The sequence below is a fragment of the Megalops cyprinoides genome, chromosome 9 (genome assembly GCF_013368585.1).
Source record: "Megalops cyprinoides isolate fMegCyp1 chromosome 9, fMegCyp1.pri, whole genome shotgun sequence".
Classification (NCBI taxonomy): Eukaryota; Metazoa; Chordata; class Actinopteri; order Elopiformes; family Megalopidae; genus Megalops; species Megalops cyprinoides.
This window is the reverse complement of record NC_050591.1, coordinates 36,840,072-37,416,787: the sequence shown is the minus strand read 5'-3', so window position 1 is coordinate 37,416,787 and position 576,716 is coordinate 36,840,072. Positions and strand designations below refer to the sequence as shown.

Below are 576,716 nucleotides of genomic sequence, written 5' to 3'. Positions count from 1 at the left end.
TGCAAACCAAAAAGTGATGAAACAGAGTATGACTTTGTTGCGCTTCTCAGAAGGAGAGTTGGGTGCCTCTCTGCTTTAAGTCTTGGGCTGTTTTTCATCATAATACCTCTTGCTGCCTTCAGTATAAGCTGCTTTTTTCAGGAAGAAACAGGCAAAGTCCTCTCCACATGAGATGACTATGCTGTGGGGGTGTGGGGTGCTGTTAACAGCGAGACGCAGACTCAGTCAGTAATATGATGACACAGCTCTCCTGAGGCCGGCAGTAGGACGAGGTGCTCCTGTATTGTACGGAGTCTTCAGGGTTGTGTTGTTTCCGTTCTGATGGTAACCTTGAGGCGAGGGCCGTGTTTGAAGCACAGGGAAGGGAAGGCCAGGCCAGGCCGGTCCGCGGCAGGGTTTTGGGCACGCACCAGGAAGTGCACATCCTCTCTCTCGCTGCCTGTTTTGCCACGGTTCCCGCTGCGTCAGCGATGGCTCGGCTCCATCCGGGCACTGACTGGGCACGGCGTGAATGCAGCTTCATTTTGCTTGGCTCTCCTCCAGGTCATGCTCTCTCACAGGTCTGCCTGCGTACTGCGTCTGTCTGTGTCTGTCTGCCTGCCTGCCCGCCTGTCTGTCTACCTGCATACTGCGTCTGTCTGTGTCCGCCTGCCCGCCTGTCTGTCTGTCTGCCTGCATACTGCGTCTGTCTGCGTCTGCCTGTCTGTCTGTCTGCGTCAGTCTGTCTGTCTGTCTGTGTCAGTCTCTGTCACTGCCCGCCTGTCTGTCTGTCTGTGTCCGCCTGCCCGCCTGTCTGTCTGTGTCTGCCTGCATACTGCGTCTGTCTGCGTCTGCCTGTCTGTCTGTCTGCGTCAGTCTGTCTGTCTGTCTGTGTCAGTCTCTGTCACTGCCCGCCTGTCTGTCTGTCTGTGTCCGCCTGCCCGCCTGTCTGTCTGTGTCTGCCTGCATACTGCGTCTGTCTGCGTCTGCCTGCCTGCCCACCTGTCTGTCTGTCTGTCTGTGTAGTCTGTCTGTCACTGCCCGCCTGTCTGTCTGTCTGTCTGTCTGTGTCTACCTGCCTGCCCACCTGTCTGTCTGTCTGTCTGTGTAGTCTGTCTGTCACTGCCCGCCTGTCTGTCTGTCTGTCTGTCTTTGTCTGTCTGCCTGCCTGTCTGTCTGTGTCAGTCTGTCTGCCTGTCCCTGTCTGCCTGTCTGTCTGTGTTTGCCTGCCAACCTGACAGCCTCTGTCTCTATGTGGATCAAAACCGAAAACTATGACATTTTTAGACCCAGGAGGGAGTCCCTCTGTACAAGCATATGATGTTTTTTAATGCAGCTCCAGGAGGGCCTGTTATGTAAGGCTTGTACGCGCTCTGCAGCTGTGGACGTGTTTCTGAATGTTAGCAGACGACGTGTTCCTCGGGAGGGTTCAGAGCTTGGCCTCTCGCTGCAGGACAGGTTATCAGGGTCCAGGATAATGGGTCGAGGGTGTGTCGGTATAAACGCTTTCCAACTGCTCCTAACAGCTCCAGGCACCCGGCCCTTAGCGGACATGTTAGTGTTCTTACTTCGCTGCCAGCTACTTGTCCATTTTTCCAGTCACGCCGAGAACAGGCAGCTGTTATGATAGCTTGGTAGGCCTCTGTTGTTTCCTTAACAGAATGTTATCCTAACGTTTTCCTATCAGAGTTGCCTGTCTCCAGCTGTCAGCAGGTGACAGAGCTGTTAGGAAAAGGTTCCCTTACCTCTTTTAAGCAGCTGGAGGCCACTCATCTCTCGTTCTCACTGATCAATATGCCTTTTATTTCACACTCCCCCTGACCTCAGATCAGTGGCGTGGTTGCTGGTCTCAAAGGACTGTAAAAAGAGAATACAGCAAAGTTCATTCTGCGCCCCCCCTCCCCCCCCCCCCCCACCCCCATGAGAGGGGTTTCGGAACTATTACCAGACTCCTGTCGGAGAGACCCTGCTGGGTGTCACGTGAGTGAGATCACTCTGAACGATACCACAGGGATGAAAAACATTCTTTCTCCTCTTTGCTCTGCTTCCTGTGCTGATCGGTCTGTGAGCTGCCAGCAGTGGTCTGGCAGATTGCCATTTAACCCATGACCAGCTTAAATCATCAAATATTGCATTGTCTTTTAACTATCGTTGAGATTAAAAACAAACCTAGGGGTTTTGTTTCTAATTCCGTGACTGGCAGTACTCTGTGCAGTGTTGCATTCCCTTTGTGCAGTGTTCCTGTAGCTTTGTGCAGTGTTGCTTTTCCTCTGTGGAGTGTTCCTGTAGCTCTGTGCAGTGTTCCTGTAGCTCTGTGCAGTGTTCCTGTTGCTCTGTGCAGTGTTGCTTTTCCTCTGTGGAGTGTTCCTGTAGCTCTGTGCAGTGTTCCTGTAGCTCTGTGCAGTGTTGCTTTTCCTCTGTGCAATGTTCCTGTAGCTCTGTGCAATGTTCCTGTAGCTCTTTGCAGCGTTCCTGTAGCTCTGTGCAGTGTTCCTGTAGCTCTGTGCAGTGTTCCTGTAGCTCTGTGCAGTGTTCCTGTAGCTTTGTGCAGTGTTGCTTCTCCTCTCTGTAGTGTTGCTTCTCTTCCGTGCAGTGTTCCCTCTCGTGGGTGGGGGAAAGACAGTGGCCTTACACCATTTCAGGGAGTTCAGTTGGGCTGATTGAGCCTCCCTTCCTGTTTCAGTGAATCGCCTTTGGTTTCAGAAAGACTAACTTAAGCACGTTTCACAAACTCAGTGGAGCAAAAGTTCATGGCATTTTTGCCATTTACCCCTATGAATTAGTTCCATTATGGAGACATGTGGATTTATGGGTAAGAGGTCAGTCTTAGCGTTGTATCACAGGAGAATGAAATGGAAAATGTTGCTCTTTGAATGGAATTACGCTAGTGTCTGGTGTCCTGAAGCGTCTCTGGTTTGTGTGGAATGTTGTCTGTATGGAAGTGACTGAGCTTTTGAGCTGAATTTTCCCACATGCATTATTCATGATAACATGATTTCACCCAGTGAACCTGTCAGTACAACCTGGCAGCAGTGGCATACCAAAGCTGCCACAGACAAAGACTTAAAGATATGGAGTAAAATAATCTTTTAGATTAAATCAAATTAAAGGTCTCTTTGGTGAGGGTTCCTTCCAGCTGTAGCAGAGGTGAGGAACGAGTTGTGCATTTCTCAGACTGTGTTTGAATTAGACTGAAAGGGGAAGCTGAAAAAGGAACATTTCTGCTCATTTCTGAGCAGGAGGAGGTAAGGAAGCGCTAAAAGGAAGAGCTAAAAGACTTTAGAAACACAATGCAGCGTGGCAGCCTGTGGTCAGGGATTATGGACCTGAGTTTAACCAGAACCTTACTGGTTCAGATCCTTGTGGGACACAGTTGCACATCCATTTTTGTTAATTATCTTAGCAGCATCATCCATTTATATACCTAAATGATTGGGTGTTAAAACTGTAATCTTTGGGTTACAAGGACTGCTCCTTGCCACTACACCACACTGCTGCTCCTTACCGCTACACCACACTGCTGCTCCTTACTGCTACACCACACTGCTGCTCCTTACCACTACACCACACTGCTGCTCCTTACTGCTACAAAACACTGCTCCTACCTTTGAGTGAAGCACTTAACCCAGACTTTCACAGTGGATGTCCTGCTGTCTGAATGATAACATTTAAGGTGTGAGCTGTCAGGGATGAGGGTGACTGCTCAGCAGAGAAAACTGTAGTATAGTAGTGCTAGTAGGCCTTTGCCCACACTCGCGGCTGTACCACTTTGCTCTGCATCTCGTAGCTGAGTGGGTGAGTGAGTGTTTGACACATGGAAGTGCCCAGCTCTTGCCGAGGAATTCTCTGGACGGCGTGCCGGTCGGCTGGTTGGCAGCCGATGGTCAGTGTTCTTAATGGCTGGTCTGTTCCCGTGGTGGAGGCGCTCATTGTGTCATTAAGGGCTGTGCAGTTATTGTGAATGGAGGTTGTAGTGGCTGAGGAACCGAAGTGGGGGAGGAGGCCCACGGCAGAAAAACCCTGCTCCATGCTAGCAGAGCAGTGTGCTAGCGATGCTGTATGCTAACGAAGCAGCATGCTAGTGGAGCTGTATGTTAGCTGAGCACTATACTAGTGGAGCTGGTGGCAGCACAAGTGTGGTAGTATGTCTCACATGTCATTTTGGTTTTTGGTTTTGTCAGGACAGGGGTCAGCTGCATACGGGCTCATTGTTATTTCCCGCTCTCTCTACTGTCCATCTTTAGTATACAGCTGTGGTTCACAGTGGTGGTTTACCCCTTGGCTACAGCTGCAACCTTTCAGCATCGACAGCAGCTGCGATATGTACAACAGCTTCCCGCACCATCAGACCTGCATCTCTGATGTGCAATCAAAGGTGCATCTTCATTAGTGCAGGTCTTTTATTAACGAGCCGAGGATAGCTGCAGGAACATGTCTCAGTGGGTGGTCTTTCTTGTGGCTCTGTGTGTGTCTGCATGTGTGTCTGTGCATGTGTTAAACTATAGTTAACGAAAAATCTCTCAGCTGCGTGCAAAGCGGTAAGGCAAGCATGCAGGCTCTCGGCTGGACGCTCTCCGCAGATGAGCCCCGCAGAGCGGGTCGGGCGGCACAGCACCGGCCCCCGATGGTGTGAGTGACAGCGGTCCTTTTGTTCTCGCAGTGCGCGATAACAGGGGGTGTGCAGAGGAGCTCAGATAAAGGTCACAGCACCTCAGCCCCCAGTTTTACTGGGGTGAAACGAAGGGCAGCTATCATACTGGGGGGCGGGCCTGGGGGGGCAGGTTGTCCTAGAAAGGGAACATTTTCTCTCGCATGGAAAGTGCTGAGTTGCTGGTATGCTGCTGTATTGCCTTCAGACATCTCGGTGGCAGCAGTGCGGCAAAGCCAGGGAGCCAGCCGGGCAACCAGAGTCAGACACTACTGCTGCACCCCTGAGCAAAGCACCCCTGAGCAAAGGCTTCAGTAACCTCTGTAACCTCTGTAACTAAGATATGCAGCACCTGCAGATAGGAGAAACTGCCAATCATAAGTCTTAAAATGATAACAGTAGTAATTATAGTGATGATTGGGCAGTAACGGGAATAGCCGCAACAATGATGATAGTAACTGAGGGTACGACGGTTTGGTGCTAACGCTGTTGGAGAGGAATATGTGGTTTAAGAGAATCATATTCAGCTCTCTGAATTCAAAAGCCTAGACCCTAGCACTGTGTTACAGAAGAAGCCATTTCTGCCTTTTAAGTTGTACAGCCTGATTGTGCAGTGTGTAAGGGCCTGGCTATACACTATGTAAAGGCCTAGCTGTACAGTGTGTAAAGTTGTACACTGTGTAAAGGCCTGGTTGTACAGCAGAGGTTATTCAAACAAGGTTCCCAACAGTCTGATAAAAATCCCTGAAGAATATGTTATTCCTGAAAGCCTTGGAAACAGGTCACACAGCCCACTGTCCATAAAAAAGAAAAACCCAAATCTAAAAAAAATAGCTCCTTACTTTATTCTAGTGCAGTGAAATTTGCTCATCTTTCTGGCTGACTCACTAGTTCCATGTCATTCAAGTCTAGTCATTGATGTCTATCAAGTCTAGCAATGTCATTGTGATGTTATTGTCAACATTGGTTTGCATGTGAAGATCACGCACAGAAGCTGATGATGACTGGCATTTCCTGCCAAAATTATTTGCCAGTGTGAATCTGCAAAGATGCTAAATATTTTGAAAGTTTAGCATCTAAAACAATAATTTCTCCCCTGCAAGTCAGTCTTCAAAGTCATGCAATTTCATGGGTTTTGGGCTATTATAGGAATAACATTAACCTTTAAAAGCTGGACATTCATTCTTAAAAGGTCTATGAAAGGCCAAGGAAAGTATTCTGATTTTGGGTGGGGATGCTGTTGGGTTTAAAGGACAGCACTGTCTGTTCTTAAGAACTATAAGTACTTTGTTCCAGCTGAAAGGCCTGGGAGTTTGTAAACCAGGTCAGTTTGCTCCTATCTGGATCACATTATGCAACTTTAACAGTGATAATATTCTTGCATAACCTGTACACATACATAACTTATGACATTAATATGGAGATGAAAAACAGATAGCAGCTCCATTTACGTAGGTATATGAAACTGCAATCCCTGATGGAGTAAAGCCCATTCTAATATGAGCCGAAGCATTTGCGCTTGTTGAAATCGTATTTTAAAAAGCTTACACAACCCATGTTACACCGGCAGTGCTTTTAATGGATTGCTATCTTGTGTGTTTCCCCTTTGTCTCAGATTTACCCCGCTTCATATCCACGATCAGTATTACCCCAGCAGTCCCACCCACTTCCTACTGTACCCCAACAACCCCTGCACCTGCTACTGCTGTACCCCAACAGTCACCCCGTCTGCTGCTTCTGTGCCCCAATAATTCCCCCACTTCCTACTACTGCACCCCAACAATTCCCCCACGTGTCACTGTACCCCAACAACCCCTTAACCGAACCCCCACCAGAGGCAGGCAGTGGGTCCAGTGAGAATAAGCAGGTACAGGGTAGAGGCCCCAGCCCATCTGCCTCAGAGCTGGAGTCTGAGAGCCTGAGAGTCAGAGAGCCCGAGAGCTGTAGAGTCTGAGAGTCTGAGAGCTGCAGTCTGAGTCAGAGAGCTGCAGAGCCTGAGAGCCTGAGAGTCTGAGAGCTGTAGAGTCAGAGAGTCTGAGAGCTGTAGAGTCAGAGCTGTAGAGTCACAGAGTCTGAGAGCTGTAGAGTCAGAGAGTCTGAGAGCTGTAGAGTCAGAGCTATAGAGTCAGAGAGTCTGAGAGCTGCAGTCTGAGTCAGAGAGCTGCAGAGCCTGAGAGCCTGAGAGTCTGAGAGCTGTAGAGTCACAGAGTCTGAGAGCTGTAGAGTCAGAGCTATAGAGTCAGAGAGTCTGAGAGCTGTAGTCAGAGAGTCTGAGAGCTGTAGAGTCAGAGAGTCTGAGAGCTGTAGAGTCAGAGCTGTAGAGTCAGAGAGTCTGAGAGCTGTAGTCAGAGAGTCTGAGAGCTGTAGAGTCAGAGAGTCTGAGAGCTGTAGAGTCAGAGCTGAAGAGTCAGAGAGTCTGAGAGCTGTAGAGTCTGAGAGCTGTAGAGTCAGAGCTGTAGAGCCGCTGTACAGAGGAGATGGGGAAAGTGGGTCAGCAGCGAGTAAGGAAGTGCAGAGAGACAGGCAGATGGAGAGGGAGCAGAGGACATCATATGCAGTTTGGGATGGCAGAATGTAGGGCACGCATATTTTAGGAGGCAGAGCGCTGAGGAGGGCCGCTGTGTGCAGCGACACACTGATCCTTACAGGGAAAATGCATCTGAATTCACATCCCCTCGCCCTCCGCCTGAAGCATCCACTCCGGTTCACAGCCCTGCAATTCGAGGAGGAACCGCAGCTCAGCCACGGGTCAGGGGAGTGACCGCGTCACCCTGCGGTGTGCCCAGGTCAGTGGCCTGGAGCGTGTCCCCTGGACGGGATTTATCAACACCTCCTCTCTGAGGCACGAAACAGGAAGGCAGGCAGAAACAGGGGCTTGAGGAACCGGGACCAGTGCAGCCGCCAGCCCTGTCAGGACTCTGCCCTCTGGCCCAAGGCCAGCCTCGGATTTAAGGAGGGGGTTTGGCCTGCAGTCCCGGTACAACCTGCGCAGCTGTGCGGATATTACAGGCCTCTGAGCAGGAGCTGGGACAGGGTGGGGGGCCCCCACACTCCACACCTCTGTGGGGATCCACACCCGGCACGTCACGCACCCCCACTTCAGTTTAAACGGTCACAGCTGCAGCTTTGGTTTGGGAGGAGAGGTTTGCAGCAGTGCCTGCACCTCCCAGCTCACACTGCAGGTGTAATGAAGAGAGGGAGAGAATGAGTTTCACCTGATTTCTCTCCTCTCTAACCGGGGGGGGCGGGGGGGGGGCAGCTGCAGGCCCTGTGCCTCAGCAGGGGTCAGAGGTCATCTAGCAGAGCCGTCCTCCTGCTTTGCTGCTGCAGGTCAGGGGTGGTGGGGGGGGGGGGGGAGGCCAGGAAGAGCGCTGTCCTGACACATTCCCACACCAGGCGTGGATTTTGATTAGCGGCACAGCTCGAAAAATGACTGCGCCCTACAGCTACTAGTGAATCGGAATGTGTCACTCTGTCACCCCATCCCCCCACCACCACGTTCCGATCCCAGAGGCACTGCTGAAGTCCCACACCCTGCCAGTCTGTCTTTTTCTCTGTCTCACACACACACACACACACACACACACACACCGCAGCCTGGCTGGCTCCAGGCTGAAGGTTATCCTCATTATCAGGTCATCCCCTGCCATGTCTCAATGCGCTCAGTGCTGCTGGTGTCTGTGCCCCCCCCCCCCCCCCCCCCCCCCCCCCCCCCAAGTGTCACCTGCCTGAGTCTGAGTGTCACCTGCTGGAGCTGCTCTGTCCCTCATGCCCCTGACTGGCAGTTTTATTACCTGGCGCGGTTCCTGATGATGCTGGCTCACCCCCCCCCCCCCCCCCCCGCTGTGAGGGAAAGCTGGCAGGCAGGGCTGCTTCTGGAAAGTGAAGTTTCTGTAAGTTTCCTGGAATCGGGGATGCTGGCGGCTGTTTTCTCTCACCCTCAGAGATGGTGGCGTTCAGCAAGGTGTGGTGTGTGTGACACCGTGACTTATGGGAAGCGTTTGTGGCATGCCTGTGGCCAGTGTCCTTGGCCCTCGGTGGCGTGGCATGTGTGTCCCAGGGCTGCAGGTTCGAGAAATAAATGAGCCGTGGAGCTGTGGTGCTGGTGCAGGCGTTTGGACAGCCGGGCAGCCTGCAAAGAGAGTCCGGCCCACTGTACCACTGCGTGTGCGTGTGCGTGTGTATGTGCGCGCGCGTGAGTATGTGTGTGTGTCTGCATGTGTGTGTGTGTGTGTGTGTGTGTGTTGGGGGGTAAAGTAGGTAGGGGGTGGAGTGTGGTTGGGGTATTAAGGCTGGTGGTTGGTGATGTCCTGCCTGGTGTGAGATACTGTTCAGCCGGTTGGTAAAGGAGGGAGCAAATGTAGTGAGGTGGGTCCAGCCGAGATCCGAGCAAACGTGCCGCCTGGGCACCAGTCAGGGCGGGGGGCGCTGGGGGGCTGTGAACCACGGCCTTAAGGCCAGGGCTGTCTTGAGATGAACTATCAAAACAAACGCCAACATTCTTCCTCTAGCACACTGGTACGTGCTCTCTGACACGGTACCGCACACCAGCTGAACAATTTCAGGTTCTTGTTTGTTTGTATTTTTTTTTTATTTTTCCTGCCCATTCTCCATCAGATTTTTATCTCCCAGACAGTTTCCATGCTCAGCCGCACAGACGCAGCATTTGGTCATTGCCGAGATCGTGTCAGTACTTTTCCCACACTCAGCGTGTCTGGAAGTGACCCGTTTACAGTGCAGTGACTGTGCGGATGAACGGGGTGGGGTGGGGGGGGGGGGGGGGGGGGGGGCAGCCAAGTTTGCGCCGAGTAAGCAAATGGAGGCCACTCTCGTACACACAATGTAAACAGACTGCCAAACACACTGCAGCAGGGAACAGTGAAGTCAGGTCACAGTGGCTCCTCCCACTCCCAGCCCCCTGCTGTCCCATTGGCTGGCTTGCAGGGGCCTCTGTCCCCGCCCACTCACAGGTGCTGGGTTGGAGAGAGAGTGCTGCTTCTGGTTTTTTGTCATATCTGGTGATAACTGGAGCTAAATCCTTTTACTTTAGACACGATACACAGGAATTATGATATTTGTTTTGTTCAACATGTATTCCAAGGCCAGGTTATGAAAGCAGGCTGTCAGCTGGGAAACCTGCTGTTCTGCAACTGCTGTTATCCATGACTTTTAAAGCGATCATTTTTTTCATGAGTGTTTTTTTCCTAAGCACTCAGAGAAACTGAACATTCTGTTTATACAATGGCTAATGGTGGATTGAATGTTTTAGGCATTAGTTTGATAAATTCTTTGATTATTCATGACTAACAGTGCTGCACAGGAGTGACTTTGCTTGTTACATAAGTATTACGTCACCTCCTCAAGACTGAAAACCACAGAAAGTAACCGATACGGCTCTCTTATCAAGAGAGCGATAGCTTCGCGCTGTCAGTACTGTGGACGAGAGCCAACCCACCGTAGAGCGGCACTGAGGGCAGAAATATTCATGGGTGCAGAGGCTCAAAGTCAAACTCAGATCAAGACTGAGGGATTATAATATATCCTGTCTCCTGTATGTCAAGGATGCACTGTGAGAGACAGTGTCAGTGTCAGAGAGGTGAAAGTGGTTTCAGAATCCTGTGGCAGATCTTCTAGTCATCTTCTAGTCCATCTTGTAGCAGATATTCTGGGAAAAATGTTTAATGATCACACATGTTTAGATTAAAATCCGTAAGTGTCTGTGTATCTGTTCATTCCGCACTGTTGTTGTACAGGTCTGGGATGTACCCCACCACCTGTAAATTAGCAGAGGGTGTACCTGCTACCTCCTATATGTAGTCTAGTTTTCATTTTACTGCGCCAAGATGGAAAAAATGGGAAAAAAAATCATAAAGAGGTTATGGTGAATTATGCTCATTTGCATGAAATCTTGATTAAAAAGAAAGATGAATATATTACATGCTTAAAGGGGACCCAGGGCTGTGCTTTAAAGAAAATGACCAGCAGTTTACCTTAGTTATCATTTTACATGGAAATGGAGTCGGAGCTTCACATTAAATTGAAGCTTTCTTCTTCAAAGAGCATTCTGCCACCTCAGGGGAAGTTGGATGTACCAAAAACACATCCAGACAAATTTACAAATGCTTGCTATGTCCAACTTAAAACTTTCCTAGGGTTTTATTCATGAAGAAATTAACAAATAGTAACAGTATTAGGACTATGACTGCCATTAATGCAGTTACTAATCATTTTAATCTGTCAAATTCACCTGCAGTTTGTGTAAATTGTAAATCACCTGGTGCATAGTATGGTTTACACCAATGAAATGTCATAATTATTGAATATGTTCAGCTGGATCTGAACAGAGAGCATTCTCTATCTCCACGCTCAGAGTAGCCTTAGTGACTGGTTAATCATGCCCCTCCCCCCGCCTCTTTTTGCAGACTACCTGGCCAATCATGGGCGCCTGAGCGAGCCCGAGGCGCGGCGCAAGTTCTGGCAGATCCTGTCGGCCGTGGAGTACTGCCACAACCGCCACATCGTCCACCGCGACCTGAAAGCAGAGAATCTCCTGCTGGACGGACACATGAACATCAAGATCGCAGGTAAGCAGACACCTGCTCCTCAAAGGGGCGTGGCACTCGGGGTCAGTGTGGGTCTGGTCTGCTCTGGCCTGGTTTGGCCCGGGTGCCTCTTCAGGACTGGTACTCTCCTTTACCATCACAAATCAGCCTTGGTAGGGCTTTTTCCAGGCTTGAGGCAAAATTCGTTATTCTTACGCCAGCGGAACGTACTGATGTGTTCTCAGATTCTCATTGTTTCTGTACAGAGCTGCCGATCACTCATTTATGCCTTCAGTTCCAGTTCGTCCCCTCATACCTCCATCAGCTGGACATCAGCTCTCTCTGTATTTCATCCATTGTTTTAATGCACTGGTGTGCGCAGTGCCATTCACATGGTAGCTACTGCTCTCTGATCCGTGCAGCTGTGTAAAATGTCTGTGTCCACCCAGAGTGCCCCCCCCCCCATGTCTCTGTGCAGTTCTGTCTGCACGATCGAGGCCTGAACCTGGCATGAGCGCTCAAGCTCAGTTGGTGCTCAAGCTTCACCCCCCGGGGCGGGTGGGGGGGGGGGGTGCATTTGTCTCCCTACCCCCTGGGGGGTGCAACACCCCCGGTCCCCACCCCAATCTTCGATCCCGCCGGCTCTCAGAAGCTCAAAGAAAGGTCATCCACATAACGGGCAGTCAGGGGTCAGGGTGGCATTTCAGATTCACTACAAAGACCTGCACTCTACCTGCAGCCTCACAGGTAACATAGGGAGTCTACCTGCAGCCTCACAGGTAACATAGGGAGTCTACCTGCAGCCTCACAGGTGACATAGGGACTCTACCTGCAGCCTCACAGGTGACAGGGTGTGTCTCAGTATTAGCATTGACCTGTATAGTCATCATGTTGCCAGGCTCATACGGTCTTTGTTTGCTTGTAGACGTTTTAATTTTGGAGGGTATCGTCATATAACTAAAATACTTTTATACTTTAAAAACTCCTAAATGCAGGCGCAAGTCTTTCCTAATGTTGGAGGATTCACAGACAGACAGTGCACAGCTCATGAACTGTGAGAGCGTTACCAGCAGGGCAGATACACTCCTGCTTGGGGTCATACACTGACTGCCCCTCCCACACTGAGAGAGCAGTCTGCTGTGGTGCATTCTTGCACACGTTCACACTCTCACTCACACGCATGCATGCACGCACACACACACACACACATTAAAAAGCACTGAAAAAGAAGGCTCACTGTAAAATACTCTGCAGGTGTTGCTAATGACCTGCCTCACAGGTAGCTCACTGGTGCCAGACTGAAGCCAGTTAAATGTTCTCCCATTGCCAGGAGTGAATGGCCCAACCCACCACACAGAGAGTAAAGCTGGCTTTAGTATCATGTCAGTCTTTACCTGTAATTTCAGGAGATTTAAACTGGCGGTTGCTCCAGCCTTTCAGGCAAATAGAAAACACCGCTGAGGCATGAGACCAGAGAAACCTCAGGTGCCTTTGCGGTGTCATTAACCCGTTTCCACACATCAGATGCAAAATATTTACACATTTTTTCATGCGGTGAAACCCGGGTCTCAGTGCTCATTTCCTCCTTGGTGCACTCTCTCTTCCCCAAAGTCTCTGGGACAGCTGGAGCCGGTCACACACGAGACGCCCTGGGCACAGTGATGGATGAGTGTGCTGGAACCGGTCGCTAATTTCAGCCAATCACAGCGAAAGCTGCAGAGCTGTGGCTGATATGCCTGTCATAACGCCCTTTGTAGGGCTTGAGTGATGTCAGCTTTACAAAAGACAATACGATAAATGTTAATAATGTTTTAAAATAAAACATTATTAACTAAAACATAAATAAAATGTTGTAATTAGCCTGGCTGTGTTGTACAGCGTTAGCGCTGTGTAACCTGCAGTGAACAGCGTGATTGTGCACATTCCTGCCTGGTGCGGGCGTTAAACTGTGAGTGTTTCAGTGAAGCGAAGGAGAGGCGGTATGCACCCCCTGCACCCCCCCACACAGCCCCCCCCGGTCCCACCTCTGGGCAGCGGCTTTGCATTGACGTCAGGCAGCTGCTCAGTATTCACCCCATGGAGTGGGTCAGAGGAGCCTGATAAGCCCCCGCTGTGTCTGTCTCTCACCTTGGCAGTACTGAAGTGCCAATACCCACTCTTCACCTCAGCCTCTCCCCTCTCTCTCTCTCTCGCTTGCTCTCCCTCTCTCTCCCTCTCTCTCTCTCTCTCTCTCTCGCTTGCTCTCCCTCTCTCTCCCTCTCTCTTTCTCTCTCTCTCGCTCGCTTGCTCTCCCTCTCTCTCCCTCTCTCTTTCTCTCTCTCTCTCGCTCGCTTGCTCTCTGTCTCCCCTCGTCTCTCTCTCTCTCTCTCGCTTGCTCTCCCTCTCTCTCCCTCTCTCTTTCTCTCTCTCTCTCTCTCGCTTGCTCTCCCTCTCTCTCCCTCTCTCTTTCTCTCTCTCTCTCGCTCGCTTGCTCTCTGTCTCCCCTCGTCTCTCTCTCTCTCTCTCTCTCTCTCTCTGTCTCTCTCTGTCTCTCTGACACACAGACACATACACGGACACACACACATAGACACTCCAAAGCTCAGACATAGTCAGACTTGCGCGCACACACACACACACACACACACACACAGACACAGATGCTCACAGTTTCTCTCGTACTGTACCCCAGCTAGGGGCCCCCTGACGGGTCTTTACCCTTACTCCAGATTCCAAATGTTGGCATTTCATACGCTTTTGAGTCATTTCTCTTCAAGCATGACCTTTATTTTAAGAATGCCAGGCCTTGGCCAGTCTTTTCACTGTTATTTAGGTAAACCTGAAACCTTTTAAGTTTGAAACTTTACAAAACTTTACAAAGACATGAAAGTTATCAATGTTAAAGGAGAAAGCACGTATTTCAGTAACAGTGAGACACATGGTGTGTATTTCAGTAACACACAGGGTGTGTGTTTTAAGCAGTAAGAATCATACAGAGTGTGGAGGAGTGTTTGGTTGTGTCACCCTTTTACAGAATTGTGTTGCTGGAGTGGGTCAGGGTGCAGTGAGCCCCAATGGGAAGGCCATTTCTGTGGTCTGTGGAGTTTGGGCCAGTTCTTCCGCACCCCTCCACTCCTGCCATAGCCCCACAAACTACCCCCCCCCCCCCCCCCCGGGGTGGGACAGCACACCAGCCAATGGCGTGGCACGTGGCAGCACCCCCATGCTCATCCACTTAAAGGCCACAGACCCCCCCTCCCCCACTGTGGTGGCAGGTGCCTTTCATCCTCACCTGTGACCCCAGATGAGCCCAGACCCCAGTGGGGTGCTCTGGACTTTCAGCATGAAAGAGGAGTGCAGAGGGTGGGGCCTTTCCAAGCCGGATGGAGGGGGTGGGGGGGTGGAGATTAAGCGGTTACCCTGGGGGGGGGGGGGCTATGGCAGGAGTGGAGGGGAGCCTCATGGTCTTATGTAAGGCAGTGGGTCTTTCATTCTTGATGTTGCCACATCCCAACAAAAAAAGTAGTAGTAGTAGTGAAGTAGAGTTTTCAAGAAGATGGTTGGGTTTGATATGACTGTAAAATCAGAATTAAAGCCTGAAGGACATCAGGTCTGAGAGGCAGAAGAGCATAGTGAGTTTAGTGGGAGAGAGTTTAGCAGAGAGGGAGTTTAGTAGGGATAGATTAGTCACAGAGTTCAGTAGAGAGTTTAGTGAGAGAGTTTAGTACAGAGATAGCTAAGTGAGAGAGAGTTCAGTGTAGATATACGTAAGTGAGAGAGAGTTTCGTGGGAAAGAATTTATCTGTGTATCTGTCGACCAGTTGTTTTATATTGGCAACATTATCTGATTTCATGCCAGTGAAATATCTTGAAAAGTGAAATTGAAATATGAAATTGAAATTGAGAGAGGAGAGAGCAGAGTGGAAAGCCGCTGCACCTCATCGTAGAATATATGAATATAATCAAGTGTGTCTGGGAGCAGTTCTGAGGAAGATGGGAGTGTATAAGTAGACCTGGAACAGACAGAACACAAGGTCATGTCACTAACACACTCAGTCTCAAGTGAGGTGAATCATTTCTGGGGTTTTTTTTCCGCAGACAGAAGGATTACATTTTGTATATAAGCTTACCCATATCCTACAGCTGAATGGAATGAATATCTGTCCTTCACTGTCCCTCTCTCACACTCTTAAAGTCAAATTCAAAGATGCGTGATCTGACAGATGTACAGTTTTGCCAATGCATTGCACCAAAACAAGAAAATAATGAAAAAAGAATAGAAAAAAATCTAAATTGTGGCTCTTGTTCTCTCCCTCCCTCCTTCTTCCTCTCCCCCTTCCTCTCCCCCTGTCCCCTGTGTTGTCAGCACTTGTGTAAGTGCTGCAGTATGTAAGGCCGGTACTCTGCTCGGTCATGACCTGCTCAGAAATGCACCGTGGCTGTGTACCCTGCCCGTTAGCGTGCCTCACTGCGGTCCGATCCAGGACACACCCGGACAGGTCTGCTGGACCCGAAAGCTAGAACGGGGAGGGGTGCACGACTGCGCCCTTTCCTGCTGGGGAAGAGCCCCACGCTGCGATAATCCTGAGACGGCCGGCGCCCCCACTCTGCAGGGTACAGTCTGTGGCACCAGTCTCCCTCTGAAGCACCGCTCTGATCTGCACCCCCCCCCCCCCCCCCCCCCCCCCCCCAAAAAAAACCTGCCTGCCCCTGGGGCCCTCACCCTTCCTCTGCGCCCACCAGCTCCCCCCCCCCCCCCCACTGCCCGGCCCACAGGGGGGTGTCTGAGACATTCCCCTGCACCTCTTCCAGGCAGGGGCACAGGCTGCCAGCCTCCTCAGACTGCTGCTGCGCGTGCTGTTATTACTCAGTGTTTTATGTGTGTGTTTTCACACATTCAGGGCTCCTTGAGCGAGAGTTTGCTTGTTGATGTACTTCATCTTGGTGCTGTACAATATTTTTGTCATAGTTTTGCATATTTTTGTTGTTCATGGTCCAACAACTATAGGTGCTTGAAGTCTTCTGTTTTATTTCTATTATTATTATAATTGTAATTATCATCATAATTATTATTTATTTATCATTATATTTGAACTGTGCCATTCTCTGTTAAGGCCAGACCATCTCTGAATTCCCTGATAATATGTGAAGAAGCATGGCCGTGAGGATCCATGCAGTTGTACTTGTATGTCAGTGCCCCGCCCTTACAGTGTGGACGCCACAAGAAGTCCAAACCTAAAATCTGTGCTACAGCCATGCAGATCACATTCACTGTTCACACTCACAGGCAACCGGCAACCCCAACCAGCTGTGGAGGCCGTAGGTCAGATGGTTGGGAAGCCATTTCCTTATACTGCTTTACCCCTTTTCAAACTTGCTAGCAAGTCATAGTTTATTATAGTTGGTGCTGTTGTTATCACTGTTATTGCTCTTCTTCCCCCTTTCTTGCAGTGGCCTTTAGTTTGTTGTTTTAGTTGCTCTTAATGAATTTATGGATCTTAATGAGTTAAGACATGAGGGCGGCGGTGTAGCATAGCGGTAAGGAGCAGAGCTCGTAAACGAAAGATTGCTGGATTGATTCCCTGCTGAGGCACTGTTGTTGTACCCTTGGGCAAAGTAGTTAACCCACAATCGCCTCGGTAAATATACAGCTGTATAAATAGATCATGTAGAAACTGTGACCTATGTAGCTTGCTCTGGATAAGAGCATCTGCTAAATGCCAGTAATGTGATGTAAGGCAAGCTTTATGAATGCTGGATAGCTGTTAGAGGGTGCTGATGAGTGCCTCTCTGACTCTTTGCAGATTTTGGGTTCGCAAACTTCTTCCAGCCGGGAGAGCCCCTGGCCACATGGTGCGGCAGCCCCCCCTACGCCGCGCCCGAGGTGTTCGAGGGACAGCAGTACGAGGGACCCCAGCTGGACATCTGGGTAAGACACACACGATGCTGATTGGTCACTCCAGCCCACCGTGCATCACATGGGGTTCACAGCAGTGTCTTACACTGGAGGTCAAAGGAACTGTGTAGCCTTGCCATGTCACAGGATCGGCAGACACGGCTGCTCAGTTCCCCGTCACAGTCAGCTGTTCGCTCCCGTGTCACTTCCTGTGAAGCCAGGGGAGGAAGTGACTCATGACCTCTTTCACCCTCCTCTCCGGAAAAGGTCACGAGAACGCCACATGGGGAGGAGCCTTTTCTGTTGCTGCTGTTATTGTTTAAGCTGCTCTGTCAGTTTTGCGCATCAGATCGATCTGTCAGTCTGTCAAGTTTTATGTGAGATAGCTTCACACTTTACAAATGCAGGGTATATTGATACACGTGTTGCACGGATATGGTGTGAGATAAGATGTGTGGGTGTAAAAGAGGGCGGGTGTGGGGTGGATCTGTGGGCGGGGAAGAGGGAGGGGTTTCCTGCGCTGACCACGCCCGCTGTGTCCCGCAGAGCATGGGTGTGGTGCTATACGTGCTGGTTTGTGGCGCCCTGCCCTTCGACGGCCCCACGCTGCCCGTCCTCCGACAGCGCGTCCTGGAGGGCCGCTTCCGCATCCCCTACTTCATGACGGAAGGTAGGACAGCACCTCCAAAACACGCCCCCCTTCCAGCCCCCACCCCCCACCCCTTACCCCCTACCGTCAGTTTCACAGCAGAGCCCTGGGTATCAGGGTTCGGGAAGGCTAGGACTGTGATCAGGGAGGTAGGACTCCGGCAGGTGACAAATGGCAGGGTTCTGAGTGCGGTTCCGTGCAGGACTCACTGCTGCTGCACAGAAAGGGGTCGTAGCAGAACCTGCCGTCAGATTCACAGTGAGAATGATTTTGGCAAAGGGCCCTGATCAGCCAGAAAGAATCCACTGAAGGAAGGCCTTTCCAGCACCTTAAGACACACCTGTTACCCGACCAGAAGGGCCGGGCTCAGTCCCTTTCACAGAAAGAGTTGTGCTGGGGCAGTGATGCTTTTCGGTCTTAGTATCCTCATTCAAAGTGCTGCCCTGTCATGCCCTCCCAGCCTGTAGGAATGAGCCCTATACTGTCAGAGGGACATAACAAAGATAGTCTTTCATGTACACACAACACATTTGAAAAGAGGAATTTGGCAAACCGTCTGGTAGCTCTCAAATACCTGAAACCAGTGGTCACCCTTTGATGAGCTGTGTATAGCATATCAATTGTGTTAATAGCATGTTCAAATTAACACTGCAGAACATGGAATCGTATTGTGAAATACAGATTTATTTCAGCTTTAGAGAGGCGAAAGTCTGCTTTGAGCACTGTTATAGTTTGCTGTTGCACAGTGGTGATGGCAGTAGGTGTTTTATCTCTTTGCAACCCAGTGCAGCCTTGGCAGGGATCTGTTTTTGGTTCGAGCCCAGAGAGGGAGAGAGAGAGAGGGGGATGGGAGTGGGGGAGAGAGAGAGAGAGAGAGAGAGAGAGAGAGAGATTGGAGGTGGGGGAGAGAGAGAGAGAGGTGGTGGGAGAGAGGGAAAAGGACAGGAGGAGAGGAACAGTGTTTGGCTGGCCCCTGGCCAGATTTAGGAGGGATCCTCTGGGGTAAAGCGCGTGTGTTTGACGCAAAAGACCCAGGATGTCAGGTTAGCTAATTCTGCATGAGCGCGGCTCGCAGAGATTAACTGTGGGGCCAAGCACTCAGAGCTTTACGTAACCTGGGGAAGAGCCAGCGAGAGGCTGCAGACACCTCCCACGGCACCATCTCTCCGGACGGGGGGGGATCAGAGGGGTGGGGGGGATTGTGGGGCCAGTTGCAGGGGTCAGACGGCTTTGTTCAGGGGGCCTCGAAATAATTTAGCCATGTTCAGAATGTAAGAGTGTAATTTAAGCCCCCCTGCCCCACCCCGCCCAGCTCACAGCATTTGGGAAGAACAGAACTGAATTTGGGAGAACAGATCATGCAGTTTCTCTGGCGGGGGGTGGGGGGTGTTGGGGGATGGTGGGTGGGGGCGAGGGGGTGTTAAGGGGTTGCGGGTTCACCTGTGCTGAGCTCCGTCCGGCTGCGGGTAGCGGCATGTGCAGCCGAGCGTGGAGTCACACTCCCACCACGGGACAGGATTAAGCACAGGGCAGCTGCACATCTGCGGGGAGAGAAATGAGCAGAACTGCTCCCCTTACTACACCCTGTCACCCCCCAACCCGTCCCAAATAAGAGCCGCCGTTTCCGCCAGAAAGCCGGGGAAATCAGAGTCTCCACAGCGAGAGAGGAGAGCTGGGCTGTAGTTATTGGTAGTCAGTAGTTATTTAGTAGTTGTTTGACTTTTGTAGTTATTGGAGTCGTGATGCAGTCGTGGACCATGGGGGTGTGCATCTTCCAAGGGCTGTATGCGCCTTAAAATTTAAACGCTGCTAGTAACGAGTGCTCATAAAGAGGATGGGGAGGTCTGTCCCCCCCCCAGAGGCAAAGAGATGCTTGATGGGTTATCGCTGGGGCGTCCCCTCAGAATGTGGTTCCAGCTGTGTAATGTGCCCCCCCCCCACCCACCGGCTCGCTGTGGCGTTTCCATAGAGACCCATTGTGCCACAGCTCCCAGCTGGCTCTCGGGCTGAAACGGTGTCACCCTCCGACCTCGTGCTGAGGATGGGACACCCTGCCACCGCCCCCTGTCCCCGCTGCGTCACCCAGTCTACGACACACTGCTTCATTCAGAGCTACGCACTCTGGAAACACTGTCTCATTCAGAGCTACGCAGTCCACACACAGCCCCTTCAGTCAGGGTCAGCTGGAGCATGCCTCACATTGGAGCAGTGTTAGGACAGCTGAGCATAATAATCACATTTAATTATATTTATACAGCAACCTATAAGGATCTTAATGTGCTTTAGAATGGTGGGGGTGTAGAGGGAGAGAAGTTATTTTAGCCAGTCAGATCGGGGAGTTTTTAGATAGCCAGACTGAAGGAGGTTGATTCAGAATTTAACCAGGACACCGGAATCCCCTGAGGTAAAATCACTAGATTTTAGGTTTTAGGAGTAATTTCATTGGCTGTCCTGATTTGGAGCCTATCCAAAATAGCATCTGGAGTGGACACACAGATAGGTTACCGCACTACCTGACATTTTTCCCCGGATCAGATGTTGGTTTAGATGAGGAACTGCGTTGTGTAAGGAGCGGAGCTCTTATTTGCGCTGTCCCCCGCAGACTGCGAGCACCTCATCCGCCGCATGCTGGTGCTGGACCCCTCCAAGCGGCTGTCAGTGGCGCAGATCAAAGAGCACAGGTGGATGGCCTTGGACATGCCCGTGCAGCGCCCCGCCCTCTACCAGCAGGCCACGCCCTCGGAGGGCGGGGCCAGCGTGGGCGAGTACAGCGAGCAGGTGCTGCGGCTCATGCACAGCCTGGGCATCGACCAGCACAAGACGCTGGAGGTGAGGCTGCCCCTGTACCTGCACATATACCTGCACCTATACCTGCACCTGTACCTGCACCTGTACCTATACCTTCACCTGTACCTGCACATATACCTGCACCTGTACCTGCCCCTGTACCTGCACATATACCTGTACCTGTACCTGCACCTGTACCTATACCTTCACCTGTACCTGCACATATACCTGTACCTGTACCTATACCTTCACCTGTACCTGCACATATACCTGCACCTGTACCTGCACCTGTACCTATACCTTCACCTGTACCTGCACATATACCTGTACCTGTACCTATACCTTCACCTGTACCTGCACATATACCTGTACCTGTACCTGCCCTTGTACCTGCACATGTACCTATACCTTCACCTGTACCTGTACATATACCTGTACCTGCACCTGCACCTGTACATACCTGCACCTGCACATGTACATACCTGCACCTATCTCTGCTGCTTAAAGGAGAGATGGATTATTATTCTCATCTGCTGTAATATCAAACACCCTGCTCAACCATGTCAACTTATCTGAAAGTTTATTCCTAGATTGTGAAATTATCATAACGCATGAACCGATGAGGTGTGTGTGACGGCCCCTGTCTCTCTCTCTCGCTCACAGTCTCTGCAGAGTAAGAGCTATAACCACTTTGCTGCTATCTACTACCTGCTGGTGGAGCGTCTGCGGGCTCACCGCTGCAGTTTCCCGGTGGAGCAGCGCCTGGACTCCCGGCAGCGCAGACCCAGCACCATCGCCGAGCAGACCGTCGTCAAGGTGACGGTCACCCTGCCGCCCGCTCGGGATGTCGGTCTGGGTGTGGTGCGACTGTCGCCGTGGTAACGCCCTCTCTCTCCCCCGCAGACGAGCTCGGCCGCCTCACAGGTGGGCCTCCTCCCGCAGAATGTGCGACTCCTACGATCCTCGGCCCCGCCCCAGGCCTCCGCCGACGCCTCCTTCCCCTTCCCACAATCCCCCTGCCAGCCCGAGCACAGCCTCATGGAGGAGGAGGTGGCCACGCCCAAGGTAAGGCAGGTCCTGGGTGGGTGTGCGGGAACATCTTTTGTGTAGAGTGTGTATGCAAATGTCTCTGTGAGTGGGAAGTGTGTGCACGTGTTTTGGGGGTGGGGGTTGGTGTGCACACGTCCCAGTCTGTGCAGCCATTTCTCTGACCTGTTGCTGGCTGTGCTGCAGTGGGCAGGTCCTCATTCACCACACTCAGCGCTAATCACATCACTGGCATGTAGTCAGAAGCCTGTGAGGCCACTAAGCCAGGGAGGCCAATGCTGAGAGCTGATAAGAAACAGGAATGTCTTACTGATCTCAGCCTTGGAGAGAATGTCAGAGCTCTGGGCTGCTGGGAAGAGGTAGGTCTGGAATAGCAGTTTGGGGAAGAGCAGTCTGAGCAGCATTAATGACACTCATGTGCTGTGTGGGGATCCTGGGAGTGACGGCAGGCCTCGAGAACTCGACATAGTTTTGTATCATGAGTTTTATGGATGCGCACATGTAAATCCACACACACACAGACAGACACACACACACAAACACACACACACACACACACACAGACACACACACGCACGCGCACACACACGTTAACAGAGACACACACTCACAGCCCGTGGGGAGGGTAAGTACGCAGTGAAAGTGTGTGTGAATGTGTCAGCAGGACGCAGGCGCTGAGAAGGTGCTCCCTCGGGCCCTGTGCTGCTGTTAGGTAACGCTGCGCTCGCCGGGGTCGGGGGGGTCATAGCCCACTTGACTGCAGCAGAAGCACTGCCCCCCCCCAGCTCTGCCTGGTGATGAGGCACATACGCCGGGCCAGCGAATGCACTCTCACAGCCAGTAGAGAGGTCACACCGGTATCACTGCGCCCCACATGCCCACATACCCCAGCCAGCGTTGACCTCCTCCCCCTCCCCCTCCCCGGGGCTGGGGGACGGGCGGGGGGTGTCGGGTGGGGGGGGCACTCCCCAGAGGCTGCCGTGCTCTCAGACTCTCTGCAGCTGCCCCCGATTGCGTAACGGGTTCAGTCAGGCACGCTCGTCATGACCGCACTGAGCATTCTGCACGACAGCTGCCCGGCTCTACCCAGCATGCCGCACTCAGCAGCGCCATCCTCTCTGTCTGACTGGGGGCAGCAGCGTGGTGCAGTGGCCGGGGGTTCGATTCCCCGCTGGCGGCACTGGTGTTGAACCCTTGGGCAAGATACATAACCAACAATCAGCTGTATGTAAGCTATGCAAGTCACTCTGGATAAGAGTGTCTGCTAAATGCTAATAATGTGATGTAATCTAATGTCTGCCAAGTCATCCAACACGCTCACCCTTTCTGCTCTGGCTTCCTGTGAGGGAAGGGGGGCAGTTTGGGAATCAGGGGGTCAGAAAGTCAGCGTGTTTCTGACCCTCTGCTGGCCGTCAGTCCCCTCTGTGTCAGAGCGCAGGGACAGCGTGATATAACACACCGCAGTGTGTCAGAGCGCAGGGACAGCGTGATATAACACACCGCAGTGTGTCAGAGCGCAGGGACAGCGTGATATAACACACCACAGCGTGCACCGCGAGGCCTGCTCATCCGGCAGCAGTGACACTGGGCGGGGGGGGGCGTACACCGCTCGGTGGGGGCACATCACGCGGCCCCCTGCTGACGTCAGCACGGTCGCAGTAGCATGGAGCTGTTAGCGGCGTCCCAGTGAATGCGGCCTGTCTCTGAGAGCGAGGGTTACATAACAGAGCATCTGATTGTGGAGAGATTCAGGGTACAGGAGCAGGCAGCCAGCATGCAGGTCTCTCTCTCTCTGCTGGAGCTACACACAGTGCAGGTCTCTCTCTCTGCTGGAGCTACACACAGTGCAGGTCTCTCTCTCTCTCTCTCTCTCTCTGCTGAAGCTACACACAGTGCAGGTCTCTCTCTCTCTCTCTCTCTCTCTCTCTCTGCTGGAGCTACACACAGTGCAGGTCTCTCTCTCTCTCTCTCTCTGCTGGAGCTACACACAGTGCAGGTCTCTCTCTCTCTGCTGGAGCTACACACAGTGCAGGTCTCTCTCTCTCTGCTGGAGCTACACACAGTTCAGGTCTCTCTCTCTCTCTCTCTCTCTCTCTCTGCTGGAGCTACACACAGTGCAGGTCTCTCTCTCTCTGCTGGAGCTACACACAGTGCAGGTCTCTCTCTCTCTCTCTCTCTGCTGGAGCTACACACAGTGCAGGTCTCTCTCTCTCTGCTGGAGCTACACACAGTGCAGGTCTCTCTCTCTCTTTCTCTCTGCTGGAGCTACACACAGTGCAGGTCTCTCTCTCTCTGCTGGAGCTACACACAGTGCAGGTCTCTCTCTCTCTCTCTCTCTCTCTCTCTCTCTCTCTCTGCTGGAGCTACACACAATGCAGGGGGAAGGCTTGCTGCAGGATACTGCTCAGGAATCAGATGTGGTGTGTGTGTGTGTGTGTGTGTGTGTGTGTGTGTGTGGTGTGTGGTGTGTGTGTGTGTGTGTTTGGGTGTGTGTCTTTAAGTGTGTCTGTAACTGCCCTCTCAGACAAAACGCACCTCTTGTGGATGAAATCTAAAACAGCTGTTGTCTTACTGTGAAATAAGGGAGGCTTAAAGGGTTAATAGCATCAGTTCCTTATGAGTAGCATTCAATATTTATATTTTATAGAAGCTCACAGTTAATTATGACTTCCTGGAAAACCTCAGTATTTTAAAAAGAACCCCACAGTGCCTGGCTGAGCCACTCAGTGGCCCTGAAAAGAGTTCCTTTTAAATGCTCACACGTTCCACCCGGCCTTCCTTTCCCTGGAATCTCCCTGGGGGTGCTCTTCCTGATCCCCCTAAACCTGACCCTGCCGAACGCCTCGGCCCTCACGCTACGCCTTTCGGTTCCAGTGAAATTCGGGAAGCGCAGAGGGTGTTTCGCAACAGCCTCTTAGGACAGAACGTTCCGGCAGGCAGGAAGTTCCGGAACAAACAGGGCGGACGTTACCTGAGCGGTGTCTGCGAGCTCTCGGGAGTAATCCGTCACACGAGGCCGGCCTCGCTAACGCGGCGTGACGTAGGTGATGCTTTGCAGCGGAGCACCTGCTGGCCATCAGCGCTGCGGAGCGTCGCGTGACAGACGCCTAACTGCTCGCGATCGCCAGACGGACGGATTTCTGTGCAGCAGACCAGGGCCGCAGCTGGAAGGCAGTCAGCCTCGTTCAGCGGCTCAAATGCAGTGTGACTGACGGCCTTTCTGGGCCAACAGGAAGTTCAGACGGGAGCCTTCTGCTAATCCGAGGTCACCATAGTGTAGAATAGGGTGTATGATCTTAAACCTTTTTCCTTAGCAAAGCCCTTGTATATTTAATGACAGGGAATGAGACGGATGGCATAATGGCTATAGTGAAAGAAAGTGTTTACAGAGAGGTTCAAATTGCCTTCCGGCATCTCACCGACTAGAAACGTAAGGTTTCGCTTTTCGGTCATTTCCTCGAGGGACATTGTAAGTTAGATGTGTCCCCACAGCCCTGAGAAATGCTGGAAAATATTTTCATTCAGGAAAGGCAGGGGACAGTTCTGGGAAGTCTGTCAAAGTGTTTCTGACCCAAAATATTTTACAGTAACATGACTCAGAGAATCCTCTTCCTGTAATTCTTTAACGTAACCTGGTTCCACAGTAAATTCACTTGTTCTGGAATGCAGATCGTCTTGAAATGGATCCAGGAGTCTTTGTGCAGACGTGTAAAATGTGAGTGTGATGTGAGTGGGAGCTCTGTTTTGATGTGGCGTGGACAGGGTGCTGCTGCTGGCATAAGCCGCTATTGGCGTTCAGGCCACACTGGGCGTGGCAGTCCTCACGACCGTGTAACGGGAAGCTCATCCGTCCCTCCGCAGGTCAACGGCTGCCTCCTGGACCCCCTGCCTCCCGTCACCATCCGCAAGGCCAGCACCTCGTCGCCTAGCAACATGATGGAGACGTCCATCGACGAGGGCATCGAGACGGAGGAACCCGACATGGAGGATGACCCCGCCCACGTCTTCACCGCCCTGCAGACCGCCCGCTTCGGACAGCGCAGGCATACCCTGTCTGAGGTCACCAACCAGCCCGGCGTGGTGGCCAGCGCAGGTCAGTGCAGTGATGTCATCACTGTGGGACCGCTTAAACTGGCGTATGTCCTCACATTTTCAGTGCTGGGATAGGCTGCTCACCTGAGTCGTGGTGTAGCAGTTTCTCACTACAGAGTTTACTAACCAGCCAAATCACTGTCGTTAGCTGAGTCAACACAGGGAGAGTGCTCATGAAGAGAGTGTGCTTTTGGGTCATGTGATCGAGCACAGTCAGTGCTAGCTGGAAGATGATTATACAGAGCTGTGACTGTGTGGCTTGGTTTGTGCTGCCACTTCTTGTTGCTAAGGGCCTCGTGTCCTTCATTTGTGATGTCACTGTTGTTGCTAACGCCCTTGTGTCTCGTGTTTATGATGTCACAGGGAAGCTGTTCAGCCTGGGACACAACCCCTCCCTGGGCAGTGTGGACTCAGAGTACGACATGGGCTCGGTGCACAGTGACCTCAGCCTGCTGGAAGACCCCCCCGCGCTCAATGAGGTGGTACTGGCCAACGCCTCGGTCACCCGCATGACTCCGCCCTTCATCGGAGTGAGGCCCGCCAACCCCGCCATGCAGGCACTGAGCTCACAGAGGCGGGAGGCCCACAACCGATCCCCGATCAGCTTCCGCGAGGGACGGCGAGCTTCTGACACCTCCCTCACGCAAGGTGCGCGCTCTCTCTCTCTCTGTCTCGCTCTCACTACCTCGCTCTACCTCTCCCCTTCTCCCCTTTTCCCCTTCTCTCTCCCTGTCTCTCCCTCTCTCTCTGTCTGTCCCAGTGTTTCTTTATCTTTGTGTCTTTCTCGTTATTTCTGTCTCCCTCTCACCCCTCCCTTTTTCTTTCTTCTTCCTCCCTCCCTCTCTCTCTGTCTGTGAATGTCTGCTGACCCTCTTTCACTCTTTCTCCATCTCACTCTCATTCTCCCCCTTATCTCTCTCTCCCTCTGTCCCTCCGCCTTATGATTCAGGTTATGAATCAGCCCCTGCTATGAACAGCAGGCCCACGTAGTCCTGTATAATTCTCCATCCCTCGTCCTGTGTAATTACTCTCAAACGCTCCAGAGCTCAGAATGAGAGGAGGTATTTCTGGGTGCCTCTCCTGTCTGTGAGGCAGGAGCCCAGAGACACCAAATCCTGTTCTAGTGTGTTCTGCTGCCTCTGTGAATAAGCCAGGAGCTGCAGGCCTCTGCTGTCTGCGCCTTAAATAGTCCTGATGATTCAAATTCAGAACTGAGAACAAGTCACAGGGTGCTGGAGAAGAGGAACCATCACAAAAACCCATGATGTGAGAGCTGAGTTTAGCCAGTAACCGACACGCACATACATACGCAGACACACGAACACACACATGAACAGACGCGCGCGCGCACACACACTCTCAGTCACACACCACCCAGTTGAGGGAATTAGGGATGTGCTCTGGGTGTTTTAACACCGTTGCTCACTGGACGCAGTGTGCTGTGTGTTCTGGGTGTTTTAACGCAGTTGCTCACTGGACGCAGTGTGCTGTGTGTTCTGGGTGTTTTAACGCCGTTGCTCACTGGACGCAGTGTGCTGTGTTCTCTGGGTGTTTTAACGCAGTTGCTCACTGGACGCGGTGTGCTCTGGGTGTTTTAACGCAGTTGCTCACTGGACGCAGTGTGCTGTGTTCTCTGGGTGTTTTAACGCAGTTGCTCACTGGACGCGGTGTGCTCTGGGTGTTTTAACGCAGTTGCTCACTGGACGCAGTGTGCTGTGTTCTCTGGGTGTTTTAACGCAGTTGCTCACTGGACGCGGTGTGCTCTGGGTGTTTTAACGCCGTTGCTCACTGGACGCGGTGTGCTGTGTGTTCTGGGTGTTTTAACGCAGTTGCTCACTGGACGCAGTGTGCTGTGTGTTCTGGGTGTTTTAACGCAGTTGCTCACTGGACGCAGTGTGTTCTGGGTGTTTTAACGCCGTTGCTCACTGGACGCGGTGTGCTGTGTGTTCTGGGTGTTTTAACGCAGTTGCTCACTGGACGCAGTGTGCTCTGGGTGTTGTAACGCCGTTGCTCACTGGACGCGGTGTGCTGTGTGTTCTGGGTGTTTTAACGCAGTTGCTCACTGGACGCGGTGTGCTCTGGGTGTTGTAACGCCGTTGCTCACTGGACGCGGTGTGCTGTGTGTTCTGGGTGTTTTAACGCAGTTGCTCACTGGACGCGGTGTGCTCTGGGTGTGTTAACGCCGTTGCTCACTGCACGCGGTGTTCTGTGTTCAGGTTTGGTGGCGTTCAGGCAGCACCTGCAGAACCTGGCCCGGACCAAAGGCATCCTGGAGCTGAACAAAGCGCAGCTGCTGTACGAGCAGGTGGGGTCCGGGGACGAGCCCCCCCTGCTGCCCCACAGCCCACACCCCTACCTGCAGGACCTGCTGGATCCCCTGCTGCAGGTCAGTACACACACACACACACACACACACACACACACACACACAGTCGCGCACACACACTCATACACACTCATACACACACACACACACGCATATACACACACACACACACACACACACACACAGTCACGCACACACACACACACACACGCATACACACACACAGTCACGCGCACACACACACACACACACAGCAGTACACACACACACACACACACACACAGCAGTACACACACACTCACACACACACACACACACAGTCGCGCACACACGCACAGTCGCGCACACACACTCATACACACTCATACACACACACACACACGCATATACACACACACACACACACACACACACACACACACACACACAGCAGTACACACACACACACACACAGCAGTACACACACACACACACACACACACACAGCAGTACACACACACACACACACAGCAGTACACACACACACACACACACACACACACAGCAGTACACACACACACACACACAGCAGTACACACACACACACACACACACACACACACAGTCGCGCACACACACTCATACACACTCATACACACACACACACACGCATATACACACACACACACACACACACACACACACACACACAGTCACGCACACACACACACACACACGCATACACACACACAGTCACGCACACACACACACACACAGTCACGCACACACACACACACACACACGCATACACACACACAGTCACGCACACACACACACACAGTCACGCACACACACACACACACACACTCATACACACACACACATTCACACACTGTCATATATACACACACACACACACACACACACACAGCAGTACACACACACACACACACACACACACCTCCTGACCGCTGCAGCGGTTTGCCAGTGAATCACAGGCAGGCGCTGTTATGTAAGGCAGAAGAAGCGGCTGATTGTGCGCTGTTTTCTGGCTCTGCTCTCTGAAAGCCGCCATTGTTGCGGTACCGCGGGTCACTGCAGCGGCTGCTGCCCCGCTCGCCGCTGACACTCAGGAAGCCCTGTCGGCCAATCAGCTGCCAGGGCCTGCCTTACATAAGCGCCGGCACAGGACAGGGCTGCTTCCCAACCGCAGCACATCCCCATCAAGAAAGTAACAGACATGGGAGACTATATGTAATCACTGGAACTTACTGGATGTGTGTGTGATAACTCTGTGTGTGTGTGTGTGTGTGTGTGTGTGTGTGTGTGTGTGTGTGTGTGTGTGTGTGTGTGTGTGATAACTCTGTGTTTGTGTGTGTGTGTGTGTGTGTGATAACTCTGTGTTTGTGTGTGTGTGTGTGTGTGATAACTCTGTGTGTGTGTGTGGTGTGTTTGCAGGGGGAAGGTTCCCAGCAGCAGGATGGAGTAGCCATGTTCCACAGTGGAGCCGCTCCCCCTCTGCTAGCAAGAAGACAGAGCTTGGAGACCCAGTACCTCAGCAACAGACTGCAGGTAACCCCCCCACTGCAGGTAACCCCCCCACACAGACACCCAGTACCTCAGCAACAGACTGCAGGTAACCCCCCACCTGAGCCAGCACCCCCCCCCCCCCCAACTGCAGGTAACCCCCCCCACACAGACACCCAGTACCTCAGCAACAGACTGCAGGTAACCCCCCCACCTGAGCCAGCACCTCACCTCACCGCCCCCCCCCCCCCCCACCACTGCAGGTAACCCCCCCACTGCAGGTAACCCCCCCACACAAACACCCAGTACCTCAGCAACAGACTGCAGGTAACCCCCCCACCTGAGCCAGCACCTCACCTCACCGCCCCCCCCCCCCCCCCCCCACCACTGCAGGTAACCCCCCCACTGCAGGTAACCCCCCCACACAAACACCCAGTACCTCAGCAACAGACTGCAGGTAACCCCCCACCTGAGCCAGCACCTCGACTGCAGGTGACCCCCCCACACAGACACCCAGTACCTCAGCAACAGACTGCAGCTGAAAGTACACGCATCCATCTCTCACTGAAAGTGAAAAGTAAGGTTTAGACCCCACCCCCAGGCCCTGCTCCGCCCCTGACCACGCCCCTCACGCTCCCCTGCCTGCTTCCTGTCTCCCCACAGAAAGCCGGGCTGATGGCCAACTCCCCCAGCAGCTGCCAGATGTTCTGCAAGGAGACCCCCCGCAGCCTGGAGCAGCAGCTGCAGGAGCACAGGTAAAGAGAGCTCACTCCCCAACACACACACACTCTCTCACACACACACACACACACACACACACACACACACACACACACACACACACACTCTCACACACACACACACACACACCCCTGCTCCTCCCTGACCCCCCCGCCCTCCTCTCTCCCCCCAGGCTGTACCAGAAGAGGCTGCACCTGCAGAAGCAGTCCCAGCTGCAGGCCTACTTCAACCAGATGCAGATCGCCGAGGGCTCGTACCCCCACCCCGGCCCCATGGGCCACCCGGAGACCACTGCTCCGTCCCAGGTCGCCATCGCCCCGGCACCGTCCCCCCAGTTCCCGCGGCCCCCGCCCCTCAGCCCCCTCATGGAGCCCAGCGCTGAGGCCCTCGTGTATGAGCCCTACGCAGGGCACTACCCCCACCTCCTGCACCCCCCCCATCCCCTTGCCGGGCCAGCCCAACCCCAGACCCACCCCCCGGAGCCGCTGGGATACCCCGCGGGCCTGAGCCTGTCTCCCCCGGCGGAGGCGCTTTACCCAGAGCAGTACCAGTACCCCCTGGACCCCGGACAGCCCCCTCCTCCTGCGGGCCTGACCGAGGGTCCCGGGGCGGGGTACGAGGCGCCGGGGCCGGGGTACGAGGGCCTGGCCCTGCCGGAGCTCCACGGCTCCTTCCTGGAGGGAGAGATGATGGAGACGGTGGATTCGCAGCACGGCTTTGTGCTGGTGAACTGAGCGCAGAGAATGGGAGAGAAGCAGTGTTACCCCGAGACTTGCACAACTGTGGGGGGGAGGGGAGGGTGGAGGCAGGCGTGTGTGTGTTGCAGGGGGGAGGAGAGAGCTGGACAGACCGACCGACAGACAGACAGACAGAGACAGTGTGAGTTTTTTGTATCATTAATTCTATTTTGGTCGTTGTGAACCTCAGACTTTCTCCCAAAATGCTCCCTACCTCCCTACCCAAACCCCCCTGTCCCCAGCAGCCCTGTCGTGCTGCAGCGGGTCCTGGGTGCTGGGCAAGTGTGGCTGAGGACACGCGTGTTCGTGTGCGTGTGGCCGTGCACATGTGTGATGTGACGTCGCTGCCGGAGAGCTGAGGGCAGCAGCCGTGCACTGGGAGAGGCATGGGCCCAGCGGACCCCCTCACAAACACCCCCCGCCCCCCCTGACCCCCCCGCGGAGCCCAGCGGTGGGCACAAGAGCACAAATGGCAACAAGGTTTTCCTTTTTGTATTAACACAGGACAGAGACTTCGCACAAGTTTGCGGATGAGACATTTCATACAAACGACAAAAAAAACTACAACGTGCCCTTCACAGGCGCCGTGACGTGACCGTGGAGTTTTCGTGTGGCAATATTGAAGCAATACGTTCATCATGAACTGAAAGGAGCCTTAAACACGTCGTAGGTTTCTGAAGGATTGTGCGCTTTTTTTAAATAACCTAAAGAATTGTCGAGTGTTAAGTTCAGGAGGACTCAAAGCTATGTCACTTAACACTGGATTCAGACACCCAGCTCACTCTGGCTCTCTTGGAGACAAGCTTAAAAGAAAGGAGGATTTTGTTTTTACTTATTAAAATCTACTTGAAACTTAATAATAAATTGCTGACTAAACTGAAACGCTACTTTTCCGAAAAATAGGATGACAAAAAAATTGTACTGTATTTGTCAGTCTTTGCGACAGAGGCCAGACGAGACAGATGTCTGGAGAAGTGGTTTTACTGCTGCACTTTTTCAAGGAAGTAAAAAGGAAATTACAGGAAGAGGAAGTGGCAGCTGGAAGGAAGATCCAGCTATGCCTCTTCCAGAGAGACTGAACCGAAGGGACACAAGAATGGACAGGTCAAAGTAGGGATCTTTCAGAGTTCAGACCAGAGAGAATTATGTGTCAGTGATTGTTCTTTGTGATTTGTATAAATTAGGGTTTAGCGATTCTTGAATTTATTTCAATTCAAGAAATCACAAAAAATAATGTGTTCAGTGTGGTAGTGCTGTGCCTTTTACTTTTTATTTTTTCTTTAATTTAAGATTTCAAAAAATATATTTTTGGTTTGGTATTTTTTGTTTTGTTTTGTTTTGTTCATGGTTTTCTTTCTGGAAATAAGTAGACCCAGTTTTACAAAGGTACAAAACCAAAGTCCCTTACGAAGGTTTGGGGTCCAGACCCACTATGTGGAGTCTGGATTCTCTTAGTGAGCTTCTACACAGCAATTTTATTTCAATATCTTTTATTAGTTTTTTTTTTTTTTTTTTTTGGTCAATCAGTATATGCCGTGCAAAAGTATTATAGCAATATTTATGAATAACAGTTATGATGCTGAAATTAAGGGTAGTTGAACGTGTTACAGTATCATGTTGTTTGTATCTCACCACACCCCAGCCGAAAGAGACACCCCTCTTCTAGAGACTCGTCATTGATGTTGACCACACATAAGCTAACTTGCTGTTGAGATATAAAAAAGAAAGGTTTATTGGAACGCTGTGCGTGTCATTCTTTCTGTGTCCGAGTCGTTGATCTCCGTTTGAAGTGAACTCTAGAGTTCATGGCCGCTGTCCTTTCTTCTGAGGATCAAGACATAATGAAGTTAATAATACTAGTTATAATAATGACTTGCATTGTATGTAGCACCTGCCTGGGTTGTGCACCACCGTAGCTATACTAATGCTCTCCACACATCAGGTGAGGTGAAGAGGGAGGCATTCCTTCAGTTATACACAGGGATTCTTAGAGAGTCAGATCAGAATAAGCAGATTTCGATGGGGCATTTGGCCAGAACAGCGCAACACGGCAGGAAGATGTCGAAACGATGCGTTTTATGCTTGTCATACTGTACGTGCGGAACGTCGACGGTCTGCGCTCGTTACGATTTGGTTTACTCAGAAATAAATCATTGGCCAACTTCAAGAAAAACTCATTTCAAAAGTGCGTTCATGCCTATAGGCTCACTACAGCGTCGGACAAGCACGCTGCCCTTCCAGCTCACTCTTTCACAACGCTCTCGTGAATGCAACCCCGTACGAAGTCTGAAATTCCAGCCTGCTCTCCGCACCTCGGCACTGAGCGTCTGTCACCGTCTTACATAAAGCAGGATGCAGGGGGTGTCGTGACTAATCCACTTGGTGACTGACACGGCCTCATATTTCATATTCATAGCACATTGCGGTGCTTATGGGTCTATTCTCGAAGCTCTCAACATTTATAGCAACTTTCAGGCTTTTTATAGAGCGGCGGCAGCATTGTTTTTTATTCTATGGCACGATAGCCTGTGTAGGTGGATTCCAATGGAGGAGTGATTCATACAGAGTGATTCATAAAAGCAGGTGATTCATGATTTTACTGAATATATCTCGGTAAAAAAATATGCCACGTTCTGAACTTTGTTTTACTTAGAGGACCCAGATTTCAAATAGTAAACTCTTGCTGTAACATAAGCTTCACTTGGGTAGTGTTGAATTTATGAGATTCCTGGAGATCAGATTTGTGTTGAGTTTGGTAGGGCGTAATTGGCTCTTGCTGTGTACCCTCTGCTCCCGTGACTGAGATCAGAATATTACGCATTTGCACTGAGGGCAGGGAACATGAACGCAGGAATGTGGGCGACTGTCAGGAACACTCTCCTTACTCACTTAATTAGGTGTTATCCACTATTAGATTTAGAGCAGTGTGCAACCAATCAGCGAGGACCTGGCGCTAGTCCTTTCTCTGCGAATGTTATGGGCACAACAATTCCTTCATTCCTCTTCCTGTGTTCATTGTAATGAAATAACTGACATTAGCCTCAGCCCAGCACCCTAACAGCTTCCCTCCCTGGCACGACAGTTTCTCACCATTCAAAGGGCGGGAGGGGAGGGGTGATGTCGCCCTCGTCAGCCGAAACAGCTGGGCGCGGTATCAAGACCGTGCGATCTGAGCTTGGCGATCATGTTCCGAGCAGACCGGGAACAGAACTTGAGTAATGTCTGGCCGTCTCTGGCCCAGACTTCGTTAACGACGCCTTGCGGCAATGAAGACGACTCTGGGGGAATTTGTCACTCCTAGAAACCTTTGGCAAACTCGTATCCACCTCCCAGCTACGCTTCCCTGTGCTGAGAACACAAGGACACCTCAGCCTTTTTCCACAGACCGTTTGTACAGGAGCGGTTGATGAGATATCTGGGTAATTTGCGCAAAGTGAAAGGGTGTAACCATCTTATGCAAGTGTGAGTATTTCATGTAGTCTCCAGTAGTCATCCACAAAATGCACTCAAAGACACATTGCATTACTTCACTTACATTATTGTCATTCAGCAGACGCTCTTACCCAGAGCGTCATACGCAGTGACACCCAGTGTGCATGTGTGGCTGAGGTTGAGGGCAGACATATAACAGAAACAGGCAGAGATTGGAAAGCCAAAAGAATTGTGTCACAGCAGGTGATTGCTTAACCACAGAGGGTCGAGTCAAGCAGGACGGGGACAGATACAGATACAGATTACAGAAGGGGCCGTGATTCTGGGAGGGAGCTGTGAATGACCCCAACATGCATGTTGTCTGTGTTTCAGATCCTCCCTGTGGAGGACACAGACAATTCCTGTAGACTTTCGTGTCCCACAAAGAAGACCCAAAGCCAACAATTCTCTTAGGCATCAAACCTTAACTGTTCTGAACTTTGGTAACCAACTTTTGTGTCATTTCCTAAAAATAAATCTAATTTTGACTGTTGCTGAAATATAATATGTTGATTGAGAAATGTTGATTTCCAGTGGCAGCTCAGTGTTTGCCTGGCTGGAACGTCTCTATATGCTAAATCCATCCGAGAGAATGTAAACCCGGTACATAAGGAAGAGCACACACAAAGCTACTGAAACATGATTGCAAACTGTCCCTCTAAAACATCCGGTACGATTCAAAATTGGAAAACATTCCATTTTAAGCAATTTTTATCAATTTTTATTTTTAGATTGGCTGGGTGTGGCAGGGAGAAGGCACTCTAGGACTCCAGTCTCTACCAGGAAGAGCTCCAAGCCTCCGTTGACATAAAACACTTCAGCCTTACACTAGCGTCTTAGAAGGGATAATCTTATCCAATCAAACTAATCATTTCATCATGGAGGCTTTGTGTGGAAGGAGAATCCGAACTTTCAGAACCCTCCAGGAAAAGTCCAGCCTACAGCTCCCTCAGCTCAGGATCAATTATTAGCTAATTAATATCTGTCTAATAGCCACTGTATCCCCAGCGCACGCCACCTTAAAGACCTGTTTACACTGTTACCAAACAAACACTGAATGAATTATTTAGCAGGTAGCGGTCAGGCACTGGGCCCGAGTGCTGAAGCTTCCAGTGTGTTAGTGTTATACCTGGAGCTAGAAGAGTCTGTTTGAAAGCACAACAGGCAAAATAGATCTGTGCCTGAAGCAGAGCCCTGTGGAGATCTTGCTCACACAGCCTATTTCATATTTTCCAATGAAGAAAAATGTACAGTTAAAAAAGACAGCAGCATTTTTAGCTGTACTGTGTAAGTTCCCCCATTATGGAGTTATTTAGAGATTGTGAAAAACATCCAAAGATAGTGAAAAACTAGTGAAAAACTAGTATTACCTGACCTTGCTAATATCACGTGACAAAAACAATATGTTCACAATGTATACAGGAGCTTAACATTAAATTTAATATCTCAGTAAGGGGATATTAATTAGGTCCTGAGAAAATGTTAACCCAGAGGAAATTGAAAATTGATTATTGATTATTGATTAATGCTGGATGAGTTGTGGCCGGTAAAATCCCTTGTTTCTCTGTTTATATCAGCTGATTTCCCCTGAGCTCCGAGGAGCCGACCCCTAAGTGACGGCCCGCACGGCTGTCATTAAAAAGATTAGCTGGGGAATTCTGGGTAAACGGCCCTCCTGGAATATTGACCATGAGGCGTTAGTCTACCGGGAAAACCGCCCGATCCAGGGGGTGCCAGTCCGGCCACCTGCTGAGATACCCTCTGAACCTCTGCACCTGAGTAAAGGAGATCAACTCAGCCAATCACACAGACCATTAAATCATTAAGGAGAGGAAGAGCATCCCAATCCCCACACAGGCAGCCCAGGAAGCCCCAGGCCGGGATCAGGGTGAAGAATTAGCAATGTAATCATTAACAGCTACAGGCTTGGCTGGCTATCAAATCAGCAGGCGTTCAAGTACATATTTTTAGATGAAGCCATAACATTTTGCGGTTGTTTGGACAAGAATCACGCCCTGTCTCTTCTCTTAGGGCCGATATCTTTGCTGTATTATGTATGCTAAATGACAATGATGTTTGTCGTAACTGACGTAATTATTGTTTACAAAAAAGGGACATTATTGTCCTCTTAAGTGACATTAAGCATTAGTTGTGTGATGTGAATGTACTTCCTCCTACACCAGGGTATCACGAGCCTTCTAGTGCAGAATTTTGCAATAAATCATTTTCAGGGATGTCTCAGTTTGTAATTACGTTTGTTCAAAGACGACAACCCAAAGCGAAAGCAAAAAAAAGCGCTCACGCGCTCTCTCTCCCCCTCTCTCTCCCTCTCTCACACAATCCAAACATCTGCTCTTTCCGGTAATTAAGCTGACATCATCTGTCACCATGGTTACAGGCTTCGGGTGAACTGTGTGGCAGAGACTGGGGCGTGCAGAGTTTAACCCTGCAAGCTCAGTGCCGGGGCTTTGAGCAGAATCACTCAGGAACGTCTCTGAAAGACTCACGCCCGCCGCATCCAATCCCTCATTAGGATAATACCATCCAGCCAATGGGGGGGGGGGGGGAGGCTGATCCATTCCCCAAAACACAAGCATGGCGGATTCAGTGATATGACCTGTGGCCTGCACACCTCTCTAATGACAATTAACGTCGGGGATTTACAGAGAACACAGGCTGACCCAGTCTCCGTCAGCCATGACTAGAGGGAAAAATATCAAAAATGGCACAAACGCCTGTATGCTCCTTGTACGCTCCAAATAGCATTTATTTATGTACATATTCCCCAGTCTGAAATGAATCCTCATCAGGCTGTCTGACTCTTCTCAGCAGCCTACACTCTCACTGGCTTCTCTGTGAAAACAAGCTGCTAAGCCTTGTATTCAGAGAGAGCCGTTATCCCAGCCATCCACCATAAGGTCACCACAGCCACAACAACTGCCAAATTTCTTAGTAACTGTTGCGTAACAATCTGGGAGCACAGGGCAAGGAGTAGTATTTATTTCAGAAAAATGTACAGAATGATTGCTTTTCAGGAAAGAGGGCGAGCAGAGCTGGGGCATCTGCAGAAATCCCTATCCCCTCGGTGATTAATTACATACCTGAGCACGAAATTGCTTTGCTTGGCAAAACGGCGGTGAGCTGCAGAGTTCCTGCAGAGGGAATGGCTGATGATCAGGTGTGCTCATGTCAAGTAGCAGAGCCGAGAGCCTTTTCCTGCACTGATAACAAACAGAGCGAGAGAGAGTCAGTCCTTATCAACCCAGACAAAGATGAAATAAACCTCAGCTCCTTCTGTGCCAGATTCCGCCCCTTCGAAAAGCTTGTTTCCTGGTTGTCATGGTGAGAAAATTTAGGTGAGGGATGTAAGCTTTGGTGTCTTTCTCTGGAGCTAAGCTGAACTGAATTGCCTGTAACAGACTATAGGACTCTGTTCATTATACAGACAAAGCAAGTAACAGGTAACCTACAGCAAGTCCACAATTAGCAAAGATGTAGCTGGAAAATGCATTTCAGAAAATGTTTGAGGAAAAATGGCAAGTACAATTAAACATTTATATGCACCGGGGCAGCAGTGTAGCATAGTAGCATTAGTGGTAAGGGGCAGGACTCAACTGAGAGGTTGTTGGTTCGATTCCCAACTTAGACACTGCTTCTGTACCCTTGGGCAAGGTAGTTAATCCACAATTACCTCAGTTGCGTAAATGGATAACATTAAAATGTCATGTAAGTTGCTGATGCTGGATAAGAGCATCTTCTCAATGGCAGTAGTATAATGTAATGTAAAATACATGGCACCAACAGGATATCAAAAACTAACAGGTGAGGTGGTTCATGCTCTAACAAACTTCAGGCATGTTTGTTCTGTAGCTGAAGTGTGCAGGGGCTGATCAGTGAGCAGCAGGGGCTGATCAGTGAGCAGCAGGGGCTGATCAGTGAGCAGCAGGGGCTGATCAGTGAGCAGCCGGTGCAGGAGACAGTGCAGGTCAAACGCTGCCTCCCTGCGATGGAACGGCAACACCAAAGGCCTGCTGTCTGCATCACTTCCTGTTCCCACAATCGTTTTACTCTCAAATTACAGCCGAGCTCCTCACTCAGAGCCTGAAATCAATGAGCCAGTCCCTGAATAAACTGAGCCCAGTCGATCTGTGAATCTGCTCAGTAATCTGGATCGATGCTTCCTGGATTCATACAGTGTATCAGAGAGGCCAAAGTTTGAATGGAAAACTGCTTATGTCATGAGAGAATTTATGACAAAATTCCACACAAGGTCACTTTCATACACACTGCAGTAAAATCACGCTGAAACACAGAAACATTGACGTGAACTCTGACGGACAGGATTAAGATGAGCACTGATATTCCTATCACTTGCCTGTTGTGAGAGCCCTCCTGCTCGGTCTGCTGGTTCTCCTGCACTTTCTGCGTTTCCTCTCCAGGTGCCAGTGGGTGGAGCTGTCAGGGTCGTCAGTGCTGATTGGCCACACCTGGGCCAGTGTGCCCCTGCAGGAACATAACCTGCCTTTTTAGCAAGGTTTTTCTCTTTTTGTTACCCCTCTACACCCAGCTTTTCTGTTTGCTCTTGGATTTTGTTTTTTTTCTTGCATTCAAACATTCACATACCCTTACTCTTCATTCATCCAAACTCGCCTACACTACTGACCTTACTGACCTTTCTGTTTATTAGTTTTAGTAGTAATAAATTCCTTTGTTTAATCCTGAAAATGTTGTTTTCTCTTTGTCACAGCCTATGAGCTGATTTGTGACACTGTCCCTGCATGAGAGAAACCACACACATCTTTTTATCATTTTAATTATAAAACATGGCATAAATATTGCACCCATTGCTGGCTCATCAGATGTTAACTTTCACACCCAGGGATATTACAGCACCAAAGTTACAGAACGAGAGGCTAAAACATGAAGCTCCGTGTTTTCTTGTTATCCGATATATAGAGCTGTCATGCTACTGTTCTTTCAGTGCCATGGCTAAATTACAAAAATAAATAAATAATTACAAATAAATAAATAAATAAAGAAAGAAAGAACAGAGCTGCAGGACCTGCTGCAGCTGCAGCTGCCGTTCCCAGCAGCAGTGTAGCATAGTGGTTAAGGAGCAGGACTCGTGACCTAAAGGGCGCCGGTTTGATTACCCACTGAGCAAGGTACTTAACCCACAATTGCCTCAGTAAATATCCAGCTGTATAAATGCATAAAATTATAAAAAATGTAGCTGATGTAAGTCGCTCTGGATAAGAATGTGTATATATATAATGTAAAAATAAATATAATGTTGCTGGAGCGGGCAGTTTGTGTTTCCTCTGGATTAGTCTGGGATAGTAGGTGTGGTTCAGGAATGACGAGCTGAAGCATTCATTAAAAGCCTGCCAGCATTCCTGAAACACATTCACACCCTTTGATCATTTCTGTGTATCACGTCAGCAGTGCTGCATACACTCTGCGGTGTCCTTCGCTCTTGTGCATACGTGAACACACACAGTTTCACACAGAATGACAGCTTTGTGAACCATCCCGTTAGTGTGCAGAGACGGCGGTCCAGCATTAATGTGGTGCTGAGTGCTTTAGCCCCCTGTATCAGCAGTGTCCCGGTAAAGCGATTCTCTGGAGAACACGACCGCACCCTTCACATTGCTGTGTAAATACTCCCTGCCTCGGAACGACACTGAAGCACGCTCAGAATACACTCCGAAGCTGTGATTCAGGTGCTCTTACCACCATCTCCACAGTTTCACTGAATGCTAAAGAGTTGATTATCACAGAGATGAGCATGTTTGCTGACAGCCCCCCCCTCTCCAGATCATACACATTCCCCTGCGTGACTCTGTATTGCCGACCCCCCCCCACGCCCCCACACCCCCCCAGCACGACCACCGGTTATTTATACTCCGTCCCCACTGCAGCTGCCATTGCGTAATCCCGAAACTCGAGCAGGAACATCTGAAAACAATCGCTCCTGCTGCCCCCCCACCCCCGCGCCCCGCCGGGCAGGATGTGGCTGCTCTGGAGGAGCGGGGGGTGCACATTCACCCCCCTGACACCTCAACACCCCGTCACCCCGCAGTGACACCCTGCACAGAGCCTGGGGGCCGGGGGGTTGGGGGGGGGGGGGGGGGTCAGGCAGGTGGGGCGGGGCAGGGTGGGGGGAAACGGAAAAGACAATGCAGCTATTCTCCCTCTCCTGACCAGTGTCCAACATGGCCATGTGGGACAGTAACAATAATAATAATAACACATTCTATTTATGTTCTTAAACCCGGGGGGCACTGTACTATATTATTCCAAATGCAATAAAAAGGTTCTGAAACAAAACTATAACTACATCAAGGGTGAAAACAAAAGGACTGAAGAAAGAAGAGAAAATAAAATCACAAAACCACAACACAATCAAAAATGAGGAATATGCCTGGATTAACAGATGTATTTAAAGTTTTAAAAAGGCAGGATTCTTTAGTTCAGATGTGTTGCAGTTTGGAGCCTCACAGCTTGGGGCGGAAACAGTGAAATTCGTGATAAAGTGAGGCTTAGAGGTACAGTCTGCTGGACTCCAACAAAGACTTCAAGCACAAGGATAACCAAAATAACCAAAAAACCACAAGGTCAACTGAAAATAACAATGACAATAATAATGTACTGAATTTATGGGGTTTTTCATGGATTTCAAAGTGCTTCACAATGCGGGAGGTTGGTGATGTGGTCACCATGAATTCAGAACTCAGGCAGTAACAGAAACCTGCATTGTTGATGCAAACCTAGCTGGAGTTCAGAGGAAAGCGCAGTGGGGAGGGATACAGTCCTGTTTCTCCTGGCAGCGGAGTTACTGACGTCTGCGAGCAGAGACCCCGCTGTGCGGCAGTGCAGACAGGAGAAAAGTGCTGCACGCACCGAGCCCCAGCGTTCCTGACGGAGGTGCCGCCATTTCACACAAATAAAACTGAAATTGTTTCAGGTTGAAGCCCAGCCCCCGCTGAGAAGTAACCTGAACTGAAGAGCTGTCTTCATTATGGTAAAAATTAGCCATATTTTGAGAGCAGCACTTGCAGTGAACATTATCTTGGAGCTGCTGCATTTAAGCTTTGGGAGAATGGGAAGTGATCTGAGATGGGAAGCAGCACAGCTCTAATGCTTTTGGTGTTTATGTGTATCTGAATCTGAACCCCAGGCCACTCTGAACAGCCCACTTAAGCTAACAAAGAACAAAGGGCCAAATACAGAACCCTGAAGGACACCTTGTGAGTGACTGAGGTCATTTCAGACTTGCTCTCACCCACAGAAATAAATCGCTGTCTGTTGGCTAAACAGGACCTGAGTCACGTACCTCCCAACAGCAGCTATTCCAAAAGCACTGCTGATCCCAGATCAGCTGCCAGGAGCCGCGTCACCCGTGCGTTTGTGTTTACACTCCAGATTAATCAGTCCAAAGCCCTGTATTTACTGACAGTTAAAACTGAGACTAATCCCTGTACAGCGATGGCCATCCTTTACGAACTTCAGCTCTGGAAAGCAAGCCTCTCCACAGTCTCTGCACAGAGGGATCAAAGCAGCCTCGCGCTTTTCCAAGAGTAACGACGCAACACCAGGATCTATTTTCAATCAGCTCCGACAGCTGGACTGTTCAAAGCCGGCTGCCGATCCAGGAGGGCCTGACCGCTTCAGACCCAAGAGCCAGGCCCCTTAAAGGAAGTGCTGAGCCCAGCATGAGTACCTGCACGTCAATGCCAGGGGTGAGGTCTGAGCAAGAAACGCACAATGCACTGCATCATTAGCTACAAACCTGCAGCAAATTTACATTTCCCACAAGACTGACAAGGTCAGATCTGAGAAGGGCAGCACAGGGTCAACATACTAAAAAACCTGCGCTGAAAAATTGCCCCTTAGTCATGATAAAATTGCACAAGTCATAATACATATTCACGCATGAGATGCATTAATACTTATCACACTGAAGAGTATCTTGAACACGTTCTTTGTCATGAAAGTGAAAGCTCACTGTTACTTTTACAATTAGAACTTGACCATCTTCAAACTGGACAACAGTGGCCAGGTAAGGAGGGAATTGGGGTAAAGCTTACATGTCTGGTACTTGCCATTAAGCTCAGGTGTATTAGGATTAATGATGGGACAGTCACAGACATGAGGCTGCTCTCTGTACACTGTGAATATGTATATAATGTGAAGTTGAAAGCACCACAGCATTCAATGTTAAATCCCTCCTCTTCTGATGATGATTGGATGGCCTCTTTTCAACCAGCTGCAGAACCAACTCGACCTGAATCCACGGCTCGTTTCCCCTGCTGAGCGGCCTGTCGTGCCTTCTTTGGTGGCATATATTGGTTATGTACCACATTCAGATCTGGGTGTTGGATAACCTCTTCAAGAAAAAAAAAAAAAAAAAAAAAACACTACACAACAACCTCAACTGTAATACTTTTATTAGGGTCTACCCCAACAGACAGAGCAGAGCTCTGTCTTGGAAGGGGTTAATTTAATATAAAACCAAAGCACAGTCTTACTAACACAAGACACTGAAGGTTTAGTTAGGACTGTAAAATAGATGGGAGGGAGTTTACAGGGGAAGCAAGCAGGTTTGGTAATATACAGGACATTAATCCCCCCCCTTCAGATGCAGATGTCTGAGGTATTACAGCCTCAGGGGACACTACATCACATTCCCCTCCCTGTGGAGGCTCCTCTCTAACGTCATCTCATGCAGACGGCTTTCTGCGGGACCTAAAACGATGATCACTCCCCAAAGAGAAAAAAGTAAAACACTAAATCATTTTCATATGAACAATCAAAAACAACCCACGAAGGATGAGGAAAAAAGTTAACATGTCACCTAATGCTTTCCACAGCTGTCATTGGCACGATTTTAGAACACCCAATATTACTGAGAATATGAAGAGGACATTCACCAGCTCCCAGCACCAAAGCTACTGAACGCCAAATGAGAAGTGAACCAAACACCTACCAAAGTGAAAAAGTGAAATCACTAAGTCTGAAATGGTCAGACTACAATGGGGATGAGGGAGGAACTCAAAGACATTGCCCCAAAAAAGTAAATTACAATTTGTGATGGTCCCTTGTTTAAAGTCCTTTAGCGCACACATTATCAGTTGCAGAAACTGTCAGAATGTGAAACAAAAAATGGTGCCAGCCAAATAATAAAATATGCACTAAAAAGAGAAAAGCTTTACAGTTATGGCCACATATAGCATTACAAGTACAAGAAAAACTACCCTCAAAACATGACAGACAGTGCTTGTAGTTCTCTACTGACAAACCATCAGAAGCTCACAGTATCTCCTATGACAATGTGCCAGGCTGGTGGAAGCATCACAGCAGTGGGGATGGAGAGGTCTGAGCACAGGCGTCAGTAAAGCGGAGGATGGAAGCAAAAAGAAACCAGCCAGAGTGAAGGCGAGGCGGAAGCCGTACGCGGCTCTGAGCCCGGGGCTGACCCGCCTGCGAGGACCGTGAGAGCGGGACACACATGCAGGCGTGCAAACACGAGGCTACACGCAGTGTTTCACATGGTGCGGCGGGGGCGGAGATTTACAGCGAGAGCGGCCAATCGGTGAGGAGACCTGCGCTTCTCCTGAACAATCACAACCACCGAGGGCAAAGACAACCAAACCGTTTAATATCTAGACAAGTTTTTTTTTCCTCTACATGGTGCCAGTTGTTCCTGGACATCAATAAATAAAGAGTGTGGCGAGTGCTGGGATGTCTTGTGTGTTCAGTGGGTCCCCGGATGGCGTTGGTTAAGCCAGGGCCAGAACTGCGGGAAGGAAGGAGAGCAGAGGGTCAGAGGCTGACAGAAGCACAGGGGTGTACGGCAGGACACCCTCATCAATCCTGCACCACAGCAGAGCAGCCTGCCAGCTCCTAAACTCACATTTACTTTACATACCACACCTGTTTACTGTATCACTACTCCAACACACAGATTAATACATGAAGAATTAATATTCATGTCAGTTAACATTAATTAATATTTGTGCAAGTTCATTACTGGAACAGTACTCATGGACCTCCCCCATACAAAGGGATCTGAAGAGCACCTCCCCTGTGAACACTCAGAGACCCCTGCACTTCACACATCCGCCCCAGTAAACTGCATACCGCTGATGGCCTCCTGGGCAAAGTACTTCACATCCATGTCCTGGTCGCTGGCCAGCTTCTCCAGCACGGGCTTCACCTCCGCCTGCAAAGCACTGTGACACAAGCACACAGCAGTCAGAGACTCGCACCTGCAGCCGGCGCTTTCAGACAGCGCACCACGCCTCCGAGCCTTACTGAGAGACAGCGTGGAGTCACAGAGAGCCGTGCCACGCCCTGCTCTCAGGTTACCCCACACCCCAACGCTGGGGATCACTCAGGGAACCGGTCTCAGCCGGTCACCGATAATGACATCTCCACACTGTTTACACAGATGATTTCACAGACTGTTTGTGCAGAGGCTTGCTGCTGGACCCCTCTCCAGCACCCCAAAACCCAGCCTACATGTTTACTGCTCAGTGAAGAGGCCGGAGTGGGAAGAGGCACGCTCTTAAAATAAACACTTCAACATAAACAACGGCTCTGCCAACTCTCCCTCGCCATTTAACAAACCTTCCTAACCACCACCGAGACCGTTACTGAACGCCGGCGAGATGCGTTTATTACTGAAAAAGAGAGGGAGAGAGAAAGAAAGAGAGAGAGGGGGAGGGAGGGGGAAGGGGAGAGAGACAGAGAGAGAGGGAGAGAGAAAGAGGGAGAGAGAGCGTGAGAGTGAGGGAGAGACAGAAAGCGTAAGAGGCGGTGAGAGGGTAAGAGAGAGAGGGAAAGAGAATGCACATACCTGCTGTCTAAGACTGGGCCGATCTTCTGGAGGGATTTGGCTACGTTGAAGCGAACGTTGGCAACCGGGTCAGTTGACATTTTCAGGACCACTGGAAGCATGTGTTTAGTGGTGATCTCCTGTCCACAGGCCTCTGACAGAGACTGCAACATAATCAAGACCACATGCCCCTTGACACAGACTGTAACATAACCAAGACCACATGCCTCTTGACACAGACTGCAACATAACCAAGACCACATGCCCCTTGACACAGACTGTAACATAACCAAGACCACATGCCTCTTGACACAGACTGTAACATAACCAAGACCACATGCTTCTGACAAAGACTGTAACATAACCAAGACCACATGCTTCTGACAAAGACTGGAACATAACCAAGACCACAGGCGTCACAAATCACCTGGGAGCATTTAAACAGTGTGCAGGTACAGTTTTTCTCCCCTTGTTTCATTATCTTTTGCAAGCAGGTGACTTATGATATGATTATGATATCTGCATATGATTTCCTTTACTCTGCAGAGAATCACACCTATTTGTACGACACACTTCTTCAAGCTAATGGACCATATTCAGCACAAGTCCCTGATAATCATATTACAAAATAATGCAAAACATACAGTGAAACCTACAGTTGCACTCAGTTGTCATCCAATAAAAACTACACTGCATTACGCTTTACTAAGCACTTGGTCCAATCCAGGGTGTATTACACAGCTTCCACTCTACACAGTGTCCACTGTACTGAAGCAACGAAGTGCTTTGCTCAGGGAAACGCCAGCACTTCCTGGGAATGACAGATCTGACCGGTTCAGCGCTGCGGTCGGACTCACGTTGATGCAGAAGAGGGTGGTCATCCGGTGCAGGTAGTTGGGGTCGTTGGCCATCCCCAGCACTTTGGGGACGATGGTGTTCTGGGCCCACTCCGCGCCGAACTTCTCCACCAGCTTCATCAGGTTACAGGTGGCTGCCTCTCGGATGGCATACACTGCAGAGCAAAGCAGCTGCTATGTTTTTGGCTCATACCCCCCAGCACCAGCAAGCGAGCTGCTGTTATTGGTTAATAACCCTCCAGCACCGGTAACCGGGCTGCTCTGACTGACCGACCGGAGCACAGTGGGGCCTGCGATCCAGGCCCAAAGCTACGCCTGCTGCCGCATGGAGACACAGTGACACAGCCGGTGCGTGAATGAACAGAGCCCTGGCTGAAAACTCTCTCTCTGAGAGGACCCCTCGGTGCCGCTGCTCTGAGTGAAGGCAGCTTTGTGGAAGACGTGTTCACTCTGTTCCACACAGCCCGGATCTGAGGCGCTGGCTGTGATGTAATGGCTGTACAGTGAACCACAGTGACCCAGTTACGCAGTGGCTGACGCTGTGTGGGATTCAGACAGCCAGCAGTCCTGAGAGACCAGCTGCTGTAGCAGCAGCATGACCCTAACAGGTTAAACCTTCTGAATAGAAAACGTGTGTGTGTGCGCGTGTTTGAGTGTGTGTGTCTGTGTGTGTGTGTGAGTGCGTGCATGTGTGCATTTTTGCATGAGAGCTGCTGCTTTTCGTCAGGAGGACAGTGCTGCCCCGAATCACTGGCTCCACCCCCCCCCCCCCCCAGAGCCACCGTCTCCCCCTGGCACCTTATGTAAGGGACACCCAGAGCAGCGTGTCTGTGGCTGAGGCCACACAGGCGACAATGAGAGTGGCTTTTGACAGTGAGGCTGTGGGTCTGCAGGCGAGTCCTTCGGCCCGGGAAACCGCTGTGTCTCCCCCTCGCTGGCCGACAGCGCTCGGCGCTGAGCGCTCTCGGTGGCCGCTGGCCAGCACATTCCTCACCCCGCGCTGACCCTGTCCCGGCCGCCCAGGCTCCACGCCACAGAGGCCACTGCGTGCGTGCTCGCCTGCAGCTCCACAGCCACCAGCCCTGCAGCTCCCAGCATGCCTCACTGCCGCCCTGCAGCTCCCAGCATGCCTCACTGCCGCCCTGCAGCTCCCAGCATGCCTCACTGCAGCGCTGCAGCTCCCAGCATGCCTCACTGCCGCCCTGCAGCTCCCAGCATGCCTCACTGCAGCGCTGGCCGTCATTGGTCACATCCCGCTGTGTGACACTGCAGCGCTGGCACTCGGCACAGCTCAGACGCGCGCACCGCTCTGCGCTCCACTCACCCCACGCGTTTCTGAGAATCCCTCGTCACTGCGGCTGACCTACATATCCAGCGCAGTACAGAGCAGCTTGTTTTGCCTCCGCTCCGGCCGACACGGTGGCCAGGAAAGCAATTAGAGCACTGCTCAACGCCAGCACTTAGCGCCAGCACTTAGCGCCAGGCCTGCGGGCTTATCAGCCGGGCGGCGCTGGCACAGGGGGCCGGGAGGTGCCGAAACGCACGTCTCTCCCCGATACACCACCCTGCCCCGCCCCACCCCCTCTATCTGCCCATCGTCCTCACAGCGGGAGCCTGGCCACACTCTGCAGCGGCAAGAGCTGTGTGCCTGACCGCCAGCATGTATGCACACATCTGTGTGTGAGCTGTGTGTGTGTAAGCTGTGTGTGTACATGCGTACCAATGTGTATAATTGTTCAATAGAGCATATGCTTGTGTGTGTGTGTATGTGTGAGGGACAGTATGTGTGTGTGTGTGTGTGCGTGTTTGTGTCGTGTTGACACATACCCTGTCTCCGCTGCTGTTCCTACCCAGAGGCCTCCAGCCCTGTGTGTTCAGTCAGAGTTGCTTCACTTCCTGTTTCATCTGCAGCTTTTCCCATGCTATTTACACACAGCCCACTTCCAACATCGCTTCCTTCCCTTAAAGGGTCAGCTGCTTTCAGGAGCAGAGTCAGAGACAGGGGGAAGAGAGAGAGACAGGGGGAAGAGAGAGAGACAGGGGGAAGAGAGAGAGACGGGGGGAAGAGAGAGAGACGGGGGAAGAGAGAGAGACGGGGGAAAAGAGAGACGGGGGGAAAGAGAGAGAGACGGGGGGAAAGAGAGACGGGGGGAAAAGAGAGACGGGGGAAAAGAGAGACGGGGGAAAAGAGAGACGGGGGAAAAGAGAGACGGGGGAAAGAGAGACGGGGGGAAGAGAGAGAGACGGGGGGAAGAGAGAGAGACGGGGGGGAAAGAGAGACGGGGGGGAAAGAGAGAGACGGGGGGAAAGAGAGACGGGGGGAAAGAGACGGGGGGAAAGAGAGACGGGGAAAAGAGAGAGAGACAGGGGGAAGAGAGAGAGAGAGAGACAGGGGAAAGAGAGAGAGAGAGAGACAGGGGAAAGAGAGAGAGACGGGGGGAAAGAGAGACGGGGGGAAAAGAGACAGGGGGAAGAGAGAGAGAGAGACAGGGGGAAGAGAGAGAGAGAGACAGGGGGAAGAGAGAGAGAGAGACAGGGGGAAGAGAGAGAGACGGGGGGAAAGAGAGACGGGGGAAAGAGAGACGGGGGAAAGAGAGAGAGACGGGGGAAAAGAGAGACGGGGGGGAAAGAGACAGGGGAAAGAGAGAGAGACAGGGGGAAGAGAGAGAGAGAGACAGAGGGAAGAGAGAGAGAGAGACAGGGGGAAGAGAAAGAGAGAGACAGGGGGAAGAGAGAGAGACAGAGGCGGAGCACCTACCATGGTCCACCAGCCACGCCATGCACAGGGAATTCAGCTTCTCATCGAAGAACTCCACACCCTGGAGGAGGAGAGGACAGAGTCACACACCCCAGCCCACAGAGTCAGTCACAGCGGTGACCTTTCTCACACTAATGCAGGAGGCAAAGCCTTCTCCCGCTGGCCCACGGGACTACCGTCAGCCCTGACAGCAGCCGACGCATTATTCACACTGTGAGACACTGTACAGAGCAAACACACACAGCCCTCACACTAAACCAATCACAGTGTGCCGTGCAGACTCACTAAACCAATCACTGTGTGCCATGCAGACTCACTAAACCAATCAGTGTGCCGTGCAGACTCACTAAACCAATCACAGTGTGCCGTGCAGACTCACTAAACCAATCAGTGTGCCGTGTGGACTCTCTAAACCAATCACAGTGTGCAGTGTGGACTCTCTAAACCAATCACAGTGTGCTGCGCAGACTCACTAAACCAATCAGTGTGCAGTGTGGACTCTCTAAACCAATCACAGTGTGCTGCGCGGACTCACTAAACCAATCACAGCGTGCAGTGTGGACTCTCTAAACCAATCAGTGTGCCGCGCGGACTCACTAAACCAATCACAGCGCGTTCACACTCTGGGCTAAGCCAGTCGCCGTGGCCCCTCGGCGGGGGTTTCTCCTCACCAGCTGTCCCGCCAGCAGGGGCATGTACTCGATGATAGCCAGCCGCACCCTCCACTTGGCATCCTCAGCCAGCTCCACGATGGCAGGCAGCAGGGACTGAGACAGCTGGCGGATCCCGATCACCTCGTTCACGCAGTCCAGGTTAGAGATGATGTTCAGACGCACCTCAGGGCACTGCAGGGAGAGAGGGAGAGAGAGAGAGAGAGGCAGGGAGGGAGAGTCGGAGGGGGGATGTGTGTTAGGGACAGCAAGAACGTGTGAACCTGTAATCCCAGACACCAAGGAGGAGATTCCAACTGGCCAGGGTTATGAGCCTGCTCTGGACCCCGGGTCTCAGTCTCCAGAGGGGATCCTTGAAACACAGCACCATCTACAGTCCCGGCTGCCTAAACACACAACCCAAGACACACGCCCTCATAGGCCTACACATACAGCCCTAACCCCATCCCTCAGACACTCACAGAGAGGCTTTCGCTCCAGTACTGTGGAAGCTGCACAAGTGTTCCTGAAACTCATTTATAAGACAGATCAGAGTTTTTCCCTCTCCCAGCAGATATGCCCTAATATGGCTCCCTGTGTGTGGAGAGAGCTCTGGCATAAACAGTGGGAATAATGCTCTTCCCTTCACCGCATTCTTCCAGCTGCTGCACCTCCTGCCTCCGGCAGCACGGGTTCGCTGACGGATTTAACACCCGGCGCAGAGCTGTTAATACAGCGTGAGGGGGCTGGGAGACGGCAGCTGGCGGGGGGGCAGTGACGAGGCTCTTGCCTTTTCTTGCGAGCCGTTCCTGTGCTCGCTGTTTGACACTCGGGGTGACAGATGTAACCGCGAGAAGCAGAGACGCAGGCTCGGGGGGGTGTGGAGCTGCGAATGACGCAGGAGCCAGAGCGGGACAGTGCTTTCCGCCCACAGCTGTCCGTCCCACCGAGGAGGGCGCACAGGTACGCAGCGCGGGTACGCAGCGCAGGTACGCACCTGGCCTGTCCTCAGCGCCGCGCTCCCCCACGGAGGCTGTCAGAGAGCTCACACTGAGGCGCAGCACGATCAGCAGGTATGGTCAGAGAGAGAGAGCTACGGCCCTTTTCTGCATGAAACGGGATGAAAGGTCGCTGCTGTCCAGGCAAAGCGATGCAGTGGATCCAAACAGGAAGCCGTGCTTCACTGCAGGAAATGGATTCATCTGCCGCTCTGGAGCAGAAGGCCTGCAGGAGCACTGTTCAGACGAGCCTCCCAGCTCGCCCCCTTCTGCTCCCCGAAATCACATTCAACAAGCTGTAACATTTTACAGCTCAGGGGAGAGGCGTCTCTGCGGAGGAGACCTCCTGAGCCTGCCGAAGGCCCAGCAGAGCGACAGAGGTGCCTCATGCTCTGAGCTGCACCTGGAGACCGAGTGCATTCCTGCACCTTTCTCCTTTAACCCTGCTCTGACCAGACAAACGGCTCTCAGAGCTCCGCGTCCAAAACACAGGATTTAGAAAAACAAACAGAGGAAAAGACTGATGTAAGTGGACAGAATCTGGGAGGAGGTGTGGGGGTCTGGCAGGGGAGGCCAACGGCGCCTCCCACAGGAAGAGGCTGGAAGCGCGTGAGGCGGGGCTTACCTCGTCCTTCAGCTGGGCCAGGAAGAGGGGCAGCAGATGCTCCACGGTGTTGTCCTTCCCCAGGATGGTGGAAAGGCCCATGATGACGGACGCCAGAGCTGACTTCACATGCTGATTGGTGTCGGACACCAGCTCCTGCAGGGAGAACAGCCAATCGTTACCCACCGCTTACACAACAGCGCCTTATACAAATACATACTGCAAAGACGCACTGACCAACACTAAGCACAGACCAGAGACCAAAAACCCTGCCGACGCCTACAGGGTGCTGCATATTGATCGGCTGATTTGCTGCTGGTACTTTAGCGACACTTTCTGTGGTGCTGGCTCACATTAGAAGGTTTGGTTAAATATAGTTTATAATTTGATACGCAGAAATGATTAAATATGTGCGTCATTCAGCGTGCATTAGTCGTCGTCAGGCTCGCCAGGGTTCGATTTTGTTTCAGAGGGAAGAACTGAATGGCTACAAATCGACCTTTACATTCACTGTGCATTCCCAGGGCTTACTAATGCTCATTTCAGGAAGACCTCATACTGCCAGGCAATGAGGGACAACAATTTAGGATGTATAATTACTTAGTTTAGCAGCAAAACACTTTGGCAAAAAATATGAATGGCATCTTAATCATCAAAAAAGGCCTTTGGAATTATCCTGCGCAGTATCTGAGACAGTTCAGCTGCATACGGTGAAACCGAGGGCAAAGAGACGACCAACGATGAGCAGGACATCAGCACGTACCAGCTGGTGACGCACAACCTGCCCGACTCTGCCAAAATCTGTCAATCACTCCATTGTTAATTATTTACTGTTTGAGTTCAGACAATGTGACAGCTTACAGCCCATGACAACTGACACACAAGACTTTCAGGCTAACAACTGCAAGCCAGCTAAATGACCTCAGTAAGGAAGAGTCCATCCTGAACACAGCTGTGAGAACCAATCATCTGTGCTGGCTGCCTGGTTTCTACCCACTGCTTAGCGCTCAAATGGAGCACGTCAGCGAGCTGCAAGCTCACCTTAACACGGGTCACTCTGCTCATATGCAGTTTTCACTGACGGGAGAATTCCCAGTTAGGCAGCTAGCTGCGGTTTTGCGAAATCAGCTATTGATGTTTAAACCTAAAAGTCGAATGCCGCCACACAGATTTACTGTGTATCAGTTTCCTGAACAGAGCAATAATTTCTCCTCATCTATGGACATGAGCGAGGTGAACATGGCGACGCGGTCACAGGCTACAGAAAGAGCGCTCCAGCAGGAGCTCACACAGCAGCCCAGCCCAGCAGCTGCACGGTCAGCTGCCTCTACCTGTAACCAGCTTCCGCACCCACCTCCAGCAAAGACATTCTAAAAACACCCCCATTCCCTGCCTCTGTGCAGTCAGATACACACACAGCCCCACCTCCTCAGCACAGACATGCCAGCATCACTGACACACTGCAGGCCGGTGCTGCAAACCACAGCAAGGAGAGCTAAATGCCAGCCCTTGGCCACTGAAACTCCATGGCTTTTTCAAGATTATAGCTGTGCGCTACTTTTGCACAAGGCAACAGAAGATGAATGCTTCTGAATCATCAGTGCTGCCTGACTGGGGGTAGTGACAAAGCCGAGCCTGTGGTGGGGATGGGGCAGACCCAGAAGAGAGGAGGATGCTGGGATATCGGCAGGGGCGGCAGCTTGTACTGGCTGCAGAGAGACGGCTGGGATGGGGGAGTGAGTCCTCGGCCTGGGTCAGGACTCGGTTCCTGTCGCTGGGGTTTCCTGCAAATCGGGGAGGCTGAAGGTCAGAGACGGATTACAGCGTCACGTAGCGCTGTTTGTTTTGCAGCGGATTTACAGTAAACGTGTGACGTCTGTCCCGCGTGTCCCCTCCGGGCGGCGGTGTCAGCGGGCCTGGCGTCAGCGGCCCTGGCGTGTGAAGCCCCTTCCATCGGCGCGTTCACCGCAAACCGACGTGCGAATTACAGTGCAGATTACCCCACAGCCAAAACTAATCCAGCCAGCAGCCAAACAGGCCCTGTGTGGCTTAATGAGGAGCTCTGGGGCTCAGAGCCACGGCCAGCAGCCTCCGCTCTCTCACTGAGGAAGGCTGCAGCGACATCACCCCAGGCCTCTCCCACACGGCTGCTGCTGCTAATACTGGATACCGTGCATCCTCTCTCCCAGCTTCATATGGCCAACACCAACACGTCACAGAATCCCAACAGAGACCGAGAAGGCCAGCAAGACTATACTTCCTATAATAAACCCTGGTGCCTCTTTCAGCCGGCAGACGTCTCTGCCAAAGGGCTTATCAGAATGAGGACTGGCGTCTTCCATTCATTCATTTAATAAGCACTTACAGCGCTGACCGTCTGTTTCAGGAGAGGCAACCTTTACAGAAACTGCTGTGTGGACAAGTGGCGACTCTGTAGCTCAGGGACAGAGAGACTGAAACAACAGTGACCCCTGCTGCCTGCAAGCCTCCATGTACAGCACTCCAGCCAATGGGCATGAGACAGGCTCAGACGCCTACAGCTGCTGACATTATAATTCACCCGTGTCACACAATTAGTCCGTTATGACTGGTATTACACCGCAAAGACATACGCTCATTATCGCACCGGGGTGTATGCAAATACCAGTCCAGTCGCACAGAATAAAATATCAGACACTGTGAGGTGGGTGGCACTGCAGCGTGGCGGTAAGGAGCAGGGCTCATAACTGAGCGGTTCAATTCCCGCTGGGGCACTGCTGCTGTTCCCTTACGCAAGGTACTTAACCCAGAACTGCCACAGTGAATATCCAGCTGTATAAATGGATAACATGTAAAACCGTACCCTATGTATTTCCGGCCACCGGGTCCCACCCAGGGCCGCACGGCTCCGCCCCCCGGCGGGTCCCACCCAGGGCCGTACGGCTCCGCCCCCAGGCGGGTCCCACCCAGGGCCATACGGCTCCGCCCCCAGGCGGGTCCCACCCAGGGCCGCACGGCTCCGCCACCCAGCAGGCTGTCAGGGGGGTGCAACGTCTGAGCGGGTAAAACCCGCCGCGGAGGCGCAGGGGCACAGCTGACGGGACCGAAGCCGGAAACGCAGAGGCTTTCGATGTCTGTGCTGAAAGCCCAACACGACTCCATCAGTGCTGTGTCTGCTTTTCCCTCAGTTACTGCTCTAAATCACTTAATGGGATCATTTATTGTGCCTAATGAACGCAGGTGACTGTCTCAGCGGTGACACACAGAGGAGCACACTGGCACCTGCACCAGTCCAGCAGGGTCTTTAATCCCATTATGTGATTAGGGGCTCAGGTGCAACAAAAACCAGGACCGGCTCAGCCACTTCCAGACTAGGACTGGTCACCTACCGCACTACAGGGGTAACAGGAAGCAGAACAGGAGGGCTGGGCAGACTGATAGCGGGGAGAGAGCCGGGGGGGGGGGGGGGGGGGGGGGGGTGGTGACTGAGGCAGGAGAGGAGGACTGTGACAGGAGGGGAGAGTGTACAGAGTGGAGCAGGCAGACTGACAGAGGGGACCATGGGGACGGAAATCGGAGAAGCGGAGCAGTCAGGTCACCTTGACGCAGGGCAGAATGTGGCTCATGATGATGCTCTCTCTGCTGTCCTCAGGAAGATTCTCACAGAACTCTGCAGGCAGAAACAGGCCGGTCAGTGCATGCAGTGCTCATCTTTAAACCCACCGCTAACACGCTCTGACCAACTGCAAATCTCAGAACAGTACATTTCTATTTCCTTCACTGAGGTAATTATTAGCAGCTGCCAGACTCACCTTTGACCTTGTTAGCTGCAGCAGCCCGGACCTCGGCCTCGCAGTCCTTCAGAAGGTTCTGGAAGGCCGGCACCAGGTCGTTCTTGGTGATCTCTGGACCCACAGCCTTCTGGAGCTGCAGGACATAAAGACCAGGACAGGCGTTACCTTTTGCTTTTCACTCGTCTGCCAGCGTTCATCATTAATTGCATGCATTTCACTGCTGGTTTTAAAACAGGCCGCTGCAGAGAATGGTGATAGGAAAGGTGGTGAGATTTTTCAGCATCTCTGTCTGCCGTTTCCAACATCTGCAGTCAGAGCGTCTCCTAGAAACGCATCCCCAGGTGAACAAACGCAGACGACACAAAGACAAAATGTCAGTTTCAGTGCGAGGGGATCTTACAGTGGGCAGAACTGCTGCGGGTGCCTTGAAGATGAATCAGACTGTACACATTATCACTGATAACACCGCCAGACAGGTGTGAAAGGTTTCCATGGTTACTGATTACCAGGAGACGGGCTGCGGGGATCAGGAAAGAGGGCAATTTCCCTCCTCTGACGCAACAGACTGCATGTGTAGGAGAGCTGACTGGCTGTCTGAGCAACCTCGCCCTGCATTTAGCCGCTGTCCACGCAGTTTCCATGCCAAAGCAGCCGGCTGAGCCACCAGGGCGCAGCGATGCTCATTAGCCTCGCCCCAGCCTCCCGGCTCTGACGCACAGTCCAGCTCCCAGCATCCTACCTGCTTTCATTCACGCCAACCCCAGCGGGACAAACAGGAAGCGGGTGGACCCTGCCATTTTCAGCAGGCTTATTCACACACACACACACACACACAAACACACACACACAAACACACACACAAACACACACACGCACGCACACACACACTTCCTCCAGCCTCACAGTGAGAGCATATGTGTTTAGCTTTAGGTTCAAATGGTTCAGCTCCAGCCTGTTCCACCCATGCCTGCAGGCAGCTGGTTCAGTTAAGGCAGTGGGCAGTGAAATGCAGTGTATGGGGAAGGAGAGGAGTACTCTGGGCTTGTGCAGACAGTGACCCCCACCTCGGAGAACTTGTCGGCCACCATGTAGCGCACCCTCCAGGACTTGTCCTCGGCCGCCTGGCGCAGGGTGGGCATCACCAGCGTCTCCAGGTCCTCCTGAGGCAGCAGCTGGGCGATGCTGACACACGCCTCCACCGCCAGCAGCCGCACAGAGTCCTGCCACGGGAGACACACCCGGTCAGCATGCTGCCACACACACACACACTCTCTCTCTCACACACACACGCCTCCACCGCCAGCAGCCGCACAGAGTCCTGCCACGGGAGACACACCCGGTCAGCATGCTGCCACACACACACACACTCTCTCTCTCACACACACACGCCTCCACCGCCAGCAGCCGCACCGAGTCCTGCCACGGGAGACACACCCGGTCAGCATGCTGCCACACACACACACACACACACACACACACACACACACTCTCTCTCTCACACACACACGCCTCCACCGCCAGCAGCCGCACAGAGTCCTGCCACGGGAGACACACCCGGTCAGCATGCTGCCACACACACACACACACACACACACACACACACACACTCTCTCCCACACACACACACACACACACACACACACACAGGGGGATAAACCACATGACGTGGCTTTTGGACATCACTGAGCCTGCTCCTGTGTGAGAGAGAGTGTACCTGCTCGTCAGAGGCCAGCGCGGTGAAGAGGGAGATGATGTCACTCTTGACGTAGTCCAGCTCCAGGACTTTGGCAAACTCGCCCAGCTTGGAGGCCGCGGCGCGACGCACCATGGGCGTGTCATCTGAGCATAGTGTGCGGAAGTGCCTGGAAAAGCAGGACACAGTGCCTGACTCCGCCGTCCCAGTGCCCCCACCAACCCCCCCCGCTGCACCGTCCCAGTGCCCCCACCAACCCCCCCCCCGCTGCACCGTCCCAGTGCCCCCACCAACCCCCCCCCCCCCGCTGCACCGTCCCAGTGCCCCCACCAACACCATGCGCTGAACCGCTGCTATATCCACAAACTTTCAGCAAACAGCCACAAATATCAGTCCAACACTGCCGGTCTGGTCTGCTTACATTACACAACATCACATTACTTTCATTTGACAGACGCTCTTATCCAGAGCAGTTTAGGGGCATGCTGTCTGGCCTTACTGGCGGATCTCGGCCTTGACGGTGCTGGAGACGCGGGGATAGCAGACGCTGAAGAGGCCGCAGGCGGAGGTGCGGGAGGTGAACCAGTCCCCGCTGGCCAGCCGCTTCACCAGGGGCTCGAAGTGCACCTCCAGGTCCACGGGCGAGTGCTCCTGGGAGATCTTCCGCAGGGACTCCACCGCCTTGTCCCGCACCACCGTCTCCTCCACGGTGGCCAGGCTCTCCAGAGGGGGCTGCAGGGATGGACAGGAGTCAGGAAACCCCAGGACACCGCTGTGCGCGCTGGCCACCGCGTGCCAGGAGGAACGTGATGGCTCCATTCAATCACAGCGAATCCGACTACTGTCCTTAGGGAGCGTGTGTCTAGAGCACAACTGACAGCTCCACTGAGTCGGAGTTCTATGCTCTCTGTCCTTAGGGAGCGTGTGCCCTGAGGTGAAGCGAGGCCTCTGCTCAAACTGCAATGGCCATACATGTAGGATGCAGGCCTAAGATCAGAATAGCAGGGACGTAAAACAGAGCTTTTGGGGGATTAAAAACAGGAGTGTCAGAGCTCAGACATTTACACATTCTCAGAGAGAACTCAGCGATTTAAACACTCTGGTGAGACTCTTACCAGGAGACAGTGGACGTACTCTGGGCCTCCCACCAGCATGGTGAAGTTACCAAGCTGCTCCGCAAGGGCAAGGAGTACTTCATCCTCATCGTAGATGGTGTCTGGATGAGACCAACAAAGAAGAACAAGCAAACGTTCACAATCAAGAGGAGAGAGAGCCTTCACAGAGCTGACTGCATGCAAGAAGCGGTTTTACTGTTAAAAGCCTGAATACAGTAAATGACACACAGTTAATTTAATCCCCTCCTCTACCTAACAAATGCATCGATTTGTGCATTTCACACAAGTACAGTTTCACTACCGGGATTTGATCCGTTCAGTGACGGGGCACCACACTGCATTCATAACCCCGGGGGGCTCCCGGGACACGTACCGGTGAGGAAGGGCAGCAGCTCGGTGCGGGTCCGCTCCACGCCCAGCGCCAGGGCGATGGTGGACAGCTTCTTGATGCTGTTCAGCCGCAGCTGCGGAGGAGAGAGATGCGGACGGTACCGCCATCAGCCAGAGCTACCCTGACCGTACATATCACAGCCCTGAAGGCAAACACACGCCAGACCGCTTCCATTTTAAATGGACTGGTAGCTACTTATGCTAATATTTATTCGGTCTCCATGACATCAAATAAACGGCTAATGTTAGCCGGCTAGCTGACAACTGCAACCCTCGGCTTATTGGCTGGCAAGTCTAATAATAACAATAATAATAATAATAACAATAATAATAATAATCAAAGCCTTCAATGCCCGTATTTTACTAACTAACTAACTTCACGTTATAAACACTGCGTTTATCTAGCTGGCTAACCCCGCTAGCTGCAGTTAGCTAACACTGGATGCATTGGGGGCTAACTGGCAGGTTAGCCTAGCGACCCGCACAGTCATTCGTCAACATATAGCTGTTAGCTAACAATAACAAACCGTAAATCTTATAACGCTCTATTAATTCACATAAAATTTCATACAAATTTTGCGGTTCTAACTTGAGAAACGGTCTAGACCACCAAAAGAAACAACACCGCCCGTACCGGGCCAGGCCGGGCTGGATGGGGTCAGATTTGCGAGGGCAGGCCGGCTCGGGCTCCTCGCGTAGGCCCCGGCGGGGGTTCGCTATTGTGCTAACGGAGCGTTATTTCTGTCCCGTCGGTAACCGAACTCAATAACATTTAAACGCATTTAAACATTTAAAGGTTAATAAAAGACCCCAATTTTCGTTGTTTACCTGAACATCCTCGTTCCGCAGCTCGTCGATGAGCACGGCGATGGGGTAGAGAGAATCGTCTCCATCGGCTCCCGCCATTTTGGGTTCGGCTTTGCGCTTCCGGCTTCTGCCACGGGGTTTCCAGGGGACCGGCAGGGGCGGGATGTACGGTAACTGGGTAACGCAAAGAAAGGTTATACAGATAACCGTATATACTGGTATATACGGTAACCCGCATTACAGGTTATACGGGTAACGATATATCCAGGAGTATATGGTAACGCTACATACAGAATAAAACATAACGATATATACAGATGTATACGGTAACGTTACATACGGGGTATGTATAATGTAAGCAAGTGCATACGGAAAGGCTGCATGCAGATGATGTAGATAAGGGTATATTCAGGTATATAGTGATGTTAACTGTCTGCAAAGGTATGGGGCAACTTGGCAGAATGCAAGCCTGCTGTTCCAGCATCTTCTTGATCAGAGAAAATGCTGGAAGCTGGAATGATGCACATAGATGTGCATAGGTTTTCTTTTCATAAATTGCATTTTGTGATCCAACAATACGATGCTCATATTCCTCCAGCTGCATAAGGCCTGTGTATAGGTTTTTTAAATTATGATTTGTCTCCCCCTCTTTAACAATAATGACAATTCAACAGCGGATTGCATTTATACAGAACTCCCTCTGGACACAATTAGGGTAGGAGACACTTGAACCACTACCAATGTGTGTACAGCTCCATTGATTGATGGAATATTTTAGCCTATTAAACCGAGGGATGAGTAGATGGCCAGGCTGGGAATTTTTCTAGGACACCCTATTTTGCTATAAGCAGCATCAGGTCGGTAATGGCTCCTACAGCACAGTGTCCCCATCACTGTACTCAGGCCACGCTTTTCCAGAGCAAGGACCGCTCCCGGCTAGCCCACCAGCATGACTTTCAGAAGGAACAGCTTGATTTGCCTGGGATGTCTCCCTTCCAAGCTGTAACCAGGCTCTGCACCACAGGACCCATGTGGCAGGAGACATTCAGGAAGACAGTATGGCTGCTGGGCTGTTTGAACACTAACTCTGAATTTTGTTTTATCCATCGCATGCTGCCCTGAATGCAGGCATCTGTTAAGTCACATCAAAGAGAACAGAAAGGATTTGCTGCCTTTGTTTGCTTTTTCAAAACACGAAAAATGATCCTTCACCAGGACAAAGCAAAGTCCATCATAAAAGTCTCTCCGATAGTACATAATAACTTTCTCAGTACTGGGGTTGCATAATTTGTCTATAATTCCCTACGTTTTTTTCCAGGAAGTGGAATCAACAGTAAATATGGAGCCATTCTCAAAGCTAAAAATATATGTGCATCTGAACAAATTTCACTCACAGCACTGTGCTTTCCTGTACCTCCATCTCTTACTCAGGCATGGAAACACACACACATACACACATACACACACACACACACACGCGCACACACACACACTCACACACACGCACACACACACACGCGCGCACACACACACACAAACAGGTTTCAGGTACAGGTGTTTTAGGGGGCTGTGCGCAATGGAGTGCCACTGACAGAGAGGTGACATTGAGCACGATGAGCTGTTTCCATGGCAACACCCGCCATGGGCCAACCCCTCCCCTTGACTTGTCTCCAGCATCTGCTTCTGTCACAGACGTCAGGGCGTCTGAGCAACTGCAGACACGAAGACGAGAAACAAGCAGGAAGGGCATTTTGCAAGAGCACAGTTTTCAGAGGAAATGTCTCCCTGTCACCTGCATCTGAATGTTCACCCAGTTTCACGCTGATATACTACATGCACATCTGCATATTACACAAGCAGAGAGGAACAGGCTGGGGCCAGAGGGTAGTTGCATTTTATTAAACCACAGCTATTTCAATGTGGGCTTGCACTGCCTCAAGGAAGAACCAGCACAGCTGTAGATCAGGAAATTATTTAGAAGAACGTGTTGTATGACCAGGGTTAAATAATAAAAAAGTCCTGTGCTTCTTTGATTTCCTTTCACACACTTAAGCTCCACCATCCCTTTCTCAAGCTACAAGGAGGATGCAAGTCCAGCACACATGTTATGAAAAGCAATGAAGGCGAAACGCCTTTTAATCTGTGTCCAATTTTTTTTCTCCCTCTTTTAAAGAACCACAATAAAGGCGATTTAAAAAAAAGAAGCCGGTTATGACAGAGGCAGGAGGCAGTCACCTGATTGTAATCAAATGGCCGGGGGCCGCTGAGAATGACGTCAAGCATTCCTCCCGTACAGCAGGTGTTCTCTGATCCTCGTCTGCTTCAAATTGACCGTGTGCTCGCTCGCCCCTGAAAGGCCTCTCCAACATTTTCCATCATGGTCTTATTAAACGTCCCAGCACTGCTCGCTGTACACCCCCCCCAACCTCCCCACCCCACCCCCCGCTTGCTCGCTGTCCTGTACCCCCCCTCCCGGCCCGCTCGCTGTCCGCCTGCCCCCCCCCCCAACAATTTGCGCTGCCCCAGGTGCACGTAGCCCCCACAGGCCTCGCCTTCACAGAACATCCTGCTCTTTCATTCTCTCCTCTCCTCCCACTGTTGAGAGATACATCCTCAGGGATCACCCCCACAAAAAAGCAAGAGGTGTCAAAGCAATATGAAACCTGATATTTTTCAAAGTAGCTCTCAGTAGTAGTCTCAGTAATATGTCAGTTTGCTGGTACATACATGCCACTCTGTGCATGTTATGTTGATGACAATTTGCAGCAAATTTAGTTTTGCGACATATGCTACAACACATGTATGCAATTATATCAACTGTGTTAACACAGCAACTGTTCATGTTTTCAGGTGTATGTAGAACAAATATGAAAATATATTTCCTAAATTTCCAGAAGCCACAGAATTTCTCTTCTCTTCCACCCTCACTATTGTGGCCACCCCCAGGGTGAAGCCACATTAGTAAACTCTGAAGCATGCGTGAGGTCAGTCGCTGATCAGCGGAATGAATCCCTCCAAACTCAGTGGAGACTGCGGGAGGTCAGGCATGTATGCAAGGCATGCATGGCCATCAGTGGTCAGCATAATGCTAAGGAGCAGGGCTCATAACCGAAGGGTTTCTGCTTCAACTTGGCAGACGCTTTTATCCAAAGCAATTTACAAGAGAGGAAAGGTGCTTGACCCAAAATTGCCTCAGCAACTATCCAGCCGTAGATGATATAAAATTCCAGCCTCTGAAACAGAGCATCTGCTAAATGATAATTATCTGTGTAATGCAAGGCCAACATGGAAACAGAACCGTTTGCACTGATTTTGTGATTTCATGTGTAAAGCTGTGGATCAGCAGACTGACTCCTTTTTGGTTGTTTTGCGAAACGCGGTTGGGGAAAATGAAATGACAGAGCAGGTAGTGGCCTCAGTGCCCTGCGCGGGGCGATAACCAGCCACCTGTTCTGGCCATCAAGGCCGCCAGCTGCTCGCCGCTGGATCCTGCTTTGCGTGGCAGACATGGCGGGACGGGAGGAGGTCTGAGGAGAAGCAGACACCCAGAGCACACCCAGATGGAGCTCTGTGGCGTGATCAAACGCATCTCCTGCTCCGCCGCACCTCCTGCCTTCCTTTCTCCTCGCTCATTCACCAATCTGCGTCCGGATGCAGACCACAGCATCCATAATTCATCACACCGTTGGGAGAAATAAAAGAGGCCGGCCAGAGGCAGAGCACCGGGGAGATCTTTCATCCTCTCCTCAGCGGTCCTCAGGCTCTCTGTCAGCTCCGCCCCTGTGCGGTCCCTCTCTCTGCCTGCGTCTGTTCTTTCCGGCATTTCACTAGCTGTAAAAAGCTAAATCACAAACAGTCCATTTTTTATGCCTCAGAGCTTTGATGCTCATATTGTAAGGCCACCCTGTTTCAGAACTCACAGGATCACTGGAAAGTAATTAGAGTGAAGATCAGATTGTCCTTGGACATATTGTTCCCCCGATGCAATTGGAGCAAATAGTTCTTTGAAACTGAATGCTGATTTTCTACATAAACAAGCTGACATGCAAGACTGATCTTGATCTTGCATTATTTCTGATCTTATGCAATTCCTATAAAAACATGGAGAGCATGGAGTGCTCTTATGAAGATGGTTCTCAATAAAGTTAAACACCTTGTGTCTTCAATCAAAGGAAGAGCTAGAGAAGAGAGCATCTGACAATGACCTTGCTTCTAACTCTCTTAAACTCTACTATGCTGCTTGCATGAATTCTAATATAATGACACATATCACCTGTAAAAGAAGGGTGGCGTTGTATAGTCGTGGTGATGGGCTTTGACCCCTGAGGCAATTGTGGGAGAAGACATTGCTCACGTCAGACACAAAATAATGAAGTCTGTGAAAATAGGCACATTTTTACCAAAACAAAAGGTTATAAGGGTGTAAGAATTCTATAATGAGTGGAGGGGATATAGCGTCACTCAATCTCATGGGCCCCAACAGCCCTTTATCCACCATAATAATAACTTTGGGAAACGAAGCTAAGTAATACAGCAGTGTAATAAAGTGGTGTAATTGTGTAATAAAGCTGAGTAATAAAGCAGTGCAATACAGCTATGAAATTAGGCTATGTAATAAACCTGTGTAATAAATCCGGGAAGCTATGAAACTATGGAATACAGCAATGTAATGAAGTTGTGTGATAAGGCTGTGTGAACCACCACAGGTAAAGATTCGGATGCCAGCATGTAGCTAAACAGTTAAGAGATGTTGTCATTACTGCAACAGGCAAAGTTGCGTTCATGGCTTTTTAGAACAGTTCAAACATGGTCAACAGGTCTATTAATAGCAACCAAACGATATCATTCTCTCCCTTCAAGCCATTTAGCAAAGGAACCTGTGCATTTCAACACACTTTTAGGCACCCGTGTTCCCCTTGTCTGTCTCACATAAGGGTTAATCACAGCGGCAAAACAGTTTAACAAAATTATGCATGAGTTTTCACAGGTGCCATTCTATTAGATTTCCGATCATTTTAGCTCAATTCAGTTAAATTAAATTTAGTGCAGTTCAGTTCATTTGCGCTGAATTCATCTCAGTTCAAACCAAATCAATTCAGCTGTATTGGCTTGGCAGTCATGACGGAGATACATTCATACAGCCAAAGCACATGCGTCACCAACAAACGGAACTATTGAACTACAATTTGTCCTCTGATTGACCTTGCTGCCACTATCAGGAAGGTGGCAATGCTCATGACCTGATTGACTTGATGTTTCTGAACTCCAGTGGGCTCCTCCCACTGGATCCAAGAAAAGCTCTTCGTTTCCCCGATATTGCGTGGCTCATGTAACCTTTGTCACGCAATAGATTCCCCCTCCCTGAAACACATATGTAAATATTTGAGTGCACACCATCCAAATATGATTGTTGACATGCTCACTATCAAAAGGATTTTTATGCAGGTGTGTTTTCTGAAAAATAAAGCACATGGATTTTGGATGTTGATTAAATGTTTTGTGTATCTTTTTGATTGATGGATCACTGGTGACGGCCTCAGACATGCCTGAGTGACTGTGGCGGTTGCATAAGTCCTGCATCACTCCATTAGTCAGACAGGTGATTGGACACAGGTGATCTAACCGGGCGAACGTCAAGCCAAGTGAAAATCAGGACAGAAAAACACGAAAAGCAACAAATATGCCCGGTTTTTCAACACATCAGCAGGTCATTGGTACTTTAGGGGCTGCGCTGTCACTCTGCCCTATGCAGCAAGGCTAACATTAAATACTACCCCTGCATTCCATTCCTGAGGAATCACTTTTAATCTGAAGAATCCTCAGTAACCAAAGCCACAGTGCATTGGTACTGGTGCCACCAGAGCCAAGCTGAAGGAAGCGAGCTCCCTCTGGCAGCTGGTGTGTTCTGGCTGACGGTCCGATCACTGACGACCAGGCCGATCCTCTCTCTTCCTCACTGACAGCCATCCTCTTCCTCACCCACGCTCTGCCTCAGGGTGCTTCCTCACATCCTCTGACATCAGAGCGGGTTCTTATCTCCTCCTCTCCACACCAGCATTATGTCCTCACTGCCTGGGCTCCTGTGTGAGTCTAACAGCGATGACGCTGCTGTGTTTCGGATGAGGTGTTAAACTCCTGACTCATGATTCCATGACACATCCGGAGGAGAAAGGGGTTCCCCTTCGTCCTGGTCCAACTGGCTTCCTAAAGCCGGTTATCTAACTGTCTCCCCTATGCAACTGACTAAACGGATACCTACCCCTCCAACTCAAGCGTTCTGGTGCAAAATAGCCACTGTGTATCGCCCAGATCCATGCTACACATTGGCAGCAGTTGAGATGTGCCAAAACACAAGCATCACATCAGTAATGTTATTGCAGGACAGGGAAACTTAAGCGTTTGACATGCTGTGCGTGTTTCTAATGTTGTCTGAAACTGTTGTTAGGGTGCCCTCTATTGACCACAGCTCAAAATTACAAGCAGACACACCTAAAAGCCTTTGGGGGAAGTGGTGTAGAGGAGGGGTCCAAAGCAATCACCAGGTCTGATATGTCAGAACTTCAGGGATTGGATTTTGCGACCCGGTTGGGGTTAAAGCTTGAAATCATATTCAATCAATCAGAATTTTAACATCAGGATTACTCTGGTCTGAATATGAATTCAGTAATCCTATCTTACATTTAATCACTATCAAAAGCTGCTGTAGAATTTTTCCTTTTTTTCACATCAGGATTATGCAGATCCAAAAATCACCAGATAAACCATTGTGCAATACCCAATGACAGTGTTTCAGGCTAAGGATCTTGTATACTTGGTAAATTTATAAAAATATTTATAAAAATAACTTACATGCTCCATATTTGCCAAAACCTCTATCACAGTGCAGGCGAACTGTTGATCTTGCTGTGGCATAGTGGTACATGTAAAGGTTTGAGAGGCAAAGGAGAGACATGTACTGACAGCTCTGGAGGACTGTCGCTCTTAGCCTGGCCAGTCAGCGGTACATTGTGAATGTAATGATAACTTCAACCCGTTACTCAAAGTTATATTGAGCTGAGAGATTGAACACCCCCTCAGTCTATACAGAGAGACACTCATAAACAGGAACAGGACTGAAGTATGCAATCCGCCAAGTGCCTTCAATCACAGTCCAAAGTGCTGCAGTTTATAGCATATAATGACCTCATTCCAGAGGTGTAATGTACGTGGGCCAGTGTGCTGTAGTACTTTATTGAATTGTTCCTGTGGTAGGGCTGAGTCTCAGGGTGCTTTCACAGGCTTAGCTGGAAGTACAAACGACTTGCTTTGCTTTGCTTAAAAGGGAAAAGTTTGTGTCACACCCTCCGTAGCAGCAACAGCAGATCTGGAGCTGCATATTCAGGTTCTAACGCACCATCGACGGTACAGGCAGTAGATAACATCCCGCAGGAGCCCACAGGATCTCAGGAATTAAACTGTGTACGTGGTGTGCAGCACTCCCAGCGCTCAAACCCCCCAATCTGAAAACAAAGACTCCCGCCTCAGCCAGCTCTTCATATTCATCAGATTGTTTCCAGATTGTCACCTGTTTGGGAAAAAAAACTCGACCTTTCCTTGGGCGAGCGATTATGGCGCAATCAGAAAGGATAACACGAGTGATTTCCCCGAATCTCGCTCCCCCGCTTCCCCCCCCCACACCCCCACCGCACCTCGGTGAAAGAGTCTGTGTTCTCTCTGAGGGACTCTGTTCCCTCATATGGCTGTGCAATGCTCCCGCAGTACCCATACTGCTACAGCTGTGTGTGTGTGTGTGTGTGTGTGTGTGTGTGTGTGTGTGTGTGTGTGTGTGGGGGGGGGGGGGGGGGGGGGGGCAACAACAGAGCAGCTGCCGAAAGGCCTAATTAGCTCCGGGCTCCTGACGCTCCTCTAATTCAATTACTGGCACAATTTATCTACACAGGCAGCGCAGGGGCTGAGCTGACACTTACTGACGTCACCCCTATCTCCCAGAAGGCTTTGCAGCGAGAGCTGTGAAAACAGGTCTGTGGAAAACGCTGGAGGGGGGTGTGTGTGTGGGGGGGGGGGGGTTGCTGGCTGTTTAACTCTGCAAAATTCCCCTGAAAGAATATTTGTCCAACCAGGCACTGCAGAGATAAAGCGTGAGAGAGCCAGCGTCACGGCCCCGGGCTGCTGGGAGGCCACGGGGCTGTGTTCGGGAGATCCGACTGAAGATCGGGCCTGCCTCAGCTTTGATCTCAGCTCTGATTCCCAAACACAAGAAGCCCCTTTTTCACGATTAGAGACACCTCCTCTGGCCCCGTTACAAAACCCCACCGCAGAACCTGATCCCACAGACACAGGTCAGGGCAGCGCCATGCCAACTGGACTCAGATCAGTGCAGTGCTGATGACCTCATAATGAACAGCATGTCCTGTGCTATGCATTCAGATTAGAAACAGACACATGGTGTGCTATACATACCATGTGCTTCCACACATGTGAACACTCTCTCTCTCACACACACACACACACACACAAACACGATGGATCCAGCACATTATATCAGCAGGCTGTCACATGGACAGGGATTGTGAGTACTACAATAAGCTACTTGCCCATGCTATCTTGCGTTAGTGAGGTTTGGGCAGAAGGTTATTGGCTCACTGCTCTTGCAGTGGGTGTTGGGAGGCCCATGGTCCCTCTTCGACCAAGCAGCATGTGCCCCGGTGTCTCAGCCTCTGGTCCTTCCAAAAGCCATTTCTCATCTGCTCAGACTCAAGGTCACCTCAAACATCCAGCTGGAAGTCAATGAAAGGACTGTGCTTTTTACCGAAACCCCACCATACAACAACAATGCCTATGAGAGGAGAGAAAAGAGAAAAGGAGCGAGAGCAAGAGAGAGGACATGCTATCAACCTCCCATATATCCATATCTGCATTCTGACCCGACAGAGAGAACAGCACTGTGTATATGTATGTGTGTGTGTGTGGTGTGTGTGGTGTGTGTGAAAGTGTGTGTGAAAGTGTGTGTGTGTGTGGTGTGTGTGAAAGTGTGTGTGTGTGTGGTCTGTGCGTGTGTGTGTGTGTGTGTGGTGTGTGTGGTGTGTGTGAAAGTGTGTGTGTGTGTGGTGTGTGTGGTGTGTGTGAAAGTGTGTGTGTGTGTGGTGTGTGTGGTGTGTGTGAAAGTGTGTGTGAAAGTGTGTGTGTGTGTGGTGTGTGTGGTGTGTGTGAAAGTGTGTGTGAAAGTGTGTGGTGTGTGTGGTCTGTGTGTGTGTGTGTGTGTGTGTGTGTGTGTGTGTCTCCTTCCTTAGGCACCAAGCACAAAGAGCACTCTTACGTGATTGGCTCAGATGCGTGACAGTTGATTTCTGGACCGATTACAGGTAAGTCCTCCTTGCGTGCAAAGATAATAAGAGACACGCCTAGATGTGAAATCACAGCTGTTATCTCACACCATCTCTGGAACAGTGGTGGGAAACTCAAACGCACCAGCCGGGGAGCCTGGGGGCCTGTGAGGGCCTGACATTAGAGGGTCAAGAGGGGTGGGATGGGATGGAGGGAGAGAGAGGAGAGGAGAGAGAAAAGAGGGATGGATGAATGACAGGAGAGAGGAGGGGAGAGATGGATGGCATGAGAGAAAGGTGAGGAGAGGAGAGGAGAAAGGAGGGATAGATGGATGGAGGGAAAGAGGAGGGGAGGAGGAGAGGAGAAAGGAGGGATAGATGGATGGAGGGAAAGAGGAGGGGAGGAGGAGGAGTGCAGCGGTGCATACGCAATGCTCCCATCTGTGCCCCTCTGCAGATGTCCCACAGACGTCTGAGCTGTCCGTCTCACCACGGGGACCGCGAAGAGCCCCGATGACGCACACAGCCACAGGAGCAGGAGCGCATGTGTGTGTGTGTGTGTGTGAGAGAGAGAGAGAGAGAGAATGTGTGTGTGTGTGTGTGTGTGAGAGAGAGAGAGAATGTGTGTGTGTGTGTGTGTGTGAGAGAGAGAGAGAGAATGTGTGTGTGAGTGTGTGTGTGAGAGAGAGAGAATGTGTGTGTGTGTGTGTGTGTGAGAGAGAGAGAGAATGTGTGTGTGTGTGTGTGTGAGAGAGAGAGTGTGTGTGCGTGTGTGTGTGTGAATCCCTTTCTTTAGAGAGAGTGTGCGTGCGTGTGCGTGTGTGAATCCCTTTCTTTAGAGAGAGAGTGTGTGTGCGTGTGTGAATCCCTTTCTTTAGAGAGAGAGTGTGTGTGTGTGTGTGTGTGTGAATCCCTTTCTTTAGAGAGAGAGAGTGTGTGTGTGTGTGTGAATCCCTTTCTTTAGAGAGAGAGTGTGTGCGTGTGTGTGAATCCCTTTCTTTAGAGAGAGCGTGTGTGTGTGCGTGTGTGTGAATCCCTTTCTTTAGAGAGAGAGAGTGTCTGTGTGAATCCCTTTCTTTAGAGAGAGTGTGTGTGTCTGTGTGTGTGAATCCCTTTCTTTAGAGAGAGTGTGTGTGTCTGTGTGTGTGAATCCCTTTCTTTAGAGAGAGAGAGTGTGTGTGTGAATCCCTTTCTTTAGAGAGAGAGAGTGTGTGTGTGTGCGTGTGTGTGAATCCCTTTCTTTAGAGAGAGAGAGTGTGTGTGTGAATCCCTTTCTTTAGAGAGAGAGAGTGTGTGTGTGTGTGTGAATCCTTTTCTTTAGAGAGTGTGTGTGTGTGTGTGTGTGTGTGTGTGTGTGTGTGTGTGCGCGCACTCCTGGGCTGTGGCTGCCAGTCTGCAAATGACGCACTACAGACCAGTGTGGGGGGGGGATCTATCAGAGGAGGTGAATAATTAGCACGCTATGGAGACGCAGTCAGTGTGAACCTGCAGCCCCACTGAGTTCGGCATCAGGATCCGCTAACGCGCCTGCAGACAGCACTCACCCTGGGCACCCCGTTTCTGGAACACAGGGGGACACAGGGACCTGCTGAGAATATGTGAGGGGGGGGGGGGTTGTAAGCACCCGCGTGCTGATTTAAAAAAATATATGCTTTCTGAGCATAAACAGACATTGAGCACAACCTGCTGAAGGCTACAGACCTGCCTGAAAGGAAGCAAACAGCATCTGCTGGAAGCTGAGGACAGATCTGAGTTTTTTCAGCTCAGTAATCCTCATTTAGTGGAGAGTTAAGAGGAATAATCATTTTGTTCTGTGCATCACATCATTTAAAGTCTGTATTAAACACTCCACCAGGTATAATGATAGTGTATATTTTTATGTGGAGTCAAAGCAACAAATGTCAACGCTGGCTTGTATGTGACCGCATGTGAATTCCACTGACCACCCGAAGTGCAGGTCCACTCTGGCGCGCGACCCTTAGGAAGGACAGGGTGAAACACGAAGGGCCGGCCTGCAGAGAAGTCAGCTGCCAAGCAGGGCAGTTTGGGGGAGGGCAAGACGGCCATCTTCCTCAGCCCAGGAGGAGCCTGTGGAATTATACAGAACAATGAGCTTGCATCAGACGTGGAAAACTGGACCTCAAAAATATTCTTCAGAGGACAATCCTGCAAAAATAGACAGAAACTAAGAAGCAGTGCAGTGTATAGTGTCTGCTCGGTCCCCTTTTCACTGACCATCACCGGGCTTCAAAGCAAGTATGACAGCGGTAGCAACAGTAACCAGGGAGGGGTGGGGCATGGAAAGGTCAGTGTGAGGGGATATGGGTCAGAGGTCATTTTAAATACAGTATCTACTGATGTTCACACATCTGTACACACCTCCTTTAACAGTGCTGTGTAATAACGCAGGCAGTGGCAGTGGCTGTGAGAGCTTCTCTTTTGCTGGCCGGGTGCAGTGCAGTGCAGTTTCACACTCCCGGTGTGGTGTCCTGTGTCAGCTCTGGGTCGTTTGAAAGGTGTGGATTGCTTTGAACATACACAGGTATACCTGACCCCAGACCCATTCCAGCGGGGTTGGAGGTCACTACCGCGTACGAACAACACCCATCGTGTACACGCGAGTGTGTCCGTGTCCTGAGCTGGTGGTATAGGCCCTGCAGAAGCTGCACAGCTCAGATGATCTCTCTAAAATGCGGGCGGAGGCTGACATGACTGTGGAGCTCAGTGTATGCGGGCCTTTATGATGTCACAGCAGACGCTGAGAGGCTTCAGATCACACAGGCACAGCTCTGAGGGCCAGGTGCGGTGCTGTCTGCTTCAGCAAAGCGAGGTTGACGCTTCTGCCTGCACTGTGTGAAAATGGCCTCTTTCCCTGCCACGCTCCCAGCTAAAGCAGCGAGAGCCATCTGTCCGCGGCCAACACTTTGATCTATCTATAGGTAAGCTAATTCGCACACTGACAGTCATGGCATGGTGCAGTAAAGGTACACTCAGCGGAGTGCTCCACCGTGCAGGTCAGGTGGATGGAGCAGGCTGGGTAATGGAGGTAATTTGATTTTCGGGGCCGCGTGGTGCCCATGATAGACTCTAATGACAGAATCTCCCTCCACTCTCCACCAGCAACATTCTGAGGGCTTTTTGGAGCTTTCAGGTACGGCTGCATCTTTCACATCTAATTTCCTAATATACTCCATTACGCATCTTGTTCTGAGCAGGGGGGAGGCGAGAACCGTCTGAACAGGTAAGAGGTGGCGTTTGGGGGTGTGAGGGAATTGAGTGAGTCAGTGTGACGCAGGAAACAGAGTGTTTGGCTAGACCCTGTGGAGATGTTTAGAGCTGCCTTTTGAAGGCCACTTACTTTGGTTAGACTTTATGCATCTAACCACAAACTTTCCCAGAGTTTCACTTTCCACTGCAACAAAAGAAAGCCTAACTCCCGCTGGTACAGGCACACACGGATCCATACGTATCTCCACACACACAGGCTGCTGTGTGTTCGGCGCTCATTCAGCAGACCCTGCGCCCCCATCACGTCTCCGGGTCTGTTCCCTTTGCACTGCTGAGCAATGTTCTGGTGAATCGGTGCTTCAGAGCAGCGGCAGAACGAGACATTCTCTTCCTATACGCCGGGCAGGTTGCATTTAACTCAATTTGATGGTCGCGCTTGGCAGCTCTCGGGGTTTAATAAGCTTCAGAAGTGGTGGGGAGCCCCCATGCAGGCCCATTAGCAGCGGCGGCCGTTAGGCAGCCCAGAGACACGATGTTCCCGCAGCCCTGCAGACGAGGGCCTTGTTTACAGAACACACTGACGGTCCTATGGTCCGGATAATGGCCTGTCATCACACAGCGCTTAATTGACTCACACACACACACATTTGCGCTGCACGGTCAGCAGCCCAAAGAGGGGCTCCAATGGGCGCATAGCTCTGCATTGCCGCTGTGTTTGGTCACTGTGGTGTTAGTCATGTGATGGGCTCTGCAGCTGGGCCTCCATCAATGAGCACAGATCCGCCACAAAGACCGGCTGAAACCCGAGGGAAACGCTCACAGAGTGATACCGGACTAACAGGAACCTCCACACATAACGAACCTCCACAGAAAGGGCTAACTGTGTCTGTGCCTCGGTGGCGGGTGGTTAAAAGAAGCATACGGGCAATGCACAATTTTGAGAACAGACACTCCGAGATTATATTATATATTATAATAATGTCCGAGATTGCAGGCTTTCTCCCTCACTCTGAGTACTGGAGCAATTTTATGCGAGTTTTATTTAGTGTCTCCATTCTTCCCAAAATCCTGAGTTTAATGGAACACTTGCTAACATCAGTTAAGACCTTCAGTGCGGCTAAGACTGAATCTAGGACACACATAAGGCTCACTTTAAGCTCAGCACTGCCCCCCTCTGGACTTTCCAAGAATGGATAGTAATTTCACTGCAGGCAAGCTCAATATTCTCTGAGCAGTGTCACTTGAACTTTGTTCACGAACAGATTAAACAAAATTTTTAAAAGCTCAAGAGAATTTTTTTGTCAACGATCTTATCACTGTGTATTATTTCAGCATGACCAAAAACAATCAGCACACAAAGGAGGACACAGACACAACCCCCGAGCAGAACGAAGCTGCAGTATCAGGTTTCCCCATTGACGTCATCGCTCCCTTCAAACTGCCGTTATGGAATGAGGCCCTCAAAACTCATTGTACTAGGTCACTTGGGTGTGCTTCGCAAAATCTGAAGAAGAAGAAAAAAAAACTAACCATTTTTTAACCTGTTTTTCAGATGATGAATACATGCATTTCATGGCTGCACCAGCACTAAATGAAAAAGGTCCTGTCCAATTATAGACCAAGATACATCTAAATCAAATTTATCAAAAGCTAAGAAATAAAGACATTCTTCTTGTACATTAAACTTTTAATGAGTCTCGTGGAATAGGGGCCATTAACCGTCAAAGAAGTACATAAGGAGTGGCAATTCCTCCCTGAGAAAAACCAAAACAGCGCAGTGGTGTTTGGCCGAATGCATCATGTCATCACTTGGCTGCAGACACTGGGAAGTACACTTTGATGGTGCGTTTTTAACTTCAAAAGGATTATCTGCAGTATTTAATCCACTCACAGGTTTACTCCAATCCATCACTCTCATAACCTCTACAGCCGTGGGGTGCATCCCAGTATGAGTCCTTGCGCCTCAGTGATGCTGATCATGGAGATGAGCAAGAGATGCTAAGACAAAAGGAGAGAAACGGAACATTCTTCTTCAGTTCAACCTTCAATTCCACGTGACCTTTAACAGGAATTCTCTCCCCCTTCAGGGCAGATATATGTTTTTCATGTTTTTGTTTTGCTGGTTTCTTTTTAATATATGGCTAATTTGACTATTTTAGAGCAAATGGTTGGCCAATTTGCTGTTTTTAAGGAAGATTTAAAATATTACATCATCTTTTACCAAGTATTCACTGAAAAATCCATAATATGTTCACAATATACAATTTATTTCTATTGCGACTAGTCATGGTACTCTGGCTGCCTGTTGTATGCATACTTTCTGCATTTCTGTCGTGACTGTTTCTTATCACAACAATATAAAACGTCTGGAATGTGCGAGTTCCGGTGATGCAAGTTCCCACCCTGGATGTGTGCTGGGCTCGGTGTCGGTCCCACGGGGCCACCCAAACACGGTCAGAGAGGCCCCCATTCCAGCAGGGCACTGACCCACTCACATCCAGCAGGGTGAGGCAGTGTCGCCCCTGTCCCCCCCTCTGAGAGCGTCACAGCCGGAAGGCTACCGGATTAAAGCCTCACCGCAAAACTGCAGGGAACAAAATAACACAAGGTAGTGACGCGCATGGAGTCACTCGAGCTCTGAGTGCATTCCGGATTCCGAGGAGGAAAATTTATGCTGCAGTGACTTTGATTGGCTCAGAATTGAATTTGTGCCTTGAGTTCATAGTATGCTGGTTCTAAGGTCTTTTTTTCCATATAGCCAAATTGGCTGCAGAACAGGAGTCAATAATGATATCTATAAATCGGGAGCAGACTTCTTTTTTTACATAGATAACATAAATCTGGTTTAGTATGACCTGCAACTGACACTTACACTGACAAAGACCTCCCATCCTGTTTAAATTTAGGGGTGTTTCCTATTAGTCTGGAAAATGCACTGACACAGCTGAACTAAATTTCTGCACAAAAATGAGCTCAGAAACCTGACAAACTATTTGGGCGTCAGTTGGTTATATCAACACGACTGAGTGAGCATGTGCTGCCAATCACTGTTTTACTGGAGCAAATCAGAAGACTTTGCTCTGGGCAGCAAAACACTACAACTGGTTGGAATCAGCAAGGCACTGATTTACATTACATTACTGGCATTTAAACGATGCTCTTATCCAGACTGACTCACGTCAATTACAGGTTTATACAATGCTATTCACTTATACAGCTGGATAGTTACTGAGGCAATTGTGGGTTAAGTACCTTTTCAAAGGGCACAGCCCCAGTGCTCCAGCGGGGAAATGAACCGGTACCCTTTTGGTTACAAGTCCTGCCCCGTACCACTAGGCTACACTGCTGCCCCGGAATAAAATACTGTGGCTCCACCCATTTTAGGGCCAGTGAAGCCCTACTGTCAGGTCAAAGACTTCATTCATTGGAGGAATTTCAGGAAAAAGGACAGAACACCTCTGGAAGAGATCCTATGACTGACCAGTGATGTGAGACTCCACGCTGGGGGCCAGGGGTGGAGCAGCACTCCTATATTCACCTTCATAGACACAAGAATTCAATCACCACTAGTAATGGGGGAAAACACTGTCTGACAAAGTGTACAAAATTTACAAGTCAAACCTGAATTTTATTTGCAAAGTGCGTTGGCTGTCAGACATCAGAGCAGGGAAGAGAGCTGAGAGTGCTCCTGCCCCCCAGCCGTTACTGACAGCGGGGTGCTGAATGTGGGACGGTCCGGACGCGGAGGACAGATCGCCCCGTCCAACGCAGCCAGCAGCACAGAGGCTCACACACTCAGCCGAGCGCTGGGACAGGCCGGGGTGCATTGTGGGTACACAGACACAGAGCAGACGCTCCTGTATGAAGGAGCATGTTCTCCCTCGCTCACATCCGCACTCCCCTGGCAGTGAGGTGCAGGAAGCCGGCTGCTCTCCCACCTGCTGCTGGATGAGCTGGTGGCCCTGAGAAACCGCAGCGGCGTTCAAACGGTGAAAAACTACTGTGAGGAAACTCCCTTCACTCATCAGACAGAGAAAAAACTGCAGAGGACCACAGCTGGTCTGTTACTGCTCTTTGTTTGAGCTGGTTTTGAGAGCAAAAATATTTATTATTTTTCAAATCACAATTCCTAATAATTTATAAAAAGTTAAAAAATAAATATCTAACAAACAGGACAGAAAAACAAGTCATTTGCATGTGTCACTGTTACAGGTGGCCAGGCCTATCCAGGACATGAAAGCAGTATGAGTGTCAGGCTCCATGGCTGGAGGGCTGGTGTGCATGCTGCTTTATGTCAAAACCAATTAGCTGTATACAAAACCAATGACTTGTATACATTTATCCTGATGCATTTCCCTATAGGTGTGGTAAAATGCCTGCATATTCACACACGTGCCTTCAACAGTGATGTGCCAGAGAAGACTAAGCTACCCAAAAGGCTGGGCTGAGAGGATGTTCAGTTCAAGGTCAGCATCCACACCGAGCTCGATTCCCCCTGCTCACAGCCTTTAGGAGACTTTTTAAACGACACAGACAGCGTCACCATGATTAAATGCAGTTTGTTCTTGGTCGGTTTGTGCAGACCATGAGTGAGTGCCTCACTGCCCTGCCCTGTGACTGGTGTGCTCTCACAGGCCTGCCCCGTCTCCCAGGTGACGGCTACACACTGCCAGCAGCTGAGGTGACTCCATCTCTGCTGTAAAGAGAACAGATACCCTTGGAAGGCGCTATATAAATGCAATCCATTGGCATTACCGTAACTCTTACTTACTTTTTACTTTCCTACATCTGCCTGCATCTTCCCATTTCGCTTCTGTAACATAAATGAGGGGTCATTTACCAAACCGGCACGTTAACTTGCTAGTTTAGTTCATGACGGAGCGATAAATCCAAACCTTTGCTACCCCAGCGTTACTGAGACCACATTAAAACCACTGTTGAGAATGATGCTGACTACGTGGATCTAGCAGAAAGCATAGGTGAATATTTGCTCTACAGTGTGACATGTGACCGAGGTGGTGCTGACTGGTAATGAGTGAGCGCTGTGTTGGAGGATAAACCTGGCCACTTCCACATGACTCTTCTGGGCACTGTTACAGCACCTGGGATTAAGCAGGCATTTGCTGCAGGACCCCTCCACCTCACCTCCAGCTAAAGCGGGTCAGCAGAAACACAGCTTAAGATGCAGTGGCACAGTCCCAGTACACCTGATGTCCCTAAGAGGAGTCCCTGCTGTCATCCGTTACCCATTCTCCGCTGAAACCGAGGCCCCTTTCCCATCGTAGAGCTGGAACCAGGCTGGTTCATTCTACGCCTTTCCCACTGCAGAGCTGGAACCAGGCTGGTTCATTCTACGCCTTTCCCACTGCAGAGCTGGAACCAGTCTGGTTCATTACACTCCTTTCCCACTTCAGAGCAGGAGCCAGGCTGACTCATTACTTACATCGTGGAACAGGAGGCAGACTGACCCTGTTCAGGCTCGAGGTTGTTTTCCATCTTTCTACCTCTAAATGTCTGCCATTGTCAGAGACGGTTTTGTAGCTCCTCATCTTTTAAGGACCTCCTCAGCCACACGCATAGCTCGGCGACCACGCCGATCTTCAGATCGCAGGAAATGCAGGGGAGCGGTAACCACGCCGCGCTGGGTCAGCCTGGTTCCAGCACTGCAGTGGAAAAGGAGAATCCAGGTCCCAGCCAGCCCCTAAACTGCAGAATCCCTCCATGCCTCTGATGCAGCATGGAGGACCAGGCCCGGAAAGGCCTGCAGAACAGAGTCACACAGACACTTCCACTGAGTCCAAACGCACAGGTCTCCAGCCTTTCGCCAGGGCCGCAGGACCCCCGGCAAGGAGGAGGCCCAACATTCCCTGAGCTCAGTCCTCGGAGCTCTCCTCTGAGTTCTCCTCGTTCGTGGCCTTCCAGTTCTTCCTCTTCTTCCTGTGTGGTTCTGCCTGGTCCTGGGCCTCGCCGTCTCTCTCCGGCTTCCTGTGCCGTTTCCTGGGTAGGTCCCTGCCAGCGGAGTCGCTGTCCTCCGAGCTGCTCTCCACCTTCCTCCCCCTCTCTCGCTCCCTCTTCTTCCTCCTATGTTTGCTTTTCCCGCTCTTTTTCCTCCTCCGCCGCCTGTCGCTGTCCCCCTCGCTGCCGCTCCTCTCCTCCGCCGCCTCCTCTGCCTTCCTCTTCTTCTTCTCCTTCTTCTTCTTCTTCTTCTTCCTGGAGGACTTCTTGGAGCGCTTGTGTCTGTCGGCCTCCAGGCCAGCCTTGCCCTTCTTCCTCCTGTGATTCTCTCCGTCACTGCCCTCCTTCTCACTGGGAAGAAAAAAAGACAAATTAATTAATATACAGCAGAAAAAGTGTTCATAAAACTGTCATAAATCCATGGAACTGTGTATGTGACAGTGACATTACACCCATCACAGCAGCATATTATATCATGTCCACAGCCTGGTCTGAAACTGTTGCTCATTCAACTTGAATCAATACACTTCTGTACTTCTGTGCTGGAAGTTGCTCTGGATGAGACTGTCTGCTAAATGAATGCATTGTAATGTAATGTAATGTAATTTCCACTGGCCTTATTCAGCAACACTGGAAAAGCAATGAAAATTAATACAGCAAGGTGTAAGTATTAATTATCACCAACAGGTGTATCTGTCAGGGATGCATTTTACACAGCTTTTCATGCTGTACTTTTTTAGCTGAGCAATGCCCAGCCTGCGATAGCGAAATACACCTAGACAGGGGCAAACTCAGCCACACAGCACATGAAGGAGGTAGACACATTCATGCGTCAGGTCAGGGGGACTCAGTTTAATGGAAACAAGTCCTCAGCCACTTTACCATTATAATAACACCAACAAACGCTCCCACAGATTTTTGTGCATGAAAGCATAAATTGATACAAGCTACAGGTGTATTACATTAAACTTAATGACTGCTTTAACTCTGAGTGATTCAGGTAAGGTTTACTACACCTCACTTGAGAAAAAAAAATGCCTGTGTGTTGAACTAGGTGCTCTGTGTGCACAAATGAAACTTCAACAAAACTTAAACCAAGCTGTTCACCATATGGTCTTACCTGTCCAGCTCAAACTCCTCAGGGTACAGCTCTTTAAAGCCACTGTGTCCCCACCTACAGCAGACAAAATGACAATCATACATTACATTATATTTATAATGGTGGCGTGGCATACGGTGATGCTGGAATCCTTGCATCCTGCTCTGCTGCGGCACTGTGGAGTAGCCATTAAAGAGCCATTTCAAGGCAAACACTGCCAAAACACACAGTGTAGCAACAACGCTTCCGCTGTGCCACCTGCCTCAGCCTCCCGGTGTGTAACAGCCGCACTCACCTGTCGGGGTCGCTGGCCTCGAACTCGTACAGTTTGCGTGTCCAGTATCGCGCCTCTCGCTCATCGGTTCTGTCACGCGCCGAAACGGACGTCTCCTCTAGAAAACGGTCACAGTGCATGTGGCCCCTGATACACACAGCACACCGTTATCTCGCTGTGCCACACCGATACACACGCATGCGTGCATGCGCAGGTACAAACACCACATGTAGACAGACACACACACATGCATTCATAATCACGCATGAACATGCTTGTAAGGACACCCTCACAGGCACTGACAACCCAACCCCTGCCTCCACACACACACAAAAATATGCATGCATACATATGTCGTCACATGGGAGTCACTGGTTAAATGCTTGACACTGCACTACACAAACAGGTTGAAACACGTGGTTTAAGGATGCAAACCTGTGCATGTGCGCAGGGGTCCGTTTGTGGAACGCAGTCTGGGCTGGAGCCTGTCTCTCCATATCCCGCAGCTTCCACATCTCCGATTCCTCCTGAATCTGCGGGCAGCCAGGAAATACGCGCACACACACACGCACACAAACACAAACACACTTAGCGCTTTTAAAAAACGAATCTCAGGAAACACCACAAACAGACTGACGAATCTCAAAACACAAAAATGTGCTTTCGACACATATGAACAAGGACTTACGAACAGCCATTTAAAATAACTTGAAGTGAGAGAGAAGAAAAACATCACATTCTCAGGAGGTGTTACCTTATTATGTGCATCTGTGTGACGGATTACATTTCTTAGCAACACTTTGCCCATTGGTTCCCGCGACATGATGAGACCTGGAGACAGAGGGGTGAGGCCAGGATGAGCGCTAAGCAGGTACGCATAAAAACAATATCGGGAATTTAAATGTCCGTTTCTTCAACTTCTGATGGCTTCATAATTGTCACCTTAACATTAGAAATGTTAATTTTGTGCCATGTTCAAACTTGCACAAAATCTGAGCGGATAGCAACAGACTGAAGATTTTGTCTGATTCCATATAGATTAACCATACATCACAACTTAATCAGTGAATCAAAAGTAGAATGCTGGGAACAGTGTACAGGCATGTAGGCTAGTGCATCTGTTACCCAGCGAGACTCCACACGTTACAAGACGGGGATACGTGTCGGGATCCTGTACGGGTACGGGCCGGCTGTCCGCACAGTATTTACAGCTAGCTTACTGAACAAAATGTAAAATTCCCCTAACTGTACAGAACCTCACATTTCAGGCCACTACCTACCTAAAGAGGTTGTTGCTCTTTTAACCTGAAGTATGATATTCAGAGAATGCATTGAGTTGGTTCATTTGGCTGGTTACCTAGCTATCATTTTTCAATACTTCAACACGAACACTTCGCACTGGCTTCAGGCTTTTCAGATCAACTGTTAGCGAACTAGCTATCTGGCTATCTGATTAATTTCCCCTCGGTTAGCGGGCTAACTAAGTTATGATTCTTACCCACTTGGCTAAAATCCCCACCCGTCCTCACTATAACAGAAACGATCTAGCTACATACGTACTCAGTTAGCTAATGTTAGCTGATTTCTACAAAGAAACATCACTGCTAGCTAGCTAGCTAGTAAGCAATCTACACATGGCTCCACTCCGAGAGACATTTACCTTAGCTAGTCTAACTAGTCCATCTTGGTATAAACAAGTAACTAGCTAGCAAACCAGCTCCCTACGGCTTGTTTCGGTGTGGATACATAAATCCAGTAACACAACCATCATTCCCTCCATGCAGAAATGAAGTCTTACCGTGGAATAGTTAAGTAAAAGTAGAAAAGTGGTTTGTTTTGCTATAACCTGTCCCCAAACAGTGCGAATGGCTGACACTTCCTCTCAGCTCGAACACGTTTCCTCTGTGGGAAACGTCACAGCATTGCACCCGCCTTTTCACAAGTTCATTGGCTACTGAACGGATGATGCATTATGATTGGATAAGGGTCTGTCGATCATGATGATAGTAAGGTGACGTACGGCGCCGAATTTCAGAAGCCGAGTGGACGGAGTGGGCGAAGTGAGATGCGCCCGGCGTGTGAAAGTGAGGGTAGGTAACCGCACCGGACTGGGATCCCGGTGGATATGGACCGTAAATCGGTCTATCGGTCTGCTGTACTAATGGGCAAAATATTTTACCACAGTAAAAATTCCCATAGTCTTTGAAAATCCTTCACATTTCGCCGTGGCAACCCATGGAAAAGTGGTCAGAATGACCATGTATCCTTAAAAACTAACGGAAAATTGCTCCAATCTAAAAATCTAAGTTATTTAAATAAAATGTACTTATTAAATTTTTGATCAATAAATATTTGCATTTCCAGCACATTCCTCAGCGTTTTCCCAGAATTCAACAGGTGGACTATATGTGACATCACATCCTCCCTAAGGGTGTCACCTTACCATTCTGCATCCAGACCCCTCTAGAGGCCATTTCATGGGCCAATATCCAGTTATTCTTTGCCTAATTTTAAATTTGTTTACACAGATCATATATCAGTGCTATCATAATGTTTTAAAAAATCAGTATGGTTGATTAAATGTTTATTAAATGTGATACAGCTTTTTGCTGTCTGATCATCACTTGTTTCCTGCCTCTACCCCCATCTTGTCACTCCCTGTACCCACCATAGATATTTGTGACAGGATGTGTTCTGTGATATCTATGGTCCCTGATCTCTGAGCACCTCAGGCTTAGCAGTGTGTAACATCGCAGTTGGAGGGGGTGCAGGGGCACCGATACCCCTGGGGCCACCACCCACACACCCCCCACAATAATCAGGGGGTCCAATGGGATCCAGGAAGCAGGATCCACTGTGGTCAGATTGGGCCACGCGCAAACAGGCCCTGTTTCACACAGAGGCTGACATGTGGGGACATCATGAAAGGAAATTTTAATGTTTAATGTAACAAAACCCCTCAGTCACTCACTAGGAAACATGGACTACCCTTTCCTGTATTTCATTCTGAATATCCTGATTACTCTAAATGTTGCTCATAGCAATGGCAGATTAATGTACACTATATATTGAGTGCTTTGTTCTCATTCTGTTCATATAAACACAGTACAGTGTTAATCTATCCTTCAGTAATTCATTTCTATGCTGACCCAATGTAAGCTTAGGTTGAAAAGCAAAGGAAATGCTCCCTATAATCATTCTTGTCCTTATAATAAAGGTTATTGCTGCTTGTTATTTCTGCAGTTTTGAGGTGTTGATTGCATCCTTTTGAAAATGAACCTGTGAGTTCCTGCTCTTACACAGTGAGTTCCTGCTCTCACACATTGAGTTCCTGCACGATGTGGAAGTGGCACAAGCAGCAGCAGTGCTGTTCTGATAATGGACACAAATCTTTTCCTGAACAGAAGCTTGCAGGTGTTTGCGCCCCTGAAGGAGATACATGGGTGTGGTAAGCAGCAATGTAAGTAGGTAAGTAAGTAAGAGCGACCTTTATATACATTTCAGTATCAGGATGAATGTGGCTTGTTTTGTTTTGTATATGAGAGGAAATATTTCACTACAATAACCTGGATTCAGATATCCTCAGTGAGAGGACTCCAACAGCAGATAGATGGCAGTTGCCAAGAACAAATCTCCGAGGCATTTTTGTTTCCTTTGGATCAACGTTTCAGGTTTATTATTGCCGTTGTTATTAACACGTGTGTTAATACAGTGCACCGCTATAGATTGTCAGGAATGTTTGATTATGCAGCAACAGAAACAGTACATGAACAATAAGCAGAGTGTGGAAACACAGCAGCTTTCTTCTGCCGATCACATGACCCCTGGCCCAGCCCTCTCACTCTCTGTCATACAGGTGGGGGGTTAGGATTTTGCTCTTTTAACTCTGGCTGTGGCTGACGTCTTTTATCTTTTGATATACGCTGTCCCTCGGCTTTCTTAAAAAACTTTTTCTTCATTTTGTGCCAGTAAACCTCCCTTCAAATAGGAAGTGACGGGAGTCTCCAGCTCACCAGCAGGGGGCACTGCACTGGTGGTGTCCCATCTGGCTTACACCTGAAGCTGTCAAATCTAAAAAAATATAGAGTTTCTGGGAAAGGCTGAAAAAGTCTTATTAGCCGCCCTGCCACTGGTGGCATCTTGAGCTCACAGAAAGATACACAGTAAGACCTCTTGGCCACGTTACCCTGCACCCAGACCCTGGAATCTGAGGGGCAGGTCAAGAGCAGATCGAAATGGCTCAATGGTTTTAGAGATGAATTCCAGTCAACCCTCTTATGTACACATATAAAGTACACACTTTCACACATGCATGTGCATATGCAGGCACATACACACACATACACATACACACACACACACAAAGGCTGTCTGTTTTTAGTCCATCCCTTTACAACAGACCTACCCTTTCACCAGGTCACTTCAAATCATGACATGGATAGACTCTAACCCGAGGCACTGATCCTGGGTCAGGTTTCTTTTCACATTGGTTGGGATTAGGATTTGCACTATCTGAAGTGATCCTGCATCAGACATTGGGGGTGGAAAGTACTCAGAACTCACATTACACTGTCTAGGTGGCTCTGCAACAAGCATAAGATTATTGATAACGTCTGCGGTGTTGCTTAGTTCCAGGTGAGCAGATGTAACACTCCAGCTTTAAAGAGGCCGTGCAGATCCACACACACCCTCCTTCTCCCTCAGTATCTGTCAGCTTCACTCCCAGGCAATGTACTGTACTGATGACAGAGTACCTCACCCCCACTGATCCAGGATCAGCTGCAGTCCTTTTACGGTCAACAATAACCAGGCAGGACCTGCCTGATCAGCAAATACATGAATCTCACTGCCACTTCTGCAGTAAGCCACAAAGTCAGAAAATGACCAGCTTCTGGCTTCTCTCAGCTGGGCCCAAGAAGGCCAAAACCAAGCCCCTCTTTAGCCTGTTTGTTTTTGGGTTCTTTAGCTGCAAGGCACCACATCTAAAACCAGTGTTTTAGGAAGCATAGCATACCATCACCGGCGGTCTCTGATGCTTTTCATTCAAATGGTTTTCATACACATGGAAGATGTGTTGCCTTTAATTTTAGAACTCTGTAATGTGGAGTCCTTGCCATTATTGAAAGAGAGAGACATTTGGTTATTCCTCTTGAGAAACTGATGCTCCATGAATGCAGACCTTTGTGATTTTCAGAGAGGGCTTTCTGATGCTATCTGTAGAGCAGCGCACCAGTGTAGTGCTGAATGCACCTTCTCAACACTTTGGTCACCAGGCTAAGATCTTGCACTTGGCCTTGTCTGTAAAGGTGATGGTGTTTGCTGAGGTGTTGCAGGTACTGCAGGTGAACAGACATGGGCTGCTGTCAATGCTGGAACAGAGCTGTGCTTACAAATCTGTGCTTTTAAAATAAAGATGAGAAAACACCCAGGTACAAGGAAAGGTGACACAGTTTAGTGGGACACAACGCTCAGAGAAACCTGCAAGTTCACACTATTCTTTCCACATAGGGGGAAGACCCCCTCCTCTCCATCACTGCTCTTACAGGGTAGAAGAATACTTAAAGGACAACCTGACCACTCCTGGACACCAACGAATCATGTGGCAGTAGCTAAGAAAGCCTGGTCATGAATCAGCAGCAAACCAGTGAGTTTATCTGTCATTATGTTAGTGCGCTACACATGCTGTGCGCCTCCCAGTGGCGGACTCCGGGGAGGGCTGGCATTCTCCAATGAGCAATCAGGGGAGGGGCTTGGGTTCACCAATGGGGATTCAGGGGAGGGGCTTGAGTTCCTAGATGAGGGGGCATGGGAGGGGTTTATGGAGTGGGGGCAGAGTCAGGGGTGTGGCAGAAGGGCTGGCGGCTGGGCTTTACTGCTGCGGGGGCTTCTCCTCGCGGGTGATGGGGATGCTGCGCTCCACGATATCTGCCATCTTGCGGGGGGCGGAGATGGTCAGCACCCCGTCGGTGGATAAGCAGGCGGTGATGGAGCATGGGTCCACGCCCGCCGGCATCTTGTACTTCCGGTGGAACTCCCTGGAGATGAAGCCGTGCTCATCCTGTGGGCGAATGAGAGACACCTCTGACCCCATGGTTTGCGCTCATCCCTTTTCACCTTTAATCTGACAGATAACAGCACATCTTCCTGTTCATAATGCTAAATCTGTTAGCATTGTTTACTTTTGCATGCATCTACTAAGCTTGAATTTGCCCCCACTCTGTCACAGAACACCCTGTGACTATATAAAAACCTTAACTGTTTTATTGGTTGGCATGGAAACTCACATTCATTATCTTTTTGGTTCCCAAGATGCTCACCACAGAAATTCTCATTTTTTACGCTGTTGTGTAAAAATGACACTGAAACTGAGATGTGGTGTGCAGGGGAGAGAGCCCCATGAGGCTGCACGGCGCCGCCCTGCTGGCCGGGAGGAGTTTTGTCACCTGGCGATCCTCATGTCTGGCGTGGATCTCGATGAGCTCTCCGTTGATCCTGACCCCAAGCTCTTCTGGGGAGAAGTGCTTCACATCCAGGTTTATCATGAAGCGGTCCTTGTCCAGGCGCATCTGTGAGGACACACAAATGATCAGCACACAAGCACTGCACAACCACAGGACCATAATGATGTCAGGGGCCTGAGAGGCCAGGACCATGAAGTGCCTGTCCTAGAAAAAGAACGCTCCACCTAAAGTGAATGCTATGTACAAGATATATCCCCCAACATAAAAAGCAGCCCCCAGACCAGCCACATATTTGTACAAACACCGCACAAATCATCCACATCTACCCCATTTATCTGTATGACAGGGCAGCTTAGTTTCCTGTCCTCTGTGAAGATGCTATGCTGTTGAAGCCATTGAAACCACGTGCCTGTTCTGCTGTTCAGAACAGCCAGATATTAGGTTCAGCCATGGTGGTTGCACAGGGCTGGTTTTAAACCTCCAGTCTGGACATTGACAAAAGCTACAAATACATAGCAAACGCCTAAGCCCACCACCGACACTTCTCCAGCACTGAACTTAAGCAGGTTTGAGTCTTCTATTTCTTATCAAATCATAGAAAACTACTAAAATTCTGACATCTTCTCAAACAAAGGATGGTGGATGAATTCGTGCTGTCAGCAGAAGCACAAGCGAGGCAAAACAAACAATCAAAGCGCCTTTGTGAGCGCGGTTATCAAGCAGTGGGCTGCAGTGACGTGCGCTCCGGATTCCAGGCGGGGGTTACGTTGTAACAGAGCCCTGTCGGTGACAGCGGGCCGGCTCTAGAGGGCGCTGTTTGACTGCAGACGGACGCGCACTGCGATATTTGTTGAAATGCATGTGGCTCTGTTTCGTTTTGCGCACCTTACGACAGCGATCACAGATCAGAACTTCAGATAGTTGCGCATACATACATCATAGATCAGAACATGTCGCTTCAAAGAGGAATCTCCACCCCGTCCCCACCAACACAACGCGTTTTTATGAAGTACCTGTAAAATCCCATAATGCACTCCCTTTTCAATACTAGAATCAAAACAATCAGTTTATCACCTTGTCTGATAACTTCATTCAGTGCTGTAACGTGTGTGTGCGTGTGTGTATGTGTATGATTTAACTTATTTATATAAGAATGCAATACTGCTTTTTTACCATTGATCAATGTTAGGTTCTATGTACATGTATGTATGGTGTATTGTTTTCAAGGATAATTGGGCACTATAATATATATATATATATATATATATATATATACTAAAACAATTATTCCACTAACTATATTTCATTACTGTTTTTCTTTTTTATTACTATTCACCTATGCTATTGCTCCTCATGCTCCTGCAATACACACTTAACTTATCATGACATGTTAGACAAGTCTCTCTGGATAAGACTTCTGGTAAATAAATAAACAGTAATATAACTGATTACATTCAGTTCAAGGCTGTATATACAGAGACATCAATAACTGTACATATTAAAGTAACATTAAACATCATTAAACATCTGCTTCATGTCTGTCATTATGCACCTAAAACAGTGTATCTAAACTACAGGATTACCACTGCATTAAATTCACAGATGGGTGACATGTTTTTCCAGATGCTCTCATGAGCTGGAGTTTGGAAAGATCAGAAACTCTGTACTGGAACTTAAGCTCCATAAAAAGCCACAAAACAAATTCTTCCTCTTTCCTACTTGGTGGGTATTCCTGTTCTTATGTTCCAAATCCAACTCTTCCTAAACCTATAGTTATAACTTCGATGTCACTGTCTCTTCTCTGCTGTGGGACTGTGTGGCTCTGTGTGCTTGAATCATGAGGTCTAATATCCATGGGTTTGGTCCTGAGCATTAGCAACAAGGTCCCACTGGATTGATTCAGCGATTACACAAACAGCAGAGGCTCTGGATCATTAGTGATCAAGCTTCAATCAAAGGCATCTGCCTTTTATGTGCATGAGTTAGTGCATGCGTCCATAACTGTGATTATGGACGCATGTGTGGGTGTGTGAGTGTGTTTTGGCATGGATATGAGGGTGTGCGTGCATGCTTGCGTGTGTGAGTGTGTGTATGCGTGTGTGAGTGTGTGTATGCGTGTGTGAGTGTGTGTATGCGTGTGTGAGTGTGTGAGTGTGTTTTGGCATGGATATGAGGGTGTGCGTGCATGCTTGCGTGTGTGAGTGTGTGTATGCGTGTGTGAGTGTGTGTATGCGTGTGTGCCTGCAGGGAGAGGGCAGCGGAACGCCACCGCGTCACTCACGTCTGAGAGGCCACTGTCCAGCCAGCTCGGCAGGCGCAGGAAGGAGTGGCGCGGGTGGAAGGGCGTCAGGAAGGGCGACACCTCGTTGTCCGGCACGTGCTCCCCGAAGTTCTGGTCGAAGATGCGGCTGGGGAAGAAGGAGGGGAAGAGGGGGCGGCGGAACCAGGGGTGCTGGATGGCGATGTCCATCGTACCTCAAACACAGAAGGATGTGGGCTGCAGTGGTACCCTGTGAGAGAACTGGGCTGGCCTTCCTCCTCCTGCCCCTTTATATATACCCACCTCTGCCAGCCCGTGCCAGCCACACGCCCTCTGCCCGATCTTTCTCGAACAGTGATGTCAAGTGTTTTGTCTCCCTCTCTCTCTCTCTCTCTCCCTTGCTCTCTCTCTCCCTCCCAGCATGTGCCACTTTGTATATTTATTTAAACTGGTGGTCTGATTCCATTCAGACAGAGACCTGCAGGATTACTGTATTTTTAGGGATTTGAATAGTGCTGATGCCTCCCGAGTTCACGTCATCGGAAGCATTTTTGTTTGTCTGGGCTCGCGGATCGGAACGGCTCGGTAGCCGGCTGTTCCTCATAGTTGGCGTGAATGCCAGTCAGCAGCAGTGCCAGGGGATTCTTATCTCAGTGCCCTGCTGCCATGTTCCCGCCCCCTGCTCCCCCCCGCCCCCTGGGCTTTTGACTGTGGGGACCGGGCAGAGACGGGCAGTGGGTGCGGTCATTGGTGGCTGGATGCCGGCGTGGCTGACAGCACACTGAATCAATCCCTGTGATAATGCCCCTATTCGACACACTGCTCTACGGTATCCCACAATGCACTGCATCCACTTCAACCATGGTCTTCCAGTGTCCTACGAGGACCAGGTGTCTGAGACGGAGATTGCCCTTTGTTGACACATCCAGCTTGCAAAATAAAATTTAAACCCATCTGCTCATAGACAAGTAGCACTATGAGGAAAACTGAGGCACAATGTCTTGCTCAAAGCATTTATTATGACTCATTTCACACTGCTCGGACTGATCTGAGGTCAGTGAATGGAAAGAGGAATCACAGAGGAGTGAGGTGAGGGTCAACCTGCCATCACACATTTCACTCTCAATAAGTGGAGGCACTGCAACTGATTACTTCCCAGAATGCAACAGTGGCACTTCATTAACACGTCCGTCTGTTCCACAAAGCTGCCGTCGTTACGGCTGCATCCAACCCTTCTGTTTTCTGTTGAAGCTAACAACAGTTAGCGAACAAATGTAATTGTGAGATCCTCTCTAAAGAACGATGGTACATCATGCATATCATGGTCGAACGAGAGAAGAGCAGTTTCAGACACATTGCACACAAGAACTGAAAATCATGGATGTAAGATGGTTTTATAATATCAGCACATAAAGCGGGTACGATACCACACCTAAATGCAACAGCACGCAATGTGACATTTGTTCCAATTGCTCGCTCATGCGTTTTGAAGCCAGTGCACAAATTATAACGTTTGACCACAGGGGGGCGCAAAACAATTTATGAGTCAATACTAAACTTCGGAGTACAGTGAAGAACCTTGCCGATCAGAACTGGGCCTTCTGTACCTCCCCAAAAAATCACTAACGAAAAATAGGGGGCGTCCTTGGCCATTTTTCCGCTTTAGGCAAAATATAGTTTTACTGCTCCATCTTCGAAAATTGCATTGTTCTAGTTACGAATACACACACATACACACACACACACACTTACTCGCTATCGGACGTCACGGAGGCAGTCACTTTATGTGTGATCTGATTTAGACAACATTGCCAAGGACCTATTTCCAAGTTCACCACTAGTTACCAATCATTCAACAAGTGTGTGGAAGCAAAATGCAACCAGTTCAACGAGATGCAACACTGTAGCAATTTTCGATTTTTCCCCCTGACGTTTCTCTTTGTAATAATGTTTCCTAATTCAGAGCGTCTTCATAATGCTGCTCTACGCGTAGATACTCCATACTGGGAGCCTCCAGTCATCGTTTCCCTGTTCGTCTTTCTTGTTCCACAGCGTCGCGTTTCCCTTGATAATGCCGTCATTACCTGCATTAAGACCCATGGGAACTGCGGGAGTCTGACGGGGTGTCAAGTGTGGTGCTGTTTGAGTGAAAGCGGTGCCTTTATTCAGTGCATCTCCAGAGACACGGGAGCGCGTTTCCTTCCGTGCATGACTTCAAAAATAACGAAACGGGGAAGGCTTGGTATATATACATCGTACATAGGAAGCTATATGTGGAATAAAGCACAAAACAACACCTAAAAACATAAACAACCAAGCTATATGAATTAACATTTGTGTGGGAAATTATTTCAGAATAGTTTATGCATCACAGGCAGTTATGTTTAAAGTATAAATGCACTTTTTCTTTGAGAAGGTTATTTAAAGGCACTGATTGCCCGTCTCTGGGCCGGGAACTCTGGAGCGCCACTGAACCTGCGACGCGCATGGCCGGCTCCTCATAAATAAACGGTATTCAGTCTAACGGATGGTGTTAACAGCAGTTTTCAGTGCGGAGCTCCACATTAGGTGGAACAGCATGAGCATGCGAAAGGACAGCCGTGAGATTTCAGTCTGTTCGCTGACTTACTGTTCGTAGAAATTATGTATCTTATGCAGTCATTTGACCCCGCAACTCCCACCTACAGTAAAGTCCCCACCCCAAAACATATCCTAACCACAGATCTGGTGTGGCAGGTGTTTTTCAGGTTTCTAAAGTAACCAAAAAGGGTCAACCTAATCAGTGTCTCAAATGTGTTTCCTCATAAATAACACGTATGTGCCCAGATATTCATACCAGATACTATACTTAAGGACTGGAAACTTCATTCAACTATAGATGTAAGCAAACAACATTTTGGACAATAAAACAGTATGCTTATTTAGGCCATTTACTGTAAGACATTCTCCTTGCTGAAGGAAGAAAACACGTTGCATCATCTCATGTAGCTCTTTCTCTGGCCGGGAACCCCTGCTGTTCACAAATTTACCCTCAGTTATTCTGTGAGGTCTCAGACCTCTCTGCAAGTTGTTTTGAATTTGCGAAAAAAAAAAGAAAAAGAAAAAATACTTTTCCTGAAAAGAAAAAACACCCTCATTCCAAAAACTGGATCTGAAAGAACGGAGGCACTGAAATAAGCCATCTAATTATTATTGTTATTTTCTTTCGGGAAGGTTTTCTCTGAGCATTGTGTCTTCTGAAAGGTGAGATTTGTTAAATCTCATAGCAGAGTGTGAATCAGCCGCTGAGACTGTTCAAACATGCCGTCCCGCTGTGCCTGCAGATGAGAAAGCAATACTGGGATTGGAAGACTCAGTATTGGAAACACATCACATCTGCCTCTAGGAAACTAAAAGTCAAGCAGGTGTGATGTTTGAGGTCAGAGACTGAAAAAAACACAAACAAATGCTGAGCAGACGCAGTAAGCGAGTGGTTGATGAAGGAAGAGAGGTGGTATAGATGGGTGCAGGTGTTAGTAAGTGTGGGTCGGGTCCGGCTTGCTGAGCGGACCCAGGCGCTGTGAGATACGCTCGCTGACTGATTCGGTCCGCCGCGCCCGAGTGACTCCGCTCTCCCGCAGGGTCCGGTACACACGCACCGCCGCCTCGGTTAGACCCCGTGTCTGGCCATCGCACAGGCGGGTAAGCCACTCCCAGCCAGTCTGACTATAAACCGACAATAAAACGACAGGATGGACCCCCGCCCGACCACTGAGATAAAACCTCACATCCAATAACATACACAAGATTGTTTTTTCGACATTTTTCACTGGGCTGTGTTTTCCGTATTACCATGAAGCTGAATCCTAGCACTTGCATGTGGCGTGGTAACCATGGACACGTGCTATGAGAGTGTTTCTATCACTGCACCTGTTTCTGAGGCCATGCGCTTAGATCGGAGACGGCTTCATCAGTCACAAGCTCTCCCTCCCAGACCTGAAGCATCACCAGCTCATTGCCACCTGGGCTGGGTCAGGCTGCGCGCTGGGAGAATTGAGAATTGGAGCTGCTGGTCTATTGCACCGTGTTTGTCCTTTGTAAGAGCGTGCTGTATCACAAACCTTTATTCTCAATTGCAATTCTCTCGCTAGTGGGGTTGTAATCAGTCCATTTTTGTGTGACAGGGAGAGAGCGTTACTACGTAAATACTATGCAAAAGTAATTGGTCATTTTAATCAGTATTGCTGACTTACTGCCCTCTTTCTTTAACATTGTGGATGTCAGAAAGAGGCTTATTTCTGGCCTGGCTTTCCACAACATGCCCGCTGCGTCAGCCAATCACAGGGCAGGTTTTGCAGCAGGGTGGGGCTGAATTTGGTCACCAGCTGAGACAAAAGAGATGGGCGAACTCTGTGACCTCACACTGATTCACTGCATCTGATCAAACACAGCTTTATTACTATGCAGTGCTGAAATTAATTCTTTACTTTACATTGCCCAAAAGGCTCAGAAATGGTAATTTAACAAAAGATGATCCAGGGGTTACAGTCTGGATTTGTACTTAAGCAATACCCTGCTGTAATATAGATGGCCACAAACAATTGCATTCCTGGTTAATTAGTCTCATTAAAACAGCACAACATGTTACCTGGAGCAGAGCTCTGACCTGTGGGTGTTTCTGCTCTCAGTCAGAACTGGACTTGAGGGCTGTTTCTGGATTTAGATCTTTGTTTTGCTTTTATGAAAGATTTTTTACACCATACTTCACAAGAACAAAATTAGAAAGATTGACGTGTGTCAAAGATATGCCTCCATTACTACAAGTAAAATCATCTGAAATACACATTTTCAGATGTGTATAACAACCGCAAACAAAACAATCTACTTTCTGTGTGTTACCTGAATTCTTTAACCACGAGTTCTCTCTGACTGAAAGGATACTCTGTCCTCTAGTGGTCAAATGGGGAATGACAAGATGAAGGATATAATTCAGAATATGCACACATGCAGCTACAGGGTACCAAACCCCCAAAATTACTTGGTCAAGGGCTTCCCTCACTCCAACTCTCAAGGGCTTCCCACACTCATATAATACTAAATTACTTTTCTAAATCATTTCCAGGGGGACCATTTGTTTTTCCTAAAGGGGTGAAGACGTGGTACATGGTATAGTGGCTGAGAAGATGAGTTTGTGCCCCAAAGTTTACAGGTTCAGATCCCAGGTGGGGCACAGCTGTAATACCTTTCAGCTGTGTGAATAGGCATTATGGGGATGGGTAACATGAGATGTGAACATTATTCCCCGGGGGGGGGTTAACATCTGTTAACCTCTACTACCAGTATGCTGCCCCATTAACATTACTACAGTATTAATTTGTTTGGTACCCCCCCCACCCCCCCACCCCATCCCGCTCAGTGCACGTCCACACCAGGCTATGAGGAGTCCATGCATGTGGTCGTGATGTTCCTGATTAGATGATAAGTGTTTCCTCTTTGTCCAATCAGTCTCACTGGTCTCTCCATGACCTTCCAGCCAGCAGTCCAGAGGCTCAGCTCTAAACAGAACTTATTCCATGGTGCCTCTGTAGCCTGCCTCTTGTATTTTTAAAAAATTTCATTAATTTTTGTTTAAAAAACCATGATTTACTGATTTTTCCAGGTTTGTCGGGGATGCGGGATGTTTGTGAAGGCTTTTTTGTTCTGGTCAAAAGAGGGGGTGGGTGGGTCATGTGGCTTGACTGTTACAGATGCCTAATTTAATCTGAATCCGGAGGCTGCAATTAAGGACCTGCGAGTTAACTATTTCTGATACAACTGAAACCACAAACTGAGCTGGGTGACAGTGGCGAGACTGCAGAAGCACGCGGTGCATTTTTAACTGAGGGTCAGTGGTGTTTGCATTAGCGTGAGGGGAGGAACAGTGCTAACCATCATGGGGCAGTGAGAGGAAGGGAAGAGGAGGAAGATGAACAGAACAGACCTTCTGGAGCTGGGGCAGGAGGCGAGAGCATTCCGTGTGATGAGGTGACTGAGGATCGAGGTGCCTGCGCTTGGACCCCGCCCATGCCCCGCCCTCACATGGACCTTGTACAAACCCCGCCCCCTGTAGACCTTGCAGAAGTTTGCCCGTTCAGTACGGCAGCGGTCCGCCTGCTCGGGGGCTGTGCGTGACTCAGGCTCACCCACCACGCGGCATGCAGCTGTGTGCGGCCATGGCGACGACACTGTTTATCGCGGTGTTGATGCCGGTGGGCCGCGGCAGGACAATGCGGCACCGCACACGGCGTTCCCGTGCACAATGGCGCACACAGGGAGATATCTGTCCTCCGGCACACTGCTAATGCACCAGAATGCGAGCCGCACAAAGCCCCACTCTCACTGAGCCGGAACGGTGTTGTCCCTGCGGCCTTTACACTCCTTTATTGCTCAGGTCTTGTGCTCTGTTGCGTGTCTTTGTGCCAGGACGTGGGAGAGATTTAACCCAGGAGATGTCTGCAGGACCACTCTGCTCGTTCACTGTGGCTGGAGTTTTCAGGCCGGCCTGATTTAATGCTTGCTGTAGCTCATCTTGAATCAGACTCAATTAAGGAGCGCAGCGCCAGGCAGCTCGGAGGCAGTTAGTTGGATTCGTTCAGAACGTTTCACAAACGTTGCTGTGATGTCAGTTTGGAGAGAATAGAGCTTGTTATCTGGCTGGCCCGGTAGTTGTGATGGATGTCTCTTTCCTCCTACTTCTGAAGATAATTCCAATCAAAGTCCTTCCTGTATTTTGGGTGCAAGCGTGCATGCGTGTGTGCATGTGTGTGTGCATGCGTATGTGCATGCTCGGGTGCATGCGTGTGTGCATGCTTGTGTGCAAGCAAGTATGCGTGTATGAGAGCAAGTGTGTGAGAGTGTGTGTGTGTGTGTGTGTGTGTGTGTGTGTGTGTGTGAGTGAGTGTGTGTGAGTGTGTGTGTGTGTGTGAGTGTGTGTGTGTGAGTGAGTGAGTGTGTGTGAGAGTGTGTGCGCGAGTGTGTGTGTGTGAGTGAGTGTGTGTGAGTGTGCGTGTGAGTGAGTGTGTGTGAGTGTGCGTGTGTGTGTGTGTGTGTGTGTGTGTGAGTGTGTGTGTGTGTGAGTGAGTGAGTGTGTGTGAGAGTGTGTGCGCGAGTGTGTGTGTGAGTGAGTGTGTGTGAGTGTGCGTGTGTGTGTGTGAGAGTGTGTGTGAGTGAGTGTGTGTGTGTGTGTGCGTGTGTGTGTGTGTGTGTGTGTGAGTGTGTGTGTGTGAGTGAGTGTCTGTGAGTGTGTGTGTGTGTGTGTGAGTGTGTGTGTACGCCCGCATGTATCTGCAGGGGAAGCAGAGTGCTGTCTGACAGCCCACTGTGGCTTATCGAGGCCGTCATGTGACCTGCAGTTTTGATCTGTAGATACATGCGGATGATTCCTCTTTTCATTATCAAGATCCTTCATTAAACAGGAAGTTAGACGTTCCTCATTCCCAGTGATTACGCAGCTGTAATTGCTTTCACAGTACTGTACATATCAGTCCACAGAGAGATGAGTTCCTCTTGAAGCGACTATCTCCAGTTGTTTTTCAGTTATGAGACTTCAGAGAAAACCCTGCCTTTTGTAACTGCTCATACTTCCTTCCACATGGCAGTGTCTGTGCTTCATATGCATTTTCATATTTCATATGAATTTCTCCAAAGGTGTGCTGACTTGCCACACGCATAACTGATGAGTAGAGAGAGATTGGGTGTGCGTTGCTGCTGGGAAACTGCTGATGGCTCTGATTTTCTGCAGTTATGCAGATCCGTGGTGCCAGGGAGACCTGGCTACCGTGTGCGTGCAGCCGCTAAACCTCGGTGCGTGTTTTTGTCCTAAGATCTGTGTGTGTCCTCGCAACTTGTTAGGAGCTGTCTTCATTTTCACTTTGCATGTGTCTGCGTAGGGGGGGGGGGGGGGGGGGGGGTGGGTGATTGATGTCAGTGTTCAGGCGGCTTCTCTGTGTGGGCGTCGCTGCTTCTCTTCGCGTTTTCTTTTGAAGCGCCCGTACCCATGTGCATCGCTTGCTGCTCTCGCATGTCTCAACTTGTTGTGCGCTCCTGTGCCTTTGTGTGCAGGGAGAGGGGCGGCTCCGCCCCGCGTGTGCAGATGTGTTTGAGACTCACAAATCAAAATCGATAGCATGTCAAATGATTTCATTACGTTGTTACGATGCGGCGAACGAGCTGTCCGGTGCAGGAGAGATTTCGACACCAACCCCCCCTTCCCCCGGCTTAAAAGAGCCCGAGTGATGTGGAGAAATCGCCCCCTTCTGCAGACAGCGCACCGATCCCCCACTGAGCGCGCGAGGGAGGGAGCGAGGGGGGGGCGAAGGAGGGAAGGGTAAATAGAGGAGGGCTGAGCCTTGTCTGACAGAAAAGGAGAGAGAGAGAGAGCGAGAGAGAGAGGCAAAGAGAAAGCGGTTGTGCGAGACGTCGGCGCCTGACGGATTCCTCCCGGGAGGACGAACAGCAGCGCCTGTGAATGGGGAATCTTCAGCGCCGGACGCACGGAGCGCTCGGACAGAGAAGCCGCTGATATTACGCTGGGGCTTTGGGAAGAATCGACATTTCCGTGCGCTTCTGTCAGGCAGTGAGTAAGGGAGAGAGGGGGACCGCGCAGGCCGGCGGGATTTCGGGCGGAACTCCGGGAGGAATGCGCCCTCGGTGCGCCCGGGGAACAGGGGGGCGTGGTGGGCGCTCGCGCTGCCTCGGAGGGGCTTGTTTGTAAACTGGCCAGATCCGCGCGCGTGGGGCGCTGCGTGGGGGCGGATTCCCCCCTCTGTCACTCTCTCCTTTCCCTCGTGGACCCTGTGACGGCGACGCCCCCTCCCCACCCCTCCCGCCGGACGCGATTGGGGTGATGTGTCTGATTGAAGACCCAGCTACACCTCTCCAGCTCGGCTGGGGCACCGCGACAGGATAGAATGGGAGCCAAACAGATGAAATGGTAAGAGCGGGACTCTTCATCCTCTGTCCTGACGTCATTGCACTCTGTCTGCTCCTCTCTTTCCCTCTCTCTCCAAATTCTGCTCCTGATACACAGCGACCGGGTCCATTCCCAGCTGTACTGTGTCAGCCGGATCTGAGTGTGGTTTTGCCCAATTGTCTCTGTTTTCATTCAAGCCATGCTGCAGGCTTTGTTCAGTGATGGACATTTCTTAGCCCAAGTGGCACTCCTTGTTGCGGAGTTTGTGTGCTCAGTGCAATTAAAAGTGAGAGCAATCCTGTTTAACTCCATCACTGCCAGCCTCCCTGGTACCCAGTGCCCGGTCAGTGTGTCTGTGTGTGGGTGTGCGTATCAGTGTGTTTTAAGGGTTATGTGGCATTGCCTGGCAACCAGTGCCCACTGTTTCCGAGAGCGCTCATGATCTCCTGTTCAGATCCGCTCACATCCTTTGATGTTGCAGATCAGCGGATTACATGTTGCTGGTCTGCGCTCGGCAATGTTTGCGGGTACGAGAGGAAGACAGTATCACGTTTGAGCCAATGAGAGATGCTGTTTCACATGTGCCCAGGTGCCACAGTTCATGCCAGTGTGGGGTGGTATTGTATCTGTAATTCCCTTTGACCATCTGCCAGTTACTATTCCAGTTTTCATTTAACCCAACGATGTTTCAGACATGCAGTTATTACTCCACAGTAAGTCTCCTCTAAACCAGGCCAGGGGGTGGAGAATGTCTATGTTCAAACAGAGATTTGGATTTGCCTGTAATAGTGGGGCAGGAGATTGATTCTCACCAGAGCCAAGCGTCTTAATTAGAGAAACGCTCTGGCCTGCTTCCTCTCCTACCCCCCTGGGTCTGTTTTACAGGCACTATAACGCTTGCTTCAACCTTCTCAGCATGGTTGCTAATGATTTAATTGAAATTAAACAGAAGTAATTACACTCTGCTCGCTGTAAATGGGATGCTTAACTTTGTTCCCTGCCACATTGTTGGCCTCTGGCTGGTCTCTCTGTATCTTCTCGGTATTCAGAGGAATACCCTTGTTCTTTCCCAGCCAGTAACTGGCTCTGGTAAATGGGGTGTGTTGACTGTATTTTGGGGAGCACACAGGTGGGTACTGGGGTGTAGAGTGTCTCACACTGCCAGATTTAAGCGCGTTTGGCGTCTGCGTTGGGAACATTTTGAATCTACGTTAGGCACGTTTTGGGTCTGCGCTGGGCATGGTAATTAACAACAGCAGCCCTGTTCTGGCTGTCCATGTTTTCGGGATGATGAGGGGGAAATCTGATAAGGTGATTTAGCTCATCCCATCTGGGCAGAGCTGATGAGCCGGGCCCTGGCTCTGCCCTTCTGATGCCGGACAGACAGCAGACACACCGGACAGCCAGCAGACAGACGCTGGACACTCCTCTCTCTCTCTGCCATGGCCACCCCACGCGGTGATCTCAAAGGAGGCTGTTCCTAGTTTAAAAGATCCGTGTGAATTTTGCTCTGAGCTGAAAACCTCTGTGTGTTTTATACGCAAACCCACCCCACACTGATGATGCCATAGTGCTGTGCAAAACAGAGGAACAGAGGAGTCTGTTCAGACCCGCACAGCAATGCAGTGGCTTTAGACATGATAATCAAATCTCCACTCTTTCAGTCATGTTGCGTAGGGAGTGGAGGGGTTGTATCTTTGTGTGTGTATCTAATTCATATTAAAAATACAATCAGTACAGCGTGTCCAAAGGTGAGAGCACGGGTAGGATCAGCGTGTAAATCAGAGGTGAGAATGACAGGTTTGTGACTGAAGTCATCACAGACACACAGAGGCCAGATTGAGCAGCACTGCAGCCAAGACATGGAGGCTTCCTGTCGCCTAGCAACTGCAAGGGGCGCATTTGTCAATAACAAACTGGACTGCGTGTGGAGGGAAAGGAACATGGTATAACATTATGAATATTCAACGCGCATTTTATGATGATTGTCTCGATGCTGTGCTGCTGAGGAGTGCTGTTTGATAACAGCCAGAGAGGAGAGATTTAATCACTGAAGTTTATACAGGGAAATAATGCAGCAGCACCTGTTTCAGTCCAATTCAAACGTTCAGCGCAGGTACGGATCCTTCTGAAAAAGAACAAAAAGGAAAAAAGATGAAAGGTTTTCAGAAACATGGGAACGGAGCTCAGGCACTCAGCTAGAGGCTGTGTAGGATTTCGAAGGTTGATTGACCTGGTCAGGGGTCCTGTGATTAGACTGGAATCCGCAGCTGCAACGGTAAAGCTGTAACTGGGGGCTGAGCACCAGAAGCTTATAGGTTCAGTGCCCAGCAGAGTCACTCCCTGTGGCTCCTCTGTTTGGACTCATGACTGAAAGAGATGAATTGTGGGTAATGGTCTTGTGCTGATCCGGTGTCCTGTTGGGGGGTATACTTTTACAGGGTGATCAGTTGCTCCACACCGCAGAAATCGCATTAAGTTCTGAGCCCGAGGGATGTGCAGGCCAGAACAAGCCTCCGATTGTCTCCCGCAAGTTCAAAGCATCTATTAGTATCTATTCATCATTGATTAGTACCTTTTACTACTCTGTCATCACCCTGGTGAAAGCAGTTTTTTATTGTTTGCGCAGTAAAGCGGAGTTTCTGGGGGGATAAACAGCATGTTCCCGCCGCTCCCTGGGAAGCCCTGTGGCCTCCGGTCACAAAGTGTTCTTAAGTTCTGTTTTTTCCTCGCGTCTTCGCCCCTGCACAGAACCAGACGGTTCGGAGAACGTTCGCGAGGGTTCAGCTCTCCCGGAGACGGCAGCATCAGATGTCACTCGCCTACAGTTCCACGTTGCCCGCGGTTACAGCCCGACGCGTTTGAAATGAAATACGTTTGCGCTGTCGTATCATACGATATGTGTAATTTACTGTGAGGCACGTGTGGAATTCCACATGCGGTCAGCATATGCTCGCCTCATCGCCAGGTTTCGGGGGGGCCGGTGTAGGATGTGCTCTCTCTCCTCACAGCTATTTTCAGTTCAGCTGGGGGTTTGCGCTTCACCTCTCGAGAACAAGTCAGCCCTGGAGCCAGGCCCCGGCAGATCCTCTCCCTCACTCTCTCCACTCCAGTGGAAATGTGCCTAAGGGAAGATTCTGTGATAATAATATTAATGTCACCATGCCCCCCCCCCCCCTCAAAAAAAACAAGACACGTGATCCTGACAGTTTATCCCAGTTGACTGTATTTAAAGTAAATCACAGCAATAGTAATACGGCAGCAGAAGCCCCCTCCCTTTGTCCCTCTCGTTGTTCTCTCGGGTTCTCGTGTTGCCGGTTCTTGTCATGTCAGCCCGGGCTTGCCTGTCACCTCAGACTCAGAGCCACACCCAGTCCCCAGGGATGAGTGCCACAGTCACATGGCCCAGGTCACAGCTTCACACCCTGCTGGGAAGCCTCCCGGCTGATTGGCTGATTATGTTCAAACTCCTGGCAGGAGTCTGATACTCCTGGCAGAGAGACAGGCAGGGAGGGAGTCACAGAGGGAGGGAGTCTCACAAGGAGGGAGTCTTACAAGGAGGGACTCAGACAGGGAGGGAGTCACGCAGAAGCCCCGGGTGCAGTCTGCAGAGAGGGAGGCCTGCCTCCAGGTTTGGGAGCAGCTGGGATGTGTGCCCCCTGCAGGAGGCTGGAGGCCCGAGAGCAGACAGGCAGATGGAGTTGGGTTTGTCCCCGGCAGCAGCTCTCATCACGGGCTGTCACCTTGGTTATCTGTGCCTGTCTGGAGACGCTGCCCTGGCATGTGCCAGAAGGAGGGGGGGGGCACGCCAGGCTAGCCACAGAAGACAGGGGAGGGTCACACTTCCATGCTCTCGCTGTGGGAGCCGGGGCTCCGAAAACCACGCTCCCCTGCCACCAGAGCGATGAAGACTGTGCCACCAGAGTGATGAAGAATTATGAAGACCGCTGTGTGCCACCAGGCCGGAACGCCGCTGAGCACAGAGTCTGTGGCACGCCCGTGGGTGTGTCCGCCTGGCCGCTGAACGGGGTCAGACCCCGCCAGGTTAGAGGTGGCCAGCAGTCACTGCAGGTCACACCCAGCTGGGCACTGGCGCAGAGATGGGGGGGGGGGGGGGGTGAGGACAGGGGGGATGTGAGGACGACACCGCTGACACTGATGAGTTGTGACAGCATTTTTTAACCCCGTCAGATTCTCCCGTTGGTGAGGGAGACATATGAGCCACGCAGGGCTGCACTGAGTCCCACCCCCTCATCTCACCCACCCAGCAGCTGGTAAATAATTCATTCTGACTGCATTACAGCTGTGGGTCAGATCTGAGGCATTCAGACGAGCCCAGGGCTGTCCTTCATCGTCTGTCCTTTCTGTGCGAGCTGAGTTACACACACAGCATTCTTTTCACAAGTGTGTTACACGCCAGTCTACATAACTTCTCAGCCACTAGGATCTCTACGGCACTTTGTCCTTAACTGTCAGGAACAAATTTAAGCATTAAGTATTCTTTGTAATTAAGTATTTTTAAAAATCCTCTACGTTTTCAGAAGTTCAGTGGTGTCACTGAAATGAATGAAATATACTGTGTAAGAAATGTAATACCTGCTGAAATCTATCAGTCAAAGATAAGTACCCATCCCCACCCCCACCCCCACCCACCCCCCAGTTACCAGGGTGATTGAGGAAACGGACGGAGTGCGGCAGGGGTGAGAGAGGCTTTGATTCTGAGGCAGATTCATGAATGATTCATCAGCAGAAGCCGCTGATAGCTGATCAACAGGCTGCTGTCTTTGAGGTGGTTCAGGTGTGTATTATTAATGGAGACCAGATCTGAGGCGCTGCCTCAGGTTCCGCCATGCTGCCGGGTGGATGGACCGCGGTTGCCGTGGTGATGGGGGAGGAAGCCCGCATGGTAGCGCTCATCACTCGTTCTGCGTCCTAGCGCAGGCCAGGTTAGGACTGCAGGTTTAAACTGAACTCATGTTTGTTCTCTAAGCTCAGCTTAACTGCTGCTTCTAGACTCTTAGCTTCTGTACTTCATCTGGATAGGTGTTTTTATTTATAACCCTGTATAGCTATTCTCCATTAGCACACTGTACTGCACTTCTACCAGCTGATGTCTGAGGTCATCTGGGGCAGGGCTGAGTGCAACAGTTCCTTTTCCACAGAGAACCAGAGAACACAGATCTGACAACAGCAGGAAGATTCTTTCTGAGACTCTCAACAGAGAAAAACACAAACTGAGGTACTCATTAGGCAAGGAAAGACTCAAAATGCCCAGGAAGTCAAAAAGAATTGCAGTCCCTACAAAACACATCACCACCCTCTTTTTTAACCATGTTACCTTCCTTTTTGGTTTTTTCGTTGCTCAGCCATTTACTTTTCGGAGTTCTCAGTATGCCACACACCTTTCCCCTGCTTCCAGTTTCTTTTTAGCTCTCCTGCAGCAGTTAGGTGGCTTGAGTATCAGTAGGTGTGCTCCTCCTGCTGGCCACTGGGAGCTGGAGTCCTCTCCCCTGCACCCATTTTGGTTGCAGTTCCTCATGCAGCGACAGGGTGGGGACACAATGGCCTATCGCATCACTCCCCTCGTGAAAACATCAAGATTCGGCAGCAGTGTAGCATAGCGGTTAAGGAGCAGGACTCGTAACCGAAAGGTTGCCGGTTCGATCGCCGCTGGGGCACTGCTGCTGTACCCTTGGGCAAGGTACTTAACCCAGAATTGCCACAGTGAATATCCAGTTGCATAAATGGATAACATTGTGAAAAACTGTAACTGATATAAGTCGCTCTGTATAACAGTGTCTTCTAAATGCCAATAATATGATATAATATAATAATGTGATGTAATGAATTTCTGTCAATATCTCTGTATTTCCCAGTGTTAGACTGTTTGCCACTAAGTAAAAGTAAAGATTGAATAGCCTTCTCTCTCTCTCTGTTTTTCTCTCTGTTGCCCTCCCTCTCTCTCTCTCTCCCTCTCCCTCTCTCTCCCTCTCTCTCTCTCTCCCTCTCCCTCTCTCTCTCTCTCTCTCTCTCCCTCTCTCTCTCTCCTTCGCTCTCTCTCCCTCTCTCCCCCTCTCTCACTCTCTCACTCTCTCTCTCTCCCTCACTCTCTCTCTCTCTCTCTCTCTCTCTCTCTCTCTCTCTCTCTCTCCCTGTTCCAGTCTCAGTTCGCCGAGCCCGACTCATTCGCCCAGAGCAGAGTCTGTCATCAGCCAATCAGAGGACAAAGGGGAGCTTGTGGACGATCAATCAGAGGAGAGGAAATCATGTATGGGTTTGTTGTCCTTCGGTTGGTGCAGATGCACAGAGGCACTAATGATGTCCCCAATTAAATCTAAGGTTTTAAAAACTTTATCGAGTTCATAGGCTTATATAGCAAGACTAATGATGTCCTCATCATATCCACTGAAGTCTCCAGTGCTCTCAGGGTGAACATACCCCCCATGACCACGTTCTCTCCCATCTCTGCTCCCCTGGTCACACACAGGTGACGCAGAGAAGGCCTCCTCTCATGGACCAGGGGCTGCCCCAGTACGTGCCGGGCCGTTGGGGCGTGGCACCTGGGAACAGCTGTGTGAGCAGCAGGAGCAGCTGGAGAAGGAGGTGCAGGAGGCCAGGAGGATGGTATCCAGTCTGCAGGTGAGCCCCACCCACAGAGAGAGAGAGTGTATGTGTGTGTGTGTGTGTGTGTGTGTGTGTGTGTGTGTGCTGTGTGTGTGTGTGTGTGTGTGTGTGTGTGTGTGTGTGTATGTGTGTGTGTGTGTGCTGTGTGTGTGCTGTGTGTGTGTGTGTGTGTGTGTATGTGTGTGTGTGTGTGTGTATGTGTGTGTGTGTGTGCTGTGTGTGTGTGTGTGTGTGTGTGCTGTGTGTGTGTGTATGTGTGTGTGTGTGTGTGTGTGTGTGTGCTGTGTGTGTGTGTATGTGTGTGTGTGTGTATGTGTGTGTGTGTGTGCTGTGTGTGTGTGTATGTGTGTGTGTGTGTGTGTGTGTGTGTGTTTGTGTGTGTGTATGTGTGTGTGTGTGTGTGTGTGTGTGTGCGCGCTGTGTTACAGTGTATGTTATGTTCCCAGGCTTTGCTGCTGCACGGCTCTCTTCCTGAAGATGAGCAGGAAGTTGCTCTGAGCCTGAGGGAGGGAGATGGAGCAGAGAGTACAGAACAGCAGCTGGTACAACCGCCTCTCCCCAACCACCTCCCACACCCTCCCTCTCTCTCCCCAACCACCTCCCACACCCTCCCTCTCGCTCCCCAACCACCCCCCACACCCTCCCTCTCTCTCCCCAACCACCTCCCACACCCTCCCTCTCTCTCCCCAACCACCTCCCACACCCTCCCTCTCGCTCCCCAACCACCTCCCACACCCTCCCTCTCTCTCCCCAACCACCTCCCACACCCTCCCTCTCGCTCCCCAACCACCCCCCACACCCTCCCTCTCTCTCCCCAACCACCTCCCACACCCTCCCTCTCTCTCCCCAAACACCTCCCACAACCTCCCTCTCTCTCCCCAACCACCCCCCACACCCTCCCTCTCTCTCCCCAACCACCTCCCACACCCTCCCTCTCTCTCCCCAACCACCTCCCTCTCTCTCCCCAACCACCTCCCACACCCTCCCTCTCGCTCCCCAACCACCTCCCACAACCTCCCTCTCTCTCCCCAACCACCCCCCACACCCTCCCTCTCTCTCCCCAACCACCTCCCACACCCTCCCTCTCGCTCCCCAACCACCTCCCACAACCTCCCTCTCTCTCCCCAACCACCCCCCACACCCTCCCTCTCTCTCCCCAACCACCTCCCACAACCTCCCTCTCTCTCCCCAACCACCCCCCACACCCTCCCTCTCGCTCCCCAACCACCTCCCACACCCTCCCTCTCTCTCCCCAACCACCTCCCACAACCTCCCTCTCTCTCCCCAACCACCCCCACAACCTCCCTCTCTCTCCCCAACCACCTCCCACAACCTCCCTCTCTCTCCCCAACCACCTCCCTCTCTCTCCTCAACCACCTCCCACAACCTCCCTCTCTCCCCCCAACCACCTCCCACGACTGCCATCTTTTTCTGAAATCCATTCCACTCTATCTCCATATATGATTGCCTCTCCCTCACTCTCTCTCTCTCTCTGTCTCTCTCTCTCTGTGTCTCAGATCCAAATTTAAACACGCTTTATTTGCATGACAAGACAGCTTGTATGACTAAAGCACTGACACAAGCAGCAGATGAAAGATGAGAGAATTTAAAGAGTAAAACATAAAAAGACATCCAAAGACACAGAGTGATTAACAACCCCATTCTGCCAGCCCGCCCTGATTAAAGATGTCCCTCTCCCTGTCACTCTTTTTGTGTGTCTCTCTTTATCTTTGGCGTTGCGGTCAAGCTGCAGGTTTGGTACCCCGTAGACCTGGGTTGGGGCCGGGTGGGGTGACTGTTCTCGCCCGTCGCTACAGTCCCTTTAGTAGATTTGTCCCTTTAGGGAGTGCAGAGAGAGCCCTTTTTCATTCCATCTGCTGTTTACAGCAGCCAATCTCTTCTCTCTGCCCAGCCTTCCCTTCTCCCTCTCTCCTCAGCTTTCTCTCTCCCCTGCTCCCTCACTCTCCCCTTTTCCCTCTCCCCCTCTCTCCCTCTCTCTCCCCCTCTCCCCCTCTCTCCCCCTTTTTTCCCTCTCTCCCCCTCTCCCCCCCTTTCCTCCCTCTCTCATGCACTCTCCTTCTACAAGTAAAGATGGTAGTTCTCTTGCTGTTTTCTCCCTTAGGACTGTATCCCTTTTTTTTTGCTCTTTTGCATCTCTCTGAACACAGCTCTCTCTCGCTCTGCTCTGCTGAACATGACGTTCAACCATTTTCTGCCTCTTTGTGGTTAATTTAAGAATCCATGACAGCTTTGAGCAATCCACATTTCCCAGTTCACATCCTCCCACGGCTCTCCCTCTCTTCACCAGAGGATGTGTGTTGGGGTGTAAAACGTTCCTGTCCTCCTCTCTGTAGATTATAATCCGCAGCCGTCTTGATCAGAGCATGGAGGAGTCTCAGGATCTGAAGGTAAACTGCAGTTCAGTGACTCGGGTGATGCTGCCATGTAATGTCAGTCTTAGACTGGTTAGACCCAATCAGCGCCATTTGCCCTCCTTAGTAAAATAATTTGATAGGTTCAGATCCATGAGTCACTGATGTCTTAATGGGTTCCTTAAGACTCATCCTCAAATCAACAGCAAACAGTTGTAAGTGGATTTGTTTTTATTGGATCTTTACTGAGTGGATTCTGTGCAGAATTATGCAGATTTACAGATTCTTATATCATATGGATAACCCATCCTCATCCCTGAGCCCACAATTACAGTCCATCATCATAGTATAAACATCAGGGATGAGTGATACGTAGAATTGATAAAAAATGTAATTTTATAATCTGTGATGCATTTGTGCAGCATTGATAAACCAGTAAAACATTTGCACAGAGGCTGCACAGTATTGTGTAAGTACAAATGTGGGACCAAGGTCTGGAGATAGCATGCTTACCAGTAGTGACATGCTGTGATATCATACACTGAGATGTCACAAACGGTTTCCCTTGATCTTTTTTCAGAAGGAGCTGCTAAGGTACAAGCAAGAGACCCTCAGCCTCCAGGGAATCAAGGTGAGCCTTCAAGCCATCTAATCTGTCTCCACAGGTCACAGGAAGAATGCAGTGTCTGTGTTAGGGTGAGCAGTAAAGCGTGTGACAGCGTCTCTCTCTGTATCTCTGTGTTAGGGTGAGCAGTAAAGCGTATGACAGTATCTCTCTCTGTTTCTCTGTGTTAGGGTGAGCAGTAAAGCGTGTGACAGTCTCTCTCTCTCTCTGTATCTCTGTGTTAGGGTGAGCAGTAAAGCGTGTGGCAGTATCTCTCTCTCTGTTTCTCTGTGTTAGGGTGAGCAGTAAAGCGTGTGACGGTGTCTCTCTCTCTGTTTCTCTGTGTTAGGGTGAGCAGTAAAGCGTGTGACAGTATCTCTCTCTCTGTTTCTCTGTGTTAGGGTGAGCAGTAAAGCGTGTGACGGTGTCTCTCTCTGTTTCTCTGTGTTAGGGTGAGCAGTAAAGCGTGTGGCAGTGTCTCTCTCTCTGTATCTCTGTGTTAGGGTGAGCAGTAAAGCGTGTGACAGTGTCTCTCTCTCTGTTTCTCTGTGTTAGGGTGAGCAGTAAAGCGTGTGGCAGTGTATCTCTGTATCTCTGTGTTAGGGTGAGCAGTAAAGCGTGTGACAGTGTCTCTCTCTCTGTATCTCTGTGTTAGGGTGAGCAGTAAAGCGTGTGACAGCGTCTCTCTCTCTGTTTCTCTGTGTTAGGATGCTCTGCAGCAGCGATTGACTGTGCAGGACAGCACAGTGTTGCAGCTGAAGCAGGAGTTACTGCAATCCAACACGGCCAGGGAAGAGCTGGCAGGACAGAATGTAAGTGTGAACATTGCTGTCATAACGAGAATACAAATATATAATGAACTGACATGTTTGCTGAGCTTCTGCTACAAAATAAAAGTACAGGGAGAGTGCAGTATGTGTTGAGTGTGTAGCTTGTGGTGGGAGTGTGTAAACAGTGTGCATGGAGTGTGTAAACTGTGTAGCAAACATGTAAACAGTATATAAGCCATGTGTGTAAACTGTTTGTGGGGTTTGTGTGTCAGTGGTGTGTAAATGGTTTGTGGACAGTGTGTAAACAGTGTATGAGGAGTGTGTAAACAAAGCATGAACAGCGTGTAGACAGTGTGTAAATGCTGTTTTTATTCTCAGGCGGAGCTGCAGACGAAGCTGGAGGAGCAGGACAGGCTGCTGAACGAATACAAAGTCAGTCAACAGCAGGTGGAGAAGCAAAGCTACAGACTCACACACACATGCAGTCTCACATTCACACAGGGTTAAAATGCAAGCAAAGTCACACACACATGCAGTCTCACATTCACACAGGGTTAAAATGCAAGCAAAGTCACACACACATACAGTATCTTTCATATTCCCACTCAAAGCTAAACATGCAGAAAAGGTTTTAAAGAATAGTTTTATGTACTGTACTGTTTGAATGTCTGTTTATCATCCAGCATATGTGCACTAGCACTCAGTTGAATACCATGCCTCACTTCTAACTAAAGCAATACTGGCTTTTATTCTGGTGTGTTTTCCATGTAGAAGGAGATAGGACAGAAACACAGGCTACTCCAGCAACAACAATCAAAGCTTGAGGAAGCCCTGTACGACCAGAAGGTACACATATGGATGCACGTATACACACAGAGGCACATACACATGCATACTGACTGCTACACTTACAGTATTTTACCGAGATGCAGGCTCTAACCTGTCATTGCCAGAATGGCCTGCAGAGGGCGCAGGAGGGAAAGGGCAGCATGCAGAAGGAGCTGGTGTAGCTCAATAACCATCAAATCACAGTTCATACATTACTAATGGTAGTAGCCACATCACAGAGCATTAGGTGAATCTGTTAGTATAGGTCTGTGAAGTCTGTCTGAAGTAAACAGAGAAGTGACTTTATGACTAAGTGGAGTAGCCTTTTTCTTTTTAAATGGGTCCAATCACTCATACTGGGTAAAAAATAACTCTAATCTCCAGACACCAAAATAGCATTGCTTTGATATTCATACACAAAATAAAAACTAAAATAGAATATTAATCTGAATATGGCAGCCGCTCAAGTGAGAAAAAAATCTTTTGAAATCATTTCACTGAAGAGTGTCAACGAGAACATGAAAATTAGAGTTTAATTTTGAAGACGTTAAGTTATCTACTAACTTAAGTTTTCTATATGTCATGAAATGAGATTCACTTTTTCTGAATATTAACCAAAGCAACAAAGCAGGGGTTTGTTCAGTCACCAAAGCACCACAAAAGACTTCACACAGCGGGCTGGTGGGAGCTGAATTTCTGAGCTTGTTAAATGTAGTCCATAGGTTCAGCCTCTGGACCTCATCTCCCATCAGTCCCCTGTCACCCAGCCCTGACTGGAAGAGAGATGCGTGAATGGCATGGCTCTCTCTCTGTTCCAGCTGCCGGGGGCACAGAGCAATGGCTACCCCTCTGCTGCGGATGGAGCTCGCCCCTCAGCCTCCCCCTGCAGGGCGGTGAGTCCAGGCCTGTGAGCTGATCTCCAAACATTGACTCTTATTGTGCGGATATAAGAGCTCTACAGAGCTTGTGTGTGTGTGTGTGTGTGTGTGTATAAATGTGTGTCTGTGTGTGTGTGTGTGTGTGTGTGTGTGTAGGCGGAGGAGCTCCAGCTGGTACGGGATGCTCTGCGCAGTCTGAGGAACAGTTTTAGTGGTCACGACCCCCAGCACCACACCCTGGACACTCTGGAGCAGGGCGTGGCCAGCCTGATGGACCGCCTCCACGCCCTGGACCCCCGCCGCAGGCAGGACAGAAGGGTACTGCAAAAATATACACCACAGACGCTGTACACATACTCACACAATATACACACTGCACACATACTCACACAGTATACACGCATTAACATCCTACACACACTCACACAATATACACATGCTACACACATACACCTGAGGGTTTTTGTTTCTGGGGGGACAGATTCACGGTGCTTCGGTACAGGTGTGTCTTTGTGTCTCAGGTACAGGTGTGTCTCTGTGTCTCGCAGGTTCGGGGCCGTTCTCCAGGACACAGAGCCAATCCCACCAACCATGACTCCTGGCCCCCGAGCACCAGTGAGACTCTTTCACCCGCCTGAGTCTCCACACACCACCATTCTCCACTTTGTCCTAATGCACCTTAGATTTGGTCATTAATCTTAGCCATTGCACTGTCTGCGCAGGAATTTCCTCTAGTTCAGTTTTATTTTCTCTTTTTTAGAACTGTCTTAAAATAGCTTGCATATGATTAATTCACAAAAAACTTACATGGAAAAAATTCTTGGGGCAGAAAATATTGCCTTTAAGACAACTAAAGCCAAAGTTTTTTTTTCTTTAAGACCAAACACTCACACAAAAATAACTTTGAACAGTTGTATTATGATCCATAATCTTACAGTACAAAATGTTTTCTTGAAAGAAAATGGCCTTTACAGCAAATATATGTATATATCCATGCAGTGATGCATTTTTGCAGTTTCGCAGTGATGCAATAATGCCGTGATGCAGTGGTGTGGTTTTACAGTGATGCAGGGCTGTGGTTTTACAGTAATGCTGTGATGCTGTGATGCAGTGCTGTGGGTCTCTGTCTCCCTCACAGAAATGGCTCATTCTCAGAGCAGCCCTGTTCTCCACTCCGACTCCTCCACCAAAGTGCTCTACTTCACTGATCGCTCACTCACCCCCTTCCTGATCAACATCCCCAAGAGGTTAGGCCTGTGTTTGTGTGTGTGCGAGTGTGTGAGTGTATGAGTGTGTGAGTGTATGAGTGTGTATGTATGTGTGTGTGTGTATGTGTGTGTATATGTCTGTGTGTGTGTGTGGTGGAGTAATACGCTGCTGTGCCTACAGGCTGGGGGAGGTGACACTCAGAGACTTTAAGGTGGCTGTGGACAGAGAGGGCACTTTCAGATACCACTTCAAATCCCTGGACCCCGAGTTCGGCACCGTGAAGGAGGAGGTAAGAGTGAGCTCTGTTTCTGACCACAGAGCCCAGGGAGGCTCACAATAAGCAGGGAATATAGTGGTAGGGAAAAGTAAGAGACAATGCAGACCTAATGTTAACATAGAGTTCACCCCACCACAGGGATCTTAGGGTACAGAAAGAATGAGATTTATGTGCTGTAAAGACATACATTACAATTACATTTATTTTCACAGAAGATTATCCGTGGCAGCTTACATTTATATTATCCAATTATACAGCTGGAAAATTATCGGAATTAATCAGCTTAAGTGCCTTACTAAAGCATATAGCAGCACTGACTGACCTGGGACCCATGCCCTTTGGGTTTAGCTTCTTGACTACTACAACCGCATGGCCTCCTGTTCTTTCACCTAACAGTGTGATGATGCTGACGGTCAGTTCACGAGAACTGCAGCCTTTCCTTGTGGTCAGATGGGTGTCCAGGTCGTGACCCTTCCTTGCACTGGTGCTCGGGTGTTTCCCCAGGTGTTCCAGGACGATGCGGTGGTCCCGGGCTGGGAGGGTAAGATCGTGGCCTGGGTGGAGGAGGACTCGGGGGACAGCAGGTAGGGCTGGATCAGGACCCCCAGCATGGACCTGCGGACAGGGGCCAGGCATGCTGGAGCTGTGCAAAGAGCAACCGCAAGGAGAGAGCGCTGCGAGAAGCACAGCCTGGAGACAATTACTCAAGGAAGGGCTCTTTCTCTGGTGATCACCTCATTTACCTGCAATGGGGGGAAAGGACAGAGATCACAGGCATGTTATAAATGTCACGGGTTCCAAATTTCAGTCTACGGGTTTGATGTCCACTTGGACCTTGTGAAGGGGGACAGGAGGGGACTGATGTCACATGCTATGGTCTGCTCCACCTCCCAACTCCAACAGGACCAATCTACCAGAAGAGCCATCATGACAACAAAATATTAGGACGGCTCCCTCGTTTGATAAATTTGTGCCAAACCATTGTTGAATTTCTTAATGTTCTTTGTAGCCGTACTCATAAATCTTGTTATATGTTGTGATGCCAAAATGTATTTTCCTAACTGCTTATTTCTCACGAGTTGTCATGGCAGGCCTCTTTTTAGATATGAAGAAAACTTTACTATGCCTACGCACCTTTTATATAAATATATATAAATATATGAAATATACAAGCACTTTGGGGCGAACACTGAATTTTGAGAAAAGTCAGGAAAGTAATTCAGGGTTAGTAGGAAGCAGGTGTTTGTGAGCAGATACAGTTTCAGTAGCTCCTTAATGCAGCATCTGTAGGCACAGGAGAGGGAACCTCACCATCTTGGCGTGGTCCTTCTGTAAAGGTTTTTGGAATCCAGAGTATTATATTATTTAATACTTTATATTCAGAAACTATTATTTAAAAAGATAAATGCTTATGGAATCAAACACAAGAAGACACTGAAGAAGACAGATCAATCCATAAATTACTACTGATCAAAAAAATGTACCAAGCTGGATCTGTTTTTATTTAAATACATTTACATTACAATGTAATGATTACATTAATTCATTTGGCAGACACTTTTGTCCAAAGCGACATACAAGTGAATGATTATAATTCGACTGGCCTGAAACTTGAAACTTGCTGTTTACCTGTTACACCACAAGTTTCAGGTTAAATTGTGTTCCAGCTGTGTCAAACTGCAATTTTAACACAGTTGGAACTAACAAAAGACCCTGCTTAAACTACACATATGTCAAGAAAGGAGTGTGAAATTTTTCTTTGGTTGTTATGGCAACAGGAGGAATGTTCAGCATGCTTCAACTTTCAAGCTACTTTGTGAAGGTCAAGCTAGGGTCACATTAACTCCACAGAATGACCCTGATGTTGATTTTGAAGTTATTCTCCATGTTTGAGCCTGATGTACTGTACAGAAAATGACTCTTTGCTTTATGTGTGCTGAATAGTAAGCCTAATGATGTTGCCTTCAGTGAAAGACATGCCCTTATCATGTTCACAGCTGGAAGGTGAGGTAGAAAGGATGTTTCCTAGACTGGAATGGTATCACAGTGTCCTAGGAACCTCCATTCTGCAGAACACTGAATCAAACTGAACTTTATTCAGATGAGGCTCCTAAGGACATGCAGGACCAGTGCTGATCCTACCTTTCCAGCCAGCATATCTGTGTGCTGCACGCTCACAGTACCGAAAACACCATGCAATACCACGGTATCATATCTCTCCAAATGCTGTGAGTTACCATGACATGCCAGCTGCACAAGCCGCTATTGGAGGCAGGAGGAACTAGTGTGATGAAACAAAGAGCCGGCAGGGTTCCTGTTCCTGTTTCCTGTCACAGAGCAGCACCTGCTCAGGCCCACCCACCTCCACAACCAGCCAATCAGGGGATCAAGAGGCAAGATGAAGGACAGTCTAACAATACATAAAGCAAAAAAAGTAAATAGTTACTCTCAGAAGTTCTGAGGTTGCTAACGGTACTATAGAATATTTATCTTTGATCTGTCCTGAGACTAGTCAAATATTTTCTCATCACAAGAATAAAATTGTAAAACAGCCATTTGCTAGAAAGGTTGCTATGGTTACTACTTACTATAGGCCATCCTCTGTGTGGCCCCCACTGCCAGCGTTTAAGCTCTTACCTGCTTCTCAAAATTTTAATCAACCTCAGAGCAGATATTTCAGCTAAAGCATTATTTGGTTTTCTGATTTTTGCTAATAGGTTGTCTGTCCTCTCTTGAAGCTTTAATTCTCACCTGATTGGCTGTGACTGGAGGTGGGGATTTTTAACTCCGCCCCCAGTCCTAGTTCCTGTCTGCCAGCACCAGCTCCATTACAGGTCTGAGGTAGCAGTGGTTCCGCAGAAGTTCCACATTTCATTGGTTCTCAATTGGCCCAACAGGAAAAACAATGCAAACACATGAGAGCAAAAACTCCACGGTTTCACCTGATTATGGTCTGGACCACGGAGCGTTCCACACTGATTTCCATACATGTCATTTTACTCATATCATCTTGAAATATGAAAAAAACCTGTCTTATAGATTCTGCACATCGTGTGAGCACAGTGGTATGAGACGGTTTCTACACACTACCAGAATTTAGTACACGAAGATTGTGGTCTCCCTTTTAAAATTCTGTTCAGTCTTGCATTTCCCTTCTCGATTTGTGTGAATCAGGATAAAGGGCCTCCACTATTGCACCTGTGGGGCAAAAATCAGTGTCCTGACGTATGCCATTTCCCACTGGAGATTACTGTGAATCAGTTTTTGTTTAACTGCTAGAGAGTGAGAGGAGAGTGAAAGTATGTGTGTGAGAGGGTGTGTGTATGAGAGAGAGAATGAGATAGGGACAGAGAGATTAAGGAGAGATGGGGTGAGACAGAGAGCGAATGAGGATAAAGCATTGTAGTCTGTGTAAAGCTAAGTAATTCTGTCAGTGCAGAAAGGTAATGGAGGTTCTATTTTTACTGTTAACCAAATTTCTCTGAAATCAAATGTTTTTTTGTCTTTACATGACAGCTACATTGTTTCAGAAAGACATGTTGCTTTTTATTTTAAATCGCAAAGTGTAAATTGGTACTCTGTAACTCTCAAGATGCTTTTGTAAGTAAACTTATGCTTAACTGGTATTTCATTATATGAGTCCAGTCTCTCACACACAACTGTGTATTTACCTGCTGTGTCAGATCTTCTGCTGTCACCCACCAACTGAGACGTGTCACACCAATCTCTTCTAAATCAGTGCTTTTTCATTGGTCAACCTTTGTCTCTTACTATGTGCAGTCCATTTGAATTCTAATGACACACCAAATTTATATAACAGTCTCTCTAAAAAGCTCCCACCTTCAGCTTACTCCTATGACCATAATGTACAAATTTACCAGCAATGTAGCCACACAGCATGAAGACTGACACATTACAAATAGGCTGCAGAGCTACTCAGATCCACTGCAGCTGTGACCTACACTGTTTGAATAATATTAAGTTGATTCTTTCAGGATTTGCAACATATCTTTAAATGCAGTCTCCAAACAATGTTATTTTATTTTCAAGTGCCTTTCTCAAGGGTACAGCAACAGTGCCCCCAGCGGGGAAACAAACCGGAAACTTTTCGGTTACAAGTCCTGCTCCTTAAGCACTACGCTACACTGCCGCTGCTTATGAAGCCCAGCGCAACATATGCGCTGCTAAGGATATAGCATTGAAGGGGATGAGATGTTGCATTGCATCCAGAGCGCTGTGGACCGCTTCGCTGATACATTTTTATCATACTAACTAAAGAGCACGTCAGCATTTTGATGGTGGCATATAATAACAGTGGTATATCTACAATACAGCCTAACTTCCATCAAAAGTGAAAACATCTCAGCCACTACCATAAATATGTTGTACCTAAGCGATGCAAAAGTTGGGTAATCTTCTTCTGTTACTTTTTCTTAATTTATCATGAATTGGTATGTAGGAGTTTTCTTTGCAAAACAGTTTGTACGAAAGTGTCCGCCCGTGCCATCGCTGACAAGAGTCCCCTTCGTCTGTCTGTCGCATCTTGTCGTAACGCAGAAAGAGTTTTGGCAAATATCTGTCCTCCGGGTACACTCTGCCCTTGACAGCTGATCTATGATCTATGATCAGATTTGCCATTGTCAGTCATAGCCCACGCCTTTCACTGTACCAGTTTCTACACCGACCCCAGGATTCGCCCCTAAGGCGCCTATACTTATATTCATAGAGCTTGATTTACGACCGTTGAGATTGGTTTACGGCTCTTTTTCCACGACAGTGGGCGGGGCCTCATACCAAGGAGGACGAGTGGAAGGAGAGCCGTAAAGTGTGACGTTTTGGGACGGGGAGGTCATTGGAAAGTGAGGGTGTTTGGGTTAATTTCGGGGATAGTTTCATCGTGCAATCGGCAACATAAAGTTCGTTTTCAGCGAGAGAGCCCTCTCGTTGTTGTGTCGATTGCCCGCTTTTTGGAAATTAACGCAGGCTGCGCGAAATGTTGCGTCTGGTGGTGCGTCTGAGACGGTCCGCCAGCCTCACCCGGCCCCGGTTCTGTTCGGGCCCCGCTTTCAGCTCGCCATCCGGACCCGGCGCTTGTCATGTTAAGAGGTACCATTCAGGAGATCCGACGCGGATTCGGCCAGTGTGTTATGCCACAAAAATTAGCGCCAGCAACGGAAACGGTTTCTTGCAAGGTAACCAGATCGTGTGTTCCTATCAGAGCAAGCGATTCTACAGCTTCCCGCCCCATCAGAAGGTAAGACCCGAGCCTGGAGTTTGGTGAAGACTTACAAAGCCGTGGGGAAAATGGCTAGCTATCTAGTACGATGGTTTATATGGTCAGCTATGGTGGCAAACTATAACGTAAGCATTAGCCCGCAGCCAGCTATCAGTTTAGATTACTATAAGTATGGTAGTGTAGCTAGCTAGCTAACTTTAGCATACTTGCTAGCGAATTTATGCTGTTTTCATCCATATGATGTTTAGGGTGCACGTTTCCGTCCATAGGATGAGTTGCTGTTGACTGGAGACTATGCGTGACAAGTCAGCCAGCCACCAAACATATAGCTGCCTGGTGGCCTCGTAGCTAGCTGGATAGGGACACGACATATTTTATCGCTCAGGGTGTGCAGTTTTGCGCAACAAGTCACCAAATACCCACACTCGAGTACAGTGGCTGTAGTAGCCAGAACTGGTCTCATTTGTGTTGGTATGAAATCTCCTGCATGACAGATCGATCCGCCAACAGCAGCCACACGCAGAGAGATCCCTCTCCTTGAACTTCACATGGGAGCCGTGGGCCTCACTGCCCGCCCACTTTGCTTACACTGATGAATGGCGAGAGGCCCCTGGGTCAGTCTCTCGGTCACAGCTGTCAGTTCTAAGCAGGGAAGCAGGGAAACAGTGAGCGATGGCGAGTCACACATTTTTACTGTAAAACCGTGAATGCAGTCTTCCAGAACAAAGTGTTAGCAGTGCCGTATCTTTAATGTGGCATGCACAGTCTAATTTCGGAGCAGCTGCTGAAACGCACGCAGGCCATCGGGCTGGTGACCTGTTGATTTTGGATGAGTTCATCACCAGTGCTATTGGAGCAGAATGTGGCTCCACCAGCCCGTCTGACCTGGGAGCGGGAGGGTTTATCTCTCACTGCTCGTCTGGTGCCCATTGAGAGTCAGTGAACCCGTGTTTCATCATCGCGATGGGAATTTAAAAGGAGCATCTTATCTCTAACAGAGAAAGTTAAAGTAATGTTAAGCAACATTCGTCATGTATGTCAATACTTTGTAGGATGTGAATAATGCAATACAGGTACCAAGGTTGCATATATAGATATATGTACATTGCACACTGTATTTGGGACATAATAAATGACATAAGAATCTTTTGTATACAATTTAAGTTGTACTGTGTGCAGCATATGGAGGCTATGATGTGGGTTGTGTGGTCAGTGTGGTTGGTTTGGTCGGTGTGTGTGGTCAGTATGATTGGTTTGGAGGATGTGTGTGGTCAGTGTGGTTAGTTTGGTCGGGTGTGTGGTTACTTTGGTTGGTCTGGACTGTGTATGTGTAGGTACTCTAGTTGGTTTGGCCGGCATGTGCGGTCAGTGTGGTTGGTTTGGCCAGTGTGTGCGGTCAGTGTGGTTGGTTTGGCCAGTGTGTGAGGTCAGTGTGGTTGGTTTGGTCGGTGTGTGTGGGTACTGTGGTTGGTTTTCAAGGCCGGGTGCGGTGACTGCTCTCGCCCTTTGCTACAGTCGGTGTGTGTGGTTGGTTTGGCCGGTGTGTGTGGTAATTTGCCGTGCCGTCTCTTCTCGCTGCCACAGGTGGAGCTCCCAGCGCTGTCTCCCACGATGCAGATGGGCACCATCGCCCGCTGGGAGAAGAAGGAGGGAGACAAGATCAACGAGGGTGACCTGATAGCAGAGGTGAGGCGAAAAGCCGGATCTCTCTGTCCCACACAGTCTGTGCTAACTGTCCGTCTGTCCCACACACTCTGTGCTGACCGGCTGTCTCTCCCACACACTGTGCTGACTGTCTGTCTCTCCCACACACTCTGTGCTGACTGTCCGTCTGTCCCACACACTCTGTGCTGGCTGTCCGTCTGTCCCACACACACTGTGCTGACTGTCTGTCTGTCCCACACTCTGTGCTGGCTGTCTGTCTGTCCCACACACTGTGGTGAGTATCTGTTTGACCGTCTGGCCCCTCCCCCAGGTGGAGACAGACAAGGCGACCGTGGGCTTCGAGATGCTGGAGGAGTGCTACCTGGCCAAGATCCTGATCCCCGAGGGCACGAGGGACGTGGCCCTGGGGACTGTCATCTGCATCACTGTGGACAGGTCAGTCCATCAATCAATCATCCAATCTGTCAGTCATATTCCATTTGATGTAACATTCTTAGCACGAAAGTTTTTACTGCATTTCACTGATGTTATCTCATGTAAACATGTAAAGACCTCATGTATAGAGCAGTTTATAGAAATGCTTTGGTTTGCTGATGAAGATGTAGAAAAAGCCAAAAAAAAAACTCAACCACTGGAGAGAGGAAGAACATGGAATATTTTGCCTAGATCCCCTAGTGACAACCAAGGAGAAAAGTTTCAGAGCTGTGCTGCGTTATCTGTTTGGTGAATAATTGAGTTGAGCTAACTCAAGAGGAAAACAGGTGCCAGGGGCAGGGTCTCTGTGCTGATCAGAGTTTTATAAAACACACCGATTACTGTGACAGCCTCTGTATTAGCTCTGTCACCATGAGTCTGAGATGGATGGATAGTTGGTCTTCGTCAGGTAGGGCTCTCCCTCAGCCGCTCTGACTGGACTCTGTCTGCCTGCAGCCCTGACCTCATCCCAGCCTTTAAGGACTACACCGTGGACACGGCAGCGTCGGCCTCCGCCCCTGCCCCCGCGGCTCAGGCCCCGCCTCCTCCCCCGCCCTCTCCCGCTGCCGCCCCTGCCGCCCCCCCACAGGCCCCCGGGAGCTCCTACCCCCCTCACATGAAGGTAGGTGGCAGGCCAGCACCTCTCTCTGTTCCGCCCGCTCTGTGAGGGCCGCTCTGACGCCCCCCGCTGGCCGCCCGCAGATCCTGCTGCCCGCCCTGTCGCCCACCATGACCATGGGAACCGTGCAGCGCTGGGAGAAGAAGGTGGGAGAGAAGCTGAGTGAGGGAGACCTGCTGGCCGAGATCGAGACGGACAAGGCCACCATCGGTGAGTCAGAGACACGCCCCCAGTAACATCTGAGGGCAGAACGGGATGTGCCAGTATGACTGAAGCATCTGTTTTATGTTCATTGGAAAAGAAATATGTGGTGTGGTCGAAATAAACAACTAAAGCCACACTCCGTTGCCACCTTAATAACGTGTCCTCAGGCAAATAAATGACATTTAGTATTTGCGAAGATTTTTTTTAGCACAGAAACTGTGTCCTGTTTTGGCCTGTTCAGGCCTGGTTCTGTGCCTGGCACTGCGCTGAGTCGTGGCTCCTCCTTAAACACGTGCCATCCTCTCATTCTGTGAGTCACTGTGTGCCCCCAGGTTTCGAGGTGCAGGAGGAGGGCTACCTGGCCAAGGTGATGGTGCCAGAGGGGACCCGCGATGTGCCCCTGGGCACGCCCCTCTGCATCATTGTGGAGAAGGAGGCCGACATCCAGGCTTTCGCTGACTACGTGGAGACGGGTGTTGCTGAGATCTCAGCCCCGCCCCCGCCCCCAGCCCCAGCGCCTGCCGCGGTTAGTCCTCCACGCTGCATTCTCAGCTGAGTACACACATGAGCCAGGCCCCTCCTTTCTATCCCAGCAGGCCCGGTTTATCCATACAACCATGTACCTGGCTCCTGCTCTCTCCTGTGCATAGCTACAGCCACTAATTACAGTCACTGTGGTGCTGCTGCTGCTAGGCGGGTCCTTAGTAACGGCTTGTCTTCTTGACTGTGGGCACCCCTGGTGGATGAATTTGTCAATCACACCCCCTGAACGCCACAGCTGTGAACTGCACAGGGTGTCCAGGCAATGACATTACTGTCATTTAGCAGATGCTCTTATCCAGAATGATGTACATAGATTATAATTTTATCCATTCATACAGCTGGATATTTACTGAGGCAATTCTGGGTTAAGTACCATGCCCAAACATACAGCAGCAGTGGGGAATGGAACCAGCAACCTTGTGGTTCCGAGCCCTGCCCCTGACCATCATGCCACACTGCCGCCTTTACTGTACTAATGCACTGCAGTCTGTAGCCTCAGTCGCAGGTGACCTGCACAGCCAGGCCCAGAGGAACTGCACACTCCCAGCTCCCTCATCTTCAGGGACGCTCTGTGGGATCGGGGGGAAGCAGCCAGTCACATGATGCTGTTTTGGTTTCAGGTTGCGGCCCCGCCTCCCCCCCCTCCAGCCGCACCCGCAGCCCCCGCCCCTGCCCCCAGCCCGGCCGTCCCTGCAGGAGCCAAGAAGGGCAGGGTGTTTGCCAGCCCCCTGGCCAAAAAACTGGCAACTGAAAAGGGTATTGACCTGGCCCAGGTCAAAGGTGAGCGGAGATGGTTAAAAATCAGCATTCACTGTTCTTGTGTTTGTCTAGATTTGACATCTGGTCACTGGTTTCATAATTATATTTATTATATGAAGAGGGATGTTCTCCCCCAAATCCTCCCTGATTTAAAAAGAAAAAAAAGAATGAAAAAAGTGGCTGTTCAGGTGCTGTGGCTCCCAGGTCCTGTGGCTCCCAGGTGCGGAGGTGCTGAAATGCACTCTGATAAAGTGTTCAGGGAGTCTGTAAATGCAGTTTCTTTCCGGTCCTGTTTCAGGGTCAGGCCCAGATGGGAGAGTCACCAGGAAAGATATCGAGAGCTTTGTCCCACCAAAGGCGGCCCCTGTAAGTCCTGCAGCTTCGTTTCATACATAATGGATAAATTGTACAGTTGTCTAATTATTGGTTATAATTTTTAGACAGTGATGTGTAAAGTGAGCTATCCTGTTTCTGAGACTGACACTGTAAATTCCAGTGTTATCTCATCTGCAGTAAGAGCCAGTTTCACACAGGCCTCAGGGCTGTTTAACAGTTAAAGTAAATACAGTCCCAGCCTGCTGACTGAGGTTTTACAGTATTTGCTCCACCTGGTGAAGGCCTGATCCCTGAGGTGTTGATTGGTTTTTTTCTTCTTCCCCGCGCCCCAAGGCCCCGGTCGCCGCCCCTGCTCCTGCCCCCGCCCCTGCGGCTCCCACCCCCGTCCCAGCGGTGGCTGCCGTGCCGACTGGAACCTTCACGGACATCCCCATCAGCAACATCCGCAGGGTGAGCACAGGGCCTGGGGGTGCTCCCCCGCCCACCCGCCCATCTGTATGCCTCCCCGTCTGTCTGTCTGTCTGTCTGCCCGTCTGCCCGTCTGTCTGCTTGTTTGTCTGTCTGCCTGCCTCTGGGGTTGGTGGGATGGGGTGCTCTTCACAGTGCCGGGCAAAAAAAAACAGACAATATTATCAGCCTGGGAAGGTCATGGACAAGTCATGGGAAATTGTCCGATAACCCACACACAAATTCATGGAACAAAATGAAAACTAACTTTTTCTTTTACAGCTAGCAAAACATCCTTCTTTGCAACTGCCTTGGTGTCATTTACTATCAAGTCTAGCAATATAAGAATAAGAATAAGAAATACTTTATTAATCCCGAAGGAAATTTGAAATATCAGTGTGCTGCTATCGCTAACAGCTTAGCTGTTGCTTGCTGATACCAGCTGTGGGTGACATTCATTTCCATCAGCATCTGCAAGCATGTGTCTGCACAGCTGCAGTTACTTTGAGGTTCATGTGTCAAATGGTGTAACGTTATCTCTACATTTTTATTTCTTAATTCGAATGTCAGAAGTAGGTCAATTTCACAGGAATGTGACTGTTGCAACAATAAACCTTATAGCAATAATAGCAATAAACCTTTGAAAATGTTCCATGTGTGTTTAAAAAGACATTGAAAAATCCTGGAAGAAAACGAGTCTGATCCGAATGGGAACGTCCTGCCCCTCTCTGCAGGTCATTGCACAGAGGCTGATGCAGTCTAAGCAGACCATCCCTCATTACTACCTCTCTGTGGATGTCAACATGGACCAAGTGCTGGAGCTGAGGAAGGAGCTCAATGAGGTGAGGGGCAATATCCAGCACTGCAGCAGGAACTAGTGGCAATCAGCTCCTTCCTGTGTCTCAGGTGGCTTGGTCATGGCTATGATGATGATGACATAACTGTCACTCACCCTGTATGTGTGTGTCTGTATGTGCGTGCATGTGTCTGTATGTGGATGTGTGTTCGCGTGTGTGCATGTGTGTGTGTATATGTCTGTATGTGCGTGTGCGCGCGCATGTGTGTGTGTGTGTGTGTATGTGTGTGCGCGCGTGTGTGTGTGTGCATTTGCGTGTGTGCGATTGTCTGTGTGTGTGTGTGTGTGCGCGCGTGTGTGTGTGTGCATGTGTGCGCTCGTCTGTATGTATGTGTGTGTGTTTCTCTCGCAGGAGGTGAAGGCGGATAACATCAAGCTGTCAGTGAATGACTTCATCATTAAAGCCTCAGCGCTGGCCTGTCTGAAGGTGCCTGAGGCAAACTCCTCCTGGCTGGACACTGTGATTCGCCAGTGAGTGTCTGTGCCCCGCCTCCCAGTCCTGCCCCTGGGGAGTCATGTCTTACACTCTGTCCTGGTTGTGTCCTGCCCAGAGTCCTCTGTTATAGAGGCCTGGAGGAGGAGGGTTATGGTTGTGTTAGCCTTGTGAGCTTCAGCCCCAAAATGAGTAGAATTGTTGTGTGTTATCAGTGGCTCCTTGAGCTGAACCAATCATATTCTGTTTATGGAGATTAAAACTTTTTGACTGGTTCATATAAGAGATGAGAGCACATGGTAGATCCTTGTGGGGTTCCTGAAACCTCAGTCTTCCACCCTACATAGCCCCCTTGAAAATCATTAAATCAGCTTCTTTTGGCAAACTGCAGGCTGTGTTAGAAACAGTTTTGCCTGCCTCGACAGGAACCATGTTGTGGACGTCAGCGTGGCGGTCAGCACGCCCAGCGGCCTGATCACGCCCATCGTGTTCAACGCCCACATCAAAGGCCTGGCCACCATCAGCAAAGACGTGGCGGTGCTGGCAGCCAAGGCTCGGGAGGGCAAGCTTCAGCCGCATGAGTTCCAGGTGAGCCCTGCGCTTGGTACCTCAAAGCACTGCTTCACCTGGAGCTAACACCTCAAAGCACTGCTTTACCTGGAGCTAATGCTAATGCCTCAAAGCACTGCTTCACCTGGAGCTAACACCTCAAAACACTGCTTTATCTGGAGCTAACGCTAATGCTAATGCCTCAAACCACTGCTTCACCTGGAGCTAACGCTAATGCTAATGCCTCAAAGCACTGCTTCACCTGGAGAAAATGCTAACTAACTCTAACTCATGCTAACAAAAGCAGAGCTCAGTACTTCATTCACGTGGGGACCGACAGTCACCATTACATTTGCAGTTCATACATCTCAGGATGACTTAACACTCAAGCTTGAGAGCATGAATTTAGTTTTCAGTTGAAATTAGTTGTTTTCTTGAGACAAAAGTGTCTTTATATATCTTTATATATGTCTGATTGTGCTTATTTGTGAGGGTATCAGTAGACTTACTGTGTCCGTGTGTGTGTGTGTGTGTGCGTGTGTGTGTGCGCGTGCGTGCGTGTGTGTGTGTGTGTGTGTGTGTTTCACAGGGAGGAACCTTCACCATCTCCAACCTCGGCATGTTTGGCATCAAGAACTTCTCCGCCATCATTAACCCTCCCCAGGCCTGTATACTGGCTGTGGGGGGATCTGAGAGGAGACTGCTGCCCGCGGACAACGAGAAAGGGTGAGCGAGAGGGAGAGAGGGAGGGAGAGGGGCAGGGAGAGAGACTACTGCCTGCAGACAACAAGAATGGGTGGGGGGGGTGATGGGAGACTACTGCTTGTAGACACTGAGAGAGAAGCAGAAAGAGAGAGAGAGAGAGAGAGAAAGAGAGAGGGAGGGAATGACAGGAGTCACTGGCTCTAGACAACAAGAGAGGGTGAGAGAGAGGAATGAGGAAGGTAGGTGAGAGAGGTAGTGACAGGAATTACTGTGAGAGTGAGAGGAAGAGAGAGAAAGGGTGAGAGAGGGAGGGAGGGAGGGAGGGAGGGAGGGAGTGAGTGACGGGTACTGTCTGCAGAGAATAGGAAAGTGTGCCTAACATTTAAGCCTAACATTTCACAAGAAGAGAACATTTCATTTAAAATCAGACAGCGTAACAGGGAACGGTAACAGAATATTCTGATAATAACAGTGTTAAATGGTGTGAAACGCTTCTCAGAGCGTCAGCAGTGTGTCTCAGGGCGTCAGCAGCGTGTCAGCAATGTGTCCGCGGTGCGCCGCCCCCGTGTGACAGTGCTGTCCGGTCGCCCGCAGGTTTGACGTGGCCAGCATGATGTCGGTGACGCTGAGCTGTGACCATCGGGTGGTGGACGGGGCTGTGGGAGCCCAGTGGCTGGCCGAATTCCGCAAGTTCCTGGAGAAACCCGTCACCATGCTGCTGTAACGGGCCCTCAGGCCGCCCCCTGCGGAGGACGGGGGGGCAGGGAACCCCTCTCACAGGATCCACACCACCCACCAAACCCCCACCCCCCTCCCTCTGCCTCACTCACACAAACACACACATACACACACACACTGTCACACTCACCCACACACTCGGCAGGAATTACTCAGGCGAGGGCCCATTTGAGAGTAGATTAGCAGAGTCCTGTGTGAGTCAGTTGACAGTGCTTTAGAGAAAGCACCACACTAGGTGTAATTCTGTTTTAATGGCCACTTTCTGAGTACAGCCCTGTAGAGTATGTCTGAGGGTGTGGAGAGGGAAGGGCTTTCAGTCTCAGTAGTGCTTTTCTTCTGTCCTGTGGTGAGACGCTTCGCCTCTGATTCGCGGTGGGTTCCTCTGCATCGTGCTGATGTTGTATTCTTTAAAGTTATAGGTTTTAAAAGGTGGCACTTCTCGAGTCTCGGTGATGGATGAGAGCAGCACTTCTATAAGGTTAGCATGCAGGGTGGGGCGCGTGTGTGCCAAAAAATATATATATGTATCAAGGGTCTTTTCTTTCATAAATGTGGGGAGGCTGATCTTTCAGCATGTAGTGGTACATGTTGGTACACTCCTCAGAGTATACATCACACTGTCTCTTCTGTTTCTGATTCCCCTGTGTCCCCCCCCCCCCCCCTTATAGATCTGAATTCAAGCCGCAGTCGCTCTCTGTCTCTCCCATCATGTCTCTGCTAGTAGAGTATGTGTGCTGGACTTAGGTTTGCAGCTGGTTCATTAGGTTAACTTGATTACAGGAAGCTGGTTTATTTATTATGTGTCATACTTCACTCCAGAAAAATCTCCTCAGTGAACTGTCCATACAATTAGTTGTTTTATTTGTGGAATCTTGAATGATGGGAAAATATATCGATTCATCTTGCTTTACCCTGTGTAAAAGTCAAGGCTCCCAGACTTGCTCGGTCCAGGAGAGTTCAGACTGTCAGACCTTTTTGGTCAGAGGTCATCAGCTGAGACTGGACTGTTGTGTCATGCACTGCTGTAGGTATTGCTAACATTGTCCTGAAATGCATCAACAAAGAGAAGAGAAATCTGCCACAACAGACTGATCAAAGCTTGTTGCTTTTAAGGGACCCAGAGCTCTTCTGAGAAAATACGCCTATGAAAAAATGTTTGTCTGGATAAACAAAGCACTGATCATTCACCCTTATTATGAAGGCCGCTGACCTGGCATGTCCTTTTTCTGTTCAGATGAAGGCCGCTGACCTGGCATGTCCTTATTCTGTTCAGATGAAGGCCGCTGACCTGGCATGTCCTTATTCTGTTCAGATGAAGGCTGGGGTAGGCCCTCAACTCCTCATTGACTTTTTTCAGAAACATTAATCAGTTATGTATGCATATTAGATAATGATTTAGAGGTGATCATTTCTGTAAATAATATTTTTTTGCCCTTTAAAGTGATGGTTGTGTAGGTGAAGCAAGCAAGTCTAAAAAAGGGAAATTTGAATGGAATTTAAAAAAATTGCATATTAAATTGTATTCAATAGAGTGGGGGGAAAAAGACATAACTAGACGTGGTTTAGAATAGTAAACTGCTACATTGATGTTGCTCTCTGAAGCTCTGGTTGCACAGAGCGCATTAATGTACTGTACTGCTTGGTTGTACCACAGGGTGGCACCAGTGTACATATTAGGCTAAAAATCCAGGTTGATGTGCTCTGAAAGATTGTTATCACACAAAAAAGAAACAGATCATCCATGTAAAGGTTACTTTGACACTACATCATATAAATTAGATAACCATTTAACAAGAAGTTAGGTTTCAGTGTTAGTAATATCTACTTTAAGTGTAGCTGCCTTCTGACGTTTGAGTTCGCCCAGTTATACCGATGTAAAAAATGCACGCCTCCAGCTCTGCCTCTCAGTTACCCTGTGTTACACAACGCTTTGTTTTATTTGTTTTTGCCATCTTACTATTGTAAATATCAGCCTACAGGTCACGGCGTTTGCACAGATATCTGTGTGTAAACTGTCGTGGTAGAGATAATTTATTTTACCATAGATGTGTGCGTGTATGTATGTACCATAGATGTGTGTATGCATGTATGGGTCTGTACATATACACATACACATACAGGACATATGTACATGCATGCATTTCGGCCAAAAATACCGGGTTGAAAATACATGGTGGGCATTACCCTGCAGCATAATTACTGAGGTGGTTTTAATGCCATGCAAACTCCAGTGGAAACAGTACAGCTTATATTAAGCCACCTGTTGGACATTCTCCTTTGTCATCAGATTCAGCCAGCTGCATACTGAACGTTCCGCCTCCTTCCTGAAAGAAACAAGGAAACAATTCCTGGGCACCTACTTCCTGTCCTCAGTTTATGCCTGTGGTTTATGCCCTGTGTAATCCGATTCGGTATTTACCCCTAATGTGGCCGAATCTCTCAGTGTTTGTAAACTTCAACGCACAGTGGGTGGGAACGTGGAGATTAAAGGTTTCTTTTGGTCCAGGCACTCTGTGATGTGTTGCATCCATTGATTGATTTGCTCTGCAGGTTTACCCATGAGTGTTTAAAGGCCTGCACTATTTACACCTCTCAGCAGCAGCGAGTCATTCCAGTCCTCGAGGGTGCTGTAGACCTTACTGCTACCTTTCAGTTAGCTTTTGCTCAACACCTTGGAAGACCAGAAGAGTTTAAGTCCTGCCGAAATAAAGCTTCTGTTAAATACCTTAGAGCTGAGGCAGATTCAAATGCAGCAGACACTGGGACCATCCTGGACCCGAGAAACCAGTCTGTGCCAGTAACCCGTCTAAAGATACTGACTGCTTCCAACTGTCCCACTGTGTACACACACACGCACACACACACACCCACAGTCACACACGCACTCACACACGCGCACACACACACACGCGTGCGCACACACACGCGCGCACGCAGTCACACACACACACACACAGTCATACTGTAAATCGCACCAAGATCCTAGAAATGCACTGCACATGCAACTCATCATCAGTATTAAATAATCCATCTGTACCACTGGAATTAAGCTCAAGTCCCTCTATCCACGGTATGACAGCAGTGTCCCTCCAGGGATGTAACCCCACAACCATGTGTTGCTCTATCCACTGAAGCCGTGAGACCTGCTGGCTGTGATGCAGCTGACACAGAGTGAGAATCCTGCTGAGGAATGTGAGGAGTGATCGTTTGCAGGGATTGAAGATTTGTCAAGGTAAACAAGGCTTTCACATTCAGAAGATAAATTGTCCCTGATGGCAGCGTGTTCGCAGTGCAGGTGTGGTGATGGACGGCGTACTCAGAGCACCGGCACAGTGACGGACAGCTCTCGCTTCTTCCTGTTGAAGACGGCGCTGGCGTCGTCCTCCCTCACAGCCTCGGGCAGCTCCAGGTGCAGGTGGTACATGTCCTCCACCTCCAGCAGCACGTCATCCTGAACGCAGACGGGCACCACCTCAGCTTTATCATACAGACGCAACCTAGCGCTTAGGATTGGCCCAGACAGGTCACATGGGATGTTAAGACCAATCAGAAAAGTGCTCAGTGTTTGTGGAAAGAAAAGCAGCAAGCCTCACAGTGAAGATATGGGTATTAAACACTTGTTGCGCCAAGAGTATCACCCTGTTACGTTACATTACAGTACATTATTGTCATTCAGCAGACGCTCTTACCCAGAGCGACTTACGTAGGTTACAATTCTATCCAGCTAGATATTTACTGAGGCAATTGTGGGTTAAGTACCTTGACCAAGGGTACAGCAGCAGTGCCACAGTGGGGGATCGGACCTGCAGCCTTTCGGTTATGAGCCCTGCTCCTGCACTACACTGTGACACAGAGGGTTTCTCTGGATGCATTGAAGGCTTGAAGCCGCACCTGGGAGACGCTGAGCTGGCACTCGCTGACGGAGCGCACGCCGGGCAGCTCCACTGTCAGCTGCACGCTCCTGGCCGTCCCGGCGGCGCCGGTGGTGATGCTGAGCCGGTGTTTCGGGCGCTGTGGCAGGACGGACGGCGTGCTGGAGATGACCTGGATCAGGGGCGGTTTCCCTGGGTTACCGCTGCGCTGCGGGGTCAGGCGGACAGAGGGGCTGTCTCTGCTCTCCTCCTGCTCCTCCCGCAGGGATGAGATCTGCTGCAGCAGTGAGGGGCCTGCAGAGAGAGGGTCACGCTCCTCAGTGCTGCTGCTCCTCAGTGTTTCTCCCACAGATAAGAAGCGCTAACCTCTGCTTTCAGTTATGCTCTAAAATGGGGGCTTTTATCCTGTACTCAGACCCAAGAGACACCTGGTTTACTGAGCTGTGGAAGCTGCATCTGAAACCAGCCACTTCAGGTGGCCTCTTTTCTACAGCATGCCCTGCGCCTGGGAGCCTATCAAAGTGCAGTGGGAGGGGTCTCCCAGTAAACTGGCTGACCAGACTGAGGTAAAGGAGGCCTAAGACTGGTGCTGCTGTCCCAGGTGAGTGTTACCTGTGGCAGTGGCGGTGGGGGTGGGGGTGGAGTCGGAGGGCCGGGGCAGGTGCGGTGAGGCCAGGCGGTGTCTCATGCTCTGGGTGCTTCCCTTCAGCCTGGTGCCGAGGAGGCTGTAGTCCTGGGACAGACGCAAACCGTGCTGCTCCTGGGCGAAGCTCAGGGCCAGGAGGTGCAGCTGCTCCCTCTCCTGCCGGCTCTCCAGCACCCTCTGCAAGACGTCTGGGTGAAACGCCATGTCCAGCACGCTGTACGTCTCTGTCCCCCGAGAGAAGAACCGAACGCAATGTCAAAACCACGTCACACTCTCTCCTCAGGTGCAAGACTGACATTGGCCTGACAGTTTTATTTCCAGAACCCAGTGTCACACATTTCATGTTCAAATTAAGGTCTTTGTGGTAAGAGAGACCCAGCTTGCTGCACTCTAAAAGGACACTGTTAAATGTTTTGAATACTGCCTATCATTTTCTGGTGAAGAATATAGAAGGCCATCCATCCCACAATAAAAAATTGGAAACAATTACAGTGTTACTGCAATGAAAAGACTCTACTGTTTTTAATCTGAAAAGTATCACAAAAGATGAGGTCACAGGAAGGTTGCTGGCCCCAAGCATTGATCCTGAATGAGTTTAATATTTTTATCCATAATATATGGGTTAGGGTTGGACTTGGGCTAACTGGTCCTGGATCATCTTTTGGGATCTGAAAGTACACAGGCAATGTGGTGCCACACTGCTGAGGTTGGAAGCCAGAGAGCAGTCCTACCGTTGCCATCAACTACCGTTTCCAGTTTTCCTCCAATCACAGGGAGGGGGTGGGACTTGGACTGGGGGGCAGGGACTCGTTTCCAGGCGCACAAATTGATGTAAAGCAGTCTCTCCTCTGGCTCCTACCACACATTACATTACATTGCATTCATTTACGCCACACACACAACACAGGTCACTTTCACCCAGGGACACTGGGATGCTCACAAACACTGCTGTACTCTGCTGTCAGGCATGAGAGGGTACATAGGGCCCTGGTGTAAACCACACATGCACGCACAGCATTCAAATTGTGAACTTGACTGCCTTCTCTGTTGAACTATAAATCTACATGATATCAGTGGGGATTTCGTTGTCTGATTTTCATACAAACTTGCTATATTCTACCATTTAGTCGAACAGCGTTCTTCATTAAAACTGCAAATTTCCAAATAGCAGCCATTTGGAAATAACTCATTTCTGCACACAGCGGCCTTTTTTTTTTTTGGAGAAAACGGATTGTGTTTTTACTTACACAATACATTTGATCAATTGAGAGGTGATTTCACAACGTTGTGCAAGGAACGAGAGAAGTAATAGCTGTTTAACTTTGTTGTTTGAAGTTATGTACAAAGCCCTTTGCATTTAACCAAAATCTTGATTTATGTGTGCTACGACTGAGTGTGAAGTGCTGTACCTGTATGACGGTACGCAGGCAGGAGTCAGGTGTGGGAGGGGAGCAGAACTCCGCTCCTTCCTTCAGCTGGCGCTGTATGAACGTCCGGTAGCTCTCCGGATCACTATCGCGCATCTCGTCCAGCATGGACCACAACTGATTGACCTGCTGCAGATCAACCTTTTGGCTCTGGGGCGATGACATCTTTCCTACACCTACAAAATGAAAGAGGGGTGCATATGAAAGACGGGTAGCCAACTGAATCGCTGCGGACAGGCAACAGATGATAACAACTATAGTTAGCAACGAAAACCAACTCGTCAGTGAATAACAAGTTAGCTAGCAAATAGCTAACTAGCGACACAGCAAGCCAGCTTCATACTGACGACTAACTTCCCGTCTCCTGTGTGCAGCGGATAGCTAGTATCCTATGCGGAACACCAAAACCTAACAGCTAGCTAGTACAAACCGTTCTTATTGCTACTGCCAACTAAAACTGCGCATTTTAATGCACTGAATCAATGCATCTTGCAGGCATACAGGCAGCAGCTTGCCGGCTAGTATCCCCGCAGTAGTAAGCGGAGTCTAGCTACCCAGCTAATCTAGCCACAGATATATGACAGCCATAACACCAACGTCTTAAAGACAACTAGAAGGGTTAACTAGCGCGATAATCCGAACCCCTAAAGACATATAACTAGCTACCCAAACGATTTAAAGCTAGGAGTTAGCCAGCTACCGCTAACGGGATACTTACCTTTCCGCTCCTGTCTGTGTTGGCGTCCTCTGTTACCGTGGAAACGAGGGGGTGGGGGTGCGAGTGACCAAACTCCAACACGTGAGTTACTGTATTGAAATACTTTTACCTACAGATCTACCTACTTACAGTGCAAAACCTTCCCATTATAAGGAGAATGATTTAAACCTCCAATGTCAGTAATCGGAGAGTACTCCGTGAGGAACGTATAACGTTGGATATAACCGGTTAAAACAATAAATAGGTGTTAATGACTTTAGCGTTGATCTGAAGACTCAGTTACACTATACTTTCTTCTGGATTACCTCATTATACGTGTTTGATTTTGTAAGAAATAACATATGGACACGTTTAGTTTACACGTTTGTACATTTTAATTTATTGATATGACAAAGGAAATGTACTGTATTTATAAATATTCTGGCATACAGGTAATCATTATAAGAACGTTTATGACAAATATTTTAAATAATAAAATACACGGTGGTAATGACTTCAATAACAGATTGAATAGCCTGTGTATTTATACAATTACGATAAAAAATAAAAAATATCAGACATTCATCATTTTTAAAACCAGTTAATACCACTACAACCAGCAACCTCTTTGGTTTGCAATGAATAGAAAAATTGAAAAGGAGCTAGGTAAAACTGTTAAAAAAATTTTGTGCTGCATTTTTCACAATGAAAAACACCACAGTTCTTTAATTTTTTTCAAGATCTCATTTGCACATCAACTGATAAAAAAATCAGAGAATGTAAATGAGTTTTGGAAGTGTAAAACGCTGGGTGTAAATGCTCAGTGATTGTTTCTGTGCTGTAGTCTATGCAGGGGTCTCATTCGAATCACAGCTTAGACATTTATCCTTTTGAAAGAATGAAACACTAAATCCTTAATCTTCACTGCTGTCCCATTCTCTCTTCCCTTTCTTATTGTCCTCAGTAGTTCTGACAAAAAGAGAATGTGTGCATTAGTTTCACAGTGCCTAAAGCAAAGCTTCTTTACTTTTATTTGGACAGATAAACATACTGCCATTGGGGGAAAAAAAGAATGTCACCTCAATCATCTCGTAAATCCATCCCAGGAACTCGGCCACTTTGGTGTAGACGCCCGGATGGTTTGGTTCGGCACAGCCTGTCCCCCAGCTGACCACGCCCACCAGCCTCCAAATGCCCTCATCCTGACAGACCAGGGGACCGCCGCTGTCGCCCTGATGATGAAGCACCAGAAACAAACACCTTTCAGTCTTTTTATACAAGATGGCCATCTCCTGCCCTGGATCCTGACTCCTCTTCATGGGAAGTAAACTGGCCCCCTTCCTCAGTCACACATCTCTGACTGCATATTAGGATTAAAATTGCCACAGTGAAGCAGACATGTCATGCTAAGGAAATATAGACACAGGAAACCCAAGCCTCATGTGTGTCTATGCACAGGATCTGCTTTCCAAACACACTTAGAAATGTTTAAGGCACTTAAATGGCAGGGTATTTACTGAGGGCACTCGGGTTAATTACGTAATTTAAGGGTGTAACTGAAGTGCTGCACACAGGATTGAACCCGGCACCCTCTGGCTATAAACTGTCTTCCTTTAACACCAACAGAAGAGCAAGTCTTGTACTTTATGAAAATTAAATCCAAGTAATTTAATTAGATATGTTAATAGTTGCTGAACTGAGATTAATGAGGATGAGGATGAAGGATCCCTGACCAATCAGTTAGAGGATTATGTGTAGTTATTTCCTTTCAAATGTCTTGCAAGTGATAAAGGGACTTAAGTGTAAAGCTCTGCAAAGCACCAGAAATTGGATATGAAATCACATTCTTCATTTACATAAAATCACAGGCTTACCCTGTTTTTTGCGATCATTATCATTTTCAAAATCTGTGATCATACATGAGCAGTAATTACCACATAAAATGGTGTAAAATTAAAATGACACGTTTAGCAGAGCAAATGTAAGCGGAAGCAGCAGGGGCTGCTGGGTGGTGAGGCGGGTGGGCGTCTGAGTCAGCTGACCTGGCAGGCGTCCACCTTGCCCTCCGTGTAGCCGGCGCACAGCATCCTGGGAGTGATCTCTCCGTTGTACATGCAGGAGCTGTTGCATTTCTTTGTGCTTATCAGAGGCACCGGGGCTTCTTTCAAGGTGTCAGGAATATGGACTGTGTCAAAGAGAGAGGTCAACCGAATGGAGCTCACTGCAGCCCCCCACAGAAAGCTGCATTATTCTTTACTGTAATGCACGGAACATTCTTTACTACACCGTTTCTGTATTTAGCCAGGAAGATCCACCAAGAACTCATTTCTCATTTGCAGTGAGAGCCTGGGGTGTCAGGGTGGCTGGGGTTGGGGGGATGCAGTTGTGCAGCCAATCAACTGTAAGAGGGGGGGGTCGGGGGGGGGGTTTGATGGGCAGACGTAAACAGCCATCTTTCAGAGTTTCTATGGCAGTGCCAGAAGGACTCTGAAATCTCTAAAGGTTTGGGGCAGATAACAGCACATTCTGTAAAAATCTTGAAATACCAAGGAATTTATAATGTTGGCTGAAAATTAACAGAAAATATCAATATACAGCCATACCGAGCAGGCAATTTGATGGACTGAGTGAAATATTTACACTGTAAGAACCTGAAAGACTTAAAGGATGCAAGCTAAAAATGCATTTTTAGTGATCAGCAGTTTGAATCACTTTGCTTTTCAAAACCATAAAAAAAAAATCTCTCTGATAAAACACTGTAAACCAAATACATCCATGACTGCAGATATGGAAAGGTCTGAATGCTGTAACCATGACTCCCAGCCACGCCGGTGTGTGTGTGAGATTGCGGCACTACAGTGGGAGTGTGTGTGGGGTGTGAATACCATCATCGGGCTGTGTGTACCCCCAGCCAGCGATCCAGCACTGCGTCCCCCCTGGCAGGTCATGATCGTACTGCGGCAGACACACAGGCCTGATGGTATCTGCAGGAAATATGAGAATATAAAATGATTACATGCATGTGAGAAATCCATGCTACTGTATGCTGCCAGGGCTATATTTTCAGTTTATCAGAGCTTAATTTTCCACACATTCATCTCTCTAATGGAGCATCCAGCCGTGAAGATGGAATGGTACTGTGTGTACCTAGAAAACTGCATATTAATGTTTGTTTCAAGTGCTAAAGCTGATATTTGGTGGACCACTAATCAATCTGTGACCACTGTCAATCACACCAGTAATGCTTCCTTGTTTCACAAATATTACACATTATTAAAATAAAAAAATATCTATTTTAGCTTCCAGGTTTCATTTGCTAAAATCTGAATGATCCCGAGAGTAATATACTAAAGTCTGCCACTAGAGGTCAGTGTTTTCCAGTTCAAAACGAGCAGGAGTGCAGGTAAGGTTATTTTTGTTTTTGTAGTAGGCTGTGGTGTGGTCCAGCTCTACCGGGAATGCAGAGTGTGAGGAGGGGGAAACAGAAATGCATTATGCCATCAAGCTGAAGCTCATACTCCCTCCCTCTCTCATTTTCATCACTTTATTGCCGGTGCAAAGCTGTACTACAGTGCTTACAATACCTTGCAGTTGATTAAGCAAATTAGCACTACTACTGACAAAACACAAGATCGTGTCATTTACGTGCTATTTGTAAAAAAAAAATGGTAAGAAATGATTCTTTTCCTTTAAAATGGGATAACTAAATTAATGTCTAACAGCTATTTACATTTCAAAGAGAGAGAGAACTAAATCAGATGCATTCAAAAAAGAGATATTCTCCAGATACCCTTTGATATTCTTTGAGTGTCCTGGTCTGAAGTGGAATGGTATGTCATGTACATTACATTACATTGTTATCATTTAGCAGACACTCTCTTCCAGATCAACTTATACAGGTTAAACTTTTATCCATTTATACAGCTGGATATTTACTTGGCAGTTGTGGGTTAAGTACCTTGCCCAAGGGTACAGCAGCAGTGCCCCAGCAGGGAAACAACCCGGCAACCTTTTTGTTACGAGCCCTGCTCTTTACCACTACACCACCCTGCACACCAGACTCCTACCTGTGAAGTTCAGAGGGGTCTTCAGCTTCATCAAGGCGATGTCGTTGTCATGACTCCTGTGGTTGTAGTTCTTGTTGTAGATGATCTTTTCCACAGCATATCCAGTGTGCTGGGCCAGTTTGACTGAGCTGCGAGTCACAATGCCAGCGTACACTACCCAGCTGGACACCTGCGGTAGCCTGTAACTACAAAGCAAAGGACACCTGAACACACTATGTAGCTTGTAACTACAGTCCTAAGGACATCTGGATTAAATTTTTTGTATAATTTGATAATCGTTTTGTAATAATTCACTGATACGACACTGTATCTTCATCTGTTTACAAGATGTTTCAATCAATGTGTAAACCCTAAATTTTTAAAATGTTGATTGAAATGTATTACTTACGTCACCAAAACAACAATAGTTCATTTGATTTGTTTTTCTTTCTCTAATGATATTTCAACTGAAACATGACAATATTGTTCACCTAGTATTTGTTAATTGAAGTTGCTAATGACACAGTCTGGCCAACTAATTGCCTTCTGCACTAACAGTGCCGGAATATTCTGAATCCTAATGTGTCATATGATCATGTCGTATGGTATGGAGTCCTGCTCTGGTGACAGGCATTGACTCCAGTATAAGCTGATTCAGTGAGATACACACTCCCCTGTTAAGCGTAATGGCGTGTGGGGTGTTGGGTGTTGGGTGTGGGGCGTGGGCACGGTCGAAGAGCGCACTTACTTGTGGACGCAGTGTGCTGCCGTGACGATCCACTGGCTGGTGATGATGGAGCCGCCGCAGGTGTGGCGGTTGCTGTAGTACAGGCTCACCTGCCAGGGCCACCTGCCCAGGGTGGCCTCCACACCCCCGATGATCCTCGGCAGCTTGGCTCGTGTCCCACACTCTCGAGGAACACACACCCAGCCGGCACAGGTCAAACGGGTGAGTGAGTGAGTGTGTGTATGTGTGTGTCTGTGTGTGTATATGTGAGTAAGCACAGGTACGTGCATGCGTGCGTGTGTGTGTGTTTGTGTATGTGAGTAAGCACATGTGTGTTTGGTTGTGTGTGTGTGAGGGTGTGTGTGTGTTTGTGTGTTTGTGTGTGTGTGTGTGTGTGTGTATGTGAGTAAGCACACATGTGTGTTTAGTTGTGTGTGTGTGTGCGTGTGTGTGTGTATGTATGTGTATATGTGTGTATGTACGCATGTGTGTTTGGATATGTGTGTGTATGTGTGTCTGTGTGTGTGTGTGTGTCATGGTGGCTCCAGCAGGGAAGCAGGTATCAGTGTAAGCAGTCAGCTGTCAGTCTGCACTCCAGCATGTTGTAATATGTTCACAGCTGACACACACTGAGAATTGCCCTCCCTAATGTAGCGGATGTGCAAGGATGTATGGGAGACGGTAGTATTTACAGTATTTAACCTATGTCTTGTTCTGAAAGTAAAACCTGCCAGCTTATGGAGGTGAGCTATGCCTTTGACTGAACATTAGAGAAAGCTTACCTATCAGAACTGATGCAGTGCCAGTTATTGTCAGAAACAATAGCTCAATCAGGCTCTGAATGCCAGCTACTGGTCTTGCTTTTCAAAAGCCTGGGTCATGTCCAAGGGCTGTTAGTAAGAGAGCTATAAATATCTGTGCTGTCTAAAAACAGAGCCAAGCAGCTGTTTAAACATAGCTCTGCTTTTGCAGAGCGAGGAAGTCTCAATCTGGAAAAGGCACTTTTTGTATCATTAATTGAATATGTCTACTGTATCACACACCTGATTCGATTGATGACATAGTATATCAATTAATTTACTTTATTGTTCTATTTATAGTTTAATACATTAAAATCAAGTTAATCGGCGAATTACTTATTTACTTAGTGTTAGTCCTGACATCAACATGTAAAAATTTGGGTCCAATTATGTGTGTTGTTTTTTAATGTGGATCCAAATAAATAAGTAATAATGCGTGTCTGTGTATGCAGATGCATCATGTATGCAGCTTTGCGTGCGCACGTGTGTGTGTGTGTGTGCGCGCGTGTACAACTTTGCATACAGGTTTTACAGTATTAATGTATTTTTAATCGTATTTATAGACACATACACATACCTCAAAAACATCCTTCAAGATTTACTTATCTCTAAATTTTTTACCTTCTCAATATCTGATTGGATATATATAAATGGATGAGATTATCATTTTAATAGAAAAATGTTGACATATTTTTATTCTTAACCTATTTTTCCTATTTAAAATATAAATATCTCAGTTAAAAGGAACCATTGATGTACTTGTGAATCATTATTTCATGCTTTTACTTGTGTTTTCTTTTATGAGCCATTTCTGACTGTAACTTACCAAAACATTTCAGAGCTATAACCTTCCCTGTGATGCAGCTTCCCCTACAGAGACAAAGAGCACAATCTGCATAACTTCTTATTGGTGATATCCATCACTAGTATAGGCATTCATAGCATGATCACCCCGACTGGCTAATATATAGCAGTAAAGGCATGTTGGGGAAAGTACCTGAATTGCCATATGTTTTCTAGACTGCTTTTGTGTTCAGAGGTAATTTGCACAAATCCATCAGTGTAATTGGGTCCGATGTCTGTCAGGTTCACTCCTTTATGCTTGGTGAGCCTGTGAAAACGGATAATTTATTTAATTCGCAGATGAGAGTCAAAGACACACACAATATTTTACCAATATTGAAACCAATCATGACATGACATTGATCTCACAACATGAGGGGCCTTTTGACTTTGGACTTTTTAATTAGTTTTAAAAAGTAGCCATTCTCCACAAGCTGCCAATGGTCAGTTTGGCGGTCTATGGTAGACCTCATACTCCTAAAAAAAACTGAAAATGGCACCTGCTGAAAGTGCTCATATGGACATGACAAGCACACACCAAGTCAAAGACTCTTAAAACACACACATATAAACCCAGGGAATGTGTTTGACGGGACTAACTCAATGCTGTGTGCAGATTGATAAGTGCTCGGTCCTGTATGTCTAACTACACAGGGTTTCATTTCCTAACAAAGCAATACAGGTGTCTTCATGGCCTTCCAACCGATGTCACAGTGAAACCGCTGAGGGCTTGCTTTGAATGCAGTAGTACCATGACCACCTTCCACATCCAGCACCCCAAATTTCATACTGTTTTGTGCAAGGAAGCACTGAAATACATGAACTTAAAGGTGAGTCCTCTGAACTCTCAGACAGATAGGTGCGCACATGCGCTGGCGTACGCCACCTGCTGGAGTCAGTGAGGCGTCTCTGAGAGGCAGACCGACGTGGCGCATTACCCCTGTGGACCCCGCGGGGGCGCTAACCTGAGGTAGCCCAGCTGCCTGCACACCAGCGTGCCCAGCGAGGAGTTCCACCTCTCGAAGCAGACGGGCAGCCAGGTCTGCTGTCTCTGCAGCTGGATCTCCAGCAGCGAGTTCTCCGCGCTGATCCTGTAAAACACTGAGCCTCATTGATTGAAAACCCCTCCGTCCGTACCTGTGTCAGACAGCACCTGTCTAACAGGTGTTAGGACGGCCGTGCAGGTGACTCACCAGCAAAACCTCTCAGTCTTTTGTGTTACATTTTTACCTTTACATTCGTACACTATTTTTACCAAGATGCTTTCTCTGTCATTCCTGTTTTATGTATCTTTCAGTCACTTTTTACCAAAGACAATAATATTTAGTGTCTGTATCTGATATACAGATAGACAGATGATAGATCAGAACTTTATTGATAAAGATATAGACTCACCTGTTATGGAGGGGGCCAGTAACAGCAGCAGGGGCAACATGAGAAGCACATAAGGACACATTAATGTTATGAAGAGTGAAGCACACAGAGAGCACTAACAATACCTACTGCATGTACTGCTATGTATGATTCATTCACTTACCAGCACACCTGGGAAATACACATCAATACTATATTATTCATAGTGGTTTCACCAATGTGTTTCACGTGTGTCTCCTGTTTGTGTGCATTGAGTGTGCCCACTATTAAGGGTAGATCCTGGATCAGTCCTCTGCGGCAGAAAGTGAAAGTGAAGCTCACTGACCTTTCCTGGGGTCAGTGACGGAGATGTCCTCAGTCACATTGCAGAAGGAGGTCTCCTTAGTGTCTCCCAGGCCTGCAGGAGTCTGGGTGGAGACAGGCCTCATCAGCAGCTTCACTGGGTGAACACCAAAGAAGAAATGAATGACAAGTACACTGTGGTTGTTGGAGTTTCAGATTGTTCTCTCTCTCTCTCTCTCTCTCTCTCCCTCTTATATTCAAAACTGATAACATGAAAAACTTAGGGAATAACACTACTGTCCAACTATTTGATTTTCATTCACAAACATGCTCAGACGTTCCTATAGCAACGACACTCTTTTTCTGAGTGCAGTCTGAAGACGGCTGAATGAGACTGAAATGTTGGGGTTCTGAAAATGTCCTCGGTTTCTTACCTATGAACCAGAGGCCAGCGACAACACCGCCGAGCAGCCCCAGTGCACACAGAGCCACCAGCACCCTCACCAGCCTGTGACCCACCCCCTTGGAGGACACTGAAACAGACAGGGTGCGGGGTGCGTTCAGGCTGTGCTCTGGCCCCGTGGAGCAGAGGGGCCAGGAAAATGAGCTGCCGTCTTAATTCAGCAGTGCTAACAGAAGGACAGCACACTCCACTGACCACTGTACATTCCCCTCGGAGGAGAGGGACTCAGTGCAGTGGAAACCAAGATTAACACTATAAAAGTCTAAAAGTAAGGAGCATATTTTGTTTATTTACTTAAATTAACAGTGTTAACTATGCAAGTTTTAATACAAGTTAATACAATACAATACTGCATTAGAATCGAGAATGCATCTCCGGTCCCTGGCCAGCTGGCAGTAATAAGAACACAATGTATTGGGAAAGCACACAATCACTTTAAACATTAAGTTAAAGAGGAAAAGTAGGAGTAAAAACAAATAACAAATGACTTGAATAAAGGAAGAGTTCGAGTATTTCTATGTTTAATGCGAGGAAAGCTCGCTACCTTCCTTTGTACTATGACAGAGGTATAGGTACAGGATAGAGAGGGCTTGCCTGGGTTCGGGGGGTGAACCTCTCTTAGCCAGACGGGGCTGCCCTGGGCCTCTCTGTCCCCTCCTACCCCGGTCCCATCTGTGCTGAAAGGATGTTGGACAGCTCCTGGATTCTCAATCACGGACAACGTGTCCCCTTCAAGACTCTGCAAGATGAGACATGACACCATGACATTCATCTCCTGCATCATTCTCCAGACTCTTTCAGACTTTCAAAACGAACTGCAGACCCCAGGGGTGAAGCTCTGACCGTGCCCTCTGTCCTGAAATGTCAGCACCCTCTGTCCCCCTGCATCTGCTCACTCTCAGATTATGTTCCTAAAGTGCCTTTTCGTCAGACATCTGTAATTAGGACGATCATGAACCACAGAGACCTTTTTCAGGCGCACCCAGGTGAGACACACAATGTTTCATTCACTGAGCGAGACACTACACCACACACAGGGCTCAGAGCGACATCAGCCTCTTCAGCAACGCCACCTGTGCGATCTGTCAGCTCAGGGCTCTGTTGTGCGTGTCTCCAGACACCTACAGGGACCTGGCTCACACCTGCACAGTAACACTCCCTGCTTTGTAGGTCAAGGAAGAACAGTAACCTTTTCATCTGCAACGCTCATTTCGGCAGCACAGCAGAAAGTCATTAGGGATACTTCTTTCATTGCTACATCTCACGTTCTAAAACGGAAACTTATGCAGCGAAACCATGAAATTTCTTAAAATGAGGTTATGTTAAAATAAAACTTTCTGCTTGTATGTCAGTCCTCAGCCACCTACCATCTCTGATTCTTGAAACTTCTGCTTTTCAAGTTTCAGGGAACTCAGTCTCTCTCTTTCAATGAATGAGACTTACACACTAATTCACCTGCGAGCCCAATAAAGTTTCAGAATGCATGTAATCACAACACATTTTGGCATGTAAATGAGGGAGTCAGACTGTTTCTTCTTGTGTGTTGCATTAAAATAGACATGTGGTTATATGTCTATTTTAATGCAACACACAAGAAAAAACAGTCTGACTCCCTCATTTTAAGATATTTGAAAATATAAACATTTCAGGGCTTTTTTTGCCACTCAGATGTGATAGAAAATAAAATGATCTGTCTGCATTATTATTATAAAGCCTCATTAATAATATTTTCCTGTAATTTATTTAATTGTAATCCTATTAATGCAATGAGCAACTTCACACTAGATCACATTGAGGCCAAGGTTTCTACCTGAAGAAAACTCAACATACAGTACAATTGTACTTATTCTGTTGTCACATCGAAAATTCTAATTAAACCCCCAAAGTATATAGATTAATCGCTAAATAAAAATACAATTTCTTACGCTTGCTCGCAGAGGAGTCCCGGATGTAGGAAAAGTAAACAATGGGTGCAAACGGTCAAAGGGCACACAAATGCGTCTTCAGTCTGCATGACCACGGCTTCCGACCTCGGAGTCAACAAACAACTTCTGAATTTAAAATGTACGCTTCGCGACGAAGCCGCGGAGAGCGGCCTGCAGCGGACGGACGCCGGCGGTGCCTCACCATGTTCTCCTCGCGTGTGGAGCCGGGGGAAGCGCGGCGGCGATCTCTTCAGCGGTCATCTGCGGAGCTCCATGCGGGGGGAGAGATGCGCCTCTCTCCCAGCTGTCGGATGGTTTGCCATTTAGCAGAATGCAATGCTGGATTTTCGTTTCACAAAGAGACAATGAGGTCAGCAGTGGCGCAAAGAATGAAACCGTTGTTTTGCCAAGGGGGTCATGGGGCCTCGTCAGAGGCTGGTTGAACCAGTTCTTTGTGGGGGCAAACATCTCCAAAGATACCCCTCCTAGCGCTGATAGGGTGCAGGTTGCTTAGTAACGCCCCTACCTGTGCCAGCTGAACGTCCACTTTGCAGCAAAACTTGAACAGCTGACAGTTTAGCGGGTCTGAGCAGAAAGGTCATTATTACAAATTGTTGAAAAGCCCCCTGTTATGTCAATCCAGGTAATTACAAATCAAAAGGTATGATCTTGCTAATCACAGAACTCAAAGAACTAAATAAACATTTTTCAGACTGCATGATGACAGATGGACAGAAAGAAACAGAGCTTCCTACTATTTCTCTTCTTTCCCAGTGATAGTAAGAGTTATGGGAATCAAAATATTCATCCGTCTGACATTTTTTGGGTGTTTTTCTTGGTGTGACTGCTGAAATACTGCAATACAGATATATGAAACATTAAAATATGCAAAATAAAAACTGTTAAAACTAAAACTCAAAGCGCCCAAATCATTTTCATTTCACATTTCACTGCAACCATTTCCTTTTATTGCTAATATTTGCATATGGTATATTCTAAATGAACAGTTCATGCATGAATGACTGTTACCATGTTCAAATTTGTGGGAAAGCATTTTTCTTTTCAGTTTTTCACATTCTGCCCCAGAAAAAAAATGAAATTGAAATGATTTCACTATATGTTGTTGATGGGCAGGAAATTTCTCAGCATTTGTATTTGTAAGTATGTAAAATGTTGTCTTCACTCTGTATAATTGTGGTGGCATTACATATACATCTATATTAGCTACAGAAAATGGCATTTTAATAAACAGGAGCTTGCATCAGTTAATTTACAGTGCTTACAAAAACACTTTCAAACAATTTAGATCTTTATTTAGATCTTTGCTTATATTTTAACTTGTAGCCATGACATCCTCATTTAAAAAATTAACCTAGTGATATTTAAAATGTGATAAAATATTTTTAAATGAAAAGATCTATTAGTCATGATCAAAATGTTTGGCTGCCGTACTTTCCCCATAGGAATACTCTGTCCATACAATGTGCAGTTACAGAAACTGGGGTATAATGTCATTATCAGTGGGATGCCATACAATGTGCAGTTACAGAAACTGGGGTATAATGTCATTATCAGTGGGATGTCTGCTTAGTGCACATTCCCTTTGATGGAGAGAGGAATCTCTCCCTCAGAGTGTGGCATAGCCTGCGTGGTATGGGATTAACATGCTGGAGGGAGACCAGGTGAGACCAGACCTCTGTCTGGAGACATTCCTGAAATCTTCCTGTCATTGACTAATCCCACAAATCCCCCCGCCTTAAACCCCAATGTCATTATTTCATTCAGCTATTCCCTCACAATGTGATTCAGCAAAATGAGGAATTATTCTAAACTCAAGTGCAATGCCTTTTTTTACCACTGGATGGCAGCCTCTCCACCTAAAGAGGCTTGTTTAAGACATGGGAGGAAAGAAGCTAAAGCACTGGAGAGCTCAGGGATTACAGTGCACCTCACAGGACAGAAGCTCCTCTCATGAACGGCTCAAGTGTCCAAAAACCTGGTGCAGCCAGTAGACAGGCTGCTCAGTAAGACACAGACAAAGTGCAAACCGTACTGGAAAGATGTGAGCTAACCAGGCGAATAATCAGTCAGTTCTGATAAGCATCCCTGTGTCCTGTGCACAGTTGGTAAGGTAGCAGGTAGTAGCACAGTTTCAGTGGTAATGTCACTTCCTGAGAAACAGCTAGCATTGTTGCCTGTGGTGGGTAATGGCTGAGCTGTTGCCTTCAGCGAAGCTGGTGATTGGTGGGCTTTTTGAATGAGCTGTGCAATGAGAACAGAATCTCACTCGTGCAGATGTGGACCTCTTTCACGGTCAGTGCACACGCAAAGCAATACACGTGCAATCAGTAGTGCACAGACAGAAAAACAGCAAACAGGTCGTGTGACCAACACTCATCGTGATACACAGCACAGGTTTTCATCAGTCGGAAAACACCAAATCAGCCACTTGCCTCTTCTCTGTATTGTACACACAGTCTTCTCATAACCACTAATCCTGGATCACCTTAAGCTTTTTTTTTAGCATGGAAGTCAGATTTGGAATCAGAGGACTAGGGACAGATGATGATTCAAAAAACAGATGGAACTGCGGAGACAGACATGACCAAATGATGAAAACATGACAGAGCTCCCTCTAATGGTAGAGATAAAAGGTGCACACAACTTAAAACCTAAGACCAGATCAAGATCAAAGTTTAAGTTAGGTAAGGAGTGTAAGCGGGCTGTCTGGGAATATCCACGAAGAACATGGAGATGAGCATTATCAGTTGTCTGATTTACTGTTAGTGTTTACATTTTCAATCAACACATGGAAGTATTTAGCCAACATAACAGATCATAAACAATACAGCCATAACAGAGCTTCATGAAAGCAGTTAGAGTGACTTTGATAAATCATGTCCTCAAAGCTTTCCAAAAATACCTTTACATTTCGGTAGTGCCTATCAAAAGATACCAGACCTTTTAGTGATTAATATCATTACTGCTAGAGCGAATGTATAATTATTCTATCTCCTAACAGTGGATTGCAGTTCCAAGGCTCTTATTGGAAAATGTCCAGCAATTACCAGGTTATCAATGTCAGAGAAAAGCAAAAGAGCAGGGGCTTGTCTTATTCTCACTTTCCTTCTCCAGCTGAAGTTATACAGATCACAGCCATCACAGTTATGGATAATATTTATGCACCACATGAAAATATCAATTTCACAAACTAGACTAGCCACATTAATTACATTTTTACATTATATTACGTCATTTAGCAGACACTCTTACCCAGAGCGACTTCCAAATAAGTGAATCACTATGCTAAGAGTAGTTAGAGAAGTATTACAAGAGGTCAGTAAGATACAAAGTTAAGTGCTAAACTAGTGTAGAGTGCTTTTTTAATAGGAAATAGGGATAGATAGGATAGATAGAGGAAGGTAGACTAGAGAAAAGTCATTCTGAAACAACAAAACTTGCAGTTTTGGCTTATCAGATCACAACACAAAATGTAACCATTTTCAAAGAAACAGCACTTTGGTCTTTCAGGGTAATGACTTCACAGTGGTTGGAGGGGGTGAAGATATCCTAAAATGGATGCCTTTGCAGATTACAACTAATGTACAAAAACACATTCTAATGACAGACCAAAAAGAGACTCGTGCTGCTCTTTATGATACACTGCACAACTACAGAATACATTTAAATTAAGTAAATTACACCCAATTCTGGGGTGGGGTTCAGCTCTTTAACATCATACTTCAAAAACATGAAAGTGCATCATTTAGGAAATAAGACATATTTATTAATGGTTTCAATGGGCTAAACTGTACCAAACTAAGAAGGTAGATCACCATCATATCGTAATGCTATACTGATGTACAGTAAGATCATGTTTGAATAAGCTAAATGTTAATTTTGTAACTGTAATCTACCATATAAATCCATGTTGGCGACGACCAGGCCCTCCTGTTATTGATCCAGGGCTTCTTCCCTCTGAGGGCTGTGTGTCAGTGGCTCAGCGGGACCTGAGAGACTGCCTCTCTCTCCGCTCCCTCTCGGCCATCTCCTTAGCACTGCACGTGCAGGTGTGGACAGGGAAGGTCTTGTCAAAGGCGGTGTAGTCCACCCGGAAGAAGCCCTTCTCCCGGGTCATGCAGGACTCGAAGCGATGGCCCCACAGAATCTCGTCCTCTGTGTAGGATGTCGTCGCCTGGCAGGTCATCCCTGACAATGGGAGATAAATGTTTTATATGTGCACATGCACATGTATGCACGCAAGCATATACACACATTCACTCACACAGACATATAATGTCATCAGTTATATCTTCACTAAGCAAAGGAGCAAGTTCACATCACCCTACAACTCCAGATATCTGGCACATGGCCACTACATGTAAACACATTAAAGGAGCCAGCAGTCAAGAAGAATCTCAAAAACATTAATGTCAGTTTAGAGATAAGTATATATAGTGGAGAACAATAATATTCTTAAATTTGCTGCAAAATATAAAAACTTGTAAAGTGTCACTGAGGTTTTTTTTGCTGTATATAATTGATTATTTGGTGAGATTAAATTCATGGTTGTGTAAAACCAGTAAAATACATTTCAACAAACTGTAAACTGAACTAACTGTAAACATTTAAACAAGTATGATGTTTTTTTAGTTTTAACATTACATCGCTGTTAGGTAGCAGTTGCGCCATGCGGCATACAAACTGAATCTAATAAAGTGGCATTAAAAGCTTCACAGACCTGAGGCTTCCACTATGCCCTCCAGGATGACGATGAGCTCGAACCTGTCCCTCTTGAGGGACTCGGCGCTCAGCTCCCAGAATGGGCTGCGCTCGTCGATGACGTGGGTGATGGTCTGAGGCTCCACCAGGAAGAGGCGGTCGCCGCCCGTGTCATAGCCCAGGTTGATCTCGGACTGCTCCAGCGGGATGAACTCGCCCTCCCTGGTGAGCCGCGATTGGACGAGCTTGGCGCGGACCTTGGCGTCGACCATGTGGCTCTCACGCAGGTCGCCGATGCGGAACATGAGGCAGAGACTGCCGTCGCGGGCGGAGACGACGCAGCGCCTGGAGAAGAGCAGCGTCTGCGCGCGCCGCCGTGGCCGGGAGATCTTGGCGAAGACGCAGCCCACCATCAGCACGTCGATGATGGAGCCCAGCAGCGACTGCGCCATCAGCAGCACCACACCCTCCGCGCAGTGCGCCGTCACCAGCCGGTGCCCGTAGCCGATGGTCATCTGGCTCTCCAGCGACAGCAGCAGGGCCGACAGGAAGCCGTCCACGTTCTGGTAGCAGGGCCGGGGCGGGGCGTCCCCTGCAGCCCCGCCCACAGCCTCACGGAGCCAGGCGTCCAGCAGGTAGATCTCAGCGAAGGCCACCCAGGTGATGATGTAGCAGACAGTGAAGACCAGCAGGAACCAGCGGCACCGGAGGTCCACCAGCGTGGTGAAGACGTCGGCCAGGAAGCGGGCCTTGCCCTGGATGGGGCCCAGCTCCACGCAGCTCCTGCCATCCTTGGTGACGTAGCGCTGCCGCTGCTCTCTGTCGGAGCTGAAGGGCTGAGAGCCGTCGCCAAGCAACGCCTCCAGGCACCGCTGCCTGCGGGCGTGGTCCCCGCACGCGCTCAGAGAGCCGGGGATGCTAAACCAGGAGGTGCCCCTCGCGCCGGGGCGGCGGTCACCTGCACGGGTGCGGCCTGGAACACCCCATCTGCTCAGACGCTGGAGATGCCTCGTCCTGTGCTCGGACCGGGGTGTGCTGGACACTCCCTCAATGCTCCTGCTCTGACCCGCGCCCTGGCTGTGCGGGATAGAGCCCAGCTCCCCAAAACCTCTCTGTGGAGATGCTGGAGAACCTGTCTCCCAGCGACGCCTCTGTGGAGATGCTGGAGAACCTGTCTCCCAGTGATCTCTCTGTGGAGATGCTGGAGAACCTGTCTCCCAGTGATCTCTCTGTGGAGATGCTGGAGAACCTGTCTCCCAGTGATCTCTCTGTGGAGATGCTGGATTGCCTGGCAGAGGGGATGAAGGCTCACAGCCACTACTTGTCCTGTAGGCAGAGGACTCCCCCCATGAAATGGGCAGTGCTCCAGATTCAACCTGGAATCAAAGTAACAGATTTAATGATTGCATCGGTGTAATCAGAATGTTTATTTCATTATTGTACAGCTGGTCTAGCACAGCTTCAAGTTACAACCCAAATTCCCAAAGTGCTACTGCACACTGCCACCCCAGTTATCACTTATTATTATTCATTGGTTTCTTGTTGTATACTTATGATACAATATCATCCAATAATCCAACAAATCCTGTACCCTCCATGAGTATGATAACTGTGTTGGACCTGTGATTTTAAGATGCAACATGCTGGTTACAGATCCAGTCCCCTCCTATATTACAGTTCCATTCCCACAGTAAAACATAATCATATTCTCAAAAAACTTTTTTTGAAATGCAGAATACTGAGATAGCAGGGGGTAAGCTACATTGCTCAGCAACACTGCAATATGGATTGATGCTAAATTAATATATGTGAACTATATATGCAAAATGGATTTAGGTTAAAATTGTTGTATTGTATTGTGTTATATTGTACCTCACTTGTAAGTCGCTTTGAATAAAAGCGTCTGCCAAATGAATAAATGAAGTTTTAAATGAATGTTGATTAAAAGGATGTACAGTATGTAATAAAACTTCACCTTTGTAAGCCACTGGCTGGGGCCAGGTGAGTCTTGGGGCGGTCTGGGCAGGTAGGCCAGGAGGTGTTTGGCTCTAAGCGTCTGTGCGGGAGGTATTGAGCTCCTTCGAGGGTGCGGCCATACAGGTCTGCTGGGTGCTCCCCACAGAGTCACACTCTTGCAGGTAACCGTGGAAACCGCGGCCATCGCTTCTCTCCGGCTGGCAGTGGTGAACAGGGCCGGAAACCTGCGGAGACCTGCACTGACAGAAGAGAGGAGCACACGCTTTACTCTTCACAGAGCTGAGTCACCAGCATGGTGTATGATCTCAAACATGCACCAGTCTGGAGTGGTTCCCTGAGGAGCTGATGACTGCCAGGACACACCCCTTTGTGTTCAGGCTGACGACTGCCAGGACACACCCCTTTGTGTTCAGGCTGACGACTGCCAGGACACACCCCTTTGTGTTCAGGCTGATGACTGCCAGGACACACCCCTTTGTGTTCAGGCTGATGACTGCCAGAGTGTTCAGGCTGACGACTGCCAGGACACACCCCTTTGTGTTCAGGCTGACGACTGCCAGGACACACCCCTTTGTGTTCAGGGAGGGTCAATGCTGCTGCTGAACATCTGAGGAGCAGATTGGTGCTTCATAACCCCCGCCATGCCCTTTGACCTCATCAGAAAGCCTGTGGTCTCATTTCCTGTGATAGCATTACAGCCACCCCTGCCTGCTATTTCCAATTAAACATCAGAGATTACTCCTGTGTTCCTGAATTAATCTAACTCCACCAAACATGCTGATGGATTCCAGGAGATTATGCATTTACAAGCGCACAGATAATAGATTACTTTCCCACCCAATGAACTATATGAAGTGACTAGCATTTTCATTTTTGTTTCACTCTGTATTTTTGGCATTCTCAGATACAGAATGGTAGATATGCAAGGCTTTGTGACTGATTACACACCACCACAGAACACAGACAGTATTAAACTTCATTACAAAAACTAAATGAGGAGGAACTGAACCAAATAGCTCTGATCCAGCTGACTAACTGCATGAGACAGTGTCACAAAAACACGCCTATCGCATCAGATAAGTGAGACCTTTAGTTTCTCGTTTCTAATTCTTCATGTTGATAATGCTGATTTCTCACCCACCACTGTTGAGTTCCATATATACAAATTACATTCATTTAGTATAAGTAATCTCACAATGAATAAACTGAGACTGTCCAAGTAAAGAAAAAACTTCACATATTAGTGTTATATCAACACCCCAAAACACTGACACACAAACATGTGATACGATGAAATGCCTATTTCATTCAAGTTCTGTTAAGAATTAGAAATTAACTGTAAATGAAAGAATACCTCTGGCACAGGCACATAGACAGACAGACAGGCAGACACTCATTGAAAATAATACCTGCTTTGGAGAGTTTGCTCGCCCTTGTTCCTCCAGAGAGAGAGTTTTCTGAAAGCAGGGGGTGTATGTATATGTAAGTGTGTGAGTGAGCATTAGAGACTGGATGGATATTGTGCATCTCACCAGTAACACACAGGAGTGTGGGATTAGCCGGTCAGCCTTTAGACTATACTGCTGTGAGGGTCAGCCGTTAATCTGACCCCAGGTCAGTCCTCATCACCCTCGTGTCAGGGAAGAAACGGTCAGACACGAAGACACTCCAGCAGCAGATCACACATGACACAGAAACACCACCCCACTGAACACGGACACTTACACACAGCACAGTTTAATAATTATCACACAGAAACACCACCCCACTGAACACGGACACTTACACACAGCACAGTTCAATAATTATCACACAGAAACACCACCCCACTGAACATGGACACTTACACACAGCACAGTTCAATAATTATCACACAGAAACACCACCCCACTGAACACGGACACTTACACACAGCACAGTTCAATAATTATCACACAGAAACACCACCCCACTGAACATGGACACTTACACACAGCACAGTTCAATAATTATCACACAGAAACACCACCCCACTGAACACGGACACTTACACACAGCACAGTTTAATAATTATCAGAGCCCTGTTAACAATATGTGCTTTTTATTTATTGCTGATACTATTTATCTGTTTCAAGCTGCATTTAAACATGAAAAATATGATTAACCGTAATCAGCTCAGTATTAACCCTGGTGAAGCCAGGAAAAAAGAATTTTGTTTATCTGAGCTGTGTGGGCAGCACTGCCTCCTAGTGAATGTGAAATTTGACCGTGTGTCTGTGGAAGTGAAGAAGAATATAAAACACAGCTTCTGGGTCCATAAGTAATGTTTTCCACTGTAATAAAATATTTATTACTCAAGTGTCAGTTTAAATCTGATATGATTGGAACACTGAAAGTGATTAAAAGAAATGAAATTAAGGGAAGTGAGATACTGTGTTCTCGGAATGAGGGCATGGGTCAGAGATGCACTTTCTCCCACACTGTAATGAATTGCAAATGATTAGAGAAAAATACTTTAAATATGTTAAATTATGTCTCCCCACATGTAAGCAAAAGAAAGATGAAGAGAAACTATAAAATGTTCTGGTAGAAGGAAACACTGCATCTTTAGCAGCATGCTATCAGAGTGTCACAGCCTGAGACACAATGAGCAGGAAGCATCTGCACAGTTAATTCGCTTAACATTGTTTGCATATTTACGTGAAAATTGCTTTGGTAATACTGTACATCTGTGTGTTCATGCTAATAAAGCTCGTTTGAATTTGAATTACATTGAGTCAAGCCAGAATTTAAGCTGAATAGTGAACATTTACCCCCTAGCTGCTAGCTAAAAGCATACTTGTAGAGTAATGGAGTTTGTAGGCAAACTCACACTTAGAAGCAGCACAGTGCATCTCAATTGCAATATTTGCATAACAGAAAAACCAGCAATTAAAAGTAGCCATTAATAGCACTTCCTCATCAATTTAATTAGGTAATTAAAATGACTCCAGATGGACTGGACTGGAAAGAATGCAAATGCACTGTTAATAGTTTCGGCCTTGTTTCTATCCCTTTCAGGATCATTCAAAAATTAGGTCATTACATTACATTACATTACTGTCATTTAACAGACGCTGTTATCCAAAATGACTTACATAGGTTATAACTTTATCCATTTATTTATACTGCTGGATATCTACTGAGGCAGTTGTGGGTTAAGTACCTTGCCCATGGGTACAACAGCAGTGCCCCAGCAGGAAATCAAACCAGAAACCTTTTGATTACGATCCCTGCTCCTTATCACTACACCACACTGCTGCTCCTTACCGCTACACCACACTGCTGTCTTGTGTAAACATTGTGTAAAAGAGCACTTGGGTGAATGAGCAGTCTCTCTAGAGAGCACAGTGCCTTGTGTTCCTGTCGAGGAGGGCTGTGTTGTGGTGCTGTACCTGCTGGGGTCCACTACCCCATGTCACCTGCTCTGCACTCTGATCTTGGCTCTAATCACCCACGTCTTTCATTACACTATACATGGGTTTCATTCAGAAATGGTACAGGCCATAGGTGGGCACTGAAAGACAATCTGACTAACCTTCCAATGCAAAGCAATTTCAGCTGTGCCCTCTGACCTCATCCTTTCACAACAAATCACAGCACCGCATATCATTTCTGAGGTCATTTTTAATTTTGCTGGACACTTCATACACTCTGAGCTGAGATCAGACTGGGAAGCAGTAGCATTAGCATGCTGTGACAGCATTAGCACACTGGAAGCTCATCAAATTATCACTCCGTTCTGTGGACTTATCTCAATCTGAAACATAAAAAGTACATCTCCTCACTCTTACACTCTCTACCTCGCTGTCGCTCCCATTCACTCACACACTGTCTCATTCACACACTGACTCAGTCAGTCACACACCCACTTTTTTAGCCAGTGTAATTTATAAGGAGTGAGACTCTCTGAAGGCAGAAACTATTTCTGCCAAATGTAAAAGGCAGTCAATAAGTATTGAACAAAATGTACAAGCAGGATTCGAGTGGATGAATCTTTGGTTCATTACATCCTGGTTCTGTACTGCTTGCAGAATGGCTTTTTGGAGTGTGCCAATCTGGCATGCTTCTGGTATCTCTACAAATGGACGTGGATCTCCCATTTCATTACCACGCCAGACAGTGGAAATACAATAAATAAAACTGGCGCATGATGTCAGATTTCAGAGTGTCAGTTCCAGCTCACCACCTGGAGCTGAACCAGGCAGGTGAGGGGGAGGAGACCATGGAAATGATTCGAGAAGAAAAACCACAGCCAAGAGTGCTGTTGGTTGCTGACATATAAGCGGACGTTAAAAAAACACAAATTTTATATATAAAAGAGTATGTATATGAGCCACACAATAACTTCTTCACACGTAGAATGCATTAAAATAATATCTGACATGTGGAAAAGTACGATAATTTAAATGGCAAACTGACAGAGCCTTCAAAGCTTCCCATTTCTGCTTTATGAGACTATCTGCCTGCTACAAGAGCAACATGAAAAGAACTCCTATCCTGTCCTGAGTACATTCAGGTCTGTGCATGGCAGTTAACACAACGAGAAATGTGTATCCTATAAACAGCATCATACATGGGGGCAGCAGTGTGGTGTAGCGGTAAGGAGCAGCAGTGTGGTGTAGCGGTAAGGAGCAGCAGTGTGGTGTAGCAGTAAGGAGCAGCAGTGTGGTGTAGCAGTAAGGAGCAGGGCAGCAGTGTGGTGTAGCGGTAAGGAGCAGCAGTGTGGTGTAGCGGGTAAGGAGCAGCAGTGTGGTGTAGCAGTAAGGAGCAGCAGTGTGGTGTAGCGGTAAGGAGCAGCAGTGTGGTGTAGCGGTAAGGAGCAGCAGTGTGGTGTAGCGGTAAGGAGCAGCAGTGTGGTGTAGCGGTGAGGAGCAGCAGTGTGGTGTAGCGGTAAGGAGCAGCAGTGTGGTGTAGCGGTAGGGAGCAGCAGTGTGGTGTAGCGGTGAGGAGCAGCAGTGTGGTGTGGCGGTGAGGAGCAGCAGTGTGGTGTAGCGGTAAGGAGCAGCAGTGTGGTGTAGCGGTGAGGAGCAGCAGTGTGGTGTAGCGGTGAGGAGCAGCAGTGTGGTGTAGCGGTAAGGAGCAGCAGTGTGGTGTAGCGGTAAGGAGCAGCAGTGCGGTGTAGTGGTAAGGAGCAGCAGTGTGGTGTAGCGGTAAGGAGCAGCAGTGTGGTGTGGCGGTAGGGAGCAGCAGTGTGGTGTGGCGGTAAGGAGCAGCAGTGTGGTGTAGCGGGGAGGAGCAGCAGTGTGGTGTGGCGGTAGGGAGCAGCAGTGTGGTGTAGCGGTGAGGAGCAGCAGTGTGGTGTAGCGGGGAGGAGCAGCAGTGTGGTGTAGCGGGGAGGAGCAGCAGTGTGGTGTATCGGTGAGGAGCAGGGCAGCAGTGTGGTGTAGTAGTAAGGTGCATGGCTTGTAGCCCAAAGGTTGCCAGTTCAGTAATGTTTCCATAATGCTATTTGGAACCTATGGCCCTCGCTCTTCAGGTGTAGAAACATATAAATGTTTTGGTATGTGTGTTTTTTTTTGTGTGTTTACATAAAAGTCCAGGGAGATGCAATCAATTGTCATGTTTTTAATAAGGCTGAGACAATAAGGAAAGCATGGCTTAAACACCATAAGACTCAAGCCTCTGTAACCGTCAGTAGTGTAGTGTAGATTTATCATTTAAAACAGGACCTGCACACTCTCACAGAACATGTGATGATCAATGCGATCTGCCATACAAAACATCTAACCCTGACCTTTCAATCACCCAGACAAGCAGCATTTCTAAAAACATTTGCAGGCCTGACCATTTCCCTACCATACAGACTGATGTAAGGATTGATGCCTTTTTTGCAGTTATTTGATGAACAGGGTTAACCCACCCCCTCTAACATCACACAGCTCCACCTGCATGTTTACGCTTAATTCAGTTAGGCGACTCCCTCTTCTAGATGTAATCTCCGACAGCACTCACTGGCGCAGACTGTTTATGTGGTGTAGGGGTTACTATCAGAGATATAATTACGAAAGATGCGATTAAAATTCGGGACCAAACAAATCTCATTAAGGTTCATTTGTGTAATAGGATAGCGGATGTTCGTCTCCATGTTTGCTTTTCATTTCATTTGATTACCTCGGTCGTAGACCTTTTTCGAAATTCAAATTGGGTTACGCTTTGTGCACCACAGGAGTAAACACGAGGTCCATAGAGAACGTATTTTTTCCATAAAAAAGTTTCTCTTTATTTTTTCAATTGTTCCATCATTTGAAATGTTACTTTCCGTCTCGCTAGTTGGAAATAACGCAAAAGTAGACTTGTCCGTCTGTTCTATAAATATATAAAACTCTCTCGTGAAAGAGCAGAGGTTTTCAGACATAACCCCCTTATTCAGTGTAAGGCGCCCAACCATTGTGTAGAGTCTGGGGTTCCTAGTTCATAATCTCGATGGTAATTTTTCTGTGTGGGACGCTGCAGCTTTCTGTACTGACAGATCCATGTGTTTGGAAGATGCGCATCTACATCCCCGACATCAGCCTCGCTGAACTGCAAGCTGCAAATATGTCACTGCTGTCGATTACCCCGGGGTTAGAGACGAGCGAGAGAAAACTACCAGCATACGTCAGCTACTTCGGATGCAATTTCAATGTAAATATTCTGTACAATTAATAATTTAAATGATTTGAGAAGAAACAATAAAAACCGTTCAGATGTTCAATTTTAACAAGGCCGCAACGTTCCATATGAAGACTGCAGTAGCCAACACTTTGAATTTTGCAGAAGCTTTATATAAATCGGGCATTTCTCTCACTCGATAAACAATTTAAATACTTGCAGATTCTTATCCAGGAACGGTTTTCCGTATAGTGTTATCCCTTGACTGGAAAACACACGATGATCATGGTTGTAAGAGTAAAACAGCTTGTGTGACCTAATCGTGTGTGGTGTGAGAGCATGGAAAAACTAACTATGAAGTGTGCCACAGTGGTGAAGAGCAGGGCTAGTAACTGCAAAATTGCTCGCTCGATTCCCCGCTGGGGCTCTGCTGTTGCACCTTTGGGCAAGGTACTTAACTTAGAATTGCCTCAGTATACAGCATATCCAAGTGTATAAATGGATAACATGTAAAACAAGAGACTCAGGAATCCTGAGTCCCCCCAGTGAAACGAATCAGCACAACAAACGACCTAGCACTCTAATCGTGGTAGGCCCCAATAACTACCATAGGCGTCCCCTCCAAAGGAAAAGGCGTTAACCAACCTATCAAAGTGGTGTACAGCTCTCCAACAAAATGGCGAATACTGGTCTCCCAATCCAGACTTCATCGATTGGCCCCAGCGTCTCCGCTCGGTTCAAACTTTCCGCCATGCGTAAAACTTTCTCCCTCCCTCCTCTTCCGGTCAGCCACTCACCTGGTTTACCTGGAAGGGATCTTGCGTCTGACTGTGTGGTGACGTCACAGCAAACGCCAAAAAAAGCCAAGACAAAAAGAATGCGTGCGTCAGGAGTGCGGGCGGCCCTAACCAGGGGCGTGTCTGCCTGTTGAAAAGATCAGGGGAAAGTCAAGTTTGCCTGGGGCTTTTTTTTTGAAGGGAGATCGACATCGGTAGGTTGGGGAGGTTATAGACTATCTACCTTTATAATAAATAAATATTATCACACCTTCGGACGCTGCAAGTCAAATTCCTCTCTGTTACACAGTCTGTCCATTTGCTATAAACACCTCCTTTTTCAGGGCGAAAATATTCGAGGCTAGGCTTAAAATATTCGGTACTATGGCCCGAGTGATCGGACCTAACGACGCCACTGGCCCTAACCCTAACAATAACGGATTCTGTATTCAGTACTCAGCTCATTGTGCTCCACTATGGTGTGATCAATTCTCCTCCCTAACATTTCGGGTTAGGGTTAGCAACTTTCACTTTAAGCCTGTGTCACACGCAATGCAATACGCATAGATCATGAAGGAACTCCTAAAAGTGGGACAAGTGCTTAACATGTCTTTGAAAACTTATTTCACTGCTATATTATATTTGTAGATCATATTATTTTATTTCTTAGCAGTGATACATACTCCAATTTTATATACTAATAAAATAGTTTCCAAATCTGTGTCGGCAAAAGACATGCGTACAGCAAGTTGAATGTTCTGCCTTTAGACTTGGACCGAAAATGGAGTTATCGGAGAGGATGTGCTATGTTAAGATAAAACTGGAGACGGACACAGGGGAAGGAATCTTCCCAACACCAGCAACTTCTTATCGGCAGTGTTAGCGGTGTCAGGCGGAGAGAGTGTCTGCAATGATGAAGCTTAATATTAGCTCTGCACAGGGAATTTGTAAATGTGAGTTTTGTTAACGCGCAGCTGCCCGTTTAGCAACCTGAGCAGCACAGGTTGGCATTTCATGTTATAGCATTCGAGCTCTCAAGAAATAACGTATAAAGTTTTAAAACAGCAAAAATCTCGTGTAATATCAATCCGATAAAATGTGTTGGTCACAGATGGAGTTGGGCTTTATTTTGTAATGTCACAGTGGGGGTACAAACGTAGTGGCGATTCGGTCACATGAGTATTACAAAAGAAAAGTGTCATTATTGAAATCCAGTCGGCAAAACCCGCCGCTGTGGTTTTGAGAGGTGTGAGAGAGCAGTACCAGGGGCCCTTCGCCTGTTTGTGCCCCGGGCCTTTGAATTCTTTTATCCGCCCCTGATCATACGACACCTTTTGGTGGTGCGCCCCGGCGTAAAGACCGATAACTTCAGTCCCACAACTGACAAACACTTCCCGCCCAGAACGTCCCTCGCGATAGCAAGCTTCACTGATAATCACAGGGCTGCTTATCAAGTCTGGTTCAGTTCAAGTTTTTCGGAAAGAAAATATTGCTAAACGTGATGTCCAAAAACCCAATTTAGTGATTTAACTCGTATTGGCGTGAATTCACTGGCATTCATTGTCAGTGGGCTATTTGCATGGAAAATATTATATGGATTTATGAAAACACGCAATTCTGACAAAATTAGAAATGTTGAAATGAGTTAATGAAATAAATGTTAATCTGATTTAGTTTATACTAAATAAATGCATTTGTTTTTTCCAATTATCATTTAATTTATAAGATAAATAACAGGGGCTTTTAGAGATTTGCCATTTTGTACAGGCAGCAAGAATAAGAGGAGATTAAATTTCGGTGTTTCCGTTAAAATGAAAGGTAGAAACCAGGTATCTGCTCGTGTGTAGCGGCGGTAACGGACCGCCTCACCTCATTGGACACCAGGACCATAGAATCAGATGTTGTATCAGTATCTGTGGCCTCCACCCCCAGCGCCCGCAGTGCCATCTTCGGACTTCCCAAAAGCAAAGGACGCGTAAGGTCTTTCGAGAAGACCGATCTGGACCTACGATAAATACTTTCTGTATCCATTGTGACAGCAACTCTCTCGGTCGGAGATCCGATACAAAGAACCGCGGAGTATTTAACTGATGCTCCCGCATGCAGCGCACTGAGTCGGATCCATTTAAGCGGTGTTTGCTGCAGCTTGAAAGACAAAGTGGAAAACCGACATCATCAGCTAAATATCCTCCGCAAAATGAGATGTTCAGCACTTTGGACAGCGCTCCTTGCGCTTTTGCTCGGCGCGCAGCTTGCCCGTTCGGGTTATTGTAATTTAGGTAAGTTCAAGTATTTTATTGTTATTTTTTGCTCCATGGAATAGGAAAAATTGCTGCATAGAGACAACTTTATGACTACTTCAGAACCTTTGAGGCGGGCGGCGGTGCAGTATAGTGGTTAAAGAGGAGGACTCGTAACCGAAAGGCTATTAGTTCAGTCCCCACTGGGGCACTCCTGCTGTACTTTTGGGCAAGGTACATTACCCAAAAATTGCCTCAGCAAAGATCCAGCTGTATAAATGGATAACATTGTAAAGAACTGTACCCTATATAAGTCGCTCTGGGTAAGAGCGTCTGCTAAATAATGTAATGTTTGAGGAGGCGCGAACTGTATTTTCCTGAGTAAGGGTGTGTCCATTTATTTTTTATTGTTTATTTTGTTGGATGACATGAATTAAAATGCATATAAACAATTAAACGAGCTGATGAGTTGGATCTTTAACCTTTTCATAGTTTTTCTCTTATTATAGTTTACATATCACGATTAGTTTGGAAGTCTAGTACAGAAGTATACTTTCAGTATGTTAAACACTATTAATGAGTAGTACGTCGTGATAATATATGATAATATGTATAATGTGTACGGCATACAAGCTTTATGTTGTAATAGTGCATGATGGGACGCAACCTTTGGCCGTCAAAAACACATCTCTGTGACAGCGGACAATAGACAATATAGTATTAATAATATCAATAAAAATTGAAAACAAGTCAATAAGTGATTGAAAGACAGCCCCAAGGAGAGTGTTTAACTCGGCATACAGAGTACACATAAAGTCAATGCTGACCTACCAGGTTTATGTGTATCAACATCACATGTCCAAACAAGCACTTTCCATGAATTTTCAAATTCCATCTTAGGTTATTTTAAATCCCCTTAAATATTTCTGAATTTTAAAAATATCATATGCATACACATTTCATAACTGTCCCATTTTATACTTTTAATGAGAAATGAAAATACGATACACACCTGTGACCAATATTTACAAGTATTTTGATGCATTATAGCATTATATATGAGTATGTACCAGAAATAGAAAGCAATATGATAGTGAGTTATGAGAAGAAAATCTGCACTGATATATAACTATATAACTGAACTATAAAACACCCAGCTTTTTTCTTCTGTGAGAAAACTACATCCAGGGAATGCTTTTTGTTGGCCGTCATGGTTGGATGTGCCAAGCATTTATAACTCTGCCTTTCATTACAAATCAACAGCATTGATCTGCTGAGGTGTTGATCAACAAACACAGTCCCTGGGTTTCAAACACTTGTCTGATTCCAACTCTCACATTCAGTTCAAGCTTCAGTTAAACATAGATTTTAAATGTAATTCTTTTCGGTGACTTCTACAGTCAAACAAAAGATGAGCACTGACATTGTGTTACTTTGCATTCGGGTTAATAATACACACAGATATCCACAGTTAAAGACAATGAAATGATTGTTTTATTTCTTCATGTATTTCAGTGAGGAAAAGCAGCCCCAAACGCTTCTCCAACGCAACGCTGATCCGCCTCTCGGAGTACCTTAGCAACGGTTACCGGAAAGGAGTGCGGCCGGTGACAGACTGGCGGCAAGCAACCATGGTGGCCATCGACCTGATGGTGTATGCCATCCTCAGCGTGGTAGGAGGAGACCTCAATGACATCTGTTAAATATATACACAATATACACACTCTCAAACATATACACAATGCACTCACACACACAACACGCTTGCACACTCACAACACATGCGCGCGCGCACACTCGCACACTCACAACACATGCGCGCGAACACACTCACACACTCGCACACTCACAACACACACACATACACACACACACACACACACACACACACACACACATATATTACATGATCGACAGCATATTAATGTTAGGTTGAGTGAGGACATATGTTCACATAGACTGCTGGTATGTCTTTACATACAAATATTTGCAGAAATAATTTCCCACATTATATGACATAATTGTGCTCTGCTGACCAGTGTCTACCCTGTGTGTGTGCTCATGCAGGATGAAAAGAACCAGGTGCTGACCACGTACATATGGTACAGGCAGGTAAGAAACTGATCATACGCTGTGAATTTCAGCGCCATGCTGCATGGTGTAAGATTTCCACAGAGATACAATTTAGGCAACAAGAGGCTACTTTACACAGGGCTCTCAGAGCCTCCATTCTGAGGCACTCACAGGCACTCATTAGATTACACATCCGTCAGAGATAAAGTGCTTCCAGACAGGGAAAAAACACTGTGTCATACTGAAATGAAATTCAGCTAGGAATATGAATGCTGTTATGTGGTGTAATCACAGTTTGACTGTACTGAAAGAGCTGGTCTACTCTCTCCCTGCATGATTTCCCGCTCTAATACAAAGCAATGGCAGGATGAATTCCTGGTGTGGAGCCCTGAGGACTTCGATGACATAAGACAAGTGTCCATCCCCACCTCTAATGTCTGGGTGCCAGATATACTCATTAACGAGTTGTAAGTACAATGTCTAATTATACATTTATTATGTAATTATACAGTATACTGTGCGTAAGTCATTGACATTACAGCAGGGCTTGAGCAGTAGGCGTTTCAGTAGGTATTTGTGTTGTACAGACACACACACACCATATACAGATATGGAGACAGACAGATAAGCAGGCAGAGAAAGGGAGAGGGAAAGTAAGAGGTTGAGTTAGTTGAAGTGAACTGTGCATGCTGTGATCAACACTAATGTGTGCTTATCATACCTATAATTCCTATAATTTTTTTAGCCCCACTGTGCAGATATGTCAGATATACATAATGTTTTAAAATAAACGATGACTACAAAAGAGATGTAATACTGAATACTGATAGCTGATATAAATATATAGCTAGACTACAGGCTACTTGGCCCATTCTTCCAGTAAATGGCTGAGTGAAACATAAAGCACATGTAGGCTTCTCTGTTTTCAGCGTGGACGTGGGAAAGTCTCCGGAGATCCCTTATGTCTACGTGGGCTTTGACGGGCTGGTCCGCAACTATAAGCCCATCCAGGTGGTGACAGCCTGCAGCCTGAACATCTACAACTTCCCCTTCGACGTGCAGAACTGCAGCCTCACCTTCCAGAGCTGGCTGCACACCAGTAAGCCACGACCACACCCTTCCTGCTCCCTCTCTACTCACTGCCCTCCATCCTGCTCCCTCTCTACTCACTGCCCTCCATCCTGCTCTCCATCCTGCTCTCTCTCTACTCACTGCCCTCCATCCTGCTCTCTCTCTACTCACTGCCCTCCATCCTGCTCTCTCTCTACTCACTGCTCTCCATCCTGCTCCCTCTCTACTCACTGCCCTCCATCCTGCTCTCTCTCTGCTCACTGCCCTCCATCCTGCCCTCCATCCTGCTCTCTCTCTACTCACTGCCCTCCATCCTGCTCTCTCTCTACTCCTTAGGAAGTAAACATCATGAATAACCCCTCTGCTTCCCAAACATGTCTTGTCAGACATCCTTTACTTTGCAGAGCTTGTTTCTGGAAGCCTCTGTGTGCAGTACGTCATACGTGGGCCCCAGGCCACTGGTTCAGAGCACACCGGGGGGGTTTGAGTGAGTGGAGGGGCACAGAGGATTCACTCATTCACTCATTACATGGATTATGGGTTTGGAAAGTTTATATACTTATGTGCCTGGATTACCTTGGTTTGCCCTGACATTTCCAATTGTTTAGAAAAAGGAAGAGAAAATAATATTTAACTAAACATGTTGCAAGGAACTAGGCTCATGCAACTAACGGTAAACTCTGAGGGTAAGATAATTCATTTACAGCATGTTTAAACACTGTGCACATTATTCAGAGCTTTTCCATCTTCTCTCTCGCAGTTAATGACATCAACATCTCCCTGATCAGAACCCCGGAGGAAGTGATGTTCGATAAGAATGTCTTTATGAACCAGGGAGAGTGGGAGCTGCTCTATATCCTGTCCAAGTACAACTCTTTCAGCATAGACAACAACGACCATTATGCAGAAATTAAGTTCCACGTAAGCACACTTATGACCTTTGACCTTTCTTTGACCTTTCTCTCTTGGTTCTCTTTTCTCTCTCTTTCTCCCCTAATTTGTTTATTCTTACACAGTACCACTGTAATGTGGTGAAACACTGTTTTAATAAACTGAAAAGCATTTCTGTTGCGCTGAAATTAAAAGGACACATGCCTCTGCTCCCGAATGCCAAGTCATAAAGATTATATTCTTTATACATGACAAGAAGCAGGGTGAACCCAAATGCAGAGATGACGTGAAAGACAAAAGATCAGGTTCAAAACTAAAGTTACCTTTACTGAAGGCTCATGAAACACAAACAGGCTTGGGCAAGAGTACGTAGACAAGGTATGACAACTCATGAACAGAGAGCGGGGCTTAAATAAAGAACACAGGACTAAACAAGGAAGCCAGGAAGCAGCAGCTACGTTCCTGACATTATGAGTTTGCTCGGAGTTCGTTTTTTTGTATGCTGCTCTACAGCTTCTTTAGTTCCCTGTTTTGTTGCTAAACCTCTTGCAGCTGGTGATTCGGCGCAGACCTTTATTCTACACGGTGAGTCTGCTGCTGCCCAGCGTCTTCCTCATGGTGATGGACATCGTGGGCTTCTACCTGCCTCCGGACAGCGGGGAGAGAGTGTCCTTCAAAATCACGCTGCTGCTGGGGTACTCCGTGTTCCTCATCATCGTCTCCGACACGCTACCCGCCACCGCCATCGGGACCCCCCTCATCGGTACGCGCTCTGTACCAGCCCGAGGCCCACACAATCCAGCACGTTCCAGCACTTATAATACAACACACACACACACTGCCACACTCATACACCACACACACACACACACACACCACACATGCTACCACACACACGCTACCCGCCACCGCCATTGGGACCCCCCTCATTGGTACGCGCTCTGCACCAGCCCGAGGCCCACACAATCCGGCACGTTCCGGCATGCACACACACACATGCTACCACACTCACACACACATACTCACATACACACACACACACTGCCACACTCACACACCACACATACTGCCACTCTCACACACACACACACACTGCCACACTCATACACCACACACACACACACACATACACACACACACACACACACACACACACCACACATGCCACCACACTCTCACACACACACACACTGCCACACTCATACACCACACACACACACACACACACACACACACACACACTACCACACTCGCACACACACACTCACATACACACACACACTGCCACACTCACACACCACATATACTGCCACTCTCTCACACACACACACACACACACACACACACTGCCACACTCTCACACACGCACACACACACACACACTGCCACACTCTCACACACACACACACACACACACACTGCCACACTCTCACACACACACACACACACACACACTGCCACACTCTCACACACACACACACACACACACACACACTGCCACACTCTCACACACACACACACACACACTGCCGCACCCACACATGCTACAGCACACGCTACCACACTCTGCTTGCAGTGCATTCTGGATAAAAAATATCATCCACATAGTCAAAAAGACAAGACATTCAACAAACACTATTACTTGCAACATTGCTAAAATACCTTATTATTCATGCTGTTACCACTGAAAGCCAGAAGATTATCCTATTAGTGCTAGTTAGTAGTAATCGCGACAGAAGTAACAATAGTGGTATGGCTACCCAGTACAACTGTAAACCAGTCTTGTTATCGCCCTTTAATGAGTGTATGCTTGTTTTGTCCAACTAAATAATTTCCTTGGGATTCAGTTTCAAACATGATAAATTAACTTAAAAAAACTTCAAATGCATGTCAAACTACAGTCAGATAAAACATAATCGTAAAAACGTAAAATAATCATCGTGAGATCAAGGACTGATTTTTTTCAGAGAACAACTTTCAGTTTCCTTTGATTGCTGGTTCATATCTTCACATCTCCAGTGATGTTAATCCATGACTGCATTCCTGTGGGGAAAAGGGCTTTCAAAGCAACCACAAAGGAAAGACAGGAAGCTGGTGAGGAAGAATGAGAGATGGAGCTGCATGAGACAAGAGAGGAAGACAGGAGCCAATCAGACAGCAGAAATATGTCACATGATCAAGCCTCATTGTGATGATGTAATAATGGTAGCACGGGACATGTGGACGTTGAGTGTACCTCGTGTGCTGTGGGCCTGGATCTGTCCTGGCGACTCATGCAGATGCATGGAGAGGTGTACCCTCGCGACCCACAATCCTTTGCACTTGCAGGCGTCTACTTTGTGGTGTGCATGGCCTTGCTGGTCATCAGCCTGACGGAGACGGTGCTGATCGTGCGACTGGTGCACAAGCAGGACCTGCAGCCGCACGTCCCCGAATGGCTGAAGCGCCTGGTGTTGGAGAGGGCTACTGCGCTCCTCTGTATCCGAAACAAGCACAGGGGCACCAGCCCACCCCGCTTCAGAGAGACCAACCTGAGCACAGGTGAGCAGCCTGCCCTCCGGTCACACACGAGGGAGTAACACAAACCTTGCAGTATGGTAGAAAAAATCCAAATAAAAGTATTGTAAGGAATCTACTTTAATGCATGTTCATGTCTGTTTTATATTTGAAAGTCTACTAATCATGGACACTCTCGTAGATGCAATATTGGGCACACATTATAGAATATACTGTATTTGGTAAATTTTGCAATACAACCTACAGGTCTGTAATTGCAAGAGGTAATAATCACTGTCCTGTTTTGTCATATACTGCACATATAGTATTTACTGCCACACTGACAGAACTTCTGATCCAAATGTCAGTTATTTTCAAACATGGAGATAAAGTGTTTTAAAATGTATATATTCGTTAGAGTTAAAAAGCATGTATTCATATATTATGTTTGCATGAGGGATGAGCTCTCTGTGGTCTCTGTGTGTCCCTAAGCTACAGCCCGATGTGCTCACCGCGGCAGTGAGAACGACAAAGGTGCTGAGAAGGGGGCGGGGACAGGCCCGGAAGCAGGCCCAGGGGTGGGTTCGGGGGTCGTCCTCCCGGCGAGGGACGTGGGCCCGGTCTTGGACGGCATCCTGGCAGAGATCTCGTCTATCCGGCAGTTTCTGGAGAGGCGGGAGGCGTACCGGGAGATCGCCCGTGAGTGGCTGCAGGTGGGCTATGTGCTGGACGTGCTGCTGTTCCGGATCTACATGGTGGCCATGCTGGCCTACAGCGTCACACTGGGCACGCTCTGGTCTGTGTGGCAGTACGCCTGAGTCCGCCAGACCCAGCCAATCAGAGCCCCCGACCTGGAGCGAGTCCCCCTTCGTCTCACCTGCCCCACCTGCTGCAGCAGTGCCTTCTGGGACACCAGAGACAGCCGATGGGGCTGTAACACAGACGATAATGCAGGGATAAATTCGCAATGCTCTATTTTTGGCTCTCTTCCTCTCGCTTCGTTCCTCTCCCTTCGTGCTTAATCAGTACTACAAGTGAGGAGTCTTGTGATGTTTTGTGTAAAAAAGAACAAGTATGGTCGGATATTTTTGGTGACAAGTACAGAAAGTTGAGGAAATTTAGCAGGTGGTGATGATTCAAGACGAGTTATCCATGAATTTTACTGAGAAAAGTAAGTCAAGCTGTGAACGACACTCAGACTCAATTTTTCAAGTTATTTTTTTAAAAAATGTGGACATAAATCTAATTCTGGCAGAGCCTAATTTTTTGTAGTACTGTCCTGAAAATCATTATTTGCTTCAAAAAAGCTTACATTCAGCCCAAGAGACCTGTTTCCAGTTCAACAAGTCACAAACATCACTGCATTTTCTGGAATGTACTCTAAAAAGCCCGGTATGGACGCATTTAACAGAACATCCAAGTGCCTATTACCAAACCAGCTGTTACAAAGCTGGACGTCTGAGTTCAGTGTAAATGATGCACATTATCACAGGGTTATCTTTCAGGTAATACTATAGGCTGAAAAATCCACACATTAGTGATGGACGTGGGAGCATTTTAATATGTTTAAGCATCCCACAATACATTTCTTTTCTGCCATCAGCTGTCATGTGCTGTTTTGTGATGTGCCTCTGTTAGGGCTGCGATCAGCCCCCATACTGGGGAGTGATTCATGTCCTGTTTTCACCCAGACTGTGTGTAACGATTCGGAGTGTCTGGGGTATTTTGTCATCTGAGGAGCCAATCAATGAGCTTTGTCCTTAAACCACCTGAACAACTTTGTTACCATAGTGATTCAAAAATAGCTTTGCTGTTTATGGTCCAGAACTGTCAGGTTGTGTGACATTTTTACTGTCTCACTGAAGTAAAATCTCACTTTACATTATCACTGTGTCACTCACTGTGTCTTTCTAGTGCCTCTTTACTGGGTTATGACTGGTAACAAAATGACATTTACCACTTAGAAATACAAGTCCATACTTTATATAGATTTGTGTAATGATGCCTTTCCATTTTATTATTTCCCTTACAATACTACAAATCATATTACATTAGAAAGAAGAAAGATTTTCCTGTCAGGCTAAGTGGTGTAAAAATCAAAGTGACTAACAAGTTACAAATTAAAGGCTTTTTTCCCGGTGTGTAATATTCCCTAATTGATCCCTTATAAATTAAGAGTAAGAAATTAAACTACAAGGTAATTTACGCTACTGCAATCATTTCCTCCTGTGTAGTAAATTCAAATCACTACCACTCCTTGATAATTATAAATTCTGTTATTACTCATTCGTTCATTCATTCATTCAATCATATTAAACATCAATTATTTATGCAATATACAGGCATGTCAAGCCATCATGTTTGCTACCTAGAGAGATTATTTAACATGTTAGTTAAATAAATAAAATAAAATAAAATAAAATAAAACAAATTAGCTAGTGATGGGAGTTTTAGTGTTCCCTAAGACAGGAGTTGTAGTGTCCTGTAAGACAGGGGTTTTAATGTCCCCAAAGTCAGGAGGTTTTGTGTCTAATAAGCCAGGGGCACTCAGCTTTAGCCGGGCATACGTTTAGACCAGCAGCGTCCCCAGGTCTCCTTAAACCACCAGCGGTAAGAGCTGGGAAGGGAGGCCAAATTGATTAAATCAGGACAAAGATTAGTTCCATCAGGTGTTTAAGTGGCTGACAACTCCTGCAGACACTGTGGCCCTGGGAGTGGGGCTGCAGACCACATCACCCCCTCAGCCTCTGAGTCTGCGGCACTGGGGATTACACTGATCAAGAGTTAAAACACCATAAAGGTCTATTTCTGCTAGGATATGAGGTGGGTATTAATTTTTATACACAGTGTGCAATAAACACAAGATTGTCCTGTGTTAATCCCTACCTTTCAGTTGGATCTTTGTTGTTAAATCAGTCATAATAAATGTAGGATAACAGGAAACCACGGCACACTGCAGGATGAAGCCAGCTACATCCTACGGCTAAAGACTCACTGCCATAGTCATCTAATGACAGAGACCGCGCACATGCTAGCCCTGTGTGGGCTGTAGGATTTAGATTTTTGCTAACTGGGAAGCCCTGTACAGCCCTGTCATGATGCTACAAAAGCATGAAAGTTTGAAAATCGTTGGGGTTGAACTCCCTTTCAGAAGCAGTGCATGTTTTTTTCCCCACAGTGCATTAGTTCCATCAGGGCTGGCTCCGAGCATATGTGATGTATGTTTTTTTTTTTCAGGCTGCATTGGTTTCATCAAGCCCAACTTGAGGCATAGGTAATACACGTGTTCCTGTGACTTACCTGCACACCACCGAAATGAAGCAAAGTGAAGACTTATCGAGAGGAAGCTTGTGCTTGGTGAGCTAGCTGCAGTAGCTCTCCACAGTTTGTTTTCCCTGCCAATAAACAGCTCAATAGGCGGTCCTATTTATCACTACCCTGATTGGTCAGGCCCCTTGATTGACACTAACGTTTAGGCTGTAAAGATTTTAGCCCTGTTGAAAATGCATGCAGTGGGTGTCCAATGGCTGAATGAATGACACTGACACCGTACATAATTAAGGGAAAAAAATCAGTTAGACAGCAAATGAGGCCATTGATCCCAGTGCGATCCATAATCCAACCCCACCCCCTTCCAATGCTCTCACACACACACGCATGCACACACGCATGCACACACACACACACACACACACACACACACACACACACACACACACACACACACACACACACACACGCACACACACACAGAAAGGACCATCTATTTGTGTGAAAGGAAAGTCCATCCTTAGGGAGGGCAGACACTGGGCTTAAGTCTGTAAAATACAGTCAGAATCAATAGTTGATGTGAGCTTAATTGTTGTTCTTTTCAGCATTGTGAAGTGCAGGTAACATACTTTTAAATGAAAAAGAATTTTCTACCTCTCTGCAGTCATGTTATTTTTTTGACATATCTGGGATAAAATTTGCTTGTGGAGCCAATAATGATGTATGACAAATTGTAAGGAATATTCTCATAAGTTTTCACAAATGAATCTACATCTACTGCTGTCATAAAGTCAGACAGTCAGACATACAATTTTCATGTCTATAAAAATACATACAGTATAATCTTACAATGTCACATCTTGCTAAATGTGAAATGGTAATAAATTAGCACTAAATGCACTAAAATATGAGCTAAAAAGAAATTTTAATCACCAGCAGTGCACAAGCAACAGGCTACATGACTGAGAGAAATGGTTTTCATCTCATCAATAAAGCTGCTGGTAGCTGCTCTTACATGTGTCCACCAGGGGGCGTACACACTTACAGAGACCAGTTCTTCAGTATGCTGCTAATGGTCTGTGACCTGAAAATATTAAGAAATAAATTATCACAAATAATTTTGGGTAAAAATGTTTCTCTACCTGAATAATTAGATACTTACCTAATTATGAGGACCTTGTCAAACTCATATCCTGCATATCCTAAAATATTCTTAATTATAATTTTTCCATCTCTCATTAACAGTTCCAGGCAAATGTGCCATTTCATTTGGTTGTTCCCGGTAAATAACCTCAGAATGCCTGCAGTCACAAGCACACTGAAAGCTCTTTCCCAGGCACGGTTTTTCCATTTGGACAGAACCAAATTCCTATTCATGGTGCCACAGTCTGTGCTCTTTCCTGTCCATTAGATCATATCTGGGTCAAAGAGCACAGAGGTACACACTCAAATGCCATTGGCACACCTCCTCTCACCCATAGGCAGGGAGTCATGTGGTTGCAATGCAACTTAATTGTCAAAACGAATCTTGAATATGACAACAATTTCATATTCTAGTGGTATCAAATTACTCCAAGGTAAGCCAGTTCAGGGATCTAGTTACATGCTGAACTGGGGTAAGAATGCTTGGAAGGTATACCAAGAACTGGCCTCTACTAGATGGCCTATATCGCCATCTAGTGGTGAAAAGATACACTGCCATTACTCTGGGGAGGAGTCACTCAGTCAGTCAGCCTGTCAGGGGAGTGAGTGAGTGAGGTGATGAGGGACACAACCAATTGTAGTTCTGAAAGGCACTCATGAGGCAAGGCCTTCACTCCCTGCAGACATATAATATCCCTGTATCCCTGAAGCCACATGCAGGGATTTTATCATGTGGAGTATGAAAGTCTATTGGTTTCTTTATAGTTGAAATGTTTATAGATGAAATGTTGATTTTGGAAGTGTTTGGAACTGTTTTAATGTGCATTTGGACTTTTTCTCTGACCTTGGTCTCCTGTTTCTATAAAGGCTCACCTCCCGTCTGAACAGCAGGTGGCGGTAACTGACAGCACAGTACTGTAGTAGTATAGAGTGCTGTCTTTTTTTCTCAGATGGAAGCAAGACTGTCTGGAATATCTTTCTGTCTGTCTCACTCACACACGCACATGTGTAGTAAAATCAATCATAAATTATAATTTAAAATAGAGGATTTACATTCTAATCTGCACATAAAATTCCAATTTTCAATCTAATCCTTAGTAATTCCCTGTAATTATGAACTGAGGAATATTTTCAGTTTATAGGAAAGATTGCCTGATGGTTTGTAAATAAGTACATAAATAAATAGATATATTGGAATATAGAAATATAGGTATCTTACTGTACACCATTATTAAAATGTGAGTAAAAGTATTTTTAAAATTGTAGAAGTACTACATATATTTTGAAAAAACTAATAGGATATTAGTGTGATGAATTCTTTTGAGTGTGTTTCATCACGGAACGGGAAATATGGAACCTGTAAACTTTAGGCACACTTCAGTCCAGGCTTTGAGATTCTTCTGCATATCCAAGCAGCCTGATTTAGCACTGGTCTACTGTAAAGTGGTGCTTCTCTAATGTGTAACACTATTACATAAATAAATCCAAACAGCCCCATTAGGGTTTCTAATGAGGAGAGGGGTTTTTAAAAGGTGTACCATTAAAGTGGAAAAAAAGAAAAAAGGCGAAAATGTGAACCAGATAAGCGACAACAGAAAAGAAAGTGCTCAGTTTGAGAACTCACAGGGTGGACGGAGCAGTTTCATTAGTCAGCTCCACAACATTCACAAAACATTCAAGGCTGTTACTACCGTTTTTTTTTATCAACATGTTTCAGGCGATTACCTGTCTACTGTATTCTGAAGAATGACCGATAAACAGCACATTTGAAACATACTGGCTGTTCCTTTACCTGTTCTTTGATCTTAAGATAGGTGGTTACACTTATGGTACTACAAAGCATTGCCCCTTTCAACTGCACAGAGATTAATGATAAGCTACAGACACAGTCATGGGATGTGTCATAATTGTCAGAGTGCATTTTAACACCTGAAACGCAAATGCTCACCTTGATCGTGCACATGCAAAAGAAAACAGAGCGGAGAGCAGTAACTTCAGTCCAGGTTTTATTTTCTTCTAACTGCAGATTTTAGGTATACAACTGAACATTGTTATTTTCTTATGAGACTTATAAATAAAAATACAAAAAAATGTCCACTACAAAACAATCTACCGTTAGTAAGATGTAAAAAATACTCTCTTTTGCTATTGAAGGCACAAACTTCACTTGGCGACAACATGGAGAAGAAAACCTGCAGCATTAAAATCTCTTTTATTATTTTTTTTTTATTTTTTCCACACTCCAGAGAACACTGAAAAGTTACAAAGAGATGTGTCTGAACCTACAGTGAAAGGGAAACGAAAACCATGAAGCTAACGCGTCGGTGACACCAACATAGTAAAGCAGTGCTTCCAAAACACCATACAGTCTGTGTGCAGGAAAGGACAAAGCACCTTGCAAAGCTCTAATGCAAATTAAGTTTATAAAAAAAAAAGGACGAAAAGAAGAAAAAATTATAATTGGGCACCTTCTAATAATATGCTAAGAACAGGTGCTGAGGTAGACGTAACTATAACATCAATTCAAATAATAATAAAAACATTTTCTTTTACAGAGCGATCTGACTGGCACTTGTGCTGTCACAAGAATAAAAATCACAGACAAGCCAAAAATAAAAGGAAGAGAAAGCTTTGTTACATATAAAAAGCTCCATTACACTTGGTCCGATAGGGCGATTGGTCCTCAGTGCTAACATGAGAAAAAAGACAACGTCTTGGTGCTTTGTTATCTGAACAGATTAGCCTAGACTGTGATGGCACATGCATGACAACACTGAATGAAATGGCTATGTGTTGTGGACACCACACAGCAGCACAGTGACATCCGGCCGCAGGGATGCCATGATCCACCCAATGGAACTTTTCTTTTTCCATTTTGCTTTTAAAAATTTCACTTGCTACACCTGGGTACTATCGCTGGTCAGGGGAGCCATATTGCTAAATAAAAAAAAAAAACCCCAAACCTATATAATGTTCATTGCGTCTGTTGTGTCTGCAAAGCCCGTTCCTCAGGTTAATAATTATTAAAGTAAAGAGAAGCCCTGTCATATGAACATAAGGCTGTGAAAGCCATATACAGGGCTGGCCTTTCTGTCTTCTCAGGCCCTCAGAGAAAAACAATCACAATTTTGCCGTTCTTTCAATCTTTCTTAGACTGCTTATTCTTATTCTTCAGATCTCCAATGTTATTTATGCCGCAGTTTTAGGCGTCTCCCTTACTTATCTTACTTGCATTTATTAATAATGCAAAAAACTTCATAGCATTTATCTCACTTCCCCTACACATGTGTATCAATACCTGGCTAATCTAGCTGATCTAGCTGATCTTTTCTTTTGGTGCATCAGCAAAAGTGACATTGTTTACTTTGCTATTTTATGTCAAAACAATGCAGTCCACTAATTACAGTGATTATATACACACTTTTCCAAAAACAGACAAGAAAATAAGTTTTTTTTTTTCATCCCAAAGGATTTTAAATGTCACGTTTTGTCCCTTAAAACAATCTGTCACACCCCCCCCCCCCCCCCCCCCCCATATGACTTTACGAAGTCACAAAAAACCCATTGTGTTGAGACATCATGGCATCCCTAGCAGACAGGCAACACCATTTATCATCTTCTGAAAATACAGCAACTAAGCAGATATTAAATGGACATTTTGTTGAACATTTCCATAGGCACAAAGATAATACAGAAACAGCTAGAGTCAATTCCGGAGTACCATTGTGGGAAGAACTAGATCACTGCCTTTGTCTTCTTTTAAAACACAGTCATAAAGGTGTTGAATGCTATTTAGTATCAACTGTATGTGCTGTAGTGCATTTGTCAGGATATATCTCTTACTCTCTTATCTCTCTCTCTCTCTCTCTCTCTCTCTCTCTCACAAACACACACACACAAGCATGCGCGCACACACACACACACACACACACACACACACACACACACACAAACACACACACACACGCACACACACACACGTATGCAAGCACACACACACACACACACACACACACACACACACACACACACACACACAAAGTTAAGTAATCCAGGTGAACGCTCTGAATGACCTCTGAGACAGCTTGCTGACGGTCCTGCTCTACCTCTATCTTCAGTGCGATGCAGTCTTTCAGAGCCTCTCTGGCTCAGACCGGCAGCACTGTGAAGGATGCCTTCCCCTCTCACTCCTGCCGCTTTGCATTTGAGAAACATCTGAAGAGGCAAACCCTCAGTTCACAGTGATAACATTATGATGTCATAAAGAGATAAGACAACAAAAGGGCTTCCCAGCTACCAAAATGTCTATCCTGCAATCCCTTATTCTTTTTTTTAGGAATTTCAAGTAAAAAAAATCTTAAAGGTGTTTGCAATATAACTGATCATTGATACCACTGTTACTCCAATGCACTAGACATTTTGCAACATGTGGATTAGTGGCAGAAAGATTTAGTCTTCACCAACAATGAATTGACATCCAGAAAGCAACACTTAGTACAATTTTTTACGCACATTTATGTCCAACATTACAAAAGAGGCACAGGGCAATAAAAATGCAAAAAAAAGAAATATATGTTTGCCCTGCTTAAACCTTAACAATTGGGAAGGAACTGACACTTACTGCAATACAAAAATATCACAATTTTGTTTTCAATATCAAACTGCCTCTGTTGGCTCTTGTTCAGGAATAGGGAAACATGAGCAGCCAGCAGTAACATTTTCCTTTTCTTTTTTTCCGATTACTTCGATTACCACTTGCAGTTCCCATTGGCCAGCGGACACTGCACCACTGCATATATGACCTGCCCTTAGTGGTTCCATATCTCTGAACCCACTTTTCACATTATTACAAAACAACTATTCTATTCACATATTTTTCAAGTTTCACACTTTTAAAACCTCTTTAAGGAGCTACGCTCTGTCTAGCCCATGGACAGCCTCCATGTCTGATCTCCCTCACTCTTAAGGCTTCTGACTCTCTATCCCAACCCTCAGGTTTGAGGCAGGAAGGGGACAGGCAGAGGAAGCATGATCGAGCTTTAAAATTCCCCTAAAAATCCTGTCAATCACTGCCACTAACCTTTACACAAATATTCCTGACAAATATAAAACAATTGCAGATAAAGCATGAGATGAAATTGCAATGATGTCAAGAAGCAAAACACAAATACAGCAGAAATGTGCTTCTGAGAACATGAACGAAACAAAATAAAGAAAGAAACAAACGAAAAAACAACTTAGAGGTAGCTTTTATAACAACGACTAAAAACAACCCCAGCTTGAAATGGTAGGGTTAAAAATACCAGTTTTGGTAATGAGAATGCTTAACATCTGTGAAAAAAATGCAATTTTTCTCGTGATGGCAATGCGGCTCCCTAAACCTCAGAATGGGAGGAGCCATCACGAGCTGTCAATCACTCATTACTTTGAACTAATCATGCTGCTTTACTATGGAGAACAAGCTCATTCTGACTGGTCCAGGTGAGTCAGTGACTGACAGCACATGGTGGCTCCGCCCACTGTGGGACTGACAGACCCTCGCTGTGCCATCACTGTAATCTCACTGCAGCATGTTTCGACGTCTCCTCGAGCCCCGAGTGCGTGTCTCTTTTCAAACCGATCTCTGGCCACACTGTCTGCAGGCATGCCACAGCGCACATACGAACATCAGCACAGGAGGTCACGAGACAGAACGAGGTAATTCAAGTACAACGTGCAGAAATACACCAAGCCGAAGATACGAAACGCAGACAAAGCAAAGGAGACAATTACATAACGCGCTGTAGAAAGAGCCTGTGCTGTCGTCAGGGGTTGGGCTGGCGAAACCTCTCGTCACTGTCCATTAAAAACACATCCTCACACTGACCATCGAGATATGTGGCGGTACTTCATTCTCAAAGTGCCATTCTGCACTGGCTCAGAGACCGAAGCTAACGTGGCAACCTGTTTTTAGCCTAGCGGTTTTAATTATTAGTGTGTTTGCTGCTATGAAAGAGGCCACCACCCTTTGAGCTGATCAGGATTTTAATGATTTGTGAAAAGCAAATGTCAAATCAGGCAGGTTTGCATAATGTTTTTTGAGAAATTAATGCAAAAAAAAAAAAGAAAAAAACATCACTGGATGCTGCTACACAGGAGCACTGTGAGTTTCAGGCAGAGACAGAGATCACACGAACACACTCTTTCACCAGAGTGTGCTTTGCACAGTGCAAAGGCGTCATCACCAATGATAACAAAGAAGACAGAGACAACAACAGCCTCCTGGACTCATCTGAACTCTCGCAGTTTACCTGCTGAAAATGACTCTGTTGCTCTAATAAGCCCTTACAGTGGAAACCGATGTGTGCCATCATGAGCAGGTGTGATGAGACTTCAGAAATGAAACGCAGGGTTTATTTAAACACTCCGTCCTACTTGACTCAGAGAGACCAGTCTTTACCTTTGGGGTTATAGGTCAAATTACACGTTTTTTCTACTGCATACAGCTCCCCTGGACAGGTAAACAGTCCTGGTACCAAGCCTAATTTTGATCATAATTCTCATCTGAGAATGTACCACATCTAGAGGTCTAAGTGCTCTATATTCCCATGGCAGGAGCAGTTACCGGGAGCATTTTCTTAAAATGGAAGAGGGCAGGTTAACACACAAGCTCTGTTGAACTCTCAGAGATAACAGACACTGAAGCCAGCAGACCTGACCTCTTGTATCTGAAACCTTACAATCAGATGACAGGCCACTGGAGAACGCTCTACCTCTGCAGAGATAGAGGGGACCCAAAACTGTCCCCCCAAAAAGCACAGCAATGCTCACACAGCCTGTCACACTCAGCAAGCAGCGGGCTCGGCTGTGATCGGGGGACACGTTCCTGCAAAGCCAGACCCCAGGGGGTCTGCCACGCCACCGCAAAAAGCACAGCCAACAGATGTCACATGGAAATCAGGAAGAGCAGCTGTCCCGACACCTGCCGGAACCTTAGCGGATGGATCTATTGTGACCTCACAATAAAAAAGATACACGCACACACACGCACGCACACACACACACAAAAAAAAATCAAAATAAGATTACGCCAAAGACACAAATTAACCCCCTTTTTTTAAAGGACGTGTGAGAATGTGGTTATGTGTATATACTGTACATATATGAAGACATACATTTACAGAAACTGTTCTGTAGGTCTCATCTGTCACCTCCCCTTCAATGCCACTCCTGTCCCATTTTCCCTGCCCCCTCAGGGACCTCAAAGAAAGGAAAAAAAAAAAACAAAGTGTCCCGCTGACTCTCATCCGGGTTGAGTTTTCGGCGTTACCGTGGGCTTCCTCCAGGTTCTGTCCCCCGGGCAGTCTGGGCCCTGCTCAGACGTAGCAGAGGTACAGGTAGGTCTTCTCTATCCTCCAGTCGGGTGGGATGTCCTCTGGCTTGTGGCCTTTCATGTGCTTCTGCATGGCGGACAGGCTGGGGCAGTACTCCAGGCAGATGGTGCACTGGTAGGGGGAGGCTCCGTTGTGGGTGCGCAGGTGTTTGATCATGGCCGAGTAGTCCCGCGACCTCTGGTGGCACAGCTTGCATTCGAACGGCTTCTCACCTACAGGGAACAAGGACACAGTGAGGCCACACAGGTGAGGCTACACAGGTGAGGCCACACAGGTGAGGCCACACAGGTGAGGCCACACAGGTGAGGCCACACAGGTGAGGCTGAGGCAGACGACTGTACATCACAGACACTGCAAAAAACTACAGTTCACCTCTGCAGGCTCTGAGAACCTGGATTTATATGTTAAAGTGGGACTTTACTGCAAAACTTAAATTGATACAAAGGATTTCAAATGATTAATATTAAAAATATGTCAATGCTGGTTATCAGTACTGTTGTTTGTTAATTCCTTAAAACTCCCGAGCCAGAGTACCTGAATGGTTTTAAATATATATAATAAATCCTTGTGTATTTGCCTTCCTACTTTACTTTTATGCTCTAAATATTACCAAGGATTTTGTTTTTCTAATTGCCCTAGCCAGGGCACCTGTGTGGTTTTACCTGCACAGGTCAAAATCTCTTACAGCACACAATTTAACCATTCATAACACAATGATAAAGCGATAATCCAGAAAGTCAGTCAGATTCGTAGTGTGGTTTGAGGTAGCAGTTCAAATCAAAATGCACAGTAAAGGAAACTTTAACATGAGTCCTCATTTTAAAATCATGTAAACATCAAAATATTTGTGGACTCGCAAATAATGGGTTGGTGTTAGCATCAAACAGTAGTCCACAATTCTGGCCCAGGATTACTTAAATATACATAATAATCCTTTGTGTTATTGCCTTAACTACTTTACTTTTACGATGTAGACACTGTTATTGTTGTGTATTGATTCTGTGCAGTGTATCAGAGCATTCATTGACTGGCTTTACTGAAGACCTCTCTTCCCTACCCCCTCTGTCTGCTCAGCTTCACCAGGAAGCCTTTCAGAATCATGAACCATCAAGATGGAAGCATCACGATCAAACTTCAAGAGTTCTTCACAGCTTCCCAGAATGAAAGCATACAGCTAAACACCAGTTCTGAGTGGATGTTTATTTCCATAGAGAGTCAACCCTTCTTTTCTTTAGAAAAAAACTTACTGACCCCTTTATTTAGCATTTCTAACAGTCAAGCAGCATTGCTAATGTCTGAGGACTGTTGTACCTGGAGAAGCACGGGAGCACTCATACATTTACTGTCTGAATGTTGTGGGAATTATAATACTCAATATAAATGCATGATGTGTCCTTGAGTGTTTTCATGGAATGAAAAATACACTTTTGTGGCTTTTAAGTGTTTGTCTAGTGCAGTGAGGGTGTGCATCTTTCTCAGTTACAGTCCTTGTGTATTACATTCACAAACTGTCAAACAAGTGTCACATTTCATCTCTCTCTCTTTCTCTCTCTCTCTCTCTCTCTCTCTCTCTCTCTCTCTCTCTCTGGTGATGAGAACAGGTGTTCTATAGACAGGTGTTGTCTGGGGTTTGATGGAGACGTTTCCCACAGCCTCACGTGGGGGGGGGGGGGGGGGGGGGGGGGGCAGAGTATTGCTACAGGAGGACGGGGAGATGAGAGCGTCTATGGCCCTAATGAAAACAGCAGCTTTTGGGGGTCGCCGCTGAGGGGGCAATTAGCACGCCGTCATGAGGGCAATATACTGCGCAATATACTAATCGGAGTGTTCTCACTGCAGTACTGCAGTACTCGCTGAGACAGGGTGATAATGAATTGCAAACGCAATGCAAACATTGATCCGCCATCGACAGCGGCCCGCTCGTGCCGATGAGTCATCAGCCGGTTCCCGCGGCAGGCAGCGGCCTTTGGCCGGGAGCTCGTCACTGCTCTCCTTATCTAACACCCGGCTCGGCTCACAGACAAAGCCTGACAACAGAGAGCCCGCAATTATCTGACTGCATTCCGTGATAGCACGGCTTAACGGCTGCTTTATTGAATGGGAGAGGGGTGAGAAGGGGTGAGAGGAGGGCAAGAGGAGCGGATGAGGGGAAAGAGGGAGGTGGGAGAGGGGCAGGAGAAGGGCAGGGGGGCAGCAGAGAGCAGGAGAGAGGGCAGGAGACGGGATCCGTTTTATAAAAGTGATATGGCACTCAAACCCAGGGCGTATCGTGAATATTGGCAAAACTAGGGGTTTGATATCTGAAGAAAACTTGTTCAATCATGTTCTACTATCTGGTTACACTGTGCAACTTGTTAATGTACAGAGTAATGTGGATTCTGCTTGTACATATGCAACGTTAGCAGTGACATGTGCTGACGCGGGTGACAGTATGTTACCTTACGCTTATGTTGGAAGTAGCACGCGCTGACCTGTGTGCAGCATATTATGCTCTGTTGGCAGCGATGTTAGCATACCCTGTGATAGCATACGCTCTGTTAGCGGCGGTGTTAGCGTACCCTGTGATAGCATACACTCTGTTAGCGGCGGTGTTAGCGTACCCTGTGATAGCATACGCTCTGTTAGCGGCGGTGCGCACTGACCTGTGTGCACGCGGTAGTGGGTCTCCAGCTGGTGCTTGAGGCTGAACTTCTTTCCGCAGCCGTTGCACTCGTACGGCTTCTCTCCGGTGTGGATGCGCTTGTGCCCCTTCAGCGTGCTCTCATCCCGGAAGCAGCTCCCGCAGAACTCGCACTCGAACGGGTGGTCACCTGGGAAACGCCACACACCGTCACGGGTCAAAGGTCATCCTCACAGCCCACCCTCGGCTCGGGGTGTACACACTGTTCCCTACGCACATCAGCCCTGCCCACCTGAGACAGAACGCGAACCTTCCCATGTACAGCGTGAGCATGAGAAACAAAAACCACCAGGGAACATGACGATGGGCCACGCCTTTCCCACGACAGAGGCGACCCCAAACAAGCGACCACCTGTTACTAACGCCCGAGTCAACAGTCGCACTGTTCGTCAAACAGGAAATAAATCAGAGCTCTCCACAGGAAAATAAAACCTTGATGTGGAAAAGAAACAAACAAATACACAAGGGTTGCAGTTCCTTCCCACAACAGCAGAAAGAGCAGGATCACTGCTAGCCGCACACACAGCATTACAGCAGAGCAACCCACAGGAACGGCACAGTCACCAATTACCGGCAGATGTGATGCAAAACCAAGAGCCGCTTCTCTTTTTATTTCGGAAATTTATTTGTGTCCTGAGGCTAAACAACATGAACAGCCAGACAGGCCGAGACGGACCAGCCGGCCGCAGCAGACAAGCAAACGCTGGATATTCAAATGCCAATAATCTGCGATATTATGATCTGTGGGGGCCTCTCTCGAGAGCCGCTTGCTAATTGCTTTCCGTTGTCTGACTAGCAGCCACCCATACATCATTCTCCTCCGCGCTTTTTTCTGGCTGCTCCCCCCGACGCGGCAGAGAGATGTTCCCAGGCGTGTAATGCGCCGGTCGCTTAATGCGCCTCGCTGCGCCGCTGACGGTTTAAGCCATCAGCGCTGACCTGCGCGTTTCATTATCCCGCCGTCCGAGCGCCTTCCGTGCCGCCGAATAAATTGCATTTCTCGTTATGTACTGTCATGCTCGGCCTGCCGCCCCCCCCCCCTCCCCCGCCCCGCTGCCGTAAAGAGACAATGTCGCTCTCCCCAGGCGCGTTTTGGAGATGCGCCTAAATGTTATTCACATTTAAATGGCCGCTCGGCTGCTGACGGCCAGTGACTGGGTTCCTTTGCTGGAAGGGATGGTGTTTTTCGAGGGGGGGGGGGGGGGGCACAAACGAAGAGATGGAACCCGTAAAATGTGACAGACTGCGGAGAGCCATCAGCAGCTCCTGCTGTTACACGCTCTGCCCTCTCTGTCTCTGCAAGGGCTGCAGGAACCTCAATCCATCACAGAGTGCGCCTTCCCGCACCCCGGAGGAATAATAATCCCATAAACCCCAGCTGCCCCCAGACGCCGTTCAGGGTGCATATAAGGTCCATTTGCACGGTTCCGGATGCAGCTGTACCTCAGCACAGCCCCACCGGAGCGGCTACCAGCTCCTCTCAGGTAAACCTGAACAGGAGGAAAATGCCTGGCTCAGACACAGTGGCTTCAGACCTACTCTAGTTTAGTGTACACTGTGCATTACATGTAAGTCATGTATCTGACATTCAGCAGATTCACAGGGTGGGTCTGGGGATAGTTCACTCCTAGATGCAGGTCAGAAACACAGCAGGTTCCTGTAAACAAAAAGCAGCATCTGAAAGACACATGCTGTCAGGGAATGGTTACCCACGGCTCAGCGGAGCAACAATCCGTACAAGAATGGAGTGAATATCTGGTGCCAGCCAGCCTACCGCTGTTTGAAAGAAAGAACTGATGTTCAGCGGTACAGACCAATTTGTGCGCTTTGCAACAAGAATCTGATGTTCTGAATATTAATGGAATGCACTGAGAGAACTCTAATGAGTGAATACTAAACTGCATTCAGCAGAGATGCTTGTATACTGCATATGAATTGATCTGGGTGTTTATGTGCGCAGATACAATGTCTAAGATCTAAGTTAGATCATTTCTCCTTGTTGTTGGGGGGGGGGGGGGGGGGGGAGGCTTTATCTTCGACACCATGCTGCATCAGTGCTATAAAGACCGAATGCTGGATCAGAGGTGTGACACCCTCTCCCCCCAGCCTCAGCCTCTGCTGAGCATCGTGGGTAATAATGTCACCGAGCCAGGGGGACACTGTGGGTGTCCTGGGTTTCCCTGGCCAGCATCCAGCTGCCCCAGACCAGCATGGCGTACCTGCTGCCGGGGGGGAGGGATTCTGACGCGGCAGTCACCTGTGGGGGGGGGGGGAGCGAGGTTCTGACACGACTGTCACCTGCGGGGGAGGTTCTGATGCGGCGGTCACCTGCGGGAGGGGGGGGGGTTCTGACGCGGCGGTCACCTGCGGCGGTTGGCTGAAGGGCTGTGCTCTCAAACACAGCTGTGAACACGATGCTTGGGCGCTGCAGCCGGGGGGACGGCAGCCGCATGCTAATGAGGTGTCAGCCGCCAGGGCAGACCGCCGTGCCGGCCCGCTGCCATAATTAGCAGCCGCTAATGCGCGCAGGTGCTCACTCCACTCCTCTGGAGCGGAGAGACGGGACCACCTGAGGGGTGTGTCTCAGTGCCTCGCCTGGCTGAAAACAGCAGCTACAGCTCGCTTAGCAAGATATTACGTTCTGTCCTCATATAAAAAAACAATCTTATCTGTATGTATGACTGCGAGACAGACTGACACTGAACACTGTATTTTCTATTCAACAGCCTATCCCAATCATCGAGGCACACGCAGGAAATGGGATTAATATGGGCTGTATTTCTGTGTTTTCTGAGTTTTATAGGGATTAACAGCTCTGACTGTACAAAGAGGAAGTGATGCTATCTGGTGTTCCTGTTCAAGGCTATCATTCTGTTTTAAAGATGTGGCTCTCGCATGTCTTTTCCACACAAATATCAGAAATACTGAATGCAACGTTTCAGTATCAGAATCTGTTTATGCAGTTATCAGAAGGTCTAACAGAAAATATTACTGATGAGACTGAGAGGCTAATTTTGCAATTGACCCATGAAAAGTGATCTGAAACAGATATGCTAACACAACCCAAGCCCCAATCAACTCCTTTATTTACAACACAATATGCATGGATTCAATCAACATTTTCTACATAAGACACAGATCAACAGGTTCATATCAGCATATGAGTGACTGTGTTTGTACTAAAAAAGGAAAACTTGCATCAATTTGTAAGTCACAGTTAACAACATGCATTTACTGAATGCTGGGGACAGTGGATGTGATTGTGATTGTGATGTGAAGTCAGCTAAGTTTGTCTACACAGACATATAATCTGCTCTGCACTGCCCAGCACCTGCTGAGTGACCGGCAGACGCAACCCGCCGCGGTCTGACCTGTGCCATCACCTGACCCCGCTCTCCTCTGATGTCACATCTCGGAACGCTGAGGGGGGAGCAGACCACACAGACACGCGGGTAACCGGCTCGTGTGTACACAAACAGGGTCACGACACGCGGGTAACCGACTCGTGTGTACACAAACAGGGTCACGACACGCGGGTAACCGGCTCGTGTGTACAGAAACAGGGTCACGACACGCGGGTAACCGGCTCGTGTGTACAGAAACAGGGTCGTGACACGCGGGTAACCGGCTCGTGTGTACAGAAACAGGGTCGTGACACGCGGGTAACCGGCTCGTGTGTACAGAAACAGGGTCACGACACGCGGGTAACCGGCTCGTGTGTACAGAAACAGGGTCGTGACACGCGGGTAACCGGCTCGTGTGTACAGAAACAGGGTCACGACACGCGGGTAACCGGCTCGTGTGTACAGAAACAGGGTCGTGACACGCGGGTAACCGGCTCGTGTGTACAGAAACAGGGTCACGACACGCGGGTAACCGGCTCGTGTGTACAGAAACAGGGTCGTGACACGCGGGTAACCGGCTCGTGTGTACAGAAACAGGGTTGCGCCCCCTGAGGTACAGCACAGCAGGGGGAACACCCCTGTGTGACAAAGAAGCACCTTCTGCTGAGGTATGGAGATGATGATGTCACCTCAGTCTGGCTCCGTGCCAGGGGGTCCGGGGAGATAATTTCTGTGAGCAGCCTGTGGACCTGACTTCCAGCACCGCCCCCTCCCCCACCCCCCCCATCAACACGCTTTGGGCCTCTGCCAAAGTCACAGACATGGAACCGTGTCGGTCTGTACCCTCCTGCAAGCCCGTTCTCCTGCTGAGGAATGCCCCAGGGGAGGGCCTGGGGCTGACCGCAATTAATCGCACCCCCACCCCCCCAGCCCCTCAGCCCGTGGAGGTGAGAAACGTGAGAGCCATCCTTTCTCAATTACTACAGTTTTAAAAGGCGCAAAAGAAACATGTGCTACAGGGAGAAACTGATAGCTGATGGAACCAAAGACTGATGGCTGGCATGGCAGCATCCAGAGGAAAGTAAGTGAGAGGGGTGTGTAGGGAGTGAGAGGAGTGTGGAGGGAGTGAGAGAGGTGTGTTGGGAGTGAGAGGGGTGTAGGGAGTGAGAGATGTGTTGAGAGTGAGGGAGGTGTGTAGGGAGTGAGAGGCGTGTAGGGAGTGAGGGAGGTGTGTAGGGAGTGAGAGGGGTGTGTAGGGAGTGAGGGAGGTTTGTAGGGAGTGAGAGGAGTGTGTAGGGAGTGAGAGGGGTGTGTAGGGAGTGAGAGGGGTGTGTAGGGAGTGAGGGAGGTTTGTAGGGAGTGAGAGGAGTGTGTAGGGAGTGAGAGGGGTGTGTAGGGAGTGAGAGGGGTGTGTAGGGAGTGAGTGAGGTGTGTAGGGAGTGAAGGAGGTGTGTAGGGATTGAGGGAGGCGTGTAGGGAGTGAGAGCGATGTGTAGGGAGTGAGGGAGGTGTGTAGAGGGGTGTCTGTGCTGAGAGAGCGGCAGCAGCCTCACCTGTGTGGGAGCGCAGGTGCCGTTTGAGGGCGGTGTGGCTGGGGAAGGTGCGGTTGCACTCGCTGCAGATGTAGCTGCGCACGCCCGCGTGGACCTCCATGTGCTGCTGCAGGGCCGTCTGCGTCTGGAAACGCTTCCCGCACAGCAGGCAGAACACGGCCATGTCCGAGCCTGCACACGCACACACACACACACACACACACACACACGCACACGCGCACACACGCACGCACACACACACACAGACAAACACACACACAGACAGAGAGAGGAGAGATGAGGACCAAGTATGAGCTGGGAGGATGGAGCTCTGCCCACCTTCTGCTCTTACCTCTGATCCAGGATCAGTTTTTGTAACTCTAATCTTAACTCCTACCAACATACACTATATGAAATATGAAACTGATCCAGGATCAACCCTAGGGGTAAGACAGTTGTGTATCACAATAACATAAAATGTTGCAGGTCAGAAAGATCAAAACCTGAAAAGATCCAAAGAACTAACAGGGAAATTCCAGTCTTGAGAAACACATTTAACACAATTCTACACTCATGATCATATAAAAGAAATTTCTTCAAATAAACAATTGAGAACATTTTAAATTTAAGAATTAAACTGTAACAAAGATACAAATCTCTCAGAACAATGGAATCACAATCACAAACAAGCCAAAGGCAATGTGTGTCTTAACCTTCAACTCCAGAATACACAAACACACACACGCACGCACGCACGCACGCACGCGCGCGCGCACACACACACACACACTTTTTCAATTACCACACCCTCCCCCCCCCAAAAAAGGCAGAAAACCTGGAGGGTTTGGAGCACAGCCTCCATTTCAGCAGTCGATAGTGCATCTTTCCTGCAAAGCTGCCACTAATTTAAAAATCCATGAGACGTTGCAGCCTTGTGTTCATAAATACGAGACAGAGCCCGTCTCCCCACAGAATCAATCAGCATTTGCCTCAACACCCAGAAAAACAAAACAAAAACAACTCAACACTTGAGACATGAAAAGCAGCTCTCCTTCCTCTCAGGCTGAAGCACCAGCTCTGCTGGCCCTCCCCCTGCTCTCTCCCAGACTCCTCTGTCTCTCCTGGTTCCTTCTTTCTAATCAGCGAAAGGGATCCATTGATTGGGCCGATTGTTGTAAGAATCCCTTCAGGAGCTGATGGATTTAAAGCAGCTTTGAGTGACAGGAACAATGCTTTTGACGCACCAGCGTTGATGGACTCAGTGTGAGGAACGCTCATTTGTTCTGGTCCATGGGGAAAAAGGATGTGTTATTTTATTTACTTCTAAGGTATTTAAGCGAAAGAAGGGAATTTCATTTAAAAAAAGAATCTAAGACATTCGTCCGATTTTATCTTCACAAATGTGTTTCAAAGCAACCCCTCCCCACCCCCGCCCAACCCCTCTTCCGTAAATAAATTAATATTTTTGTTGTTTTTGTTGAGTTCATCTAAGGACCATATCAAAGAGCCTCTATTGATGCTTCAAGTCTGAAATATAGGAGTAACACACAGAATGTGGCTACTTTCCTCATTGGCTGAAGCAGCAGCTTTCTCTGAACATCTTGACCTGTTTCATAGAAAAACAAAATACTCAGACAAAATAAACCCCGAGACAGTAAAAACCTAACAGGCACACAGCAAACAGGACATGCTGGCCTGCATCTGAGAGGTCCACATCTTCAGTGGCTGATTTGGGCATTTTTAGAACTATCCTCCAGGTGTATTTGATTTGGTATTTCACTCAGGTTTTGCATATTGCTGCAAACCTATCTTCAAACATTTCAGCAGGTACAAATATGTATTTTTACACAAACATGATATTTTAGATCAGCCAAGTCAAAGATATTTAAATAAACAATGCATTTCATAAGGATGGCAAACACTCAGATTTAACTGGCGGTTTTGAGCAGCTTATTTGCTAACAAGCTTATCCTGTATCTGCAGCTGAACTCCGAAGGGTTTTTCAGCTGCCTTTATACGACATGTCCTTCGTCTGTATGTTTCATCTATGATTCCATAAAAAGGTCAAATATGTTCTTTTATTCAAGACTGACACTTAGCCGGCTTTGCTGTATTAATGTTGCACATCTGATCTGAGGTGAGAGAAAGTATACAGAGTGATCCCTGCATGTGTAAGAGTATTCACATATTCACACATATGCAGACACACATGCACACACACAGAGATACACGTGCATGCATACACACACACACACACACACACACACACACACACAAACACACACACAAACACAGAGATATGCACACGCACACACACACACACACACACACACACACAAGTATACACACACACACACACACACACACACGTATACACACACACGCACACACACACACACACACACACACACACACACACACACACACACACACACACACACACACACACACGTATACACACACGCACATACACACACACACGCTTAATGCCGGCATTAGCAGTCAGACAGACTTTCACCTTCGGCTGTTCTACACATCCTGTGATTGATCAGAACGGACCGACACAGTGATACAAACTCATTATTTTCCTGCACTCTTCCTCTGGCTGTCCGTCTCTCTCTCACCTTCAGAGCGGAGAGGAACACGCTGTGCAGTTTCAGCTGCGCCTGCTGCACGCTGGCATTCACGCAGCTCCACGTTCAAGGAGACGCGTCAATGGCCGCGCGCAATACCGCTGCGTGTCTGTGCCGTTCCGCGGAAATAAGCCTGTCAGATTCCACAGAGCAGACGCGTCCTTTTGATGTGGGGAAGCCTATCAGAATTCACATGCCGTACAGGCTACTGTGCCGCACCCGTCCGCATGAGAGACAGATAAAAGAACAGCGTGCGAGGGCTGACGCACAGCTACAGACGCGGGAAACGGGAGAAAGCGCCGCGGCCGTTCACGACCCTCTCCGTGCTGCACTCCCCGCCCTGCATTTCCACATTTCCTGGAAAATCCTTGGTGGCAATCTATTTTTCATAAAGTGTCCCACGGGGTCCCTAAATATACCGCTAAAACCTCCCTCCACAGAGACCCGCTGGGGGATGGCTACGGGAAACTCATGGTGGAAATGCCTGTGAGGAGTTAACCACAGAGAGTGTAGACATTAACTGAAATAAATTACTTTTGATGGTTTAAGCGCACACCTGTGGGTTTCTGCTCTTGAGGTCCTCCGGAGGCTAGCAGGGGATCTGCACAAATTGCAGCAACTTGGCAAAGTCAGGGATGAAGTGTGGGCTCTTAGTCAGACCCTGTAGCCAACACCTATAATTTCCACTCCTGTAGAGTCCACTACCACGCTACCTGTGGTCCAATCAGAGCCTCACTCCGCCAGCCCTCGGATGAACTACCAGGGCCAGTGCTACCATGTCAAGACTGCTACAGCGTGACCTATGACCCATGACCCTTGAGCTATGCATGTGGGCGTACGAGACAAGATGAGGCCGTGACAGTCCTGTCCGAGCAGCCCTCGTACAGCAGAGGTAATGCCCTCGGAACAGTGTCCCAGGATTCATACTGAAAGTGGTGACCTCGAATTTTTCCGGAATGGGTTTGACACAGTGCTGGATGTACTCTTGGACTACAGGCAGAATGACAGGGCTGGGATGGGCTGTACAACCTGTTCTGGTCATTAAACACAATTTATGCTACTGTGAGTGGCAGGCGTATCAGGAGGAGGCCAGGGTTATGGAGCAGCTTCTCTCCAGATCCAAGCATCTCACTCAATGATCCAATCTGTTGTTATAGAGAGGACCAGAAAGGTTCAGCTACAGAATTTGCCCAGAACAGTGTTCCCTCCCAGCTCCAACCTCCACAGGTCTCTCAGCTGAAGTTACAGCATTTACTAAAACAATCGCTGCTGCACCAATACCAACTCATAACCGACTATGCAATCTGTCAATCTAAGTTCCAATTATTCTGCCTTTATTGGTTGAATTGACTAATTTTATTGATTTATTCTTGACAGGAATGCTTTTACTCTGCCACAGTGTATTTCTGGAGTGTAGAGAAGTGGTCCAAGCATATGGTCTGAAGCTATGATATGTCATTTGCAAAAATAATGTCAAAACAAATATTGGGAAAATTACCTTTAAAGTGTGTGCTAAACAGGAGGGAGGAAGGGAGACATTCCGCCTGCACAAGATTCAGAACACTCCAAATCCCAGCATGCACTGCACAACCTGATCTCTGAATGGAGGAGAGCACAGTAGATCCTGTCTGTAACTCTTTAAGACCATACGAAGTGTACCCTCCATAAAGACACACCAGCTTCTTCAACACACGCTTGCTGTTATAGCAGTGACTGTGCTGGCCGGGAGTTTCCCATTTTGGGGATGTAGCATGACACTTTCCCAGCTTTAGCGCTGTCTCCCCGACAGGCCCCCTGTTTGTTGTGAGGCAGCTTTCTGGATCTATTAGCATTTCACAAACACCTTCGATGTCACTATTTTTTAGGTCACTCCGACTGGATTTGTTCTAACACCATCACAGCGTGAATGCAGTCCGCTCTGTGTCAGAGACCGTTTTTATCTTAAAAATATCTGTGCGTGCGAAGATTGTGGCGGTTGGCATGTCATGAAATGTCTTTTTTCTTCTTCTTTAAAGAGGCTTCATGACTCATGATGCCACTGCTGCCGGAAATACTCAATATTGGGGGGGGCGGGATGGGCCCCCCACCTGCATGAAAAATACACAATGTAGGGATGTGGAAAATACCCCATTAATGTGACACAGAGACACAGAAGTTCCTGTTTAATCCATGTCCCTTAGCACAGAGTGGTGGACAACATATATGGTCATTTATTGTGTAAAGAAGCAACAGGAACCCATCGTAGAAGAAGGAGAGCTTGCACAATCTCCAGTCAAGGAGAGGTCCAAATTCATAGGATTGAAAGAAAGTATCATGAAACTTATATTAGCAATCCTAAAACTGTGGACCAGCAGAACTCTGGGGTACAGTGGGGAGTGCATTTGTACATTATCAAAGTTTTATTCAAGACCACACACATGTGACCCAGCTGGACGCTGGCCATTGGCAACCTATCAGGAGACTTTGTGACCTAAGCCTTTAACTTTGATATTGTGACTTGGAAATTGAGAAGGTCAAACACGAGGGTCAAATACGCAGAATCAGCTGGAAGCCAATAAGGAATGTCAGGAACGAGACTGATCCACTGTATTTGTTTTGTTTGGGTGTGCTGAGAGCTGGGACCATCACCTGGCTCTGGACGTAATTTAAAACGGTGACGTTACCTTTCAGCGGGAGAGGGACACTGAGCGGGCAGCATTGCGTTCATGAACCTTTTCCAGACAGCATAAACAAGCCCTTAAATTGAATTGTGTCTGTCACGTGTGCCAACATCAAACGTTTGAACTGTCTGTGCAGACCGATGTGAGCAAGTCTCAACTGCTGACTCAAAGAGGAGAGGAAAAACAGAAATGAAAAAAAAAAAAAAAAAACAGCTGACCTGGGGGGTCATTCCAGCTAAAATAGCTTCAACCAGAAGGACGGGAGAGCAGGAGGCGAGCGCTTGGAATAATTTACCTCGGCTCTTCCATCTATTTAAACCATCATGCGCTGCCCAGGAGAGGATCTCTCCTCCGTGCTCCCAGCACCATTTTAACAGGGCTGAAGTGGCGGGAGGCGGTTATTTAAGGGCTCTGAGCAGGGCTGTTACTGCGCCGTGCTGCTCCCAAAGAGGAAATACAGCCACTGTGCGTCTGCTGCGCATCTGCTCCTTCCACAACTGCGATTTTCACACGCATGTGTCCACCAGCATCACCGCGCCACACACGGGGTTGAGAGGGGTTACGCCAGCCCATAATAACCCACCATGACATGAAGACCCCAAATGTAATGGCACAGAAAGGAGAATGCAACACTTTAGAAGCTGTGTGGAGCTGATAATGGGGAAAATAGGAATGCAGCTGCAACTTGCCAAATGAATAAATGTAAATGTAAATGCAACTTGGAAACATGGGCAGTCTGTGCATCTGGCGATTCTGCTCTGACCACAAGAGGGCGCAAACACCAGGAGAAACAGCCACGCTGTTTGCGCAGCGCATGGTTCCCAAAGACAAAAAGCCAGCTAGCCTGTTTATCAGGGCTGCTGCTGCAGATCAAACACCTGCCACAGCGCCAGGCGCTCCGGCACTGAGCTGCCACGTCTGCGGCGTGAATTACAGGCACACCTCATTCCTGCAGAGCATTCACTCTCAGCCTCTGATCATATCCATATTTAACACTCCATCACAAGGATGCTTGCAGGGTAAATGTACAATTGTCAAGGATTATTCTTATTGCTGGGATAATAATGAAGGCTATTTACATATTTTTATATTTGATCACTTTCCCTGGACTTTCCCAGGACAGTAGAGTATCTTACAGGGGGAAAATATTTTCAATGATTAATGTGAGCAAAATCAAAGGTACCAGACAGTGTCTATCACTCCTGCATCTCCTAGAAAAAGTAGTGGAATATGTTTGTGAAGGTGTCAGCCTCACTCCTAACTGATATGTTAATCATGTTTTCTACTTAACCTAAGGGGTCAATTCAATCCAAGACTGAGTATTACTATTTTAAATTATTACTATGTTAGTGTTATAACTCTACACATTGGGCAGTACCATGGTAATGTGATATAGTGCTATAGTGGTAATGAAATGGGCTTGCAATCCAAAGGTTGCTGTTTCAACCCTTCAACCATTTGGCAATTCACTTAAGACAAATTACCTCAGTAAATACCCATCTGTAGAAACGGACAGCGTGTTAAAGTGTGCCCACCTAGAAACGGGAATATAACGCATTTTTTGTTTACTACCATGCAGCAGGACTGGAGAGCTGAGTTTTTCTGCGAGGTTCTCCTCAGATAGATTAATGCTGCCAGATGCTATTGTAGATGGCGTATTAATTACTTGAGGGTGCTGTCATGGAAACATATGGCTGTCTCTGTCCATTTACATAATGTGCGGAGAAACATCTTAGTGATTCGCTCCGAAAGTTCAGCTACAAACAACCGCTTTTCCTTTTTATAAATAAAACAGTTTTTTATTTGAATCTTATGCACACTTCTATTGAAATAACCTGATGTTATTGATCTACTCACAATGCCATGGGGTTTGAGCAAATTGCATTCGGCTATCAACAGGCAGTGAGCACAGGGTTGTGTAAAGCCACGGCTGCAATTCATTCACAAACATTCTGACGGACTAAAAAAAAAAAAAAACCAACAGTGGGGGGAAAAAAAAGCACAAGTGTCAGGCCAGACTTTATTACTTCAAGGCAATGCGTCAAGTGGAACAAAAGGCGCGAGGTGCCTTTAAGAGGACATCATTTAGAGCGCGCGGCCGTCCCGCCACGGCTGGATCCCACTCACAATGGAGAAAACCCCGCGCGCTGTCCGCCTATCCCACAAATCCCATTTAATCAGATATCACTGCCTGTGTGACTCCGAGTAAGAAAGGGGATAATTAGTAAACAGAGAGCTATCCGCGGCCTCATTGGCATTCAGGAGGGGTTAGTGTGTCGCATTTAAAATGCACTCTGATGAAGTCTACAAAATCAAACCATTTGTTACTCCTATTGAAGTGGCTTCAGGCCACTGGCAATTAAATTGGAATTAGTGCGGCGAATGAGATACCACAGACACATACTGAGCAGGGAGAGAGAGTCGGGAGGATGGCCGGAGTTCAGGCGAGTTTACACTTTTTAAATACTTAAATCGTAAATAATTCCACTCGTTCCGCTAACTCCACACCCGCGCTGCGCCTGTCCGAGGATGGCGGGAACAGTCTGAGCCTGAGTCTGTATTCTCACAATTCAACGGCATATTTAAGCAGGACTTACATTTATCGCCTCATCCATTGTTTTACGCAACACTACAGTTCGTTGTCTGTTTCCACGACCCCCGACCTCAAAGCTGTGGAGAAAGGTAAGAGTTGCCCAAAATCCTGTGAGGTGTGGGGATCAAACAGGTCCCTCCTCTCTCTTTCAAAGGAACACTTCAGCTACCGGCCCTAACCTGCCCATTTCATCCGGTGCTCCATTCCATCTCTCTCTCTGCCCTTGCCTGGTCACTCACCGACCCGTGACCTGAAACTAATAACACCACGTTTGCGGTCAGCGGGCAGATGCGATTTTGTGTTTCCAGAAAGGCACCGTCATCCGGGAGACATGGGATTCTGGGCAGAGGGAAAGCAGTGGAATTCGCAGGGGGAAAAAAAGAGAAATGGATCGGAGAAATATTCAAAGGAGCGAACAGTCTGCCGTGTTCCAGAGGGGCGTCTGTGTGTGGGTCTTCTGGGGACAAAAGAAAATAAAGACAAAAAAAAGCCTGTTTCTGTAGCAGCCTCCATTTTCACAGGGGGTGCAGTGATCAGGAGCAGCCAGTGCTACGGGGGCTTTGATGCAAGAGTCTGCAATATTGTAAACTCATATACAATATTATACATGGCATTATAACACTGCGCTTGGGGCGATTTAAGCCTTCTCACAACCTCAACAGAGCAGTAATGCTTTCTGACACTCCAAGCTGCTCGCCTCTTCTACCCTTTCATTTCCTTCCCACGATTGTAAGATACAAAATTACATGAAGGGGCCTAGGGTTTGATCTGAAAAATAAGAGAGGGGAAGATGTATGTAAATAATGACTAAAAAGCTCAAATAAAACATCTGACCGAGAGCAGAGAGAAAGACAAGAGATAAAATAACTGAACACATGAAAATGAAGAGATACTGTGTTACAGCTGGTTCACAAACTCTTTTCTTTGTTAAGGCAAGCAGAGGAGCCATGTTGGCAGGTATTATATTCCTGAACTCGTGATTGGCCATGGCTGAGTCACGTTCTGCACTGCATGACATCACCAGAAGGGGTCACTGTGATCAGTGGAAGACTGCAAGATGTAGCAGTATTTCACTTTTGATTTTATGATGTTGAAACTGATGTTTTTTGTGAACTGTGCCTACATGTCAAACCGAGCTGAAAAATGTTCCCTCTCATAATGTATACTGTACTTTCATATGGGACATGTGTGTGTACATGTGTGCCTGTGTGCGCGTGTGTGTGTAGTGCAGCAGAGGTTATATGGCACTCACCTTGTGAAATTTTCTCTTCTGAGACTATGCTGTTAAGTGTAGATAAATGTTATTTTTGGGGTTGGGAGGGCAGTAATTTGTACAAATGAAATGAAAAGCATTTTCAGTTGCACACATTCTTACTTTCAGAACAACCATTTATGGGAAAATATCTAGACATGCTTCTGTGCTGGCCAAGGTTAAATCTGGAATTGTGAGTGACATTTCTAAGGCCAAAAGTGATCCTTGTACATAACAAATTCAATGTTAAGTAATCTTTAATGAATCTTACATTAAAATGTAAATTAATTCTAACTACATAAAAATAAACCATACAGTTACATACATGCTGTCCCTTCAGCAGTGTAACTGGGTTCCAGAATGCACATTCCTGCTCTTTTCATGAAACAAAGCCTGAGCGTTCTATGTTCCGCTGGCTTCAGCTCTGATCATTTTTGTTGTAAATCAACAGATGGCAGTCCAGGCTTAACAGCTAATGACATTTGTGCTCACACTAAAAGAGCTTATTCCAACAGTCCCAGAAAACTGCAGCCAGAATCATCTCCCTCCATCATTCCAACACATGGGCAACACAGCAAAATCACCCAGACAAGCCACCAGCGATAACAACAAAGCAATACACAGGAGTGTGTGTTTGCATCTGGGGAGTAAGATCTGCTGAGATCTGAACAAAAATCCCAGTGGGCTAAAAACTCCCAACGGGGAATCCAAACTGAACAGCAGGAGGCGTTTTGAGCTTTTTTACTCATTAACAGATCTGAAGTAGAGAAAGACTCGCTGCCTGGACCACTGCGTTATCTGGCTACAGTCCCTGCAGTGGAATCCTTTGTGCTCATTCCTATGATTTATTCAGCTGACCATCTGGACAGCGGTCAGACAATGTGGCTTAGCTCCTCTGAATAGCTGGCCACATCAGTCATAGGCTCTTAACCGAACCCCTTACGTCCCCTAATCTTCACACTTCCCTGTCTTTCCCTGTGGCCGCATGACCTGAACCTTTAGTCACTCTGTGCTGACACGGTTTTCTCCTGATGGACAAAAGGCATTCACTGCCTCTTCACTGTCCCACCCCCCTGCCCCCCCTCCAAACTCCATCCAGTCGGACCAGGACTATGTTTTGTTTTCAGAGATGGTGGGGAATGTGAGGAGATTCCAAAGCTGCACCCCCCCCCCCCCCCCCCCCCCAAAAAAACCCAACAGGGGGTCTTGATCCTAATCTAAAAAGATCCAGCTAGTCGAACTGAATGCATGAAAAGGCATAGCCAAATTACTTGAAAATAAATGTATTAGGGAGAATAGGAAGGGCACGGCTCTTTCTGTCTTAATGTAGGCCTTTGCGAGGCTATTAGAGGAAAAGTCATGAGGAGCAAACCTGCAGGCCAGCAGAAACACCTCCTCTGAATGCTGTTCCCACTTTGCTCTGGCATCTTTACACTCAGGGTTAATACCGCAGCATTATAACAGAGATACACAGCAAGAAATACGGTCAGCTCCATCTTTTCAGTTTTATTGCTGACAAGTATTGCTCTTGTCTCAGTTTTGTGTTTGCGTAGTTGTGCAGAAGATAAAACTCTCTCCAAAACAAGCAAATAAATCTGACTACGAGCAACATGCTGCAAAGAGATAAACACATGCATGTGCATATTATTTATGATTTATTTTATACATTTGGCAAGCCCATACACACTACATTCTGGCTGTGAAATGCTGAAACCGAGACAGCAGAGACACACTGCTCACGGTCACCAGCCGTTCCACAGAGAGGCAGGAGACAGCTTCACGATCAGCTGCATGATCAGCTTCACGATCAGCTGCATGATCAGCTCCACAGCCTCCACAGTTAATGCATCTGCATGTGTGGAACAAACAGGAGAATCCGTGCATTTGTCCCAATCACAACGTCCATAAAACCGCCACGCGTCCTGACAAACATCTGAAAAGGACTCGGACAGCAGAAGCACTCCATACACAGCACTACGCATTTGGATTTTTTCTGTGCTGTTTTTTCTCTTGAACTATTGGACTGCAGAGCACCTAGTGAGAATCTGACTGTAACTAACTGATTGAGGCATTTGCAGACCCATGGACTTACACACGTAAAAAAAAGCACACATCAAAAGGCATCTCACATTTTACAGACTGGGGGGCAATCAGTGGTGACATTTTACTACAGGTTTACAGCCAGCAGATGTGGCTGCCGAGGGGCAAATTGCTCCAATCCAATAAGGTTATACGATACCCAGAGCGGAGAGAGGGACGCTGGGGGGGGACCTCTTACCTCCCTCAACCCCCAATGGCTGACAGGAGTTACTGTCTAAATTTAACTGTGCCGTTCTGCTAATGATGTCTAATATGTGTTTACTTAGCAGGGCCTGCTGCTGACCTTGAAGGCTCAGGGTAAAGCAGAGACTGTGGAAGGACAGATTACCGTGTATATGGATCAGATGGAACTCAGGGTGGAGCACGTGTAGGGGACAGATCACTGTGTATATGGATCAGCTGTGGCTCAGGGTGGAGCACAGACAGGGGACAGATCACTGTGTATATGGATCAGCTGTGGCTCAGGGTGGAGCACAGACAGGGGACAGATCACTGTGTGTATGGATCTGCTGTGTGCCGCAGCCCTGGCCATGGGCCTGAGGGAGAGGTCTTCAGTGCACGTGCACGCCTTCCTCGGTCACCTCTGTCCTGGCATGATGGAATTCATTTGGGTCGATTTAACTTTGCAGCTACAATGGAGCTGTTGCACAAACACACATGCACAGGTAACGTGCCCCACAGGCACACATGCACAGGTAACGTGCTCCACAGGCACACATGCACAGGTAACGTGCCCCACAGGCACACATGCACAGGTAACGTGCTCCACAGGCACACATGCACAGGTAACGTGCTCCACAGGCACACATGCACAGGTAACGTGCTCCACAGGCACACATGCACAGGTAACGTGCCCCACAGGCACACATGCTACTCAAATCACAAACTCCACTGCAAAGATGAGTGGTACTCATTGTGTAAAGCACAAAAGTGTGTTTATCCATCCCCTGATGGCACATAAAATCTAGAACAAAAGTAATACCCATCTGGCAGGGCTGAAAAATTAATCAACATCGTAAATGCAAACTGTATCTGCTGTTGTGCTTTGTGACAGTAAAAAGAAGCGGTGAGACAGTGCAGACCTTCCTGCAGGCGCTGAGGAAACTCAGAGAGGGTGTTTATTCTGCCCACCTGACCATAGATGAGGCTGAAAGCACAGCCAGGACAAATCCCCTCTATCACTCGCAAGGACTGGGATAAAAGAATAACCCAATGTGCTCTGAACATGTGAGGGGTCCAGGCCGCTGACATGACTGGGTGTCATTCGTGTTATTAATTTTCTCATCCTATCAGATTGAGTGATACCCATGCCGTTATCACACACACAGGAAGTGACTCATATGATGGGGGAGATGGTTGGGGGGGGGGGGGGGGGGGGGTTCATTCAAATAATCATCCTTTGCAGGTGTCTCAGGGCCTGAAAGGAACACCCCTGGTAAATTTCCCTCCTCGGCTTCCTAAGTTCGGCCATCTTCTCTATCTCGGGCTGCTGCTCCTGCACCACTCTGCTTGTACCTGACACCACCCCTGGGAGTTCATCTCTGGAATAAATCAAACACTGTAACTATATTCCCTGATAAAGCATTAAAATAGACACTCAGTGACTGACTGCCCCCTGCCACAGGAAACAAAAGAACAACTTTAATCATTTATGACTGCTTAATGGCCGCTCTTTTTTTTTTTTAGATCTTATCCTTCTTCCACCAAAGGGCATTTTGTCAGACAACTTATTTGTTTATTTCTTTTTTCTCAGCATTTGAAAGGACTCTTCAGGAGCACTTGTCAATCACACAAATCATGAGTTTTTTCTCAATCGTGGAAAAACCCAATTCAATCCGACCACAAAGTGCTTCCTCTTTCATACTAAATTCTGCATTCTGCTCCTTCAGACAGCTCTGTGGAACGTGGGCGGACGACATCAAACCTGCAGACAATGGGCATTAGCCCGCCATTTTCTGCGTTTGCCCCTTTTCTCCAGGCCTGAGTGCTCTGCAAGGCCACTGCTCCACAAAGCCCTAAAGAGAGCATTCAGGCACAGTCAACAGGCTTACTGCTCATCACGGGAACTTTACATTTTACATTTCATAGCCTGTTAAGCCTCATTTAAACAGGAGCTCTGGGTTATTTCAATGCAGGCCGTCAATTATGACTTGCAGAACTCAGCTCATCTCTGATGCTGGCAGAACTGAAGTATGCAACGCCAGGACTGTAACCATGGCATTTTCATCTTATTAAAAGCGGTTGGTCCTATCTGCCACAGGGCATGTAAGTGCATAAATACACATTACACATATAAATATAATATGGATACAATGTAAATGTGACACAGATATACATCAGTGATCGTATCAGAATGTTCCTGTGATGCAAATGACCTCCAGCACAGTGTTTATGAGGAGTTTATCTCTCCGTATCCCTCTCTCTGTGCCTCAGTAATTGGTTGAGAAACACAACACGATTTCGAACCCAAACGATCTTATATTCATCCGTAGCGTATAACAGTCCACAGATGAATGAAAATCAAATTTAAAAATACATGGAAGCCAGATCTGAGCAGAAAAGATCTATTAGATTTATAGAGCTGAAATATAATACACTAAGTATGCGGTCTTGACACAAATGGAGCAATTCCTCAGAAGAGTCTGACTTTGCATATTAATGTTTCACCAGCATTCCAAGAGAAAAATGAGCAACAGAGTCTGCAGAGACTGTTAATGGTGAGTGAGACCACACACTCCGCTTCATTCCTTCCTGGTTTGGCTGAGGAGTTCCTGTGACACACTGTTGGCTGTTTAAGATGCCCTACTGTTTAGGAGTTCCACTGACGGAATTGCTCCATGACAGAATTTTCAGCATTAGGCACATTGCCCCCAATGTCCAGTTACTAAGAAAGAATCTTTGCTGCCTCCTTGCATTCATATGCTAAGCATAAATCATCCTTTAACATTATATTAATTATACTATTTTCAATAATTCAATAACATACCAGCATAAGAAAATATATGACAAAAACACAGTGATCACTGCCATGGATTAGGTTCTTAGGAAACCCTATTGATATTAATTTACTTGGTTGCTACATGTCTGAGCATAAATGTATGGGAGAGGTTCCAAATCTGAAACTATCCAGTTTGATGGACTGTAATCTGCTGTCACCAGCAGGGGGAGCACTCCCTGTTTCTCTGGCCTGCCGATACCTCGCACAGCACAGTCTCCTGACCGAACTCCAGCAGCACGCCTTGAATGACCCCAGAAAAGGAGAGCACTGACACGCGTTCTGACCTGCAGCGTAACACTTTACAGCCTGCATTTCATAAACCCTCGTTTCCTACGTACCTCATAAGAACAAATTTCCTTCCACTTTCACAGTTTCCTGCCCTCTACATTCTCATGTCTAATTTGCTGATTGTCATCATGTACTGTTTTATCACATGCATTCTTACACAGCACTGAAATGCATGCTTGCACAGCTGAGGGGATTTTGTTTTAGTGGTTTACTTTGTGGTACAAATTCGCTGGCTGGCTACTTACAGATGATCTAAATGGATCAAGAAGAAAGATATACTAGAAACGTAACACACACCTTCTTGTGGTCGACATATGCGGTTTATTCACAGAAATGGCGGCATTTCTCTGCATCACTGCCCCTTGCTTTGCTAAACTTTTATGTCGTCACTGGTATTTTGCACAAGTTCAGCACAACAGCAGCACAGCTGAGGTTTTGGTTGAGACACAGATTTTTCTATGCAGGAGAAAGAGAGGAACAGGACGGGTCCAGGCAATGAACTTTGGCTCTGAAAAACACAGACCCATGGACAGGAAGGGCTTCTACTGGTGTCACATGTTTGGCATACTTATAATATTGATAGTATGACATAAAATAATAATATATGTGCTTGTGTGCAAATATAAAATTTAGCCTTTCAATAGATCCAGTATTACGACACATAATGGCCTTTGACTGCAACCAATATCAGGATAAATACAGTAGAATTTAAACACATCTAGTTTGACAATACATTTATTTGCCTGTGAACAGATATAGTATTTCCATCTAATAGAATTAATACAATAATAAAAAAAATCTAATTTATATCCTATACCTGGTAAATATACTAGAATTTCAATAGGTCCAATATTCCAATAATTACATCAACCTTAGATCCAATCCAGCTTTATGATAAATATATCAGTCTTTGAATACATACAGTATTATCCAAAATATATTAGCCTTTAGATACATCTATTATTAGGATAAATAAGTGTCAGGCTTTGTACAGATCTAGCATGGTGATAAACACTCCGACCCCAGAGCAGGTCCAGGATCAGTGGCAGTCAGTGTGGATGATGCTGCGGGTGTCACGCTGTTCTGTTAAACCTGACAGGGTCGAGCTCAGCAGTGCTACGGTTGATAGCTCTCTGTGCCAGCGGTCTGTGTGTTTGTGTTTGGCTGCCCTGCTGTGGTGAGGGCAAGGAGGTGACCCACAGACAGAACGTCCTCAGAAACCCACACACACACACACACACACGCACACACATGCACGCGCGCACACGCGCACACACGCACACACGCACACACGCACACACGCACACACACACACACACACACACACATGCACTACTGTAAATTAATTGCTGCAGGCAAATTTTGGTTTGGTTCCCTGCCTCCTAGAACCCTTGCTGGACCAAAAGGGCAACGATCAAAGACTAATCTCGGCACGAGGACCACAGAAACAAAGCCCCACACGATGGCAAGCTGTCTATGCTGAGCAGATTCCTCAGCTCCAGCTGACTGGATCTGTGAGCACTACCTGTCAAAAGGCAATCAGACATCCTACAAGCCCGACTGTCAATGCCACTTTAGAACCCAATCAGCTGATACTTCTGGTCAGGAGCAAGACCCATTGATTGTGGGTAACAATGTGGACAGAGCAGATCAATGCTTTTCTCATGAAACTTTGATCTTGATTGAAACGAAAGTCGGGCCTCATTCCAAGTTCCAATTACAAATCAATGGCCTTTGGCTGGAGCCGTTTAGCATGCTGCTGATGAACCATCAGTTACGTAATCCGCTGCGTTTTACTCGTGTAAAGATGCAGGAATCACACATGCATAGATCATTCTTGTCCATGTGCACGCACTGATAATGCACCGGCGCCTAAAACACCCAGGGGAATTAGCGTTAAACCCAAGTTGGCCTGCTGATTTAAACGGAAGCACATTCTTCGTTAACTTCTTCCCTGCGCTCCGCGAAAGAGACCAGGGACTGCTTTAAAGACCGGCATCCTCTGAGAGGAGGGTGGAGCCCCCCCACCCCAACCCCCAGCAGAAAAGCGGGTTTCTCTCACTGACGCCCCCTCCCCCCCCCCACTCTTCCCAGGCCGGTCCTGTGAGGGGCGGCTCTCCCGGCCCTCACTGTACAAAGGGGAGCGGATTCGCTGTGGAGACACACAAGGTGACCCCTGACCCCACGCCTCTGAAAAGTCCTCAATGGCCTAAGCGCCACATAATCAATCACATTCCAGCCAGAGCTGCTGGGAGGGCGGAGCTGCCGGGTGGGTGGAGCCGGGAAAGGTCCACTGTAAACAGACACCGCAATCTTAAAATGGGGTCCCCCCTCACCCGCCTCTTCACCGTTCCCTGAATAAAAGGCCTCTCTCTGCTGGAGGGGAACCGTGGGCGGGCGGATTAGCCAGCCCTCTCCTCCCGAGATGCCTCCCTGTGAAAGCACGCTGCGATGATTTGTGTTTCTTTATTTTTAATTTGATCACGAAGACTTTAGATTTAATAAAACACGTGAAGGAATATAGATGAAAAGAAAGAAAAAAGTCTTAGATCAATCAAAATGGATATTAAAAGTCTGGATTACGCACTAAAAAAATAAGTTGATTGGATATTAAAAATATACGCGCAAGCAACAGAAAAGACAAACATGTCAGTCAAATGTAAAAAGATATTCTAAGATTAGGAACATCAAACATAATCAGCTAAGCCTGGAAAAATAATCAAATCAATCTGACAGATATGGCACCTGTTTAAATCTACAGAGTGTACCTGTTAGCTTTCTGTTATTATCAAAATGTACAGAAAGAACAGCTTAACTCATGCTTAAACAAACAGCACCATCTCGACAGAGCAATGACATGTATGGGGGAGTTTGAGTACTAGAGCGATGCCTTTCAAACGGAGCTAATTTCATCCTCTCGTCCCATTTTGTAACCTGGTGACCAGGTGCTGTCTACAGTGTCTAAACAACCCGGGTTCTTAGAAACCGCCCATTGAATGATAAGAGACACTCTTTCAGTAACAGTGCAACCCGAGTTCCCAACCCCTCCCATTATTATCTGCCACTGCGGGGGGGGCAGATAAACGCAGGCAGTGAGGTGACCCGTGTGAATGTGGACCAGGCCAGATTGGACAATGCGGCACACCTGAGAAATCAACATGAGGTACATGCCCATCTTTGGTGGTGGTGGTCAGGGCTTGATAAACGACCTCCCCTCCTTCTGAAAGGCCCAGGTTCTGAGGGTCTGCCTCACGCAGTGACACTGTACTGTGTGCCCAAGAAAGCATGTCAAACCATCACTGTGTCAGTAAATGATGGCTAGTTTATATTTATGAAAAAGATTGTTAGAGTATAAAATGAAACCTTTAAGGAATACATTTTAAATATGTATGAACATATGCAGCATTTCTTTAAAAATTTACTGATAATCTACAACTGAATAAACATTTATTTATGCCTATACTGTGAAGTACTTTGCTAATAATATGTCATATTGCATATGTGTAAGTGGCCAAAAAATGATATATAATATGTGGTAAAGACAGTTACAGTTTAGACTTGATTTTAAAGCTGACTGTGGAAGACAGAACAGCACAGTAAGATGCAAGCTGTGACAGTGTTTACCCAGATGATGTAGATGATGTACTTTCATAGTGTTCTCATTAGCCATTCTTTAACCACACTTTCACCATTTCAGAGAATCATGTGATACAGCTGTTCCATATGAAATTTCTCTATGACATCATTCATTCACTTGTAACACTCTGTGGGGGCCGGCAATTCACCCTAACTGTCAAGGGTAAGAATCATGTCACTAGGCAACCGGATCTGATCTTGGGCTTTGTTTGGGATAAGACGTTAGACAGAAGTGTTTACCCTAATTCCTGTGTTCACAATAAAGTTACAGGGTTTTTTTTCCCCTCTTCAGCAGAAACAAACACCCAGATGCCTCCCCTGCAAATCCAAAAGGGTTTACACTGTAAATAAACAAGGTGCCCCAAGGAGCTGTGCATTAAATGCCTGAAACCTCCTATGATCCAGGCAAACGGGCTGAAATCTAATTACGAGTGACTTACTCCAGGCTCTTTTTGGACAAAAGCAACCTCTTCCATTGTTAGACCTTGGTGTTCTACCTCCAGCACCTTCCTTTCATTCCTGTGTAGCTCATACCTCAAGGTCTCTGCACAGGGTTATTTCTTCCTGAACAGTCCAAGGTGACAAAATGAATGGAGTTCACACGGGCATATATTCTGATGGGGAGGGATATGACTTCAATAAAGGCCTTTCTCTCCCTTTTTTCTCTCTATATGACCATTTTTCCTTTGACGGAGATTTAAATCTAGTTCATGGCAAAAGCTAAAACCCAGCTGATATGGAGTGCACTGCCAGTGGGAACACGTTGTCTAGAATTAAGAGACTAATTTCAGGAATACTTTTTGTGGCTAAATTCTAGAATTCCTGCTGTGGCCAATCATCTCTCTACAAACCTGTCTTTTGTTGTTTTTGTTTGGATATGTTGTCATCTTCCTCACAAGAGGCTTCAAAGCTGTTCACTGGTTTTCCCTGATTGCCCAGTTTAATCTGATTTCATAGTTTATATTCATTATTTGCCCCAAACAATTCTACCCATTGTAAAGGGCCCTACTGGGAAAAGCATGAATATAATACACTTACACAAGTCACACTCGCAAGGCTCAGGAGCTATAGGCCCTTCCTTTCAGCAGTGCAACCTCCCAACATTTCAATCCGTTTCAGACAGAGCTCTGGAAATCAGAGAGCTCGGACAGTCTCTATAAATAACGGAGTCAACAGAGAATGCCTTGTGGGAACTCACCCTTAAGCCAAAATTCCATCTAAGCACAATGTGTTTTGTCCCTTACACTGAGTAATGAAATTAAACAGTTGTTACATTTTTATTCGTTTCTTGCTTGCCATCTTTTGCTTATTTCAGTGACCACCTGATTCATCACAGTGTGAGCAAACAAAATAAATAAAAATTTAAAAAAATAAAAAAGAAATCCTGGCTCAGATGTTTTTTCCTCAAAGTTAAAAACAAGGCACAGTGCTATTGAACATAATCTGGGCCTAACACTGACGTTCCTGCAAGCAGACGGTTATCTCTAGGTGCTAATGTGATAAGTCATTAGTAGACTGCTCATCTCTGCATCAGGAAGCGTACGTAGCCTGTATCCAGAGAAAACTGGCCAAGGTAAAAACTATTATCTGCCCTCTGGTTTGCATTCAGCTTCCTCACTTCAGCGCCACTGACGGCAGCTGGTCCTCAGTCTTCACCTCGTCTTCTGATGCTCTTACATTGGAAGAACAAAGAAGAAAGCAGGAAGCAGGAGTCTTAACTGGACATGAAAGGACAGCGGAGACACTTCAAAGAGCACCGGTCACTGCAGGGCTGTTAAAGGTCTCACACGTTCTGATTTCAAAGGTCACCTAACCCCATAAAATACACACACACGCACACACACACGAGCAAACACGCGAACATACACACGCACGCGAACACATGCACATACATACACACACACGCACACACATGCGCATGCACACACACACTCACACACACAATCCAAATGGCTTTGAAAGCAAACTCGCAGAGCGTGTGGGCACTGCATAGCTGAGCTTGAGTTGTGCAGAGAGGGGTCAGCCTGACCCTGCTATTTTAACAGACAGTGGTGGTCTCGGGCTGAAAGGCCGGGCAGCATACCACCTGTTACACTGCACCTCATAAAGTCAAAGAGGCACAGCATTACTTACAGAAGGCCTGGGAAAAAGGCTTCATTCTTTAATTGTGTTGCTTTAATTGTGCATGCCCATACAACAGGCCTGACTGCAACAGATACTTCCCGAATTCTTAACATTTTCCTAAATTTGTGTTTGGTATTAGTGCCTATTATTTATTGCTTACGGTCTTCATTGTCTGTTGTGTAAAGGAAATTGCTTTGCATCTTGTCTTGCTCCACCATGGTTAAGAAAATAAGACAGGATAAACAGATCATTTGCACATATACACACTTCCACAAACACATAAATGGCTCTCCATTTCAATAACAATGCTGTCGCTGATGTATTACACTTCAATAGTAAGAAAGCAGAAACCACCATGAAATTAGATTACAAATCTACAATACACAAATGATTCACTGAAACACATTCAGCAGCTGACGTCTGAGTGGCTTTCATGGTACCAGGGCAAAGCAGGCATGACCAAGGGACGAGCTGGGCACGGTCAAGGGGTGAACGGGGTGTGTCTGGGGGGGTGAGTTGGGTGTGGTGAAGGGCTGAGTTGGGAGTAGTGGAGGGGCGTGCCGGGCGTGGCAGACGACATACTGACCTACTGGGTTTAAAGTTCAGCCTGAAGCAGTCAGTCAGTATGAATCTCGGTCCTGTGAGGGTGACCTGGTGCCCTGAAGCATCCAGAGACAGTGCTGGACACAGGACCACAAGACCCAGTGTCATGAACAGAATCATGAACAGAACCTCTCTGCCCTTCAGTTTGAATAACAACTTAGAGCAAAACAAAGAAGACTCCATCCCCTCTGAGTCAGGTACAGCACTGAAAGGCCAGGGAGGAAAGTCAAGCTAAAATGCTTATTCAAAGTTAAGGGAAAACCCCCCCAAAAAAAAAAAAATACACGTAACATGTCCCAGCCTGGAGGTCAACGGGGTAACTGTGAACTGCGATGCACAATTACAGTACCTCAGATGACCCCGCCACCGAGATCGTAACTAAGATCCTTACAGGTGCATTGAGGCTGGCTATCCACAAGGGACTAGCTCATTAAATAATTAACACCAACAGAGATGAGAGGGCTCTCGTTCAGCAGGACTAATCATCAGTTAGGCACGCCACCCCAAATGCCGCCTCCGCTGGGGGGGGGTTGAAGGGTTCTGGATCGGCCGTCCCAAATAAACCCCACTCTCTGCTGAAGCCGTGGGTGGGAGGAGTAGGAGCAGGCCAGGAGGGAAGGACAGCTCTCTACAGAAACAGCTGTGCAGTTTAACAGAAGGTGTTCCAGACCACGGACTCCCAGAGCTACACTTCTTACATTATTCAGTGCTTGTATGAGGGTTTCATTACCATGTTTTGTCAAAGAGGAAGTGACACGGTAGCCCTGGTTTTTTTGGATGTTTTTTATGTAACGTAACCCAAACCTGCCTGCAACTAAAGCCTATCTACACTAGAATTAAAGCCTCTTCAATCCCAGTCTGAGGATACAGAAGGCTTCAGTGGCGGCAGACATGGCGTATCACGCGCACTCACAACGTACTGTCACACCGGACACAATGCACAGCAGACACGCTTGTTTTAGAGGACTGAGACGATAAGGTCTTTTTTCATGGACTCTGTGTACCACTGTACACAAAGGAGGCAGAGTGAGATGAGCTTTAGATCTCAGCACTGAAAACGATGATGGGTAAACACCAGCTCAATGTAAATGAGTCACAGACACTGAGAATCAGTGAGAGTTTTTTCACGCATAGTTATTAATGGATGGAGCAGATTTTTCCGGTGCTTTCAGTGGAAGCAGAGGCTGGTGGAGTGTTCCAGAGCAGGTCTGACACAGCGATGGGGACACGCTCCGCTACAGGCAGAATGAGGACACTCTGGATGGTCTGAAAGTCTCGTTTCCGATGTTAAACGTTCTTATGCTTGGTGTGTCTGCTCCCCCGTGTGGGGGAATCGCAGCCCCTCTGGGGGGGGGGGGGGGGGGGGGGCACACGGTACAGTCCTCAGCCTGCTCTCAGGCCACCGAGGCACTGCCCCCCCCCCCCCCCCCCTTGCTCTGTCAAAACTATTTCTGGCTGGAGGCAGGAAACTGTTTACTCTCTCAGCCCGTCCTCTGGAGTCACGCCGTGTTCCCGGCAGAGCAAATCCGCTGTTCCCTCTCCAAAATGTTTGGCATATTTTCCCTCTAACACAGAGGGATGAGAAAAGCTCCCGAGGTCTGTGGCCGGGGCCGCCGGTTCCTGGATTTCCAGCTGCCTCCGCGCTCAGAGATGAAGGCCGGTACTGAGGCTGACCAAAGCCTCTCCCGGAGGGGCTGTGTGACAGGAGAACGAGCTGGGGGCCGGCCCTCCGTCCCCTGTGTCATTAAAAGCCCTGTCAACAGTAAGTGGAGATGCAATTTACAGCTGCCTGACAGGGTGCCATTTTGCACTGGTATCGAATTCCCTCTCCTTCTCCTCCTGAGTCAGGGCGCTGATGCAATCTCTGACTCCTGGCTTCATTACAGCATGATGATACTGTACAGCAAAGGGACAAAAAGTCTCCTCATTCCTTCATTATTTTAAAAAATGTATTATATACAATGCTTTCATGAAGCCTTATCAAAGCCCACAAGCATTTTTCTTTGGGGGGCATTTATAGTGTTAATATCACTTAACATTGCGTAAGACATTCAGTTCCATTTTTGGATGTACTTAATTTTATTGGTGAGTGAATTTGGGCACTGCCTGTCCAAACCTTCAGCTGACAGTCCTAGAGGGCAGTTATTTCCCCTCAAAGTAGGTCAGCGCTGAGACTACGGCAGCTCTGTGCCAGTACGTAAACAACAGCTCATGATGCTGTTTTCCCAGAGAGGCCTGGCACCAAACACTACCAGCCTTCCTCATGCCCACCACAAACCTCTCTCCTGTTTTTAAACCGGTTCTGTGCGATATATAGCAATATAACCTTTGACTTAATTTTTAACGGAGCCAAATGCCAACATATTACAGGATGAAGCTACAATTACAGTCTCCTCATGGTAAAAAAAAAAAAAAAAAAAACATAAAAATTTGAGTTAAGTGACTGCTTAAATTTGTACAGGGTACTGGGTACCCTGAGTACAGGGCTTTGGCCCACCAGCTCAGCAGCCTAAATACACAATAACAGAAAGACTTGGCAAGTCTGCCAAGGGAGAGATAAACTGACTCCTTGTCATATCCAGTTAATATGAGGTGACTATACTCACAGCATAAATGTAATTTTTAAGTGCTTTCCAGCTCAATTATTCCACTGCGTGGTTGATAAGTACAGATAAAATACAGTAAATAGGTCCTTGCAGACCTCTGTGCTTTAAAAGCACAGCGTCTGGGGGCTAAAATAACACCCGACTCCTCCAGCACCATGATAGCAGCAGGCACATTAGCCCATTGCAGGTTAGCTTAATGTTCCTGCTCGAATGTACCCACACCGGGGAGGACTTAAGCACAGACTATTATCACTCAAGAACCAACACAAATCAAGCTGCTTTTCAAATACTTTTCTTCCTCCTATCAAAGTTGAAATACTTTTCCAGCAATTCACTTGATAACAAAACTCTTATAAATGTATTACATTAACAGAGCAGAAAATACTGCCTGCGCAATTATGAATGCGATATTTAAAAATAAAATATAGGACTGCACATTGGAGTGGTTATGACATGTGTTTTGTGTAGGTTTTTGGGAGAGATGGCTCTTAAGAATTTTCGGACAGAGAGTTACAGCATCGATTGTTATCAGGTATGCCCGGAAGTATAGGATTATGGGAGAAATATGTATAAAAACCTGAGATTTGACCAGGATTCTGATTGGAAACCAGGAAAGGAGTCATTTGCGCCTGTCGGCAGCCTCTCCCTGGATGCCCTACCACAGCCCTAGCCTGAAATCGAGACCTGGATGTTTACAACTCCAAGAGCCGAGGTAGAAAATTCTGGGCATGGTTATCACCACCTCCACATCGACGCACATTAAGTATTAATATAGTGTGTGCCACTCGGTGCTGCAGGTCTGCTCAAGCAGAGCTTTCAGATGGGGTGTCTTCTTTCCCCTTCCCTGAAGTTGGCTACCCAGGGATCAACACTGCATCTCTCTTCTAAATTATTTTCAAGGACTGATTCAGCACGTACACATATCCACCCTCATACAGTAATGAGAGGAAAACTAAGCATCAGGTTAATACTGTATTCTGCATTTTCATAAGAAACAACAATATTAACAACCTCCTATTCCTTTCAGTTTGGATTCATTTTGTACTTTTGCATGGAATGAGTATAATTACAGTACATGGATGTACAATTAAGTGAAATACTCCTGTTCATTTTCTTTAATAGATGGCTGTTTAGTTGTCTGTTGGCATCTCTGTGTTGCGTGTTCAGAAGAAGCGGTCGCTGAAAAGCACAATCAGCTGCGTTACTGCGACGCATGTGGGCGCATGCTGGACTGCATACAGTGTGAGACATGCTCACATGGGTCCCCTCACTGCGATCCAGAGAAACATCCCTTCCCAAAACCAGCAGGCGTATCTCTGTGTGTTAAAGTACTGCCCCAGAACTCCCTCACATAAACCACCAACCGATTAATCCTGTCATGCCAGGGCTCCCTCACCACTTTTTCATGGCAGTCAGATTGTTTTAAGCATTATGAAAGCGGAACAAACATCTCCTGCTTTCTGCTTCCGATAAACTAATGCATAAGTAGTGTGTGTGTAAACAGAAACTTTCTTACAATATGATTACCTATTTGTCATGTACAGAATAAAGCACCAGCATTAAGGTCTCTGTTTCTCATGTGTAGTAAATGATTAATGAGAAGCTGTTATAAATTTAACAAATAAAATCATAGAGGAAAAAAACTGTATTTAAGATCCATAATCAATAAAAATGAAGAAACCAAATAAAGATGAATGACTGCCAAGGGAAAAACTGGTGATTATATTCATTAATGGTGAACATACAAAGCAGTGTTATGCTGGAGTTCCAAGCAGTTGCAAGTTTTGATGCATACTGATAGTTATGTTTGTTCCTCAATGATCAAAAGACCTACAGGAAGTACATGTCATATTTGGTTCCCCAGCCACTGGATAAACAGCTCTAGAGTATACCCTGAGCAGACACACACACACACACACACACACACAGGCAAAAAAGCATGTGCGCGTGCACACACACACACACATGAATAAATAAACATATGTAACCACTCAGATATTAATAGACAATAATCTGTTTGAGAAGATAAGAACTGGAAACATCAAGCATGTGCGTGTGCATACTGACAAGACCAGTCATACATTATCGCACTTATTAAAATATAATCATAGACACGCAGCGGGAGAGACCGCACTCACAGGAGCACTGTAAACACGCAGTCGGAACAGCGGAGAGCAGCCGTGTACAGAAACAAACATTTATTAGAATTCGCTTGCACAAACTAAACGTTTAAACAGACAGACAGGCAGCACTACCGGAGAGCAAACAGGAGGCTTCCTGGGTAATTCAGCGCTGTGTGTGACACACTGATCGCACGTGCGCACACTAACGACTGCGTGTCTGTGTGCAGCGGTGTGCTCTCTGCTGCTTTGATTGCACAGGAGTGCAGACTGTAGAAAACGTCTAAATGCAGCTTTAACTTTGGTCTTGCCCTCTGAAAAGAGGCCTGCTCTTCGGGTGCCATCACTCTCTCACCTGTGGCCATGCTCAGCTCACAGCAAAGGTTTCTGGGTACGATGTTCAAATGGCAAACCAGAGCATGGCAGGCCACACTGTATACCATTAACTGGATGGACTTAAGACTTTTTTTTATTGGCGAGAGACTGAACGGGCCAGTTCAATCATGGTATCTAGTTCCCTTTTGTTCTGTTTGTGTTTGGCTCTGGCTGTTGCTACACAACCTCGGAAAACCGTTGTTGGTAAACACAAGCAGCCAGCTACAGTCCTGTGAAAAAGTTCAGCTCTGGCGCTTTTACTCTGAAAGGGCAGCAGAGACCACACAGTCTACTGTACTAGAGTCTTACCTGCTCATTATAGTGGAGTATTTACTGTCTTGTCATTACACAGTTACAAGCGTGATGTGTACACAAATACACAGAGACAGTGCGGTTCACGTCACTGCTCAGCGTAACGTGAACACTGATGTGATTATACCCAGCTGAAGGGGCTTGTGAATAGTGTCTTTGCTCGCTGTGAGCCCAAGTTACAATCTGTTTAGTGCTGTTATCTATTTATTTTGCAATGCCGCACTGAAGTTTCCCACTCTCAGCTGTATTTTGTTTGACGAAACGGCACAGAACTCAAGGTCTGTTTTGCGCCTGTCCTCAGCGCTGATGTTGTGCGTGCTGTCTCAATGGCACTTCTGCGAAATGAGCCAAAGATACGGTAACCCAGTAAGGTACGGGCTGCGCTCAGCAGAGCACACGGCCTGCCGTCCACCGTGACGTACAGCGCTGAAACACTGCGGTGCCTCGCGTTCTGGCTGGCCAATCAGCACGCGCGCCAGCGGGGGGGTCAAAGGGCAGTCTCCGAGGGCCTCTCTTGCTTTTCAGTTACATTAACAGCGGCTCCTCTGAACTGCAGCTTAAGGCCTGCTGCAGCTTTAACGACAAGCTTCACTACCCCCATCAAGCAGCTAACCACTAACAAGCTTGACGCGCTGAGTACATTCCCCAATATCGATTGATTTCTGCCCTCTGATTTTATTAGGGGGGTCACCTGTGCGATGCCGTTTCTCTGTCACCACTTACAGATGGCATCTGTGTGACATGCAGGTCTCACTCCACATTATGTCACCTGGTAGCCAGGACAATTCCAGCACAAACTGGCCATCACTGCAATAAATAAACCGAGAGACTGAAAACTGTTTCTTCTTCATGGTAACAGTACTTCTTAATGTAGCTTCTTGTGCTCGCCGCATTAAGAAAGGATTAGAGCCAGGGTCTGAAAGCACTGAATCAATGTAAAAAGTGTCGTATTTACAGCTGGGATCTGACAGCATTGTCTGAGCCCATGGAGTCTCTACCACGCCTGACACTGAGACCATGTGACTTTCCCCTGCTGTGCAACTGCCCAAGTCAGTGTGACTTCAGTCATACTGCTCAGCGATTTCCATCAGGGTAGGAATCCATCAGCATCTCGCAGACCGGACCACAGAATCCCTCCCAAACCACACGTGCCCTTGGATTCTGCTGCACAAACATGGCCGTTGTGGAGGAGGGGTCTCCAGGTGAAATTTGGGAGGCGGGTTACCTGTGTGCGTCTGTCTGTGTGCCTCCAGGGTATCCTCTTTTGAGAACTGGGCTCCACACTGGTCACAGACGAAAGCTTTCGCTCCGGCTGAAACAGAAAGCCACACACAGGCCGTCAGCATCCGTCAGACTCACCTGCAGACCGACGGCCCCAGCGGCCAGGTGCCCCCCTGAGGAACAGCCTGGGTGAGATGCAGATTGCTACAGGAGGATGAACCACTGCATCTGCTACAGAGCCAGTTTGGTCTGTAAATTTAGAGTCGGTTTCACTTTTTAGTCACATTGTACATCAAATGCAACTACATACAGCCTGTGTAATGGGAGCACTAAAGAGTTTGCACTTTGTGCATGAGATATGACGCGCTTCATCACGTCATAAAGTGTTATCATGTCATCACGTCATAAAGTGTTATGTACAAATGAATGTCAAACTCAACCAGGCCAAAGTCGTCACATGACACACATGGCAGCGTGGGATGTGACTGCTGGTTGGGTTGGAAGTGACATTTATTTCTACATTATGATGAGATAACATGTGTCATATATCATGCACAATGTGTTATAAATGCTTAATGCAGCTGCTCCGTCATGCTTATATATGCTATATGCATGCTTTATGTAGTTGTGCGTAACGAACAATGTGACCCTCCGTTCACTCTTTCCCTGTTCCTTTCCCATGCAGCCAGGTGGTGAGTGAGTGCGGAAAAGATCTCACCCACACCTCACCTTTACCTGCCTGGAAGTGGACACGGCATTTACAGTGTGTACGGTGTACGCAACTGGATATGAGTGAATGCAAAAAAAAAAGCAATAAAGGAAACTTATTGAGAAAATAAAACTGAAAAATTAACTCAGGGAAAAATAATGGTTGGATCTGTGAATCAATACCCACAAGATGAAAGACACACAACTTCACACATTAGTTTTAATTTGAATGTAGCATTAATATTGGCAGGTAAACAGATCAAAATGGTTTTATAAAGCACAGATCCTGTCTTTATAACTCAATTAATCAGACAAATAAACAGTGAAAACAGACTCAGAAATATAAGGGTCTCTGCTCATTGCTTACACAGGACTTATGTTAACTTAGTTAAGATTCTTTAGTTTATTATACAAACCAGTTCGTTTCAGAAACTGCCAACCCCCATAATTTGTTACAAAAACAAAGACTTGCTACATTACTTACTTAAGTTTAAGAACAAAGCCCATTACACTTAGGCTGAACCTTATACACACAGATAATATGCGGAGGAAAAGGAAAGTGAACACAATACTGAAATTTTCTGTTATTAGCATAATTAAAATGAGACCGGTAATTATATCTAATATAACAACCTGACATCGCAGATGAACCACATAATAGCACATAAGATCCTTGGAGCGGAAACCTGGCAGCTAAGTGGAAAAATGTATTCTTACAACTCAGCTAAGAGAGAGCATTGCTTAAAGGCTCCTTCACCTGACAGGAAGTCAGAGGCCAGACTATGATGTAATTGTGGTGACTGCGTTTCCTCCGCACAGATACTATGTCACTCGCTGTATCGAGGCTGGTACACTCGCTGTGATCTGGAGTTCTTTGAAAACCAAACCTGAGAAGTTCTCAGTATTGTTGCGAAAGATTACAATGGCTTCAGTGAGCAAAACAGGAAGTCATTCATCTGATACAACTCTTGACATCAAGACAGAAGGTGAAGACTGGCAAAAATCGATCAGATATCAAAACACGCAGAAATAAGAAGAGAACAGTGAGCGATGATCCTCATGAACCCATTGACCTGCCGGGTGGTCAGTCCATTCCTGAGGTTAACCTACCTGCAGCTGAGGGCTGTGCAGAACAGATTTCTTAGTTTAGTTTAGAATAGTTGCACATCAAACACAGGAATATTAAAATAATACATAAAATAATGCAAACATATGCAGCTTATTTGAGATACCTAATCATGGCATACAGAAAACCACAACAGACAATTACGATAGATTACATATAAAAACTGGATTACATAATAATAGAGACATAAGTAAAATATTGCATAAAATACACATGACACACAAAACTAAGTTAAACAGAACAGGAACATCAATATGTCAGTTGCTGATACCAGCTAAAAGAGAACTAAAGGATTTTGCTCTTGCGATTCAAATAACTGATTTTAAACCAAATCATAATAATAACAGTTTTTAAACCAGCAGAAAATGAAAGGCATTTTTGCAGAGGTTACTATCACTGTTCCATATTAGACAGCCACTTTGTTAAATGGAATACTGTCTCAGAGGTGTATAAGATTGCCATTCTAAATGTCTGGAAGAAGAACTTTATTAATTAGCCTCGTTGTGTATTAATAAATTGAGCTGAGAGATGAGTATATCCAAAAGCATTTTGGAGAATTTGCATTTTCAAAAAAAAACTTTTCTTGTTTTATTTTGGCCAGCGTACTGTTTGTGATTGAGAATTTGTGCATTTGACAGTTTCACGACGTGGCAGAGGGATCAAAGAGCTATTGGCAGGGTAACATGGCGGGGGATTCTCTGCAGCAGTGAAACATCAGTGCCGGGAGCACACACGTGGCTGGACTCCCCAGGCCTGCTGTCCCAGGCCAGCAGCCCGGCCGAAACGCCCAACGGTGGAGCACCGAGGGCAATAAACTCACAAACGAAGTGGCAGCTACACCGCTGCTTTTTACCACTTGAAACATGAACGGCATCTTGTTCTTTGGTCATTAAAGTGCAGCTTGGCGCCCAGCAGGATGGGTTCGAGTGGCAACAGTAATTAAATTAAAGTGATAAATTTTACCCCCTTCGCTTTGATCAATAGCTGCTGTCGGGTCCGTAAGAACAGAGAAGGACAGAACAAACACCTCGAAACTTTGGCACCGACACCCCCACCCTCCTCCCCACCCCTTCTCCTTCCTGTTCCCCGCCACGCACACACACATGCACGCACACGCGCACCGACTATGACGTTATACATTTGCAAAACTGCTTGGTTGGGACCAAAATGGGGATAAAAATAGCAGTCCTCTCGTGACTATCTCCTTGTTTCCCTTTGCAGCCTGCTGTAAGAGTGGCCGATCTGGCACAGAGCTTACACAACTGCCACCTCAAACAGCCGAGCAGCCACGTGCCACCCAGAGATGTTCCCTTTTCACTTCCCCTGCAAAATATTGCTCAACTCAGACGAGAGCTTTGCTTTCTAAAGAGCACACTGTGTCCGGCAGCACGCACACCAGCAGCCCTCAGAAAACAGCTTCAAACTCCAGACCGGCCGAGCGGTCAGGAAAGGTCACGTCAACGTAGCTGGGCAGGAAAGGGTTTGAGCGCCACACTGTAGCCGCTCGATCTCTCGCCTCGACCCTGCGCTGAAATACAACGCCGATCCCACCCGGGCACACGCCAATGAACGGTTGGGGCCGGGCACCTCAATCCCATCACCCTGCGCTGCATCAACTCAGACCACTCACAACATTTAAAACCTCATCCTTCAGGATACAAGAACAGCACGAACAACAAGGAAAAAAAAAAACACACAAAACAAAAAAACAAAACAACAAAACCAATCCTAGCCGTTTGGCAAGCCAACACAAAACGCGTTATATAAGAAAGTACACTTAGTACCACAAAAACAGAAAAATCCATTAAAAAAAAAGAACAGTAAGCGGTGGCATCAGGACAATGAGTGCAGACAGTGCGCTCTGGCTCTCCTCCGGCGGCGGTAACGAGCTGTGCCGCGCAGACTTATTTACAGTGTCCTCTTATCTGCCACTGAACACCACGCAGCCTGGCAGGCTGTAGCGCCGGGCCAGAACTGCGTGTTCCCTCTCTCAAGTAGATGTGTACCGCGGGCAGCACATTTTTTATCAACCCCAGACAAAAAAAAAAAAACAAAAAAAAGGGAGAGGGAGAGCGAGAGAGAGAAAGAGAGAGAGAGAGAGAGAGACAGAGAGAGAGAAAGAGAGAGAGAGAGAGAGAGAGAGAGAGAGAGACAGAGAGAGAGAGAGAGAGAGAGAGACAGAGAGAGAGAGAGAGAGACAGAGAGAGACGGAGAGAGAGAGAGAGAGACAGAGAGAGACGGAGAGAGAGAGAGACAGAGAGAGAGAGAGAGAGACAGAGAGAGACGGAGAGAGAGAGAGACAGAGAGAGAGAGAGAGAGACAGAGAGAGACGGAGAGAGAGAGAGAGAGAGAGAGAGAGAGAGACAGAGAGAGAGAGAGAGAGAGACAGAGAGAGAGACAGAGAGAGAGAGACAGAGAGAGACGGAGAGAGAGAGAGACAGAGAGAGAGAGAGAGAGAGACAGAGAGAGACGGAGAGAGAGAGAGAGAGAGACAGAGAAAGAGAGAGAGAGACAGAGACAGAGAGAGAGAGAGAGAGAGAGAGAGAGAAAAGCAACTCATGGGTTGCAGCCAGGAGCACTTGAATAAACAGAACTGCACAGCAGTGGAGCAGCATGATCGCACATGCACGCAGATAACAGAGCCGCTTTTCTACTATTCACAGCCATTGGGAAATAGAGGTCTGCTGAGGAAAAATATACACACACACACACGTATATACACACATGCACGCACGCACGCATACAAATGTCACCGACCGAAAAGTGGCTCCCTGTTCCTATATGTACATAACGCTCGTTAGGCAGCTGGTAAGAACTTAGAGGTCTCAGAATGCAGAGTGTACATTAACGAGCTTCCAAACTGTGAGTCAGTGGTGTCCTGCTTTTGAATCGGAGTGAAGTTACAACGAGCCCACATCACTGACCCCAGACTAGAAGCTGTGGTTCTGTAACTAACTGTTAAGGTTACACAGAGAAATCTGATCTTGGTCAGATTCTGGTCTAGGGGTCTCCCTCTCCGCTTTACACAGTGGTGAGTGGACAAATGCATAGCAGTGAAACAGATCTCGTACTGCAGCAACGAATTACAGGATTTAGGGGTAATTTTGAGCCTTGGCAGGGCGATAAAAACGCCTAGACAGGCTGCCTAGGGCTTAAATACTACAGGGAACAACCTGCAGAGTGCTTTCTATGGCGGCTGCAGTGGATTCACTGCTTCGGTTCAGAAGAAATTAAGAGAGAAGGGGTTAGATGAAGAGAAACAAAGAGAGATGGAGAGAGAGAGGGACTGAATGATGAAGAGAAAGATGGAAGGAGAGATAGGGAGAGCTGGAATGAGATGAGGAGGAAAGAGTGAGATGGGGAGGGATGGAGTGAACCAGGAAAAGATGGAGAGAGAGGGAGTGAGATGGAGTGAGAGGACTCAGAGGACTGGTCCTCATTTGCTCCTGGTTGGTGGGCTTGCAGATGTAGACCAGGCGCCTCAGTGTTGTCTAAGCTACCTTAAACTCCCACATGTGTCATTTCGCAAGTTCATCACCTCATGCTGAAACAGAAGAAACCTCCAAAAGATGAGACTGAATCCGTCCCCCGTCACACACTTTAAACCCCTCAGTGAAGGGGAACTGGCTTCTCAGTTCTATTTTCAACTTTCAAGTTTTTTTTCTTGATGATTTTAAGGACAGCTATCACCTTTCTCACAACAAAGAAGTAAAATCCTCCAATTACAACTGAACTCTGGTATTTAATTGGAACTTTCAAGTTAATTTGAGATTTTCTACAAAAAAAGCATACATCCAAAATCTTTTGAAGAAGACCACCCAGAAAAAAAGTGTTCAGCTGGACAGACCAATCACACCTCTACGCAGTGTGGATTTACGAGCGTCCTGGTTTGTCCACCCAACGCTGTGTTTTAAACCTGTGTTTTATTACCTCTCAGAGCCGTCCTAGGTATGCCTCCTTTACGCCGTACCATAATGCACCGGGTTTCCTAGAAACCTCTCAGAGCGGACAGAGGTTGTAAAAGGAGTGGAAATGGGAGCCGAAGCACAGCAGTGAGAGGAAATGCCGGGTTCATCTGGTGTGAAATGGCAGGAAATGAGGGCTCCTCCAGTGGCACAGTGCGCTTTTAAACCTCTCCCCCCGGAACCCCGGACCCTCCGATATTAATAGAGCTCCTGTCTTAAAGTTCAAGCAATAACCCCACACCCCCCACCAAAAAAACAAAACAAAACAAAACAAAACGCACCATTACAGGCCCAACACCAGCTGTTTCCCACCATTTTTCTCTACAGGATAAATACCGGAGAAGAAAAATACCCAGAGGAAAATGATAAAAACCAATGATTGTCAAAATGTACCCAAGAGTCACATAAAGCCAAGCTTTGTCCTCTTCCTACCAAACTGATGTGTGTGCATTTTTAAACTAAATAAACACATGCACATATACATACACACACACATGCACACATTGACAAAAAAAAAAAAACACAATACATGTTACATATATATACATATATGTATAAGGGAATTCATTTAAATGGACCATACAATGGTTTCCAATGTGAAACATGAAATTTTTACATGGTAAAAATAAAAAAAAAATCTGTCATGTTATTTTGAGAAAGTCAAATTTATTTAAAAATGAACTTTTATTATTACTGAGTAATCCTTATTAGAAGTATAATCATTTCACCACTTCTCCGCCAGTGTACGGAGAAGAGCATTAGCAGTGCTAGTGTTTACTCTGCAGTCTGTAACAGTGAGAGGCCTAAGGTCGGGCTCACCTGAGACGCTCTCTCTCACAGACAGCACCCCATAAAACACCTGCAGGAGCGGCAGCCTTAGTTATATCCCCGTCCGTCTCCTCAGACAGCGCAATCTCTCACGCCTCCGCTAAAGTGGCCCACCGAACGCCCTTGAATATAAGCACCTCTTTTCAGCACCCAGAGCAGATCGATAAGAGCGTGGGTCGCTGGAGCCGCCGCCCCCGCTTCTCAGCACGACCCCACACCCCAACGGTGCGGCCGGGTCTGTCCTCTGCCACAAACCCGCCTGCCAGAGGTTAAGGGTGCCGTAAACGACTTTACTGCTAATGAGGAGGCGCAGGAGTGACCTGGGGTTTTTTTTTTTCTTTGCAGAAGCAGCAGATCCAAGAGGAGTCCAGCGCTCTCAAGATTTTTCCACCCATTTGTGATCACTTTGAATCAAGGCGACCAATCACTGAAGCCTCCAGCACCGAGTCAGTAAATACTGATTGGCCTGTAGAGTAACCGGCTGGGATACTACAGGCTTACTGTTGTTATTGATTGGCTTCACAGACACCCCAATCGAGGGTAACTGGCACAGCTTATCACATTTTCCCCAACACCATACACCGCTCCTGCATGATCCATTTATCTGGCCGGGCGTTTACTGCGGGAACACTGGCTGAGTACCTCAGCTTAAGTGTACCTGAGACTCCAAACTGCAATGTTCTCGTAACATCTCCAGCCTCCTAAACACTGAGCAAAGCGCCGTCGCCCCTGCACAGCGAATCGATCAAAAGACATGTTTTATAAAGGCAATATAAGGATACGCACCTTTCCAGCCACGGCAGTGCTTCACAAATTACACTGACGCCTGCGTGCATGGTCTCTCCACAGGTCAATAACCTGTAAAGATTTAGCGTTTACGGTCCATTATTTCCTGCTTTAAAATCACACGTTGTCAAAGGGGCTGTGTGGTTTATTAAGCTCGGGGGCTGCGGGTCGGGGGAGGCCAGATCAGTCAACCGAACGACCTCTGGGACTGCAGGCGCGAGGCAGAGATACAGGGGGAAAAAAGGAGGGAGCTAATGCTAACATCAATTCCAAAAAGAGAGAGGGAAAAAAAAGAAAATCAACAACGCCTCAGAGAAAAACTTTGGCAATTTGCATTTTCACAATAAGGCCGTTCTGGCACGCCGTCTATCATGTGAGGCTGTCATTGTTTACTGGTTAGCGCCTGGCTAACTGCTCTAGGAAAAACTGTGCCAGAAACCAGCCACGTCTACCAGACTGGAGAATGAGACTGAAATGGTTGGTTATGTCAATATATCAGCCCTGCATCTCTGACAAAGGCTTTCCATGGACTAAAGCACAAAGCCAGCAGGGGAAAATAACTCAGGGGGAAAAAAAGGAAAAAAATATGGGAAGACTGACAAGAAATCCAAATGAAAATAAGAAGAAAAGACTAGACCCTCCTCAGTTGGGAGTGCACTCAGGTGCAGAGATATATTCGTGATTTTCATGTGTTTGATGGCTTCCTTTTGCTTCCAGTGCATTCATAATATAAGCCTGACAACTTCAAAGACTGACGCCAAGATTCATTAGATAATAAGAATGCATTCAATACCTTTACCTAAAAAAACCTCCTTGTTAAAAAAACCCAGAAAGGGTAGCGGGGATGGACGTGTCGCACATGGACTGGGCATGCTTGCTTTCACCAGAACATCATGTGCTGAGCTGGGATGGGCGAGCGAGGCTCAGAGAGCGGGAGAGAGGGAGGAGAGGGAAAAAACATAAAGTAGCTTCCATAAACTTCCTTCCCTTTCAAAAGTGGACAGTGTGCCGGCTCATTAACTTCCCTGCTAACACGTTTTACAATGCCACACTGCATTCCAGGGCTGTCTCTCTCGCTGGCCTTCTCCTGTCGATCCACAGCACCCCAGCCCCCCTTTACAGCGCCGGTGGGGCGGAGGAAAACCCCTCTGACAAATTCACATTCCCTTCCCAAGCCCACACATGGGGGGGGTGTCTCCGTTAACCTTTAATGACCGTCTCTATTAAGACCGCTCAGCTCATCTCAAACCCACGTTCACCCTAACCTAACCCCCCAATCAAATCCCGCCCTGCCTCAACCTTCAGTAACGAGGAAGCGTGTTAATGAGACTCATGCGCCACTAGCAACAGACATGTTGCCCACACTCACCTTCACTCCGGGATTCCCTGTGGAATTGGTAGCAGAACAAAAAAAACATCTATTGTGCATCTTGGTTATTTCCAGATGGCTTTGGGATTGCTTTGATCTTTTTTTCCTCCTTCTTCTTTAAACATGAAAGTGCCATCGGCAGTTCTTCGCCCGGCACTTTATTCTCTCTTCATCTGAAATATAGATATTTCAAAGGCCATTTCATAAGAGAGTTCCTCCATAAATGGGATTCATACAGTAGCTTCGAATCTGTGCTGAGAGATTGATCTAAAAGTTTCCCTAAGCCATCCTCAAACTGTCTATTCCATGTCAACACTACAATAAAACACATATGCTTCAAGTGCGTTTACTTTAAGTGGATTAACACGGGAAACATACTGCTGTTTTGCTTGCATTTTAAAAAGCTTATTTGCCCTGGGTAATATCTGATCCCCAAAGTACAACATCTAATGAATGTCAGACTCATTTTTAAGGGATGAAAACTCGTGTTCTCAACAACTGACATCTTAATAAGGGCACAAAAAGACCCCACAGGCCATGAAAGCGCACAACACACATCAACACGTCACCTGTGACCCACAATACAACACAAAAAACAAACCAGGGCTAATTCATTTTTCAATCTAAGTATCTTGCTGAGACCAGACAAATGACCAATCTGCATCCATGGTGGAAACTGAAAACACGGAGCTGATATCATCCTATTTTCAAATTAAAACAGTATTTTTTTTCAATGACGGTGAGAGTGGATAGAGGAGCCCTGAAACCTAAGCCTCCTGCACAGGGCTTTAATTTGCCCTAACCTCTGCCAAGCCTTTGGAAATGGTTCTGCGTGTGAGTCCCCTTCTGATCACACAAGTTCACCATCAGGCAGGACAGTGGGTTCCAATGTTCCCTCAGACAGAAATCCCTACTTTTATGTATTTTAGTTGTGTCCCTGATCCATTTTTGGGGGTTCTAATTTTACAACCTAAATTTGTGTCATTTAACTTAATCAAAAGTTCTGGAAAGCCATGCCTGACATTTACAGTATCTGTGCTTTGGAGCTTGTCAGTCAGAGGTAAATGTCAAACAACAGGACTTAAATATTACACAAGAAATATCAAAAGTTAGAAATTAGATAAGGAGTATCACCATTAACTGTTAATCATCTGTCTCGGACTAATTCAAATGTTCAATGATTGACTGAAACAAAACAAAAACTCTGCCAGTCATTTTGACTGACAGGAAAGGCAACTCGGAGAGATTTGAATATTAGCCGACAGAGCAGGCACGAAAGGGAACTGACACACCCATCGAAGAGGAACACGGAGTGCTCAGCCTGCAGCTAATACGCCAGGCCAGCTGACTCCGGATTCCGCATCCACAGCACTCCCAAAGGCTCCATAACAGCACAGATGCTTTTACTTTACCTTTACTTTTATTACCTTCTGTCACTTTTCCATTTCGAACAGCAGGGTATGTGATGAAGAACCTTAAGCACCTGTTGATATGACAGCTTTGCCACACCTGGGTATGGAACCGCTGGGTTTAATTCTGACTCTGTAACCAGCTGAGCCACACTGCTGCCCCGGTTCAGGATAGTAACACTCAGAGTCTGTGATGGTGTCTGGCATGGGGTCTGTCTGTCCAGCCAACAGCAGGAAAATGACACCAACAACAAACAAACAACCTAGCAGCCTGGACGTCACGCAGCTGACAATCCCCAAGTCATCACCCTTTTTTATCTTTCTTCTTGTCAAATGGCAGTTAAGAACATGCAGGTGGTGGCAGGGTGTAGCACTTAAAGAGCTGTGCCTCTACTCTATAGGTTGCAGGTTTAACTCCCAGAAAGAGCTCTTAAGCAAATTACTTTGGCTGAATTTCTTCAGTTAAACTGCAAGTACAACTGGATAATACGCTTAGTTGTGAGGTGTGCATTCCACCTCGGGTAAGGATGTCTGAGAAATAAAAAAAGGAAGAAAAACAACAAGTAGGATCTATTTAAAGTTTTTTTTTTCCCTCCAGGGAATAATCTCTTTAACATAAACACAGACAACACAGCAGGGAGAGGAAGAAGAGGAGGGCCAGTGAGTAATCTTCATCCACAAGCCCACCTACACAGGCGCAGCAAGGACAGCCATACAGATGCGTGGCTCTGGCCTCGCGGCTGTCGAAAAAAGGCGTGGGCCTGACAAAATTATAAATAAATAAATAAAAATAAATCCATACAGGCCTGAGGCTGCTCTGCAATCTATTTTCTGCTCAGCTGGTTTTAAATGAAGTTATTATGACTCATTAAAACGCCCGCAAGCTTGTGGAAGTCAGCCAATTACAATTTAAATTTAGCCTCTCTTACCCAGACCCCCCCCCCTTCCCCAACCCCCCTACACCACCATTACTTTTATTGGGACCCCCCCACCCCACCCCCAGCCCTTTCCCAGTACTACCATCATCTCCACAACCACAGCCCTGTTTTCCATTGCAACAGCCACATACTGTAAACAAGCACCACCTCACACACGCCTGTTTTTTTGCCTTGAATTAAACTTGTAGTGTGTAGCTCTCCAGCAGAGAGGCATCAATTATATATAATCAATTAAAATAAATGTTAATAAATATAAAATGTTTTTTTTTTTTTACTAAGTTTTTCTTAATTTAAAATTATTCTGCATGACAGCACTCAGTTCAAACAGGTCAAAACGAATTAAACATTTAAGAACTTTCTATAGGGATAATAGGGAGTTTCTATTTTACTTATACTAAAGTAAGTTTCACGGAACTGTCTATTTCTGTTGTTTTCATTATTTTCCATCTCTTGGATGAACACTAGGATTCTAAGATCTAATTTAGTCCATTTACCTCATAATGACATTATTGTTGTTTTTGTTTCTGCTGGTTTTCTCTGATTTTCCAGACCACTGTGGCAGAAATTGTACTTCAAGCTGGGGGAGAGCAACCAGCTCTTACGCATTATTGATCACAACTTTAGAACAGAAAAGCTAATCATTCTGTGAAATCACACCTGAATCATATATCTGACTTCACATTATCAGACTGATTGTAAATCTGTGTGATAACTGATTATGATCTACTGATTATCTACTATATATATATATATATAAGTGTATATTTATATATTATATATATATAGTGTGTATGTGTGTGTGTGCGTGCGCGTGCACGCATATAGGTGGGTGGGTGTTTGAATCATACCGATGTACCCCTAACCTTGAATCGTACTGATGTACCCCCAACCCACACAAGCTGCTGCTGGTACAGCCAAGCATAACATCATAACATCCAATGAGAACAGATATTTAATAACAAGTGACATTGACCAATAGGAGCAAAGAACCCTCAAAACAACCAAACAGGCAGCTTTCCAGGGCCACTGAGCATCCCCTCAGCTGTCAAACAGAAACGCAGCTTGTCTGACAAGCGTCTTACTACCTGCACCGCCAGACGGTGAGAAAGAGTCAGACTTTCTCCGAAAGTTACACCACAAACCAAACAACACAGCGCAGCACATCACAACAGACACAGCTTCTTATGGGCATCTATCTGTGTGACGAGTGTCTGCCAACACCGAGTAACGAGGACCATCCCACTTCATTTAATTGTACAAGGGCCCGCTAAACGGTAACAAAATGCAACAGAATCACACACAGCACCTACTGCCATGTAAGTAACATTGGATTGCCTCAAATTAGTCCTCCTCCAACAGCCCAGCCTCATGAAATGGAAAAGAATAATAACTAAACACACCCTGGTTGTTATTTCTGTTTCATGATTAGTATTATTTTCCTTGAATGAATGGAATATAGAATTATGTTAAGAATGTGGAGAATAAGCTCTCCTCCTTTGCTGGTACGTGATGAATGAACTTGTTTGTATTCATTGTACAACAAAGAGATTGCGAATCACTGTATGTCGGTGCTGCCTGGCAGTGACTGAGACTGATTACCTGAGTCAATCACCGCTGGATTTCAGTGGCTTTTATTTATTTATTTTTTTAAAGAAAGGTTAAAAAGAATGATAATGAATGTTGGTGATGATCTGTCGTCATGATGTGAGGTGCAGGATTTTCGCCCTCAGTGTGTAAGTCATTACAGTCATTCTAACCCCTATCAAATTTCGAGCGGTTATGGCTCTGCCTCCCGCAGCTACAAGCCAAATACCTTTCATTAAAAGGTGTCTAACACAATGCCACACGGTCACGTAGCAATGCATTTCACCTGATCCCTTTAAACTCGCTTCGGTGTTCACCTCGCTGACAACGGGAACGGCATTTTAATTTCTCACCCCAGAACAAAAAAAAAAAGCCCTCCTCCCCAGACATGCACGCGTGTGCGTGTGTATTATTTCGTTATTCTGCATGGAAGTTGCATTTTTGATATGTCGTTTTTTTATTTCCAGCAGAACAAATTAATCCGCAGCCTTCCAGCGACGTTTCTGCTTTTGACAGGAGCTGCTCGGAGGAGAAAAAAAATGATGAAGCGAATCCAAAATTCAATCGCCTCTGTTCTCTTTTAGAAAGCACACAGTGTACTGTACAGCCCATAAAACTCCAAAACAGCCTCCAGACGCTGCTGCAATCACCCTCCATCAAAACACTTTGTCTCGCATACAAAAATAAGACCCGGCATCGAGCTGAATACCAAATCAGCCCATTAGAGCTCAGGACACTCGCTACTTAGCAACCAAAGGGATTTAAAGCCGCAATACCCAGCGACAAAGGAATAAGATCAAGATCTTTTACAGGGCATTACGGCTGGCTTTAGCATTTTTGTTTTAATTGAAAACACTTGCAAGATGACGGTTTAAAAAAAAAAGGTAAAAAAGGAAACAATTGGAAATGGTGTCCTAAAATAACACATCTTTCAAGACACGGCTGAATGTGTTCTTTCTTGAGAGAAAGCAACTGTCAGAAATCATTGAAAATCAATGACTGGAACTTCAGTTAAGTGTCCTCTATTCCAAGAAGCTAGCGCGCTAAGCGTCTGTAATTAGGATCTAACACTGCAGATTTGTATCATTTCGACTCCTGTTGTTTGAAATATTTGAAATGCAAAGGTACATTCAGGTACATCGTACATGTTATTTGTTGATTTGATAATGTTTATTTGTAACTCCTTGAGTGTGCAGGTTGATTTAAACAATAAATCGGTGCGCCCTGTCGCGCTGAGCACCGCGGGGCCACATGTGTCACCCCGGCAGCCTCACCTGGCGCGGAACACGCGTCTGATGGGGCCGTCTGATAATGGCTTTCAACATTCATGTCTCAGAAATTCCGCAGAATTATGTGAAGTACATTTTTTTTCCACGTAACAACTCTGTACGATCTCGATTCATTACCATATGTATTACCTGACGTAAAGAAATAGTCTTTGGGCTATTTGCATGCAAGCAACATTGACAACATATAATGTATGCAGTTCTGTACTCAGACGCTACCATTTACGGTAATATATGGTATTTCTGTGTCTACAGAAATGAACAAAATAACCGTATATAAACAGCCACTAAATATAAAATAACATGTAAGAAAGTTCAACACAGAGAAAGCAGGCAGCTGAAATAGAACGTCATAAAACATACTAGAATAAGCTTTGGGAAGACACACAATGCCATACATCTTAAAGTTAATATTATTCTTAATATGAGGTCTGGATCATAATGAAAATGTTACTATCGTTTTGTAATGCTATAAAACATAAATGGCAGGGTCTTTCAAACAAGGAAAAAAAAAACGCTTAAAGGTGTCATCCTTTCAAGTTTTAATGATCTGTGGCTATTAAACTGCAGTCTCGACGTGTTTATGAACAGATTGTGCACGCACACAGGTTGTGTGTGTGTTATGGCTTGGAGTTTCACACTTCATATCATCTAGAAAGGACCGTTGTGTCTGTGTTGCTGTATGCATATGCATGCGACCCCCCCCCCTCTCCGTGAGACTGCAGCTGTGGCCCACACAGTGGGGTCACCCTCGCTGGATTACAGCACCTGGGGAGGCCATCACTCCTGCTGCGGGTGAGGAAACCGGCTTCTCCTCGTGCCTCTTACACCCCTCCAAACTGTGGACAAGTTCTGCTTTGCTTCACATTCCAATCAAGCTGGGAAAAACCCTGCTACATGCTTTACATGAAACAATTATCCCACAATGACACTCAAGATGATACTATAATGACACTTCAGAAGAAATCCATATACCGCGTATAGTGTGTTCACAACAAAGTGGATGAGTGCACAACAATGGACAATGTTTTCTTTCAAAAACAGTCTCTGAGAGCTTTTTCACACGGTGGCGCACCAGACAGGGCGATATGAACACACTGACTGTGAAAGCATCCACTCCCGAGCACTGCTGTGCACCCCTCAACGTGGGGTGTTATTCCGGGTCCACAGTGTTGAAGACGACTCTAACAGAGGATAATGGTGCGCAGTGAGGACATGCAAGGTGAAAGGTCTGTTAAACAGGTTTATGGAGGCAGTGAAAACCAGCCACCAGGTGATCAGCATGTTAAAGCGAATCATTACCGTGACAGAAAGGGGACGAGGGGTTTGGAAATAAAGAGCAGATCTCAGACAGTCCACCCGTGAATGTGTTAATACTAATGTGGAGGTCAGTGAAAACATTTGTGCAATTATATAAACTGTTAAAACATTTCAATAAACTGTGGGGTCAGTGTTAAAACAAGCACGTCCGCAGCGGAGACGGAAAAGAAAGCAAAGGGGGCTCCACGCTGAGGAGTGGGGGGAGAGCTGCGTACCGCGGCTGCCGCTGCCCGGCTCATAACTCCCCCCGACCTTCATAAAAGCACAGATTTATGTCTCTCATTATCTAAAGGCCTGTTTTAAATAGGGGTTAAATGTACATCACAGGTCAGAGAGCACATTAAGGGTGTAAACCGCCAGAGAGGAGTCGAGGCAAGCGGCCAAACAGAAGCCAAAGTGACTTTTACGCCCAGCCCATCATCCCCTTATCTCCTAATTCTCTGGAGTTGGGGGGGGGGGGCGTACTGCCCTTTTAATCAGCATGTACAGTTCATAAATGGGGTCGCCTTGTTTTTGATATTTTCCTATTTTGAAATTTGTTTTGGTTTTATTTAAAGCCCTCCACCCCAACTCACCGCGCCCGTACCTCCCCACCCCCCTCCTCCCTCCCTCTCTCTCTGTCTCTCTCTCTCTCTCTCTCGCTCTCCCTCCCTCTCTATTTTGGAATATGCGGCTTGGAGAGCAGTCAAGTTTCATTAATTTCTGGTCTGGGTACAGTATGTTCCTGCACAAACATCTGCGAACGGCCATAAACGCTCCGGAATGCTGGCAGAACATCCAGACCTGCCGGCAGCCGATGATGTCATCACACTAAGGGAAGCGCTGGAATGCGGCCAAGCTAACAGCTCTCCAGTAGGGAGACAGACAACAAGTGAAAGCATTTTGCTGGAGCTCCCCCCGCCCCCACACCCTCACCCCCCCTCCCCCAAATGCTTCAAATTTTTTTGAAGTTTTTTTTCTTTCTTAAATACCTCCTCGACTTATATTACAGAGCACACATATACTGTGAGCAGCAGCAGGTGCCTGGCAGACAGAAAAAAAGGGCGAGCACGAGGTTATATCGGGATATGAAAATAAGCCGGTTAGACAGAACAGAAACAGTGCCTCGCTGCACACGCGTGGAGGTTGTAATTTGCTTTTATGGAACTTGTAAGCGACTGCGTATGATAGAGAACATCTGTGAAGATTAATGCACATATTTTACCGTGAAGCATTCGCACTTAAATGAATTTTGCCTTGCTTTTTTGTTTGTTTTTAAGCAGTGGGCCAGGAAGCCGTCAGGCCCAAGGCAGAGTGAGTCTCACACACCGCTGCTCCACGGTAAAACAGTCAGGATGAAGAAGAAAAAAAAAAGAACCACGGAACTGAACAACAACAGAGGACTGTCCTGAGAGATGAAGACTTTCGGTCACATTAAATAATTCAGCATTATGCTCACAGGAAGTTGATGAAGATTTGGAAAAGAAGCCCCACCCCACCCCCTGTACGTCCCATTCCACCGAGGCTGCAGCCACCCCAGAAAGTGAGATTATGTTGCTAGAGCTGGAACAGCAGCGTTTGAAACTCGCCATGACAAAAACCACAGTGGTTACACAAGTGTTTTTCTTTTCTTTTCGTAAACATTTGTCAGTCATGCCAGCCACCATGGGATAAGTTTATTATGTTGGGTATCGAAAAACTGCAAACCATGTTGTAAACTCTTGCTGTGGGCACAGAGAGCAATCGCAGTACACAAGAAAGATAACCACAGAAACATTTGGAGAAGAAGAGGCCTGCACTGGCTACTGTGAGGTTTTTTGTGTGTTTGAAGCTTTAATTTGCACAAGAGGGCCAAATGACCAAACACACTGGCAGGCAGACCTTTTATGAGTGTGCGGGGCTAATAATCAAAAATAAGGACACTCAGGCACTCAAAGAGCCACTCAGGGTGGATTGAATTTGGGTCTTAAAGCCTTTAAACGGCAGAAGATTTACAATACAGGTGTAAAACGGCTGCAATCATCTGAAAAGCTGAATGCATCCGTGACAGATTAAATGTGTCATGAAAATAAAGCACACTAAACCACGTCCATTCACTACCTGGCAGCAAACACCAAAATGCTTCACTCATTAATGCTTCTCAGAAAAAAAGGCTGTTTGGGTTTTTCTTACCGGAACCAAAGATGATCCTGTTTATTTTTATTGACCTCAACACCTCTATCCCCTCCTTTTAAATAAAAGCTGATGATGTCATGAAGGACCAGTGGGTAAAGATGACGGGGTGGCCAGGGATATGCCTGTGTGTAATGTGTTTGATATTGTTCTATATAGCAGGCTCTGAGCTTCAGTAAGTGCGGTCACTGGGTGTGAAGAAAAAAAAACGAAACTGCAGGACCATCATGTGATGCGCAGTTTTCCTTCAGACTGTTTACCTTCAGTCCTTCGGAATCTCTGCCTCCCTTCCTGCTCCTCTCCCGTTCGGACCAAAACTACTTTTGCCTGGTCTGACAGGCTAAAACTGACACGCATCTCACAGATGGACGACCTGGCCACTGACCGTTTGAGTTCATTGTAATAAAGCATTCCCACACACCTGCGGGGAATTTGGTGAAACGCATGTTAAAGTTTATTTCCTCAAGATGCACCGTGAGCACTGTCTGATGATAAACTACATTCTGATTTTTATCCTTTTCCCGAACGCCCTGTGCCATGAGGAGATCATAGACTCAATATTGCCCAGAAATGATTTTCCACACTTGACTTAGAGTCAAGCAAACCATGTAGAATAAGCCTGTTTCAGTCCACAATGTAGCCTCTTCACAGTAAACAAACAACTTAAAGCTTTTTTCCCTCCAGATTCAAACCACTTAAGGCACTACCCACAATTCCTAGTGTTGACAGAGTCTATGATACCTCACAGCCACATTTAAAAATGCCTACATTATAAATACACTCCACTATACTATAAATGTGCATACTTGCATACACACAGGCACCCACACACACACACACACACCACAGGTGGAGGAAAAAAGAAAGGAAGTTGGCATTTTCTTAGCCACGGCAGCGCTATAGATATTCCTAGCTGTGGTGAGGGACACGGCACTCTCGGAGGGCTAGCCATTGTGTCTCCAGCAACCGCGGCCCTATGGAATCTGGACTATCGTCAAGGTGACGACAGGTTCCGTCATCCTGAGTCGTCAGAGCCTTGCCCTTCCTCCCCTACAGTTCAGCAAGATAATAAAGTCAAGTGAGGTCCACTCCCTGCTCCACTGCCTTAATCAGGCAAATAGAAGCCATCTTCTTTCTCTTTCTCTTTCTCTCCCCCCCTCTCTCTTTCTCTCTCTCTCAATCTGCAGCTGAAGAAAACATGGTGAGCTTGGTCGTCCACACAGCTGTTTGTGTTAAGAAAAGATCAATCAGCTCCCATCTTTTCTGGCCAATTTTCTTGTTTTTTTTTTAACTGCACAAAGGAGCTCTGCCTTCCCTGGCGGGGGGGGGGGGGAGGCATGTCCCTGCCTCTCAGGGCGAATGAGGCTTCGGTAATGAGGGTGAGCTCAGGTGTGCATGTGAATTACTGTTCTGTCATTTAGACTTGACTGCAAATATTCTCATTTATTGCTGTAGCATTTTGTAAACAGTAATGACCATATGAAAAAGACCCAGCCATGGGAGCTAGCGGGAACAGTTCGGAGAGAAGAGATAGCATGGTGACATTCTGATGAACCCTTTTTGTTTTATGACTGCAAATGGAAAGTATTTACGGACTTATTGCTTTTATATTGCATTCGTGGATGGGAAGGCAGCTCAGTAAACTTTATTTTGGTCTCTTCACGTTGCTGTTTGCACAGCAGATTTTCATTTTGAAATTGCACAAGAGCTACTAATGGTGTTGCGGGGCAAGTAAGGGGCAGTCTTCCGTACGGACCAACATAAAAATTAATATAATTCCCTAGTGCAGAGAGAGGGACACTGTGCTAAAGGAGATGCTGTATTTCAGCTGAGATCTGCACTGAGGTCCTGCCTGACTGGCCATTAAAGAGCAGAATTATCAGAAAGAGGAGGGCAATTCCCAGGTTTCCTGCCCATGCCCCAGTCAGGCTCACTCAGTCCAGCCCTCGAATAATCCCCCAGTTAAACTGCCTCGCTACACACCGGTGGCGGCCGAGGTGAGTCACTCTACCTTCAGTGTAAAACGATTTGTGATGCTCGAGAGGGAATGAGAGACTCTATATAAATGCGTTTCATTCAGTAATTAATTCATTCAAACACAACAGCCTTTCAGCTTTTTCGCAACCGAAGCACATGACATCTCCCTTCCTGAGGGAACGTCTCTCTGGGATCCGTGGCCCGGATGGAGCTGGTGCAGAAATACAGGCAGATTTTCACTGCAAAAACGAAAACACCTCTTGCGCACCAAGCACCTCTCGACCGGCTCGGGGGTGTGGATAAAAAAAGGGCTGAACCCCGCTGGGTTATAGTATTCTGCCAGGGGGCGTGCGGTGGAGGAGTGGGCCGAGCCGTTTGGGAATCCTGGCCCTGCTGGTCCCGCTGAGTCATTCTCACTCACAGCCAGACGTCTTGTTAAAAGCCATGTCAGCCCGTCCCCACGGTGCTGAGCCGGCGAGATGACCTTATCCCCCGCGAAAACAAAATCAAACCCCCTTCCATTATCATTCCCGCCCGCAGCCTTCGCCTTCAGTCCTGTTGTTTACAGTGCCAGACATGCAGCACGTCCCCCCCCCCCCCCCCCCCCCCCGTGACTGCACGCCCCCCCGCCCCCCACACCACCCCCGCCCGCCACCAAAGCCACTTCCCTCAGACAATAAAAAGACGAAAAAAAAAAAACTGGCACAGAAATCACTGTACATACTGTACCCTTGACAGTGGCAAACAGCCCAGGCTGGCTCACAGCCAATTCCACAATAAAATAAACACAGAGACTGCCCGTGCTCGTCGAGAACACGGCGGCCGAGGGGGGGGAGGGTGCTGAAACAGCACGCCAAAATACATGCTGCATACCAAAGTGCATTCTTCTCTCCCTTTCTTCTCTCTCTCTCTCTCTCTCTGCTCTCTGTCGCAGTCCCTCTCTTTCGCATGGTAGTGGATGAGCAGTCGTGATATGAGCCGCTATGATTATGTTCTACAAATCCAGAGATCAAACAATCAAAGACATCATCAGCACACACCTGTGATGAGGAAACACACACGCAGTAACTTCCTCTACCTAGCACCGCTGTGGGTGGCGTTGTGGCCGGGTGGGGGGGTTGCTTGTCCCCTCCCCCTCCTCTACCCCCCAAAACAGGGCTTACTAATCTACTTCTAACAGGCAGCTGTCTCCAGCAATGCAAAACACTGACGCAGTCTGTTGAGATGGCCGGAGTCAGATGGCCTTCTGTGGAGCAAGATGTCAGTTTTTGCTTACATGTACGACGTACAAAAATCTCATTAGCTCTATGCCCAGACCAGCTATGAAACCGCAACTTTTTTCTTCTCTCCCCGGCAGCTTTTAAACCACACAGCCCATCTGCACCCCGAACGTGAGTTACAGGAGAGTACAGCTGTTTCTGGGCTTACATCAGCTTAACGCCAATCCCCGTTTCAGCATTTCAATTTGCTGCCCCGCCGCTGAATGCCAATTAAAGGAGAAGTCAGGGCAAAAATGTACATTTGATATGTGTTATAATATGGATTATAATATGGACACTGTGTGTACAGGACTGCCCATTTCAGGCCACTTCCCATGAGCTACCCAGCCAACTTCCCCCAGTCCAGGACATAAACCAGCCACACAACCAGACAGGCGTTTTTAGAGAGACACTGAACCCTGTCAACAACCCCCCCCCCCAGGTAGTCATCTTGCATTGATCGGATTTATGAGGCTCATTTCCTCTTTAATTTCAGTTCCATCTTAGTTCAAAGCGATGAGATGCTCACAGTACATTTCGGAATGCTACACTGAGAATGTCAATTCTCTATGTATCCTAAAACTATATCAATTTATTCTTTTTCCCTTCTGCCAAGTAAACAGGAAACCCCTTCAGGAAGCTGAACTCAGGATTCACACATATTTAAAAAGCATATTTAAAATGTGGATGTCAATAAAACACCGAACCACGCCAGCTCTCCTGTTCTTCTAAACAGGAAGGGAGGGTCTCTCCTCTGACCTCACACCTGTTCTCTATGTTTCCTCCAGACAGAAAACTCAATTAAGTCAGGTGACTCTTGGGAGCGCTGCCGGCGACCGTCGCCGGTAACCGCTGATCGATCGGTGAGGATGGTGTAGTGGAGGCACCCGCGCCATGCTGCGCTGGAGCCGAGCGTGGTTTCCCGCGAGCCGGAGCGGCAGTGACCCTGCGCATTTCCATTACTGCATGGCAACGCATCCCTTGATCACCTTTCCGCCGGACGTCGCAGGTAATCCCACAGGTGCACACCCCTCCCCCGTAACAGGCTGAATGTCAGTGAGCAATTCACTTAACTTCCAACCAGCTCCTCCTGGGCAGCATCCTGACCCAGAGAGTGGTCTCCTCTTTAGCTGTCTGGAAGAAATTAGTTTTCCTACTGGACTCCTGAAGTGTTCCTTGCTCACCCCTCAGGAGTGACTCAGGATTGCAAGGACACAAAAGATGTAAACAATACCAGCTAACAATTACCTGTACCGTGTACTTGTGTCTGCCTACAGCCTTAAACACAGATTCATGCACATAAACCTAGCCACAAGGTCTGCAGTGCCTCACTCCTGTCTTCTAAATGCATAAAACATAAACATAAAATAAACACAAGCACTTTTTTTCTGAGACAGACAGCAAAGAAGTGTTTGGTAAAATGTAGTTTTTAGCTGAGTGAGATGGCAGACAAGTGTTTAGTATAATGTGCATAAGTCTTTTTATCGGAGTGAGACAGCAAACGAGTGTTTAGTATAATGTGAATGAAAGGCTTTTTACCTGATTCAGACAGCATACAGGTGTATATAAAGTATATTGCAGATGAAACGGTTTTTACCTGAGTGAGACAGCATACAGGTGTATATAAAGTATATTGCAGATGAAAGAGTATTTACCTGAGTGAGACAGCAAGTGCATCCGTAGGCGTAAACTGTCCAGAAAGCGTTTCCCACACAGCTCACAGCCATACGTTTTCATCTCACTGTGAAGCTTCCTGAAAAACAAAAAACATAATTTAAGCCTTTATGATAAAACCAGAGAGCCTTAAAGCATCTCTGAGATCCACTTACTACACAGACAGTATAAAAGCCAGAGTAGAGCACTGGGTGCTTGTGCAGGAGTGCAGATACTGTATGTGTCTGTGAGAGGTTGGTATTTTGGTGTCATTTTAGTAAAGCAGCAGATATTTTGTCACCAATTTTATTTGACCTCTGACTTTAACATACAACCAAGTACACTCTTGAATGGAGAGATAAGATCAGGAAAGCCAGCCCATATTATAGGATGAGATGCATAAGCCCTGTTACCATGCAGAATCACCAGTCTCCATAAAAACATGTACACCACTTTTTACTGCTTTACTGTTCTTTTCTTTTAGGTTGGTGCACTGGAGCTATATGCGTCTCACACAAGTAAGACCTCTGGGTAACCAGTATTCTTTTAATTAGCATGCTACAGCATTAGGTAATTGTTCTCAGAAAAGTAATTAGCTCATTGCTTTCACCTCCGTGCAAAATGCGAGAATGTTTCAGGAGGTGAAGCAAAAGACGTGTACACCTTTTTAAGTGTTTCTGAACAACCAAAAAAAAAAAAGTTTTGACCATTTGGTAAACGCAAACCCACAAATAAAACCCTTACAATAGAAAAAAAAATTACAAAAAGCCCTTCTTTCGAAGGAATATCGAGCCACAAAGAAGACATAATGGAAACCAGTCTTGCAAACATTTAAAAAAAAGAAGAAATACACATACCTTCCAAACCCTCAAACCCTTCTGTCTGTGTAATACCACAGAGGGGGATTTGTGGTGCAAACAAACAAATGGAGAGGTGAAGTAAGTCAAGCCCTTTAGCAAGCTGTAAGTAATTAAAAGTCCTGTAAACACCTAACAAAATAAAAGCCACTTCAGAAGGTGTGTGCACAGGGAGAGAGGGCTGGCAGGGCACCTCCAGGGACATGGCGGGGGACCGCCACGGGTGTGCTGCACCGCCGTGGCGACGCGTCCCGGCTCACCATCTGCACCAGCTCCTCAGCCTATTATCAGCCTTTTACAAATGTCCAGCCGCACGAGGCAAATCTATGAATCTCATATAACACCTTTCTGACCTCACTGCAAACTCAGAGAGGCACAGCATGCAGTCATGTGGGATGTCACCCTACAGAACTCTGTGTTCAAGTACTGACTGTTCCTGCCCTGTACCGACTCTCTGTTAATGTAGTGAACTGGCTCTGTGCTGTGCTGCCTCTGTGCTGTATCAACTCTGTGTTAATGTGCTGTACCGGCTCTGTGTTAATGTGCTTGTATATGCATGACTCAGTGATGATCACTGATGATCCTCTCAGCCGTTCCCTGCTGTCCTTCAGAAAATGTGCACTTGTTTAATTTGGGACTCAACTGGAAGGTTTATTTGTTCCTTTGAAGGATAAACAGTCCTAGCCCGCGTTGCAGTGGAGTGTGAACTCTGGTCTACATGTGGCACATGGAGTCTTTGGATGAAGAGCTGTTTACAGTTTGAAAAGCTGGGAGCACATTTATAATTTCAAACACTTTATCATTATGAGTGCAGTAAGGGTGGAATTGTTTTGTGCAAGTTATTGATGTTGTTCTTTTCTGATGTATTTTAAACCACACCTACAGTGACACACAGCAACAATAAATTTATTTCTTGGAACTATTAAGTCATTTGAACTGACACCATGTGTTGGCTGTCAGATCAAGTAAATGAATCAAATGTGCTCATAACCATTTTCATTTGAAGACAAATTTTTCAACGATCAATTTTATTGTGCTTCCCCTTTTTAAAATTACAGTACAAAATGTCTCATTTTGAAAACAATACCACTACGGCGTTTCCATAAGAGAAAAAGAAACAACGACCCAGAGAATGTGTGCGATTGGACACCCTACCTCAAAGGGGTGACTAACACACTGCACAGATCTTATTCAGTTAACATCATGCACATTCACTTTTTAATATTTTAGCGTTAATTTTAATATTTTAATATTCAGGTTTTACTTGTTAATGGGTCTGAATTTGTCACAGAGCAGCACTAGGTACCAAAATCCTTCATCATCTGTCTTTACCTTTGACTCACAATTAGATACAATCTTTATTTGTTTTCTACTTCACATACAGAGTTTTTGGCGAGTTCTGCAATCACTGAAATGAATAACAACAACTGTGTTGTGTATAGGTTTTTGGTATTTGGGTCGATTTGTTAGTCAAAGTTAAGGACAAATGCTTATTGAACCCAGACCCAAGTGCCCTTGAAAATCATACCAAAACCAAATGAAATCCTCATGGAAACTATGTCTCAGCAAATGGAAACGAAGGCCTTTGTTCAACTGTGTGTAACTGTTGTTCAGCCTTTGTGTAACTGCCATCCACACTGACTGTAACTCGCGAGTAGCTAAGAACAAGCAGGTTTCACTCACGCTGCTCCCTACACTTGCCACACGACACAAAGTCTCATGACAGCAGCGTGAGGAGCAGACATTCTGAGAGGAAACCTTACGTGGAGTCAGACAGCAGTCCTCATTACCACCGGTATTCGCTCACTACGAGGCACTGACCTCAGCAATGCTGCCAGAACAGTGGTTAGGGCGATCCTGCTGAAACAGACCCACGCCGTCATTAGGACAGCGGACATAAAAACCCTCTCCAGCCGTTTACTCGGTTAATGAGTGACTTTGTCCGGACAGTCGGTTTTGACAACGGCTGTAAATCTCAAAATTATGTCAACAGAGCAGCCGCTGAACGCCTCGTGTGAGGGGCCGAGCAGTGCGGCGGCTCGTAAATCAGGCCGGCGTCTGAAACGAGAGCAGATTACTGCCGTGCTTTATTGAGCCGTTAAGCCTCAGCCCGTATAAATCTGAGCCCCGCTCCAGACCGGACCCCCGATGTACGTCACTCCGCAGGAGTTCCCCCGACTCCACGGGCTTCCTGAAAAAACGCGAGGTCGCAGAAGGACAGCAGCTCAAAAAAAAAATGAAGCAAGATCAAGTCTTTCTGCTAAAACAGGCGTGCAACGCTGCGACACCTGAGATTAACTGTGTTAACTGGCAGAATTAGACCAGAAAGCAGTGCCTGTGAATTACACTTTCAAGCAAATAATATTTGAATTGTAAATTGAGTGCATTCCTGATTAATCAAGACACATTATATTTTTTTCCTGAATGACTACATTAAATCATCACATTTTTAATAATTCCAGTCTCCACTGCCAATGCGCTAAACGATAATGAGAAGATTATTCTGCACTTTCTTATCTTTGTTTGGGCTGAATTTTCAGGATACACAAATGACCCACCTACTGAAGGTTCCAGTTCAATATTAGCATTCATGCATTGTAGTAGCATTATAATTATGCATCAAATTTTTCATCCTATTTTGACTACAGTCTTTAGACACTAACACTGGTAAATTCTGGCTCTTACTTTGGATCAGGTTGGCCACCATTGGTCTGGTATCTTGCAATGAAGCTACAGCACTACATACAACCGAAATACAAACCAAACAGTGAAATACTCTCCCCATGCTACTATTTTCACATTAACAATTTTTTTAACTACTAAGAGTGGATGTAAAATAAATATATTAAAAAAAAACTACTGGTACCTGCCTAAAGCCACCAAAGACCTACCTCCTTGGAACAACACGTACACCAAAGGACCAATCAGTGTCAATCTCTTAATCTTGCTACATGTCATAAAGACCCCGATATATGGCTGGCTAAAAGGCACAGTGACTATCCAGCATGGAGCCTCCATTACAATCCTGTCTACACAAGATAAGGCAGCTGTCTTTTTATGACACAAAAAACGGAGCACTTATGGCTTTTTTACACCCTATTCCATAATTTCAGACCTATGACACGGATCAGATCTGGCTTTGCAGGGGATCTAAAGCCCTAAAGAGCTCTGTCTTCATGCCGTTCCTTACCTTGCACTTTATTTGGCATACATGCAAATGAAGCACACTAAACGGTCCCATAGAGCAGAGGACTCTCCCATTGGCTCCTCAGTTCCTACCTGCAACGTGTCAGCGCTCACAGAAGTGAGAAGCCGGCTGCAGCAGTTCTGACTCCCTACAAGTATTTTTCATGTTCTCGATACATATTTTATCCAAGGATGCCACTATTTTGCAAGGTTTCAGTGGAAATGGATAGCGATCCCTTAAACTTTGCAGCTCTCAGCCTGCAGGCCCCAGTGGACACCTCTTTCCTCTGTGAACATGAACTGCATTTTAGGGTTTTTTATGAAACATATAAACTCACCAATTTGGTCAGGAAACCTCAAAATAATTTTAGCTTGTTTTATTATTTATTAAAAATACATTTTAAAAAGCTCTCCACTGTGGATTCCCACTACAGTAACTGTAAGGAGTAACATTTGCTGCTTATCAAACTGTGGATGAATTATTGGATGCTCAGTAACCCGGACCCGTTAGAAGGCTCTCAGACAGGCAGGACCTCCACAGGAGGAGAAAGCACTGAAACGAGCATGCTCAGTGTGCCTGGGAACTGAACGGCTGGACGGCATTGTACAGCATGGCCGATTAATTTGCCTTTGGACAACGCCACTGGCCCCTCAGAGAGCACAATGTCCCGTCAGCAGAGTCACATTAAGGGCTTTGTGAGGAGCAGCCGGGAGCACGGGGGGGACGGCCATGACGAGGGAGACAATCAGCCGGCCCATTGTCATCGCCATGGCAATGACCGAAGCGTTCCGCGAGCTACGTCTTCATTAGCACAGAAGGGCCAGCTTCCATGGCTTTTTATAAACAAGTTTATTTTTCATACGCACTGAACGTCCATGCATGCAGTAAAAGAGATGCTGTACTGCGCAACCACCAAAGCAAGCTCTTCAAATGAGGGGCAGTCAGAATAAGCAGAGGCCTCTACAAAGACCTGTGCCTGACAGTAACAGTGTGCGGACTGGCTGGCGAAGTCGCGATAAAGAGGCCCCTTCTCTCACTGCGAGTTACATTTATTTAGAATGAAAGGAGACACAGTGTGGCAGAGGCAGAGGCAGCGCTTGTGGCCAAACATTTATTTCTTTTCATCTGAAATAAATGTAAACCGGGGCTCAAGGGAGTGTTCGATTTCCTCATTCCTCTGTCCGATAAGCAAAGATCTGAAACTTTTTAAAGATGGAGGGATAAGACGAAGACCCAGCAGACGAGAAGCCCATTTTAAAAGACTTCCCTCCTCACCTCGCTTTGCATTACGCTCAGAGCACAGCTCCTTGACAGAGCTCGAGTGCCTTTAGCATCTTTAGTTTTTCTGTATCATCTGCTTTGAAAAGAGTAGCACACGGCCCTTTCAGCCCGATGTTTCCTGTCCATTAAAAGCCAGTGAGCTTAATAACGGTGAATCAGATGTCAGCGGTGCAGGTTATAACAAAACGAGCAAGGAAAAGATGGAAGCTGCCCCCTTTCACACATCCTACAGTGCGTGAGAGCCAATCAGCCGCATTCAGAAGGACGCACTCAGCTAGAACCTCATACACCGCGGCCGCTGCGCGCTCCTCACCCGAAACGACAGCCAGACAAACAGCGAAAGAAAAGGCAACATCACTCTCCGTGATTTTTATTTCTAAAAATACGTATGCAAAACACATCATGGCTCGGCACACAGATGGGTAATAAGCTGCAGCGAGCCGAGCTGAGCTGCGATTGGGCAATTCCGCTGGGTGCAGGTGTGGAGAGACACGTCCCCCCCCCCCGAATCCACCCGCCCCACCCCGTGGTCTCGGCCCGCTCTATTCTTTGCTGATATTTGTTTTAATTAAAACGTATTAAATGCTCCTGGAAAATTCCTGGCAGCGCCGGCGGTTTGTTGGGGGAGTCGTCCGGCACATATCAATGACTCGGTCCCCTCTCTCCCCCTGCAGCAGAGCACACGATATGAATTCAGCGCACACACTCACACACGCCGCGCGCTCGTGCCACGAATGTATGAGTAGCGGGGTGGCGGGGAGGGAGGGGGGCGGTGGGGGGAGTGGCCTTAACCTTAATGCTGCTATGGAGCCGTTATTTATCATACAGAGAAACGACCACCCCAGTTTACCTGAGGGGACATGGATAAACCCAGATACTACAAGATGAGCCGGAGGAAGGGTATGCAACAGAACAGAGAAATGCACAGTGTTGTGAGGCTGACGCTTGCAGATAACCATCCATTTTAAACAAACTCGTATTCCATTGCAACAAATGCCGTGTATTTTGGTATAGTATTATTGTTATCATGACAACTGTCGGATTGTCGGATCAAAACGTCAAAAATCCAGGCACTAAGGTACACTATGAATTGACTGAGCTGTAAAAAAGGCAGTTCTGTAAAAAAGGCAGTTTCAGACACAGCCTTTGCCTCATAATGAATGACACAGGAATCTCCTCAGAACCCACAGGTCACATTTTATGGAAGCAACAGGCATTAGCTTTGTGTAGATTCTGGTGTCTGAACCAGCCACCATAACTGCAGTACATGGGAAGAGGAGGCTTCCCTTCCTCCTAATCTCTGACATCAGCTCCTCTCTTCACAGACTGAATGCTAATGCTATCCTCCGCTAATACCCCTCTTACCAGGGTCATTCTGTGGCTGACTCTAACATGATGACAGGGTGCTCTTCTTTCCACCCACCAGTGCATTTTGGACAAGAAAAAAAAAAACAGAACCAACAGCTAAATATGACATTTTACCTTCCATGGAACTGAAATGTTATGATTATTATTATTATTGATAGCAGTAGTAGTATTTGTAGTGTCAGTAGTAGTATTATCATCCACAGGGGACCTATTGAGCTGTTAGTATTTTACATATTACCCCGAACTAGACATTTCATTCTGTGAAATTTACATAGATCATGTGACAACAACAAATGGTTAAACACGCAATAACAACCATGCTGTCCGGATGAAGTTTGCAGTCACCCTCCTCAAGCTGTCAGGAAAAAGAAATAAGGCCACCAGCCAAGGCTGACACCAGTAAACCAATCTCCATGGCCCATGTGGAAAACACTGTGCTATATTTACATCCAACAGCCATCAAATCATTTGTCACTTGAATGAAAACACCAGTTTTTTTCCAGCCCTGATTTGTAAAACGGCATTTATTTTCGCTGTCCTTTTGTCTTTCTCTGGCGCATCCTGTTCCTATTGGTTGCTCCTCGTATCTGTGAGGTTACCCAGTGTGTGGGGAGTGCTTGCTCTATAAAAAGCTCCACGAAAAGTGCTTCCTCTCCAATGCATTATTCATGGGCATCACCTTCCATCAAGAAGCAGAAACCTCAAGGATGTCTAACTTTAGGTCTATCTGAAAAGTCGCAGAAAGGAGAGACTTGCTCCTCTGTGTCTCCTGTAATTTATTCCTGGTCCCGATGACTTCAAACATCTGTAGGTGCTCGCCGTGAGTCGCACATTCAAACCAAACATGAAATGAGAGACATGCTTTTCAGCGCTGACGAGACGGCTCCGCTATATTAATAGAAATGTTCTGGGTTTTAATCGCAGCCTCCACTCTGTGAAAGACTCTCTTAAGTGCAACATTTTCCCCGGGTTTTCTGGCTTTTAGAGTTGGCACACCGCAACGGAGTGCAAGATTTTCCAGCATTAAGATCTGTTGTAATTTGCCGTAAATGCTGGAGCTGTACTCCACCTAAAAGCATCCCTCTCACCTCTAATCAGCACCACCCCCTCACACAAAACCCGCTGAAAACAACTGCTGCGGTGTCTGTTTGATTCATGCAAGAGAACGAAGACAAATGTAAGTAGAATATAACTTAGGACAAATTAGGTACAATTATTATCCATAAAACAGGAGTTCAAAAAAGCGTGACATCACCAGGATATAAGGCTGCAGGCAAACTATGAAATACAGCTGAACTGATTATTTCTGTAAACATCTCTCCTTATCAACAAATCAAACTATCATGCCACTTCCTGTGAAAATGGACTACAACAAGGTGAAAATAAAGGCACAAGACGAGGTAAAACAAGACACAAATCAAAAAACATTCCACTGGTTTGAATACTGAAAATCAGCTTGACGCATTTTGGGTTCTTCTCTATCTACACTAAGTCAGATCAACTCTTAAAATCCCAGCTCTTTCCTTGTCCCTGCATCCTTGCCTGTTGTTAATCGCTGATTTAAAAACAGCAAGGCTACATGCATTAACGGTGTTAGGCAAATATGCATCGCATATATGCAATGGCTCTCTCTGGCAGCACTAATTCACAACCTCTAAGGAGTGGAGAATTTGACTTCTTTAAATGTTTTGTAAATAACCTTACCTGGTGTTGTTTGCAAGAACACATCAGAATGTTTGTTGCACATTACATAATACAGAACCCTGGAGGCGGCGGCCATGTTGAAGGAAACTGCCCTGACATTTCTGAACTCCAAAGCCGGGGGGGTCAGGGGGGTTTTTGGGAAGGGGGGGGGGGGTTCAGAAGATCCGTGTGCCATGAGCCGTGGCATCTGCATCGTCATCCCCCGTCTCTCCTTCCAAAACAGATGCCTAAAATAGCCTGGCTGGAGTGCGTTCAGCCTCCCACAAACGGTCCTGTGCTCGGGCAGACGGGGACAGCTCACATGTGACAGATACATGCAGTCATCTCCTCCATAACTCACCACAGCCCACACACTGCCAGCTGCAACAGCACCCAGAAATGAAACATGCACCCCCACCCTGATATGGCAATTAAAAAAATAAATAAGCTGTTTATGATTTATATATATATATATGTATATGTGTATATGTGTATATATATATGTATATGTGTTTAGTATATAAAAACTCTGATCTCCTGATTGACACGGAGCAGGACGGTATAATATATTATGGTCTAAAACTGTGTCAATGTGTGTCACACAGGTCGAAATGGTCATTTCTGTTTGAAGGCTGGACCTGGATCATTTATTTTTCCCCCCGTTTCTCCCTGCTGCTGGATTCTCCTATTGGCCGCATCCAGTTCAGCTCACCTTTAGACTTCCTATCTCCGTGCAGAAAACACTGAAGACAAGCACGGGCACTCCTCTGGTACACCGAAGAGCAGCAGAGCTGAGCCAGTGTGACAAACAGCACACCCTCACGGACGACAACCAAGTAACCTACAGGCATCTGGTGAGCCACTAGGTGGTGCTGATGCAGCAGCTCATTTGGAGGGGCCCAGTGCTGAGGTAAACCCCCCTCTCCTTCCTCTGTAACTGAGGATGGGAGTTTCCCATTTCTGGAGGATGGATTCTTCATAATTCTTCAGCATCTTACTGTAAGAGCTACATCCTGATCTGTCTCATCAGTAAGCAAACTGCGCCATTTTAATGAGCTTAATTTATCTAAATACACTGATAATTATGCATTTACACAGCTTGGACATTTTAGCCGACACCCTGGCTTACTCTTGCAGACATAAAGCTGTTTAAATCGAGGCCGCTTTCACAGAGGGGACATGATCTCTGGGACAGAGTCACGGCCATACCCATCCCTTCACACAGAACAGCTGAACTAATCACAGACAAACAGATACACGGCTCTGGTAGAAATGATCCTGCCGGTTAAAAAAAACACGATCGGAGGATGGGAGAGGCCTTCCTCAGGCCAGCGCGACACCGGCGGCGGGAACGACACTCTGTCGGTGAAGGAGAAACACTCAGAGACCGCGCCTGCCGAGGGAAATCAATAAAGCTGCTGTGCTCCCCTCATGTTCAGCGTATCCACTGCCTTTTATTGTAAAGGTGATCACAACAGGAGCAGATATGCAGCTAACGGCTGCCGGCAAAGCCAGCCTGTCGGGCACATCTGCATCGTCAACATCAATCTGGTCTTATTATTTATGGATTACCAAGCTTTCAAGCAGTCTGTGTACAGCAAGGCATACAAAATGTATAGCTTAACAAAAACTATTATTTCATTATTAGACTATTATTATGTCTCCTTTGCAATCATACAGTGCCTTATTAAATCACAAAGGATACAGGAGAAATCCAAAAGGTCTGTTCCTGTTGTTTCTGGCTCTCCCATCATAGGTTTGGAATAGAAAAGACATTATAATATCAAAACGAGAATAAAGTACATCTTTAAAGTCAATTAAGGAAGGATTTCTATCAATCAAAACCCAAATGTACATGTATTTTATTAAATATCACACTAGGTTTTACAGTAAGCAGTAAGCAGTAAGCGGATCATGTTTTGACTGCCTACTGATGACACCATTTTAAACTCTATTCTCGGCAGCTTTATACATTCACAAACCTCCTGGAAGACGTGAAATCGAAGCGCTGTTTGAAAAATGCCACCATATGTTTGCAGTGCAGCATTTGGCTCAGTCACAATACTATGGGGACAAAAATTTCCTCTCTGTTTTTTCAAAACAATAGATTTTATTTTCACACATTCTCCCTGATTGCTTGGACTGTGTTTTGTGCACTCTACCAGAGGGAAAAAAGAAAAGAAAAAAAAAAAAACATAGCAGTAAATGCCAGCTGGATGGTTCTGTTTGTGGGATGCCATCGTACAGACAGCGCGAAACTTGAATCAATCACATGCGCAATGGATCCAATAAGCAGTGATTGAATATGCACCTGCAGTCCAGGCCGAATCAATCTGCGGTTCTGTCCTTAATAACTCTTAGCATATGCTGCACCACAAAAGACTGATTAACGGCACACTGACCAGCTCACGGATGCCAGAACATTGCCGTGTGCCTTTTGGTGCTCACGGCTGAACAGGATGCAGATACCATGGCACCAGCCAATAAGAGGATTATCCCGTTTCTCAGTCTGAACGCCACACTATAGTTTTCTGTTCAGGATTGACCACCCCAAAGACAGCGCTCTCTGGAAACGTAAAGGCCATTTATACTATCTATTGTGACTAAGGACTAACAGAGAATCCACTCTGCCGGAGAGGGACAGGTAAGCCAATTGGAGGATCAGAATGCGCTTTAACACCTACTACAATCGACATCTTAACACACATGTCCCTGGCATTCTTCCTCTTGAAATCCTCCATGCTTTCTGAGACAAGTAATTTAGCTCTGCCGTTGTTTGCCTGACCCGGAGAAATAACACTTTAAAGGGTCTTCCTGTGGTCTAAACAGCCCAGCCGAACAGGTAGGCAGGAGACGGCTTTTTTCCCCTGGAAGATGAATTGGTGAGCTGTCGGGCCTGGACAGGGAGACTGGTTGTGTTTCTGTAATGGGACACAAGAAGTGCCTTTGATTAATGGCAGAGCTGTATGGAGCTGTTACAGAGCCTTTCTGCTGAAAGACCGATGGAGGTGCGGATACGAGAGGACAGATACGAGACCAGGCCGATTCCACACGAGGGAAAAGAAAGAGTCTAAAGACACTTCCCCGCCGCGGTGTGAAAACAGACATTTAAGCCGTACAGGATGTGTGTGTGTGTGTGTGTGTGTGTGTGTGTGTGTGTGTGTGTGAGAAACACCTGCTCTTCACTTTCAAACAGGGTCATTGCTGTGAGACTGTCTTACTGACACGAACAACAGAATTTACACCACCCAAAACAAACCACAAATAAAGATGTTCCATTATTATATTAACTAATATTATCATCAACAGTTTTCTAATATTATCATTAACAGTTTTCTAATATTATCATTAACAGTTTTCTATAATTGCAAACAATGAATTTGAAGTTATTTCTGATGTCTGTCTGTGTCTAAGTTTAGAACTCCATCCGGAACTAATTAAAGTGTGATAACAGAAATGGTGAAAGTGAGCATTGTTTATTCAGTAGTGATACACAGATACAAGTCAGAAATGGATTCTTGCTGAAAATGTTTCACTTCACCCTCTGTTTTGCTGCTCTGACCATCGTAATGAGACATGACCAACATCATGTTGTCTGTTAAATGTTGTCCATTCTTTTTTTCCTCTTCTTTTTCTGTCTGAATCCATTTTGGTTCAAGGTTTTACTTGGCCAAATTCTGTAACCTCAAAAACATTTTGTGCTGAACCAAACAAGCATTTTTATTCAAAACATGCTGTGGAAGAATGTTTACCCTGCCTAAAAAAGCCCAGCAATACTAAGCTTAGAATGGAAGAACACTCTGTTAAATTGTTAGACGGCCAAGTTCTGTCCTCTGGCCGTGGGACCATCCGAGAAAAGTTCAGAGAAATGTTTGTCTCTTCCCAAAATGTTGACAATCATTTCACATTTCTCTCCAACTTATGAGAATTACACATGTGGCAAAAGGAATATGCCCTTTCAATGATTAAAAAGAACATCACAGCCGATGAGTCATTCATACAGACCACAGTTTACAAGACAGCTGCAAAATATGCCTGGAATAAACTAAGACCATTGTTTTGTTGTTGTTTTGATATTTGTAAAGCCGATCTTGAAACTTTTTAAATGAGATAATTAGTGACTGGTTAGAGAAAACTTTTTGCAGCCACATTGTCTTAATTATGGTGTTTTCCCTGTGAGTCATTACTTTCTAATGACTTCAGAGTTAAAATGAATCTGAGCAGAAAAGGTGCTTTTCGAGGGGGAAAGTTTGCTTTGATCATCAGCTCCTCCATTGAGCTTTTGTACTAGGCTGAATATTAATTGATCCAGTTTGCCTATTTAAATGATGATCAGAAAGATATAATAACACTTGCTGTTGGAAGCAAATGATGTCTCTAAGAAATGTTTAACAAAATTTGTAAATCTTAACTGTTAAAAGGAATCTGAACTTTGTAAATCATCACTGACAAAAGCCATTAACTTCAACCGGTTCTGATGTTGCACTGCAATGTTCTTAAGCGGGTTGAGGCCACTGCTTCAGCATGTCTTTATGACTGCAGAATATTGCTTGTTAGGGGTCGTTTTGCAGAGATTTTTTTCATTCAACAAAATGGGTTTTAATTATATCATTCCGTTTATACAACTCTCACTCATTTCACAAATCTAGGAGCTACAAGACGTCTGTAACATGATAACTCTATCTATGAAGTTAAAAATGCTGGAACTGCATAAGTCTTAACTTTGATTGTGACAGGTTTATATTTGAGCCTACACAACACCCACTTGGTTCTTGAGAATGCCGCATTACAAAGAACAGACTTAAGTCAAACTGTTCTCTCTTTCACTTGGTTTCAATCCCATTTGTGTAGGCTGATGTATGCAGATTGGTTATGGAGGATATCAATATTTTAAAATTTTATGTAAAATGCATTGCCATAGCATATTTAGAGCTATTCATGATGTGTACATTATGCGTGAGTATGGTTCACAATGTTCCACAGCACTCAGTGATGGGTGTTATGGCTGTAACAGTTTGTTATTTCAGGTAATTACACAGGTTTATGAATATACTCAGAGTACAGTGCTTGACAGCATTATGGACCTGTTACAGAAGCATTATAAATGGCTTCAGGATGCCTTACTATCTAGAAGTAGGTCTTGCTTTCACAATAGTTTTTTCCTATGTGTGGTTCTAGTGCACGTGGATTGAGAAATGCATGGAGGAGTGCAGGGGAAAAGGTCCACTCCTCAACCAGAGGATGGCCCAGGGCATGCAGAATATCCCAACATAGTCACTGACCACAACGACCACAATGACACCACACACTGGCTCCACAGTCTCTCTAACGGATTGCTGTCAGTTCACACACCGGTCCTCATAGCCATCCATTCGATGCGGTCATCCATTAATAATATCATCATCATCTTATTCATCATGAACCTCCTCCTCCTCAGCCTGGCCCCCCCACCACCACAGGGCCCTTTTCTGCACCACATGCAGGTCTGCTCCCCCTCTCTAAAACAATCCATGATTACTGTTAACCAGGACTCAAAACTATGGTTACTGTTAACTAGGACTCCAGCCAGTGCTCTATGGTACTATAGTGTTCCACATTAAACTTTACAGATTTTGCAAATTTCACAGTTTTATATTACTATTATTATCAAGTTTAGTGTTGCTTTTTTGTTTGTTTATTACACATCATCCTGAGCTCACTGGTCACAGGAGTATGAAAATGCTGCACAGAAATCAATAAATATGTCACTTGCTTAAAGCTGTTACTCAAAGTTAAGGGTGAATGAATCATAATTATATTTTCCACTCTGAAAGGACTGTCAGCAGACTGAGCACCCCTGAGAGAGATCTCACCATGAACAACTGCCTGCTTTTCACACAGGAAACGGCAGAAAGGCGATAAAATGGAACCCCGCACATCTCAGCACAATGCCAGCAACCCCCAGCCCTGACAGTACACCCAGAGCAGCAAGCTTACAGCCAGAGAGAGAGCGAGTGACTGAGTGAGTGAGGGAGCGAGTGACTGAGTGAGTGAGGGAGCGAGTGATCGAATGAGTGAGGGAGTGGGTGACTGAGTGAGCAAGTGAACAAATGGGCGAGTGAGTGAGAGAGTGAGAGAGAGAGCGAGTGACTGAGTGAGTGAGGGAGCGAGTGATCGAGTGAGTGAGGGAGCGAGTGATCGAATGAGTGAAGGAGTGGGTGACTGAGTGAGCAAGTGAACAAATGGGCGAGTGAGTGAGCGATGGGACGGTCTCGGCAGAACGAAGGTGAAAAGCTGGACAAATGCCAGACACGGCTGCCGGTCTCCACACAGGGAACGGATCACGCCAACACCCGGAGCAGCACGCAGTGACCCGTGTGCTGCCATCATGGGGGGGGGGGAGAGTGGACCGCGGGCCGCCCCTGCACGGGGGGGGGGGCTCTCAGCACTGTGGGACTGAAGCAGGCCCAGTGCCTCCCTGCATGCGGTATGGCATCTCACAGGAGCGGCACTCACACAGCATTGAGATGCCACGCGGGAGGGTGGGCTGGCAGGCGATAAAGAAGCCAAATTTGATAATCAGCGCTGACATTCAATTTGCTCATTAAGGGATTCTAATTAATTAATCAATGTGCTTTTCAGAGACTGTATTGTCAAGTGCAGTCAAGTGCAGTTTCCTTTCCCCAGTCCTCTTCATCTTAAGCACACCCGCCCGCACGCACGTGTACACACACACACACACACACACACACACACACACACACGCACACGCACACGCACACGCACACGCACACGCACACGCACACACACACACACACGCACGCACAAATGCACGCCCACACGTGCGCTCTCACATACACTCATACAGACACACCCATCACATACACTCACACACACTCACACAGACAAACCCATCACATTCATCTGCACACAGGCACGCAGTCACACATGCATGGTCAAACTGCACACACCCGCAAAACAGCACACACCCCTTCATTGTGGAACAGGATAATTCCTCTCTGTCAGTCTGCGTGACAGACGATCTCCTGCTTCTTATGCAGTCAGAACAAAATGAGAGCTGAAAGGGGAGTCGGAGTGATGAAGGAATGATGAAATCATGTCTGAATGTTGCTCACCTCGGCGTGTGCGTTTCCACCACCCACACCAGTGCGTTTCTGCTCACACTGGCAGAACACCACCCTGGATTCACTTGGTGCTCATCCCCACCCTTCACTCACAGCTAAACACTTAAACGCGCTACTTTCATCCTCCAGAAACACAGTTCGGGATGTCCAGCAATAAGCACAATTAATGAAAAAAATGAGCATTTCTCTGAGATTGAATCCTGGGGAAAGTTACAGACACAGACACATCATTTCCAAACCGCTGAGCAGTTGTCGTTTTTCTTGCGAGTTCTCTTACAAGGCAGCTATGAAGTAGGTACTGCTAACAGACAGACAGACAGGCAGACAGACAGCGTAGAACGTCCAGTCCCACTCTCTTGCATAGCATAAACATACTTTTTCTACGTACAAAACATACGTTTTCTACACTCATTTCGATTCAACACATTGTGAGAGCAAACACAAACAGATCCTGATATTTCAATCTGGAAGAAATACAGGCCCTGAAAAATAATAATAAATATGGCTGCATTTTTTGTCTGTATTGAATATGCACATCTGACAGCTAGCAAAAATGCGCTACAATAACTAGCTGTTTGTGTTTTATTTATTAAAAGTCAATATTTATTGCGAGCTTATTTTAGCCTAAATGTGAATGAAGGGTTTTAGTTTTGTCAGTGAACTCCAGTGCGCACAGATGAACCTGACTGACACTCAATCACAGCTCCTTGTGTTTGAAAGTTCTCCTGAAAATCCATCTCTGCTTACCCTGTAAACTTCACTGTTGATTGATCCACCTTAACATACCACAGACACCTGTTGCTTCAGCTAATTTCACTGTGCAAATCAAAAGTTACTGATTAGATGGTTGAGTAAATTCATCCAAAAGTCAATCTGTAAGCCCTCCTCCCCCTCCATTGCATGACTTCTGTGCCCGGCAGATTCATGCAGCTGGATATTTACTGTCGCCATTCAGGTGAAGTGCTGCATTTTGCTTAGTGGTTGGGGCCAAGCCTACCACACAATGACACAGTGAGACTGCAACCTGTGCACACCACAAAAGGTAAATAGTTTGATTTGGTGCATAGACCAATCCCCCCACACCCTAAAATTGAGGTCAGAACAACACCAACAACAACAGCAAAAAAAACATATGCACAAGTTCAAAATACTAGCTTGCTGTGTTTTTTTCTTTTTTCATAATTTAGTGAAAATGACTTAATATTTTGTCTGCTGGACATCTGTAAAAAATACAAATAAAATAAATTCTGAAATACTAAGAAGTCTTTTCTTCAGAACTCGCAATGATACAGCGAACGAATGAACTCTTGAGTGAACTGGTCAGAAAGATGATTATTCGACGAGGAAAAAGCCACAATCCTTTCATTCAGTCATGTACATTACACAGTTAACATCCAGATCTGGTCATGTCAAACAGGTCATGTCAACATATCAAACGGTAGTCTCAGATATTATCAAGAAAGAGGGGATATTATTATATTTTATTACACAATTTCCTAGTGGATGCCCTCATCCAGAGAAGGTAACATTTCATTTATACTTATTAACCATTCATAGAGCTGGATATTTACTGAAGCCATTTACTACCTTTCTTAAGGGTACAACTGCAGAGCCATACCTGGGACACTGAACCAGACACTTTTGTGTTAAAAAGTTTGCTCTTTATCTTCCACGCTGCTGCCCCCACAACTTCACACAACTGATAGTAACGCCCTGTTTCACAGTTCGTAGTCAAACAGGCAGACAGTTTCTGACTGCAGTTGGCTGAAACGTATCAGATCCCCAGAGCAGAATGAATCAGTGCCCTCTGGTCTGAAATGGAGGCCCTCCATCCCAAAGGCAGCTAATGAGTTAAAGAGTTCAGGGAGGAGAGAGACAGGATCACCTCCAGAGGGGGCGAAGGAAGAGCCAAGGGCTGGCCACCAGCAAGCACTCCAAAAACAGACCCTCATTCCTCTTCCAATAATATAAACAATCCAAGAAGTTGCCAGCCAGTAAACATCCCAACCCCTCAGTTCTACTTTTTTTGGTATAAAAGAAAAGGGACAGCCCAGTGGTTTGTATGACAGCTTCATATTTTTCACTCACATCGTCCCCTAGATCAACTTACAAACTGAATCCTTCATCAGAGAGACAGTATTGTCTAGGCAGAGACTAGGCGTTGTTCTAAAGCTTGAACGTGAAGCAAGCTTCCAGAATATACACGGTGGGTTTGGCTGGGGGGAGGGGTGGGTCTGGGTCAGGTCAAAGGTTAGAGCTAGCACTCAACAGCCTGCCTGAAAAAAATCTGCGATAAGACCTGACCTGCATCCTGTTTGGCTGATACAAACCTCTGGGCGAACAGATACTGTAACGCTTGGAGTTTCAACCAATCAGAAACCTACACTTTGTAGAACAGCTGAGAGAAACAGGGTCAGGTTAAACAATTCTAGTCCATCAGGAGAGCAGGGCCATCAATCAGGTTGGTAACGAACAGCTACTCATCTCTTAAAGCCCTTTCTTTTTTTTTTTTCTAATAGCGTAAGTATCAGCTGACCTTCCTTACAGCATCTTGGAAAATTAACTCTCGCTTTTTTAAATCAAACAACATCAAATCCACATGTGTCAATCAAACCTCAATGAGAGATCAAAGATCTGTGTCTTCATTTGCAGTGTGCTGAAGTTGCCTGGCTTTTGCTGTTTATAAATGGAGTTTAGCAATTGCTTTTCTTCAACCTTCTTTAACATTAAGTACAAATACAGCTGAGACTCCAATCTGCTTTACAAAAACAGCTCTAGTTCTTAATCCACTTCAGAAAGAAGGACTGGCTAAGGATGAACTGAAGTTGAATAGCATTTTAGAAAGGGCATCCTCTATAAGATCTGTCAAGGGTGCCTTCACTTTCATGGTCATTCATTATCAATATTTAGATGTTCCAGTCAGAACGAATAAAGCATCAGTTTGCCCCAGCTTCATCTCATTCTTTTCTTTCAGCTTTCTTAGTTCTTCCTTCATTCTTTCTTTCATTTAATTCTTGATGTCATCATCCAACTTTACTCAAATATGGAACATTTATTCATCATGTGTATATAATTTCCCCTGGGTCAAAGGCCCACATCCAATATAGTCACCAAACATATTCTCACAAGTCAAAAACTTCCCAGCATACTGATTCCTCTCAGATCCTCTCAGATCTGGAGCGCTTGTAATACGCGGTCTCTGGATCTGTTGTCATCACTCTTCGTCTCGAGTTCAGATAGTCCCTCGTTTCTTGAACATGTGACAGTAGCTCAAAGTCACCATCCAATCCACTTCAAAGCCTCATGGCTGACTGAAACCTCCAGTGCAATAGTGTTACTATTATCACTGAATGCTTATTGACTTTGAGTGTTAGCAAGATAACATCTGTATGCACTTCAAATTACACCCAGATAAAATGTTCATTGTTTAATTGGACAACTATAGGGGATATCTCGTTGCTGCAAGCTTAATATTCTGAGCTCAGTACTACATTTTCACCTGCATGTACAGCAATGTACCAAATCACCCTCATCTGTTTAGTCATGTAAAATAATTAAACACAGATTTCCCAAAACTTTACTTTCTTCTCTACAACATTCAGTTAATCAAATGCCTTTTCTTGATTCATCTCAAATTCCTAGCTTCCCACCGACAGTGTAAATGAACGCTTTCGCAATTATGTTTTCAATTTGCCTTCCTCTCTTTCTGTAACTTTCCCTTTTCAGTCAACACGCCAGCCCTTGTCAGCAGTCAGCACAATATTCTGAGCCAGTACTTCTGCCCTGAGACAGGATGCGGTTAGTCACACAAGCAAGCTAACACCGACACACATACGCACCTCAAAACCTATTTGTCAGAAGTTGTTCCTTCCTATATTTGGTCTTTTTATCCCTCTAGTAAGAATATTTAAAAAGGAAAAAAAAATCTGCTTCACTATAAATCTGTTTGAATGGTGTTTTATATTAAAATGCTGTTAAATGATTTTAACTCTGTGGGCAACTGGATTTCCCCCATAAGGGATCCAGTAAAGTACTTTCTACTCTGTCCTAATCTACATATATCTACATGTCTACTACACAGTGGTCACAAGCGTACTGTTCAGATAGAGGAGTGAAAGGGGTTATCACAGTATGTTTCCTTTTAAGAATGTAATACGGCATTACGTAGGCCCTCAAGCAATTTTTTAAATTAATTTGCTCATTCACATGTTTAGAGATGGGACCTCACAGTTAATGACACACTCATTTAAAACCCAAGTTCAACCCAATTCATATTCTGCTGCTAACACTTTTTTGGCTGCTACACCCTTGTAACAGCCCTTGTAAAACTTTGTGACATCTCCAGCAAACCTGGAGCAGACCTGATAAAATGAGAAGTATAAGAAATGTTTCTGAAAGTTCTCTTTTTCCCATAGATCGTTTTTACCTAGCAGATTTCGGTTTTGTAATTTCTATTTGGTAATTCAGATATGATTGATTCTTTCTAGGACAGCAAAAGCAAGGAAAGCAAAATTCCGCTGGCCTGATGCAAAATTCACCACATTGACTAAAAAGTAAAGAAAAAATATTTGAATTGTCATACTAATTTAACAAATATTTCTATGTGTGTGTACATATGCAACCATATCCTCCCTGAATGAAGAGATCCTATTGCTCCCGTATTTAATTATTCTGACATCTGGCAGATTCTTAATTGGACATTGTCACATTTCAGCACTAATTATCCAAAGTACAAAAACACACTTACTATTAGAATGAGTCATACCACAGTTAAACAGCTGAATTCAAAATCCATTAAAAACATTCAGTGACTGATTCATTCCAGGTTGCTGTTCATTTTTTCACAATTTATCCAAAAGATAAGCAACTGGTGTTTTAACTTTAAAACAATCACTGTTTTTGTCATGCTCTATATAAAATGGAGGCCTCTGTTGTTCTTCCAAAGGTAAGGATTTAATGATCCATAACCAGAATGTATCACATCCTTTAGTCTCACACTCAAACTCCTGGCTGTGCAGAAACCCTCATTTACAAATAAAGTTGAAGAAAATACCAGCTTGCTCCCTTAATGACTCATCCAAAGTCAAATATGTACATTTAATGATGAAGAAACCTACTGATAATCTAACTGACCTTATCTGGGGGGTCCAAATATCACTAAAACTAGAATCTTGGCTTTAAGGTCACAGAATGAGACAACCTCAGATTCAGCTACAGGACTGTCCCTTTGTTTAATTAATTAAAATGTATGTACACACACAGGAGAACTAATGTTCTTCCACACTGAATTTGCCAGTTAAACTAATGAAAACATTATAATATCTAAATATTATATCTAAAAGAAAATACTCATAAGAACATCATCACTACAGTGCAATATTTTCCCCACTTACAGGGATCTGAAGGACATCTCCAAAGGGAGGATCTCAACAAAACAAAAATAAATCTGACAACTAGATCAAAATAGTAAAAGACAGACAACTGACACACAAAACTCGAACTTATTTCCAAAAACACAGAGGGCTACTCGATGGCATTTATTCTGAGCTGTTTGCTTATTGCATAGGGCGAGAAACAGACCCCCAAGCAAATCTCCTGGCCGTCTGTTTCAATGAAGCCAGCCACAGGACTATCAAACAGCAGAATCTCAAACACACCAATTTCCCAGTGCTCCGACCGCAAAAAGCGCTTGGTTACAAAGCTGCTAAAAATGTGCAACTTATATCAAGCTGTCACAAAGTTCCGGGAGTAAGAAAGACTGAAAACACAGCATTTAAAAACATTGTGGACTGACGGTAGCATAGTATCTATGACTGGGCTCAACACCACTGAATCAAGACCAATGTGCTGGCTTGGGCATTTCACATTTCATTCAAATCCATGAGTTCTTACATTCATGCGAAAGACAAACATACTATAGACAGCCACCTATTAGACTATACCAGAAAACACATTTTAATAACACTGTGTGATATGGAAAAATAATCAATCTGGATGAAATTGATCTTTTAAGTCTGGTTAAACAGCACAAAGAACTATTTGAGCTATTATCAAAATAATTATATACATTAAGAACCATAAAACCGGGGAATTACCTCTGGGGCCTGTGATAACTACCTAATAATGATAGGTGGGGCTGTCGTATCCCATGCCTTTAGAACCTTCTGCCAACAATAACCTCAGGAAAGGCTTCAAATCAATAACACTCTTCAGGTCCAAGTATGGGTGTGTAATGCTATATATTTCCTTTGGACTGCCAATGCATATTCTATATGCTGCATAACCACAGATTAAAGTATTAAAAATTCATAACGCAAGTATATCAATATTCGAGATAGCTGTGCAAGTGGGAGCTCATGAAACAATATTGTCAGCAGCTGGTTATGACAGGACTGATATAAACATTTCACTTTTCATGATACTGCAAGACTGATAAGTAATCCCAATGATTCGCATGAGCCAATGTGTTAGCACCACAAATAAGACACTGGCATACCACAGAAACTCAATCTGCTTTAACCATGGGAGTGTCACTGGGAGTTAGCGACATGTTCAACATGAACTGAGGTTTCCTCTGGAAAGCCCAAGCTTAACTTTTCCAAAACGAGCACCAACACTTTCTCACATTCCAGCCAAGACCACAATGAAAGACAACCCAAGCCTCGCCCTTCATCAAAGTCAAGAGCAAAAGCAGTTTAAATCCAATAAAAATCACTGACACCTCCATCCACACCAAATAGCTGGGGCATCAATGGTGCCAACATTCCCATTTTCCATTTGAAATACAAACAGAGGGCTTGCTTTTACAATCAGTAATCATGAAAGAGCACAGCTAATGTGGCATCTTTCACCCTGGCCTGACTAACTCCAGGCTCAGATCTGAGAATACAGAGGGGGGGGAAGGCCACATTCAGTCACAGAGAGCTGCTTCACAAGCAACATCTCAGAATCTAAGCATCTCTCCATCTCAGCATCTAAGCTTCTCAGCATCTTTCCATCTCAGCATCTCTCCATTCCCAAACCTCTCCATCAAGGCCGTTTTTAAACGTTGCTTCGTATTCAGGTCCCTGCATTGCAGTCAGTGATGATGCCAAGGGTAATGTATTCAAATTGCTCCTGGGCTCACAGAACCCGCCCAATGCAAGTGTTGGAACCATCAACATACATCACAGCCAAACAATTATGAAAAAAACAAGCACACTCCTGCCAGCGGAAACTGAAGGGAAAGGAGTGGGGCTTACCTGTGAGGTGTTAACGCCCAGGATTAACAGCAGGTCATTTAAATAAAGTAATGTGCTGTCTGCCAGCTAACACACCTGACTCCCCAATCAACTTCTTTCACTGCTATTCGGATTTGTGAAACAGTTATTAGCTTGCGGTATGTAAGAAATTAAAACATCTCTTACATCTCAAAACACAGAGGGGGTGGGGGGGCAGTATGTTCCTTCTTCACTGATGAAAGAGTAGAAGAGGTCTCAAACGTATTCACTGGGTTGGCTGCGCTTAAGCCCTTTGTCGTGGGGAGTTTGGCCAGGCAGTGCCCTTCGTGCCCAAGCACAAACCAAATGTAAAATAAATAAATAAATAAGATAAAAACATGGCTTTCGTTTCCATGACGACCAGCAGAGACCAGGCCGCCGGTGCGGAATCGGTCTCGGTGAGTGGACGTTCTGTTCGCTTCGCAGGGCGGTTATGGATAAAGTGACAAACTCCGGGGTGTTTAACGACACCAGCGTGACATTTCTTCCTACCCTGCAGCCGTTGCAGGCACCATAAAGAGAGCCGCTGGTGCCGTAACTCATCGGGCCTTTAACGCGCTGGACGGGCAGGCCTCGGGGTGGGGGGCGGGTTTCCGTGCAGAGGAGCTACACCAATTGCCACCCGTGCTGAAGACACAATGAAACTAGGCGTTGGTGCGTTAACCTGACACAGAGGTCTCTACAAGGCCGAGCGGCGGAACGTGGGACGAACCTTCGGCTCTTATCAGGTGCTCCAGCCTATCAGGGCTCTGATCTGCAGCTGTTTCCCTAATACTGCGGGGGGGTGAGGGACGGAAACAGGGTGTGTGCCACAGGAATGCCTGAGAGACCGGGGGACATGAAGCGCAGGCCGTACGATGCGCCAGACGTTTACAGACGACTCGCAAAAGGTAAGGCAGGATTCTGCATTCAGCAGTAATGAATATATTCAACAAAAATAGATATCGCACGCTCCTGGGCACAACCCTCAGTGAGGATTCTCCTGAAATGTCAAATAATCTTGCAGCCAGTCGAATGAGTCTTCCACATTTACTAGATAAACACTGAGAATTTTACAGCTGTCTCATGTGAGCCAATTTCATGGAATGCACAGAAATTATCGCACCAGGCAGGGAGGCGGGGCGTTTGAGCGCCAGCGGTGATAACCGGACGTAACCCTCCATGATACCGAAACGATGGCGCCCACAAAGGGAGACGTTTAACACCATTAATAGCTCAGGGGTGGTCCCGTGTTACCGGTGCCATTTACTCGTACATCCATTGTGTGTATTATTAGGCTAACAAGACGGAAACCTGCTGTTCTTGCTGGAATCATCTTTCCCACCTGTTCTTCTCAGAGGCAAGATTTTTTTTTGAAGAAAAAGGGAGCTGCAAGTTCTGTACACCCAATTTTCACCTTTTCTGCAAAAAAAACCCTGTCTTAAGACGCCACGGTGGGGAATAACCTGCAGCTGACCTAATAATGAAGTTACAAATCAGAAATTCCTGTCAGATGGTACGGTTGCCACACCCTACAAAACTCCCCTCAAAGTGTTTGACTCTAGTGCTGCAGATCCCTCAGCCAACATCCCCTTAGGAAAGGGTGCTAGTGAAACATTACGCACCTCTTTGCTGGAAAATGCTGAAAGAAACCTGTTGTTTTGTAATCTGATCTTTCAAATCTTGGGAACTGGGAATCTCTGCTTTTTGGAACTTCAAAATGAAAATTCTCATTCATCACCTATATGCAGCCTGTCAGTATAATTGTTCAATCGAGAACCTCTACTCATTATTCAGATGCTGCCGACATGTTCCCACAAAGGAATGCTCTTTACAGGAGCTGGAATCTCCCTTGTTTGAAGTCTCTTCTACACAGTACCCCATGAGAGGCCAAGAGAGGCTTTACCCCTTAGAAATGTTAGCACTAATGGTACCCAGTGACAATCGGGGTTTCCCTCCTACCCATACCTGCCAACATTTAGGTTTCAAAATACAGGAGGATTTTTCGGCAGGGGGGGTTGTGGCCATCTAGATCTTCCATCATTTGATATGATAAACCTTGCAGATTTTTTTATACTGGCCTTTATATCAAGGCAAAAAAAGATTTCGTCCTATGAAATTGTTACGTTTTTACATGTATCACCATAAAATGCTGGCAGTAGACATATCTCTTCATAATTGTGTAGGGGAGGGGTTGTCTGGAATCTGTCAATATCAGAACCATGATGGTGGGATACTCTATGATTTAGCAATTTGAAAAAATATGTGCTTAGTGCCTAACGGAAATAAATGTCATTGTTTTATTCACTTAAGTCTTGTCACTGAATAATTGGATGAAGAATGTGCTTTATGTTACGAAAACCTGCGTACGTCTTTTGACCAGAAGTTTGATCTGTCTTCATAACGTGATTACTTTGGTATGTACAAATATGTGACTAGCATCATTACAAAGCTCCGGTTCTGCTCTTTCTTGTGATATGTGTTCCATATCTATGCAATGACGAGTACATGAGTAATGGCTGTGGAGATGGACGCAGAGCTGTATGCAGATTGTAACTATGATTAAATTTTTGTCACATAGGCAAGCAACTAGCATCGTTAGTGATGAAGGGATGTGGATTTGGATGCAGGCTGTGTCTGTCGGGCTTTAAGGGTCAAAAGACATTTTTAGTGACAATTGCAAACGACAAATAATTTTTTAAAGATTTTTCCAGAGACCCCCCAAAATTTTGCTGTTGAGGCTTTCAGGGGGTCTCAAATGTCAATCAAGGGGTCTCGGACCCCCTGTATTTCGCACCCTGTGTGTGTACACACACACATATATATATATATATATATATATATATATATATATATAAACAGCGTAGTACATAGAGAAGTGTTAGGAAATGCTGGGTTTGTCCTGTCTTGGCCGGAATTGGTAACCAGATCATAAAACAGAGAGTGGCAGAGTTTGATGATTGCCACTTAATCACCTTAATCACGGAACTGATTTTTCATATGGCGTCTGTAAAAAGTGCCTTCTTATTTAATCAGACATTTTGGCTTCCTTGTTAATGGATTAAATTCCAAATTAAGCAGGATTACATAGATGAGTATCTCCTTCTAATATGTCTTAATTTGTCATGATACTCGCCATCAGGGACTGTTTAGACAAATTAAAGGCAAATGATGGCTATTTGGAAACAAGTGTAAATGGTACAAAGACATTCATGCTTCACTCCTGGGAGAAACTGAAGCCAAGCCATTTGATGACATCAAATCCTGATCTCCACTGACAATCAGAAATGTGAATCTGCTGGCTGAAATGATGTACCAAAATGGCAAGAGAAACAAAAATATTATGTAAAAGGAGACGACATAGTTAAGTCCGTCAGCTCGCATCTTTGGTGCTGAAACAGCAGCAGTTGCCAGCGTTACAGGCAGATGTGTAAATGCACTGTACCTCCTAACGAGTGAGACCATGTGACAAGCAGGAGAACCTGCGAGTCGGCAGCTTCCTGAAGCTCTCCTCCTGGGAGAGAGGGCTCCGCACGCGTCATTTATTTTCATCCAGACCGAACCGGAGGGAGCCCGGCAGTCACCTCCCCCAAAACTTTGGCCTGGTGACGAATCCCACATTAACCGCCGTCGCACTCTGTGCATTTGGCCTGCTGTTGCTGAATTTTTAATTTGGCACTTTGGGCTTGTGGAAGACGCAGCTGCCCTACCCAGATGAGGGTTCCTGGGCTGAAGAAGCACAGAGCTGCCCTGTGTGTTCCCGAGTCTTTAGGGCCGCTGCTGATCATAACAGCTTTGTATTTTCAAGCTTCACTTATCATTCCTGTAGCAAATACGTGAATCCCGTGGCTGTAATTTATCTCCCGATGCGACAGCAAAGGAGGCAGCAGCATCCAGCATGCAGGTCCTGAATGAGGTGATTCTGTTTTTATAAGAAAAACTGTGAATTTCCAGTTTTGTAAAATGACCAATTGTTTTTTCCCCCCACTTAATGGAATTTTTATTTCTTTGTGTTTTCAATTTTGCTCCCGTTCATTTTTTTTTTTTTACCACTTTAACTTCTTTAACCACTTTAATCTATTAACATTAATGTTTTAGATAAGAGAACAATTACCCAACACGCCTACACACTTGCAGTAAAAAAAAGCTAAATTAAAAGAGAAACAAAAATTAAACAACAGTTAATGATTTTTTAAAGGCCTTCTCCTGGGTGCAAAGTTCGCAGAGTTTCTAGGAGGCAGAGACACAATCTCTCACAATTGCCCAGCCACTTCCTCTTCCAATGACCAAGCCATCAGCCAATCAGAAAGAGGAAGTCTTACATGGGACTCCTCAGGGCTGTTGAGGGTGCACACCAAGCACAGGCACTGACTGGGATAGTTATAGTCAATTCATTTCTGCTTCCCGTGTGGTGTAGCTAAATGTCAGTCAATATCCTCACCAGTTCCCCTTGTTTTTTTTTTGGTCAAAACAAATGAAAACTGCTCCCTGTTTAACTCATTTGACACCAGAAATAGCACTGCTTGCAGGTGTAATATTGAACACACACACACACACACACACACACAAAAAGAAAAATAACAAGCTTATTAAGAAGTGTTTTCGCTCCACTTTTTAAAGCCTCTTGTGTCTTGAGTGTCTGGTTCACAACTGTAGACACCTTTTAATCTGGGAACCAATCTGGCTCTCTCAAAAAAAAAAACAAAAACGCAAGGATTGCAATTAGTTTCAGTGCCAGTGGTAATGTCCAGGCCCGGAGGGGGGTCCAATACCGGGCTAAAAGACCCTCTCCGAAGAAAGGAAGAGAGAATGCACGGAACAATGGAAGGGGTTAAGACCTGCAGAGGCCTTTGCAGGAATCCCCCCCCCATGAGAAAGCACAAGCTATCTGTCAGCACTGAATTGTTTTGCAGGCTCAGGATTCACGGGCATCCAGGGAGCAGCCACCACAGTGCAGAACCCACTGATCCATTCTCTAATGTTTGGAGGACACTCAGCAAAAAAAAAAGACAAAGGAAGGGAAGAGAAGAAGCGCCCGCTCAACATCACTCTGACTCAATGCCAAATTACAGCTGTGTTTCCTTTGATAGCACACATCAGCTGGTATTAAAGTACAGACCCAACCAGCTGGCTGAGCAAAGCAGTTCCAAACAGCCATGATGTGGCACACTGCAGGCCAACGGGCTCCTCATCTCTACTGTAATTTAACAGTCTTTTCTACGAACGTATAAATTTGTGACTCATTTGTGTGCACATCTCTTTCCTCTGGGAGTGGCCAGGACGCTACGAGGAGAAACCAGCTTCCTCTGTGCTCAGGTCTCTGATCCCTTAAAGACACGGAGACACTGGCCAGTACTCTGACAGCTGAATTCAAAGCATCTGTCAAACTCAGCCTTCGAAGGGACTGGTCAGGCCTGGAAAGCCTTTGTGCTGCAGAGGACAATGGGCCGATACGTGGGGGTCAAACTGAACCCCAGATCTCGCCCCCTAAAGCGCGGCTCTCTGCCTCGTGACCTCTGAACTTCCAGCCATTGAGCACCACAGAAGAATTAAATCTGTTCCGCTGGACTGTGGAGGTGCAGTGATTCTGTGTGTCCTCCCCATGCCAAACGAGCAGGAGCAAACTCAGGCCTGAGATTATGCAGGGCTCTGAGGCAGATGGTATGTTTCTCACCCATGAAGCCAAAACTTGGCTCTCCTTTTAATTCCTTAATGAAAGAAAACAAACATGACAGACTTTTATAAAGCTTTGGTAACCCCAATCACAAAAAGTGCCACATACACACTGCCGATGCCTGGAGATTACAGTTACATAAACTAAAATCTTGAAGTTTAAAACAAGTAATCAGTGTATGTTTGCAGAAATCATCCAGATGGGAGCTGCGGTCATTTGGTTACCAAATGTTTCAAGGGGCGGAATATCACAGATTCCTCTACAATACTTAAAAGGTTTTATTCACGGCTTCAGCATCTCTTCAGATCAGCACCCTAAACCTTTACTGCAATACCAGGAAGCAGTCTGATGTACATCGTGATGGGGGAGGAATTCCCTTCGACATAAAGGATGGCCCCACCTCCAGTTCAGTTATTGGAAGGATCTTATGGATCTAACACTCACACATCACACTAACCATCTAACACTGATGGCCACCACAACCCCTTCAAAGTCCACTTGATTTCAGCCTTAGTTTTGAAATGTAATTCTCATAATCTCTACTCTTTCATTAAATTATTGGTAATGGCATGATTGTTTTAACATCTTTGATCTAACTGAATATATATTTTAAGATACACTCATATTTTCCTTCTCTTTGACTAAACAGAGAGCAGGGTATTTTGTTTCCTTGTATGGTTATTGACTATACTATTCAACTAAGAAATATAATCATCAACAATCAAAAAGGAATTCTACCGTGTGGATTTTCAAAAGAGGAACATGAGAGTGTAGTTTAACTGTTTATTTGCCATCTTCCTCCTGCTTTCCTTGTTGTTTTTCTTTTTTTTGTTTGGCAGCGGATGCCAGCAGTGTCTTCCCTTGCACTCTTTCGTTGTGCTCATTGAAGGTGTGTGTGGTGGTTTTACTTCCTTCTAAACTTTGCTGCCCCCATCCAACGAAAAAAAAAAAACCCTGACCAAAACATCTGTCCATTTGTGCTCCACCCCCACCCATGACCTCTGACCTTACCGAAGGCCCGACTGAGCAAAAACAGGACCCTTCCCATGAGGCAGTGGGAGGCTCCAGTTTCACTCGGGCAATGAAAGGGACTACTGTAAATAATGGGGTACTGTGTGACCCGGCCTTTATCGGTGGCAGGACCCCCACATCCACTCTACTGTAACAGAGCTGGCGTGTCACAATGCAGCCTCTCAATGCTTCTGAGAACCCCATCCACCCAGAACTCCACCCACAGAGAGCGGACGCAGGAGAGGCCATGGCAGTTCCTCCACCCCCACTCAGAGGGAGGGGAGGGGGCGGAAGGGAGGGGAAGGGGGAGGGAACCCCATTTTTGAGAGACACCCTCTCATCTGTCCTGCCACAAACCCTTTCCTCTTTTGCGCGAACTGAGGTACAGCTGTGGCTGACCATTTCATGTTTTTGCACATAAAACTGTTTCGTTAACAGAAAAGGACAGAAAGAGGAATATTTTATACTGAAGAATTTAAAAGGTTTAGAGCGCACAGTGCTCTTTCACAAAAGGACCTTTCACACAGAAAAGGCAGCAAACTGAAATCTGTATTCAGCTACTGCTTTGCCTTTGGGTCCTGTTCACATATGACCAATGGTTGCCAACTGTAAAATGAACTATACACACTGCTTTGCCTGCAGTTCATTGTTTATTAAAAATATATACATATTTTAATGTTCTAAATGTTGCATCCAAATAATAAGGTACAGCTAGTGCAGGTACTGTAGGGTGTATTTAAGCTCCTACCCAAAATACCTCTCAGCAGTTATGTATTTATATTTTTTAGCTTAGTGTTTGGATGATGGATCCTGCCTTCATGACCACACATCACAAAACATAAAACTACCAGCATTTCTCCAGCATTCACCTACAGTTCAACATGTAATGAGTATCACCATACTCACCCCAGGTTAAATAATGACAATTTCCAGCATACTGATTCACTGTAAAACTGGTGGATACAAAACTTTGGCAAAATGCCTGCAATGGTTTCAGCTCCCGTTCACATAAAAGTTCATACTGGCGGAAAAATGGTGAGGTTTTGCAGGACGCTGGTGCAGTGTGGCCTCGGCTTCGGCCCTGCTCAAGGTCACGCCCTTTTCCTGGCCCCTCCCTTGTCAGATGTGCAGGCCAGGGGTCAGAGGTCGGCTGAAGCATTTCCCCTGTGGAGGATGTGTATGAGGCTGCAGGAAGCTGAATAAGCACAAACACCTGTTTGGGATTCCAGCGTGCTTGATGCTGGTGCAACAATGCCAAGATGAGCTCTGAACGAGACCAACGGAGAGATGGCCAAAGACCTCCCCTCTGCCCATGGGGAAGTGCTTAGGGTCACATTTAAAGGTCTGCATTGGAGTCCTTAAAGGCTGGAGCACCACAAATTATTCATGTTTGGTTCTCTCAAGCCTTGAGTAGGCCAAAATTATTAAAAAAAAAAAACAACTGAAATTCTTAGAGTCTTGGAGTGGTTCACCTCAGCACAGACTGCTTCTAATATTACTGCAAAAGTCTGTCTGAGTCTTCACCTCACTTGAACATTCCATACCCCACATATGCGAAATAAAATTAAAAAAAGAAAAGAAATGGAAACTCAATCAAAAGGTTAACTGCAGTTATCAGGCATTCTATTTATTTTCTGTCCAGGTACATTTACCTATAATTGTTCTGTTTCAGGGAGTTCAGAAACAGTTGACTTTGGTTCAAAATCTGTGGAGATGGTACGTTTTCGATACTCCAAAAGACAATATGAAATTTACAGGTATGATATTCAGGTTTTAATGTCTCTCTCAGATAAAGCCATGACTGGTAGATCTCTTCTTAATACAGAGGCAAGAATACAATATTTTCCCCAGTGTGTGTCCCTTTTACACAAAACCAGGTGTTTAGCTTTTAGTAAGAAATAAATGGACTTTCTACCTTATTTCCATTATACTCCGCCAAGTAAAAGTATGAAGGTAACCATACCGAATGCTACCATAACTAGCATTTATGAGCTATCAGTTATGCCCTCCTGATGGTATTCCCTATATTTGTGTTAGCAAATGCATTCAAATGCGCAAGCATCTCCCCGGATTCAGCGCTTTGGTCAGCAGTGACTGCTGCTTTCTGAGATCCCGCCCACCTCCCTGTCCGCATTGGAAGAGTGGCTCAAACAGGATTCTCATGGTCCCTTAAAAATCCTTCAAAATCCTCAAAAATATTTTAATCCCAGGCTGTCGCACTGTCCCTCAAAAGTCAAAATTCCCATAAAGAGTTCATTTTTAATTTTTTATTATACAGGGCACTAACTACAACTCCCAATTTGTCATATTCACTAGCTTGATATAATTATTATCATGCCTAGAAATACCTGTGCTGACACTGCTGACAAATTGGCTCTTGCTGGCTTGTCCAACATGCCAGCTATCAAAAGTAAGCGATGGTTGATGTTTGTTTTCAGGAGCACCAGCAAGCACATGTCTGTGCAGACACTTACAAAACACACACACACACACACACACACACACACACACACACACACACACACACACACACACACACACACACACACACTCTCACACACACACACACACACACTCACACGTATGCATGCACGTGTGCACTCACACGTGCACACACATGCACAGGCGCATGCGTACACACACACACACACTCACACTCATGCACACACACATACACACACACACACACACACACACACACACGGACACACACTGACACACGCACATCCTGCACACCCCCTCATTCCTATCGCTCTATCGGGGTCCCTACAACTCTCACACACTCCATTCACCCAGCAACAAAAGAGCTAATTAGAGCCCCTCTGTGTGTAAGGCTGCAGCAGGGTCTAATTTGACACTGGCAGGGATTCGGGAGCCGCGATGCTGCTTTCACACGCAGGCTTCTGCACGCTTCAGCTGCCCCTTTGCTCAGGAGCCCACCGGCCGCGCGCTGGAACCAGAGCGGGGCCGGCTGGCACCCCCCAACACCCCCCCCCCCCCCAACGTCCCCGAGGCCACAAACAAGATATTGACAAGATTAAAAATCAGAGCCCAGATAGGAAAAACAAAGCAAAACAAAAACAAGAAATAATGGGGGTTTTAAAAGACCAAACAGTTGCGTTTAAAACCAATTAAAAGGACAGCTGGGGGTGATGAAACAGGATAAAACACAAGGAAAGGGTTTGGTGAACATGTTCCCTGATGCAATTTATGCCTCTTACAGAAAACAGCCCTCTCTGCCCTTTAATGCCTTCTTCTGTCAAAAACCCCATCAAGGCTCATGCTAAATCTCTTCCTTTAGTACTCTTGTGTCATTTTTACATCTCCTAGATGGTGTCTTTTTATGCGTTTAAGAGATCCATTAAAAGAAAATGAAGGATTTTCAGCTGAGAGGGGAAACGGTGGAGGGCTTGTTCCTTTACTTTCCTTATATAACTGCAGGTTCTGTCTGTTCTGCACAATCTCTCTTTAACGTGAGAGATAATGGCCTTCTAAAGCACTGCGCTGAAGTACAATGCAGTACACAAAGTACAATAAATTGCAAAGCCCCCCTTTTGAAATAATTATACTAAACAATTATCACATGAGAACTAAAGACTTACAAGGTATACTACTTTTATAAATATGGCTGCTAGGGTTTGTCAACAATATACTCAACATAACACCGTAAAAAAAAGACAATGTAGGAGATAAAAATACATAGGCTACTTAAACAAACAGCTTAACAGAAATATACACTACAGAGGAGCAACGCAAACGGCTTCACCTGCTGACCGACCAATGATCTAATGTCTTTCTGATCATCTGCCGCGATTGGTACAAAACTGCTGATGACACGTGTTTCTATGGGTTTTCCAGAGACAGAAACCAGGAAGGAAAAATAAGGGGGACAGGAAGTTGCAGGCCACCTGATTACTGGTCACCAGCAACCGCCATGCGCTGGTTTCGCTGTCTCATCTCAAACGGGCATCTGTGGGAGCTGCAGAGCCGGCCTCCTCCCATCTCTGCCCCCCCCAGCCACAGCGCAGGGGCGTGGCGCTCGGCGTTTCGTAAGAGCCCGTGCGGGTGCGAGGCGTCCCCGAGGCGTCCCCCGAGGCGGGAGGCACAGGTGAGCAGGCGGGGGCACCTGTCCCCGAGCCGCGTGGCCTTATCGCCACCGCGGGGGGAGGCAGTTGAGGCATGTTGCGCAGGGCCGCGAGACACGGCAGCGTAACTCTGGGAGCGTTTCTCCGAGCGAGCGCGGCCTCAGATGCTATCAGGCAGACAGCACGCCACCTGGCACCAAAACACCCCCTGCCACTGCTCCAGCTCTGCTTCCTCTGTGGTTTGTTATGTATGAAACCTGCCACACCAAAAGTGTGTGTGTGTGTGTGTGTGTGTGTGTGTGTGTGTGTGTGTGTGTTTGTGTGTCATGAACACTTAATTTATACAGGAACTGTGTATACTACCAACATCAACAGATACTGATTGTATTAATATAATGTGTCTAATATGCTTCAAATTCAATACTGATTCATTCTCTCAAAGCATTTGTATTTAAATGGTATGACACCACAGGTAACAAAGGCTGTCTATGGCCAGATCAACCAGTTATCCCCGCAAATGTCTAATGCTGAAATTAACCAGACAGACAAATATCACACCGCAATGGTCACGGTTTGACAGCTATGAACTCTGGGAATTTGCTAGTAATGTCAAAGGAAACAGATTAATTCATCACTTTGATTAAATGTTTATGATTAATCATGATTAATGATTAAAGATTAATCTTTTCATTACTATTCACATCTTTTTACTGTCTGTAATCTGATCCGTTCTCTTCTGTGCTACAACCATAAACAGCACAGCTATTTCAGAAAGGTTCCATAACCCATCATTTTCACCCATCTTTTCATTAGGTCATGCTAATTATATATATATATACACACACATATATACACACACATATATACACACACACACACACACACACTGATGAGCCAAAACATTATGACCCCTCAAAGGTGAACCAAATAACGTTGATCATCTCCAAACAAGGGCACATGTCAAGGTCTGGGTAGATTAGATGGTAAGCGAACAATCAGTTCTCGTAGTCAACGTGTTGGACGCAGGAGAAATGGGCAGGAATAAAGACCTGAGCAACTTTGACTACAAACCGGCGACAGGGTGTTAGGCGCCCAAGGTCTACTGTGGCACAAGTCACAGAAAATTTTAATGATGGTTACGGGAGGAATGTGTCACATGTGTCTGCGTATGGGGCTGCGTAGCCGCAGACCGGTCAGAGTTCCCATGATGACCCCTGTCCACCACTGAAAGTGCCTACAATGGGCATGCAAGCATAGGAACTGGGCCTTGGAACAGCGGAAGAAGGTCGCTTGATTCGATGAGTGCTGGTTTCTTTTAGATCGCGTGGATGGCCGTGTAAGTGTGCGTCAATTACCTGGGGAACTGATGGCACCAGGATGCACTGTGGGAAGACGACAAGCCGGTGGAGGGAGTGTGATGCTCTGGGCAATGTTCTGCTGGGAAACCCTAGGTCTGGCCATTCATGTAAACGTGTAATGTCACGTCAATTTGACACGTGCCACCTGCCCTAACATTGTTGCAGGTTGCTTTGCAGGTACACCCTTTCATGGCAATGGTATTCCCTCATAACAGTGGCTTCTTTCAGCAGGATAATGAGCCCTGCCACACTGCACACATTTTTCGGGAATGGTTTGAGGAACATGATGAAGTGTTCAAGGTGTTGCCCTGGCTTCCAAATTCTCCAGATGGCAATCCGATTGAGAGTCTGTGGGATGTGCTGGACTGACAAGTCCAATCCACAGCGGCTCCACCTCGCAGCCTACAGGACTTGAAGGATCTGCTGCTAATGTTTTGGTGCCAGATACCACAGCACACCTTCAGGTGTGTTGTAGAGTCCATGCCTTGGCAGGACGGCGCTGTTTTGGCGGCACACGGAGGACCAACAGAATATTAGGCAGGTGGTCATAATGTTTTGGCTCATCAGTATGTATGTATATAGCCTTTATTGCATATATAGCTACATACAGTATATGGAAGAATGGAAACTTGAGTGTTGTTTGTGTATATATATATATATGAGTATATGTTATATATATATATACATATACACAGCTACACTATTTATTCAAACATTACTATCTCTATTTTTTGCCCTGTGAATGAGTTACATACTGAAGATGTTCACACAGTATTCAGCTTGTCTTCAGATAAAAGGACAGGAGCATGTGACATAACCACCATGTGCTTATCATGTAAAGGGTTCAGACTCTTTTGCTAAACCAGTGCGAAGGATGGCCCTGGCTCACTCGATCCGCTTGGTGTCATTCCTACACTCTCTTATAATAATCCCCATTGTGCTGCTGGTCTCCTCCCAAACAAAGAGCCGTTTGACTGCGGGTAACTGGTGGAGGGTGACAAGAGCCTCAATTACCAAACAGCACTTGCCAGGTACGATATGAGAAGCGGCCAGCGGGATGTTAAGTCTGTTGTGGGAAGGCGTAAAAACAGGGCGCTGGTCACCTGGGCGAGCCTCAGGAGGGCGAGATTACGATTACAGGTGTGCGAGACCCTGAAAGCACAATCTGTACCGATAAAAGTCACTGAGGCCAATTGTGGGGATTACAATAAACGGAACAATGATTTGTTGTTGCTCCGAGTACAGGACTAAAGGAAAGGAAACACCCGTACAGTGAATATAACAGAACAGTAAGTTTGTAGAAGTTTCTGTTCTTTTGCAGGAAGAATGCACCCGACCAAATACAACCCAAACAAAGCCAGGGAGGAACTCAGAAAATGCACCTCTTCTGAACGCCCTCTTAGTTCTCTTAGATCTCTGTATTTCATCTTTAATTAGAGTACGATCCCCCTCCGAATCTCTCTCCCAACAGGGCTACATTTCAGGATTTTGCTGGCAATAAGAACACACACACACACACACACACACACACACACACACACACACACACACACACTATTATGTAACATACACAGTAATCCTTCTTTCTTTTTTTAAGCTACCGGATGCACAAACTGTAGAATGGCCAGCAAGCCGAAGAAGCCTATAGGTTGTGGAACAGGCAAGGTTCGTTGTAGTCGGGGGTTTGCTCTGGGAGCGGTGGGTGCGCCCCACTTTGCAGATGAGTTGGAGGCTCCTGCCCCCAAGCCCCCCCCCCCCCCCCCCCCCCCCGGATTTTTATCGTTCATTCAGCAGAGTAAAGCGGTTATCTTCCCTCCACATACTGAAGAGAAGACCACGAGGTTATCAGCCACGCTGATATGCAGAGATAAGACTGCACCTCCTGTTTGAACACTGAGGTGCAGGTATTGCTGCTACGCTTTGTGTAATATGGATTTAACAGCTCTGAGTTTACTGGGTGGTGCCTTGCTACAGGGCACTATCGCAGTGCCCTATTGGGGACTCAACCTCGCAACCCCCAACACCATCTCAGTTGGGGACAATGGCCAGAATAACAAGCAGAACCTTTCTTTTGCATTGCCCATTTATTTTCCACCCGTTACAGTGCTTTGCAAACTGATCACTTCCTATAAAGTGGTTTGTAACACACCACTGTAATCCTATCTCCTACTCACAGCACACACGCACGCACACACGCATGCACACACACACACACGCGCTTCCTAAAATAAACAACCCTAAGTCCACAGCTGAACGTGGCTCTTGTTAAGAGTCAATTTTCTGCCAGACAGAATTTTGACGGAACCCCTATAGGAAACATTAGGCAATCAAAAAACAAACCCCTACATTTATGAATCCTTCCTTCATAAATCTCTCCCAAGTTACTCATATATTACTCCAGGGAACTACTTCAAGGGAACCCCCCCCCCCAAAAAAAATCACCATGTTTCGAGTGCAAAGCCAAACAGTCATTGAGTGTTTCGGAGCTTTATGACATAACACAAACGCCATACAAAAAGAATGGAAGTTAAATATAAACAGGAAACACAGATTTACTGCCTCGTGCATCTCACTCACTCACACACACACACACACACACACACACACACACACACACACACACACACACTCACACACATACACACACACACATACACGCGCGAGCTCACGCACACACACACACGCAGACAGACACACCTACAAATTTTGTTACGTCTGGAAACAATTACAGCCCGTTTAACCTGACCTGCTTGCCACTAAGTGAACTCAGATTAGAAATATTTTGCACATTTGTAACAGGAGATGGCAACAGCTTTGCACAGATGTGCTGGGAAATATTCCACAATTAATCCCCAAAACATTTCCCTGTGTGCTGTGATGTGTCAGAGCTCGGGCTTTTCAGAGATCTTTAAAGAATAACATCGAATTGGAGATCTGCCATCATGATCTGTGCCTACGCAAACATGACATGCCTCTCACTTACCCATCCAATTTCCAATTTCACTGTTGAGTCAAAAGGCAAAAAAATAAAATAATAATTTTCTTCAAGTATAGTGCACTTAAGAAAAACATCTGTCGACCAGGAGGCCTTCAGCGTTCTCAAACTGGATTTCTGAGACATCCCCTGACTAGCCTAATTAAAATGTGCTTCATTAAGCCAGCAGTCTGTTTTTTATACCACATATTAAAGTGTGAAATGTTGCCAATAAAACTGGTAAAGTCTATTTGAAGCATGAAACGTTTGATTCTCTACATCAAAAACCAGGCGCGGCAGCCAGAAGAGATGGCCGATTAAGGACACTTATTGATCAAAGTTTGCTGCGATGATGCGAGGCAACTGAAAACACGTTTACTCTGCTCTGAAATGACCTGCGCATGAAATTGTCTTTTCTCTTCTCATCGCCTTAAATCCACGGCTTTCAGCCGGAGGTGCTTTTTTTTGCGGGACTTCACTGTCATGAACATCGGGCTAGCAAAAAAAAACAAAAAAAAAAAACAGACTCCTATTAGCGCATTTCGCTCAAAACTCAGGCTATTTGAAGTCAATCTGTGTTTTCTGAAGCTGTCAGATAAGCCTAGAGCTCATTGCTCTGTTTGAGAGATAAACCCCTGCAGAGAAATAGCCCTCGCTCCACGCCTTGTCTCAAGTCACCCACTGCATATAGATATTGTAAGTAAAAGCCGGTTCTGTGATTCTACAGCTCTATCGTACCTTAAAGGCTAGACATTGCCCCGGGACTAAGATCAAAGAATCCAGTTCAGCTAATCTCCTCCATCGATGCCCAGGAATGCAAGCCAAATTAAATGAAAGAGCAATTCTAAATGTTGGGCCTGCCCAAATCACGAATAATCGTGCAGAATCGTGAGATCAGTCCTGCCATCGTCTGCTTGTGCTATCCAGCGTGCTAAATATATGCATCTCACAGAGACAGGATTCAAGCATCGGTACAGTCAAACCAATCGGAGAACAAGCAGATTTTTTTCCTTTTTCTCTGTGGAAATGAGTGCTTCACGGCTGTTCCCTGCTCTTTGCTTTGAAGTGCTTAAACATATTTACAGAGAATGCGGGACCAAAATGGAGAGAGTCTCTGGGCATCACCCTGTAAATTAGGAGGCGCTTATTGAATCAGTCTCTTCCAACACACAGCAGTCACACGCGGGGAAGTAACGCTATCCTCAGCTGCACTTTAACCAGAGAAGATTCCTGCAGATTAGGGCAATCAGGACCCTAAATGTCATAACGCCAAACAGCCTAATCCTACTTTTTTCTGTCTGCGCACTTGCAGTTAAATTCAGCCAAACCACTGTGAGCGACGTCCTTGACTGTGACAAACTGACTTAAGAAAGCCGGGCTACCGCATTTCTTGTTCTCCATTTCTTTTTCAAACATCTTTTTTTTTTTTTTAGTAATTTTAGCCACCAAATTCATCATTTTGTGTAGGAAAGAAAAAAAATGTAACACCAGAAACACCTGTTTGAATTCTTCCATCAGATCTAGGAAGAAAGTGGTAGGGATTGAACAGAGCCCTGAGTCTGAGTTCTGCTATAAAAAGCTGTTCCAGGCCAAGGCCAGCCCCAGTCCACACAGTTACACACACTTCTCAGCAGGTGGGGTCCAGTCCAGTCACTCACAGCCCTTAAGAATGATTAATAATCACCAGCCTCCCCGAAATCGGAAGGTTCTAACACACAACGTCTGCTCATTCACTTCATTACCGGATACGGACAGTGAAAATGTCCATCATTCCAGCGGAAACGAAACCGCACACGGAGCCCAAACAGCACTCCTCGCCAGCCACTCCTCGCAGAGGGCGGGTCCATCTGGGCTGATAACAGACAGATTTGAAAGCTATTAAAAAGCCGGCATCGCGGCACGTAGAGGCAGAGGTGCTTACCTGTGCCTGGCGCGGAGGCACACTCTCAGTGCTGTAAATCAGGGGGAGCACGGCCTGCCAGGGCCAGGGGGGCCCCACACTCCACCTTAGCCAGGCACGTTACCCTGTAAGAGGTCATCCGCGGCGCCCGCAGGGTCAAGGCTCTGCCTCCTTCTTCCAGCCCTCACTTCCTGCCAAGGGGGAGGAGGGGGCTGATCTACCCCCCACAACACCCCCCCAACCCCCTACAACACCCCCCCAACCCCCTACAACACCCCCCCAACCCCCCACAACACCCCCCCAACCCCCTACAACACCCTAACTGGGCCCTCTGTTAGTGGGCCATGCTAACATTACAGTACAATATGCCAATTACATCTATTATGAGAGGAGGATTAAGAAAAACTTAGATGTGGAACATAGATTTTGCTTTCATGATCGATGTATGGAAATGTCAGAACATGTATTCTGGACTGCTCTTGTCTCTTCCAACTCAGCATGAGATCGGATTGGCTACATCAATAAATGAGTAAGTAATTAAAAATAATTATTTTACTAAATGAATGAATGAATGAATGAAAATGTGATCAATGTATTGGGTCTGCTGGGAAAAGGGTATCAGCATCTCTGATGATGGTTGCCTCCTCCTCCTCAGTCTTCTTCTTTACATTACACTACATGCATTTAACAGAAGCTCTTAACCAGAGACTTCCAGCACAATAGAACAGAAGTGTATTCTTTCAATTTAAATGAGCAACAGTATCAGTCCAGACACTCCCAGACCAGTGAATGTGAGCATAACACTATTCAAGCCCTACCACAAATTAACTTGCGTAACCTGACTAGACAAGGGAAGCCAAGTATACATGACATGGGTGGCCAGACAGAGAGTGGAACCCCCTTTTTCACTGAGAGCTGACGATGTGCTCACCCAGCGTCTGAGGGCAGGAAACAGGAAGCTGGCTATCCCACAGCCCCCTAAAGAGGGACCGCCATTCTGCGGCACTGGACACCGCAGTTTGGTGGAACAGGTAATAACGAAGGCCATACAACCCAAGACGTTTAATGTTCTGAATGTTAAACAGCAAAACTGTCTGGTCTTAAGCAAGGGGACATAACCCAGCTGTTCCCTCAAACATTCTCTCTTATCAGCACGGAGCGGCACTGCACACTGGAATGCCATCCGTGCTCATCTCAGTTTTTAAGTACGTCCCTACAGGATTACAGAGGCAGCCTCAGAAAGTACCCCCCCCCCAATAAAAACATCTTAATTACACAGGTAATTAATAACAAAGGAGTTCCTTTACCTACAGTGTAAACTTAACACTACCCATGTGCATGTCAGTGTCAGTATACACTCCTACAGGGAACCAAAGACTTAGAATGACAGCTTGACAACCCCCCCCCCCCTCCCGATAAAGACATCTGTAGTTAGGTAGCATAGGAGGTACACATGGAAATTAGGCAACAGGTGCAAACATAGAACTATCCATGCGCAACTCCAGTTTAATAACGGGAAGCAGTTAGAGTGACAGCTTGACCCTGCCCCCACCCCTCAGGCCCCGCGATCCCCGCCCCTCAGGCCCCGCGACCCCCGCCCCTCAGGCCCCGCGACCCCCGCCCCTCAGGCCCCGCCCCTCAGGCCCCGCGATCCCCGCCCCTCAGGCCCCGCGACCCCCGCCCCTCAGGCCCCGCCCCTCAGGCCCCGCGATCCCCGCCCCTCAGGCCCCACGAACCCCGCCCCTCAGGCCCCGCGAACCCCGCCCCTCAGGCCCCGCGACCCCCGCCCCTCAGGCCCCGCGACCCCCGCCAGTCAGGCCCCACGACCCCCGCCCCTCAGGCCCCGCGAACCCCGCCCCTCAGGCCCCGCGACCCCCGCCCCTCAGGCCCCGCCCCTCAGGCCCCACGACCCCCGCCCCTCAGGCCCCGCGATCCCCGCCCCTCAGGCCCCGCGACCCCCGCCCCTCAGGCCCCGCGACCCCCGCCAGTCAGGCCCCGCGATCCCCGCCCCTCAGGCCCCGCGAACCCCGCCCCTCAGGCCCCGCGAACCCCGCCCCTCAGGCCCCGCGAACCCCGCCCCTCAGGCCCCGCGAACCCCGCCCCTCAGGCCCCGCGAACCCCGCCCCTCAGGCCCCGCGAACCCCGCCCCTCAGGCCCCGCGATCCCCGCCCCTCAGGCCCCGCCCCTCAGGCCCCTCGACCCCCGCCCCTCAGGCCCCGCGATCCCCGCCCCTCAGGCCCCGCGACCCCCGCTCCTCAGGCCCCGCGACCCCCGCCCCTCAGGCCCCGCGATCCCCGCTCCTCAGGCCCCGCGACCCCCGCCCCTCAGGCCCCGCGACCCCCTGCTGTGTTTACCTGTGCTGCTCCACGGCGTCGCTGTCGAGCAGCTCGGCCCCGCACACACTGCAGCGCTCCTCCTGGCCGCGGCTCACGGGCTTCACCACGGCGGTGAACTCGCCAAGCTTGCTGAAGAACTCCCTCTGGATGAAGCTGGACGAGTGGATCAGGCCGCCGTAGGCGCTGAGGTCCATGGACATGGCCAGGGCGGGAGTGACGTGCAGGGAGGGCCCGCCGGGGGCCGGCACGGAGAGCGCCATCTTGTGGTTGGGGGTGGGGGGGTAGAGGGGCAGTGGGTGCTTCTCCGGCCCCATCTGGCCGGTGTCCCCGCCCTGAAGGTCCCCGGCGCCCTCGTCCCGGGCGAAGTGCAGCTCGCGGGCGCTGGTGATGACACTGCTGCGGGTTGGGGTGCCGGGCCCCTCACGGTTCCGATCCGCTTCACCGTTCCGCTCCCCGTTCCCAGACGAGCCAGACTCCGCGGCCCTGGGGCTCTCCCGCCCTGACGGCTCGTCCACCTGCATGGCCTCCACCTGGCCCCGCCCCGAGAGTCCGGGCGGGGCCCCCTGAGGGCCGTCCCGCAGCAGCGAGTGGCCGATGCTCATCAGGCTGTCCACCGCGGCCTTGGTGGGGCTCACAGTGGCGGACAGACCAAAGGACATGGAGACGGACGGACTCTGATCCGCGGGGCCGGCCAGTGCCAGCCGTGGGTGGGCGGAGTCGCCGTACATGCCCTCCTCCGGGGACGGCCTCTTGGAGGGCAGCGTGCCCCGCCCGTGCCTCGCCCTGCGCTCGCCCTCCTCTTCGGCCCCGCCCTCGGCCACTCCTGGCTCCGCCTCCTTGTCGTCGGTGGACTGGATGGTCTCCAGGATGCGCAGGCACTGCTCCTCCAGGTACTCGATTTCCAGGATCTCCGCCGCGTACAGCAGGTCGTCCAGGTCCTCCACTTTGGCCTGGAGGGTGGCGGTGTAGGCGTAGTCCAGGATCTGCTGGAAGGTCTTTGGTGAGAGGAAGTCCAGGGTGTAATGCTGGCTGTTGCGGTGGAAGAGGATCTCGAACATCTTGCTGGTGCAGGCCAGCACGGTGCGGTGAGCGTGGAACTCCTGCCCGTCCACCAGGATCACCACGTCGCACAGCGTCCCCGCCAGGCGCATCTGGTTGGCCTTCTGCAGGAGGGCTGTGGGGTGGTAGGGATTCTGCAGCTGGATCATGCCCATTTTAGTCAAATCCATAACGTCTCCGACGCTCGCCAAACCAACTCATGAGGAAGTCTTTTCCCTCCACACCGCTGGCCTCTGTCTCGGGATCTTTGTAAACGTCCAATCTGTCTAAAGAGAAAAGGCATATCACGTTAAACATGATTACGAATGGATACAGCATTCATGTTAAAACCCTGTCTGATTACTGTTTGACAAGAACAGTTCTACACAAAGAAACATAAAAATGTAACCTACTGAACTGAATGATCGTTCAGTTGTCTGTAATGTAATCCATTAACTGTGGGTGGGATGGATTTTGCTGGAATTGTACAATTGTTTTAATATATCAAAGCAAAACTCCTACATACAACAACAGACAGATTGTTTAAGCTTTATTCTGCTCTAGTCTGAGGCACATTGATTTTTAAAGCATATTGTCCATCAGGAGTGGAGGAAAAGCTGGATACAATTTTAAAACATTCAGTTGTATTGAATATCAATACCAGTCCAGCAATCACAGGATTGGACTGTGATGGGCTTTGTAGGGGTATGAAAGTGCAGTAAAGAAAGTTAAAGAACAGAATAGATAAACTGATAGATAGATAAATACACACTATTTAAAACAGCAGTAGAACAGACAGAGATAATAGTAAATGGTAGATGTTTTGGCGGAAAGGTATATTTAGGCTGTTCTGCTCCATAATCTCCAACACATAAAATGTTGTGGTCCTGTGGTTAAAGAGCACACTCTCTTCTTCATATACATTCCTGTGCCACCATCTGTCTTCTGCATCTGAATAAAGCACAACTGGAGAATCACAGCGCAATTTTCAGCCTCTGTGCCGTGAGGGGATTTATTGCAACATGTGAACGCAAGATAGAAATAGAACTTTGTTCCAGATAAACATCACCTCCGCTGCTGACACCAGTGTTGTCCCTACTGCGGCGAACAAACATCTCAACCAACTCTGAACATGCACACAGGTTTTAAATGCCATCTTTAAAATTGCCATTGATTGTGCATTTCAAACCATCTATAAATTATAACCTGACATTTAACTGCCAGCAATCTGCCCAATCAGCACTCATCACAAAACACGCAGACGTGCTGTGCGCTGCTCAAACGTCCAACCGAAAGAGCTCGCTCGGAGCGCTCCGAAAATGTTTGCCAAAATAACACATTTTAGGGTCATCCATCCATCGGAATGAAAGGCCGGCGGAGCCCGAATCCGCCCGGCCACTGTGGCGAAAAGCCCTGCCAGTCCCGCGGCCTCTAACAGAACATGCTGGTTCTCGGCTCACAAAGGCCATCATCAGCACCCCTCCTGAAATGAAAACGGCAGCTCATTGGGTATTCCCGTCACAGAGAGGTAAGCAGCACACAGCATGGGGAGAGTGCAGGGGAGAGTGCCAGACTCCCAACGCTGCAGAGCCACTGAGCATGTGCAGCCGATACCCCTCCGGCGCTGGCCAATCTCCACGCGCTGGCCAATCACCACGCGCGCAAACACCTGATGTCACCGCAGACACACAGGAGCTTAACAGGGTACACACCGATATCCTAAAACCAAAAAATAATAAAAACACAAGTTTATTTTTTTTTTACAACTCAGCAGGTAATTCAGCAGACAGAAAGCTTAACCGAGCCAACAAACTTTAGGAAGAGACTTTGTCTTCGGCGGCAGTCATTTTAGGGCAAAAATCTAAGGGCTCAAATTTCAAATTATGATGTAATTGCGTTTCACCGTGATGTCGGCTGTACCATGCACCGTCTCTGGCCACGCACACTTCAGTCAGTTATGGCATGGTTGCGTCTGTAATACCACAAAGCAAAAACCTGCTGACCTGGGCGTTCATCTGCAAAACGCCATCGAATCGTTAGGAAAGCTTTTGAAAAAGGAAAGTTTTCAGTAAATGCAATCACACAGTGGTTTCTTGCAAGTAGATTTAAGATCGCTAAAAATTATGGAAAAAAATTCTGTCAAGGGGGCACGGGATTACAGCAAGGGCAGGAAGAACACCGCTGAGATTTGTGGGGTTGAGCAACCGTTACCCCATTGCCTTCACTTTCATCATCTCCATCAACCGCAGTGATAAAAGCAGCCGCAAGCCATGGGACGTATGAAATATCATATAGCATATAAATACTATAGCACAACTGTGTCACCATGTTTACAAGGCAACTCACTGAGGACAGCCCAAAGTTAATTTGTAGAAAATTATACATCAGTCTTAATCTAACACTGTTCATGTGGAAAAGTAGCACAAAACCAAAACCAAGCTCTCCTGAAATTAAAGGCTGTTCATTTAATCAAATTGTTCTCACTCAATGTAGCAATAATATATACATTTCAAGAATCGCCTTCAGAACCTGACTGTTCTATTGATTGTAAATATTGATGGAGCTTGCTAATTATGTTAGATTTCCCATGAAGGCTGTTGGTTCTATGGATGTCAAACCTCATACATGTTTTTTAAAACATAATGAATAGATTTAAAAATCACCAAAGGCATAAAAAATACATAATATGCATTTGATGCAAATTTGTATTGGTTGAGAATGAGGATGCATTTTCTTACTTCGTGAACATAGGGGGACTTCTAACGCTAGACTCACCTTCCTAAACCTATGGGTAGGAGGCTTTCAGTGCAACATTTATTACCTAAAACACAGGAATTCTTCCAGCACTAGGCTTACTTTCTAAAGCTACAGGTAGATGCTTTCTAGAACTAGGCTTATTTCTTAAAACATAGGACAGCTTCTAGCACTAGATGGCCACATAAGGACTGTTGGCTCTTTCAGAAATATACCTGGGAATGTTGTACCTTTTGAAAGCACTTAAAATTTAATGAGAGGCCTTTTTAACAGAAAAAAAACAAAGGCCAAATGATGAATTGGAGTTGGACCATCTTTGGAAGGTAAAATGTTAATGGGGCTTGACACACGAATTTGGGGTGTAAATGGGTACTGGATAGACAACTGAGTGATTACTCCCAATTTCTGTCATTTAAACAGAATTATTTTGACGGGGAGGCTGAGCGGACATAATATTGTGCTTCTGAACTTGTAAAGGAAACCAAGACCATACCAGCGTGTGCAACATGTAATGAGGTGATTGAGGTCATTAAACAAGAGAAGCTTTTTATTTCTCAGCACATTCTGAGCAGAAATGTCTATTTACAACAGCAAGGACAACAGCGTGTCCTTCAGCTAAGAAAAGAAGGTGAACACTAAACATACGCAGTTTTCCGTTTGCTCTGCCATTTGTCAGTTCTTATACAAAGTATTTTAAATTGAGGTTTTCCTGGGATAACAATTTCTCAGCAGTAATATATCAGTTAGGGGAAAAAATCAATAAAACAAACATTCCATAAAAACTAACTGGGTAACAAGAATACTCACAGCTGACTGACGCGAGACTGTCACGGAAATGAAATGAACACAGAAAGTGACAGTTAATGTATCAATCAACGGTCTGCAGGGATATTAAACAAATTAATATGCAATATCTGGCGCGCAGATGGGGGAGCGGGTCCAATCCGCGCGCATATTCCGGCCGCTGGGTGTGAGGAAAGGTGGGAAAGGGTGGAAGGAAGGAGGCACTCCTACATGGTATGGAGAGGCGATACAAACGTGACGAATAAAGTTGTATCTCAAAATCAGCTGCCACTTAAACGTAAGGCACACGTTTAAGAAAATGCAATTTCGTCTGCATCAATTAATGTCCAGCGCGTAAGGGGACACGCGCTAAACATTTGGCAAGCCCGGAAAGATCACAAGGGTGCTAACTTTAGACATTTAAACCCCGTCTAACGTTATCAAAGTCGTGTCGTTTCAGGAAATAAAGCTAACACGTTTACTACGGAACAAGGCAATTACTGGAAACCTGGCTAATTATCCACTCCGCTCTGCCCTCAACATCGACTGATATCGTCTGGCAATGAAAGCGCCCCGACATAACAGATCAAAAGGCAACCATTCCCGCTAAACTGACAGAATTTCAATCAAATATTGTACTTTAACCAAAAATTCGTACTTTCACTCACTTATTAAACATGTTCTCTTCTCATCGACGAAAACGAATAGCCAATAATATAAATGTACCACATCTCAGCGAAATGATCTCCCAGCGCCGTCTGATTGAAAAGGCATTACAATATGTGACTTTACAGAGAACACAAATAAAGCCATGCAATTCGCCTGGTGGCAAAACGTCTACCAGCTGCTAAAGACCTTCACAGTGTAACAACGTTTATTCTTCTGCTTTTGTTAAAACGAAGAGAAACACCTTGTTAAATGACCGTGTAGCGCCAGCTCACAGCCCGCTGTAAAGGATTTGAATAATCTGCTCTGCAATTTAAAATCAACGCTTCCAGAGCACCAGAGGAAATAGGTGGTTTCAGAATTACGGATTTGCTAACCTTCAGCAACGAATGTGACGCGCTGGCTCTATAATGTGGTACTTAATTCCAGCAGGTCTTTTCGTCTGCTAAATATTGAGCTCGCTAACCGTCATCTTGCTAATTACACATCACAGCTTCTCCGAGCGCATCAAGTGCGCTAAGCCTCGACCTTCACTTTTCAACTTCGTCCAAAAAAATCTAAAGTAATCTAACAGTACACCTTTTTAAAAAATCAAATCATGTAGACGCATTAATACAGTACTTCAGAAAACCTAGTCACTCAGTGTGGTAATATGTCACACCGTCTGGAGGGTAATGAACTGTAGAATACGACCAGACCGCACGTTTCTCCGGTTGTGATCCCCTGAATACTAAAACAGGCTCTTACGTCAACTTTACATCTCCAACCACCTATACCCTCAACAGAAATCCAATAAAAACTTATATATATTACAATAACTAACTATGCGACGTGCTTTGTGTTTATTATAAAACTGTCTACATAAAATAAGACGAATAACTAATCATTTTTAACCCTTCAGGAAAAAAAGAAAAAACCGAAAGACCGCACTTAAAGTACAATGCAGGGTACTTGCAAGGCAAGAAACGTGCGTTTCTTTAAAGAGATTTTTAAAAACACGAATAGCAATACCAAACATTTTTACCGTGCAAAGACAGCTCTACCCAAGCAGAGTGACGGGTCTGTCACATTTATCTGCAAGCCCCGCGCCCGTAAGATATTTGCACTTACCTAGGTAGCACGGTTTATTTCCGAATGTGTAGGCTTAAGGCAGCAGCATTGTAAACCAGTTCACAGTACCCGCTCCACACGCACTAACTCCTCTTTGCTTTCGGGTTAGCAAATCAACACAGTGGTGACGTCAAGGCTTTGACTCACTCTTTTTCTTTCTTTAGCTCCATGCAAACACTGCGAAAGTGAGACACCTAGGGGGCTGACATCTTTAATGCTGGCTTGACGGGATAAAGCGGTTTTGAATGTGTGAAGATTAATTAGGGTTAGGGTTAATGATGAACGAGCAGGTTAAGAGCGATGCCGTTTCCATTCAAGACGCAGTTACCGTCAGCACCGACATCGTGAAAGCAATCATATAGATGCAAAAAAAACGGGGATGCAAGGGGTCATGCGTGTGTGATGATCAGGGTACAGTGGAGCACATTATTGAACTTGTGTATAGAGCTAAAGAGAGAGACAGAGAAAGAGATCGACCTTTACCTTGCAAACCTGAACATTTATCAGAGTAGTTGCAGCACGGAGCTTCAACAAACTTCAATGCAACGTGAACTCCATGTAAACTCAGGATGCGTTGCTGCGGGCGGCGCGTTTGAACCCTAGTCTACATCCAAGCAGGAAAACTCAGGCTGGGACGCCTTGGGCGCACCTGAGCGCAGGTACTGTATAATATTTTTGTAACCCTCCTCACGTCACCATCGCCGCTACGTGTCTGCCTGTCTGTCCGCAGCAAAAGAGCGCAGTAATGACGTTTGACCACTAGAGGTCCAGTTTGAATCGAATGGGGGAGCGGGGTCTGCACAATATTAGACTGCACATTAGGTCATCCTTGGGAGAGGAGAACATGGGTAAGTATGTGTAGGTCCCCTGTCCGTCTCCATCTATGAGTTCGCTGAATTTTCTAACGAAAAGTCAAGTTGTTTGGCGCACTATGACCTACTAACGTAAAATTATGACACATTACGCAGCCCACAACATTCCTGCCAGCCTCTCGTGCCAGTAAACAACCTTACAAGGCAATGAAACAGCTGAATTGTTCAGTATAATCTTAGTGTGTGGTATGTTTGTCCTTAATCCTGACATGACTAATCGCCTCTAGTATCCATAGTACTGCTTTGTTGTCTTTTTACTGCTATAGTCATTTTTAGTCAGCAAAGAAGTATATTTGAACAAACACTATCTGGAGATGACTTTTCTTTCTTTCTTCTCAACAAAGTCAAATGTATGTTTGCCTTTAAATTTTATTAATTTAATGGAATGATGACACGCAATTTTACCTGTAGTAGTGATCGAGCTTTTCACTAAATAAATTTGATACCCTTGCAGTATACAGATGCAAATAGGTGGTGACTGTATATCTTTCAGCTTATTGCTTGCTGGTTGCAAAATTTGATACGTGCAAATCTTGAAAGTTTTGTAGCTCTGCGATACAGTATCTGTTATTTGATAACCTATTGTGTGACGTAATATATACTCTAATAAGAGCATTTCAACACTAGATTGAAATATGATTATGGAACTACATGCGTGCGTGCACGTGCTGGGCTTGGAGCGAATTACGCATGTTATCCATACTGTTTCCCATGGTGCAGCAAACATCAGGTACTTCAATGCAAGCCAACATGAGATTAATGTCGGAGTTTAATACTTTAAAGGAGAGAGAAAGAGAAGCGTGGCTATGTGCCAACTTTGAACAAAAACCTCCGTGCTGCGTTAACTCGTAGTGAGAAAGCTACCTTGAAAGATTATACTTTTACAATGAAAGATTATGCTTATCCAGAAACATAAAAGCCCGCATGTGGAAGGAAGCTACAGTACAACACTGTAAACCATATGACGGATTCATTAAGGATAAAGAAGCTGTGGGAAACAGGTGTCTCCCCATGCTGGGCTAAGCAGTGTGTTATTACTCCACAATGCACGGCTCGCTTTCCGTGGTACAAACACAGGGGAAAAAGGCATCGGGTTATCAGCATCTTCACGAGTCTCTCCCAGCTCTAATGGAGAGGAAGCGGAGAAGAGAAGAGACTGCGGTTTGCTTCTGGAGGGCTCTCAGGATGCGATGTTATGATTAAGGCTTTGCAGTCCTGAATTCTTCAACAAGAGTGTTAGCTTTAACTCTAGCTATGAGTCCATCTTTGAAATCTTGAATCCATTTTACATCGTAGCTACCTCCATCATTCATTCTTTATTTATTTTTAGATTACAGTTGAAGATATGCCACACCAGCTATTTTCCTGCACTATGTTCTGGGAAGTGCATAGGTGTGAATATGTACAACTAATTGGACAGGTCAAGCAGAAGAGGTCAGCACACCCACCGACTGTCCAAGAGGTGAGTGTGATGCGGAGAAATGAGCCGAAGAGCTGGTTACACCCTGTGCAAACCGCTACAATGCTGGCATTGTGATCATATATAGGAAACAAAACAACACAACAAACAGTGATAATGGCAACAGCAGTAAAAATGACATTGTATCTGGAGGCATTTTTGAGAGGTGCTGTGCTGTGTGTTCCTCTGCGTTCTCAGTGGGGAGTGAGGTGTGAGGAGCCTGTGGAGCTGTGAGACTATCCACCTGCACACAGGGTTCAGGGGACTCTCTTCACCTGCATGGGTCAAGGCCCGCCCACCCTAACCTTTGACCCTTACCTCTGCTCTGACCTGGGAGGAATCAGCTTGCACACACCTTGTATTTGTACTTACCTAAGCACACCTGTGCATTCCAGACACAGAAAACATTGTTTTTTTTTTTTTTTAAAACATTTACCTTCTCCCACATTATAGTGATATAGTGATAATGTCTAAGTTCAAACACAACACGCAAATCTGTTTCAAAAATATGTGGCCACGCTCTCTCTCTCTTTCTCTCTTCCACACACACAGGAAGCACATCAGTTATCTTTCAACACAGGAAATGTGACAGTACGTTTTGTTCAAAGCATGATGAGCTACTGGAGAAGGGTCTTTTGCTGCCACAAGTCTTTTTTTTTTTAAATATGGCATAATGCACATGTGACATGAGACACCTTTATAGTTTTGAATCACAGCAGTTTTCACTTCCGCATAATGGAGTTTTAGTTTCCATTGCATCTGCTCTTCTCTACTGCTGTGGTTTTTATCCTCTTGTGGGGAACCTTTGCTGAGCTTTCAAATAATAAAAGTGACATAGCTGCGGAAACTCATTCAAAGAAACCACTGTGTCTGCTGCCAGTATTTAACAATACTTTATTTTTCATATTTCAAACAAAGGGCTTTTAAATGTGTCGGGTCTTTACCAGCTTGCTAAGAATTCCTGGCTTTTCTGGCCATCTTTGTGTTTTTCCTTGTTGAGGTCAAATGGTGAAGCCGTCATGATGACTGAGGTGTTTTGTTTACCAAAGGCATGTTTACCCTTCCAAGGCCGGGTTTCACACCCATGTGATGAAGTGACAGCATGATTCGATGAGGGAGACTTTTAATCAATATCATCCTCCTCAGACCGAAGAGTGAGAATTGAAAGAGCTTATTGGTACCAGTGATGTGACAGGTAGCATGACTGCTGGTGTGTGACCTCATTGCAACCATTAGGCAGACCATAAGCTGCAAAGATATCAAAATGACAAGGTAAGAAACACTCACCAGAAGCTGTTTTCACTTGCCGTTTTTGCAGGAAGTACATTATGAAAGAGAACTCTATTAAAATCTTTTATGGTAAGTATCACATGATTACATGAATGACTGGGTGTTTCAGGCCACATGCTGTAAGGCCAGAAGTCTCACTGATGATACAGGCTGGTCCAGAGCTTTCCATCAAAGTTAAAGGATGAATGCAATCCCAGCTCAAAGAGACTCATTTTATCTGATATTAATTATGTGTTTTCATAATGTTCTCATAATGTTTTCAATTCATATTTTACATTGTAATAGTGTAAATTTTGTATTGTATATTGTAACATTGTAAAAAAAAAATAATGTAAAATTACAATAAAATGTAATTACCTAAACGTGAAATTTTTGTCAACACAATATTTAAGAGCGTGAATGTAACATGGCGCTAGGACATGTAACTAACAAGCCCCCGAGCTGGTTCTCGATTCCTGAAAGCCGTGGTGTTCTTACAAGCTTGCTCTGGACCCCATGTGACTGTCATCCCAGCTTGCTGTACTGTGATAAGTATTATGACAAGTTATTATATTTCATACAAAGCTGTCTATACTATACTATAGGCCTACTATACTATACTATACTATACTATACTATACAAAACTTTCCAACCTTTTCCCGGTTTAAAATGAGTTTCAATTTAAAATATGGTGTTGCAGTTTGCATGTCCTTTTAAGGTGTGTACACAGCTAGAGGCCAGTTATTAAAACTGATATCATTATATAATTATTGAGCATACTGTGTGGCCTATGAGTGGTCTGTGGGGTACCACATAAACCATTCAAAGGAGTCTGATATGCACACTTTTGGCTGTTCTGTGGTGTTACTACAGTCATTTTAGGTGCTGAAATATGTAGCATTTTCTCTGCTACTGATAATAGTTACAGCACCCTTTAAATTAAGGCATGTTTATGTGTTTGAGTGCATGTGTGTGTACTGTATTTGTGTACATGCATGTGTTTTAGGGGGTGACATCACTCATATCAACAGTTAGGCAGCATGAGCTTTTGGTCACGAGCAGCAGTGTAAACACTTACACACAGACCACACTGTCAGAACAGACTGATGACAGCACCACAGTTCCACAACGAACTCCTCTCCTCCCAATGTAAGACAACAGCCATGATTCCTCGGTCATTCACACCCTTCCCTACTCATAAATCAAAAAAAAGGAAATCACTACGCGATATGTTCTTAGCTGTCAGGTGTTGGAAAAATAATTTTAGTGTGGTTACCATTTACAGCACAGATGTCACACATATTTTCAGTTTAGGTATAATTTAAATTGCCACCAATAAACGACAAGGGAAATCAGAATGATTCGCACTGTAGGGAGCTCTCTGTAGGATTCAATCTAACAGCCAACATGAGAAGGGTGTAATCATCTCCTGAAAAAAAACCATCAAACGAGAACGTAATCACTGCAACACCGCGTCTCAGAGCTGGATGCAAGTCTCTGTTTTCAGACTTTTATATCCTGATAATCACCTCCAGCTAAAGAATAATAATGTCACACATTCAGGGCTCGGTGGCAGAGACGCATACAGCACGTTCGTGCACAACAGGTTGCGCTTCCTATGCAAAAAGGCTCCCTGCGCTCCACGGTGCCGGCGGGTATCGCTGACACGAAATCCCAGCATGCCCCGTGGCGCTGACGCTGCGATGTCATTTGCACCGCGATGTTTACTGAAAAGCCCCGCCGCACTCAGCGTCAGATTAAATGGAATTTGACGGAGCCGATCTGACTGCCAGGCTCGATCTGACATCTGAAGGGAACAGACACATCGCTCGTTATCTCACAATTACCGAGTATTTCTCCGGCATCTCAAGTTCCTGCGTTTACTTATTTGGAGGAAAAACAAATTAACAGGAATGTCTGTGCGTGTAACATCTGGGCTGCATAAAAAAAAAACGAAAATAATCTTCATATTGGTTGTACCTGCACTATGTGAGAATTTATTCTATTCTTTTGTAGGGGTGTACTCTACGAGTAACAAATAACACACATTTTACATAAATATAAGAATGCATTTTTCATCTAAGTGTTCAAAATTAAAAATCCACAGCAATGTTTAAAGTAATGAGCCAGGGCTGAGTGTGGAAAAATAAAATTAATAACTATAAACGCTTGAAAAGGATTAATGTTTCAGACGTTATTTACATCCCTAGTGATGATTCTGAGCTGCATGAACGCTCCTTGGAGAGCAGAATAATATGCGAACAAATCTATGGATTTATCTTTCAAACATTTTCGTTTTAGGCATAGTATTCCAACACAAATTCAGACCAGCTGAAGTTTATAAACAAAAAGAACCACAGAATCAAAAGCACTGTGTAATATGAGGCACGTACATTACAGCATATCCAATTATTAAAAATATTTCCAAAGGGAACAGTAAGTTTAAATACAGTATATTTCAATAGAAATATCTACACGATCAAAGTTTGAAGGTTGTGACTGGTGTGATTATAGAGGTACCCATACCTGCCTTTGAGTCCAGGGAAGGGATCTCACCTGGGCACAGGCCGAGGCTGTTGACCCCCGGCGAAGGCATCATAAGCAGAGGGAAGAAAGGGGTAGATGAGGTGAAGGAGGGATGCTGTGAACAGATGATGCTGAAAGGACATGGTTAGTTAGTGGGATTTTTAATCATGTTTGTCTAGGTTTGGTTAATTAGACAGGGAATGTCTGAAAATTCTCCCCCCAAATCTTTTGTTTGTAACTTCCATCACTACAGAAACCCTTTTGTGCATGTCATGATTTACCCTTTAATGTCAGGCTGGTGCATATGACAGTGGTTGGCTTTGAGTCTAAATGATCTCAATAATGGTGCCAATCCTCTCCCAGCTGAGGCCAAATGGAGCCATCTCCCTGTCTCCCACTGCCATTCTGAACAATGATTGTGCTGGTGTTTGCCAGGCGGTCTCGTGTCACAGAAATTGGGATCAGCTCCCCACCAATTGAGCGCGTCTCCCGTCGGACTCCCCCCCTTCGGAACCCGCACGGCCCCCCCCGCGCTCTTGAGCGTGCCCACAGGGGCTGCATCTGCCGGGAGCCGTTTTCCGCGTTATCACAGATCACAGCAGGTGCGGCGTGAAAAACACTCTCCTTCGCCATGGGGCTTCCATCTCCTCTCAGCTGCACTGGACGAGATGCAACTGTCAGCCTTCCAGCACCCACGGACACAGCTCCGAAAAAAAGGCCTCTTACAACGCTCTAAAGCGGCCCTCGGTCCCGGAGCCAGACGGAGGCAGGGAATTCAGCCTGTGGCCAGGCAGAGAAAGAGAGAAATAGAGCGGGTACAGGGAGAGAAGGAGGCGGTGAAAGAAGGAGAGAGAAATTTACCACTTGTTTTCCAATCTTTTTTCTCTGAATAAGGGGGCGGGGGGATGAGAGTAAATCTGTGTCTAAAATAGTGTTTTAAATTATTTTCTCTTTTATATTTGCTGATTAATTAAACATTTCATTTATTTCTTATCACTGACAACTGCTGGTTGGTATTATTGTATATATCATACAGTGTACTCTGCTTTTAAGAAATACTGATATAAAAAAACAACCACATATAGAATCAAAAACATTGGGACAGAATCATTCCTATACCAGGGTATAAAACCTGTGCTTATAAGAATGAGGCAGTCTGTGAAGAATGAATGAACCTGGCCTCATTTACAATATGTAACAAAGAGTACAATGAGGCATAATTAACAAAAACAACCGCGAGAGGTTGAGTACAGTGTCTCTCTTCCATTGAGCTAATTACCAAATCACCTATTAAGATGCAGAAAGAAAGAAAAAGAAAGAAAGGAAAGAAATAGGAAGTGTGTGGATACCAGTTTACATGGTGGGGATGAGAAAGATGCTTTCTGCAGATGAGTAACTGAATAAGCTTAGCTTAGAGAGCAGACTTTCACAGCCATCACCGTCTGAGGTGCAGTGATGAACTAAACTAGCCTCACATCATGAAAGGGAATGTGACAAGGCAAGGCAGCACAGCACCAGTTCAGAATTACATTTTGTAAGAATCAATCCTATCATCCTGGATGGATGTGATTCTCATACATGGAGTGCACTCTACTGCTATGGAGTGTGCTACTGCTGTGGTTTCTTCTGTGTGACACATGCTTCGTTTAACACTAATGTGTGTCTCTCATATCAATAAAGCAAACTGTTATAAAACAATTGAAAATGAGAAAAAATGTAAAAGTACTCACAACTCCTGAGCGAATCCTCTTCTCACTTGCAGTGTAATGTTTGCTGACAGTATGCGTTTGTCATGATGTAACAGACTGATTTAATTAACACTGGCACAAGAAAAAGAAGCCACACACTTTGTCTTTGAATCAAATTAGGTCTCTCAATGCAGATTTTTTCCCAAATATTGACATAATTTAAAAATATCAAGACAATTATAAAACAGAAATGCTTGACATAGGTTTTATTATGACATGTTTTTCACACAGCTTCAAAGATGTATAGATTTTTTTGTGCCTGCATATTGACATACATATAGAATTAGATGGGTGTGATACCAGAGGGGGAACATTGGACATTTCTCAGTTAGTTAACAATGCTTATATTCCATAGAGAGAGGGGAGAAAATATGATCTGGACAGAGGTGGACACCCCGGCTTCAGAAAGTAAAAGTCCTGCCACGTATTTGTTCCACCCATGCACTACACCAGCTGAATTTAATTAGCACAACTCTTCAGCCAGGTAGAGGAGCTAATTAGTGAAATCACCTTGTTTAGTGAATGGCTAGAACAAATACATGGTATGACTTTTACTTTCTGAAGCTGGGGTGTCCACCTCTGGATATGAAGGTATACGTCTGTGTTCACACCACAGGAAGAGACAGGGCAAAAGAATAAGATGTCCTCCCAACACACACACACACACACACACACAAACCCAACCCCCCAGCCCGTGTTGTGCCAGGACTTCCAAATGGCTTTCACAAACATTTTCCCTTCCCTGCATTCAGTCTCAGGTACTACACCGCTGTCAGCAAACATTACCTTCCGCTCACTGCACCCCCTGCCTCCCTCCCCCCCAAACCTCTCCCACAATCCATCTCCAGATGCATCTCCTCGCTCGGAGAGAACAGTCCCACGGTTTGGGGGGGGGGGGGGGGGGCTGGCTGCTGTTCAGAGGCTGTGGCAAGCCTTGCAGTGAATACCCCAAACTCTCTTAGTCAGGTCTCCCGCTGCTCCCCATTCAGCCCAAATTTCAGAAACTTTCTTTCACGTGTCTTCGAGCCTGAAGTGGCCATTGTGCTCAGCTGAGCGGGAGTTGGACTCTGCCACACAGTTAAGACAAAGACCTGGATGATCAGCAACACGGTAATCACATTAACACTGTTGAGCGCGGTGCTTTCGCTGCTAACCCAGGGCTTCTGAAACAACCCCAGCACAAAGAGATGGGACGGCCCTTAAGGTATAACAGCAGATTATGTTAGTGTTTCAGGCTGACTCAGTATGCTCACGCGCTAACTGCGCTCCACTTATTATACATTACTTTGGCCGAAGTGCTCATCTGTGTGACAGCAAAAAAAAAATATCAGCTTGAATGATTGTTAGAGCCAAGAAAATGACCATGTGTTTGGATGTGTAATGTACACACTGATGGCAATGTTGAAAGTCTAGGCACGTCAATTCACAAAGGGAAAAATAGTCATTTTTATAAATGCTCCATCTGAACAAACTCTTACAGATGTAGAGCCCATAGATGTACACACCAGTGTAATGTAGTGGTTTAGGGGATGGGAGACACAGAGGTTCAGAGGTTACAGGTTTGATTCCAAGGTAAAGGCACTGCTCTTGCATCCTGCAGTAATAAAATATTCAGCCACAGGAGTTAAATGAGTGAAAGCAGCTCAGCAATTACGAGGCCAGAGGTGGGACAGATTCGGAGAGCTTCTGGGAGACACTGAGTGGCTTCTAATGCCTTGCCTTTTTTTCTCCAGAAGTTCCAGAAATCTTCAGGCACAGCCAGAAAGGAGGGTTTAAATCTCTCATTAGCGCTGAGTATCATTGAGGTGATGGGTCGAGACCCGAAGCTCTGCTTTGCCCTCTGTGGATGGTGTCTGATCACGCCCCCGGTCCTGTTCGTCCACATGGCTTCCTGCACCCAGCTGCGCTCTGTTGAGGAGCAGAGAAAGAACGGAATTTCTCCTCCTCTCCGAACGCTCAAACCCAGCTGTCTTCAGGGAAGCTCAATCCCAACATCCCCCGTGTGTTCCCCTCTCTTCATTGTTAACCTTTGAGGGAGTCTTAACCACTGCACTGGTCACAAACAACAGGCTAATCATATTACAGTGTCCCTGGGCAAAGAGGCACAGCGATGCACAGGCAGCACTGCTAATCCCCGGGAGGCCCTGGCTTCCTCGCTTCCCCCCAAATGCGTTCGGCGGAGCTGGAGGCTGAAGGGCCTGTAACCGCTGGGGGGCACCAGCCCCAGTCCAGCTGTCCCTGAATGGGGGTGTCACTGTAGATCTAAACATCAATGCGCTGGTCAGTTTCATGGCCTGGGAAATCACGCTGACACCCTGATGTAAGCTGCTGGGTACAGAATGTGTTAGGAGAGTCAACCAGTTTGATTTCAGCTTTGCGGGAGGGAGGGGGTCATTTCTGCCCTCTCATTACCGCTGCGCTCCTCCGAACCTCCTGCGCACGGATTCGCTCAACAGCAAAAGCAAATTGCCCGACGATAAATCGGCCTCTAATTAAAGACATTAGGAGGGTGCAGACACGTGTAGATGTGCCTCTTTCTGAGCATACAGTCACGCTAGCCGCCCTCACAGAACAGTGTCCATGCTTCAGTGCATGCAGAGATTATACGGAGAGAACAGAGGGAGAGCACTGATTGTCAAGCTGTATTCAGACACAAGCTAATGTGTGCCACAATGAGGCGAAGGTCATTTTGCTTTTATTCAGATGAAATTTGTTCTCATTTTTCCCGTGCTGATGGTGATGCTGTTCATCTGAGGATCCATGACTAAAGGCAAATACTGGGGAACTATTTGAATACACAATGAAAAAAAAGAAGAAATCCGTTTTCCCTGATTTACATTATTGTCTTGAATATAGCCTCTCTAATGGTGCTACCAAGGTCATACTTTCTGGTACATTGCTTGGATTTTTTCCTCATTGGAAAGAAAGTGCCACATCGAGAATGCTTGGGACAAAGAATACATTTCTCTCAATGCCTCATTGAATGATTTTATTCAGCGGAAGATTTATGCAACTACAGAGTGAAAATTATGGTAGCAATTTATGTACTGAGATATTGTGAACGTTCCAACACTTCTTGTTAAAGTATAAAGTGCTTAATAAATGTGGTTCTTTAATGTGGTACACGCTTACACTGGCCATGAAAGAAACGTCCTGTGCTCATGCACGGAATGTAATATAACTGACTGCAAACTGCGAAAAACGCCATACTGTGACTGAATATTTGGAGAGGAGGATTCTGGGAAGACCGACCTGGGCAGCAATTAGTGACCTTTGATAAAGGACTTCGGAGATCAGAGGTGCTCTGAATTATTTCAGATCTCAGGACACTGTGTGGCATAAAAATGACCACACAAACACAGATATTCTATGTTATAACAAGGCATTCCTGTATTCCACTGGTAATCAGTGCTTCCTTGGCTAGGATGTTCCTGTTAAAATCAGCTTCCGGTGCTCAAATGAACAAAGTCAGAACTTTCTAGAACAGAGAGCCAACGGTCAATGTACAGAATAACAGACAGGAACTCCTCTGAGGGATTGCGTATGGCCCAGGTGATACTCATTGGGACGAACACCAGAAGAACAGCAGAATGTCAGTCTCCAGTGTGTGTGTCATATACAGTAACAGTTAAACTGGGTAAGATTAAACGCCAATGTGTAACAGTTCATCTCCCCTGGCTCCACCCCCTCAGTGTGTGTATTTATTCCACCTGTGGGAACACAGGTCATCTCCTTTGGCCTGGTTACTAACACCTAATGCTTCTCCTTTGGCCTGGTTACTAACACCTAATGCTTCTCCTGTGGCCTGGTTACTAACACCTAATGCTTCTCCTGTGGCCTGGTTACTAACACCTAATGCTTCTCCTTTGGCCTGGTTACTAACACCTAATGCTTCTCCTGTGGCCTGGTTACTAACACCTAATGCTTCTCCTTTGGCCTGGTTACTAACACCTAATGCTTCTCCTGTGGCCTGGTTACTAACACCTAATGCTTCTCCTGTGGCCTGGTTACTAACACCTAATGCTTCTCCTGTGGCCTGGTTACTAACACCTAATGCTTCTCCTCTGGCCTGGTTACTAACACCTAATGCTTCTCCTTTGGCCTGGTTACTCCATCTCCTCTGAAACCATGTAGTCCAGTCTCTACTGCCAGAACCCTCAGTAAGACAAGCCTGTCTCAAACACGCACGTTCTGGGGCAGCAGTTCTCCCTGCCCGACCCTTTAATGACACATAAAGCAGGCTGCTCCGACAGGACTGAGTTTGCGTAACCTGGGGCAGTATCCTCAGGCGCTCGGAGTCTGAGAGCTGTCAGTGCGGCGTGATGGATCTGTGCTACAGCTGAGCCGGAACACCCTGAACCCGCCGCCGCCTCATGGCAGAACCCGTGGATTTATTTTCCTGACGGAATGTTCCGTATCGGGGCAAAGTGCCAGCTGCCTCCGCACGTGTCCACAGAGCCGGGCCTTCCTTTGGACGTACCGAGTCTCACGCAACGCTTTAGCGGCCTCACGCAACACTTTAGCAGCATTCCTGAAGAGTCGCTCACAGCTGTGACTGACAGCTTCCCCACAATCAATTTACATATCTATGTACCTGACAAGACGCTTGACAAATGTATCCCTTTTAAAAACTCAAATTTTATCTCGATTATATTACATATATATAGACATTTATATAATATATATTATATATTATATAAATTTACATACACAATGCCTTGCCAATTTTAATTTCCTTGAATACAACTGATAGATTGAAATGTCACACTGCAGCTCAAAATTAATTATTTTCAGTTGACATTGGTTTGTGTTTGAAAGCATTTTTGAGGGAATAGCGTAAGTATTCAACTCCTGTACTCTGGAAGCTCCAAGTTTACAGATGAGAAACAGTGCCCTAATGAGTTAACTGCCTCAACTTTGGCCTCCACCTGTTAATATGTATTCCTTATTCAAGATGGGTATTTGTTGATAAACAGCCTTATACTTATACTGAAGTACAGCCTCCTCAATGGTGTAAGAGAAAAAATGGGAGCTTTAAAAAAAAAAATTAAAAAGCTACTCACACATTTTTCAGTATCCAAAGTGAAGTGGTCTGGCCACGCATATGAATACCGCACATGACAAAGAGGAACATCAGGGTGTCAGTGGCCGCTGAGCGATTGGAGACAAGAGGCAGGAAGCCAGGGAGGCAGGCCAGAAGGCAGCGAGGCAAACTTCAACAAATTTACCTTTTACTTTATGGCCTATTTTACTTTTTTAAACTTTATGGCTAGAAGTACTCATTTTTGTAATGAAATCACACTCCTTGGACCTTGGACCCTGCCGAGCGGTTCAAATTGTGGGACAAAAACGCATTATCACTGAAAAGTGATACCACTCTGCCACCTGCTGGAATAAAACAGAACTGCTTCAGGAATGAGCCAATTCTCCACGCTCAAGAACAGGTGCTTTGCATATTGAGAGATTATCATAAAACTACTGAAAACTAGAAAAAATGGCTCTGGATTCATAAATCCTTCAAACTCAATCACTCACCTGCTACCCTCTTGGCTTAACATCCCTCAGTAACAGTCACAACATGATAACCCCGCTGAGGTCAGCTGCTGCAGTAATCTTTGCATCTTGTCTGCCACCTAGTGGCAGAACCGCTGAAGTGTGCTCTTTTGCTAGGAAGAAATTCATCTTGACGCCAAAAGCTTGACATTTTATTTTGTTTTATTGAACACAGGTATTTCTGACAGAAGGTCAAAATCTCAGGTTAGTAATCAGTATTTACACCAGTGACAGCGGACAGAGAGAGGTGGTACCAACGCTTCACTCAGTAAAAAGTCGTATAGAAGAAAGGGACCCGAAAAAGCAGGGGAGGGCGGGAGGGAATGAGAATGGAGGTTTCTGGGTAACGACGAGGTCGCTATAACCTACCAACATTCATACACTGGAGAAACTAACAGACAATGGAGTTTTTTGGCTTTACTTCTTTAATATCAGTTACTAACATTGTTTTTTTTTCTTCCCCCCACATTTTCATAAAGAGGTTGGTCACAGCAAAAGGCTCCCCTGTCCTACATTCACTGACTGGAGAGAGACTAAGAACTCTCTATGGAATCTTTTGGCTTACCACCACACATCACCCTCTGAGATGCCACGTTCTGGCATCTTAATGATCGCATCTTCAAACTCACAAGAAAAAAGAAAAAGTAAAGAAAACAAGCTTGGTCCCACGTTCACAGCAACTGAACATCTAAAAGCCACTGCAATATTCTGCTTCTATAACAAGAAACACATGCATATGTTAATTGGATATGTTTTGCATAATGTTAGGATGGTATGTACTGATCTCAAAAGACACTTTGACTGCATCCTCCCCTCCTTGTAATTATGTAATCACACTGAGTATAATTACGTCTTATGTAAACAAATAAAAAAGAAAGATCTGAGAGACGACAGCACACAGAACACCTGAACAATGTACAACAAAAATGCCGCCTTCACTCAATCTGGATGGACCACAATTCAGTCTTAATCTCACCAGCATCTATATTAGTCTGAGTCTAAGGTTCAGGCAGAGTGCGTCTGGCTGCTCGCTCATTTAAAAATGCATTTTCTCGCCTGTTTTTTTTTTTTTCTGTCTTCTCTCTGCAGTGCCTGGGAGGACACCAGCAGTTAGACGGGAAAACAATCAATCTGATCTAGAATCAGCTTTTCTACCCCTATTGTAACTCTAACCACTTAATGTTAAAGTTTGACTCTGACCCAGGATCAGTTGCTGAAGGCAAATGCCTACACCAGGATATGGAAAAGTGGACACCCAGGTCACCATGCATGGACCCTGCTACCTACTGGAGATCCACTGGGTCTCTGGTGTAGGTGTTATTTGCTTAACCGGAGCCTCTGATTGGATGGGAATTTCAATCCCCTCCAATCCGCAGTAGACTGTTGACCATCAAGACAGGGCGTGCACCCCATTGGTCCAGATTCTGTATTCAGGATTACTATCAGACAATCAGCAGCGTCTCCTGCCCTCTGCTTCCTGCTGATAGGAGAGTGAGATATAATGTGTAGGCATAAATAACGATCCCTCACCATAAAGGCACCACCTCCATTCCCATTCCCTGCAGTGAAACATGTGCAGAATCACAATCAGCAAAATGACAAGACTGCTATACTGTATATATACTGTATTTCTTTTTTTTTTTTTTTTTTTTTTTGCAGTTTGAACTTCCAAACTCGCAACCTGCCTTAGCAGTGTCCCCCAAACACCGTGTTCTCATATGCTAGGTAAGGCTGTGGAGCCAGGTGTGCTGGGGCCCTGGGTTCGAGCCACACAACGAAGCTTCTCCTCTTCAGTACCACAAATACACACTGGAGATGATGGAATGCATGCCGATACAGAAACATTTTCAAAGGCAATCTGTTTCAGCGCCTGGCTTCCCCTACATGTGGCGTTTCATTGTTGTTGTGTCTGCTTGTTATTTCATTGAACCTTTTTTTTGTAGTTTTTTTCAGAACTATTCGCTAAACCTTTCACAACCGAACTATGCAGGTATTTTTTTTGTCAACTTCTATTACAAAGAACACATTATTTTTTCACATCAGAATTTTCACGCATTCACAGTGCACAAGCTTGCAGTCGACAGAATGGAAAACAAAGTTTTCAGAAGTGTACTGTACACAAAAAAATCGAAACCCCAAAACAAAACATTTCATCAAAGATTTTGACTTCAAATCCACATCAGAGCACTTTAAATAAATTCGTTCAGGCATTAGTTTTTCTTTATACAGTGGATGTATAAAAAGAGGCAAAACAACAAAAAACAAAACACAATTAGATTTTTTTTTCTTTTTCCAAATCGCATCTTTGAGATGAGATGAAACCGCAGATGCGAAGAGGGGGGTGTTCTTGATTTGACATGAAGAGCTTTTAAATCCAACCGATTTCAAATAAAGACGACTTGATTTTTTTTTTTTTTTTACCTCTAAACAATAGTCTAGGCTCTTTTTTTCATACTAACTTTAAAGGCCAATCCTTGCTGCTGTTTTTTGGCTTTCACGGTAGCTTGGGACACACCGTCTCCCTCTCTACAGTACGCTGGTCAGTTCCTGCTCATCCTCTGAGCAGCGGACCGTATCAATCTTCTGGGTGAGATGGAAAGTAGACAAATGGAGAAAAAGCTGGGAGAGCACATTTCTACAGGTGCCAAAATAAAATATAATTAATATTTCAGATAAATGATGCAAATCACCCTTTAATCACTTCGAACTCTTCCTGCCCCCTTTCATTTTGCCCCCTTTTTCTTTTTGTTTACATATGTAAAAGCAAGCTGCATTTATTAACAGAAAACAGCACAGGAACCGTGCAAACATTTTGAATGAAAAGAAATCATGAGCAAACCCTTCCCCACACTTGCATGCTAAATAATCCAATCTAAAGGTTCCCTTAAAAAATAAACTACTAAACCCCCCCCCCCCCCCCCCACCCAAAAAAAAAAAAAAAATTAAAAGCGTTTCATTTTACAGGCTATAAACAGAAGAACAAAATAAAACATATGTACCAAAAACTCATTAGCAGTGAACATAATGGTAGCTATATAGAGTTCATCTCTGAAGGTGTATACATAAGTATCAGAGATAGACTTTATATCCAAATGTGGTATACAGAGTAATGTCAATGTGCACAATATGAAGGCATGTTTAAAAACAAAAATAAACAAACTACATTTCCCATGGCAAGCTCTAGAATGATATACCATAGAAATTCTGTTTCATTTGAAAGAGTAACTTTGACCATTACTAAGGAAAAGAGCAGTTACAGGCAGTTATAAGCTCCTTCGGTTTTCCTTGAATGAATCTGCATTTTAACAAGACAACATGGGTGAGACGAACAACACAGCATGTGCACAAGATCTGATTCCTTTCTATAAATCTACAAACTCATTCCTTGTTCTTCTAGCTCACGAAGGACACTGAGAATTTTTTTTTTCGCGGTTTTGTTTTGGATGTGGTGGCGTGTGTGTGGGAAACGTTTGGGTGTGGCCTCCGGCCCGCGGCGGGCGGAGACGCTGACGATGACGTGGTGGGACGTTCTGTGGGTCTGGCACCGTGCCGCTCCATCACGCTTTGCTCTCTGCGGCGTTTGTTTGCGTGGCCTCGTTAGGGACCGCCTTCACCTCGGCCTCGGCCGCCTTCGCCTCCGCCTCCTCTGGTTTGCTCTTCTCCTCCACGGTGACCTGCCTGTGTGTGGGGGGGGGGGGGGGGGACAGCCGAAACGGGAGACTTTTAGCAACACACGCAAACAAAAAATCTTGTTCTACCAACAACAGCAGTTTCTTGCCTTGAAATGATCAATGATCTCACTGTCACACGAAAGAGGAAACGGACCATGAAGTGCTGTTATGAGAACACAATGAAGACGGTGCAGAATCTGCAGACTTGGCATGCAGGGGGGGCCACACAACCCCCCTGAAAGAGTGGAACAGTATGAGGATGTGGGGGAGACCCACAGAACTCCCACAGGAGTGGAACAGTATGAGGGATGTGGGGGGGCAGATGCCCTCCACAGGAGTGGAATGGCATGAGGATACAGGAGGAACCACACAAGCAAGGATCCGCCTCACCCTAGCGCCGCTAAGCTAATCAAGTGGAGGTGCTGCTGATTAGCTGAGGAAGGCCTGGGTACCACTCAGAGAGCCCGCTGGGGAAGGGGGCGGGGCTCTCCCACTGCTCCCAGCACTCTCCACACTAACCTGTTTGCCCTCTCCACTCCCATCCGCCACCAAAACACCACCCATAACCACTCCCCTGGGTCCGTCTGTCCGACTGTGACCAGAAAAACAGCACACGCTGAGCACGAATTCAGAAGAAACTGCTTTAAACTACGTCCTGCGGGAGGAGGAGGAAATGTTTCTATTTCTGGACCGTTAGAGGTGTCTGACGTACAGTCAGGCCTCTGAGGAAAATGCACTAACACACCTGAGACTGGCCGCTGCTGTTCCTTCTGCTGAGTCAGTGACGGGAAAGATGTTTTTTTATTCGGTTACAACAAATAGGAATATTTCTACTCCATGCTTGAAACATCTGAAAACACTTCAGTAAATGTTTAAAAGCCTGTTTTCTCTGTACAGGAAGTGTAAGACAAACATCTGAACTCTGTGAGCAGAGAATTCCTCAGCAGGCTCGGAGAGTACCCCACAGGGACGCTAACGAGGCAGCATTCATACACTCACTCTCTAACACAAAATACGAAGCAGCTGCCAAAGCTGTGGTCAAATTTAATGTGAAAGTGAAATTCACAAATAGAAAAGGTAACAATCATTACTTTCATAAAGCATTTTACTGTTTCCAAAGGGGGGGGGGGGCAAATCTTATCTACCTGCATGACAGGGGTGCAGAGGGGAAAGGAGTCATGCAGACCTTTAACAAATCAAATGTCACAGCTGTGGTCAAACCTGATGAGAATGTAAAACCACCTGTAGAGAATACAGGCGTTGCTTTTATATAGTGTCTTACAGCGAGCTCGGCACTGTAGCAGGGGATGGGGGGAGGGGGGCTACCTGACTTCTACAGGAAGCTGCACTTCACAACAGAAACCTCAGCACACACCAGTTGGGGTGAGGAGGAGAGAGTTATTTCAGCAATTAAACTGCAGGATGACTCAGCGTCTGGATTAACACAGCCATCCTGGGAAATCTGGCTTACTCACGATGCTCTCCGCGGGGTCTGTAATCACCACAGTGAGGCAGGACAGTCAGGTAAAAACCTCAGGTCTGACTGACATTTCAAACACACACCAACATTTTAAATGCGCTTTCACATGAATGGATTCAACCCCCACCTGACTTCTGAGGAGGACACGGCTGCAGAACGCAGACTGCCTGCCTAACACCAGCAGGGGGAAGAGCTCCTGGCCGGACTCCAGAGCGGGTGATAATGATGTAACAAGGTCTGTTTATCTGTCTATGAACCGCCACAAACAATCATCCAAAGACTCCAGGTACCACTGTTAACATCACTTCACAATGCTGACAACCAGATCACGGCAAACTCGAAGGGCAGGGTCTCTCCGTGGGCCACTCCTGTTTCAGAGTGTATTTACAGAAGACCTGTTCTGAGCTGGGAAACACGGCGGATGAAGCTGTCACTCGACTATTTCATCTCCAGCACTGAATCAAAGTGTTACACCGGTCCCCGGCTCTTCCGTTTCTGAAACCGCTGCTTTGCTCCCGCTAATGGCGAGGAGTGCCCCGACTCCCCCACTGGTGATGTTAATTTAATCAGCAAAAGCCTGGAACAGCGGCGTCAACTGGCATTTATTCACTAAATCATGTGTTGGACGACAGTTTGACTGATGGCTGAGAGCTAATCTTCAGCTAATTAAAAGTTACACAGAGCGGCCCCGGCTTCTTGTCTCTTGGCAACGGACTCAATTTCATTCGGCAGCGGCCGCCTTGACGTTAGTCAGTTACACTGCGATTTGCTAAACAGATGGAAGATCAAGGAGTTTGCTGAAATCGCAATCAACACGCAACGGGAGCGGTTTTGATCTGGCTCTGGAAGACAGTCCCCTTTGCCATGACAACCAGACAGCATCTTCAGGGAGAGGTCTGGCATGTGCAACAAAGAGTGATTCTCCCTTAGAGAAAAAAGGACTTCCTTTAATCAAAAAAAGAAGCCAAAAATGTGCACAAATAATAAACAGGACCACAATTAGACACATCCAGCACTATTAAACATGACCAAATGTGACTTAACATGCTTCACAGAAAGGCCTGGGGTCTCTTACTCCCCCGCATGGATCCGCTGTGAAAGGAACACACCCCCTGCTGGCACAGCTGAAATCAGTAAAAAAATCATTATAAATGAAAGGTAACTTCTTCATCATGGAGAGAGGTGGCAGTCAGTACCTGACAAAGACACCTGTCACACAGAGACGGTCACAGCGAGACGGGGCTCTGAGAATGTGCTGTTTCTCCCAAGCCACTCCCTGCACCTGACCTCACGCTTATACCTCTCTGGTCGTCTTACATCACTGCAGGAGAAAACCTGCCTCAGACCTTGGCCTGACCACTCAACTGCCATACCTTTTTAAGGCTGTTACTGGAGGAAGCAATGACTGAGCTGCTCACTAGAGGGCGCTACAAGGCAAAAAAAAAATCCAAGCTCTCAAAAAGTGCCTGCTCAGTTGTTGTTTTAAATACTACCTACTTATATCACTGGATTTTCAAAGAAGCAATCAGGTTTAAGGGCTCAACCACAAAGAACCCTCTACTGAGAGAGGCACAGTGTGGTATGCTCAAGGCTGAAAATTCTCCTCTCATTGCACAAGCTAAAACTGCTCTGATTTGATCTCTTATTATGGGTATTTGTGAAGCGGGCATGGTGTAAGACTGAACATCTGCAAAAACGTGAGCAGCACCAGAATCTTCCGTCACCACCTGGGCCCCCAGAAACCTGCAGGTACAGAGTATGGAAAGAACAAAGGGCTGGATATCTGTTGAATACACATAACGCCACACGTGGGGAACAGCACTGTCCCATTCAGGCTTCGAGCCAGCAACCTCCTTACAAGCCCAGTACCCTACCCACAGTACCCTGACCACAGTGCGGACTGCCCGTCTGAGCGGTCATGTTAAACAGAAACGTGCGTCTCCATGGTGACGGCATGGGGAGGGAGGAGTGAGAGGCGGCCGGGGTGCTGGTGTTAGTGGCAGGCAGAGCGTAACATGATGGAGAGCACACACACAGACAGGAGGCGGAGATGAGGAGGAGATGGGGAGTCAGTGAGGAGTGAGGACACTCAGAGGGGGCCGTACTCGTCCTGGCTGGCCGTGGGTGGGGTGGTGGTGGTCGCTGCCGTGGGCTCAGAAGGCTTCTGTGCCAGAGCCTCAAACACATCCTTCGCCAGGTCGCTGTCGGGCACCTGGGGCCGCCCCCCGTCCGTCTCCGAGTCCTGCGGGGCCCCGCCTTTCTGGGCGGAGTCGGACGGGCTCTTCGCGGCGCTGGGTGGGGCCTCTGTCTCGGGGGCCTTGGTGTCGGCGGGTTTCTGCGGCTCGGGCTGGTGGGCGGGGGGCGTGGCTGGGGCAGGGGGCTTGCTCGGAGCTTTAGGAGCTTCCGCGTTGGCCGTGGGCGTGGCCGACGGGGCGTCGCCCAAGTCGACCAGGGGGGCCACTTTAGCGGCGGCGTCAGACGGGGTGGAGGGGGCGGCCGCTTTGGGCGGGGTGGGCTGCGGAGTGGGCGTTGCCTTGGCGACGGCAGCGGGCGCCGCCGTGCTGGAGTCGAGGGTGGTGCTTTCGCTAGCGGGACTGCTGTGGGCAGCGGAGAGGGGATCAGTGACAGTGTTAGTGCCCACAGTGGGACATGCGCCCCCTGCTGTGGCAGCAGAGAACTGCAGGAGGAGACAGGCAGAATCGGGCAAGCGACAGAGAGAGAACGAGGGGGTGCCAGGCTGTAACAGTGAGCGAGCATGATGTGCAGTTATACCAGGCAACAGACAGGACACCCATAACAGACAAAGCCCGGAAAAGCAGGACCCGCTGGCTGGGAGGTCATGAGGCAGAAACAGGAGTTAGTGCTGAAGCCACAGAAAAATCACTCAGAAACGATCCTTTGAGATTTTAGACTTTGTTGATGTTACCATTCAAATTAAATGCCAGCATTCACCCCCTGTAGGGTTCTGCACATAAACAACTACAGCAGGTAGTAGAGAGGCAGCTCATTTTAACTGGTGCCACTGGAGCTACATCTGCTGAATATGGTTTCTGCCCTTTGACCTTTTCTTACCCCACTGCCCCTGAATGTCACCTGTTACCTGTATTAGGATCACACAAACTGCAATAAATTAAAATCTATTTATTAATCTAATGCTCAAGAAGCTGCAAAAAAGCCCTCAATTCAACAGACACTTGAAGACTCCACTTCTGATGTATACTGTGCATCAGAGTTACAGCAGGATGTTAGCACACAGGAACCTCCTGTTTTCTGCAGATGAGTAGCTTAACAGCTCGAGGCAACACCTGCACACCACCTGTGCACCTGGGCGACACCCCATTCTGGGACAGTCAGCACGGACACTCACTCAGGCTCTGTCAGGGGTGTGGTCTCGTTGGGTTCAGTCTGTCCCCCTCCGTCGTGGTTTGGGGTGCACTCCTCCTCGGTCCGGACCTCCACGATGGGCTCCTTTGACTCGTCCGTCCTAAAAGCAAGCCAACCAGGGGGTTTAGGGGTGACTGTGGCGATGGGCGTGGCAGCAAACGTGTGCAGGCGGAGTCTGTGCCTATTTAAGCAGTGTAGTATAAACCTAACTCACCCCTCGCATAGTAGGACTTTATCAGATATAAAAGCTTGAAAATGGGCGTGGCAGTTGCAATACCCAGGTGTTGGGCGGTGTGATGTAAGCATTACATCACATTATATTATTACATTATGTGATGCAGCCTTCCTCGCCCCATGCAAGCACACCAACAGCGACGTATTATTTTCATTTAGCCATTTAGCAGATGCTCTTCTCCAGACTGACTTTCGCAAAGGTTAGGCTTGGAGCGGAATCAATACCAAATCAGCAGTGATCACGACCGATGGTGAGATTCCTTACATAACGTTAGCCTTCTGCTAAGTGCCACAGCAGGTGTGAGAGGGAGTCTGAGGGTGATCGGAGTCTTATCGGCTCTGTATGGGGACAGACGGTTCTATTCCAGGAGCAGGAACGGCACTGCAGCCCCTTCACTCCACAGGTTACTGCTGACGTGTAATTGCACAGGTTTCCAAAGGCAGACGCTGGGAGGGGTCTGGCCTCCTGCGCGGGTTTGAGACGGAGGCGCGGGATGTGTGCGGAGCCCGCCGGCGTGTCGCAGACAGGCTGGTGACTCAGCACTGCCCTGCGGGCTGCAGACACGCGTCTCAAACACTCACAGCCGAACGCACCCTGTCAGCGCTACCCCTCACAGCACACTCACGCCTTCCCCGAATTTTCAAAAACCGTTTTAGGGATAAACCTTAGATTTTCAACAATTAAAGTGGCCAATTCTCACAAAATCAGGCTGCTTTGAAGATGCAGGAGGAAATGCTTTTTTTGACAAAGTGATTTCAGCACGTTTGCGTGGCATGACACTGGCAGCTGGAACCCTAAAACACACTTTTGTCCTCATGAATATGCGTCACCGTTTCTATGAACGTCTCGCTTGGTCTTAACAGGTTTAAGGTCTTAACACACGTTCTTAACACACGTTTTTTGCTCATAGTTTTGCTGTTCACGTGGCAGGACACTCCAGAGCATGTGTGTGAGTGTGTGAGTGAGTGTGTGTGCGTGTGTGTGAGTGTGAGTGTGTGTGTGTTCCTGAGGCTCGGGGAGGGGCAGACACTCACGTGAACGCGGCCTTGCCCTCCTCCATGTCCTTGCTCTTGGCGGCGGCGGCCGGCTTGCCGCACACGTTCACAGCGATGCACATGAGCAGGCCGCACTTGTTGATGAAGTAGCAGGTGACGTCCACACCCACCAGCAGCAGCACGAACACCACGATGAGGATCCCCGCGATGGCGCCCATGCCCAGCCCCGACACGTCCGAGTCTTTGGGGAGAAGGGGGGAGACGGAGAGCGCTCACTGACCTGATATCAGTCACCACCCCACCTCCCCCCCCCAGCCCAGCCACAAAACCGTACAGGTCTGCCCTTCTACAACTGCTAAAAGGATTCTGCAGCCAGCTAAACCTCTTTACTCCACCTAGTGGAGGAAAAAGAGCACTGCCACCATGTTACAATGGCACTGTAGCATTGCACAGTATGACAAGCAATTTAAATGGGGAAATCTGCAGGCGTTTGGGCACTGCAATGAGAATGATGACCAGGCGTGCTCGTACACCTGTGGCCCACACAAAAGGCGGGCGGCTCTGCCCTTTCAGAGAGCATGCATGAAACAGAACAGCACATTAACGTTATTAAAGCAGAAGAGCAGCCCTTTCCCCAGCCCCTGCGCCTCCTTTCAGGAGAGCCTCTTTAACTGGGCTTTAGCAATGAAACATCCTTTTGAACCCATAACATCACAAAAGATATTTTCTCAAAGCCAGCCAGATTTTTCATTAAAGGCAGGTTTAACACTCTGTAGCGATGCTTTATGGCACTGTGTAACTCTGTAATATCCCCTACACATGCTAAAACTGGTGCAAAACAGCTAAATTAAACAATTTTGCCCAAAAAAGATCATTGGTTCACCTTTCTTTCATTACATGACACTTATGTATCATTAGGAGATATAATTTCATATCATATTTAGATAAAGTTGATGAAAACAACTGAATGTATGTGAGAAAATGAAACTCATTGAAAGTTTTTGGATGTACCAAGGATAAACCAAGAAGAGGACCTTCACAATACACGCTGACACAGCTCACGCTTGGTTCGTCCATCCAAAAACTTTCGCTGGGTTCATTTTTTCACAGTGATGCCCTGCGAGCCAATTTCAACAACACGAACAAAGGATTAAACCTGAAGTTTAGATCACTAGGCCAGAGAAGCCTGTCAGAATTGGAACGTCTGTTCCGAAAATGAGCTCTGACCAAGTTCAGTGATCTTGTGATCTAAACAGGAGGTTTAAACATTGAGTTCAGACTGCTGTGATTGGCCCTCAGAACCTTTGTGTTTTCAGCAAGTGAAAAACACAAACTACTTACCAGCAATGAACAAAATGGCAACACTATTCTGCTTAATTTTACCTTCCGAAGAATGAGCATTCATTAATGTTACTGTCCGAAGAATGAGCATTCATTCTCATACATGTCCACCGTAACACAGCAGGAGAAACTACAGATGCCTACTAATACACATACTGCAATACTACTTTACATCTATAAGCTACCAAGTTACACAAACACATTGCTTATCCATTGAAATTACTGAGCTATGTCTATGTGACATAGACCACACTACGACACAAACTACAAGCTAAGCCCAGATTCCAAATAAACACAACACATTTTGTCCCTATTTTCTGGACAAAACCTTGAGCTTTTGATAACATAATTCTTAATGTTGGTCTAAATATCAACAATGTACATACATTCATGTATAATAACGCTTTATTCAGCATTTACAACTACACTGGATTCTACAGTGTTACAAATAAATGTCCATCTTAAATGAGAGATTAAGTGATTTGATTTATTTTTTTGTGTGTACATTCTTTTTCATACCTTACTTGAGATGCAAAAATGGGAATATCTGTAAAATCACTTAACATGTTATATATATTATTGCGTAGCACCATATCTGAGATAAACAGCAGACACACTGAACTCTTTACTCCCCCCTTTTAAAACTCAGTGCTGGATTTCTTTTTCATTTGAACAGCTCACCAGCATTTAAAGAGTTAATGAACAATGCAAAGATTTTTCTCCAAAGAAACAAATGGAACCTCTCTCATTTTTCAGTTCAATCAGACTTTTAATATAGTCGCTGTTCCCCAAATGTACTAAACCAGGATCTGTAGCCCAGAATCAAAACAAAACTTAAAAGGGACAAATCAAACATACTTCTGAAACCACTACATGCTACAAAAATAGGACTTGTACAAAACAGGCTGGTGTAAGTGTATGATTCATGACCAGTTTTCCCTCATGTTCCAATATTCCTCACAATGACTGTTCCAAAGCCTGCCCGCCCACACCTCCATCTGCAAACCTCCATCTAATCACGAGTAGGCCACGCCCATTTTGTAACAACACCCCAAACTGAAAGGGAGATTCTGTCCAGACCTGAGTGCCTATGATATACACTGTGCATCTGTCTGCCAGACAGGCTACCCACCTCTGCCCCCATCTACAATAAGTTCAGAACTAGATCTAGTCTGATACAGAAACTGAATCCATGGTTACATTTTGCCTTTGTGTCCCTCGCTTAATGGCATGACAACCATGTCCAGCCAGGGACAAAACCCCAGGCCCCGCCCCACCCACAGATCCACCACGCTGTGGAAGACTGACTTACTGTATCAGCTGCTAAGAAACGCAATGTTCCAGGCTGCCTAGCAACGACGGCGCCCAATGTCAACAGGACAGAGCGAGGACGACATCGAGCAGAGGAGGAATTGGGCAGGAATTCAGCGGATTTCAAAATAACTGAACAATACGGAGTGAGAGAAGTGTGAGAAGAGAATGAGAAGAGAAAGGGCCGAGGCAAGCCGAGGGGGCCGTGTTAACCTGGCTTCTGTGTGGCAGAAGGGAAAGCTCACTTTCACAGCATGGACGGACTCGCGGAATCTCGCCTCCTCTTAGACAGAAAATGAATTATTAATACTCTGCAACAGAAAGGTGATGCGGAAAACAATAAGAAATATTGCTGGCAAAGAAACATAAACCACATCTTGACAAATCAACACCCAATTACATGAAACAAACCAAAACAAATGCAGCTTTACCTCCAGTCACCAGCGAGCTCCTGTTCGGAGCATACTATGCCCTCAATATATTTATCGTGTTATGAACAGACTACTAATCGGAATTCTCCCCTTTTCTCATATGGCTGTTTTGTGTTTCTTTTAAACCGTTTAAAAATGTTTAAGTGGTTTACAAGACTATTAAGTCCTCCAGCTTTACAGCTTCTTTTGACAAATGCATTTCAAAACATCTTACACATTTTATCACTGTCAGCAACCTGACTGAGAGCACATGCATGTGTGCAGGTTAAAAAATAACACCCTAAATTTTGTCTCTCAAAGTTCAGGACAGACAGGAGTGAGGGAGGACTCCTCGGTCCCCTTGGCATCAGACAGGCACTAAAACTGGTCCAGCGGGTGGGGGCTGGAGATTTCGAACGATTCAAATGCCGGTTGGCTGAGAGACTGACCTGTTCTAATCCACTGCCGGCCACTGATGACATTAAATAAACTCATTAGGGCCGACACGGCCTCACCTGCAGAGCCGGGCTTTCAGCCCTCTCGGAGCTCTGATACCGTAAGAGCTGTCGTCTGCGACACAGGGCAGATCGACATTCTGATTCTTCTGAGGCAGATCGGCGTTCTGAATCTATTAACAATCTCGGGGAGGAAATTGAGTATTGCAGCACGGTGCTGAGCCCGGGGCTCTTTGTCTGCGCTCGTTTTCCCCCCTCCCTCTCCCTGCCGTAAATCACAGTCGTTTGTGGGCTCCCCAAGCCGCCCTCTGGCTTTTCAGACACGCCACAGTGGACCAGAGCAGAGCACAATGATCTGAAAACCCGAGGACTGGCTCTCTGAGCCGAGTGCTCTCCCAAACAAAGTTACCACGCTGCGTGACCTTGCCAGGGTACACAACCTACTCCCGGGAGGAAGAAACACCAATCGCTGACTTTCAGCAGGTTCCAGACGGCACCTTCAACTTCATAACGAAGTGTCCAAAAAAAGAAAAAAAAAAAAATCAAGGACACATTTTCCCATTGATTTTTATATATTGTGAATTAGACCTTCATTGTATCTTTTGTTAATAATAGGGAAAGGAGTTCATTGAAGGGTCAGTTTAAAATACAAATGAGGTTCCCACCCCATCCTAGACTTCCTCTGACATAAACAAAAGGACATGTTGCTCACAGCACTGTGTATAAAGAATAAGAATAGAAGAAGAGGAAGAAGCAAGAGAGAAAGATGAGAGAAAACAGAAGAGGAAGAAGGCAGAAGACACAGGAGAATAAAGAATAAAGAAGAACCAGAAGAAGAAGAATTAGAAGCAGAAGAAAAATTTATATGAAAAGAACCAACACAATGTGATCAGGGCCATGTGAATCCAGGAGCAGGGCAGCTCCAGGTACACCTCTTTATTCAGCATTTGTTAAAATGTGGAAGAGCCAACATTTTCAAAAGAAACTCTTAACCATGTGACCAATGACGTGGGTTTCCTTTTGCTCGTGGGACTTCCATCTATCGTCAAACTGATTTGGGGGCATTTTACTGTTTACATAATGAACATTCACAGGGAACTGGTTTCACAAAACACCTGCTTTTAAATATGTCTTCCTGTATGTCTAGTTTTTCAAATAAAAAATCTGAAAGTCCATGATAATTATGTTATGGGACTTGAAATACCAGTAAAAAATCAAAACACACATATGACATTTGTCAGTTGTATTGGGTATGTAGATATTATTACCATTCTGTTAAACAGCAGTAGTATTTAACTTAGAATATATTAGAAGTGATTTGCCATTTTTTTCCCCAATTGTTTTCCAGGTAAAAAGCACAAAAAGTTTAAAATTGTTATCTATGTACACTTCAAAATAAATTTAATCTGCGTCACTTTACATGTAAACTGACAAGACTGGTATTTCCACTGATACAAAATTCTTGCAGCTTCTCAGATGTTCAGTGTCTTGGGGGACAGGGGGAGAGGAACAGGAGGAGATGGAGAACAGGGACATTGTGGGATAGCAGAGTGCTGTTTACCATTTGAGTGAAGAATGGGAGAGGAGGATTGTGGGATAGCACAGTGGTATGTCACATTTGAGTGAGGAATAGGAGAAGAGCAGGTGCATTGTGGGATAGCAGAGTGCTGTTTCTCATTTGAGAGACAGAGGGAGCGGAGGACTGTGGGATAGCGGAGGGGTATGTATTATTTCAGTGAGGAACAGGAGAGGGAGAGGAGGATTGTGGGATAGCGCAGTGGTGTTTATCGCTGACAGTGTGCCACTAGGTGTGAAACAGCACACAGAGTCCCTCAGCATGCAGCATCTACTGTGAAACCAGGTGCAGTGGGAACAGTGACAGAACCAGACTTTGTAATCATTACAAATGCATGGTACAAAATCAGACGCTTCCTGATCGACAATCACGCTCATACATTAATGTTACAGTTCATGTGCTGAGCGGAGGATTAGCACATAAATCACAAAAGCCTGCACGCTCTTTTAGCTCCTACCACTGACTTTCACTGTGAGGCAAAGACAAGCTTCCCGAACCAAATGGAAGACCTGGCCGGGGCAAATCTTAACACAGGCGTGTCTCTGTCTCACAATAAATAATAATAATAAAAAAAACAAAGTCTGGAGCTAAAACTAGTGCTACAGCCATATACAGTACTTCGTATAAAATCAGACATTTCAACGTCAATAGGGGCTCTTGTGGTCATACTTTGAGGAGGGGAAAAAAAAAACAAAAAACAGTTGCCTTGTTTAAAAAAAATTTAAAAAATAAAGATAAGTACAAAGCAACCTTACTTTGCCCCCTTTACATAGCACAGATATCCTGCTGCTTTGTGTCTGCACGAGAATCAAAGGGAAAAGAAAAGCAAGAGCTTGCAGGGATATGAAGAGGCAAGCTTCCCTCTCCTTCAAACACCCTCAGTTTATGAAAGCAGGAAGCCGGTCAGCACTGAGAGGCCAACCAATATCAGCGTGCATGTCACCGAGGAGCCGCCAAGGGTTGCTGATGACAACACACACAAACGCGCACACACACACACACACACAGGCGCAAACACACACACACACACACACACACACACACACACACACACACACACACAAACGCAAGCACATGGGTGCAAACACACACACACACACACACACACACACACACACACACATACGCACACACACACGTGTACAAAAACACAAAACAAACCAATATTCACCAAAAAAAAAAGGAACACGGGTATATTTGTGTGTATGCACATGTGTGCATGTGTGTGTGGGGGGGTGATTGTGTTTTATGGAAATATAATTGTTTATTTAACAAAAAGGGGATTTGTGACCATGGACATGTGATGGTCCAAAAGTGTCCACAAGCAGACAGGATGACAGACGAGGGAGGGGGAGAGAAGGGCAGGAGGGAGAGAGAGAGGAAAAAGAAGGGAAGAAAGAGAGAGAGAAGAGAGAGAGACAGAAAAATAGGTCATAAATACAGAAACAAAGTCTGAAAGGTAAATTCAAAAACAACAGAACAGAAAGAGAGAGATTCAGGTGAGTTAGAGAAAAGCTACTTCTAAATGAAAAGGAAAAACAAAGTAACCACAGCGAGTTAGAGGCACACTGAATGGCATGATCAGAGTGATCTGAAAACGGCACGCTAGTGGGGAGAGAGTTCAGAGAGGAGGTGTAGAAGACCGAGCCAGGGGAGATGTGCAGCTGAGAGACACACCACAGAAACACCGCAGTACAGGATGGGCACAGGACAACCTCCCTGACAGACAGGGCGAGGAACTGACCTTTTAAATTACTGATACTGAACTTATATTTCCAACATAAATAAATGAATAAATGCAAACATCTGAACTTTAAGAGGTCACACACGTGCGTCTGCATCAGGGAATGCTGTCCAGCCAACACGAAAAGGAACAAATCAAAGTGGTTAGGATGTAAATGCATGTCATTGTTCTGATGAATGAGGAGATGGTCTTCGGTTAATGTAACCCAGGTGAAATTAATCGCTTTATTAGGAATGAGTATCTGAGCCTAACAGCTTCACAGCCTCACTGCGTTCTTCTGCAGCGGTTTTAGCAGGGGAGATGAGGATCGTATAGGACTTCATTATCCTCCGCATAATGGAGGGAATTTAAATGCCTACATTAGACCTGCTAAAATGCCTCAAAGCAATGTGACTTCATCTCAAACCTCGTCTGTACTGGAACCCACTCCCACCCAGTGACACGTTCTCTGTCAGGCTGCCTTCACAACAGTGTTTTTTGTGGAAGTTTCCTTAAAATAGAGCACGCTCTAGTTAAGCATTTTCACCTGAGTGATGAAAAATATCAAAACAAAAGCTTCTTCGCACTACACCTCCTGGCAGCTTTTTGAGAACGTGGCACTATGAAATAACAGCAGAAGGGTTATGAAGAGAAACCATCCACAGCCAACAGCTATTTAAAGACCACAGCTGCTGCTGGTCAGTCTGCACAACATATATATAATATCCCACTAAATTACATTACTGTCATTTAGTAGACACTTATCCAGAGTGATTTACATAGGTCACAATTTTATTTTTACGTTATCCATTTACACAACTGGATATTTCAGAATTCTGGGTTGAGCACCTTTGCCAGCATCAGTGTCCCAGTGGGGAACTGAACCAGGAACATTTCAGTAGTGAGTCTTGCTCCTTCCCACCCTGCTGTTTCTACAGCCCAATGACATGTAAGCAGAGCTCAGCACGAAGTAGGAGTGAGAGTGAAGTTCACTGGAGGCTTTGAGTGCCCTCCATCTGAAGCGGTGGGGTCTGAGTCATGTTCGACCCGAACCCCTCCCCCCCCGCTGCAGTGTATGGGGGCGGGACTGCAGGCCCCGGCCCCAGGCACCAGCCGACCCCACAAAAACAAAAACGAAGAAAAAACTGTTAATCCTGCCAAAGTGTTACCATGCAAGGCCAGGGGGGTGAGGAGGGAAGCAGGTGAGACTCGCGGCCCTCGAAAGAGGGCGACCGAGGCATTCCAAAGCGACATCACACACCGGGGGCGGGGTCAGCAGCCGCTCTCTGTGGGGGGTGCTGAGAGCCGAGAGAGAGCAAAACTCTGCAGAGTGCAGCACCACGCTGCAGCGTGGCCAGAGAGGGGCGGGGCCTGGGTGAGGGGCGGGGCCTGGGGGAGGGGCGGGGCCAGGATCAGCACTGAGTACGCCTACAGCGCAGTCTCTGCCAGTGATGGACTGCAGTGGAGAAAAAGACACTGCAGACTGATCCTGTTAAGTGTGCCGTCAGGGTGAGGAGATGCCATCAGAGCTCAAACCCAGGCAGAAGGGTCTTCTCTTTTTAATTTTATTTATTTATTACTGCTCTGTAATCAATACCTTATCCCCCACCCCGCCCCAATTGGTCACAATGAGGATTAAATTTTGATCTGTTTGAAGTCCAATTATTGGTGCCCTCCTGCTGTGACTAAGCCAATCAGAGATCAGAGGCTAATTCCTTCATGCTGCAGGAGAGACCACTGTGTGTCTGGAGCAGAGCTTCGTCTCTCTCTCTCTGTGTGGGAGCGTGATCTGTGCACAAGCGTATGTGTGCGTGGTGTGTGCGGGCGGGCGTGTGCGGTACCTGGGATGGCGGTGGGCTCGGGCGAGGTGCGGAAGCTCAGGCTGGCGGGCAGCGACTTGCCCTGCATGTTCTCGGCCACCACGTACACGTCGTACTCGGTGTTCCAGTCCAGGCCGCTCAGCACCACGTACTCACTGCCGTTGGGCAGGCGGATCTCCGGCTTCCACTCCGACCCATGCTTCTGAGGACACAACGCCACAGACCACAAAGCTCAGGGCCCCGGGGCACAGAGAAATCACCTCCCTGCAGCCCAGTGTGTGAGTGTGAGTGTGTGAGTGTGCGAGTGTGCGAGTGTGCGAGTGTGCGAGTGTCAGTGTATGTGTAACTGGTCCTAACATCAGTATCTTTGCATTTAAAGTGCATCTACCTAAATACAATACAACTATGTAGAAACTCATCATACAATACAACTATGTAGAAACTCATCATCACGTAGCGCTTAGATGCTAAACCTGTGTGTGTAATGACTGCTGTGTGTGCACACCGCAGCACCTGGGCAGGTGCAGGTAAACCCTCAGGCAGCACGGCAACTCCATGTAAAGGGCGATGACACAAACTCCTGCTCATGCAATCCTCTCTGCGTTTCAGCCACACGCTTGGCTTCTCACAGCTTTCTATAATTTACGCTAAAACGTTATGAAAATTTCACAAAAAGCCTTCCCGAAATGCAGAGTTATGGGCCTGACAGGGCTACAGGGAACCCCAGAGGCTGGGCTCCGGGCCCCGAGGGGCCCCAGGCGCCGGACTCACAGGCTTGTACCGGACCAGGTAGTGCGTGATGGGGGAGCCGCCATCGTCCTGCTTGATCCAGTTCACCTTGAGGGCGTTGCCGGTGGGCTGCAGCGTGCCTTCCAGTTTGGGGGCGTTGGGTTCCCCTGGGAAGAACACAGTCAGAGCGGAGCAGTGAGGCCAGGCTCACACCTGCAGCAACATCAGCCAGCCACGCAGCCCAACCCTGAAGCTGCTCACACCACAACCCTGCCCAACACAGCTGTGCTAGCATTTACTTTCACTTTTACTTACTCTTTCTTACAGAGACTTTATTCATTTCACTGACATCTGAATTTTATTTCCATTACAATTTATATTCTATACATATTGTATAAATTCTTGTTGATTTTAAGTTAATTTAATCTTAGATGTGTAATCTAAATTCTGATGAGTTGTGTTGTATGTTGTTCTCGCACTGACACAGTTTACCAATGGTAATTTAGTTGTCCTGGACAATGACAATAAAGCTCTCTCTCTCTCTCTCTCTCTCTCTCTCTCTCGATGATATGAAAGAATAAATAACTAACACAGGCTTATATTCGATACTGTTCGACACTGAGGGCAGAGTGCCAGACAGGTTCGATTTAGTGCTCCTGCCCAGGTCTCCTACGACTGGCGCTGGTCTCAATTATTATTAATACTGTTATTCATTATTAATTTCCTCAGACCGCGCTGCACTGTGCCCCTCGCGTCGCGGGTCTTTATCGGATCCTGCCTCGGCAGAGAGGCACACCAGCATCTTTCTGCCTCTGAATCGACCCTGCTGTTCCTCTGCCGTGATCACTGTCTGCCTGGCCTGCCCTGCGGAGGACAACCCTTCTACAGGGCTTTCTCTTCCATTCAGGAAAAACTCCTGAATGGAAGAGTTTTTAAATTAATCTGGCACCTGGTGAGAATCTCCCTACAAACAAGATTAATTCCGTGACAACTCTCTCTAGTAAATGAAAAAAAAAAAATAAATGCATAAAATTCGACTAACTGCAGAAGTTTGAGAACTGCAGATCTACATTCTATTTGCCCGTCTCCGGGAGGTGGACCATACGCCCTGCAGAATCATTTGGTAAACATTCTATACGTTATCCGCGCGCTGGGGTGGAACAGCATATACATATGAAGCAGAACTCAGACTGCATTTGCCCCGGGGCGCTCCGCACGCAAACCTATTCCACCCAGACCCCTCGTTATGGACGTGCGCCGCCTAATGACAGGCACGGCGCTAATGAGATTCACGGCGCTGTCTGGACACGCTACTGCGTTACGTTAATTACATTATCCAGAGGCCGGAGGACAAGCGGGTGTGCATGTGTTAGCCTGTTAGCCGCGTGCTTGACGGCTACAGCCTCAGAATGAATTAGCACAGTAATAAAACGATCTACAGAGAAGACTCCTGTACTGTTCCCAGGTCAGTGAGAGGCATGCAAGTGGACTCTTCCAGTAAGACTAGTGCTGACCCCAGGTCTTCTTTGGCATACTGGCAGTGTTTGCAGCGGCCCTAATCTATAACTTTCGCTACCTATAACTTTTCTTTCATTATGAGGTTATATTTTTCTCCATAATTTCAACATAGTCACTGCATTTACACCCTCAAATCACACGATTTTTTAATGAACCAAAATGTCTTTAGAGTTGTAGTTACTGTTCTCCCTGTTATTTACATCAATATTAATGATAAAGTTTATTTAGATTCTAACATGTTCTGGCAAATCACACAATCAAATCTCTCTAATTAATCATTAAATATCCTAGCTAAAAACATATGCTAGATTAGTGGGTATTTACTAGAATAAATACTCTACTATGTTGCTAAGCAAACCTGTGACAGACAAAACACCTGAAATTAAAATACGTTAGTAGCAAAGGACAAATTAAAAAGTGATGGCATATAAATTCTATATTTATTCAGTCACAACAATCATTCGCAATTAGGTGAGGGTGTCTCAGATGCTAAGAGGGGAAAAAACATATTAGGGTTATACACAAATCAGACTAAAAATAAACATGCTCTACCATGCTTTAACATTCTTCAATACATTCTGATTTTTTATCCGATTTTTCATCCCACCTGTTCGGAGAGCACGGAATTTGCTTCGGTACAAATGATTCCTGCTTACAGCTGCTGCGCTTTATAGTAGGCTGTGACATCTAAAGCCAATCATGTCATGCAGATGCATTCAGACGACCAATATAAATCCGGAATGTTCTATTTGGATACCGGCTGAGATAACGCTCACTCTCTCTATCCCTCTCTGTGTATGTATGTGTGTGTGCCCGTGTGCCCGAGTGCTTTCATTGCAAACTGTTTCTGTGAGAAACAGATAAAAAGGCAGAAGCAGTGGACTGCAGTTGGATGGAATCTGTGTGTCTTTCAGACTCTACCAGCGAAGTGAACAGACTGCATACACTGTCCCTGTCTCATTCTGCGACAGACAGAGATTAACACCACCTCCCTCAGCATCCAGCACAGGGCTGCACTCGCACAGAAAGCCCCACGGTGGTCCCTGGATTCTCACGTTATCGCCACGGTGTGAATTCTCACCCTGTGCTGTTACTGCTCTAATGTCTGTGAGCTAGTGAGCTCGACTCCGGCTTAAGGAGTCTATTTTCAGCGCAATCGATCTGGGGCAGTTACAGCAGTCACTCTCTGCCCACTGACCAGAGCTCTGAGTCCGAGAGGAAAATCACGTTTTTAACTGACGCTCTCCTTCCTCTTATCCCATCAGGCTCCACCTGCAGCGGGACGGCCGCACAGGGGGCAGAAATTCAGAAGGGGAAAGAGGACGGGGTTCCGTTCCAATTTTGGGCACATATTTCACACGTGTGTATCCCGTCTGCTCATCGTTAACAACGGGCCCTCATTCTATTCTGAAAAAGTAATGAAAAGCCTTCAAAAGCAGCAGATGTAAACAGGACTCTCTGCTCAGGTCCCGATGTGTCCGCGTCTGACCGCGTCCACGTCACACGCATCTCCACAACACACGTGATCCATTCACATTTAACTCAGAGGTGAGAGGGGACGTCGGCAAGACCAGACACAAACAGGACAGACATGCCTCGGTCCAGACAGAGACGGAGAGGTGTTACCGTGGTAACAGAGACGGGACAGGGGAACAGAGGAGACCTAACTTGCATGCATGCTGTAACGTTTCCGGCAAACATCGCTGTTAGTCTGCATGGAGCAATGGTCAGGGTTCAAAGGAACGTCTTTGTGGAAATGCAGGGGGGCGTTAAGCATGCGCTGATACATGCGATGAGTGAGCGAGCAACATGCGATGCATAGGGTCACCATGTTGGAGATGTCTGACATATCAAAGATGGAATTTTTTTTTTTTTTTAACTGTGCTGTAAGGAGTGATAATTTGGAGGCAGATGGCGTCCAGGTGAGGTGTTAATGAAGGATGATTCGAGTGACGAAAAATACAGGGGAAGAGATGCACCATTGAGGCCAACCACTGGCTTTGTCTGCTATTAAAACTCGAGTCATCCTACTCAAAAACATCTTTCTTTCAGCAGCTTCCTGCCTGCGCTTTACATGTGCCTGAAAACATCTTTCTCAGAGATGAGAGAACTACGGGGGAAAAAAACCCCTTTAAAAAAAGATCTAAGGATAGGCAGTTACCTGCAGGTGCACCCACTGCCTCACAGGCTGGAAGGAGGTGTGGAGGAGTGGAGCTTTGAGCATACCTGGCAACGTGGGCCAGGGTGCGGCAGAACACCCCGTACGGATACTGACAATGTTTTACTCAGACAAAGCAAAGTGGCTGATCAAGGACGACATCCAAAACTGAAAATGGCTTTCATGATCGGTTGATAATTACATGGTTTCTCAAAAAAAATAATTAAAAAATTTTAAATTCTGCTAAAAAAAAAAAAAAAAAAGAGAGCCTGGTTTTCTTCAGTGAAACTGTTACTGTATTAACGTCCTATCCTGACACATATGCATCTCCTGTGTGAATTGGACCAATGAGAATAAAGAGTTTACCTTCTGTTCACCAGCGTGGAGGGCACCATCAGCACCATGCAAGCCATGACATAGTCACATGACACGGTCACATGACACGCACGCACATGTTTGGTTGAAAGGAAAGTGGAGGAAGTCACATGGAAAATACAGAAAAATTAAATGACGTAAACCATGGGCAAGGAAAAATAAAACAAGAGTTAAAGAGCAAATTATATAAAAACACAAACAGGACCACAGAAACATAAGCACAAACATAAAGCCAAAACTAGACAACGTTTAATACAAACTAAAAAATTAAACAGGGGCACCGAAACAGCATTTCCTCTGGCTGAAATTCATATCGTTAAAAACACTGTTTTGTTTACAGATACAGAAAGTGTACTCAAAACGTGTTTTCTCTCCATGTTGTATGTAATCAGAGACTACTGGGAATTTAATATCCCGCTACACTTAATATCTGCAATGTAGAAACAGAGGAAACGTTGTAATATTTCAGTAACAACATACACAGCACATCAGATAGTGTCACATGCAAAAAAACAGTGAACATGGCATGTGAAAAACTGTTTAGGGGAGGAAATAAAAAAATGTACCCTTAGCTTATTTACCCAAATGTACTTAAAACATATTTAAGGCTGTTTTCACTAAACATACAGTACACTACTTTAAATTTAATTGTAAGCCCTTGTCACTGTATGTTAACACCAGCTTTAATGAACGATCTCTTAATGCTTCTGAGAGATGTAAGACCATCCAATTTTACCATTTTAAAAATGAAACGGCACATTTTATAAAATGTATAGCCTTATTCTGGGATGGTCACTACGTGAAACTGGCCTCTATGTTACTGTACAAATCAGCATTATGTTTCATGCCCAATTAAAGAGGACGTCAGGCATAAATACAACTTTGTAGTATACAGGCCTTAGCAACTGGGAATCATTAAAAATAACAATACTGCTGGAAGGGGTAATCATTTTCATTCACAATAATGGAGATGTAAATAAATTCAGACACAAGGAGACATAACTGGTTTTTGACATGCCATATTTGTGACAGATTGGAAGATAAACAGCATACTTACGATTTTTTCCATTGAAAACACAACCACATGAATTCACTTTCTGAGTTCAGAGACAATTCAGACCTGCGCGGACTATTACCAGCAAATCGCTACACGGCAGTTTTCTTGGGTTCCAGAAATCAACATGCATTACAGTTTTGATATTACAGTATGGAAAATACTTTTTTGGAAAGTAAAAACGGTGTCTAATGAATACAATAAGGAAAAATAAAATGTTCCAAGTTCCAACGAAACAAAGTTTTGTTTTATTCTCAGTGAAAGCGTATTTTAAGAAACCATCCAACCAACCAAATCACTCGTATTTGAAATACCATGCACAATTTGTTACACAGTAAACTTACACAAGAATGTACTGTCTCATAGTAAAACAAACCAGTCAAACACATGGTGACAGGTATACAAGCTGCATTTAAATAAAAAAAAATCAACACTATTGTTTGTAAAATTGTGAAACATCTTTCATAATTCCCAAATGTTTGGGGTATTTTAAAACATCAGCTACTTCAAGAACCATCTTTTGGCTGTAACCTTAAACCCAGGTCACCATGGTCAGTAGGGTCATTAAAGATGTTATGTAGAATGGGGGTGCTAACCCAGGAGTCTGGGGCAAAGTCAGAAACTGGCTCTCTGCTCCTGGCCACATAATCACCCCCCACTCCAACTAACTGCCCCAATCCCGTCAGTGCTCTACCACTGGCTGTCACTGTAAAAGAGGACAGAGTTAAACTTGAACTCTGACTCGTTGTCAGAAGGTACAACCAGGAAGGTAAAAAAAGACCGGCAAGTGTAAAGAGAAAAAAGATTTGATAAAGAACATTAGCCTGTGGCAGGGACGCAGGGAAATCTGATATTGCTTCGGTGGTTATTTTTTATTTTGGGAGGTGCACTGGCTTTTAAGCCGTGTCGGTATAACATTAATCTCCAGCAAGACAATCTCTTCAAGCAGCAACACTCATACCCCACAGCAGTCTCTGCCTTCTATTACTGCAATAGGAACTTCTGAGCCGAATCTGTGTGTGCGTGTGAGAGTGTGTGTGTGTGTGTGTGTGTGTGTGTGTGTGTGTGTGTGTGAGAGAGTGTGTGTGTGTGTGTGTGTGTGTGTGTGTGTGTGTGTGTGTGTGTGAGTGAGAGAGTGTGTGTGTGTGTGTGTGTGTGTGTGTGTGTGTGTGTGTGTGAGAGTGAGAGAGTGTGTGTGTGTGTGTGTGTGTGTGTGTGTGTGTGTGAGTGAGAGAGAGTGTGTGTGTGTGTGTGTGTGTGTGTGTGTGTGTGTGTGCGTGTGTGTGCGCATGTACAAATAAAAGCAGGGGGTCCAACAGGAAATGAAGTGTGTGATCAGAAACCATCATTGCTTCCCAGTAATCCAGATCCTCCATCCCCTCACCACTGGTTTGGTACTTACTCTGGTTTACAAAATCAGATGCAAATCAAAGTCAGTGATTTTTATCAAGCAAACCAATTTAAAACTAAAGCCATAACTTGCCAAGTCCCAAATCCTTGACATGCATCTTATCTCTCTAATAGAACTGAAATGTAATTCAGTGATGCATGCCGTCATCCTTATTACAAAGAGTGATATATATTTCATCTTATCGTCACCTCCAAAATCACAGATTCCCTAACAATTTAACACCTGCAAGCCATCCCAGGTCTTTGGTGATCCCAATGCTTTTAAAATGTATACTATCTGTTCTATTAAAACAAATACGTTTGCATGAAACAGCCTGAAAAATACTTCAAAGATGATAAATTAAAAATGGATAATAAACTATATATAGGAGTAGGCCCACAAAAGCATTTGAATACTAAGATGTGTAATGAAATATCCATTCCCATTACCTAGTTCATTAATACAGGTATTATAACTAACTCACAATATTTGAATGGCGTCATTTTTTATGTTATCAAAAGTGTTATGAGTAAAAAACGGAGGATGCCGCTAAGCCTGACAGCATGAGCAGACAGGCTTTGCCTCCACAAACTCTTCAACATCCTTGCCCTCCATTTCAGTAAACTACCACTGCTGTGCATGACTGCAAACCTCTGACATTTCAGTTCTCACTCCCCCACGCCTCAGGACACAGAGAGTCTCCACAGTTCAGACTAAATTATGTCTCAGCGCTGGCTGATAATGGTAACCACTGCTTTACGTATCTGTTGTGCGCATCACTATTAATTATCTCTGAATAGGAACTTGTTCTGTCTGCTTTGAAGTCTGGGCTTGCTTTCATTTAGCACAATGACAACATGCCAACCTCCCAGCGCTCGCTGGGCACAGTCGGGGAGATGGCACAGGGGGACGTCAGTGACGACAGGGAAGATGCTGGCGCTGTTTTTTTTCCGTTTGTCCCAAATGAGGGGTAATATTTATAGAGCAGGTCTGTCTGGAAAGTCTCCTTCTCATCTGCTAATCTGATAAAGCAGACCCCTCCCTGAGAGAGTGGCTGTGATATCACTGCTGCCATGGTTACCACCAGAGCTGAGGAACAGGCATTTGAGAAACCTCAGGCTCTGAGACCAGGAGCAGCAGGTAAACCTGAGGATGCTTGCAGCAGTACTCTAAATGCAATACTGGATATTTCAGTATTGGACCATGTTGACTACGGGCTTCAGAAGTGATGAAAAGAATCAGGTGAAGGAGAGTATGCCATGTGTACGTGTAGAGGTATACCTACACATATATAGTTTTCGTAAGACAAACAGAGGAAAAAAGCAAACGCACCCTAAGGCAACAAGGATGATGCAAGCAGAGAAAATGTCTCCAGTTTAGCAGGAAACAGCAGCAGGTGTGAATGATGCATGTCTGACTTCAAAGCCACTGCAGCTCCTGCTTTAGACAACTCTCCCCAAACAATTCAGCTCAGAGCAACTCCGGCAGGGAAAGGCAGCCAGCTGAGATGCAACAGCTCCCATCCCTGCAAACAGCTGGGCTTACCCCACAACCCAGTTCACACAGCAGAGCTATAATTTCTCACAACAAATGGCAAAGTGCACCAAGCCGACACAGAAAAATATCAAAGGGGTCCAGACGCTTTGAAGCGGCACACATCACACGCTACACCAGAGCAAAGACCACACATGTGACACCACTCAGATACAATGACAATGGAACACGGTGATGTCACAAAGGAACCACTCCACTGCATGACAAAGGCCTGGGACGATGACAGCTGGTTATGACAATGCCTGCCATCTCTACAAAGCAAGCCTAACAATATCTCATGCACCAGCCCATTCCTACCAGCACAAAATGATCAATTTCTCAGAGAGGGTGAGTCAAACTGCTGCCAACATGCAATTACTTGCACAATGCAGTTCTGTTTTATTTCTTTCGAAGTAGCTGAACTTTATAACTCCACCAAAAAACAAAGTTGGTTTCCTCTGACAGTATCACCTGCTTTGCCTCATGGTACTGCAGGAAAGTTTCCTACATTACCACCAGTAGAACCCCAAATGACGCTTTTTGGTGGTTTTCCAGCTTCACAAGAGTAAATCCCCTATACAACACCTGACTATGCCATATACAACTGTAAGCTGCTCCACCAGACCTGTTTTACATCCACAATGACCACATCTAACAGCTTCAACCAATACCACACAAAAGCATCCGGCCACTTTCTTTCACTGTGAGCCGATGTCTTACACCACTGAGAAGTGATTGGCCATAGAGAGCAGCCTCTAACTCTACTGTCATGTTCTCAATCTAAAGTTTCATTGAGAAGTTTCTCTAATTTACCACCATCTGTATATCAGTCAGAGGCTGGATAAAGTGATTAGTCAGTGAAGGAAAGTTCATATCAGCAGATTGGCCTGGAATCCACCAGCTCTGCCTTGAAATAGAAAGACAGACAGCTTAACACACTGTTTAAATACACTGAATGTCTCAATAAATCTCCACGGCCCAATGTGACATTCCATTAAGCGCAAAGCCATCTATTACTCTGCAAAGAGGATTTCCCTTGCTTGATATTACCATAAATCTCACACAACTTCAGCTGCGGCTTGTGTTTTTTTTTCCTTCCTGACTTGTGAGGCATTGTGTTCTTTCACAAGCGTGTAAAGGCATACGTATTCTTGTAGTTTACAGACGTCATGAACCTCACCGGCGCTGCCAGCACACACGCTGAGAGAGTTCCTTTCAGAGCCAGAGACTGGCGTTCCTCTGAACAGAGCGTTTTCTGTGTCTGTGTGGCTGTCTGCGGGGCTGTCTCTGAACCAGAGCTGCACGCACTGTCACTGTGCCACCGCAGGCAGGGCCTGAGAGGAGAGCAGACAGCCAGGGCTCCTGAGAGATCTCTCTCCACCGACACAGATACGCAGGGGGCAGACTCGCTCTGGGGCGTGCGTGCGTGTGTTTATATGTGTGTGTGTGTGTGTGCACGTATGAAATAGAGGTCTTATAACCCCCATGTACCACAACTACTTAAAAACTGTTTATAGCTAATTTGTGTTTAGAGGTGGTTGATGGCAGCGCCCCCTGGTGATTAGGAGGACATTTGCTCTCACTGAATAAATACAGAGGACTCCAGCTGTGAACTTGTACCTCCTCCCCATGCCACCTGCCAGTGGTCAGCTCTCCCCCGCACCTGTCTGTGCCCAGCTACAGTGTGTTTGCGTCTCCCTCTATGAGCTGATCCAAGGTCAGTTACAGGACGCCCTATGCTTGTGTGGGATTAGGGCGAGGGATTCTGCACCCCTGGTCACCCTCACCAGCATCCTCCAGTGAACTCTCCAGTGGCCTGTTCACCACTTCCAGCTCATCAGCACAAACTCATCTCTTCCTTCACTCAGTGTAGGTCTGGACATTAATATATGGAGTGCTAGGGTGTGACTCTACGGCTTTGTCAAACTTGTGTGATGATATGTTTTGTAACCATAGCAACTGCTCGGACCCAAAGTGTCTGACAGACCAAAGGTACATTAGCGCTTATAATCAGGCCACATGAACAACAGCAGACACCAAAAAAAGCAGGGCACAAGTGTCAATACGTCACCCACAGTTATGATAACCAGTACCATACACCACTGTGTAGAAGCACATTCCCAACAGTCTTGTTAGTCTTTGGACAGGAAATCGCATTTCCCCAAAGTCATTTCCTTTTTGCTTAAATATTGTGTAGCGGCAGTAAGAGGCGTTTTCATTCGGCGACTTCGCGAGCTGAGCCGCAGCGCATTAGTCTCCATCACGACCCACAATCCCGCACTGATTTCCTTAACCGCGCGTGAATACGGGCCCTGATGAATGTTTAGTCAATGTTTTCAGCTCCCTCATATAAGCCTCCACTTTCCGCAATTACCCCTCCGACTCACTCGCAAACGCGCAAGCAAGACAGATGATGCAATTCTCTCTTTCAGAGCGTTTCCACACAGGCACGCACTTCCGAAACGCACGCATTGTGCCAGCCAGGAATGCCACCTCCGCCACACTCCGCTGCCTTCTGAATGCGCTTTTCATCCCTGGTAAAACAGTGCCCGCTTAGCCGTAATTACGGCGGTATCTCAGACTCCGCGCAGTGAAAGAGGGGTTTTTAAAAAACCCCTGGAGCAGATTTCATCTGAAGCACCCCGGCTGAAGCTAACCTGATGAGTTAAACAGCAAAGGGAGTATTACTTTTCTAATTTGCCTTTCTGTAAAAGTGCAAATCAGAAAACCTGCATTCCATTTACCAATATTAACATATGCTGCTCGATTCTACCACGGTGCTTTGATTAAATATTCAATTAATCTAAAGTTACGATTCCTATTCCCCACAAATTGCAAACTGCAAATCCAGTCCACTATAAGACAAATATGATTAAACAATATCATCATATAGCGATATAATATTGCTAAATAAAAAAAAAAACATCTTACTGCACTGATTCTCAATCCTGCTCCTGGGGGCCCCCTGCTCCACACGTTTTCCATCTTTCCCTGCTCTACCGACCTGACCGAACTCATCAGTGGCACTTTTGATTAGCTGAGCACACCTGATTTAATCAAGAGCATGCACACTAATTTCAATCAGGTGTGTTTGGAGCAAGGATAGATAGAAGATATGCAGGAAAGTGGGCCTCCAGGAATAGGACTGAGAAACACTGATACTGCATGCTAATATTTTACTTGTAATTATGCTGCAACACATCATTTTGCTTTAACGTAAGGAAACACTTGCCTCGCACTTAGGGAAATGGCTTTAAACACTTGCTTGGATTATTGCTTAATTCTGTTTTTAAATTATGCTCAAGACATAACTGGACAATGGATATTCGGTTATGTTTAGTCATTACTCACCTGCTAACAAGAATCTTAAAACCAGTACTGACAACAGTCATTAATGAAAGGCCACTTTAGTGCCGGGCAGGTGGGAGCTCTGGCTCAGATGACTCACAGCTGCCTGAGTTTCACAGGGATAGCACAGCACTGTTACAGGAGAGGAGGTGAGGGACCGCTGGACACCGAAACACACAGAGAAAACACAGGGGTGAACCAGGGAGGTGTTAACGAGGAGCGCTGCCAGGATAGCTACACCGAGACTAACACTTCACAAGGATAACATCCACAGGCGACGTGACAAACCTGTGCTGCCCGTATAAAAATGAAACATGCCGTCTAGAAAAAGCACGTGAGAGGGAGGTCAACTCAGTTATCTGCCAGGCAACCATCAGCCAACCACCAGCAGCTTTTCTCTAAACACACCTTCTAAAACACAGTTTAATGGGGGTGGATAAGGGAAGAAACAAGTCAACTAACTTAAAACTGAGGCTCCCGTGTGGCTCAGTGGGAAAGGTGTTTATTTTGAGTGCAGGCTGAGTCCTACAGCCCCGCTTTCAAACCGGCTGTGTCTGTTTGCCGGTAAGCTGACAGGAGTGGGTGGGTCTCAGACACCCCAAGACTCACAGGGGTACCTGATGGCAAGAGGGACACGGCGCTTTCCCCGAACCTGAGTCCAGGTGCGTCTGAACATGGCTCTGCCGTAAAGATCATTTCCCATTCACCTGTAGGTGAGGTGGGCTTGAAAACAGGTACCTCCAGCCACCATTGTCTACACAGTACTCCAAGGTGGCTAGGTCTTGGTTGGAGTACATTAGGTGAAAATAAATGGAGGGGGAAGAAGCCTGGAATTTGGCCTCAACATATTAATGAAAACTCAATGAAATTACTATTTTTTTTTAGTTTTAAATTGTCAAGAAAAGTAGAGGCCAGGGGAGGGGAGGGGAGAGAGAGGGGCTCCTGACACTTACTTGAGAAATAATAGCCTTGTCCAACGGAACAAAGACCGATGAGTAAAAAAAGAATAAGAAGAAACAAAGGATGTGAGAGAGAGAATGGCATTCAAGGGGGCTACAACACATTTATGAGCATGTGGAGAGGCGAGAGTCCCTGCAGAATCCCGGCCACAGTGAGCCCCACCCTTTATGACACTCAGATTGACTGAAATTAAGAAATAGAAAAAGGATTTACTCATCTTTAATTAACAATACTTCTAACCTTTTGTCAATTTATTTTACAATCTGGGTTTTAAGCTTTTAAAAAAGCAAATGTCTCAGACGTGAATGAAAGGCAGAAGTATGGTTTTCTCTTACTGAGATATTTAATGACAAGGTTCTTTTGAGACAAGCCCAGTGTATACCAACAATAAATTACATGGTCTCATAATTAAAATGTCCACAGAAGGAGTAATAGCTTGTTTTTTAACACACTGCATAAATTCTAACTGTCTCTGTGATGACATAAATTACAGAAATAATATAAATCTGCCTAGCTGTTTCAAGAAAAAAAAAATTCACAGTTCCTGCTTAAAACTCTCTCTGTAGGCATAACCGTCTTGGGCAAGTGCTCCGTTCCACAGCACCGCGGTAATTAACCTCAAGGTCTCCCGGGACACAGGAGAGCAGACACTCCTGTAAAGTTCAATCCGCTGAGGAAGCAACACTCCTTAACGCACATCGTGCAAAGATAACTAAACACGCGAATGCTAAAATACCTGCTACCCCTTTAAAGAGAGTAACAGTGAATAACAGGATATGCAATGGTGTTGTTTCCCCACATAAACCAATCTGTAATCATGACACCAAAGCCTGCAGATAGATTACTTTCCTGATAATGTCAAAAGCAAAAGGCTTTTGAGTTCAGTAATATAAAACAGTGAGGCAGGACTGTGTACTCTGCAAAAACACTCATAAGACAGTAGCCTTGGAGTCAAATGAAGACAAATGCCTCAAAAGACTTTCAGAGAAAGGTCCCTCAGTTAAGACATCATGTTTACTTCAGTATTACTGTAGCCAGAGACAGGCTGAAAATGCTTTGGGTTTTTCCTCGGTCAAACGCATAAAGCGTTAGTGTTATAGATTTAAGTCGCAGGTCACTGGTGGACACAGGGGTGCCATTCTGTGCACATTAATCCAACCCTTTCCAGTGGCATGGGAAGGTTTTGACTTGACCTTCCATCTGACTCGAGGCCACACTACTAGAACTGACTCAGAACAGAGAGACAGATGCAGTTAGAACATGATTCACGGGCACAGGGAACACACAGCCAGCAGGGGGCTCTGGGAGGGCAGGGACAGGCATCCCACCCGGAGCTCAGACGCCAGGGGGGACGCAGGGTCTCCCAAACACGTGACAGGACTCCACAGGGCCAAGAGCTGAAGGTGGAACTCATCTGGTCTGGAGTCAGCTGACAGGAGCCATTCAGGGTGCATGGAGGGAGCTGAGGGCAGAAGGTGTCTGATCTGGGGTCAGTGATGAGAGGGAAGGGCTTGTACTTACGGACTGGCTCGGTCTTGAAGACCTGGGGGGCGCTGCTCTCTCCCTCGCCCTTGCCGTTGATGGCTGACATTTTCACCTCGTAGTGGGTCTCAGGCTTCAGGCCTGTGATGGTGATCTGGCTCAAGCCTCCTGGAAAAGATGATACACCATGCTGTGTGTAACACACATCTGTTACAATAACACACATTTAACAGATTTATTTTAACAAATACATTAATTTATATATATAAGTGTGTGTGTGTGCGTGTATATATATTATTACATTAAAACTGAAAATATTCATTGCTATTCAGTTATATTATTTAATCATGATACCTACGGCTCTGTTCTATTTTATTAACATATGTACATACGTAAATAAATGGTTCTGTTTGGTTTATATATTTACAAAATTAATATAACATTGCACTTAAAAGACAACAGATGATTGTGAACTTGAAAATGACAGATATAGAGTGATTGACAAACTACTGCATCTCAGAAAAACTTCCTTTCTGCAGATAAAAGCGTTGAGAGTTTAGAGAACTGAGCTAGCTATGGCCGGAGGGAAAAGCAGACTTGGAAGCCTGCAGAGGAAGTATTCATTTCCTTTGCATCCACATCATGCGGGCTGTTTTGGGACACTGTGACAGGCGAGGTGGCTGATCTGACAGGTGTGAATGCCAGCCTCCTTCCTTTTAAAGGTTGGCAGTGCCCGCAAACGCCAGACGAGGAGCGGAGATCCAGCGGCTGTCAGGTGCTCTGAGGTTTGCCATTTATTCGAGGCGTGAACAGATGTTATCGGTGGTTTCCTTCCTGTCCACACCGCGCGCGAGACAGGTTTCCCGCCTGAGCCGCGACAGCGGGATTTTACACCTGCCAATGGCGGCGAGTCACCAGCGGATCCCTCCTCCCTTACCTGAGCGAATCTCTGCGGCTTCACCGCTTCCAGAGTCTATCACACTCAAACGGCCATCTGGGATGTCAATGAGAAACTTAAACACACTTCTACACTGAGCTTAGCAGTAACGTTTCCTGGGGTAGTGTGGGGAAGATGCGTGGAGTGCTGGGAGCATATGCGGGTTACTGAAACGCCTTCCTCATGCATGTGGGCGATGATGGGTGAGGGAATTAGGCGATGAAAATGAAGGCTGTCGGAGTCTCCCACTCTCAAATGTCTACCCAGAATGCCCCTGTTTGCATGCTGTGCACAGATTATCCAATATCCTACACCGGACTCCGAGAGTTCTGCCATTCATTTTCCTGCTCTACACTGCGTACGGTGTACTGGCGCACATCCAAGTGTCTGGGTAAAACAGGCCTCCTCAGGTAAGCAGGTGACGGCGTTTCTCAGGCCCTCGTTCGGGCGACTCACCGTCCTTCGCCTCGTACACCCTCTGCACCCAGCTCCCGTGGCTCATCGGCCTCCACTCCGCCTTGTACCTGAGCACAGGTACGCCGCCGCTGGAGTCGGGCTCGTCAAACTCCACCAGTGCCGTGCTGGAGTACGGCTCCACCCGATCGATGGACGGGGCCGAGGGCACGTCTGGAGGGAGGGGCAGAAGACGTCACATGATTGATGAGTCTGATAAATCTGGCATGAATCACAGGGCTCAGATAGACAGGAAATGATTAAAAAAATTGTTCTGGGATGGCAAAACTGTTTTTAATAATAGCTGAACTATATGTTCACCATGGTAACTGTCTTGCAACCCCCAAATACACCAGCTGATAAGAAAACATTTGATACATATAGCATGGCTTCCTGGGTTTGCCTGAAGACACTGTTCTTATTGCTTTGGAGCACTGAGATGCTTTTACAAACTCTTACAAAAGGGTATTAAATGTTTTTCACTCAGCAAAACAGTATTAGTTTCCTCTATCTTAAACCATTTTTCCCAGAAATGTATAGCTGCATAAGTACATTTATTTTTCATTACATGTGCTTTGACACTGTCATTAAACATTAGCTTTTATTAAAATCTATATGTTCTAATGAACCATATTCTATTAGTAGCGGACTTAACTCCCATTAGTGCAACATGAGACTCGTTTAAATCCACAACTGCAGCTCTGACAGTTGGCTCAGCCATGCGGCTCACGTTTATGATATTATCTATTCACGCCTACAGATGAGGCATAGAGCAGAAACCGCAAATGTTCTGCAGTTAGGGAAACGCACGTTTCTGTAAAAATGTAAAAATATATCATAAGTCTGGGTTATGGAAACTGAGCAGTGCAGGGCTGTGGTGTCTGTGCATAGTGCACGGACACCCAGATGGACCCAGCTGAAAACTGGGCTGGTTACCGACCTGCCTGAATCACCCAGATGGACCCAAAACTGGGCTGGTTACCGACCTGCCTGAATCACACAGATGGACCCAGCTGAAAACTGGGCTGGTTACCGACCTGCCTGAATCAGGATGAACTCCCTGGACTCAGTGCCGATGGCGTTGGTGGCTGTGCAGTTGTAGCTCCCGAAGTCATTCTGCGATTCCGGGGAGACCTGGACGAGAGAGACCGACACACCTGTGACCTGAGCCTCACACTGACACCCCCTCTCACACATGACACTGGTGTTGCCGTGGCAATCAGGTGATCTTGTTATTCACTGTCTGCACTCACAGCACACAGTGACTGTGGTGTGTTGGTCTGGAGAAAACCATGTCACTTATGACAGCAAAGGGGGGGGAGACGCAACCACACCCCCCCAACACACACCCCCACCCCCACCCCCACCCCATGGAAAAAGAAATAACTCAAGGCTGTTCATTCACACTGATGTTATTTGGGAGAGCAGTGAGGTGTCAGCCGGTTTGATTCCCAGGTGGGGCTGCTGTTGTACCCTCGCGTGGGTACTCAGGCTGGCCTGCTTCAGTAAATATCCAGCCCTACAAACGGGACAGTACTGAAAGAGGCTGTCTGCTGAGGAAGATAAATAATGCCATTTAAAAGTGAAAAAAATGAAGAACCAGTTTTATTTATTTCCTTAAATCCACCGAATGTTTCTGTCACGCTGGAATTACATGGCTGCTTGGTAAGTCTTGCAGACAGAGGCAAGGTAAGAGGGAGCCATCAGAGGGGCTGGACTGGGGAGCAGGTCTGACTCCGGCAGCATGCAGAGGCAGGACAGGATCCCCTGGGAGAGGGACTGTGTGGCCAGCATCACATCTCACCTCTGCTGATTGCTCTCTTAACAGCCCACAGTGAAAGCCCATTAGGCAGCACAAGAGCAGCCCGAAAATAGCCCCATGGGATGGCAGCTGGAGATACCACGTGGCCTGGATGACCAGATGCAGGGTTAAGGTGAGAGGCAGTGCTATGTGCTTGTTATCAGCCTTCTCACACCGACGAGCTGTTCTCACTGGTCTCGGAAAACAGTCCTTTATGATCAATGATGCCCTCTACACCTTCACCTGTCATCACCATGCCACGCCTAATGATACCTAATAATACCCAGCATGGGCTGCTTATGGTCCTACTCCTGCTGACCAACCCACTGACCCGCCTAAAACTGTGTGTGCTGAACAATTTTAGCCTACAGCAAACCCCTTATCATAAATGTAACATAAATTCTTCTTAGGCAAACTTCTGTTCAACCTTTCAGATGAGATACATGCAGTAATTGGAGAAAATGAGTTTTGATTGGATGAACATTTTTGACCACACCCCCCATGGTAAGGAAGCTGGCTCAATGGCTGTACCTCCAGGTAGCTGACACCGGGGGCACTGTAGATCTTGACGTTGGTGGTGTTGGAGCTGGGAAGCTGCTGGCCATCACGGAACCACATGACGGAGGCAGCGGGGTGGGCCAGAACCTCGCAGCTGATGTTGGCGGGGTTCCCCTCCCACGTGTACACCGTCACAGACCCCTGGATCTTAGGGGAGTCTGAACAGAAAGCCGACGGCAAGAACAACACACACACAAACAGCCATGAAAAAAGCGTGTTCCACCTGAATCACCCCACCCACCCACCAATCAATCAATCGATCAAGCAATCAACCAACCAACTGCAATCTGACTTCAGACTGTGGAATCAACTTGTCCTGAGTTCAAGTACTGCTACAGAGCAGAGGTGTTGCCACAGAAGAAAGCAATTCTATAACCCAAAAATACAGATTATACAACACAGACGGGAAAAAAAATCTACCAAAGTGACAGCTTCCTTTATGACTGTAATCAGCTAACAGATGGAGGTCGACTCAAGTTCACCTGAAATGAAGGTTATCCTCACAGAGTGAACGCAAACAACTGTTTCTGAAACTCATGCGAACTGTTTTTTCATTGAAGATTGTTTTTACGCAATTAAGGTAAGTAAGAGCGAGGCAGTTATTATTTTAAACAGATTGCAGGGGCTTTTCACCATCGTGCTGTAGACTGCTTTGTGACTGTAATCTCGCTGTGAAATCTGAAAAGCGCTTTCAAAGAGAAGCAGCGGAATGAAACGGAGGAACAATGCGGGCAAGCTGCAGGATAACACACCATACAGCGTTTCAAAAGCCCCTCACATCATCTGAATAACGGAGGCAGCCCTGCGTTAAAGAAAGGAATCATTTATCTCTGCGCTCAGGGTAAACAATCAGAGAGCGCACGGGCCTCTCGTGTTCTCAAACGCGTCCGTTAGCCGGCAACCCGGCACCCGTGACAGAGCGACGCTCCCTGAATGCTCTCTGATAGGCGGATCCTCCCTCACGAGCCGAGCTCGAGCTCTCCGAGCTCCACTACCTGACTGATGGACAAGCCTGAGTCAGCGCGTTTCCCAGAGTGCTTTGCTGATGAGACAAGCTGTCCCCCCGATCCCGTCACTCGCTCGCCCTGAGAGACAGCTCCGCCTTCCTCCGCTTTCCTGATATTTTCGGATTTTCATCTCGCAGGACAAAGCACTGCAGCCCGTGGGGGGAGGGGGGTGGGGTGGGGGGTACACGAAGCCGGACAGCGCCTGACAGCGTGTTTATGACATGCGCTCCGAAAGACATCAAGCTGACACAAGCGCAGGAGAAAACATGTTTATCCTTCTGCTCTTCCACCGTAAGCTGTATCTGAGTGTTTTTTTTAACTGTAGTGAAATGTACCTGGGAATGCCATTCTGTACCTGGAGAAGAAGAGTCTTTGTTTTAATCTGTGGCAGACTCACAGCTCACCTTAGCAACAAAGCTCTCCCCAAACTCTAATCACAAAGTGACTGTGACCTGAACCAAAACCCTGATCGATCACAAAAACTCCCTAATTGCGATTTCTAACAAGTGAACATTAACTGCGTTATGATGCTTCCTGGGGTTAAACTGTAGATTGCTTGTTTGGGGACACAGAGGAAATTAAACCAATAACATTTTCATTACATGTTTTCTCTCCTTTAATTTTCAATTTTTCTGCAAGATTAGATTTAATTGGTTTCTATCAACTCTGTCATTACTGAACTTTGTCTTGGTGCTCATAGTGTTGCATGCACTGCATTATATATGCAGAGAGGGACAATGCGTATGACCTGATCCCACCAAAGCCTTCAGTACAACTCTACCACTCCACAAAGAGGCTCCACACTGAATTTGGGGTGACCCCTCAGGCAGGAGAAAAAAATCCTCATTTGGGGAGAGGAAAATTATTATTTTTCTAAGTGAAACAGTGAAGACTCCTTGCAGATGCGCTAAGGTTTAGGGGTTAGCAACCTGCACCTCTGAAGCCACATGCTGTTCTGAGGCGATCTGTGCAAATTAGCAATGAGCTCTCCTCCAAAACTGGATATTAAGAGACCTTTTAAATATGCTTTTACCTCGCACTCCAACAGCCAAAATGAACAGAACTCCAATTAACAACACAAAACAATCGAAGTTGGCCACATGCTCCATGATTTGCTTTTGCCAGAGAGATTTTCATTTAGATTTGTCAGCAGACGCATGCCACATTTTCTGTCCTACAGGTCCAAGTCACTCAGCTGCTGACAGAGAAACTCTATTTGCTGTCAATCATGGGCGTTGCTGGGATATGAACATATCTGGGGCTCTGCCCAAGCTCTGTGATTTTGGTAGTTATCATAAGCATAAACAAGGCAATGTCTGACTGTTAGTGGCAGCATTTTAAACATGCACCCATACAGCCACTTTTTATGACAGTTTGTTCACCAGAAATGTACTGTATTTTAGAAAAATCTGTCTGCAGTAACCACTTAACAACAGAAGATGATAAAGGAGAACTTAAGTTCTGTATGTCCAGGATTTTCTGATGTTTCCTGATAATGCTGTATGTGTATCTAATCACCTTTTATGGTTTACAAAAAATTATATAATTTTGAGTCATGTGGGTAGGTGTGGAAGTTAATTCATAAGTACCAGAGAAGTCTTTCACGTCAGGTAAAACCTAACCAGCCTGCAAGCTGGAGTGATGTAAGCTAGCTTGCAACAACATAATGACAGATCTAGACAGTGAGCTAAGTAGCAAAGGAGTTGCACAATCACCTGCTCATCTTCACACACTAAAACAACCATTTCTAACTAGCTAGGCAGTAACTGAGTTGCATAATCATATGCTAAGTATTATCTCACTTTCACCTGAGCTGTCATCTCTTGGATGTGGCATTAAAACAATCCTCCTCCACAAAACAGTGTAAAATCATTCAGTGAGTAATTACTTAAATTTTAAATCATCAAAACAACCTGACATGTCGGTTTCTTTTTTTTTCCAGTTTCTTAAAGGTGAAAATCTGTTGTGGCTCTCAGAATGTTGTGTTATTGTGAAATTTTGAAAAATGGCTCTTGCTGACATTGGGTTGCTGACCCCTTGTTTAGGTTTAAACAATGAGCAGTAACCACCCAAATTAGCATTTGGCTAAATGTAAAGTTCATCCACTCTGTGCTAACAGCCACGGCCAAATTGCTGTATGCTGTTGCATTATTAACAGGAGATTATGTTTCTCTGTGACCCGCTGGCATTGTTCCCAAAGCAAAGTTTTAAGAGTGAATATGAAACTTAGGAACAAATTTGATTTATGTCCCCAACACGTATTTCTGCCTGGATCAGACTCACCAGCATTGAATATGATTGTGGAGCAGCTGTCTAACCAAATCCCCTGCCTTCTCTATGCCCTTTTCAGCTGGCACAGATACTGTGTGTGTGTGTGTGTGTGTGTGTGTGTGTGTGTGTGTGTGTGTGTGTGAGGTCGACGCTGGCGGGAGGGGGCGGGGCTTACAGCGGATCTCCAGGTGCATGCTCTGTGCGTCGGAGCCGATGGGGTTGCGGGCGGTGCACAGGTACTCCCCGGCGTCGGTGAACTGCACGTACTTCAGGGTGAGCGAGGACACGCGGGCGTCGCTGCGCACCACCACGTTCCCGTCCAGACTCTAGGGGGCGCAAGAGAGAGAGGGGAGGGTGAACAGGTAGCCACGCCCCAGCACTGCAGGTATACTGTTAAACATGCAGTCTCACCACTTTAATACTCTGACAGCAATCTACCACATTCCTCTATCACTGACATTAATAACACAACAGCCTAGGAGCAACATACTGAGAAACAAGGTAATATCTGTATGTACAGATTTTTTATGTGCATCACTTGTATCACATTTTCTTGTGGCCATTACATAATAGGCCCTTTGTTTTGTACGATACTCCATACTTGGAGGGAATGTTAAACAGATTAGATCAGATACACCTCTATTCCGGAGCAATAGTACCATTATGACAGAGGGGAGAGGTATACAAAGAGGAGAGGAGGAGAGAAACAGTAGAAAACACAAAAGAAAGAGAGAGAGAGAGGGAGAGAGAGGGGGAGAGAGAGAGAGAGGGAGAGAGAGGGAGAGAGAGAGAGAGAGAGAGAGAGAGGGAGAGAGAGAGAGAGAGAGAGAGAGAGAGAGAGAGAGAGAGAGAGAGAGAGAGAGAGAGAGAGAGAGAGAGAGAGAGAGAGAGAGAGAGAGGGAGGGAGAGGGAGAGAGGGAGAGAAAGAGAGGGAGAGAGAGAGAGAGAGAGAGAGAGAGAGAGAAAGGGGGGAGGGAAGAGATAGTGAGATATTCCTATCTGCTCTATGCTGAAGCTCTGCTGAGATGATGGTGAGTTGCATTCTGGGACGCAGAAAAGCATACATCAATAACGAAACGCATGATGCGGCAGACTCCATTTTAAAAGCTTCTGCACCACGGCATCTCTATGCCTCGTAAAAACAGCCGGGGAGAGTCCATTAATGGCCTCTCCTGTTGCACACGCACGTTACCTTCTGTAATGCACGGCACGGAGAGTGCCAGCCGTGTGCTCTCACCACCCTGAGACGCAGCGCCACGTCTCCGCCACCTCCTGCCAAACGGCCTGTCCTGTGCTCCAGACTCCATTCATGTCTTACACTTATCGAAATAATACACTGCCTGTTTAAGGATTCATAATGTTGAATCATTTGCTGTTTAAGCCACCGTCCCCAATGGTATTAGTGTTTAGTTGTGTATTCAGCTCCTGTTCAAAGGGAAGAGCTCCTGCTTTAGTCTTTGTTCTACTGTCAGCGATGCGTCTGTGTGCTGTAGCTCCACTGTCTGAGGAGAATAGGGAAGCCCCCCGCCCCCATCCACGCATACGCACCCAGCTCACCCACCATACTCTTAAAATGGAAGTAACACTCATGGTAATTTACCTTTAGTGTGCCAACATCAATTATGCCCAAACTGAGGAACCCGTCCCCTGCAAGCACGCAAAGTCAAGCACTGCATAAGCGTGGAGGAGACATCAAGGCAAAGAACGCCGTTTGCAAACATTTCTACAAACAAGCAGGCCCAAAATGGCTCGGTATGAAAACCCTGCCACAGCAACAGTGATGCACTATGGCTCCGTACGATCAGCAGAGGAAAGGAAAGAAACGCTGTGAACTGCCATTCAGTCCATGTGCTTAAATGCCCTGGCTCTCTTTGTCAGTGTTCACAGTAGCATCTCAGCCAACGTTAGCTCCACTGACCAAAAAAAAAAAAAGAAAAAAAAAAAAACAGGAACTGAAGAGCCGTCTTAGGTGAACTTGTCGTTTTGATGTGACGTTAATGCATGTTTTTTTTTTTTTTTTTAAATAATCTGTTTCACAGCTGCATCTCCCCTGTGACTCACTCCCATCTGTGGAGCGTGATGTCAGACTAAAACCCCACATCTGTCCCTCTCCACAATGGGAAATGCATTTGCATTTTCAGCCAATCAGTTTTTAAATGTTTTAGGTCTTAGGTAAGCAAAAAAAAAAAAAATTAAAATAAAAAGTGAGCTTTGCGTTACCGCACATCTTAATGTGTTAGATAAATGCACAAATCATTGCTTTATGTGCATCTTAAAATGTGCTAGTTGCATTCACAAACCAGACAGAGAATTCATTAAGCCTTTGGTTTTAGTGAACACACCATCTTCTGTGATTTATACTGCATATCTGAATCGCGTTTGACAAATGTGAAAATAATGAGGTTTTAACAATTGTCTGTCTGGCACTTCAGCCGCTGTTACGGAATATCAATATTCCCTATCTGGAAAAGGCCTGCTTTGCCAAAGCCCGCAGTTTCACGTCTCTTTGATGTCACGGCGATGGGCATTGAAATTCATGAGACGCACAGCGCTGGTGTTAAAGCGCGCACTGCGCCCCGCTTCAATTATTACACAGTCTCTCTGTCCCTGACACAAGCCGCTCATCTATTACCTGTGACAACTGACATCCTATTACTCAACGCCTTTAAAAAAAGGGGGGTTCACTCTTCCGCTCCATCTGCAGTTATGTTTTACACGGATCCACATTAGGTTAACTGCTGCATGTGGCCAAGGTTTTCACCGCGCCGTGTCACTGCTGTGACAAATATTACACCATAAATCCAGGCTTATACAGGTGCGTTCTGCACAGGTGAGGCCTTGACAGCATTGTGACTGCGCAGAGGTGAAGCAGGTGAGACACATCTCGGCTGATCAAGCACTCAGATGATAATCTGCATGTGCCTTTGAAACAACAAGCTTCAGCACAGTCCAAGGCAATCACTGTGGTACTGCTGTCTCAAGACAACCACCTCATATTCTCCTTATGCAAGTTATGAAATAAAAGAATATGCTGGTAACCCTACCCTGCTCTGTATGTAAGGGCACAGGAAAACAGCAAAGGATTAGATTAAGCTAGCCAACGTCAATGAAATAAAGAGGAATGCATTTCGCATCTGTGATAAACGCCAGGAATTCCTCCACTGTGTTAAGCCTCTGCACTCTGAGAGAAGTCAGGGCCAGCCGCACAGCCTGACCACGTGAAGACAGATACAATGAAGAAAAATGTTAAAGCTGGAATGAAAATGGGAGGGAGAGCTAGCCTCTGCAGTTTCTCTCCAATTCACTTTATTTAATGCCACAAATGTTCATCTATGACCCACGATTCCTCCACTTGTACATGTACTGAACATCACCTGGTTTTTATTTTGATCCAGATTTATCTCTACTCTCTCCGGCTGCATTTCTCTTTAAGTGCTCTAAAGTGAATGTGTCTAAAGCAAAGTGTTCAAATATGTGGCTTTTATTTTACCCTAGAGTGTTTCATATTGTGGGGTTATTATCTCAACCACTGCTCTCTGCATAAGAATTTCTGCTAAATGACATCATCATAGCCTGACGTCATAATACGCACACACAGAAATATGGTCATCCCTTCAAAAATGAGGACATGTTGTTTCGGACTGCATGTTCTTCAGCTGCAGTTCAGGACTTCTTAAAAGAGAAGGGTTTATGAATAAGCAAGCACTACTGCAGATTCATTAATATCACCTCAGGAAAAGATATCCTTCCGTCAGGAAATATTATAAATATGACTATATAACACTTTGATTTGACCCGGACATGTAGATGTGTGGTTATTTGTGTACAGCTGTGGGGTGTCTAACCACAGGACATCCCACCAATCAGACGCATTTCTGAACAAACCTATCTCCCCGGCAGCAGCCAATCACCTGGTGGAAGCGGGGGGGGGACAACAATCAAATTTGCATCAAACCAAATTCATATTTAATGCACTGTTGAAAATATTACTGCTTTTTAATAAATTCTGAATCAGTTTAAACTCTGTGGGTTTCCATGTATTATCTTTAAAAAATGTTTCTTTTCTTATTAATTTCCAGGAGATCTCCTGCGAGCTCATAAAATGCATAACGACTTTGCGGAGGTGATTTCACAGTGCGCAGCCTGCGCCATGCGCTTTTATTTTGGAGATCTCGGAGGAGGCGAAATGACTTTACAAGTTTGTTCTTGTTGCTAATGAACTTCCGGGGACCTCAGCAAACATTAATTCAGGTCCTGAACATTCCCAGCTATCCCTGGCATTAATGCAAATTGTGTCCGCAGTGCCCCGCTTTATTCATTTTTATAAGCACGCAGCCTAAGAATAGTTTCGGCTGTATCCCTCATTAGCTTGTACTGAAGTTCAGTGGAATGGGTCGGCCGACACATTAATTATGCCTCGGGCGAAGGAGGCCTGTACTAAAGGCTTACATAATTCAGCACGCGCTCACTTCCCCGGCCTTTTTCCTTCAGAAATGTCCGTAATGAGACATCACTGGCCATACTGCTCTGGGACGTCTCAGGACTCCACTCTAAAATGAAAAGTAACAGTTTATGCCCCATTCCCAACCTCATCTGATGCCACAATCCACCTCCAACCTCCTAATTTGTTTAAGAGCGGCCCAGCACTTTGAGTTGCTGGGGGATGGGGAGAGAGAAATCAGACCTATTCGCTGCAGAATTCAGGTGCGGGTTGGGGTGTTCCTCACTCCACAATCTCCACAGCACAAACTCAATGATGGCAATAAACCTGGTGATAAACCTATCCCACCCAAGTCTGCGAGTGCCGATCCTGACACCAAAGCGGGCCTGCTCCACTCTGTGAGCCATGATGCTCGGAACACGCTCCCACTCCAGGCGGGGTGGGCGGGGTCAGCGAGGGCGCTGACGGACTCCCATCCCACCCACGCTGCGGAAGAACTCGCCGGAAGGCAGGACAGGAATCACACCGAGTTGGGAGAGGAGTGAGGTGGCAGCTGTGGGGTGGTGCGGAGGACACTGCGGCGGGCCGCTAACGTGGAGGATTCTGAGCGAGAAGGCGCTGGCAGGATGGAGCAATCCGAGTGAGGAGGTGTGATGCAGAGAACATCACCGATAATCACTACGGTGTCCTTCACTGTGGGAGCCAGGCATTAGATTTACACGGCATCTTTAATAGATGATTAAGGAGGACCCAGGGAGGGCTGGTGCTGATGGTGTTTTTCCTCTGACACCTGCATGGACTCCAAGTGGTTTTGTTTGAACTGTGTTATCAGGTTGCCTCGGAAAGGCCAGGCTGACCTGACCGTGAGAGAATGCTGTTTTTCCTCTCATACCAGTGAGCAGCCCTGTGAACCAGAGAGCACCTCTAAGGCCTGGAAAGGCGTTGCTTCCTGAGTGAGAAAGACTCCAAGGTCCAAGCTGGTTTTCCAAGGCGCTCCTTCAACAGGTCACAGCTATGACATCTGGGAATCTCCTCAGGGCCAGCCCCCCTGCTGGAGTTCTCTCTCCAGGCTGTAGCAGACCTGGAGGATGACCTGAGGGGAGCTGCACCACCCTCAAGGAGGAAGACCTCAACAGGATGGGGCTGAACGAAAGTGCTGCCTAGAGAAAAGCTTACAGCCGCCTGGCCTGGAGAACTAGCAATTTTCTGAAACAATTAAAGACCAGCACTCAAAGCAATGGGCGAGCAAGAACCCCCTCCATTCTCGTCTCTGGCCGGTCTCCTTACTTTCTAGCTGTGGCCATTAAACGACTTTTTCTTAAGCTCTGGAGTGGCTTGTCACTGCTCTTCTACAGCGCCACTGACTGTAATGGAATGTGACTGTTTTTTTTTCCATCTAGTCGTCTTTTTTCTGCTGGTTTCCAGTGAAGTCAGCTCATAATGCCATCAGGCCTCCCTGTCCCTCTCTCTGCCCCCAATTGCATTTCTCAATGAAGGCACCAGGCTCCGCCGTCCTGTTAAACGATCCGAACGCAACGCACTGATCGTCTGAACTCCAGGCAAGCCCACGGACGGCGACTCCCGTCAATGAAAATGACATTATACGTCATATGTATGCATCCATGGCGGCAGTAATCCATAGCACATCTGACGGTCAGACGGAATCTTGTTTACTTCAGGAAATAGCACACGGAGTTTTGAAATGAAATCAATTCCGTGAACCTAACTTAAATTACGGAGAGATGGCTTAGTCACAATCCACAGAGCTAAACAGCAGCGGGTTTTCGTAAATCCAATTTCTCTATCGCACCCGCGGTTTATAATGTGCTGCTTCTCGGGAGCTGCGTTTGTTCTGTGACATTAGCACAAGGGCTGTCGTTCTGCTCTGTTTAAAGCGAGAGCAGCTGATTGCATCATATCTTAAGAGGAGGCGGGGGGGGGGGGGGAACTACAACAACAAAAACATCAGTTTATTATTCCTTAAAACACAATTTCCAAACTGAGAACACGTTTAACTGTGCTCCTGGCAAATCGGCTGTAGAATTCCTTAAGTCAAAGGCTCACTTTTGCTGCCATTAATTATTTAACAGAGACGCCAACAATGAGAGAGAGCAGCGCAGGCAGCTGGAAGCAGCTTAGAGCGGCGTGCGGTACTGTGGCCGTAGCCCACGAACGTGAGCGAACAGAAACCTCATTAACATCTGTCTGGGACACGTTTCGCGCGTGTTCGACAAGTCTGAGAGGGGGAGATAACGGCAGCCGAGCAGAACAAAGGGGAAAGGGAGCGGCAGACTGGGTTCCCGTCCCGCACCCCCCGCACCCTGCCCCCGCCCGCCTCACACTCCACGCTTTGTCCTGCGGAATGCAGCTCCTCAGCATTCAGCACATACAGCACCCTGAGTTACCATACGCCAGGCTCAGGGCTTGGTAACAGGAGATGTTACTGGAGAAGGCTCCTTTTTAACCTCCCGTTTTTTTTTTTTTGAAAGCACGGAAGATTTTACATAAAAATATCATAGACAGGTACCTTTAAATTAAAGCCACAAAGCGTGTTCTGCCCCCCAGAAGCGTTCGTTTGCAACTGAACACAAAAGCTGAACAGCGGTCACAGTACATGTCAAAGCCCACCCCTAACCCTCTCCTCCAGTAACGGGTGGCCAGCAGGGCCGTCTCCCTACCCCAGCTGCAATCAAACCTGACGTACACACCGAAGGCGAGCTGAGTGGAGCACACCTGACACACACCTGACACACACCTGGCAAGGCTACCTGAGTGGACCAGACCAGGCGCACACATGGTAATGAGCAGGACGGCCACTAAACCTTTCTGAAGCAAAACACTAAAACCTTACCCTGTGCCCACATATGAGAACTGTTCAGATAGCTCCTCTACAGAGGCTGTTTTTGGAAGTCCCTGCATGAAGCTCACAGGTAACACACCTGGACAGCGGGTCAGTGGTTCAGGACCCACTGGTGGGTTGTGAGTGGAGGTTGAGGGTGTCAGTGCTGTTGTGTTTACATATTATACATCAAAAGGCATTAATTCTGTATGGGAACATGCACCTCATATCCATTCATACAGACAGATACTTACTGAGGTGTTTCAGGTTAAGTGCCTTACCCATGGGTACAACAAGAGTGGCTCAACAGGCATTTGAAGCTGCAGGTAGCCAGTATCCGTACTTTCACAGTGAGATGTATGCATTAGTGCCTGTCTGTGGTGTAGTGGGGAGGGAACCTGCTATATATGCTGAAATGCTGTCAAAACACCGCCTATGAAAAGTGCCAATCATGTCATACATGTTCAAACTGACTGTTCTCCATGTCCGCTATACAGCGCTAACGAAATGCACCATTTCCCTGCTCTGCATGAAACACCTGTCAACAGCAAGCTTTAACAGTACCTTTCTCACACACACACACACACACACACACACACACACACACACACACACGTAAACACACACACACACGCACACACACGTAAACACACACGCACAAACACACACACACACACACGCACACACGCACACACACACACATGCACACGCGCGCAACACACACATACACGCACACACACACGCACGCACACACACGTAAACACGCACACGCACGCGCGCACACGCACGCGCGCACACGCACGCGCGCACACGCACACGCACACGCACACGCACACGCACACACACACACACACACACACGCACGCACACGCACACTCACACGCACTACTGAGGAAAGAATGGAAAAGGAACGGTTTAAAAACGGGATGAAAGAACAAGTGGCTTCAGGTTTTGTGTGTTTTTTTTTGTACCATTAGCGATTTTCTTGCTTTTCAAGACAGAAAATCAATTAAATGAAAAATACATGCAATACCGCTTTCATCCCCAAGCCGTATTTGCACAGTCTTGCTGCTGGCAAACCACTGAGCGATTTGATGTGGCAGTAACTGGCTTTGCTTGATTACTCTGTCAGTGGATTCTGAAGTTAGGGCATGAACATGGAAACAGAAGAATCCACAGTTGTGTTTTCTTTTTGCAATTATTTTCTTTGAAATCAAAACACATTTGCTCCTACACCTTTACATTCAACAGGGATGTGAATAATTCATGATGTATCCTGTGCAACTCACAGGAGTTGCAGTTTGTATTGCTGTAGCGACGCCATTCTTAGTACACCTGGAGAATGTTAAGAGCCTTAGTATTTATTTAAAGATATGAAGGGGAAAAAAACTGACCTGAGCCCTGCTCACATGTCAGTTACATTTGGTAACAGCATTACAAAGAAAATACATCTTTCATTGTATTTTGTAACTTGACAAACTTTTTCAATTTTATTCCTCAGCGCAGTTGAGCCAAGACATGACATTTTAATTCTGCGAACACCATAAACAATGAGCAAAGCTCTTGTTCGTGTCAATGAAGCAACAACGGCTGTGACGAGAAAAAGCTGGAACTTTCCTCCCAGCTGGCCTTCCTCGCCTGTGATCTCCTTTCATATTCTTACTTGTTTTAAAAAACTCTAAGAATGTGGTGTTCTGCATGTAACCACTGATATTTGAGTATGTTTCATGTTTTCCTACTGATATACCATAAATTTTAGGCATGCATACTTTTAACATATGCACAGTAGTGTTCTGAACAGAGCTATTGAAATTTGAGTAGGTTTAATTTTATGTTTTTGTACCAATATACAGTAAACATTTGGTACACCTGTTTTCAATATACTCTGTAGATGTGGACAACCACTGAAATCTAAATAGCTGAAATACATGACCTTTAATCCTAAATGCTGGGCCCCTGAGTGGCTCAGATAATGAAATCCTTACGGCTCAGGTTCGAAACGGGCCATGTCACGCACCAGCAATGCCTGGGAGCCCACAGCAGCAGAACAAACAGGCTTTGTAAAAGGAGCAATAAGAACCAAAGCAAACCAGTATCGTCTGACAGGTAAATGAAAAAATTTGCTAATGCTAACGCTAACTAAAGTCTTCATTCACAAGTCACCTCAAGATCAGTATGATCTTGTATGCCAGTGATCCCACTTACTACACATAAAAAACACACAGAAAAAAAAATACCACAGATGTATTTCACAGAAAAAAAGAAAAACATTTTCTTTTTCATCACTTAATCGCTGTCAGTTAAAGCAGCGCTGTAATGCACTACACAATGCATGCCATTCCAATGAACTCCTCTTTGATTTCATGAGGATCAGACATCACAGCGTTGGATGACTGGAGTGAGAACTGTGGGAGAACCTCATTGAGCAGAGTGTGCTTCAACGGTTTGGCTGGTTAAATCAGTTAGTCCTCTCTTTGGCATAGTCAGACCGTACCGACCGAGCCCAGAGCCCAGAGGGTGGAATGCTGGCTCTCTGCTGTTCCTGTCAGACACGTCCAGGAACTTTCATCCACAGAACAAGCCAGACATCACAGCTGCAACTGAATGCCATTTCCAGATCCGATCCAAGCCCGGGGACAGTGTCAACTGCCCCAGGCTGGCCTACTGATCCCTCAATTACAAACACACTCTGGTTCCTTTTTTTCGGGGTTTGATTGGAATGGTCTGAACGGTCCAGCAGGAACAAAGAGCCAACACTCCCCCTCCCCGGCTGACAGGACCTGTCGTCTACGCTAACATTAGTATCAGGAGTCTGGCTACGCGTTTAGTAGCCATACCTTGTGTTTCTCAGGGCGAGTCCAAGAAGCCTGGAGAAGAGAAAGACACAGGAACAAAACACCACAAAAAGGAAAAAAAGAGCAGAAAACAAAACAAAACAAAAAAACAAAAACAAAAAAATCCTTAAAAATTAATTCTCAGTCACACAGTTCAGAAGTCATGCACTGCACTAGTACGTACATGCGCAATTCTTCATCGACAGTATACGTTTTACCTGTTCTAGTCCAGTGATATAGGCTTACGTTTAAAAACAGATGCATGTATTTTAATAAAAAAGAGACATGTTAATTTGCATATTCATACATTTACAGTTTCTTCAACAATTACATTGGATGCATTTTTTAAAGCCTCAGTTTTTTTTAAGCTATCTGCTTGCATTTCAGCTGTTGTTCCGTGGGAAGGAAAAACACCTTACGACACTGTACGTCAGGTTAATTGCGTTGTACGGATGTGTACTGACCAAATTTAATAACTTTAATTCATTAAATTTGTACTCGCACTTTCTATGAAACGCAACATCTAAAGCTGTGCAGATATGCCTGAGAATACTTATTAGAAAGAACTGCACTTTCCACAATTGCTCATAATGGCTGCTAAAACTGAGGGAAATGTTACATTTGCAGTTAGTTGAAACAGACTAATTCCAAGCTTTAAACCTGACACTAATGTGGGCTCTGTCAGAGTAGAGCATTAGCTCTCAGCACCGAAACCTGTTTTAAGATGAGTGTCTGCAAAAAGTGGTGAGTAAAGCTATTCCCCATTTGACAGAATCAGTATTTTTGGTCTTACACAGCCACCTGGATTCAGTCAACATGGTTTTAAGATTGATCCACCAATAAAGGCAAGCATTACTGCCTTCTTCATAAGTTATGCTGTCACAAACTTCAATTAGGGAAAAACGTCTCTGATTTAAATAAATTAAAAAAAAAACACTTCATAATGTTTACTGAATCCAGGCCACTGTGCTGACTAAACAATCATTACTTATACAGTACAAAAATACAGGCCTCTTCAGCACAAGAAGAAAGTGTCCTGTTGCAGTTCATGTGGCTACTCTGAGGACCGACGCTGTTGTTGACAGTGAAAACGGCGACGCTTCCAAACCCTCTGATGCAGAAGCAGATTGCCACGAACGGCTTCTATAGACGAGGCTGTACATTCGCAGTACACCTGTGGACAGGTGCTGTCCCACGCCTGTGTGAATGATGACCTCAAACGCCATGCCTGTACACTCTGGGGCAGGTTCAGCCAGAGCAAAAAGCGTGTGCTTGCATGTCAGTGCCAAAGCTGAGGTTTGTGCCCTGTAACCTAAACAACATCAACCTGCCTCTAAAATCAATAAATAAAAATGTAACACTTTATTACAGTATTCAAATGTAAGCACTGAGTACAGGAGCTGTGCTTGGAAGAGAGATGCACTGCGTTTTTCAGCTAGTTTGATATCTCACAGATCCAGTTATGGCGGCCTTGTGAGTCTCTCTGCATGATAGCTTCTGCCAAATAAATCAGTTATTATAGCAAATCATGAAAAATGCTGTTGCTAATGAATTTAAAGGTGAAATATTTTGTGAAAACATGCCATCTGTAATTCAGCAGACCCAACCCAATATTCATAAAAATATTTTTTACCACATTTACTGATAAACCAAAAAAGGCCACAATATTGTTTACCCATACATGCAAATGGAAGCATTTGCAAATGGCCACTATAATAATGGCAGCATACACGCTGGTGGGCCAATCCGATGTGTACAAAATACAGCAGTGAGAAACTATTCCATTTGGACACAGGAAAGGAGGGAAAATACACAAAATACACCAGCTTCCAGGGGCAGCAGGCACCTTAAAGTAAATGTGCACATTTGATTGGTTCATGTTTGAGGAGTAGAGGTGAGTTTGTCATTCTGATTGGTTTGTGTGTTTGAGGAGTAAAGGTGAATTTTCAATTCTAATTGGTCAGCCTATTTGAGAAGTACAGGTGAATATACTATTCTGATTGGTTTGTGTTTAAATAGTAAAGGTGTATGTGTGATTCTGATGCCATAACTGTCTCTCAGAAGGCAGGTCCCTGCTCTGACCAAAACCCTTCCACAACAGCCAAAATGCAAGCTGACAACTAATCAAAACATTAGGCTATGACTTCATTTAATGTGTATCAAGGCAGGTTTCCTGAGCTAGCATTAACAATGAACAACTGATTATGGAGACACAGTAGACCTTTCCATGCAGTTCTAAGAGAGAGAAATATGGGGCATTATAGGGACACAGTTCTATGCTGTGACTGAAACTACACCCTGATTATCAAGTTATTGTGAAGCAGGTCCATACACTTGAAATTATCTTCCTCTCAACAATCCCTATTCTGGGTTGAGTTTGGAATCTCAGATTCACTCAGTTCCTTTTGCCTGCTAATCCTGGAGCCTATACATTATTTATGAACAATGCTTTTCTTTGTTTTTTATTTGTTGCCCCTCCAATAAATTCAGTTTCAATCAGGACTTGTTTGTCAGGTGACACACATGCAAGAGGGTCAATCACTGGTGCCGTTCCAATGACAGGACAGTGTTCCGTGTGATGCCTCGGTTTATCAGGGTGCAGCATTTCGGATTTACAGGGTTCCCACTCAGATCAGATTTACATTTCCTGTTGCATTCCAGTGACATTTTAAGGACAAACTGAAGAATTTTACGAAGGAACTTTATTCGTCCAGCGATCAGAACCTTGTGAAGCTACTCTGAAGGTGGAATTGCAGGGAGAAATTCATTCTGGAGACTCTTTATTTCTTGAATATTTTTGTGCCTTTGCTCGCAGTGTCTCTTGGCAGCGAACGTCAGTCTTCAACAGACTGGGGATGATCCTAATGCACAGGCCGTGAGCCGGGGAATTTATACACGACATCAAGTTAATGAGTTAGCAAGAAGAAAATGGATGTACGTGACTCACTGCATGAGGGGGGAAAGTAAGAATGAACTTCATTTCAGGCAATGTCCCATCACCTTCCTTGGATGATGGGACATCCACCCACTTTCTCCATGACCCTCCCCAGATGAGAATATTCTCAGGGATTCTGGGGACGCGTGGGAACCCTGCTTTGTGTCCGAGCGATCATGGACATGCATGCTGGTGGGCACCATGATGCTAGTTACACCCACGACACCGAGAGGTCAGAGATGACATGAATGAATGATGACATAGAACGCATCTGCTGATGACACAGGACGCCATGGCAACGGTCAGAGGGAACAGCTGAACACTTTCAAACAAAAAAAATTAATTAAAAATGAATAAAAAGCTACCAGGTGAGTTACCAGGGTGAGCAGATAAAAACTAATAACCTTTTTAGTGTGGGCAATTCATTCCTGTATCTGCTATTACCACATAAATAACTCTCAAAAATAACTCCACATTCCATATTCCACATACTGCCAAAAAATGCACATGCCATCCTCCAGGTTCCACACTGATGGATTCTCAAAGACACCGCTTCACAGTTCAGCCCTTAAATTCACACCTTTCAAAATGAAATGCATGTATTGCAATGGTAGGGATGTAATGTGGAATTTTTATGAAGTATATGTAGTAAAACTCAATATTGTGCATGTGCTAGCAGTTTATTGTGGTCAGAAGCGTGCACTGAATATTCACTGTTCTTTTGGTCTGATATGCCCATGACCTACATTAACACACACCCACTACTGATAACATGAAAATATCGCTAGTTGTGGAATTATTACAATGCACTTGCTCTCCCTTGCACAAATCTGTTTTGCAGCTGATACATATAAGAAGCATTTTTAACAGGCGATACCTGAAGAGCTTATATAGATCTCCACGGATGCATATACGCATGTTTCCGTTCATACTCAGGTCATGGGAAATGAATGTTATTACAGATAATAGCTGAAGGACAATAACCTCATTTCTATTCACACATTTTCTGAGTGCGGCTGAGTGCATTGTGTTTAGTAGCACTGAATTTCAGTTTATATGTGTTTGTGTGTGTGTGTGCGCGCGTGTGTGTGTGTGCGTGTGCGTGTGTGTGTGTGTGTGTGTGTGTGTGCGTGTGTGTGTGGATGAAACACCCCCATTGCTCTCCAAAGTGCCCCTCGAAAATGAATACAGCAGGGAACTATGAAATACCCAGCAATTAAGACAGAAACATTACCAAAAAAAAACGAACAGTAATGAACTCCTGTGCGCTCACCCACGAGCAGAGAGAAGTGGGCAGTGCTGGGGTCGTGAGTTACTGTACGTGTCAGAAGTTAGCGAAGGTGATTCCCATCACCTCCGGCGTGCTGTCGCAAAGTGCTGTGACACGCTGTTTATTTTGATGGATTGTTTAATACCAAGGTCACGCAGCACTGCCCTCCATCAGTCTATACTCAAAGCTGAACTTTCCCAGAGAATCGCTGCAGGACCCTCTCTAATGCAAGTGGGTGTCAGAGCATCAGGACTCTGGAGAGAGGGTGTGTGTGTGTGCGTGTGTGTGCGTGTGTGTGTGTGTGGGGGGGGGCAGATTGGGCCCAGAGGCGCGGCTTTGACGGCCCTCTGAGGAGCCCAGCGCCAGATGTGAGTGTGTTTTTTATGGTGGCATTTAGATGGTTGTGAGTGGAGCAGTGCCCGGTGCTGGAGGAATCGCACCCACAACCAGCAGCCTGTGACTGCAGCCAGTGCTGAGATACTGCTGTCGCACCTTAACCTTAACTGCCTCTGTAAATACTCAGGTGCAAATATGCATAGTGTGTGAAGGGTCATCTACGTACAGTCACGCCTCACAGTGTGCCATTGTAAAATCTGATTCCTTTGCTGAGGAGACTGCAGTGTGATAATTCAAAACATAAACAAAACAAAAATGAAGGGAAAAAAAAAAAACATAAAACTTCATAAACATGTAAACGGCATGAGATGCACAAACTCAAGTTGAGCATGACGACAGCATAAAAAAAAAGATGCTCTGTGACCAAACCGCACAAATTAAAGCCGTGTACGAGGCAAAGTCTCTCAGCCGGCCCCGCCCGGGGTGATTCATGCAGGCATGCCAGGGGAGGGGGCGCGGAAGGGTCACAGGCAAACGAGGGGACACATACAGCACTTTCTCAGGCCACACCTTCTATTCATCCATCCTTATTTAACCAGAAGGGTCAGCTGAGACCTCATATCTCTGTCATGGTGACGGCCCACTGATCACCCAGCCAATCAGCTGTGAGGGGAATGACTGTCCAATCACAGCCCTGAGGACACAGAGTGCCCACTGCATCCTGTCTCACCGCTGTGTAGCACACCGCCACTTGACTCAGATTACGGCCTCATTTTCATGCCACGTGTCTTTTCTCACATACATGTATTTCCAGAGGGTTTACCTCAAATGCCTTCTGCAGGGGGCTGGGGAATAATTTTCCCCATTAACTTTCACTTGGGTTTTTCTGTGCTTGTTTCCTTATTTACTCCCTCTGAGGACAGTGCTCTGTAAAGGGCTCTGTGACAATCCTACAAATGAGAGTTGACTGATTGATCGACTCAGGCAGCTAGATGTACAGACCCCTGTTTGGGAGTTTGACCTGGACTCCGGGGGTTAACTCTCCTACTGCTTCCCTTCTCTACAGATGCGGCCACTGGCCTCCATCAGCAATCCCACCAGAGCTCCCAGAAAGCCTCAGGTAACAAGCTGCCGTTCCCTCCCTGGAGACTCTGAGGCAGTCAGAATCAGAAGCAGCATAACCGGAGAGTCACAGGCCTGTCTCTCCTCCAGAATCACTCATCTCACCTGGCTGAAATCAGTGTGAGCCACTCCTGCCCCTTCTCTTGATCCATTTCAGCAGGTGCCCCCCCCCTCTCCACACCATCCCCAACCACCCACTTCAGCAGCAGCCTGACCTAAATTTCGGACCATGCCGACACACGCTGGTAAGGCGTCAGGGGACAACCTGCGGGGCGGAGCTGTGCTCAGAGAGAGAGGGCCAAGCATGAGGAGCACGTGCTGCAGGCGTCCTCTTAAAACGAAAACGTCTCAAACGCACCACACAGGGCTCTACTCCTCCTCCTACAGAAACAGGCATTTTTCCCTAACTTGCATAAAACACAAGCTTAGAGACACGAGTCAACGAAAGACATGCCAAATAAAACATCATTTTAAAACAACATGACTACTGGCTTTCTTGGAAACTTCCAGCACACACAGACACACACACGCACGCGCACGCACACACACACACACACACAATCCTGATTCCATGCATTGCTGTATAAGTGATATCACTTCCTTGCAGAGTAGGATCTAATGTACAGTCAACATATATTCTGCATTCCCCATCTGACTAATGCAAAAAAGTCCAAACCCAACAACCAGCATCAGCCCTGACAGCAGGCAGCGTAAGAGTAAGCCTAAATCCTCAGTCAACTCCAGCAACGTTCTGCAAGGTAGGCACACAGAGACAGAGCATTCCGTCACAGGTCATAAGAGTCCGGTGCCAAAGGGGGTAGTGCATGCACAATGCAAACTGAATACAGAGGAAAGAACACCAGTTTCAGCAGCTCTCTCTGCCTTCTTCCTCGTGGGATTTCTTTCACAGGACTGTGATATACACGCTGGGGGGAAGCTCAGGGCCATGCACTTTCAGACCAAACGGAACACGCACAGCGTCGGGGCGGAGAGAGGCGCATTCAGTGTGAGACCAGGGACAAGCTGGCATGCGTCAAACGGGCAGAACCACTCAGAACCACAGGGAGATCCAGAGACGAAGCCGGCTGGGAGTGGGACTCCACCAACACCACCCTTCCTACCCCCTACAGTGCCCCACACCGCGACTCACCCGTGGCTGAGACAATTAGCACTGTTAGCAATACACATAGAGCAGAGCAACAGATTCAAAAATAATTAGCAGGGTGTTATTGGCCATTTAATGTCCTTGGCATTAGTTAGGTCTGACAAGAGACTGAAGGGGCGAGACAGAGAGACACAGAGAGAGAGAGACAGAGAGGGAGAGAGAGAGAGAGAGAGAGAGAGAGTGAGAGAGAGGGAGGGTAATATAGAGAAAAGGAGCGAGAGAAAGGGAGATAGGGAGGGTGAGAGAGATACAGAGAGATATTGAGAAATAGAGAGAGAAAGGCAGAGACCTCCAGGAGACTGAATATTGACCCCACTGGTGCTGACAGGTGTCAATGGGTGTTTTCCGTTGGATGTTTTTAGATGAGAATGCAATGAAACCGGATGGCTCTCACGCTGCTAATTATTTCTGCCTCTGCGAAGCTGGTGCTGAGGGCAGCAGGAACACGCACACACGGTCACAGACACCGACGCGGGCGCCTTCCGGGGCTTTCCACCGTCCCTCCGTCGAGCGCGGGCGCGTGACCATGGAACGCGGCGTTCCATTCGAGTGCCTGGGCTGGCCGGAGCATGGCGGCGGGCGTCACTGCGCCCCCGACCCATGCCCCCGCACCAGGCACCCAGCGATGAGGATGGCATGAAAGGACCGACACATGAAGGCCTGGTGGCGATGGGTGTTTGTCTTTCATTTTCTTTTTGCCCGCGTCAGACGAAGCAAAAGAAAATCACAAGCCTCGTATCGCATCGGCGAAAATTTCCCATCTACCCCTAATCTCTGAGGGGATCTTCAAAGGATACATGGCTCTGGAGAGATCATGCAACATTCTCTATTACATTAAACTCGTGAACCCTGATAAGATCAGCACACCGGAGCCCTCAACTCAAGTGCTCATTTCTGCATCTTTCTTTTGAGAAAGAATGAAAGAATTTTTATATAAATAGAGAACAGGTATCAAAAAATAACACAACTACACCTGTTACTGCTCTCACTGGTTTGATTCTATCAGGGTTTTTTTTGTTTTCGTTCAAATCAGAATGGATTTTTAGTACCTGCGTAGGTATTTGTGTGATATTTGCATTACTGTACCTGTTGGTGTGATTGCATACCTGATAAATCCCATTAACAGGAGCCTGCTGCAGAGAAACCGATGTGCGAAAGGGCTAAGCAGAGGTCCACTGGCTCCCCCTACAGGGCAATTTGGCTGGCTTGCACTGCGTGTTGGGTCCTGCTCTTTGGGACTCAGGTTTTAATGGTTGTCATGGGTGGGATGCAATTGTGCGAGCTCTGGGATCTGCTCAATATTCAGCTGCGGACCGGCCGCACCCCTGAGAGGCGGCCGCGGAACGCGTACCTGCTCCCCCTCACTGAAGATGCGATGACCCGAGCTCCAGACGATGCTGGGGGTGGGGTCGCCCGTCGCCTCGCACGTCAGGATGACCAGCTCCTCCAGCTCGGACGCCGTCTGGTTCTCCAGGAACGTGATCTTGGGTTTCACTGGAAGAGAGCAAGAGTCAAAATTACCACACAAAATTAAGGCTCCTGCAAGTGTTTAGTAACAAAAATTTCAAATAATAAATAATAATAACAACGTACCGAAGACTCGGAGGCTGACTTCCTCCTCCTTCTGGCCTGCTTTGTTCTTGGCGATGCAGGTGTAGTCTCCCTCATCCACCTTCTGAACGTCTGCGATGGTCATCTCCGAGCCGTCCTCGCTGAAGCTGTACTTGTCTCCCGCCTCCAGGATGACATTATCACTGGGAGGAGCATCAAAAGAAATCATTACCTGACCTCACCTGTTCCTGCTCCTCCGCACAACTGAATCTGGAGACAAATATGCATATATGCACATGAACAACTCCTGACATCAGAATTACCGTAGGGTTTTCTGGAGGAGCTTGGTAATTGGAAAGGTGGTAACTCTTGGCAGTAACACCTTGGTGGATGGTAATGTTCAATGAAAAAGAGGTAGATTCAATCTAACCGCAATGTAATTTGCCTTTAATTTGGAGAGGCGAGTCAATTCTGGCAGCGATTTCAGGCTGAAGAGACAAAATGTCCCTGGGCTACATCCTGGCCTGAGGCTGAAGGACCCTTTAAACGTTTCCCATTTTCCTCCTCTTTGTGCCTGGAGTGAGGAAGTGCTTTGTTTGCAGGGTGTCCTTTCATGTTGTTTACCAATAGCGCTGAATGAGCTACACTGGGAGCTTCCAGAACATTTGGAAAGTGGCCCTGATCTTCAAGGCTGCAGCAGCACTAATCACACAGCCAGCGCGCTCCACAGTCTCCCGGAGAAACAGGAAATTGTTGAGAGAATTGGCCCTTTTTTTCCGGCTCTCCACGGTCACAGCTCTTTTTCAGCCATCTCTTCTTCCTTTTATCTCGGTAAACTTTTGAGAGCGAAATCGCCCCCTCGCTGTGCCGTACGTGTGGGGTGCTCTCTCCGAACGCTGACGACGGAGATTTCAGGACCCGAGGCGGCTCCAATGCACCTCAGCTACCGATCAGCAGATCAATAACGACGGAGATGAACAAAACAGCTATCGACCTCGCGACGACAGCACGGCAGCCTGATCAATTAGCAGATATGCCACGTAGTTAGATTTTGAAAGACTTCCCTTTGACTTGGAAACATCTTGCAGTTTCAGAAACACTCACATCACCTCCAGCACAAGGTTCAGTCGATTGGGGTGAAGGGCAGACGCATGTTTTGCAGGCATCAGCACAGGTGAGTACAGGTGAGTCCAGGTGAGGTTAGCTTACCGTGCCCAGGTGACTGTGGGTGCGGGGTATCCGTCAGCATCGCAGGCCAGCACCACTGACTGGCCCAGGCCCGCTGTGGCATTCAGCTCCTCCTGCCTGATCCTGATGGTGGGGTACACTGAAACGAAGAGGCTGGTATTCAAATACTCATACACGGTGCAGCAGTAATCAGGGTTTGAATCCCACAGGTGGAGCGCTGCTGTTTTTGGGAGTGACCAAAGATCTTCCTCCACTTTTCTCCCATTTTGGAATGCCAAATTGTGTAGTAAAAACCATGCTGTAGCCACAGCCCACAGCGCTGGTCTGAGAGGGTGAGACAAACATGTGCCTTCCTCCACAACATGTGATAGCAGCCACCACCTCTTCACACACCGCAGTCCCTATGCCAGGCTAACATCAGAAGCTTTATGCAGGGAGAACTGCAGGTGCCCGACTGACCAGCAGTGGGCGCTGATGAGCTAACCTGAGAGGCAAGCCTCTGGCCGACCTACCCTCCCCTACATCCATGAATGAGGCCAATTTGCTCTGCTGCTATGGACTCGAGGTCACCGTTGGCTAATCATGGCTGGGAATGAAACCGGATCAGCCGGCTGTATGGCTCAGCTTGCTCTTGAACATCAGGCTCTTTTACCGGCTGAGCCACTCAGGAGCCTGTACCCTCCAACAAACTATGTAAACTGCGCTGCTTCAGTAAACACGCAGCTGTGTTACTGGAGTAAATGTAACACTCTAAGATGTAACACTCTAAGCAAATGTAAATGCAAAATAGGCAACAAACACAAAAAACACAAATATGAGGCAGTAAATGTATTGTAAGGTGAATGTATCTGTGTGTGAACATACATGTAGAAGGTATATAAATACATATGAAACTATGCCACGTCTCCATGAAACAAACTTCGTAACTGAACAGCAATGCTCACAAACTTAGGAAACACCTTTGTATCCTTCTGTTGTTGAATTTGGAGATTATTAAAGAGCAGAGAGAGTGAGACAGCAGGAAGAAAGAGGACAGGGAGAGAGAGAAACACAGAGTAGAAAGACAGAAAGAAGAGTAGAAAGAGTAGAAAGACAGAAAGAAGCACAGATGGTAGAAGGAAGAAAGGAAAAAGGAAAAAGAGAGAGGGGGAAAAAAGGACAGAGAAAGTGTAAAAGAGGCAGAGACAGGAGTCGGAGAGCACTCACCGTTGATGATGACCTTGATGACTCGGAAGTCGATCTCGCCTCGAGCCATGACGCGGGCCTCACAGGTGTAACCCCCCTCGTCCGCCTTCTTGATGCTTCGGATTTGCAGGTGGTTGTTGCTCAGGATGTTATAACGAACTGAGGGGGACACCGAGTGGGGTACAGTGATTTAACACCGCTCTGGGGGGCATTTCGAGGGCTAGATAACTTGCCATGCAGCACTACAGCAGCGAGAGAATGAGGGCTACTGGAGGAAATAAAATAAGACAGCTGGTGCTTCACTGCACTTATATCCAAAGGTTTCTGGAAGGAGCCCCCATTTTTAATGTCTGCTTGTAGCAGAAATGGGGGGTCACTGAGTCTCAACTCAAACTCAAAACCAACTTAGCTATTCATATCGGGAGTTCAGGTTTTCAAGTATTGTAATTCAAAATTTGACAATGAAACAGCATATTCACAAAGGGCTCAAGATGTACCCCACAGTGGTACACTACGCCTCTAAAGAGGGAGCAGTGCAAACATATATCTTCATGTCACATGCATAAAACTGAAGTAAATACGGTGTTGCTGTATGCAGACACCGCCATTCTATTCTAGCCAACACCCTTCAGAAAAATAAAACTAAATTAAAAACAGGCAAAATTAGAGAAATGCACACCCGCGTCTGGTCTTGGGAAGGTGAGAGAAAAACAGAAAGCGAGCTTGGCAACAAATGATTTGGACCAGGAAGCAAAAATCCTGACGTAAATTAGAGGGAAAATGCAGAGGGAATGACACGCAGCATCCGAGGAGCCTGCAGCCCTCGGTCTGTGCCCTACCGTCTTTTGCCTCCTGGATCTTGGAGCCCTTGTGCTTCCAGATGACTCTGGGGGGAGGCAGGCTGACCACATCACAGATGATGGTGGCGTCCTCGCCTTCGTTAAACTCCTGAGGGGACGGGGCACTTGTGAAGGTGAGTTTTTCTGGAAGTAAAAACAGAAACGAACATGATTAATCTCTCGTTATTACCGTAATTAGCCAGCACGCACATTCCTCACTGGAATACCTCTCCCGCCACGCTTCTGCTGAAGCCCAGGAGGGCCACATCACCATCAAACTAGCTTCTCTTATTACTGCTGACTTTTTGCTTTTGGAACACTAATAATAATCTGTAATTGCTCAGGAAGCATGAGAAATATTTACATGAAAACAGAAAACTCGTTAGTCACAACGTACAGGATCATTAGGCATTGTTCTCCAGTCATGTGGGAGTTTATGGAACTGATGGTAATTCATTGAAGAGATCAAAAACAATGAGCCCCCACTCACAAACAGCCAGTCAACCAGGAAGTGCAGCTCCCCTGAGAAGCAGGGACTCTTCCTGAAGACCACAGGCGCAATGTTCTACATGCTAAATGCTTTATGATAAGGACATGGACATCCTGTCAACACAGCAACTGATACAGAACTGATGGCAGACAGGTCCAAATCAGATGTGTATTTTCTGTGATTTTCCAAAAGGCGTTTTAAGGAGAAAAGAAGGTTAACTGAAGCACGCTGAAGATTGACGTGGGGATCAGAAGAGATTACTCCTGGCAGTGGATAGCAGTCAGAAATGACATGTGGTACAGGGCTTTACATATGAGCCTGCCTGCAGGCCTGTCTGTTAGCAACAGTGTCACACTGACACTGGCAGACCTGACTGTAAATGCCATCACACCGGTGAGTTATTAATATTAAAAGTGTGTACGGAATATTAAAAGTGTGCATGGAATATACAAAGTGCATACAGAATATTAAAAGTGTGTACGGAATATTAAAAGCGAGTATGGAATATTAAAAGCGAGTATAGCATATTAAAAGCAAGTATAGCATGTTAAGCGCGTATGGAATATTAAAGGTGCGCATGGCACATTACGTGCGTACGGTATATTATTATAGTGCGTACGGTATATTCTCAGGTTGACGGTGGCCTGCGACTCCTCGTCTCCGTTGCGTGCCGCACACTTGTAGACGCCGGCGTTGTCGATGTCGGCGTTGTAGATGGTGAGAGTGGAGGACGACTCGTCGTTGCGGACGACGCTGATGTCCTGGCGGTTCGGCAGGATCTTCTCCCCGCTCGGCCAGTACCAGTCGATCTCCTTCGCATCGCCGACAACTGCCGGGCGGTAACCGAGGGAGGACAGCGACGGACACGGTAACAAGCAGATAAAGTCAGATAGATAAATCAATCAATCACTATATTCACACATAAACATTTACACACACACACACCACGCTCATACACACGCGCACAGACACATGCGCCATAACCACACCCACGTAAAACACCCGTACAAAGTATACACATAGCTTATACATCAAGTACTGCAAATATGAATAAAGTATATTTATACTGCATTGTCTGTATGATAAACACTGAAAAAGACAGTGGAATTGCTGAGTTTGAGCACAAGAAAGTGGCTGCCACAGAAGTGAGCTTTGAAATGATCATTTCAATATTTATGAGGGAACTTTTAACTTTTTCAAAAGGATTCTTCCTGCTGGATGAAAGGGATATAGGGGGGATGCACACACATTAGACAAGCAGCAGAGCACACTGCACTTCCACGACTGCTACTCCTGCTACTTTCATGAATTAAGGATCCAGGCCCGGTTCTACCTCCATGCGAGCCTTCTGTCTCTCACTCCTTTAAAGCGAGTGCTAAGCTTGGAGTCGAGGCACCGTGTGTTTGTAATCATTCATGTGCCTGCATCCTTGAGGCTCTTCTCTGTATTCTGTTCTTTAGCACTGCAGGAGGACAGGTACGGATCAGGTCAGAGAGAGGTGTGGAGTACAAAACTCACCCCCTCCATGACCAGGCCTGCAGCCATTTCAGTGCTGATCTGACTGGCTTGTGATGAGTTCCAGCATCACAAGCCAGTCAGAGCCAAAGTTACGCAAACTAAAACAACATAGTTGTTAAAATTCTGGAGAGTAAGGCGATCATCTAATCATCCTCTCCTCTCCACCTCCATAATACTGCAGTTTAACCTCCTCCTCCTGCATTCTGGAGCAAAATGGTCATGTGTCTGTACACTCTGGGCGTGGCCAGAGGCCAGTCACCTCACTATAATGAACCTCACTCTTGCCTGGGATCAAAAAGCCCACAAATGTGAGCTTTTGGATGGCAACAGTGGGGTGCAGCGGTAAGGAGCAGGGATTGTAACCAAAAGGTTGTTGGTTCGATTACCCCCTTGAGGTACTGCTGTTGTAACCTTGGGCAAGGTACTTTACCCCCTATTGCCTCCGTAAAATATCCATCTGTATAAATGGATAACATTCTAAGTTGCTTTGGATAAGAGTGTCTATTAAATGACAGTAATGTAATGCGATGTAGACTTGTGTGGTGTGGCACTCAAGATGCTATTAAGGGGACTGTGATCAACAATAACAACTGAGGATCAAAAGCTAAACTGAGTACAAAAAACTAAAAACACATTTTAAAAATAGGCTATAACATCATTTGTTTACCTATTCACGTAGTACAGAGGAATTGTATAAATCACATGTTTATTAGGACGCCGAGATGCCTGCCACTGCCGGGCTGAAATTCATTAATATTTAAAAATAGCTTCGCACTGATGTCAGATGCACCACCTGTAAATTGTAGAATAAAATATTTTTAAGGATCCGTCGTTTGATAAGCGTTCTGTTTGAGGCGCCGGGAAAGGGTAAAGCAAAGTCATTCTTCCTCCCATTTTTCTGCACACCTCCTTCAGCTGGGTGAGCGCAGAATCTGTGCTTTAAGATTAGATCTCACCCAGAAAAATAACCATGCTCTTCCCAGCTCATCTGTCTGCCATCTCTGCCCTTGTCTTGTTCAAAACAAGAGAAGTAAAACTCCAAAACTCCCAGGATTCAGGAGTTATGAATTATGAGAAAGGCCATTTATAAATGCTGCCTGACTTCAGGGCATGCTGAGAATATAGCTGAATTTGATGGAAATCTGTTTCAATTTCTTTTTTTAATACTGGTATTAAGCGTGGCTTCTCTTTGAGAGAGGCATTGTTTCAAATCCTAAAAAATATTGCCATTGGTACTTGGTGAGCTGTAAGCTTGAAGCTAATTTCAATCACCTACTAGGTACGAGGTGTAAAACAGTAATGCTGTGGTCATTTTTTTTCTCAGAAATAAGGTGGTCAAACTGCTTCTTCCTTTTACCGTAAATAATATTTTGCTGTTCTCTTATGCTTTCACAGCGGCTGCTCTCTCATACACTTACCACCGGAAATCCTCTTTCTCATCCTGCTCCTCAATCACAGTCAACATTATAACAATAACTGATACAGCAACGCTGGCCTTTCACTGAGATGGACGGCATATCCATTTATTCCGCACAAGGTGGATCTTAAGCACATAGTGGTAAACAACAATAAAGCCCCCCCTATAAGTGCACTGCAGTTCGAGGAGCTTTTGAGTTGCATAAAGACGTGATGACAACAGCTCTCTTAAATCCTCTACACTGCCATACTCTCGTAGGAAATGGCAGTATCAGGTCTGACGTGCTACAGAAGACAGGTCATCACATAACCGAGGCCATTCATGGCTCCTCATGGGTTCTTCTGTTACTGTTACAGAGGTAACACTTCAATCTCAGAACACAGGCCTGCTCTAGAATGTTGTCATCTCTTCCTGCATGGTGACCGATCACCTGCGGCAGGATCTCTTCAGGACAGAGAGAGTCGTATCGAACGGTGACACACGCACGCACACACACAGAAACACACACACGCACATGCACTCACACATTTACATTATAAAGAACTGGCTACTCTCCAGCAAGTGACTTGCATTTCCTACCTTCACACAGAAAGAACTTTGACTCTCCCACGCTCATCTCGGCTTGGCCCGGTGTGATTTCCACCTGCAAGGAGGCTGAAAGAGAGAGAACTGTACATTAGAGCTGGACTCACACTGGAAGCTATATCAAAGCACTGCTTACATTAGTGTTTTATGACAGTGCATTGTGTGTGTCTGTATGCCACGCGTGTACTAATCAACAAAATGACAACAAAAATTGAGGAATTTTTACTGCAAGATTGGGTGTTCAGCACTTTCAACCATTTAATGTTACATCATCACCGTTTACCAAAATATCTAAGCTCAGCACAACTCACTTCAGCCATGGTTCCCAGTGATTAAAAAACCTGAAAATGACTACAATTTTTCTAAGTTTAAGTAACTACAACCCTGAATGTAGAAATCACATTACCTGATAGCTAAGAAAGGGACACGTGAGCTCACCCTACTTATGTAATACACTAAATCATTTCCTCTTGAGGAGCATTCTCAGATGTCTCCCTCTCCACGCAATCAATCAGCGCTTAAACTGCACACGTCCGTACAGTTCAGCAGAGGGATGAAGCCGAGGTACAGGGTGAGAGTTTCAGGAGAGACAGGATTGGCTGCAGCCGGGCCTCCCGCCCTGAGCCATCGGCCTCCGCCTTCATTTCCTGCCCCTTGATGGTTTTTAGCTCTGAGCTGCTGCACAAATCCCATTAGCCCAGAACCTTTTTTTCTGATTATGTCCTTGCCATGGGTCTTTCCTTCTGCCAAAGGCAAAACCAAACTTTACTCACAAGGATATAATGAAAAAAAGAGGGCAATAAATCTGAACTGTAGTGTCGATCTACGCGGGGTTCAGAAGTTAAGACGTTAAAGCTGTGCTCGACGGGTAGGAAATCCTGGGGATAGGACAGACAGGCATGCGCGCTGCCGCTTTCTCCTCCTCTGTGTCTGTGCACTCTGGGTTACACACACGCCCACAGAAAGACCACTGCAGCCGATGGGACGCCATTCACGGCTTTTTTTAAGCACAGCACAGCCAGCTTTACTTGCGGCTGTTCAGTCTGTTTGGAAACATAAGTGCTAGGCAGCATCGTGGCGGGTAAACTCTCCGCCATGGAACTCCGTCGCTAGCGGTTACGCTGGGACCAATTACGTGAAAGCAAACCAGAGCGATGCGAGTCAGAGGAGGAAGTTTGGAATGATTATGGAAAGTGCTGCTGGAAAACACAGCATCTCTAGAGGGAACGGTAAAGTACAACAAGCAAAGAGAGGAGAAGAATACGAAAAGCAGAGAGGACATCAGAGAGATCCCCCACACCATCGTCTTCAAACCCAGCCCACGAGAGCTCTCTGAAATCAACAGCAGAAGATGAGGCCAGCAGCTCCAGGGAAACCCTATCAGCCGAATCAACACTAGAGGAGAAGGCTGATAACACCACACACACTGTGCCGTCACACTCACGCCTGCCGGGCTGGAACGGGCAGCGAGGTTATCCAAGTTCACTGTGCAGACTTCGCCATCGTTAGGTACATAAAAAACCCAGACATAACAACAAAAAACCCACAATCACTTCCAATCGATAAAGAAGCAATGGGACCGATGAGCCCAGTGCTTAGAGAGTGCAACTACAGGGCAGTATGTTTCCCTAAATGACAGCATGATAACTAACTAAACTGTCAAAAATGAGTTTCTCCTTATATCCATCTTTCAACGTTCACAAAATAATGAGAACATGTTTGGTCAGCCTTCGCTACACCCCCCCCCCCCCCCCCCCCCCATGTAATAACTGCCAGGATGGACATGCGATTGCGTGTAACTCCAGCTTCATTTCAGCGCAGCGATGCAAGGGGAATGGGAATCATCTTTAAAAGACTCGCCCCAAATCCAGTGTGTAGCGTCCCTCAGATTCACCGAGAAAGTCATAAAAAACATGAAAGGGAACAAATCCACCAAAAATCTCCCTGCTGAAATCCAGCACCTGGGACCTGTTACCAGAGAGCTAACTCATCCCCAGAATCCAGCAAAACAGCTCAGCTAAGCAGGCCCCTGACACATACCACACACCACACCACATTCTACTGACTCTACTCTCATGTGATGGAGGCTAACAACAAGATCAACCAGAATACCTGTTTGTCTCTTCCAAAACCAGTGGACTGTCCCTGAAGTGAAACTCTACCAGGACAGAGACAACAAGCGTAAACCTGTTCTGTGGGACCAGCAAAGAAAGTGCTCCATTTCCAACACTCTTTCAGAGACTTCAAATACTCTCTGAAGGACATCTCAGCTCTCCTTCCTGAAATAAAAACTAAATAAATTTTAAAAAGTCATGCACTTTGCTGTTACCACTCGCATGCATGTCTACTGTAATCAGACCTTGAAATCTTTTTTTGAATTTGCTGCATGAAAAAGTCAAAAAGAATTTGAAAAATGGACCCTCGGGAGAGTGTTTAGATGGGTGTATCAGGAACATTCCAAGTCAGCGGCCCTGAAGACTCAGAACATTCAACAATTGTTTTTCTTTTTACAGCTAAATGTGCCCTTTAAATCACTAGCACAGTCTTTATCTCAATAAAGTGCACCAGACTGAGGGATCTCATATCTCACTGACTGTCGAAAACCAAACGTAAGACACCGTGGTCACGCAAAGCACAAACCAAACAAGGCAAACAAAACTAAAATGAAATGAAGCCATATCTTCAACTGCAGGGCTATAGTCATTTACCTGAATCCCTGCATTTAAAAAGCCATTTCACTCCCTCCCTGTAAGACGCTGCAACCAGCAGGCCAAATCAGAATCCCCGCACGCTAATCAATTTGTTTTGTTCATTTTTCCATTTTAATGAGGGATAACTGCTGTGTTTACAGTGACTCTGTATCTCTGGCTGTCGGAGGCCGCAGCAGATCAGGCCCGACAGAGCGAGGGCGCTGACGTCACCACTCGCCTGTTCACCGTCAGGGAAGAGAAACAGAACTCTGCTTAAACGCTTCTTGATTATGATTCATGCAGGTTTATGTCTAATTGACAAAAATATCAATAATCTGCTTCATTATTATGACTCATGCGGGCATATATCTAATCGAAAAAGAACATCAGTATTCCACCTCTTGATTAGTCAGTAAGCACTGGATTATGAACCCCAGGGAAACGGATTAGTTAAAGGTACCAAAACAGCCATTTAATGGTATATACTGTACAAGATTACTGGAGGCATTGTACATCCCAAAAGCACTTTCTGTTGGTTTGATTTTCCAATACTAACCATCCTTATATGCCTGTTCCTACACAAAATGATGAGAGCTTTATTTCATAAATCTGGTTTTTCTTCCTTTTTCCTTAATTTGCTACATTAAAGGTGTTTCCTATATTAAATGAGTTTGATTTCTCCACGTTTGATGTTCACACAAATCATACACCAGTCAGAAAGTGTCTCACATGCCGACAGACCCCCAACAGGCCACCTCTACTACAGCCCTCCCTGTTACCATGGAGACACGAGACCAAACACACACGTCCATCCTCAGCGAAAACAGTTGGACAGCGATTGTAAATGAGATCCATCACTGGGTCCATTGTGCTGCCTTATTAATTGCAAGCATCTGTTGACAGCACTGTTTCCTCACAGACGCAGAGAAGCCTCATCACACTGCCACGGTATGGTAAACAGAACTGGCTGGACCATATGTGAAAGATGTCGCATTTCGTGTCAGCTGAAGACGCAGTCTTTTAATAGCTTTCCATAAGACACGCCATATGAGCCGGGCCTGACGACAAAGTCGCGGTATTAAGGAACCTGCAAAGGGGAAATCTGGATAATATCTCGCAATGCATCACATTCTCGACGTCCAATTTTCCTGACTGAATGAGCAAATTAATCATTTAGGAGCAAATTAATAGAGGTGCTTTAGCAATCACTAAACCTGCTATGGTTCCATCAATACACCATTACTGCGGTTCATTCTCCGGTGAAGGCAGCCAGAGAGCGCTGCTTTGTCAAAACCACATTTCAGCTGTTTGGGACACACCGCTTTTACGGCAACCTTTAAAAGGGGCTAATTGCAACCTCTTATTACAGCTTGCCTCTTTATATTCTGCTCTAGGCGTGCTGTATTATACTTTTGGTTTCTGTGAGAAGCACCTTTGTGGCAATGCAGTCAGATGGCACTGACACGTGTCCCTGAACTTCCTGCACAAATCGCAGTGTCATTTCATCTCATTTTCTAATGTTTATTTCTTGGCCAAAGAGCAGTGTGATATTTACCCGTTTAATATCTACACCCTACCCGAAAAACAGCATCAAAAATCCCCCAGTACTTGAGACTGCTGGATCTTGAATCAACCAAGTGAGAGTGAATTCCCTTTAATGAACAGCATCTCTCTATAAGACCCTGGACCATCTTAAAGTATCTTTCAACACAATACGCTATAACTGTACATGTTATTCCTCACCTGTGGCAAAGACAGAGCCTGGAGACAAATACGCTTGTTTTATTAGGCAATAAAATAAAGTAATATGAAGAAAGTCTTGTGTGTGCCTGTAGCCAACTCCACAGCCATCACAATCTGTAAAACAGTCCCATAATGCACTTGCATGCCACCTCTTTCTCACTTTATTCGTTTCTCAGCTGGGCACTGAATAGAGACGAGAGCAGCTCTGAAGGACTCAACATCTGCCGCAACTGCAACGTTATGAAATAAAATCATCCCTTTAAAAACATAAATGGCTTAATTGATCTAGGCCAGCCGAGTGAACACACTTTGGGGGCCCATACCGAGCTTTTAAAAATGTCTCAGTTGTTGAAGTGAGTCTCAAAGTTATTATCCACCCATTAATAACTCACAGGAGAGGGGCACTGTAACATTAAGTATAAAGCAGAGCTGAGCTATGAAATGGAGAGTTCTCTGCCCTGCAGACAGTCTGCCGTAGTTCCTTTCCACACCTACTAAACTGTAAGGAGGAATTTCCAATTTACCATTTCTACCAAGAAACACGTATTTCATTTAGAGCGTGAAGGATATGCGTTTGAAGCAAGTTTAAGCTATAATTAATCAGATTAACAAAGACTGAGAACTTTAATTCTTCCCATTACCTGGGGGCAGTTTGAAAATGCTGGATGAGAAATGAGAAACAAGAGCAAAGAACTAGACAGCATTTGCTGATATCACCTTGCTTTTCACAGGCTGGTGCTCAGACATGCAGCTGAGAGAAGACAGAGTCAAGGCAGGAAACCCCTTCCTGAAAGTGCCTTTCATCCAAACAGGTGCCCTGCCTAGCGTAGCGTATTTGAAGTGCGATTGTCAAACTCCAGCATGGTCAGAGTGAGGTTCAAGAATGGACTGTCACAGCTTTGTCTGAACTGTCATCACTCTTTAACGGTCTCCGCTGTCCACACATTGCCAGACTGTCAGAGGGCTCCGATACACTTACTCTTACACAGCCACCTCTACGTGTTTATTCCATTTCCATGTGACCTTCGGTCATTCCTCTCAAACAGGCTGGTGTTTACACAAGCTCGGCTATAAAGGAGACAATCAGAGCTGCAACAACAGAACTCCCTGTCTCTCTCCAATAACTTTACCTGCGCCATCAGCAGTCACCTGTACTGTTACCTGTGTCTGCAGCAGTACTAATTAGGGGATCATTAGAGTAGATGTGAGAGGATAGTACTAATTAGGGGACAGAGAAAGGTAAGAGGTAGTAATTAGGGGACAGTTAGACTAGAGGTAAGCGGAGAGTACTGGGGTATAATGTCCACTGCTTTGCAGGCTGGAGTCACTGCTGTTTCTTGAATGGCCTCAAAATCATTACCCACTTTTATACATGGATTATGGGTAAAAGATGTGAGCCATTCAACCCTCCCTAATATCACTGTCTCCTAAGCAAAAAAATAACTAATAACTAAATAATGAATAATAATTTGACACACTTGTACAGTTTGACAGAGGACGCCTTCTCGGTTTCAGACAAACTGGAGAACTTGCAGGGTGTGTCTCCATTCTGTGAATAATGTCACTGTATAAAATGATTCCTGTTTCACTTCTACTCTTTCTTAACTCTGCATCTCTGATCTGTGCTGGCAGAATATGAGACGAAGAAAGTCACGAAAAACAGCAGCTGCCCGGTCTTAACACCGCCGCCGCCGCCGCGAGAGGGTGCCGAGACCTCGGCAGCGGGTCAGCGTGTGGTGTGTGTGGCGTGTGGCGTGTGGCGAGTGGCGAGTGGCGTGGAGACTCACGCAGAGCCGGAGCTGCGGCACACGCCAGCTCAGACCCTCGGGGTGGGATCTGTTCAACATGCAAATGAGACCATGGGGCCGTGCGTGTGGGCGGCGGCCTGGCGTTTGCCCTCGTTAGAGGAGCGCCCTCTTGCCACCACACGCCTGTGCACGTGGACCTGCACATAAACACACAGCGACACGTGTATGCAGACACACATACACACCAGCACTCACATGTGAACGCGCGCGCACGCACGCACGCACGCACGCACGCACGCACTCACACACACACACACACACACAGACACCCCCCGCCCCTATGGACTGTACCAGATCTCCATTTATCAGGCTGCCTGTGACAGGTCCAGACAGAGCCATATATCCTCAGTGTTTAGCGCAGTCTCCCCCCTCACCCCCCCGTCAGGATGGGGGGGTTTGCAGCTGTGCGCCTCGCCGCAGAGACCGTGCCATCGTCACCGCCGCCTCCGTCCCCAGCCCGGAGCTGTCCCCACTGAGGAACGGCTGGGCTTTTAATGGCCTTTCCCTGCTACACTACATCACGCCCATGCAAACACATGCTAAATCACTGCAATCTGCACGGCATGCGGCCCCAGTCATACTGCTATTACGGGCAGACAGAGAGAGATAAAGCACAGCAACGCTCCCTGCACCCTGACAGAACTGTACACCAATGCAGATCCACAAATCCAAATCCATACAAAAATCAGAAATGGCTTAGCAACATTTACAGTTTTCATATTTGCCATTTTCTACTCCTCTATCAGCGACTGGCAATAACTTACAGAAAAAAAAACACCTTTCTACGTTAAAAAAAAAAAAAACCCACAGGATCGATGGATTCCCCATCCTTTAACCGTGTGTACAATGACATCCAGTATAAAGAGGCATATATCTATTCAGTGTGTGCGTTTGTATCAGATGCATTCACGTTCCAACTGAGAATCTCTCTCACTGAGAAAACCACTCCCAGTTGCAATACTCTGGCATCCCGACTCACTGATCTGGGTGTCTGATCCATCCAGGTGACTGAAAGCTGCTGGCCTTTCATTAACTTCATCAAAGACAACAAATAACAGATGAAAAACGAATTAAGACCTCTTTTCTGGTGACTCCACAAATAAACCGTGTCAAATGGATGTGAGTGAATGAAGAAATGGATGAATTAAAAAAAAATAATAAATGATCCCTAAGTATTACTCAGCTTTTAAAGAAAAGAGCAAAACTCATTAAGCTATCTGGTTTGCTTTCACCTCAGACTATCGCTTTGGTTTTCTATTAGTAAGCAGGCAGCTGAGACTTCAGGGTTAATATGAGAAGAGCCTTACACTCGTTAGGAGCGGTGCCTGATAATAAACTTCGATTTTTCTCCATGCAACCAGTGGGCTGGAACCCAATCAAAACTCACTCCCAGCCCACCACTCAAAAATAATATCCAGCCGATAATCTCCCTCTGCACTAGAGAACATCCTCTCTCTCTAGCTGATACGGTTCCACTGCATCTGGGCTCCACAGAGATAAGGCAGCCAGGGACTCGGGCGTCTTCAGCTGCTGCTGCCGAAGACTCAGAAGGCACAAAACCAGTTAGAACTGGCTGGGCAGAGGAGGGGCGACAGCAAACAGCTAATCACTCCCAAATTAGCTTCCAAACTTTAAAACTCCACAGAGCCAATGAGAGGGAGGAAAGCATGAAAATGCAAATAAAAAATGAAATTAAAAACACAATATTCATGCTCAAAAAACAGATCAGACTGCTAGAGAAGATAATGTAGTCTATTTACATTACATTACGTTACACTGATTTAGCAGATGCACATCCGGTGCGACTTCCAGCACAAGAGAACAGGAGTGTTTCCATTCAAGTTGTACGAGCGACAGTGTCAGACCAGGCTAACAACGCTCCCAGAGCGGTGAGTGTCAGAATAACACTATTCAAGCCCTACCACAAGTTCACTTGCGCTAACCTGGAACTAGACAGCCTTGAAAACTAAGGGAAGTCAAGTACATATATCACTGTCACTAGATCAAAGAATCCAAACCTCCCTGTGATAGCAGTAAAAAAACGACAATTAATACAAGTAGCAGGTGTGAGGGGGTGGGGACTGAGGTGGGACCGAGATGCCGCCTGAAGAGGTGGGTCTTTAGTCTGAGTTGGAAAAATAACGTATTTACATTACGTGATCGTCCCTTAAGCACACACTCCTATCCAGAGTGACTTGCATAGGGTTCAATTTTGCTACCATTATGCCACACTGCTACACACTGCTATACAACCATCACAATACCCGTTTAAGTGGTGCACATCAGTTTGCAATATTTTTTAACATGAAATTTCTAGTAACACTGGCGTAGTGGGGGCAGTAACTGTGTTTCTAGCACAGTTTCCATGTTTATTTGACCGGGTGATGTGCGGCTAATTGCCAACAGGAAACCTGAGAGGCTGTGCATGGGTACTGCATTTCAGAGCAACTCTGACATTTAAACCCTTTCACTCATAACGCAGTATGGCATTTAATCCATAATCAGTCAGGACATTGGGCGCAGCCTCCGCTGAATGGTGAGATAACAGCTGAAATGGTATCTGCGAAACCGCGGCTGGCGGTTCTTACGCGGGCGGCAACCGGTCAGGGAGCATTTTAATTTAGAGAGTTCCCCATGCGGCCCCAATGCTAAAGCTGCCCTGTAAGTGAACCGTAATTAGGGTTAATTGACTCGCCGCTGAAAGTTATCTGGACTAGTGTCCCCTCTGCAGAGTCAGCAAAAGATGGGGAAGGTTAAAACATCGAGTTTCCCTTCCCAGGAGACAGAGAGAAATAAAGCATTTTCCCTCTGCAGTAATTTAAACCTGTAGTGCTTGGCATTCCATATTAGAAATGCTTAATCTAAAATTTAATTTGAAAAGCCTTCTGTGCAAAGGAGGGGGTAGAAGAAGCTTTCACAGCCAGAGAGAGGGAGGAAGGGGAGGGGGGGGCGAGAGAGAGAGACACAGAGACAGAGAGAGCGCTTTTGATCTCCACAAGACGCAAAAGATTAGTATTGTTTTGGCTGCAAATGAGTTTATTATTTTAAATGCGCACACTCCCGGGCACTCCGCACTCACTTTACAGGGCTTTTGTTTCCTCTTGCGTGTTTTGATTTTTAATCCCGATTATCGCTAAACAGCATATCCTGGTGCAGTGTATCCTTAGTCACACCGTGCCTCCATTCCTTACAATAATACATTCATAACAATAATGAACGCTTTATATAAATAGAACAAATAAAAATCATATCTCCGCCTTGCGTTTTCTTCCCCTCTCAGCGGAATGCCCTCTACATGTCAGGCAAACAAAGAGCACAAACAGGCTTCTCACAAATAAATGTGTATTGCTCCATATTAATATTAATGTCCTCTCCGAAGAAAAAAATAAAAAGCAAAAATCACGTTGCATCAGCACAGCGCTGAGGCCGGATGATTAGGCTGCAGGTAGGGCGTGTTTGTTGAGGCCGGATGGTCAGGCTGCAGGGAGGGCGTGTTTGTTGAGGCCGGATGGTCAGGCTGCAGGTAGGGTGTGTTTGTTGAGGCCGGACGTTCAGACTGCAGGTAGGGCGTGTTTGTTGAGGCCGGATGGTCAGGCTGCAGGCAGGGCGTGTTTGAGGAACGCGTGAAGCACACAGAGTTCTCGCACTCTCACACGGTCGCAGTCCAGGCCTCCATTAACGCCTGGCTCCTCATTAACACCAGCTCCTACCACTCACCCCGCACACGCTGCCATTCACCCGCACACGCTGCCATTCACCCCGCACACGCTGCCAGTCTGACGGCTCACTGCCGCGGGCAGATTAATCGCGCGCGGTATGATCCACGCAAAGCCGAGCTGTAAACCGGTGAAGGACACTGCCGCTACGCGGCATTAATTCCGCAGTAGTAGCAGTAGCAGTAACAGCAGCAGAAATACGTTCCACGGATAACTATTAGCTGGATAAAGACCTGACACAGTGAGAGCTTTAAGCCGTGGTGGCTGCCATGGCGATAGTACTTACAGTGCCCCCAACCCCGAGACCCGCTAACGTGGCACCCCCTTTATGAAGCATTACCGTGCACTGGCACCATGTGTGCGATGCTCCAATAATAACCCCGAGCCTAAGAACTGTGACTGCTGTCTGTGCCATCTGTACGAATCTACAGACGGTATATCGGCAACGTGAAGTGACAGTACCGGACAAAACGTGATCACAGGGCTGAGGAGATGCAGTCTGGATGAGTGCTATGCGGGAGGTACTTAAACTACTACTACTACTACTAATAATCATCATCATCATCATCATCATCGTCATCGTCATCGTCACCACCACCACCACCACTCTGGAGCTAAAAACTGCATTTTCAGCCAGATAAGCCCTCCTTATTTTCCTCATGAGCACGGGCTGTCTGTGTGCTGGTGAGCCACTGTGTGGAGGAGCTCCAGGTGTGCTGGTCTCCTGAGGACCTGGGCTTCCATGATGCCGATGGGCTGGTGATTCCCAGGCCTGTTAGTACCTGCATCTCTGGGTCTTTACACAGTCTCTGTCATTACTTCTGAAGGCCCTCTACACCCACATCCTCCCCGGGACAGGCCTGCAACCACACCACTATAACCATCTGACTCTAAATGCATCCTACATATCATATTCATGTCAATGTCTGCCAAGTGCATTATACAGGGAAAGAAGAACATCTAAAGTTACTGTCTGACAGCCCTGGCCGGACGGATTCTACCGGCCTGAAACCTGAGACACGATGCAATTGTATTTGGCTTAAGTCAATAAGGCGAGAGAGTGTTGTCTGCCAAGCGTGGTTATAAAGAGCAGAGAGAAGGTCTGAATGACGAAATAAGAACACGGATAGAGGGGCCCCTGAGAGCTCAGCTCAGAGCTCCCAAGTCCGGCTCAGAACTGGAAACCGGCAGTGCCCGAGGAGAGGAGGTTTTGGCGCGGAGAAAAAGGGAATGATTTGAAAGAAATGAATCCAGCTTCATTATCCGACTTTATTGATCCAAGTCCCGCTGCACTTCGAACCCCCCCCCCCTCATTGAGTATGAAAAAAAATAATAAAAACAAAACAGAGAGGCAGTTCACCAGAGAGGCAGACACAAGCTACAAGATGGAGAACACTGTAACACGAATATTCTGGAATGTCTGGCAACAGGCGCTTGGATCTCCAGACAGTAAGTGTTCCCCCGGGACGGGCACACACCCACGGGAGCCCCTCTCCGTCACTCCGGCACACTACGGTATTTGTTTACTCGTTAAAAACGAGCTCAGATGTTTTGAGTTAATTTTATCCCATCATTAATTAAGCCCGAGGCGCATAAATTATGCAGGGGACGAAGGTCCGGGTGCGTGCGGGAGAGGAGCTGGGCGAGATTTATGGAGGCCCTCTCCACCTCCTCCCCCGTGTTTTTCGAGCAGTCATCTGAGGGATTAATGGAATCGGCCGGCCCGTTTCAGAGGGAGGTCAGGCAAGAGAAGTGTAATGCAGTGAAACTCTTCTCTGGGTGAAGAAAGGGAGCACTCAGCCAAAACCAAGGGTACTTAACACTATCCCACTCAGAGGTGCACTGTCTCTCCCTCTCTTCCCATCTCTCTCACTATCTCTCTCTGTCCCTCTGCATCTGTCCCTCCATCTTACCCTCTCTCTCTCTCTCTCTGTCTCCTTTTCTCCCCCTCTCTCTCTGTCTCTCTCTCTCTCTGTCTCTCTCTCTCTCTGTCTCCCTCTGTCTCTCTCTCTCTCTTCCCCCTCTGTCTCTCCCCCTCTCCCTCTCTCTCTCCCCCCAGTGTGATTATCTTGCATGAAATGCATTTCATTAACACTGCCAAAGCATCCAAAACAATAAGAAATTAATTACTAATAAACAAACAACTACACATCTAAACCAATGGCCATACATTAAAAAACTGTAACTGGAAAATGACTGACAAAATTTTACTCATCAGTTCTACAAACTACAAGGATAAATGTAACTGCTATTGTTCAGCACCGGGCAGTTACTCTCACGCACACAGATATACGCACACGTAGACACATACATGCAAGCAACACTGCTCTCACAGGTACAGTACCTACAGTGATGCAACCCAAGCAAAGAGTGAGACCGCGACGAGGTACGGACTCTCCTACAGACTCTGCTACAGCCTGTGAGAGATGTGACATCCTGCCGCAGGGCCTATGGCCGCCATCACCCTTCCTCCTCAGTCTGGACGGTGTCCACGCAGGGCCACAAAGAGCGCACGCACACAGTGAGTTTCATCTGCTGCGGTTCGTGGTGAGAGAGGTAGAAACAGACACCAAGCTGGTGCTATGAGACTGCGAGGGCCTTGCTGAGCTGACTGACTGACCGAGCCATCTGTGTTTTAATTTGTGCGCCTGATGCTCTATAAGCTGCAATACCAACCCTGACCTGACTCCTCTGAGTCACAATCTCACTCACATCATAACTGCAACCACAGACACCACATAACCACATACAATGATTAATGTAATGTACAGAGATAGACACCTTCTACTTTTTAACCTTCTGTTTACATATATTGATTTAAGGTGCCATTAAATAAGCATACTATATTTGGACATGTATCAGCAAACTGCTGCCAGCAATATCTTTTTTATATATTGTAATCCCACTTTTATGAATTTTTACAGTTTCACCCCACATCTTCCTTTACTACAGAGAGTTGCTGATGAAATATTTAAGCCTCCAAACATCTTTATGAGAACAATCTGGACAACTTCATTCAAATTCACGGGTTCATCTCCAAAAAAACAAGCTCTTCAATAATACAGTCCAGCAGTGGATAGTGCAGCCTTTTTGTGCTGAGTTTTCCAGGAAAACAGCGTGATCTCGTTAAAGAGCTTCCACATTGCACTCAGAGAAAAGAAAATGAATCAGACATTGTACACAAAAATGAGTTCACACCGGCAGTTCTTGTCAAACACCTTTCGGCTGCAGCTCAATCAGTTTTTGTGTAGCACGCAGTGAGAAGAGAAGGTGATTTTAATTTGTTCGCTAATTAACACCATAATCTAAATCCCACCTGCGCCCGTATGACCTTTCTCATATAACAGCTTACAAAACGAAGGCGTCAATGCAGCGCAGTGATTAGCGTGCGGGTGAAAGATTTGCTTTCCTCCAGGTACGGTGTTAACAAGGCATGCTCCACTCCCATTAGTTCAGTTTCACTCAACGTGACGTGTGCTCTGTGGGTGTACCATGGCAGACCACCAGGGGGCGGCTCATTCTTCACTCATTCAGTAATTCCTCCTCTTTGTGAATAGGCTGGATTAAAAACGACTACTAGTGTCAATTTGGATTTTGAAGGTTTTTCCCAGACTGTGTAAGTACCCGATATGTCTGTGCATTCTGCACAAAAAGTTAGTCTGCCCAGCTAAGAGTCAATAATCTTGTTTTTTTCACTGCTGCTTTTATTTAACCATTTGATATGACATCATTCTGTGCTGCAACACAGAGGCAGGTGATTGGATGTTTGTGACATCATAACATAAGGCCTTAAGACTTACGAATACGTAGGCGACTGGGACAGTTTTCCCAAACCAAAGCTCATCGGGGATCATTCATTTATGACATCCATACATGTCATAAATATGACATATGACATACATCCAGATCATGCTCCACACCGGAACCAGGGAGCTCTCCTAAGCTGGGGGCAGATCTGGTCTGTTGCCCTGGCGTGTGAAAAGTACCAACCAATGGGAAATACACCACACCAAGCTGGATGATCAAATAGAGGGGAAAATATGTGTGCCGACAGCAGGGGGCGATGTGGAGGACAGGACTTACTACAACGGAATGCAACTGTATTTCTCAGTCCGTGCAGGTCAGAAGGCAGGGTGTGCTGAAAATGGTGGGCTGTACAACAGACTGCACACATCAGGCAACTCCTGTTTTAACTGGGGCCTAAGAGCAAATATCTGAGTCCCTCCATCCTTACCAAAACAAGACTTATTTCTGTTTTTTAACAAAGAGGAAGATTTACTACCACACAGGGGACATGTGCTTCACGGTCTTGCTGTAAACACAGTCTGCTGTGGTGAGAGAGGGAAGATTCACCAGTAGCCAAACACAATACTGTACCATCTGGGAGGTGTAGCCATTTAACCTTCTAACCACAAACTGTGTATGGAAAAATAGGCAGGCTGAATGCTAACATTTCCCAAACTACATTCTGCATGTCCCACTGGCTGTGAGATTACGTGCTGCAACTTCCCGTGAACCAAAATTTCAAACTGGTGAATGACTGAAATTTCCTGTGGGAACTGTATTCAGTTCCTGTGGGTCAAAGGGTGGAATAAACACGTTTTTTCATTAACAACTACATAAAAAACATGGTAGACAACCAAGGAGGTCTCACAGCTGTGGCTTTCTTGATCTCATTAATCCCCACAAAAAAGTTAAACAAAATTTAAGCAGGATGTGATGTTTTTAAAGACGTGAACTAAATGCCCTCTTTCCATGGCACTTACCACATTTTATATTAATGAAAAATTGATTCAAATAAACTGTAGGCTGCTGAGGATAACAGGTTTGATATTAACAACAGACATCACCTTATTCAATGAGCCAAACGGATTTCACCACAACTGAATGAGGCATAGAACATACTACTGCATAAAAGCAGAAAACTGATTAACTGTACTGTAGCTACACTGCAAGCTCTGGATCAAGGCTAGAAAGCAGTGAATACGATGTACAAATGGAAAGGAAATGCGCCACAGTGAAGGGCACTAGACCTAAGAGTTTCAGCCTCGCTCCCACAGCCCGCCTCAACCCGAGCCAATTCCAGACCCGGCTGAGGAGTGTGAGGTGATCGTAACCTTCCTGTGAGAGAAGAGGAGTGAAGACGTTTATTTAAAACATCCTTTCCTCCAACCTTGATCCTTCCGTCAGCTCACCCCCCTTTTTCCCCAAAGTAAAGATTTCTCCATTACCGGCCCTCCCCTCTCGGCGGGAAGCCATTCTCCCCTCGAAAGAAGACCTTTTCCATACCGGGAGTGTTTTATCTCGTCGTGTTGCCTAGCGACGTGCGGCTCGGAGCAGCAGGGCCTCGCGTGGGTTCTGCTCGTAATGGGCCTGTACTGATGGCAGCGGCTATCGCCTCTCCAGAGCACAGGCACGGGGGCTGTAACAAACCGCACCGCCGCTCTGAGGAGAGGAGGGGAGAGGAGAACCGCACCGCCGCTCTGAGGAGAGGAGGGGAGAGGAGAGGAGAACCGCACTGCCACTCTGAGGAGAGGAGGGGAGAGGAGGGGAGGGGAGAGAAGAGGAGAGGAGAGGAGAGGAGGGGAGAGGAGAGGAGGGGAGAGAAGAGGAGGGGAGAGAAGAGGAGGGGAGAGAAGAGGAGAGGAGAGGAGGGGAGAGGAGAGGAGAGGAGAACCACACCGCCGCTCTGAGGAGAGGAGGGGAGAGGAGGGGAGAGGAGGGGAGGGAAGAGGAGAGGAGAGGAGAACCGCACTGCTACTCTGAGGAGAGGAGGGGAGAGGAGAGGAGAGGAGAAGAGAAGAGAGGAGAGGAGAACCGCACTGCCACTCTGAGGAGAGGAGGGGAGAGGAGAGGAGAGAAGAGGAGAGGAGAGGAGGGGAGAGGAGAGGAGAGGAGAACCGCACCGCTGCTCTGAGGAGAGATCAGAGGAAAGAAGGGGGGAGTATTTATGACAGTGTCCATCGCCTCTCCAGAGCAGACCCGAGGACTCTAATGAACCACAACTGCTCTGAGGAGGAGAGGAGGGGAGAGGAGAGGAGAGGAGGGGGGACCACGTTGTTGTGCTGGGAAGAGGAGAAGAGAGGAGAGGCAAGGAGAGGAGGGGAGGGGAGGGGGACCACGCTGTTGTGCTGGGAAGAGGGGAGGAGAGGAGAGGACACAGCTCCGATGTGCTTCTCACAGCTGCCACACCCACAGCCAGAGTAGCCACACTGTGTGTACTGACATGTCAGAGCAGCCGTGTTGTCTGCCAGCTCGCACCACAGAGTCAAACCCGTGCAGTGAAAACAGTACTCCTCATCCCCTACATGTATAAAGTGGGAGTATGGGGCCAGACTCCTGATCTCCCCAGCTGCACAACAACTGATCTATAAAACATGTAAAAAGGCTTACAAAAGTGTCTTTCATGTTTTTCTTGTCTTTCCTTTATTGGAAGGTGTGTGGCACTCTGTTACGTTTCGGTCATGAACTCAATCAAGTATGACATTTTTACTGGTAAAAGTGTGAAGTGAAGGGAAAAGCGCCAGGTTGGACTGAATGGCCCCCTCCTGTGTGTCTTCACAGAGCTCTTGGGAAAAGTGGGTGAAAATAAAGTCGTATGAGGGGGGAAAAAAAAACAAAAAAAAAACAAAACAGCTGGTCAGTTTAGTACATTACCCACGTAATGAGCCTTTTCCCCTGCCCACAACAGCGCACCCGGCCCCAGAGTTGACCGTGCCCACAGCGGCCGCAACACGACAAGCGCCTCTCCCAAGATAAGCAACATATTCATTATAGGAGCCGGCACAGCCCTGGGTTTGTTTTCGTCCAGGCCTGCAACAACAACAGACTGATTCAGCCCAGAGAGAAATCAAGCCTGAACGCGGCTACAGTCTCTGCTCCCGCTGCTGCAGGCTTATCGGCCCCAGTTTCAATCTTATCTCCGGAGCTGACAAAAAGCAGCACGCCGCTCCCTATCTGATCACGCGCGTGAGGCGTGGCAGGGATGCTGTAAACCAAAAATAAACGCTCACGTTTAATAAACGCCGCAGATGATGCCAGCGCGCCAACGTTGTGCATTTCCTAACATACAGTGCATTCAAACAGGTTGGGGAGGGAGAGAAATCATACGCCCGCAATATCAGGCACGTAATGAGCTTCCTGGAATGCCAAGAATTACACTGACCTGTTTGACAACAAATCAATGATGATTTATTGTTAGCATAATAGCATTAAATACAGCCTATGCTTCCTGCATACTGTCTGATACAATTCAGCTATTATTAAGTGTGATCTAATGCAGTAAATGAGCATTTTACTGGTTAGTTCCACTATCTCTATTATTATTTTGTTTTTGAATGGAATACTATTGGTGAAAAGGGCTCATCTATCTCTGAAAACATTTAAGGCTTAAAACTTCAAACTTAATTAGTTCAAATTGAATTTCACTTATATTTGAATTTTATTATGACATGAAAATTCTCAGTTCTCCACAAATGAAATAACCACCATCTATATTCACTCCCAGTTCAGGTCCTTACATCCCTCAGCTGACCAATCACATCCCTCTTTGCCAGAGCTGTGCCAATGCACGACACTGCTGGAACGCCCAACTGTTGAAACTCATAAGAAACAAAACGGACAGACAGTCCCATCGCTTTCAAAACAATTATTATCTGCTAACATGCTGATCTATTTATCTATCTGCACCTATTTATCAGTAAGGGTGTTTGCTGACAAAAATAAGACCGCTCAAAGACGGGGCCTTCAAAACAGAAACTCTGGGGTGCCAATCAATACGGCACATCAATCCCATTCACATTTCCCCCAAGCTGTGAAAGGTTACGGGCAGGGTTGCCAGGATTTGATTTTTATCGGTAAGCCCCTGGTATACGTCAATTTCAATACAATTCAACAAAAGAAAAGGAAAAAAAAAATCCCAGCGATAAAAATCGAAACGTAGCCAGACAGGCCAAGGCGAAATTACGCTCAGAACTTGGGGATGTTTCTCAGGGAGACGTGCCGGTACACCACCAGGTGGAATAACTCTCTGTGGGCAAATTACCAGATCTCGCATCACGGTAAGAACATGCAGGGGGAGACTTGTATGAAAAATCCAACCTTTGGCTGTTAAATCCAGAAGGGTAAATCCACTCCAGATTTAAACGAGGCCACAAGAGAAGCACTGCATTGGCTCTGAATCTAACAGCACAGAAACAGTGCAGCGGTCTGCCTCAGGAGTGCCTGTGTCGGCCTCCGCATACCCCCTCTCCCCGGTCTCCGCGCACCCCCTCTCCCCGGTCTCCCCAGTCTCCGCGCACCCCCTCTCCCCGGTCTCCCCGGCCTCCGCGCACCCCCTCTCCCCGGTCTCCGCGCACCCCCTCTCCCCGGTCTCCCCGGTCTCCGCGCACCCCGTCTCCCCGGTCTCCGCGCACCCCGTCTCCCTGGCCTCCGCGCACCCCCTCTCCCCCCTCTCCCCGGTCTCCCACGGTCTCCGCGCACCCCGTCTCCACGGTCTCCGCGCACCCCCTCTCCCCGGTCTCCCCGGCCTCCGCGCACCCCCTCTCCCCGGTCTCCCTGGCCTCCGCGCACCCCCTCTCCCCCCTCTCCCCGGTCTCCCCGGCCTCCGCGCACCCCCTCTCCCCGGTCTCCGCGCACCCCCTCTCCCCGGTCTCCCCGGTCTCCGCGCACCCCCTCTCCCCGGTCTCCGCGCACCCCCTCTCCCCGGTCTCCCACAGTCTCCGCGCACCCCCTCTCCCCGGTCTCCCCGGCCTCCGCGCACCCCCTCTCCCCGGTCTCCGCGCACCCCCTCTCCCCGGTCTCCCACGGTCTCCGCGCACCCCGTCTCCACGGTCTCCGCGCACCCCGTCTCCCCGGCCTCCGCGCACCCCCTCTCCCCCCTCTCCCCGGTCTCCGCGCACCCCGTCTCCCCGCTCTCCCCGGCCTCCGCGCAGCCCCTCTCCCCGGTCTCCGCGGCCTCCGCGCAGCCCCTCTCCCCGGTCTCCCCGGCCTCCGCGCACCCCCTCTCCCCCCTCTCCCCGGTCTCCGCGCACCCCGTCTCCCCGCTCTCCCCGGCCTCCGCGCACCCCCTCTCCCCGGCCTCCGCGCAGCCCCTCTCCCCGGTCTCCGCGCACCCCCTCTCCCCGGTCTCCCCAGTCTCCGCGCACCCCCTCTCCCCGGTCTCCGCGGCCTCCGCGCACCCCCTCTCCCCGGTCTCCGCGCACCCCCTCTCCCCGGTCTCCCCGGTCTCCGCGCACCCCCTCTCCCCGGTCTCCGCGCACCCCCTCTCCCCGGTCTCCCCGGTCTCCGCGCACCCCGTCTCCCCGGTCTCCGCGCACCCCGTCTCCCTGGCCTCCGCGCACCCCCTCTCCCCCCTCTCCCACGGTCTCCGCGCACCCCGTCTCCACGGTCTCCGCGCACCCCCTCTCCCCGGTCTCCCCGGCCTCCGCGCACCCCCTCTCCCCGGTCTCCGCGCACCCCCTCTCCCCGGTCTCCCACGGTCTCCGCGCACCCCGTCTCCACGGTCTCCGCGCACCCCCTCTCCCCGGTCTCCGCGCACCCCCTCTCCCCGGTCTCCGCGCACCCCCTCTCCCCGGTCTCCCACGGTCTCCGCGCACCCCGTCTCCACGGTCTCCGCGCACCCCCTCTCCCCGGTCTCCCCGGCCTCCGCGCACCCCCTCTCCCCGGTCTCCGCGCACCCCCTCTCCCCGGTCTCCCACGGTCTCCGCGCACCCCGTCTCCACGGTCTCCGCGCACCCCGTCTCCCCGGCCTCCGCGCACCCCCTCTCCCCCCTCTCCGCGCACCCCGTCTCCCCGCTCTCCCCGGCCTCCGCGCACCCCCTCTCCCCGGTCTCCCACGGTCTCCGCGCACCCCCTCTCCCCGGTCTCCGCGCACCCCCTCTCCCCGGTCTCCGCGCACCCCCTCTCCCCGGTCTCCCCGGCCTCCGCGCACCCCCTCTCCCCGGTCTCCGCGCACCCCCTCTCCCCGGTCTCCCCGGCCTCCGCGCACCCCCTCTCCCCGGTCTCCGCGCACCCCCTCTCCCCGGTCTCCCACGGTCTCCGCGCACCCCGTCTCCACGGTCTCCGCGCACCCCGTCTCCCCGGCCTCCGCGCACCCCGTCTCCCCGCTCTCCCCGGCCTCCGCGCAGCCCCTCTCCCCGGTCTCCGCGGCCTCCGCGCAGCCCCTCTCCCCGGTCTCCGCGGCCTCCACGCACCCCCTCTCCCCGGCCTGGGAATCACGGCAAAACCACGTTTCCATGTGAACTCAGAGTGAAACAGGGGATATATCATATCATCATGAGATCTGTGTATTGTAACTGCTAATCTAATGAGCAGAAAATTCCAGGATTGACTCTAGCTAAAATTCCAAGACTATAATTCTGTTTTTTTTTAAATCACAAAAGGTGTACAGAATGGTTTACATGCAGTTTGTTATCTTGATAATAATACGGGTTGTTTTGAGATTCCGATTTGCCATCGGAAGCTCAGAGAACATGCATTCCACTCAGACATTCTTCTGTTTGACCCTCCATGCATCTTCTTGTACTGTACTGTTAGGCCAATTTGTTAGCCCATTCTACAGAATGAGAGTGTCTATTTATCTCGCCCACTCATCTCCCGTCAGCAGCCGCGGGTCTGCAGCACGAGCAGGTGGCTGATGTTCATGTCATTAAAAAAGCCCAGAAGTTCCACAGTGTGGTGAGAGGGATGAGCAAGTGTGATGTCTTTTCTTTTGCCAGCTGAAGCCTATTTTACCAGTGCAGTGCTGTCCACCACGCCTCTCCTCACCAGCCAGACAACCTTGGACGGAAAATCAGAAGAGCTTTGATCCTCCACGAGACTGGTTTACAAATGTGACCTGATTAGTTTTTATTCCCTGCGCTGATTCATTCTCCCCTGTGCTGTGCAATACCCATAATGATGGAAAACAAGCTGCATCTGATTTACGACATGGCCTCTGTACACTGTGAGTCCACTGCTGAAAAATACAGTCACGCAGTAAAAGCCAAAGATAAATATAGACGGCTCAAGCAGGACAAAAAACGGCCATCGCAACGTGGTGTCATTATGTCGGCTCGCAACTGAAAAATGCATCGCCCTGTTTGTGAGCTGCAAACAGCTCTCCCACTGGCCGGAGAGAAAAATTACCGATATTAACGCAATCGACTCCCGCGGATAATCGCACAGGTCATTTTCCCCAGCTGAATCACCGAGCTGATTGCTGCAGAGACCCTGGAGTAATGGCCACTTCACTCCCAGGCTCCCCCTGATTAATTAATAGATCGAACTGCCATGCCACTACCGCCCAGGACGCTGCGTTTCCAAGACGTTTTCACTCTCACCTGAGCCGAACCACCACACAACCCTCGATCTCACCTGTGAGGGTTTTCCCATGCACATGCACGCATGAATGTTCTACACCTCTCCTCTTTTCAGAACAGACTCTCAGACACTGTGGACAGCCTGGCGAGGAAGCCCATCATTTCCTGGGTCACGAGAAACCGCCGCTTCAGGCTTTTTGTCTCAGGCATGGAAATGGGGCAGATTTTTTTGTAACGCAGCAGTCAGGAGGCATGCTGGGTAAAGCAGACGCATTTGTCACCCCCATGCCTCAGCGTGCGCAGTTTCCATTTTCCCGGGCGCTCCTCGCATCGCTAATAACGCGGCAGCGGCGTGGAGCACACACGGGCGCAGAGAGGAATGCTGCCATCTGACCCCGAGAGCAGCGCCTTCCTGAGACACGCTGCTTCAGTCACACCCATCTCTGCCTTTCGAACAAAGCTTCCCTTTCGAACAAAACATGATGCCGATTCAATGCCACATCAGATGGTATCATTTTCTTCCATATTCACTCATAATATATATATTTTTTTAAATAATGGTCTGTTGTGCTGCAAGTAGCTCTAGGTAAGAGCATTTACTAGATGAATGTAATGTAGTATTTTATTATTTTTACTAATATTAGTAGTAGTACAATTTTTATTTTAATTTTTATTTTTTTTACACTCCATAATCTGAGATCATTTCATGGCCCAATAAACAAACGTTATGAAAGGCCACACCCCGCAGGTGAGCACCTGTGCTCTGCACCTCTCAGCTCAGGTGAGGTCACACCTTGGCTTGAACACCTTTGCCCTCTGAAGGCTCCTCCTTAATGCTTCGCTAATATGTGGCGTTCCTGGCTCCGGGACTCACTGAAACTCTCCCGGGACACACACTCCTCTCCGGACTGTGGCTGGATCGTTATATCTGACTTTTGCCAAAGGCACAGCCAATGACACAACTGATGCAAAAGGCTATTCTGTGCAGGAGGAGGGCTGGAACGACCTCAGAGATGTTACTGATAAATGACTGCGGTGATTGACCGCGGACAAAGGAGTGTGAAAACTGTGCTGGATACTAATAACCACCCGTGAGGGAATTATCGAAGCTTTCAGCAAATCGTGGGCAAATTTTCAATTTTAATCATTGTGGGGGCTTGAAATTAATTGAGGCAAACTCGATCAAAGGAACAATGACTCATGACCTACTTTCTCCTTTGTCTAAATATGGGCTTTAAGTCTTTTTCAGCAACTATCAATTCAGCACAAAACCCACAGATATGACATGCTCTGTTGTCAGTGAAACATGACAGAGAGCTGAATTCAAAGTTTATTTCAACAAATAATACATATTCAGTTGGACAACAGCAAGTATTTTTCGCTATGCCATCGATTTCAGTCTTCACTCACGCTCACTCGCCACACATAACCCCGCACTCACCTGCACAGTTGGCCAACTTTATGAATCTCTGTTCTTGAGGTGGTTTATTTAGAGGCAGATTATCTTGTGTTTAATCCCTGTTATTAAAGCCATCTCCATGAATATATCAAACAGCAGCTGTGCGCTCACAGCCCATCTCTGGCCGCTAACATTAAGCTCCGCGCGTAACCAGGCCAGCGGGGGACCCGCGCTCTGCAGGACGCAAGACACCTTGACAGCATCCACCTGGTGGCACCTGACGGCACACTGATTCAGAGGACGGCCCTCTGCCAGACACAGGTGCCAGGTGACATCACCACCCAGAATCCCCTGCTACAGTCACAGAGGTAAACAAAGCCATCACACAGGTACCCTTTCCTTCCTAAAAACCTTATACTTTACTCTTACTCTTACTTTACTCGTGCAGAGCAGTCATACTGTTCACACATAATGAATTTTACACACACGCACGCACATGCACACACACAATTAAAAGCGATTTCAGAAATACCCTGTGTGCTGTTTGTATATTGATTTTCAGATAAACAGATGATGTTTACTTGCTTTCAGCAGGGACAGATCTTTCAGCATTTGTGTTTTATTTTTTTTAAATCCCTCTGGGTACAGTTTTGAAAATGTCAGCCACGCCATTAACAAAAACCTATTATACTAGCTATTAAACTAAGACCTCTGTGCAAATGAGCTGTGAGATGTCAGGTGTCACGTGGCACGATGAAATCACAATTTCATTCTCAATTCTCTTCCCTCTTTTCCTGGTTTTTGATTTCACCCTGAGAGTATCGGTATATTACGCAACACCTCTCTACATTCAGTCTTTTGGCAATCCCATAATGCACCAGCCATCGCGCAGAACTGTGCACACATTAATCACTCGTTTCCTGCACAGAATGCTCAGCTCATGTCAGAATGGATAAACAGCATGCAATGATAAAAAGGGATATTTCCAGGCCATCTTCGAGGGGATGTAAGTATTAACATTTGGTGGAGAGCCACTTGTCACAATGTACCAGAATAGACTGGCTGTTAAATAATACATTGCTGCGAGAAAGCTTCGAGCTCATCGGCACATGACGGAGAGAGAGAGGGAACACGAGCATCTCGAACTGCTTACTGACCGCCTCGTCCTTCAGTGCGAGAGAGACGACGGAGCCAAAAGCAAGCTGTTTGAGAAATGCCGGTCCGTTTGCGCCGCCAGAAGGGTGCGGGACGCGAAGGTTGTTACTGTCCAGGGTCAGCACACTGCACTCCCCCCTGCCAGCTGACCACCCCTTCCACTGCATTAGTGAGTCCTCTGGCTATTACCGCCCAACTAAGCCAGGCTATGAGGTCGGATTATCCCCACTCCTGAGGAAAGGACACCGATCTATCACAGGCCACTTACCCATAATCCATCTCTTTTAATGCTGAGATCAGGGAGGCAAGAGGTGCCACTTTTCAATTCTGCCGGGGACTGAACCCCCAACCTGCAGGGGCGGAAGGGATTAGATACCTATTTACACCGACGATATATCAATGCTGGTAAACACAACCGTCTAAAATGTGGAATCGGGATCTTGGCTGCAGTTATGTAGAGGTGAACCCCATGCACATACCCACAATCCATCTGGCTTGGCTGCAGACTGAACCCCCAACCTTCCAGGTGGAAAGTAACTACAAGGCCACTAAATATCTTCTCGAGTTAGCGCTACGTCAATGTGACTAAATTAATCTGAAATGTGGTATCGGACTCATTTGTTTGTAAAATTTTGACTCGGTGAAATTAAAAAGCAGGCCAAGATACTTGACCATTTAGTGGAAAACAAGCACCCAGAAACAGGTAATCAACCTGTTAATAAAGCAAAGATGTATTAATACAGGAGCAGGCTGCACAAAGATAAGACTATATATCTCTCAAACCTCTGGAAAACACTAATGCTTCTGCAATAGGTTGTGAATGAATCATTAGGTGTGTGTGTTTGTAGACCAGCAGCCGGGAAATGAGGTGATCAGTCTGCCTGGATTGCGGGAGGCTCCTTATCTGGAAATGCAGGGGTGCGAAGCACTGGTCTTCTGTCAAGCTGCAGACGAAACCTTCGGAGGGGAGCCGGTGGCGATAATAACTCCCCAGATTGTGATGATCCATTTAAACGCGGTGGCCTGATAGCCACGCCAGGGGTTTAAAGCTTTGCTCAATTTCTGCCCCCCTCATATCCGTTTCTTCATCTACAAGCAGAGTAGCAGCCAATGGGGGCTGCTACCATGTAAGGCTGAGACAATGCAGGGCCATGAAGACCCCCCCCCCCCCACCCCCCCCACGCAGAACACAAGATCAATGAGGAAATCTGGCCGTTTTAATGAAGCAGGGGGAGGAGTCTCCCATCCACACAGCGCTGGGAGTCAGAGGTGTGGCAAACTCATCCCGGCACAATCTCATCTCCCGAGTGAACGCAAGAGGTGACACACTTCGATATGCGGACGTCATCCAACGAAATGACTCACGTCTACTGAAGACAAAAAAACTGAACCTCCGAAAAATAGCCCGATGAAAGCATTACCCCTGAGAGTTATGCCCGAGCTCAGCCAAAGGGGTTTAAGAGCGATAAGACTCCACAGGAAGCAACAGAGATGAAGCAAACAATATCACAGGCACCCGAGTACTGAAAAAGCTTAGACGCTCGTATTCAGAGTACACTTTGGTGTCATCCTGAGGCCAACAATAATGCTAATGACACTAACAATACTCGTAACAAACGTACTCAAAATGACAAACAACATCTTCTCTCCATGAGGCAGTCCGAAATATGGCCCCCAAACCATGTGACCATCCATGAATTTTAACATGTGTTACATGCACTACACAACTTATTACAACCTGCTTACAACCTTCAAGTTGAAATTACTATGTCAGGATTCTTTCTTACATCCAAAATGATCAGAAACCTCGCTGTATTTCCTATTAAAAACAGACCTTTGGCCTTTTGGTTGCCTGTCACTCATAAAGACGATGCCTGCGATGTTTAGCTGACTTTGTGAAATATTGCTCAAAGAATTACACCTACTCACAAAGACAAAGAAACAAACACTTCACTAATCTGTAGGCGTTCCTGTAGCCTGATATTTTCTTATTAGGACAAGTGCGTGTTTGTGAAAAAAAAAAAAAACATAAATAACAATATTAATATAAAAAACCATGCTAGCAAGAACTGGCTTAGAGCCTGTGGTTTGGAAGACTAAAAAAAGAAAAAACAAAAACAAATGTGTGTTGGCACCCTGGCATCTGCTTCAGAAGGCTTCCAAAAATTCCTCTGCACAGAATGCATCCAATCTGACCATCAGCAGACGATGATTTCTGAATCTGTTACCGCTTCACAGAGAGCAGGCAAACTAATGCTGAAAGAAGCTTTACAGAGCGTGTGCACAACACGGTGACAGCACATCCAAGAGGAGGAAGCCGCTCGGGGAAACGCAGCACTCACAGCGCCAGTCGGAACAAACCTACAACCTTCTGCGGCAGGAGAGGGAGACCAGCCACCATGGCACTGTTGTTTATTAATACATTATCAAATAGTGAAACATTAAATATGTATTTATGCTGGCACTATATCAGTGTTACTGAATGCAGTCATCTGAAATGTGCAATCAGTATCTTGTTTGGTGTTATGTCCGAGCAAACCCCCTGCAGAGAACAGCAGTCTATCAAAGGCCCTTACCCGCATGCATCTCTGACACAGCCAGGAATCAAACACGCAACCTACTTAAAGTATATAAAGCCAAACAGCTTTGACTGCCTTCACAGTGATAAACAAATTTGACTCCATATTATCAGATGTTAAATATGTTTGTAATCAGCACAATGTACAGATTACATAGTTAACAAAACAGATGGCCGTGGCAGATCAGAAAGGCCTCTTTTTTAGGACTGAATTTTGTAAGGCTTCCCTCGAGAGGGAGAGTCTGCAGACTGGTTCGGACTCGAACTCTGATAAATGCCACGATACGGCTCAGGAAATCACCGGGGTCCTGCACTGTCTTCGGAGATCCCGTTAGGGCTGGCAGTGCCAATTAAATTCAGCATTAGCGGCACTCAGTAACACCGCTTCCAGAAACCTTCTGCTGACGAAACCCGGGAACAATGCTGTGTTGCCAGCTATGTCTCTCTTGTTGCCTTTTTTAATATCATTGTTGTATTACAAACACATGCAAGTAGGACACGCTTTTACAGAAGTAATGTGGATTTTCTTCTCTTTTTGTTTAACTCTACCTGTGTTCTAAAGAAACCGCTCCCTCCCGGCGTGCTGACCTGCCTTTACCTCTCTCCTGTTGAAGGGCGTGCCGAAGAACAGGTGGCAGGTGTCACATGAGCTCTGTGTCCTGGGGTTAGGGGATGAGGTAATCCAGGCCAGATTCACAAAAACCCAGAGGACAACCCTTGTGTCCTGATTTTAACATGTAAGAATCTCAACCCTGTTATATAGCAACATACATTAACGTTGTATATATAATTATATAACCCTGTGATAATATGAATATGCATTACATAACTCTGTAATATAATCCCTCTTTTCTAGGGTGTCTCTATTCATTTGTGTTCAAATTTTAATTCTAATGCCTAATCAGGATTACCTCTGTTATCACGCTACCTCCCCTTTTTAATGATCCCCACTCTTCTCAGATCATGTCAAGCACTTACTTACACTACAGGCCAAATCCACTGTTTCCACACACCGTATTAGCGGTTCAGGAGAAACGCCCAGCAGCAGAGCTTGAGATGCAGAGCTGCGTAAAACCCACAGTGAGAGCAGAGAGTACAAGCACTGAGCAAATGGGGCTTCCCATCTCCCTCACACTTACGTAAGAGGGACAGAGAGGAAGTTCTCTCTGCTTTAGTGGTCATTGAAAAACAGCAGGCTGGAGTAATGGGCTTTCAATGGCAGAATTTGTCCGCATGTGCGTGTGTGCGTATGTGTGTACGTGAGTGCATGCGTGTGTGAGAGAGGCTGTGTGTGTGTGAGTGTGTGAGTGAGTGAGTGAGTGAGTGAGGTTGTGTGTGTGTGTGAGTGGGTGGGTGTGTGTGTGAGTGAGCGTGTGTGTGCGTGTGAGTGTATGTGTGCGTGTGAGTGTATGTGTGTGAGTGAGCGTGTGTGTGTGTGTGTGTGTGTGCGTGAGTGTATGTGTGTGCGTGTGTGTGTGCGTGCGTGTGTGTGAGTGAGCGTGTGTGTGTGTGTGTGTGTGAGTGTGCGTGTGTGCATGTGTGTGTGTGCGTGTGAGTGTATGTGTGTGCGTGTGTGTGCGCGAGTGTGTGTGTGAGTGTATGTGTGTGCGTGCGTGTGTGTGTGAGTGAGCGTGTGTGTGTGAGTGTATGTGTGTGTGTATGTGTGTGTGTGCGTGTGTGTGAGTGAGCGTGTGTGTGTGAGTGAGCGTGTGTGTGAGCGTGTGTGTGTGTGTGTGTGTGTGTGTGAGCGTGTGTGTGCGTGTGTGTGTGTGTGAGTGAGCGTGTGTGTGTATGTGTGTGTGTGCGTGAGTGTGTGTGTGAGTGTATGTGTGTGTGTGTGCGTGTGTGTGAGTGAGCGTGTATGTGTGTGAGTGAGCGTGTGTGTATGTGTGTGTGTGAGTGAGCGTGTGTGTGTGTGTGTGTGTGTGTGTGTGAGCGTGTGTGTGTGAGCGTGTATGTGTGTGTGTGAGTGTATGTGTGTGCGTGCGTGTGTGTGTGTGAGTGAGCGTGTGTGTGTGAGTGAGCGTGTGTGTGTGAGTGTGTGTGTGCGCGAGTGTGTGTGTGAGTGTATGTGCCCGTGGTTTCAGTGAGGCTCTGAATGTGAGCTGAGTGTGGAGCTTTGCATGCAGAGTTGCGTGCCGCTCTCCTGAGACTGACAGTCCTCTCCACGGAGCAGTGAACACGAGCTCTCGCACGAGCTCTCGCACGGAGCACGTTTCACTACAGTGCCTTGACATCGCCTTCCCCTGCCGAGACACGTGCTGAATTCATCCGCTCCCGAAAAAAGTATCTGCTACCGCTGCTCAGTTCCCCACGGACACTCTCTCACCTCAGAGCTGTCAGCAATGACTCTGGGGGGCCGGGGAGGGGGGTGAGCAGCCGTTGCCATGGTAACCCCCTACTCCAATTAAATATGTTTAAAATTATGACAAGGAACCCCCACCGCACCCCCACACCCCCACCAAGTGTTTGGAGTTCCTTCATTACATTTTAACATACATACTCTTTGTCTTTGTCTCTTTTTGTTGTTTATATCCAAATCTTGACACCCACAACAGGGTCTTGCCTTTCTGTCTGTATAAATTTAAACCAGTGCAATATTGTTTTTCTTAATTTGACCTATAATATTAGGTCAAAAAAAATCCTATTACAGGGCGAGCCCAGCCCAGATTGCTCCGGCTCGCTGGAGTTGCTCTCAGAGATTGGAAGCGTAACTCATTCTGAAGGGCATGACTGTGAGAAGCTGCAGCCCATGTATGCAGAGAGGAAATTAGGCCAGCACATTCCGCTTCCTCTGTGGGAGAACCTGAGCCAATCAGGCGCCACGCTGTCCCTCGGGATGAGGAGACGACAGCCAATGAGGCGCCACGCTGTCACCGGGGATGAGGAGGTGGGTGTCGGCACATCACTCAGAGAGCATCTCGCAGTGTCTGTTCCTTTTGTTTTCTGCCCCCATTTCCAAACTCGCATAAACATAACGGTCAGTTATGGTCAGTTGTGAGAAGCGGGTTTAAAGGTGTGAATGGGGTGGGCGCTGGCTGGGCTGGTGACTGGGGGTGACCTCAGCCAACCTTACACATGCAAGTTCAGTGTAAAACTGTCAAAAATACCCACACTTCAATACTACTGACATACGATATTTCACAAACCGTTCCGAGCTTCATTTAGAGCTGATCTAGGATCAGACTTCCCAACCCTTATCCTAGCCTTTACTGATCAAAACTCTCCTTTGGGGGGTTCAGATGTTTTTCCTGAATCCCTACTGCTGAGAAAGACGTTTCCTGAAGACATATTTCAATATTTACAGATTTTTAATAAGGGTGTGTCAGTACAGAACGGACTGATGGATCTGGCTTAAAATGTAATGAAAATAATACTGACAATTTAATGCTGCTCATTTAACGGATTTAATCAGATGGATCCACTGAAGGCAAAACACGAAACAACAATAATAATAAAACTGTCAGCGCTTTTCCAGCTTTTGGACATCTGTAGCCATGTCCACGTTATATAATGGGATGTTTAGAAAAATATAAAATTCTGTTTCTGCTTTGTGGAATTTTCATTTACAAGACTGAGAACTGCTGTCACTGGAGATTAATGCAGACAATGGCTACAGACTCTCTTGAGAGAAACAGAGACCCACAAAGTCAGTGCTGAAATGTAAAAGTGTACATTCAGCTGTGCGGTACCATTATGTAAATTACCTCTTTAGTTTGCGCCTTTACAGTTAGAGCCAATTTAGGGTCTCCTACAGCCTGCTGCACATGTTACAGTCATTGTTAACATAATATTAACATTCTTCTGATGTTCAAGAGCCAGTAACAACCCCCACAAAGAGCCAAACTGCGTTGCCGTTCGCCGAGGGGAACTCGCTAGCTACACGGCCGCCTGCCTGAAATTTAAGGTTAGCTGATACTAATCTGTCAAAACTGTTCTCTTCAGGTATGTGTCCACTTCAAAGCACCATAATGACCACCGGTTGTTTGCTGTGGCATGCATATGTACTGAACATGCTACAATGGTACTCTGAAGAAACTCACAAGGAAAGAGGTGGCATAGCTAGTAAGACAGAACTCCAGCTCCAGATAACATTGTGAGTTATCTATAATGAAGAAAGATCGTGTTTTACTGGCCTTTTAAAAATTTACACTGCAAAGAGAAATAACTGAAAAAAATACTACCATGACCCCGCACAAACCCGCATGTTATTGGCCGTGCTGCCTCGGCCATGAGTTTCGGGGAGTTTCGGCTTACTGTCAGGCGCGATTAAAATTCCACCTGCGTTTCCGTAGCACAGCACGCCGGGGTGGTCGGAACGGCAGCACACAGGCCACAGCTCTGCCGAGTCCCCAAACACGCATGAAAACACCAATAAAAAAAAAATCACATGTATCCGCAATAATAAATTTGCACTGTTGGAGTGAGGAGGGAAAGAGTGATGATTAAAGATGAATGAAAAGGAGGCTTCCCATTCTGCTGTTATTAAGAGCGTACAGCGCTCGGCGGGCTATGAGGGGGAGGGGCTAGGAGGGGGAGACTTTGGTGGCCCTTTCCCTGAGGCGAGGGGCAGGTCACATACAGCTCAATATGCGCTTCTAAGGCTCGCACGCCCGGCAGCACCACAGAGTGAGAAGCACTTCCATCGCCATCGCCCGAGAAGAGGGCCCGGCCTTTCACTGCGGCCACGAGGCTCACATAATCCAGCACTCAGATCCAGGCAGGGCGGCAGGGAAGTGCTTCCATCAGCTGAAGTGCCCAACCAACAGCGTGAAAGTCCGCGGCCGCAAAACGCGAGAGCGACACTTAAAAGCAAGGCCCCATGGGGGAAAGCATTCGAGAGGCCGCTGGGAACCGCCGCGGTACACCTCTGAGGGGAAGTGACACACTAGACCTTTCACAAACACAGCCTGGCCTGGCAGGCCATTCTCATCTCCTTCCCTTTCACCGCTGACACCGAAGCATGGACAGCTTTCAATGCAACTGCACCAGGCTGCCTCATGGGATTCACTACTCACAGGATTCACTACTCAGAGGATTCATTTCACATTAGATTCACCTCTTGCTACATTATTTGGTGTCCTGCATTTATAATGAACAATAAAAATACAATAAAAATACTGCTAAGACCTGTGACGTGAAATTAATATACACACATACAAAAGATCAAACTCCGTTTTCACTACTCTCCACACTAAAACGTGAGAAAGGCTTCCCCCTACACTTTTGCATTCATAAACAAATGTATTTGACCATATATGGGCCAACAGGGACACAGTAATGACTTTTGGCAGGTATGACACTCTGACTGATGCTATGGGCGTGGTTCACATACCAACTTTCTCCCACTGAATCCCACTGAATCCCGCTGAACCCTGATGAATCCCACCGAATCTCAACCTCACGGAGAGCTCCCTTCCTTTCCCTTCCGCGGGCAGGGAAATGAGCCAGTGACGAGCAAGCTGCCAAATCTCGCAAAAATTCATGTATAAATAAACAGACAACAAGCCGACATAAACAACAATAAGAGGCCCTGTGTTCACCGCTCGCCGACGTCGCCACGGCCACATCCGCGCTTTCCCGTTCACGGTTTCCACGGAAACGGCCCCGGCCCCCCGCCGCTCGCAATCTGCAGGCCGAGCTGAACCACGTCACACTCTCATGGGACACTCCCCCCACCCCCCCACCTTTACGGTCTGAAAAATTTAACAGCCCTTCAAAAAACAAAAACACCAAGAGTGAGCTTAAAGATGTACATATTTGTTTTATTTATTAACACATAATATATTTAACACTTTTAAAACTATTAATAGTTTTTAGAGCCCTACTGCTTTTTTTTTGAACTCTGCCCCTGTGTGTGTGGATTGTTGCCACAGGCCTGAAAGTGCCAGTATGAATTTGCTGTTTCAAAAACAGCCCGGCTGCTCCAGATCTCCAGCGGTGATCACACTCTCTGTGACCTCTGACCACCCGTAAGATCTGATGACCTCTTGTCTTTAAATTTGACTCGCAAAGAAAGTGAAATTTTACTTTCAGTTGTCCCGGCCACCCTGGTAACAGCTACTTCTCCGCCAGGGCCTTCTCACATCCATCGTAAACAAATCAACATCGCTTCAATAATTCCTCCGTTACAGTCCTGCCATTCATATCATGCCAGCAGTTTGCTGTTTCTTGCTTTTGTATTTAAGGAGGACAAAATCTGGCAAGATTAATTCTTAAAAAAAAAACAATGGAAAACTTAAGTAAATAATGCATCAGACAATGCAATGCCTTAAAAAACTAAATTGTCTAAACAATTCTATTTATTTATTCAAGAAATAATTTATTACTTCAGAACAACTGCAGAATTTTTCTTCCTTTCTTATTCTGGCTGGGTTTGTTCACCACACTGAAACAGAACTGTTTTCAGAAATCCGCAAAGAAGGAGCATCATTATATAAGCCTTTTCATATCGCTTCAGTTCACATCAGTAACTGTGCTCTTCTGGAGATACACAATTTGGAGCCCAAAACAGAGGCTTGCCAGTTTATCTACATAGCAACCCATCTTCAGCCTGCAGCCTTTTCCCTGCTCACCTCAAAGAGGAAAAATGTGTACATTACTGCCCTCCTCCCTTCACTGCCACTGTGAGGGACAGAAACCTGACAGAGAAAAACTGTCATTCACCAGAGGCTGGTGAGGTCAAAGGAGGCTCCTGTGTCATCAAATCAGTGCACCAGACTGTGCCCAGCGACAACAGAAAGAGTGACGTCAGCTCCCCGACACACACACACACACACACACACACACACACACAGTGGATATCGCAGGAATACAGATGGAAAGACAGGATGGGAAATTACTCATCTAAAGAACAGGACAACATCAGCACGGCTGTCACCCAAGGGGGGGGGGGGGGGGTTGCTGCTGTTACTTTCACCTGACTGGCAGGCAACCTTGGTCATTTCTGACTGTTTACAGTGTAGCAGCACAAAGGGTAACAATGTTAGCGCCATCAGCGCAGAGTAGAGATGTGCATCTCCATCACTGAGGCCGATGCGGTACACATCTCGATGCACTGCCAACGATCCGATACATTAATGCGATAAGATATTATTCACCCCTATTGCGAAGCAGTGCGATTCGAGTGCGAATCCGATACGATGCGATTCAAAAGAATATGATGCTATGCAATTCAATATGGAACAGAAAGTTTGATTTTATTGCCCAGACACGCCTCCAACTGGCGTGAGACTTGGCCGAGAGACTTGACGAGAATTGGCCGCCGGCAGCAGTGGAGATGAGGGCGCGCTTGAGAAATAGTTTAGAGAGGAAGAATCAATCTAAATATAAGATTATTGGTCACATTTCTAAGTAATAAAGGCATAGGGCCTCTACTAATAATTATATCTAAATAAATGGGATTTTAACGATGCAAAGATGTTAGAAACGATGCATCCCGAGTTCATCCCAAACTGTATGCAGTGCACACTTTGTTAATCGATGCAATCGCATCGCGAACTTTTGAGCCGGTGCACCGATGCGAATCGGTGAGTCTTACCATCCCTAGTGCAGAGAGCATTTGGACAAAGTGATTTTTTTTTTTTGCCACATGTCAGGCAGCCAAGGCCTTTAAGCCTCACTCATTAAAGTTTTATATTTGCGCAGCTCTGATAATTCTGCAGCTTTACTGCCCCTAAGCTCCCTGCTCTCACAAGTGTTTTGACCAATATGTTCCTGCTTCACCTTTTAACTTCTCAATGCCCCATCTGAGCTCCAACACTGCAAACAAAAACACAACAACAAAAAAAAAAGACCAAGAAGAAAGCAAATTTACAACATTTTGTAAATCCTGCATCAATAGGAGATGAAAGATGAAAATGAAATCTCTCTTTTTTTTGGTGGGAGGGGAAGCCATCTGGTTTGTTTTCCTGTTGGACTCAAGCTTTGCATCACTTTTTATTAGCACCTGCACTGACAGGAGCGACACACTGACATCCGTGTGACAGATGGACGCTGTGCCAAGACCAACCGCTCGTGGCTCCTTTGCGGGTTTAATTATTCATACGCCTCTGGCCAATGGGAGCCAACTTGAAAAGGCAGTTTGTATTGATGCTATTAATTCCTGATGATCTTCACTGCGAGCTGAAGGACAGGCCGTGCTTAATCAAAAGCAGTAGTCTCAGAGAACAAAAGGGTGTGTTTTATTACATCGAGGACTTAAATTGCCTTTTTAAAAACAAAAGAAAGCAACAAAGCCATTTTTCACCTCCCTTTCAGCATTTCCCAGTGCTCTTCTAGAGCTGATCTTGTCAACTGAATTAAGCATTGTTTACTCAAATTTATAAAACCCCATATGCAGGCAGGCGTGGGCGGGCGCGCACACACACACACACACACACACACACACACACACACACACACTCATTCTCAGTCGATCAAATTAAGTTGTATTTACTCGGAATGAAAATTGCATCGAGTGGAACTCATTCATTTTAAGTTGAGGCTAACTTTCGAAAAACAAAAGAGATGGATTTTAACTCGATCCAGCTGCCTTGTTGGAGATTAATCATTCTTAAAAAACAGCATGGGATTGGCTGTTTCTGGAGGGAGGTGACGTCCCCCAAACGCTGCCAATGTACCCAGAAGCTGTCACGGAAGCTGTTGGATTCAGAACGACTTGTCACCGCCTCAGAGCCAGATGGTCTGTGTTAAAAAAGTTTTGAGAGTTTTAGTGCAGGGGAAACCCTGCCAGAAAGGGCGTATACCCGACATCTGCAGGGGGAGGAGAGCACTGGCCACACCCCCTCACGCCAAGACACGCCTTTCCTTTTTATTCTATCAACCTACATTTTTTGTATCGTGTAATGTACAATAATTTGAATTTAAAAACTCTGCATTTAGCATCCAGTGAAGATGTTCAGTTATTTCAATCATCTTTTCAGTGACCAGCAGCTCAATCTTGACCCATATGATAAATTTCATCATTAAAGCCTTCATTATATGCACATTACTCTCGACCACAAGGAGAGGCAGGCAAGAGGGTTTTATTTTACGACAGATGAACAAAAGGACTCAATTAAACTCAGCTGGCTTAGACTTTAATAAAGTACTAAACACTAAAGAGCTGAAAGTATTTTTTGTATCAACATATTCATTTAGAAAACAACTGCTTAATGTAGAGGATTAATTAACTCTTTTTTTTTTTCATTGAATAAAATTTCTCTGAATTGAGTCACCTTTAAATTCCCTACATTATCTTCAGGCTTCTTAAATATGTTGATTGGTTTTGCTAAAATGGATTTAGGAAAGTAGTTCCCTGAAACATTCTTCAGAGTTGGGTTCCACACCGGGCCAGACCCAACAGACTGAAACCCTTTAGAGACATTCACACCAACCCCAGCTCCACATTACTCACAAGTCTCACAAGTTACCATACAGACACGCATGTCTACCATATCATCATATCATATTAAGTATTAGAGCAAAAATAACAAAGCTTACCTTCATGTTGAGCAAAGGTTGTGGGGAGAGGGCAGGGAAGCGAAATCAGCCAATGGAAAACAAGGAAAGAAAGAGAAAATCACTACATATGTTCTGTACTTACTGCATCGATAAGGACACATACAAAATGATTCAGTCAGAATTCACATAGATACCCGAGGCAATGTAACTGGAACAGCAAAACACACAATGCACAACCAAGCCAATAACGCACATTCTGCGGGCTCATCTGTTCTTTACATCAGATTTTACAGGTCACACAGACTCAACAAATTGTTTCTTCAGTCTACTTTTATTTGACTTGAGTTAAAGCTTCAAATGTGTAGTATGAGTCACTGCAAAAGGAGCTCATAGTCAGAGGTTGACTATTATAATCTCATGCATTTTTCCAGCTGCCATTTTTTTGTTGCTGTTGTTTTTGGTTTTTTATTCCTCAAGTCAGAAATAGCAATGGAGTGTGAGTGAGAACACAGAAAGAAAACATACTGGCATCCCATGACTGGCGAAGACTGGATTACGTAACTTCAGCAAATTACACAACAGACTATTGTTCTCATGTATTTGAAAAAAGATGTATTATCGTCAACACTTACAATAAACTTAATAGTCGCCACCCAAAACAAAGACAGCCCACGAAGAGAAACTATTCCTGAAACACTGTAATAAAGTTCATATTTCACACTCCGTCTCAAAGCATGCCAGTGTCCCATTCCACAAATTATACTGCAAAACATTTAAAACCCACAGGCGAATTCATTTGCTATTCTAAGAATAACATTATTTCTTCTATATAACATGGTAAGTGTTTATTTTCATTAAAAAAAAAAAAAAAACACTGAACAGGGGAATTGCAGATTCTCAAAAACAAATTTGTACTTTAAATGGGTAAATAAAATGGGCATTTTATTTAGCAACAGGAGAGCAGCTGCATGTGGAAGCCTGGATGTGCGAGCTGCTCAGCTTCAGCTGCAGGAAGAAGGCGGGATTCAAAGCAAACGACGCCGTTCAGACACGGGAGCAGAGCTGCAGTGTACCCCATTCCTCTCGAGGTGCCTGTTCTGCTCCTGCGCTAATTGCCATGTTGCGTTACGGATTTCAAACACTCAAACGCCGGAATGTGACAGAGTATCACTCCTCTCAAACGCACTGATTCTGATCGACAAGAAACTTGTCTGAAATAACTCTGAAATATTTATGAGGGGCACAGGAGGGGGTCTTTAATGCTACACTTGTAATCTCACAGATAGCAAATTCCCACTCATGTAGCCTAGATATTGCAGAGACCACCAAATCACAACCACGCATTGAGGGAGCCCTCGGCGTATCGATGAAACACACTGATACCCCACGGAATAGCTTATGGAACTAAAACTCAACTCCAGACAGAGAGAGCGAGATCTCAGATTACAATTGCCACAATGTCCTATAACAAATAAAATTTAATTGATTGATTTATGATTGATTTTTGTTGACTTTTCATTATTTAGAGACATCACGTTGCTTACAGTAAGTGCACTGACACAGTAGGTTACGGTAGCCCTTCTAAAATCTAACCCCCCCCCCCCCCCACACACACACACACACCCCCCCACACCTCTTCTGCTCCTCCCCTCTGTCTCAACACCTGGCCCAGGTTAATTCACTCTCTCCCAAAACTCCCCCTGCATATCACAATCATCCAGATAGCATCCTACAAAGACCTGTTTCTCAGCCAATAAGAACACAGCGGAGCCACCCACTCACTCACCCCTTTACGGTGCAGGAAGCTGTTTCTGCAGTTTCAAAAAGCGCTGCCCCAGGGTCTGTCCTGACTTACTAATGTGTGTCGGAACTCATCTCCTCTGCAAAGCTACACTCTACACTGCCTCCCCCCTACCCCCCACCCCCCGCACATCACACCCAGCTAAACGCCCCAGACTCCCAAAAAAAAAAAAAACCTACATCATTGTTTTAGGAGGAAACCTCCCTCCCTGGTATTGACCTGTTCAAATCAATGCCTTCCAGCCCTCCTCTGCAGATGAATGAAGCATGTTCAGCTTCTTTTGAAATTCTTTTCACTCGGAATTTACCTGTCTGTTAGACCACCGGAACACTTCAGGTGCCTGCACCTGGAAACTCATCACCGCTCACCCCATTTTCCTTTTTGTCACTCGATTATAAGCCTGCCAGTTAGCGGAATCATCGGCACCCGCCAGGAGGGGGGTCTCTTTCACTGCGCTGCTTCTGCGATGGCCGTCTTGCTCTGCACTGGCACTTAGAGAATTTAAGCGATAACGCGGCGAGTTCAGGCGAGTAAACACTCATTATTAATCATTACCACGGCAACACCTTGTACCGGCACACCTAACACACTTCCAGGGCACAATGACAGCTGGTGAGCAAACTCAGTGAAAAAAGGCAAAACATTTTCACGAGCAAGCGAGACTGATGTTTGTGTTGTCGACACTTCGGCAGCGGCAGGCACGGAGAGCGGGCAGCATGGTCACCGAACACGCGGAAATTCTGCAGGATTTTGTGACACAAACCAGAAGAGACTGCAGGTGACAAAACCGAGGTGCCGGCCGATGTGGCTTCCCCCGTTAATTACCGGCTAAAGAGGCAGGCAACAACAGTCGCCTCAGAATGTAAAACTTTAATATAACAGAGGTGAAGACCCACACAAATCTGACACAAACCCGGTTGGCAGGAATTGGTCTGTATGGACTGTGCTGTAAAGTGACCCTGCTGTGCTCCAGTGTGGCATAATCAGCCCAGGGCAGGGGAATGCCATCGTCACATGCCTTCCTGTGCGCCTTTCGGAGCACTCACTGGCCAGAGGTGCAAAGGATTGATTGCTGGCTGCACCAATCATTAGACCGATTGTAATATGAGGCTTTCCATCACTCTCACAAAGCACCAGCAACCTCTAAAGACCAGCCTGCCTGCAGCGACTTGCTAATTCATTATCTGCAATATCGCTGCAATGACATTTATGTCATAGAGCACAAGTGGTTGTTTTGGTGTTTTTTCAAACACTGCTATTCACTTTTTGGTATAGCAGACCCAGTGAACGTGTGTTGACTTTATGGGGATAAAATTGTTTCCTTCACAGCAGAACATATTTTATAGGAAAATGTTCCCCAAATGCGGTATTTTCACTGCGCGATATTGTCCTCACTACCATCCATCACAGCAGTTCTACAACCCTGACCGCAGTTTCGTTCTGATTGGCTCTCAGCACTGCTTCATTTACAGAAAGCTCTTATAGGACTTCAGGGGTGAGCACGCCAACACAGTCAGGCAAGTTTTGTCCTGTTTTGTCCAGAGCTCTGGAAACACTTGAACCTGAGCGCGGAGTTCGGCTGGAGGGGACAGATACGAGGGCACTTCGGGGAAATCAAGATTCAGGAGCATGAAGCAGACCTTTAGAAGCTATTCAATCTTCGTGCCCTGTGGTTCGTCCTTAACTTCAGATGACTGCTTTGCACACGGAGCCCAGCGATCTCAGAGATTAATGAGAAATGCTGGCGTGACAGCTACGCAAGCAGGATCATCTTTTTCCATGTTGGTCAGGGTTACGGACAGATTGCAGAGGGCTGGACCAAACGGCCATGCCGGCGCTCTGAGTGAGGACAGCATGCCAGTGCCGGGACATCTTTAGGCCACGGAGCGCTGACAGTCTATCAGCCCAGATGCTAACCGGATCGTTTGAAGCTCACGCCCCCAAAGCCCATGGCGGGGAACTTCTCAGTCATAATACTCTGCATTATTCAGGTTCACTTCACAGCACTAATGCTCTCCTCAATTATTTAATTTAGGCAATTTCAGGATGTGTGTGGGCCCGGCTGAAAGGCTCTGAGACGCACACATCATTTCGTACAGAGAGATGGATATTGACATTCGGAATTACCCTCAGAGCCTTGCCTACCTCCAGGCCTGCGAGCCTCGGCCCGCTGTTTGAAGATGGTCTCCCTTACCCCGTAAAGCAAACCTGGACTAGGCTCCCAGCAACTCGGGGAAACGGGGGCTGCTGTCATATCTTTGCCAAGGAAACCAAGGGCTCAGTCGGTGAGATTTTGTACGCAGTGAGAAGGATCCAAGAAGCGTCCAAGTTTCATTCCATTAAGGGCTGAAGCAGGAGCACTGAGGCACAGCCACCTAATCCGTATTCTACCAAATAATGGAAAGGGATTCTGGGAACTCAGGTTTATCTCAGTCTTGTTGGCGGCACTGCCGGTGGTGTGTGTGTATGCGCGCACGCTGGATTGGGGCGGGGGGCGCTGGTTTGCCTCGGAGAGCCCTGATGCTTGCCTGCAGGCGAGACTGAGATCGTACCACATTCAGTCAATTTGCTGTGAGTGCCCATTAGCATCAGACCCAGCTGTGCAGCTAAGCACACAAAAGCTTCTCCAATCAGGGGTGGGGGGGCTGTGAGACAGGAGGAAGCCTCGTCTAGGGAGCAGGATTCAGAGCAAACAGAAATCCGCACACGGACCAGTGCACCCAGACAAGCACTTACACACCCCTTCCCCCCGATCCCATCAACCAACCACCCCCAAACCCCCCTCCAAGCATGAAAATGGCACACAGTTGCTTTTATTATTCCTCTCGAGAGCGCTTTACTTGACTCTTACTGCATGCACACCTTAGACATTAGGCCCTTTATCAGGCAGGTTGGAAATGGGGAAAATGGTGAGCAGGCATATCATTATACCTCTGTCTAACCCACATCCGGCCAGCATCCCTTCCCTGTCCCCCTTCCCTGCCCCCCACCCCTCCATGAAGCTCTCCTGAATCTGGTCTCAAACTGTACAGTCTGACAGTTTTTTTGTAGTTTTTTTTGTGGGGCAGTTACTGTATTAGGAGAAAAATCAAAGAGGTTCCCAAAACCGGGGCAAGGTTTCAGGCCATCAAAGGATCCTCTTCCGTTCTGTCTCCACTCCTCCATTCTACATCCCACCGCAAACACCAATGTGGCAGGACAGGAAGTGCTGCTCTCAAACGGAGCAGCCCGTCCAATCCCAGGGGCGCGCCAGCTCACCTCTCGAGGAGCAAGAACACCCGCCTGTTTCTTGCTCTGACAGAAGCTGTTTCTGACAGAAAAAAAAACCCAGAATTTGGCTGAAGCTCCGAGGATCAAGGCTCCTCTCGACAGGCGACAGGGGAGAGGGATATGCTGAGGGGGATGGAGGGATAGGCAGGGCTGGAACGCTGACAGAGGAGAGGATCAGTTGAGGGGAAAAAAAAAGCCCAAATCCCAGCGCAGGGAGACAGCTGCTTGACAGCGAGGGGTTTCGGCAGGGACTCGCTCTAACAGAGCGGCGATAATAAGGAGCCGAGCCGCGTAGCTGCTCCTCTGTCACACGGCCTGCTCTTTGTCCACTCTCCACTCGGCAGCCTCACGGCAGGGGCTGCGCTCCAAACTCCGCCAGATCCGCCGGCGGGTTTAATTGGCTGAAATAACTCCCTCCCTCCCTCTCTCTCCACCTTCGCTCATGTGTGCGGCGCATCCTGGCACAAAATAAAAATGGCGACCGCGCATCACTCAGCTGGGGGCTGAGCCCAGAGGTGTGTCAACATAACACCCCCCCCTTACTGTAAAGGGAGCGATACAAATGCAATCCATTGTTATACTAAAAATGTACAAAAGCAAATTCTCAAAACATGCCCTTGTGAGGTTACTGGATTAAAATTGAGTGTAGTGCACCCTGTCCTTAACTTTCACATTTCATTTGTTTCATTACTACTTCAATACTATCACTTCAACAGTAGATTATATTAATGAAAATGAGTGTGGAAAATAGATATTTTATAATAACTATACCGTAAACATACATAAAATATGTAAGAATAACAATTTAAAGAATACAACAGTAACAAGCTTCCACTTCATCTATCCAAATGGTAATGAATCAGTTTCATCATCAACATTGGAAACCCCACATATTCACGTCTGGGGTAAAGTGCACTGTCTGATACTTTCTGTGCAGCCAAACATACATTCTCATGCCCACCACCAGTAACACAATCTGACATGTGCACACTCAGACAGTCTGCATAAACACACACAGACAGACACAAACACACACAGACACAGTCTGTATGCACATACACACACAACTGTCACCCTTATGTCTGACATGTGCAGACTCCAACGTGAAAGCTCTGCTCACAGATAACACTGCGTTTCCTGCATGCCAACTCCTGTCAGGCCACTGCAAACAGGCACTGCCTGTGCCAGACTCTGCGTTCTTTTCATGTACTGACGTGGTACCGCCGAGATCGCTGGGAACACCACGGATGTTAGGCCAGCCCAGCTATGGCTTGGATCTCTATGTATCCAACATCCTTCAACCTTTCCCTCAACAGTACAGCTCTGAGAATGATCCCTGTCTCCTACAGGAGGTGATTTCTACACAGCAGCAGGGGAATGATCTGCCATTACACACACATATACACACACACACACACACACACGCGCTCTCACACACACTCACAAACTCGCCACCATGTAGCTGTTAGAGATGGAACACCTACCCAAACACACAGCACTTTTTTTTTTTTTTTTTTTTTTACAGAAACCACATCAACACAAGGACGAAATATGCACAGCCTGGTATGGAAATACACCGCCATCAAAGCAATTAGACGGAAACACTGATGCGTTTCTGATCGCTTCTGAACGCTGAACGCTCTGACACCTTTCATTTTGAGCCAAATGTATTTCATCATGCCCTTACAGGATTTCCAGGAAGCTATAGGCATTCAGTGGCAGGGAAGTCAAGTAATCCCTTTCCGAAAAAAAACAGAGAGAAAGACCTGACGCAATACAAGCACCTCATATCTCAAGCAGGAAGTAAACAATGATGAAAGACACATCAATTATGGATCCCCTACTGACAGATTTAGGGCTTTCAACCAAAACCACCATTTCGCTGAGAATTACTGCACAGCATGCTCCATCATTGCAAACTCTGAGGCTGAACAGGGCTGCAGTTTGTTTGTGCCCATCCCAGGAGCACCTTGTTCTAAAATGAACTACAGTGAACTCAGATTTCCCTGTTCTTGCCTTCTCTGCCCAAAATCAACCAAACCAAATTCAACAGGAAATTCTGATCCCGAACAGGCCCACAGAATGAATGAGCTCTGAAGCCTGAAGACTGAACAAACCAGATTGAAGATCCCCCATCCCCACTGAACAAATCTGAACTGAAGACACCCCTATCCTCAGTGAATAAACCAGACCAACACCTCCCCATTTCTGCTAAGCAAACCAAAGAAGACCGTTTCTGATGAGAAACGGAAGCCGATCCAGAGCCCTTATACAGCAGCTAAGGAGTCCAGCGGCCACAAGTTTCAAAGTGACACCTCTATGCTAGTGCCCGACAGAGAGGACCAATCAGAGCAGATCTTCCGCTGCCGGGGGAGGAGAGCTCCGGTCTTTCCCAGCCTGCACGCTGACCCGCACAGGTTTAATCCCTGACCGCACGCTGGCACGGCCAGGGCTGCGTGATGACAGGATAACTTCATACACCGGAGGCGCGAGCCGCGCTTCATATTCCTCGAGTCTGAGGGGAAACTCTGCACACGGCCCACAATGTTTTATTTTCTACCTCTTATAAAGGGCCACTGTGATATTTATATATAAAACACATGGCTGACAGGCTGAGGGAAAGGACCCACTGCTGCATCCCCTCTCTAAAAGGACAAGTCATTCGCTCAGAAGTCTGCGGTGTGGAGGGGGGGGGCGCGGAGACCTTCAGCCAGAGAGTAAAGCTCCCCCGCTGACTCCGACAGCCTGACATCACTCTGAAAGAAGCCTTTCAAACCGGGTGCCATTCCTCCACACAATGCAGCCAGCGCAGCGACACAAAGTCAGTGATCACAGGCCTCTCAAACCCTCATGCTGACCAAAGCACGGCCGTGTTTGAGCTCAAGGACAGAGAAGAAAACCAACTGTCAAAGCACAGCATTCAAGCGTTCCTGTCAATATTGCGTCTCTAAATAGTGTCGTCTGAGTCAGCTGGTCGTCCTCTGATGCTGTCTTTAACGCTCAAAACCCTGCCGATGTCATCACTGTGGGACACCTGGCAGCCAATGTGATGGTGAACATGACTGCATTCGTTGGCAGCATTTCGCAAAAGGAAGCAATTCACAATTCGTCCCGTTATTAAACCTCTAACCCCTGTAAATGACAAATCCTTCTGGTCAATTCAGGTTGTTCACCTATCAACAATTAATGTAGAGGGAGCACCGAAATTTGAGGTTTTTTTATTATTGATGTATCAGAGCTGGATCATTATTAAAGAAGGTAAGTCAGTGTTCAGTATTGGGTTTTTCTTCAGGGTATTTGATGCTGGATGGCTTCCGTTTTGCGTCATCCAGTATCCTGACCATGGGGTAAGCAGCAAAGCAGAACTAACACCAGAGGACCAGCTAGGAGGGAATCTTCCACTCCTGATGAATGGAAGTTTCTGTATTAATTAGCTTAATTGCTAGTGAAGAGCGCAGATACTGTACAGATAACAGGACACAAAAAAGCTTGACAGGCATAAAGCTCAGTGATCAATTACAGCTCAGAGCTCGACTGTAAGAACCGGTGAACAACTAGCCCCTTCACAATCACCAGAACGTTATCTTTAAGTTCACTAAAAATGCTGTTACCAGGAGCTTGTTAGCCAAACAATTTGCATGGTAGCATCAGCTGACACATTTAATGAACCTAAGCCACCAAACAAAAAAAACCAAACATTTCTGTATATATTCTGTACATATTTCAATATGTCAGAAAATAATTCTCCTGAATACTCCTGAATTACTTTATCATAATATGCCAGCCTTACTGCAAACTATGTCTTATTAGCTAATGAGCTAATGACAGACCACCAGCAGGCACAGAACTGCAGCTCACAGTGCAGGCTGAGAGAAGGCCTCATAGTGACACTGAATGAAATTCGGATTAAAAACTGCATAAAAATAAACTGTAATAAACAATGTTTATTACAGTTTTACACACACACACACACGGAGCATGTTCATTCTACCGGAGTCTCGAGTATGTTAGGATCGCACTGCGATTTTGACACCTCTCAGAGTGATAACTGGTGTTATCTCTGCTACTCATATCCTGTGAAAGGGTCTGCTGCCATTGTGTATTGTGTTTACACGCAGATAAATAATTTACCCTAATCACACTGTAAATTACACGGTGTGACTCATTAATGCCATTTATAATGGGGAAAACGTGACAGGGCTCATTTTTCTGAACAATCTTTGTAAATATTCCACCCCAAAGTGAACTGAAAAAAAAAAAACTACATTTAAAGAGAGAAGGTTTTAAGACCTGAGAGTGCCACACAAAACCAAGTCAAAAATAAATAAAATAAAATAAAATAAAAATAAAAATGAAGGCTCCCCATCTCCAGATGTTATGAATAAACACGATACTCTGTGTGATCTCCGTGTGGATCTTGCGCTGGAGACAAAGAAAAACCTCCACAGTTTGAAAAATTGAAGTAAACGGGCTCGCCACAAAAGAAGGCCTTTATTTCTCAACCGACATACAGCGAAAACCAAACAAACAGAATCGCTTATCCCCCCCAGGGGGGTAAGGCGAGGCATGCTCTGGTTTTCCCTGCCTGCTGGATTACTTTCCTGTAACTCCCCGGTTTGCGGGGGTTTGTTTTTAATTAACCACCACTGCGTTTCATGTACGGAAAAATATTTGTTCCAAGGCCCAGCCCCAGATGCCTGTGGTTAAGACACCCAGGCACAGAGACCCGGTGAGGCTCTCCATGGGAGTCCATGGCAGGGGGCACTGAGTCAGCCACAAGCTTCCCTTCCATCCTCATGACCGCCATGCACATTCCTTAACGGCCGCACTGTACTATGGAACTGCACATAAACCGCTCAGCAATGACCAGCCGTTTGGGTTTATTTTGCTGCTTGAATTCCTATATTCATCCTAGCTGGAGTGAGTCATCCCATCTCAGGGCCTCTGTGGAATGAGTTCTCATGGCTGTCACCAAAGCAATGCACCAAGACAACACGCGAGGAGCCGGGCCTTCAGCACATCCCGACGAGATGTGCACACCCAGGACAACACAGATCTCTCCTCTGCAAAAACCAGACTAAACCAAGCAAAACAACACTTGCCTACCTTCACATCAGGGAGGAGCTTAGAATTCACTTAATTTCTTTAAAAAAATAATAATAATAATGAAATTGAACCCCAGGGAACATTTTTTTTAACTGGACATACAGTACAATGTCCCTGACCAAGATAATTTTTAAGGCCTTGCACATCAAAGCACTTTCCCCGGAGTTTTCAAAGAACCCTAAGTGCCTTTTTTATTATTATAGTGGATATTAAGATTATTATCAGTATTATAATTGTTAATTCAAATATAATTGGGTATTATTATATGTTTGTGCATTTGTTAAATGTGAAGGGTCTTGTGATCTTATCTCAAGTTTCTTCTTCCTAACAGGTATGAGGCATGTTAATGTTCATATTAGGTTAAAACACTGGCAATGAGGTCCTCTATAATTCACAGCCCATGGCAGCAGGCAGTAAGATTGCTTGTGGTCATGCTTATTTAGCCCGATCAGAACCGCTCCCTTTGGTTTCTTACAGGAGCTTTCCACTGTCACTGAACAGCCACATTAATCTGCATTCCCTTTATGTGCTGAGTAATAACGGCCATGTTTTATTAATAAGGCTAATGCTTTATTAATAATGACCACAGTTCATTATTAATGAGCACGCTCGTCTTTATTTCAGTCCTGCACAGAGTGAAGCTCTCTCTTCAGGTACTGTACTTCATAAACTTTCCTCATAGACAGCACTTAAAATCCACAAGTCACTATTCCAGGTGCCGCGCTGATTTTTTTCAACACTTCATATGAGCAAGTGTTGTGAATAAACAACCACACACACTCAGCAGGAGAGCTGAATTATATCCCATCAGGATGAATAGCTAACAGAGGGTCAACACAACTTGAGCTTCAAATTAATGTTAAGGCTTTAAAAGTTTCAGAGCAAAAACCTGGATCCTTACCCGACGCACACTTCACCATGTGCAAAATACAAGAATACAATCTGAGGAGGTTATGAAATCATCTATTTAAAAAAAATCTATTTTTTTAACAAGAGGCTGCAAGGTCTCTTCTCTCATGATTTCACTCAATATAGACCATGTTGAGAACAGCTCTTTTTCTTAAGTGTTTATCTTGAAGAGCCGATCGCCGGCTCTCACGCAACGCTGTTGTGATGGCTGTTAGCTCTGATTACGGCTGACATCTCTGACAGCAGAGATGCGGGTGTGATCGGGGCAGCTCGCACAGCCAGGGTTGCACGGGGGTAACTTACTAAATAATCTACTCTCCACACTCACGGCGCGAGCTGCACATACCCATGCAGGGCCTCGGGCGAAGCGAAACACACGAACACAGAAAGAAGACTCCGTGCTTTAATTAAAGCGGGAGGTATCGGCAGGGCCCAACGAGGTCCCCTATTAGCAGCTCTCCTCGGTTATTCGTGATTGACGCTGTTTAAAGAGGCCTCTCTGATTGCCTCTCATCCCGTCTATTAAAGACCCTGCTCGCTCCTTTCCTCACCTCAGCTGCAGAGTTAGACACTTTCACACGGAGATACACACTTCACAGAACACAATCTAAACACGTTCTGTAATGTTTATACCTAGAGATAAAGAAAGGGGATAGGGGGGATAGGGGAAAGAGGAAAGGAGCTTAATGAGTGGGGGTCGCTGCACCCCTGGGACGCATGTCCTCGTCTTGTTTGGAAATTGCTCAGAAAGACCTAAGTGTAAATGCAGAGTGTGTATGTGATGCGTATGCGGTGCAAGTAGCATAGTGGCAGTGTCTCGTAACCGAAAGGTTGCCAGTTTAATTCCTCACTGGGGCACTGCAGCTGTACCCTTGGGCAAGGCACATTGTAAAAAGACTGCAACTAATGTAAGTCGCTCTGGATAAGAGCATCTAGTAACTTCCAGTAATGTAATGTAATGTGTGTATGCGTTCTGGCGTGTACTTGTATGTGTGTGTATCTACATGTATATCCTTTGTGTGTATGTGTGTATGCTTTATAGAGGTGTGTGTGTGTGTATGCAGTGTACGTGTGAAAATATATCCTATGTATTTTACTGTAAGAAAGTTTAACATGCACATGAGGAAAACAGAAGAGGCTGAATTTGTGGCCACTGTTAACACTAATTTGTGCGGTAACATGCAACCATATTTCAAAGAACAACGCAAACCAGCAGTTCAATAACTGGGGCAGTGCTGAGTGAATGTCATTTATCTATCAATTTTTCAGCTTTTAAACTTCCATTAATGGTGGGCAGATCACCCCGTTTCAACATGTTCAGCTCAGCAACGCCTGACAGATAAGCGCAGGCAGAGTCACACTGCGGGATTACTAGGGGAATTATCTGAATTAAATCCTCTGCCAATATGGACCCGCACCTCTGGGAGAAGGAACAGGGGCAGTCGGAGAGAGACTCGGTTCTGACGGGCGGCGTACGGAGGATGGGGCTTGTTCCGTTTGCTCATATGCATCTACAACTACATCTTGCGTCAATATGCATCACCGTCAGGAACTGCCAGTACTTGGTGCTTCTGTAACTGAGAACTGCACACTACAAACAAACAAACAATAAAAGACCATTCCTCATCGCCTGCCTCTCCCTGTCACCTGCCATGTTCCCGCATGAAAAAATGTTCCAGGAGATGCAGCCTTCTCTCGCTCACTGTCATTTGCCTGGTCCACACCCTGTCTGAGCACCACATCAAAAGCAGAGATGCACTGAGGAGATGTCTGAGGAAGAGCACCAGACAGGAAAGGGCACACAGACCCACACAAACAACAGGAGAAGAACAAAAGCATGTTAATGAATCATACCTGGAGTTAACAAACATCGTTAACTGTACCTGCACGGCCTTCATGTTCTCTTAGAAGATCCGGTGCTCGCTTTTAGCAGAGAAAAAAGCGACCGACGGAAACATTGTTCAAACTCGACCCGCCACAACAACCCCAGAGGCCTTTGATCTCCTCCAGACAGTAATTTTACAGATTAAAGGACTTTAAAAGTGTCTTTTGAGGCTAAAAGTGCAGTGTTTTGGCAAGATTATGTGACCTTCTCAGAGAGACCGCTGACGTCAGACAAGTCCCCATTAGAAGTGGAGATAAGGTCCCCCACTCACTCACCCAAATGAAGATGGACAGCCAAACTGGAGAGTCACAGAAAAAAAGGACCATCTGATTAAATCGCTTATCCATCAGGCTGTACAGCATCTTCTGCAAACCATCGCAGTCCGATCAGCTTTCTGAGGCTGGCTTACAGTGACTGGCAATCATTCTCTTGGGACGTTCTCAGAGCATCCCAGGCAAGACTGATCAATGCAAAGCACAACTCTCCCTTAAAACCCCCACCGCCTTCCTGTGAGGAAAAACTCGCTCTACACCAGACTCATTTTCTCTCTGCCCTGAGATGCAAACATCGCTTCCTCCTGATGGTCATCGAGTCACACTCAAGTGAAGGACTCCTGTGAGCTCCAGGCAGCGCACACCCAATAAAAACTCTTATCTCTCAAAATCCCGCACAAACGCTTAAGACATAAAGGGTCAAAGGAGAAACTGACATAACTGCCCTTCTATGTCCTTTAGCAGTGTCCTGAACCCATATCCCTGCAGTAGATATTCAGCTCAATAAATGGATCAATAAAATAGCCTACTGTAGCTGCAAAGCCACCACAGAAATGCGTCTGCCAAGCAGACGATTTATTTATTTAGGCATTTATTTATTTTTAAATCAAATCCTTTCATTACCAATTTGCAGTACGACGTGGATTAGGGTGTGGACTGAGAAATACATGAAATGCGCAGCGTTGGCGTTGTCTCCGCTAACAGTGCTGTCTCTTTCCTCCGTCTCCTTGTTTCAGCGCAATACTCCTCGCAGACCCTGCGCTTATAGTGCCTAATCCATTATTCAATGGCATGCACTTCTCTTGCACACCTCCGAAAAGATTTGCTGGAGACAAGGATCCCTGGCAAACTTAAAAAAAACAAGCGATTCCAAGTTCAACACACTCAACCGCCATTTCCAAACCTAATTCAGACAATTAATGAGGAAAGTCATTTTCGGGGAGTGCTGTGCATCTCGGGGAGTGTGGGTGACTCATCGTTTCAGCTGAGTTTCTCCGGCTTATATTTAAACGATGCTCTGGGGAGACCCAGGGAGAGCAATGCAACATACAGCTGCGGCCGGCAGCCTGGCTGTTAAACAGAGGCTCCCATACACCCAGTATTCCTCCTGATCCAGAGTCAGCCAAGGGTCTGAGCTTTAAAGAAAGGCTCCAGCCTCTCCAGTGTTCCCACTGATCCAGAGTCAGCAAAAAGACTGAGCTTTAAGGAGAGGCTCCCAGCTATCCACTATTTACCCTGAACTGGAGTCAGCCAAGAGACTGAGCATCAACTCTCCCAACTATTCCCCAATTCCCAGTGTTCCCACTGATGTAGAGTCAGTGGCAGGCTCTTAATTTAAATCTCACACTTAGTGACCCCACTCCATCCTCTAATGGTCTGCTCGGTGTTAACAGCCCCGCACAGACTCAATACAGCCTCCTTATAGATCCCATAATGCTCAAACATTGTGATAGCAATTTCTCCATGTGAAAAATCCCACAAGCAGAACTGCAGTGGTGAAGGAACCAGGCTTGTAACCAGAGGGTGGTTGGTGTGAAGCACTACTATTATATTCCAGAGCAAAGGCACTTAACCTCAGCTGCTTCTGTGGATGCACTAGCCATTTACACAGCTAGGTATGAAACGCGAGAATCTCATCTGCTTAACATCATCTGCCATGCTAATACACTCTGCTTTCCCAGTTTTACCCGCTGAGAAAGTTACACCTGCCTTCACAGGGACTTTCCTTAACTGTTTCCCTGGGTGCTAGCCTTTACTCGCGGTTCAATTTAACACCTCTAGGAGGCATTTCAGTTAAAGGGTTTTTAAGAACACACTGAGTGCTGAACCTAGAAATGTGGCTTGAATTTGATAGGATTAGCACTGTATTAAACGCATGAGAACTTGTTCCTTCACATCACCAAAATCAACCGAAAAAGGGTGTTTGTACTAGGTAAAAAATGCTCAGATTTAAGGATAAATGTTGAGACTTAAGGAAAATCTTAATGACAAATATTTTCTTATGTTTATTAATTACGAAAGATACTGGAAGACATCTGCCAGGCTGTAATGTGCCGTTTTATAATTTCAGCGACGCGTTTCAGAGTAACGCTCAGCTGCAGGTGAGAAGCTCTGCTGTTTACGGGAGCCCTCCATGCAAATCGCGGAGACCAGAAAACGCCCTGGGACACGCCGCCTGTCAGAACTCGGCTAATTGGCTAACGACGTGGGTTCCGGTGGCCCTCCCACTGGTGCTGACTGGCTACGAGGAACACAAAAAAAAAAAAAAAAACCTCATCTCACATGCATGCATACGCACACAGACAAACTCTCACACAGACAGGCCTTGATCAACAGCAAGAGCAGGCCTGCCGGTTACCATGACAATGTGTTCTAGCCCTCCGCTGACGCACGGTGCATAACAATCACTGGTTACAAACTTAGGGAAGGAAAGTGGCCTGTTTTCCACAGGGTTGTGTTTTCTATTAATAATCCTGAGGGCGATGAGACCGCCGTTAATGAGGACCACAGTAAATACCTTTCCAATGGCTTCAATTACCAACGTCATTAATCAAAGCTCAAGGCTTTTGCCTGCATTTAGTAAAGATCAAGTCTATATACTTGTTTTGTAACTAACCGCCACATTAAGGAGGCTCAGATTAAAAAAAAAGTTTGAATATCTCTGACACGGAATATGTTTGCATGCAACCGGCACACCGTCAGCATAAACTATGAGCAAGTGACGGCCACTGGCTCTTGCTCAAGGCTGTGCTTGTGTCTTAAGTGATATTTATTTTTTGAAGTGGTCACCACTTGTACAGCATATCCTATGAGAGTTGTCTGGTCCGTCTTCATTTATATGTTAATATTAGCTATTTCAGCACCTCTCTGACAGGAAAGGCCCAGCCAAGGCAATGCGAGAAAGGAATATCAGGCTTTTTTTAGCTGCAGATACTTGGGCGCAGGCCCGTCAGTATGGTAGCAGTAAATAATAACCTCATAATCCAGTACACTCCCATATGGCACTGCTGTACCTTAACGAAAGCAAAGCCAAGGAGCGGTCTGTCTCAGGAGGGGACACATTACCTCCAGACACAATCTCCATTTTTCTAAAAAAAAAACATGTTTTCCAATCTCTGTTTTGACATTCAAAAAAAGACCGACATTGTTCGAATATTTAGATATGGTTACGGGTTTTGCAGCTTCCATCAGACAGCGAACCTTGGCGAATGTTGGGGGGGGACAATGTTTCGGGAGAGCGTTTGAAATCCCTGAATATAACAGCCAACCCGAAAACGCATCAGCGGTAATGAGCAGGCTTTGTGCTCCCAGCATGCTGCACCAGAAGGCTGTTTCTCAGAGATAATTCATCACCTTGTGCTGACAGTGAAACTGCTAAGGTGCCATTGTGACTGCAATTTGGAGGGAAATGATAGCATGACCACGGACAGACACACAGACACACAGACACACAGACACACACACACACACACACACACACACACACAGACACACACAGACACACACAGACACACACACAGACACACACACAGACACACACACAGACACACACACACACACAGACACACAGACACACAGACACACAGACACACAGACACACACACACACACACAGACACACACACACACAGACACACACACACACACACACACACACACACACACAGAAAGGGAGGGGGAGAGAGAGAGAGACTACATGACTGTATTGTTGTATGTCTCTGGTGTGTCTGGCTGACTTCTTGTTCTGGGCTTTTTACCTGTTATTTGTGCTATTCCCGATAAAACATTTGAAATGAAGAACTAAAATGCAACAGAGGGAAAGAAAAGGTGACTGCCAACAGTGAATGTTATTAATTAAATATAATGAATTTACATTTAAATATCAATTAATTATTCTGACTGACATTATCAATCAATTTATAGTTTAGTGTTGGATGTGCTGTTGTATGTATGTGTTTTCTTTTAATTCATATGCTTGCATTTGATTATGTGCTGTATTGTTCATGTTGTTGCTTTGGCAACAAGTGTGAGAGGAAGTGTGTGTGTGTGTGTGACAGAGAGAGAGAGGGAGAGAGGGAAAGAGAGAGCTAGCCCTGGAACAGCTCTTAGCTGCAGCTCACTCTCTACGCCATCCTGCCACCCTCTAATGAAGTTAAATCTTTATTTATGTCCTCTGCTTGTGTGCTAGACTGAGGATCAGAGTGAAATGAACTCAAATGAATTCTCCAACTCAACACTTCCCTCAGCCCAGAGGTTCCTTCCCCTTTACTGAGACTTGATGAAACCCTGTTTTTAACTTAAACACCCTGGTTCTACAGGCCATGGTTTGCTACTGCAGTCATATAGCAGGTTAGCTAACGAGCAGAGATACTCACCGCTTGGCGATAGCGGTCTGTTACGGTACAGAGAGCTAGAGCAAAGAGCAGGAACACACAACACTCAAAGCACACTGTACCTTCAGTTCACAAGCTTTCCCACCTGAACATCCCAAGACCAGACAAAAGCTCTGCCAATTTAAACAAAGAACTATAACTAGTCCAGACATACAGAGCCAATAGCTTATGATACTTACAGCACACTTTCATAGTAACTGAAACTAACTAAAACGTTAAACAAAACAAATGTAATCAAAACTGTACATTAATGCCAATGGATACTTGCATTTCATGCTGCTGTGCTGTTCCTGTTATGTTCACCAGCTTTATCCTTTTCATGAAAAGGATAGTGACCACCTGCAGAGGCATTTTCGGAAACCCTGTTAGCGATGTGAACCTCGGCTACAGCCCCCCCCCACCCCCCACCCCCCACCCCCCCCGAACACGTCCCCAAACCCTCTCTGGTACCCATCGTACCCCGACATCCCCTCACCCCATCTCTCATTAAGGATTTAAGAGTTTGCACTACTCCTCGTTCTTTGGCCCCTGTGGGAAGTCAAGGATGTTGGCCAAGCTACTTGGCATGAGCAAGGCTTTACATTTATACTCTGACAAACTAACTGCCCTAAGACAGCAATAAAAACCCCCCAAAAAGATAAGGCAGACTCTGTATTAAGACAGTGTGGAAGCAGGCCACACCGTGAGCGGTGTGATCTACTCCCAGGCTTTAAATCTGATTTATCTGCTTATTCTCAAAGCCGTGCCAAACGCAGGCTGATATACTGGTGCAGAAGAGTTCAGGGAAAACTAAGCAGGCAAGCCAAGTCCCACAGATTTCAACGAGTGCTACCGTTTACGTAATGCTGCCTCTTTCTGTGGACCCATGAGAATTTAGCGGAAACACTTCACTTGAAGTAGGTCTTAGGCAGCATTTTTAATGTCCTCGTAAGTACCAGCAGAAAACATCGCAACCCAGGCCGCCTATCTCCGGCATCACGGGCGGAGGCGTCTCGGCTTTTCACGGCCGTTTATTTCCCTGACTATTCCCCAAACCCGTCACTCTCCTCATTACGATTTAAGCACGCTTTCCGCGGCAGCCTGCATCCGGGCGGGCTCCCGAGCCGCAGACACAAAGCTCTGTGGTTTGTGTCGGTTCTCAGTGAGCGGCTTCTGCACGCCTTTCAGCCTGAACGCTAAGGATGACTCCGCGCGCCTCCCCCCGCTGTGCACGTGGGCGTCCTGACCCAAGCCTCTCCATTTAAGCTTGCTTAAAGACTTTTTAAGAAATGCCACATGAGTGCTACACGCTGCCACTCATCTCCGCAGGGTTCTACACCTTCCTCACATTAAGCGGAAATTACACCTGCTAAATGGGGAGTATTAATCGCTCCCCACCTCACCTGTGGTGGAACATTCTAACACCTGAAGGTGGAGCGGGAGAGGGAGAGGTGGGTTACAGACCCTATTCAACCTACACCTGACCTAAACCCCCTGAACATTTACTGCCTTGGTCACAGAAACAGTCTCCACACAAACACGTTCCCTCCCTTTACGTTTTGTCGAGTGAGCCTCATGCTTTTTTCATTTCGCTTATAAGGGTACTTATCTCAAGCACTACACCATCTGCGCTGCCAGTATACAGCATATGTGCTTTTACTTCAGCGATAATAAAATTAAGGCAGTTTCTGTAAGCCTGCCGCATTCATTCATCTCATTCACTGTATTATTGCTGAGTGCATCTTAATATGTTTTTAGCATTTTACCTGGCAGATGATACTAGTATATACTGCCTTTTAAGAATAAGAAGAAATACTTTATTAATCCCGAAGGAAATTTGAGGGTCACAACTGCACCGTCCGCCACACATCAAAACAACAAAGAATAAATTGAATAAAATAAATAAGAGGTATAAAATACAACAAATAGAAAGAAGTTTGTGCAATTATGCGTTGAGTTATCGTGCACGTTATCGTGCATGTGCTATGATTATATACATAGTATAAAATGAATTATGAAGCAAGAATAAACAAGGGTAAGGTTATTGCTATTATACAGTATGAAGTGCAGTAGAAAAACAGTTATTGTTGTTAAGATTTTTTTTTTTAAATAAAAATGCAATGCCGTCATCACAAAGGTTCAGAATTTGGCTGAAAACCAATAAAAACCTTTAAAAAGAGACATTTGCTATTTGGCATGGCCCTGATTCAATCTAAAGGCATCATTCCCTTAATAAAGAGAGTGAGTATGTCTAGAGTGAATGATTTTAAGGCAATTCCACGTGGCACGCAAGTCAGATCCACAATCTTGACAGTCTCATGCTTTCCTGCGTCAACTGGCCAGGTGTAGGCGAACACCTGCAACAGCCAGCCGCACTCCTCCTCCAGAGAGCACAAAGGGAGGCACGGCTATGCCCGTTTTCTGGCTGGTCATGTGACCTGCATCACTGAATAACTAAAACACGCTCACAGGGAGTTCAACAAGCCTAAAATGAGCACCTTCTCTGTATAGGAGCCATTGTTGTTTTCAGCAGCAAGCTTTTGTTTAGCTCTGCACAGCAGGGTCACTGCCATTTATTTAGCGAGAACGCTCTTTATATAAAAACCAGAGCAAGTCCTTTTCACAGGCACTCTGTATGGCGGGTCAACTGTAAAAACACCCGACTTAAAAATAAACGTTAATCGAGTATTTCGAATACACACAGAAACGCCAAACTGGGGCATGGCGGGGAAAAAAGGGAAATAGGGAAGTGAAAACAGGAAAAGGACAGACTTCCCCTACACATTCCCCTTTTGTAGTTTGACATTCATTTTCCCTGATTTGACATTCCCATTCCCCAGCTGCAGTTTCTTCCCCAGGTTCAAGCAGGAGCTGAAAGGTAATCCATCACTGGCTCCCTGAAGGCGAGGTTTTTAAGTGGCGGCGCTACATGCTAATGACTTCCCCCTTAAATAGCCAGAAATCATTTAGAGCTTTAAAGAAGAAAAATAGAGGGAACAACCCATCATACGCGAGTCCACTTCCACCACCATGAAAAAGAAAAAAATATATATTTTCTGTCATAGTAATGCAATATTTCCCTATAATTAAGGTGTAATAAGCCATAATTATTCATTATGAGAGCATTCCCTGCTCAGTTCCCGGCACGCTTCCACTGGTCGCTGTTTTAATGTTTTGTATGAAACAGAAATCCAATCTCTCTTTCCCTCTTCACAAAGGGTGCCTACAGACGCAAGCCCCGAACCCCTGCCCCCCATTACCCCACAGCGTGAAACACCAAAACGGTGCTGTATCTCAGAAAAACCTTTCAATTTTTTCTCAGAATCGTAATCTTAACGTGTAGGTGGTATCAAATCGATGGACATAACAAAGGGCAAACGAACTTCTTCCAACCCAGAATCCTCTGCACTATGGAATTTGTTTGCAAGGCCACAGCGTTGAGAGGGCCTGCATTCATGCCTTAAGATCAGCTAGGGTTTCATAAACAGCAGGCACATGTATTGTGAATATAAACAGTTCAAATGTGCATTTGAACCCAAGTGGGTGGAGATGAAAACACACTTGGAAAGGAAGAAAACCGCAATTCTGATTGGCTGACTTGTAAAAACAGGACTTCCAGATTAAGTAACACTTTGTTGGATGTATTTTTCTTAGAATGAGTACCTAGTAGTAGGAGGTGAGCAGTCAAGAAGCTATCGACCAGAACAGGGACGACAACACAGGACAACACACCACAGACAGTGAGTACAAATATTTCCCTGAAATTTCACTGAGTCTATGGTAAAGGGGAGATACTTCACTTCAGTATTTACTGTTATGGAATTACACACTTTCATTGCTTCTGTGGGCTAACCAGCTGAAGACTCAATAGTCAGCCATCAATACCTCAGGCAATTTGATTTATATGGGGCGTGACTAAGAGCATGCACTTAATATTTTACTTGTACCTCAAAAATTATGTTGTCAATGGCCGTATCATGAAACATAGCGATGGTGTACTGTATAAACACCGATTTTAGCCACCTAACTGCTGAAAGCGAATTATGGAACAAGAGTTACCACAGGTCTGTTTTCATGACATAACCCAGACGTACAGCATACAGATATCAAAAGAAATAGTTTATTTGAAATCTTGCTAGCCGGCTCTCACACCAGCAAAGCAGGCAGCAGCATGAGCCAATAAAGACCCCCCGCCGTCCACTTGGTAAACCCCCAATGTCTGACCACCCCCCGGGAGTCGAGCACCAGGCCTTACAAGATTTCCAAAATAAATGAAAACACTGTGTCTGCTCCACTGCAGGCCGCAGGGTCACACCTGTCCTCACGCCTGCAAGCCCGGGCACAGAACAGGAGATGCGAAGAGGTAACCCCATTCACAACATCGCAGTGGGGTGTCCCAGCTAACAGTTGGCACTCTCGCTCCCGCTCTTTATCTGGCTCTCTGTTCCACTCTTCCCCTCTGTCACTTTTTGCCTCTCTCTCTGTCTCTCTCCCTCCCTCTCTCTCTGTCTCTCTCACATTCTCTGTCCTATTCTCCCTCTCCCTCTCAGAATCTGTCTCTGTCCCCCTCTTCCCCTCTGTCTCTCCCTCTCTCTGTCCCCCTCTCCCCCTCTGTCTCTATCCCTCTCTCTCTCTCTCCCTCTCTGCCTCCCCCTTTGCGGTCTCCCCCTCTCTCTCGTCCGTCTCGCTTTCGGTGGCGTGACTCTGGGCATGTTTCTCATTCCCTCTGGCAGTCTCCTCCTTTAGAGCATGATCCAGCAACAGTACAGCGCTTTAACCATGAGAACGTTCCGGATCGATACGTCAATGACTGCAGGAGGCAGCATCTGCAGTGAGTGCTCTCTGTCCAGTCAGACAGCGGCTGAGAGGAGACCTCATCACACGATCAATCTCTCCATCATGGAATGACACACAGCCTGCGTGACAGTCTCCATCATTACTCCTACGGATGGGAACTCCCTGGATATGTTTTTTACAATGCGAAGAAAAACTGATACAACCAGTTCTCTTGAAAAGCTGAAAATTAACATACATGTGAACAAATAGAGCATTCAATAGTAGAGCTCACAATTTTAAGTCTGGAGAGCATTCATGAATATCTGGTAATGAATTTAAGAAAGTTTCATGATTTTTCGCACAATATTTAAAGGGTGTTTACAATATGTTCAGAAACACTGAACATATTAGGAACATATTAGGATGTTTTGCCAGTTTACCACAGGCAGATCACGCAGCCTCAGATAAGCACAGAGTGGAATTAGAGCCTCACACTGTGACTTGTATCACAAGGTCTTCCCAGCAATGCCAGCGGGATGACTTCAATTCGCAGCTTAAGAGTTTTAACATGTTAATTCTCCGCATTGTCCAATCCCCCGTGACTTCACTAATCTTTACCCTTGACTTGGCGCCCAGAGAAAATTAACAGCTTCCCTCTACCTGACTAGTGAGGCAGCCCCTCTGGGGATCCACTTTCCAGCAGCAAAAGCACATACAGACACGTCAAGTGTACCAGAATGTATAAAATCACGCTCCGGGCGGGGCAGGGGGCGGGGGGAGGGACAGAATGAACAGCCTCTAAAATGAACAGGAGAGAGGGAGAATAATTTGCACATCAAACAATCCCATGACCTGAAAGACCTTGACCTTCAAGTTAGACACAGCAGCAGACAGCATGAGGAAAAGCAATCTCACACTCAAACAACCCCACCGTCATTAAGTGCAGGTCCAGGGATCTTAAAGACAGTGGGGCAAACAGTCTTATCTGTCCCTGACAGAGACAGCGGACAGCTGACAGTTTCCTGGGGCACATTCTGATTTTAAATGCATTTATCTTGAAATGTATAATAATAATAATTAATAAATATATAATAAAAATAGCAACATAGTCTGCATTTCACATTTTTTGGCCAAATCAAATGGATTAAAAAAGAAAAAAAAAAAAATTAAAATGTGTATAGAAAACAAAAACTGCATTTCCTTCATGCAGAGAGGTCTGCATCAGTATCAGGTCAACAGGTTCAGCAAGTCAAAAAAGCAAAAGCAAAAACAGCAAAAGCAGGCCTTATTAGCTACATTAACCAACCTGGACACTGACAAAAGGCAATGGGCTGTGAAAGCACAGATGTACGGGACATCTTTAAATAACTTCCCTGCCATCTCATCCACATACATCTCCACTGTCTCCAACCCAGGCACAGGAGTGACAGGGAAAATAAAGCCTTCTCACGCTGAGAGGGATGAAGTTTGGAAAAACACAAACACTGTGCTTTCTCAGGACAGATTGTCAGGTACGCCTGCAATCAGATGCAAAAGAACAACACTTACATTTGCATTAGAGCATTCTTTCTTTAAATTGGAATAGACTAACTGTTCCGGTAAAGATAAAAATATCTACTCATTTTCCCAATACACCTTACAAAAGCTTGTTTGCAATGATCAACACCGATGGCAATACACTGCCATAAGTTTTATAAACATGTGCAGACGGAACCTTTATATAACTCTGTCACCTCTTTGATATATATCTAGACAGCTCACCTGACAATCTCCATACAACAACCTATAACATCAGCAGGATTACAGGTAAACCATCTGTCAGCATTTATAATGAGAACTGGGAGGAATCACTCACATAAATACTGTGCACCCCACTTAAAAAATGACTGATGTAAGAATCAACCAATTATAGCAATCAAAAACCCTGGGCCAGAATCATTCCTGTATTAAGACAAAGATTTATAAACTCATCTTATATAAATCAAGCAGCCCATTTGCAAGAATCAATCTGGGATCACTTACAACATGTAATATGGTGCTCAAGGGAGTGAAAACATGAATATTTAATGGAAAATACACTGGAACTGAACATAGTGTATCTCAAGCCAATTAAGCACGAAGCACGTAAAATATTTTGAGAGAAAATTGTGCAGATCAGTCAGGTGTCTGTATCCCAGTTTCATACGGCAGACTATGATTCCAGCAAGAGCTCAGGAGGAATCACATTGTGACAATGAAAGCAACCGCAACGCACCTTCGCGTCAATTATCATGGAGACGCTCAAAAATAATTAATGTGAGTGAAATTATTTTTCAGTTTACATTTACCTAACAGTCCTATGACTGCAGGTTGTAGGGTCATATTAAATTAATGAACATGTGTCACCTTATTTTTTTTATTCTAATTAAAAGAGAAAAAAACATTTAAAGCCGCCCAATCTCTCCCTTCATTTTGTAACCCCATATCTAAGAAAGAGCCACTTCTAAGAATCAAATCGTCCTGGATGGAGGAAATTCTTTTAAGTGAAAAGTGTTGTACAAATGGTTGACTGCCCTCAGACAGCCTGCAGCTCACAGCTAACACTACCTGGTTAGTGAACCAGAACAAAAATTGATGCAGGTGACTAGAATAGCAAGCAAGATTATTCAGACAGCTTCACTAGCTAGTTAGCTGCAAAATACAGATTAGGCATCATGCAGCAAGAGAAAGTTTATAAGCAAACTAATTAAATAAACAGCCAGCAGGCCAGGCTGGAGAACGGAGCTAGCTGGCCATGTCAGTAAAAATGATACTGAAGGTGTAAGCATGCGCGTAACACATACAATTCACAGAAGAGTGTGGAAAAATCAGCGTACAACCAGAATCTGTACATCTACACATCCTGCTCCTGTCAGACATCTTCCTTTCCATTTCACAGGTGTGCTGGAGTGAAAGTTCGGTTCCCTTCTTTCTTTCTCGTGGCTTTTTACATGTTTACAGTCACACCGCATTACACTGTTGAAAAGACACAAAGGCACTTTACACAAGTCAGCTGTGTTCAGGTCAGCTATTCAGCTATACAGTCATAGAGCCTCTATGATTAAAGATTGGCACCAAAAAACCATTACCGTCTACCTTTTTCAAAAAGCTGGCAAATACACAAAAAAAGAAAAAAAAAAAAAACTAATCTGACCTGAACACAAGAGCAAAACAGGTCTCTCCCAAAAGCACCCAGACCAACAGGCTTTGAAACCCAACATTAAAGTCAGCGAGGATTAGACCTCATGTTACAAGAGTCAATCAAGCAATCAAGTGTGAAATGAGTCGGACTGGAAGGAGAAAGAGCCGTTCGATTGTGCCGGAGGATTTCTCAATGATTTCTTTTGTCTTTGGAGCCGCACTGTCAAGCGCTGGTGCTACACTGCAGAAACAGATTCAGCTCTCCAATCCGTGAACCCGACAGCACTCAGTCAAACCCCTGTGGTGCTTCGCTCTTTCAGTGAGGACTTAAAACATATATAGTATTCCGTTCTTATACAATACTTTTGTAAACTTCAACTCAGTTGAACTTGTGTGGAAAAAAATCCTAAAAAAAAAACAAAAATAAAAACATCAAAATATCACTTTAAACCGAAGTACAACACACAACAGAGGTTAGCCAGAATGCCTGAATGAAACTCCAGATAAACCTCATATTCAGTGTATGTCGTCGCATCCCCTACACATGAAAATGATCATATTTATTTCAGATATGACATCAAAATATTACACTGTATCATCAATTTGTTGTTAGCTGCTGACTGCAGGAGTGAAAACTGAAAGAAAAAAAATGACCTTGATTAAATAATTTGAGAAATTACAATAAGCACAAGCCACGCTGAACAGAAATGATGCGCATCTGTGATAATGATCTCGCAAATGAGCAAGGCCTCCCTCGACCTTTCTGGGTAATGACCACTTCAATACGCATCATTGTCTTCCACCAGTAAATTCCTTAATATTAGCATAACAGGGCATCAGTAATCCCATCTAAAGCTGCTGGAATCATGTTGACCTCCTAGATATGACGTCCTAGATATTTGTGGTTTTACCAGATGTCAATGGATCACAGAACAGAAACGTACAGTGTCAACAGTTTCGTCTTTTTCTCCCACTACAAAAGAAAGCAACCTTTTCTTCTTTATTCTAAACCTCACAGCAGCCGATTCTGGGGAAAGGTTCTGGGTTAAATGCATGGCATTTAAATAGTACAGCGATGGGTTATTGCAAAGTTCACTCCGCACCGTCTCTATACTCACATACTTGGCTCTGCTTTCATCTTGTGCACAAGATCTCAGCATTTCAGATACACATGAAGTAAAAACTGCTATCTTTTCTAATCACACAGGTACTGGTTACAGCTACACAGCACACAGAGCTCATAGCTGCAGTACAGTGAGGGTTAGGAAGCTTAAGAGACTGTCACTGGCTTTAATATATCACACCTGCAGCGACAGGAGACTGAGCCTTCATGAACCAGAAAATGAGTGGAGCTATCCAATCACCAGAACCAATAATACTTCTTTTTTGATGTGGAGGAAATGGTGTTTTGATTGGTGCAAACAGGTCTGTGATTGCCAGTTTATTGAAGCCAAATCCATTAAAGGGTTCGTGAAGCCTAATTCTTCCATCACTACAAATCTGTAAAGTCTGACATCCACAGTTTAAGAACTGTCTCTAGCACAGGGGATAGAGGGAAAAAAAAATGTACCCCTTAATTTTAGCAGTATTTGCCCTCAACTTTGACTCAAAATGAAACAAGGGTGTTACTTTTTCTTCATCACAAACAGTTCTGGTAGCCCAGCAAACGGCACATGTGGAATTTACACACTGTGTTTAACTGTAGGTCAAAGTTGAGGTGAAATTAGGGATGCACCGAAGCATCTGCATCTCTTTTGAATTCTTTTAGGGATCTTTGCTAACCCATCTGGCCATTTTTGTCTTATTTCTTCAAAAGGTAGATACAGACACGTGTCAAACGTTTGGTCCACTTTGCCATAGATGCCGACTGAAGAGTTACCCTGCTCCCGCCCTGAGTGTGACGTAAGAGCAAAATGGCCGCCACCTGAATAAGGCTAATTATAGTACCACCTATTGGATCTTCTCCAAATCTGCAGCTGGGGAGGCTACTGTTGTCCGAGTCAGACCACATATAACCAACACAACATTCAGCCAGCACAAAACTGATGCAACACAACAGACAGACATCAGCCACTGCCATCGGTGAATGTCATCGTATTTGCCGATAGGCCGATAGCAGCCAACAAGGCGAATATCGGCCAATACTGATGTACGGCCGATAAATCGGTGCGTCCCTAGGTGAAACACTGTCTGAATACTGAGGGCCAGCCTGCTGGGGCTCTGGGATTTTAAAACTGACACGGATAAAACTGCAAGTTTACGACTATCAGGGACAACCCTTCCCTCACCTCCCAGAAAAAAAAAATATAAATGCTAAAAATACAAAAGTCGACCACAGATAATGACATTGTACATCTGTGTTTCTATTAAAATAATAATGAATGCAGAAAATGACAGAATATGCTGCCATAATTAAACCTGCATTGCACAGAATCTAAAACTTGACTGTAAGTTTTGTCTAGAACTGTTTAATTGATTTTATATCAGAAACCTGCCCCTGATGGTGTTATTTAAAAAGGAGGCTTATTTATTTATTTTTTTTATTCAGTTGTCCTCTCTCTGTGGTACGCTGTGCTGCATATTCCTCAGTACCATCAGGAATTGTGTTTAATGGTATTTGTATTTTAAATACACTTCTGGAATGCGCTTGCTGGCCTAAACCTTAGGCTTCAGAGGAATCCCAGTCCTGTCTGTGGCTGCAGTTGTGGCCGAACCGATATCACAGTCTACTCATGCAGAACAGGCCTGCCACTGGAGACGGATCCTTCCCCATCCCATTTGTATATGTCACCGATGGGCAGAGTAATGGCTTACATCGCCCTTAATGGGCTCAAATACACCGCGCTTATCAGACTCAGAGCATCCTTCACAGGCCAGCATTACAATTTATGAGCCAGCAGAGCAGTGCATGAACAGGTCAGGCGTTGATGATTGACGTGGGGGCCGCACGCGTGTGTGCCGGGGTGACCATGGTTGGGTTTCGTTTGCAGGTTTTTTGCTCTCCTGGGTGCGGTTTACAGCCCTGACGGAAGGCCATGCGGCTTTGGGCCTGATGCCGCACAACAGCAAAGTCCTTCTGGGAATGGAGACCCAGGGGTTGAGGAGACGCCTCTCAATCTGCAGCTTACAGACACCTGAAATAAAAGCTTCAGGTTTCCATGCAATCAACTGCTCAAATTGAGTAGTTAAGACATGAGATTGAAGACTACAATGAAAGTGGCCAAACGCTATCCTCTCCAAGACCTCTCCACAACCCAGGATAACTGCACTGCCCAGACGATGCCCTCTCGCTCAGTGTCACCTTAGACGCCAGTCTCTCCTGCACAGAGAACACTGCACTAGTGACCCAGTCCCTTCAGAAACAGCTGAAGAACCCAGCAACCTATCTGCTGGTCTGTACCTGCACAGTTCTGACACGCACAGAATACAGTGACTCTGCTGGTGGGTTGGCCTAGCCTGAGAGCTGCCAAACTGCTTCAACATGCTCAGGGTGCTGTTGCACACCTTCCACCTCCTAACATATGCCCATGCCCTGCCCATCCTCGTCTCCAACCTATCACAGCTACCAAACTCAAGATCCCTGGCGCTAGATGAAGGGGCTCTGAATGGCTCAACCCTGCCATCACTGTGTCATCAAACCCAACACACCTTAGCAAGTTCTTCACTCTGCAACCTCTGGTCATCCTGCAATATCTCCCCCATCTGGCCATACTCACCAAGCTCACCACTTTCTCACTGGCCCCCTGGTGGTGGAATGAGATACTTGCATCTGCAGAATCACTCAAAATCATGTGCCATCGTTTGTAAATCCAACCTTTTCAGACTGCATCTGTCTTCGGACTACATTTTTCTTCAAGCCAACTCTCAATTCAGGCTGCATGTTGATTTTATCATCATTTTATTTATAATATGTTACTTTCTACTCAGTTCTGAGCTTGTGCCCTTGTTCTTGCAGCTCTTGTGAGTCACAGTTCATGCATCTTGATACGGCAGCCTTGAAAGTGACTCTGAACAATGCTGTCAGCCAAATAAATAATAATAATAAATAATAATAAAATCCCCGTGTGTCTAAGATGGGACACCTCTGCTGCAGTAGGGGGAATTTTAATGTTCTCCTCTTTTCAAAGTCTGCTAAAAATAAAAGGTCACAGCAATCTAACTGCGCACCACACTGTCATTATAATTTTGCAAATGGGGAGACCGCTGCATCCCCCTGGACCACAGCAGCCTTTAATTGAAGCTTTACCATTCTGAACTCTCAGAATCAGAGGGAGGGAGGAAGGTAATGGAGCAGCCATCCCAGTGCTTTGGGAGCTGCACCAATCACAAAGCTCCTAAATGTCTGGATAATTAAAATGGTTTGACTATTCGCCAGGTCATGCAAAAAAAAAGAGCACAGCAAATGAGGATCCTGACAATTAAAATTAAACAATACCAGGGCCAAATTAGGCACAGGCGACAGCTTTCTGGAAAGGGCTGTTCATCTGTTATGTAATGTGGATTATTCGCATCACAATAAGTGGCATTTGATGTTCAGTCTAGCGAAACGTTGACAACAGGCCCTCAGTCTTTGAGCCAGGGACAAATTTTTGGATTGGATTACCCAATTGGGGGGGACTAATAGCTATTATGATTTTCAGAGATGTGACAGACATTCCAAATTCCCAGCTAAATGTGATGTTGGGCTCTGCATCTTGTTGCTGCCATGTCCACTTGCTTTCTGAAATGTGAAATTAAGAAGGGCCCTGACATGAATGGAAATAACCATAAACACAAGCACAAAAAGTACCCAGGCCTCCGTCACCAACAAATTACTGTACAGCTATGGGGCAAAGAGTAATACAAAAGTGTGTCCATAATGCAGTGTATGATTGTAGGGACAATCATTTCTCTCAGATTTAACAGCACCACATTCTACTCGTTATTACTATCAGTAACATAAGCAAAGGTCCTTGAGAGAATATGGCTACAAAATACTTATGAGTTTTTATTTCTGCAGATTTTGTATATGGCTTCCTCAAACATCTGAATAAAATGGATGCAATATTTCTGAACGTTTAGCACGAGGTGATGCAAATGTCCAGATTGAGGATTTATATTAGAACCTTAATTAATGTATAGTTTATCAGAGGAATTAGAGAATCAGATCTTTACATGGCCCAACCAAACCATTTGCAGAGAAAACATGTCACCGTTGAATAAAATGGATCATGCATCACACTGTACGTTAATCTCATTAGAAAAAAAGGATATGATTGAGACTGAACAATCTGAACTCATTATCCTATTTCATGACACTGCTTTGAGATTCAGAAACAGAGAAAAACGAGGCTAAATCAAGCCAGAAACTAACGGACTAAGCAGTAAGGCAACTGTTCAGTACATGAAAAAAAAAAAATCAGTTATCTGGAAATATGAAGTGTGCAGCACATTACTCCCCTACCGAAGACATATGCCAAGCTGAGTGAAAATCAGAGAGGTTTCCCATCAGGGTCAGTCCTCTGACGCACAAACTACTGCACTTCTCTCCCCATAATGCCTTTTTTTAAACTATGTAGGAGGCACAGAATGCAGAGTTAATTAGAGCAAAATATTTGTGCTTGTTTGATCCAATTCCCCCCAGTGCCAAAGCACCTCGCTGCCACCAATAAACAGCATCTGAAAAAGTTCGCGGAATGGGAAGCATGCAAAAAAAAAAAAAAAAAAAAAGGCCCACAGAAATGGTGTGGAAAGCAGGCAGCCAAATTTGTGAGTGCATTTTCACGGCGAGTTCTCTTCTGGAGCAGAACCCGGGACGCTTCACTGTTCCATCACCACTCCAGGGGAGTGCTGCTCTCACTTTTCACAGGTCCTGGATCAGCCAACGCGAGGCGTGAAGCCTGCCGACACGCGGAGGCCCCGTCCAAGGCCAGATATCATGCGCACACGCTTCCTCAGCGCGGAGTGTGTCGCCCCTGTCTGATAAAAATTCAATCCTTAAGAGCGACTCATACTCCAAACCATCCACACTCCTCCGCTGCATATTCAGAGAGACACAAAGGCTGTTTGCTTAGCCGTCCTGATAAGAGATGGATCGTGCTGTACCAAAGGAGCCCGAGAATAAGAAGGCAATCTAAATAAATAAATAAATAAAACGCAGTGAGAATTACAGTACAGCAGCGCATAAACTGATGAATATTAAGCAGAGACTTCCCCTCTATCTTCCCACTTGCCTCAGTGACAGTGCAGATGATAGGGGAGAGAGCCCTGATTGAGTGGCATCGGTCATGACAGGATCAGTGCATTGCTGTTCCAGGTCTGAATAACCTGGCCATGTTTTAGCTGCTTAATGTCCCTGTGCTCCTGAGGTCTTCCTTTACCCTGAAAACTTCTCACAGCAAACATGTGGACAGCCAGTGTGGTAAGATCACCATCTCTCTTTCAGTGGAGTCCTAGCTTTCAGACAGGGCTCATATGGGACCGCAGTGACAACTCTTGTTAAAACCTGAAGGCTTGCCACAGATGGTGCTTGCTTTTCCAAATATGAGAGAGAGAGAGAGAGAGAGAGAGAGAGAGAGAGAGAGAGAGAGAGAGGGAGAGAGAGAGAGAGAGAGGGAGAGGGAGAGGGAGAGGGAGAGGGAGAGGGAGAGGGAGAGAGAGAGGGAAAGAGGCAGAGAGGCAGAGAGGGAGAGAGGGAGAGAGAGAGAGAGAGGGAAAGAGGCAGAGAGGCAGAGAGGGAGAGAGGGAGAGAGAGAGGGAGAGAGGGAGAGAGGGAGAGAGAGAAGGGGGAAGGGACAGATCATGGAGTCTTGGGGAGCCTCCAGCTCACTTTCTCCAGCCATCAAGGTGAACAAAGCCACACCCACTCACTGGGCTGCAAATCAGCAGCTGCTTGAGAAATCACCAGGGCACAGTGGTGTCAGGTTTCACTTCTGGTGCCGCTATCTACAGCGTGATTGGCCAAATTATAACCATCTTCACAAGCAGCCCCAATCAGCAATCAGATACAGTATAGCATGCATGTTCTTCCCCATTATTTATCATATTTGCACATACCAGTACAATTTAAATTTGCATTTCCCCCATCATTTTTTCTTAAAAAGGGGCGGCAGTGTAGCATAGTGGTTAAGGCGCTGGACTCGTAACCGAAAGGTTGCCAGTTCGATCCCCGCTGGGACACTGCTGCTGTACCCTTGGGCAAGGTACTTAACTCACAATTGCCTCAGTAAATATCCAGCTGTATAAATGGATAACATTGTAAAGAACTGTAACCTATGTAAGTCGCTTTGGATAATAGCGTCTGCTAAATGAATAAATGTAAATGTAAAACATGACACACAGCAGTCCTGAGTGTTACAAAAAAATGTGAACAATTTGACTATTTTCTGGGCACATCACAATAAGTGCTTGATATATCACGATTTGGCTCTTGTCCTTTGCTTGCTTTGATAGTATTACTTTTTTGAAAAACATGACACTAAGCCAATGGCAGAGCAACAGCAGGTGTTCTGTCTGAACAACCAGCTGCAGAAAGGTAAGGTAATGCACACAGGAAGGTGTGGCAGCGTGATGTGATATCAGGACCTTTCATCTCTAAAGAATCTGCTGCCACTTTTGATACATTAAAAGCTTGTGATCAAGTGCTGCCTCAGCAGTGCAGCTCTCATTGGGTAAATCAAAGCCTACGTACTGCTCCATCAACAAAACAGAGTTTACAGATCACTCCAGCTGCAGCAGTCAGCTCACAACTAGGAATTAGGCTACGCTAAGATCAAACAAAATAACCCATGATGCGGGAGAACACAGGTGTGACCCCCAGGTCCAGCCCAAACAGACATATAATGCAAGAATGTATAAAACAAGGAACCCAGACGCTCTTCCTCCTCTCGCTTAATTGAGCATCTTTGCGAATCCTCCTGACTACCATAAAATCACATGAAATCCCACATCCCCATCGGATCAAAGGGAGCCTGCGTGTGTTTGAAACGTCACCTCCATCAAGCATGTTTCCAGGAACCGAGACTCCGTCTGGATGGGGGTCAGGGGGTGCGTTTTGTAGGCGGCCCCCCTGCCTGGCGCTGACGTGAGCTCCTGCTCCCTCACCACTAATTCCTGCTCTTGATGAAGAGGGTGAGAGTAGCCTGCCCCCAGACAGGGCCAGGGAGGCCTGTGGTGCTGGAGAAACCATCACGCAGCTCCTGTCTGAAGTCACTCAGACCCGGAGAGAGGCGTGTATGCCCCTCCACCTGTGAAAGTCTTCAGACACAATCCTGACGCCTTTTTTTCCCCCCCACTGAGGCACTGCCTCACCTAAACCCTGTCTGTGCCTTCTGACTATGTCAAATCCCTGTGGTGAGCACATACAGATGTACGGTTCAAAGGGAAAAAAAAAACAGACGAAATGTAAAATAAAAGAAAAAACTGGTTCCTCTGTAGTCTGAGATCAGACGATTCTGCTCCTTCCACTAGCGTCTTGAGACTGCGCTGTTTGTTTCGAGTCAAGCTCGTACAAAACCCAAACAATCCTAACAAGAGGATGACATGGTGCTTTAAAACATTAGGCCTGCGATTTCCGAGCAGACCGACCTACAGAGCAGAAGATTTGCATAAAATCTTTTCACGCAGCGGGCTAACGGAAACTGCAGCTCCCAGCTCGCGGGGACAGCAGCGTTTCCCCATCTGGGGCCTGCAAAGTGCAAGCTTCCAGATCCAGCTGCTCCGCTACAGGGTTTCCAGGTTCCCAGTGAGAACAGGAAGCGTCACTCTCACATGTCACACGTGTAATCGGAAGCACTAGCAGCTCTCTCTGTACTGGCCCCATGAATGATGATGCCACTCATCAGACGTGCCCAAATTTAGAGTGACAGATTGGTGCTCTCATGCCATGTTCCACTTCGGATTAAACGAGGATGGAGACGCAGCTGAAAATAATTTCTGCAGGGCTTAATATTTCCTCAAAATCAGAAAATGGAAAGGGCACCCAGGCTGTGCACCAGAAACATTCAACAGACACAGTGGAAACACACGCTGAGTGAGGGCTTCTAACTCCTTTCTGAGTGAGGTATTGGAAACATCCTTTAAAAAAAGTGTTCAATTTCATTTTAGTATGCAGTATGCTGTACTGGCAGCGCCCACCAAACAAAAACTCACAAAGCTTTACAATGTTAAAGCACATCCATTTGTTTTAGTATGCCAAAGTTCCACAACTTTGCTTTGAACTCCGAGCTTTGAGATTTGAAAGCTGGTGTGACTTTTTAGGTAAATCAGAAATCCTGTCCTAAAGCAGTCCTGTCCTCTATCTGCCTCACAAATCCTGCCATGTGTCCCTTAATCACCAGCATCATCTTTGTAGCGGAACTAGCAGCTCTAATCCAATTTTTACATTTAAATGCAAAACAACAACATCTTTTTTTCTATTCCAAGAAAGCACTTCACAAGCAAAAAAAGAAAGAAATGCTTACTAACTATAAGCAAACAATTGTTCTGTTTTCATTTTGCACAGAAGAATGGGGGGGGTGGGGGGGGGCAAAAAAAAAAAAAAGACTCACTTTGTAAAATGCCATCAGAGTTCTAAACTTCTCTGTGATTGACATCTCAGACCGCCATTCACAGAACAGTGTCACAGTAACACCTTTCTCACTCAGAAACATGTTATTACCATCATTATGATTACTATTATTATTAATAAAGCAGTAATATCCCTGTTGTCTAGTTTTAGCATTTTTTTGTTTGTTTGTTTGATTTTCAGGATGATAGTTATAGATTCTGTACAGCTCGTCAGTTCCATCACTAATAAAAAATGTACCAGGATTTATTCTACTTTCAGAATCCATCATATCCAACAATTTTACAACAGGACATTTACTACTCCGGTAAAGTCAGTTTCATTTTGGCAGTGATCCACACTAAACCAGGCTGAGCGCATGAGGCGTGAGAAGTTATCAGCAGCCTCTGCCTGAACCTTCTCCATGGCTGAGCACTGAGCACATGGCTAACCGAACCTGCATTGGTCTTTAAAGTATGAGTGACAGCCGCGAACAGCCTATCACTGCTCCTCTTTTCACATGGCTATGTTTCACAGATGCCGATGACAGAGCAGGAGAGCACCCCATCTTCTGTACCAGGACCAGGGCAAAAACCTTTTGGCAGGTGGTCCTTGTGGTTTTGGCACATGTGAGAAAACTGGTAACAGATGACCACCCAAAACCTGCCAAGCGATTCCATAACGCGGCGCTGGAGACACTGAGTCCTTCACTCCAGCACTGCACAGCTGCGTATGAGGAGCGGGGCCAGAAATGTGCACAAAGATGAAAAAACCCCGAAAATCGGGGGGAAAAAAAAAATGAAGGTAAGATTTTATTCAAAACACACGTGTTGCATGGCGTTCTTAAAGCTAGCCATGACAGGCTCAGTAGAGCTCATCTATACACACCTCACTACGCGCTCAATGGCTGAAAATAAAACCAGCTTAACCAGGAAAACCGACAGCCACAGCCATCAACGAGATTCTCCCTGACACATCCTGTTTCTACTGTTAATGGTCCAAAGGAATGGAACATGGATAAAACGGAAAAACGGAAACTGGCTGTATGGTAATTATCCATCACACCACTCCACAGCTGCACTACGAGTGGCTGGAAGGTATGACATCATATCATTTTTAAAATATCTTGCTCCATTACTTGTGAATGATCCAGAATAGGGTTGGGCGAAGTTCGGGAAATAAGCTGGTATGCAGCCCAATCTTGCTGTGTTGTGTGTAGTTTTATTAAATCTAATTTTCCCCCCACAAACAAACAATCAGGATTTGGATTTATTTAAAAAAAAAAAAAATCACAGTCACTACAAGCTGGTTGGCAACAATGCTACAACACTGGCCAAAAAAAAAAAATCCCATCAGATAATTGCTTTGCATGGAATCCGGGGCGTTCAGAGGACCGCATCAAAACAAGCCAAGGAGAATGTGAAATATGCTCCAGATTAATAAGCACAAAAGGAATGGGGAGGAAATGAGTGGCGTGGAGTTGCAGGAGAGCGGGAGCGCATAGTGACCTGGCATTTAGCGAATTAGCCATGCTGGGTGCACCGCGCTTCCCCCAGCCCAACGCAGCAGATATAAAAAACACATCTCACCCTCAAGGGAGCGTGCGTTATTAATAACTCCCTCATATGCTAGTGCAAAGACCCTGAATGAGGAAGGCGCCCCACAGCCAAGCCATCCTATTCATCATCTCCCATCACGTGGCTCTGGTACATGGGAGCTGTACAATACAGCGCTCTTACAAAGAGCGCTTTACCTATCAGCCCACCATTTATGAGCGAGATTTAAGAAAATAAATAAATAAATCTCCATCTTTTCAATGCAACCCATTCACAAAACGCTAACAGGTTCAGAGCTGCTAGATCAATACTCGCCTTCCTCTTCTCACTCAGCCCACTAAATTGCAGCTCAGTTTAAATGTCACCATCTCCACTGAACGTACATGACTGACATCTTGCTACTAAATCTACCGGTTAACGATGGAAGTTCCCCAGCACCAATATCACTACAAGAAGTAATATTCATCAGTATTCTACATTTCTAATCTGTGCATCCAATAACAAGCTTAGCTAAGATAAAGTGGTAAAGATTATATCTCACTACTACAGTACCCAGTGCAACAAACTGTGACAAAGCCTCATGCGAGCATTTATGAGAAGAGGAGCAGGAAACAGGTAGCAGTGTAGCGCAGTGGTAACCAGAAGGACGTGTAATACAGAGGTTGCCAGTTTTATTCCCCAGCGGGGCACTGCTGTCATCCCCTTGAGCAAGCTAGTTCACTCGAATTGCTTCATCTGTGTAAATGGATAAAGCGTAAAACTGGTAAGCTACGCAAGTCACTCTGGATAAGAGCGTCTGCCAAACACCTAAAAGCAACGACTGCGGGACTCCAGGAAAGATGCTCTTACCTGGCAAGATGAGACCCCGAGGGAGACGCACACACCAGCCATGAGAGACAGAGAGAGAGAGAGAGAGAGAGAGATTTCCATTACCCACATGCTTAACAGTATGTGCATACATATCCATATAAACATCTCCATTTGTTACACATGCACCGTGGGTGTGCAGGTGCTTGACTTCAGTCTGCGCGTCCTCCCTCATCCATTTTCCAACTGTTACAAGAATCTGGCAACCTGAGGGAAATTTCAGTGTAAGGTCACACCAGTACCAGGAGGATGTTACTCTGTGAGACAGATGCGCAGGGTGTCTAAAGTGGTTAGCGGGGGTAGTTTGTGACCTTCATAATTAGATGAGATGTTCCTGTACCATATACCGCATAGCTATTAATGATCCTTATGCTCATTTTTCCACCACAACGCTTCTCAGCTTAAACCAGTCAAATAAAACATTTTCACTCTATTTAAATGCATGGCAGATGGCCTCACCCACGGTGCTTGAAACATGTGAAATTCACACCAAGCATTCAATACTCAGTCAAGGTTATGCACTTTCTCCCACTCTGAGACTCGAACCCAGGGTTTTGGCAGTCCAGTCCAGTACCAGAAACCACAACACCACCTCATTTCTATTTGCTTTTCATTTAAATATGAACTGTAAGCTACACACAAAGTACCTACAGTCAAAGTGGCTCTAGAAAGCAAACAGGGCCATGTGCCTCGCACACAGCACAGTGGCACAGTAGCAAGTAGCAGAGCTCCGAACCACGAAGTCTGCTGGTCCGATCCCCCGCCTCAGTAAATATCCAGCTGCATAAATGGTTATGGACTGTAAGCTGCCCTGGATAAGAGCATCAGTAAGTAACATTACTCTCACTCTTATCTATTCAGCCTTACATTACATTACATTATTACATTATCACATTCCAACAACATAATGTAATAATGCAGTGTAAGGTAATGTAAGGCCAACTGTTCTTGGGTGTGAAAGATCCTCATGGGGACCACTGAAATGATGAAAACCCTCTTAAGAGTTCTGCTGCAGGATATCGGGTCATATAACACCGGCGATGCCTGCGATGCCCCATCCGACCTCACTGGTGATCCACACGCCCACATCCTGTACAAGTTAGGTGCAAAATATGCCTGTATACCTGTGTCACTCATCCTAATGCTCATCACGGCCTGCGCAAATCTTTATGTATTTAGTTATTTTTATTGCCGTTTTAGTCGAGTTTGAAGTTGGAAGCAGCATATGAATAAAATGCATTTACATTATTACGGCTAATATCAGACAAAATGAGCTGAAATAAGCTGAATGGCCGGTTCTCATCACTCATAATGCTCTTAAACACAAACTCAGAGAATGTTCAATTCATAACTAATTTCCATTCAATTTCATAAAATGGTACAAAACAAGATTAAAAAACTGCACTGAAAGAAAAGTTCTGTGATGAAATTATGATGAAGCAATGAACTTGAAATAATAAATTATTTAACATTCTAAAACTACTGAAATCAAATCGCTGAAGACACACAGGCAGACACATGCACACACACGCACCCACGCCCACACAGAATATCTATATACGAAGGTTTTAAACTGAATAATTGAGTAATTCAGGCTCTGTTTTAAATCTTTGGGGTTTCCAAAATTTTCGGACACATAATGGCTTCTGAAATTGGCTTCATTTCCAGGGGTTCAGTTTCTGGTAATATTTAACCGTGTGTCACAGGACAATGCAGCTGACAGCTGGCAGTATCTGCAGACCCGTCTCCTGTCTAATAACACACAGCCCATAGAGGGTGGTACAAAGGGGGCCCCTTTGCAGACAGATGTCTAGACAAAGGCGGGAAGGTCCCGCTCAGCTAAAGCCGGCTCCCATCGGACAAAGACAAGCTACCAGAGTCTCCGAGAATGGCAAAACAAAACGGCAGAGAGAGCTCCAGACGGAGCAAACCCGCACTTTGATTAGGCTCCACACACAGGGTCCCTGCTCTCTTTATGATACCTTCAGCTGCCTTGAACCTTTAAAAAAAAAAAAAAAAATGTACGAAAGCAACAACACTGAGGAAGAAAATGCTACTTACTGAACTTTTTCATTGTATTTAGTTCATTAAGGCACACTCCGAGTTACGAGACTGTGCACCATATGGTAGCTTGTCTCCCCCATACACATTCCATACTGAAGCAAGAAGAAACCGGACTGGAACAACCAGCACAAAGGTCATTAATAATAAGCTGAAATTACCCCGACATATTATTCCACTATACACATATTCGGACCGAAAAGCAGGGGTAGAAAGTGTAAGAGCAGAACAATGTGTCCCTTGTCAAGTAACAACAGCAGACAGCTATTCTGAGAACGCCAGGAGACTCCTTTCATTTCTCATTTTAGACATGGTTTGAAGAAAGGAAAAGAAAAAAGTATCAAAAATCCTGTAGAAAAAAAAAAAAAAAAAAGAAGAGAGACCACAGAATGTGGAAATAAAGACCAGTGTCTCTTTTCAGCCACATCTATACTTGGTCTGTGTCAAAAAATGCATCCAGTGTTTTCCTTTGTTATATAAATATATACATTAGGTACGGTTGGCTGCAGTTTGGCACTGAACACAGTGCGCTATGGAGTCAAATGCAAAAAAACAGGAGGAGCGGACTCTTATCCTGGCTGAGGGATTCAGGGGTACAAAGAACACAACTGATCACATTAGCAATTTCCCCCTTCCCCTAAAGCACATTAGTCCAAGAGTCCATTACATTTCCCTATAAAGAGTTTGGGTAATGTAATGGCCAGCAACTCTGACATTTGATAAGAGCTCGGTCAGGCAATGGATCGAAAGCCTCACCACACATTTAATTCGATTACCCAAACAAGACCCGGACAAGCTCAGGATTAGTGTCGGACAGCTGTTTCTGTCAATACCCCTAAGGACCACTCCTGATTTTCATTACGGAATCAGTGTTTCTGAAAAGGCATCTAAAGTGGACCTACCAGAAGGTAAAACCCTGGGAAAGTGCATGGTTGGACAGGGATCGGTGCTGTGAGAGACACTGGCTTGCAATGCGTGTGCTATGCATGGCCAGCTAAACACTTCCCCTGGGTTTCAGTTTCCCGCCACCCATCTCCCATATTCCAGAGAAGCTAACAATAATGAATTCCATGCTCTCGCTAGATAAACATGTTAAATGCCAGCTGCAAGGTAAACTACCGACGCGTTTTCAGAGAACGTCCCCCTGCTGCATTTTAAATTCACTCCTCAGCGCCGATACGGCAAACCAAGGTGTCAGGCCCTTTGTCCTAATATCACAGAAGTTCAGTGACCTATGAAAGCCGGCAGCTCCAGGTCCTCCAGTATTCAAAACAGATGCAAAAAGGCATAACTAATGAGGATAAAAAGCATAATTAGGGAAGGACTGCGCTGAAGCTGCCCTCCAGCCTTCACAGGCATTACTTGCTATGATAACGAAACCATTCTTTTCCCCTGCAAGATAACACAATGCATTCCCTCTTACTTTTCCTGAGAACACAGGAGTGTGCGGAACGGGGGGGGAACGGGGGGGGGTGGGGGGAATTTGGGGCTGAGATAGAGGGGCTCCCAGTGTGTTTAATGTGTTGAGCGTGTGCTGAACTCCAGGGTCACCCTGAGGTCTACCACCTCGTGTTCTCTGGCTTTGTTCACAGTGCCAAACTCAGCAAAGAAAATATTATCGCTCATATTTCTATTAGAGGGAGCAGGAGGAAAGCGCCCCCCCCCTCCCCCACAGCCAGCTCCGAGGCTGTCCAGCTCCACACAAGTCAGGCAGGGGATGGAGGCTACGGGGGAGCGGCCGTGCAAAAACAGGCAGAAATGTATTCATGGAAAAGGCATCCAGAGAGAAAGAGACGGCCATGAGTGAAAGGAGAAAGTGGAGATTTCACGGTGCCGTGACAGGAGCCGTGGGTGGGGTCGGAATCTGGTTGCTGGGGCTGATACTTCCACGCTCTCGGTTTCTGGGCTCTCCTAGCGATGGGGGAACAAGGCAACATGAACCCCATTACAGGCGAAGCTACCATGTACTGGCAGTCACAGACTCCTATGAGCCAATCAGAGGAGGCTGGTCTCCACAGAAACACACACCCTGATTGGTTAAAATCAGGGAGACATCGATGGCAAGTCACAGCTCTTCCTACAATCTAAACGTGCTTACAGCCCAGGTTTAAAATTTAATCATAAAACTCTGGGCAGAGCATGATTTCCACAGGGAATTGAAAACCGAGGGCCAATCCCAATCAAACCGCGTCTGCCCACAGTCCAGATCCATGGAGAGGAGCTGGCTCCATGCTCACAAGAACGACGACAAGAGGGATTCAGCTTCAGCTTCAGCTCGTCGCAGCCCTTTGCTGGACCAGCCAGTACCACTGTCTTCCAACAAACACATGCATTCGTCACAAGCCTGATTAAAGTATCTGAATAAACGCAGAGCATGTGGGTCTCATCTTCCTGTTGATGCGGAGCCTGTTTCTCAACAGCTTCTAACAAGCACACGACAAAACACGAAAACATCCCGTCCTCTAGCACGGGCTTCCAACCAGACGGACATCCTTCCAGCATGTCACATGACTCACTGAAGGAGTAACAAGAGTTCTCGATAAAAGCGGAAATAACAGCAAGGGAATGCTGCCAAAGGATGGAAGAATCCAATGAAACGCGCAAAGCTGGTGATGCCAATGGGCTAGGAATGAGTTATTTTTCAGTTAACTGTTATTCACAAGTGTTCCTCAGGCAATGATACACCATGTACCTGGTGTAACTGTTGCTCATTCAACTTGAATGGACACACTTCCATTTTTTTTGTGCTGGAATCACTCTGGATATGAGCTCCTGCTAATGTAATGTAATGTAATGGTCACAGAGTCACATTCATGTGCTTGTCTCTAATGTGGTTTTAATTAATGGTAATTTCTTTAATTGAAAACTATTTTTAATGTCTTCATTTATTTGTTGCATCAGCACAAAATACATATCACAGTTTACAGAGATCCATTTTGTGTGACAAACTTTTTTTGCTGGTCAGTTTTTTTTTTTTTTTTGTTGTTGCCCAAATCAAACAGCCTTGACATTTTTGCTTGTTGACAGAAAAGTTCAGATCCTGCACACCCCATCAAAGATTTCTAAATTCTATTGAGATTCAGGCGCATTTTTCTGTTCAATTCTAGGAGGCTGCCAGAGAAACAGTCATGTCCCTCACTGGCTGACACACTGACTGACAGGAACATCTCTTGGAGCTGCTGACTGGCGTGAAAGAAGGCTAAAAGGCCAGCATAACAGTCACTGCCTTCCTGCAAGGAGGTGGACTAACAATGTCAAGAACACGGTGTTCTGCCATAAAAAATATCTGTTTGTTTTAAATATGCATGGGATTCTTTTTACAAAAGTCAAAAGAGAAGTTGGGTCCTTGAATGTGAGGCCGTTCAGCGAGCATTAACAGGGTTTTGTCGATTGTCTTTCAGGGACCTGAAGATGCGCACCAGCCCTTTCAGAATGGGAAATGAAGGCAGAGCCACACGCTGTGTAGAAAGACTGCTCCGGTCCATCTCATTCCTCCGGCTGCGAGAACATTTTCTTATTATCAATCATGGATGATTTAAAATCAAAATGAAAGCGTTCCTGTCCTGAGGAGGAAATCCGCACTATGAGATGCTCCTCAGAGATTTCAAGTCAGGAGGAATGAAATCTCAGGCAACCGAATAACAGATGGGAGAGAAAGACACCGCTGCCTCCGATTCCAGAATGCAAAATATTAACATGAGACCAGAGTGTGTTTGTAATGTATGGATGCATGAGGAGGAACCACGTGTTTAACAAACCATGTAGCTGTACAACACCATCATAATTAAACTCTTCAAACGCACAACATGAGGCTGACATCACAGACTGCTCACATCTGGAGTACACATCAATCCCGATCAAAACACATTAGCATTTTCCAGGACTTTAATCAAATTTTAAGGATGAGCACAAGGTTTTCAACAATTACTTTCATCATAGTGGCCATCTAATTCCTGTGATATTGGGATACTCTGAAGATGGAACCGCAGGGAAAGAGCCTGCTTTTCGGGATACACTGTTGTACTTTCCAAAAACATCCAAAAATGTTTTGTGTCTTTGTGGAAACATACTTACGGATGTTCCTGGCACCAAACAGCAGCCCTCAGTGACTTTTGGTAGTGGGCATAATTTGTTAATTTGCAACGTCAGCACACTGCCATCGCTAGAATTGATTGTAAATGGCATCAATACAGCGAGTCAGCAGGAATGCTCACTCACTGTATAAGAAAAGCTTTTTTTTCCAAGATTTGGGCAATTTTCCATGACTTTTCAAGGGCAAGGAGATATCTGACCAATTTAGCTCTCTGTTCCATGACTCTCCATGATGAAAAGGATTTTCAAAGGCTGTGGGAACTCTCAGAACACCCAGAGCTACACCACACCAGCAAAAATGGCTCCAAGGGGCCCTGTGCCCAAAGCCTCATAATTTATAAACCCTTTACAGCCATTTATGTCCAGTAATTAGAACACAAACAGGCAGGTCCAGGAGCACACACACAAGAAACCGCACCGAAGCCAGCTTTTTCTCCAGGCCACTGAGCACACAGTGAAGATTGTTCAGCTCCGCACCAGTCGGTCAGATTAACACTACCTGAGTAATTAAGTTATCGAGACTCTTTTCTATTTTCGAAATCTGTTTCTCCATCCAGGCAGAAGATAGAACATAGCCTTGTATTTCTGTTTCACCCATTTTTGATTAAGGAATAATGGTAACAACTGTAGAAGTGAGACCTTCATGTGACTCCAAGTGAAAAATACAGCCAATACCACTGAAACCCTGAGCTACTCTAAGATAATCAAAGACTGGTGAAGTACGAGTGCCATTAAAAATAGCCTCACATGCTTTGCTTCCTCCAAGCACCTTCTCACACCGACTTCGTACAAAAGCGGCTCTTTGGGCAACACTGACTGCATACCCTCAGGTGTGACTCAGGAACCATTCACAGCAAACTGCATTTGCGTGACATTGCATTCACTGCATTCACTGTTGTGTTTTCAAGCAACAGAGGCTAACCGCACCCCTTACACTACCATTTAGAAGCCCCTCACCCTCGGTCTCATTCCCTTTATTCTGTTCACAGTGGTGTCTATATGTGGACACTACCAAGGCCCTACGCTGTGTGATGCTGTTCAGAGTTCATTATATTCGAAAGCAGAGCGAGACAGGTCTGTGCTTTTGTTAAACGCTCGCTTTGTTCTTACTATAATTTGGCCCCGTGCTCTCCTGGCCTTCTTTCCAAATCCAGCTGTACTCTATTCCACATAACAGCACTACCTCGCGATCCTTCTCTCATCCCATTCAATAGCCCGAGACATCTTCGTTATTTGTACATTGTTCCTCTGACAGCAAGTCGATAAATATGGCATTTCCCTCTATTAATGTCAAGCGAGGATAAATGAATACACATTGCATTCGAAATTGTGCTTTTTTTTCCCCTCCATAAGTGCATTATCATAACCAAAGTTTAATCATGATAAAATACTGGCCACTGATTATGAAATATGTACGGCATGCTCCACTAACTGCGCTTAAGTCAGGCTTCGATTATTGCATTCTCTTATGTTCTTCCCCCTTTTTCACCCTGATTTTGTAACTGCCAAACTGGACAAATGCAATCCTCCCGTGCACTCGCATGCAGTCAGCAGCTACGTTTTTCACTACAAGTCCCAGGGTGCACCACTGGAGGGCAAATGTCAAACAGAGGACAGACAGGACACCAAAATATCATCTGAGGCGTCCACTGAGCAGTGTGTCGAGGGGACCCTGGCTGACATAACTGACCCTACCCCAGCAGAATCTAGCCAATTGTGTTCCACCATTGTAGACGCCCAGTAACTGTCAGATAAAGACACAGCTCTGTGTCTGGAGTCTGTAGGACTATAGGGCTCAGCCTGTGCTTAATGCACAGCCAATTTTCATCCCTTACACATGGCCAAATGTGTCTGATTGGGTTACAGGGACTACGGCTTGTGCCTTCACTTTTCCGGGTGAGAGCTTGCCTCCAATTAAGTCTGAATTGATCACCTTTTTACATACGGATAATTAGCATGAATTTATTGCGAATACTGTTGTCATAACACCTTTACATGTTTTACATAACCAGTAAAGCTGCTGGATAAATTATCCATTCAAAGACTGTTTAGTATTTCTTACCATGGCTGAGACAGGAAATAATAGATGACAACTAAGAAGAAATGGCGAGCTTAGTTGGCCTGTTCTCGTCATAATATGTTCTTCTTCTTATAACTGATGACCCCCCCCCCCCCCCCCTATATAAAGTGCCCTCCATATTTCTCAAACAAGTCTGACTAAAAAGGAACAAAACAAAATCTACAAATTGGGTATTTTTGGCTTCCTAAAAAAATCAATATGTTATATTCCAGTTTTAATAATGTGGCAGAGACCACATTTATATTGTTCATATATACTGAATTCTGATCTGCAAAACATGAGAGTCAGTGAAAGTGTTCCTCCTTTCCCAGAACATGATCTTTCAGAGAGTACATCAGGATCTTGCGTTAACCAAGGCCTTTGCTGATGAGACTCGTTAATCCAGGGCGTGTTTAATGACGGTTATTACAGTGAGCGGCATGTCCTCCTACGTCATAGGCCCTGTAGCAAACGCAGTCCAGCAGCAAACTCATCTGCCCGGGGGGGGGGGGGGGGGGGGGGGGGGGTGATGGCGGTGGCCTCTAGGGCATCAAAGCACCATCATCACAGAATGTGCTTTACAGGCCCAAACAGAGCTGCACTGTACCTGCCGGAGAAGCTTCTGGAGCCCCTGTGAAAGCCTGACCTGATCGAGCATCAGGAGCGTCGCAGGACAGCAGATTAGCTGCGGCAGGTTGTGGGAGAGGGCTCGTTACCGCTGGGAGCGCACAAACCCCTACAGCTCCGCACATTCCCAAACTCACCAAAGCTCCTCTACTCAGTTTCACCACACCACGGAGTCCCCTCTGTCCCTCGCCAACGAGGCAACGGACAGGGGACCATTCCTCCGCACCCGTTTCTGAACACAGTTCTGCTCCGATGAGAGACTTTACAGAAATAAAATAAATAATCTTCACAAACACGATGGCTGGCAGTCGATGGCACAATGCTAGGACAGAAAAGGTCAGGGGTCACTTCGGACAGATCCCTCACCATAACTATAACAGAGCATTATGTGTAATTCTACTAAAAAAAAAAAAGATTTTAATGATTGGTTGCACTTCTTTAGTGCAATTCTGTAAGGCCTTAAATAACCATGCATAAGACATTTATGAGCATGGCATTTCTACTTTATGACACATTCATACACAACTGCAGCGTTTTATGGCAGCTGACAGGGCGATATTTCGTACTATGCAAAAATTAAACCAGCAGAAGAACATGGCAGATAGCACTCCGTCAGCTGTCGTAGGGCACAGCATGTCCTTGCCATCTGTATGATAATCTGGTGATCTCTACTCTTTCCTAGTTCCACTTCTCTCGTGAATCAGCCACTTGTTTTTTTACCTTTAAGGATACGAAGGTTTCACATAACTTATGTCCCCAGAAACGAACTGAACTTTTATTGCTGGCTTGAAACCAATTAGGTGTTTCATTTACTTAATATCATGTTTTACAACTCTAAATATCTATTCATCATCATGTTCAAATGGAGGCACAGTCAGGAGTAGGCTAATAATCCTCCCAAAATCTATCTGAATAAAAGTTCCACTTCTTTTAACTCACTGCTGAATGCCATTATTACATGATACAGCTCCACTGAAGAGCAATTTTGTGTAAAAATATGTGCAACTGTAATCCGTATCACAGTTCCTTTGAACACGTGGAGTACAGATGCACAGCTACATCTGGAATAGTACAAGACAGATCCATGAGTTCCACGAATGTCCTTCTTAAGACTCAGAGAGCAATTCTACCCTCACAGTTTGAGCTCACTGATGAGAACTCCACCAATTACACTTCTGTCCAGTAGAGAAAAATGTTGGTGATAGAGGGACATTTGGGGAGATTTCACTGGACAGAGCTGAAAAACAGAGCTCACGAAACTACATTAAGCCCAAAACTTCTAGCAAGGGCATTCATTTGTGCTAAACACGCAGAATGTGTACTCCCAATGTGTACTTAAGACAAAAAGAAAAAAACAGACTCTTAAACCTGTTATTCTGAAACTGTGAACAAGATAGGATTGCTTACTTCAATAAATAACAAGTGAACTTGCAACACTAATAACTTAAGACAACATACACAAAGTAACCTAGTATGAACCTAGCAGACTGCCCCGACCTACCTCGAGGGCCTCATCCAACCTTACGCACCCGCTCGACAACTTTGCTCTGCTACATCTGGACGCATCGTTCCTCCCACCATCAGAACGAAAGGCCCACGCTCCTCACGACGTCGCTGTTCCATCATCGGCCCCCAATGGCGGAATGAACTCCCTAAGAACAACCCCTTCAATCCAACCCTTCAGACGTGGGCTGAAGACACACCTCTTCAGACTCTACCTGGACTGACACCCTTGCCATTTTGACCTTGAAGATCTAAGATTCCTGTTGTGTACTCCTAGCTCTATATCGTACCTTGCATTTGTAGCACGTTTTTTGCCTAGGCAGTATAGCGGTACTTTATTGTCCCAGTGATCGTATTTGATATATGTACCCTTAGATCAGATTAGCTCTGTCTCACTACACTGACCTTGTGCTCAGCTTCAGCACTATCTGCTTTGTATGTCTGACCGAAGCTAGACTGGCATCTGAGGTGCTGTGGTTGCTATTGACCATAAGTGAGTATTAACTGAGTGACAGCTATAGAGGTCTAGGCTTTGGAGAGTGGGGGGCACTATTCTCAGGGGCCACAGTTTGGAACTTGTTTAAACAAATGATTGAAGAAGAAAAAAAAAAGCTGGTGAGTATTATTTGCTTTAAAAACAGGCAACTAATGAGTCTGACAGCACATGGTGTGTTCTCTGACCAGCATGGGGATCTGTTTGAGATAGAATCCTGTGTTCTGGTACAGTGGGCCTGGAAATAAGACCTGAGAGATTAGCCAGACCTGCTGACCTGTGGAAGGCTGGGAGTCTGAGGGCACTGCAGATGAGGGAGGTAACGTTAACCAGCTGCACTCTCTTCATCTCTGAGGCCCGACTGCTTCCCCTCCACTCTGGCATTAGCTTCAATCCAATTAAATGCGCTCCACAAACTGCGATCAGACATGAAACACCATACCTTTCCCAGGCCTGAGTAACAGGATAAAAACATACACATCTGAAATGCACCTTACAGCAGCTGTCTCTGTTCCTGCCTTTCTCTGACTGTTTATCCACCGCCCCCCCCCTTTCCAAATCCGGCATCTGGAGGCATGCAGAGAGACACGCTCAGGCTTATGTGAGATAAAGGCCTTCTAGAACCTGAGCTGACAAAAGAGACGGAACCATGGAATCTGGAATGAAAGCGCATTCTGGAATCCGGAGAGAGACATTTCTGTTCAGAAAGACATTTCTGATTACTGGTAAGCAGCCAACAGAAACCACACTAATGCCTCTCATCCACCTTACCATGAACCAGGCAGTTCAACTACCTTTAATAATTACTAATAAGTAAGACATTAAATGCATGGTTATAAACACATACTCAAAGATGGACAAAAGCTTTGAATAAGTAAAAGAAAAAACGAAAACAAAAACAAAATACTCCCACTCACTTATTTCTGCTGACTATCTGCATTTGAGGAATGTAACCCGAGGTAAGGCTTTCCTAACGTGGCAAATGTTAAGTTTGTGCCTGTTAAAAAGTGTTTGCATCTTGGCTGAGATACGACTAACAACTGGCTTACAAGATTATTGCCAGTCCTAAAGAAATTAAACGGCTTCCACTGGTATTACTTGTTTCTTCTATATCTAAACATCGTCTTTCTTCATGAAGAAGTATTACCTCATTAACATATCCCCGAGTTTCTACGCAGAGCCACAGATGCAACAGAAGATGAGGGCAGATCATCTACAGGATACCTAATAGCAACATTGATCACTCCTGCCTGAGGAGAAACGGGTCCCATCTCCAAAGTCACGCATGAGGGGACGGGAGCTCTCCCCAGCGGCTCAGAGGGTTGGGCTTAGGGAAGCACCCGATTAAGCAATCTGTATTAACACATAAAAAAGTTTTATTTCCCGGCACCAATTTATCTTAATTAAAAGACAAAAAGAATATAAGAAAAGGTCTGAAACAAATTATAAACTTAAACGTTTGCATGTCAAACGGACATAAGATCTGTAAAGAGGTCTCTGTGCACGACAGGACATCAGTATAAAACTTCATAAATCATCACCTCCACCATAACTCTCGCACTGAGAGGCATGCAGCAAAAACCAGAACAATTCAATTTCCTCTCATGAAGCAGACGGCTGCAGTACCTCTATCTGCATCAGAGCTAAGGCCCAACAATCTATTTGTGCAAAGCCAGAACCAGGCCTATGAGACAGCGGGATATGTTGTTATAGACAATAAGGTTAAGAGAGATTACTTTACAAAGATTAAGTAAATTACAAGGGCAGAGGCTTTAAAAATTGCCTGTTTAAGCTAAAACTCAGACATCAACAGAGTCTCACTTGTAAAACAAGTAACTCTCTCAATCAATCCTCTATTTTGTGCCCTTGAATTGAATTATAACAGCCGCAGTGGAATACTGTTTTCTACCTAGAAGTGAGGCAGGGATACCCAAACGCTGCTCTTGTAACGATCATAACACATGTACAAGCCAACTCTGCTTGTGCCCCTGAAACCATATGACGCAGATAGAAATTTTTTTGTGCACGATCAAAGACTAAAGCAGGGATCGCCTTGCCACAGGGAACCCCGACACATCGACAGAAATCTTCTGAGGTTCACAGCCTCCGTAAAGCGGGGGTCCACTTCACCCCCAGCCAAATGCGAGGCAACAGATGGCGACGAATCACATGGCCGGGGCATGTGTCCCCCGCCAGCAGGCCACCGATCTCTGAATGTCCAATCAGGAGCCTCCGCTGCAAAAACAAACACCCGCCATTCTCCGGGTGCTGGGCGGGAACGTGACTGGAGTTAGTGGGGTAAGCCAGACGAGGTGGAATCCTACACAGCGAGCGGAGCGGCACCTCGTTACGCTGCCAAACACCTCCTGTGCGCCGATGACACGGTGCGGGAGGGGAGGAGATCTGCTCATTGTTTAGAGCCGAGCCGCGGCTTCAGCGCGTTCTCCGGCGGCGTGAGAAAAATCACGAGCGATGACGGGGAGTAATCACCTCCACCGGAACAGCAGAGCGAGTGAAAAAGATGTGCGGACCTTCTACGTGCTCATTACGGAAAATCAAGGATATACGGTGAAGGAAAGAGGCTCTCAAGTGCTATAGACATAAAAAAGGAGGAGGCCCTAGACACTTACACAGTGCTTTAAATGGAAAGGAGGCATATGGCCCTTTCTTCTCTTTACGACTTCCTTAGCTCACATTCTATTAGGACTCAAATTAAGCTCTGAGATAAATGTTCAACAAAAGACCGGTTCATGAATAATACCACACTGCTACGTACTTAAAGGGTTTAACCGGTTAGACTTCTCCTGGTCCGCGATGTCTTTTCAGAAGCTGCAGGCTGAAAGTGTAGATCAAGCGGATGTCAGGTTTAAAGAGCCATGCTTGGCCTCCCGCCTCCCATTATAAACAGTTCATTTGCTGTGATGTATGGGACACTTAAGTGTTGTACATACATACACTCCAGAGCTGTCTTTTATCACAAAACCGCCAGCTAAAATGCCAGCTGATCTTCCACCTCAAGATATAATTTCTGGGGGCTTTAGAGGCAGCTGGGGGCTTTTTTTTACCTTAACTGAACGATAAGGAGGAGAAAAAAACACATTTCCTGGCATAAACAGGGCTCAGGTCTTGGATGTGCACGATCGGGGTTTAAATCATTCGTATGGACAGGAAACCCTGACCAAGAGAAACAGGCCTTTCTCTGTCCACAGCATGCTGTCCCAGTGCCCATCTAAGCAAAATGTCAACAGCAATCAAGACAGCTTTCAGATCAACAAGTACAGTATACCTGTTGTCCAGTTTCTTACAGCAAGAAAAATAATACGAGCAGCCACTGGGAAGGCCAGTGAGTTAGACTGATGCACAGCGGACACTGTGCGTTGTGGTTAATGACACAGTGTCATTCACCTTTGGGTCACCCTGGCTGCAGAAGCATGTCTCCTTGATAACAGGTACACAGATGCTCTGGCCTGATTGCCTTTTCAGGAACATTTAGCAAATGAACGCCATTCCTCTCATCTAGCGGACGCCGTTGCCCCGGGCGACTCCCAGAGCGGGAGCCGATGAGCGGCGCCAGACCAGGGACGAGCAGGGAGACACAGCGGAACCTGCAACGGACAGACCCTCAGAGGCCAGCGCTCAGGCAGCCGGAATCACAGATCACAGTGCAGCAGCTCACAATACAGCCGTCCGTACAAACCCACCTACAGAACGAAAAAACGATGGCAGCTTCCTGCTTGATGTACCCTGGCTGGAAGAGCTAGAAACGACAGAGTGGGGCGAGCCAGGTAGCTACCTTCCACCTCTGGAGGGGGCAATCATCCCTGGGGGGGTCAGGCCAGCTATCAGGGTCCAAGACCGGAAGCGCTGAAAGAGGCGTGGCACCAGCAGCAGCAGCAAGCAAAGCCCCCTCCCTCCTCGCTTCTTCATCCCAAATCAACCCCTCAAAAACCAAACCGGGAACACAGCAACCCAGCACCCTCTACACCACCTCCACAGTATCAACAGAGGGAAGAGCATCTCTTCAAAGCTCTCGCTGAGTCTTACAACAGATTAGTTATCACAGACATATACATAAGCTCCCGAGGCTTTCATAGCCTATTAATACACAGGCTGCCTTAAGAGCACAAAACTGTTATCATGAGCTTTAGGCAAAGACCACTGCTCTGTCATCTCTGTGTCTGCAGAGATGAGACAAAAAGCAAACCTCGTAGGCTGGCAAGTCTTGTAGGTTTTTGATATTCACTTCTATAACTCTGCCTGCATGCTTACCTGTGATGTTAACTTGCAATACAATGTTTACGAGATCTAACAGGATGTGCTGTTCATTTCCAGCACCAAAATTAGCTACATGAAAATGACATTTAGAGCCAGCTATTTTAAAAAGACACTCACCCACCACCGCACCAAAGAAGCAGAGTTGGAAAACACAGTGTGACACAGCTATGATAATGCTTCCAAGGAGCTATCACGATGCATCGAAAATGAACATACTTTGTCAGAAGACATTAGGTGGTTGCCTTGTATTCTACAATGTATTCTAACGTGCCCCATCCAAATTAAGCTTCAATATTGTTACACTGCTACTAGGTTACTCAGCATGCCTGCAATGGCAAAGAAGATCAGTGTATTATGCAGATTAGCGAGGTGCCTTTTCGAAGTTTGAAGGGTGTTGTCTCGACTTTGCTCCTGATCTACTAATCTAACGGTAACCTGCCTGCAGTTTTGTTTGCGTTGCAGTAATTGAATTTTTATTGACTTAAAAGATTAACCATATCATACAAGGTTAGATGTAATATCTCATCGCTTCTGTGTTGGGGTCATGCAGTAATTACAGCAGTTCAGGTGCTAAAATAAGCATGGCATTGATGATGTATTGAATCTTGCACTCCAGGGCTTGCTCATCTCTTATCATCTGTGTTTACAGCTGATCCCTGTGACCAGCTTTAAGGAAGAACTATTTTTTTTTACTGTGCAGATGGCCAAGGTCACTTTGATGTTATCGCAAAAGCTAATTTCATACCGTGCGGCTTACCAAGAGCTGACGTCTCACCCAGACCGGGAATGCAGCTTTATTTAGAAGTGTGCTCAGTGTTACGCACCCTCCTGGTACGTGCTTCTTTTTTTGTTTATTAGTTCAGAACAAAAGGATATAATCATAATGCTTAGACTCAAGTAAAAACTTGGTCTGTTTGAGCTAAAAGAAAAGGAAAAAAAACCCAAAAAGCCAGTGGCCAGTAGAGCTCTGGCCCTCTCTGGCCACATTCTGAATTCTAAATTCCATCTGACATCACCATAGAACACTTGCTCATTCATGCCCTAATAAAGTCCACATTCACAATGGCCAAAGGCAGGGGGTCATGGACCGGGGACAAAACCGAAATGAAAGGCAACAGGAAGTCATAGGAAGAAACAGGCAAGTGCAACCACACAGCTCTGGATAAGGCCGTCTGCTGGATGCAAATGTACTGTTGAATGTACCTGCATCTTGTACATCACATCACCACGTTACAAAACATACCACATACTTACCACATACATACAACAACCATATACTGCAATTCTGCAAATGCCTACTGGTTAAATTGTTACCCTGCAAATTTTCACAGTGAAAAGCCAATGGTCAGGATAAGCAGGAGGGTTGAAGTTTAAGATGTCCCTGTCATGCCCCACCAACCTAAAGATTTCCACCTTTCCATCTTTGATTGAAACTAAACGGTTATTTTGGAATATTGTGGCAATCACAAACACCAAATTATTCTATAATTCCTTCTCCAAATGACATGAACTGGTCTTAAAATAGTCACACAAAAAGTAACATCTTATTACAAAGTAAAAACTGCGTTTGTGTATGTGAGTAATTCACATATCAGAATAACGCACCACAAAACCTCAAACTCTGACATTTCAAAGAGTTAAGTCTCAGAGAAAAAGATATAATATGGACATAAATCCCCTCTGGATTACTGGCTTTGATCTGAGAGACAACAGAAAGGAAAGTCGGTGTTTAAGAATAACCAATCAAGCCGAGTTTCTGTTGGAGTGGCAACCCTTTTAAGCAGGAAGGACGTGGAGAATTAAGCCAACATTTCTGTGTGTGTCAGGTCACTTTCCTCAGACGCAACCTCAGAATGCCAAGGTAGCCCTGAGGCCCAGTGCTGTCTGCATTATATGTGACACGCAGACCAGTGAGGTGTGAGAGAGAGAGAGCTAGAGAGAAAGAGAGAGACAGAGAGAGAGAGAGAGGGAGAGAGAGAGAGGGAGACAGACAGAGGGAGGGAGACAGAGGGAGGGAGAGAGAGAGGGAGAGAGATAGCAGGAAGAGGGAGAGAGAGGGGTAAAGAGAGGGAGAAAGAGTGGGGAGAGACAGGGAGAAGGAGAGTGAGTGGGGTAAAGGGAGAGAGAGACAGAAGGAAAGGAGTGGAGAAACAGCAAGGGAAAGATGGAGAGAGACAGAGACAGAGGGAGAAAATGTAAGAGAGGGAGAGAGAGGCAGAGAAAGAGGTGGAGAGGGAGAGAGGGGGAGGGGAAAGAGGGAGGACAAAGAGTGGGGAGAGAAACAAAGAGAGAGGAGGGGACAAAGAGGGAGAAAAAGAGAGAAAGAAAGGGGGACGGGGGAGGGGAAAGAGAGAGAGAGAGAGAGAGAAAGAAAGGGGGACGGGGGGAGGAAGAGAGAGAGAGAGAGAGAGAGAGAGAAAGACAGGGGGAGGGGGAAAGAGAGAGAGAGAGAGAGAGGGAGAGAGAGAGGCTACCAGACAGTGAGGTACTGCGACTGCTGGCCCTTGTGATCCCGCTGCCTGTCAGCTGTCGTTGGCCCGGCGCTTTTCAGCATCGCTGCAAAAACAGGCAGAGCGACACAAGCAGGGACACGTCTGGCGTCTGTCCGCACAGCGAGTGACAGGGGTCACAGGGTCACGCGGGGCCCGGCCCCCTTCCGAAACCCCCAACACAGATAAACTACAGCCATCTCACAGAGTAACGCTCAAAACGCAGTCCAACAGAGACAGGGACATCACACAGCAGAAGGACGGTTCCACGCCCAAGAGAAGAGACTATTCTCCACACAGCATCAGAAATAATATTACCATCATCATCATCATCATCATCATCACCATCACTGTTATTATTTTACTGCTTTGACTGTCTTGATGTTCCACCTCTGAGCACTGGAGCATCAGCCATCTCGGATACCTGCTCTACCCACTACACCTGTACCCACTCGGCTTCGCTCTAAAACACACACGCAGTTTTCAGGCTTAACGTCTCCACTCTTATCTGAAAAAAACCCTGGTCTAACTACGGGCAGAAGGGCAGCAAGAACCCAAAAATCATTCTACCATTACACAAGAGAACATGCTGCAGTGGCTTCTGTTGTGCTCAGCACTCCTGAGAGAGGCTGCAGAACTGCTGGTAGAAAACAAACAAAATCCAGGTAATAAGATGTTTTTTGGAAATATTTTTTTCTAACTCGCTTCATAAAATTCGGATATGCGATTTCATAACGCAGCTTTGGTTCCGCAAACAAATCTGAGCTTAATATAATAGATGGATGTCTTGTGTTGTGAAAGACAAAAAGCCATCCTAATCTTCTGCTGGCACCTCACAAACACGTGCTACTCCCTCGGATGTGAGCTGGAGACCGTGCAGAGCACAGAACAAGAACACGTGGGACTCCATGCATGTAGATCACATACAGAAGTACAGTCATCATCAGTCATCATCACAAAGCTGGACCTTCACTGACCTCCTAAATGTCAATCAATATCTGCCCCCTCCCCCTTATTCTATTGGCTAACACAACTGAACACTGCTTCCTTAACTAATGATGCTAGTTGCCAGGAGACGAGTCCTCGGCTGTTGGTACCATCTGAAACATCTGAAACTCCTCCATCCCAAATTCCATTTCTAACAATCAGCTTTGTTGGTGACGTCACAGCGATTAAACAGCGGGGGCCATTAGGTGAGATGCTGATCCCAGATAGATGTGCACTGTCTGGTTCCCTCTGTAAATTTGATTTGATTTGATTTTCTGACTAACAGAAGAGTCCTTAGAAGATGAAGCAGACAGCCAATGGACTGAGATTGTGTGTCATCAACTTCCAAAAATCAATAAGTTGTGCTGTTGTTAAGATCTTTCCAATATGTTACCCAACAGTGCATCAGTGGGGTTTTAACCAGTTATCTGGGAAAATCTATATTTATGAAAAAATATTTCTCTGACCGATTGATCAACCCAATTTTTTGAAACCAAAGCCAGAAAGGAATTCAATTTTACTCTGCCTCATACTCCAATTTCAAACCATGAGAAACCAAACATGGCCTTTTCAGTTAAATCCGAAAGCCATTCCCAGCCTTCACGTTAATTCATCAACGTTAACCGTGGCACCACGTCAACTTTCAGTCAGAATCTCATTGCTCTTCAGGGTGTCTGCATGAAAATGCTCGCACTGTAGTCATGCACACAATTCAATTCAATGTGATGCAAACAAGCACGCAGCACAGACAGCACAGTGTTTCAGATAAGGGGCCTCTAATGTATCCCAGGCAATAAAAGCCATTCCATGCAGATCGCTCACTCTGCTATAATGGGCAGAGTGTTTCCTGACGCAGACATTAGTGCTGAAGTACAGCACAAGCGGCTTCAAAGAAGGCAGGCGGACATGGCCTCTCATGAAATTGAGGGGGGGCGGGGGGGACACTCTCGGCTGACCTTCAGAGAGACATGCCTTCTGCTACAGCCAGAGAGTCACTGCAAGGCCAGTCTCCACTCTGAAGTGCTGAATTGTGACACTTCTATCCGCAAGTTAATATGATCACCCACAGGCGAGCTTTCACTCACCAGCGGCGCACACCACAGATGCGCGGATCTCAGCGCGGCTGAATCTCCCACGCGTGCCTGTTCTGACGGACGGAGTACTCCATTGCGTATGATTAATTAACGGGCGTGACAGCAGGGACGGCGCGGACCGTTCGCTGCGGCGTAAAACGCGTCAGGCACACAGCCCGGCTCATCCCTCAGCGCTTAACCCTGCGCACATCCTCCCATTACCCTGCCATGCCATGTGCAATCGCAGAGATGCACCTCCCGGCTATGGAAGTGAAGATGAGTGAAAATAATGAAAGCGTTAGTCACTCCATGTGTTCGGCTCACCACAGTGCTCTCCCAGCGCTGTCGTACGAGGGGCCCTCTCACGGCCAAGGGAGGCAGCAGGTAACACCGCAGAAAAGATGTAACAAGGTTCCCGGCGAAGTGCAGGTTTATTTACCAGGTGTGCTGAGGGTAGGAGAGGGGCATGTACAGGACTTCCACAGGCGCTACCAGACAACGAACCGGACAAACTCACAAAAGGAAATATTTACAACAAACTGACACTATGACACAGTGTCAAGTTGGTGCTAAATAATAAACTAACCAGTTTAGCTTTAAACAAGTGAAAAACTCACACTAAAGCACAAGCGGCACAACCCCCCCCTTTCCTCCTCGAACGCCTGAGGGCAACTGACCAATGTACCCCCAAGAAGAGGCAGACGCCCCCAAAGAAGTTTACCACAAAAATGTCAACATTATCCTGCAATGAACTTACGTGAATGTTAAACAAAATGAACATTATTAAACTAGACCCTCTGCCTGACACTAAGCAGCAAAGAAATTATATTATTAATACAATGCAACCCCCCCCCGGAGCCCCCACCTCCCATGCAGGCAGGCACACAGTCTCGCAGCCAGGGAGCGGAAATGCGAGAGAAACGTCGCAACGCCTGCCATGCACACTGACCCCTGCTGCAGCCGCTGACAGGAATACACCGGAGGAGGACAATGATGTGATAATGAGGTGGTAAAGACCAGCTACGCCGCAAACGCGCAGCGATACGCACGGATATGCACGCCTGCTCCTGCAGGAACACAGGCAGCGTCTGCGAGTTAAAGGAGAGTACAGAACCACCCCCATCCCCAGGGTCAATTACACAACTCCTATTTTGAAATATTATTCATTTATACAGCTGGGTATTTAGTGAGGAATAGATTAGCACGGACAATAATAATAATCAAGCATCCCCACTCAAGGTACAACAAAAGCCTCCCACCTGTGGCTCAAACCTACAACCTAATGGTTACAAGGTCAGCTCCTTACCCACTGCGCCAAACCAACACCCCACTCAGAGAACAACAGGAGAAAGATAAATGGATTAACAGATTAAACACTCTGTGCCTCAGGCCCAGTGAATCATGAAGCCAATGCAGGTCATAGGAGCAAAATGGGACAGTACGTTTTCCACAGAGACTGATTCTTCCAGTGCAAGGCATCATTCAGAAAGGGCCTTTTTCTAATAACTATTTTCACACAGAATCAAGAGACCTTTCTTTTGATTTAGCTGCTCAAAGCCTCCTGAAGCATTAATAATTTATGAAGTCTGGAAGCGGAATGAAAGCTGGTCGGCGAGACCCAGGAGTCATGCACAGAAATATGAACACTTAATCAACTACACAAGGTTCTTTTTCCATTAGCGGGACCACAGCAGACTGGCAGCTCGGCTCCTTCCTCCAGGACAATGACAGCAATGACAGCAAGCAGGATCCCCAAACTTACCTGACTTTCTTCAAGTATTATTTTTCAGAGATTACATAACCTATGCAATGGTCATTCTATTTAGCCTTTATACTGTAATAATCCAAATTTTTGAATCCAATCCAAATCCGGATCCAATGGGGGCTGGACTGAAACAAGGTGGCCCACAGTGGGGGTCCACAGTGGTGGAACATGACTGGCCTTGGTCCCCTCACTGCACTGCTCTGGCACACCATAGTGACTCTGGAAGCCCCTGTTTTTTTTTTCTGATTTTTTTTTTTTGTTGGATATAGAAGTTAGCAGGAAGAAAATCAAAATACCACCCCAGGACCATTCGGTCAGAGCATACAGAAACACATTTAAAAAACATGCTGAATATTTTTGATAAGCCTCCACTCTCTGAGGGGTTATGACTACTTCAGGAGTAAAATAATGAAAGTCAAACCGTGATGACTGTGCTCCTTTTGTGCTTTCAGACTAGCTACTTTGCAAATTAAGAAGTCTGCAATTTAAGCTTTCTCTGTGTTAACACATAGAGGAATTGAATGACAAAAGAAAAATAAATGCAAGAAGTTTCAAACTTGCTCAATATTCTGAGGGCAAATGAAACCTTTTATCAAGTGGTTTTGCTGACAGAAGAAAGCAAACTGTTCCTCTGCCCTGCTACGGTCTGTTTTCCCAGAGAGCTTGACTTACAGAGACAGAAATAATGTAAACACCAGACAAATACCATGCTGAAAAGCCCCCTACGCAAAGCAAGCCTACACTCAAGGTCAGGCAGATAAGACAGCTAGCACAAAGAAACCAAGATCCCAACCCGTCTTTATCCCACTCTTTCAGCCTGACAAACGAATCAAAAAACATGGGGGGAAAAAAACAATGTTCTAGCATCTTTTTAAGCGCAATGAGAAAAAAAGAATTCTTCCCCTGCTGTCTTCTTGGCAACATCTCTCTTCACCACCAAACCAACAGCTTGCTAGATTTCACACGCTGGTCTGCCATCATACTCAAAGGACGCATTTGTCATCTCTCGGAGGATGGCTTCGGTGTCCCCCGTACAGCTGCCGCATCTACCCCCCGCACCGCGCTAAGAGCACGCTTTGTGCCCTCTGTTTTTTTCCGTTTTTTTGCGCTCCCTCGCCAGGAGCGGGTGCAGTGGGCGAGCACCTTCGGCCTTCTGCAACAGCTGGAACTCTCACTTAACGCCATCACCACCTCAGCGCTGCCGTTTTAACATCACTGTAGGGGGCAGCCACACTGCTTTTTGTCGCTAAAAACCGTAATGCCGGTGCAATTTAGGCTCAGAAAAGGGAAGAGGGTCTTCCATCATTTCATGTGATGCCGTTTAAGATTACGCTTCTAACCTGGTTAAGAAGTCTCACGTCACTGGATGATGCAACACCTCAGTCCTCCGGAACAGTCACACAGCCTCCTCATTTCCAAAACTAATCAGCGCCAGGTCTCTGTGGGACCAAATTCTTTGAATCTTTGAATGTTCTATCTCTTATGGTACAATTTTGGTGTAGTTATGCTGTAGATGTGGTTCCACTCCTGTCAATCTGAGGCTATGATGCCAGACATACCCAAGTGCATGGTGGGGAGTCCCCAGGCATGTCCAAGCTCACAGTACAGAATGGTGGGGATTGGCCAATGTGACAGATAGGGAGTGGCCAGTCCAAGGAACAGCCAATTGTTAATTCCAGAACTCTGTCAATCAAACTTCATTCTCCTGAGAGCACCACTAGAAGCTGAAAGGTGAGTTACCCGAGTTTCACGTGGAAGGCGTGTCGAGGCGTGACCGGGCGATCACACGTGACACACGTGTGACACACGTGCGAACATGCAGCCCCGGCTGCACACAGCAGTTTGCAGCCATAACCTTTTTATAGATTTGCGATATTATCACCTAGATTGAATTCCACCCCGGTTGCATCTGTTGTCTCTTATTTGATTTGAAGCTTGTCACGACATCTTCTGATATGTGAAATTAATGTAGGAGGTGCTAGACAATAAGCCATTAATGGATTTCTACGTAATTTTCACTACAATTTTCAATTCAAACGTGTGTACATTGTCTTCCAGAACACATGAAATATACCACAAAAGCTGGAATCACTAGTAAAAGAATTTGTATGCACAAAGGTTTGATGGCACAGGTTCACACTATAAAATCTGTTGTATGCAAAAAGAGATATACTCTGCCAAAGGAATCAGATAAAAAGGTAAGTCTCAACAAATCACTCTGGCATGATGGTCCAGCCTTAGAGGGCTAGCTCTGTCATTTTATTTTATTTTTTTACTCAACCTTCTCAATCTGGTTATTCCCCCTATATCTCCTTCATCTTCCACCTCCCCCATATCACTAAAACCTTCAGAAAAACGGCGAATTGCAATTCTCCCCCTCTCTGGCACCACATCCTCGGCTTTCCTCAGTAACTCAGTAAGCGCTGCACAGACACCCTCCCTGAAAACCCCAGAACACAAATAAACGAGGAGGACAGTAAAAACTCTACACAAAGCGTGAACGCACCGATGGAGATGCATACGCATATGCAGGGGTCATCAGAAATGAGGCAGGGAGCGGTGTATTTATATCTGTACTCCTTCCTCCCTCCTTCCTGTCTGCACTGCAGCCTGTCTGAGGGCTTCATGTGGGAATCGGGGCGTGCCATCTCTGTCTCGATGGCTCACAGATGTTCCCGGGTCTGGCACCCTTTGGGATCCTGGACATGAAGGCGGCCGGCCGGCCGATCTGTAACGTGCAGCGGACTCCGGCAATAACCGGGAGGTGCTCTGGCCGACTACACCGAAGATGGTATCAAACGCGGCTCAGTGGCAGAGCCGGCGAGCTGTCCGAAACTTACAGCCAACTGCGGTAAAGGGATGAACCACAGCAGTCCCCTCTGTTCAAAGGCACACATTTCAAAAGCACACAAATGTATGTACTTTCATTAATGATCACTGTTTTCCGACCTGTAAATGCTTGCAGACACTGAGGTCCCATTGGGTCACCTTAAGCATGTATACGACACCAAGGGATGATTAATCCGGCTTCACAAAAAGCCACTGAGATGCTATGGCTCTCTGCATGTGGCCCCTTTAGGCACCGACTGAGTACAGTCACTCCCCAGCTACCTGAACGCACAGGTCAAAGCAGCCTGCTCATAAACTCTCCTATCCCACTGAAAGGGTTAAAGATCTCTCAAATGTACTCTGCCTGCTCCCCTTCTGAGCACAATTTGACAGAACTTTGGCTGTGAATACTATGACTAATTATGTTTTGATCAAGGCAATTACTAATTTGCTTCCCTTTTTTGCTTTCCACTCTCCAGATTCACGATTAGGAGTAGAACACAGCTCTGGTATAAAATTTAGAGGCCAGAGGCAAAGTATTATCAAAAGAGAAGAAGGCCACGCAAAGCAGCCTTCCTGGAGACTGCTTTTAATGAGTCAGACAGAGGCTTAAGTGTCACGATTTGATGCATTTCTGAATTAATCTTCACGAATGAAGCGCTCAATTAAGGTAACCTCTCTTCCACGATGAGCGAGCTCACGTGTTTAAAGCACTGCAGAGCGGCTCCATCAGCTGCATAGCCCTGCAACCTACAGCTATTTCTGTGGAGCTTTTCATGGTCTTTATTTATTAACGGCTTTTTTTTTTTTAAATTCCTGAATATGTAAGACTGATTTGCTGCTTTCCGACTCAGAAGCAGCTCTGTGACACTGGCTGGCAAAGGACAGGGCTGAGAACATTGGGCATGGCAGGAGAGGCAGTGGGCCCACTGCGACAGGACCAGGCCCCCGAGCCAAGCGCTGTTCCGTTTAATTAGCGCCAGCTGATGCTGCAGAAGAGGCAGAAAACCTGGAGCTTAACTGTCTTACGGCCGTCCCACTGAACACGGCCTCTGTGCTTGACACCATGAGTCATCCCCGATAACAGGGTCACTGCTGGCTTCTTCCCTTTTTCCACTCTGACGCCATCAGGACGTCTTCCGCGCAAGCTTGCAACAATGTTACAATAATTACAGAAACGATTTTTGTACAACTGTATGAAAACAGTTTCTTAAGCCATACTGGTTTTATTAATTTCAAGCGACAAACAATATGGATTAATAAACAGAACAAAGAAATCTCTTGCCGGAGTTGAAACCCTATGCATTTTCCATCCTTGAATACAGATCACTGTCATAGTGCACCGTTGTGATCCAGAAAGAGTCAGCTCTTGAAAAATGCCCGTTTTGTGACAGCGTTCGATGAGTGAGAGAAACGGAATCCATGTGCTCTTTAACCTTCTGTGAGTGCGTTAAGAGGGATGCGGTTTTCAGGGAGCGGTGTTACAGGAAGGTGGGTCAGAGAGCTCCACTTTGCCTGTGAGATTAAGACAGAGAGCAGAGGACAGAAAGCAATTAAAGTCAGCTGGACAAACACACCCAGCACCGCTCACTGTGGCCGCGGGAGGAGACCCCTTTAAAAATAGATTCCCGCAGGCCTCCTCACTATAAGGGATATCGGAGAGCGTGGACAGCGCTGATTTCTGGCCCTCCTTGCCAATTCCCTGCCTGCCTCCATGAGCCTGGAAAACACACCGCTCCCCCAGCGCAGTGAAACATGGCACTTCCTGTGGAGAGAAGTGGTTTATGGGACACAGTGCTGCTCTCAGCAGGTACGCTGCCAAAGGTGAACAGTTCAAACTCCGGGTACAGTGATTTGCAGTCCGACCAAAGAGGAGAATTGTGGACAGGTTTTTGTTTTTCCTATAAAAGCTAAACCAAGAAATATGAAATATGGGATTCAGCAGGAAGCCACGGAATCTGATACTTTGACTCAGAGTGGGACTCAGTTCGCCCTCACTTTGGGGTACAAAGTAAGAACAGACTTTTATAAAGATCTGTAAAAGCCATCACCAAAATCCACTTTTATCTACAGCATGGCTCCTTCATATTCAAGGTGCACTGTAATCTTACCGTCTTCTAAACCTTAGTGACATGAGGTAGGAGGCTGAGAGAGAGGGCCATCTTTGCCAGTGTGGCATGATATCTGCATCTTAGATCTTTACACTCCATCCATCACAGCTGATATCACGCATCCTCCTGATCTTCGAGACGCACTGAGCGAGATCAGACCAAATTTAATGCATCACCACCAGCCCGCGTGCCACAGGCCATTCTGAGCTGTCAGCACGATGTCCGAATCAGGGGAGATTAAAGGATGCAGAGCACAATGCCGGTTTTCGAAATTTCATTTCCTTTTCTTTGGGGTGAGGATGGGGCTGGGGAGGATTACTCCACGCACAGGCGTGCCTGTCGTTTGACCTACCTGTCTCAGGTTGAGCCTGAAATAGTCACCTACAGGAGCTCAGGCTTGCAGATTTCACGAATAATTGTCATCCGATATTTGTTCACAAGTGACAGCCATTTTTCCCTTTCTGCGCTATGGTCTGGCATGGGTCAAATTTCAACAGTGCCAAATATTACAGCCGAGCCGAGTCGAGCCCCGGATGACCTTTCTTGTCACAGTCACTCCTGACTGGCCTTTGCTGGCTCTTGGGCTAACCTTCAGAGCACTTACAGGTTTATCCATTGAAGGTGTCTGAATGCAACCACTCACAGTACTTTCAAGCGTTCAAATATAAGCCATCCAGTTCACTATGAGGCATTTATCATCATGGTCCCACGTTTAGTAAGAAGGTTTGAAGTATAAAACATTCACAACTCCTGGGTATTTTAAGGATAAATATATTTTGAGACACTGAAACAGCTCCCCAGCATACTCTTCACCGACACATCCAACCAGATCTCATACAGGAGAGGAAAAATTTGGATAGGGAAAAGCCATCCTAGGATGCCTACTTCAAAAAGCATTTGCCACATAATGGACAGCAAAGGACAGGCCTATTAGCTGAATGAGCACTTAAAACAAAAAACTCTTAATCAAGTTCCCAATTGATAATGGGTAACCTCAAGGACCAAAAAAGCAGGTTTGTGTCTGTCAAACACTGCTTAGCAGTGAGCCCAAAGCACTCAAAGCAGACAGCATTACCATTTGTTCAGCTAAAGCCAATCATCTCACTTACTGATTAGATCACGGTTATTGTCTTCTGACTGTACACAAATAATTCCATTCCATTTGACCATATGCACACGGACGACCTGCAATTAAGTTATGTGCACAAACCACACAGCTAATTGTTTTGCTGTTTTAGCTTTTGCTTGGTTGACTTGTTTCTAGCTTTGCCAGTGTCAACTGTCAATTCAGGTGTGAATATTTCAGATGTCCCCTCAACTATTTTCATGTTTAAATTAGCCAAATGTTTTCTACTCTGAAGGTATACCCTAAACAGGATAAGCAATAATTATCTCTACACCCTAAACAGAATTGTATTTGTCAACAGCAAGAAAAGCTTGCTCATTAGCTTCAACAGTTCATTTAGCTGGCATTCAGATTTGGTGAAATAAGCGCATGATTCACCCTCAGACAGATGAGAACCGTTCTGCTCCTTCAGTACATTGAAAGTTTTGCATAAACATGAAAGGGATGATAGATGTTATCAGCAACTGTGCGTCAGATGTGAGCCGACTCATCACTATACATTAACATCTGAATATGAAATTTATGCTGTGTTAGAATCACTGAAGTGATTCTTCCTGATATGAAAGAATCACATGTTCCTTTGGGCTGATACAGGGCCTCGGGGTTGGCGGAAATAGCCTCGTAACCCGAAGGGCTGCGGGTTCAATTCCCAGGTGGTGTGCTGCTGCTGTACCCTCGAGCAGGACACTCAAGCTTCGGTAAATACCCAGCTGCACAAACAGACACCTTCTGAAGCACCAGCCATGTAAATCGCCCCAGACGAGAACATCTGCTAAGGAAAACAAACAGCGTGACGTGATATCGCGAAAACCTTAATGTACACAGCGAGTCTTTTCCTTCAAGACTCCTCTGTTTCTTCCCTCCTTGCTTTATCTCTGCCAAAAAGTGAATTCAAATGAATGGCACAAACGGCGATCCGATATGACGGCTCCGCCCATCAAACCGGAAGCAGCAGCCTGCTGCACAGGTGCGTTACTCGCAGACATTAAGGGCCTCTCTCACCCAGTCCGTATTTTTCGTCCGAAATTGTCGCACGTTTAATAATAAATACGACCTCACGTTTTGTCAGTCACGTTTACACACCGACTCCGAACCTTTCGTCTGTCATTAAAGTTTTCAGAACAGGTTTGATTTTCTGCGTTTTTTTCGCATCCATCAAAAGCCTTTAGAGTCGTTTGACCACTCAGAGCCTGAGTTGAGGCTGTGCCCTGAATATCTGCAGATCCAGTCGAAAGACTGATCACCAAGTGTGCACTTTTCCGATGGCACAATTTTGATTACCTATTAAACTCATTAAGTTTAATAGGTAATTCATTGTGTGTGTGTGTGTGTGTGTGTGTGTGTGTGTGTCTACCTTAGACATACTGCTAGCCGCTGTTCAGGATCAATTGAATGACGGAAATTGGTGGTCTTCTTTTTAATATGTGGTTCCAGTATTGCTAGCAGCGTATCAAACTGGACCACTGACATCCTGAAATAGACCTGGAAACGATTGGGATAATTACGCAGCTCCTTTATCAGCAGGTGAAACTCTCCTTCCTCTTGACGCATTCTCAGGATTGGATGGACCCAACATTTTCTTTTTCTTTTTCTACTTTGAAGAAGTGAAAGGACCACAAAATCATCCTCACTGCTTGACGACTCCATTTTGTCTCGTACTGCAAATTTACGCAACGAATAGAATAATAAAACGCATCGGAATCAGTGTGCAAGGTTTCTGTGCGTAACGCTTTTTAGCGAACGAGATTAAAAAAACACATACGGAAACCTTGGTGTGCAAAGGCCTTAACACTTCTCACTGACGCCCCAAGCCGTCATAGCCACTGTTAACGGATGGCGTAAGGTATCCACGCCTCTGTAACAGCAGCTTATGAGAGATAAAAGACTCTGCGGTGTCCCGATGACAATTTCCCTCCAAAATAGAGGCAATGAAAGCGACACACAGACGAACAAAATGGCAACAAAAGCAGCCCTGACCTGCATTCTCTCCAAAATGCATTTTGTCTTGCTTAATCTCGTCCTCATTGTTCGGCTGGATTTACTTGCCTGCATTCTTACCAGGTCACTACAGATTCTTTCTCTCACTGTCATTGTCCAACAACGGCAGCTTCAAAGACACGGATAGCATAAGCTTTTTTATCTGTAAACACTCTAGGGCCTCTGTTGTGGAATTCAATCCAATAACATTCTATGAGGCAACAATTGGATTACTCTCCACAAAATCCCACCAAACGCGCTGGATTTAAATCCAAGACAAATGGCGCACAGACTTTAATTCACAAATGCGTTCAGTAAATTTAACAGTTTTAACAGCAGTGTGCACTCATGTAAACACCACACTGGAACACACAGTGATTTTATTCCATGTATGATGGAGATAATGCAACAGAATCATATGAAACATGCTTCAGAAATACGACAGCTGTGTGTGTAAGGCAGAGAATGCTATGGCGTATGCTAGGCCAATAATGTAATGTAATAATGTAATAATCCAATAATGTAAAGATGTTTGCTCTTACCTGAGATGGCCAAAGGGAGGAGGGTAGACAAGCATGTAAAGGGGGAAAAAAAGGTTGTTAGCAAACATGTCAACCAATGCAATTTAATATCAACGAGTGTAATATACACAATATACACACAGGTTTCATGGTATGATGGCATACCTGCAGGTATTTCTCAGGCGTGTTTTGGGTTGTCTGTGTGGGAGTTAACCCATGCTCTGTGCAATTGTGTGTGTCTCTGTGTTACTGAGACCAAAGTAAGCGGGGGTTATCTGGGCAGATCCCATTAATCTGTGGGGATCTGAAAGGTAGGAAACCTGGATCTGCTGTTGGGGTCAGGTGAAGATCTTGTGGTGAATGAGACAATACTGAATCAAGAGGCTCAAACAAACCCAGCTAACTTACTGTGAAATGGAACCCAAGGTTTTCATACCAACTGGAATGCAGTTGCTCATGGCATTGTAAACTTTTTTCTTTATGAATATAATATGTTACTTTATACATGCTATTTATACAGTATGTTATTTATAGCCTCCCTTGTAAAACATCCCCCTTGACTATTTTCTTATTGTAATTCACATTAGCAAACATCTTCACTCTTGCACTGCTACTTCCTGCTTCTATACTGACTTATGCAGCCTGCCCCGATCAGCTACCTTAAGGGCAGTCTCACAGTGAAATCTTCTGTGCCACCAAGCCCAGGTGATTCCATGGTAAACCAAGGTTATTCCAACTACCACAACGTGGGGTGCAATGCCAGAGGTTTTGCGAAAGCCTGAGAGCAAATGGCAAACAATGCCAGGCAACAGTGGTTATCCTGAAATCATTCAGCCTTCAATAACAGCAGTACTGTGTCCTTACTGGCCAGCAGCAATCATCCATCCATCGTATCGAGACGACGACACTACAGCAACGCGTTCGAAACAAGCCGTCCAAGAACACTCATCCAACACACACACTGCTTCGCTTTGATTGCCAAGACTGCAGAGAGGCAGAAAACAGAAGCGATGGAGAAGTGACGGGAGTCGACAACCCCAGATGCTTCACACCTCACCAACAGCACTTTGGTGAAAAAAAAAACACATCCCAAAATTTCTCAAAGAGATAAGTGCAGCAATCACTGCAGTGATCAGAGTTATGATTACAGCTGAAGGGTCGGTACAGAACACTTGCATCGCAATGCTTGAGTGCAAAGTATGGGATGTGAAAGTGTACAAACGCAAGCACTGCATGATCCACGTACTGGAAAACACCTCACTTCTGAAGAGAGGTTTGCATTGAGAGAATAAAATTTGCATTCTTCTGTTCTATTATCGCACTGGAGACGATTTCCGTTCTAAGCTAAAGGTAAGAATACCTAGCAAATGCTTTACTGCAGATCATAAGCTGTATGCCCCAAGGCAATGCTATGTAGTGAAAATTATTTGTTGAACTGAAGACATTTATGATTAATTATGTTACAGATTAAATCTGTTAATCTTTGCCATTTAAAATTGATTAACCTTTTCCACTTTTAATCACCACTTAGCCAAACCCTTAATTGCCACCTATCCCATACCACTCCTTCCGTTCCTCCTCCATAAGTCAGATTTGAAAAGAAAATCGCATCGGATCAGACGGCGCATTCAACAGCATGCTACTCAAACCTTCCACTCTTTATCTTTACATGTCATCTGCAGTTCTGAAATAATATCTGCCCTCAAAGTGAAAATAAACACCACCCTCGGCTGATACTGTAACGCATTCCCTAGCAGCCGAGGCAGAGCTGAACACGTGTTCCTTTGAAGCCTGGAGGGCAGAGAGTAAAACCAACAGTGTGGGAAGGTAGGGGCTGCACAAACAACACGCCTGGCTACAACGACCTGCGCGGTTTCACCGCATGACTCCTTCAATGACCATTACGCCGCTTCCTGGTCAAGAAACCACTGCTGCTCTCACTGGGTCCTGTTCTGAGAAGAGGTTCAAGCAATACCCCTAAACCTAAAAAAAAAAAAATAAAAAAATAAAAAAATAAAACATTTTTGGGCAGAAAATCTGCCAAAATGTTCTGGGAGATTTAACATTCCAGAGCACTATAACTTTAGAGCATAATAACAAAGAACATAAGGTCATAAGAACAGCAAAATAATGAGGTCCATCCTGGGCTGTCTTGTTATCTGTATCTAAAATTTAGACTCGAGTTTAATATTTTATTTACACAGTGCATTTTGTTCATGAAAATCAAAACAACTTCTACAATTTATGAAATAACGTCTTAAGAAAAAAGCACATATAAAACTGGAAACAACTCAGTTTAAAACGTGGTGTACACATTATCATTTTGGCTCAAACTGGAATATTTTTCCAGAAAACTGCAAAGGCCAAGATTTATCACACCAGCCCCCCCAACCTCCCCCCACACACTCCCAACCCCCCAACGCACAGTAAAAGTCAGATTTATTCACGCCGAAGGGATGAGCCACTTTCTAACCCTCGACAGGTTTTACCGTCCCTTGTCCCTGCCGTTCTGAGATCTGGAGGGAAAGCTGCCGCAGTTAAGTTCCCTGACAACTGTCGCTAAGGAAGAGCCAGGAGACAACAAGCCATTGGGGAGCCGTGCCCTCTGCACTCCGACACCATCATAACGTCAAGCAGTGCCCCTCCCTACTCCAAAGGACGACAACATCCAAACCCCTCCCACAACACAACACAGAGGAAAGGAACACAAACTGTGTGTGTTGTGCCAGCCTGGATTTTATGATTAGGAGTTGAGTTTACAGTAATGATGCATCCCGTCCAACTGTATGTGAACCGCATACCACATCAGCAGCTAGTAGCTTAATAAATTTCCCTTTTCGGGATTCACCAAAGCATGCATTCCATTCCATCCAAGCGGCGTTTAGTCTCGTCCTGCAACGGTTGCGCAGACCACAATAAAGAAGTTATAGATCTTTTTGCGCAAAGATGTGAGTGTCTGATATTGAGCCATTTGTCATATTCAGGATACAAGCAAGCTGTTCCAATCAGGGGAGCAGACATGCAATAAAGAACTCGGCTTCCGAGTTTAGCACCCTGTCCCGGGGACAGACGCCGCCGTGACGGAAGACGCCGTGTGCATTCGTAACAAAGGCAGGGAGCAGACGCCACCCCAGAGACTGGGTTGCAACTGTTAGAATACATCTGCCCTCTGTCCATCGTTGTGATTCATTACGGTGCCGACAGCTACTCCTCTCTGACAGTCTACAGCACGGAGAGAATGAAAAACTCCTACCCTGGCAGCGCTTTTAATGTGAACCACCTGTACATACTGAGGCCTGGCTGACAGCTGAGGGACTTATCTGTATTAAAGCATTTTCCAGGTCCCTTGGCCTCAGTTGAAAGCCTTATTTTACCAACATTAACGTTCTTCATTGTTTTTCTTTTTTTTCCAGAGAGCAAATTAAAAAGTCTGTCTTCAGAGCAGAGCAGTTTTTTTTTAACAAAGAAATAAGAAGATTACCTTCACAAAAGCATCTGTTCTCAGTGCTTGAGACTATTTATCCTGGAAAATGATAGGCTTTTTTTTCCCCTGATAACAGCACTCCGAATTTTAATGATGGTCGGCTAAATACTGTCTACGAGTCTCTACATCAGCCTACAGGCATGACTGCTGAGGAACATACCTCTTGACACTTTAATGTAACTCCTACCAGAAAAAAACAGGTTTCTGAATATTCACATGATATGTGACATAGCATTAGGTTTTCCTCAAGATTTTAAAATAAAGTGAATTAGCTACCTAGTTGAACTAGTGAACTAGCATGCTAGTTTCAGCTGCAAAATGTGACAGGCAGCATAGCTAATGTACCCTTAAACTAGGCTTGCCTGGTAGTCTAGACAGCTACTGCAACCAAATAACCATTTAGCCACGCCAACAAATGTATAACAATATTCTGGTTCTTATGTTTGCCACCATCTAGTGTGCAAGCTGTGCACCAGCTGTACCACAGGAGTTGGAAGCATTCAGTTTACAGAATGCAGCTTTTTTTTAACATTTCCAAAATAAACAGTTAAATCCCTCAATCTTTTTTCCCCACAACGAGTCTTAAATATAGAAACAGAAATATATTTAAGAATAGTCTTCTGTTTCTCAGAACTATTTTCATAGTTGGATATAACAATTCTTCAATCAAACTCATGACTTTCTTTACAGGAACAAAAGATGTGCTTCTGGAAGAAAATAAAACAGGTTGTGAGATAGGACATCAGACAGAATATCCAGGTGGAAAATCATGAAGGTCCACATCAGACACTTTTCAAATAAATTCAGTGCAACATAAAATGCAACGGCCTTGAAGCCCATCTCTGTTACCTGTTTTTTTTTTTTTTATTAGTGGTGTTATAACGACTGAAAGTCCCACAGGCAAAAACAAAATCTGTCAAATTCGGAAAAGGGGGAAAAAAATGTGAATAACATACCCACAAACAGAGATATAGACATGGCGAGAGAGAGAAAATCTGTCTGCACATTTTGCATACTTTTGCACAAAAACATTCACAGGCCCAGGTGTGTGAATGTGAGCGTATGTGTGTGTGTACATGTTAAGGTTTTTCTAAAAACTCAGACACAGAGACTGATAAAAATAACAGAGAGAGAAGACCTATTTTTGCACCTAAGAGTGTATATATACAGACAGGCAGATGGAGAATTATTCGTTTGCTCCTGTGAGCATACAGACAGTATAACAGAGGGAGGGTTTGTTTGGGCCTGTGTGTGTGTGTGTTTGTGCTTATGTGTGTGTGTGTGTGGTTATACGTGCACAGTGGCTGTTCTGCTCTGGCTCCGCGCTACCCTCGGCATCTTCCAGGCCTTAATCTGCCAGCTTGGCTCTGCATCACAGGTGAGTCCAGGCAGAAGCGAGGCGGCCCCTGGGAGCTCGTTTTCGTGGGCTGCCTGTCCCATAAAAACAAACCGCGCTCGCTCCCACGGGCCTCCCACACGACTGCCTGGCGCCAGGACACCTGCCACCCTCCCCTCACACCCTCACCTGCCAGCGAGGGGCTGCCACACCCTCACCCCCGACACCCCAATCCCACCCCCCAGAGCACCCCACCCCACCTATAATAAATCCAAAGGGAGGGAAGCAGACTCATTTGTTCCTTCTCTTTAACTCAATATCCAATCTTACTGCTAACGATCATGATTTTCCTCTAAAAAGCCATGATTTTTTCCCATTACCAGTTAACCACTCCTCTAAGAGTGCATGAAATTCCTCGCTTATTGAATGAATTTACCGTTTTAACGTGCCATGTTCTTTCATTTATTAAACTGTGATTTATTTACAAAAGAAACCAACTGATAGGCCTAAATGGGTAGCCAATCAGTCATATCCCTGAATGGTCTCTTAGCCCCCCTGAAGTGCTCCTCTGCCTCACGAGATATCATCTATTGCGTATTTATTTTATCATTTATTCACGTGTGAGAAGATTTATATTCCAGGCCCAGACGTGGCAGAAGTGTCTGCCATCTCGGTGGACTTGCTGCCACCACCTTCCGCTGTCCTTTGGGAGTCAGTGTTCCTCACAGCAGCATTATTTTCTTTTCTGTTTTCATTCATTTGTGTTTCCTGTGTAAAACAAATCTGCATGTTTCACAGCAGTTGTTTACCTTTAGCTTCAACCTTCTGCATTGACAGAGGGGGTACTATGGCACTGACAGTTCACGAAGATTTACACATGTATTAAATCACTGCATATTTTAGCACTTGCTCGTAGCAAGTGTGAGAGTGCAGGTGCAGGAGTCCAAGAAAGAAAAAAAAAAAAAAAATCAATCACTTAGTTAATGAATGAAAATCAGTGAACCAATCAACCACTGGTGACCACTGGTCGGATCAGAAATGCAAACCTACTGAGACAAACATGGATGGTATGTGATGATGGAACACTCAAAGCAATACCAATGGCAAAGTACAGGGCCTTAGGGAACCAAGCCGATCAAAGCTAAAAATGGCATGGAGTCAATCAGGGATGTCCAAGATCATTCGATCCCAATGTGCTCATCATCACCATCAAAGATAGGAGAAGCTCTGTGGTGGAAAAAACTACGGCAGAAAAAAAAAATCAAAGCAAGAAAACTCAATTTAGTCGTGAAATTTTAAACAGTAAAGAGTGCCGCTAGGCTGAAGTAAAATAAATAAATAAATAAGGACATCACAAAACATGACAGAACAATGACTTATACAGACGCACTGAACTACAATGGTGTGCGTGTTATTTGCAGAACGCAGATTAAAACACATTAATACCTGACGCCAGCCCCTGTCTGGACACGCCCGTGTGTTCCTGTTGGGGTCTACACCAGGTGGCCCCCGCGGTACCTCTGCACCAGAACGGGCTGGGGACCACGCCCATCGGGCATGCAGAAACCTGCACAGGCACGGCTTGCTGAAGGTGCCATCACGATTAATGACACAATTAGCTGCACCGTCAGCCCTCCACACTGAGGGAGAATATGAAGGCAACAGCCTTCAGCAAGCGAGCTCCGCACCGCATTTAAGACTTTTAAAAAAAATTTTTTTTATACAGTCTACAGTTTTTTAATGCTTCCAATCTTTTTATTCTTATTGTCATAATGTGAGCAGGTAGAGATAAACGAGGTGTGAGTGATCAGAAAGACTGGTTTTAAGTTTAGAAGGTTTAATATCTGCAAAGTCTGCACAGTAAAAAAGCCACTGGAGATTCTGATTTTCTCAGCAATTTTATGCTGCCTTGCTATGATTGGCTGACTGGGTCTGTTACCTGCAACTGCACTGAAACACACTCAAACTCAATGAAGCCCCACCCAGAAAGCATCATATGCCAACCAAATCTTGTAAACTTCACTCATGCTGTATAATTACACATTTGCATTGACGTCAACTGCTTTAAATATTTACATGTAATTACTATAAAAATTTAAAGCGTGCAATTTGTAATTATGGGTGACTCTTATCCTCGTGTTCCAGCATTATTCCATCATCCAGTTTTTTTTTTAGTTGCCATGCAGATGCTTAAAGCACCCCTTACGTGTCCCTGACACAGGAAGAAACAAGGTGACCACATGTTGCTTCAAACAGACATGAAATATGTAATAAAGAACCAGAAATACACAAATTTTGCAGCAGTAGGTCCTCTGAGTTTTACTGGACAACGGATCCTGAAAATAATTTCTGCTGGCACCAGGATTTTCAGATATCCAGCCTGGCAGACACAAATTGGGCTGTTTAAGACAGCGAGTAACATGCTATGGAAACAGAGTTTGTCCATACTTTCCAAGAATGCAGTGCATTTCCTGTGAGCTTCCACATGTTGTGCTACACCAACAGCCTGTGTTTGCTGCTGACTGGATCCCAGCGCTGGGAAACACCAGGTGCTGAGGGCACGGGGTCGAGAGCAGCAGCCAGACCATAACGCCCTATGGCCAGCAGCCTCCTGCTGCCTGATGCCTGAGGCCAGGCGTGGCTGGCCTTGGTCGGCTCCTCAGAGGAGGACCTCCAGGGACATCCAGGATGCTGCTACGAGTGGTGCTGATGAGCCTCCAGGGGGTACTCCTCAATCTGGACCCAGTAAATCCACTCCTCTCAGCAGTGATTGGGGATACTGTGCTGTAGCAGTCAGCATCTTTCAGGTAAGATGTCATAGCAAAAACCTCTGATTCTGGCTTCACCTCCCGGTGAAGTGGCTACAATCAATCCCTCCTTCTCCACCTCGGCTGATGCAAGTTCCAAAGTGAGATGGCTGCTATGTGTCATCAGTGTGAGGGCTACACTCCAGTGGCAGGGGGTAAGAACCCACCCCACTATAAAGCACTCTGATCATTTTGAATCATCACCATTATCATCATCGTCATCACCATCATCATCAACACCATCATCATCAACACAATCATCATCATCATCACCATTAGTCCAGTCTTGAATGTTCTGGTTTTTGGTTTTTGGTTTCTGTGCTCATACAGAGGTGCCCATGTCTGTTTATCACATTAGTGAGCACTGGCAACGCTGCTGACACAGACGCCCCCAGCAGCTACACCAGCACGATGGCTGGCTTCAGTCACTGCGCATCTGATCAGACACAACATTCTGAAGCGCCAGGGAGCCGTCTGCGCTCGGATTCTCATACTCACATTCGGGTCTGCCATCACCGCTGCGGCGGGCCACTGCTGGTCCCCAAAAGGTGAGGAGTTTTGCCATCCCCATACGGTTTGCACAAGGTTTGGGTTTGCACTGTGAACACTCATTTGCACTGACGCTGCGTCCGTGGGTCTCAGGCTAGATTGCTTTATCAAGGCTTGTTTTTCCCCCACGCTCATAAACCAGGAGGAGAGGAGAGGAGAGAAGAGGAGAGAAGAGGAGAAGAGGGGAGGGGAGAGGAGAGGAGAGGAGAGGAGAGGAGAAGAGGGGAGGGGAGAGGAGAGGAGAGGAGAGGAGAGGAGAGGAGAGGAGAGGAGAGGAGAGGAGAGGAGAGGAGGGGAGAGGAGAGGAGAGGAGAGGAGAGGAGAGGAGAAAAGGGAGCATCACAGGCCTGAGTTTAATGTGGGCGGAAAGGTATTTTAATCAAACAAGAGGACTCTGTTTACCGCCACATGGTCTCCAACAAGATATTTCAATCCAATGAGAGGACTCTTTACGGCCAAACGGTTTCCAAACCGATCGGACTCATCGTCCTACTGCCACTGCCCACACGCTACATCCGCCACCTGCCCCTTACAGATAAATTCACAAATAAACAGCCTCCGCTCCAGCGAGGACAAAAATCAGTCAGGTCTTCTGCCTGTGCACTTCAGAGCCATTAGCTTTGCTCTGAACCGGGGCTTGCCAAAGTGCAGCCCACCTAAGGACTGTGAGGAACCCAGAAATGGCCTCTCCATCTCTCTCCGTAGACACCTGACCACAACAAGCAGTGCTGTGCCAAACACTTTTCTTGAAATTTACAACTGAGTGTTTTAGGTCTTTTAACCACACTGCAAAGAGCACTGCTGAACAAAGATACAAAACCTCAGCATGATGAAATTTCTTGAACTATGATTTCAGAAATTACAGGAAGTGCAGAAAAATGGAGCTATATGAAAGATACGTCATTTATTGAACGTATTTCTCTGTCAAGATAGTTGAATTCTCTTCAGTAGCCCACAGCAGTGAATTTTAGGAAGGCGGACCAAGGCTGGAAAGTAACATTCCTCATGAAAACTCTGCTATTCAGGCCTTTCAATGATTTATGACATGAAACATTCTGCCAAACCCTGGCTGTAGCTGTATATCCTGCTGATATGGGGGAATTTTTTATCCTTCTTTACCAATCTACAAAATGGAAGATTGTTCACAGCCTTGATGTTAAAACCTATTTATCATGCCATTTCCAGGAAGCAAACGATTATTTTTGCTGTTAGCCAGCCTCTACAGTGATGACAAAGGAAGGTAAACTGCTTTTCCAGCACGGAAATTTAATCTTAACTTCTGTGCCAGGAGATATTCGGTAGCAGGCGATATTCTTCAAAGAATACATATTTCCTCGGAGAAAACTGCAAAAATATTGCATTTATAAAGTTGTGGGGTATAGGGTTATGGTGAAATAGGCTTGACAGCTCAGCAGATCTAAAAGCATTGACAGTATGGTATTTTTCTTCTATTTCAGTTCAGGTCTGAATCAATGTGCTGTCAGAATTAGTGCTGCCTGTTTCAGACTCCAGCCACACAGGCTTGTTGCATCCCAAGCGTCTGGTTCCACACCCTCCTGCCTCAGAGACGAGGGAGTGGGGCGTTTCCCCCGCCAGGGTTTACCCCGCTCACAAACGCATCTGTCAGCAGAATCAGAGGCTAAGACCTCCTGATGTACAGGATTACTTCTGCTGGGAATCTGTGATGAGGCCAGCTTTCTCACGAAGATTCGCCACAAAGCCAATGAGGCATGACGGAGGATTCTGATCGCTACGCCTGGAACTATTGACTAAACAACGCAGGCAATGCTGTTGCAAACAGAATCAATGTCCGCCGTGTAACCCATAACACCGATTCCGCTCTGCTGGGGCGGGGGCTGGTGTGGAGGGGGGGCGGGTCGGTGAAGCTGGGGTGTCAATCTGGCATCAATCTCTCAAGTCTCCCATGAATACTACATTTGCCATTATGTTGCACCGTTGGGCTCTGCTGGGGGGGGGGGGGATCGGGGAGAGGTAGCTGTGGTATTACATTTATATTTGTGCTACTATGTATGCGTTTTCATTTATATTTAACCTAATTATTTTTTGAAAGGCAAGTGTATAATTACTGATGATATTCAGTTTCCAATTCAATTTACTCAATTTTATAGCATCAGTAAAGTGCTTTAGAGGCATAAAAAAAGAAATAAAACAAGGACAAGACAGTTCATAAAGTTAAAATTAACTAGATTTACATAAGAACAGAAAACAGAGCAAGATCAACAATAAATAATAAATAAATAAGGAACCAAAGTAACACCCATAACATTAAAAATTTGCAACAGCTAGCATCAGGAAGGGATGAAAATGATCTCTTCTGCAACATTTCTGAGGTGATAATGGGAAACTTTACAAATATGCTTAATAAGGAATTTGATATTAACATCTGGGTCGAAGAATATGCCCAGATTTCCAACCTCAGATTTCAAGTTCAGCCTTTGAGAGAGAGGATCCATGCAAAACAATGCTCTTGGGATGCCTCTTGGGACCAAATAAAAGGGCTTCTGTTTTGTCTTCATTTAAATGTAGGCTTCTTGACCATCAGTGACGGAGGGTGGTGGTGGGGGGTTGCTGCTGAGTTCAGAGGTGGACAGAAAGCACAGTCACTGATGCATGGGGCGCTTTCAGAGAGAGGGTCACGCGGATTAAACTGCGAAGTCCCGCAGCTGCTGAGGCAGTGGTCAGTTCTGTCCTGCAGCCACTCTGACGTCGGCGCATGTGGGGAAACATGGGTAATGAGCCACACGTTTCTGTTTCTGAAATGCACCTGGACACTGTCCTTAATCTGCTCCATTCCATCAAAGATACATGTGTGAAAAGCAAGGAAGGCATATGCTATAAACAAAAAGGTTATCGGCTATGCATACAGCATGCAACGGTCTGTGAACTTCAGCTACTCTCCCATCCTTCTCAATGCAACAGCTACTCAGAAGAGACGCCCTATTGATTCAGACTATTTTTAATTCTAATCCACTTACACTGGCAAACTCCTGTGACGTGTTTAGATCAGGTATCTGACACAGATTTTCGATATGAGCATGTACTGCACATTCAACTTCCCATCAGAGGATGCGGAAATAAAAAGACTACCTGGGTAAAACACCTGGCTTGTTTTGGCTTCACAGAGCAGTGCCCCAGTTTGTCCTCTGCAGACCTGTCCCAGCCAGTGAGGTCAAACCTAAGCAAGTCTTAATCTGCTGACATGCTTTCCAAACAGATCCACTGCCAGGTCACCAGCAGGTGGACGCAATCACGCCGCAGCAGAGGAGCCAACAGCGTGTTACGAGAAAAACACTGGCCACATGGCCCCAGATCTGATCCCGCTGCTTCAAGGCCCAGGCGCATGCAGACTGTCCTGGCCATTAGATGCACTCACTAAAGAAAGAGAGTCTCTTTCATGCATCAGTACACCAAAACAGGAGGGCATAAACAAGTTTTAAAACCAGTCAATAAACAGTTAATAAACATTAATTTTGGCCTGGAAATGAATGTGCCTGGGTGCAGACAAACACCGGACATAGGCCTCACTCAATTGTCAAAATGGATTTCCATTACAGACGAGTGCCTGTGTAAGGACTGTAGGTCTAGTCATCTCACATTTCCGGTCTCAGGAAGCCCTCATTGACAGAGAAACAGCTGGTAACAAGCTGTAGTTTTAAAGACACATACGAAAGACCAGAAGGACATTCTGTGCTTCAGTGAGCAAGGCGCAGCTCCAAAGCCGATACATTCAGGTTGCCCTACATCAAGGATAACAAGTCCCTCTTGTTGACATCGGTAAGGAGGCAGATAGTAGGGCCTGCGATCGTCTGATTGGGGCAGGGATAAGTGTAACAGCTGGAGACCCCTCCCACGGCGCTGCATCTGTGTGACTGCTCGTACCACACCACCCAATCAACAGCCACAACTGCATGCAAGTTCACTGGCTCTTGCATTCAGGTTTTCCTCATGAAGAGGAATATACCTTCATTTCAATTTTCTTGGATAACATGCTGAGGGTAATTTAAGAATCTGTTATGACAGCAGGCACAATCCCATATACAAATTACATGGCAACCCAGGCTGAACCACACAAAATCAGCGGAGCCAAGCACAGCAGTGAGGACCGTTCCCTGCAGGGATTCCCCTTCCATTCCAGATGGGCGTGGCCAACCTCTACGTGTGCCGAAAACATCCATCCTCTCTAAGCCTAACGCTTCATTAAAAACTTCCTTTCAATCTGCAGATGGATGGGAAAAATCAGTACTGGCTTCAATCCCATAATAAAACAAAAAAAAGACTGGCATTGTTTTGGTGCTGAAATCTTAACTGCTCTAACACGAGTACTACAAAAGGAAAACCATTATGGGGGACGTGTATCTGCCATGTGAAGACAGAGTACAATGTTGGCACTGTCCATCAAAAATGTCAGCAGGGAGCCATTCAGTAAAGGGCAAGTAATTCACTGTCTGAAAGCTGCAGTGACGTCAACAGGGAAAAAAAATAAATGACAGGCTCAGGAGAAGTGTGACACCCACAGCTCCCTCCAAACTGACTGATAATGAACATCTTCACAATTCTGCATCTGATACAAAAAATCTTTACACAATGACACTCTGCCTGTGTCAGAACATAATGCAAATCATTTCAGCAGCACTGAAAAACAAAGACATCAGCTCATGACCAAGTGTGAGATGAGTATGCTGAGAATTATGATTCACTAATTAACGATGTCTGACTCACCCGTGTCGGTCATCTGGAGGTATGACTGGTTTGAGGTAAGAACAAACATTTCAGAACAATTTGATCGAGCTAATTTCAAGCAGTTCTTGAGGGCACCAGATGAGATGGGAGTCTCAAAAAAGACAAGAAAGAAAGAAAGTCTTTGTGGTGGGTCAAATATTTCAGCTGAGCACGCATCTGCCATGGCTGACAATTACATGCACCATTTTTACGTCACAATACTGTCATTTAGCAGATGCTTTTCAGAGCAACTGACAAAGGTTACAGTTTTTTTGACATGTTATCCATTTGTACAGATGGATATTTACTGAGGGGACTGTGGGTTAAATACCTTGCCCAAGGGTACAATGGCAGTACCCCAGCGGGGAAGTGCACCAGCAACCTTTTGGTTACAAGCCCTACATCTACCCTAACATTCTGCAGCATTATTTTGCTCGAATATACTTCACCATGCTGTTCTTCAGCAGGCACTAGGACACTGCAGATTCCGCAGCTCTGCGTCTGATTGGCCGCTCAGTGAGGAGGAATGGAATATGGATGGTAAAAATGGAACACCGAGGGCAGTTGGTCGGGACAACTGTTCTGTCGCATTACATCACGCATGCGTTGCACGCATTCCTGCCCTCGCAGCCGCGTGCGCCGGCCGCATCCCTTGTCCGCTCCGGCCCCGATGCGGTCAAACGAGCTTTCCCTCCACAGTCAGGACAGCAGAGTCTTCGGTCTTCCATAAGAATGAAGGCCCATCTCTACAGACTCATTCCCAAACACCAGTGAGAATACCATTACCTGTGCAGTCTCACTGTAGGGTGTGTAACGTTGCACATGTGTACAGCACTTTCCTATTAACTGATGCATGTATGTGCTACTTCTCACAGAATTGTACAGGACTAGGCTGCGTGCTAGGCTGTGTCCGTGCTCTTTTTTAGATTCACTTCGCACTTGCTCTAGGTACAAGAATAAATACATTCCTTCCTAACAGTCTATACCCAGCTCCACCACCAAGAGAAATATTTCCTGGAGCAACAGCCACCCCAAACTCAAAATCTCAATCAACACAAGAGACTATCTTCTGATATTTCAGAGTTCAGAGGCAATCTGCCAAACAGGCAGGCTTCTCCTTGTAAAGATACGACTGTGCGATGATATACAACACATTCACGGTGTCAACGAGAACAAGAATCTCATTGTAAACCCAAGCTGCATGCTGGGATAGGCGGGCAGGATATTGTACTCAGGGATGTGTGGCGGTGCATTTAGCCAGGCAAGATCTACCTGCCGCCTCCCTCTCTCATCTCTGATCTATAGGCACAACGCAACCTCCCCTGCAGCTGTACCTGTACCTCTGATCTGAGCTCAGGTTCTGAGGAAGCTTCCCACTCCTGGGCCCAGCACAGGACTGCTTTTGATGTTGGATGTACACCACATCCTCAAACGTGTTTCCACAAATAAGTTAACAACAACCAAAAAAAAAAAAAAAGAACGCAGATGTTATTTTGTGATGTTTGTCACTGCATGTCATATGTTTTGTTATTTTGTGATGGTTACTGCCAATTAAAAATGACAGTAGCCCACAGAAATCCTTCTCCTCCCTTTGACATTAGCTGTGAATGTTTCTCTGTAATGAGCACAGCGTGAATCCCCCTGAAGCGCTTCCCCCAGCTGGATGGACACACTGAGCTGGAAGACAGGGAGGACACAGTTCCAATGGCTTTCCATTTCTAAATGGAAAAACTGTCCATTTTCACTGAGTAAATGGAAAGCATCTCATGTTTACAAGTAATCAATAAAAAACACAATATATGCGGGAGGAATGTAACTGATGTCATTCAAAAGCAGTTCTCCAGGTAACTCAATTTTTTAGATGGTGATCTACAAAACGCTCCACACAAGATGGCTTCTTTATTACACCCTTTAACTGGCATTCGGCTTCAAAGTAGTGAGGTCCACGAGCATATCAACAAACACTGAAGCACTTCAATGGCTTGCCCGGCTCATCTTAAGACATTTGCTTGCTAACACAGGTATGACTCATCTATTATTCTAAATGTAAATTATATCTAAATCTCACTACCTTCGCAGCCACATGGTGAAACTCTGCCAAGAAGGTGCCAAGAAGATGGCCAGCCTTCCTGCCTTTTCCTGCCACCAATGGTGCTCGTGACACACTGTTCTGGGGAAAAATTAGGACACAGAAGCAGACTGTGTCCCAGACTGCCCCCCCCCCCCCCCCCCTTTGCGTTTGCGTGCTCATTCACAGCGAGAAACATCAACCCCCCCCTCGCCATCACTGGGTGTCATAACACCTTGGGAGGCAAATTTGTAAGGAGAGAAGAGGTGTATTACGTCCCGAGGCGTTCCCTACGACAGAGACTTCGTGTCTGTGGTTAGTCACCCATGCAGCACGCTGTGCTTCATGAGAGATGCTATAAAAATGGAAACCCATCATTACCACCACTACCCTTACATGCAAGCCATAGGCAGAACACCTGAAAACTCTAGATAAGTGCACCTACGAACACAGTTCTGAATAAACCGTTTACATTCACTCCTTTACAGTTTTCAAATAGTAACTAAATATTCACATTTATTACCATCTAAATAACACTATACTATATTATAAATGATTAACATCCATTACCACATAAACATTATCCTATATATTATTAGCATATACCACCATGTATACAATACTACAAATAACCAACCACCAGCCTGCAGCCTCTGCAATCTCCACAGCCATGCAGCTTCCAAAGGCTTCTGAGATTTCTGAACTCTTGCACTCCATCAAGGGTACAGGAAACAGTTTGGTGAACTGGGAAGCAGCTCTAATTTAACTGGAAAACACACTTTCCACCATTTCAGGAAAGGCAACCTTCACCTTCCCCTCACCCTCGGTGAGGCTTAGACCCATGGGAACCGTCCAGTGCTATCGTTCCTTCCTCACTGGCCTAAGCCAGACAGAGCTCCAAAATGAGTCCGGCAAAGGCAAAACGAGGCGGAAAAGACTGTCCTTGTGTGACATCAATGTTCCACGCAAGCCTCAACGAGCTCTGACCCAATTTAAAAGGGCAGGCTTTCTCCTGCAAGAGGCAGAGGAAAAAAACAACTGCAAAAAAACCACAAGCAATCCAGAATAGCATGTTGCCCAATTAAAATCAAGCTAACCACTACAGCCTGTTGTCACTGAGTGCAAAAGTAGAAGAAAAAGCGGAAAAGACCTTAATTGCAGAGTCTTCACTGAGTTCTACAAAAGCCTACTCAGAAAGACCTCTGTGAGGGAGGGGGTGTTTTCAGGAGGGTCCCTCATTTATGCATACACAATAAAAAGAATATAAAATATGGAGCCAGAGAGGAGGCCTCAAAACATATTTCATGGTCAGCTCCTAAAAACGGTAACTTAATGTGTTCAACTAAAACGCTGTCATAGCTAAAAATTCAGGTGCTTTTAATGGGGCACCATTAATACTGAATCCAGCAGTCAGCATTCGCCTTTATTAAGCAACTCCTCCTGCTTCTCATCACTGTACTATGCTGAAAAAGTAAGTGTTTTCCAGCCTCCTGCCACCACTCCATTCACAGCAATCTAAATGTATTCATTTTTTTAATTACTGTGAATTTCTTTTAAGAACTGAGGGAACTCCCTTTGATTCACAAAGTGGTAGGTGCTGTGTGCGATTCAAACCCAATTTAAGACTGTAGATCATTTGGAGAAAGATATGTGTTACAAACAGGAAATACAAACATCTAGGAAAAGAAGAATGTTTGCTGTTTTAATCATGACTAAAAAAATAATTAAAATGTAGCTAATAACTAAAAGGCAACTAAATTAAGACCACAGAGTAGCCTTATGGATTTATACATGGATTGCATGGGTTTGTACACTTCTGCATGATATAAACTTGACAATGAATAATTTTCAAACAAGAAAATTATAAATGAATTACACACACATGATGTTGAAAAAATAATGAAGAGCCTGACAAATGTATTTCAATCCAGACAGGAGATAACCAGCTAACTATCCTAGGTACATACCAAAATGTAATTGTTAGCTAGCTAACATTATTTATAGTGTCATTTTTATAGTGTATTTTTATTTATTTATAGCGTCATTGCTGTCATGTAAGCCACCGTGAACAGCGGTAGGGAACATACCTCAGCACATGTTAAAGCATCAAAGTCAATGTCAAAGTTCTGGGTGATTGATTTAAAGAAATTTTTGAAATAAAGTCTTACCTGGCATTCAGACACTTAGCATGAAACATTTAGCCATACAACTCGCATCATAAATCTGCAAGCTGGAGTGTCATGTAACGAACACTCACGGTAATGTTTCCATTCAAGCCTTTTGTGGTTCCATTGCTCAGTTATAATCAAATGCAAATGGAAACTGTAAGACAGCAACATACTGGTGCACAACCTAACATCAGATCATCCATCCTCACAAATATGAATTTAAAAAGAGGCAACATGTGGCGTCAGTACACCAAAGCATAAACATAAGCCTAAACCAGTCACTGTAACTGCCTCCATGTTCTGGCGGTATGCCCCTCCCTTGGATGTTTAGCTTACATATATCAGGCGAAGTGTTTCAAAAGGCTAGCTGTCACTGAGTATGGCCAAATATCACCTTTCACACATACAGTCAGGCTATCATACCACCCCCTTCTGGCCAACACTCACACTGCACCCAAAAAAAACTGTGCAGTAATAAATCACAAACTTACAGACTGAATTACATGACCAAGGCCGCATGTTTGGCCATTACTTCAGAGGGAGATCATAAAAAATCCTAGGCAGGCTGTAAGGCAAAGAGATGAACAGGGAAAACCCCAGACTGGAGATTAAAATAAATCCCAACAGCCCTCACTGTGTTACAATGAACAAAGGCAAGGGAAAAAAAAAATCACATGCTTACAGGGACGGTGGAAATTATGAAGCTGTTATTCACTTTAATGAGCAATAATGCACCAAGTTATCAGCCAATATTATGCTGTGATAGTAAAATGTTTGAGTCAAAAAAATAAAAAAACACCATCATCATTTTATTTCATATTTCAATTAACCCAGCCTATTCTTATTATCTTTTTGGAGAGTTTTAACATTATAAATGCACGTGTGTTGAGAGGAGGAAGAGGAGAATGAGCACCAGCTGCGACAGGCAGCTTTTGATTATTTATAAGAAGCTCTGCTGCCACAGCGGGCGGGTCATTTTCCCATAATTCACTGCGCCTCGCATTAAAACATGACGAGAGGAGGGATGACAAGGCTCGGGACAGCTCCGCAGCCGCCAAGCTCGTCACTGCAGCCTACATTTCCCCCCGGACAGGAAATCAGTCGTGTAACAAATGCTCGTGCCATAATTCTTTGAAGACTGCTGTAATTAAGGGTCTTCGGAAAGCACAATTCACTCAGCTGGAACGCCAGTGCATCTCACAGCTGTACCTGTGCAGAGGGGAGAGGCTCAAATTTCTCTCACTGTGACCCCAACCTCTGAAGGTCAGACCATTTTTAAGAAAATTACACTAAACAAGGTGTACCAGGACAGAGTGTTCTGACAGGAAGTCCCAAAGACAGAGACCCAAAGAGTCTGAAAAGGTGCTTTAAATTCACAATGGAGCATCAGACTGTTCCATCTTATCAGTGACATCACAACAATGATTTGTTTAGTGTTGAACAGGTCAGAAATATGCATTGGTTTCATACGCAGAAATTTAATTGGCTGGAATGTCTTAAATTAACAAATAAACAACTGACTAACTAGTCAGTTTTTTTACCACAGCAAAAATGACTCACGAGGAAGTATGAGGTCAGAGGACAGGAACAGGCTAAAACCACTTTCCGTTAGACTCCGGAACCCACTGTTATTCCGGACACCTGTCCTAAAGTGTCAAACTTAAGACTGACCACATTGGTCAGTCTGATCAGAAAGAACCTTATACGACCCAAATACCTGTCATTTATTTTATTCATGTCTTCTTACTATTGTAAATAATGTGCATATTTAATATTCAAGTTTAAATGCTCCTCAATTTTCGCCTCAGTGAAGCAGAGGTGAGGAGGCTGAAATGGTTCTAGAATTATTTGTGTGAATACTGTATCCTGCATGTCTTATCGATTCTAACGATTCTTGAAAAATGTATTATAAAAACCAATAAAAATTTGCAAACAAAAGAACAGAACCACATTTTCAGCAGATGATTTTGTCGTGGCAGTCAGACTATTAAAACTAAGCCTAATTCTAGTCCCAACACTTGCAACACAGAACAGCTATGCGAATCTGTGCCAGGGAACCAGGTTTCAGAACATCCAACAATAAACTGCTGACCCAAAAGTCACTGGAACATTGCACTGGGTGGCACAAAGCCCTCAACCAATTACAGTATCTTTAGGCTGAACTGGAACACAGTTTTAGGGCAAGTCCTAGATGGCTCTCTTTAGTAGTCGAATTTATTAATGCTTTAAAGGCGGAGTGGAGCAAACCAGCCTTCTGCCAGAAATTAGTGCAGTCTTCCACAGCCCACTGAGCCAGTCATTAAAGCCAAAGGCGGGCCGATACACTATTAATTTCTTGGAATAAATACATGACTTATTCATAATTACCTGTGTACCACTTTAGGTAGGAGACTGTCTAGAGAAACAGAAAACCTGCCAACTGGACAGAAGGATATGAGGCTTTCGTATCACTCTCTGTAGGGAGTCAGAGGTATGAACTGAAAACATGACAGTGAAACGCTTATGCAGACAGGAACAGCTGAGGGAGAAACAGCCTGAGAGAGCTGCAAACAGCACGTATAATCAATCATTCCAAAAAAGAACAATACCTCCATCCAAAACGTCCAAAAGCATGCAAGAAACACAAAACTTTGTTGTAAACGGTTACTAATCAACTGTGACAACCAGCTGTGAGAAATATTTACAGCACAACATGCGTTCGTGTGCAATTACTACTGTGTAGCACAATTGGTTCCTGACACAAAAATGTCTCCGAGCTCCACTCACTAGCCCATAAATTACATGCACCCTGACATGCTGACTGCTCCCAAAGGACAGACTGAGACACCGCAACAGCCAGCTACGCTTCCACCACGGCGGATTACGGTACAGAATGTGACCTCACAATAGGCTAACTGCTATCGCCGGGGATTACATCACAGAGTGATGAGTCACTCCAAGAGTGGGGGACAGTATAGAACACATCTTAATGGCCCCTCCCCAATAGACATGTCATAAAGGGGGCTCAGGTTTGGTGCCCTATGAGTAGCCAATCAGCGGCTCCACCATTCAGCGGCCCTCCCTTTGAATGGAGCTGGAGTCCTTTGAGAGTACTTGGTGGGGGGGGGGGGGGGGGGGGGGGGTGCAGCTTTTCAGCACGGCAAACCCCGTTTCCCTCTTTTGTCTCTGGCACTCTATGCGAAGCCTTCAGAGCATATACAATGCAAATCAGCGTGGTTTCCATTCACAGAGTCATTAAAATGCAAAGACGGGCCTTCTTCAAACACCAACGATGGAAAACACAGAAATGAAATATCCTGACCTAGCGGGTGTCTACAGTACCAAGCCTTTTATTTCTCCATTCATTTATGCAGCCTATTTCAGCATCAGCAGGACAAAAATGAAGATGGTGTTTTTCAGTATTTAAACAGATGGCAAGACTCAATCCAAACACCACTACACATGTAGAGGAAACGAGAGAAGGTGTTTAATAAAATATTGCAAAGCTGTGATAACTGCAGGAAGAACGGTGAAAATTTTAAACTAATTTTTAAGTGCATTTATATGCATCATACAATAGGCAGCAATCGAAACTATTTTTGGGTTAGAAAAAGCACTATTAAGTATTCACACCATTAACAACAAAAATTTCATGTTGACTGTGTTGGAGTAAAGAAGGCAGTAGATACTCTACTCCTATCTGTGGATCCTAAAATACAACTTCTTTCAAAATAATGATCAAATGTTGTCTTTAGATGCCATTTTTAACCAAGGAACCCTACACTGGAAATTCTGCTCATTCATGACAACACATTTTGTTCTTACTAGCATATATAATTTCCATATACTAGATATGTTAACAAGTATCACGTTGTTTGGATATTCAGCAAAGCTTAAAGAATAAGTAATTAATCCATCAGGAGCTCTTAGAGGTCCCAATTAGGAGTCAGTGTCCCCCCCCCCCCCCCCCCCAATGCAGATTTGACAATTGTGGTGCCTGAAGAGAAGATAGCCAGCTGAAACTCCCTCTTTGTTTGAATAAATTAGCTGACAATACATATGTACTGCCAACACTTAATCATCATTGGCTACTTGACACCATCACCTGGGACAGTGCATGAGGAGCTGTCTTCCTCTGTAATGGAGATGCTGCTTCAAGCGTAACCAACACAACAGAGGAGGAAAAAGAAAATGGCCAGGGGGAAAAAAAACGCAAGGCTTTGTAATCTCTAAGGACTACATCAGACATCCTTAAGAGCAGTGCTTTCCGCAGTGCTTTCCTCAGTAGGGCCACTGGAACCGTGCCAAAGTGGTACAATCCACAGCTTCATGCGCAACCAACTTCCTGAAAGCCCAATCGGCACCATGCTCTGCAGCGCCCTGGCGGAGCATGCAGGAAAGCAGCCTTTCGCTACCTTCTTCATTAAAGCACACAAAGGTGCACCGTCCCTTAATAGGAAAGAGGCCTCGATCTGTTGTCAAGAAGGAGCACGTTTGTGTGGGAAAAGCTGAAGCAGAATAAGAATACTGTGGTCAGCTGCGGCACTGCAGACGAACACTCTTCCTTTTATTTGGCATTCCGGGCTAAGGCACCCAAGGCTCCCGAGTCAAGACACCAGGTTTTCGGCCACACCCAGATACACCTGAGATGAGCAAACTCTATGTATGCCTGACCATGGCCATCTCCAGAGTGCACATACACACCTAAGGCAATCAAAAAAAAACTCTCACTATCAGTCTCTGGTATCAGACAAAAATGCCCAAGACATTCCAATGCAGGGTTATTCCCTAAGCCTTCCTCAGCAAGGACAGACAGCCTTAGCAAAATAAGGCTACCACCGAAGCGACATCTTAATTTGTAGCCTTTGAATAACACATCTTAATCTTTATGAACCAGTTTACCTGCGTGCAACGCACACTGCCTCCCCTCCACCGACTCGAGCAAGCTCAACAACGCCCCAAGCCCCCCCCAAACCCGCCAAAAATGATGCTCAAGTAGCCTGTGTGTTGAAGATGGTAGTGAAAGTACAAGCCGGGTTATCCTCATCATTCTAAAATGCAATCAGCTAGTAAATTATGGGAGAAGCATAGAACATGAGACATGAGGATATTACAATAAGGAGTAATGAGAATATTTTCATAAGAACTAATGAATAACCAAATGAATTTCTTCTGTGTAAAATCCTTTTAAACTCAGTTTAAACCAAAGACAAGTGTAAACATGGGCAATTTTACATACTTATGTACTAAATAGTTTAAGATACATCCAATGTGTATTTAGCAAATTTAATTTATTACACACTTTCTTAGATGTATATTCAAGAGTTATGGTTCTATTCTATTTTCAGAAAGAGATTTGTTTTAACAAACTCAGCACCACCCCCGCCAAAAAAACGAAATAATCACAGAGTAAACACTGCAATGTGCCGAAAGTAAAAACGGACAGCACAGACCGAAAAACAGGAGTGGGCGATACAAACACCCCCCTCCGCCCCCAGCAACACCGTCACCGTGTACTCTCACCAGCACAACAGCCACTGTTGTTATGATGTCTACAATCAAGCATCTTAGCAAATAGAAGGGTAGCTTTAGAATACAATATCCACAATCTGTCATAAATCTACAGGACATGAATTAGCTTAAACGAAAACACTGGTTTACAAGCCTTCAACTTTAGGTTCTGTCTCTCCCTCCTTTCCACACAGTCTAAAACTTGCAACAGCTGGATATTTCTTTTCATATTCTTTCCAAGCAGTGGACTGAAACGTGACAATTTTCCCCTTGTTTGGCTTTTACAGTTTCCCCTACTTTAAAATAGGCTATTTTATTTTCACAGTGGCTTTGAACCTCCCTCAGAAGTTGAAGCCACAGATGTTAACCATCTTCAGATGTTTTCGTTTCAGCTGTTGGCTGCTCAGCACTTTGCCTCCAGCTGACCCACACTGCACATTTCCACACTGCTAAACAGCTCTTCCCCCTCAATTCTAACACAAAAATCTGCCTCAGATTATTTGTGATAACATTCATGCAGATTTTCATCAGCGATTTTCCAATGACTAAAAGAGAAATATATTTCAGGAACTTTATCATGTCTTTCCGCCCCAAAAGCCATGATGAGAAAGCACTGTGTGAGTGTTGTAAATGTGCTCAAATGCCACGGCAGCCACAGCTTAGCCAACTGCACGCATCAAAAAGGTGACAGTGTTTCTGAACGGCTGCGACACCAGCGCAATGTCAGAATGAGACACAAAGTCAGGCAAACTCCATGTTCTCCTGCACCTCTTGGCAACAAATCCCATCATAAAACATAAACTACCATATACATTCTATACAGATCTCTTCTCAATGATACAAAAGCCAAATACAGCAGATGACTACTGATAAGAGGTCTATTGAATACAAAAATATCAAAATAATGCTAAAGCAAAACTACAGCACGCATTTCCGCCATACTAAGACCAAAACAAGCAGTAAGGTGAATGTCAATGTCCAGCACTACAAAAAGTACCCTAGGTGGAAAAAAATTCGAAAAGATGACTTCATTGCCAAAACGTTAGGAGCTACTATTCCAGATACTGACCTAAACTCTAGTCTCATTCTGTGCTTATCAGTGAATGCTTCCCCATATGCTGTTTTGAGTCTGCCATCACACAGTAGTGACATCTTGTACTCAGATTTTTGTAGTCTTCAATGCATAGTATTACAAACGTTCACTAAACCTCCCAAAGCTAGTGACTTCCTCCTGAGAGGAAAAAAACTGATTACATTTAAATACATCAGAAATCTGAATGTCACACCACTGGATATATTCCAACAAACCGTTTAGCATTTACTCCTTGGAAGGGAGCCACACCAATTTCAAACTTTCAAGATCTAGGCACTGATATATAATAAATTATCAGTGACTTGAAACCACATTTAAATGGATATGTGATTAGACTTATCCTAAACAAATATTCAAAATTTCCTTCTGACAGCAGAGGAGCAATACCGAAATTCCCCTGATTAATCATAATTTCCGAGAGTCATTCTACAGAGTTATGCCTTATTAAGTGGGAAGTGATTTCATCTCTGCGGATTAGCCTTCAATTTAAATCGTCAAATTGAATTGAGGAATTCTGGTCAATGTCTTGCGTCTGGTCGTTTGGGTTGTGTGCTGACTGCGCATGAAAACCCCCGCATAAAGCATTGCTTCTGCGGACAAAATAAATTCTGTGTTCAATAAAATATTTTCGCTTAAGACAGCCATTGTCTAAACGCCTAATTTAAATGTTAATTCCCCGCGCATACTGATTTAATGACGACCATTTGAGTTCCCCTCCTCGCAGGGCTGCTCGCTGCCCCTCCCCCTGTCCCCGCTGATGCTGCTTTCTGCTCGAATCCTCTTGTTTTCGGCAGCTGCTAGTTCTCCTCCTTTGAGCGGACTATCCAACCGGCCCATTTACGCAGCGTGGGCTAATTTTTCTGCCCAACCGTTCTACGTCCTTTGTGTTGCTCCACATCATTTATCATTTTACAAAACCACAACAATAATTACATTTAAAAGACAAGACAATGTTGTTTTCAATCAGCACATATGCAGGAGTTAACCTAAAAACGGTTTCATAGTTCAAAAACTATCGACAGTTTACTATACCTTTACGTTATATGCACCCAACGTTACATGGTGAGAATAACCACAGTTCTTTATTAATATATATATATATATAAAACTATGGCATTATTCCCGCCCAGGATCACTGCTTTCTGATTGGGTGGAATCGTCTTCACTCCCAGCACAGGTACAGCGTCTGCTGGTTCCTACATTATAATACAAGCAATGGCGTTATCACCAATATGAAATCAATTAGTTCGCTAAACGTTTAAGATAATAGTCTTCTCGAAATGCAATAACTGCGGAGACACGTCAGCGTTTTATTTTGGATACAAACCACACCTTCTAAACCTCCAACAATTTATAGCTAGTTTGTCCGTTGCAGCGCGGATTACACCTGTGGTCAATGTATTAGCTAAACTGAAACAGTTTTTTTTTTTATCTTAAACGCAGAAAAAAATAAAATAAGGTGCATGTGCACTGACTCTCCAGTTAGCAAGATAGCAGCGTGCTGGAAAGGTTAACTTGCAAGCTGCGTGCATCAGGGTCTTCATGGGAGCCGTTATTTTGCGTGTTGCTGGATAGCCAGAATAGGAATAAAACGGTTTTAGCTAACTAGTTTACCGCCACAAATATAAAATAAGGGATAACTGGTTCACATTAGGACGCATATCTAGCAAGACAGTTTTACCAACTATGGAACTGAAGTATATTTCGAGGTGCGCAACCAGTTTAATAGAAACACACATAAATAGACTGCTAATGTAAGCCTAGATAACGTTGTCTAAGTATGTTGCTTACAGGCTATTTAATGTTACCTAACAACGCTACAACATTGAAAATAACGTGCGCTCCATCTAACCCACCATATCACCGAACTGATACATGCAGCTTGCAGAAAAATGCACCTATTGTTTTCTCTCTGGTTACTAAAGGATAGCCACTGAGAAATTAAAAAGTAATACTTCTAAAATTAAGGATAGGAACAGTATGTTCCGTGGACATGTTGATAACGTTATGTAGCGACGCTCTGATTATTTCTTGCCAACTTGCCGGACAGCCAGTTAGCCCTCACAGTTGCCTAATCGTTCTACTTACGACAAACGGGCTTGTTTGTGATATCCAAACTACCAAATACTGCTATCCAAACAGTTATACGTTTGCTGATCTGACATAACAGCTGAGTTTGGTATGAAGCTAGTTGGCTACCACTAAACTGTGCTCGCTTAACAACAAATGTTAGTTTGCTGGCTAAGGATGCGAACCGCCAAACAAGTGCAACGCGAGCAGCGTGAAGTATCAGCCAACGGATCTGCACACAACATAGCTAATCACCATCGATGCTCACACGACCCAAGTTTTAATTCGTAATATGAACGAAATAGCATTTTCCTGTTCTTTAATATGAATAATAAGAACAGTAAAATTCTGCTAGACTGGCTCCAGTTTTCCAATGACAGTTCCAGCCCTATTTTTAAATATTCCATTGATGTAAAGCAAACAGACGTGGAAGGAGGCCAGTGCACCTTGCAGTTTACATTAAAACTTGCGACGAAAACACTTTTCTCTCCCTTCTCAAAACAAAGCTAAAATTGTTAAAATCAAGATCTTACCTGCAGTGCCAAAGAAAAGCAATGCCCAGATGAGATCCTTGGTTTCAAGCATTGCAATCGCTTAAATAAGTGATATTTCTTGCTTTACAGAGATATGTCCTCAGAAAAAATATGTTGAGGACCTTGGATGGGTGAGTTGTAATTCAATGCAAAATTTCCGCTACTTTTGTATGGTTGCTATTATTAATTTTATTTGAATGTTCCTCGGTTGGTTTCAGTGAATGCTCGCTCGCACGCTGCCCGCAGAAGGAGTGACAAAAAAACAGCCTCAGCACACAAACGCGAATTAATCCGCCTGGGCAAAATCACTTGCGCGCTCTCTTCCGATGGGGCACTGGATGTACCTCCACTAACTCGTCAAATAGTGCGCCGAGCACTCCCGCATCTAAATCGATGGCTCGCCCGCTGCTGCTGCGCGTCTGAAACGGCAGAAGGGGTAGCTGTCGGTATTTGGAAAATCTTGGCATGGAGCCCGTGGAGGAATTGGGAATAAGTAGCAATCGCGCAATATTGACAATCCCATTGAGCTCATTCCCCGGCACGTGCGTTTTACTCCGATGGGTTTTGTGGTTTTTTTTTTTGTTAGAATTTATTTGCCTATTTCATTAGTGATAACCTAAACATCGCGTCGTCTTACATTGCATTGTAAGTGACGCAAAAATCAGCTTGATATGCAAAGAATTGTATGCGTTGTTAAAATTACTCTATGTTCGTGTCATTCTACGTTCCTGTAAATATGTGTGAGGTTTATCAGGGCGGGTTGCGACACCCATGCCCGTTAGACTATTGTTCAGGCACAGCGTGTTTTAGGAAAAAAATTGTGGTGTAGCACAAATGCTTGCTGTTACTGTGCCACACAGGGTTGTGTCACCGCTGGTTCACGCAGTGAGGTCTCTCTCCTCCAGCCATCTCTTTCGCGTCAGGCATTTTTTCCCCGTTCGCAGCGCCTCAACCGATCCAACCTCAACAGTTCGACAACGTGTTCAACTGGCGGCAGGCGAAACAAGAAATGCTTCGTTCACGTTTTCACTTTGCAATTAATCATCAGCTGTAATTCGCTCTCCTTTCAGAGTTTAATCCACAATAAAATGTCATATAATCATATATTACATATATCATGTGTCATATAAAATATTGAATTTCTTCAGCAGGCTAATAACTATGTATTTTGCTAATTTACCATTGACGCATTTAGTTTCATACAGATAATTCAGATTCAGTTAATTCTGCAGAATACGTGCATGCCTGTGTATGAGTGGAGAGTCTAAAAATGAGTCTTTAAAGAAATCCATGGCTTTCTTCCAGTCATTGTAAACTCAGCATCTGCAAAATGTTGCTCATTTTCCAAGAAAGTACCAGGCCTTAGTGGCTTTTGGTACATACTTGCCTTTGGGAACAGCCTGCTACTTCATGTGGTACCAATTAATCTTCAAATGGAGTCATATTTATCTTCAAACCATATAAGTCTGTTCCTGAAATAGTCACATCAGTACAAACTGTTGTGATCTTTCTGTACCAGACCCTCCAAAATATTTTTTTTTTCTCTCTGACAAACAATCTGATGTCTTAATATCTTTAAATTTATTTTCAGTGAGACATGAAATTGAAGCAGCCACTCAGGAACATTATACCAGAGCAGTCTGCAGTTTAAAGCTCATATTTATTGCTTTACTGCACACTGTTTACAATATTGAAATGAAGAGTCTGCTCAGCTTCTCTATTAGTGGTGGTAAGCAGTCTCTCAGACGTCACCTTTTCCCCAGTTTGCTCCTGGAGTCTTATAGGTTCATTATGTCTCACTGTGAGATATCTGGCAGTAATACCTTGTTACCTTTTCCTTTTCATTACACTTAGACCATTAGATTTTTTTTTCATATCCTGATTTTGCTTAGGTGGACAATTAACAGTGACAATTCAAAATGAAAAGTAATTTATTAGAAAAGAAGAGGAACCCCTCACTTCTAAGCACTGAGAAGTGTACACTACAAAAATGCCTATTGATTCTTTTTCCTATTGATTGATTCTCACCCAATGATTCTTAATAGGCACATTGCATCAGAATATTGGGAAGACAGAGGAAGTGTTTTCCACTGAAAGTCCAATCAGTTATCTCCAAATCAGTGTTTTAGATTGTGTGCTTGGAAGGTCTGCCTAAATACTTTCAAAACTCCTCACCTCTTCACAAAAGTTCAAATGAATATCAATTACTCCGTAGTCCAACATGTTAGAATATAACTGTAAGGGGAACTTCTGATAATTCTTCAGAAGTTAGCCCTAATTTCAAGTCAGTCTTTGGGTAGCACTGTCCATGTAAATTAACAGAAGTTGTCTGTTCTTCCTTACAGTGGAGGGCATTAACGCTCATCATCCATAGCCAGTCACTGATGTATTTGTGTCTGGCTCTGTCTGGCACAGTTGGCATAGGCTGGTAGGCAACGTTCTCTGAGGAGAAACAGGTCAGCGCTTCTCTCTCTCAGTGGGTGGGATACCAGCACTCAGGAGATACGAAAACAGTAAGAAAGATGCTTCCTTCATGCCACAATTGGCACTCCATCAGTTGTTTCTGTTGCAATATGAATGTTTTCCGCGGTGAAATGTGTTATCACCCGTAGTATAGGAAGACCAATGAATAATGAACACATCAGTTGGAGATTAGCTCTAAATCCATTACAGAAGGAATGCAGAAAGAAATGGGATGTTGCTGGACGTGGGGCATGGCAGAGGAAGCTGTTACTATAGATATCATCAAAAGAGCATTTCCAGGTCAGCTACTATCAACACTGCTCCTTCTTCCCCAGAATGCATATTTCATCTAAAAAAAAAAACTGTGGCTAAGCAGTTTTCTGCTCTGACCTCAATTTAGACGATCAGACTTGAGTCAAATAAGGCAGTTTTCTTTGCATATCTGTTATTCAGATATTGAGGACATATGTGTCAAATATCCCACAGGATACATCTTTACCAATGGTACAGGGCAAAAATCAGCAAAAAACAGCCAAAAATGAACACAAAGTATGAATTGTCTTGTAGAAATGAATGCTTTGCAGCATGATGATTTTAAATCTGCAAAACGCAAAAACAGCCACTTCTGCCCTGCTGTGAAGAGCAGAGCCAGTCTCATGTGGAAGACTCTTTTCTGAAGTCTTTACAGTCGCTGGATTGTTTTTTGTCGACAGTAAGTTTTTGTTGAACAAATCATGGCGCTTTGATTTTCTGATCACGCTAAGAACAGATGAACTTGCTTAAAACACCCCTCTCTCCTTTGACAGACAAAGTTTGGTTTGTTAAATGGAAAACCTGCTCGGCACCCCCCGGTATTCTGCCCAGTCACGGAGACACCAACGCAAATCCTCTGTACGGATTGGTAATAATAATACTGCATCATCTAACTGAGATCTGATTCTGAATGAGCTCTTAACATTAAAAAGAGATGGCAGACATCGGAAGGAAGAGTAAGAGAAAACAAATGCACACAAACACACCTGAGGTGTACAGTGGCTAATCCAGCAAGATTAGTATTACACTTTTAGTATTAAAATATGTGCAAGGATCCATAACGGTCAGCTTAGCTGGCATTTTGTAAACATAGAGGAGTCAATTTACTAAAAATATATTTTTCAAACATATGACCATGGCAACATGGCAATCCTGAATGAAAGTACACAAGCCTGTGGGGGTGGGGCTTCACTCACATGCTGTATGTCCAATGGTGTAAATGGAGTACAGGTTCTGTTTTTAAATACAGGAGCATACTATGAAAACTGTGACAATAAATTGTATATGCCAATTGCCTACCCATGCTTGTTAGACAAATGTTACAAGAGCAACTTATAAAGTTCACAAATTATCCTTTTATTCAGCTAGATATTTTTATTGTGCCAATTATCTTGCCCAAGAGTGCAACAGTGCTGCCCCACCTGAGAATTGAACCGCCAACATATTTTGTGTTAAAAATCCTGTTCTTTATCACTTCACCACACAAATGTTCTCTGAAACAGCATAGTCGCATATTATTGCTCATCTCTTTAAAGTGACTAGGTATCATCAGGGCTTGTAGGCACCCCTAGTGTGCCTTTGTGTCCTATCCCCTTAATACAGATAAACATTTGGACATTTTCAACAACCAGAAATTTATGCTGTCACATAATTGTGTGGGTATTTGGAGCAAAAAATGAAACATCTTTTTTTTTCCATCCTTCAAGCGCTCTATACAGTAGCTGTGCCACCAAAGCTCCCATCATAATATTCATAATGTGTCCACTTTAACACTACAAAAGCCCTACACATTCAGAACCATTCAAAAAGCTTAAAATGTTTGTTTTGCAGGCGGGTGAAGTGCCACTTGTTGTGTGCTCAGGAACAGCGTGTTCCCAAGATGCAGGAATATGCTGATGATTGTGGCAAGAAGTACAGCACTTTATTGTCCCAGTGACTGTATTTGAAATATGTAACCTTAGATCAGATTAGTTCTGTCTCGCTACACTGACCTTGTGCTCAGCTTCAGCACTATCTGCTTTGTATGACCTGTACACATGTTGCCCTTGTGCCTGTTTGCCTACTATATGCACTTTTGTATGTCGCTTTGGATAAAAGCGTCTGCTAAAGTAAATGATAATTAAGGTTAGAAGTTACATTCCACCAGCCGTTTGGATGTGTGTCATCTGTGGCACCGGGCCACCCCTCTCTGTCCATCAGCTGCATCCTCTTTCAGCTTCTTATACATGTACTGTATGTAGTATCAAACACACTGCCCACACACTGTTCTGTAAAATGCGTTTAGCGGAATCCACCTAAGCAAACCCACAATAGAAGTCATACACCGAAGCAGTGGTCAAAAAAAGAGTAAGAGGGTTTTTTTTTTGTTTGTTTGTTTCTTCAAAGTAATATTCTTCAGAAGAACTTGACGGTTTGCATCCACGATAACCTGAGGCTATATAAAGTGACCTATTGATTTATATTCGGCTGAATAATTCTGTGTAATAATGAAGATGAACAAAAAGGTGGCATTAAAAGTGACCCCTCCACCTTCGCTTTGGCAATTTAGCACGGCAGCTTCCAGAATCATACTGTGTAATGCTGCATTTCAAACGCTTCAAGGTCTGCTGTGAGCCAAGGTCCATGCTTCCTTCATAAATAACACATGCAGGTGTCTGTGCATTTTCAGTGAAACTCCTCTGGTCTTACCGCACTTAGAGACAGTTCTGTGGGTATAAAACACTCCACAAACCTTTGATAAATCTGCCGCTGAAAGTGAACCTCTGAGTCAGCACTTTGCTTGTGACCTGACCACTGTGACTGGTTTTGATTCAGTCATTTAGCTCAAAAGTACAGTGCCAGCTAGGAAAGCATGACTCAGCAGATATCGGAATGCATTGCGTAGCAGTAATGATCATTGCGTTTCCTTTTCACCCTGAACTGCCAAATGGGTTTAAACCCCCTCCTGAGACCAGTGAAAGCAGAACATTTTGGAGGAGGGATACTGGCGATGGTCTCTGTGCTGTGATGGTCTCTGTGCTGTATGAGGGTGCCATTTGACGAGGAGGGATTTAAGATTGCAGGTTAGTCATCACACTGACCTGACCTGAATCCTGCTGATCCCATTTGGGATCAAGCTGCAGCCAGGAGGATGAGCAGGGGCCAGGAGAGCTGCTGGGAGCTGTGGACTGCTGTAAAAACCACCTGGGACAGACCACAGCACGGGCACACTACCTGCAGACCTGATTCAACTGCAGGGCAGGGAGGCGTGAAGCTGTCAGAAAGACAGAGTGGATATGCACGGCCTGTGTGTCTGTCCGTGTGTGTGTGTGTGTCTGTGTGGTTTCATAATCAAGTTCTCCACGATTAAACAGTTGCCTTTCAGACAAGTGCCATAATTCTCTGTGACAGAGTGTTCGTGACCAGTCATCTTTTACTCGCTGAGAGTCCTAATGCTGTCATTTTCTCAACTTGCACATATTGTTCCATGCACTGTACTCAATATCTGTATAACGTATAGAGCATTGAACACAAATATGTTGATTGAATGAGACACTAGTACAGTCATGCTAATGCTAAGCATTAATGCTATTGGAAATGTTTCATTTAACTTTTGTTGCATGCTTATATTGTATAGGGATCATGAAATCTGTACAGTTAAGCTGCCGTTAGAGTCTGTACTGTTTGATGTGGGCATTTTGAGTTTTTCCTCAGTAACAGATGTGGAAACAATAGACAGGAATGAGAAAAAAACCCTCCGGTACACAGTGCATGATCAGATCTGTACAGCCACAGGATTTTTCTGTGACATACAAAGACAGCTGTTCTTGGAGACATCAAAACAGTATAATCTCACAGCATGACTGAGTGGCTCCCAGCCCTCTCAAGTGTGCTGTATCCAGCACGGAAAACATGGCTTTAACCATGAAGCAACACCAGCATAGATCTTGGCACAATTTAAAAAGGGCCAAATCCATTTGAACTCTGCATGCTTAAATAATCCAGTCAGAGAAATTAGTGTGGCGATATTTTTGTCCAGTTTCCCTTGTGCCATCTATTGGATGACCCGTGGATTTACCGTTTGCAGTTTTAGATGATTTTGAACATCATTTCTATTCTGTTTTATAATTTTTCACTGCATATTTCCAGCCCATTTTTTTGGCTTCACTCCCATATCTCAATAGAACGTCCACAGCTGTTGCGCTTCTGAGCAGTCTGTAACCGAAGAGTCATACTGGAGAGACAGATCCTTGCCTCTCTTCTGCAGGGCATCGTGAGTTCTGCGTCACTGACAGACTCAACCTCGCTGCAGCATCATGGGAAATGATGTGGATGGAAGGAAGCACAATCACTGTTCGTGAAGGCAGGGATCACGACACCTAGTGAGGTGATTTTTCAAGGTGAGTTTGCATTAAAAGCCACATTGGGTTAACCAGAAAAAGGAAATCACCAACAAACAAAGAGAAGAAAACACACATAAACCTAAGCGGGGTATTGACTGAAACATTACCCCTTGGCCACAGGCAAAGTCTGTGTTCTTTTGTCTGTGCTGTTTGCTAAACAAGCCACAGGAAATAAATCTGGGTTCTTGGCAACAGGAGCTGATTTTAACCAAATGAAGCATGCCTTCAGACAAACGTGCGTCCTGACTGCTTAGTCTTCATTCGGGCTTCCTCCGAAGGCAAGTGCTTGTCTTTGGACATGATGGATTGGCTGGTCACTTCAGCTGTGAAATATAGTTTCTACCAACTATAGCACCTCAAGAACAAAGTATAGCGGGTTTTGTTTTTAAAAACTCACCTTCTGAGCCTTGCTAAGTGCTAATAATTTATGTTGCAATTTGCTGAATTGAGTAGCAATATTCGGGGGCAGAATGTTGCATTTTATAGTGGATTATGTAAATTCATTCAGAATGTTTAGTGAAAGCAGGCTTTTTTTTTGACAATGAAGGTCTACAAAACCATTATGCAACTTCATGGGTTAGAGTTTCAAAAGTGTATCTTCTAGTACTTGTATCCGAATGCAGCTAGAGCTATCATGCCATGCCATAGACCTCACAGACCCAGTCCACTCTCTCCTTCAACATTATGACCTTTAAATGCTGCTTCACTTAAGAAGCATAGGCCATAAAAGCGTGTTTCAAAGGTCTTACGAATATTATTACAAATCAATACAAAATCAAACAAGCACACGGTTCTGTCCCAGTCCATTATCCCATTTCAGAGCGCCTTTTTGGTGAGAGTACTCAAAGCAGGAAAGGCAAGGCAATCATACATCTCATGAATAAATTGTGCTTCGCAGCGCGTTTTCATGGTGACGGCACATGCCCTTTAAATTCTACCCTGATCGTTTTGTCATCCGAACGTTTAGACTTTGAATGCGGGAACAGGGACGTGAGATCAGGGGGGTTTAACCACTCCAATAGGTGGAATTAGCAGACAATGCTTTCCCATTTTGCTGGAGATGGAGGGTGAGATCCTCACGAGCCCCAGTCAGTGGAGCTGACACAAGCTGTTTATGAACCAATCAAAACAATGCCAGAACACTGCAACGCAGAGACTGGTTTAACTATATTTCCTCTTCCACTAAAACAGAGATTAACACGGAAGGGGAGAAAGTAGCACACAGCCATCATTCATCATAGGACACACAAAGAACATGGTAAAGTTAACCTCTCTGCTTTTTTAAGGGCAAAAGCCATGCAGTCGCCTGAGTCTCGATGGATCCCAGCGCTCAGTGCGATGCCGTATGCTGCAGCAGTGCATTTACATTTACATTTATTTATTTAGCAGACGCTTTTATCCAAAGCAACTTACAAAAGTGCATACAGCAAGTATAGCGACACTACGGGGACAGGATGTGTACAGTTCCACAATGAGACAGTTCTCAGTTGAGAGCAAGGTCTGTTTGAGGACACAGTACTATCAGATTTGTACAACTACAGCACATAGGGCAACTAATACGATACACCTTCAAACAGCAAACTTCAACAACTTCAAACGGCGCAATGAGCGTCAGGTTAAAGGCGGCAACAAGAAACAATTTAAAATAGCAATTTACAACAGCACTGATTGGGGGGAGTAGCAATTGTGTGCTGGGTCAGTCCAGGTAGAGTCTGAAGAGGTGCGTCTTCAGGCCCCGTCTGAAGGAATGGGGTGAAGGAGCTGTCTGTAGCAGGACAGGGAGTTCGTTCCACCACTGGGGAGCGATGTAGGTGAAAGTAGCGGCAGGTAATGCAATGTAAAAGCAGTGACCCTGCAGCAGGACAGCCCAGCTCGACCCCAGCTCACGCTAATCAAGTTACAGCTCTTCAGTAAGGCAGGGGGAGCGAGGCCTTTGAAGCTGTCCAGATCAATTGTGTTAGCGTTGTGTCATGCAGCCCTGTGACCATTTCCTGCCTGATGGCTGAAGTCGTGAGGGGCGGGGCTTGGTCAGAACTGGGATGGGAGACATCTTTCAGGAAACCAGGCTGCTGCTGGAAGTGGTGCTGCTGGCCCAGCGAATTGAATGCATGTGAAATGCTTGTCGCAGCTTTTAAAATCCGTTGTGATTGATTTTCAGCAGTGCATGAAAAAGAAACAGCTCCCCAGGAAAAAGCAGCATTTTAAAAGCCTCCGGATTCATTGTCCAGCGTTGAGTTTATTCTGATGCCGTACAGAACGCATCAATGCTCCTCATTTGTCCACTCTTCTGTGTCATTGAAGGTAGCGCTGAGATATTCATCAAACACATCAAAGTTCACTGCTGTAACTGCAAATTAAACACCTGTCAAAGTCCAGAAAAATTAAACACAGCCAGTATTAAAGAAAAAGCTTTTAATCAGAAGCCACCAATACCATTTGGGGTTGTTTGTGCATGTAAATGCACTGCCAGTTGAGAGAGGCTTCACTGACCCCAGAATGGTCAGAGCCATCGTGGGCTTTCAGTGCGTTAGTCATTTAACACTGTGTGATGGCTGCACCCATGGTTAATGGGTAGATAGGCCAGAACCAATAATGCCCCTTGACCAAGTTGGTCATGGGCGGCAGAAAGAACAGAGAACCACGTGGAACTTGAGCAACACATGCGATGCTAACCTGGGTAACCTCAGCTCTGCAGTGGAAAGCGGCTATCATGAGCCAGTCTGGGTTTATCTTTACAGTAGTAAAGAGTTATGCTGATTCTGACTGGTTCCATCTCTACAGAGGGAAAGGGGTGTATTGAACCAGCCCGATTATTCCATCTCTACAGAGTGAAAGGGGTGTATTGAACCAGCCGGGCTCCATCTCTACAGAGGGAAAGGGGTGTATTGAACCAGCCTGGCTCCATCTCTACAGAGGGAAAGGGGTGTATTGAAACAGCCTGGCTCCATCTCTACAGAGGGAAAGGGGTGTATTGAACCAGCCGGGCTCCAGCCTCAGTTTTTGGCACTTCCTTTAGTCCTCCTCATCACTACCTAGAACATATCACCTATAGACCAGAGCAACTTCAGCAGGTAGCTTGCCAGTACTTTTCTTCAAATGACGTGCATGTTGACACAACATTGAAATTAGGGTTCAATTTACAAGTTGTGATACTTTGATACATTAAGAAACCTGGGTAATAGGCTAGCCCACTCAACACTAATACTTTTTTTTTTCTGTTGCAGGAGAATGCAGGGAAAACCCATTTGTTGCTATGGTAATACACGCATGGGAGCATGCAGTGAAAGGTAATTGTGTATCCCTCTTTAAAAATTACTTTCGGCTGCAGAGACTAAACGGTCCCGTTTATGTCTGCCGGTTTAAATGTGCTGTCAGAAGAATCAGGAGATAAAAGGCAACCCAGACATTTGATTTCACATTTTTCATTCGCTTTCTTGGGAGCACAATAGGAAAACCTGGGATCTTGTTAAACTGGTAAAAGCTTGTGAATTTAAATGGTGTTGTTGCTATTAAATACCTTTGTTCATTACACAAAGCAATATATGATCATGCTATATGATCACATGTGCACCGACTACTGCTTTTAATCTTCCTTTCCCGTTACCAAGAAGGCCCCGATCTCTCAGCCTGGCCTCATTAGGAGATGCATGCCAGACACCACGGAGCCTTGGTTGGACTTTCCAGCAATGACAGAACGAAGATAAAAGATTATCTTAACAACTCTCCATTTCCATAATTCATATCTCGAGATAAGATTTCCTTTCCCCCCCGGAAGAAAATGACTGGAGGGGAGGCAGCGGGTATAAATCAGCTGATTTGAATTGCAGAAGGAAAAAAGGTTACAGTGCTGCAAATCTACACAGGTACCATCCAAAGCAGTGGCAGCACCAGTGGAACAGCAATTAGGGCTGAATCCCTGAGATTGCCTCCGCTTTGTAAAGGTGCAGTCAATCACACCTCCACCTCTGCTCCTCATCCATGGTGAGGACCATACACACAATGCGCGGTCATGCTGCCTTTTTTTCCAGATTAGCTTCTTGCCCGTTGAGTAAGATGGTGTCTCCTTCTCGATCTCCACGCGCTCGGTACTTCATTACTGAAGTCGTGACTCTCTGGAGTGACCTGCTGCCCACAACATTCTTATAACCCCTTTCGACATAAAAGGAGGAAAATGCTCAAATTGTATGCAAAGCTGTTCAGTGTTTCATGTGTGCTGGCTGACTCATGCATGCAGATCCGGGGGGTGGGGGGGGGGGGGGGGGGTGGGATGGGGGGTTGCTCTCAGCGCTGCCCTTGTTAGCCACTCCAGGCTACCCTCACATTATGAAAACAGAAAACAAAAGAGAGAGAGAGAGAGAGAGAGGGAGCGAGGGAGAGAGAGAGAGAGAGAGGGAGAGAGAGACAGAGAGGGAGAGAGAGAGAGAGAGAGGGAGAGAGAGAGAGAGAGAGAGAGAGGGAGAGAGGGAGAGAGAGGGAGAGAGAGGGAGAGAGAGACAGAGAGGGAGAGAGAGAGAGAGAGAGGGAGAGAGAGAGAGAGAGAGAGAGAGAGGGAGAGAGAGGGAGAGAGAGAGAGAGAGAGAGAGAGAGAGAGAGGGAGAGAGAGTCAGAGCAGTGCCAGCTGGGTGCTGTGTTGAGGAGCTGTTAATGAACGATGGCTGTCTTCCATATCTCTGCACTGCCACATAGCTAGTAAGATTATTGCGCAACACCCCAAGCCGTGTGAGAGGAAAACAACAATCTTACCAAATGAAAAGGCGAGCCAAAAATGGGCTTTCTCTCCGAGGTTACACTCGCACGGTGCTTTATCATCCTGGAGGCAGCTCCAGTCAACATGGAGAATCTGCTTGCTCCCTTTGAGCCAAATATTGTCATGAGTTCACCTTAATCATTCATATTATTCATGCCTTTATCACCTTCATCCTGTGATTATTATTTTTTTAATACCTTTGTCAGTGTGTTTCTCATCCATGTTTTTTTTTTTTTTGCACCAATGCATTTTCATAATAAATGAGAAAGTAATCCCTTGGCAATGCCCAGGCAAAGGGATACAATCACTGAAATACAAAAGCCCCAGTGTGCAATATGACGGAATGATGAATCTTATAATGTTATCAGGGGGGCTCCTCATATGTGGTGGTACATATTGAGAGAGAGAGAGAGAGAGAGAGAGAGAGATTATGAATAATTACTGGTCACGTCCGAAGGGAAACCTGCATTTGTCCGTGAGATCAGATTACAAACGACTAGGAGGTCAAGGGCTTGCCTGTTGCGAAGATGCTGATGAGTGGGAGGACAGCAGCTGTCAAAAGCTGTTGGTCGTTAGTGCAGGCGGCCTGCCGGTAGCATTAGTCCCACTGGCTTTCATCATAACACAGGCTACATTTCCTGTGCTTTATTTGCTGGATGTTATTTTTTCTACGCGAATTGGAACTGCAGGAGTGCGCTGACACGGATTCAAAGTGCAGTTTCTAAAAACCAAATTTCTGCTCTTTCATGGAGTCATCAGCAGGCAGTATTCAACCTGCCCTTCTGGGGTAACGTCTAATGCTACTGCAGATTAGCTCTGCGAATTACTCCGTATCCCACGCTGAGGAATGTCAACACTTGAATCAGACAGAGCACACATTTACCACCTAGAGACTGCTCCAGAGTGCAATGGCAGAGGCCCTCCACGTCATTAAAAGCGCTCTGGAGAGGGTTACTATCACAGAGGCCATTAACATACTGATTAAATGCAGCAGGAAAGGAAAGGCAGAAGGTCTCAGGAAGCCCAGTCTGATTCCCCCTCTCGCTCATGCGTCATTGGTGCGGTGGGTGGGTTTAAGCCTCTACAGTGGAAGGCCATCGTGAATGATACAGTTATGCCTGCCCAGACAATCAGCAAGAGAAGAGGTACTTCATTAGAGAGGAGAGGGATAAGATAGGAGAATAGGCATGAAACTGCAGTATATATGCAAACCGTAATATGCACATACACACACACACACACACACACACACAGACACACACACAAACACACACACGCATGGACACAAGCATGCACACACAAACACACAAATACACATACACGCACACGTGCCCACACACACACACACACACACCACGTTTAAAAAGCTCAGATCTCTCAAGCAGTCAGGTCACTACATTCATCCCTGCTCATCTTCCAGAAGCATGCTTGTTGAAAACTAATCTTAACCTTTTCCACTTTGTGAGATTGGAAGTGGGTGCATCCAAACCGAGCCTTTCATCTGGCCAGCCTAAATTCACTTACCAAATTCAGTTAGCCACATTCAACATTTGTCAACATTCATCAATGTTTTCGCACAGTGCCAAAAATGAAAGACCCAAAGACACTTTGATTTGATTTTCATTTTAGGGCAGCTCTGTGCAGACACACACTCTGATTAAATTCACTGATATGATGAATTTGTTGGCATTAGACGTAATCTGTGCACTATGGATGGAGCAAGGGAATGCACAGTGGACTCCATACAATGCAAACGCAGCAGTCGGGTGTAATGGGAAGGGCTTGTAACTCATTTTGTTTATTATTGGCATTTAGCAGATGCTCTTATCCAGAGTGACTTACATCAATTACAGGTTTTTACAGTGTTACGCATTTATACAGCTGGACATTTGGTGAGGCAATTCTGGGTTAAGTACCTTGCCCGAGGGTACAACAGCAGTGCCCCCGTGGGGGATCAAACAGGCAACCTTTTGGTTATGAGTCCTGCTCCTTCACCACTATGCTACACTGCCACCCCACTCAAAGGTTTCTGGTTTTATTCCCAGGTGGGGCATTGCTGTCGTACCCTTGAGCAAAGTGCTTAACCCAGATTCTCTCAGCAAATATCCAGCTACATATGTGTATAACATATAACATAAAACAGTAAGCTATGTTACGTTAAGCCGCTCTGGATAAGGCTGTCTGCCGAGCAAACTTACGGAGTGAATGAAGGGGGATTGTCACCTCCATGCTGTCTCCCTGAGAACAAACATAGATCAGGGCACCTCATAATTATTTTCGGAGTGTGGAAAGACATATGAATGTATCCAATTTCCTTGGATGGATGAGCAGAATGTTAGACAATGCTGTCATTGTTGGTGGAGACATCTTGCAGAAGAGAGAAGGCTCCTTTGTGCACTTCCAGCGGTGCCGCGATGGTTTCCACGGAGACGGTGGAGCGTACCCCTGTTAGCACATGCTGGCACCACAATGTCAGTTTTCACCCGTCGCAAGAACGCGGAGGGGGCTGATATCGGCAGCACGGGCCCCTGGTTTCAGCACTTCCTGTGTCCTCAGCCGGGCTGATAACGCTCAGTGAGGCGAGGTTTCTCCCCACGCACACACACACAGCTCTCAGGCTCATTTCTGTCTGACGGATCGACTCTCTCAACTGGTCAAAAGCGTCACACTCTCACCAGGCTTGCCATGTCTGAGAACACTGAGCAGAAGACAGTGTGTGCAGTTATCCAATAACAATTCTCCTATAAAGAAAACAAGTTCAGCATTGGGATGACAGGTTTGCCATACAGCCAAGCTGCGACTTACTGCAGCATACTTAACTCTTGTACCTAAGAAGGACTGAGAGTTAATTCCTTTTCAGGGTTTTGTATAATTAAGTCCGAGTTCTTCCAAGCATTTCTTTCTGTACCATTGAAGCCCATTTAAGCACACAGAATTCAGACATCATTGCATAAGGCTACACAATGAGTGCTGAAGCCGGGACCACATTCCTCCTCTAATTACTTCTTTTTAATTTTCTTTACGGATGACACATACTGTATGATTTGTACTGAGAGACCTTTTTGCTAAAATGTTGTTTTGCACAGAACATGACATTTAATATCCGTTTTCAAGTATCTGCCTCTGTACACATCCAACTCACAAATAAATAAAAAACATTTTCTGAAAATTCTGAACAAAGAGCACCAATAGGTGGTTCTCATTAGACAGCACAGGCAGGATGAGAGAGAATATTTATGTAACAAACCTACTGAGCCAAACAAAACTGAACTCTTTAACCACAGTTAGGTTTGAAAAACGCGTCGAGAGTCTCACAGATAATGCTGAAAGCCTTTCATTGGGAATTTGTGCTGGAATCTAAAAGAAACTGTTTGGCTGCTGTGCATTGACAGTAATACCATGCTGCTAACATAAAATTTTGCTCAACGACCTATAAAATGGAAAATTACCACTGTCTAAGTAAACATTCACATCGCTCATTTCAGTGGATCAGAATTTCCACACAATGTGAACGCTTGGATTGAAGAGCATGGGGGTTGGCTGTCTGAAAAGAAGGGGGAAATCTCAGTTTCTTTATTCAGAACTTCAACAACTGTGATTCTTCATTGTTGGCATTTAAAAGCACCATTTTACAATTGTAGATTTTTTTTTCAGCCACTGAAAATATACCTCTAACAATATACCTACGAGAAGATAAATTCAGTGGAAGTGTTCATTGTTTTCGAGCTTGTGCAATTTATTTCATATGTTGCAAGGACTCTTTTGAAATGTAGCTGAGCTCTTATTTTTTGGTCTTGTGCAATTATTTGCAGATTTCATTCACAAATCACCATCATAATCGCCCGAGGCATTCAGAGGAGACATTTACATCTAACACTTATCTGACTCATGTTGGTCTGGCTCAGAATCACAGATATTGGGCACAGATAAACATGGTTTGAAGTCTGAGGGCAAAGCGGTATTGATGACATCCTATGCGCTGGACAGATAATCTGAATTTGAATCATTTTTGGACACAATGGCCATCAGAAGGATTGTCCTGTGTGATGAAAGAAGCATGCAAATGCTATTATGATCTGAGTGCTGAAATGCGATTCCACAGCCCAGAAAGCCATCTAGGCGCAGGAAATGATTACCTGCAAGGAGAATGCAATTCTGTGACGCAGAAAAAGCCATCATGATGGAGCCGTCGTTGACATTCGTCATGTCCTTCTCTCTCCGAACTCAGTGCAATCACCCTGCTGTCCGAGCATCTGATCACAGCACAGCACCAAAGGCCTTGTTAGTCTATTAGCTACAGACAGGCTGGCCCCATCCCTGCACCCCTGGCCTTGGTCTGACCCAGGTGATGGGTTTCAGTAGATCTGCACCCTGACAGTATTCAGAAAATGATAAAGTAAACGTCTCTTCAGATCCTGTCCAAATGACCTGACGGCCGCTCCAGGTTGCATTTTGACAGACATAATAGATTAGCTTCTGCCATTCCCAAACACATCGTTAAGAAATAGCTTTTTGATTCTGAGGGTCATAACATGATTTAGTGGGTCGATATTAAGATGAGAAATACACCTGCTCTCATATTCACCTTCTCCTGCAGTCTCTAACATTGCTACATTTGTCTTCTGTTATATTCTGATGCCTTTTTACACAAGTATATTGTTTTCTTTTTACATACAGTATGTAACATTCCAAGGACGAACATTCTGTCTCTATAAGTAACTTTCCTTTTGTTGAAGTGAGCTGGTGGATCATTTCGGTTCCAGGGTACCATACAGCACAACTTGCCTTTCCTCATATTTTTTGGGGAACCACTGGGATTTGAAAAACACATGCTCAGCTATTGGAGAAACTGCTGTGACACTGTGTTAGAGGTTCTACAGTAATGTTCATACCAGTGCTCCACCCCCCTCATGCCACGCCCTTTGGTCCATGGCTCACCTGTCCTGCATGCTTAGGGAACGAGCATGTGCTCTGCATGCATGAGATGGGAGGGTTCCAATCTACCTGCAGGGTGGTGTCCCCTCTCCTCTCTCTCTACACTGCCAACTGTCCCAGCCTCAGCGCCACGCTAACACGCAGGCTGGTCCTAACTCCCACAAGGACCTCCCGTTCCTTAGCAGCATTAGCATCTAAGCATTCCCACCCCCCCTCCACTCTCTAATTAGCTGCCTTTCTGCTTATTCCTGACACAAAGAATTCAAACTAACACTTCTTTCAGCTAACTCTCCATCTGTATTATTATGACCCACTAATCACTGAACCATGCACAAACAAAGCACACATTAAAATAATAATATAATAATAATATCTGACATGTTGGGTGGTGGACATGACTTTGCAACAAATATCAGGCAACACGACTGAAATTTCAGGAGATGTGAGTACCATTACGGTTTACAGTTTGACCAGGACACTGTGATCTAAACAACCCACTGCCTTTTTTAAGAGCTGTGTGAAGCTTTTAAACCAAAGTCAAGTGCCAAGATCAACTTCTTTTTTTGACTCTGCACTGCTTAAAAACCTTTCAGGATGCCAGAGAACATGACACTGAGTGAAATGATTTAGCAAAGGAATGTCAGAGGACCAGAGGAAAATGCCTGCATCTCTAGAACTCAGAGAAGATTCTCCATCTCAGCAAATTAGCAAAAACCCTGCCTGATTCCTGTCAATTTAATAACTGCAGAGTATACTGTGTTGGTGTATGGCTAAACATTTACATGTCTGAGGCAAAATTAATACTTTCAAACAGACGGCTGCCCCCGCACCACCCCCTTCTTGGTAATCAGCTGCGACCTTAAGGTCGAGCACTGCTGCTCTTAATAAGCTTCCCAGCCAAAAGACTGGACTGGGCCACAAAACGCACCACACCCTTAAATTAAACACTGATTACCGCTCAGGCGCGAACCTGCGTTGAAAGAACAGGAGCCAAAACGCGCTTTGTAAGAAACGGAACAAAGCGTTGCAGGAAAATTAAAACTAAATTTACATTCGCCTCCGAGCTCTCAGTCTCATTATTTGGCTCAGACGTCTTAATGAAAGCGGAAGCTGGGAGTGGCTCTGCGCTCTCCGAGCCGCTCGAAATGCCGTCCTTCAGGTCAGCCGCGTGTGTCGGCTCACCAGGTGCCAGCGTGGTGCCAGCTCATTATAACGAAACTGCAGGCCCCGCGCGTCTTCACCGACGGCTCCACAGACGCTCGGCGTCCCCCGACTGCGAGACACATGGGCCCCTGTTACAATCCCCCTCTGAGTCTGGCTCAGATTAAAAGATCCAGTGATGTCCCAGGTCCGTGGTTAGGGTGACATTCTGACAAATTCTAACTCTAATGCACGTTATATTTAGAAGAGTGGTGCAGGTCCTTTTAACCTGAAAACCTCTGCACATCTTGTCCATGTGTGTCAGGCACGCCACTTATTTCATTTTTTGCATCCAAAACCAGGCTGTATCGTTAATTACTCTAGATCCTCTTAATGCCTTTCTTTCGTTGCAGCTTATGCGTATCTTTAGAAAGTACATATTATTTGTTGGGAATGTATGGCGTGCGTATGTGTGAAAGAGAGTGGGAGATCTGAGATAAAGCTGAAATATGCGCTGTTTGCACAGCCTAAAGCCTCGGTCTTTGGCAGACGTGTTTGCTGTTTATCAAGATGGAGGAACAAAGGGCCCTTTATCGGCTAATTTCCTGGCAGAGTGTCTTTGGACGATGAAGAGAGGACCACCAACAGCTAATTCCCCTCCATCAACCTTATTTTGATCAGAATTTCTGCGCCCTCCACTGAACCCATAATGGCATGCTTTGGATTGCTGTATTAAAAAACGTATTTAAAGAAATAGGTGAATTTTGTTGGATTTGTTGAATTTTGTTCCATCATACAGTTGGCTTTTATGATCTGCTGTGTTGTTCCCTGAGATGGAATAGGGACGTAATGAACTGAGCACAGAATAAATTAGCTCTTTTATCACCGTGTGTATGTATGTTTCAGACGCTGATAAGCTGCCGAATTGGACCTCAAATATGACCAGATATTCTTTATGACCAGGCTCATCTCGCCTTCCCTGCGGATGAAGAATCCAAAGCAGAGAAAAATCAGCTTACGTCCTGTGACTGAATGCGACTGGGTGAGAACTTCAAAAGCAGTATTCACAACACCTCCGGTCGCCGAACGGAGAACTCACAAAAGCCCTGGGATGGAGCTGGAGAGCGGATGCTGCACATGTCGAGCAAAAGGAGAGCCAGCGCCAGACAACTGAAATGAGAATGTGTTTGGGCAGCAGACCTTTGGGCTGCACCCCCTAACACGCGCAAATTCTCCAAATTTCTGCACAAATTCTTTGAAACATCAATTCATATGAAAAAAAATAATAATAATAAAATAAAATTTAAAAAAACTGGAGTGGAGGAATATACAAAAAATGAGAAAAGACTTGACCAAATACTGTCCTGGACAAAGAGGCAATTAGAACCAATTAGATAGATTGTTATTACTTGTTAAAAAGTGGTGGGGTGGGGGGCGGTGGGGTGAAGGCATTGGACCACCTGCTCAATGGGTTGTGGAATCAGAACCTGCTGATGGCATTCCCAGTTCTCACCCTAAAAATTCCCTTTGCCCATCCTACATCTCTCACACACTTCAAGCCACCCCCCCATTACTCCATATAGATTGCCATCCTGGAGATCCCTTCTGCCTGATTTAACCCAATTAATTCTGGAGTCAGCAAACACCAGATGGCTCAATATCGATTCTTGAAATAGTTTTCCAGCAAGTGCGGCTAAACTCTTTGGTCCATTATCTAACCAGTTAGTCCTCATTCAGATTACAATGGTCAGTTTTAAACTCTGAAAGCTGTGGTGTGAGTGCAGTCACAAAACTGTGTGTGTGTGCTCTTTTTCAAGAATCTGCATATCCAGCCAGGAGAGTGCTATGATGTGTGAAAGGAAACATTCTTCATCTCCAAAGCTGTTTTTGTTCATGCCTCTGATGGTTATTATATATTATATTATGCATGTTTTCAATTAATGATAATCTCATTAAGCGCTTCACACTTTTCTACAGAGCTTTCTTACTAAAGTCCCTTCTGCTGTCAATGCACATTTTCAGATCAATAATGTTTTAATGAGAGCATTTATCTTAAGACAAATTTTCCCCATGTTGTGCAGGATATAGGGGGATCCTCATTCACTTCTCTTAGGAGTAACCATAAAACCACATCTCTGTGAGTGTGGAGGATTTAGAATGGTCATTTCAAGAGCCCAGAAGTTTCAATATCGTAGTTATATTTTCAAAAGAAAACACCACCACCAAATCTCTCCTGCAAGAGAGACTACTCAACAACACTGGAAAGTTTTCAACCCATAGTGAAGCAGTTCAGTGAAGTTTTGAAAAAATCGAATTGGGGAGGATTATCAAAAGTTCCTAAAGAATTCTCTCTGGAAAGGAACATTCCTGTAAAATGAAAGACATATCGCGCTCAAAGACGAGCAATTCAAAGGGTGCCGATTTTGGGCTGGCACCTAAGCTGATTAATGCACTCGCAAAGACGACGGATGACAAACGCATCCAAGCGTGCAAGGAATATGGCGCTCAGCAGGTAGGCAACACGACAGAGAATGAATCAAAGACACGAATGTGACACACAGGAATAACCGAACAGAGAGGGGAGAGGACATTTAGCAAAACATAAATTAACTTTCCACTGCTGGTTAAAGCAATTCTCTCTTACCTTTATGCTTTTTAAAGAGATAATTTAATTCGCTAACCTCTGACACATGCCTCTAGCTGAACCAAAGGGAAATGCTGTATGCAGTGTCGCAAATCGTACCTCATTTTGCAGTTCTGCTGATAAATTAATTGCAATTTAATGAGAATTACACAAGTATGTCTGTATGTACATTGAGGTGAATTAACTCTTGCAAAACTGTTTATTTAAAAATACCTTTCAATGTATGCAAATATTGTCTACATTGAAACTAAGGCATGTATTTTGCTTGGCTCCTATGGAAAGTACAACTGGTGAGACTTTTACCTGATGAATAACACTGAAAAAAACAGATCTGCATTAATAGGTTGAAGACCCTCTCTGACCACATTATAGTCATCGCAGGCTAAGAATTCAGACAATCTGTGGAGGAATCTCTAGACCGTACTGGTTTTGCTAGACTGATATTCTAAAAATACATGTTCAAACAAAAGAAGAATCTGAAACACACAACATTCTTAGCAAACTTGTGCTTACATCAGATATCAAAACTATATTCTTGCCCCAGTAAAGCTTACATCTTCCAAATCAGAGCTCCCTCAGTAAAGGTCTTCTTGCAGGTCACTTTCATCGGAAAGGAGAGCGAGTGCTTGCATTTTGCAGTATGTTTAGCAAGATGTATCCTACAGGTCTGGAACCTTCAGACTAGAGTTCCAGCTTACACATCTGTGTTAGTTTTGTCACTAAAAATAGCAAAGCAGACAATACTGTCTGATTAAGTATTTCATAAGGAAAAGGTTTTTATATTTAACTCCTCTTTTACAAAATCAAAAGCTTTCATGTCGAAATACAAGAGGTGTCATCTTCCCCTAATCTGTGTTGTGGTGTATTCAATGCCTACACTATGAACAAAATCCCCCCCCCCCCCCCCGCACCACTCCCCCACACATCCAGGGGAGAGCTGTCAGTATGACATACAGCCTGTGTGCTTGCTCTGGTCCTGCTGAGATTTCCAAATCACAGGAAAAATGAGAAGGAGGACCAGCGAGGGAAAGGGGAAGTGGGAACAACAGAGCACGGAGAGACGGGTTCTGGCAGATGGACTCCAGCGCTGTGCAGCAGTAGCACCGGGCGGGGGGGGGGGGGGGGGGGTGTCTCTACAGCCGCCGCTGTCTGTCAATAGCCTGTCAGCCTGACCTCTAGGTACCCCTGAGCCCCACTACTTCCTCCATCTCTTCCAGATGTTTAGGGTTCAGGTTCCAGTGCCCTGAGAGCCCCCTCTTTCAGCTCGTAGTGTAAACCTGAAACTGCAGTGTAGTACATGCTGCACAGTGTCAATGCAAAACTGCAGTGTGGTACACACCTCACAGTGTGGTACACCACGCACCATATATGTAATCTGCAGTGTGGTACACGCTACACAGTGTGTATCTAACCTGCACTCTGGTACATGCTGCAAAACAAAGAGCTCCATCAGCACAATGTAAACAAATCACAACCCAGACGCAATGCCTCCAGCGAACCCCCTTGAGAGACAATCCGGAGCAGAGGAGTCTGGGTAATTTATGAAAGAACTTTCCAAAATAAATTACTTCTTGGTCTCGCTGTGACTCTCCATGGTATTTATAGTTTTGTCTAGAGTCGTGTTTGTTTTTTGGTCGCAGACATGAAGTCTCAGTCCTCAATCCATTCCTCTGATTTACTTACTATTGTTCTAATTCAGCACTGACATATTGAACCTATCTGCAGCTCATCAGTCTTTCTGAATGTGTCACTGGCCAGTTCAGTCCGCATCGTAAATTGTGGCATGTGCAGAATTGTTAATTTCCAAATCGTGCACAGAAATGCAAGACCGCGTTCTCATTTCTGAACTTTTATGTTAAGCAATTCCAGGTTTCCATAAAGCAGATCACAATGGCGGGAGGCTGTTTTGGTTAGGCAGGCTGCCATGCTCATGGGTGTGGCCACAGCGCTGAAGCCGCTTCTCTGGCAGTATAGCTCCCCTATTTCCACAGGTTGATTTTGTTTCTTCCATTGTAATTAGTTCACCTGAAAATTGCTGCTGGCAAAAATGGACAGTAATCCACTGTTTGGAGACTACAGATCTACAGGCTGCTTTTCCCATTTTAAATTTTGTTCCCCTAAGGCTAGCCACAGGCAAAATGAACAGTGGTCCTGGAACTCACACATACTAGTTGATAATGATTTTTCAACAGGCGTTTCAGAATATTAAAATTATGGTATGAGTTTTTTGCATATCCATACGAGCTGCATGTATGCACCCATATATGCAGACCAGCAGCTGCCACTGCTAAATTACTCACAGAAGCATAGTATACAAACATTTTTTTATTCTCTACAAGAGCCTGGAAAAAAATGTTTCAAAACAACAAAACAAATGTTAATGTTGGAAAAAAGTACTGATTGCCATTCTACAGGATGATCTTGAAATCACCCGGATGGTTCCTCTCATGCACCAAGTCTACTGAATGAGATGAACCACAGTGTGCAGAGATCAGTGCATTTGTGCAGTATCTGTGCAGCACTGATGGAAAACCCCTGATGCAGCTTTCAGCAGTGTTTTCGGGATAAATGATCGATAGGGTTTCTGTATGCAGAGGACAGAACTGGTGACTGTAAGATCCGAGGCCAATGCCTCAAGTGAATATTTTATGTAAAGAAATGTACCCACGCCACAAATTACAATGAGTTCAGCATTTGCAGACCGTATTTTAAATTCAAAATAATTACATTTAAATTAATTTACCTCCCAAACCAAATGTCCTATAAAGCCTACAATCAATCTAACAAATGAGGACTGTTTTCACACAACCAGAACTACAAAGCACTAGTAGTTATTGGAAGGCAATAGCTCAGAGTCTCTTATCGCTGATCTACACAGTAGACCGTGAGACTGTTTATATTTAGAACATAGATATCAGCAGTGTCAACTGAGCAATGTAGTTCCTTCGCTTGTGCTGAAATCCTATGTGCATGCATTTTACAAAATTCATACATCAGTCTTTACATCAGATATTGTATGTATCAGCAATTGAAGAAGAGATTACAAGGAATATATTTGAAGGAGAAACAGTATTGATGTTCTGATGGTATGTTTTGCATGACAAACATCACGTTCTTGCTAACTTTAAAGTAATTAAGTACTCATTAAATAACTTCTAGACCAATTTATCGTGACTTCAATGCTTTGCAGGGCAAAGACTCTTCAGGCCCTTAATTATATGATCGAACTAATTATCAGCTTGGACTTAATTAGATGATCAAGCCACATTTTCGGCTGGATTCCTCTTTGGCAGGTTTCTGTTTGAGGCTGGTTATGATGCATACACACTCTGCAGGCACGCTGATACGCTTTACATGTTTCACCCCATGTAGCGTGTTCGCTATGTGTCCACCACAATCAGTGCATTGATCGGCATTTAAACATGCATGCATGACCCAACCCCCACGCTACCTGAAACACACACACACACACACACACACACTGGGTTTTTTTTTTTATTAGAATTCACCAAGCAACACAAAAGCATACAAGCATATTTGCTTGGTTTCCTGTGGACATCTTAGGCACACATCTGTGATCTCAGCACTATGTTTAACACCGATGCTTGTTTGTGTATGATTAGTGGTGTCGTATAATGTAACGACTTGCGTTCCCACAAATTTCTAAATAGTGCAATCGCCACCATACCCAGAACAGGCATTGACCCACTCACAATGAATTTTGTCTGAATAATTTTTGGTTTATTTAATTGACCCCAGAAATAATCAGCAGAAAACAGCAGCTTTATCTGGACAGGGATTTGAATATCGGTCCCCTCTGGTAAGGCACTCTGGCTGGAAGTAAGAACAGTTTGACTGGAAGGGGGACTGAGTTTTAGGCCTACAGGACAGAGTCATGAATGCTAATTTATGCATTATGCAAGTACCTGATGGATAAAATTTCAATTCACTGCTTCTTTCTTTGTAGGTCATTGTCCTGCATCCTATTCAATGGAAGAAATCAACAGCACCAGGGGGCATCGATAATTAAAAAGCTAAGTCAGTTATTCTTTCATATATGTGCATTTCTTTTTATGTATTTTTCCTGGGTATACACCTAGATTTCAAAGTGAAATGGCTAAGTTGGAAATCATCTTAACACATAGCCTCTGGATCTGGATCTGCTCTTATCCAGAGTGACTTTCGGCACCAGAGAACATAAGTGTATCCATTCAAGTTGAATGAGCAACAGTGTCAGACCAGGCTAACAACACTCCCAGACCAGTGGGTGTGAGCATAACACTATTAAAGCCCTACCTTAAGTTAACTTGTGCAACCTGACTAGACAAGGGAAGCCAAGTATACTACCATACATCAGTCAGTAGATCACAGAATCCAAAACATGTTGCAATACCACATGTAAAATAAACTGCAAGTAATGCAAGTAGCAGATCTTAAGGGGTGGGGATTGAGGTGGAACTGAGATGCAGTCTGAAGACGTGGGTCTTCAGTTTGTGTTGAAAGATGGCCAGCAGTTCCACTGTTCTGACCCTCACGGGGAATTCATTCCACCACTGAGGGACCAGTACAGACAGGGATCATGTCTGAGAGGAGCGACCCCGTAGGGATGGAACAGTCAGTTGCCCCATGGCTGCAGATCTTGGTGTAACATACAATATAGCGTCTGCTGCTTGCACAAAAGCTAAAGCAAAAGCAAAATCTTGTTTGCAGCCTGCACTGCAGTGAATACAATCCCCCACCTACTATGGTGGTGTCAGTCTGACTGATTGGCACATCTAAATTTTGTTAAGTAACATAAAATTCAACCACGTTGTCTCACCTGGGGTTGGCATCTGTCTGAGGCGTTAGGATTGAAATCACACTTTGAAGCAAAAATCATCCCACGTTCCCTGTGTTACAAACACAGGTCCCCGGTGCCTCGTTTCTATACGACACACATAGCAGAGAGAGAGACCAACAAGAGGCTGGTGAGCTATTGGCCAGGACGATGGTTTGCACTTAAATTGAATTTATAAATCAAAGCCTAGCTTTGACCATGCTTGGAACCCATGCATGCGTGATATATACAATGAAAATATAATATAATGAAAAATATAGGTCTCAATTTAGTTTTCATTTCATGAAATACTGCTCCTTATTTAATCAATGTATTTATTTATTTAAAAAGTTTGATTCTAGCTGTGTTATATCAAAGAGAGAAACATTGTCACCACAGCACAGTTGCTCACAGATGTTAGCCTGGAGGACTGCCCATTACATTCAAATGTCTCCCACGAGCGCTAGTTTCTGCTAACAGTGGCTACAATCTTATTGTTGTCATATTGCAAATAAAAGAAACTGCTTGAATAACACAACGTAATTGCAAATATATCATTTCAGGTGAATAAAAAGCTTTAAAAACATCAAGAGGGAATGTTTATCCACCCCAATTCTCACACAGTAGAACCCCACAGGGTCACGCATTAAAAAATAAGGAGGATAATGGCAGTTGGACAGCAGACACACATTTTTGTACAGTCCCAGATCAGATAAGGCCAGTGTTGAAAATAGAAAATTGAGCCCTTGGATTGTGGTGTTTGCACGGCAGTCCCCATTCTCAGCAAGGTGGCTGAACAAAAACAGACTTTGTTCCTCAAACATGCATGGCTTTGGAAAGATATGCTAACACCGTGTTAGCTCCAAACGTAAACAGTAGATAAAGCTAAAGCTGACTTTTCATATGAGTTGCCAGACAGGTGGACATTACAAACTCCAGTTCATAATTCAAAGGTTGTTTCTTAAGAGGGGTCTCTGGTATTGCATCTCTCACATCAAATTAATATGTCTCTGAATGTTCAGACTTCAAACCCTATATTCTCTCAAGAATGCTATGCTCTGCAGCCATGGGGCAACTGACTGTTCCATCCCTACGGGGTCGCTCCTCTCAGACATGATCCCTGTCTGTACTGGTCCCTCAGCGGTGGAATGAATTCCCCATGAGGGTCAGAACAGCAGAATCACTGGCCATCTTCCAACACAGACTGAAGATCCACCTTTTCAGACTGCATCTCGGTTCCACTTCAATCCACCACCCCTAACACATTGGGATGTATTTTCATTTTGTGATGTAGTGACTGATGTATGGTAGTATACTTGGCTTCTGCTTAGTCAGGTTGCAGTTAACTTGTGGTAGGGGCTTGAATGGTGCCCACACTCATTTGTCATGGAGTGTTATTTGTCTGGTTTGACACTGTTGCTCATTCAACTTGAATGGCTACACTTATATGTCCTATTGTGCTGGAAGTTGCTCTGGATGAGGGCGCCTGCTAAATGCATGAAACGCAATGTAATGTAATGTCTTGGCTAGATAATGGCACTGGCTGCTGTGATCCCTTACATATAAAAGTGCCTTTCCGTTGTGTTCCTTATGTCCTCATATATGCCAGAGCAATGCTTTCCGCCACACACGGCTTTGCAAAATGGATTGCAGTGTATCCTTTGGAACTCTCATTTCTGTATGTTACACGTTTACAGGTTCATTGAATCGTGGTGTTCAGGCTGGAGGCGTATTTGGGGAGCTGGTTTCATTAGCACATTTTCCAAAATACTTCATCTGAACCCCTCATTGGGGAGGAACTGTTTAAAACAGTATGCAGAGATGTACCACATTTGCGTTGACATTCTATGCACTACAATAAGAAAATGCATGTATTCATATATTCATGCAAATTTATCAGTGTTTTGCACGGCGTTTGAGTTTGCCGATCTCTTCCGGGAGATGATATGCGCCCACAGGCCTGCTTGCCACTGCGGTCTGCGCTTGGCGTTTTGTCCTCCTGCACGTTTTGTGTGGGCATTCCCCGCACTTCGTGACAGTACTGTACCGCTTGCAGTTCCATTTCAGACTGAACCTGCGCACTGCTTGGCAGAGTAACGGGGTGGGTTTGCTGAGAATTCATAAACAGCTTAAAGAAAAAAAAAAAACAGATCACCCTCAGATGAGTTCAGGCACTGAGGCCCGTTACACCAGCAGGGCGTGTTCTTGGCGTACTGCCACATCCAGCATGGAGCAGAACAGCGTGAGCACCTGCAGCCACACCTGTGCTCACACCTTTCTTCCTGCTACCGCTGGACAGAAATCCCTGCCTTATGAAAGAGTAGGTGTAGGATGCAAGGTAAGACTGCTCTCCATGGTGACTCATCCAAATTATGAGTCATCACAAAGGCATGATAGATTTTCTAATAAAAATGCAGCAGTGGTGTGCCTGGTGTATGGATTTCATAATGAGCAAGTGTGTAAATAATAGCTTTAAACTGAACGGTTCATTGCGTATGTACACCCACAGAGAGCTCATCAGCGTCTGGTTTCAGTAGAGGACAGCTGCCGGTGTGCCAATTTATTGATGAGGTTTCACCTGAGAGGGCGTACCTGTCCGAAAAGGAGGGCAGGAGGGCACCTGCCCTGCAGAGGCTGCCTGGGCGATGGCTTTATGCAAACGATGCAGCTCACACTGTAGGAGTCTGCAGTGGGCGGCTGCCCCCGTTAGTGTGAACTAAAACCACAGAGCAGGAGGTATGTTGGGCAATTCATGCTTTTTTTGAATTTTTGAACTAGCTGGCGGTATAGTTCAGCTGATCTTCTGTTTTTCAGAACCTGAGGTGTTAATATATTGATGATACTTATCAACAGGGTGGGCCCAGTAACAGTTATTGCACTTTACACAAACCAGTTTAGCTGCTAACAATTTTTTTTTGTTGGGGGGGGGGGGGTTTGCTGCAACAGATTACAGAGTACACATAGGAACATCCCATGTAACACCTGAGGCCACATTTCTTAGGTCTGTCTGGAGAAAGAGATCCCTGAAGTTATAAATATCCGACATTCCCTGGTGTGTCCTCTTTCTGAGGTACGTCCTCTGTGATTCAGTTCTGCTACATTCAGCCTGTTTTCTGCTGCCCTTCACCATAAACACTCCACTGCGTCAGTTCCTAACTGTCACCCCAAAGTCTACCCCTGTACCTGTTCCAGCCCAAACTGTACCCCTGTTGATCTGTTCCACCAGTGCAGGGAGATGCTTCCTGCCCATGTAGCTCTCATGTGGTCTCTCCCAGGAGTCTTTGCAGACCATATAATCTGTGACTCATGTCTAGCTCCGGATAGATTTTCCTGTTAAATTCTCATTTGAGAGATGGTATACACTAAACATGATTTATGTCTACACGATTTATGTTCTGCATTACTTTGCTCCTGTGCTGTGGTCAAACTGAAGTGTTTGGGTTTCAGTCTCGTCTAAACCGCCAATATTCATGTTGTACAGATGCCTGCTTTTGTGCCGAATGTTTATTTCTAATGCAACACAATGGGAGGACCCCACTCTAACAACTGAGTGCCTGTTTATTTTGGCTCCTAAATTGCAAAGCTCTGAAGTGACCGCATTAACCAAAACTAAAACAAGCTGTCGACCTGAAGGAAAATGAGACGCTTTTGAAAACAAACACGGATTCCGCGCACACAAACTTTTATCGGTATTCTCTGCATGAAAGAAACTTTGCTCTGAGAATGCACATTTTTTTTTGGCAGCAGTTTGATTAATTGGTCATACATGACTGACCGCGATACCCAATACCACACCTCATTAAGCACAGAGGTGATTTAACCTGTCGATTGTCAATGCAGGTGAAAATTAAGAAATAAACGGAAAAAAAACACACATACGGAGAAGTTAATGTGCTGTCCTAGCCAAGAAAACAACTTGTGTGCTTGCTGTGTTGGAGGTTCGACTTTCTATCTGTAGTTTTCCCAGCAGGCCTTTTTTAATTTAGCAAGACGTTACTGCCAACTTTTCTGTGGTGGGGTGAAGTGGGTAAGCAACTTGGGTTCTCAGCAGAGGGTCACAGGGTTGAATCCTATTTCAGGCACTGCTGTTGTACCCTTGTGTGAGACACTTCACCCAGATTGCTTCAGCAAAATTCCAGCTGCATCGGTGGGCTTTGTGCAAGACGTAAGCGCTGCAAGTTGCTCTGGATGAAGGCAACTGCCAGGGAGATAAACGATTGTGATGAATGGAATCAGACACCTGTAATCCAGTGGAAATAATGGCTGCAAGTGAGATCTGGCACACATATATACGCGCAAACACACACACACACACACCCTTTATTTTTTCAATCGATAAAAATGTTTTTTTTTTTTTTTAAATCATTTTTTAATTTATAAAAAAGAGAAACATCTGGAATTAGTAGCCTTTGCCACGAACATATGGATGGGAAAAATGTAGTTTAATTGTAATCAGATTTTAAAATATACATTAACATAAGTTTAGAAAAAGTACTTTGCACCTTTGGCTTGGGTTCAATGCTATTGCTCTGCATATAACTGTAGTTATGATCTGGTATGCCTCCCTGAACCGCTTGGCACTTCGTATGTGTCAGCGGGCATGGCCCCAAGTCATCAAGCCACTGTAATGGAACATTGAATGAAAATATAATTTGGACAAACCCCAGGCTGATCTACTGCCAAAGACAACCTAAAATATAAAGACAAATTTTCAGGATGCTGTGCACACAGTCAAAGCCTTACTTTTCAGGAGTCTCATTAGCACCAAGCACAATGTGGTCTCAGTCTTTCCTGGAATGCCATGGAAATTACATGGTTTTCTATTTTTATCCTCATTTTCCTGTTAGGAAGGAATACACCATACATTGTGCATGATGATCACAGAAATTATATAGTTTCCCCTACAGCCTTAAACATACAGTGGCACTTACATTAACTGTGTGTCCTTGTACCTTGTGTGATATGGGAAACAGATTTGGAAGGATATGCATTCACTGTAGATATTTTCCAAATCAAACATCTACTAGGGCAAAACAGTTCTTTCTGAAAATGAGAGAAAAAGCAGTATTGTCCTTTTGACCTGGCATGAAGAGGCTAACTCTCCTGCAGCCGTTTGTGGTCTCAGCATCTGGGTGAGGACACAGCACAGTCAGCTCCTGCGGAGACAGGCCCGCTTTCCCCGAGGCTGACTCCCCTTCCTCCCCTTCCTCCCTCTCTGAGCCTCTGCACGTCAGCCGCTTTCCCACTGCATCAAAGGAGTCACCGTCTCCCCTCTCGCGCTAATCAGGCAGGACCGGCCATCTCACAGACCTGCCCGCTGAAGAGCCTACAGCAGAATGAAGGCAATCTCACCTTCAGGTTCAAATAGGTGCCATCCCAGGTTTAGAAACCCAGAAAGTGTTAAGCCCTGCACACCCCACAAAGAATATGCATGGACCTACCCACCATTACACCCCCTGCCCCCAGCCCTGCCCATGCCCATACATCTCACCCTGGCTGCCAACCCTGCCCTGCCCCACCCTGTCTGGTCTGGAAGCCCCACCCTGCCACACCCCACCGCACTGCATTTCCTGTGATGTCCCAGTACCTTTGCGCACTTGCATGATAGTCAAGGCAAAGCGGTGCCAAAGAGAGCCGCACAGCCTTGAGGAAGTGACGATGCAGAAAGAGAAGAGAAATCGAGTGAGAAAGAAGATCAAATCTGAGAAAGGTCTGGCACCTGAGGCTTGAGGGGACTGATGGGAGAGCATCCATGGCCTGATGTCATGGCGACGGGGGGTGGCTCGGGTGACAGGGAGGTGAAGACAGGCACAGGAAAGTGAGGGTGGGGGAAAAAAACAACCCAGTGTCACTCCCAGGTTGGCCAATGACATCTGGAGGTAGTGAATCTAACTGCTGGTTCCTCACGATGCCCTACAAATTGAATTCAGTCCAAGCTGGAACAGAATCCGCTGAACGAATGAAAGAATGAATGAACTACAGTGTGCTAAGTTTTTCTGCTCCAGCAACAAGGGATTCTTGAAAGTTTCCAATTAACAGTGAAATACGTTAGCTGGAGAGAAACTGTGCCTGTTAAATAAGTACCTTATTTCAAAGGTTTGAAATTTCATTGAAAACTGCTGTGCCTTTGAGGGCTTGTACATTACTGCGCCTTGGGCATCTCTGACAAATTATCGCTTGTTCATCTACTAATATTATTTAGCATTTACACATCAGCAGGAGCTTGATGTTTTCCCTGGAACAAATTAAGCATTAGAGAATGAAACAGCAGGGAAAATGCGTGGCACAACGAAGCACGCACCAAGAGTTTATTTTACACAAACTAACCCATTAGATAAGATGGCATGCAGCCGTCTCTCTGAGGTGGAGCCTTGAATGAGGGCCCTGCAGCTTGAAAGCGTGAGATAAATGGGTATTTTGGCTGAGTGCAGAGCCTCCCTGATGCATGGGGGCTTGAGCCACACATACAGCATGCATGTGTAATAAACTGGTGTTTTGTGTGGGCTGGCTAGCTAAAGACTGAAGTGAGTACCATGAGACTTTAAGCACTTTGCTTCAATATTTTTCTAAAGTGTTTTTTAAAAAAATGTATAAAGCTGTTGTTTGAAAAAAAAAATCATTAAAATGCCTTTATTAGTATGCAGACATCACTACCAAGTCACCTACCCATCAAAAAGACATGCATGTTAGGGTTAATACTCCTGTCAGTGCCCTTGACCAAGGCACTGACAAAAGAACTGAAGTTGGTCCCCAGACGCTGCACTGCGGCTGCCCACTACCTTGGATGCTTCAAATACAGAAGACAAATTTCCCCACAGGGATCAATAAAGTGTTCCATTTTTACCATACCCTCAAGTTGACATATTAGCAACAAAAAAGTTTCTGTGATGCAGAAAGGATGCATTTGAAAATGAAGACTGATAGTCAAACGTGAACACAAACGCCTGGGTGAAGTTATGTATTCTGCATAAATGTGGGTAGGGCCGATATAAATGACTGCCATTATTACGCCTTAAGATCTCACAAATCTGGCAATGATGTTGGGGGTTTTAGTGCACAACTGTAAGAGGTCCAAACAACCAGGTGTTATCTTTCCAGTGAGGATGGTCACAGTCAGAAAATTCTTTTATTGTAGCGTAACAGAAGACAAGGATGTGCAAAACATATTCATTACTTCCCATAAAATTTTAAAATTTAATGTAGAGTTCTGTTCTTCTGCATTGAACAGGAGACATGGGAGAGACAGTCTCCAGTCACTTCTCCAAATCTTATTTAAATCTTATCTGCTCAATGCTGGTGAATATGCTACTTTTCAGTGAATTTGCTCCTTGCTGGTGAATATGCTCTTCATTAGTGAACATGTATATAATATATATCTTCTGCATATATTCTTTGCTACTGAATATGCTCCTTGTTAGTGAATATGCTTCACACTACCAATTAAGTTCACTGCTCACTGCTCACTGGTACATATGCTGCTCACTGGTAAAAATACCCCTTGCTAGTGAATATGCTCTTCACTGGTGAGAATGTCCCTCGCTGGTGAATATACTCCACACTGGTGAATTGCTCCTCTTTAGTGAATATACTCCTCTCTATAGTAAATATGCTCCATACTAGTGAATATGCTCCTAAATGGTGAAAATATTCCTCATTGGTGAATATGCTCGTCACTGGTGAATATTATTCCTTGCCAGTGAATATGCTCATCTAATTCTCCTTCCAGACGTTTACTGAAAGCCATTTTCTCAGGCTTCTGCTTGCCTGCATGACACCTTTTCAAAGTTCACTGAGTTATTTTCATGCTTCATACCATATTAAAAACAACAACAAAAAATTCTGATAGCTCATTCAATATTTAAATTTATGCTTGCACTCTCTTTACTTGTGGCTGACTGGCTATTTCCAATCTCTTGGTCACAACATGCAAATACCATGCATTTTATGGCCGGAGTTGTCTCACTGGATTGCGGTGCGGGATATTTAAATGGCCTGTCGGTGGCTGACGTTATTAGCATAACTGTTATTGATAAATATGCAGCAGGGACTGCGCACACCAGGACTATGGTCCTTCTCTGCCGTTAGAGGCTGCAACGCACCCTCACCAAGCCTAGCCTGGTGTAGAATAATGGGTGTAGAAGAAGGATTCATCCCAAGTAGAGATATACCTCTTCCTGCCAGGAATCTGAATGTTTTATAAATAAAACACTGTATATATGCATGCTGTAGAAAACACCTCAGGGAAGACCACGTAGAAGGCGAACGTGTTTCAGTTAGCTTTTTTAATGCATGAAAGAACTTCAGAGGTTATTTCACAAGGATTGGGCCCTGGACAAGATACTGTAAAGGTCGAGGGAAAGATAAGATAACAGTAATTGCGCACAAAGCAGTCAATCATTGCAGTAAAAGCAGAATAATTATGAGTGAAGTGTGATCAGGTCAAAAGGACGCTCCATCATTACATTACATTAGCTTAGCTGAAGCTCTTATCTAGACCGACTTACAAAGCTTACAGCTTTTACACGTGCGTTTATACAGCTGGATAATTACAGGGGCAATTTGTGTTAAGTACCTTTCCCGGGGGTTGAAATGCAGTGGTCCACCTGGGAATTGCCCCAGCAAACTTTTGTATTACCAGCAATGCCTCTCTGCCAAGTGTCTGTCCATCAGCACCTTATATAGCAATATGGCAGGGGTGGTCCTGGAAGGCCAGAGATGTTTCTGATTTTTGTTCTGCCCAAGCTCTTAATCGCCAAATTAATGTGGGCGTCCATGTGGATGAGTACCTCCATCATTCAATCACCTGAATTAACTTTGAACGGAGTAGCCGTTTCCTCCTGAAGGACCCCAGTTTAAATTAGGAATTGATGTGAGGAGACTGAAAGGTGACCAAATAATAGCAAAGGTATCACTGGGTATGGGAGGGGGGGGTGTGAGGCTTCTGGGTAATGTGGTGATTGATTTCGGCTCTGTGATTGATGTTGACTCTGTGATTGTGTTCCTGCAATTAAAAGGTCAGCATCCTATTTCTCATGCTGGTCCTTCATTTGGACTAACCCCTAAGAGACCGTAATAGACGGATAATGATTAGTAATTATCCAGAGAAATACGCCTAACGACAGGATGGAGAGGCTATAGGTCAACCTGCTAAAAGAAACCAAGACGATGGTCCCACTGTGTAATTTCTTGCTCTGTTTATCTGCCTCTGTAGTGTTGAATTAAACTTTCTATCACCAGAACACTTCTATTGTGGATTGACTCATTTAAATAATGACCAAAACTCAGCAGATGAACCAGGATCCCAGGGTACCATAGAAAGACAGAATGCCTCATCTCTCTAGTGATAAATGATGTCTGACACATGTCTCTAGAGAAAAGAAGTCTGGGGAAAAACAGTCTGATGCAACAGCCTGCATTATTCCTTATTGTTAATCCTTACAATAGGACTGAGGTCTAGGAGCTGACATTTGACTTTGCAAAAGCAAAGTCATCTCATAACTACAATCCATCTGATGCAACCAAGAAAATACATTAACCCATGTGAAAAAAAAAACTAGCTTGTCCACTGATTCAGCTTTTTATTTTGAAAAACTGTGAAAATAATCCATTACAAAAATTATGGATATTAATATACTGTAAACAAATTCCGATCTGTAGGAATTGAAATGTTGCATTATCCGCAGAGTTGGAATGAATTTACAGAGGATGTGTTGCCTGTTCATCTCAGAAAGAAACAAACGGAATAAATCGCCATGGAAATGAGCAAATGAAGCTATAACAGTATCACCCATTTTGCCTCGGTATGCACAAAACATGAGTCCATGTACGGCTGTGAGGGGTGACATTTCACATCTGAAAGCCATTAAACTTCTCATTAATGATGTACCTCCTGTAAATGAGGTTCCCCGCCCACATATTACGTTACATTACTAATGTATTACCGCATATAATAACGTATTTATTTAATATATAATGTATTTGATAAAAATGTATTTAATTTCACAAGGATGAGCGCATACATAAATTGAAATATGGGAGATGTGCTTGGAGAGATGTGCTGCTACGCCTCTGCAGTGGAAATTGGGTTTAATAGCAGGAGCGCAATTACTCACAAAGGAAAATAATGTTCCATATGGGGTCGCTGGAATATAATGTATTTTTTAATTGAGTTGTCACGGTGTAACACAGCAGGGAGTGTAAGGTGGCATTAGCACCAAATGACTCCAAGGCGGTTACAACTCATCCTCTGATTTTGCTCAAGTTTTTCCTCTCTAAATCAAAGTCAAAGTGCTCACTGTAAATAGATGTCCAATTTTGCATCATTCAGATCTTTAAAAGTCAAAATTTCCTGGTTCCCTCTTAGTATTCCTGTGTATTCCTCTTAGAATTATTAAATGCTGACCTTTAAAGGGAAGTGATCACTTCTTAAATATCACACTCTTTGCTTGACCCTTCCTCTGAGGAACAAACTCAGGACAAAACACCCTGAAGTTACTATATCCAAGCTCAAGGCCCGAAATGATCCAATCGAAAATGTACTGGCTTTTAAAAAGTCACCTTCTCAAGCTGACTGCCACTTTCATGGATACAGAGATGGCTGCTCTGTTTTCACCTTGATGCATAATTATATGGGCTGAAGGAGGACACCAGCGCACAAAATGCTGTTACTTCAAGGTGCTTCTTTGCTGGAAACTTAAGGATGATAAAACCATCCCTAATATTGGCATCCCATAAAGCATCAGCTATAAAGTGACGTCACATATGTATGGAATTGCAGTGAAGACAGACTCAGTATAAATCACTGTACATGAAAACATCCTGTCGTCTTTTGTCAGTCACCAGCTCTTGCCCCTAAAATGGAATCAGGTAGTCCACACTTACCAAACAAACCAATTCTCTGGCACGCGAAGCAAGCAGATATCAATGTGTTAAGCACTTGCTTCTGAAACCCGAGCTCACATTCGCTCCTCTAAAATGTAGGCAGAGCTGCATATGTACTGAAAAGGGGACTTACATACACACAGAATGGCATCTGCTTATCCTGCTGAGTCCATCCCCCTCTCCAATGCCCTTCATCATTTTATGAGCCATCCTTTGTCACCAAGGTTTACACTTTCACTGCCCAAAGTCACACGTGCAAGCTGACTGAACTTCCCTGCCCACATCAATGCTGAACTTCCTTCAGGCCAACCAAAGTGTCCGTTTCAGATTATTATTTTTTTTTTGGATTCTCTTTGGACCTTGTGAAAGTGAGCGGTAAGCTGCCAGGCATTTTCTGCACCTCGTGAATAATTCATATTCTCTATCTCTTATTAATATGTGCTGGCAGTTCCCAGAGTGGACCTAGGACCGTACCCGGGTGAGAGTTTTGCTGGAATTAAACGCAGAAACTCCCCCCTGCCCACCCAACCAAGTTCCTGGGAAAGGGGAAAGTGCATAATTCATTTTATTTCATAAATATCCCATGGTGAGACTGTCCTCAGATGTGGCCCAAGGTTCACAGCGAACGCGCACTGTTGCGGTATTCATTCCAGCGAGCACACAGAGTAAGGTAACCTGCCATCTGCAATTCAGCTCGGCTCAGGACAAAAGCAGCGACCAAATGGAAAGGAAGAAAAAGAAGCCATGAGTGACCTGAAAAGGCTTGTTTTACAGGAAAAGGATACAAATAGAAGTTTGCAAAATGGCAGCCATATTGTGTGATCCTCTCCCTGCCATCTGTACTCTTTTACAGCATGGCAGCTCCATATTCCCTGTAATGGCCCGATAAGTCTGACCAATTACAAAGAGAGGTGTCCAGACAAATTGCATCTGAAGGGGTGGGGGGGCTGCAGTCGAGTCCTGTAGCTTGGGGATTTTTATTGGGGAGTATAAATAGGTACCTGGCCATTTACTGAAGGGTGTCTGAGCTCATCTGCTTTTAAGTATGACATGTAAAGATTTCCCAAAATCGAAAACAAAACTCAAACCATTATGTGAACACTCTGAAAAACTGAATAAATAAGCACACGGTTGCCGTCTCTGCTAAGCCTTAACAGATTTCACTTTGGACAGTGTAAAATTGCACCCACTATGAGACAGCACTGCATTTTCAATGCCCTCCACTGTTGCTGGCATCTCATTTGGAAACAGGCCTGTGCTTTCTTTAAGCGCTGATGTGATTGACTCTCTAATTAAATCTATCACAAACAGAGGCTCTGTCTGATCTCAGATGACATCTTCCTATTAATTCATTGTCAATTCTACACTTTTCAAAGACTGTCATTAAGGATAACTGCAAGACTGATCTACAGTGGCTATTTGTCACCTCACTCATTGCACTCACCGGTACTCTGAACTTTTTGCCACTTAAAGAGCAATCTTAAGCTCTAAAAGGACTATCTCCTTATGAATTACTTTGAAGCAGACTATTACACTTACCCTCTTTTATTCCTCTTAATAGAACCTTCCAGGAGATTTTTATCTCTGAGAATTTTTATGAAAACTGACCCGCCCTTGTATTGTTACCTCGTCCCCAAGCTGAACTTTAAAAGAAACTTAACACTTTGAAATAAAATCACTTTGAAATATCACAAACTAACTTCCTGAAAGCCACTACATCTCATTACTGCCACTAAAGGCAGACCAAAGAAAACCTGCCCTCTGCTGCTCATAAAACAAGGCTTGGTTTTGTATCCTTTCCCAGAAATGCCCCCACCCTATAAATTGGACTCTACCGTCTGGTGAGCAAGTGACTTACTTTGACCTCTTCTTTGACATTCTTTTTTATACATTCTTGTTTTGAACACAACTAGCAGAAAATGCCCCCAAAGAATGCATCGAATTGTAATTCTAAGCATCATTGAGCTCAAACACATTATTACTCACATTTCGAACAAGAACTCCTCCATGGCGAAGCCCTGATGGAGGAATAATTGTCAGCCTCTTCAAAGGGACGAGGCTATTAGCTGCAATTAGCATGCAGGTGCATGTGATTAACAGCTCACAGCCGTTTGCGGGTTTCCACTGGAAAAATCATAGAAAAGAGGTAGAGGTATGTACCAAACCATTGTAATACTCTGAATCAGTACAAAGATCAGGCAGATTTGGATATCTCCCAATATACCTACACAAATGCAACGCATACTTTTAGCCAATCAAAATAACTCCACGGCTGATAGCACTGTTATTCAGGCCGGTGGCTGTATACACTCCAAATCAGGAGCCCTCCGGTCCTACCAAACCTTGACACAATCTCACAATGCATGTCCTTTTAACACACTGTGTTTAAAAAGTCAACATCCACTGAAACAATGGCAGCTCTAAAAGCAGCGCTATCAGGACAAGGTGCATTGGGAGCTACACTAGAACACAGAGCATCTTGTATTTGTTTATATTGGGACTATTAAAAATAATTATTTAGGGTGTCGGTGGACACTTCAGAGAAACTGTGAACTTGACTGGGTAACAGTTATTAAAAAGATAGACAACTTTTTTATGAGAGAATTTCATAATTCCTTTTAAATGATCATAGGGAATATGGGTAATGCTGGTGTTATGCTTAAATTACATCATTGTCATCTAACAGATGCTCTCACCTAAAGTGACTGACATAGGTTGTTATCCATTTATGCAGCTAGATATTTGTGGAGGCAATTCTAGGTTAAGTAAAGTACCTTGCCTGTAGCAGCAGTGCCCCAGTGGGGAACTGAACCAACTACCTTTCAGTTATGAATACTGCTCCTTACCGCTATGCTATACTGCCACCCTCAAATAATGCATATCTCCCTCACACTGCAGTGCTGAGAAAGTGCCGAGCCTAATAACTGTCCACAATCACACACTGTTTAAAATTTTGATGGAGAAATCACCACAGAAATTTGCTTTCATTGTTTCCCATTCATTGTTTTTATAATGAAGTCAGCCCTACTTGTGCAGAATCTAACACTGAGTCTGAGCTGAGCTTTCCTCTCCACAGCATTCACACGTCTGACTCTATTTATAAGTGGGAGTGTAATCCCCCATTGCTCGGTGTGGAGGGGCGGAGGGAACACCCGTCCGTGCGGTTCCGTTTTCAGGAGTGCTACCTTTTGGACGGCATTAGTGTGGCCCGGCTGGTCCCGCCGCGCTGTTACCTCACACGCTGTGCCCGGTCCACCTGCTCTGACCGTTCGCGGTATTTCCGTCAGTCACAGTCACAGTCGGGCAGCCCTCTCTGCCCTACTGGCTTCACCTCACAAGGCCGAGTCTCCGGCCTCTCCGCTCGGCAAGGCTCATTTGTGCCGGCCTTTAATTGACTCAGACTGTTTGGCATCTGGCTCCTAATGCAGTCCAACGCAATTTCTGGGTTCATTCATTTCCTCGGTCACCTACAAGCACCTCTGTCTGGGTAGAAGATACAGAAAATGACACAGTGTGTATTATAGTGGGGCTGTGATGTTGTGGGTATGATGTTTGATGTTGCTGGTATGATGTATGGTGTTGCGGGTATGGTGTATGGTGTTGCGGGTATGGTGTATGGTGTTCCTGGTATGATATATAATGTTGTGAGTATAATAGTGTTGCAGGTAGCATGTATGGTGCTGTTGGTATGCTGTATGCAGTTGCAGGAATGATGTATGGTGTTGTGGGTGTAATGTATGGTGTTGCAGGTGTCATGTATGGTGTTGCAGGTATAATGTATGGTGTTGCAGGTATAATGTATGGTGTTGCGGGTATAATGTATGCTGTTGCAGGTATGATGTATGGTGTTGCGGGTATGATGTATGCTGTTGCAGGTATGATGTATGGTGTTGCGGGTATGATGTATGCTGTTGCAGGTATGATGTATGGTGTTGCGGGCATGATGTGTGCTGTTGCAGGTGTGATGTTATGCGTATGATGTTGCCTGTAGGCTGCGTCCTCTCCTCTTTTACTGTGGTGATCAGACAGTGTGTTGCTGTGACAGTGACCTCAGCTGCAATGTGTTTCAGTCTTGCTATAAGCCCCAGCCCCTTAGCGATGCGCTAATGTTGCTGTGGTGTGGAGCGGGAGATTACAGCTCGGTCTCCAGCCCCGGCAAACAGGCTCTGCGCCTCCCTGAGAACCCCTGCTGGGTCACAACACAGATGTGGATGTGGTTGCATAAGACTTTTTATACCCTGTTCTTTTTCACCGCAAGAATTTAATTTACTTTATGCCACAGTCTCCTGCCCCCCTGTGCATTGTTTTTAATTGTGAGATGTGGTTTGGTTAATTATATGAGCCTGCAGCAAGGTTTCCAACTAATACAGCCCACTGTTTGCCGTTATTAAATCAGCCTAACCTCTGAGCTCTCCACTGACCGTCAGAGTAGTGGCACAATGCCATCACACTCTGTAATGCATCAGTTTTTCATTTTTAATGACACAGGCCAACTGTTAGCCCTCATCGCTGATAATGATTTACTGCATGCCAAAGCTCCTCTGCTCTCCTGACGTTTTATTATTTACTTTATGATTCAACTGTAATAAAACTTTTAAAAACTTAAGTATTTAAACCTGAAACTGAAATTTTAGATTAAACACTGGGGTTTAAATACTGAATAACTTCATTCTGATAAGGCTTGTCTGTATGCCTCTTATCAAGCACTGCGACATGGACTGGAAATTCAAAGTTCAGTTTTTTGAAGCTGTAACACACACCCATTTCTGACTCATGCCTTTTCTCTTGTCTCCTCAGTTTATAGTGGCACCTGTCTCTGCCAAAAAGCCATTACCTACATATTTACCAGCTAGCGCTTGCTGGTGTGCTGAAATCACTGTCCTTATGTGAGAGCTGCCACTTAGAATCAACAAGTTAGCTGGCTAAGTAGCTAACTTACGATCTAGATTACTAGTGACAAAGAGCTTTATGATTTACAGCTATAAGCCCCACTGTTGTTGTTTTTTTTTAATGCGTTTTCCGTTTTATGCAGACTATTTTCCCTTTTATCGAGCATGTTTTTGGAATCACCAATTGGATGTTAAGCTTATCTCACTCCGACAGCCACTACACTCCTGTAAAGAGAGCTGGGGGCTGGTGAATGCAGTCCTCTGACACACTCACACACACCAACCAGGACTCACACACACCAACCATGCCTCACACACCCACACACACCAACCATGACTCACACTCACACACACCAACCATGACTCACACACCCACACACACCAACCATGACTCACACACTCACACACACCAACCAGGACTCACACACACCAACCAGGACTCACACACACCAACCATGCCTCACACACACCAACCATGACTCACACACCCACACACACCAACCATGACTCACACACTCACACACACCAACCAGGACTCACACACACCAACCATGCCTCACACACTCACACACACCAAGCATGCCTCACACACTCACACACACCAACCATGACTCATACACTCACACACACCAACCATGACTCACACACTCACACACACCAACCATGACTCATACACTCACACACACCAACCAGGACTCACACACTCACACACACCAAGCATGCCTCACACACCCACACACATCAACCATAACTCATACACTCACACACCAACCATGACTCACACACTCACACACACCAGCCATAACTCACACACTCACACACACCAACTATGACTCTTCTACACTGCAAGCCACCTAGTGAACTACACTGAGATAAGTGTGTCTTTGAGCATGGGTGTGGGCGTGGCTTCACTGATGTCATCCAAGCAACCAGCAGGTGCCTGATGAGTCCCAGGTGGCCTGAGAGTGGGAGGATGGGCGACTCCTATGACCCTATGATACACCCATCCCTGTCCTTTCTGTAACAAAGGCATTTTTTTTCCACTATTGTGGGCTCTCAGGCATTGTTGGTAGGTGGTACAGCTGGGATCGAACCCAGGCCATGGAGCTTAGCCTGAGCTCAAAGAGCTTAGACCTGGAGCAGATGGCTTGTTCTGGTCTGGGACTGGTGTCACAATCCAGCAAATTTCCCACAAGTCATTTCTACTCACCTATGCTGGAATGCAGATGCAATATGTAAATAATGAGGAATCCTATTTTCAAATAAGAGTTAGAAAATGCCTGTTAGGTCTCCAATCCACAAGTCAGTTTGCTTCCCTTGTCTTCTATGGATATAGATTACCCTTAAGATATACCCTTAATGATTATTTTTAGAACCTTCCAATGATCAATAAATAAATATGAAAATGTTACATGGTACAACTACATTTTCAAGCCAAAAGTTTTCATAAGGACTTCCTTCTCCCAGCTCAATCTGTCTGGAAAAATTTGGCACATTTGTAATCATTTAATGCAGAAAATTAAAACTTGTTTACACATAATTCAATTACTTTTACAGCTATTACAAAGGACCCTGTTCAATTAATTGCTATGTCAACTTCCATTGCAGGACTGGGTGTAGAAGGCATTTTATTCAAACCCTCTTTCATTGCCTATCTGCATGAAATAAACTATTTATTTTAATACTGAAATCCCATTAAATATATTACCCGTAATATTAAATATTGCATCATATGAAAACCTATATGTATATTGTATACATGTATTCATACATGTACTGTATACTGTAAAGTATATAGAACTACAGCTGTTATAAGAATTAAGAATTAAGAATTATTAAGAATTGTGTACTGAATAAACAGCAATATTCAGTACTTACCCAAATGCCAGACACTGCTTTTTTCATGTTTGATTTAAAATGTAACATTGACATAGGCTACTGTACAAAATTATTGCTACTTATTACTGCTGTTTACTCATTTCAGTATGTGATACACCATGCATATGAAAAATGAATGTTACATTTTATTAAAATAAAATGTAACATTTTCAATCAGCCTTTGACAATACATTCACAACTAATTAATTTCCCTTCAAGAGATGCACAGACTGTAAGTAGCCTGCCGTCTTACAGCTCTGTCTGTGACACATAACTCGGCTCACAGTTCAATTATAGCTCTCTGTGACCTGACCTCCACCCTGGCTGGGCTGTCATGTGCCCTACTAGAAGCATCACGAAGCAGGTCAGAGATTGGCTGGCTGACACAGGAACACCTGCCTGACTGCGTCATGGTGCAGCGCTGTATATCGCACCCGTCAGAGATGCAGCAGAGGATCTAATGGTGCTATATAGGTAAGGGGAACCAAATCACTGACCTGTAACTTGACAGATGGCGTAGCTACTGTTACAACCATGAACCATAGTTATATAATCAATAACCTGTCCTTAGCTAAAAAAAAATACATTTAAGAAAGTATTACTATTATAACACTACTTGTCGGTAATAAATGGATTTTTTGAATTGCTGAATTTTTAATGTCACTATGAGTTTTTATACTGGACAGTTACATAAAAAAATCTTGTCAAAAGAACAGCAAAAACAGAAAAACTGCTGTGTTGAACCCTTTTGAATCTGTTATATCCTGTCTTCTTCTGATTTAACAAAATATCAGAGTATATATACATACATACATACATACACACACACACACACACACACACACAAGCATACATGCATGCACATGCACACATTTTATATATAACTTTTTCTTGCTGTTATGTGTGTCACCTGGTTTTCATATGATGACTACTATCTAAATAATTGTATTCATCATGTCAATATATATAATTATAAGAAAAATTATTATGAATAAAAAGAAGAGCAGTATATGTGAAATGTAGAGCAAGTAAAAGAGTGAGAGGAGGCCTGCTCCCTGCACTGGCTCCGCACTCTGCCCCTAGCTCCACATTTTTCTCCCCCACAATTCCAGATGGTTACAGTATTTTAATGACATCATGGTATGCCGAATGCTACCACAATGGAAAGAAAAAATGGTGAAAACACACATTTTGAGATGAAATATATATTTCTTCCACAGGGAGCCAGGCTGAAATGAATAAAAACTCTGAGCAGAACCTGAATGATCTCCATATTCAACATCAGTGTCAGAAGAACACTGGATTTTAAACACGCTAATTACCATGATGTTAAACTTGAGTCTTGCTAAAAAAAGGTATGAATGGAGTTAATGATGATCACTATGCTTTGTCATTTTACAACATCATTTTAATAAGCCCAATCATTTTATAAGAATATGTAGTTCAACCTTACCACAGATACACATCTGATCACAGTATTCATGTTATCATGAACAATATCTGGGACCCACTCTCACCCACCACTGTCTTGTAATCATTCTCTTTCCTCTGAGAAATGATACACACACACACACACACACACGCATGCACGCGCACACACTCACACACACACACATTACCTATATAAAAGAGCTCAGAGGAACTGTAAAACCAGATTTTCAGTGGTTCAGTGGTATGTCATTCATTACTGTGGCTGCCTGAACTGCACTTGTATTAGATGGACAGACGGTTACATCACGTCTATGTGATTACAGTGTGCGGTTTGCGCTTCTGCTAATAATCTGATCTATGTGACAGATGGTCCTATTCACTGCCCAGGCAACAGTGTTAACTCGTGATGGGACCTGCTACACTGTCAGCCTGGTCTCTTGATGAAAATGTTGTCACGGAAACGTTTGTCCGGAGCCAAGGAGATGCAGATATGTCAACATTCAACAAGGTGCTCTTCTACTCTGCTCGAAAGATACAGAAGCAAGGTTCACAGAGCACAAGATGTCTACATTAATAGAAAATCCAAATGCATTGTAGGAGAAGATGGGGAACTGAAGTGCATTGTGGGAAACAGTGATATAGCTTCAGTGGCTTTCACCCTGTGGTGACTCCAGTGTACACTGCTGTATGATCAGGTATGCTGTGTATGTGGAATGTTACAGAATGTTTTCTCTGATTACTTTTCCACATGGCTGAGGTATTCTTCTCCGCAGGCTTTACCTGATTGGATTCCATATGGTAAACAGGCATTGTGCCTGAGGCAAGGTCAAGTATTGTGAAAGAACTGGACAAATTTTACACAAGAAGGAGGACCACTGCAGTCCAGCTTGACAAGCCTTTTTTTGTGATGATGGTACTGATGGCATCCTCTGACTGTACACGATTTCTGAATTTAGGAAAATAAAGGATGCCAATAATATCAACAGGTTCAAAAGAGCTCTTGAAATGTTTCCCAATAATTGGCACTATTTATGGGCAGATTAGTCATGTGCAGTAGTAATCTTACAGTGTCACATTTTTTCTTAGCGTGCCTTACAGACACAACATGATTTTGGCACAGATTTGTCTCAGATTACACTTGGCTTTGATTATTTTGACTCTGCACCCGATTTTTGTGAGGTCAGGCTACACTTGCTCCCCCGTGGGTTGTGCGCATCAGGCCTAACGAGCTGTGATCATCACCCAGTGACCCTGAGGTAGGCGCAGGTCCAAAATCCAACGAGCAGACCTCACAAGTAGGGCCGCTGAGGACAAACGCCAATCAATCTTGTATCAGCTGTATGGAATGCAGGATGGGACAAATTTCTGCAGAGGTGAGCAGGTTGGGCATTCTCATCATTCATCTACTGGCTGTGAGATTTCATAGCCTCTGGACCTGCTCGATGTACCCCAATGCTGTGGGGGTTTCTGGTTGCGTGCCTGGCACCACTTGCTCACCACAGTCAGGAAGGCTCACGCAGTGTAGTCACGGCCCAATAAGAAAATATAAATATAAATATAAAGATATAAATATATAAATATATGTTTTGAGGGGCACACAGTCGGTCAGTATGGGGACTGCTTTAATCATGGCTGACAGTGCGGAGCTTTAGCCAGCCTGTTGATGAAACACAATAGACACAAGCATAAAGCTCTTTTCACTGGATTACTACCGATCTTCTGTAGGGTCCTGACAGGCCTGGAGGATCAATGACAAGCTACAACCTTTGCAGGGTGGACTTAATTCAGAAAAATCTTTAATTAGGTTATCCGGGCAAAGGATTTTTGTTTGGAAAGTGTCATTTCCACTTTTCTTGTTGCAGGGAAGACCTCAGTCTCTCAGATTTGTGATGTGAAGGGACCCAGCTAAAATATCTTATTAGTGTACCCCGCACTTCCATTGTTAGCTTTTGTAGCATTCCCAGGGGTTGGCTTCTGATAATACAGCAATCAATCTAAGGACATTTGAATAATTTTGGGTTTGGAGATTTCCAAAATTTTGCATTCATTTTGTGCAACAAGGGTTATCCTTCAGTCATATGAGATGCTCACAACTTACAGTGGTTTTATTTTTTTTAATGCATAAATATTGTATGACAAATGAGAGCCAGGGACGGTTATTTGGATACTCTTTCTAGGCATTCAATTTCAAAACAAACAGCTACTTTATGTAATAATTTATACACAAACACATCACACAACTGTCTGTAAGGGTAGGAATTCATCTGCCAATAATATTCCTAAAAACGTCTGAACACTAGAAAAAATCAAATCGGTAACACGTTATATCAAGGGACCTTTAATTAAACATAAAAACCCTTTAATAAAGATCATTGCATTAAATATTGAAAACGTTTTAGCTTACAACAACACAAATAAAACCACTGACTGAACGATCAATAGACTGAGGTTTAAACGTTTTAGATTTCTCCTCTGAGGTTTAGCGAAACTGCACTGTTCCAAAATTACATCCACGGGCATAAACATGCAGTTTTATTTCTGCTGTTTTTCATTGTTATTGCTCAGATTTGTGTAGTACGGCAGAGAGGTAAATGTGTTGAAATATAGTAGGTTATAGTTTTTTACATGTTATCCATTTATACAGCTGGATAGTTACTGAGGCAATTGTGGGTTAAAAACTTCACCCAAGGATACAGCAGCAGTGCCCCAGCAGGGTATTGAACCAGCAACCAGCCCTGCTCCTTACCACTACGCTACACTGCTGCCACAATTCTCTTTCTTTTTGCACAACCATGTTCTTTTGAGCCACCCGTGCTCCATGGCCGTTTCCTGTGAAATTAACGGCAGTGGAGGGAGCTGGTGGGTAATAACCGCTCCAGCTGCAGCGGAGATAAATCCTCTTACAGAAACAGGAGCTAGCTGCTGCCCCGGACACAGAGAGGAACGCACCAATCGGGACTCCAGGAGTCAGATACTGAAAAGGCAATTTAAAGCGAGTGTCAGGAAAACAGTGAGGGGAGCGAGGCCGCGCCTGGACCCCTGTCAGACATGAATGAGAGAACTCATCCCCGCCGCACACCAAAGGAGCTCATTGATATCAGGTGTCACCAGTTTAATCCCACCGCCAAACGAAATTATTTTTTAAGACCGACTGTGGAACTGTGGCCTTGTTAGAGGAAATGGAAGGCACCGACTGAGAACGCGGGCATGTTAAAGCCCCTCCCCTTGACTGAGATGTGTACCTGAAGAACGGGGTGGCTGAATGAGGCCCTTAATGCCTTTGCTTTGACAGTTCTCACTACTTTATCGTGAGATGAAGAGGATTGGGTCAGTACTCTAAGCCGGACCTTGGCTAATCTCAATGGGAGTTGGTGTTAATTCCATGAACCTATAATGAAAAAACAATCCATGCCAACATGCACATACAGCATAAAAGCAGGCACATGAATCCGTAGAAAGCCAGCGTATGCATGCGCTAAACACAAGCATGGGAAAATGCAAGAGACGAGCTACAATAGAAAGGACTGCAGGTTTCAGTGACTCTGCGTTAATGTCTGACCAGTGATAACAACGCATGAGACACTGGCAAATTCTCTCAAGAAAATTAAAATCAAAATTCTGTTTCCCCATTGAGAGGAACTGTCCATACCCAGATATATCGTTTCTTAACATGCCCCATTGCCAAAGGAGAAAAGTTCTTGGAGTTTTTGAAACTGAGACAAACTGGCAACAAGAAAGAGACAAGCAGGGTATATAAAGGGCTGGGCTGATGAGGAGATGGGATGCAGGTGGGCAGGCAGGCAAGTGGAGACGATCAGGAAATCAGGTGGGCGAGGACAGGGCGGAGAGCGGGGCAGGACAGGACAGGAACACATGGGAACTGTAAACAAAAACACATGGACGACAGGGAGAAACACAAAAACAACAGCTAGGGGGCCGAAGTACTGACATATGCACCTTTTTCATGACACAAAAGGCGAGTTAGATTTTTTTCAAATTCCATTTACGACTAGGATGAATCAAATGAAAAACCAAAGCATTCTGGGAAATTATACCCCGTCCAGAGACCACACAGGGTCAGTCTAGGATCTCTGGTATCCCTAAAAAACACAAACTTCTTATCGCGGATCCCACATCCTCAGCTCTGTTTTCATAGAATATTCCAGAAAACAAAGATGGCAAAGCCACACCACGCGGGTGGCGAGGGTCTGCATGGCAGCACACGAGTCCCCCAGCAGTCTGCACAGTGTGTGTGACAAAGGGTTTTAACCACGGCTGTCAGACCCCATTCCAGCAGGGCTGCACGTGTGTGCACACATTCGGCCTCCTGACTTTACTCAGCGCAGTCAGTGAGTCATTTGGCTGTACGCGTTAACACCTCTGCCTCTTACGGCACGCCACAGTGATATTTCTCTCTGCGGACTGACGTGGCCATTTTTCAGCTGTGATTTATCATTCGGAAAGCTGTAAAAATGTCAGACTGAGCAAATGATTGGGGTACTTCAGTAACTGAGAGCAGCGGTTGAAGAAAAAAAAAAAAAACACACTAAACAAAACTGTATACCTGTGGCCTTCGAGGAGTGGAACTGTGCACCATGGGGTTTGAGAAATCTCACCTTCCTTACAGCTGGGGTCATGGGTATTAATGCATCATACAAAAATGGATACTGCTGAATAACAAATGGTCCCTGTTTGCCTCTGGTGCATGTCTCTAATTCCAGTGATGTAATGCATGAAGAGAGGACCAAGCATACATCAGGTCTAATTTAACTTAAGGCAGACATACAGTGTCCCAGTAATTAGGCTCCGAAAGGTGAGGCTGCTCGGCAGAATGGGGGCGAACAGAGAGAGCACAGAGCCGCAAACTGGCACGAGGTTCTGCTGATGCAGGGCATTCCGAACGGTCAATCCGGGATCCCAAGCATCTTAACACTCCTCATCTCATAACCTTATGGCCTCCAGGATTATGACCAGGCAAGCAAATGTTATTAGGAAAACTGAAAAGCCTTCTGCCATCTGTGGCTGGATCTCTGCAAGAGCTCCGCAGGAAAAACAGCAGTCAGACTGAGATTTTTACCCTATAATAAAACAATAAACACATATGCATGCAGTATGTTCGCATTTAACATCCTGTTCCTACAGATGTATAGAAATATTAGAAGTCTGTGAATGCAGAAAATATTATTATTCACATACATATGGTTAGCGTTATCCATCTGCGTACTATTCAAAACATATCATGATCAGCTAGACATATAATACTATAATATTCCATTTTTTGGGGGGTTGGGGGGGGGTTAAGATCATGAATTTTGACACTGCCCATTAGACAGGTATTGCATCAGCTTTTTATTGTGTGTTTTTATGGAAGATATTACATTCATCTGAATAAATTGCAATGAGAAATATCTAACTCACCCTTAGAAATACATTAAATGTTTATTAAAGAGACGCATGAACCCAACTTATTCAAATGTTTGGAAAAGAAAATCTATTAGATTTCAGCTCCTGGTTTTATAAGAGAACTAGAAAGAAGCTGATACTTGTACTCAAACACTAGGTAACAAAACTAATAAATTTGCTTACTCTTTCAGTACTGGTAACCTTCAGTACAGTACAGTACCTTCGGTATACAGTAAGCTTTTAACCAGTACCAACTCAACCAACCATTTCCACCTTCAATGGAAAAGACAGTGTCCTTTCTATAAAGTAGGGACAGAAGCTAACCCTGACAGAGTATCATATGCTAGCCACCCGCACACCACTGCATACCTCAAGTGTCTGGAGGCCTTAAAGCAAGTGGGATTTAGACTCTGAGTGGCTGCCGTTAGTCTATAAGTAGTACAGTCCATACAACAGTACTGTATGCTATTTGCCTGTTTTCCAAAGAAAAAAATGTAAATATGTCAGAATGTTTCTATAACAACCACTACTACTACTAATAATAATAATAACAACAACACATTGTTGTCCCCCCAGCAGAGATACTGTGTAGTGACCTATTTTACTGCATTGGAGATGGAAACACAGCTATGAGCAATAGGGCCTTCCCAGCTAGCATTATGAATGCTGTCACAGACTTATGAGAACATTGCGAATTTGATGTCACAAGGTGCTGACATGTTTTGATAGTAATATTGTGACAAAATTACTGCCACCTTCAGTCTGATGTTATCAAATGTTGTTACAGTGTTGCTACTTTGTGAAATTATGTTTTGTTCTGTCTTAGTTCCATTTATAGCCAATCGCTACAGAACCAATATAGATTTACTCTGTCTAAAATAAAGCAAACAGTACCGCTAGTTTCTTTGTAATTAAGCCAGTCTTATAAAAACAATATATAACTATGATTAGGACTTGCATTTTTGCATCATTTTTGCAGACAAATAATTGTAAATGTTCAGAATGAAAATATTTTCAGAGGAGTTTAATTATTTCATAAATATTATATTTATTGTATTAAATTATTTCACAGGCTTTTTGTACTAGTCAAATATCAAAAGATTTTGTACAATAAGAATACAGCTCTGAAAGCTACACTTCCACAACATTACTGAGAGAAATTCAACCTCAGAAAGAGAAACACTTAACTTGTCAAGGTGACATCTGATACAACTAATAGATCTCAAATATAATTTTCTTATTTCCATGCTGTGCCTGAACATGTAATATGACCCAGCAGAGAATATAACCTCGGTCAATATGTCCTAATGGGTTTTAAACAAAATTATAGCCCCCGCCTCATGTATCGATCAGATGAGCCAGACATGCTGTGATATCATTACCCCCACCAAAGCGAGGGGGTCATTTCCTTAATCGGAGAAGTCCAGGAGTCAGAGCTTCGGCTTGCTGGAATTTGTGATGGAGAGGAGAATTTTCAAATCCACGGTACACAGCTGTTAGAGCATTATAGCTCCTGTACTTATCAAGAAAATTGGTTCAAAAAGGCTTACATCAGTACATAAGTGTGTTTACGTTAAAGAACAGACCATTCATCTATCTGTGATGGTCATTCTGCCAATAGTCTAGAGTGCATCTAGCACTGTGTTGAGCCTGGTCTTAAATAAAGCAAAGGTCTCTGCTTCCAGTAAGAGTTATGGTTAGCTATTCCATGCATTAATAACGCTATGTCTGAAGAAAATACAAAAAAAAAAAACTTCTTAGTGTCAGTGCCAAATGGATCCTTAAATAATTTCTATCTCTTCCCTCTTGTTCTGCTGACAGAACTCAGTTTAAGGTGCAAGCAAGAGATAAATGTTTTGAGAAAAACGTGTTAATGAAGGAGAGCATTTTAATTTTGCCTGTACCTTCAGCAATTAAGTAAATTGACATCCGTTGCCAAACATCTGCTTATCATACGTGTGAGACGTCACGTTTCACACGTCACACAGAGCAGTTACAGCCAGCGGCGTCTCCCCACGCCTCTGAGCTTTTTACTCTGAACGCTCTGCTTCACAAATCTCTTTCTAACAAAACTTTAAACAGAAGAGGATGAAAAGATATATGAAGATCATAAATATAAATATTTTTATACATAATATTTAATATATAAAGATCATTTGCAGTAATTCTCTGTTGTTTTTGGCTGACGGTGGTCTAAACCCTCACATTTAACCGCTGCCAAACACTTCAATATTGACTTATCACTGTCATTCGGCAAACAGCGGCCACACCACACGGCGTGATATAAAGTCTATTAACCTTGTGGGCCAGCAGAGCTCCATAGCATTTGTGAGAGTTCTTCTCTCGATCCCCCAAGCCAGCTCTCCTTCCAATTTTTTCACATAAAGATTACAGCAAAGGTTGGAGCAGATCGATAGGAGAAATTATGCCATTATATTCTATAATACAGGCCCTAGACCATTACTGCCCTGTCTCGGTGTGGGAGACATCATGAGAATTAATGGCCTGGCTTTTCTGTGGGTACTTGTTTATAGGTAACCATTATGTTCAGGGTATTTCTCTCTATACAAGCTATCAATACATTTATTGTCGAGTGACGTGTGCGCAACCACCAGACTAATTTCATCAGCTCTCATTGTTGGAGGAATTTTTCACCAATTATAACTGGGACTGCAGTGACTAATGTACTCCCTACAAACTGGCATGATGACAAGAATCCATATCACTGCAGCACTACGAGGCAGAACTTCAAAGCCTTCTGAACTCGGGAAGTGGCAGGATGAGGGAACTTCAAGAAATGTAACTTCTAATAAACTCTCCTACTCTGGAATTCAAAATCCAATAACGCAACAATACTTGAAAGGGGAAGTAAGTTCCATGAAACATCCATTTAAAACCAATATTGACATCACTGTTGCAGTTGGACCTGGGCAATGCTTTCAATGCAGTAGTCATCCACCCTTTAAGCTTCAAAGCATTCAATCAAATGAGAACAGATCAGGCAATGTTCAAGAGCTGTGACCTTCCTGGTCTTTTTGCCCTCTAGTGGTGAGCAGTTGTTTCTGCAGGGGGTTCAGTCACTCGGCCAGACAGCGGCTTCGCGAGTGAGTCACTGAGTGAGTTGGCAAGAGACAGTGCTGTTGCTAGACCGGAGCCAAAAAGGGTTTGTGCATCAGTCAGTTCTGTCATCCCATAAAATCCTCAAAACATAAAATCATGTCAATGCACTAATCTCTGGACCATGTATCTCTGGAAAGGAATTATTGTAAATCTGTACCAGTGGTATTTTTACAAATATTTTTGTATTTAAGCACATAGTGATATATAAAATAATTCCCCTAATATCTTTAACTTTTCAGTAACAGTAGCTGGTATTTGAGTATTTGAGTAGCTAGTTATTTGATGTGCCACTTATTCTGTCTGAACAATCACAACTTCCTCCATTTTCTGAAAGCTGACCAGATACATCACTTCACAACCATGGTACATTACTTTATTTTTGTTCCAAACGCTCCCATTAGGGCTGCTTTATTTGTCTAATACATATTCGTGCCGTTCGTTAGCAAGCAGTGTCCAGTTATCTATTTTTGATCATATAATGCGGCCAAACATTTGTGCATGGCAATAAGCCCGTTCACGCCACCCACAGCAAATGCGATGTGAATGGGTGCCATGCAGTGCATTTAAGTTCAAGGCACTTCCATTCTTTTGGATGAAGTAGTAGTTACTCTTCATTACCTCAAAAGTCAAATCTGACTCAGCTCACAGCGTCACAGTGCAACATGCTGCCGCTGCATAAATCACTGCTGCATAAATCAATGCATACATTTCAATTTGCCGAGCAACCCCTTTCATAAAGGAGAAAAAAAAAAGTTAAAGTCACAATGCAAGTGTGTGTGTGTGGAGTGAGATGCAGAGAGAGAAAGCAAAGACTATGACTGCAGCAGCCTGTCGATATAAAGAGTTGATTACAATGTAGATATAAACAAGGGGTTAATACTGTTGCCTACTGTGCTCAGCAGTATGAAAAACCTGTGGAAGTGCAGTTTTCAGGACCGGGAGGGAGAAATAACAATATGTACGGTATGGCGGCCATGCAGCATAATGGCTCTGAAGGGTACATACTATATGAAAGCATAAGCTTTTAAGTGCAGTTAGGTGAACCATAGGGAGATTTGTTGAAACCTGTAACTTTCCATATGTTATTTAAAGAATTTCAACATGTAGTTATATGCATGCTTGACTTGTAATCTAACAGTGGTTTCCTTTTGTGCTGTTCAGCAACATGCACTGTATGTTGAACTGGATAATAATTATTAGCAACTATCTGGCTAGGGGTAGATACTAAATGGGAAATGCCTATGATTAGTAGATATGAATTTCCATACATTTCCATTCAGTTCTGGCCTCTCTCCATTGGCTACCTATTAAATACCGGATCATTTTTAAAATACTCTTACTCACATTTAAGGCTTTAAATGGGCTTGCCCCCCCCTATCTTAAGGACCTTCTTCATCCATATCTTCCGCAGAGAGCCCTTCGCTCCCAAAATGCCGGGCTTCTCACCATTCCAAGAGTGGGCAAAACTACTGTAGGCGGTAGAGCCTTTTCCTATCAAGCCCCTCTCCTGTGGAACAGTTTACCCTCTGAGATTCGGGGAACAGACTCTCTCTCCACCTTTAAGTCTAGGCTCAAAACATATCTATATAGTAAATCCTTCAGCTGAGGGACATGGCCTGGTGCTGGCGTGGATCATAGAGTCTCTGGTGGACTAAGTGGTCATTGCTTTCATGGACCCTGTGCCGTGATCTGGTGTTGACTGTCTTAGGGTCGCCCTCATGACTATGCCGGTCCCTTGCCTCCCGTCCCCTAGGTTATGCTGCCATAATGTTAGCCTGCCGGGGTCTTTCCTTGTTGCACACCTTTTTCTCTGCCCCTCCTCTCCTGCCTCTCTGTTCTACATCCCTGCCATTCTTATCATCCACTAACCACTGTTTTCTGTTTGCTTCCTATTCCCTGCTCCGGGCTCCTGTCCGGAGCTGTAGCCCAAGCGTCTCATCTCGTTTTCCAGTCCTGCTACCTCGCTGCCCTGCCCATCAAAGCCAACTGCATTCCAAGACCCGGACATCCTAGGAGACATTCTTATAATCACTCTACTGTTAACTGCTATTGTTTGTCAATAACAAATGTACATTGCATAATATTGTGTCTAACTCTATCTGCCCAGTGCCGGCCAGAAGCAGATGGGCCCCCCCATGAGCCCGGTTCTGCTCAAGGTTTCTTCCTGATAGGGAGTTTTTCCTTGCCACTGTTGCCTTGTTGGCTTGCTCTCAAGGGGTCTCAGGCCTGGGAACAATGTAAAGCTGCTTTGTGACAACTTGTGTTGTAAAAAGCGCTATACAAATAAAAATGAATTGAATTGAATTGAACAATCAGAGTATGAAAGTTGTGACCGATGCAATTAAAGAGGAATTTAAATTTGGCTTGGAGTCTGATGAAGAGACTGACTCTGGTCATGGCCTGAGTTAAGCCTTAATAACCTTCAAGAGGTAAAAGAATTCAGGATTATGGGGTGGATGGGGGATGCTGTGAACAGCTGACACACTGACAGCTGAACAGCTCACCAAAGGAACTGGTGAGCATTAAGTGTTTGTAGCTGCGAATGGGGCCAATTTCTCTAGGGTTGGTTGATTTTGTTCTCCTCCCGAGTCTTTGTTTGGAACGTCAATATGTGGTCTTGGAGCTCTGAAGGTGTTCTGATCTTTGAAGAAAGTCATTACAGGTAGCAGACTTCAATATTTACTGTACATTCTGCTCAAAAATTTTACATTTACATAATGTAAAACATATTTATTCATTTGGCAGATGCCTTTATCCAAAGAGATAGGTTACAGTTCTTTACAATGTTATCCATTTATACAGCTGGATGTTTACTGAGGTAACTGTGGGTTAAGTACCTTGCCCAAGGGTACAGCAGCAGTGTCCCAGCGGGGATTGAACCGGCAACCTTTCTGTTAAGAGTCCTGCTCCTTAACCACTATGCTACACTGCCGCCCAAAAATAAATATAACATAATCCCAGGAGCAGACGCTGTTTACTTTAGGTTGGCGTTGAGAAATACATTCACTTTCTATGAGAGCAGTAATAGATCAAGAAGCAAAAGGCAATCATAATTTTCCTAAATCCAAGTTCATGCATTTTCAGTCTTACATCGATCTGAAGAACTTTAACAGGGCGGATAAAACTATAAAGTAAATTTATAGTCTTGGTACAGAATTTATTATACATCAGGTCAAATGAATGGAGAACTTCCTTCAGTGGAGGACTCATAGACAGCTGCCTCTTGAAGGAAGTGGAAGCACACAGCCTTGTGGGTCTGGACTGAGGGAAATCAATAGAGCTATTCATAAATAAATCTGACTTCTTTCAAAACATTAAGAAACAACTTAATTCACTTTGAAAACGAGAGAAAAAAGATAGAAGCCTTGGTTTAATCAGAACTCACTGACACCCTTGGTAAACAGACACCAAAAACCAACCTGCCTGGCAGTGTGGAAATGTTGTCAATAACTAGGACTTCATACATCACGTCAAAATGGCTTTGCCCTTCTCTGTCTCCTTCGCTTTCTTCCCTAAGAAATCCTGAGCCAATGAAACTCCTAAGGTCTTTGAACATAGCCGTTTCTGGCGGTCGACATTGGACTCGAGACAACGTTGGCTTGTCTCCTGTCCGCGATCAAATAAACCGTGTCAGAAAATCAGTTAAAGTCAAGACAATGAGACAGGGCCAAAACAGAGGAGGCTGAAAAACTGCAGCAGGAGCAGTTTTCTTTTTCTCTCTGTCATAAGAATTCTGATTGAGAATTTCAGTTCTGCAAGGAGCAGTCAGATCTCCCTCGCCTTTGCATCTGTCCGCGAATGCTTCCGGAGAATATAGACAGTAAAAATTAGGGATTTATTGTTGAAAATATGCACCCATGATATGCACAAATATCAAGAACAGTTGGGATTTATAAACAATATCAATTCTACATCCTTGTTTATGAGATAATGTAGTCATAGAGTTAACATGCAATTGAACAAATGAGTCTCCCAGTTTTCACTACAAAGCTGATTGGTCCAGGTCCCCAGTGACAGCTGAGTCTGGTCAGCCCAGTAACTGGAGAGGGCTTTAGGGTTTTCACTGCCATGGAGACACCATGGCGACATGGTCATCCTGACAGATGTGGATCACGTTGTTAATCCATCGACTCCCCGCTCACCCTCAGCGCTTAAGAGGGCAATAGAACACGGAAAACCCCTCAATACGAGATGACAGATTTCAGATTGAAGGGGCTGGCGTGGCAGGTTTTTGTAAAAATAGCTGACTGATTCCTCTCAGCCACGCAAAAACTGCCTTGTAAACCACAGCACGTTGGGAGGAGACCCGGGTTGCGCTGTCCTCCCTGGTCCAGCAGTGTCTCAGCAGACCTGGAAGCAGAAACCGCCACCCTCTTCTCCTCTAATTACTGCTAGACTACACAGATTGCCAGACCTCAACTCTCTCACCCCCTGTGACCTCATTAACCACACTTGCTGGTAAATAGTCTTCCTCACCCACACACCTACACAGTGCTGGAAAGGCCAAACCCTCTGCTGGTGGCTCTGGCATCTCTAAGAGGGAAAATCCGCAGAGGGTCTGTGTGGTCACAGCATTGAACTTCTACTGCAACAACACGTTATTACTAAAGCTGAAAATGCCTCACAATTCACTCAATGGTTTGATGGGTAGACGCAGGTCAAGATGATAGACACTGTGATAGATACAGTTCTAAGATATTTGCACAGGTTCGGGGTTCTATTTCCTGCATTGTGGATCACTTATGGTATTAAAAACATTTATTTTGAGTCATTACTGAGTACATACCAGGGAAAAGGGGACATGTAATCTATCATATTGTATAAGGTCAAGCATTCTGTCTAAGAGCGATGTTAAATACTATTCGGGTTCTTTTTGCTTTCAGACTGTGCCAGCAAGACATGTATAATTAACATTCCTCTCCATACTTCTGAAATGGTAGGTGGGAGGAACTTTGAATTGCAGTCAAAAGTCAAGAATAAATATTACACTGAGCGTGCATGCTCGATATCAATGTGCAATAAAGTGGTGTGTTTCAGATTGCAGCATTCCTGACTGAACCCGCCACATGTTCCAATAAATCATAACTGGGGACTGTGATTGTGTTCTCTTATCTTTGACATTTGTAGGTGTGCACATACATTTGTTAGGTGATGTTTTCATTCTCAGAATATATGGCTACAAGATGCATTTGCAAGGCAGACAGCTAGAGCCTGCCACAGGAGACTTGAGGCCACATTTGCAGCTTGACAAAATACCCATCACTGCGGTCAGGGGAACAAGCAGGGAATTGTGTTTTGTTTTGTTTTTATGTTAAAGTTTATATTCATATTTCACAGTGAATGTCATTGCATAGTGAAGGCATGGGGGTGACAAAGAATAAGCAAAGGGCTGGCTGAGTAAAAGTTTGAGTCTTGGATGAAACTGGATAGGTCATTTGTGTATACCATATACAAGACATCAGTAATATATATATACCATAAATTGGACAGATCATTAGTATATATGTCATAAATTGGACAGATCATTAGTAGATATACCATAAACAAGGATACCTCTTTGTTAGTGCTTCACCGCATTCTGATTGAAGTTTTAAACAAAGATTGAGAGGGTTGTTTCCAGGCAACGCTTTACACTACTGCTTAACCTTCTACACTGGTTTCTGTACAGGTGTAGAAATGCCATGCGCATTCTCCCTCTCCTGCCGACTGTTTCTGGAAGCCCTCTGCCTCCTCATCACCTCTCTCCAACTCTTTCTCTAATTTTCTCATTTTTGTTTATTCATGACTTAGCAGAGCGGTCAGCAACCTTGTCCTCACGGCCGTAAACAATCCCTTCCCAGGACTTCAAGCCTGAGTTAAAATGGATCAAACGCAATGCACAGTAATTATAAATAAAACTCCTTTTTATTGGCCTGGGAATCGTTGCTGCTGAACTGTTTTGCTTAAGAGCCCACCTACACAATTTATGTTGACATTATTGTCATTGCACATTTAATGCATCACTGTTCAAAAAATATTGCTCAAATAATTAGATTATTTCATTTGCTAAATGGAAGAGTGGAAAATGGGAAGGACACGGAGGGCTATATTACTTTAAAAATACCGCAGTTACTTAAATATATTAGATATTATGAGCCAACGATAGGTTTGCCACCGTGGAAGGGTGAGGGTTGCTATAATCTGAACAGAACATAACAGCAGATGTGGTTCCCACAGTGAATTCCCAGGACTTTTATTTTGAGAAGAAAAAAAAAAAAAACAAAAAAAACTTAACTGACTTTACAAAGGCCGTAACGCTAACTCACTGTTGAGCCTAACTCAAAACACTTCCCTACCTAGCCGGCCGGGCAGCTAAACTGCCTACTGGCAAGGTACAAAGAATAGTCCAGTTCAGACAGAGGTCGTTACACAGTTCAAGTACTGACACAAGCAAAGGGTCAAGGCAGGTATTAAAGGCACTTAGAAAAAAAAATCTTTCAAAGGTAGGCAAGTCAGAAATCCTAACAGTGTTTCCACACCATTTTCCTTCCCCACCTCCCCACCACGCACTCGCTTGCAGGCTTCTTTTATGTGTCCCTGACTGGAAAGCAATCGGTGACAGGTGCACTCAGTGAGGGGTAGTGCTTCTCACATGTTTCTCCTTTTTTATTTTTCTATGGTTATAGTTTATCAAAATTGCTTTGCGGACTTCTGGAGAAGACCTAGCAAGAGGAGATGATAAGGCAGATCCTATCAGACAGCTGAGTGAGAATTCGCCAATTGTTGGGCTGGCTTGATGTGAAATTTGTACAATAAAGATGTTTACACAAACCCTCAATGCCTCAAGACTCTTTACATTCCAAACCAACACATGCAAACCAAAGACATCTTTCCTTGCACCGGAATGCTCTAGCGCGTTGGGAGGAGTCATTCATATTCTGTGCCATGTTTGCCTTTGCTGGTCTCCGCTGCCGCTTGCAGCTATCTATATTTCATCCTGTTGTTGCTCTTGCAAGAACAATGCATGTGCCCGGTGTTGTTTGTTTTGTTTTTATTGAATGAACACCCCCCGCTGAGAAGTTCTCCATTGCCTTCATTCCAGCCATCGAGCCTGTCTCCGCAGCATTAGTAGAAATGAAGGCTCACACCCTCTGCATAATGGCTTCAAACGTGGCTTGCCACCGCTGCCAATTTTTTCATTAAAAAGGCAGACTTTTCCCCAAGGCTAACAGCAGACTTTCCACTAATCTCTTTGAGGCTTGGGTGCGTGCGCATTGTTCTCATATTAAACCTGAATGTCACACAGGTTTGTTTCAGTGTCAAATTTTCATATCATTGGTTTTGGTTTAAAAAAAAAAAAAAACACACTGCCACATTCAATAAGACAGAGGCGTGAATGGGGGTGGATTTCTCAAACGTTGCAATTACATGCTCAAATAGCTGTATTATTTTGTACACCGAGCAGCTCCAACACATGACACACAGCTTGGAGCCCACCAGTCACTATTTGTGGATACACAGGAGACCCTTGCTGTTGGTGGATTTGCTGGTCGCGGGTTTGAATACTCATAGCAGGCAGCTCTCTCTGTCGCTGGCTGCGCTGTGTGCAATGTGCTTGGTATGAAATTTCTTGAAAATGTGCTGCTTCACAAAACAACAAAGGCATTTCATAGGGAGTTGGCCAAAGGAGTACATATCCCTTTGGATATCCAAAGAAGCATTGAAGCATTACTGAAATGAATGTGTTCACTGTGAATTCAGAATATTCAATGTAAACTTCATTGTAATGGAAAATAAAGAGATTTACTTTGCTCGCTGCTTTCTCAATATAAAGAGCCAGCACTCATGATTCTTTCAGTCCTCTTTCTTTACCCTGAGCTAAACGCTGCCACAGGTTTGCTTGTTAATGTTTCCTTACATTTCTATGGACTTTTTCTAATATTAACAGAGAGTGAGGAAAGATGTATGCAAGTCACAGTTGTGTCATTCGAGAATCTTCTGCAATGCTGGGTGACTGTGCAGTTATTTCAAATCCACTTTGCAGTGGTGGTGGCCTGCAGTCCCTGAATGTCACTTGATTATAGCGATTCCCACATTCTCACATAGTCCTCTGATAAAGCTGACCACTTTTTTTCTGGTGTGGAGGAATTTATGCAAATTAGATTTGCAGCAGCAGAAGAGTATTTAGCACCTGAGGTGGTACTGCAAACGAATTGTCCTCCAATGATACAGGAAATCCAACTGCCAGAAGATATAAGTAACCGTTTGTGTCCCCAAAAAAATCACCTGGCAGTTTAAAGTAAGTAAGAAGAGTAAGTCTGTAAAGTAAGGCTAAAGTAATTACCCATGTCAGTCAGTGAGAGCCACAGCCACTGTGCCTTTGTATTCTGTTGAAAAGGAGTGAAACAGCCCACAGAAACAGAGGCTTAATGCTGCTTCAGCTTTTTCACTGATGTTTTAACATTGTAGGTGCAAGCAACAATCAGGATGGCAAGGTAGAAACCAGCATTAAGACTTAATTTTTTTCATTTAGTGGGGTGACCTCAATGCACCCTTCCAGGTAAAAGGGTGCAAAAAGGATGACCTCTGTTCTGTTTAGGTTGGGCTTTTCACAGAGATAGAGAGAGAAAGAAAGAAAGAAAGAGAGAGAGAGAAAGAAAGAAAGAGAGAGAGAGAAAGAAAGAAAGAGAGAGAGAGAGAGAGAGTGACAGAGAGAGAGAGAGAGAGAGAGAGAGAGAGAGAGAGAGAGAGAGAGAGCGGGACAGAGAGTGAGAGAGAGTGAGAGTTATGGTGGTGACTATACCTTTGTAACAGATTATGTTGGGCAGCGGTAATTTCTTCCAGTACTGTAGGTGGGTTATTAATCATTTGAAGTGTCTCATTATCACAGTTATTTTAATGAGTTGAATGGTTTGCACAGAGAGGATTAAGTGACATTTATTAGCAAGCTGACCCAGATAGTCACAAGAGGTGGGGGGTGGTGGGGGTGGATTCAGTGTGAAAGCTTTCACAGAAGCCCTCGTAGCTGTTTAAACAGTTTGTATTGAACAACAGCACGTATTTGTGTAATGAGCAAAAAACAACAAAAATGTAAACTGGCAAGCTACCGCAGCAGAAGGAAGAGTTTCCTATTGTCAGCAGCTGCCAGGAGGCTATGAACTGGGGGGAGATGCTTTATGCTGTTCAACTCCAGCATCACCAACTGCTATCAAGCATTTGACATTTTGTTATTTTAAGCAATCAGTATAATCAGATTTTTCAGTTCTGAAATGCGCTCATTATAACCACATAAGGCATAAATTCATTATGGTTCAATTGTTCAGCGGGCAACCGTATCCACGGCAACTTTGGAATCTGACATTCTATAATGGTGTTCATTTACACAGTTGGGCTTTCAGTGGAGCAATTCAAGATAAAGCCTCCTTTTCAAGAGTTTAATCAGCAGTGGCTTGCTGAAGATCCAAACCCACAGAGTCCACTCTGGCATGGAAACCAAAACCTACAGCTCTTAAAGATATAAATAAATGGATGACTCACAACTTCCTCCTCCTAAACTCAGACAAAACCGAGGTCTTGGTAGTCAGGCCCAAGTAGATTGTGTAGATGACATCTCACTGGCAGCAGAGGCTGCCATCAAAGATCTGGGTGTAACCATTCATCCAGACCTCTCATTTGAAACATACAAAAACATCTCCGGTGTTTGTCTTCATCACCTTTGAAAGATCGGTAAAATCTGGAAAATTCTGCTGTAATATTATGTAGAAAACGCAGTTCATGCTTTTTGACTTACTTCAAGAGGAGATCATTGCAATGCTTTACTATCTGGATGTGCTAAAATCCTCTCTGAAAGGTCTCAGACTGGTCGGAGATGTGGCCGCTCACATTCTAAGCAGAATGAGGATATCTGAGTGCATAACCTCAGTGAGCTGTCAATACTATTCCCATGTTATGGCACAGTAGCTCTGTATTCAGCAGTGCCTGCAGTGATCTGGTGGTGACAGCCTCAGGTCTGCCCCCATGGCTGTGCTGGCTCTCTGCCTCCCGTCCCTTAGTCATGCTGCAATAGCCTTATTCTGTCAGGGTTTTCTTACTGCATGCAGGCTGCTCTCCCTTCCATTTACTTCCTTAATAATGGCTTCTCTCCTCTCCCCTTACTGCACCGGAGCTACAGATACACAGAGTGATGGAGCAGCCCACCCCAGCTCCCCTGGACCAGCTCCAAACGCCTCATCTGCTCTCCCGCCTGACAGTTCCCTGCAACCTGCTCCAGCCTGCCAGTAGTCACACCGACCGGAACATTCTCTCCTCCTCACACTTTTCCTCTGTGCCTTTCCCCCTATTTCAGCTGCCCAGTGCTGGCCAGAGGCACATGGGTTCCCTCTTTGAGTTGGGTTCTGCTCAAGGTTTCTTCCTTTTAGTAAGGACGTTTTTCCTTGCCACTGTTGCTGTAGGCTTGCTCTCGGGGCATCTGAACTGGGGATCTCTGTAAGGCTGCTTTGTGACAAATTCCCATCGTAAAAAGCACTATAGAAATAAAATTGAATTGAACCGAATTGAATCTGCGTCAATCATATAAGCATTGCCTGTTTTTAGTGTCCACACGTTTCAATAATGTTTCCTGCATATCCACTACAAAACCGTGTCGTATTCTGTAGATGCATTGCTATGTGGTGTGAAATGCTACCAGTTAGACTCACTTGTACAGTGTGCATTAAGACCTAAAAAATGAGTGACACCTGACACCGTAGCAGAGTGAAGCATAAGAATGCACCGCAACGAACAGCGTACTCTTGGATTTTCGTCAAGTGTCAGCAATAATTGTGTCAACCAGGAGAACTTACGTCAGTCAAAAACAAGATCTTGTGTCAGAGTCTCTCGAGCTTGACGTGAGGTGTTCTAATTACTTTGGCTGTTTTTCTCAGACGGACAGCCCACCCTCTCGGGTAGCCGTAAGGCTATTGGTGCTGAATTTAAACTGTGGCGCAATTAGGAAGTCAGCTACTGTAGCATTTGGTAATTAGAAAATTAATCGCATGCTTAAAGCATCTCGCTGGTTACTGGCAAGATGCTACTATGAACATTTACACACAAAGCGTAACAGGAAATAAGGGAAACATCAAAAATAAGAAATCCCACTCTTACTGTTTGTGCTTCTGAAGCTCGTTCCTGTTCAGCGCACACCCTGAAAGCATTCTTTCAGTCCTGATTGGCGAAATATTCTGCCGATAGAAGGTCTGCACAGACAATAAAGTGCAACGGCACTAAAGGATGAGGTCATTAATTTCTTTGATATTGACAGTCCACTCTGTGTCTGGTGTCACGCTCACACCCAATCAGAAGTCTGTCTCTCAGAGCTGAAATCGGAGGAAGTGACCTTCCACCCAGGTTCTCCAGAATCTGACAGCTACGTCTGACTCCACGTCTGAGTGACTCGGATGCCGGCATGCCTGACTCTGACATGTTCACCTGACACTGCTATGCCACCATCCCTGACAAACGGTGATCCAAGTCTGACAACTGAATCCGACAGCTGAGGATGTCCGATAACGTACGCCGTAACGCTATTCAGACCCACCGGCTCAACCCAAATAATCATGCAGCATTGTAATCTGAACCTCCCAGCTACATGGTGGTAAGAATGTCAGGGGGGCGGAAATGGGCAAGGACGAGCCCCAGGTATCCTCCCGAATTCATGATATCAGATTCTGCCTTTAACATATACCTTCAGCTTGGTTCCGTTATGATTGGAAACTGTGTTCAGGATAGCTGACACATCACTATTGAATTTGTTCAATGACAAAACATTGAAAAACATACAGGTGTGTATGTGTGTGTGAACACTCATGAATAGATGTCTTGAAGATATTTTTTTTCATTGTAAGGACCTTACACACAGTAGAAATGACTGCTTAGGATCATAAACATTACTTGGCTTACCACTTCACCATTATGAGTTACCATACAAGCTGGTTCTGTAACTCTGGGCCTTGGACAGCCCTCAGAACTGCTGCTCAGTCTGTGGCAGTATGATCATGGAGCCTATCTTCTGGTTGCAGTTCCCCAGTGAGGAATCAAACTGACAACCTTTTGATTATGAGCCTCACGGTTGCTAGCCCTGGTCCTTACCACTACACCTCACTGCTGCCCTAACCGGGATTTTTCCCCAGTCCCTGTCTTGAGATGTCCATAGTGTCCAGACTGTCTGTGAGCACCTCTCTGACTGTGACTGTGACACCATGTCCCATCCATGTGCGAAACATTATTTGAATTTGACGTAGAGGAACAGTTTGTGTCGAGAGCTCAACCATGTGTTACATGTGGCAAATAAATAAATCTATATGAATTTATGCATACATCCCTCAGATGAGTTTTCTCCAAAGTAGTTGGTGGTTCTCAGTTTCCATCAGTAACGAGAGTCAGTGAGGGATAGAGTTACACAGAGGGTTAGAGTTACATAGCATACACATCCAATACGTTTTCATAATTCAAACAAATGCTGTGTAATTTGTGAAACTGTATACATGTCTTTTAAGATGGAATCATCACAGATTTTTGTGTTCAAATATGTGATAATTGGTAGCAATGACACAGTTTGATATGCACATGTCATAAAACATTGATGTTATTTCAGCAATATTTCCTTTTTTTCTGTTTTAGAGTCATTCACACACTGTGAATTAATAGCAGCAAAGGACTCAGTGGAGCTAATGTGCGTGCAGTCTCACACAGTCAAACCCTCTGCTGACTGAGGAGTCAGAATCACTGTGTTACTTTAGGGGGATCATTTACTGTATCAGCTTTCAAAGCGGCAATTTCTCAAATGTAGTAATGACAAGGCTCTGAACACTGTTTACCCCAACAATCAATTTTCACCAGACAGTATCTGAGACCAAATAAACCTTTCTTTTATCGTTTTGACTTTATATGGAATCAGCCATCCCCATTGGACGTGTTCATTAGCTGCAGAGATTTTTTTCTGTGCTATTGAGGAGCAAACAACTTCCGCAGCACGGCAGTGGATCCTAATAGCCTGGCAGTCTGCACACGGATGAGAATAAAATAGCCCCTCACTGTCTGAGATAAGCAGCAGGCAGGAGCCATGCTGTGTGCAGAATAGTGAGCACACAGAACAGCACCTGTGAAAGAAAACACTATTGATTCCTTCCCTCGAGTTCTTCCCGTAACCTGCAATTCCAGGCCCTCTTTACAGCTGCTGCATAAATGAGGCTTTGAACCTGACTTTTTTAAAGAAGTGATTTCAATGCCACATTTCCAGTGTAAGACATGACTTCAATGCCACATTTCCAGTGTAAGACATGACTTCAATGCTACGTTTTCGGCAAAAAGACTCGCCTTCAAAGCCACAGTGCTGGTGTAGGATCCAAATGTTTGGACAGTGTGGACAGGGTGTTTGAAATACAGAGCATTTGAACTCGTTAAAAGTTACTTGACACTGAATTAGTTTACAGACGCTGGAGACTGGGGGTCTCCAGGCGGCTCGTTTCCGTCTCCGCAAGACGTTGAGGCTATCGATATCCAATCGGTTTACGCTCTCAAAAACGGTCACCGTTGTTTTTGTGTCGGGGCAGTGATCGGGTCTCTTTAATCTTGTAGTGTGGGATGGTACTGCGAAGCATATAAAGACAAACAGTTTTCACCATTTTCTGGGTATATTGTCCCTGTCTTGCGGTACACAGTGTGCTCGTAACGCTGTGATCAACATCCAGTCCCTTCAATAAACCACTCTTGATTGGAGTCTGTCAGAATCCCGCACATAGATTCTCACAAAGGCCTCGGTGAGGTTGCTGCCAGGCTGGCTTTGCAGCACAGAAAATCAAAGCCATTTAACCTCCAGTGCTTTGGATGTGTTACAGTGGCAGTGCGCTTGCCAATCACAGTCACCGCTGGTTCTGCATTTGCTCTCATTTAGAAAGACATGGTGGTGTCTGCAGGGAAAGTGGTTTTGACAAAGAGGATATGCGCTGCGTGTTGGTAAAAATCTGTAGCCGATGTAAAAGGATGTGGGCTTGTCCTGACGTTTCGAACTGCTTCTTTTTCATGCTGAATTACATTATTGTCATTTAGCAGATGCTCTTATCCAGAGAAACTTACATGGGTTACACTTTTTATATGTTTTCCATTTATACAGCTGGATATTTACTGAAGCCATTCTGGATTAAGTACCTTGCACAACGATACAGAAGCTAATCAAACCAGCAACCTATTGTTTATGAGTCCTGCTCCCTATCACTATGCCACACTGCTGCCTTCATGATTACATCATGCAAACTGCTGTTCAGTGGTCTCATGTGGATTAGGAGCTAGTATACATGTATCTTATATGGGTAAGAAGACGGCTATAGATTCCTGTTGCTCCATGCAGAAAGTAAAACACAGATTGAAACAAAACTTCAATTCGATTTTTTTGAGGTGTGCCAACATCATCTGAAATTCCAAACCCAGGACCGGAAAGCAGCAGACCCTCTCCAGTAAGGATAAGCTGTACTTTCAGGTAAAGCCCTTGAGGAATGGGAAGAGGACAGACATGAACCTGGCCACGGGACTGGCAGGAGACTCCCATCTTGTTCACCCATGAGCAGCAGGCGAAGCGACGAAGGTCACTCTCGAAATCAGGACTGAAACGATGTGCAGTGGTAAGAACGTCTTCGCCAAGAAAGACGAAACAGGTAAAAAGACTAAAATTGGCACCTGGATCGTAGGTTTAAAAAAAATTTAAAAATATCTAAGACTTTTCCACAACAATGTGCGTATTTTTCAATTCTTCCGTCGCACACGGCGCAGCTCATTTGAATGTTCTGATTTTGGTGATCCGTGAGACTTTGCTAATCTCCCAGAGAAGACGACAGTTTTATCGGATAAATAAGATAAGAGGAGAGCTGCAAAACATTTGTGACTTTGAGTAATCTTTACTGGGAAATAGGTTCAACCAATCTCACAAACAACACCGGCAAAACAACACTAAGCCACAAAACAAATGTATTTTTAAACTATTCCTACCCGTAAAATTTAGTGGGAATCCATTTGAAGTGCCAAAAGCTGTCTCAGGGGCAGCGAACTCTACTTTTCAGTTCTCAGTTTTAACTCTCTCTGATGTATGAACATTACGTTGTTCCTTCCCAGTGAATTGCAAGTGAGTGGATACCTGAGTTCTGACTCCCTGCAGTATTTCAGTTTATTCAAAATTTCGGTGTGTCCTCAGAATACCTTCAGGTGGCCAGTAAAGCCACTGGTCCGTGGGCCTGCTGTGCTCCCAATGTCTCAGTGCCACAGAAATTTCCAGGCTTCCAACATTGTTAATCGCTGTAATATTAAAGTCATACCATTGTCAAGCGACTGAAAAACAGAAGAGTTAATGCAACTGATTGAGTGTTACACTGATGTCAATATCATTTGGCACGTCATTAGAGGAGTTTCAAAAAACAAAAAGGAAAATTAACCCCCCAACAAACTAATAATAAAAAACACTAGACTTTTGACAACTGAAAGAGCACTGAAAGGCATTTTATTTCCCGTAAGGATCAGCTGAAACATTTAAATATCATTCATCTCCTCTTTACTAACTGTTCTTTGTGCCCTCACCAGCTAAATAAATCCATACGTGCATACATATAACAAATAAAATGATCTAAATCTTCATGGATTTCTGCAAATTTGCTCATTTCATTAGATCCCTCTTCATGTACACTGAATGATTAATGAGGTAGAAAAACCTGCTTAGTACCTAACTGTAAAGGGATGACAAATACAAGATCAATGCACACAAGTCTTTCATAACTCATGCTATAAAAATAAAACAAATTAAATAAAAATTAAATGAAAGGTAGGTCCCAGCTGTCACTCATTTGATAGTTAATGTAGATCATTTCAGTTCTTACAGTACATTGTACCTTGGCATATGGCAAATAAAAAACTTTGACTTCGAGATCTGGATGGAACAGAATACGTATATTTTTGCAGGACAGGCGTGAAAGTTAAGATGAGTTAAATGTGTCTGGAGGAAAGATCATGCTCCATGCAAATTACATCAGCAGGAACTTCCCCAGACAAATGGGAAGTCTCAGACAGTTTCCATGGTTACGCGGAAACTAAAATGAATCCAATGGCATATTGTGTTACAGTTAACTGTCAAATCCTTTGGTAACAAATTTAAATAGCATTCAATAGCATAAGTTTGTGCTCAGAGAAAGTGGCCTTTCTGTTCAAATGGTCAGATTAGCCTTGCATGACTGGTCTGCTTGTTCCCTGGTGTGTGCGTGCATACAGCTGTCTCCTGACTCGTTTAAAGGATCCTGAGATGAACATTTCTACTTTTTGCACAGGATGGTGCAGCTTTCTTGAGAATCAACCATCCCCCATCCTTACATCATTTACTTTTCACTCCCTATTTATAAAAAAGAACATTTACCACTATAGCTAAACAGATATCTCCAGTTTCCTGCAGAGCACTACAAGTTGAAAATATCCAAATTGAAAATTACAGCTTGATTACTCTCTGAAGTAGCTGTCTGATCTGTGGTTTTGGTTGATGTACGTATGCCCTGTGCATTTTTTTTTCTTGTAGAAGCTTAAAACTTTCAGGAGAAACCTGTTCCATAATTAGTGTGTGAGTGGAAACTTGATATTTCTTCTGTTGTATGCAGCAAACCTTTGGCCTGTTTTGCAGGAGAACAAATGAGGCAGAATCATAGAATGTCCTTAAATGAGAATGAGAAATTAGACTTTCTGTACTAAATATTATGTATCCACTTTATATCATACCGAGAGGAATTGAGGCTGTTCGTGGAAACTCAAAGTTGTCAGCAGTAAGTCCATTTGAAATTTAGTTTACTGCTGAAATACTTGAGCCCAGGAAGGCAATTTTCTTGATGGTGTCTCAAATGGTGTCTTCCAATTAGTGCTGTTGATTAATGTTTGAGATAAGCCTGCATGTTTACATGTGCTACCAGCCCCACTCATACAAAAATAGCTCCATGTGTACTGTGTGTTCAGTCTCAAGATAACGTTTCTGTGAGGAACAGGATGTCACATGTTTCAGCATCAGAAAGTAAAATTCTCCCAGGTGACTGAGGACAAGGTCAGATATACCTGCCCCTGCAACCTGAGCGCTGAGCTTTACCTGTAAGCAAAATAAATTCAAGACCATTTCACATCCTACCTTCGGAGTGCTCCTGCATCACTTTAACACTAATTAGCCTCTGGGTAAATCTTTCTTAGGTGAGCAAAGTGGCCTGGCTTCACCGTGTAAGCTAAAGCTTTCCTGACTCAAACATTGCATTTTCTGCACACACAACAGATCCATATCTCACCATCTTCATATGGACAGGAAAAATAAATATATAAGTAAGTACTGGTGAAAAGGAGTCCATTGAAACACAGTTTCAGGAATTTACAGATATTCATGAAATCCAGCTGATGCAAAATGATTCTTGGCCCTGGCTGTTGAAATTGTCATTGATTGCAGCACTTAGGCTGTATTCAGAACAGCACAAGCTATTGAAGCATTGTGTGAGAGACTTACTCATGCTCAGGTGTGGTCTGTCATTTCCTGCATGTACTGTTATTCAATGGTCTGATTATATGCCCTTTGGGTAAAAACAAAATGTTAATGCAAGATCCTGAAAGCTTATCATTATGTTTAAAAATGTGGAACAGAAGTTCCACTGCATGGCAAAATGCATCCACTTGAGTAAGGGTGAGTTTTCATCATCTGCACCAACCAATGGGATCACACAATTCGCAACCTGTGATGCATTGTGGGCCCTAAGGTCTGTCAGCCACAAAGTATGGCAAGCTTGATGATCTTATAATGCCTAGATTCTAGAAGACAGTAAGTCTATACATGTTCCAGATTCAAAAAGAAACGTTATATATACCTCTCAACTTTTTCACATAGCTGGTTAGCTATACAATACATAAATAGCATAAGTAGCTGTAGCCTGGAGGTAACTCTTTACACAGTGATTCAGGAAAATATGGTGTGCTGGGGAGTGTGTGTGTGTTTTCGGTGTCAGACTCAGCCTGCTGTGGGTTCCTGTGTTCAGAGCCCCGCAGAGGATCCTCCTCAGGGCTGTGTGGAGACCGGAGTGCTTCCCTGCAAGGCATGGGCACAGACCTGCTGTCAGAGAGAGAGACTGTGCTTCCTAATTAGAAAACCCCACTCCGGGTCTCCCTGTCAAAATAATTAGGGGTCCGAGTGTTGAGTACCAGGTTTTGGGGGGGGGTGGGGGTGGAAGGGCGTGTAGGGTGGGGGTGGGAGGGCGTGTAGGGTGGGGGTGGGGGGCGGTGAGGGTGGGGGGGCAGGAAGGTTCAGACTCAGCTGTCCGGAGAATATCAGCTGGAGGATCTTGGGAGGCGTAATCCTGATAGAGGTGCCTGTCACAGTAAACCACCCGTACATATTCAGAGAGTGTCACAACCTTTTCTGCGATTCGCACTAAATTAGAGAAGGAAAACCGTCTTGTGGGGAGAGCTTTGGCTGAGCCCTCCGCAATTAAGTTTCAATCATTTCCTGAAGCAATTTAAATGATTGAATGAGTCCATGATGAATTATTCCACACTCCACTCTTTTTAATGGAGCTGCATTTTAAGAGGTAACACCATTACTTGTGATCCCAATAATAATAATAATAATAATAATAATAATAATAATAATACGTACACATCTAAGAATTGCAGATAATGATAGACTAAAACGGGCAAACTGTAAATTAATTTGAAAAAATAATTTAGAACTTGTCTCTCTAAAAGTGTCATGGCCGTTTGCAGTGGTGTGCTAAAAACAGAACTGCATACACCTGGAAGATGTATGTACCCCTGAGGTGCTGTAAACTCCACCACATGCAAATAAATGGGAGCTGAACGTGCCCTGAATATGTGGAACAGTAACTCTGAACAGAGGGAAAATATCAGTCTGATCAAACATAATTACTGCGATTGGTTATTTCTGAAACTCACCCCAATGTGAAACCCTCAACTAAGCCAATATTAGGCCTGGTAAATCACTACTTACATTCATGTATGCACTTATAATGTACAGCACAACCAAGGGGTGAGTGTTACACCATAATCTCGGAGGGGAAATGTTTGCCTGTTAGACTTTGTTAGTGAACCATTTGGACTTGAAGGCGGGGAGAGTGAGACCGGGCCGATGTTCACTTATGAGAAACAGCCCCCGGAGTCTGAGTTCATTCCTGGCACATCCTGCTCTGCTAATTAGAGGTTCCTGCTGAGAGATCCTGGCTCGTTAGCAGGTGGACGCGTGTGACAGAAATACAGAGAAGGATGAGAGCACACATCCACATCCCGACAGCCTGCCATCAATCATCCACATCTCAACAGCCTGCCGTCAATCATCCACATCCCAACAGCCTGCCGTCAGTCATCCACATCCCAACAGCCTGCCATCATTCAAGACAGGACAGCGCACATCCACATCCCAACAGCCTGCCATCAATCAGGACAGGACAGTACACATCCACATCCCAACAGCCTGCCGTCAATCATTCACATCCCAACAGCCTGCCATCATTCAAGACAGGACAGCGCACATCCACATCCCAACAGCCTGCCGTCAATCATCCACATCCCAACAGCCTGCCATCAATCAGGACAGGACAGTACACATCCACATCCCAACAGCCTGCCGTCAGTCAGGAGGGGATTACACATGTGCTGCACTGTGACGTGCATGACAATGATGCACACAATCAAAAACAAGATTTAGCGTTAAATAAAGACACAGCAATAGTGGAGCACAGCACATGCAGAGCACAGCACAGAGGCACCCCCTCAAAGAATATAACAATGTCCGCTTTGGAGTAAAAGGTACATTTTTTAGCTTCAAAATGCATTTCATTTCAAGACAAAAAGTGTGCTCACTGTGTGACCCTCAGAAACATGAAGAGGACAAAAGTCTAAATTCAAGCTGTTTTGTAGACTTTGTACTGAGGGTATTTTTTGTGTCAATCTGCATATAAAAAGACACCACTGGAGAAGGAATGGGGCATTTTTTTAAGGGAACAAAAAGCATAACTTTTCATACACGGTGGCAGCCAGTCTGTCTGTCTTCAGATCTGCCACTCTGCTAAATAAATGCCCCTCATCTCCACAAAGCCAGTGCAAGCGATTGCAGACTGTTGGCCCAGTAGACGCCATATAGATGGATAAGAGGTACCCCCCCCTTTTACAGGATTTAAAGGAATTCTGTTTGGAGGTGGCTTAATCCGCCTGTGAGCTGCTTGTCTCAGCTTTTCATCCTGGTTAATGATGTAGTTAATTATTCAGTCATATTCTTGTCATCTCCTGTATCTCCATTTTTCCTCTTTTTGGGGGTTTCTCTTTCTCGGAGTTCCGACTTATCTCTAAGCCCCCATTGTGAGGCCATTTTCTTCCTGCTTCGGCTGTCTTCATTCATGATGGTTCTCTGTTGTAATCTTTTCAACATCCCTTCCTCAGCTGTCTGTGTGATTTGGTCAGTACCCCTCTTTCCTCCTGCCTTTGTCTGGCTCTCTTTATTTGGCCTCCGGTTCTGTTCTATCTGTCGAAAGCTGTCGTTATCTCAGAGCCAGGTAATCGGTGGACCGGTGTGTAAGATGTTTCCACCCCCACATACCTCCTGTTCTGTGGGGCACTGAGAATGTGAGCACGTGCGTTTCGTTTTCTGCTCTGATTAAACACGATTTTTGGCTTCTTTTTGTTTTACAGGTACAGCGTTTTCAGTTGTGCACCTTGACAGGGATAGCTTTCGTCCAACCCCTCCCGCCCCACCCGAAAGTTGGAACGAGCTACCTGTAACTCTTGCAGGATCACTGTAATAATTGTAGAATCTGCAACTACAGAATCGCTGATTTCATCGGCTAACTAAAAAAAGAGCCTGGTCAGGCTCAGCTCAGCTTTTATCTGTCACATGCCCAGCACCCAGACTGTGACGGCTACTTACTCTACAGTGAGTTTGGATATGGTTTAGTGTAGCTCCATGTATGGTGTGCGTATGGTTATGAGTATGGAAATATAATACAAGTTAATGCTGCTTCTTGTTTAGCATTGTCTGATATCAGGTAAAAAAGTGATTTAAAGTAATGTTGCTTTTATGGATCATTTTCTGACTCAACATTTTCTCTGTGCTCTCCATTTCTGATGTAATTATATTATGCATAAGGATAACTGATTTCATTTTACCATTTGTTTTTCAGCTTGATGCCCACTTGCCATGTCTGGTTATAGTAGTTAATTTTGCATCTGTGAAATGTATATATCATACCATACAAGCTTTGTAAGAAACTCCGGATGAGTGCACCATCCAAATAAATAAATAATTTTTTTAAAGCTACATCTTTGGAAATGGCTGACTACTATATAACACTCAAACAGCAGAATAAATCTTCTTTAACTACAAAAAATGAAAATTATAAAAAAAGCAAAATATGCAGCTTTACGTGTCTAACCATGTGCGCTGTGCTTCTTTCCTGTTTCAGTTCCTGTGACAGCATCCATCGATCAAGGCCTTGCTTTTTCAATTTCCCAGCAGCCCCTTGTTTCTGGGTTGAGATTTTTCACACCCCGTCATTTCTCACTTCTCCTTCTGTCTCCCCTGTCTGTGAACTCGGGGGAGAGTAGGAACTCAGGGCAACGTTCAATCAACATTCGTCCTTAACTGTGACTCACGGCTAAATTTAATAGTTACTTTTATTCCTCACAAACACGGATTTCTGAGTTCAGCCCTCACCTAAGATTAATAGAAAGAATTGTGTTTTTACTGAGAAAAGCAAGACAAGCTCCAGTCAGACTTAAGCACTAATTCTGATTGAATACAAGGCTCAGTGTAAGAAATGGCATCCGAGTTCAGAATGATTTCTGCGGCTATTTTTTTGCCACCCATGAGCACTTGCATGCTGGGTCAGGCCTCTTGGAGGGCTTCTACAGGAAGCAGCAGGAAACGCCGGCCAGGAGGTGGGTCATGCCATGTCACACCACATCCTGTCCTCCTGACACGTCTCCCAGACCAGAGCTTGCATGCGACAGCTCGTTTATGATGGCTGTGGCTGTTGTGGAATTGCACAGCTCACATAATGCTAGGGGCAGGCCTGCGGGCTGCTCTGTGAGGCCACCAAATGGATATTCACCCGGGTAGGACAGAAATAGCCAACCATGACAGAAAACTGCACTGTGCTGGGCGATCAGGCAGAAAGGAAAATCTCACGAGACGGTGGTAAAATAGGTGGTGCAGAAGACACAACTGATTATACCAGAGAGTGTTTTTATCCTCTTAAAGCCTCCCGTTGGTGTGGACGGCATGTGCAGGCTGGCGTAATCCCACCATAAATGTGAAACTGAGCTAACAGGTAACACGTGACCATCGCCGGCTGGAGCGGGAACCGGCGCGGGCGCCATTTTTGTGCAGTCAAGTGTTCCACGATCCGCCCTCTCAGCGGCTCGGCTAAGCCGCACTCCCAGCGCATAATGCATTTAACCATCAAGTAGCATCTCATGCATGGAAATTAATGTAGCTTCACCCGGTCCGCCTCACAGCTTTAACTGATGGGTACGTTTACTGCTGTTGCTGTGCGTTGCACACAGCACACTCAATGGAGAATACCTCCGTTCGCTTGGCTGAATGGCTGCCGTCATGCTGCAGTAGTATCAGCAGTAGAGCAAACACAGTCAGTAGTAACGTACTTTACCAGGCCTCTCTTTGCAGTAAAGCAGGCCGGCAGTGTAGCATAGAGGTAAGGAGCAGGGCTCATAACCGAAAGGTTGCTGGTTTCAGTAGGCTAAATATTCACCTGTATAAATGAATAACATGTAAAAATTGTAACCTGTGCAAGTAACTCTGGGTAAGAGCATCTGTGAGAGCAAGTGACAACAATGGAAGGTAATGTAACCTTACAATGGGGGGCTCACCTCTGTAACTCCTAGTGTGTGTGTAGCCCCCACCTGTATGTTTCATGTGTAATTAATGTATCACACCCTACGAAAGAAAAAAGCTTCCTGTTCGCCACACATTTCGTACACCGACGATATTCCTAGAGCACCATTTTGTGGTTTCAGCCACAGAGTGAGGCATATGATTCATTTGTTCGAATGAAAACGTCGGGCCTCTGCACGGGTCAGTCTGATTGGCCGGCGGGGGCGGCGGACGAGGTGGGCACAATCGCTGGCTGTTCTGGCCCGCGGATCCTTCCAGAGGGCCACGCCACCAGCTGTGCTGGCCTCTTTGAAGTAGGGTGTTACTCAGCTGACTGTGTTCTTCTCTTTATCGTGAATGCTAATGGCTACACTTCACAACCCATGCCAGCGCTCGCTCTCTCTCCTTCTCTCTCTCTCCCTCTCTCTCGCTCTCTCTGTCTGCGCAGATCAAAACAGAGAATCAAGCCAGAGCACCCAACACACAATTCAATCAGTTCAAATGACAAACAAGGGCTGCACACTGGTCTGTCTCTGTGTTTTAAAATTTAAAAGAACAACAGACATGGCATGGAAAAAGAGTAAAGAGTAATATGATTATGGAGATAGTGTGCTTGCCAGAGGAAAAAAAATAACTCTCCTGTTGTTTTCTCATCAGATATCTCCTAGTCTGTGGATTTATTGGGTTTTTGCCTCAGCCAATCTCTTCTCAAATGCAGGTAAATGGAAACATGCAGTAATTCCATGATTGCGTCAGACTTTAAAATGGTGGTAACGGAAAGTAGAGTTTGCGCTTTGATACCTATCAGGTAGTGATTCTTTATGGGTATTTCTGAAACATTAAAGTCTTGGAGGGCAAGTCAATGTGAAAGTCAGATTAAGACTCAAGTCCATAGACCCAGTCATTGCATTATGGGAACTGTGTTTAAGATATGAACAAACCTGGCATACTGACAAAATCCAAGGACCAAGTTTAGCAAAGATCTCCTCTCACTGACACACCAGATGGGCTGTCTGGTAAACCTCCCCACATTGTTGCAGGTAACCTCTACTTTAGAGAGCCGTGTACTGTAAAGCTGTTCTCCCAGGCAGGGAGACAGCTTATGTGGTTATGGTATTTGCATATGGGGTTATGACATGCGTTTGTAAGAAAGCTCACTGCATCAGTGCATCTCAGCTGTGGGTGCTTGTATGTGTTTTTTTCTGTGAATGTGCAGCATGTCGTATATAACTTGCATGATACCTTTGAAAGAGTATACTGACTTTTATGATAAGGGTCTACTGCCATCTTGTGGTTGTCCTTGTAACTGTCAGTGGATAGCAGGACAATGGTGGAGATGCACTTAAGAGCAGCGCTAACTAAACTGTTCTGGAGACTGTCTGCTGGGTTTCAGTCCAGCCCTGACCGCAGCTACGCAAATGTAGTAAACAAGTAACTGATCCGAGAATGAAAGTTATGATCGTTTTTGACCCAATGAGGCCTTCAATCCCTGCCCCCTAACACCTGATACCTCTAGTATTTGATACCTATTTTATGTGTAGTATTGCAATGTATTTCGGATTCTGTGTTCCAGGGACTGTTGTATCGTAGTATAGCCACATTCTTGGCTTCCATCAGATTGCATAAGTTATCTTGTGGTAGGGATTGAATAGTGTTACGCTCCCACTCACTGGTCTGGGAGTGTTGTTAGCCTGGCACTGTTGCTAGTTAAATTGAATAGATACACTTATGTTCTGTTGTGCTGGAAGTAGCTCTGGATAAGAGTGTCTGCTAAATGCATGTAATGTGATGTAAATTCAATCCATGTTATGAATAAATACTGGATCCCATGTTTGTTTTGGGGCTGAGAGACTGAAGGGTGCTGAGTGTTTTTTCAAATCATCACGCATTTTTCATTTTTTTTGAGTTTCAGACTTACAAAGCTGGATATCTGTTAAAATCGGTGGTATAAAGTCGTACACTGTGAATAAATGTAAATTACTCTCAGCAACCACACCCCCCGCCCCCAGGCCTGATGGCTGACAGACTTTCTCAGAGATATTAGTCCTCGTTGTAGACCACGGCAGCAAGACACTCACTTTAATCATGAAAGCGGAGTGGACACCTCCGAGAAAATAAACCAGCTCTGGAGGTGAAATGAGCCTTTTCAATACTTTAGAATAAATGGGTACAACTTAAAAATGTCACCATCAAATGCTGTTATTTGAAACACCACAGGGTGCTTAGTTCAAAGTTGTTTTTTTTTCTTAGATTATTCACCAGATGAAGCCACAATGTTTTTTTTTATGTCAAACTCTCCTTTCAAATGACAGTGGTTAAAATACAGTGTGTTACAATAAAAATATTTCCTTTTGTATTTGCTAGCTTGTTGTTGTTTTCAGAGAAAACCTGAGATCTTACCGCCGATTCACTTATCTCAGGAATGTGTATTATGAGACACAGGGCAGTCTGTGCTTACAGCACAGTGCTATATGATAGGAGACATTATTTGCAGGTATGTACAGATATGAGTGTGCGCACTTGTGACCAGTGCATGTGTTAGGGAAGCTACAGGTTGAGTTAATTATCAAACCTTCATTGTCATGTTTTAAGAAAGTAAATTTCATTGATAGACTAATTGTGCTTGGTCATCAAATTAGGTGAATTGATACAAAAACAGACTTAGGTGTCGAGTATCTTGCGCAGTAATAAGACACACCCTCATTTCAAGCAACACATCAACATTTTGGGCAAACTCTGCCCCAAACATGCATCCACCACACAGCTTAAGCAGTCCATGCTTAAATGTGCTTAGTTGTAACAGAGGCAGGCATCTCTCTGGGGAAGCACTTAAGCGGGGTTTATACACATGCATCTCAAGTCTGGATCGGCCTCCATATCACCCTGTATTATGTTGTGATGTCCATAGAGGGAGCCAAAATCATGTGAACAGCATGCGATTCATTTCACAGTTTTCCCGATTATCGGACGAACAGTAGTGACGATTCTTACAACAGGTCACACAATTTTATTTTGTTCTCATAACTCAATATACTATCAACAAAATCACACGATGGTATCTAAAAATAAAATACCATCATGAAACTCTTGTGGCAAAGAACATGAAAAAGAGAAAAACGGCCATCTTTTTCAAAACAGTCCCTCAAATCATAATGTAGGCCTGCAACCATTTAGTTATGAGACAAAAAACTAAAAATAAAATTCAAAAATTATGCCAGATTATAGTGCATAGATGATTACTATCCTGTACGTTGCGTGCATTTGCATTAGGTCATAGATTTTCATCTGGCCAGACAGATTGGATAAAAAAAAAGCTTTGTGTGGCGATGCGGCATGCTTCAGCAGTGATGCCTCAGTGAGTGTGGCCTGAACATGAGGGTTATGGTCACAAACCTTCCATTGCATTTTGAAAAAAATTCCAAAACTGCATTGAGGAATGGTAAGTATGTCGGGAGATACGCCACTGGTATCCTTGGGTGGACCTTGGGGATCCACTGTACTGTACTGAAACCTGTTGTAGTGATGAGAGGCATCGGAGGTGAGCCCATTTCTGACTGATTGTTCAGTGGGCTCTGGGGGAAAACATTTCTGCAAGGCTGCACTGGACTAAACATACATGAGACCCTCGAGATGTTCACCCAGCCCTCTGTATTCCACAACTACCATGTATTAGTGACAGATACTACCCCAGTGGCCAGGGTAAATCCCTGAAGACCTTGTGTTGATTTTTGGTAGACTGCCACTTTTTTGGAAGATTTCAAATTATAGCAGTTCAACCAACGACCATCGATTATTTAAGGGGTTCCAGGAATACCACACTCTCCACATTCTTGCTTCCAGTTCAGTACCTGCTGATAAACATCACTTAAGTGCCACTAGCACTTCACACTGCCACTGCTTTACCTCAAGGCTCTGGGTAAAGTCTGTACGAGTTTACACATCTGAGATCTCCCTATCACCACCCTTAGAGTAAAACTGGCATAGAGTGCTTGTGGGACACTTATGTGGTAATTAGCTGTGGTAATTTCTGTGTCAACAATTTAAAGTGGTTTTCTGATAAAATGATGAATTATATAAGTGTAGCTAAATCAAATTCAAATAACTTGTCAAAATTGTCGAATTCGCACCGTTCTTTGGTGCTTGATACAAATCACATAAAATACTAAAACAACATGCTGAATGCTAGTGGTACACACATTCTGAATGCTAGCAGTACACACACAGTGCATCTTGGGTAGTTTAAGATAGAAATACTGAAGATTAAAGCGAATTGAACTGTCTGAAGTTCATTATGTGTACACAAGTGCATGCATTGTCAGTACTTCAGCCATTTGTTATTTTTGGCACCAGTTCCACTGAATAGAATTTGACAGCAGTTAAAAACTCCCTGTAAAGAGAAATGTTTTCTTCAGTGATGATATGGCTCATCAAAACCATTATGAAACTATAATTGTAACAACTTTTTTATGATCTAATAAAATCAGAATGTGTAATAACTTCTGGATAATGTAACAGACTTGTCTAATGAATATCATAATAATGGTTATTATGTTATCAAGTGAGTAATTTTTACTTTAATTATGCAAAAATCACTGTCTTCAGGTTGCCTCTTAAGGGTAATATGCGCACACACACATACAAACGCAAGCACGTGGGTGCAAACACACACACACACACACACACACACACACACACACACACACACACACACACACATACAAACACAAGCATGTGGGTGCAAACACACACACACACACACACACACACATTTTTTTTTCTCTCTCTCTCTGTCTCTCACCCTAAATACAAGTAACAGTAATATTAAAATGGAGGACTAAAATTGTGTTTGACATTTTGTTTCATCAAACAGTTTATATTTGATAGAGATTATATTTTGTTTTATAGAACATTTATATATGTTCTCTGGTGAAGCATAGTGGGTAAGATTGCCGGTTCGATTCCCCTCTGGGGCACTGCTGCTGTACCCTTGGGCTAGGCACTTAAGCCAGAATTGCCTCAGTAAAGATCCAGCTGTATAAATGGATAACATTGTTATCCATTTATACAGCTGGAAAAAAAAACACCTGTAACTGGTGTAAGTTGCTCTGGATAAGAACATCTGCTAAATTACAATAATACAATGTAAAAATGTATGGGTGTGGATGTATGGGTTATTATATAATTCACTGCATTTATTACATCATCCATAGTTATTTATTTGATTATTCATTTAAAAGTCCAAAACTAAGAAGTGTCAGAAACTAATTCTGATCCCATGAGCATGAGAGAACACTGACCTCTAGTGGCAGGTAGCTCGCCACTTCATGATTTTTGCTTGGACTTCAGGACAAGAGAGCTGCAAAGAAATTGGCAGCTGGGAGGACTTAATTTTCAGTCACTTTGCCTTCTTTTGATCGCTGATTTCTGAATTCCATCATGCTAGCCTTGCTAGCGAGCTAAGAGAATGAGTTCAAGCAACAACACGTTTTTCGGCTGAATAGCATTCAGAATGACTGGTGATTTGTGGCACGGCGTCACCAATCCCGTGTGAGATTACATGTGACATCAGCACCCAGCTGCCTTCCCATGGCCTCTGGATGACATGGCTGCTATTATCTGTCAGCATTTCATCACCATTGGCAACAGCGTGCGGGGGAGAAGGGCAGCCAGTCCGGAAGGTTCCGTGAGCTTCCCTGGCTGCTTCAGTGGGCGCAATGAGAAGGCTTTTAAACTCGTGATTTAGGGAAAATGGCAGATACTAATGACAGGGAAAAGCTGGTGGCACAGGCGTCCGGAGGGGCTTCTGCAGAGGCCGGTATGGCTGGGGTACAGTTGTCTCTCAGCCTTACAGTTCACACCATCGCTCTATCATTTCTACCTGGCGCTTAATGGGTTGTATGCGAATAAAAAGGTCTAATGAATAACAATAAAAAGATGTTATCAAAATGTATATTTTTCGTAGCTGTAGATGTTATGAACAGAAATTTTCCATTGGGAGGAAAGTGCACAGCTCAGGACAGTAGTTCTCATGCTTCCAATAATTTCCTGTACACTGTGATCTGTAGTTTAAAAACTTACTATTTTGTTTAGGCAATCTGTGCTGTACACCTGGGAGCCAACGCCAATGAGATCTACAAGATAATCGCACACACGTGCACACACACACACGTGTGCACACACACACACCTACTCTCCCCAAACCAACCCAAACCATCAAATCCTGTGTTACCCACCTACTAACCTCCCCTCTCCTCCTGTTGAATCAGCTGTCTGCGTATCCCACCTCCTCTTCCACCTTTCACTCTCCTTCTACCTACAGATCTCCATCTCGGGTCATGTTGAGGAGTCTTCTGTCCGGCTTTAACCCTCTCCCCGGTGGGTTTCGGGGTTTTGCTGTCCCCCTCTTCTTCTGTCTTGCCTCCCTGGAGAACTAGATTACAAGTCAAACGAAAGATCCCAGCTTCCATTCATTATATGCTCTATCTTTTGACTAAATATACCCTTCAATGCGTTACAGTCACTCAGATGTTTCTTGTCTTTGCGAAAAGAAGACAGGTACGCACTGTGTGCGCCATTTGTTCAATAATTTTCATATTTGAAAATTAGAGAGGGACCCACAGTAGAATACAGAAAGAAAGCCTACAGCAGGCATATTTAATTACTTTTGTTCCCGGAAGAAAATCAATAGTTTGCAAATGCAGGAACATTTAATTTTTCTCCAGTGGAGGATCAATAGAGCAAGACCTACAGTCGCTCTTCCCTGTGAGAAGCGGCCATCTTGCCCCTTGCACAATCACAGGGATCGAACCACAGGAACAAAAGCAAGGGGTTTCCAATTTTCCAACTTTTCAATTTAAAGTTTGCCTTACAATCACAGAAGTTTGCAAACCATTGTCATGTAATATTCCTCAACCCCCATCTGCATCCAACGCTGCAGTGCCATTATAGATTTTTTTTTTCTTTTACAACTTTCAAGTTTATAGCATGAAGCTTTCTCCACATCATTTGACAAATTAGTCTAGTGCTGTTCAGAAGTCTCCTCTGAATTTCAGTTAAAAGGTTACAATTTTCTTGTCCTATTTTAGTTTAAAGCTTTGGCTTTAACATTATTTAATTTTGTTTTATTTTACCTAATGGAATGTGGCATAGAGCATGTGTTGGAATTGTAACACTGCCATTCATTTTCAGAACAGAAGAGCACATGGTGATAAGTTTTCAGTAGCTCGAGTAATCCAGTACATTTTGTGCTTGCCGAAAATAATCTTTGTTCTTGGCAGCAAGATGGATTTGTCCTGGTAAGACCGCGTCCACCCACTGGCACCGGTTCAGTTCTCAACACAAGTGTCTTTGAGTAAATTATAACCGCACTGATTATCCTGTCCATAAATTAACCCTCACCCTCAAAGGCCCCTCCATTAGGAGAGATGAATTGTCTGAAGCAAGTGTTTTGGTATTATTCATTACAAGCCCACAGTGCAGCAAATCCTCTTTGCTGGCCTTAAGATTAAGGGAAGTCAACTACGCAGAAATGACAGTATCTTCCAATGGAGCTGAGAGTGAGACTAATAACCAGATTGCATTCAACAGCAGTTGGCTGAGATACAAGCCAGACTTTTGGCGCTGGGGGCCAAGGTTGGGATTTTCTTGTTCAGTTTCAACTTCCATCCATGGAGACACAGTGTTTTTTAAAACATAAATGTGGTGGTTGCCAAGAAAGACTTATCATATTGTTTTAATTTTCTAAATTTTGTTTGGTTTATATGCTGCCTATGCAATTTGCTCCAAAATTCAGTGTTAAAAAGACAGAAAGCTGGCATTTCATTTGAGTGATATTGGCTTGTCTAGTGAAGTGGAAGTCCAACCACTTAAAAGCAGGTATGAAACAATGGTGATTTAGAAAGCCACTGGCGCTGTTTTGATGTCTTATAAAGGCCCGGGTTGCCTGTAAGTATGGTACAGCAGCAGCATGCAGGAACTGCAGTCCTCTGCCTTTGTTTGCTGTTTTCTTTCAGCAGGAAACTCATTTCCTTTTTATTCTAATCCACAAGATGCCCAGGGCTCTTCCAAAAAAAAACCTGCTTTGGCTGCATGTCAACAGTTCACTACGCTGCACTGTAAACTATAATTTCCAGGACCAGACTCATGCATTGAGATTAATGTATGCATCTGACAGAGACTTGTAACTATGCAGTGATTTTTTGTATGTTTTTCAATATGTTCACGGTTCATTGTGTTCATGATCAAAGTACTGCATCAGGACTTTGGCTTTTAATGCATACTGTACTATATTTAAACTCAGCTTTGCAATGACTCTGGTCATTAATTATACATTAAGTAGCTCATTCTGTATGATTTCCCCCCTTAGGGAAATGCCACATTTATGCCCAATTTAAGAAAATCCATTTTCCTTTTCTTACAGAAAACATGCAAAAGCATGTATGCCCACTCAATGCGATAGTACATCTCATGGCTTTTCTTTAATTGGATAAGTGATTAGCCAAGCATGAAGGCCATACAGTTAATAACGGCTCCATTTGTGCATAGTACAAACAGCATTACAACACTAATACACATATAAATTGACTAAGGCGATTCTATAAGGACTGGATTATATTATAACACTGTAATGACACCTTCATTATTCCCTTTTTTGTCTTTCTCACCCCTATTCAATGCGTAATTACATGTAATTGGGGTGGAATTAATTGCAAATGCAAATAATTGATTTAAGAAGACGTTTTTGTTCCACATCCACTTTGGATTGGATTTTATTGTTTTGGCTTTCATCCAGTTAGGCCAGCGACCATCTGTTTCAATTCATAGTTTACCATTTCATTTAGTTACTTACTTTATTAATTTGAGTTTTGGTGCAAATTGGCTATCACAGCTGCAGTGGCCTCAGAGTACAGCCAGCCACAGAGGCAGTTTGTGTTTTCACTGTGTGGAGACGTTTGCCAATATCAGGGCAGATAATGGCGGGTCTGGTCTCGTATATGTCCTATATCCTGTATATCTTGTTTCTCAGCATTGGTTCGAGGCTTACGTACGGCCACAGTTAAAAAGTGACCCCCCCAATTGCCCCCCAAAAAATATAATTCACAAGTGTGAGGGAAGAGAGCGTGTGAGTCCATACCTCACCTGTCATCATCACACATGTGCATACGTGAGGAGTACGGAAAGGGTGTTATTTGGGAGAGGTTGATTCTCACCCATACCACATAATCAACACCAATTCAAAATATTATTGTATGATAGGCTAATTGTGATATATATACAGTATTTTTTCATAGGCAATATAATATGTGACATAATGTGAAAGTGGAGTTAAATCTCTACTGGACGTTAACAATGTAAATGTAATGGTATATGCACTCATCTTGTATATCTTTCTGGATAATAGCATCTGCGAAGTGACACAGTGTAAGTGTAAATATATATTTACCTTTATTATATGCCTCTGATGTTTACATATAACACGGCAAAGCTTAAATCTCCTTTCAATAGTATCATGAATCACAACATGTGGTCTAAAAACTGATGGTTCCTTTAATTTAGGCCACTTTGGACTTAAATTAATGTCATTATTGTCACTGCTGCGATGTGTTTACTGTATCATGCCATATTAGCCTTACAAATTACTCTGGATAAGAGTGCCTGCCAGTTAAATTAATAAATAATTATAACTACAAATGTATGTGTGTAGACAGCTAATGCAGAGCAGGTGTGTGTGAGGGTTCTGAAGGCAGCAGAGTATTGTGGACGGGATCCAGAACTGTCCTGGAGACCAGAGGGGTTCTGTGGCAAAGGTCTGCCTCTCATTTATGACTGCGCTCATTACTCAGACAGTCGAAAACCCCAAGACTGATAAAAAGCCTTATTCCCATCTCTGTCAACTGCACAAAATGTCAACTCATCTAAAACTCTAAAAGCAAGCCCTATTTTCCACAGCCAGTGTGGACATCTGGTGAGTACGGCAATGCAATTTTCTTATTTCTGCGTAGTAATATCTTTAGTAAGCAATATGTCTTTACATCTGTATTTTTAACTGAATACATTTTGTCATTTGGCAGATTCTCTTATCTTTTGTCTGTATGTATGTATGAAATGGTTAAATGAAAGTTTGTAATTTTGCTATTTTATTTTTTTTCTATTTCTTTTTTATTTTCATGTGAATTGATGACAGAACAGCTCAGTTAGAAAAAATTGGTGAACAAAAAATAAATCTGAGGCAATAACATGAAAACTTCCCACTTGTTTCCACATCACACCCTTAGTCGTTTCCTATCTGTGAAAAGGAGTCGTCTGCATGAAAGAGAAAAGTGAAATGTTTCGCTGGTAAAATGTTAGCAAAGCAGAAAGATGTGCGCAACAAAAGAGTTTTCCGCATTAATCTGACAAAGCTGCTTACCGCGGCCGCGCTGAATCCCGCGTCGGGAGTGATACCGAGGCTCGGCCCACCTGCTGGATTAAAGAGCAGAAGACGCCGCACGGTAACAAAACCCCACTTCAGCGCTTTGAAGTTAACATGAAAGCAGGGCTCACTTAATTAGCCAAATCAATGTATTTAATTAATGAAACAGTGCTGGATTCCTGCTTCAGCTTCATACAGTGGCATAGCTGAGCTTTTGTACAGACATTCCTTTGTTAGACATTATCGTTTACACTTCATGTATGCATCGTCCGTTTTCTTGTCATCTCTTTTCTTAATCAAATTGCCTCATAACTAAGAGATATTGATCCCCAGCATGCTTTATTCCTTAGATTGGAAGCCCTATTCTTAAATATCACATGTAATCAATACCCTTTGAATTCTGCTGACAGTGCTTTGCACATTTATGCAAATGCACACCATGGCATAAAAAGCAGATTAGCTGGGCTCCCGGGTAGCTCAGTGGTTAAGGTACCCTCTTTGAGCACGGTCTGAACTGTACAGCCTGGGTTCGATCACCAGCTGATGATGACCCAGAGCCGCTGCAGCGGATCGTCACTGGCTTAGGGACATGGGTGGGTCAGCCTGGGTTTCCTCATCTCACCACTCTCAGACACCCTGCGATTCGTCAGGAGGTTGCGAGTTGCTCAGATGACATCAGCGGAATAGTGCCTATCCTCCAATCGATGCTTACTTCAGT

At 45.8% G+C, this 576,716-nt stretch overlaps 12 protein-coding genes across 25 annotated transcripts in view; 4 read left to right on the top strand and 8 right to left on the bottom strand.

Annotated features, from left to right (window-relative positions):
* Positions 1-32,100, top strand: part of sik2b (salt-inducible kinase 2b) — a 42,654-nt gene extending 10,554 nt beyond the window's left edge. Inside the window, exons 4-15 of the mRNA XM_036536626.1 lie at positions 11,050-11,211; positions 16,953-17,077; positions 17,591-17,714; positions 20,296-20,522; positions 21,144-21,296; positions 21,384-21,545; positions 25,389-25,620; positions 25,983-26,267; positions 27,836-28,005; positions 29,383-29,496; positions 30,115-30,206; positions 30,365-32,100. Of these exons, the coding sequence (XP_036392519.1) occupies positions 11,050-11,211; positions 16,953-17,077; positions 17,591-17,714; positions 20,296-20,522; positions 21,144-21,296; positions 21,384-21,545; positions 25,389-25,620; positions 25,983-26,267; positions 27,836-28,005; positions 29,383-29,496; positions 30,115-30,206; positions 30,365-30,926 (2,408 nt within the window). The 3' untranslated portion in view covers positions 30,927-32,100. The remainder of the gene's footprint in view (positions 1-11,049; positions 11,212-16,952; positions 17,078-17,590; positions 17,715-20,295; positions 20,523-21,143; positions 21,297-21,383; positions 21,546-25,388; positions 25,621-25,982; positions 26,268-27,835; positions 28,006-29,382; positions 29,497-30,114; positions 30,207-30,364) is intronic.
* Positions 32,101-43,092: 10,992 nt separating this feature from the next.
* Positions 43,093-59,003, bottom strand: ppp2r1bb (protein phosphatase 2, regulatory subunit A, beta b). The gene is made up of 15 exons (XM_036536964.1): positions 58,907-59,003; positions 58,062-58,152; positions 57,689-57,789; positions 57,073-57,305; positions 56,595-56,742; positions 55,945-56,100; positions 54,899-55,013; positions 54,686-54,756; positions 51,129-51,263; positions 49,527-49,700; positions 48,856-48,916; positions 46,098-46,252; positions 45,262-45,404; positions 44,544-44,635; positions 43,093-44,199 (listed from the first exon to the last, which is right to left on the bottom strand). Exons 1-15 carry the CDS (start codon positions 58,982-58,984, stop codon positions 44,183-44,185), a joined length of 1,770 nt encoding a protein of 589 aa, XP_036392857.1. The 5' UTR covers positions 58,985-59,003; the 3' UTR covers positions 43,093-44,182.
* Positions 59,004-75,639: 16,636 nt separating this feature from the next.
* On the bottom strand, positions 75,640-80,638 carry nkapd1 (NKAP domain containing 1). The gene is made up of 6 exons (XM_036537248.1): positions 80,563-80,638; positions 79,519-79,595; positions 79,200-79,297; positions 78,786-78,911; positions 78,512-78,565; positions 75,640-77,742 (listed from the first exon to the last, which is right to left on the bottom strand). The coding sequence occupies exons 2-6, from the start codon at positions 79,585-79,587 to the stop codon at positions 77,310-77,312; spliced, it is 780 nt and encodes a 259-aa protein (XP_036393141.1). The 5' UTR covers positions 79,588-79,595; positions 80,563-80,638; the 3' UTR covers positions 75,640-77,309.
* Positions 80,639-82,406: 1,768 nt separating this feature from the next.
* Positions 82,407-87,736, bottom strand: cryaba (crystallin, alpha B, a). Its single transcript, XM_036536861.1, has 3 exons — positions 87,507-87,736; positions 85,208-85,330; positions 82,407-84,822 (listed from the first exon to the last, which is right to left on the bottom strand). Exons 1-3 carry the CDS (start codon positions 87,693-87,695, stop codon positions 84,634-84,636), a joined length of 501 nt encoding a protein of 166 aa, XP_036392754.1. The 5' UTR covers positions 87,696-87,736; the 3' UTR covers positions 82,407-84,633.
* Positions 87,737-95,850: 8,114 nt separating this feature from the next.
* On the top strand, positions 95,851-111,455 carry dixdc1a (DIX domain containing 1a). 3 transcript variants are annotated; one of them, XM_036536224.1, is made up of 15 exons: positions 95,851-96,435; positions 102,576-102,682; positions 102,902-103,053; positions 103,485-103,580; positions 105,393-105,446; positions 105,991-106,041; positions 106,722-106,826; positions 107,163-107,216; positions 107,556-107,630; positions 108,431-108,505; positions 108,647-108,808; positions 109,039-109,105; positions 109,629-109,737; positions 109,880-109,988; positions 110,481-111,455. In XM_036536224.1, exons 1-15 carry the CDS (start codon positions 96,413-96,415, stop codon positions 110,562-110,564), a joined length of 1,323 nt encoding a protein of 440 aa, XP_036392117.1. In that variant the 5' UTR covers positions 95,851-96,412; the 3' UTR covers positions 110,565-111,455. The 3 variants fall into 3 exon arrangements, with proteins under 3 accessions (XP_036392117.1, XP_036392116.1, XP_036392118.1); XM_036536223.1 differs by having other exon boundaries at positions 107,163-107,231; XM_036536225.1 differs by lacking the exon at positions 107,556-107,630.
* Positions 111,456-114,801: 3,346 nt separating this feature from the next.
* LOC118782721 (dihydrolipoyllysine-residue acetyltransferase component of pyruvate dehydrogenase complex, mitochondrial-like) lies at positions 114,802-123,608 on the top strand. Its single transcript, XM_036536222.1, has 14 exons — positions 114,802-115,230; positions 116,797-116,898; positions 117,188-117,312; positions 117,808-117,973; positions 118,054-118,180; positions 118,507-118,700; positions 119,338-119,497; positions 119,775-119,842; positions 120,146-120,262; positions 120,994-121,101; positions 121,468-121,586; positions 121,974-122,136; positions 122,687-122,823; positions 123,397-123,608. Exons 1-14 carry the CDS (start codon positions 114,970-114,972, stop codon positions 123,524-123,526), a joined length of 1,977 nt encoding a protein of 658 aa, XP_036392115.1. The 5' UTR covers positions 114,802-114,969; the 3' UTR covers positions 123,527-123,608.
* A 3,198-nt stretch (positions 123,609-126,806) lies between these two features.
* pih1d2 (PIH1 domain containing 2) lies at positions 126,807-129,650 on the bottom strand. The gene is made up of 5 exons (XM_036537800.1): positions 129,468-129,650; positions 128,790-128,913; positions 128,025-128,282; positions 127,432-127,706; positions 126,807-126,991 (listed from the first exon to the last, which is right to left on the bottom strand). Exons 1-5 carry the CDS (start codon positions 129,648-129,650, stop codon positions 126,857-126,859), a joined length of 975 nt encoding a protein of 324 aa, XP_036393693.1. The 3' UTR covers positions 126,807-126,856.
* Positions 129,651-131,142: 1,492 nt separating this feature from the next.
* Positions 131,143-141,110, bottom strand: tmprss5 (transmembrane serine protease 5). The gene is made up of 13 exons (XM_036537799.1): positions 140,859-141,110; positions 139,312-139,456; positions 138,689-138,787; positions 138,298-138,411; positions 137,564-137,699; positions 136,753-136,866; positions 136,582-136,625; positions 134,977-135,139; positions 134,250-134,434; positions 133,068-133,166; positions 132,225-132,367; positions 131,262-131,414; positions 131,143-131,151 (listed from the first exon to the last, which is right to left on the bottom strand). Exons 1-13 carry the CDS (start codon positions 141,108-141,110, stop codon positions 131,143-131,145), a joined length of 1,656 nt encoding a protein of 551 aa, XP_036393692.1.
* A 3,532-nt stretch (positions 141,111-144,642) lies between these two features.
* On the bottom strand, positions 144,643-156,676 carry LOC118783840 (G protein-activated inward rectifier potassium channel 3-like). The gene is made up of 4 exons (XM_036537798.1): positions 156,599-156,676; positions 147,463-147,580; positions 145,384-146,322; positions 144,643-144,851 (listed from the first exon to the last, which is right to left on the bottom strand). Exons 1-4 carry the CDS (start codon positions 156,674-156,676, stop codon positions 144,643-144,645), a joined length of 1,344 nt encoding a protein of 447 aa, XP_036393691.1.
* A 250-nt stretch (positions 156,677-156,926) lies between these two features.
* On the top strand, positions 156,927-164,318 carry LOC118783432 (5-hydroxytryptamine receptor 3A-like). The gene is made up of 9 exons (XM_036537303.1): positions 156,927-156,993; positions 158,485-158,642; positions 159,037-159,081; positions 159,400-159,509; positions 159,972-160,141; positions 160,874-161,034; positions 161,557-161,767; positions 163,333-163,503; positions 163,993-164,318. The coding sequence occupies exons 1-9, from the start codon at positions 156,927-156,929 to the stop codon at positions 164,316-164,318; spliced, it is 1,419 nt and encodes a 472-aa protein (XP_036393196.1).
* Positions 164,319-173,180: 8,862 nt separating this feature from the next.
* On the bottom strand, positions 173,181-281,254 carry zbtb16b (zinc finger and BTB domain containing 16b). Its single transcript, XM_036536247.1, has 7 exons — positions 281,150-281,254; positions 274,817-276,123; positions 232,725-232,822; positions 210,368-210,454; positions 182,864-183,034; positions 177,929-178,096; positions 173,181-175,498 (listed from the first exon to the last, which is right to left on the bottom strand). The coding sequence occupies exons 2-7, from the start codon at positions 276,025-276,027 to the stop codon at positions 175,269-175,271; spliced, it is 1,965 nt and encodes a 654-aa protein (XP_036392140.1). The 5' UTR covers positions 276,028-276,123; positions 281,150-281,254; the 3' UTR covers positions 173,181-175,268.
* A 16,290-nt stretch (positions 281,255-297,544) lies between these two features.
* ncam1b (neural cell adhesion molecule 1b) lies at positions 297,545-490,220 on the bottom strand. 12 transcript variants are annotated; one of them, XM_036535972.1, is made up of 21 exons: positions 489,923-490,219; positions 360,262-360,336; positions 357,367-357,576; positions 356,258-356,401; positions 355,440-355,577; positions 354,255-354,372; positions 353,088-353,248; positions 352,846-352,988; positions 344,670-344,699; positions 334,728-334,878; positions 331,248-331,432; positions 329,953-330,049; positions 328,919-329,089; positions 327,565-327,693; positions 325,492-325,494; positions 313,750-313,874; positions 313,000-313,180; positions 304,382-304,583; positions 303,096-303,212; positions 301,834-302,325; positions 297,545-298,255 (listed from the first exon to the last, which is right to left on the bottom strand). In XM_036535972.1, the coding sequence occupies exons 1-21, from the start codon at positions 489,972-489,974 to the stop codon at positions 298,135-298,137; spliced, it is 3,045 nt and encodes a 1,014-aa protein (XP_036391865.1). In that variant the 5' UTR covers positions 489,975-490,219; the 3' UTR covers positions 297,545-298,134. The 12 variants fall into 12 exon arrangements, with proteins under 12 accessions (XP_036391865.1, XP_036391867.1, XP_036391866.1 ...); XM_036535974.1 differs by having other exon boundaries at positions 301,834-302,322; XM_036535973.1 differs by lacking the exon at positions 325,492-325,494 and having other exon boundaries at positions 489,923-490,218.
* Positions 490,221-576,716: the final 86,496 nt, after the last annotated feature.

Excerpts from the sequence above, each read along its gene's own strand:
- ppp2r1bb (XM_036536964.1), bottom strand. The coding sequence starts at position 58,984 with ATGGCGGGAGCCGATGGAGACGATTCTCTCTACCCCATCGCCGTGCTC. Across the intron at positions 56,101-56,594 it reads CGCTGGCCTCTGACGAGCAG|GACTCTGTGCGGCTGCTGGC; the intron begins GTACACTCTCTC and ends CTCCCGTGGCAG. Across the intron at positions 45,405-46,097 it reads CCACCCTCTTCTGCATCAAC|TCTCTGTCAGAGGCCTGTGG; the intron begins GTGAGTCCGACC and ends ATTATGTTGCAG.
- nkapd1 (XM_036537248.1), bottom strand. The coding sequence starts at position 79,587 with ATGTCGCGGGAACCAATGGGCAAAGTGTTGCTAAGAAATGTAATCCGT. Across the intron at positions 79,298-79,518 it reads ACACAGATGCACATAATAAG|ATTCAGGAGGAATCGGAGAT; the intron begins GTAACACCTCCT and ends GGCTGCCCGCAG. Across the intron at positions 78,912-79,199 it reads ACCCCTGCGCACATGCACAG|GGGCCACATGCACTGTGACC; the intron begins GTTTGCATCCTT and ends TGTGTGTATCAG.
- cryaba (XM_036536861.1), bottom strand. The coding sequence starts at position 87,695 with ATGGACATCGCCATCCAGCACCCCTGGTTCCGCCGCCCCCTCTTCCCC. Across the intron at positions 85,331-87,506 it reads TGGACAGTGGCCTCTCAGAC|ATGCGCCTGGACAAGGACCG; the intron begins GTGAGTGACGCG and ends GTGTCCTCACAG. Across the intron at positions 84,823-85,207 it reads CCAGACATGAGGATCGCCAG|GATGAGCACGGCTTCATCTC; the intron begins GTGACAAAACTC and ends ATTCGCCCACAG.
- dixdc1a (XM_036536223.1), top strand. The coding sequence starts at position 96,413 with ATGGGAGCCAAACAGATGAAATG. Across the intron at positions 102,683-102,901 it reads ATCAGAGGAGAGGAAATCAT|GTGACGCAGAGAAGGCCTCC; the intron begins GTATGGGTTTGT and ends GGTCACACACAG. Across the intron at positions 109,106-109,628 it reads CTCCTGGCCCCCGAGCACCA|AAATGGCTCATTCTCAGAGC; the intron begins GTGAGACTCTTT and ends TCTCCCTCACAG.
- LOC118782721 (XM_036536222.1), top strand. The coding sequence starts at position 114,970 with ATGTTGCGTCTGGTGGTGCGTCTGAGACGGTCCGCCAGCCTCACCCGG. Across the intron at positions 121,102-121,467 it reads TGAGGAAGGAGCTCAATGAG|GAGGTGAAGGCGGATAACAT; the intron begins GTGAGGGGCAAT and ends TTTCTCTCGCAG. Across the intron at positions 121,587-121,973 it reads CTGGACACTGTGATTCGCCA|GAACCATGTTGTGGACGTCA; the intron begins GTGAGTGTCTGT and ends CTGCCTCGACAG.
- pih1d2 (XM_036537800.1), bottom strand. The coding sequence starts at position 129,650 with ATGTCATCGCCCCAGAGCCAAAAGGTTGATCTGCAGCAGGTCAATCAG. Across the intron at positions 127,707-128,024 it reads CCCCACCGCCACTGCCACAG|GCCCCTCACTGCTGCAGCAG; the intron begins GTAACACTCACC and ends CTCTCTCTGCAG. Across the intron at positions 126,992-127,431 it reads GCCAGCTCAGCGTCTCCCAG|GATGACGTGCTGCTGGAGGT; the intron begins GTGCGGCTTCAA and ends GTCTGCGTTCAG.
- tmprss5 (XM_036537799.1), bottom strand. The coding sequence starts at position 141,110 with ATGTTTGCCCCCACAAAGAACTGGTTCAACCAGCCTCTGACGAGGCCC. Across the intron at positions 139,457-140,858 it reads CGCTTCCCCCGGCTCCACAC|AGTCTTGAAGGGGACACGTT; the intron begins GCGAGGAGAACA and ends CTCATCTTGCAG. Across the intron at positions 134,435-134,976 it reads GCAGCACACTGCGTCCACAA|TTACAGGCTACCGCAGGTGT; the intron begins GTAAGTGCGCTC and ends TTTGCTTTGTAG.
- LOC118783840 (XM_036537798.1), bottom strand. The coding sequence starts at position 156,676 with ATGGCACTGCGGGCGCTGGGGGTGGAGGCCACAGATACTGATACAACA. Across the intron at positions 146,323-147,462 it reads GGGGAGCACCCAGCAGACCT|GTGACCGCCGCCCCGGCGCG; the intron begins GTATGGCCGCAC and ends GCACCCGTGCAG. Across the intron at positions 144,852-145,383 it reads GGGCATAGTGGAAGCCTCAG|GGATGACCTGCCAGGCGACG; the intron begins GTCTGTGAAGCT and ends TCCCATTGTCAG.
- LOC118783432 (XM_036537303.1), top strand. The coding sequence starts at position 156,927 with ATGAGATGTTCAGCACTTTGGACAGCGCTCCTTGCGCTTTTGCTCGGC. Across the intron at positions 159,510-159,971 it reads GATATACTCATTAACGAGTT|CGTGGACGTGGGAAAGTCTC; the intron begins GTAAGTACAATG and ends CTCTGTTTTCAG. Across the intron at positions 163,504-163,992 it reads TATCCGAAACAAGCACAGGG|CTACAGCCCGATGTGCTCAC; the intron begins GCACCAGCCCAC and ends TGTGTCCCTAAG.
- zbtb16b (XM_036536247.1), bottom strand. The coding sequence starts at position 276,027 with ATGGATTTGACTAAAATGGGCATGATCCAGCTGCAGAATCCCTACCAC. Across the intron at positions 232,823-274,816 it reads GACGCCGTGGAGCAGCACAG|GAAGCTTCACAGTGAGATGA; the intron begins GTAAACACAGCA and ends TTTGTTTTTCAG. Across the intron at positions 175,499-177,928 it reads CCACTACCGCGTGCACACAG|GTGAGAAGCCGTTCGAATGC; the intron begins GTCAGTGCGCAC and ends TGTTCCCTGTAG.
- ncam1b (XM_036535972.1), bottom strand. The coding sequence starts at position 489,974 with ATGCTTGAAACCAAGGATCTCATCTGGGCATTGCTTTTCTTTGGCACT. Across the intron at positions 357,577-360,261 it reads AAAGTTCTTTCTGTGTGAAG|TTGTCGGCGATGCGAAGGAG; the intron begins GTAGGAAATGCA and ends ACCGCCCGGCAG. Across the intron at positions 304,584-312,999 it reads CGAGCCCACCGCCATCCCAG|ACTCGGACGTGTCGGGGCTG; the intron begins GTACCGCACACG and ends TTCTCCCCAAAG.